This window comes from Protopterus annectens, chromosome 7.part0 (genome assembly GCF_019279795.1).
Source record: "Protopterus annectens isolate FY-2018-M chromosome 7.part0, PAN1.0, whole genome shotgun sequence".
Taxonomy (NCBI): domain Eukaryota; kingdom Metazoa; phylum Chordata; order Ceratodontiformes; family Protopteridae; genus Protopterus; species Protopterus annectens.
The window spans coordinates 1,931,513,179-1,932,089,894 of NC_056739.1; positions in this window are offsets into that span (position 1 = coordinate 1,931,513,179).

Here is a 576,716-nt window from a genome sequence, read left to right on the forward strand (position 1 = left end):
AATAATCATGTCATAGTGGGTCGGATTCTCAAATGCAGGGAGCTAGATTTGTAGTGTTGAGAATCTGTGGTCTCTACCATGAACTGTATTACTGGGGTAAGTAACGAGGTGTCTTCATAGTATTGTGATTTTAGGTTATAGGTAGCATATCTTTTAATTAATGCTATCAAACTATAATGCTATCAAAATATGGAAGGTCTGCAGGATTAAGGTATTATAGGTGAGGAAGGCTAGGAGTAGATGGTACCTTTATTTAATTAGTGGCCATTTTGCCTTTTTATGGACATTGCAACTTTCTTTTGAGGGCCAGGGAGAGAAATCCATAGGCAATATTATCTGTGGTTTGGAGAGAGGTCAGATTTTTCTAGAAGCATTAGCTAATAAATGCTCCTTAGGAGGGAAAACTCTTCTTCAATTTCTGTTTTGATAGCAGAGGTGGAAGGCTTGATTTTGTAGATGACCATGTCATCTGCATATAGAATGATACTGAACTGTGGAAGATCCATGGAAAGCTGAATGAACAAATTGGGAGAAAAGTGGATTCTTTAAGTGCTCATTTGATTTGGTGGGTGGACGTAGAGAAGGAGAGAAGGAAGATAGCTTGAATTTCCATGGTTCTCCAGTTTGGGAAGTTTCTGAACCACATAAGAGATTTATGGCTAGTTCCAGCTAAAATAAGGGAGTTTATTTGAAGTTGATGGTTCATCAAATAAAAGGCTTTTGTCTGGTTGATGAATCTGGCACTTGCTAAAAATCCTCTGTCCAATTTTTCAAGAATATTATCCCAAAATCCTTACTGATGTGGGGGTACAATGCTATATTATTTAGTGTCTTCTGTAAGTTGGGTGAATGCTGAGTTTTCAAAGATTGTGCCTAGGGAGGGTAGGTTTGAAATTTACTTAAAGTCATAGGGGTTGTCAGGTTTGGATCACTTAGGAATCTGTTTTATCCTTGCTTTGTTCCACAGTGTATGCATTTTTCGAAAGAGATACAACGTTTGTATTGGTGTAAATGGTTGAAAGTATATGATCTTTGCATAATACAAAAACCCGAGGCAGAAGTCTGCCTGCACCACTAATGACATTTGCAGGACTTTCATAAATATATTTCCCAGTTTGTTTGGTTGCTATTCTTTTGAAGTAGAATGTGAGATGATTGTGAGGGGATTGGGTTTGAGGACTTGGACATCTAGGTGTTTAAGAGAAAAGAGGGAAAGATATAGGATTAATTAATGAAGATTAATACTGTGAGATCAATGGAGAGAGTGTGAATAGAGTCTTTATGCAGAAAGCATTGCAGGGAGCACATTTGGTGAGGCAATTAATGAGATTGCAAACTTTTGGGGTCTATCTATCAGGAAATCTAGAATGGAGCAAAGGAAATTAACTTTATGACTTCTGTTTTTTTTTGTCAACATTTCTGAATGATATAAATTTGCCCCTGGATTCAGGAGATGAACATTTTTTGCCTCATTTGAGGTAGGCTTCATCTTTCAAGTGTGAATAGGACGTTAATCACTTTTGAACTATTTGTTATGCATGTGTTCATGTAACTGGTTACTCTGGTAAATATTTGTCATGCAGGTTGAGAAACCTGGTTGTTAGAGAGGTTGCAAGGATGGTCAGGTATGTGTTTTGAAGGAAAGGTAATTTAATCTGTGATAATTCCTGTTTTAGGGTGGTAATGCTGTTGGTGGTGTTGAGGTAAACGGGTGCAAGTTTTGGAGAGGGCTTGTTATGTGTAGTTTTAGGTGAAATAAACAGGGACAGTGATCTATAAGGAAGAGGAAGTATTATGGTGTCAATAATATTTTTTTGTAATATTTATTATACAAAGATCCAGAAGGGAGTGATTTCTTGTTCTAAAGCTGGGTCTGGTGGGCTGTTTAATTAGTTGAGTAAGGCCAAGGTCAGTGAAGAAGTCCATTGCGTCAGAGTTTATGTATGATTTGTTGTTATTAGGTGAATGTGCCCTGCTATGTATCTTGACATGATTAATAAAGGGATGGAGAAGGTGGAGGACTGACAATTAACAATACATTGTCAGACATCTAGATAAAGATGTTATAAATTGGAAACAAGATGAAGACATGAGGTGGGTGGTGTGTTAATAACAGATGTAGCACACATTTAGGCTACTGCTATTAATACTGACAAATGATAGATTATTGTAGGTCATATGTCAGGATTCATACTTTATATATATATATATATATATATATATATATATATATATATATATATATATATATATCACAAAAACTTTAAGCTGACCACATAGGAGGACATAATTCTGTAATGTTACATCACATATTGAAAGATAGACTGTCACCATGCTGAATTAAAGCATTAGTTAGGCAGCAGCCTTCAGCACACTGACATCAGTTGTAATCTTAGACATTATTTTATATGCCGCAGCTTAATAGATATGTACGAATAACCATACCACAGTTTCTTACTTTTACTATGTCTTATTGTAGCACAGTGGACATACGTGTATTGGCATGAAGGCAACCATCCCACATCACAAGTTCCTGCCATAACACTTGAACTGCCATTTAGCATCAGGTAGTACTCTTGCTCAGTATTTAGCGTCAGGTAGTACCCTTGCTCGGTATTTAGTGTTAGGTAGTCCTCTTGCTTGGTGCCAGACATTGTGCAAATGCTGAGGAATACAACTGATAAAATAAAAAAGGGTATACACAGGTACAGAGGCAACAACTACACATGACAGTCTCTTATGCAAAAGCTACTAAGAATGTCACTTACTTCTGGATTAGAACATTGGACAACATTCCCAAATAAATGCATGGATCTGATCTTCATCTTAACACATCAGTAAAGAAATCCTACTTCACATCTCTAAAACTCACACAATTGAAGGGAAAGTGATAACCTATTGAAGCAAGCAAACATGTAGGTTTTAACTTTCAGACAAGTAATGCCAATATGAAAATACCATAACCTGAACTTTATATCCATCAGCCTAAGAAATAGTAGTAAAATGACTGAGATAGAAGGGGTGAAGAGAGAGACTGAAAGAGATGGACAGAGACATACCAAGTTATTGGTTTTATGTGCCATTTTTTGACATCTTTGTGGTGGGTCCTCATTCTTAACCTGTCATGCTCCGTATCATGAGAAGATTGCTAAGGGGATAAAAGGATTAGGGGAAGAAGAAAATGCTAAAGATGTAAGCACAATAAGGTTGGATGCCTTTTCAAATGCTTTATTGTCTGAAGAATTTAAATATGTTTATGAGAAGATATAAATTGAGATACAGTTACATGTATATAATTAAGTATTCTAGAAGCATAACATGACAATAAGGGATAACATGATATACATCTGAAATCAAAACCGTGATGCTATGGCAAAACATCAATCTTCAGACAAGTAATTTATGTCAGCACTCCAAACTGGAACTTGTTACATCCAGCAGCCTAAGTGTTGTTAAGAGTTACTGTTTTAAAGTAATGGATGCACCATGCCTTAACTCTGCATTCCTATAGCACAGCATGTTTAAGCACCTTTGCACAAAGATAACCGAAGTAGTGCTTCTGATGGCAAAAAATCACCAATTTTTGCCATAGGACATGAATAGCCATTTACTGCCATTCAGCATAGGTGCATAATGCAAACTCTCCGCAAATGCTAAGGACAAAATGTGAAGGCTTTTTTCTGGGCCATTTCTGACTATGCATTTTCTGTGTGATTCTATTTTTTGACCAGAGTAAACATGCAAAAAATGGACTGTTAGGAAAGTGGTGAAAATAGAGTGCAAGTAGACAAAGAGGCAAGGATGTCAGCAAAAAGCAATGAAGATAGCACAGCAGTGAGTTTTGACATGTGCGATGTTCAACCAAGTGACAATTGGTGATCGACACTGAAAGGCTTAATGGCTTGGCTTGTCAGCCTTGGTCTTTGGAAGGCTAAATAGGACAAGTTAGCACATATTTTGAAGACTTACACCATGTAAAATTTTAGCTTTACCAGCTGGGAATGAAATCTATGGGATAATAACACATACATTTTAACACAGGTAATTTCTCAATACCCAGGAGAAGTTCCTTTCAAGCAAGGTCATTAGAGATAAAGGAGGTAATTCAATAAACCATAAACAGAGTGATTCTCCATGTAGGAATAGTGTAGTGGCCTGAACATGGAATATGGCCACAGAGCTATCCAGGAAACAGGGCTGGAGACATGCATGAGCGTGCAGACACCGTGCAGACACGGAGGTGTCCTCAGCATGCAAATCACCTCACATGCTGGTGAAAACCATGCAAATGATGTGATTTTCTGATTCAGCAAGCAGAAAGGTACCTGTGAAGGTGCCATCTCAGCATAAACAATCTACACGGTTACAAACCATGTACGGAAGTATAAAATTTAAACAGGGGCTGTAACAGCCCAAGTAAAAGGTTGTATATTGCACAGTAGACATGCAAATGGCCATATCTATGGCCATTGTGTTAAAAAAGTAATGCAATATATGAAAAAAATTAAACTTGTTTTTTAATTCATATGCCACATTTAAGCGGTGCACAAACATGCTATTTGGCAAAATAAATAAATAAATAAAAAGTGTAAAATATGAAATTTAAAGCTATGCAAAGATATTGCATTATAGTGGCCAGCATGCAGAGTCATACAATGGCAGGCTATAGTGGTAGCTAAGGAGATAGGCCCTGATTTAGTGCAGTATCCAGGGTATATGCAATTAGGTGTATGTAAATGAGCCAGGGTTATTGAATAGCAAAAAGGCCACCGTGTCCTTAAGTACTAACCATGGTAGGGCTAGAACTGTGTTGGTGTATGAAAAACAGGCAGCTAACATCAAAAGCAGGTGTGTCACACTATATTAAGTGGATTGGAGCTTAACAACACCTGTTTCTGCTCAGCTAAGCGGAGCTAACCAGAGGGGCATGGCTGAGTGTGCTAAGCTATACTTAGCTCTGCGGCATGTGTTTTAGCTGGTTAATGAAAAGCTAAGCATGCCCGTATACAGGGGAGGGTCCAAACTGCTGAGCAATGTTTATACTAGTGCTGCGGGTTTGAGAAGAGCAGCATGGGGCTTAGCAGTGGAAGAAATTGAAAAAAAAAAATAAAAATAAATAGCTTGGGAAAGCCAATCAAGTATAAAAGACTGATAAGCCCTATTCCACTGACACTGGCTGATTCAAAACCCTCAATCATATACCTGGCAGGTAGAATGTATCATAGTCAGCCAATCACACAGGCTGCATCTGCAGCACACCACTATAAAGTATGCATACACCCTTCAATCTGATTTTTCGCACATACTCTGCACTACTGGAGTAAACACTTGGGAATTTTAACTGGCAAAATGATAGGGGCCGCTGCTGCTTTGCTACAGGCTGAGGTCAGTGATGATGATGATGCTGACAATTGGCTCAGAATGATGAGCAGAAGAGTGTTCAGACCCAGGGTAACCTTTAATGGGCTACATGATGTGGAGATAGAGCACTACAGGGTGGACAGGGACATACTACAGGAACTCACCGAGCTCTGCCAGCCTCACCTCAAACCCACAGCCAACAGAGAGGAACCCATCCCAGTGAAAACAAAGGTATCTGTAGCCTTAAGAATAATAGCTACAGGTACTTTCCAAAGACCTACTGGGGACATCATGGGGGTCTAACAGGCATCTGCTTCCAGGGTACTCCAGCAGTTCCTGACTGTCACACTAACACATGCCAGTGAGCACATTTATTTCCCCAGCACCACTGAGGAGAGGACTAGCAATACGTGTCTCTTCCACCATGTAGCACACTACCCAGAGGTACTGGGTGCCATAGACTGCACACATGTGCACATCAAATCACAACCCTGTGATGAGGGTAGAGTGTATGTCAACCACAAGGGGTATCACTCCATCAACTGCCAGGACATGTGCAAAGCCCAAGACATTATCATCAATGTGTGTGCTGGCAGCCCTGGCAGTTATCATGACTCCCACATCTGGCATGCATCACAGCTATACCAGGCATTTGCCAGGGGGGCCATCCCCTATGGCCATCTACTGGGGGATGCTGTCTATGCACTGGGACCATGGATAATGACACCCATCAGAAATGCACACACACCAACTGAAGAACATCATAATGAGGCACACGCTCAAACTAGGAACATCATAGAGTGTGTGTTTGGGCTGCTGAAGTCATGGTTCTGCTGCCTTGACATATCTGGTAGAGGCCTACAGTACTCTCCAGCCACATGTGCATACATGTTCATAGTATGTGCCATGCTACAAAATAAGATCCTGTGCAAACAGCTGTGGCAGGAACATCAGAGGGAAGGTACACACAGCCCCCAACCATTGCCAAGGTCCCCACAGGCACAGGGGGACTCGGAGGAGGAACCCTCTGAGTCTGTCCCTGTAGGTAGATGTAGGATTGCCCAGTATGCCCTGGCCTTGGCAAAGAGGCAATGCATAGCACATGCACTGACAACCTAGTAACCTAGGGACTGACACCTCACTCCGACTCACATACACAGTAAAAAGGATGCCAGCCACATCATGCTACCTGTACCTTACCATGTATAGGCTGTGTACTGCATGCATCTGACAAAGTCACCCCTGAAGCACTGTCCTCTCAACTGCTCCAAGAACAAGGTACATCACTCTTCTTAGCAACAAATGAATGGGGTAGTAGACTGTGGTAGCACATCTATGGTATTGCTGCATGTATGCAAGGGAATGGAGTGGGCTACCAGGATAGCAGCAGACAACTGACAGCTATGTGGGGAAACAGGAACTCTCTGCCAAATACTGGCAGCCCCAGAATATGCAGTAGGTGCCAAGCCAGCAAACCCCACTTTAGTATGTGAGGGACTTACAGACAGCAGAGTCATAGGACAGATGCATGGATGTCATTGTTGGAGTCCCATACATACTCTACTGCTCAACCTCTTAGAGGGAAGAAATCTGTACAAAGCCATAAAGAAATATGGGGCAAAGGCCCCAAAACAGGGACATTTTTTAAATATTGTTTATAAGTTCATAGGTAGGTACTAGGCTACTGGCCCTAGGGCCTATATAAAGCCACCCAAGAAAATTATTTTCCTGTGCTCATGTCGAGCAGAGTCACAGAGGTGATCCCCAGGGTGAATTTCCTATTTCCCATCCAATCATCAAGATTTTTCTTGAAGAGTGCTAATGAGGAGCTTTGTTTGATATAGATAAGTATTTTGTTCCAGAGTATGGGAAGTCTCTGGGACAGGAATCTATCCCTTCAGCATGTTATGTTTATTGTAGTGACAAGGTTTAGGTCCCTAGAGCATGTATCTCGGAGAGATAGGGATTTCTTTAAGTGGAGCATGTCCAACAGCTCTGAGCTTGACATAGCTTTGTATGTTAGGCAGAGATTGCCTCTGAGTAGGCAATATGCAATGGAGTAAAGCTGGAGATTTTTGAGACAGTCTGCATAGGGCATCTGTTTGAGGCTGGTAATCCTCTTTGTGAGGTATTTCTGCAGCCTTTCCAGTTGTTGTAGATGTCTTGTGAGGTACATACCAAAAGGGGCGTTGTACTCTATAATGGGTCTAGTGAGTGATGAGTAGAGGGGAACAATTACCTCTTTTTTTTCTGGATGAGAAACCTTTTGAGATGTTATGTGCCATGTAGAAAGATTTTGTGACTATTGTAGCAATATGATTATCAAAGGAGAGATTACTGTCCACCTGTGTCCCAAGGTCTGTTATCACACTTTTGGTGTTAAGTAGACTACCACCTATGTAGTAGCTCATGGGTACAGAGTTTTTAGCAAAGTGGATGACAATGCACTTTTTGGCATTGAGCTTGAGGCCATGACTTTGACACCAGGCATTTGTCTCCGTGAGGCCCTTTCGTAGGATGTCCACATTGTTAGGAGTTTCAATTATGGCTCCTAGTTTGCAGTCATCTGCGAACTTTGTTAGCCAAAGACCTTCTGTGTTAGCCTGTACTTCAGAATAGTAGATACCAAACAGGATAGGACCCAGGACTGAACCCTGTGGTACTCCACTTGTCACTGGTTTTAATTCAGATTTGGAGTCTACTTCTTTCACAGTGTGGGTTCTGTCAGTGGGCCAGTTGGCAACCCATCTTGTGATATAGGGATTTATACCTAGTTTAGTGAGTTTATCTATAATTTCAGAGTGGGGGATGGTGTCAAAAGTCTTGGCAAGATCTAGATAGGCTGTGTGAACCACCTTACTCTCATCTACAGCTTTGGTGACTGCTTCAAAAAATTCTATCAGGTTTAGAAGACATGATCTGCCTTTTACAAGCCCATACTGAGTGAGGTCTAGAGTTTGGAGATTACCAATGTCTTTGTGTATAAGATCCATGATGATACATTCCATGGCCTTGCAGACCAGGCTCATTAGGCTAATGGGGCAGCAGTTCCCAGGGACCATGTTGGCTCCCCCTTTGTGGAATGGGATAAGCATTGCTGTGCAACATTCAGTGGGCACAAAGCCTGAGGTGAGGCTATGATTGAACATGGTGCTTAGGTGGGGTGCCAGTTCATTCTGCAGTTCATTTAGAACACAGCCTGAGATGTTGTCAGGTCCAATGGATGCTGCGTTCTTGGCTTTGGAGAGTGTGTTTTTTACCTGTGCAGCCATGATTACAGGAACTTTGCATTTGTCCGATATAGAGATGGGTCCTTTAGGGGGTGAGAGGGAGGATAAAGTTAGCACTGAACCTATCTGCCAGGATGTTGGCAATATCAGTTGGTTCTGTATATTTAGTGCCATTGTACTGTAACTTAGAGCAGATCTGAGTGTTGCCATTGAAATTCTTGACATAGCTATAGAATGCTTTGTGGTTGTCTTTAGAATAAGTGGCAATTTTGTTTTCGTAACTAGCTTTAGAGGATTTTATGAGGAATCTCAGCTTCTTACTGAGGCTGACCAGGGAGTTCCTCCAATCATGGGATTTTACTCTTTTTTGCAACAGTTTCTTTCTTCTGTTGTAGAGTTTGTTTTTGGCAGGGGATCACCAGATCGGCTTCCTTTTTTTGGAGGATAGCTTCTTGGTTCTGTTAGGGATAGCATGATCCATGCTCTCGTGTAAGTGCTTATAAAGTGCATTTGTGTAGGATTCAGCAGTCGTACCTCTATTGTCCACCTGCATGGGTGTCGTGAAGTTTGCCACTTCTGTCTTAAGAAGTATGAAGTTGGCTTTGGAGACATTTTTTACAGTAGTTTCCATAATGGTGGGTGGGGGTGGGATGTGGATGTCTAGGGTGATTAGCTTGTGGTCAGATCTGACCAATGAGAAATTGACCTCTGGTGTGGAATACCGGTTGCCCATGTTGGTAATGACCAGGTCTAGGATATTGCTGCCCCTGATGGGGGTGTGGATAAGTTGATTCAAGGGATTGGAATTTATGAATTCCAGAAAACGTTGAGCAAGAGCATTGGTACATGAGTAGTTTTCCCAGTTAATGGTGGGGTAGTTGAAATTGCCCATTATTAGGGTGTTGGGTTATACCCTAATATTTTCTAGTCTGTCAAGAAATGAGGAGTGGGAATCCTGGGGCATGGTGGGGTATCTGTAGCAAGTTACAATTTGGATTGCGGTCTTGCCCAGAGTTAGTTGCACTTGGATAATCTTGGATGCATTATGCTGATCAACTAACCTGGAGATGTGGTTATCCTTAATAAATATGGACACACTTCGGCCTTTAGTGTTTCGGTCCAGGTTAGGTGGCTGAAAGGTGTGGTATGAATTATAGACTGGTAATGCAGGAGTGTTCTCTGGAACCTTGAACCAGGTCTCTGTCACTGCACAGATGTCGATGTTCTCCATTTTAAGGAGTGCTTCAAGTGAATGCATTTTGAGGTTTAGACTTCTAGCACCGAGTACCATTACCATCAGATTTTGCTTGCATGTACCTGTTAAGGTGGTGAATTTGTCATTTGAACCTTGCCTAAAAAGGCATTCTAGGGGTGGCAAGAGCCTTAGCCAGTATCCAGAATCCCAAGGGCGACAGGTGCAGACCATCTCTGGCAAAGCATCGTGGTCTGTCGATCATGTCATTACAGGTAGACAGATACTGGATCCCCTTAGAATGACACCAGAAGCTTAGCCAATTGTTGAAGTCAATCATTTTGTCCTTGTACTGTGGTATCTTTCTGGGTGATGGCAGGATGCTACTCATGGCTAGGGTCATACTTGCCTGGGCTACAAGATCGGAGAGCTCCTCCATGTCTCTTTTCATGCAGTCCAGAGAGGTATGTCTCAGGTCATTCACACCAACATGGACAATGACAGAGTCATATTTGTACTTGTTTTGGAGTGACCTGAGTGTGTGCATTATGTGGCAGATCCTGGCAGCCGACAGGCAGCTGAGAGTAACTTTCTCCTTGTTTAGCCTGGTGAGTGGAACATCAGTGTGCTTGACTATAGAGTCACCTATGACTAGAGTGTTGGGTACGTTATTATGCCTTTTGGGCTGTGGTTGAGTGGCACACTGAGTTTGTGGGCTATGTGTCATTTTGGTTGTGTTGGGGGGTGGAGGTTGCTTGCATTTCTGCTTTGGAGTTCTCTGTTGCTTGAGCAGAATTTTATTGAGAGCCTCTGTGAATTTAGGTGTGTGTTTCATGTTTCTATGTGTGTGTTTTGGTGGCGTAGGTTTTGAGGGACTATGTGATGAGTGTGGTGTGGTGCAAGTGTTTTCTTTCTCCTCTTGACTGTCTAGCCCAGTCTTGGGTGAAGAGAGCTTTGCTTCCAGTTTGGTTATATAAATGCATCTCTCACAGGTTGTAGTGTTGGGTGGTAGGAGGAGAGGGTTGTCTGTGTACATGAGGCAATTGCTGCATTGCCCCAAGATGCCCAGATTAAACAGGTAGACAAGAGAAAACACCGGGAGCTGACCCTTAGACATGGCTGGATAGGTGCTTATTTATTAAGTACTAAAAACTGTTTTCCTCTAGACAAGTGAGAAAAGTTGAGTGCTGTAGTAATTTGTAGCTTATTTAGTGCTTACAACAAGTTCTGAACAAGTGCTGAGCTGAAAGAAACAGATTTTAGTGCTAAAACTAAAAAAAACTGGCTTGTTCTAAGGGAAAATTTGAAGAGCAGACTTTATGGCGCCAGGAATAGTTTAACCCTAGCTAAGCGGCGATGCATAAAGTGTATATATTTTTTTAATATAACAGTAGCAAATGAGCAAACTGATTTAAACAAATTAACCAATTAACCAATAAAAAGATAAAAACCCAGCCCTGTTCCAGCAGTCTTCTATCAGACAAGTTCTAACTGCACACTCCTGCCACTAGGGTGCAGGGGAACCTTCTTCAAAAAAAGATGGTCTGGATTAGTGCTCAAGTTGTACAAACAAAGCTAGATTCAGCAGGTCTGAATTTAGTCTATGCTACAGCAAACAAGGCATACCAGTTTCAGAAAGAAACAGTTCAAATAATCGGGCACAATAAGCCTTTAACCAGAAACTCCCAGGTCAGAAGGGCAGGATCTACCCTCTCCTCCCACAAGAGTGCAGACCACACCTTCTTAATGAAAAATAACTGGCCCAATGCCCAAGTGCTTAAACCAGAACTAATACACTTTTAGAATAGCAGACACTAAGCCTTCAGTCAGCAACTCCCAACTTAGAAGGATGTAAGCTACCTGTCCTGCCACAACAGTGCAGACCACAAACCTTCTTAATGTACAACAACTGGTCTGAAGCCCAAGTGCTTCAACCAAAGGCTTAGAATAACAATTACAATTTAATAAGGCTACTAACAAGCAGTAATAAATGCAGCAGAATAAATGCAACTAAGTACTTTTAAGAACAAGCAGCAAAAGCAAAATAAAGTAATAAAGTAGGAAGAAACACAAATACAATAAAAGCAGATGAATAAAGTGCATTTTTTTTAATATATAACACTAGAAAATGAGCAAACTGATTTAAACAAATCGCTCTTACAAACTTAGAAAGTTGATAGATTAACAGGTTTTGCACTAGCATGAATTATCTGAAGGGTAAAAAGTCTGAAACTCAAAAGTCTTTCATTAGTTTCTAATCTCAGTCTTTAATGATTTGCCAGTAATTTTCCAGACAACCACAATTTTATGAAAAATGGTCCCAAAATATGAGGCAAACATCTAGACATTTTGTGAAAATCTGTACAGTTGAGAGGTACAGTCCCCTACCCCCGACACAGCTGTGTTCCCATAGAACTGCAGTAACATTTAAGTTTGTAAGGTAACAGCAACAGATCAGACATTTCCAGAGCTGTCTCAATCAACTTGCTAACATGTTCCATTTCTACAATATGTAGGGGTCAATGTGCTATGTATGTGTGCAGTTAATAGTTTCAGGAAGGAGACAGCACTGACTGTTGGCTGTTGTGGCTTAGTGGGCTAAGTACACTAGTGTGGTTGACAGGGTCATTGTTTCAACACTGTTCTTGCCTCCTATTTTGCATGTCAGCCTCACCTGTGGTAGAAGTTCTACAGACTGTCCACAAGTCAATATTTGTTCATAGATTCATAGGTAGGTACTAGGCTATCGGCCCTAGGGCCTATACAAGCCCAGCCAAAAAGGTACCCTGGCTTTTGCCAACCAAGAAAATTATTTTCCTGTGCCACTGTTGAACAGAGCCACAGAAGTAATCCCCAGGGTGAATTTCCTATTTCCCATCCAATCATCAAGATTTTTCTTGAAGAGTGCTAATGAGGAGCTTTTTTTGATATAGATAGGTAGTTTATTCCAAAGTATGGGAAATCTCTGGGACAGGAATCTATCCCTCTGACATGTTCTGTTTATTGTGGTGACAAGAATTAGGTCCCTAGAGCGTGTCGCTCTGAGGGATTGGGATTGCTTTAAGTGGATAATGTCCAACAGCTTTGGGTTTGACATAGCTTTGTATGCTAGGCAGAGATCACCTCTGAGTAGGCGATATGCAATGGAGTATAGCTGGAGTTTTTTGAGACGGTCTGCATAGGGCATTTGTTTGAGGCCAGTAATCCTCTTTGTGAGGTATTTCTGCGGCCTTTCCAGTTGTAGATGTCTTGTGAGGTACATACCAAAAGGGGCATTGTACTCTATAATCGGTCTAATGAGTGATGAGCAGAGGGAACAATGACCTCTTTTTTTCTAGATGAGAAACCTTTTGTGATGAGGTGTGCCACACAGAAGGATTTCCTGACTACTGTGGCGATGTGATTATCAAAGGAGAGACTACTGTCCACCTGTGTCCCAAGGTCTCTTATCACACTTTCGGTGTAAGTATACTACTGCCTATGTTGTAGCTCATGGGTACAGTGTTTTTACCAAAGGGGATGACAATGCACTTTTTGGCATTGAGCTTGAGGCCATGGCTTTGACACCAGGCATCTGTTACTGCAGGAATGTTGGACAATGGCGGGACATGGGGCCACAGATATGGACAGCACACAGCTTTGATTAACCTAGACGGTGTCCAGCAGAACAGCAGGTTGTGATGTCAGTCTAGCACCAGGATATAAAGGCTGCCACATAACTTTGTCAGTACTGACAACAAGTCAGTGGGCACCATCCATACCCCATGAATGGCAAGGTTTCTCAGAATGTCTACACATAGGCCTCATATATCTGTTCTGTTTGTCATAACATTGCATGTGTCTGGCAAATTATTGGCAGACCAATAAAGGTTGTTGTGAAAACATCAATGACAGACAGTTGAGATGCAGACTTCATACCCATAAGAATATACAAGCTACTACAAAACCATTCTACCAACTGTCTACATTTGGAAGAGCAATATTAAGATCCTTTCCCCACATGTGTGCCTGTGTCTGACTGTTATATATGGCCCTGTCCAGATGTCTGGCTGTAACAGTTTGAGAGGTATGGCCAACATGTAGCCTTATAATAACAGTGCAACCCAAACCATCTGAGGACCAGAGCAGATGTATGGGGCACAATGCTGGCCAACCTACTAAATAGGTACAGTCAGAGGTGTGCAGTCATTAACCCTGTGTGTGATGTTATGACTTCTACCCCACTCACACAACAACTACAACTACATAACAGCAGCAACAGCGGACAAAGCCAGGAACTGGAGAAGAGCAGGACAAAGGGCCACATATAAATGGAAGGAGGAACCACTGGCCAGACAAACTAGAATGTGCAGACTAGAACAATTTGTACAGTAACATGGGTTCCCTGCAGTGTATGGAGTCAGTAGACAAATGTCTGTCAGTGGTTCTGAGATTAATCTATATTGATCTGCCAGTGACATACCAGGACATCACAGTGCTGTGTAAAATGTACCTCAGATATTATGCTAAACTCTGCTCAGTCCAATACACTCTGTACCCACCCTAGATATGGGTCGGTTAGTAAGGATAGCACACAGCCTGGAGATTTCTCAGTCAGTATATCAGTGAGGTGCTGGACTGTTTACACAGGTTCATCAGTCAATTGGCTGTAGCACACAATATCCTGGACTGGAGTACAGGTAGGTCTGGCCTGGAGTCCCAGTGTTACTATTGATGGTCATACTGGGCATGTTCCTACTACTTTCAACCCATGTCTGAACCCACATCTGACTACAAAACTGGCATTTACATATATCTCTTGTGCATGCAGACAGCTATGTACACATTAACTGTCTATCTCCACCCTCATCAGACATGTTTACCCCCCCCCATCTGTCCATATGTGGTACATATAAGATTTATCTGGATCTGTTGAGTGTGAAATATATACAGATATATAAGTATCATATACAAATATATAATTTATAGAGACAGAGACAGAGAGAGGGATAGAGAGACAGGTAGAGGGAGAGAGAGACAGAGAGAGAGAGAGAGAGAAAGAGAGAGAGAAAGAAAGACACAGAGGGAGACCCTGAAAGGCATAGAGTGACGTACTGCAGTGGCCACACCTACACCAGGTTTAACCAGTGGCCCGTGAAAATACTATGGTGAGCCCCATTGTGTAATAGTAGGTAGGTTTAGGGTGTAATCTCACATCAGTTGCCATGTGTGTGTGTGTGTGTGTGTGTGTGTGTATGTGTGTGTGTGTGTGTGTGTGTGTGTGTGTGTGTGTGTGTGTGTGCATGTGTGTGTGTGTGTTTCTGTATGCATTACACATACAGCAGAATACACATGCCTAACAGGCCTATGTCTATGTAATGGCCACCCATGTTTTGGCCCTGTGACTAACGTCCTCCACAACAGTGGTCTCCCTGTTAGCAGCTACTGATGTCATCCACCACAACAGCAGTGGCAGACACTCTCCACATGTGTAAGTCCCATGGTGCATGCGGTAAGCACATAGTCCTATAGAGTAGAAAGACAGGTAGTGGTTCTAATCCCAACAACAGCAACTCAGTGAGTGTGTGTGTGTGTGTGTGTGTGTGTGTGTGTGTGTGTGTGTGTGTGTGTCTGTGTGTGTGTGTGTGTGTGTGTGTGTGTGTGTGTGTGTGTGTGTGTGTGTGTGTGCGTGTGCGTGTGTGTGTATGTATGTATGTGTGTGTGTGTGTGTGTGTGTGTGTGTGTGTGTGTGTGTGTGTAAGTATATCACTTTGTGGCTGTGTGTATTTCCTGCCTATACATGTGCAATGCCAGTACATTTTAGGGCCTTTTCCACCCTGTTAACCCTACATTGCCCTACTTTACAAGGCCTGCTGATATCATCCACCTTATATGCATGTTTACACACTCCCTAGCCACATAAGTTTATGACACAAGCTACATGTACGTAGCACTATAGTGTAGATAGTTAGATAAGTAGTGGTTCTAATCCCAACAACAGCAACTCAATGTGTGTGTGTGTGTGTGTGAATGCGTGTGTGTGTGTGTGTGTGTGTGTGTGTGTGTGTGTGTGTGTGTGTGTGTGTGTGTGTGTGTGTGTGTGTGTGTGTGTGTGTGTGTGTGTGTGTGTGAGCATTTCCTGCCTATGTATGTGCAATACCAATACATTCTGAGGCCAGTTCCACACTAATCCCCCTTTGCACTACTTTATAGGGCCTGCTGATGTCATCCACCTTAGATGCACCATTGGAAACTCTCCATATAAGTTCCATGGTGCATGTGATAAGTATGTAGCACTGTAATACATATAACTAGATAGGTAGGGTTTCTTCTCTCAATGCTGCCAAATGTGTTTGTGTGAAGCTTGTCCTCTGTGTGTATTGGTTATGCCATTTTGAGGCCTGTTCCACCCTGTTGACTCCCCTCATTGCATTACTTTACAGATCCTGTTGATATCATCCACCTTAGATGCACCATTGGACACTCTCCAGGCATATAAGCTCTGTGGTGCACTTGAGAAGTATGCAGATCTTTAGTACATATAACTATATAGGTAGGGGTTCTAATCTCAATACTGTCAACTGTGTGTGTGTGTGTGTGTGTGTGTGTGTGTGTGTGTGTGTGTGTGTGTGTGTGTGTGTGTGTTGTTTATACCATTTTGAGGCCTATTGACCCCTCCATTAGATTACTTTACAGGGTCTGTTGATGTTGTCCACACCTTAGATGCACTAACACTCTCCAGGCCATACCTCTCAACTATGCAGAGTTTTGCAGAATGTCTTGATGTTTGCCTCATATATTTGGTCCATTTCTTATAAAATTGTGTTTTTTCTGGCAAATCATTGAGAGTTGAAATCATAAAATAATGACAGGCATTTGAATTTCAGTCTTCATACCCTTCACTAAATGCATGCTAATGCATAACCTGTTACTCTATCAGTTCTCTAATTTTGTTAGAGCAATATATAAAAAGTGTCCCTATTTTTGGTCCTTTATTCCTCCATTATTGAAGGCTTTGTCCACATTTATTGTTCTAAGAGGTTGTGAGGTATGTTCAAAGCATTTAACCTCCATGGTGCTTGCGACTGGTACATAGCACTATAGTACCTACAACTAGATAATTATGGGTTCTAATATCAATACTGGCAACTGTGTGAGTGTATGTGTCTATGTATATCCCCTGTAGCAGTGTGGCTGTCTTGCCTGTGTGTGTGAAATGGTTATACCATTTTGTGTGCCTGTACTACCCTGTGAACTCCCCCAACCTATTCAGGGCTTACCGATGTCAACCACATTGGACGCAGAGTTAAACATTTTCAAGCACAATAGCACTGTGGCACATGCAATACATATGGTGGTCTATAGTGTACATAACTAGATAGGTAGGGATTCTAATCTCAAAACTGGCAACTCTGTGTGCATGTGTGTTTGAATGCATATCCTCCTGTAGCTGTTTTGTGTGTGTGTGTGTGTGTGTGTGTGTGTGTGTGTGTGTGTGTGTGTGTGTGTGTGTGAGTGTGTGTGTCTGTATATCCCCTTGCAGCAGTGTGACTGTGTTAGGGCCACCACCATACCTCTCAACCCCTAGAGAAAGACATCCAAATAAAGCCATACAGAAAAGTGGGACAGAGGCCAAATATTAGGCGCAATCTTTAAATATTGCTCTGACAAACATAGAAAATAGATAGCATAACAGGTTGTGCATTCTCATGCATTTTCTGAAGGGTATAAAGTCTGACATGAAAATATCTGTCATTATTATCTAACATTAATCTTTAATGATTTGCCACTATTCTGCCAGAAAATCACACAGTTATGATAAATGGAACAAAAATATGTGGCAAACATCAGGACATTCTTCAGAAATCTGTAGAGGTGAGAGGTATGGCCACCACCTGTCCCACCCTGTAGGTTGAAGTGCATGTTTGGTCAAGTGTGACCTGTGAAAACAACTCAAACAACACAGAGGTCCCCAGAGTGTACCACAATAAACATTTCCTAAAGTTGTATACTAGTTGCATAAAGCAGGTACTTCACATCAAAAGCACATTAATGTTATGAGAAATGGCATAAGCTATGGTAATGTGACATAAAGAAACTGTCATATTGGTAAACCAAGAAAAGTCCTGTCCATTACACTTGCTGTGGGTATGGTTTGTCTTGCCAACTCTCACTATACTATAAGAAGTGTCCCACATTGCACATTTGATAAGGTTTCAACCTTACTCTGTGTTGCCTATGTGTGTGCAATATGTAGACATGTGTAGGCCCTGTGAGTAGCCACTGCCCCCAATGACCTACATATTGAGGCATGAATGCTAAATGCCACCAACCACATATGTAGGCATTGCCTAAGGCTGCGGTGACTGTAAGTAGTGCGCTATCTGTCATTAACCCACAGACTGACGTTAACACACTGCAATGGGGTCATACAGCGGGTGTGGAATGGTGTCAAAGTCCTAGCCTCAAGCTGAATGCAGAAAACAGTACCATCATACCATACAGTGAGGACATGGCACCACTGTTTCCCACATCCATGGTAACCCCATAAAAACACAACCTGCTTTGACAGATCTGGGTACTCAGGTTGATAACACTGTTGCATTCAGCCATCAAGTAGTGGCAGTGGTCAGAAAAACCCTTGGATATGGCTCACCACATAGGTAAAGGGACTACATCCAGATGAAAGGTGGACATTACCTTTGTATAGTCCTCAGTCAATACAACAATAAATTACCATCATGGCTGGTCAGGTATGTACCTATGCAGACATCTGCAGCAACTGGAAAGGCTATGTTAACACCCAGAAAAGTTATCCATGGCCTTCAACACCTATTCCATGCAGACAGCCTCAAATCAGTAGTGCCCCATTTGGTGTTGGACAAGCTGCCCACAGATGGGCTGTGGCATGCCTAGATGGCAATGTTGTGCTCAGCCCTTCAACAGCTGCCCCATATATGTGAGTTTAACTCTTTGCACATTACCAGCACGACTGGCCTGAATCACATATACAGCATCAATAAAACCTGCTGGAGAGACAGGTTTGTCTCTCAGAGAATGCCCTGTCTCAGTTACTCCCTAATCCAATTCAAGTGCAACTTGAACAATTGGATGGGAAACTGGAAATTCATCCCTGGTTTGGCACCTATGTCTCTGATGCAGACATGGTTCATATCCCAGGTCCATGCTTATACTTATCAAAGGTATCAGAACTCGTCAGAGATTTGGGATGCATGGCTAGGCTTAAAAAGGCCCTTGTGGTCGTTAGCCTTGTAAACACCTATGAACCTACGAATGCACTTCCCATATATGTCAGAGTAGCATGCAGACCCACATCATGTGCATCCATGATGAGTGGATGGGAGAACAGAAATATGTCCTAGGGGTCCAACCGGTGTCCATCAATGACAGGGGCAACAGGTGATGATCGATGATTCTGTTTGGGATAAAGTAATGGCTAGGTTTTTAAGGGACCCAGGGCCAGTACTCTAGTAACCTTATATGGACCTATGTACATGTGATCCTACAGAACTCTCAGGTGACATGTTACCAAAAGTAGCATGCTATGTCAAGGGGTATGCTGTCTGTCCGCATTGTCCCTCACACTCTGTTCCATGCATATGCACCTAGGAAAACATGCACATATACAGCCATACCTTAGTGATGAAAACATCTCTGCATTGCCACTACACCATCCTGAGCTTCTGTATTGGCAGCAGTTCCCCATGGCTTAGACACACAAACACCTGGAACAGAAACAGACTAAGGTCTGTGAGACAACAATCAGTCAGCAGTACTAACAGCAATACAGCCTCAGGCACAATGGTACATACACTTTCATGTGCATGCATGAGAATTGCCAGCAGACAGCAGCTCACAGGGCATAACACTACTGCACTACAAACTGCCATTAACAGTGCTATATTCACCCTATGCATCAGACACATATTAGCATGTATCTGCATCGATGGTATGGATGGCAGGGATGTGGCACAGGTATCCTGACATGCACAGGGTGTGGTGTGGAGTTGCCAAAGACCTAGGCTGTGCCACACAGTTCAGATAGTGTGCATGTGTGTGTGTGTGTGTGTGTGTGTGTGTGTGTGTGTGTGTGTGTGTGTGTGTGTGTGTGTGTGTATGTGTATGTCTGGTGGGGTGCTAGTCAACTGGACCATGGAGAGGAGCTGTGTGTGTCTGGTGGTGACCTGCATGTGACAGTGATGTGTGAGTGTGTGCATGTACACAGTCAAGCCATGTGCCAGCCCTACATGAGGGTTTGTTGGACAGCTGTGGACTGCACATGGCAGAATGAACAGTTCACCGTCTCTGATCATGAGAATGAAAACTGGTTCTGCCAGGAGTGGCACTGGCACCAGCATGCCTAGGGCCAGATGTTGTACTACTTACTGATGGTGACCGGTGTCTGCTGGGTCTGTGTCCATCACAGAACTGTCCAGGACCACATGCCGATGGCCTGATATGTTATATTGTGGACAGCACCCCTCGTTTGGTAGTGCTGGTGGTACTGCCACTACGGGAGTGTGACTGTGCATGGCCACGTGAGATCTCAGCTGATGTTGTTGTTGACCTACATCCACGTGTCCAATGCCCTACTCCCACCACATGTTCAAGCACAGACATTGCATGGTTAAGGACTGACAATGTCTCACCCCACCATCTATCCACTACATCAGTGAAATGATGTAAGGCATTGCCAATGCCATGGATGGAGTCATGCATGCCAGGCAGTGAGGCATCCATAACCCTGAGCATTTGTCTGGTGTACCGTTCACAATGTGCCTGTGCCTCCATGATGGACAAAAGCATGTGTTGGGTGACACATGCTGTGACACCTCTGACAGGTTCTATATGGGTAGCAGTCCTCCTCGAGCAACCCTGTCAATCTGCTTGTGTGGGACCTTGCCAGCTCTCTGCCTATGGCTACTATCTACAGTCACAGATGCCATAGTTGCCACACTCTCCTGTTCGATGCTACCACCCTCTGTCCAATATCTGTGGCTGCTGGGGACTGGGTATGTGTGGGCATACTGACTGTGTTTGGAAACATTGGGGGAGGAAGTTGGATGTCAACCAATGTGACAGATTCAGCCCCCAACAACCCCCCATGTGCCTCACTATGGCCACCATCATCATCAGAGTCTAATGAGAAACTGACATCAGGTTGTGAGGGGGACACACTCCAGCCCCAATATTCAGCTGTGAGGGGAAGACAACATGACTGCATTAAGTCCTGCACTATAATGTCTGTTGATCCACATACACACAAACACACACCCACCCACCCACACACACACACACACACACACACACACACACACACACACACACACACACACACACACACACACACACACACACACACACACACAAAATATGCAGGTGAGGTGCCACAACTGCATTATACAGATCACACGTTATGACTGATGCCATGCACAGCACACAAGCAGACCACAACAGAAACACACAAGACAGGCCCATAACAACATGCAGTGCAGCTACATCCAGTTAATGTGGCTACTATACACCTGTGAGATAAGTGACATGCCAGTGAATGTGATGGACCTTCACTAAAACACAGTGCACCCGTTTCCACAATAGTAATGCACGCTTTTGTAGCAAACTGCCTACACCTTCACAAAAATATGTGATAATATGTTACAGCTCCAGCAAATATGCTACTGTGATTACCAATGTAATGCACTGCATTGAACCTCTCCACAAGTGAACATGCAAGTATTGCAATATGGCTAAGCTTAACTGTTGTGTCAATGGAAAATTGGCAGCCCTTAACATGCCTAGGGTATAGATGAGCCATAGCAAAACAGTGCCACAATCACCGGCTACAGCATGATGGACCTCTGCTACACTAGAGGTTCCTATGGATTTGTGTGGGAGAGGTACTGTCAGCAGACACAAATGTGGCATTGGTACAGGATAATATCTGCATATATCAAAATGTACAATACAAACTTTGATACTACCCAAATTGCTGACATTCACGATATGTATGCACATGTGTGCATTACAAAACACCCTGCCACAAATGCAGATTGACCTGACATATGTGTACAGTTATGCAAAGGCTGCCACTATGAATGCTACAGGTATTAATGTGATGACAACTGGATGCTGACTTGTTTGCCCCTCAGCTGTTGAAGCTGTGCAACCCTTCTGCATGACATATGGTGTTATTGACTCTTGTGAGCTGGTGGCTGAACCCAGGTTTTCCAGGAACTCCTCTGTGGCTGAGAGTGGCTGTTGTGAAGCAGGCCCTTAACCAGTGCCAGCACGGTCCATGGCCACAGCTGCGGCCCTTTACTGTGCATGATGTATCAGATCTGTGGCCCGGTGTCAGACCTGCTATTAGCTCCTGTCATGCTGGCCCACATGATTAACCAATGCCATGAAATCTGCCCAGAGTGCAGTGTGTTCTTGCTGGTTACTGCGACTCCTTGACATTAGGACCTGGTGATGGAGTCTCAGGGCATCAATTATGGTGTCTGTCTCGGCTTCTAAGAAAGGTGGAGTCTACTGGTCTTACATCCCACATGAAAGACATGAAGAGGGAAACACATCACAGGGCCACATACATTTCTCACCATTATGTACACACCCTGCACATCCACAATTGCCATCACTATCCACCGCTAACTCCCACATCATATCACACCATCTATCACCACAGTATGTATGTGGCTATCAGCAACATAGTGGCAATACATCACACATTGCCCTCCTGATCTTGATGTTTCCTGCTACTTGCTGCATGTCCCATAAGGTGTTCAAATGCATTATCCTGTTGCACCTATTACTGCTTGTTCATAGCCTATCTACATTGTATACAGTGGTGTCAGCCTCTAACTATTGTATTAGGCACCTGGGCTGTAGGGACACCCCTTAGGTCTCCCTGGCCTTCCTCCCTCAGATTCTGCACTATATGGCTGGACAACATCCTAGAGTTCCCTTGCCATTCCGGTTGATAAGGGCATCCTGGCACAGTGTAGCACCTGCCTCATGTACATGGATCGACAATCATCTACAAACACCAGCAAGAAACACACTGTGTGAGAGATGCAATGACATTAGGAACCAACAGTCCAAATTCTCTCCCTGTCAAGCACACATATCTGTCCGCGAACAGGTTGTGAACACAATCAGTGCACCTCACACACCAGCCACACCTACACAACATGTACACACACATGTAGAGGTCATCATCATTCACATCCACAAACAAAGGGGACCTCTGAGGCAAAGCCACATGTGAATAACACAGCCCGGCACTGCATATACCACACATGGACACACCCCTGTGTCCCACAGCCACCAAGGCAAACATCTTACACATAGGAGACTCCATTGTGAGACACACTGATGTGCCTCTCACCTGGCTGTATATGTGGATGGTTAAAGTTACTTGTGAGTCAGGTGATGGAATCCACCATATCACATTTGCACTGCTGTCTTTCACCAACAGATATTGTTAGGAGTCTGTCACAGTCCATGTTGTCATGCCTGACCTGAGATGTACGTCCCTGGACTATATGCAGTGAGACATGAGTGAGCACACTGATTATGTGCCCCAGGCAGGTATGTCCCTAGCCTTATTTATCATTCCGCTGTCACCCAGACTGATGGCGCAATGCATTCAGGAAATGATTGACCTTAACATTTGGCCTTTTATCCTGTGATATTCCAGGGGTTTCCAGTACCTGTGAGCCTGGAATGATATGGTCAACAGACCACGATGCTTTGCCAGAGATGGCCTTCATCTGTCTTAACTGGCCTTCAGGTGTCTGGCAATGGTTCTCGCCACCCCCATATTGCCTTTAGTAGGACAAGTGGTGAGGTTATCACTACCAACATACAACTGTCAGTGCAGCACACATTGAAGGCCATGCTGCTAAATGCTAGGAATCTACACATGACTCTGCCCTCAGTGCAAGCATTGTCAACCCTGGCAAATGCTGACATCTGTGCAGTCACACACAAATGGTTCAAAGCTGCAGAGAGCATACCAGCCTTACCTGGTCAACCATCCTATCATACAGTTATACCCAAAAGTGTGGGTGGAAATGCCATGGGACATGTGATTTCAGTATATATGACACACACACCTCCATGCTGTACAGGCAGTAAGATGCACAGGGACACTGCAGGGGCAGTTCAGCATTGACAACACATATATGCAAATCATAGCCAGCTACTGGCCACCACATGTGCCAGGAAGCCCATACTGCCTATATGGACCTCATCAACTGTATTATGATTTGGGTCTGTACCCTGATCCTGGGTCACTTGAATGACCAAAACATACATTGGAAGACATACCCATGCGAGTACACAAATGACTGGAGAGCCATCAACATGGTATTACAAACACCTCGGTGCAGCTAGAGGCTACTCCCACATGAGGTGAAGGTGTGTTGGAGTTAATATTACACAACACAGGTTACCACTGCAGCATCCCTACAGTGTCATCCTCCATGGCAAACCAACCCTCATGCAGTCACGTTTGCAGTCACCATCTCCTACAGTACACATCTAGCTATGGTCAGACATACATACACCTTCAATGTGGAATTAAGCCTCATGGGGGTTGGTATACACAGCTTCACAGCCCCCAACCCCTCTGTAGGGACTGACAATAATATCTACACATACACACAAGGGCTATATGTACATTTCTACAGATGCATAGAGTCAGGTATTACATCTGCAATACATATGTGTGTATAATAGTGATGACATACCGCCGTCCGAGACAAAGTAGGAGCAGGTGCCCATTTTGCAGCATTGTCTCCTTAGCAACAACAAGAGAATGGGATCACTCCTGGCAACCTGCACAACAAAATAAGAGCACACATTGTCGACATCCACTACAGACAATCTTCTCCCATTCTGCAGATATGTCTGCAACATCACAGGAAGCACTATCTTCTGCTCACTTGTGGTGGTCAAGGACACTAGCTATACCAGTGCTGTAGGTATAGCATACTTGATGTCTGACAGAGTCAGTTTAGGTTTCACCACCTGTCCCCCATCAGTACATGAAGATGTCCACAGTACCTGCCCCCTTTTACTATATGTAGAGAACAGGTCACCAGTGCAATGTGAAAGATGATATACATCCAGCATGGGAGCCTATCACAGGATACATCTCATGACCATTTGCATAACCTTGAAACACCATAAGGCACTGTATTCAAAGGAGACCTGACTACCGCCTTTGTCCTAGCCATCTGAAGGACAACCACTGTCACCCCTTTGCACTAAGTTTGGACGTCCACCAATCTGTCACATTATACACCCATCAGCCTAAGTAGGCTGTTCTGTAAGGCCATAGCACAGTTTATAGTGTACCTCATTAACAAGGATGTTGGCAACCTCCACTCACTCCATCATGCAGAGTTAAGCTTTGTCAAGGAAAGGATCGGTTGACCTCTTTGACACAGTCACCAAAGCCATGGATGGGGGGTGACAATGCACACTACCTACATTGACCTTGACAAAAGTCTTTGACAGTAAAACACACTTGGCCATAATATACTCCCAAGTATGCATCACACCATATGTTACCATAGGGGTAGCACACTGGCACTCTGACATGACCCAACTAATCCACATTGGGGAATCCACCTTAAGCAGTTGAGCCATAACTAGTGGTATAACCTGTTGTTCTGTGTTTGGGCCTTTGTTATGTGTGATGTACACATCTGAGGTGCAGGCCACAGCCTTTGGCCTATGGCCGACCATGTCTGCAGATGACTGCATGCTATGTGCTGTCTCCAGATTCAAGTGATGTGGACATCTACCTAGGTGGGTGTCATGCAGATACATGACTGGTGCCAGGCACATGGCCTGAGGCTGTGTACAGGAAATGCAGTAACATAACAACATATTATCACAGTACTAACAACATCCTAGGCACGCAATCAGTTGTGAGGGATCTGTGTACACAGGTTGATGGCAACATGACATTTCACCACCATTGTTGCTTCCATTGTATGGTAAACCTTCTACATGGCCCACCTCATACATAACGGTATGTCATCCAGGGACATGGGGTCCTAACATCCCTGCATTCCCCTTAATAAACCCATTATTGTGTAAAACACATCACTCATCATTCATCTCACACAGCACATGTGGCAGCTGGGGACATCACAGAGGTTCCTGACCAGGGAATACCAGGCCTCAAACATCTACCATATACAGATAGGCTATAAGACCAATCCTCTACCCAGTTTCATACATACTTCTCAAAGGTGACCTCTGTCTGGCATGCAAGGCAATCATTGACTCAACGTTGTTGGGACTGCTGTACAAGTGCAACTCAAGCTCCAGTCTATTAATGCGCGCACACACACACACACACACACACACACACACACACACACACACACACACACACACACACACATACACACACACACACACATGTGCGCACCCTCAATCTGGTGTGTGACATCAACTGGCCTTGTTGGAACCTCAGATGTATGTCCCACACACTCACTCTGCTGTTGAATGGTCATGCTCTCCACATCAGGCAGGGTAGCTATTTACACCTTTGCAGGTGGAACCTCAATAACTGGATGGTTAACTGCACATACACCCCTGAGATACCACCTGTGTCCCTGTTGGACTGGGGCATCAGATGCTGCCTTGTATGCACATGGGCTAACATCTGGCCTAGGCATATGAGGGCTCAGGGCCCATAGCATGGTAACCTCATGTGGTACTAGGTATACCAGTTATGGCCTGTGTGCTGTGATAGACTGTGTTGTTATGTGTCCACACCCATCACTGCCATCAACTGTGGTGTGTCCCATATAGGCAACATTACAGTACCATATCATACAGCCAACATCTGACAAATAGATGAGTGGTACTACAAGTGCATGTGGACATTCCAGCTACATCTGTGCTACACAGTAACTGAGAGAAGTGCATATGTAGTGTAGGGTTTCCCCCTCGTATGTATCCGACATCTGCAGTACCCAGATGTTTGCGGAATTTGTACATGTGTCTGATATATGTAGACCCCCTGCCTGACACATGTGAATGTCTGGAAACCAGTTGGACAATATGTAATGGTTATCTCCTGAGTGTGGGGGATGTGTCTGTGATATGTCAGACCCCTCAGAATACATGGTACATTCATATCTGGTACTGTATTAATTTGCTTACATTGTATGCTCAATATGTACACACTGTTGCTGAGGTGGAGCCTCTGTCCCCCCACTACTACTGCCCATAATCTGCTGTCCTGCTGCAGGGGTCACCAGGTAAGCTAGCAATAGCTGTCAGGCAATGACATACAGGTGTGGAGTACACAGTGACCTAGCCATAGTATGTCAGGAACAGTCAAGGACACCTGGACAATGTTTGAACTAGCCCTGTATGACATTCACAGACTGAGAGGGTCTGACTGACAGCACATAATATGATATGCCAGCTGTATCCACTAGTAGTTACTGTCACTATTGTGCAACAGACAATCTAGTAGCATTCATATGTGAGCTTACCATTGCTGGGGGGACTCAGGGGTCAGAGCTGTGATATATGTCATTGCAGACAGAGCCAAAAGGGAAGACAGTAGGTGCTGGACAGCAAAGTAACATCAACATGTTATTCAAAGATATGTTGTTGAGATCTACTGTTGAAAGTCCTGTTTCCCATGACTGCATCCCCCCCATCTGCATTCCATTATATGGTTAATTCTATGACATACCTGGTATGGTGCTGTACTCCTTCGTGAGCAGAAATACAGAGGTAGTTTTCCTTGGAAATCACAGTCTGTCTTCATGAAAAAAGTCACAGACCTGTTTACCATAGGCAGCAACTTGCCTTTTCTAGGTAATACTCATGAACAGGTGATTGCCTTTGCACCAATCTGTGACTCTTACTTGCTAAAACCATCCAGAACAGCTGGGTTTAATTTTCATTAGCCAATGGCATGGCAACACAGTGCTATATTTAAGGCCTTCATGTGGCTTTGGCCCTTTTCTTGGCCTGTGAGGAGGACATTATTGAGGTGTGTGAGCTACAGCATCACACAGGGTAGGTAGAAATACTGTTCAGTGAATTGATGTGGTATGTCCACAGTTTTGCATGCTATGTTTGGCCATTATTAACAAACTTCCTGATTCTGTGACAGGTTGCTGTTTAACAATTTGTATTGGGGTCAGTAAGGAAACAGGCATATGTAAGTGTCATGCATCATTTTTATCTGAATGTGCATGCTGCTGCAGTTGATGTGGGTCTACCAGCTGTATATGTTTGTAGGGGGAGACTGTGACACATGTCCACATCACCTGACCATTTCTCCCCAACCCTTTATGTATGGGTATTGTGTGGATTCCCTGTCCTAGGTGTTTGTGAGGTATGCTAGGTCTGTAGCAGGTAGCTGAACATAGTGCTGCATGTGTAACAGGCTGCAACTGTTGCATTCTGGCCAGGAGTCATACTGGGGAATGTGAAGACATTGGGAGACAGCAAGCTGTATATCTCAGTGAGGGAGCAGTGTCAGCTCTTGTGTCACAGCATGGCCAGGGTGAATGTACTCATAACAGTCCAGGTGAGACATGTGCCTCTGGTACATATGTGAAGTAGTAGTACCATCCACAGAGTGATAGGGGGCATTTAGAACACATATTCTTATTTGTGACATGTGTCCCATCCTCCAGGTCTTTGACATGCTACTGTGGGTGGCAGTGACTGCAGTAGCAGCAACCAGTTCTGCTGGACATTGCAGAGCTCAGTTATTTCTATGTTGTATTGACAAGCATGTAGTTGTGATGCAACAGGCTGGACTGTGGGCCAGAACTGTGGGTGTCCAGATGTTAGAAATGCTAGGAATGTAACAGATAGAGCTTCCGAGTCATTGTCATGGGAGGTGTAGTTGGAAGACATATGTGCATGCGTACAATGTGTTACACAGGATCGTCATGAACATGTGTGTTTGGATGGGTATGACGTGTGACACTGACTTGTCTGTCATGGTTTGTAAACTCAATCTGCACTGACTTTCCAGCACTTCAGTATACCGAATAGGTTTGATGACAACCACACCATAAGTAGGTGCACAACTGTGGACATTCTGTAACAGTCTGTGCAGTTGCCAGCTCTACCTGATATCATAGGCCTCCTGTACATCCATCAACATGTCTATGGCTGTGTACTGGTTTGGTGTCTGCATCACAAGCCCAAGCACACTGTCATTTATCACATTATATGTAGTGTCACTGGTAATCAGGATATCTTTATAAAAACACCAGTAGTTCTTCAGAGATGAGTTCACCTAGTGCTCTAATTCACTATGCTGTAATTTAGAGGGTCCTGGGTTTAATACTTGGCAGGGGTGTGCATTTTTCTTAATGGTACATCACTGTAATGCATGATATATTTACAGTTGGACTTGGGGATCTAATTCACTATGCTGTATTTCAGAGGGTCATTGCTTCAATACTTGGTAGTGGTGTATATTTTCCTAATGTTACATCACTGTACTGCATGATATATTTACAGAAACACCAGTAAGTCTCCTGAGCTGAGTTGGCCTAGTGGTCTAATGCACTGTACTGTAGTTTGGAGGGTCCTGGGTTTGAGACTTGCCAGGGGTGTATATTTTTCCTAATGTCACATCACTGTACTGCATGATATATTTATAGGAACTGCAGTAATGCAGCAGAGCTGAGTTGGCCTAATGGGCATAATGCTGTAGTTCATAGGATCCTGAGTTTGAGACTTGGCAGGGATTGGTATTTTACTGATGTGCAGAACAGTGTCAGAATCAGATAAGGTGATTAAATCAGTTTTAAGCAGGTTTATGTGGATTTGTGCGATTCGCCTAGATGCTAAGGGGCACTTAAACCTGCGCTATTTCCAAAAAAAGAAAAGAAAAAAGCAGTGATAGGAAAGTGGTGAAATGGGTGCAAGAAAAGGGAAAAACAATATGAAAGGCAGGAAGGGATGTGCAGGACAGGTGTAGGAAAGGACCATATGTCTCCATTTCATCTACAGCAACAACTCTGTATGTTGTGGACAATTTGGAATTTGGAGCTTCACATCCCAGAGGGAGGGGTGTGGGCAACATAACTTTGTTGATTCATTGCTGGGATGATTGATTGATGGTGGTATACATGGGGATGAAATGGAGAGCTATGTATGGGATATTATTTTGTGGGACAGATGCCCCCCCCTCTTTTTTTAAGGAGAGAGTGGAATGTTGGGGAAGTGTTGTAGGTATGTTTGGGGAGATAAGGTGAGTAGAAGGGGGTAAACATCTTGGATGCGGAGGGTGTTTGGGAATTGGAGGACCATGTGCCCCCAGATGTAAACAGTGGGATTGAGCTCTCCACCCATGGGCAGTCACAACTGCCCCTTCACAGCCCCAAAGGTGGCTGTGCTGGGGGATGGGTTTCGGGGCCAGCCTGTCCCTCCAGGTGCACCAGTCTGCCCTCAAACTAGCCAGTTGGTTATCCAAATCATGCAGGATAACCCTGCACAACTTGACTGGGAACTGAGTTTGGGTGACAACATCCTTTCTGCGCTTGTGCCCAGGGAGGGGACAGGCCCTGTCCCCTGAGGCGGTTCCACCCAAAGGTGGTGCAGGGCCAGCAGAGGAGGCAGCTCCAGGTTGGGTCCCAGATGTCCTGGGACCCGGTGCCATGGGCAGATGACATGGGATATGCAGAGCCACCGAAACTGGCCTACCCAAGCATGCTATGGTGTTGAGGTTTGTCAAAGGGTATTGGTCAGTCATGAACAGAACATTTCAACGTTAGTTATAACAGCATGCATGAGTGTTCCAATTAAACCAAGACAATAGAATTGCATAGCATACAGAACACGGGCATAAATGGAATAGCAGTCATTATTGTAAAAGCATGCCAGTAACAGTTACGGTAAAAGGCCAACAACATTGGTATTTCAACAAGGTATGTTAGTATACAACCATTATAATATATAACTAATAATCCAACACAAGGCCCAACATTAGGTTTTGAGAACATATGTAAAAATGGAACCATACCCATAGTATAAGAATAATATTTTGTGATGCAGATAAGAAGTGGGAGGAGAGAAAGACATTCTATTACCAACTGTATAGGTTATATTTTTTTACAACAGTACTGCTCAATATTCTACAGGTCTGCCCTTACTTTATGTCCACAAGTGCCCTATAGCTTCTGTAGCATGTACATACCTCTCAAGCTATCCAGATGGGATTGTATTGACCAAACTGTAACACCTACAGGTACATAACTACAGGGGACTATTACTTGTCAGGAGAACATATATGACTACCAAAATGTACTCTGCACTGATGTTGTGAGTGTGCTACTGGCATACTTCAACTGGGTTTGTATCTGTTTCCAAGGTGTTTGGCAGCAGTGATCACAATCTGTGACAGCATGACAATTGAGAGACATGTATCGTGCACAATACCGAGAGTTTACACAGCCTGCCATCATTGGCTGGCATGGGGTTAGACTATCAGCAGATATTTACAGATGCACCAGCCATACAGCCGTACCAACAATAGACCATTCATTTGTCTTATTAGCTTGGAATAGTACTATACTTCACATCATTTTTTTTAATTGAGTGTTATCACCTTGTTGACAAATGCTGTTTACACACTACTACATCTGGACACAGACCTTAGTATACCCTTCATACAGCTACTACAGACATTTATTTACCTGTACGTCCTGTGCAGAGAAAATCTGTTAACAACACATAATTGTTTCTATAAATAGTACTACTTGTCTATTACTATAAATATATCATAGTATCTGTCCCTGGATTCAAACCCCGTTCTGTGTGTGGCAAAATGAATAAAATATGCATTGCTTATCACACTGAGCTACTGTGCCACTGCTGTACGCTGAGTGATATGTACCTAAAACTCACCTGGTGACAAAGTGTGACCTGGTAATATAGGTAGAGTATCACACAAGACTGCAGTGACAGTTGAAAATACACGCATGAGATTCATGCATGACAGAGATAGTAGGTGAACAGTGTATTAATACTAGGAATGCAGGTATGCACAATTAACCCTTCTTGGATGGGAATATGTGTGATCTGTGCAGACCATATTGGGGTGCTGGTTTGCTACCTGACCCATATACATTTGCAGATGGTATATTTGCAGTCTACAGCTATTGCATTTTCTTACTTGTCTGCTTCAGTGTACTTACATTCAGGGATGCATATATCTGAAATGCAAAGGTTAACACAAGACAATCCTAGGAAAAACACACTATAATACCTTAGACAGTACTACTCTAGGTTCGTATTTTATTGCAGAACAAATATCATATTGCATTATATATTGTAGTACAGCTCCACATCTATGCTTTAGCGTGACAGTTATTTATTTACCAAGCTTCATTCACTTCAGGGTGTTATACCCATGTTTACTTCACAAAATCTGTAATATTTGATTTCTTGAACAACAGCACAGGATACACACAACAACTGGCAGAAGACAGCTTTATTCACGGTGAGATGACACAGCAATTGGTATGCAGGTGACAATCTTTATTGTTCTAAACTTTACATAATGCAGGCATTGGAACACATATGTTATCCCACAATCTATGCAGTACTACCTTTATTTCTTCACGATTCTGACTGCAATTGTACTGAATTTCCTGTAGATTAGCGATGTAGTTAATTTATTTTTTCACATTTTCAATGCGGGTGTACTTTATTACCAGAACATGTATTGTTAATACAGCAGACACATGTTATTCCCACACATTATTAATGCTATATTAAGTTTCTGAATGTAACTGTAGCATGTTTCATGATTTCATCTATTCTGAACTGTACCTGGCAATACCACTTATCTCAGTCCAGGTCTATATGCACATTCATTGCAGTACACTCAGAACAGACTATACCTACTGGCAGTTACTACTATAGTCTTTCTTAATTAGATTACTATATATTGAAAGATATATCTGCACTCACCACACTCTCAGTGCATCCTGGCCAGGCGCCCTGCATGAGCTTCCAAGTTGTGAGCCCTTTCCTTTGCAGCTGTGGGGAGAAAACACACCATTATGCATACCAGTCTATCAGATACTCGTACTAGAATTTGGTAAATCAATGGTTCCTATACTTACAAACTTCTGGGGAATTTCTGCCCCAAGCATCTTGGATCCATTGGGCCAAGAGTTCCCCCTTCCTTTACTTCAGGTCATCATAATGATGATGCACCTGCTCACCAGTGCAGGGGATTCCAGTTGCAGTGTTGCAGTGATGAGGTCACATGCCAGATGGTCCCAGGCCTTGGACTTATATTCACAGCCCTGGTACTAGCCCTGCAGTGGTCTGTCATGATGGTCTTTGACAAGGAGCCCAACCATTTCCCCTGGACTTCAAAATACCCCAGTGCTGTGCCCAGAAGCACACTCCCTCTCTGAATCCAGCAATAGCTCCTGCAGTGATTAAACTCCAACAGGTTCTGACTGTATCCCTTCCCACCTGTTCATCTTAAATAAGGTTATTTTCCCACCCTTTACCACCAGTGGACCATTTTAAAAAATGCAAAGCACCTCTTATCACTGCGCAAACCCACTAAGCTTACTTGAGCAGTGCTTAAACTTGGATTGCTTAGCAGTGCCTAAACCAGCTAAGGAGAGTTGCACGTTGCTAAGTACTGCTATAACAGGTCATGTTTGAACATTGCTTGGCTTGGCTTAACAGACCTTAGCTATGGGCAAACTAGAGTTTTTAAAAAATAAAAAAAAAAACAATTATTGAAAGTATGTGTTCAATAATGAAAAATTATTATTATATGTATCTATTTTACTTTATAGCCCCTGAACATATGCATTTCACTATGTTATCTGGTAGTGTAACTTTAATGTATTGGACACTTGTGTGTAAATGGGGCTTTTATCCTCAGGTCTCCACTGAAAATAGGGTTCTGGTCAAGCTGGACTAACCCAGTTAACAAATTTCAATGTATACATAAAAAAAAACATATTTACATTGTTTCCCTGTTGCATGTAAAAAGCTGAATGCCCTGTATTCGAACCATATACCTACTGCACATGAGACCGTCACTCTATTCAGCTACTGAGGACATGGTGATCAGTGCTATACTGTTCTATATAGCTCTCAGTTATGCTTAAGCACTGCTGAGTACCGCGCTGCACCATGCAAGCCTACTCAGCTATGCTTAAACTTGACCTTTTCTATTAAAATTAAAAGCATCCGGTTTCTATTTTTAGAAGTCTGTCACATGTTTCTTGCTAAGCACCACGAAAACACACACACACACACACACACACACACACACACACACACACACACACACACACACACACACACACACACATACACACAAAATAAATAAATAAATAAATAAATAAATAAATAAGGGACAATGACATTATCACATTTAATTTCACTGTCATACATCACTCTGACAGTGCAGGGTGTGTATTTTTACAACTGGCTGAGGACACACAATTAATTTAATATTTTAGTGCCGTCTGGCACTTTGACAGTGCAGGGTGTGTGTTACAGACACTGCAACACACCCACTACATATAAATGTTTAACCTGGCTGAGGACACACATCTAATTTAATATTTTAGTGCCATCCAGCACTTTCAGTGCAGGCGGTGTGTTATAGACACTGTAACAACCCCCCTACATGTAAATTTTACAACTGGCCAAGGACACACATTTAATTTAATATTGTAGTGATATCCGGCACTTTGACAATGCAGGGTGTGTGTTGCACATCTCCGAGCACTGTCACACACCCCCTACACTGATTCAGTAACCGTGCACATAGCTCTCCCTCAGTAGTGTGTCTTCATTAATATGCAAGGTGTGCTGCTGAGGGGGAGCTGCATACATGGCCATGGTACACTCTGTGCAGGGCGTGCACTATTCCTACATGGAGTTTATTAAATCTGGGAAAAACTGATTTCAGTATTAATGGAGATATACTTTAGAGAGACCTGTATGTTTGTGCAATTTTCTGAAGTCCTGGGACTGCATTCCTATATAAAAAGCAATATTTCAGTGTATGCTAAATAAAATAGCCTCACCATCATGTTTAAACAATGTCACACACAATCATCTGGGGTTTGCATGCAAATCATTAATGAAATATACTAAGTGGAAAAGTGTAGGAATGCAAGCATTATTGATAAATTTCTTTCACTAGCTATAGTTATGCTAGTCAATTTTGTTTATTTTAACCTTCATAATCAAAATATTGTCAGAAATGGCATTTTGTCACACTTTGTAAGCTTTCCTGTTAGCTAGACTTCAACCCTGGAGCACCTGTGTTTTGTATCTAAAGTCACTGCACTTATAGACATTTTGGAAGCAGATAGAACTTCTCCACTGTACTGCTCAGAGTGCTGATGGCCAAGCAGCGACACTCAGCCTGTTTGCTCTACTGAAGGCTCCTGAAGTTACATTTTCACTTTTTTCCTTAAGCAGGTAAGCTTGCTTGTGCACCCTCAGCGGTGAGCAAAAAAGGCAAGAAAAAGCATAAAATATCATATGAAGTTGTAAGGTTATTAGAAATTATGGCTAACAGATAGTTTCAGCATTGCCTTGACACTTCATTAATTGTGTTACACCTCAAGACTGATTCCGGTAATTGGAAGCATCTTCTTAAATATCTGCTATCACACTTTATAAAATACTTATGACATCACATATTGCAACAGTTGTCATTGGCAAGAATTACAGATAATTTTTAAACAATGAAACACTAGTAACATCAGGTCACAAGGAGTACAGGTGACATATTAGGCATTTCTCACATACACACACAGTAAGGGCATCTAAGTCATATTGCAAACTGTGTGTCAATGCTTACAGTTGACACCATTAATGAAAATATCTATAGTAGGGATTATAAGGCTTACTACTGGCATGTTGAAACTGCATCAGTCAACTGTTTAAAATATCAACTCCAAATGTGGAATTCAGCATGCTGAAAAGTAAACCATGGTTCGATGTATTCAACATAGCAGGAGGGGACATCATGCACCTCCTGCTATGAGCATTAACATACCGTTAGACATTACTGTCAATGGTACATTAATTCCACTGATTTGCAGGGGGCTTTCCCCCATGTGGGGGGGCTGCACCCTCCCTGCACATTAAATATACCAACTCCGACATCGCACTTCAGTGAGCAAATGAGCTAATTCCTTGTTCCTCACCGAACCGCAATCCCTCTGCACAATGTTGAACCCAAAATACTCAACTAACTCTACCCATTCGATGTAGTGTAGTCGATTGATTTGGGTTCGACATTCTGCCCACTTGGAAACTGCGAGTCACCCATATGATGGTCGACAGATGCAGTTTCCAAGTTTTACTAGTAGACCGATTAGAACCCTAGACCAACAGTGGCAATTCTATGAAGTCACTGCATTTACAGGCTGCGCTACAGCGACAGTTAGATAAGAGGTGCACTTCATTCACTCAATACTATTTGGCATGCTTAAAGCCATGCAATGATGCCAGGACTGTTTATGCTGCTGAAGGCTACAGACATTTAATTTGTCATTTTTTTCCCCTTCAGCAGTGAAGCATTTTGCACCCTGCCAGGCAGAGTGCAATCTGAAAAAGCAAGAGAAAGAAAAAAAACATGGATATATACATCTATTCATTTGAAAACAATTGAAATAAAATGCAAAAGACTGAAAGGTTAAATTTGTAAGTGATCAGAGCAAGTAGGACATGACAATAACACATTCATCCTTTTCACATCGCCTTGCCTCTTCTTAACTCTGATATCTGTCACACATTATCAGGAGTATAGCTAATGTGTGATAATAGCAAAAGGGACAGAATGCAGATAAGATGAAATCATTGTGGCCATAGCAGCGACAATGAATACTGGCATAATTTCCAATAAAATGAGTGTGTGTGTGTGTGTGTGTGTGTGTGTGTGTGTGTGTGTGTGTGTGTGTGTGTGTGTGTGTGTGTGTGTGTGTGTGTGTGTGTGTGTGTGTGCGTGTGTGTGCGTGTGCATGTGTGTGTGTGTGTCAGGATTACCATTCCAGAAATCTTTTGAGTTACTCCATCATATCTGGTACTTTTTCCAGCATGTCATTTTAATGTTTTAATGATGTCACAATTGAAAATGTGTCACAATTCTGCTCATGCATATTACATGCTGTTATTACTACTGGGAATAGTTCATTTTCCAACAACAACACATTCATATAACAAAATGTGTGTCAGTATTCATTCTGACCCACCCTCTGTAACATTTCTCTTTCTGTATTTGAACTCCTTATCACCTGTGTTCTTTCTTTCAGCTCATTGCACTCGCACCTAGTGCCACAGAGATAGTGTAGATCAGGGAGCACATGCTATGTGCTGTATCTTTAAGGAACATGTCAAACACTGAGAGTGCACATATAAATATCAAGCACATGTCATTCCTAGTGCCATTTTGAGAATGCAGCCAAGGAGTAAGAATTCATGAATACTGCAGTTAGTTTGTATATAAGCTACTTGGATCTACATTAGAGCACTGAACTTTCAAAATTTCAAGTGTTCTAATATCGAACCCCATTAATAGAAAATTTAAAACAATGAACATACAGAACAGCAATTTTTTTCCTAGGGAAAAAAATTTGCTGTTCCAAAATGCATACACACAATACAAGCACGCCAAACAAACAGCAATCCACACACATACACCTAATCTCTTACACCTAACCCTACACTAAATTATACATACACCACTAACTATCCACTTACCTTAACCCAAACCCTAACCCTAAGGTCCATCACTATTGCACAGTCACTTCACCCGCGCCCTAATCCTAACTCACCTACCCTGCCCTAACCCTGATGTGCACACAATTGCATACTTACCTGACCCGTGCTCTAACCCTAACTTACCTAACCCACCTGAACCCTCACATCCACACAATTGCACACTTACCTGAGCCCGACCTGTAACTTTCCACTGCAGCGCTGAAAATACCGAAGCAACAGAAATGGAAAACCAAATTCTTTCCCTAGGAAAAAATTTGGTTTTCTGTTTCTTCGATATTTTCAGCATTTTCTGAAAATGGGTCGATATTAGAACACTCAAAATTTTGAAAGTTCGCTGTTCTAATATAGACCCAGTTACTTAAGTTAAATTCAGTAAACTTCTATCGTGATGTGTTTGTATAAAATAAAGCTGCTTAAACAGAACCCACAAAGACTCTTCTATAGTGTCCAAAGTAGGAGAATGACATGGTGTCAGAACCGGGATCGAAGAGAATAAAATTTGGAGCTATGAGGTGCAGAGATGACAGTGAAGGTAAACTAGGAGAAACGAGCACAAAAAAGAGCCAGAAAAGAAGCAAAGGTAATGAGAATACGCACAAACTACTTCCATAAAAAGAACAAAATGGGGCAGTACAAGGGCACAAAATGCATTATTATACAAGCGGGAGGCACAAAAGCCTTATTAACTAAGCAAAATGTTTAAAGTAAAGGTATTTGATGAAACAATTATCAGAAAAGTAAAATGAGTGTGTTTAAAGGCAAAATGGGCATGTTTAGTGTAAAACGAGCACAAGGAAAGTACAATGTGCATGAAAAGAAACTAAGCAAAATAAATATAATAACGGCAAAAAAGGACACGCTAAGCATGAATTAAGCAAGGTGACTGCATGTTTTTTGGCAAAGTGCTGTGTTTTGGTATAACTATGACTTTGTATTAAGGGCACAACTAAAGTTATTCAAAGAATCTCAAAGTGTATAAAAGTTCTTACAGTGTGTGCTTATTACTGGGTATGTATTTCGAATAGTTATTTGTGTGCAATGTGCAACTGTTTTGTGAAAGTGTAGTCAAAGTATAGCCATTTCTAAAAGTTTTTTTGTGCTGGGTGTGTCTATTCACAAAGTGCTATCATTACAGAGTGTTTCTTGCACTGTAGAGAATTGCCTAGAAAGGTACCACCATTTTGGGGAAGTTTCAGTGTGTTATATACTGTTTATTCCAAAGTGCTATTGCTTCAAAATGTTATTGACTCTGAGCTTCTCCTGCCCAATTCATTCACACTGTACAGTTATTTGAAGTCCTTCTTAAAATTATGATAAATTACTTTAGCAATACAATAAGTTCAAAAGTATTATGCTGCCCTAGAAACTTATTTTGCAAAGTCCACTTACACAGAGGCTTGCATCATGCAATTTTTGATGCATTTCTTACACTGATAAGAGGTAATTTTGTGCAATACAGTAATTTCAAGAATATTACAGTGCTCGAGAAATATTTATTTTACAAAGTCCAGTTATCCAGAGGCTTGTTGTGCTATTAAACAAAGTTACAAATACTGGCATAAATTGCTGGCATATGTGTATGTGTATGTGTTCATGCTTATTTGCAAAACCCTTCACTGGTATGTGTTAATATGGCAGACAGCTTTTGAAAACCCTTACCACTTGTATTTGATTGGAATATTGCAGAGAATTGGAGACTATCTGAGCAAGAGTACAATATTTTTGTAGAAGCAGCTTATTCAGATAAAGATCCATGCACCAAAGCATTCATTTTTCTAAACTTAGCTGGGTCAGAGGCCATAGAAAGAGAGCATTCATTTGTGTATGCACCAGCAGTATACGAAGAAGAAGGTGAAGACCGTCATTGTTGTAGAGGCTGAGTCAAGAGAAGACCCTGAGTGTTTGAAGCGCAAGTTCAGAGAAATGTGTAACCCCCAGACAAATCTTACACTAGAGAGGCATTTGTTTTACATGAGAGATCAGAAAGCACGGGAAACTTTTGCAGCTGATATAACTGATCTGAGAAACAAGGCTAATATGTGTCAGTTTGGTGACTTAAAAGATGAGTTGATAAAGGACAGGCTCATGTGTGGTATTAATAGTGCTGCTGTGAGAAAGATCTTGCTTTGTGATAGTGAGTTAACATGGAGTAAAGCCATAGAGATTTACCAAATCCATGAAGTGACAGAAAGACACACAAGTATGCTGGCAAGTGACAAGAGGGTGGTTTCAGCAGGCTCCAGAGCAAATATAGACAGCATGCAACACGTGGCAAACAGAAATATGCCTACTAAGCACATGGCAGCCACAACCCCTGCTGGCTCATCAAGAAAACTATGCAGTTTTCCAGTAAGTTCTAAGACCAGTTCAGTTAAAGGCACATGCTCAGTACAGTACAAGCATGAATCATCAAAACCCAAGTCCAGATATATTGTTAACTGTCACAACTGTGGGGCAAATCATGAGTCTAAAAGAGAAAAATGCTTAGTATTTGGTTAGCAATGTCACAAGTGCAAAAAATTGAACCATTTCATAAAAGTATGCAAATCAGGTAAACCTCATGTAGTAGTAAAAAAAGGTCACACAAAAAAAAAATCAGATTGAGCAAGCAGAGATGCAGCAGTCAGCTTTCTATGTGGATGGTGTGTCAGTAATTGGTGAGAGCTGATGCAGTGAATCTATTGGCAAAAAGTGAAGTGTTATGTACAGTCCAGATCAATGGTAAATCCATAGAGCTCAAAGCAGACACTGGTTCAAAGTGTAATGTTATATCAGTAGACACGTGCTAAAGTGAGAACTAATGAGCAACAAAATGTGGCCAGTAGTGCAAAACGTGTTGCTTATGGAGATGAAGAGATTCAAACCGAAAGCTCAGTGATACTTTCATGTTTTCTGGCCAAGAACTGTTACAACTTGTTATTCTATGTAGTCAGAAGACCAATACAGTCTCTACTGGGTCTCAAAGATAGCTTGAGAATGAATCTTCTTTCTTTTACCAAAGAAGTTCATCACATAAATGCATCTCCTAGCTTTAATTTTTCTGAAGCCATTTTCTCAGAGTATGCTGATGTATTTGATGATAGGTTGGGCAAACTTCCAGTGGTGTATTCCATGAAGTTAGACCCAGAGGTCACTCCAGTAGTCACAACAGCGAGAAGAGTTCCGATAGCTATGCAAGACATAGTTAAGGCTCAGATGGATAAAATGGTGCAGCAAGGTGTAATTTGTCCAGTTACAGAACCAACTGAATGGGTATCGTCTATGGCAGCAGCTCACATAAAAGGCTCAAACAAAATCAGAATATGTATTGAACCAATAGATTTGAACAAAACACGGAAAAGACCATATCATCCAATACGCACAGTCAAAGAGGTCACAGCTCTAATACAAAATGCCACTGTTTTTTGTTTTGGATGCAAATAGTTCATTTTGGCAAGTGATGCTTGATCACATTTTTTCATTTCTGACCACTTTTGGTACTCCATTTGACAGATACAGATTTCTAAGGATACCATTTGGAATACATTCTGCAAGTGAAGTCTTTCAGTGTGCAATGGAGCAAATTGTTTGGGTCATCCTTGTACCATTATAGTCGATGATTTATTGGTTGGAGGCAATGGTGAAGCAGAACATGACAGAAACCTAAATAAAGTCCTAGACAGAGCACGTGAAGTAAACTTGAAGCTCAGTCCTCTGAAGTGAAAATTCAGACTTCCAGAAGTTGCATATGTATGTCATTTGTTTACCAGTACTGGCTTGATACCAGACCTGACCAAACAAGCAACAATTCTAAAATTGTTGTATGGTCATGGTTAGAACAACACCAGAAAGTATTTGATGACCTCAAGCAGAAAATTGCCACGCCATCTACATTAAGATACTATGATGTGAACAAACCGGTTACTCTTTCTTGTGATGCTTCAAAATTTGGCCTTGGAGCAGTTATACTTCAAGAGGGCAAATCAGTAGCCTATGCACTTATCCAAACTGAGATGCAGTATGCTCAAATTGAGAAAGAATTTTTGGCAACAGTATTTGCATGTTCCAGGTTTCATGATTGTATTTATGGTCGAGCTATTCAGATTGAGACTGATCACCAACACCAACCTCTAGTTACTATTCTAAAGAAGCCTATGCATTCAGCTCCAGCAAGGTTACAAACAATGATGCTCAAATTGCAAAAGTACAGCTTCAAAACGGTCTATACAAAAGGTAAACTACTCTGTCTGGCTGATACCTTATCCAGATTGCCCAGGAATACAATGGAACAGCTTGATGGTAAAACATTTAACTTTGAATGTAATGGCAGTGTGTAATTCTTCTAACAATAGGTTTGATGAGTTGAGAGCTCACACTAAGACTGATACGAATTTGCAGAAACTCAATCACTACCTTAATGTTGGATGGCTGTCAAAGCAATCTAGTGTACCAGGAGAAGTGCAAACCTATTTTCCCTACAGAGATGAAATGTTGATGGAAAATGGCATTATTTTCACAGGTCCAAAAATTATTGTTCCTGCTTCCTTACAACATGAGTACATCCAGATTTTGCATCGTGGTCACCCAGGTTCCGCATCTACCAAGAGGCGAGATAATTAGTATTTTGGCCTTCATTACTGAAAGACATTGATAAAATATTATTTTTTTGTTCAGTATGCAATAGTACTAGATCACACTTGCAAAGAGAACCGCTTCAGCTACATCCAGTTCCTGATCTATCTTGATCAACAGCAGCCACTGATATCTTTGAGTGGAACAATCATCACTACTTAGTATTGGTAGACTCTTATTCAAATTGGTTTTAGATTGACCTACTACAAATATAACATCTACTACTGCTATTACTAAGTTGAAATGTCATCTCTCAGTCCATGGTAATTCACACAAAGTTATTTATGACAATGGTACTCAATTTACTAGCCAGTTGTTGCAGAAAATTGCAAGAGAGTGGAACTTTCAATACGTTAACAGCAGTCCTGAGTATCCTCAGTCAAATGGCTTGGCTGAGCAAGCTGCGTGGAGTGTGAAACAGCTACTTGAAAGGTCAAGACATGATAATTCAGACATTTTCTTAAATCTGCTTAACCTTACAAATGTACCACGTGATCTTTCTAGGCAGACAAGAACTATGCCTATTCCTAACAATCTACTAAAGCCTTAAGCCAGGAATAATAAGATCATCAAGGTTCAATTATTTAAGAAGCATTCAATCCAGAAGTCATCGTACAACAAGTTGAGCAAATTCTTTCTTCATTAAAGGAAGGAGAAATGGTCAGACTTCAAACAGAAAATGGTTTTGACCACATAGGGCAAGCTGTTGGCAAATGTCCTGAACTGAGATCCTACATTATAGACTCAGAAGGTGCGCAGTACAGGCAAAACCATAAACATCTGTTACCTCTACCAGAATCATCATCAGAACATTGTTATAGAGAGTTAAACTCTAAATCTCAGAGAGAGCCAACTATTGGCTCTGCTTCTACTCCAGAGGGTGTTCCTACCTCTGATTCAATCCCTGAAGATGTTCCAAGTAAATCACAGACCAAATATTTTTCAGAGACAGCTCCAGAAGTTAAGCCCAACTCTCAATTTTATATCACACATTATGAATGAGTATCTAAGCCCAGTGTGAAATATGTAGCAATATGGACTTAACTGTGTATATATGTATTATATCTTGTATTAAGCCATGGTGGTGCAGCAATAGTGTTGTCGCCTCACAGCAAGAGGTTCTCCTGTTCGATTGCCATCTGGAGCGCCTTCTGTGTGTAGTCTGCATGTCCTCCCCGTGGTCGAGTGGCATTTGAAAGACATGCATAAATGGGCGTGCCTTTGTTGAAGGTTGGGCATCGAGCTGGCACCATAAAAATCTACTGCCAATCATTAGCAGACCGGAGTTCCGCTGTGGCGACCTCTAACCGGGAAAAGTCAAAAGAAGAACAACATTAATGCATGACGGATTATTGTCTGTGATATCTGCATGTCAAAATATCCATAGCATTGCATGTTTTGTTTTTTCAAGAGTGAGGATGGAGATCAGAGAGCACATGCTATGTGCTGTATCTTTAAGGAGCACATCAAAGACTGAGAGTGCACGTATAAATATCAAGCACATGTCATTCCTGGTGCCATTTTGAGAATGCAGCCAAGGAGTAAGCATGCATGGATACAGTAGTTAGTTTGTATATAATTTATTAAGTTAAAGTCAGTAAACTTCTATCCTGATGTGTTTGTATAAAATAAAGCTGCTTAAACAGAACCCATGAAGACTCTTCTATTGTGTCCAAAGTAGGAAAGTGACAGTTAGGAAGGAGGGGAATCTTCTCCCCTCAGTACTGTCCAGAGTGTCTAGATTGATGGCTGTGCATTGCTGTTAAGCCTGTTTGTGCTACAGAAAGCTGCTCAAATTAAATGCTCCACTTTTTTATTTAGGCAAGTAAGCTTTTTCAGATGCCACTCAGCAGCAAGCAAGTGCAACAAGGCAGAAGCAGGAAAGTATATAACATCTGAAGTTGGATTACAAGTAACAGTTAAATCTGACTAATATTGTCAACATTGCCTGAATGTCAATTATTCATAAAGGGGATATACAGACATTCACATCAGGTCATTTCTGACACAACACACACCAGACATAATGACATATTTGAAAATGGGGACTGTCTTACTGCAAAAACTGATAGACTTGGTGTATACATAACATATCACATATTATATATTTGCCCTCATTCAGCCTTCTATTAAATATCTGATATCACACTGTATAAAATACCTGTGATGTCATTCATAGCAAATGCTGTCATTGTCAAGAATTACAATTAATGTTATAAAAGAAGGCACTGATAACAGCTCACATGAAGTATAGCTGACATATTCAACATTTATGGCACACAGTTATGGTATATAATTAACATTGCAAAAAATTTGTTAATGCTTCCAGTTGACACCATAGTAGGGATTAAAACCCTAGAACAGCTCTGTTATTCCTCCAAAGTCAATGCATTTTCAGTCTGTGCGTCAGAGACAGGTAGGTATCAGGAGCACATCATTCAACCAATAAAATGTATCTTTCTTAAAGCTGTACAAAGTTACCTGGACTGTTTGCACGACCGAAGGCTACTGAAATTACATTTTTCACTTTTTTCCTTCAACAGTGATCTGTGTTTGCACTCTGCCAAGCACCGTGCAAAAGGCAGTGGAAAATGCATAAAATAATTAAAAAATATATGCCTTGTAGTTCCATTCATCAACAATTATACCTTTTAGCAGGAAACATGCATCATTTTCACATCTGCTTCACACATTATGAGGAGCATTTAGGCTACACATCATCAGCATGTCATGTAGTATCAATGGCTCAGAAAGAGGCCATACAGTCAATGACAGGAGGATATGCTTGGCACAGTACAGCGAATTAGTCAGTACACAAATTATTCCACTAAGAATTACATCTTACTGTCATGATGAATTACTCTGAGATTATATACAGCATATTTGACACACGTGACCACATTAGTCATGTAAGTCATTTGCTGTTACAATACTTTATAACTTGTCATGTGATAAAACATCCCTGGCTACTCTTATTATTAATAATGACAACAGATGACTATACAACTACAAGATTTTCTCAGCATAAACTGACATGAAATGCAGGTAAGATGGGAAATATTTATTACAGTTTAGCATATACATTTCATATACAATATTGTATTATTCTATAGTTACTCTATATCCAGTTTTTTTAAAAAATATATCTGCAAACTGGATTTAAACGTTGCATCATCTGTCCTGTTTCTTTAAAATCATTGCATTTACACCTTGTGCTACAGAGATACTTAGGTGAGATATAGAATTTCACTTAACAGCTGTTCAGAGTGCTTATCAAAGTGCACTTCTACCACTCTAAAATGCATTAATGATGGCATTCAAAATTACATTTCTCAGTTTGTACCTTGGGCGGTGGACTGTCATCCACACTAGCACATATTGCTGCCAGTCCAAAGTGTGCTTTTCCAAAATGCATGCAGATGATAACCCCAATAAAAATACATAGTAGCAAACTTCATGTAATAATAATGTAAATGCAGGATTGAGAGGTCTCCTTACTTTGTGTGTCTTAACCCCTGATGTTATGTTCAGCAAATATGCATTCTACCCACCCACACAGCACACTATCTGGATCTGAACCCTCAAATTAGTGCATTGACAACACACACACGTGTTTCTTATGGCTCTTTATCACCAACACAGGCTTAGTAGGAATCACAAAATGTACATTCCATAGAGGTCCATCAGAAGAAAGATCAGAACATTTTCCCTTTCTAATTTGCTTGAACATGTCTAATGAATGTGATATTTACAACATTTTTAGGCTAATGACAGCCAACATAATATCAACTTAAGGTTGGCAACACTGCAGCTCTTTCTTCTCTTTATTTTTTGAACATCTTCCCCTTCTGTCAGCTTAACTAATATAAATTGAATCTCATGTGCATTTCTTTGCATCTTTGTTTCAGTATGTAATTTAGCTGATTAGAATTGCAGAACACTTTTAATCAGAGGATGGAGAGTGTGCTATTATTAAAAGAATATCAATGTTACACCTATGAACCTATGTTATTAAGGTTTTCATAGCTCACTGAAGTTGCTTCCATATTTATTCTTAAGTCTAGTCTCCATGATACACCCACTTCAGAGATAAGAGTCTCTGGAGTATTGTTTGCTGCTACAATCAAATTAATAATTTAGACTGGCAAACCATTAGCAGCCAGCAATGGTCAATACTCCTTCTTGTAGTCCTAGGGCATGTGTAGGCAATCATGTAGCTCCTTACATGATGTTTACCTCCCTACACCACGTGGAACTTTTCGTATTCTGGAATGATAATGATCAACACCTCACTTCCATCTTCACAGTATTCAGAGGGCTGAATCTACACTATCTAAAGGTAATTATGTAGCCATGGAACTTGTATTAGGGGAAACTGGATACAGAGAGATCAGGACTGCAATTTGCTTTGAGGACATTTATCTTCTTTCTAAACTGATTTCTTGCAAAGCTATGTAGGTGTTTTATAAACATGTTTTTTGTTTAATGTTAAGGATGGATTGCAATAGCCAGTATAACCATTGGGTTATGTGTTTGCATTCTTTCTCATCTGCTCTTGGTATAGCCCGTGTATTGCAATAATTTCTTAGCGGTATAACTTTTTCAAATGGAAGATACTTAGCATTATGGTGTACAAAATTTGTTTTCTGTGAATTTGACCAGTTAAGGCAAAAGACTGCAATATTAATTCTTAGCAAGGTCAAGGTGTTTACATGTGTAGCCCAAAATTGTGTTAAGCTTGTGATATCTACCTGCCAACACTCCGCAACAGTGGAAATCCCACTGATAACAGTGTTCTTTATTTACACTTGTCCTTTGTGGATTAATCTTGTTAATACTGCAAAGTGTTACAGAATCACAAGCCTGTTTTCCTCCTTGAATAGTTTTACCATTGATTTTCATTTTGCTGGGGGAGGGGAGTATGTCTTAACTTGTGCGTACTCATAGGATATCTTCCTTATCCAATTTTATTGTGTATGATGGATACATACACTCACACACATTTGTGTTGTTACACAAAAATCAGTTGTGACTTCATTATTTTCCTCTTTACTACTTCTTGTTATACTAGTTTAGGGTGCACAAGGCATCTGCACCCCATATGTCAGTAGACAGCGACACAGAGAATGAAGTGCGTTGAGTCAGATGATTTGTTTTATTCTGAGGCATTTTGTATTGTACACCTGCATCTACCAGCAACATCTGCAGCTGGTGATTCTACTTGTGACTCCTCATCTGTATCTGTTGGACCTGCTGGCCACTGCTATGGTTCTTGACACTGTGATTCTGCACCTTGTTGTCTGTGTTGAAGCTGTTTCCTGAATATTATATTGTGCAACATGACAAAGACTGTGTGATTACTTCAGCAGAGGTCATTGGGTTGTACTGCAAATATGTCTCACAAATATCAGCCACAGTGGAAGGTTTAAATATATTTAATAACAAATAATAAAAGAATAAAAAAACTCCAGATTTACTCCATAGCATATTGCCTACTCCGATGTGATCTCTGCCTAACATATAAAGCTATGTCAAACCCAGAGCTGTTGGACATGCTACACCTAACGAAATCCCAATCCCTCTGAGCTACACACTCTAGGGACCTAAACCTTGTCACCACAATAAACAGGACATGCTGGAGGGATAGATTCCTGTCCCAGAGACTTCCTATACTCTCGAACAAGCTACCCATCTATGTCAAGCAAAGTTCTTCATTAGCACTCTTCAATAAAAATCTTGATGAGTGGATGGGAAATAAGAAATACACCACGGGGATCACTTTTGTGTCTCTGCTGGCACAGGAAAATAACTTTCTTGGGTAGCGTAAGCTATGGAACCTTGCTGGCTAGGCTTACGTAGGCCCTTGGGCCGATAGCCTTGTACCAACCTATGAACCTATGAACCTATGAACAAGAAAATATTCAGTAAATAATTACAGTTACATCAGAGTTCAAAATCACAGGAACTATTTATCTCTTGATGAGCCCAAATGACATTCTATGAACATTACATCAAGGCAAAATTACTTTCTATGCTATACTATACCTAGCTTGATCATGGCCATCATTGTATCCTTGCTGAGTGGGATTGTGTGGGTTTTTCATGGGTGCCAAGAACAAAGGTTCCAGAGCATAACCTGCACCCAGCACTAGATGCCCTTATGGATAGTTACCCCTGGCAAAACCGTGTATACAGCTAAACAGTGTGCCATATGTGTGACTTGTGAGAAGTGCCTAGTTTACCTGCACAGACATTATAAATTATCTCTGTGCCATTACAGGCAAACTGACAGTTTAGAGAACATTATTCATTCCTGTTAATATATGTCCTTACCTGATCCCCTGTGAGTCTCTAGAAAGTACCTGTAGCTAGTATACATATAATGATACACGTACATTGGTTTCAACTGGAAGCGTTTCTCCACAATTTCTCCTGGGTTTGTGATGGGAGTGTAAGAGGCTGCATAGTTCATTTAGTGCTTCATGATCCATGCTATATCGCTCTAATACAAAAAACAGAACATGAAAAAAGACTAAAAATGACTGTCCACACCAATGATATTGTTGAGTGCTTTCTTTCATTTTAATGTAAACAAACTTCTTCAAAACTAACAGACAATCCCATGCATCAGTTAAAATGCAAAAATTATCTAATTGGTAGCCCAATCAGCTTCCATTCATCAAATTACTCACTTGTCTTAATGACTTTTTAAAAAAAAAAAAAATATATATATATATATATATATATATATATATATATATATATATATGGATCTAGGACTTTTGAACGAAAGATCAAAAGTCCGAATCGAAATCCACCAAAAACACTTTAAAGAAAGCGCTTTCATCGAAAAAGCACTTTCGTTAAAGTATGTTCAAAAAACCCCAAAAAACATAAAATCTACTTGAATGTTGGGGGGCAAGCCCCCCTGCACCCCCTGATGTGGACCCCCCTACTTTAATATTCTCACTCCGAGGTCACACTACAGTGGGGAAAAGGGAATCTTCCCTTATCGCACCGTAGCATGACTGGAGCAACAAGCATACTTACACGAAAGTGCTGCTTCAGTGAACAGCACATTCATTCAAGTATACTCACCAATTTGGGATTTGGTGAAAGATGCTCGGCATCTGTATGGATCCTATACATATATATATATATATATATATATATATATATATATATATGTACACACACACATATGTATACAACAATTTTGCTTCCATCTTTAAATAACACATATTATAATGATGTTTGTACTAATAAAAAAGGTTGACTTAGTAATATAACTTATCATTTAAGAGACATATAACATTTAAGGTCTCATTTAGACCAGGAGTTTTATCTGCCTTCAAAAATATTTGCCATCTTAATTCTTTATTGTCAAGAGCATTGCTGAACTCATTTAAAAAACGGGGTAAAATCCATTCCATCCAATACAAAAAATATATATTTTTTTAAATTAGAACATTCTAAAGCATATTTGGCTAATGCATTATTAATGTCTTTATTTTTAATAGCCAAGTGATGCTCATAGATTCTTTTGTATAGTGCTCTCGTAGTTTTTCCCACATAAGAATTGTGGCAGGTAGAACACAATGCCAAATACACTATACCACTACTCTTACAGTTAAATCTATCTTTGCTGACCACCATTTTTCGAATGTGAGGAAATAATATATTTTTAGAGGAATCAATAAACCTACATTGTCTACAATTGTGACAGGGATATGTACCTGTGGGTCCTCTGACAGTTTTATATTCTTTTATTTCCAATATAGACTTCAGACTTGCAACTTTTTTGTAAATGAAACATGGATGGTCACCTAACACCCTAGCTAAGTCATGGTTCCCTAAAATAACTTTCCAATTACTAGAAATTGCCTGTTTGATGTTATTACAATCTAAACTAATGGGGATTGGAAAGGCACAGTCCATCTTTTTCTCACTGCTGTTATTATTTTTATTGTTAGCAATAAACCCACTGGTTAAAATTGGTGGGAATTTTTCCATCCTAACCAATAATACCTGTTCTAAAATATCTTTTAACTTGTTATATGGGTAGCCTCTTTGGACAAACATAGTTAAAAGTTTGTTTGCCTCACAAATGAAATTTTCATTTTCTGAAATTAGTCTACTCAGACTTATAATTTGTCCCCTAACTAAGTTCAGCTTCATAAATAACGGATGCCCATTTTCATAGTGGAGAAAGTTGTTAGTATAAGTGTCTTTCCTAAACACTGTGCTGATGAATTTCTTCTCTTCGATATTCATTACTATATCCAAATTCAAGAAGTGCACATTCGTGCCATCTTCACTTAGAATAAACTTAAGTCCCAGCATGTTTGTTCATGTCATCCAAAAATAAGTCCAGTTCATCAGTAGACCCATTCCAGATGAAAACCAAATCATCAATAAACCTCCTATATAAGGAGACATGTTTAAACCTTTCCAATTTGGTTAGAAAAGACAGTTCCCACCAACTTAACACCAAATTGGTGAAAGAAGATGCTACTTTTGCACCCATAGCCACCCCACAAGTCTGATGGTATACCTTCCCGTCAAAAAGAAAACAGTTATTCTTTATTTTTTATTTATTTTATTTTTTTTATTTTACATTTGTTGACCAGGCTAGTCTAGCTGGATATATGTCCATTTTCAGTAGAGGCCCGGGGAGAAAAGCTCCAAGCAATGGCAGAGACAAAATACAATATATAGTAATAGTTCTAAGAAAGACAGTATATAGTTTATAATTGAGGTTCAGTTAGACTTGAACAGAGCAGTATAGTAGGATATGCTAAAAACAAATACATATAGCAAGCATTTGAGAGATAGCAATCAATAGAAATAATTAAAAATTTATTCTTTCATTACCACAGGAACACATAGAGCAGTAAAGTAGAGGAGTATAGAGAGCGCAGGAAGGGGAAAGAGGTGTCAGTCAGGATTAGAGCAGGGGCAAAGCCAGTGAGTTTTAAGGTATTCTTTGAGTAGCTTTTTGAAAAGAAGAGTGGAAGTAAGGGTGGTAAGTTCATTAGGAAGCTGGTTCCAACTTTTTCCTACTGTGTTTGAAAAAAGTGAGTCCCCTGCTTTGTTGTTGGATTTAATAGTGGAAACTAGTAGCTTATTAGCTGAGCGAAGTGTAATAAGATTTTTGTAGGGGGTAATCAGATTAGTGAGGATTGGGGTATTATTAGGGTGATAAAGAATCTTATGGGAGATGACAAGTTGTTGGCAAAGTAGTTGGTTCTGCAGTTCTAACCATCCCAGTTGTTTGATGTTGTGACAGTGGTGAGTTCTAAAGGGGGTGCCAGTGGCAAATCTGGCTATGTTATTGTAACATGTCAAAAGTTTGGAGAGGTTGCTTTTAGAAAGATTGGTATATATTGCAGAAGCATAGAGTAGGGTAGAGATCAGATGGGTCTGGGAAATAGTTATTCTGGCAGAAGGGGTTAGGAAGGGTTTGATTCTGTAAAGGGTGCAAAGTTTTTTGTTAACAGACTTTATTGTAGAGTTAATATGGTGATCATAGCTAAGGTAGTTATCAATTGTTACTCCCAGTAGATGGGTAGTAGTGTCAGGGGTATGTTAGTTCCATTGTTAGAGGTTACAGTGAAGTACAGTTGAGGTGACTTAAGAGTAGGAGCAAAGAGCAATAATTTTGTTTTTTTGGGGTTCAGTAGAAGACCATGCTGCAAGAACCAGTTTTCAGCACAGTTAAATATGGATTGGTGAGTGACTGGAGAGAGGTTATGGACTTGGCTGCATATTGTATGCATGTGGCTTGTGGAATTGTGGTGTGTAGATTATTAATAAACAAAGAAAAGAGAATATGTCCTAAAACAGAGCCTTGAGGTACTCCAATGTTCACAGGGAGGGGTGTGGAAAGATTATTATCCCAAAGTACAGCTTGATGTCTGTTTTCCAGATAGGATTTAAACCATTGTAATGTCTGTGGATCGAGTGATTGGGCTTTTAGTATGTCAATAAGCAAGTTATGATTCACCATATCGAAGGCTTTTGAAAGGTCAATAAAAAGTGTAGATGAAAAAGTGTTATTGTTACGATTTTTGTTTGTGGAGTCAGAAAAGGATAACAGGGCATTTGTTGTGCTATGGAATGGCCTAAAACCATGCTGGCAGTTGGCAAGTAAGTTATTCTGGAGAAGGTGGTCAAGTAGTTGTCTGTGAATGCATTTCCCCATTATTTTAGCTATTGGAGAGAGTAAGGCAATGGGGCGAAAGTTGGAAAGTTCAGTAGATGGGCCACCTTTGTGTAGAGGGATGATGTGGGATACTGTCCATATGGATGGGATTTTGCTTTCTGAGATTGTTCTATTTATAAGTATGGAGATGGGATAGGCAATGGCATTAGCTGCAATTTGCAGGAATTCAGCAGGAAAACAATCAGCAGAAAAGGTGCAAGGTTTAAGTTTTTGAAGGAGGTTGCAGATGAAGGATGTAGGTACTGGTTTTATATGAAAGGTTGGAGATGGAGTATTAGCGATAAAGTATTAGCTAGGGTTAGAATGGCTTTGGTAAAATAGTTATTAAAGGCATCTGGAATCTGGTTTGAGTTATTATGGTCGAAACCTGAGGGGGCAGGAGTTTTAGAGTGGCCTGGCTTAAGAAGTTTGTTTATGCCTGACCAGAATTTTTGTGGTTTTTGTTGGTGGGTTTGTTGGAGGTGAAGGTAATAGTCTCTTTTGTCTTGGAGAATTTCTTTTTTGGTGGCATTTCTTAATTGTTTGAAGTAGAGGTGATCTGATGGATTTTTTGAGGCTCTCCATTTGGCCCAGATTTTATTTCTGAGGAGGATCTTTTGTTTAGTTAGTATTGAGAGCCAGGGGGTGATTTTGGTCCTTATTCGAGAAGAGCGATAGGGGGCATGGAAATCTAGGATTTGAAGGAATCTGGTATTGAAGTAGTTCACTGCCTCATCAAGTTGAAGATGAAGCAATGGTGACCAGTCACATGCTTTTAGTTCATTTTGGAAGCTCTCTGGATTAAAGTGTTTTTTGGAATGGGAGGTTTTAAAAATATTAGTGTTAGGGCTATGAATTTTTTGTTTAATAATATAGGTTAGCATATGGTCGCTGATATCATCGGGAACGATTCTTGGTTTATAAGTATCAAGATGGCTGTTGAGTAGGATCCAGTCGAGGGTGGGTTCCTTACTGCTTGGCTTATGGATTCGAGTAGGAGTGGTTATTATTTGTGAGAAACCGTGAAGATTTATGTGATTGGTAGGATTAGGGGAATTACAGGTTGCCCAGTCTATATTAAAGTCACCTAAGACAATGGTTTCCTGAGGTCGGTGAGTAGAGAGGTGGCTAAGAATATTTTCCAGAGTGCTGATATTATTTCCAGGGGGGAGGTATGTGCAAATTATACAGATGGATTTTGAGTTGTTGATTTGGAGTTTTACAGTAAGGGTTTCAGCATTAGAATCTGAGGGTAGGGGCACATTGAAGGGTGAGACTTGGAGTTCAGATTTATATAATATGGCTACTCCTCCACCCTTTTTATTCTTGCGGTCATATCTCAGGATATTATATCCAGGAGGGATAATCTCCTGGTCCAGAGGTGAGGGCTTCAGCCATGTCTCTGTAATACAGAGAATATCAAATGAGTGTACATCTAAGAGTGCGTGTAGGTGGGAAATTTTATTGTTTATGCTGCGGGTGTTAAGGTGAGCTATCAAAAGGGAGTTAGCTGATCTGTTTGGGAGAATGATAGTGGGAGATGTTGAGTTGTGGTGGTTAGTGGGAATATCGGTATTAGGACCAGGGTTTGGATGAATATCACCATCTAGTAGGGGGTGTTTTTGAGGATGTTGTATGAACTTAAGGAATTTATAGTGATTGTTTAGGGTTTTTTTATAAGGAAGTAAGCAATATGGGTACATCTATGGTACTTTGGAAGTATATAAATAGAGGTGGAGGTTATATTACTGTGGTTGAGTGAGTTTATATGGGAAATGGGCAGGCTTTGCTGGTAGGGGTGGTGTTATTCAGGAAAAGAAACATGTTCAAAGAAGGTTAATGTATATGGTATAGTAAGACAAGCAAGAGTGGTAGTTAGGAGTAGTAGGTTTGTGTATGTAGACTTATGTGATGGGGTCATAGTGATGTGTAGATAAGGAGTTAGGGTATGGTGAGGAAAGGAGTGAGGTAAGTAAAAATAAGGATGGGAGAGGGAGAGGGTGCTGTATGAGGTTGAAGTGTAGATAGAAGTGATGAGAAATCGAATGAAATAAAGGTGAATTGTAAGAGAGGGGCTGTATAAAGGTGAAATGTAGGAGAGAGGCTGTATAATATTAACAAAGCAGGATGTACTGAGGAGTGTGTACCTGATATGGTAATTAAATTACTAAGAACTTGTAGAGGTAGGGGGTGGGGCTGTTAAGTAGAAGAAGTAGAAGAAGTAGGAGGTGGGGTGGGGCTGATAAGTAGAAGAAGTAGGGGTGGGGCTGTTAAGAAGAAGAAGTAGGAGATAGGGTGATATGTAGAGGGGGTGTGGTTACAGAAGTATAAGGCTAGGACCACTGGGGTTGGGTGGGAATTGGGGGTAGGGTAGGGGAGCGGAGCGAGCCCGGAGGGTGAACGGAGCGGGCCAGAGCAGCTAAAAAAGTTTACAGAGACAATCAGAGAGGATGAGATACCTGAGGCAGAGAAAGTGGTCACAGGTTAGTAGAAAGTGGTAAGGCAGTTAATAGTAGCAAAGGATGGTGGAGTGGGAGAGCTAAAAGAGACAGAACAATAGTATGAAGGAGGGAGAAAAGATGAGCAGGGGAGTGAGAAGACCCAGGAAGATTAGCAACTAGGAAAAGGAGTGGAAAAACTGATAGGAATCTAGAAAAAGATAAATTAGAAGGGTTATCAGCCAAGGCTGGATTAGAGTGCTACCTAGTGGGTAGAGAGCAGAATACAAGTGTCTATAATAGTGATAGCTAGAGGTGGCTCAGTAAAAATGGAGCCAGGGGGAAAGCACCATGGTGCCAGGGGAAGACAAAAAGGTGCAGGGACAGAGAGGAGTCTGGCTGCTGGCTTTCTGACTCAGTGGCTGAGGTTCATTCTAAGTTAGGTACAGTGTAAATGGTAAAAATCAGCCTGTGACTAAATACAAAGTTATAGTAGGATTATTATAGATCAACCTAATGTTTAGGACCAGGGTGGAACATACTTCCTTGATTTTTAAACAACAGGGAAATTGACACCGCAACAGCAGAAGTTGGAGACCAGTCTTTAGGATGGTTGAAGGCAATTAGAAGGGGGTCCTTAGTGACTAGGCAGGTCCTTTTGTGCAGGATGGGAGCTAAAGAGCTAGGAAGATTGCAAAGAATAAGGTTTAGATTAGGTGAAAGGGCATTGTAGAATGCTAGTAGTACTGTTAAGACAAGTAGGGTACAGACACAGAAACAGGGAGTATTATACAATGTGAAAGGTTGCAAAGATCAAATTCCTTAAAATTATACTTCCAGATTTCTACTAAGACATAATCTCAGCATTCATATAAAAGAAGGCACAGTAGAGATTGGGAAGAATGCCCTTTAAAATCTCTAGCTAGACAGCAAGCAAAAGTAACATACTATGCCTATCTTTAACAAGTAGTAATATAGTATAACACAATTCAAGGTAAATATCAATAAAATAGCTTGCACATTGAAATTGTGGAAAATGCCCTTTTTAAATATCATTTAAATTTAAAACCAATTCAAGTAATAAACTGATGGACTGAACCATTACATCTTCAAAAGTAGTATGTTCTTTTAAAAATCTTTTTACAGCTTCTATCCCCAAAGTCTGATCAATAGAAATGTACAAAGACACCACATCTACTGTGACTAACATTGTTTCAGTACCTGTAAATGTGTAATTTTTTAATAAGTTCAGAAACTCCCATGAGTCTTTTAAAAAATAAGGAGTCTTAACCACTATAGGATTCAATAAATGGTCCAAGTAATGATAAATAGTGACAGTCTTACTCTTTTTAGCTGAAATAATAGGTCTAAAGGGTGGGTTAGTTACATCTTTATGTATTTTTGGAATTCCGAAAAAATCCCCAATATAGGTTCCTCAACATAAAAAAATTCATAAGTACCTAAGCTGATGTAGCTTTCATTCAATGTTGTTTGTCTTATTGGCTTTACCTGGTTAGGGGTCACCACAGCGGAACTCCGGACCGCTAATGATTGGCAGTCGATTTTTATGGTGCTGAGTTGCCAGCCCGACGCCCAACCTTCAGCGAAGGCACACCCATTCACTCATGTCTTTGGAATGCCACTCCACCGTGGGGAGGACATGCAGACTCCACACAGAAGGCACTCCAGCTGAGAATTGAACAAAATCTCTTGCTGTAATGCAGCAATGCTACCGCTGCACCACCGCAGTTCCATCAAATGTTGATCTATGCTACAAAAAGTCTTTCTAACTATGTCTTTAATAACTAATTGGTAGTTCATTTTGTCATTTAGTATTTTTTTCATATGTGTTTGGTAATCAGATATTTTTATGATAACCAACCCATTCCCTTTGTTCGCTTTCATAAACCTGTACTGCTGACTTCTAAGATCTACAAAAGTTTTCATCTCTCTTTTGTCCCAAAAAGATCTTTTATTTTTACTCCTACTGTTGCCCATGTCACTTTCGTGGTTGTTACAAATACACCTAATGTCATTTTCACATAATTCATTAAAACATTGTGTAGGTGTTAATTTTGGATTAACATTGCTTGTTTTTTTTACATTCAGTGTTGTTCCTAAATTCTATCCCATCAAATGCATATTTGAGATTTAATTTTCTGATATATACCTTTAAATCCAAAATTGTATCAATTAATGGGGCTTTAACCAGAGGGACAAATGAGAAGCCTTTCTCTAATACTTTTTTCTGGACCTCATTAAGAATTAAATCACTCAAATTATAGATTTTACATAAAGGCACTATCTCTTCCGATATTTCCTCTTCCTTTTGTTCCACACATCCCCCTTTCCTTTGGTTTTCATCCCATTGTTGTTTACCTCTGGTGACTTGAGGGGAAAAGGGTTGTTAGGGCCATGTGAAACATCAGTATTAGAACTAGTACCTTCCCCTGCATCGTTTAAAGCATTAGTGTTGTCAGTACCACTATTCTGATTCTTTAGAGCATTATTACCTTTATCTATATTTCTATTACCCTTAAATTCTCTAATATTGCTGTTGTTATCATTTTTAGCCAGCACACCTGATTTTGTGTTCAAAATAAAAGATGTATTATTAGCATAAGCTAAGGAATCTTGTGCTAGTTTGTTTTGTTTTCTATTAGTTAAACTAGCCATATGTCTTTGAAGTTTTGGTTCAATATTGTCATATAAAGACTTAAATAAACCAAAATTACTGTAATTTAAAATGGCTTCATTTAACTCACTGATTTATTGTTTCAGTGCATTTATCTGACCACCATTGTGTTTAATCAACAATTTTAAAGCTTCAATTCCTGCATTATTGCACATGCTTACAAGCTCTTTAAAAATATAGTCAATTTCTTTAATGCTGTTTGGAAACGTGTAATATCTCAACCCAAAAGACACTTGTTTACATTCTACACGTGTGTAAGTAAAAGTTGTTGTATTCAAGTGAATGTAACTTGAACAGTTCATTTTCCAAATTAAAAATACTTGACTTACAGTTCAGTGCCCTGGGTTCTAATCTATTATTGTCCATAGGGCTTACAATGTTGCTAAAAGTACCTCTGAATGTAGCAAATGGGTTAACCATGTCCCTGTTGATGAAAGACCCACTGTAATCCACTATATCCTCTGCAATGATAGTGGAATCGCTACTGGAACTATCAATAGAAGGCTTCCTGTTGCTTCTATTCACATGTAAAGAAGCCGCTACAGAACCAGATGAATGGAAAAAAGTCAAAAGCCTATCCAAAATTGTCTGAGCTTTCTGGATGGCTTCTGTTAAACTATTAGCTATCACACCTACATCTTACAATGTATTATAGGTGCTCAAATCACGTTTTCTTGTCTGTATCTCGAACAGGCAACATTTCCATGTGATAGGGCATCCACCGTTCATTTCAGTAGCAGCCAATAATTAGTCTTAAAGGTGACAAAATATGAATCAAGAACAGTAAAAAACACCCAATTCCATGAATATAAAGCAAACACTAAAAACATAATGTGAAAAAAGACTAAAAAAAAACTGCCCACACCAATGTTATAGTTGAGCGCTTTCTTCTGTTTTAATGTAAACAAACTTCTTCAGAACTAACAGACAATCTCATACATCAGTTAAAATACAAACATTTTCTAATTGATAGCCAATCAGCTTCCATTCATCTAATTACTCACTTATCTTAATGACTTTTCTTAAAAAAAAAAAAAAAAAAAAAAATATATATATATATATATATATATATATATATAGACACACACACACACACACACATACACACACACACACACACACACACATATGTATACAACAATTTTGCTTCCATCTTTAAAATAACACATATTATTATAATGATGTTAGTACTAATAAAAAAGCTTGACTTAATAATATAACATAATTTAAGAGACATTTAACATTTAAGGTTTCATTTAGACCGGGAGTTTGATCTGCCTTCAAAAATATTTGCCATCTTAATTCTTTAATTTCAAGAGCATTGTTGAACTCTGTAACAAAAGAGGTAAAATCCATTCCATCCAATACAACAAATACAAATGTTTTGAAAATAGAACACTCTAAAGCATATTTGGCTAACGCATTATTAATGTCTTTATTTTTAATATCCAATTGATGCTCATTGATTCTTTTGTATAGTGCTCTCGTAGGTTTTCCCACATAAAAATTGTGGCAGGTAGAACATGATGCCAAATACACTATACCACTACTTTCACAGTTAAATCTACCTTTGCTGACCACCATTTTTCGAATGTGAGGAAAAATATATTTTTAGAGGAATCAATAAACCTCCACTCTCACTTTGTCATTAGAACTTCAACTTTCTGTAGATGATGAAGAGATAGAGGAAGATTAGGGAGGAAGAGATAGATGGATAGCTAACTAGATGGACAGATGGATAGACAGAGAGACAGATAGATAGATAGATAGATAGATAGATAGATAGATAGATAGATAGATAGATAGATAGATAGATAGATAGATAGATAGACAAAAAATTATTTTCATATATGTCTGTCAATATACCCATTTTTATTTGAATCTACTTTACATTACCTTGTAAATAGAATATGTTTCCTGAATATAATAACATTTCAAAACTTAAACTGATCCTTCCAGACAGGACACTGGCAAATGAAAAAAAATCTATTTTACTGTTTTTGGAAAAAATGAAAACTATATGTATTCTGTACTTTGTGGTGACACTTTTCTCTTGAATAACTTATTCTGCTTTTCAATGAATACTTAAATTCCAAAAGGAGATAGCATTGAAAAAGTCTTGGTGTGGAAGGTTTATAATCTTTGTGAAAAGTGTGATGTTAATGGTATGGGAGCATAAGCTTGGAATTTTATAATCCATGGTGGAAATTATATCTTGTGTGACATAAATCAGAATGCATTATCATACTTTGTGTAGTAGGAACTTGTTTTATGATAATGCAACCATAAAAATACTGTATCTATTGTAGGTAAACCACTCTTACAAGAACTGCTGGCTTCTTTTGCTGGTAAGAGCTATGTTGTTTTGTTTACCTTCATATTGTTGAAAAGCACATGTGTGAGGCCAGATGTGCAAAAGTACAATTTCAAAAGTTGGGAATGTCGACACTGAATTTCTGAATTCACAACTGAGTGAATGCCAGTGTGCATTCCCTCATGTGAATTCGGCAATTCGGAGTGCAGGTTGCACTACAGTGGGGATCGGGACATGTATCCCTTCCTTCATTGTAGTGCGATCTCGGAGCTAGTATATTAAATTATTAGGGGGGGCAGCCCCCCACATGGGGCGTTGAGGGGGGTTTACCACCCTGCATGACAGTGTTTGCAGACATCCGGAAATGTCTGGTATTTCAAAAATATTCAACACTCCCGGAATATTGAATTTGTTGATCGGCACTTTCGCCGTTTTAAACATTCAAAAGTTCAGCTTCCGACTATATGAGTCGGATATTTGCCTGCTCGCATATTTTGTTTGCGACCTTGTAAAGGAAAAGCATGCTGTTTGATTGTATCACTTCTCCAGACATTTCTTATACTAGAGTAACAAAAACACCAAGCAGGGTTCTGTGATATATCAAATAATGGAAGCATATAATTATCACAAAAGCTTGGGAAATACAGTATTGATTTTTGAGCAAAACCTCTACCTTGCTGCAGAGTCATCAGAATGACAGCTACAGTAGAGTATGATAGACACCTCTGATAAAAATGACAACTAGACAGCTATGGATAATAATTATGACTGCATGATGGCAAAGAAAACACCAAGCCTTTGAATCAGAAACAAGGGGGAATTTTGCAAAGACAAATTGGGTGAAACTAGTGCAGTAAGACAGCGGTGACAAACGGTATCCGTGTCTGGCCACTTCTCTATTGCCCTCCTTCTAATGTTAGATTCAGTATGGCTATGTCTGCTCTACCTTGCCTTCATAACGTACTACTTCTCTCTACCCTTGTCTCTACCATGGATTTCTCCTTATCCTACTTTTTGACATGAAATTTCCTTATTTTCTTTCCATGTTATTAAGTGCCATTCACTTGCCTTGGCTACTTTAAAGATGTCTTTCCATGTTGTCCTGTTCACCAGTCTACTACCATCTGTATTTCCCACATTCTCCACTCAAGCTCCCAGTATTCTTCAGACCTTACATGGTCTGCCATTCCAAAGCTCTCAGAGACAAACAGCTGCCTCACATCTCATACATCTCATAAACCTCCATACCCCACCTTTAGTTTTTGCTGTTATATTCATGTTGTCCAGCCCTCCCCTCATCTTAATTACTGCATTTTATTTATTTATTTATTTATTTATGTATTTAACATTTGTTGACCAGGTTAGTCCAAATGAGCCAAAGCCATTTTTCAGTGGAGGCTAAGGGAGAAAATCTCCACAAAATAAGTACATAAAACATAAACAATAACAAGAAGCTGTGATACATAATAATAAATCAAAATGATTAAAGAGTATAACTAGTACATAAAAGAGTGTAGCTAGTACATGGTAAAATATCTGATAGTAGTTACAGTCAACACCATCAGTCTTTCAGCACAATTGACTTCAGAGGGTGGAACCCACTGTACATTGGTAGGACTCGTGTACAATCTTTAGAAGCCATACAAGTTAAGTAAAAGGTAGACTAGACCAAAATAAGGCTAAGTCAATGTACAGATTGTACTAAAGATGGAAGAAAGAATGGAGGTAAGGTGAATGAGGAGTGAATAGTAGGAGAAGTCAGCCATGAAGGATGGTTACAGTGGCTGAGTCATGTAGTGTTTAGATGGCTTTTAACAGCTATTTTGAACTGATGTTGGTGCTTGATATTACGAATGTTGAGGATTTTTTTTATCTTTCAGCTATATATTCTTTTTCTTCCTTTACCTAGCTAGGCCAGTCTGTCTCAATTTAGCCATGAGCTAATAAGTAAACATCAGAAAAGTGACAAACAGAATGGTAATTAATTCCCTCACACCAAAAGAGATGATCCTACTCTGCTTTGCACTGTAGTAACAGTCTTTCTTGTGCAGGCTGTTATTGCACCAGGTTTCCATCTCTTTAGAGCACATTGAAAGCTGACCGTGATGCCAAGGATATAACGTAACTGAGTTACTGAAGTTTTAGCATTTAGGATCATGATTAAGCAACTTAAATGGCAAAGAAGCTTATTGAAGTGAACAAGTATATCAAATTCTGATTTACTTGATCATTTTATCAAGATGTTTTCACATTTAAGTTTCTTTTTACTACTCACTGTTCCAGTGTTTGTCTTGACTTCTCTGCTAGCAGCATGAAACTACTTCACACATCATTAGCACAAGTGCTGACAGGTATGAATGAGTCAAGAAGTCAGGACAGACAATTATCACCTAATATATTTACATCAAGGATTCTATGCCAAAAAAAATGCCTTAAAATGGGTTTGATTTATGCACTGTTCATACTGTAATTAAAGAAAAAAGCAACATCTCTTCACAACCTAATGTACCAAAACCATTTCTAACCAGTAGGTCATATGCAAATGAAGATACTGAATATCATACTACACATACTGAATATCATACTACACATACTGAATATCATACTACACATACTACACATACTGAATATCAAACTATACATACTGAATATCATACTACACATACTGAATATCATACTACACATAGTACACATACTGAATATCATACTACACATACTGAATATCATACTACACATAGTACACATACTGAATATCATACTACACATACTGAATATAATACTACACATACTGAATATCATACTACACATACTACACAAACTGAATATCATACTACACATACTGAACATCACACTACACATACTACACATACTGAATATCATACTACACATACTGAATATCATACTACACATACTACACATACTGAATATCAAACTATACATACTGAATATCATACTACACATACTGAATATCATACTACACATACTACACATACTGAATATCAAACTATACATACTGAATATCATACTACACATACTGAATATCATACTACACATAGTACACATACTGAATATCATACTACACATACTGAATATCATACTACACATAGTACACATACTGAATATCATACTACACATACTGAATATAATACTACACATACTGAATATCATACTACACATACTACACAAACTGAATATCATACTACACATACTGAACATCACACTACACATACTACACATACTGAATATCATACTACACATACTGAATATCATACTACACATACTACACATACTGAATATCAAACTATACATACTGAATATCATACTACACATACTGAATATCATACTACACATAGTACACATACTGAATATCATACTACACATACTGAATATAATACTACACATACTGAATATCATACTACACATACTACACAAACTGAATATCATACTACACATACTGAACATCACACTACACATACTACACATACTGAATATCATACTACACATACTGAATATCATACTACACATACTGAATATCATACTACACATACTACACATACTGAATATCATACTACACATACTGAATATCATACTACACATACTGAATATCATACTACACATACTACACATACTGAATATCAAACTATACATACTGAATATCATACTACACATACTGAATATCATACTACACATAGTACACATACTGAATATCATACTACACATACTGAATATAATACTACACATACTGAATATCATACTACACATACTACACAAACTGAATACCATACTACACATACTGAACATCACACTACACATACTACACATACTGAATATCATACTACACATACTACACATACTGAATATCATACTACACATACTGAATATCATGCTACACATACTACACATACTGAATATCATACTACACATACTGAATATCATACTAAACATACTACACATACTGAATATCATACTACACATACTGAATATCATACTACACATACTACACATACTGAATATCATACTCCATATACTGAATATCATACTACACATACTACACATACTGAATATCATACTACACATACTGAATATCATACTACACATACTACACATACTACACATACTGAATATCAAACTACACATACTGAATATCATACTACACATACTGAATATCATACTACATATACTGAATATCATACTACACATACTACACATACTGGGTATCATACTACACATACTGAATATCATATTGCACAATTTCCCGCACTTCACTGAATAAAGCCAGCTTTCTGGATTGCATTACTGACAAAGAAATGCTTATTCACTCAGACTGTCCTGAAAGAAGATAGCTGCTTTTGACAGTTACCTCTATGATCACAAAGAAAGTGAAATAAATAATGGCCAGTGAAATGTGTTTTAGTTTGATGCTGTCATTTAAAGCCAAAGACCCCAACAAGACCAGTATAAATATTAAAAAGAAGGAAAATTAATGGATCTCTGTTGTGAGCACTGCCTACTGTCACTACTGCCCAGAAAATATAAAACATGCTTACAAAAGAAAATCTTTCCTTGAAGAAATCAGCATCTCTCCTTGTTGACTGAGACAGAAAACACGGAGATCAGTTCAAAGAAAGAATGTCCACAATATATATATTCAGCTTGTTCTTCTAAGACACCTATGGGCTAAGACACTGGCTATGACAAAAAGTTTGGGGGGTGATGAATGTATAATCATTTATTTCCTTCAGTTGTTTAAGTCACATTTTACATGAATGATGTTAGCTCTTTTCTTCACCATTATGTGACTTTAGCTTTGGATTGTAATTTTCCTAATTTGTGATATTACCATTGCCTATAATATTTTGTTTTTCTCTGTTGTACACTTATGTTTTATAATAAATATGTGGATTACTCCACCCCAATAAACCGGACCAATGACCGTTTCACTTTGATTGTGTAACCTTTTGCTTTTCTACAAAAAACTGCCCACATAAAAGATACTAAATAGCTGCTTTTAAAAATTACATCCATTATCATGAAGAAAGTGAAAAAAATTCAAGCTACAGTAATATAGTACAATTATCTACAGTCATTCACAGACTCACACCTCAACCCTGATTAATTATTAATAAAAACTGACAGGATTACTATTGTTGCCAGTGTGTGCTGTTACTAGCAACAAAGATACCAGTTAATCTGGTCTCCAGACAGTAAAAGAAAAAATACAGATAGAAAACTGTCTCTGAAAAGACAGTATCTGTTATTGTTGATTGTGGCAATAATCACTGAGATTGGTGCATCTTATCTCAAGTACTATACTCAGCAGATGCAGGCGCTTTTATTTTCAAATTCTGTGTTAGGAACCTTAGTAAACTCCATCTCCCAGTTTTTGTTATACAAACTGCAGATCAAAGTAGCAGCACATATTAATGCATCTCAAGCTGATTTCATAGCCAATCTATAAAATTATTTACTGTCTACCTTGTGTTGTTGCTCAATCTATATTTTCACTATCCACAGTTATTAGTATATCCCAAACCAATACCTTAAATATGAGATGAAATGCTTACAAGGTTCAGATTTACGCTAAGATGTTTGTTGCTCTTCATGTGCTGACTGAGGTTGTACTTTCAGACAGATATCACTCCAGTAAGTCAACACCAAACCTCATAAGCCCTATTCCCCCTTTACCCCAATTAGTAGGCATCTAGAACTTATGAATTTACACTTTCCAACAGCCTTTGTAGTCAATTTGGTTGAAATGAACTTCTGAGACAATGTAGCAATTGTCTCATGTTTACTAACAACCACTTACTACTTAAACTGACCCAGTGTGTGAGAAATGTAAGCATATAATGTGAAAGAAGTTAAAATTAACATATTATGTCAGTGAAAATAAGGAGTTGGTCAGTACCTTATTCTTGTATTTTAATTAGCAGTTGTGGGAAGACTGCGTTTCTACATCATTCTGCACTTCTATTCCTATAAGTAGAATTACTTCTAAAAGCAATCTGTTTGTATGTTAAACCCTGTTGGGCCATAGTCTTGTAGTTTAATTCAGAGTTGTGGCAGAACTGTGTACTACTACTGCTACTGACAGGTTTGTGTTTTAGTCATTTATTACTGCATGTTTTCCATAAACAGTGTTACTAGTAAATTTCTGCATAGTCTGGTACCTTAAACTGTAGTACAAGCTCAACAGTGAGAGAATTGTCTCTGCTCCAGTTTGTGTTCAGTGATTTTACATTCTGCTTCTTTTACCTACTTACACTTGCATTCTGTGTCTGACCCATTCGCGAGTAACACATTAAGCTAAAGTTTTTGAAAGAGCTCCAATATTGTCACTTTTTGATTGGATGCATCTCTAGCTAGCCTGCTCTTTCCATCACAGAGCAACCCTCACCCAGTATCTTTTATCCAAGGCTTGGCGAGGTGTGGAACTGTGAGTAATTAGCTTTTCATCAAAAATGAAAGAATTAAATTTGCACTTATAGTGTTAACTTGTGTGATGTTATTACATTGTACTTTTCTACTCTGTTCCATCTGATTGCATTGTTTTAGATTGTTTTGGGACCTTAGTCATGTATTTTAATTAGCAGTTGTGGGAAGATTGAGTTTCTGCATTATTTTGCACTTCTATTTCCACAAGTAGAATTACTTGTAAAGCTATCCATTTGTATTTTAAGCCCTGTTTGGACCATAGTCATGTAGTTTAATTCACCACTGTGATAGAATCGCATATTACTTTTTCACAGATTTATGCCTTAAGTCATCTGTTACTGATTTTTTCCCATAAACAGTGTTACTGGTAAATTTCTGCATAGTCTAGTGCCTTAAACTGTAGTAGAAGGTCAATAGTGAGTAGATCATCTCTGCTCCAGTTTGTGCTTCAGTGCTTTTATATTCTGCTTATCTTTTACCTGCTTAAAGTTGCATTCTATGTCTTCTTGATTGCTCACTAACACATTAAGCTATAGTTTCTGAAAGAGCTCCAGTATTGCCTTTATTTAATTGGATGCCTCGATAGCTAGCCTGCTTGTTCCTTGACATTTTTTGAAAAATTTCCAGACCCTCCCACCCTTTTCCTGTTGTTGTTTTATAAGGCTGTGTCTCTGGTCCCCACCACTTATGACAATCTGATTTCCAAATTCACTCACTCCACTTTCATTGTTATCATTTGTAATATAACCTATTTAAATTTCCCATCCACTACTTTTCCATAGATCCATGATACTGAATACTGAGTGCCCACCCAGCAAACCAGTATTGCTCTTGAGTAAACTTCCGTTACTACATAATGTCTAGTGCTCATTTTCCTGGAGCTCAACAAAATTTGGAGTCCTACCCTGCATTCTAGAAGTGTTTAACTTACATCAAGTTCATCTATACAAAGTTAAGTACCTTAGTTTGCTGAGTCACACAAGTTATTTTGAGTGATCACCACTGTTTCCTGCTTTTATGTCTGCATTTCACTGGATTTTTTGTAAAATATTTCTGTTCTGCTCACTGTTACTGTTGTAAGACTGTTCTGAAATTGCCATCAGAATGGGATTTCCAGATAGTTGTTTAAGTGGTTTGTGGCACCATGTACTTGTGGGTCTGTTCTACTGTGTTTTTACATTAGGAGGACTGGGTTTATTCATCTTGTGGCAGGAGGTGTTTGCCTGGTCTACATGAGTTAGGAAATACACAAAAGGACTTATATTGTAGTCATTTTCTTGGCCATTGGGCTCCGTAGTTAGTTTTCTGTTTTTTTTCTGTGCTGCTATTAATGTTGCACATTTGCATGGGTTAGCAATACCCTGTAAAGTAGCAAACACCTAGAAAGCAACTTTTCTCTGTAAAACAATCCATAAAACTGTACTCTGTAAAGCATCAATATAGCATGAATACCTTTGCACTGATAAACTTAGAGCAGCAAGTTGGGCACTGAGCAGCAATACCTACAGATTTAGTAGAATTTAGTGTTGTGTAAACATATTAAAGTTAGCAGAATTTAGGACTCTTTTGTATAATCTGCCTCAATAAAGCACCCTTAATAGTCTGCACCAACAAAGCACCATTAATAGCCTTCTTCTTCTTCAGTACACCGCCACCTTGCAGCTCCCTAGTCAAAGGACTGGACAGTATGGATTTGCAATTTCCTAACTTCTCTGTAGCCAGCTTGGTGTATAAGGGAATCTTGAGTCAGTGGAACAATTGTCTCATGTTTCCAGAAAACCACTTATTTCTTAAAGAAGCAGAAATAGTACGCAAGAGCTATACTTACACAATTACACTGGAGGTGAAACTCTCACATATAAGAGCACATCATGTTGTTGAAACCACACGCATAACACCAATGTCACATAGCACACAACACACACACACACACACACACACACACACACACACACACACACACACACACACACACACACACACACACACACACACACACACACACACATCATTGACAAACATATATACACCACCCCACCTCACCATTGGTCCATGTAATTATATAATTTCCTCTAAAACAAACATTATACAAATTAGGTAAAAATTGTTAAAACTTAATGTTTTTACAGAAAATAAAACTAAAAATGCAACTAATAAACTCCTGTTACTCAAAGGGGGTGGTGTATGTCACAATGTGTAATCTATGCGACAGTTTCTATACTGGTAAGACCAAAAGAGCACTAAGGCAGAGGGTGCACCAACACCTATATGACATCAGGAATAAAAACATAAATAGTGCTCTGTGCAAGCACATTTGTGCGTGCCCCACACATACTTTTAGATTTGGGGCCATAGACCACATTGACCTTGGAGTAAGAGGGGGACCAACCGGCAAATGGCTAGAATTCAAGTAATTGACATGGCAGATAAAAGCTAATGCCTGCCAAGTTCCAGGTCTTAATGACAGAATCTCATTGAATTCTGTTTTAAAATTAAAATCTGTGTATTTTTATAGGTTTATTAGTTGCATTTTTATTTTTATTTTCTGTAAGAACATTAAGTTTTAACAATTTTTACCTAATTTGTATAATGTCTGTTTAGAGGAAATGATGTAATTACATTGACCAATGGTCAAGTGGGGTGGTATATATATGTTTGTCAATGATCATGTGACTTTATTGTGATGAAGTCTGAAACTTGACGAAAAGCGCTTACAGGAATATTGATATCACCATGTATGAATTACTATTGAATGGCCAGTTAGAACTAAGTGAACATGAGTTTTTAGACACCAAGGAAACAAGGATTCCAACTATTTTTGGGATCCCGAAGATTCATAAGTCAATCAGCAACCCACCCCTGCATCCAATAGTAGATGCCAAGGCTTCCAAGACATTTGCCCTAGCAAAAATTGTTGACTGCAAGGTTAAGGGAGTACTTGATGGAAGAGGCATAGGGACTCCTGGGATTTTCTCACCAAAATAAAACCTGAAATGTAAGATGATGGTCTCATAATAGTGACCATCAACATTAAAGATTTATTCTCAGTCATCCCACACCATGAGGGTTTGGAGTGGTTTTATGAATATCTGTGCTTCAACTCCAGTCTAGAGCACAAGACCATCTTGACCATGCATACATGTATAGACCTTGTGCTTGAAAACAATTTTATTTGTTTTGAGGGCCAACTTTTTAAACAAAAGCAAGGAGTAACAATGGGCACCTGTTGTGCCCCCAGTTTTGCCAACATTTTGCTGGCACACTGAGAGGATTTATTTATTTTAAATTCAACTTACAAAGACTCTTGGGCACTATACGGGCAGTACCTTGATGACCTGGTGATTTTCTGGAAGGGAAGTGAAGAGGAACTTGGCAGGTTCTTCATTTATATTAATCAAACTACCTCCTTCCTTAAATTCACCATGGCCAGGGACAATGACCAACTTAATTTTTTGGATGTAACAGTTAAAAAAGATTATGTGAACAAGACTTTCACTTCTCATTTGTATAGGAAGCCAACATACTCAAACTCATTGTTGCATTTTGACAGCTGGCACCCGGTGCACCAAAAAAGAGCCCTAGTTAAGGGCCAGTATGTTAGGTTAGCTAGAATGGTGACAGAAATGGATGATTTGTTTGAGTGAGTGTGCCAAGTTAGAAAACATGCTGACTGGAAGGGACTACCCTGGCAATTTTGTCCAGGACATTGCAAATGAGGTTATTAGAAAAAGGGAAATCTGGACTTTTTTTGCTTATTGTCTAGTGAGAATGGCTCCACTGGAGTAAATCAAACTGGGAGACAGGAATGTTTCTCAAGATCTTTCATTCTTCATTTAAGTGTTGACTTTTATGACATCATGAACATTATATGTAGATTATGGGATATGTTCACTATCGACAACGAAGTGCATTCAGTAGTGGGAAACAAACCCACTATAGTGTACAAGAGGGAGGTTAGTTTAAAGGGCCTATTACAAAGGGACTCTAGTGCACCCATACTGGGTGGTTGCTACAAATGTGGTAGATGTAATCAGTGTCCAGCCATGTTTCAAGGTGAGGCCATCAAAATCACTGGTTATGGAATGGTAAAACCTAGAAAGAAATACTCCTGTTACTCAAAGGGGGTGGTGTATGTCGCAGTGTGTGATCTATGTGACAGTTTCTATATTGGTAAGACCAAAGGAGCACTAAGGCAGAGAGTGTGCCAACACCTATATGACATCAGGAATAAAAACAGAAATAGTGCTCTGTACAAGCACATTTGTGTGTGCCCCACACATACTTTTAGATTTGGGACCATAGACCACATTGACCTTGGAGTAAGAGGGGGACCAACGGACAAATTGCTAGAATTCAAGTAAATTGACATGGCAAATAAAAACTAATGCCTGCCATTTCCAGGTTTTAATGACAGAATCTCCATGAGTTCTGTTTTAAAATTAAAATCTATGTATTTTTATAGGTTTATTAGTTGCATTTTTATTTTCTGTAAGAACATTAAGTTTTAACAATTTTTACCTAATTTATATGTTTGTTTTAGAGGAAATGATGTAATTACATTGACCAATGGTCAGGTGGGGTGGTGAATATATGTTTGTCATGATCATGCAACTTTATTGTGATAAAGACTGAAACTTGACGAAAAGCACTTAAATAAACTTGGATTTTTGCTGGTGGTCTGTTATGCACACTTTCTTCATCTAGTAAAACCACAAAAAACGTAAAACAGCGACAGAACAAGGTGTGAAAGATAAAATCTTTACTATTTAAAAGAATACTTTAAGCACTTTTCGTCAAGCCAAATGCCTGACTTCTTCAGAAACAATCACATGACAACAATAATTATACACATTTATATAGTCGTCTGGAAAAACAAGCCTGCATCAACTCATTAATCAAACAGTAGTAGTTAAAGGGAAACTACCGTACAAGTCAGTGTGCCAATAATACACATAGTAGTTTTGTCCGTTAAAATTAGTGCAAAAACAAGTATTAGTAAGTCTTGCTGTGATATAACTTACAACTAGTCATCTCTTGAGGCTTTTCAACTTTAAGAGACTAGAAATTGAACAGGCATCATTTATACCAGGGTGGCAGTAAGCATGCAGTCTTACCTGCCATAATAACTCAGCTTCCTCTAGTTGTAAAGGTCTAGGGCCACCCCTCTGGTTTATCCCAATGTGATCTATTGCAACAAATTTGAAGCTGTGATTAGCATTAATAGCAATATGTTTAGCTAAAGCATTTTCCAACTTCAAATTCTTAATGGCATAAATGTGCTCATATATACGGTCTCTTAGCCTTCTTACGGTTTTCCCGATATAGAAGGCCGGACACTGTTTGCACCTAGCTAGATAAATCACAAAGGATGAATTACAGTTAAATTTAAAGCCAATTTTATATGTGTAATTGTTGATACAAAAGTGTGTACCTTCCTCAATGAATTTGCAGTAATTACAATTCTGACATTTGACTAACATATGCTGAGACACAAAAGTAATCTTGCTAAACAACAAAGATCACCTAGACCTCCCTTTAGCAAAGCTATGCCTCAGCAAGCCCAAAGACACTAAGACAAAAACACAATCTAACACCACATATACTGTCAATCTCAGTGGAGCCCCAAACACTAAGTCACTAAGGCAAGCAAACACACTTCCCAGGACTCTTGTCATAGAAGACTCCATTGTAAGATATACTGATGCCCCTCTAACCAGACTGAGCAAGGAAAAGATAACTGCTAGTTGCTCATCTGTAGCCAAAATCTGCCAAATCATGCATGCAGTCAATGCATTATGCCATGGGTACCAGTATGATTCCATCATAGCTCATGTAGATGTAAATGACATGGGATGTACCTACCAGGACCATATGAAGAGAGAGTTTATGGAGCTTTCAGACTATGTGCCTCAGGCTGGTATGAGCCTAGCGCTGAGCAGCATATTAGCACCATCAAGGATGATGCCACAGTATGAGCAACAAATGATTGATTTCAACTATTGACTGTTTTTCTGGTGTCATACTAAGGGGATCCAATATTTGTCAGCTTGGTAGGAGATATTTAACAGACATTTCTTTGCCAAGGTTCGTCTGTACCTCTAGGCTTTTGAACACTGGCTAAAACTTTATTCTCCCATAGTGCCTTTTTTAGACAATGCCAACCTGACAAACCTACTGACATAGAAAAGTCAACTCAACTGAGCCTCATGGTATTATTGCTAAATGCCAGTAAACTAAAGAAAAAAAAACAAAGAAAAAGAAACACTACACTCCCTCCAAGCCCTCCTCATACTCAAGAATATAGACATCTGTGCAGTTGCTGTGACATGGTTTAAGGTAGCAGAGAGTACCCAGGCAGTGCAAGGTTCCACTGCCTTCCTCAGTTTTTAGACCAATAGCTGAAAAGACAAGAGCTAAAGGTGGAGGTGTCTCAGTTTGCATCAGTAGCAAGCATACCTCTTGGGTGGTCAAACAGGATGACATGTTGGAGTTCCTCCATATGCAGATCACCAGAGATAAACTTATGTACTCCTAGTCTACTATAGGTTACTCTCCATGTCCCAAGAAACTCACTATGCATATCTGGACCTACTGAAACAACTTACCATCCAACCTGACACTCTACTCATGGGAGACTTTAATTACCCTTATATAAGCTGGAAATCCTACAAAGCCTCAGATCTATATGAACACAGATTCCCAAACTTTTCTTCAAGTCACTGCCAAGCACAAGGTATTCTTTCAGGCCAAATAACATACCGAGTTGCCTACTGATCAGCCTGAAACAGGACTTGTTGATTCAGGCTTCATGCCAGATGAATGGAGGGCAGCAGCAGTCACCCCCTTACACAAAAATGGGATGTCAATGGACCTAGGTAATTATAGACCCATATATCTGTACAGCCTCATCTGTAAGGCTATTGGAAAGGATCATTATCTTATTAAAAATAAAGACATGAGTGCCTACAAACTCTCAACCCAAGCCAATTCAGATTTATTAAGGGCAGACTTTGCCTGCTTAATTAGGTCAAGTTCTTTGAGAAGATTACAGAAGTAATGGATGAGGACAAATCAGTACACACCAAGTATCTAGGCCTTGCAAAGGAGCTTGATACCATCTCACACTCAAAGATCATAGATAAACTCTCCCAACTAAATATAAATCCCTGTATAACTTGTTAGATAGCAAACTTGTTCACAAAGAGAACCCAGGAAGTTAAGGTGGGCAACACTACCTCCTGAAAATGACCTGTCACTAGTAGTCTACCCCAAGGTTCAGTCCTTGGTCCTCTCCTCTTTGGCATTTACTTATTGGAGGTCAAAACAAATGTTAATGGTTCATGCCATCATAAACTCGCAAAAGGACACCAAAATTCTGCAAGAGGGCCTTTGCCAAACAAAGATCTGGTGTGAAAACTATGGACTAAAACTAAAGTCCAAGAAATGTATAATAGCATTGTTCAGCAGGCCTGACTTATACTGTTGCTATTACATTGACCACACACCCTTGAAAGTTGATCTTGTAGTCAGGGATATCGGAACGTATGTCAGCAACAAGCTGTCCTTTGATCAGCATATATCCACTATTGCAAAGATGCCCCTTTTCACTGCACAGCTTATATTGAAGGGTTAGGCATTCAGATCCAGAAATATAATTGTTCCTCTGTGCTTGGCATTCATTATGCCAATCACAGAATATAATACCACTTTTGGTGTGTGTACCTGTTCAAACACTTGGCACAACTGGAAAACTGGAATGATCACAACAATTTCACAAATAAAAAAATCAAGATCTTAAGCCACAAAAGCTATGCACACTGCCTCAAAGTTTTGGCCTTCTTCTTGGTATAATACAAGCTACTAAGAGGTGACCTCAATCTATCTTATAAAGCCTTAACAAGCCCCATCCTGTAAGACCCATTACACATCTGCAAGTCCAATGGTAGCATAAACACACATTCAAGGGATCTCAGCCTCTTTTGCAACAAAACAAGACATGTTAGGTAGGTATGTTTCACAGAGAATACCCCTTCTATGTATCTATCTATATTCTGCCAAGTTCTAGCTTTATGGTACAGTTTAAGATGTTTTTTTCTCTTATTATAAAGTTTATTCATGTCTGTTGATGAATGGGGACTGCTAGATCAATGAATGCATAATGCTGGCTGCTGTCTCATGGTCAACAGTGGTGATGTCATAGTGCAAATTTGAAGATTTCCTTATAACTGTATAAGGTTCACCATTCTGAAGCCTTTAAATAATGAGACATTGGTTAAAGGGGTATTTTGGTTCTTAGAGCAAATGTCTCTATTTTATGGTCTGACTTAACTGGTGAAGGACATATGACAAGGGTGAAACAGGTAGACGCAATATTTGTGAGGAACAAATCAAGAATGTCCAGACACATGTAACAAATGGAATGCCTACAGAGATTCCTTACTAAAAGGATACAAGGCCTAAGCAACACATCCTACATGGACTGACTAAAAGCCCTGTCACTACACTGCGTATCTTGCAGACTGCTAAGGGGTCAATTGTGTTTGGCATACAAATCATCCTGCAACGCAATACTGATGGATTTACTGCAAATCAGCAAGTCAAATGACATCAGAAATATTCAGTTTCGGGATCTAAACCTCTTCTGCAATATTAACAGATGGTTTGGAGGGCAGGTATACCTGTTAGAGGATACCACGCTCTAGAACAGACTCCTCAGCCACATAAAATAAAGTTCATCCCTGTCCATTTTCAAGCACAACTTAGATCTACAGAAACAGAAAATTTACCCCAGGACTTCCACTTCTGCTACTAATGGATAGACACAGCTCCCAAATGCTTTATGCCATGCATGGGTCCCCTCCAATTTTCTATGGTATGATCCCAGTTATTCTCATTTGGGGTAATATATAATTATCAAACATGTGATTTGTAAGGCCAATCTATAGCCAAATGTGGTAGGTTAATTTGAGCACAAAAAGGGAAAATAACTAGGTTTAAAATGGACAGCTAGCCTAGTACTTACCTACAAACCTATAAGCCTATAAGAATATTTTGGCTCCAGACTAGTTTGCTATTTCATGCAAGGAATTCCTTTTTATAAAACCCAAATAAATATCTTTGCATATCCCATGTTATAGGTATTAGTGCTCTAGTTATGGCTGAATAATTGAAGTCACCTAGAACTATGGAGTTTTTATTTGTAGGAATTTCTTCTAAGACTCCTAGGATTATAACATAATCATTTGGGACCTGGATGGGGTCCTGTAGTATGCTGTACATTGTAATGTTGCCTTTTTCTTGGTAAACAGAAGATCTACGAGCTCAATGTGTGGGACTCTGGGTATCAGTACAGATGAGATTTAGTCCAGACAAATACTGAGACTCAATACTAGTTTCCACCAGGCCTGAGGACATGGTAGGCACAAGTCCAAGGCATAGAGGAAGGGTTTTCTTTATATTTAAACCTAGTCTCTGTAACTATACAACATGGATATGTTCCAGCTGAAGAAGCATCTCAGGATTGGGCAGTTTGTTGCCGAGTCTCCCAGTGCTGAGAAGGTACAGCTTAATATGGTCCAATTTATGGCTAGATGAAGTTAGGATGTCCATTAAATTCACTAGGCATAAAAAGGCAATTTAAGGTAGCAAAGGCATTTGCCAGTATACAGAAACTCTTAAACGAGAGGTACAGTCATCCTTTGCCAAAGAAGTAGTGCAATTAATGATCTCATCACAGGCTGATACAAGCTAGAACCCCATGGAATGACTCCCTCTATTAAGCCAAATGTTAAAGCCAGTTATCATCTGTTTTATGCATAGGTATCTTTCCTGGTGAAGGAAAGATTCCATTCAGGAGAATAATCTTGTTTGCCTGCATGTATCATATGCAAACAGTATAAATAATGCTCCATTTATTCTCTTCTTGCCACCTCTGGGTAAAATATGAAAGCATTTAGCATGAATTTTGGAACACGTAAAATATATTGGCAACAAGGCAATAACTAGCGCTTTTACTGACTAATTTGACAAAGTACATTTCAGTAATGGAAAGAATTTGGAAAATATGTAGTATATAAGGGAAGGACAAATAATCCACAGAAATATATTTCTTATTTATTATGCAAAGTTAAGCTCAATTTGTTTTAGGAATGGCATTCTCCATCCTATGGGGCTTAATGAATTAAGAAGTCATTATTGATTAAAATTTATTTGTGAATGTTGAAGAATTGCTATGTTTTATGTTTATATGGGAACATAAGGAACAGGCTAATTAATTTCTAGATGTTTTTATCTGAAACATATGTATAACTTTCAAGCCCTTATTTCATACAGGGCTGGGAAATTCTGAGTGAACTGTTCCTTTTTTCATACTTTTTTGAGATAGGTCATAATTACTCTGTCATAGTTACAGGTGGTTACTAGGTTTGAGGTAAAGGAGACCATTTAGGGAGCCTAGACCAGTTTTTCACAACAGCACAATGTGGTTAAGTGACTTGCTCAAGGTAAAACAAGAAGAAAATGAATGCTGAGGGCAACCCTGGACCACAATAAGCAGCTTCTCAACAGCTCATAGCCTTAATCATCTGTGCCAGCTACCAGATAGAACCAATTAAGAAAGGAATTAATTTAAGAATTTGTATATCCTATTAATATGTATATATTTATTATTATGTAAGGAGAACTGATATTTTATTTTTTTTTATTTTGAAGGCATTATTTAGCTGTTTAAGAAAATTTTACAAGTTTTAGAATATATTATGGTTTGTTATTATGAACAGAAAATGATGCATTTACACTCCATTTTCCTCAATGCCTGTTAAAATAATATCTAAAATATTTAAGTCACAAATAAGAGATGACACTGTTTGTTTAAATTTATTTTAGTGATAAAATCTGAAAAAAGTATAGCTTTGTATATGCTGGAACCATGGTAAGAAACTCAACTAGTAGATGGACAGGTGAAGTCTTCTAAAGGAGTATGTTTCACCTTTAGTCACTTTACGAAGTTCTACTAAAAATAACTGTATTTTCTGGAGATGTATTAGGGTTTTGGCAGTATTCTGTAAGAAATATTTCAATATTTTCTAATAATTATTTGACAAAGTTCAGAATTTTAAAAGCTGGGACTAACGTATTTAATAGTGTTTTGCTAAAAAATAGATATTGCCATAATGACTTTCATGTCTGCAGTTGTGTCAGACTTATACCCTTCCACAATAAAGGCATCGCCTTTGTTTTAAACTATGCTTTTGCAAGAACCCAGGCATTACTGTTATTTAAATTTAATAATTAATAAACTGCATGGAACCGTTTTAGTTAAACTAGGAAAATTAGGAGGCCTAAATGTGAAAGGCTTTTATACCTCTTGTGATTCTGTAGGAACTAGCTGCAGTATCCGTAACAACATTAAATGAATGTGACTGCCAGAAAGGATAGCTATGAACTGCCATAAGTCAACCATTTGTGATTTCTTCTTACTCATTCCTCTTAGATGGTAAAGATTTCTACGTCTAGCTCAAAATACCCTATATGCAGGTAACTGTACCTGTTGAATACAGTCAGCATTGAACAAAAATCAGCACTGATCAGGCTCCATCTGTTGAGAAGGGAATATTTCACATATTTGATACTGTACCAAGATGTGTATATTCCTATTAAACTCATTTTCAATTCAAAGATTTTCTTTTAAAAAAATAATTCCTAAGTATGAATGATTACCCATCTATTTTGATTATTTTGGCAAAGTCTGTTTACTTTTCTATTGACATCCTAAAAGCCAGCCTCTGACAGAGCTGTAGCAGTAATTAAATCTGGATTTGTGTCAGTTATTTACCTTTGCAAACTACCACAGACTGTCACCATTTAACAGCATTTTGCATCCCTATGTTTGGCTGTACTGTTTAGTGCAAGCTGTGTCAACCCTTCCTCTTCTTCAGATAGGATAAATTGTATCATCCCTTGAAAATTTCTATCTTTCCCTCTTAAACCTTTGGGCTACATCAACATTATTTCTAAAAATTCAAAAATCTTAGCTGCCAGCTGTCTTCTAGTATAAAATTAAAAACTTTACTACCTCCATTACTTTTAGTTATCCCATTACTCCAAAAACTGGTTGTGTGTTAAGACTACATATTTGTAGGGGGCTGTGATTTGTAGTTCACTTCCCAGAACCTCCTGAATAATGTTGCCATGAAATTGATTAATATTCCTATCTTCTATTGTAAATTATAATTGTCTGTAGTGCCATAGCTTGGATTAATTTACTGAATGCTGCTTTTGGTGATATTTCCCTTACAAGTGATATTAAGGTGTATACTTCTTATAGGAGTTTATTAAATCCTTCAATGTTACTAGTAGCTAAAAAAGAAAAAAATCCAGCAATGTCTGTTTTGCAGAGAAACCATTTATGAACCATTCTAGTTTGTGTCTATAAACTCAGTTTACACAGATATTAAGCCTAAAACTCAAAAGTAATATTTTACCTGTTGCTTCCAGGGCACCAGCTGAAGTAGCCTCCTTATGGATTCTAGCCTTGAATTACAGGTCTTTCTTTTCAGTTTATACATTGAAAGATAACAGTATTGCAACAGCTAGTAAACACGTTGAATGGACAACTATTTGTATTATTTTATTAATGTTATTTTAAATGACATGTAATTGTGGCAATTAATAGAAATAAATAGCATTCTACAAATGTACAGTTGTTGACAGGAAACACCAATAGTTTCACTCATTCAACCTAAGAATATAGTTTCAACAATGTTGTTTGGCTTATATACTTCTTTCAGTTCAGGACTGCATCAACCACATTGTTCATTGCACTTTCAGGAATATTAATATCATTATAGTTTATTTTTAAGTCCAAACTTACAGGAGATGTTTAATCCTTATTTGTGTAATATTTTTATCCTTTCTTTATTCATGTATGTCCTTCTGTTACATGCAGTAGGTAAGTGATTTTGCATCATAAATGTCCAGAATGTTACCCGTTCCCTAATCTGCCATATGTAGCAATACCCTATGAGAGAAAGGTTATATTTCTTTAACAATATCCTTACTGGAAGCAGTTGTATAACATGAATGCATATGTGTTTGCATGCATGTGTGTGTGTGTGTGTGTGTGTGTGTGTGTGTGTGTGTGTGTGTGTGTGTGTGTTTGTACAGGTGTGTGTGTTTGATATACTAGTGAGTCTAAGTGGTGTCACATTACTGTAATTGGTAGTAATAAAATATCATTAACTTCTCCTGGAAAATTGTGTGTCTATATGCAAAATATTCCTGTTCAAGATTCATTTACTGTGCATAAGATTGCATTGGAAGGCACTGTGCTTGGTCTGGGGAAGGTAATAACCTGGGCAATCACTGGTTATAATTATAAAACACCAGCTCAGTCTGAGGAAAGTAATAACCTGGGCAATCATTGGTTAAAATTCTAGAACACAAATTCAGCTTTCATAGTTTACAGATAAAATTGTACTTAAAAATAATGCATTGTATGTGGATAGAATGGGGAAGCCTTTATTTCTTGCCACGTAACTAGTACTGCTGCCCTATGATGATTTAGGTGTAATGTGTTAGTTACAGTGTAATAAACAAAAGATTCCTTGTTTAGCCCATGCACACTTTTTTGTGAAACCAGTTATTATAACTCTGATGTGAAAGCTTTTACCTATGCATATGTTTTGTTTAGTCTTAAGACCAGTCACCCCTCATATATTAGTTGGTGCCTGTGATGCTAATTTAAAGCCTGTACAGTCTTATATACATTGTACACAGAGCTGTTGATTGTCAGACCACATCCCTGTGCATCACAATGTCACAATACTGAATAAGGCCGATATGTGACTTTACAAGGGAATGTCAAGTCTGATGTGAAATTCTTCCATTCTTTCTATATAAGCCGTATGGGATGCCATTATTAGTTTGGATTCTTCATTTGTCTCACAGTGATGTATCAAAATTCTATTGCCACTTTTTCTTCTTCTTTGTAGAGAATATGGAGTAAATTCATAAAGGCAATCTTTTGTTATTCAGGAACAACCCATAGGACTGGCTGTCTGGCAGTATTGTATGCTAATGAAGTAGTCCAGGGAGAGGCACATGTTAATTAGCCATGTGCTCTTTCTCTGTCTGTCTCTCATTCTCTCTCTCTCTCTCTTCTGGAATGACCTTTAGGATGTCATCTACATGCAAAGTGATTTAGAATATTTCTCAGACATGATGATCAGCATGGCCAGGCCCAGTACATTGCAGTAGCGAATATATCCAAAAGACCACATTCATCTACTGAATGTGAATACAATGCAAGGAGTGGAGGGGTGGGATGAGCCACTAACTACCAAGGATTACTCAAATCCTGAGTGTGATAAATACACTTACAGCAGTACGGGGATGAGGACTGGGAGTAATCAATAGCCACCAGGCATACTATAGTCATGCTGTAATGACATCAACAGCAGTACAAGGATCAGGGTGGGAAGAAACACTAGCCACCAGGGATAACACATTTGTCAGTATGGGGATCAGTGGGTAGAAGGATGTACTAGCCACCAGCCATACTAAACATGTGTTGTAATGGCACTTCCATTAGTATGTGGATGGGTTTCTATTACCTGACTGAACATTTACGAATACATGAATGTTGATCTGGTAATAGCAAAAGCAAAAAAAAAAAAAAAACAGCTGATTTAATGCAGGGAAAGAATTCCCTTGGCTGTTATGTGGATTTTCCCCTTACCCCAGTGTAGAGTGATCTCAGAGTTGGTATATTTAGTTAGCGAGGTGTGGGGGGCAAAGCCGCCACTTCATTTTGGTTTAAATTTTTTTTTTTTTTGCAGCCAAGGGAATTCATTCCCTACATTAAATCGGCCATTTGCTGTTTTAATTTTTTGATATTACCAGGTTGACATTTAGGTATTAACTAACATAAACTTTCTATCGAGAAATATAGTGTGTGTGTGTGTGTGTGTGTGTGTGTGTGTGTGTGTGTGTGTGTGTGTGTGTGTGTGTGTGTGTGTGTGTGTGTGTGTGTGTGTGTGTGTGTGTGTGTGTGTGTGTGTGTGTGTGTGTGTGTGTGTGTTGTGTTTGTATATGTAAATATGTAGTTATATGTGTGGGACAGTGACTGGTGGGGATTCTTATACCTTACTTGAACGCGGCCATAGCAGTTAATTATTGCTTTATAACTGTGATTTAGATGTATGCAAATTAGATGATAATGAGGTCTTTCCTTATCTAGGCTAACATGTCTCTTAATCACAAAATTCCAATTTTCAGGAGCAATGCCTTTTTAGCAAGAGCTGTACAGCTCATGCTAGGCTCTTGAATGCATCTAAAGCCACATTACTGCCTGCAGTAAAAAATAATTCCTGACTAAAGAGAGACAAGTTGACATAATGGTTAATGTCTTTGCCTCCCATGCACAAGGTACCAGGTTCAATTCTCACTTCTGTTAATGCCTGATTGGAGTTTGCATGTTCTCTTTGTGTCTCTATGGGGTTCCTCCACCTCTGAAACACATGCTGAGTGTTTCTATCTCAAACATACCAAAGGATGGAGCTGTGAACAGCAGCAAAAACTTTAGATGGTGCCCTATAGGGGGAAGTATAGTATCAATCAACAACTTTGGGCATCTACTGTGGTGCACAGTATCCTTAAGATAGGACAACACAGATCTCAGATTGTATTCCGTGGCAGGGCTAGCCACTCGACAATGCAAACTATGGCTATAGGTGACTCAGTCTTGTTGACTAATATTTGCTAAATGGGCATGGATATTTGCCTGTGGTAAATGGGTTGAGGACCCATCCTACTCCGGCCTATTCAAGGGACCCATTCTAACAGTAGGTGGGGTGTATTTGCCCCTATCGGCCAGTGTGTGCCTACCATAAATGCTAGCAGGCTTGGGTTAAAAACTACTGGCTGTCCAGTTACCCAGCTTAAGTTACATGGGAAAGCTCTGTTGATCAAAAACATGAACTAAAAATTGTTACATTCAGTGCAGGTTCACTGACAGGATTGGGCTTGGATGTGGATGACATGATGGTAAGAAGTCTAAACATCCTATGTATCCAAGAGTCAAGATGGAAGGGCAGTGCAGCACATCCATTTGGCTTGGGATCCAGAGTCTACTACTACTCAGGAGGAGGACTGGCTTGAAATGGTGTGGGAATTGTGGTGAGGGAAAGCTTCAGAAAGCAGTGAGTGATGTCATCAGAATTAATGACAGACTCAGGGCAATCAGACTCCAGCCTAATGATAAGACAGTATTCATAATCTCAGCCTATGCACCACATCAGTTGCATGACAAGTTACTTCATAAGGCACGGCAACAAGAATTGGTGGTGATAATGAATACTTTGAATTCACATATCAAGATAAAAAGAACAGGATTTGAGGACTGCCTGAGTCCACAAGGGTGTTGAGCAGGACTAAAGAAAAAGAGGACATTCTGTACTTCTGTTTGGCAAATAGCTTGATAATAGTCAACACATGGTTCAGAGAAACAGTCACAAGATCAGATACAAGGGCAGTAAGCAGTTCCTTTAGACTTTCCCCTAGTAAGGAAATGGCACTGAGGTAGAATCAGTGATTGCGAAGTCCTCCCCAGTGAAATAGTAATCCCAAGCATAAACCACTTGTTACCACACAGCTAGCTGCAAGCAGTGGTCACAGAAGGCTCTAAGGTCAACAAAGACCAGGCCGAAGACCTGGAAGCTGACTGGAGAGAATGAATAGCAGTTCAAAGAATTACTCAGGACTCTAGCACCTCAGGAAGAAGAAGAAGTAGAAGAGGAAATAGGTGGAATTGAAGAAGAATGGCCTAAAAGAGCTCGTATGAGGACTACAAAATAGATACATGGCCAAGCCATGTATGAAAATAAGGCATATAAGGAAAGCTGATGGTGGAATGCAGAAGTCCAGGAAGTCATCAAAAGAAAGAAGGAGTGCAGGAAAAAGTGGAGGATAGAAAAGACAGACCAAGCTAGGAAGGAATAATGGTTGGCAAAGAAAGATGTTAAGAAAGTAGTTGCAATAACAAAGAACAAGGCATCAGAGGTACTCTACAATCTTCTGTAAAGTGTGCAAGTAGATGGCACAAAGAAACAATATCAGGTCGCAAGACAAACACAGAACAATAAAGAAGATAATCATCAGGCATCCTTCATAAGGGATGTCAGCAAAAATCTGCTCTCCAGTACACAGGACATCAAAAGCAGATGGAAGGAATACTTCCAGCAGCTTCTGAATGAATAAAACCCCACCGAAGCTGTACTGCCCAAAACACAGTGAAAGAAGAGGAGGAGCCTGTGATTCCCCACCACTAGCCCTGTAATCAAGGATTGTCAGTCCTCATGACTAGCACCAGTGGGGGACATAAATTGGGAGGATGACTGGTACACACACAGTATTTCCAGATGCAGCTCACTGCATTAAGTGCAATTTCCTTTAAGAAAACAGAGACCACAGTCAGTCCAGGGCTGAATTCTCCCTCTTTCTCCAGATCCCCAATATGATTCTCCACTGGTGCAGATATAGAGTGCTGATCTCAGCTGAGTGGCCAAGCCAAGACCTGCAACACTCTCTCTGTCCAACCAGTGTTTTGTGTCCCTGCCCAAGTAGCTGACACACTCCTGGAGATTTGTTTTATACACACACACACCTGGGAAAGGCTGGCACAGGTTTACTAGCTATTCTACCTACTGCTGAGACTATAAGGTAGTTATTACTGCCACCAGCCACCTATTTATCAGCTACTTTAAGGCCCTTAAGAGAGGGTGTCCAATTTTACTGTGTAATGTTACTATCAATACAAATGTTAATTTGACCAAGAGCAATGCAATTAGAAGTGGCCTACACAGTATCACCAAATAAATATGTAAGTACTCTCCAAACATAAATCTGTCTCTACACAAATCAGCCACAATGAAAGCTTTAAATATATTTTATAATAAATAATAATAATAATAAAAGAAGAAAATAGTATATAGTTACAGTTATATCAGAGTTTAAAATCACAGGAAATATTTGAAACAACATTGCAGTATAGTCTCAAATAAATAAAGAAAAACATCTAAGCTAAGCTTTGCTATATTCCTGACTATAGCTAAGAGAATTATTGTACCCTAATAACTTACTTCAGAGCAAGCAAGCAGATGTGGTGAGTTGTCCTTGATGTTGTCAGGTCAAAGACAAAACACAGAATACTATCTCTCTCTCAGAGAGTTCTTCAATTAATATCTCAAATATTACTGCTGGGATATCTTGCGAAATTACATCATTTCTTGTCATCTGAGTGTATCCCAGGTAAACCCCCCATTGCTGAAAGCTAGCAGTATGTAGCATCCACCTGTGAAGAATACATAGACCTCAGATCTTTTAGCAAATGGTGGAAGTCATAAAATAATTTACATTCCTCCACATTTAAAGCCAAGGCAGAAAACATCTCTAGTACAGACATTATGTCTTCTGCTGCACTGAAACTAAAAGATAACAGCTTTTTTATGGCCCAACCATAAAGTAATTTAATTTCAACTATTTTTTCTGAGGTTTTGCAAGTTAATCTCCTGTGTTCCAGTATTCCTTGTTAAAATATATACATTTAAACAGTTACAATAGTGTATATACATTTATGTTCTTTTCCAGTAGCATACACTGTGGATACATTTCAAATAGCACTTTGTAAAATACCTCTTCAGCATACATGTCTGTAGAAACCATCTTATATGACATACAGCTCTAATAGATCTGCAGGGGAAGCATCAAATATGAATCATGTTGATGTTCACAAATGACATATAATTATTTACAAAATTTCAGATAGCTGAGCTGTCAGTATTTCATTTCATGACACCCCCCCTTGAAGAATCGAGTTAGTTTTTCAAGTGACTCTTGAGAAGCATTGCTTGAGAGGGATGAACCTATCTGGGAATACCTTACCCCATTCCTGGTCTTGAGATTCCAGCTCTCTTGGCATTGCTGAACCTAGTACAGTGCTGCACTGTCCTATCATATGCCTGCAATCCTAGGCTCCACCATATTAATTTGGTATTTTGCTGGCTTGCTCCCTGTAGCCATAGATCCCCTTCAGACTCCTCCTGCCTCTTACTGCAAATACTTAGCAGCAGGGCCTCCCTATCATGGTAAGGTTTCATGGTGTTAACATGGTACAATTTGTGCCCCTGCCTTCTGCTCAGCAGTTCTACCATGTAGTTAACAGCACTGACCTTCCTTACCACTTTAAAGTGTCCCTTCCAGGCTACCTGCAGCTTGTTCTGTCTGACAGGAATGAGAACCATAACCTGCTACCCCACAGCATGCTTTCCAGCTCAACATTCCTGTCATACCAGACCTTTTCCTGTTGTTGGGCTTCTGCCAGGTTATCCTGGAGCAAGCCCATGAGTTCCCTAAACCTTGTCCTTAGGTTTAGGACATATGCCACAACAGACTCCTTGTGGGATTCACACTCACCCTCCCACTCATCACAAATCAAATCTAGAGGTCTCCTCACCCTGTGCCCATACAACAACTCAACGGGTGAAAAACCTGTGGATTCCTAGAGCACCTCCCTGTAAGCAAACAGATGGGACAAATACTTGTCCCACTCTTTCTTAAACTGGTCTGCAAATGGCTGTAGCATTGTCTTTAGTGTAGAGTTTAACCTCTCAACCAGACCATTAGTCTGTGGATGATAGAGGGTGGTCTTTAGGTGCTTCACCTCACAGTGCTTCCACAGACAAGCCAGGAGGTCTGACATGAAATTGGCACATCTGTCAGTCAGTATTTCTTTTGGGAAACTTACCCAGCTGAAAATCTCTAACAAAGCATTTGCCACCTATTCTGCCTCAGTGGACGACAGAACCACCACCTCAGGGTATCTGGTAGCATAATCTACTACCACTAAGATATACTTTATCCCTGTGAAACTTGGGGTACTCAGAGGCCCCACAATATCCATAACTGCCCTCTAAAATGGCTCCTCAATCACAGGCAAAGGCATCAATGGAACCTTGACCTAGTCTCCTGCCTTGTCTTTTTGGCACTGCTCACAGGTCCTGCAGTGCCCTTTACATCTCTGGAAATCCCAGGCCAATAAAAGTTCTGCATAATATGTCTCTTTGTACACTTTATGACCATATGACCTGCAAAGGGAATGTCATGGGCTATGGCTAGAAGTGCCAGATGGTAAGATCTGGGCACTACCAACTACTGTATTTTCTCACCCTCTAGCCCTCCATCAGCAGTCTACTCTCTATACAGTAACCCTTGGTACCAGTATACAGATTCCCCTTTTCCTTGGCAATCAGGTGCCTCACTGGCTAACTCTGTCAGAACTTGTAATATAAAGTCTGAGAGTTGAGCCTGTCTCAGCTCTCTCTTTGTTACCCTTACTAGCTTCACTTCCACATTAAGTTAGGTATTCTCTGACAGTGGTGCCTCACTGTCAACCTGGGTACTACTTCTCACCTCTGACCTTGCAGTCAGTCTGTCCAAGAGAACATCAGAATCCATAAGCAGCTTTGACTCACCTTCAGACTCACTGCTACAGGGTATCTCCCTCACTGAAGTAACCACCACACCAGTCCTGGCTGCAAGTCTGCAGTCTGTCTGGGTCCCCCCAGGCTACCAGACCCACAGGCTTGTCTCCATGCCTGACTGCATGTCACTGCATGCACACAAGGAACTGCATTATCAAAAATCATGCCCTGTCAGAACATCTGCAGGGATATCCTCAAACACACCTACTCACTTACTTTTCCACCCTCCCAGTCAAGGTGAACCCTAGCCAAAGGTATTTGGAATGGAGTCCCTCCTGAAGCTCTGACTGGAGTAGACTGCCCAAGCAAGTAGTGCTCCTCTTTAACTATTGCAGGCTTCAAAATGGTTAGGTCAGAGGCTGCGTCTCTCTTAGCAATGACCTGTTTCTCATCTACTTAGGTAGGATATAACCTCCTGTGGTAATATGGTAGCCTTGTTATTTCCAGACAACTTACTGATGACATTCTGACATTGTCACTTATTGGGTCTCCTAACTTTTGTTACCCACCTTGACTCTGTGGGCATCTATGTGCCAATTGGCCCCAATGGTTGGATTTAAAACATTTAACCCTTGGTCCTGGTCATGTACCTGAACTAGTGGCTTCCCTTGCTACTGGTGGACTTGGTTGGGATTTTTAGGTTGTCGACCTTGGGTTCCCTTAGATCCATGTGCAGCACTGGGTATCCCTTTCCTGTGCAGTGATGCCGTGCTTGCTAGGTATAGATCTCCTTTTTTCCCCCAACTTATCTGTGGTCCTGCATTCTTAGTCTGCCAACCAGATTCTCATGCCCTCAGGCAAAGTGCTAAGGGCTTGTACCCTCACTAAAAAGTCTGCCAGTCCTTCAAAAGTGATGACCTGACACCCACTCACCCACCTATGAAATTAAGTGCTTAACTCACCAATATATTTACACAGGACTTTCATCTTCCTTACATCTATGCTCACAAATCTTTTTCTGTAAGCTTCAGGTGTTAACTTAAATCACTCTAGGAAACAATTTTTAATAGTATTATAATTTAAGCAATCAGTATCAGACAATTTAGAAACAGCAGTTACAACTTTACCATGGAGTAAGGGGTTCAGGAACTGTACCCAGAGCCCTTGGTCAACATTATACTGTTTATAACCCCCTTCAAACATATGAATAAGACTATCAAAATTATCACACTCTGTAAATTGTGGAATAAATTTACTGACCTTTGTTGCTTCTGGGGATTGGTTACTGCCTTCCCCATTACCTCCATGACCCTGGTGAAGAGTCAGCATCTCCTTTTCATGTTGCCTCTTCCTCTCATTTTCTTCATCTTCCAGACATCTCAGTTTATCTGCTGCTTCAAATTGCATTTGTTTCTCCTGCTGCAGTCTCTCTGCTGATTCCAGCTCCAAACATTTGGCCTCCAGTTCAAGTCTCAGTAACTCCCGATGGATTTTTTAAGTCCTCTGTTGAAAGGTTGAGCTGTCCATTTTCTGAGAGTTGTACGTCTCCACGGCCAGTCTGGGTGTCCTCCTAGTTGCTGGTCTGTGAGGCTGCTGTGAGTAAGGCTGCAATCATCTCAGCTTTAGTCAGGTTGGCATGCACCAGTCCTTTGTCTTGTTACATCTCAGTCAACTGGCTCCTTGTCAGCTTGCCATACTCTTCTGCTGACATCCTTGCCTGCTATCCCTGACTAACTAAACTAATAAAAAAATTGATATGAAACTCTGAATGTTCACTATGTGGCTGATTGAAAGTACACACACCTTCTTTAGTGACCACTGTTTACAGGCTACAGGAATTCAATATCCACACCACTGAATCCCAATATGTGTTGTGGTGATCCAACCATTGCCAGTCAGTATATGTGATGCCCCACTACTGGCCAGTAATCAAGGATCCTCAATTCTCACCACTAGCACAAGTGGGGGATGAGCATTGGGAGGATGACAGGTGCACACACAGTATTTCCAGATGCAGCTCACTGCATCAAGTGAAATTTCCCTTAAGAGCACACAGTGGCCACATTCAGTCCGGGGATGTTTTCTTCCTTTTTCTCCAGATCCCCAATAAGACTCCTCACTGGCACATCTATAGAATAGAGATCTCAGCTGAGTGGCCAAGCCAAGACCTCCAGCATTCTCTCTGTCCAAACACTGCATTGTGTCCCTGCCCAAGTAGTTTACACACACTCCTGGAGATTTGTTTTACACACTCTCTTACACACACACACACACACACACACACACACACACACACACACACACACACACACACACACACACACACACACACACACACACACACACACACACACACACACACACACACACACACACACACACACACACACACACACACACACACACACACACCTGGGAAAGGCTGGCACAGGTTTACTAGCTAAGCTGTCTTCTGCCCAGACTATAAAGTAGTTATTGCTGCTACCAGTCACCTCTTTATCAGCTACTTTAAGGCCCTTAAGAAAGGGTGTCCAATCTTACTATGCAATGTTACTATCAATACAAATGGTAGTTTGACCAAGGGCAAGGCTAATAGGATTGGCCTACACAGTGTCACCAAATAAATATGCAAGTACTCTCAGAACATAAATATGTCTCTACACAGAATAGCCACAATGAAAGATTTAAATATATTTAATAATAAATAATAAAAGAACAAGAAAATACTCAGTATATACTTACAGTTACATCAGAGTTTAAAATCACAGGAAATATTTAAAACAACATTGTTGGACAGTCTCAAATAAATAAAGAAAAGGCATCTAAGCTAAGCTTTGCTATATTCCTGACTGTATCTAAGAGAATTGCTGTACCCTAATAACGTACTTCAGAGCAAGCAAGCAGATGTGGTGAGTGGATCTTGATGTTGTCAGGTCAAAGACAAAATACAGAATACTGTCTTTCTCTTAGAGAGTTCTTAAATTAATATCTCAAATAATACTGCTGGGAAAGCTTGCATAATGACATCAGTTCTTGTCATCTGACTGTATCACAGGTAAAACCCCCATTGCTGAAAGCTAGCAATATTTACCATCCACCTGTGAAAATATATAGACCTCAGATCTTTTCACAAATGGCGGAAGTCATAAAATACATTCCTCCACATTTAAAGACAATACAGAAAACTTCTCTAATACAGACATTATGTCTCCCGCCGCACTGAAACGGAAAGATAACATTTATTTTATGGCCCAGCCATAAAGTAATTTAATTTCAACTATTTTTTCTGAAAATATATACATTTAAACAGTTACAATAATGTATATACATTTCTGTTCTTTTCCAGTCGTGTACACTGTGGATACATTTCAGACAGCACTTTGTAAAATACCTCTTCAGCACACTGTACAAACCATCTTGTGTGATATACAGCTCTAATACATCTGTAGTACAAGCATCTTATATGAATCATGTTGATATTCACAAACGACATATAATTATTTACAAAATTCCAGATAGCTGTGCTGGCAGTATCTCATTTCATGACGGACCCCACCATAGAAGAAGTAAGAATACCACATAAGGAAATGAAGTCAGGGCAAACAGCTGGCTAGATGAGATCACAGCAGATATGACAAAAATGTTGGGTGATATAGGGGTGTAATGGCTTCTTAGGGTACTCATAGCAGTGTGGAGAGAAAGTTGTATCCCAAATGACTGGAGAATAAAGATACTAGTGCCACTTTTCATAAACAAAGGGGACATTCACACGTGTTGGCAGAACTGGGGTATCAAACTCCTGTCACATTGCATGAAAGTTTTGGAGAGGGTGACTGATTAACAAATATGCAGAGTAGTAGAAAGTAAAATGGGAGATGAGCAGTTCAGCTTCAAATCTGGATACAGCACAACTGATCAGATATTTGCAGTGAGACAGATAGTAGAGAAGAAGCTAGAGATGAGGAAAGAATCCAACTTGGCATTCCTAGACTTGGTGAAAGCATGTGACAAGGTCCCAAGAAAGCTGATATGGGCATTCCTGCAGTGGTTCAAACACCCAGAAACAATGGTAAAACTAGTGCAAGCTATATATAAAGACTCAATGACTCAGGTATGAACAGTGTTCAGTCTCACAGGGGGTTCTTTTTGGGAGTTGGCATCCAACAGGGTTTAGCTGTTGAGCCCACTGATGTTCATACTGCTGATGGAGTACATTAGCAAACAGGTCAGAGGGGAAAGATCAATAAAGTTGCTGTATGCAGATGATGTGGCATTACAGGCAGAACTTCAGCAAAAGATAGTGGCATGGAATGCAACATTAAAAGCACATGGGATGAAACGGAGTACAGATGAGACAGTTGTAATGGCACCAAATGGGAAAAATAAGAAGAAGCTGAGAAGATAATGGAACAGGTAAACAGCTTCAAGTATCTGGGAAGGGTGGTTGAGAAGAAGAAAGTCTGAATGAAGAGGAAAAAACTAGAATCAGAAGGGCTGCAGCCAACTGTCACAGAGTATAAGGTGGATTGTGTGACATTAGAATGCCAAATAAGCTGAAAAGTAAGGTGTACAAAACAGTGGTGCAACCAGTACTACTTTATGGTACATCAACCTGGACAATAAAAGCAGAGTAGTTGAGGAAGCTGGAGGTGATGAAGATGAAGTACCTGAGAAGTGTGGTAGGATGCATACTGTGAGACAGACAGAGAAATTAGAACATAAGAGCAGAAGCCAAAGTAACTCCAATTGCAGAAAATGTCAAAGAGTACAGATTATGGTGGTTCAGGCACATGTGTGTAAAAGGAGAAGACAATCAGGTAAAGAAGATTTGGGATGGCCGGAAGAAAGCAAGAGAAAATGAGGGCATCCAAGAAAGAGGTGGATTGATTGTGTGAGAGAATATCTATGACAGTCAGGCATGAGGTCAAGGAAGGCAGTAGAGTGGCAATGAATCAAGAGAGATGATGACAGTTGACAAAACACCCCTACTCCATGTAAAAATGAAAAAAGGGGGTTGATGATACCAAAGAGTGAACATAGACTGGCCTAGTATGAACATATACACACACTTTTTTCTAGGGATTGTTGGCTCATTTTAATACATGGATGTATGTTTCTCAATGTATGACTCCTAGAAAAAAAATGATTACTTTATTCAGATGGAGGCAGTTTACCATAGTGGAGGATTTTTTTGCATTGTTCTGTGTCCCCAGTGGTGTTCTGACTACCGGCCCTCCTTCCAGCCCTGAAGAAGTCTCACTTGCCTCCCATATAGAGGCTGCATCAAGTGAGGGGGAGCCTAACATAACAGACTTCACATTCTGTGGCCCACTTAGGAAATTCAGAGTGGTCATTGTTCAGTTACATCCTTGAAGAATGATCAGATTGTGTTGCTATTTTTGTAACGCTCCTAATTTGTCTGCCAATAACGTTGCAGTGTTTGTTCTGCCAAGCACAGGACAGGTATACATTTCTACACATCCACTATACTCAGCTGTGGAGCAAGAGCTACTTGACTGGGTTTGTGTTACTGTAGCCCAGTACATATGTATTGCAATTTCGGTGTTTTTATCTCCAAAAACAGGACTTGGTGAACTCCCACCATCCAAGACAGTTAAGACTTCACTGGCTGTCCATTGGCATCCTTCTTTATGCGACAACTTCTGTAACCAGACTATTACTTATATCCCAGCAACTAATACTGTAGTTAGAGCTTTATCCTTTTTCACCACTGATATGTTTTTCTTATAAGAAAAGTTTAAAGGGAAAACCCCACCTTCTCCTGCCTTTCTCCCTACAATATGGTTTCAGTACTATGTGGGTACCAGAAATCTGTTGTACTTAACTTTCATTTCCTTGCCTTGGAATCAAAGGAAGGGAAAGATCACCCACTTTTTAAGTTTTACTTCTCACATAATTTCCAGAGGAATTTGTCTATTCTTGCATGACGTACCACAACCACAGAGAAAGTTTTAGTCAGGTATTGCTGACAATCTTATATATGTAATTAGTCCTGGTTATATTTTTTATATTATATTTTATATATGTTATATTATCCTGGTTACAGCAGCTGCTGTAAAAAAGACAGAGAGGTTTTAAACTGTTTTCCACAGTTTTTGTTGTAGAAAGGAAGAAAACTTACACTGATTCACTGCTACTTTCAATGCAGCCATGCATTTCATAACAAAATAGACCAATTAGATAATTCAGTGGTTCAAAGGCAGTTGTCACCTCTTTTGACAAATTTACAAAAGCAGCATCACAGTAATAAAATGCTAGGCTTTAAACTTTAAATGTTTATTGTTTATACTACTTTACATTTTAAGATGACTTGAATGTAGTATGAAAGATTTCTGCGACATTTAGAGAAAAGTCAGAAAATATTTTTCTTGTAATTATTGTAAAGTATCAAAGCATTTACTATTTTCATGCCTTCCCACCACAGTATGGCAAAACTGCCCAAATCAGGACTTGTCTACAGGAAGTGAGTCAGGTGCCAACCCTATCAACTAAGTATACTGATACTGTTTATAAGGTTTTTTGTTTTCTTGTGAAATCCTTCCGGTGGAGGAAACATATCCAGTGGGCACATCCTTGGAAAGAGACATCTTGCACTGATTTTGAGTCAGTCCTTGCACAAGTGGAGTGCATGAGCATTTTCGAGTCAATAAAAGAAATGTAACAACAGACGGCAACCATGATGTACAACTGAATTTACTTTAGCTTATTTGTACTATGTGCCCTTTCATTAGAACACTAGGAAAGGGAAATCAAAAGTACTTTAACTAGTGAATGAATGAAAATAAAAATCTTTCCACTGCTGAAACTGGAGAACAGAATTACTTTTGAATCCTTTTGTTTCCAGTGGCATCTGTCATTTATATGTGAAACTGCAAGGATCTCTCGGAACAGTGACACTTTTGACATCTGAAGGAAAAGTGTGTGTGTGTGGGGGGGGGGGGACTTTCAATTTATCTTGGACTATAAAAAGATATTTTGAATGAAGCCTTCAGTTTAGCTACTTTTTTGATTGTGGCTGTATAACTCCTCAGTTTACTGTAATACAAGCCCTGAGACACACAGACAAATGAGGGCCATTCAAACAATAAAAGAAGCAGTCCTGTTATAGAAGGTATATAAAACGACAGTGACTGACATTAATCCCACTATATATCAATGACTTGGGAATACACCACTACTTCCTTATATCTAGCATGACTCATAAATCAGACTTAAAATGGATTATGGGAAAGATAAAGGTTTGAAGAAAAACAAGATCAATTTGTTATGTCAAGCCCTATTGGCAGCCATTTTGCAGAAAACATTACATTTTTTAAGAAGCAGTCAGAGTGATTTTGAGGTGTTAAAATAGCTCATAAAACAGAATGAAAAAAAAAAAAGATTTTTTTTAGCTCTAAGGCTGAGGTTTTCCTTTAAGTACCTCAGGGTCTTGTTTAAGACTGATGATGATAAGGGGAACAAAATCTGACAAACAAATTAGACCAGCATCTTGTGGGCACTGAATGAATTGTGATGATGAAGCAGGAGTGAAGTTCTGTGACAAAACATTTCATTCATTTCCCATCTAGATCGCCTTTGATTTTGTTGGTATGGGGGACTCCTGGACTAGATATACCACTCTTCTAGACTGAGAGGTATGATCTAGAGCAGTATTTAAGAATGGTCTTTTTATAGCTCCTGCTGAAGTTGTTATGGGTAAGGTTTACTGGAAAAAATCCTTGCATCAGTTACAGAACATGTTGCAGTAATTGTATCTCTCTTCTGGACTGGAATGCTACCAGATCTCAGAGAAGAATGTGGAATCTCTTGTTGGGAATAGAAAAGTTTGGTCTGGTCTGATTAGCTTGCTGCTTCCATAACCCTGCCCTGGATACATGTAATGAAAGTAAAGTTAATCAAAGGCAAATGAAGTTCCAGGGCATTTGATTACCAACACACCTTCAATATGAACTTCAATATTAAAGGGCTTGTTAAAGGTCAGATACATCACACAAAGCAAATCCAGGACATGTTGCAGTAATTGTATGTCTCTTCTGGCCTGTAATGTTTGCAGATCTCTCAATAGGAGCTGGAATCTCTTGCTGGTGGTTGAAAGCTTTGGTGTTCTCTGATTAGTCTGCTGCTATCAGGACCTTCTCCTAGATAATAAGGAAAGTGAAGTTAATCCAAGGTAAGTGAAGGTCCAGAGAATTTGTTTACCTGCATCTCTCCAACAGCCTTGTTTAACAATAAATCAATGCACACTACTTTCTCTGAGTAGCAAATACAATTTATATTACAATTTTGTGTATATTATAATATTAAAACATGATAAATAAAATAAAATAAAATAAAATATACATGTGCCAAAAAGTAGCATTTTGAAGTGTTTGACAGAAAACATTACATCTGTACTGCAAAAAAATTGTAATACACTTTTATTGCTTTTGTAACTGGATGTGTAGTCTATCCATTAATCCACACAAATCCAGTGTTACAGTATTTGCTACAACCCAGAAGTTAACCAACCTCTCCCCTCTTGTATTATTCAATAACAATATCAAAACTTTCACTAATGTTACTCAACAAGGTTATCTCAATTTAACCCTTGATCCATCATTAATATTTGCCCACTATGCAAACAGAGTTGTCAGTAAAACAATGGTTCAACTAAACTATAACTTTGCTACAAGATCACCCACCTTTACAAGATCACTCATTTTCTCTCACCCAGTACATGTCAGTCTCTATCACAGAATGTCATCATTCTAAAACTGGAATATAGCTTTCCGTTACTAACATTCCATTCCGGTTCCAGCAGACACATATAATTCAGACTGCAGTAAATAACATATGTAGGTTTGGTTTGCTTGCAGAGTCTCACAACCAACACTGTGACCTACTTAATGATTGGCTGCCTACAAACAGCAGAAGTACATAGCTGTTTTCATTCTGCTGCTTAACATCATCACACAAGATCGTTGTCCACCTTTAAAGTACACACTTCAAATTAGGCAGCAAAGTTACTCCATAAGCATGTCAGGATGACACTGTTTATACACCGTTTATTTAGACCACATTTTAAGACATCTGTAATGAATATATCTTTCTCTAAACTGAGCCCATCCATTGGGAATCACCTTCCACCTAAGACTAGATAACAAAAGGCCTTACAAACTTTTAAAAAAACAAGGCTACCCATACATGTTTTCAGAATAATGGATAGGAAGTTGGACAGAAAGTTGCCAATGCATATTTGCCACTTTCCCAAAAAAGTATTACTGTATTGCTGTATGTCCTAGTGGAACTTAAATATTGTGAAACAACTGCTGTTTTAAAGTTCTAATGTACACAGAAAACACACACATATACACCCCCCCCCACACACACACACACACGCGCACACACCAACACATAGCCAGTTGATTGCAGTGAGAATAGAATCCCTACTCAAGTACACAAGCTACATAACACAGTACTTTACACAAGCTCTACAGCTCAAGTCTGACTTGGAGTGTGTTAGGCAACACTTTACAGTTGATGACATCAGCAGTGTCTGTTAAGGAGAAGATAGCAGTGTCCCACATGCTGGTATAAAATGCTCTCTGTAATGTCAAGCAACAGCTCACAGACACACACACACACACACACACACACACACACACACACACACACACACACACACACACACACACACACACACATTGCAGTGAGAACAGAACCCTTAACTATCTAAATACACGGGCTACAGAACACAGCACAAGTTTAATTTTCACAACAGTGCAGGTGAACTTATAGATGATGACATCAGCAGGCCATGTGGGGGACAACAGGTTGGGAGGCCTGCATAAGCACATTGCTTTATAGGTTCATATGAGGCTACTAGCCTAATAGCATCCAGGTGTTTAGAAGCCTAGCTGTGCAAAAACACAAGCACCCTTATTGAGCATAGTTGGATGGTTGATTTTAGCAGAGCATGTGTGTGAGCAGTACCAACTGGCTCTGTCCACAAGGAACATAGGTGCCAGCTCAGAGATGACTTTGCAATCACAAAACCCATTGTCAAGTTTGCGCTTGAACTGGGTTATTATGGAGCACTGCTTCACATGCAGTGGGAGCCTAATACATAGGTGTGTGAATCATTGTGGGACATGCAGTATATGTCTCCCCAGCATGTTCTGTTTATATCACAGGCTAGCTTTAGAATCCTGGAGCAAATTATTGTTGTCCCATTTGAATTGTGGATGTACTGTACATCATTTCCAGAAGGGCAGGATGTGAGACTGCTTGGCAGAGCACCCATAGGTCATCTCACAGCAGCTTGCATGATGCCAAGTACAGTGACAGGTATGTCAGTCTTTTCATGTATGTCACGTTTGGAGGCCTGGGACTGTCTCAGGTACAATTCTGTATTCTCTCCAATTGCTGCAGATGCCTGGTGAGGTATAAAGTGATGTGAGCATTGTACTCTATTATTGGTGTGATAAGGGTAGAGTACAGCAGAGGTATGACTACCCTGGTCTTAGATGTGATGTCCATCTGTATGATGTGTGCAATGCAGATTATGTGTGTCACCCCTATAGGCACATAGTGATGAAAGTGTAGATTACTATCAACATGTGTTCTCATGTCTCACAACACTGTGTTTAAGCTTAGGGGGGTGCTATGTATATCATAATGAGCAGGGATATTTCATTATTAAAGGTGGCAAAGAGTCATTGTATAATTAAAGTTAAGTCCATGAGTTTGTCACCAATCATCAGTCTATGTCAGCTCCTACTGTAATATGTTACTATCACTGGGGGACTCTGTATGTGTGTGTCCAGTTAACAGCCATCTTGAAAGTGTGGTAAACCACAGGACATCTACTGTTGTCTGTGCTTCAGAAAAGTATTTCCCAAACAGTTGAGGGCCCAGCAAAGATTATTGTGGTATTCCACTGGTGAGTGGGCTAGTAGTGGAGGTGCAGTCCCCAATTTGTGAGTGTGTGTTCTGTTGTTTAGCCAGTTGGCTATCCATCAAGTACTGTATGGCCTAATTCCCAAATGGGTGATCTTCACTATGAGACATGAATGGGGGATAGTGCCAAAGGCCCAGGATAACTCAACATAGACGGTATGTCCTGTTATCCCTCATCCATGTCTTTGGGGTCAGTATTCAAGAAGTCCACAAAGGTGAAAAACAAAGATCTGCCCTTGACAAAACCAAAATGGATAGGGTCAAGAGTGTTGAAGGTCACCTATGTTCCTGTGGATATGGTCCATTCTGATTCCTGCACTAGCCTTATGGATACGGCTTTTCAGGCATAGGGGTCAATAGTTGTAGTTCTGAATGTTACCAGGTTGAAATGCATTGCATAGCACACAACATTTTATATTACATTTTGTAGTGTGGTTGACATATGTGTGGAGAAAGTACTGAGACTTCAGGGTTGTAGTGTTTGCTGCTGACAAATTCACTCTGCTAACAATGATTATCTATATATGCTTAATAAGGGTACTTGTATTTTTACACAGTTAGGCTTCTATTGCCTCATGGATAATGATAACCAGGTACTCCTAAAACTTACAAATACAATATGTGAGAGATGCAAATATATAATGACTGTAGAATAAATGCTCTTTGTCTCAGATAACAACAAACCAAATATCAAACAGGTTGTCATTACACACGCCACCTCCTCAGCAAACCAAGTGCACAACACATAAACTTACATATGTGTAGGTACTCATTAGAAGCTTACCAAAAGAGCATAGACCTCTCAAATGCAAAGCTTCTACACACATTACAGTCCCAACAGACCTAACTACACATAAAGACAAATGCATCAATGTCTCACCCATTAAGGCCTTAAGGCAAAATACCTCAAAACCAATTTCTTGGTCATAGGCAAATACATAGTGAGACACACAGATGTCTCCCTCACCAGGCTGTACAAGGGGAAAGTCACTGTCAGCTGCCTGTCAAGTGCCAAGATCTGCAAAGTCACACACTCACTCAAGTCTCTCAACAACAAGCACAGTTACACCTCTATTGTACTCTGTGTTGGAGTAAATGACTTGAGACATACTTCCCTGGACTATATGAAGAAAGATATGACTGAGCTCTCATATTATGTGTCCCAGACAGGTACGTCAGTAGCCCTAAGCAGCATTCTACCTTCACCCAAGATGATGTCTGAATACAAACAAAATAATTATCAATTTCGTAAATTGGCTTAGCTACTGGTGCTAATTCAGAGGGATCCAGTATCTGTCAGCCAGGGGTGATATGGTCGACAGTCCATGCTGCTTTGCCAGGGATGGTCTTCATCTGCCACCTCTTGCCTTTCGGTTACTGGACAAGGTACTTACCTAACCAATAGTGCCTTTTTAGACAATGTCATAAGAACAAAATTCCTGATGTAAAAATATCCTGAAAAGAAAAACTCATGGTTATGCTGCTTAATGCTAGTAGTCTAAATCAGAAACTACACTCAGTGGAAGCAGTTCTTACTTGGGAAGATGTTGATGTTTATGCAGTCACAAAAACATAGTTTAGGGCCACAGAGAGTACTCCAGCCATGAAAAGCTATAATGCCTTCCACATATTCAGGCCCCAAAATGAACATGAAAGAACTAAAGAGGAGGTGTATCCATCTTCATAAAAGGCAAGTACACCTCATGACGAGTTAAGGAGAATGACTCCCTAGAGTTACTCCAAGTCCAACTAACTGTAGGAAAGACCCCCCCCCAACATCATTGTTAGCTTCAGGTCCACCAACATGAACCATCAAAACTACACAGTGCCTTCCTGAACCTACTTGAGTCACTTATTATACAGCCAAACACCCTAGACATGAGTGACTTTAACTATCCTTCCATCAACTGGGATACGTATATGAGCTCAAACATTCCTGCCCTAAGGTTCCTGCACTTTGTAAACATGAATGCTCTGGAACAGTTAGCCCACCCTCCCACAAGGGGCTCGAATGCCCTTGACCTAGTACTCACCAACATGGGAGATTGCTGCACCATCCCATGTGTGAGACCCTCCCTGGGAAGGTCTGATCATAAACCAGTCACATTCAATGTAACAATAGTACCTGACCCCTCCTCAGGATACAAAAATTTGAAAAATGTCTCCAAAGCAAACTATAGCCTCCTAAGTGATGGCATAAATAGCTTCAAATCTCCTGCCATCATTGACAGTAAAGACTCCTATATGGAGGTGTACACAAATACCCCATATAAACACGTTTACAAGTGTATAAGCCTAACTGTACCAGAACGGATCAAAATTTGCTCATGAAAAAACAAGTCACCCCGGTGGACATCTAGCATAAATAAATTATACAACAAGAGAAAGAAACTGATGTCCAGGAATAAGTGGGAACAGTCTCAGCAGCGGTGGTGCAGCAGTAGCATTGCCACCTCAGAGCAAGAGGTTTTCCCGTTTGATTCTCGGTTGGAGCACCTTCTGTGTGGAGTCTGCATGTCCTCCCTGTGGTCGAGTGGCATTCAAAAGACATGCATGAATGGGCGTGCCTTCATTGAAGCTTGGGTGTTGGGCTGGCACCTTGGCACCATAAAAATCTACTGCCAATCATTAGCAGACCAGAGTCCTGCTGTGGTGACCCCTAACCAGGAAAAGCTGAAAGAAGAAGAAGTTTCAGCAGAAGAACACCTTCCATAGCTTGAACAATCAAATTAGACATCTTATAAAGTCCTTTAAAGCTAATTGCAAAACAAAATTAGCATCCATAGCTAAGGATAATCACAAAACATTCTTTAGGTATATCTGTAATGTAAAATGGAAGGAACAGCTTTACATGAATGCTATGATTAACATGGAACTCCACTTTTCAGATGGACATTACAAACACACAATTCTGCATTTATTTGTACATTGTGTGCCTTTGTTACCATTCACTTGTGTGTGTTAGCTCCTCCTGTAATATGTTATCACTATTACTGGATTCAATGACTGCACACAGTATGCAATAATCAGCAAACTTGGTAAGCCAATGGCCATATACTTTAGCCTGAACTGTCAAGAACTACAGTTCAAACAGTGAAGGACCAAGCACAGATCCCTGACTTTTGCCAGTGCTGACTGCTCTACTGGTAATGGGTGATTCATCAACATTCACATGATGTGTTCTGTCATTGAGCCAATTGTTTACCCAATACTGTACTGGGAAGGTGGCCTAATGGTTAAGGTGTTTGCCTTACAAACACAAGGTGCAGGGTTTGAGTCTCACAAGGGATAATTGGCTAGGCTTACAATGGCTCGCAAGGGCAGTTAGCTTAGTACTAACTTATGAACCTATGAACTAACTGACATAAGGTTTAACCCCTGCTTGGGGCTTTCCTCAATGATACCTGCATGTGTGATTCTGTCAAAGCCCTTGGCCAGATCACAATAGGCAGTAGGCACTGTCTTACCTTCATCGAGGCTTATCACACGGAATCCATGTGCTGTGACAACATCACCGATCACCTATGGCATGACCCAGCACATACACCTTCCTGATATGATTGAATACACAGTTCAACACACCCTCTGCATGGCCTATGTTCCCATACAAGGGTATGCATCAACATGTATCCACCTGAGTTGGGGGGGCAGCACTTTGATGCATGCATGCATAGGGACATCCTGATTCTCCTCGACTGTGAGGTAAACCAACATGTCATCATGAACCTCTTTTACATGCACACTAGTAATATACCAGGTGTGTGCAGCAGACCTATGTGAGTTGTTACATCATGCAGACTCCACACAGAAAGAAGCCCAGCTGAGAATCAGACCTAACGATCTCTTGCTGTGAAGCAATGATGTTTCTTCCTGTGCTGCTGTAGCACCTCAGGTGTTTTATACTCACCTTTGACTATTTTATTGCCCATGGTTTATTAGTAGCAATGTACAGATGGCATACTAGATGGAAAGGTGAGGAGGAGTATATCATGTTGACAGCACACTTTCTGCACAGTAAAATAGAGTATGCCAGATGTGAGATTGTATCATTGATTTGTTCCTCAATAGTTTGAAGTTCACTTGGCTTGGGATCCAGATTGTACTACTCAGGAGGGGGACAGGTTAGAAATGGTGTAGGAATTGTGGTGAGAGAGAGGCTTCAGAAAGTAGTGAGGGATATCATCCGAATTAATGATAGACTCATGGCTATATACAAGGACCCAATGACTCAAGTACGAACAGTGTTTGGCCTTACAGAGAGATTCCTAGTGGGAGGGGGTGTACACCAGGGTTCGGCTTGGAGCCCACTGCTGTTCATACTAGTGATGGACTACATTAACAAACAGATTGAAGGGGCAGATCAACAAAGTTTCTGTCTGCAGATGATGTGGCATTACAGGCAGACTCTGAGCTAGAACTTCAGCAAAGAATAAGAAAAGGAATGCAAAACTGAAGGCACATGGGATGAAAATAAGCACAGATAAGATGGTGGTAATAGCAGCAAATTGGGGAAATCAGAAGAAGATGAGAATAGAGATAGAAGGGAAGATAGTGGAACAGGTAAACAGCTTCAAGTATCTTGGAGGGGTGGTTGAGGAGAAGTGAAGTCTGAATGAAGAGGTCAAAGCTAGAATCAGAGGGGCTGCAGCAAACTGGCATAGAGTGTCGGGTGTAATTTATGGCAGAAGAACGCCAAAGAAGCTGAAATGTAAGGTGTACAAGACAGTGGTTCAACCAGTACTACTGTATGGTACAGAAACCTGGGCAGTAAAGGCAGAACAGTTGAAGAAGCTAGAGGTGATGGAAATGAAGTGCCTGAGAAGGGTGGTGGGATGCACACTGTGGGACAGACAAAGAAATGAAGACATAAGAGCACAAGCCAAAGTATCTGCAATTATAGAAAAGATCAAAGAGAACAGATTATGGTGGTTTGGACATGTGCAGAAAAGCAGAAGATAACTTGGTGAGGAAGATTTGGGACAGACAGGAAGAATGTAAGAGGAAGCGAAGCGATTCAGCAAAGAGGTGGATGGATTGTGTGAAAGAAGTTCTGTGAGAGTCAGACATGAGTGTTGAAGGCAGGAGTGTGGCACTGAATCAAGAGAGTTGGCGACAGTTAACATGATACCCTGATCCCATGTAGAAAAATATGAGAAAAATGGGGCTGATGATGATGATGGTTTGAAGTTCAGTATAACTTGCTGAGTTATAGATGTATGATTTTTTTTGTCCATGGTATCTCAGAGATGAAATACCCCAAAACTGCAAATGTGGTGATAAATATTTCATTTCTCAAGCTCCAATGTTAGTAAGAAAAATGTTTTGTTTTGGTTATATGAGAGAGACAGAGATGTCATAGAGATGTCATAGAGGTCTGCAAGGATGTGAAAACATGCTGAGAATTTCTTGAAATAAATTTGCAAATGGTATTATGTGCTTACCTTAAAATGTTAAAACTTTGAAAGATTCTTTATAGCAATTCCATCTGGCTAAACTCTTTTCCTGTAACAGATATTGTACAAGAGGTTTGATGCACAGTAGAAATAATGAAGAGAATCATTGGCAAGCCTGCCCTATTGCTTTTTGCAATGGGACATGGATGGAAATGTTAACATGCACATGTTTAATTACTTCACTCACTGTGTAGGCTGGGGCAAGTCCTGTCACAGACATTTATAGACAGCTGCTGGTGCCATATGGCAGAGTGGTTCCATGTTCCTTCTCAGCCAGTGATCTGTGTAAGAAGGTAAACTTCCTGACTAATTTAACGATGAAAAAAACCCATTCAGGTGTCATGACAGGGCTTTATGTAATTATGCATGCCAGTTCAAATAATACTAATTATATAAAAGCCGAACAAGTTTAGCTTTAACTACTAAGCTGGTTATTGAGTTTATCGGTTCACCTGTTCACCACCCTGTATTCAAGATATCCATCATTTTCAATACTTCTATGCATATCTGGACATTTACTATGGTTGGAAAAGGGTATTCACTAATGACAATGACAATTATTAACTTATAGATAGTGCTATGTATAGTTAACATGTTGCACACATTTTGGAGACTTATGCTGTTCAACTAACCAACTGCCTGCATTATCTAATGATCTCTTCTCCACAGAGTACAAGCAGGTAAACAATGGAGGTGCTGTGGACCAGATGGGAGGATATTGCAACTCAGGCAAAAGTCCTCTTTGATGAGTTTAGAAATCAGAACCAATGGAACCAACAGTAAAAAGAAAATCGGGTGGTTAGTCAGGGAAAGCATAAAAGGGCAGATGAAATGTAGAGTGAGGCTTTCCACTGCAGTTCCATCGATGAAAAAAATCTAGACATAAAGGTCAGAGAAGCACAACAGAGACAACAGGTAAAGATTCTGCTGCAGCATTTTTCATCATTGAACAACCTACAGTGCAGACAGGTAATGTTGAAAATTCTCCCCCAGTTGATGAGGTCATAGCCTTAGGTCAGCCAGTTCAAAAGTATGTAGGAAAGGTTCTTGGACTCACTTTCAAAAGAGGACAGAGTTAGATTCTTTTATTTGTTTATTGAGAAAGGTTTAAGTTCATCACAGATTTTTTTTGGTTCTAGGGGAGTGTTTGATGTTCAGTTAAGGAGGTACATTCTCCCTTTTTCTCATTTGTCTTTGTTTAATCAGTCTAGCAATACAAGTGTGACAAAGTGTCCAGGTTTGGATGCACCTTTGGTAATGCCGGGTTCAGACATTATCACTCATATACCCTCAACAATTAAGGATAAGGTCATAGCAGCAGAGTATGTCAACATAGTTGAATTTTAACAGTGAAGATGTTCAAAATCTCATAGGCCTGGAAAGGGATAGAGGGAAGAGACTTTGCTGTGACATTGAGAGGTTTAATTTATTTTATGGCTATTATACTAGAAAAGGACCCCATCTGATGTTACCACTGCTTACCTATTTTCTTACCATCAATGAGGCTTTTAGTTTTATTGGAAGGCTCTCTTGTCTCTAGTATGACCAGAAGATGAGGAAACTGAAAGCATTAGACAAGATGTTGAGGTGGGAAGAGAGGCATGGGGACACGTTGTTGAAGATAATGATCAATACACCTAGGGGGTTTAATTCCTTAGGTACTGAGGATGCCAGGGGTAGAATTCAGGATTGTTGAGCTTACAAAAAAGGGTCATGCTTATGTCCAACATGTCAGTGTTTCCACGTATGGTGAAACTGTGTGAGAAGCCACCCAGTCAAGTGCGGGGTCAAGGAAGGCCAGCCTTCAAGAAAAGTACTACCAACAACTGAAGGGTTTTAGCCCAATGTGACCTCTGAAACAGTGCTCATGGAAGGTGTTTCATTTTAGTGTTTGAGGAAGTCATTCCTTTCATGAGTTTTGGCAGAGGTAGCTCTTTGGGCTTCTCTATCAAGTTTGAGCTGTTGCAGGCTGTTAAGAAAATACCAGAATACCCAATCTGAACATGAAATTTTGTCAGGTGTTTCAGTAGGCTTTTCTCTAAAAGCACCAGTCATTCCAAATTTATATTCATGTAGAAAACTTCACTCTGTTCTAGGGAAAGAAGATATCCTTAGAGAGTAGTTTAATAGAGAAGTCAAAGCCAGTAAAAGAGTGGGACCATTTTCTTTCTTCCCATTTTTTGTTTTCAGTTGTCTCCCTTAGGTTTGGTTCCCAAAAAGGCACAGGGGCAGTACACAGTTATTTGTCATCTCTCCATTCCAGTGGGTGCTTCCATAAATGACAACAATAGTCAAGTTGAGGTCCAGATGCAATATTCCTCCATAGAGAATGCCATTAGGATTTTCTGTAGTTTCCACAATCCCTAGCTAGTGAAAATGGATATTGAAACAGCTTTTTGACTGCTGTTAGTTAAACAGACAGTTGTCTCTGCTGGGTTTATGCATGCATTTGTTGTTGTACACTGACATGGCTGTGCATATGGAGTGTTGTGTGGCTCTGTGGCTTGACTGCATTTGAGAAATGTAGCTCAGATCTTCATTTATGCATGAATTTGTTGTTGTACACTGACATGGCCATGCATGTGGGGTGTTGTGTGGCTCTGTGGCTGTACTGCATTTGAGAAATGTAGCTCAGCTCTTCATTTGGCATTGCAGTGCAGGGCACTGTATAAGTCAGCAGTGCATTATTATTGGCAATACGTCCTCTGGTGGGTGAGATGGTAGGGAAATATTCTCTCAGATGTGTCAATAGCTAGGTGTCCCTTTGGTAAAAGACAAAGAAGAGGGCACTGTCAAGCTTTTTTTTTCTGGGTTTAGAGTTGTTAAGTGGCTTCGTCTGCTGCCAAGTCATCAGTGTTGCTGGAAAATATAGCCTGCTTCTTATTGGCCAATAAAGTCAGAACGCAAGAGGGTATGCCTTTGGTGGACCTTTTCAATTTTGCATGTCTGGTCATAGCCGCAAGTAGGGCCTTTACCATTGCCCTGACTAACCTGCTAAAGAGAGAACAACAAAAACAACAGACAGTGTGAGTCATAGGCAGTGTAAAAGAGGATTTGTATATATGGATATTTTTTCCTGTCTGAATATAATAGAATTTCTTACTGGCAAAGCAATTGGGTCTCATCTCACAAATTGGACCTGTTTGCAGATGTAACTGGGAACTCTGGTATGGGTGAGTGCTTCCAGGGCTGATGGTTTTAGCCACCAGGCTGGCCTCATGGTCTCAATAGAAGAGGAATGATATCATTGTTCTCAAACTTATGCTGATTTGTGTGGCCACTGTGGTGTGACAGGACCACTTTTTAATAAAGAGTTGTTTTTCACTCTGACAACAGGCTGTGCTTTTGACTCAGACATTGAAAAAAATATCTAATTTAAAATGGGTCCAGTCTTTACTGAAACAACTAGCGCTTCACAGCTAGCAGACTAAGATGTTATTTTTTTGGCATGTATATTCCAGGTAAACAAAACACAGTTGCTGAAAGCCTTTTTTGATTATAGTTCAACAGGTTTCGATTATTGTCTCTGGGAGGATCAGAAGATTCCTACCATTATCCCACTGCACTTATGGTTGATTGCTGCAGACTAATTTTCAGTTTAGTTTTGCAGTCCTTAAGTATCAAGATGTCTTATGAAGCAGCCCTACATTCCTTCATTGAATTTTGTATCTGCTTGCCTCCATTAGAGAGAAAATTGCCTCCTCACCTTATGTTCCATTATTTTTTGTCAAGATGTTTTCACAGGGAGGCTTTTATGACCCTCAGAATTCATAGGTTCATAGGTGCTTACTAGGCTAATGGCCACAAGGGCCTTCTTAAGCCTAGCCATGCATCCCACATATCTGACAAGTTCTGATACCCTTGATAAGTGAAGCAGGTGCTTGGGAGATGACACATTTACAAGCAGGGGCCTGGGAGATGAACCATTTATGGGTTGCCTGTGTCCATTACAGGCTCAGGTGCCAAATCAGGGATGAATTTCCTGTTTCCCATCCAATTGTCCACATTGCACTTGAATTAAGTTACGGAGGAACTCTGCTTCACATGGATGAAGAGCTTGTTCCAAAGAAGGGGTAATCTCTGGGATACATACCTGTCTCTCCAGCAGGTCCTATTTATATCACAGGCAAGGTTTAAGTCTTTAGAATGGGTAATTCTGGTGCTGTTTGTTTTGTGGATATGCAGGAGGTCCGTCAGAATGGGGTCTGACAATACCCTGTATGTCAGACATAAATGTCTCCTCAAAAGCCCGTAGGAGACAGAATGCAGGGATAGACCCTTGAAGCAGTCTACATAAGACATTTTACTTAAGCCCTGTATTCTTTTTGTGAGGAACCTCACATTTAATTTCCTAACCATTAGCCTTTGTTCTAGGCTTTTAGGTTTACCAGACTTCACTAAGTTATCTGTCATTTCCAAAGTAATTATTTATCGGTGATAGGTTTAAGGGCAAAATACTGACAGCAGATGACCAATACCTGATTTTAGCCTTTTGTAAAATAGTCAAAAAATCCTTCCAGGCTATCAGTCATATGTGGTGTGCCATGCTGATGTGCTGGCTGTAGTAGAGAGATTTTCCCATTGGTGAATTTTATTGTCTTTAACCTGGGGGGATGTTTACTTGTTCAAGCATTATTTGGTCATTTGGTTTCAATGTTCCAAGACAGATTAAATGAGGAAGGACTACCAGGTCAGTTTACTAGAACATCTGTGTCCCCTGCTTTGCTCTGTGCATTGGGCCACCACATTCAGTAGGTTTAGAGCCTCTTCCCACCCCATCTGAATTAGTTTTTAAATTGACCTGTGAGAAGGCCATCATACCCAGAGATTTTGGTGACTTTCTTCATATAGCCATTAACATACAACAACTCCCTTCATTATGGATTATAGCCTACTCATTTTACACTAGGAGGGCATCAGATTTAGCAAAAGAAGGACAATTTACCAAAGTTATTAAAAGAAGAGGTACATGGACTTCCCCTGCCTTTTTAGGACATATTAGGTGGTATTCTTCAGTTATTGGTAATATTTATCATTTTGTTTGCAAAAGATTTTCACATTTTCCGATTATTGGTCATTAGTTTATTACACAAGCTTTAAAGATGGCATCAATGAGACCAAACAGCATCAGTCTGGATTTTTATCCTTCCTCTGTGGAGGTCATCTGAAGAGGCTTCCTGGCTTGCATTGTGCACAGTTTATGCGAACCTTCCACTCATTTATCAAGTGGGGTATGTGCATCTTCTTTTATTTCACTTTGGAGGGAATAAAATAGGACTGGTGTCAAAGCGACAATTGTTGTAAGACATTTGTCAGTGCTTGGGCCCCAGCTTTGCTGTCCAGAGTCATGTGGTTGAGTTGGATAAACATATTAACCTCATCTGTGACAGAGTGCATTTGCAACTTTATTAATCACAGGGTGCACAGGGCAGCTCAGATTTACGATTTCATGTTATTCATTATTAGGAATTCAAGGGTGTGGGCCCATATTTGTTTTGGCCAGATGGCATTCATTTGTCTGGTGTTGATAATGATCTGTTTAATCTTCATCTTTAGTTTTGCGCACAAGACTGCTTGCAAGTGTTGCCTTTCAACAGTTCATGAGTTATCAAGTGTGATTTAATCCACAATTTGGTTTTAGTATCTATGTTCACCTTTCATTATTATTTGTTGCAGGTATTCAAGGAATTGGTAGATAATCATTAATTCTGAGGTGATTCAGAGACATTGTTCTGTTACAGTCAGGAAAGGGTGGGAGGAATCAATCAATTATTCTCAGTTAGAGGCTGCAACGTAGTTCTTTTCCACTTTGTAGTCACCCTGCTTTCTTGGACCACTGGACTGGCTTGATGCTTGCAGAGTGAGCAGTTCAAATGCTGCCCCCTATAATCTATAATTTGCCAAAGGTCACCTTGGTCAGATAAGCCAAAACTTTGGGTACAGTACATGGAATAGGCTGTCTGGCAGTTGATTTCAGTGTAAACACTATGATTGTAATCATTTGTCTTGTTTGGTATTGTTAAACAGTCATTGTGTGTAATAAACAAAAAGCTGCAATGACTATGCTAGTAGAGTGCTTTTAATAGGAAGTGGGTCCAGGACAAAATTACCCTTTACCCATGGAGGAAGTTTCCTCCAGAGCCACAAGGCTCAGAGGTTCTTGTCAGAGACATTCATAGTCAGTCAGCTGCTGGTGCTGTATGTGATTTTCCACAGAGCAGCTCAGTCCCCTCTGTCCCTTCCCTATCCATTTATGTGAATGGTGTTGGATGGCCATACAGTGGTTCTTTCCCCTTTTGCATTCCCCTTGCTTTCCCTGAGCTGTTAGACTGGCTTGGTGGTTGGTAATTGAGTGGTTTTAATACTGCCCCCAGTAGTCTATAATGTACCAAGGAGCACCTTGGTCAGATAAGCTAGATGTGGGGAGAGGATATGCTACTCGGAATAAGGTGTCTATAAGCTGATTTCAGTCTGTAACACTGACATTACAATAACTTTTGTTGTTTGGTAATGTTGAACAGTCATTGGTTGTATTACATAAATGGTCATAATGGCTATGCTGGCTCAGTGTTTTTATTGGGAAGCAAGTCCAGGACAACTGTTTTTTGAACAATGAGGCCATAATTTGATTTTGTCAAAAAGCTAAGGATGTAGTTATTGGAAGTTAGTGTACAAACTTCCAGAGCTCACTTGGAGGTAATGGCACTTATGCTGCATCATTTCCTCCATTACCATGAACTGTTTATCTTTCCACTTAATCAAGCAAGATTTCAGCCTTATTGTCTCAATGTCCATGAATACATTTTCTATCAAAGGAGGAAAAGGTGACCCTTGCCTCACCTAGTTCTTCAAATGCACAACATAACAAATGTTCTGTATAATCATGAGTGTGATATACATATCGCATACAGGTCCAATACAGCTAGCACTAGCCATTTTGCCTTTCTCAAATTCTTGTCTGTAATCTCATATTAACTAAATCCTGACTTTGCAAGCCTTGTTATCCACGAAGAGGACTACTATATGAATAATGCTCATGCATCTCAATGAGCCGTGACAACATTAGATATATTTACAGCCTCATATAATAATTCTTACTCAATGCACTTAACTGGAAAATGATACTGTTAATGGCTATCTCTAGCCATTTTGTATATATCATCTCATATCATGTGTATTTTTTGCAGGTTTAAGCATTTCTATAAATATTAACTTCTTTGTATGTCATTGTGTCTACTTTTTCATAGATTGTCACTGTAAAAGGCGTCTCTTGGCCTAAATGCTACAATGTAGCCAATACATGATTTTGTACAGAACAAACTGAATGAAGCATCTACCAACTGGAGCAAATGGTGTGAAATTTCAATTCAAAGAAATCTATCATTAAAAAAATATATACATATATATATATATATATATATATATATATATATATATATATATATATATATATATATATATATATATATATATATATATATATATATATATATATATATATATATGGATATATATATATATATATATATATATATATATATATATATACAATTCTGCACCCAAGTAGAAAAAAAAACCTGCTGTGATTTCAAGTGAGACAAGCAATCAGGGAGTTAAAAAAAAAAGTACCCCAGGATTTAATAAAATCCATGTAGACACAATGTAGAACCTACACATATTGTATTTGTGTACAGGGCCACCATTCCATCTTGGCAGTATGCCGCGAATATTAATGATGGCACACTGCCGAGGGAGAGCCGAGGAACATGGATATTGAATAAGTGTAGGTAGAGGTGTAGCAGCTAGCAGCTACCTGTGGCTGCAGATGAGTGTGATGCTCCCTGTAATGCTCCCTGCCACTGTTGTAAAGTTGTGAAGTGTGTCAACTGTACAATATGTTATTTTTATGATGTATCTGTTTTTTAATTTTTTTTTTGTATTGCATGTTTGCATGGCATGGAGCGCAGCAATGCCAAGCTGTGCTCACATATAGAAAGCTGACACCTGGCAAACATCTAAAAATAGAAACCAGATGTAATTAGTTATCATAATTCATTTTTTTTTAAATGTTGATTTGCATGGCATGGAGCTCATACATACATGGTCGACACCTGCCAGACATCTAAAAATAAAAAAAAAAAACAGATGTAATTAATTATTTATAGGTGGGTTTAAACATGTTTGCAAGGTGCTGCGTGGTGCTCAGCAATACTAAGATAGCCTAGTAGTATATGTGAAGGTATACTAGTTTTTATAACATCCAACTAGCTACATAGGTAGAATTGGGTTCCTTCAGATGATTGAAGTTTTAAAACATCAAATTTCATATGGCCGAGACCATATGAATGAAGTTTTAAAACTTTGAACGTTCTGAGTGGATATCTCCATACAGCATGGAATGGGAAATGTTCCCTTTTCCTTGCTGTAGTGCGATCTCAAAGTTTGCATATTTAAATAACAGGGGGGTGCGGGGGGGAGCTTGTCCCCCTGCAAAAATTTCCACAAAATTTTTTTTGTTTTTTGTTTTTCTTTCAGGTGTTTAAAGTTTCGAAACTTCGATCATATGGTCTCAGACATATGAAATTCGAAGTTTTAAAACTTTGATCATCTAAAGTAGATGCATAGAATTACAGTCTTATGTGTAGTAGGTCCTGGATTTGAGTCCATAGCAGGCAGAGTATGACTCTAAATGAATGTATTTTTTTTAATTTTATAAAACTATTGTGAATTTTGGTACTGCTGTACACTGCTAAGCATTGCTCATTCATACTAAGCAGTGCATAAACATGCTAATGGCTACCAATGTTTGCGTGGTGCTAAGCCTTGTTAAAACCATGGTTCTGCGAGTTGTCACCCTGCTTGGCTTTGCTTAGCTGATTTCCAAGCTGCTAAGCAATGCAGCACTTTTTTGAATGTTGCTAAATGACAGGTAAGGGTGGGAAACAGCCTACGTTAAGCCCAGTGGCCAGGAATTCTGCAATAGTCATTGGAGTTCAATCAACTGTTGGTATGGCTGGTGGTGTTGGTGAATGTGTGTTCTTTTAGGCACAGAGGTGGGATATTCAGGAGTCCTGGGTCATGGTCAGGCTCCTTGTAAAAAAACATGAGTTCCGCTAATGCAGGGCAGATTCCTGAGCTCAGAGTGTAAGGCGGAGGCCTGGGACCATTTGGCCAGTTACTCACCAGTGTTACTGGCATCCACTGCCCGGGTGAGCAGTGTCATCACCATTATCATGACCTGAAAAGGAGAAAGAAGGGAACTCTGGAAACATGAATCCAGGAAGCTTGAGATGGGAATGCCCCACAAGTATGTAAGTATGCCTTCATCTGTTTTAACCAAAATGCAAGCTGAATGTCTGCAAAACTGGTATGCATAACAGTACGCTTCTCTCTCAGCAGCTGCATCCGAGAGGGCTCACAATGTCAAGTCCCATGCTGGGTGCCTGGCCGGGTAGTACTGTGAGTGTGGTAAGTAAGGATTTAGTATGCCAACTGTATTGCAATAAGCAAGAAAGAGTAAAGCATTTACTGCAATAAAGTATACACAAGAAAAGTGTAGTGCAATAAATGGACAAATTACAGCTGTAGAGCTGTAGTGCAATAAATGAACAGTAAGAACTGTATTTCCATAAAACAATAACAATACCAATAACAGCAAGCAAAATGTTGTTCAGCAGGATTTTGTTGTCAAATCAATTGCAGTAGAGCTGTATGCATTGATTGTCTATGGTAAGGTTGCTGCGGTCAAGTCTAACACTTTAATAGCTGTAGCCAGCAAATCTAATAGCCTGAAACTGTATTGCTTAACTCATGGTACTCTCCAAGGCAGTTTCCAGGCCAATATTGGCCACATAATTCTCTTTCTTCCTCAGACAGCAAGTAATAAAAGTATATGGGTGAGGTAACCCAATCCATGGGCAGATATTGTGTGTGGACTCCACAGGTATTTCAAACCAGTAATAATAAAATGCATTGTGATTCTAAAATACAGTTTTTTTAATATATGCAGTATGGTTGTATTCCATGCATGTGTATTCTACTGTCACTGCAGTCTAGTATAACACTGTAATAGTACTAGAATGCCAGAGGAATGTCCTGTAACTTATATTGCTCAATTCATAGTATCGTTCCTGGTGCTCTCCAAGCAAGTATCAGTCACTCAATAATCAGCAGTGACTCAGTAGCACAGTCTGTTAAATACTTAGTATGCAGTACATTTCACAATATACAGTCCTGGGTTCAAATCCAGTGGTATGCAACACTAAATTGTCAGTATAAGTCACGTAATGCTCACATTTTCTCTCTCACCAGGAACACAACAAATATATGGATGAGGTAGCCAATATTACCAGCAAATATTGTGTTTAGATTTCACAAAATGTTAGCATCAATACCAAGAATGTGTTCATCAGTGTTGCTGAGACATAAATAAAGCTGCATAATCTCAGTATGGCTGTATCCCTTGCATGCCCATACTAAGTTGCTGCAGTCAATTATTGCATTCTCTTCAGATGTCCCCTGCAGACACAGCTATTGGGTTCTACTCCCATGCCTGCTAACTAAGGCATGATGGCTGTCTAGTTTACTTACTGTACACAGACATGCCTCTCAAGTGTCACAATTTCTCGTAATGTAATTAAAACATCGTAATCCATCTGTCACATGATTAGCAGATACATTGCTACCTGGAATTCAATGTATTAAATCCATTTTTAGAACAAATAGGTAGTTACATAAGTCCACATTATGTGAAACTGTTCTGTGTAGTGGTGTACCTGCATTTGCTATTGCTTGACCCATACTGACCCATGCTAACAGATTGAGAGGTATGTACATGCTAGATCAGCTACAGGAGTATTGTAGTCATTATACACAAAACTGACACTACACACCTGTAGAGTATTTATTATCAGTGTTTTCAGGGATATAATCTTCAATGTCAGTAATGGAATGTTTTTTCTCTCTCTCCCCACCCCTTATCTTCATTTATTTATTACTGTTATTTATTATTACGATGTAATATTAACATATTTTGTTAAACTAACTTTTGTTTGTGTCTTTCGGCTTTTCCCGGTTAGGGGTCGCCACAGCGGAACTCCGGTCCGCTAATGATTGGCAGTAGATTTTTACGTGCTGGCTTGCCAGGCCTAACGCACAACCTTCAATGAAGGAACATCCATTCACGCATGTCACCACACAGAAGACGCTCTAACTGAGAATTGAATGGGCAACATCTAATTGTGAGGTGACAACGCTACCGCAGCAACACCACCGCAGCTTTTGGAAAAATGTGGTTGATTATTATTATGTTTTATTATAATGCAATATTAACATATTTGGTAAACTAACTGCTTTGTTGGCCCTATGGTTTATTTCATACTGGCATGCTGTTGCCATACTGACTGTTATGTTACATAATTTTGTGTTGCACATAATATACATTAATATGTATTTGGATGAATACATATGATGTTCAATTCTGTTAATACTAAGAATGGTTTGGTTATTACTAACCATAACTTATTGCTGCACCACATTTACCACAGCACGTCAAGGTAGGCCAGTTCCAGCTGATCCCCCTACCTTGCCTCAACTGGCCATGGCACCGGGTCCTTGTATGTCTGTGATCCAGACCAGTGGTGCCCCCTCTGCTGCCCCTGCACTACCTGTGGCTTTGGGTAGTACTGCCCCAGGGGATGGGAATTAGCCCCCCTCTGGGGAGTGGTGGCAGAGGGAGAGTTGTCACCCAGGTGGAGCTGCTGGTCTTGGTGTGTAGCATAGCCCACCGTGGCTTTGACCATCACCTGCACCAGATTGAGGGCATGCTGGCCAACCTGGTGGGGAAGCCTCACCCTGGTTCCCTCAGGGCAGTGATGGAGCAGTTTCAACAGTCCCAAAGGTGGGGATGTGAGTCATGCTGCTCCTGTCTGGAGGCACATGGGACTTGGATTCCATAAAACCCTTCCTATCCATGCTGTTCACCCCCTTATATGTCACACACCACCCATGCCCACTGTCCTGTCTGTCTTGTCTGCTTGCAAATGCATCCTCACCTACACAACTTACCTCCCCCACATGTACCTATGTCCCTTCCCCAATAGTCCACTCTCACCTTAAAAAATAATGGGCGCCTGTCCCAAAAAACATATATCATCCTGTACATAGCTATCCATTTTGCACATGTCCACTGGACACACATAATTCAGTTCAAATGGCTTGACAATGCAGTTATGTTGTCCTCACCCCTCTCTCAGTGGTTTGAGAATCCAAATTCATCTACAAATTCTGTTAAAGTGCACAGTTGTTGCTGTACAAGAAATGAATAGCTATGGTTCATTCCTAAACCCTTCCTGCACATCCCTCCCTGCCTTTTACTATGTTTTTCCCCCTGATTGCCACCATTTCACCACTTTCCTATCTTCCCTTTTTTCTTTTCTTTATATTTTTTTAGCCTGACGCATCATGCAGCTTCGTTCATCTCAACTAAATAGATCTATAATGACTATATGTGTTTCTAACATTCTAAGACACATGTACAAAATAAACACCTCTGCCATGTTTCGAATCTGAGCCTGTCACACCTGCAGCATACTGCATTAACCCACCACACTACACAACTCTTAAGTAAATCAGACTGTTTAAACATATGAATTACCAATTGCAGTCATTAGGTGTGTTTCAGTGGAGCAGTGCACTGCATTGCACTGTGCAAACTAGAATAAAAATTAATGGAAAAATGGGAATGTACCTTGGACTCTGGTGCAATAGTATATGACTAGACAGCCAAAGACATGATAATGGATGTAGTTGAGGCCTGTGATAGCAGGTAAATGTGCCTTTTTATCAGCAACATGTAGAAAGAGACCTGCTAAGGCATTTATGGCAAAATACATATTCAACTGGGACTCTGGTGCAGAAATGCATCCATATAAAGTCATGCACATACTGATGGATGTAGAAAGTGTGTGTAATAGTCCATATGTGTGCACATATATCTTGAAAATAACCTGCTGTAGCAGTGGCTTAGTCTGTTAAATGCCTTGCATGTAGTACATTTTACCACACACAGTCTTGGGCTCAAATCCCGTGCTGTGTTGCATTTCATTTACATTATTGTGAAGACAGCAATTAATGAATGACTTATGCACTCATTATCCACACAAAGCATTGTAAATTAAATAACTGCTTTTCAGTGCTGGAAGTCACAGGCCTGCAGGTAGGGACAGACATCATATATCTGTATAACATTACTATATGTTGCCTAGTACTCTGTTATTGACACAGTTGCCTAACATATGTACCTTCAACACATGTTGTAATTGGAGTGTAAAGGGTACTGTCACCTTGGCTCTGCCTCTACAACAAGGCTGACACAGCTGACACAGATACACCTACAGCTTGATGTCCTCCAAAGTGTTCACACTCACTGCTTATGTCTATTACCTGCAGCAGCAGCTGTAGCTCATGGTACACACAGTTCTATGTAAAGATTTCTGATACAGACCTACCCTTTGCAACAATGTAGTCTCCTTACCCCAGTAATGTCCATCTCAACAGCTAAGAAAGGGACCCTGTTCTACTTGAAGGCCTTATATATTGTACAATGGTTGCATGTCATTGGCTAATGATAGTAGAATTCAGCTATTTTGGCTCCAATTAGCATAACAGAGTCACAGATTGGTTTAGAGGCAGTTATCTGCTAATGAGAAGCATATTAAAATGCAAGCAGCTGGCTCTGGGGAAACATTTTGCATGAGACTTTCATCAAACAGAGCACATCTTTGCGAAACATTACTAGTAGCACATTTCAACAGAGGAGTAGTGTACTCCATCAGGTATGTAACCTTTTTTTGTGTATGAAAAGATGCAGATGGGAGCATAGAGGTATGGGGAATAGGGATTACAACAGTAAGGCTTGTCTTAGACCTGCGGTAATGAGATTTCATTGATACCCTGCTGTCTTACACATACAGGGGGACATACACTATATCAGGGTTGCATTGCCTTTTGACATTGTTGCAGATTGGTGTTGTTGGAGTGTTCTATATAGTGGTCACAATAGCACACTGCTATTTGCCTGGCAGTGGTCTTATGACATATTATTGGGTGGCTGACCTTAGGGGACACACCACAGTGGACTGGAGTGTTGGGTGCATGATTATACAGCAGAATACCTTATGGCACACAGGGAACTACCTCAGCAATGATACTATCTTGGTTGTATCCACACATGTAGTATGTTGTCACCCTGTGGGGTATGACTTGTATGAGCAAGCAGTGGGTAGTGCCTGCCATTTTGTTCTTGCTGTATCTGTACATAGTGGACATCCACATATTTGATCCTGTAATGTGTATCCCTTGTGGTGTCTTTCAGGACTAATGTATCACAGATGCCATGACCCCTTTTCAGATGTGGACAATGAACTAATATTTAAGGACTATGGCACCATTATCACATCCTCCTATCCAGGGGGAGGCATAACAGGCAACAGCAGGCTGCGTTGTGGGCAGACCTTGTCCAGAATGTGAATTACAGTGGCCACCAGGACAGGACATATGAGCAGGTTCAACACAGCACTACAGACAAGGAGAATGAAGCATGGTGAAAGGCAATACTGTAGCTGTCATTCTGTCAGGCTGTACATACTTTTACATGAATATCAGGTCTTTGTGCTGTGGGGAAGGGGTTTATGCTCAGTTGTACACTCATAGCCAGAATGTCACCAATACAAGTAACACAGTAGCTACTGTACATGTGAGATATATGCAGCCATTACCTTGTTGTGTTGCAACATGCAGTGGTACTGAAATTACCTCACCTCACCTTTTTACAGGTCCATCAGGAGTTGACCAAATGCACTTAATATTGTGTGTAACCAGAGTAGCATGTTGGTATGTTCCAGTCTGGAACAGTTACTTAAGTTTCCTAGAGTGGGACATCACAGGGGTGTAGTTGAATGAGCAGAAACATTTTTGTAGCTACAGTTCAGAGCGAATAAGCCTCCTGGTGTTCCTGAGGCAGTTAATCTGACACGCCTTCTAAAACCGAAAGGTCGATGGTACATACCTTAGGTACTGTAGCTTGTAATTGTATATATTTGTTAAGATAGCTGTACTGGGTTTTATGTGTTGTTTTATCAGATATAGTGTCATATTGCATACCTAAAAGGTACATTGTACTTGTTATGTCACATGATTTACCTGACGTGCTTGTTATAAAGGCCTTGAGTCGAATGTGTATTTTGTTATGAGGAAGTCTGTTGTGCATGAAAGTGGAGATAAGAAGATGTGAGACTGGTAATGCTGTTGTGGATCCTCATTATTATGACTCTTTATGGATTTTCCATACACAAAGGTGCAGGTAGTAATGTATTGCTTTTGTCTTGGTTTCCACAGGTGACTGGTGGCATTGAGGTCTCTCCCAAACACAACCTAATGTCAGTGTCTCTTCAGACTCTGATGATGATGGTGGCCACAGTGAGGCACAGGTGGGGTTGTAGTTGGCTGAAACTGTCCTAGAGGTTGACTTCCCTCTTCTGCCCCCATTGTCATTGCACACAGTCAGTATGCCCAAACATACCCAGTCTTCACAGCCCTCAAATATTGGACAGGCAAAGGGTGGAGACATTGAATAGGCCAGTGTGATGACTATGGCTTCAGTGAGTGTACACACTGGCTATGGCCAGAGAGCTGGTGAGGTCCCACACAGGTGACTTGACAGAGTCGCTCATGGGAGGACTGCTGTCCATCCACCACCTGTTGCAGGTGTCACATTACAGGTCATTTGGCACATACTTCGGGCCCTCATGGAGCCACGGGCATATTCTGAACAGAACACCAGATGTATACTTAGGGTTATGGATACAGCACAGTCTGACATCCGTGACTGCCTCCATTGAAATGGGGACACCCTTGATCAGTCCACTGATGGAGTAGACAGACGGTGGGCTGAGACAGTGCTTGCACTGGGCCACACATTGTCTGTGCTGGAACGTGTGGTTGGGGTTGGGCATTGGACTCATGGACATAGGTCAGCAACACTATCTGCTGAGAGCCCACACGGCCATGCACAGTTACTCTTCCATAGTGGCAGTACATCCAGCACTAGAGAGGGGAGTGTGCTATTCACACCATGGCTTGGCAGGTGGTCCTGTGGTCCCATGGGGGACACGGTTTCAGCAGACAGCAGTCGCCATCAGGTAATAGCACTGTGTCTGATCTTGGGCATAGTGGTCCCACTGAAACTCCTGGCAGAGCCAGTTCCCATGTTCAGGGCTGGAGAAGGTGAACTGCCAACTCTACTATGTACAGTCAAAAACTGTTCAACCTACACATGTGTAGGGCTAGCATTGAGCTTGACTGTGTACATGCACACACTCACACACAACTGTCACATGCAGGCTACCTATCGACACACACAGCACCTTTCCATGGTCCATCTAACCCATTCCCCTTCTGGACTCACACACAAGCTGTCAACCGTTTGGGCCAGCCTAGGCCTCCAGCACCCCCACACATCACCTTGTGCAAGTGATGATACCTGTGCCACATCCCTGTCATCCTTCCCATCAATGCAGGGAATGAAGCTATGTGTCATATGCACAGGGTGACCATATTACTTGACATGTACTTGTGTAATGAAGTATTGTTTTGCCATGCACTTGTAGTGGTCACCAACATACACTGTATGCTGGCATGTATTATGGGTGTGCAATGTGGACCATATGTTGTATGATGTTGTATTGGCAGTATTGTTGCACAATAATAGGTATGTCATGGACATGTGTATGTTTTTCTTCCAGGATTCTGAGGGGATAACCAATGGACACACAGTGGCTGTGAAATGGCACATCATGGCATGGCAGCACAGCAGAAATATGACTTCAGAAAGGTGCAGCAGTACCTGTGAATGGCTGCATAGGTTCACATCTGTATAACAATCTACCACGGACAATGGTGGTGGTCAGCATACTCTTGCATTCATAATTTGTGATAAGGTTTGCTACAGGGCAAGGTGTGACCTTGCTAGAGTACATATGCTGCCTATATGTAGGGAAAATAGTAGATGGATGATTCACTGTAAGGGCATTAAACTATTATGTGATGTTTGTACTACATGCTTGTGGGAGACATTTGTCTAGCAGACATAAACACACCCTTGAAACAGACCCTGCCTAATGGTACACAGAGCACCTTAGCACATGCCATATCTGATTGGCTGGGCAGCCGCCATCTCAACACATGGCGTCTGCCTGAGTCCCTCTTGGACTGGGGCAGTATGTGCTGGTCCTGTAATGAGGGGTATACAGATGTCTGTGATTATGAGGGCTGTATGGCCATTATGCTAGTTAAGTTCACATGGCCTATGGCTCCATTACATTATGTATACTACTGTAACAGCCTCACACACAAACATGGCCACATTGAGGCTAGCACCACTTCCACTCACTGCATATAGGACATGCCAAGGCATACGCATACGGTAAGTTGGCTGTATGTGGATTAGAACACTTACCTATTTACTGTTACACACTACAGATCACAGTACCTGATACATGCAACACAACTCATGTCTGCTAGTAATATCAGTTTAGAACATATAATGCTTGTTGATATCAGCAAGCCTTGTTGTGGTCAATCATTTGTAGAACCACATCATCTGTTACAAATAAAATGATGCAAACCCATAACTCTGTCTAAATTATAAAGGTTATGATGCATATGCCATATGGATGGACGGTTCTACCTGACTTCGTCGACAGCGCAGAAGACCGACATCGGAATCCGGAGCTCCAGAAGATCGAAATCGAAGAAGACCGGCGAGTGGCAGAACATCGACAATGCAGAAGACCGACCAACACCAACGCCGAGGATGCCGACATGGGGAAAGGCTGTGTGAGTATGGACGTTAGGGTGCGAGGCAGGTAAGTGTGGAGATTGTCTGTGGGGATAGGGGTGGGTTAAGTGAGTTAGGATAGGGTGGGTTAAGTGAGTTAGGGTTAGGCGATAGGGGTGGGTTAAGTGAGTTAGGGTTAGGGGCCCGATAGGGGGGTTAAGTGAGTTAGGGTTAGGAGCGGTAGGGTAGTGTGCGATAGTGACGGACCTTAGGGTTAGGGTAAGTTTAGTGTGGGTTTGTAAGGATTTTGGTGTGCTTGTGTTGTGTGTGTGGTTTGTGGAATGGGGATGTTTTGTTTGTAATTGTTATTGTGGTGTGTGCAGTGTATGGGGTCGGTTATGGTTATGTGTGGTTTCGTGTTTATGGACTGTGTTGTGTGGTGTCAGGTAGAACCGGATGGACACATGTGCCATGTTGGGTGGAGTAAAATTAGAACTCCTACCTATCTAGGCTTATACACTATAGATCACCGTACTTATTGCATGCACCATGGCTTATGCCTGATTATATATTGTCAGCTGGTAGTCTTAAAGTCGTTGACATCATCAGGCCTTGTAGAGGAGGGCAGTTTAAAAGCTAGCAGCAAGTTATGGGCCCAAAAAGTACATAACTACTACTGATGGATACCCCTTGTCCATTGTTTTGCAGGGGTATATACACACACGCACACACACACACACACACACACACACACACACACACACACACACACACACACACACACACACACACACACACACACACACACACATACACACATTCACCAAGTAGGCTGAAGTGAAATTAGAACCCTACCTATCTAGGCTTATACACTATAGATCACTGTACTTATCGCATGCACTGTGGCCTATGCCTGATTATATATTGTCAGCTAGAAGTCTTAAGGTGACTGACATCATCAGGCCTTGTATGAGAGGGCAGTTTGGAAGCCAACATCAAGTTACAGACCCAATAATTGCATAACCATTGCTGTTGGGTAGCCCATGAAAACATGTATGTTGTTTTATAGGGGTATATAGACACACAGACACACACAAAGTCAGCTGCAGTGAGATTAGAACCCCTACCTACCTAGGCTTACCCACTATAGATCACAGTACTTATTGCATGCACAACAGGTTAGGTCTGGTGTATAGGTTATTGCAATCACAGTACTTGTGCATTATACAAACTAGGCTTGTGTTAAACAGCACCTGAGGCCTGCAGAGTGATATTGGTTCATACTGTTATCTACATCTAGTATCCTAGCAGTGAGATAACTGTTGTTATCCTAGCTATGTGTGTATGGCTACCAGTATGGCCATATGTCACTGCTTACAGTTATATAGATGACACTGAGGGCAGGGACAATGTGCCCTGTCCATATGTGTGTTGACACCATTATAGATTATACCACCTGCTCACCTGTGTCTGTCTATGTGGTGACATCCAGCAGGCATAGGGGTCTGTAGGTTAGTGGATTATGTACTGTTGCTCCCTTAGTTTGGATCCTTTGAACAACACTATGGCAGTGTGATAGTGCAGTTTACTCATCATTATTAGGGTATGTCGGACAATGCAGACATGAACACACATATTTATGTATATAACAGGGATGTATATATAAATGTAGGTGTGTATGTGCATGATATGCATATGTGTTATGTAGATATATGGGGGAGTATATGTAACATTTTAATAGAAATAATTATATATATATATATATATAAAATCATTATATATCTATGTGACACGATAGATATACTATGCATATGAGAAAGAGATACTGACATATACATATACATATCCATCTGTCAGTATCTCTCTCTCATATGCATAGTATATCTATCGATACATAGCGAAAGATATACTGTGCACATGAGAGAGAGATACTGACAGATGGATATGTATATGTATATGTCTGTATATATAGACATTTATACATAACAGGTTATTTCAATGAAGGACCAACAGAATTGTGCTCATTTTTACTAAGTGTACGGGCATGGCTAGTGCGACTGTCAGTATTTATAATGTGACTCCAGACCACACCTACCTGTATTATAGTCTGGGATTTTGTATGTCACAGACATTAACATCTGTCATTTCTACAGTACTGCACTTCACTCAAAATGTACATAGCATTCTCCAGGTGTCTGCTGTACTTAATATGTGACTGATGTTGGTAATGTAACACCACTAACAGACTATCAAACTGCATACCTCTCAACTGTCCTGATTTTCACAGAATGTCCAGAGTTGTGCCTTATATGCTTGGTCTGTTCCTCACACATTTGTGTCATCTGGTGCTTTATTCAATGTTGAAATCAATACCTTCTTCTGACTACAGACAAACAATTGTGTGTCAGACTTTATATCCATTAGAAAATATGTTCCACTGGAACACCTTTAATTCCACCAAATGCCTAGATTTATGTGACCAATATTTAACCTCTGTCCCTATGTTTGGGCCTTTGTCCCCCCCAAACTTTCTGGGTTTGTCCAGATGTCTTGCACTAAGAGGTTGAGAGGTATGACATTCTGTGAAAACACCAACATACTACTACCTCACATGCACAAAAGATGTGAGTAATTCCAGATTAGAACCATCAACACCATCACCCATACTAGCTTCACTATTGCACTGAGCCACACAGGTCACTAGACAGAGAAGGGTCATTCATCACACAATCAACAGTATACATATGTACATTGTCATCCTGCATGAAGAGAGACATATGATGTGTTTGTGCTATCTGTGTTACAGCCCTGAGATTGTCTGGTCCACTGATATACCATAGCTTATTTTCTGTTAAAGCAGTTATATGGGTACACTGCTGTGTTGGGGGTGGGGGAACAACAGCACATGATCAGCTTGGGTAGACAGTAGTCCAAATATCATGTGTGCCCACTCTTTAACATCTCCCTTGTCTGATGTCATAAATATTCCAACCATGAGGCCAAGTGAATATTAAGGAATACATACTGTTGGACTCGGTATCAGTTGCCCCTTGTGAATATAAAATCTGACAAAAAGCCCACTATATTTCCTTGCATAACAGCAGCAGATCCATACATATAATACCTTATTATAGTAATCCTTACAATTAGTGTGTAGGTTGGAGACTTACCTTAATAATGCAACAGTTGACAGAACTGTAGTTCAGGGCAGACTCTGTGTGATGCAAGCGGTACCCAGCTAACACATGGATAGGTACAGGTTGTGTGGGCTGCCTGGCATCAGCTATTTTAATATATGAATGTGAATAGGAGTACGGTGTCAGTCCCTAGGGCCCTAGGTTGTCAGTGAATGTGCTATGTGTTGTCTCTTAGCCAATACCAGGGTGTACTGGGTATGCCTATGTCTGCCTACAGGGACATCATCAGGGGCTCTTCCTCTGAGTCCTCTTGTGAGTGCAGCTGTGGTGACCTAGGCACTGGTGAGGGTCTGTGTATCCCTTCCCTGTGCTGATTCTGCTGCAGCTGCTTCCACAGGATCATATTGTGCAGCATGGCCCATATTGTGAACATATGTGCACATCTAGCTGGAGAGTACTGCAGTCGTCCACCAGATATATTGAGGCACCAGAACTATGATTTCTGCATTCCAAACACATGCTCTATAATATTCCTAGTTTGTGCGTCTGCTTCATTATGGCATTCTTTCGTGGGTGTGTGTGCATTTCTGATGGGTGTCATCATCCATGGTTCCAGTACATAGCCAGCATCCCTCACTAAATGGACATGTGGGATGTCCCCCCTAGCAAATATCTGGTACAGCTGTAATGCATGCCAGATAGTGATAGCTGCCAGGGCTGCCTGTGCACACATTCATGATAATGCCCCTGGCATTGCACACAACCTGGCAGTTGATGTTGTGGTATCCCCTGACATGGATTCTACCCTCCTCATTGGGTGGTTCCTTGATGTGTACATAAGTGCAGTTTGTGGAACCCAGTACCTCAGGGTAGTATGTTACATGGTAGAAATGTTGCATATTGCTGGCCTTCATCTCAGGGGGGAGGGGAAAATATATGTGCTCACTGGCATGTGATAGCATGGCATCCAGGAACTGGTGGAGTACCCTGGATGCTGATGCATCTGAGACCTCAATCATGTCCCCAGTTGGTCTTTGGAAGGTACCTGTGACTATTATCCTAAGGGCTACACATACCTCTGTTTCCACTTGTATGGGTTCCCCTCTGTTGGCTGTGGGCTTGAGTTGAGGGTGGCAGAGCTCACTGAGTTCTTGCAATATGTCCCTGTCCACCCTGCAGTTCTCTACAATCCACAGCTCATGTAGCTCCTGGAAGGTTGCCCTGGCCCTGAGCACTCTTCCCCTTCTCTGCCTAGGCCTATTGTCAGCAGCAGCAGCACCAGCATTGACTTCAGCATCTAGCACATACAGATGTAGCAGACCTGCAGCAGCCGCTAGCATTCTTTCAGTTTAAATTCCAAAGTCTGTACTCCAATGGTGCAGAGTATGGGGGGAAATCAGATTGTTGGGTGTATGCATAACTTATAGTACTCTACAGTAGATGCTGCCTGCATAATTGGCTACCTGTGATGCATTGCACCTGCCTGGTATATCACTTGACATCATTTAATGGCCCTAGTTTAAATTAAACAAGGATCAACACTAATTAATACATCACTAGCCTATTAGATACTCTGAGAATTGCGGCGCACCATGCAAACAATGCTTAGCAGTTAGTGCACCCCTCCCCCCAAACCTGCACGCTCAGCATGATGGTGCGCAGCTCAAACAGGAGCAGCTACCCAATCAGCTTAGAAGTTAGTGGACACACCCTCATCTGATGTCAGCTACCTCTTCTGTGGACACCAATACGGTTCTGTGCCTACACGGAGGGAATCTGCAGACATGATTACCCGATTATGCTATTCAGTAACTACACCTCATTTGCACAGGGATCTGTACTCACAACCTGGATAGTACACGCTTCCAAGTCCTACCACATTAGCAACAGCACCAATGCACCCTTGTAGATACTGCATGCAGGGTCCTGTAATACTTTTCTGTCTCATGATTTTAATATTTGATTTTTCCACTTTTTTTTTAATAAGGCATGTTTGTACACAGTGCTAACATGCCAAGATTATTAAAAAATAAACATTTTATTTTAACATATTTACTGTAACTTTTGGAAAACACAGAGGATAGTTTTGCTCATATCTATGTGTGCTATGCCATTTCTGTCTATCTACCTGCATTTTTACAGCCCCTTTTGTCTGTCTGCATTCCTGTACACGGAATTCTTCCATGTACACTACAGACATTGACACAGGGTCTGCAGAGCTGCCTATCTGCTTGCTGGATCACTCTACCTGCTTCAATTGCATGAGATTCACTTACCTATGAGGTGATTTGTATGCCACAGAAGTTTACGTGTTGGGGTGCTGGTGCACGCCTCTGAGCAGCACTTACGGACTCTAAAAATGTTTGTGGCCATGTTAGCAATGTGGCCTGATGCCTACCAGGAAAAAAAAAACATGTAGGCTTCATTAAAATCCCCCCATAGCCACTCAGATTCCAGTTTTACATTACAGTGAATGAATAATGTAATAATGGCATGTCAGGAATTCAGTCTGGTACTACTACTGAATAATCTGATCAGTGATTTTTTTTTTCTGTTCCAAAAGTCTTTGCTTTGCAGATTTCACAATATATAATCTGATGGTTTAAAAATATTAACACACTTGTGGTTATATTCAAAAAATGTGTATCTTAGTTTTAAAGATGTGGTACTTTTACAGTATGAAACTACTGACATTTCTTCTTATAATATCCATAGTTCACCATAATTTAGAATTTTCTCCATCTGTGAAAATGAGGGAGTGCCTGCACAATTTGTGATATGTTGCCCTGGAATGAGATAGTATGTTCATCCCCTCCATCTTTCTCCATCATCTAGTGGTTTGCTGTTTCTCATAAGTTTGAGCCTCATTCTACAGTTCATAAATTGTTTAGTGACAATTGTTTGTTGCTTGCCTGCTACTCAAAGAGTTTGAATCTCATTCTTTAATTCTTAAATACATCAGTGACAGTAACTTAACAGTTAACAGATTCAAATCCAATGCTATGAATATCAGAAGGCTGTAGTTTCTAATTCTATACCGGATGCTTTGATTTGTTTGCAGTACTGGCACTACAGTGTAACATAATAGGGTGCTTGTACTCATGAGGTGCCATACTTCTAATGATAGATTAAAATGAGGCCGCATCTTCCCAAGTTTATGGTAGGTCATATACATATAAAAGATTCTGTGACACTTGTTGAAAGGACTAGGTGGGATTTGTCCAGTGTCCTGGCCAAATGTCTGTTAACAGGTATTAATATCATCTTGTGATTCCCTGAAAATAGACCATGGGATGTGAGACTATCAAAAGTAGGAGAAGGGAGGTTGGTTAGGAAATCTTCTGCATTGCATTTCCTTTTTCTTCTCCATTCCCTAATCTGCAAGAGTTGTAATGTAGCTTCCCCATCTGCTCATTTATTCATCCTATGGACAAACCCTGGACATGAAACAGACATCTTCCCCATCTGCTCATTTATTCATCCTATGGACAAACCCTGGACATGAAAGAGACATCCGTAAATGGGTTGAGAGTCCACTGTTAGATTTGTTTCCATTTCACAGTATCCAGTCATCTGATTTGCTTCCAAGGAGATGAAAGTTGAACAGTAGGGAGAGTCAGTCTACCGGTGCCACAACAACCCTAATTCCCACTTCTGTTTGCAACTTGCAGGCTCCACAATTCCTGCTAATCAGAGAGCAGCAAGCTGTGCTGCCACAGATGCCTCTCTAGTGAAGTGACCCAGTGCTGATATAGCATGGACCTACTAGGATCCTTCTGAGGGCAGTCACTCACCTGTTGCTTGGTGTCTCTTGTGCAGTGCCATGCCCTGAACAGCCTTTCAGGGCTGGCATTGGCTTCTCAGACCCAGCCTCTCCTGCCAGCTGCTCCAGCATTCATCCAATTAGTTGGACATGGGTCAAACAATACTAGTCAGGCCTTCATTCTTCTACACCTTTGGGCCAAGTCCCCTTGTGCATTACATTTTGCCTCCTTAATACCTTATATTGTGGTTCATCTGTAGGAAGGATATCCTGAATATGGTTTATTTTCTAAAAAAAAAATGCTGGTTTACTGCTCGAGTGCAATAACAAAATACTTCCAAGTTCACATCAGTTTTGATAAAACTATAAAACAGATGCATATTTCTTCCAATTTCAAAGTGAATGCTTGCATCTGTGTCAACCAGCTAATTCCTGCTTTCTGTAACTGATCATACACAGTTGGAAACTGCCTGTTTATTTATTCAGCTAGAGCCGAGGCAAGCTAAGCAAACCAATTAAGCTCACTTTACAGTTACTTTCATTCTATTGTTGTCCCAAAGGATGCCTATCAGCGGAGACCACAAATCAAAAAAAAAAAAAAAAAAAAAAAAAAAACATCCTTGGGCAGAAACAACAGATTTTTGGCTCAATTAAAAATTCATTAAAATGTAAATGAGTTTTTAATTTTTTTCTGGCTGAATACTTGATGGTTTTTCATCATAAACAGCATTAAGGAGAAGTGCCTGCACCATTAAGTCGATGGATTTGTTGAAGCCCCTCTAGACTTTACGTGCCTACCCACTTATAGAGTTGATCTTTTTTGAGTCTTTACTAAATATCTATAATATCTTCAGGGTTGACTGCACATTCTGTGCATCTTTTTTGCAGTTAAATTCTAATTCCAGAATCTGAATTCTTATTAGAGTTAAAAGAACAACAAAGATGCTATTGTTGCTAAACAACACTCAAATTTCTGTACGAAGGTATAGGCTGAAAATATTTTTTCAGACTGCATTCTCCCTGTATGAAATATTTACCAAATTAGTCATAACGAATGCATATGATTATGTTTGTATAATCGTTTAAATGATTATACAGGCTACAGGTAGTGAGACCCCACTGTTAAATAGTTAATGGTTAATTATATGTTTGTCAAGGTGATAGCTAGGATGCATATTTTAATTCTTAGTTTCTGTTACAAAAAAAGCAGAAAAATTAGTTAGCATCACTACATATGTTTTCCATTCAACTTATCCTTAAAGAAGTCAGGGAACTGTGGGATTCTGGGACCAACAGAAAGTACAATGAATGTCTATGGTCTTAACTACTGTCTGTGACTAGCTAAAGACAGAGATCCTGGATCAAATTGCAGAAGCCCGGAGGTATTTATGAAAAAGGTAGTAACAATCTCCTGGTCATTGCTCTGTATTCTTCTGGAATTCCATTTAAGCAGCTTAAATCTTCAAGAAAATAACAATACTGTTATACACTGTGGACTATCTATTTCTTCTCAGATTAATTCATGTGACTTGTTATCTTTAGACCTTTATATTGCCAAGTCACATTGTAGCCATCTTGATGCTTCTGATATATATTTTTTTCTTTTGTTGTACAATGTGCTATGATTTTGAGACTGCTGGTATGGTTACCATTAAGTTATATAATTACATTACTAAGGGCAAACTAAAACAATTCAGCATTTTCTTGAAAAAGGTTACTCAAATAACCTCTGCTCTATAACAAATGTATGTGTGGGGAAAGCAGATTTCTTTGAAAGACCTCAAAATGACCACTAAACAACAGGCCTGTTAACTACCTATGAATCTATGACAACATCATAGTAAAGGTCAGGGAGCACTCTTTCTGTCTAGTAGCCTCAGGTAAAACATATTTCTGTAGTTCATTGTAGAATTCTGAGTGTGCTTCTTGGTTCATTGATGGAGAGCAGACACAAACTAGATCAATTCAATAACGTTATAATGTTGTCCTCAGCCTCTCCAAATGCTCCCAAAACTGCCAGGAGTAACTTTTATCTGTTCATTTCAGACATGGATTAATCCAGCTGAAAATAAATATAGCAGTGTTTTGGTCCTTATATATGACAGACTTGACTTCATGAAGTCTCTGCAGGCCCACTTAACTGAAAAGTTTAATGGTGTAATGCTAATGCCATCAATCTGAGACTGATGTCCCTCACTCAATGCACCAGAATCCTACAGTAGTGCATGGAGTACTGTGTTTGTTCTCCAAAAATGGGGAAAAGGCAAGCTTGTTAAGCACCTCCAAGGACTATTATGATCAGGTCTTAAACTGGGATTGGCAGTAGACAGAATTAGCTTCAAGGAACAGCAGCAATAGGTAAAATAGCTTTAAAAGCTGTTAGATACTTCGCTGTGGCAGTTATAAAAACATTTTGTGTGGCAGAATGAATTGTCTAACAGTATTTAAAGCCATTTGTTCTTCAGAGTGACACTGTTTCTGCCTGCTGTCTGTTTGATAATACTAAAAGTGTTTTACCAGCTTTTAAATGCTTTGAAAGCTGGCAAAATATTTCACACTCCTGCATGTTTCTTTTTATTTCTGTAACTGGTAGCACATAGGACAGATAAAGCTCCATGCACTACAAAAAATTATGATCAGATCTCATAGATCATAGCCCTCATTATATGCTCTCAAGGTGGATACCAAGATTCATTTCTTGAGCACTGCTCTTGAAGCGAAATTGGTATCCATGACTCAAACACATATGTTGATTAAAATCAGATAACAGGTAATAATCTTCAGATTCCTTTCACCTGCCTAATTATAACACCTGCTTGCCATCTGAAGGTTAGATTTAGGAGCTTTTACTCTGTTATAGTCATCCAGAATAACCTATTTAGTTAGTATACAGTCTATGGTTTTCTGTGTCCCGGTTACTTGACCTACTACGGACGACTGCCATCTACATTACTGTTATTTCAAATTATACTTTGCACTGAGTCAAACAGACAATCAGGTACTGCTTTGTGATAAAATTCAAACAGACCTTCTAGAAAAAGAACCAGTTGCTCAAGAGAAGAAAAATAGAAAGTTCAAATCAATTCTGATGTTCAATACATTAATCACCATTGCAGTAGCCTAAGCTATTTGATTCATACCCCCTTTACCAGTCAGCTTTCCAGATCATTGGGCATGCTCTAGGCATTCCACCTTCTATGAGTGCATGGGACACTCCATATAAAACACTTCAGAGCTTTTTTTCTTTTTTTTTTTCGGCAGGTCCTGTGATTCTGTCAGTCAGCTAGCGACCCTTCAAGAACAAGCCAGATACATCTCTACTGATGAAAACCTTCCTATTTTAATTGCATTTTATGAGGAAAACTTATGTTTTTTCTGTCAGAAATTGTTACTTGGGCTAAAAATTAAAGATATTGGAACGGTCAGTTTAATTTGAAGGGAATTGACTCATCAGTGGTTGTGTCAACTTTTTGTAAATAAAACTCTATATTTTAACTAAAAACATTCTTCTGTTGAATCTTTGTGTATTTGGGACAGGATATTGTGCCTGTGGGGCACTTTCAGAGGTTTGCTTACCTCAGAACTACTTGTTCTCTGCCATTCACCTTACTGACTCATCAGTGCTCCTCTACCCACATTCCAGACCTCCTTCCTGGCTTATTGATGGAGCAGCAGTTTGTCTTCATGGTTGTACCTTCCCCAGTGGTCAAAAAGACTCTTCTGTGGCAACTTGTTCCTCAGACCACCCATCTTGTTCTCTCAGTCATCTTGGTGTAGCCTTCCAACACACTAAGTACCAGGGGATAGTCACATCCTCTGTGACTATAGAGATGCCCTTAGTGGGCAAGGGAGTGCCACTATTTTTATCATCTTTAGAAGGGGCAGATAAAGCGTCTTTACTTGGTCAGAATGGGATTGTAGAATAGGGGTGCCCAGTGTGTGTAAGAGTCAGGCTTGTGCAGGGAGAATGTATTTAGTGAGACAAGCTTTATATCTCCTGTTTTTATTTAAATGGGCAGGGTATATCTACTGGGGTGTGCTTTGTCCTTGCCTTCACAATCTTCTGATAAGAAGGAAAATAGTCTCTTGTCATTTTGACATGATTAATTTAAGTCAGAGGAGAAGTCTTTGCAGGGGGAGCATTGTACCTCAGGAGTTTCTTCTCAGTCTGAGCGAGCCGATTTTGAAGACTCTATAGCTTTAGGATTCCATGTTGAAGAAATTTCTTTCACTGACATTTTATCTAACATGAAAGAGATGCCTCACTATCCCTCCTGTATTGCCTGATTTAGAGAATGTATTTCTCACTGCATCAAACCTTCATTACTGTCAATCTTCTGTCCCTAAGAGGTCTGACAGGTTATACAATGTGCCCCAGACACACAGGTACATGCTTTCTAATCCTAAAGCAGACCTAGATGTCATTCCCTTTCTAAATCTGCTGCTCCTAAACAGGTTACTGTGACTAATTCCATTCCTTCTGACAAATATGGAAAAGGAATGGATAAGTTGGGGAAGAAAACATATTCCTCTAAGTACTTTAACTTGCAGGATTTCAAACTGCCAAACTCATATGTTAAAATGTTTGCCCATGTCTAATGGTTAACCTTCTTGCTTTTGAGGTAAAGAATTCATGAAATGCTTCTTTGATAGCTGTTTCACTGGTGACTAAGCATATTTTAAAATGTGAATCAAGTAAGCAGAAACAGACCGTAAAACCAAACCAATAAACTAAAAAGAAACGGTTGTGTCAGCAAACAGAAGTGGATGTCCAAGAACAGTTTATTCACCAAAATTCACAAGCGCTTTCACCCTAACTCAATTGTAGGGCTTTATCAAGTGTGTAAACAGTAAAACTACTAGTTGGCCACTTTTAAATATCTCCATTCAAAAAAGGCGCCAAAAAGGAACCATTTTCACTTAAATTTAAAGTGAAAGCATACACATTAAAATTCTTCATTTTGTTAAAATTAATACAATCCCATCACAGTGCTACCAATAATAAACATAATAAATAGGTTCTGCAACTAAATATTTCACAGTCTTTAAAAAACAACAAATTCATGTTAAAAACACAGCCTATGAGTCTCATACCTAAAATGTACATTTGAATTGTTCAGAACCCAAAGTGGTAAATGTATAATACAGTCTACATATAACATTGTTAAATGAATCTCTCAATTTTATTGTAAATTCTCAGCCTTTTTTATTAAATACGGCTTAATAGAAATATAATTATTTAGTCCTGGAGGGTGGGTGGCATTCAACCTTAGTTGCCAGTAGGTCTCTCTACAACATAGCCAGTTCTCCCAATCTCCCCCTTTGGGATCTATTAACACCTGTTCCAGAATTCCAAAATGGAAACCTGCATGTTTAGGCTCTGTTAATAAGTGCTTACTTAACACATTATTTGCATTTCCTTTTCTAATATTGTATAAATGCTCGTATATATGTTTGTTTAATGCCCTCTCTGATTTCCCTACGTAAAAACTTGGACAATCTCTACATAGAGCCAAATACACAATACCTTTAGCATAACAGTTACACTTCCTGAAATAAATCTTACTGTTACCATAGTTTTCTAGTGTAATGGGTACTTCATCTAAAATATATTTACAGTACCCACACCTGCCACACCTACTTGTTCCTCTTGTTTGGGGGAATTGAGTCCCTATAATTATTTCTTTCAAAAACTTTCTTCAAATTTGTTCCTGTTTTAAAAACAAAATCTGGTTCAGTACCCACTTTGTGTACTATGTCCCTGTTGTATTTTAACATCTTCCAATTCCTCTGAACTAAAACCTTAACTTCCCTGGTTATATTACTATGTTGTAAAACAAAAGCCCTTTTAAAGGCTTGTTCACCAACTACTGTATCACCTGTAGTAATTTCCAAAGTTTTTCCCAAAATAGGGGTTTATTTTGTAGCGCGTCCATTTACAAATTCTTCCGACACTTCCTGTACTAACCAATCTGGGTAGCCTCTTGACCTAAATAAATCTGAAATAAATTCTATTTTTTCCAAAAAATCACCCCACTCTGAGGTCATTCTGGCCGCTCTGACCATTTGTCCCTTTACAATACTCCTTTTTTGTTTCCAAGGGTGGTCACTTGTGTAAGGAAGATAGGAATTGCTGAAAGTATTCTTTCTATGAATTCTAGACTTTAATCCCCCATTAACTTTATCTAATCTAACATCCAGGTAATCTATCCCATTCTGAACAAATTCAAATGTGAATTTTAAAAAAATCTGTAGTGGAGTTCAAAAATTCAAGAAAGTCTAAAATAGTGTATTTTAAAATGTGCTTATGATAATAATGGTGCTGATTCTGCCTTCACAGCTGCTGCATCTGGATCAGTTTTGAGATTTGCTTGGCATCGTTCTCAAAATCTTCCTGATGATGTTAAATTTGAGATTTTACATTCTTCCTTAGATAAAAAAAATTCCTGCCCTTCTGCAGCTAAGGTGCTTAATAACTGTGATGAAAGGAGAAAACTGATTCAAGGAGTAACATGGATTTTTCAAACCTCCTTTTCAGACCATATAATAACTTTCCCATCCACTCAACTTACATTTCCAGTAGACTGTTTTAAACGGCAATGAGCCCATAATCAAAGTTTTAAAAAGTAATGGAAAGGAAGTTTGAAATCGAAAGAAACTCATATAGCTAAGGCTACAGTAACAGCGATCATTTGAACATCTGCGGTTGTGGTACATTTACTTATTCAGCTGTACTTTCTCACTGTTCATCGTGTTGATAATTAATTAGTGAATGACTAAGTGGTAAACAATAAGAACAGAAATGTCAGCAAACTCACAGCAGTTATAAAACTTAACCATATGACATCTGTTTTCCACAGAAAACATTTTATTTAATGCTTTATATTTTAAAAAAACTACCTATTATGGTGTTACAGTGTAAACCTGCTGTTTTTAACACTGTTTTAGTAAAGTACTGTTGTGTAAGTAAACTTATAACAGTAGCTGCTCTTGGATCACTGTTACAGTAGCCTAAACTATTTGGATCTTACACCCTGCACTGGCCAGCTTCCCGCAGATTTGACCACCCTCCAGGCCCTCCAACTGCAGGAGCGCACAAAGCATTCCATATAAAAGACAGCTGGAGCACTAAAAAGCTTGACAGTATTTTTTGCCTAGGAAGCAGGCAAGAACTCTGAATATTTGTGCTATGGAACAAAGTGAACTATAACTGTATACAAAAGGGTGAAAAGTACTGCATACTGATAATTATGAAGGAAAACTAGCAGAAAAGGGATCTGTAGGGAGGGATGGTTACTGTAATGGTGATCCATTAGAACATCTACTGATATGGCAAGTTTACTTACACACACAAGGCAAGGTTGGAGCTGTAGGTCACCAACAGTTTATTGCACCACAAAATAAAAGAAACATAAGCGCTTTCGTTATATAAAATACATAACTTCATCAGATAAAAGCCAACATTAAAATGGGCACATATATATGACTTGCATTATCACATGGCAAAGCCAATTAATGAATTAAAGCAATAATGTATAAAAACAGTTAAAAACACATATATCCATTAGTAAATTCCACCCAAAAAAAGATATATATATTTATTTACAAAAATAAGAAAATAAATGCATATATATGAAAAAAGGGGTCTATATTAGATCAGCGAATGCTTAAACAAGTGAACGCTGATTGATCGACCTTATTTAAGCGAATGGTCAAAATATCGAGACAACAGAAACCCCAATTTTTTCCTAGAGAAAGAATTTGGTTGTCCATTTCTGTTGCTTCGGTATTTTCAGTGCTGTGGTGGAAAGTTACGGGTCGGATTCAGGTAAGTGTGCGATTGTGTGGATGTGAATGTTAGGGTGGGTTAGATGAGTTAGGGGTATGGCGCGGGTTAGGTATGTGTGCGATTGTGTGGATGTGAGGGTTAGGGCGGGTTTAGTGAGTTAGGGTTAGGGAGCGGGTGAGGTGAGTGTGCGATAGTGACGGACCTTAGGGTTAGGGTTTGGGTTAAGGTAAGTGGATAGTTAGTGGTGCGTGCATAGTTTACTGTTGGGTTAGGTGTCAGATTTTAGGTGTATGTGTGTGGATTTCTGTTTGTTTGGTGTGCTTGTGTTGTGTGTATGTGTTTTGGACCAGTGATTTTTTTCCCTAGGAAAAAAATCACTGATCTGACAGTCGATCAATCAGCATTCGCTGATCTAATATAGACCCTGAATAAAGCACATATTTTAAAACCAACTAAAAATGTAAATGTGTGTGCATGAGTCCATTAACACGTTTGTGTGTATAAATCTATACTATTTCAGTTCTGCCTTCATTTTAAACATACATCCTTTAGGCGCAAAATCAAATACAGCTCACGGTTCTCCAAGAACAATTGTCAGAGACCACATCTTGTATTCTTTTGCACTTGTATAAAACAATGAACTTAAAGTGGTGTTCAGGGAATTCCAGAATATGTCTATATAGGGCATTGGTAGTTTTTTCTCCCCATATATCATAATTGTGCTTGTAAATACGTTGCTTCAACATCCGCTCCGTCTTGCCAATATAAAAAGCAGGAGAGGCCTGACACAATGCCCCATAGACAACTCCAGAACTATTACAATTATAGTGCTCCTTTGCCCTAAAACTGAACCCATTGATAGCTAAAAGCTCACTCACATTGATGTATTTACAGTGATAGCATCTCCCACATGGATAAATGTACCTGTGTTTTGAATCATCATGTTGTCTACCAACTTTTTCTACCAAGTTTTTGATGTTCAAATCTCTTTTCCATACTATAACTGGTTTATTACTAATTCTAGATCTAATCTCCCCATCTCCTAACAAAACCTTCCAGTTTTTTACTAGAATCTCCTGGATCGATTTAAAGTCCACAGAGAATTTGGTTGTAAAGGACAATTTGAAATTGGTATCAGTAGTAGTAACTATACTCCCCTTATTTACTAAAATAGTTGAATTACATATACTCGGGGTCTGAAGAAGGTGGAATATTTTTACCACTGAAAGCGCTTACCATATTAAAGTTTTTAGTTGCTTTAGCATTACGTTATTCGTATTTGCTTATTTCAGCTTTCTCCTGCCATTCAACTCGTTTTTCTTTTGATCTTTAGTAGTTTTTCGGTTTTCTTGGTTTTTTGTTGGATTGTAGTCATGACAATTTTCATCAAGAATGGGGGAATAGAACCCAGATCTTCTCTTGTCCATTACTTCTCTTTAAATGTCTTGCACAAAGCCGATGGGATAATCCCTCTTAATAAACATACTCTCTAAAAGGGCACACTCAGATGAAAATAAATCAAAATCAGACATCATCCTTGCAGCCCTAACAAATTGTCCCTTAACAACCACTTTCTTTTGGGACAATGGGTGACTACTATCAAAATGAAGGAAGGCATTAGAATAGGTAGGCTTCCTATATATGGTAGAAACAAATATCCATTTTATCACATTCTTTTCAAGCTTGACATCAAGATAACTAATACTCTCCTCACCAATGTTATGAGAAAAATGCAGAAAGTCAGTTGTATTATTAATATAATCTAAGAAAATGCCAATACTTTCTCTGTTCCCATTCCAAATAAAAAACAAGTCATCCAGGTATCTGAAGTATAGAATACAATTTTGAAATCCTGAGTGTTCAAAAAGAAATCTCCGCTCCCACTCACACATAACCATGTTTGCATAAAGAAGTCCACAAGCTGCTCCCATTGCAACCCCGGTCTGCTGATAAAAAAACTGTTCATCAAAATAAATATAATTATTTCTCATGACCATTTCCATCATTTCAACATATCTGTTAATGGAATTTTGGTCAATCTCTTTCCTAAATAAAAATTCACCAAACCAGTCTAGGCTGACATCACGGGGTATTACAGCAAATAAATCTTTTACATCCACAGTAAAAAAGAGAAACTGTTATTAAACTGTACCCCATTATATTTATCAAGAAAGTCCCAAGAGTCGACACAGAGTTGTTTCTCAGTTCTGAAAGTCCCAAGAGTCGACACATAGATGTTTCTCAGTTCTTAATAGCAATTTAAGTTTGGTATCTAAGAATTTAGCAATGGGGGAGGAAATAGAATTACGGGCGTCTACAATGGGGCGGAAAGGTGGATCTATAATTTGTTTGTGCAGTTTAGGGAGCCCATATATAGTTGGAATAACTGGGGCATTCATTTTTAAATATTTAAATTCAAAAAGTGAAATGCGACCTTCCATAGCCATGTCACTTAGTTGTGTGTTAATTCTATCAGTTCCACTGTTGATTCCGATTCCAACCTCTCCGTTGGTTCGATGAGTTCCTTTGCTGGAATCCATGCTGTTTGAGAAAATATTGGGGTTTCCGGTCATTCTGTTGATTCTGGTTGTCGTATTCCCTCTCCCTGATCCACTCCAAGCGTCTCAGGCCTCCTTGGTCTAAAGGGACGTCACTTCTGGTATTAGCATCCTCATGAATATTTGAGGATTCACCATCCTCATTGGTTGTATGGGCTCTCTGATGTTGACCCCATTCTTGTGAGTCTGGTGGCTGAGGGTACACCCTCCTATTTGCATAGTCATCAGCATCTCATTGTAGCTTATTAATGTTATGCAATTTAATGTTCTGAATGATATTATCAATGTTGTTAAACATATGTTGGTATTCAAATTGGTTTTGTACAAACAACAAATCATGAGTAATAGCTATATCAAGATCTTTAGTTTTTTTGGTTAATTCATCAATAGTACGGGCATTGAATTTAACCAAGACTTCCAAATACTCACATCCGTGCCAGTCAAAAAGTGACAACAGTTCTTGATGCAGCGGAGAGTTTTTAACAAGTCCAGTTGGAAATTTCCACTGCCTAAGCCCTTTAGGCACTTGTTTGCATTAAAGCACTCCCAAAGATATGCATTATTACTCTGTAACTTTCGAATTTTAAGAATCTGATAATGAAATAAGTCCAGACTATCTTTACATGTTCTGTTATTATCACTGGTTGTATTTTGAGAAAACATAATGCCACGTTGCAGCCAATTGCTCAAATCCATGCTCTTCAATGGTTCTAACAACCCACTATGTGGAGTTTAGTTTGCATGTTCTTGTCCTTGCTCTACAATAATACCACTGTTGTTTTGTACACCAATGCTGCCAGCCAAAACATGAGAATCCAAGGAAGACAGAGGATTATTAGGAAGGTTATTCCTAAAACTCTGCACCTCCAAAGCCAAAGAATCCACTTTCTGGGAGAGTTGTTGAATAAGGGCTGTAAGAGCTCCATCATTCCCATTGGTTTCATCATTCGAAAACAATATTTGCGAGGCAAGCCTTCAACCAAAAGCCATCCTTGCCAAAAAAACCAGACCAGATTCCACAGAAAAGCACAAATGTTTTAACCACACACAGACAAGGTTGGAGCTGTAGGTCACCAACAGTTTATTGCACCACAAAATAAAAGAAACATAAGCACTTTCGTTATATAAAATACATAACTTCATCAGATAAAAGCCAACATTCAAATGGGCACATATATATGACTTGCATTATCACGACAAACATCAATTAATGAATTAAAGCAACAATGTATAAAAACAGTTAAAAACACATATATCCATTAGTAAATCCCCCCAATATATATATATATATATATATATATATATATATATTTACAAAAATAAGAAAAATAAATGCATATATATGAAAATAGCACATATTTTAAAACCAACTAAAAATGAAAATGTGTGTGTATGAGTCCATTAACACATGTTTGTGTATATAAATCTATACTAGCTCAGTTCTGCCTTCATTTTTTACACACATGCCATAGATGCAATTTCATTTAAACCTGGGAACCCCACTGCATCCAGGCACAAAATCCAGTACAGCTCACAGTTCTCCAAGAACAATTGCCAGGGACCACCACTTGGAAGTGACATCCCTTTAGACCAAGGAGGCCTGAGATGCTCGGAGTGGATCAGGGAGAGAGAATACAACAACCAGAATCAACAGAATGGCCAGGAACCCCAGTCATTTTGGAACCAGCGTGGATTCCAGCAGAGGAACCTGTCGAACCAACGGAGGGGTTGGAACCGGAACCAACAGCGAAACTGATGAACTTGAGAGCAACAGTGGGTGATGATGGAGGACCTCGTATACTTATTAACAATACAGGTGACTTTAGGGTCTTTAATTATAGCTCTCTGGACTATTCTGTCAAGATTGCCAATTTATTTGCAAGAGGACTAACTTTTGTTCCTGCTGTTCATTCTAATCTTCCACAACTTATTTTAGATCTCAAGTTGTTCACCAGGAAAATTAACCTTCACATTGTATTTAATAACTGTAATAGGGCTATTCAAAATGAATTAAGACCTTCCAACGTGTGTAACCCACCTATGCATTCTACCCTCCACTCCTTTGAGCAAATGTGTGAACTGGATTTCAGGAATTTATTTAAATCTCGAGTTGTATACCATAAGAATTTAAAACCAGCTGAACTTGACATTTTGACTATGGTGCGACAACAAAAGGTTAGAATTGTTCAACATGACAAAGACGGGGGGGTGTAATAATGGACATGGAGGATTATATCCAATGTATGCATAACATTAGTTTTAGTACTACTTACTGTCAAGTGTCCAGGAATGAGGTTAATATTGCCTATCATAGGATTAACATACAACTAAGTGACATTGTTATGGAAGGTCACATTTCACTTTTTGAATTTAAATATTTAAAAATGAATGCTCCAGTTATTCCAGCTATATTTGGGCTCCGTAAACTGCACAAACAAATTATAGATCCACCATTCTGCCCCATTGTAGATGCCTGTAATTCTATTACCTCCCCCATTGCTAAATTCCTAGATACCAAACTTAAATTGCTATTAAGAACTGAGAAACATCTTTGTGTCGAATCTTGGGACTTTCTTGCTAAATATGAAGTACAGTTTAATAACCAATTTCTCTTTTTTACTGTGGATGAAAAATATTTATTTACTGTAATACCCCATGAGGTCAGCTTAGACTGGTTTGGTGAATTTTTATTTAGGAAAGGGTTTGACCACAATCCCATTAACACCATATGTTGAAATGATGGAAATGGTCTTGAGAAATAATTATATTTATTTTGATGAACAGCTTTTTTGTCAGCAGACAGGGGTAGCAATGGGAGCAGCTTGTGGACTTCTTTATGCGAACATGGTTATGTGTGAGTGGGAGCGGAGATTTCTTTTTGAACACTCAGGATTTCAAAATTGTATTCTATACTTGAAATACCTGGACGACTTGTTTTTTATTTGGAACGGGAATAGAGAAAGTATTGGCATTTTTGTAGGTTATATTAATAATACAACCGACTTTCACATTGGTGAGGAGAGTATTAGCTATCTTGATGTCAAATTTAAAAAGGATGTGATAAAAGGGAGATTTATTTCTACCATAAATAGGAAGCCTACCAATTTCAAATTGTCCTTTGCAAACAGATTCTCTGTTGACTTAAAATTGATCCAGGATATTCTAGTAAAAAAATTAGAAGGTTTTGTTAGGAGATGGGGAGATTAGATCTAGAGTTAGTAATAAACCAGTTATAGTATGGAAAAGAGGTTTGAACCTCAAAAACTTGGTAGAAAAAGTTGGTAGACAACATGATGATTCAAAACACAGGTACATTTATCCATGTGAGAGATGCTATCACTGTAAATACATCAATGTGAGTGAGCTTTTAGCTATCAATGGGTTCAGTTTTAGGGCAAAGGAGCACTATAATTGTAATAGTTCTGGAGTTTTCTATAGGGCATTGTGTCAGGCCTGTCCTGCTTTTTATATTGGCAAGACAGAGCGGATGTTGAAGCAATGTATTTACGAGCACAATTATGATATATGGGGGAAAAAACACCAATGCCCTATATAGACATATTCTGGAATTCTCTGAACACCACTTTAAGTTCATTGTAATTGAAAAAGTGCAAAAGAATACAAGAGGTGGTCCCTGGTAATTGTTCTTGGAGAACCATGAGCTGTATTGGATTTTGCGCCTGGATGCTGTGGGGTTCCCAGGCTTAAATGAAATTGTATCTATAGGATGCGTGTTAAAAATGAAGGCAGAACTGAGATAGTATAGATTTATACACACAAACGTGTTAATGGACCTATATATACACATTTACATTTTTAGTTGGTTTTAAAATATGTGCTTTTTTCATATATATGCATTTATTTTCTTATTTTTGTAAAAATATATATATATATATATCTTTTGGGGGGAAATTTACTAATGGATATATGTGTTTTTAACTGTTTTTATACATTGTTGCTTTAATTCATTAATCGTTGTTTGTCATGTGATAATGCAAGTCATAAATATGTGCCCATTTGAATGTTGGCTTTTATCTGATGAAGTTATGTATTTTCTATAATGGAAACGTTTATATTTCTTTTATTTTGTGGTGCAATAAACTGTTGGCAACCTGCAGCTCCAACCTTGCCTTGTGTGTGGTTAAAACATTTGTGCTTTTCTGTGGAATCAAGTTTACTTACACAACTGTACTATGTTTAATACATGGATCACCAATGCAGTAACCTAAGTTATTTGGGTAGGGTACCACAGCTTAGTCAGGAGTAGAGAAAAATATAGGAGACCAATAGTTAAGTACTGCTTTCATTTACTTGAGCTGGGCTATGTTAGTTATCACAGTTCTTTACTGACTAAGGGTCTAAGTGGTCAGTGTAAGTTTTTATGAATGGAGTGTCTTGCAATGGCCTTCTACTGCAATTTCTTAGGCATAGGATCATAGGATCATAGGAGGTTACTAGGTTAATGGTCCTAGGGCCCTTACAAGCTTAGCCAAGTGCAACGTCTGTTTCCAAGAATGTCAAGGTATTAAGTAGAACTAAGTCAACAACTGCCCCTATCCAAGGGGGAAACAGGTGAAACTCCTGGGGTGAATCTGCAGTTTCCCATCCAATCATCCAAATTATGCTTAAATAGGTTCAGTGAGGGGCTCTGCTTTATGTAAATTGGAAGTTTGTTCCAGAGGAGAGATAACCTCTGTGAGACATATCTGTCTCTCCAGCAAGTCCTGTTGATGTCACATACTAGGTTGAGTTCTCTAGAGCAAGTGCATCTTATACTATTTGATTTATGAATGTGCAGTATTTCCATTAGAGCAGGATCTGAGATTGCTTATATGCAAGGTAGATGTCACCACTGAGTAGTCTTTAAGACACAGTGTATACTGACAGTGATTTCAGTCTGTCAACGTATGACATATGATGAAGATCCTGAATTTTCTTTGTAAGAAACTTTTGAGGTCTTTCCAGTTGCTACAGGTGCCTGGTAAGGTACATAACAAAGGTAGCATTGTACTCTGTTATTGTTTTTTTTTGAGTGAGGAGTACAGGGGGATTATGACCTCTTTTGTTCTGGTTGCAATGCCCTTACTTATGAAGTGGGTGATGTAGAAAGCCTTTGTTACCACTGTGGAGACATGGTGGTCAAAAGAAAGGCTGTTGTTAACCTGTGTACCCAAATCTCTCACCACTGATTGTGTGCTTAGGCTGTTGTTATTAATGTGGTAATCTGCATGGACATTGCCCTGGCTGAAGGGGATGATAATGCATTTTTTTGCACTGAGTTTTAACCCATGATTTTAGCACCGGTTATTTGTCTGTGTAAGCCCCTCTTGTAGGATGTTGATATCTTTGGAGAGTTGATGACTGCACCCAGTTTGCAATCATCAGCAAACTTTGTCATCCATAGGCCTTTTGTTTTAGCCTGTAAATCCAAGAATTAGATTCCAAACAAAAGAGACCCCAGCACAAATCCCTGTGTAACACCACTAGTTATGGGTCTGCTGGTGGAGGGAATGTCATCTATTTTGACTATGTGCATTCTATCGGTGAGCCAGTTTGCAACCCACCTGACAATATATGGGTTGCTCTCCAGCTGGGTGAGCTTATCAATGAAGCCTGAGTGGGGAATAGTGTCAAAGGCATTGGCCAGGTCCAGGTAGGCAACAGTGTTGCATTCATGCAACACTGTTATTTTGATTGGATAATTGGGCTGGTTTCTGTTTCTCTGCCTTTAATAGGCAGTTTTTTAAATCAGTTGTACTTGTTTGCTCAAGCTGGTCAAAGCTGCAGTGATAGGCCTTCTACCATTTGCTCTGCTGTGATATTGGAAAAAGATAAGTGCTTATTTTCAACTGTTTTCTGCACTTCTGTTTTACTATATATCTGTCTAAGCTGTGCAACTTTTTTTGTAATCTGTGCAACTGTTTTTCAGTCTCCTTTTTGTTGTCTGTTAGAGCTGAATATCTGTTACTGTTTGTGACCTTTTGAACTTGTAGTGAAATCTTTTGTCCAGAGAGGCCTATCTGTTTTCTTTGTGGCAGAAATAATTAATCTGGTTTGATCTAGCTAGAAGAATTCCTGCAACACTGTTATTTTGATTGGATAATAGGGCTGGTTTCTGTTTCTCTGCCTTTAATAGTAAGTGTTTTAAACCAGTTGTACTTGTTTGCGCAAGCTGTTCAAAGCTGCAGTGAGAGGCCTTCTGCCATTTTCTCTGCTGTGATATCGGAAAAAGATAAATGCTTCTTTTCAACTGTTTTTCTGCACTTCGATTTTGCTGTATATCTGTGTAATCTGTGCAAATGTTTTTTTGTCCCACCCGTGCAGCTGCTACAGTGGTCTTAAATCTTGGCGGCTTTATGTTGCCCACCTCTCGTATAACGTTGATACTGGGCACTTCCCCCAGTCACATTACATCAGCTCATTCTACTGTTTATATTGAGAACTTATTAAAGGCCCACCCCTTTAGCTTTTGAACCTTGAATAATCTCATTATCTTATATCTCTTCACTTTCTACTACAAAAAAAAAAAACTGTGCCTCTTTCTACTTCATTTTGCTGCTTGTGCCTAGGAGTTCAACTGCATTTAGTTTGCCGTATTTATTACTGCTTGTTGGTAGCCTCACTAAATTGATGACTGTATTCTTCTGAATCACTGCTTTATTTGTGCTGTCTATTACTGTTGTGATTGTAAGCTACTGTGATCCTATGAAGTCCTCCAAGTTCAAGAGGCATGATCTCCCTTTAACAAAGCCAAATTGGGTTGGATCAAGTGTTTGAAGGTCTCCTATGTCTTGGTGATACGGTCTATGATTATGCATTCCATAGCCTTGCTGATTAGGCTGTTCAGGCTTATGGGTCTATAGTTCCCAGGGTCTGGGAGGTACCTCTTTTATGTATTGGGATGACAGTTGTTTTCCTTTCAGCAGGTGCAAAACCAGTGCTTAGACAGTGGTTAAAAAGAGTATCCAGTGGTGCAGCTAGTTAGTGTTTTAATCCATTTAGAATGCAGCCTGGGATATTATCAGGTCCCATAGAAAGTGTGTTTTTGGCTTTGCAGAGAGCATTTAGGACCTCTTCTTTGGAGATACTAGGTGGAGAGCAGGTGATAAGGATGCTTTGGGGGATATGTGGTGGGGACAGAGGGAGAAGTTTTCATTGAACCTGTCAGCTAGTAGGTTGGCTATTTATGTGGGTTCAGTGTATGTAGTGCCATTAACAACCAGTTCTGTGCAGATCTGGGTTTTTCCTTTAAGGTTTCCAATATAGATAAAGAAGGCCTTATGTTTATCCTTAGTGAAGGTGTTTAATTTGGATTCATAGCTGGCTTTAGAATGCCTTACAAAGTGTCTTATTTGCTTGTTTAAGTAGAGTGGGGAATGCGTCCAATTCAGAGACTGTTCCTTCCTGCTCTTGGACAGCAATTTTTTTCTCTTATTGTATAACCTGCTAATGGCGGATGTCCACCAGGCAGGCTTGTTCTTTCTTGAGGATCTTGTGTTGATCCTATCAGGTATGGCTGAATCAATACATTTGTATAGATGCTTATACAATGCATTGCTGTAAATCCCAGCATAGGTCTCCATGCTGTCAGTGAGGGCAGGGGCTATGAATTTATTAATACTATCTCGTATTGGTGTAATTGACTTTGGAGACGTTTTATAGTCTAATTGCTACTAATGTGGGGTGAGATGTTATTGTTACTTCTAATGAGAATGATTTATGATCATACCCAGATGACATGGTAAATAGACCATGCTGCTTTGCCAGAGATGGTCTTCATCTGTCATCTGGGTATGATCATAAATCATTCTCATTAGAAGTACCAATCCCAAAAACATGCAGTAGGTGGATTGGACACTCTAAATTGGCCCTAGGTGTGAGTGTGTGTGTGTATGTGGCTTCTGTGGAAGGTTGGGCGCCAGGCTGGCAACTCAACACCGTAAAACTCCACTGCCAATCATGAGCGGACAGATGATCCACTGTGGTGACCCCTAACCGGGAAAAGCCGAAAGAAGAAGAAGATTAGAAGTACCAATAACATCTGACAGATGAAGACCATCTCTGGCAAAGCAGCGTGGTCTATCTACCATGTCATCCCAGGCTGACAGGTACTGGATCCCCTTAGAATGAAACCAGAAACTAACCCAATTGTTGAAGTCAATCATTTGTTGTTTATATTGTGGTATCATCTTAGGTGAGGGTAGTATGCTGCTCAAGACTATGGACATACCTGCCTGAGACACATATTCAGAGAGCTCAGTCATGTTTCTCTTCATATATTCCAGTGAGGTATATCTCATGTCATTCACACCAACATGAACTATGACTGAGTCATAATGGTACTTATAGCAAAACAAAGTCGCACACCAGCTAGATTTAAAACAGAAATCCGTATCCAGGAAGTCAATCACACAATAAATCCAAGTTAACTATTCCACTTAAAAAATAAAAAACTTTATTCTAAAATAATTAAAAGGTATTCAAAGACTTTTTCAAAGTGGCATGAAAGCAAGGAAGTACCAAATAAATAATCTAATTAAACCCACCCAATCATATCTTATACACACTTAAGCTAATCAAAAAAATAATTGCACATATCACAAGGCATAAAACAGCAGTATACATAATCATTCACTTTCATAAAACATTCAAACCTAAAAACATTGCAACAGTGAAACACTAAAAATCTCAAAACTCAAAAATCACTCTTTCAGCAAAAATCCTAACTCTCTAATGCTTTAAGTTTCAAAAAGCATGCAATAGAAAAGTGATCATTAATACCCGGCCGTTGCAGTGCATTTGTTCTCAAATGCCATAAGGCTTCCAATTTCTCTAATTGCAAAGGCCATGGTCCACCCCTAGGGTCCAAATATATAAAAATCAATAATTATAAATATAAAAACATATAAATATAAAAACATGCCCAGGAAAGTCTTTACAATGTTTGGCCAATGCATTATTGTCATTTTTATTTGTAATGTCTCTCAGATGTTCATAAATAATTTTTGCAGTCTCCTCTCCTTCTTTCCAATATAAAAACAAGGGCATGTCATACATAAAGCTCCATACACTACCTTAGTTGTCTGGCATGAACCCTTCTTCGTCAACCGCACTGTTACTCCATTTATACAACAAGATAACCCCTCCAAAATATGGTGATTGCAGGCCCCACATTTACTCATAGCCCCCACCTGATTGTGGCCTATGGGCTGCTTGCAACATATTCTTTAGGCAGACACCCTTCCTGTATACAATCACTGGTCTCTCAGTTATACATTGCCTTAAATCAATGCAAGAGGATAAATTTACTCAATTTTTATATAGAATGTCTGCAATTTGTTTAATGTCCACATTATATGCAGTAATGAAAGCCAATTGATAATTATTTCTTACATCACACTGTGCTACATTAATGACATTCAAGGCTTTATCACCATAAACCAGTTGGGAGTCAGCACCACTCACCAAATTATGCATCTCATTGCCATCTTATTGCCAGCCCTCTGTGGCAAAATAGCCTTAAAATGGCCATTTTCCCTCTTATTTATTACCTCTAACATGACCTCATTCACTAATTCAAAAGGGAACCTCATCTTCAGGAACATACCCTTCAAAAGGTCACATTCATCTAGAAATACATCAAAGAGGGTTACCATCTGGGAAGCCGTCACAAACTGCCCCTTTACTACAGCCTTTTTCTGTTTAAAGGGATGAGAGCTGGAATAATGCAAGAAACTGTTCGAATAAGTTTCCTTATTAAAACTTTGTTCTGTAAATGTACATGAAACCACATCCTTCATCAATTTCACATATAAATAAGCAATCTCCTTTGTATTAACATTATGTGTGAACTTCAAAAAGGGGGTTGACTCATTAATATAGGCCAAAAACTCACATACCATTTCATGGGGTCCATCCCAAAAAATAAAAATGTTATCCAAAAAACGGATGTACATTCTACAATGGGCATAGTAAGACGAAACACATAAAAACTTCCTCTCCAAATGTAACATAACAATGTTTGCAAGCAGATCCCCACAAGGTGAGCCCATGATCTCCCCTTCAACCTGAAGATAGAGTTCCCCATTAAAATAAATACAATTATTTTTCAAAACTAATTCAAACAACTGTTTATACACATTCACCATTGATTGGGGAATACCTCTGTCCATCAAAAACTCACACATCCATTCAAGTCCAATATCATGAGGAATCACGGTGTATAAATCTTTAACATCAATTGTAATGAACAATTCTGAATCAAAAAAATCCAAATTATTCACCCTACTCAAAAAGTCCCACAAATCCCTGCACAAGTTTCTCTCTTTCAGGACTAATGGTTTCAATTTAAAATTTGGCCAAAGGATAAGTGATCGATCCCTGGCCATCCATAATAGGCCGGATAGGTGGATTTACCAAACTTTTAAGCATTTTTGGTAGCCCAAACATGGTCGGAACCTTCGGGTGGGGTACAGTTAAATAATTCAGTTCATCAATGGAAATAGACCCCTCAATAAATAAATAAATCATTCAATGCATTCCTGATCTTTCTGTAAGCTGAATTCAATTCATTCAAGAATATTTTCTTATATGACTTACTACACAGCAAATCACACATCCTCCTATTAAAATCCTCAGTATTCATCACTGCCATACCACCACCCTTATCAGGTTTGACCATCTGTTAGATTTTATTAATATTAGTCTGAAATTAATTATGTTGTAAATATGCTGAAAGAAAAGGCTTGCTTAAATGCAGAAACAGAGTTTAGTAATATGTGATCAGCAGTCATACTAAATGACAATGGCTTAAAAAAGGAATCTGCTGGAAGGACATTTTTCCCTTACAGACTTAAAAACAGGATGTATGCAAGAGCAAAAATGTAAAATCTGCTTTTAAAGAATGGACAATAACACTGTGACAATGTGTTTCCTCAAAAATATGTTTTTCTGCATGAAAAACAGGATATGGCACAAGAACAGATGTTTTTATACAAAGATCCAAATAAAATACAGGATGTTCGCACTGTCAGAAAAGCTGATCTCTGACAATGTGTTTTCTCAAAAATATGTTTTTCTGCATAAAAAACAGGATATGCTTATCAGCATTGGCACAAGTACAGATGTTCTTAAACACAGATCTAAATAGAATACAGAACAATGTGTTTACATGGACATCAGGACACTGTTACAGGGTATTCACACTGTCAGAAAAGCTGGTCTCTTACAAGACATTGTTAAACAAGGAAGCTTAGTATTGTTTCTACAGGATAAGCAATTCTCCAAAATAGAGGACTAAAACTGTATATAAAGAGCTGTATAAATCCAGTTATGTTAGAGGTATGGTAGGGACTCATTTGTCCTAAGGTAAATGTTATATCTCTCACATCATCTGTACTATATGAGAAGTAAAGTTGGAACAGTATTTTAAGCTGCAAAGTTTGTCCAGTTTGATTTATTATAAAAGTTATTTGTTACTGCTCTCTAAAGACAAGTGCTGCAAAGTATATTCTCTCATCAGTGTATATTCTGCAAGTTTCTGTATGCAACAGACTGTGAATGCAAATATAACCAGACTTTGAATTTTAGCAGAATCCAGCCAGCAAGACTGAGTGTCTTAAGAAGATTTCAGATCCATCCCACAGCAAGCAGCAAGCAAGTAAGAGACATATAATTTTTTCAATGGCAAGCTAGCCTGCATTTGAACCTACAATCTGCAATTCAAACACAGGAGGAGTGATGGTAAGCCCTGCAGAGGGTCACTTCAGTCAAATTGCAGTAACTAACATTAGTACGTATGTGTAAATCCTAAACAGAAGTATTCCAGTTTATGCAGCTTGCAGTAGTAAAGTTTTTTAGACGTCTACAATCCAGAGTGAGACTAGTTCAAGAAATTCGCAGTTCCATAAATTCTTCAAGAAAAGGTGAATGTCCACTAGCACAGTAGTCTGCTGCCTGTTGTGCTTCACCAGCTTCTCAAGTGACTCTGAAAAATTTCTAGCCATCAGCAACAGCAGCCTGATCACCTGTTTTCTTGCTAACTGGTAAGACTTTTTTGTGTCACATATTTAGGGTGGATGATGTTAAACAGAGTTTGTATATTCTTAAGAGAGTTTGTATATTCTTAAGATAGTTTATTCATAGACAGTTTGTATATTAGACAGTATGGATATTATTTATAATTCATGCAGGAGTAAACCAAACTTTAGTAAATTGCTATGTTGGTATACACAGCACATTAGTAAATGTAAAACCTTATTAGGGCAGGTTGATAGTAAGGCATTATGCAAATGTATTACAATATCTGACTGGTATCTCAAAGAAAACCATGTGAAAAATGACAAATGTTTAGTGTGCTTCAACAAAAACTGCATTTTGTGTATTATGCCATAAAATAATATTGCATCATATTGCTAAAAAAATAGACTGTAAAGACAGATCTGAAGAATTAACTAAGGGTAAAGTGTTTCCATTACATTCTGATGTTGAACAGTTATGTCCTGTCACCACATGTGAGTCAAATCAGTTACTGATAGAACCCCTAGTACATTTTGTTACAAAGGAATGTAGTAAACTTCTAAAAGACAGACACAATGAGTTCAATGAGTTCAGGCAGACTATAAGGAAATTCTTCAACAGCAGTTGCAGGATAAAGGAAATAAATTAGCTGAACTGACAAAGACTGGGAACTTCCTGCATACACAGTTAATCTGTGCAAAAGAAATATATTTTATAATATGTTTATGTTTTGAAAATGGTTAAACATACATGGTAGGATGGTAGGATCTGATGTCTGGACAAATCATTCTTAAATGTTTTACTTTCATTCAGTTAAAGCAAGACATCTATCAGTACTACAGTAAAGTAAAGCATATGAATGCCATTCATTAGCATAGTCAAAAGGTAAACAAAACTGTTCTAGTATATAAAATTAAATAAAAATAGATGAGTAAAAATTTAAAGTCACAAGACATGACATGCTTGTATAAAGATATACATATACAAGACAGACATGCATGTGTGTTCTTTTCATCTAGAGTACATTTGTTTACAATGCACAAAAGCAAAAGGTAGACAACAGCAAATATAAATAAACATATGTTATAATTGTATAGTAACACCAAACAGTTAAAGTTCTGAATTTTAAAAATAAATAAAATCACAGATGGTATTATTCAAACAGTTTTTGTAAAATTAATGGCAGGACAGTTAAATAGTTAAATAGATAAATAAATAAAAAATACTGAAATCCATGTAAGGTAATTGTAAAATAATGTCTATTTATGTTGTATAAATGCATAGTTATGCAAATCACAATCACATTAAAGGAAAAATGCTAAAATAATTAATTATAGTTTACAGAGTATGAAATGTGAGCTCAGACCTTCCTAGACTGAATGAATAGTTACAGGAAATGCTGGAAAGATAAGATAAACAACAAGACTGATTGCCAGATAAGTAGCTTGAGTTTTTCTAAAGCATCATTGTTATTAAAACATAATTGTTAAAATGTTTACAGGCAACACTATTAGGCAATTGTAATAAAATGCCACAATTGTGCATAGATGTAACTTATAATCTGTTTGCAAGTAAATGTTAAAAGAAAAAAACTCAGTTGCATCAAGTACAGCCAGCAAATGGGCTATAGTATATATACAGTTCAAATCAATTGTGCAGGAGGGTGTAAATACCTACTAGAGGTAATATACAGTGAAAGCTTTATTTAGTAACCTAATAAAATAAATGTATAACCAAAGTGTTGGGCTGACATACATTCTATTCTCACAGCATAGGGCAAGTAAATAGTGCTGAAGTACTACAGAGGGAGGGGCACTTTTTCAGTTTTACTCTGACTGTATAAGCAGTACTGCACAAGGGTCTGAAATAAAGCTACAGAAAAAATAAACAACAAGGGTCTGAAATAAAGCTACAGAAAAAATAAACAACAAGGGTCTGAAATAAAGCTATAGAAAAAATAAACAACAAGGGTCTGAAATAAAGCTACAGAAAAAATAAACAACAAGGGTCTAAAATAAAGCTAGAGGAAAAAATATCTCATTCCTTCCTGACAATACTCTTTTATGGGGGGAAAACAGGTATTAGTGTATTAGAAATACTGGTAAACTGGATTAAACCTGACAGGATAAGATATTTTACAAGTTGTTAATAGCTATCATAATGGTTATTATTGTATTGTTTAGTATTAAATTGTATTTACAACCTGTTAAACTGTAAAGCTATACAAGAGATGGTTTAAAAAACAAGAGATGGCTTAAAATTGATTACAACTATACAAAATAGAGTAAAGATATGTAAAAAAATTGAACAAGATTGGTCACTCATTGCCATCTTATTGCCAGCCCTCTGTGGCAAAATAGCCTTAAAATGGCCATTTTCCCTCTTATTTATGACCTCTAACATGACCTCATTCACTAATTCAAAAGGGAACCTCATCTTCAGGAACATACCCTTCAAAAGGTCACATTCATCTAGAAATACATCAAAGAGGGTTACCATCTGGGAAGCCCTCACAAACTGCCCCTTTACTACAGCTTTTTTCTGTTTAAAGGGATGAGAGCTGGAATAATACAAGAAACTGTTTGAATAAGTTTCCTTACTAAAACTTTGATCTGTAAAGGTACGTGAAACCACATCCTTCATCAATTTCACATATAAATAAGCAATCTCCTTTGCATTAACATTATGTGTGAACTTCAAAAAGGGGGTTGACTCATTAATATAGGCCAAAAACTCATATACCATTTCATGGGGTCCATCCCAAAAAATAAAAATGTTATCCAAAAAACGGATGTACATTCTACAATGGGCATAGTAAGATGAAACACATAAAAACTTCCTCTCCAATTGTAACATAACAATGTTTGCAAGCAGATCCCCACAAGGTGAGCCCATGATCTCCCCTTCAACCTGAAGATAGAGTTCCCCATTAAAATAAATAAAATTATTTTTCAAAACTAATTCAAACAACTGTTTACACACATTCACCATTGATTGGGGAATACCTCTGTCCATCAAAAACTCACATATCCATTCAAGTCCAATATCATGAGGAATCACGGTGTACAAATCTTTAACATCAATTGTAATGAACAATTCTGAATCAAAAAAATCCAAATTATTCACCCTACTCAAAAAGTCCCACAAATCCCTGCACAAGTTTATCTCTTTCAGGACTAATGGTTTCAATTTAAAATTTGGCCAAAGGATAAGTGATCGATCCCCGGCCATCCACAATAGGCTGGATAGGTGGATTTACCAAACTTTTAAGCATTTTTGGTAGCCCAAACATGGTCGGAACCTTCGGGTGGGGTACAGTTAAATAATTCAGTTCATCAATAGAAATAGACCCCTCAATAAATAAATCATTCAATGCATTCCTGATCTTTCTGTAAGCTGAATTCAATTCATTCAAGAATATTTTCTTATATTACTTACTACACAGCAAATCACACATCCTCCTATTAAAATCCTCAGTATTCATCACTGCCATACCACCACCCTTATCAGGTTTGACCATCCTTACATGAACATTGGTCCTGAGCTTATTCAACCATTCTAACTCATTAGTATTCAGATTTAACATCGGTTTCTTTCTACTTAGATTCCTAATATCAATCTCACATAATTTTTCAGAAATTTGCAACAACGGATGTAAAGGGGGATTATACATACTTGAAACATACAATGGGTTACTTACACTTTCAACAGACTTAAATAATACTTTTAAATTCAGCTTTCTTACATAATGCTTCAAATCAGCCAGTACATTTACCACATTACAGTTCCTCGTTGGTACAAATGTTACGCCCTTCGATAATAAATCACAATCAATGGTGTCACTTTGCACGGCCAAAAAGTTAAAAACATTAAAACCCCCAGCAGCATTTCTAATGATCTTGCATGCTACATCCAAGACATCACCATCACTCAGATCTGACCCCGATGGGCCCCTCTCTGCCCTCCCCTCTGATAGGGTGCATAGTCACCCCGACCCCTGTTCGGGGGATGTGTCCCTTGTGATGGAGTCTCTCTGTTGTACCTCTCCCTCAGTCTTTCAGATGTCTTTAGGAGTGGAAAGTTCTCCTCACCTAAAAAAGATTCTTCATTCATATTGTCAGTTATATCTCTAAATGCATAAGTCTTACCCCAAACCTGAGATTTAGGTGGTTCAGGATAGGCAGTTTTATCGTTATACTGTTGCTTATCCCTCGATTTTTTTAAGCTTCCTAATCCTAATCATATTTATTTGATGTTCAATAGTCTTAAGAATCCTATTATATTTAAACACATTATTTTCATGTACCACATCCTCAGTCACTAGTCTATCCAATTCTGTGGCTTCCCTCATTAAGTTGATCTACAAAGCTTCATTATGCTTCATAACCAACTCCATATATTCAGCGCCATGTCTATCAAACATAGACAACAAGTCCATATGAAGTGCTGAATTGGCCACAAGGCCAGTAGAGAATCGTCACATGCACAAGCCTTTTGGAATAAGTCTTTATGTATGTGCCCTTGTTTTTATATTGGAAAGACACAGAGGAGACTGAAAAACCGAATTTATGAACATCTGAGAGACATTAAAAATGAAAATGACAATAATGCATTGGTCAAACATTTATAAAGACTTTCCTGGGCATGTTTTTAAATTTATAATTATTGATTTTTTTTATATTTGGACCCTAGGGGTGGACCATGGCCTTTGCAATTAGAAAAATTGGAAACCTTATGGCAGTTGAGATCAAATGCATTGCAATGGCCGGGTCTTAATGATCACTTTTCTATTGCATGCTTTTTGAAACTTAAAGTATTAGAGAGGTAGGATTTTTGCTGAAGGGTGATTTTTGAGTTTTGAGATTTTTGGTGTTTCATTGTTGCAATGCTTTTAGGTTTGAATGTTTTATGAAAATGAATGATTATGTATACTGTTGTTTTATGCCTTGTGATATGTGCAATTTTTTTTGATTAGCTTAATTGTGTATAAGATCTGATTGGGTGGGTTTAATTAGTGGTGATTATTTATTTGGTACTTCCTTGTTTTCATGCCACTTTGAAAAAGTCTCTGAATTGTTGGAGACGAAAGCGCTTGGTTTACAGTGGATGTAAATCTTTTTCAATTATTTTAGAATAATGTTTTTTATTTAACTTGGATTTATTGCGCAACTGACTGTTTCTAGATACGGATTTCTATTTTAAATCATAATGGTACTTGCTGTGGAGAGACTTGAGTGTGTGTGTGAACTGGTAGATTCTGCACCCAACAGACAGCTGACTGTAACCTTTTCTTTGTCCAGCCTGGTGACTGGGACATCTGTGTGTCTCACTATAGAGTTGCCTATGATCAAAAAAATTGGTTTAGATGTGGTTTTCCTTAGCGGCTTATTTGATGAGACACTTGGGCTTGTGGTTTTATGTGTATTGAGTGCTGTAGGTACTGTATTAGGTGCAGCATGTTTGTGTTTCAGAAGTTTCTGGTGTTTAGGTAAATTTCTAGTGTGTACCTCCATGTATGATGGTTTATGTGTTGAAAGCGTAGTTTGTGCAGGAGGTGTAGTATGGGGGCTGACAACACAACAGTGTCAATGTTCGGTGAATGGGAGAACAAGGATTCCAAATGTTTAGTGTATATGCATCTTTCATGAATTGAGCTTGAGTAGTTTAGGAGTAGTGGGTTGTCAGTGTACATGAAGCAATTGCTGCATTGCCTCAAGATACCCATGTCAATCAGGCTGGCAGGAGAAATGGAGAAGAAATTACCTTCCATAATACTAGGTGTAATTTTGCTTACTTTAATGATGAGGGATGCAGTTTAATTGGGGGCTTAATGCTGGGTCTATACTATTGGGGGTCTCAAGGGGTACAATGCTGTTAGAGATTAGGAGACTTCAGTTAAAGTGGCAAATGCTGTAGAAAGTGCAGTTGAGGTGGTCTTCAGGCAGCTAAGCAAAATTTAAGGGACTCCTCAGTTGGAGCATGGGCAGCTTCTAAGGAAAAATAAATCTATTTTAGCCTTTGCGTCTATAACTGCTAGTGGTTACCTCCACTGTGTAATGCTGTTCGAAGGTGTGCTATGTGCAAACAGATGCCTCGGATTGCTCAGATGAAGATAGTAGAGCAATAACTGGTCGCCAAACTCTGTGGAGATGTGTTAAAACAGACACAGACCTGTGCAAAAGTGGGGCTTATGTAGCAAATGTGAGAACCCTTTTTTAAAACAAGTTAAGCAATTTTCAAACAAACTGGCCAGTGGAAATGCTGGATACTGAGCCTTATTCCAACAATCTCCAACTCAGATGGGTTCTTTGCTACATTCTTCTGCCACAAGGATGCAGGGAGCCTTCTTAATGTAAGATGGCTAGTTTTAGTGCTCAGATAATGCCAAACAGTCTAGATTCAGCAAATCTGAATCTAGCCTATGCTATAAAATACACAAGTACTGGAAAATACAAAGTGCAGAAAAAACAATTACAAAAAGCAAACAGTTAAAAGAGTGAAACAACAGAAGAGTTAAAATGGCTAAAAACAGTTAAAAGTAGGTGGCAATTCAGTAATACACAGTTTAAAAGTACAGTACAGTGAATAAAGATACTTATTTTTCTGTAGATTTTAAAGGATGTCTTGGATTTTGTTTGGATTTTTAAGTGTCATTTCATTTTTCTCCATGGATTATTTCTGGGTTGAATTTTTTGTGGGTTCTCTTTCCTGCTGCAGTACAGCCTCTCAGAAGTCTTCCTCTTCTCAGTGCCACTGGGATTTATTGTTGTTCATCCAGGCATTAAACATCATTCAGCCCAGAGTTGCTGACTTCATGACAATGACATCTCTCCAGGGGGAGGAAAGTGAGCCTGAGTTCCATCAGTGATGTTCACAGTGGTAAACATTTTTTTTTAGGTATGGCCCAAACTCCTAGCATGCCAACATAATGATGTAGGCAGAGTGGATAATGAGGTGTGGCCATAGAAGGGTCGCCACCGTAGATCCTGTACAACAATGCTCTGTTCACACCCATCCACTTCCCTAGAATAACAGCCTTTCAAGTCCTGGTTTCCACAAAAGGCCTACAGTGAAAAGTTCATCTCCACTGACACATAATCCCACCCCATGAGAGAAGAATGGGAGCAGGTTAAGCCTAGTCATTTCCTCCCTCATGCCCGACTCTAATAGGAACCCGAGCAGATAATCGAACTCAGGTTAAATAGTCAAGGCTTTATCTGCTGGCAGAGTCCACTCATTTGTTTAGGTGAATATAGTAAAGATTTTAGTAGGATTTGTTAATGTTATAGCTTAATTATGCATTTTTGATTAGTTTATCTTTGGCTGCTTTAGATAAAAGTATGTCTATTTTGCTGGTAATGGTAGTTTGTGATGCATTAGTTGAGATCAATGCTTCTTTTATGTTTTACTTTTTTTATTTGCACGCTCACGCGCGTGTGTGTGTGTGTGTGTGTGTGTGTGTGTGTGTGTGTGTGTGTGTGTGTGTGTGTGTGTGTGTGTGTGTGTGTGTGTGTGTGTATGTGTCTGCCAGTAAAAATTGAGTTTCTTTGAAGTTTATTTTGGTGGGCAGTGCTTATTTTCTGAGGGTGTTGTGTGAATGGATTTTGGATCTCCAGTGTGTGAAGTTGCATGTTTGGTTAGTGTTTCACTTTAATTTTTATTTCATTTTAGTCTTTGTATCAATTGTAGGGTTACATTTTGATCAGTAGAAATGTTAGGTCTGCTGTGTTGTTTTGGGGTGTATGTGGGCTTTGCGTCTTGGAATATGCTAGTTTTTAGTGAGTAGCATAAATATGTCTGGCTTACTGGAAATGTATTAGCGTAGCATAAATATGTCTGGCTTTCTGGAAATGTATTAGCTTTGATGACACATCAGAGTTTTAGACAGATTGTTGATTATTTGCCAAAAGTGTAGGAAACTGTCTAATGATGCATCAGGAATGAAGACAAGCAAAAAAAATATCCACATAGTGAAGAGATGCATATTTTATCATACTGTTTTACTGGGGGTTCTGTCTGGGTATTTTATCTCCACTTTACCCCTCCATCAAGCATTTATCAATACTCTACCACCATGATCTGTAATTCAGGCCAATTTATGGATCCATATGATGCAGAAAGTACATTAAACAAAAATGCGCACTATATTTAATTTAACACTGTATTACACCTGACTGAACAACTATCTACATCCCTCATTGCACAGTCTGCCCATTATAATTTATTTCTCTTCCTATTGTAACATTGTAATTCCATAAGACGTTATTTTCCTTTGTTTTATGCTTAAGTAGTATACAAGCCTGTATTTCCTAATACAGTGTCATGTAATTAACTAAATATATTGCACACATAATTTTTGTGCCAAGTATTCAGTTTCTGTCTTCCTCATTATTTACTTAATATCCCTCTTACACTAAGGATTTTCATCGGGCCTATATTATATTATTGAAAAACCAAGTGACCAATAAAGAGCGAACTGTCATTTCTGCAAACGGCCACTTCAGCGAATTTTTTTCTAGGGGTAAAAATCACTTGGCCAACCAAAAATGAGACATTATTACAAACTCTTCAAAGTGGGGAGCTTCACCTCCCACAGTCCCTAATGCGGAGGGCTGTGCCCCCACCTCCCCCTAAATAAATATACCAACTCCAAGATCATACTATAGTGGGGAAAAGGGCAAATTCCCAATGATGGCCAAGCGATTTTTTCCCCTAGGAAAATATTCGCTGAAGTGGCTGTTCACTGAAATGGCAGTTCGTTGATTATTGGTTGGTGAACAGGCGTTTGTTGACTAGGTTTTTCGATAACAAAATAGACCCTTTTCATCCACAGCTATCATGCTTCACTTAATGTAGCTACTGTAAAATGTTTTATAAATTTCTTTATTAAATATCTTGTCACATCAACCTATGGCTTCAACACCCATTAGTCGATTGTCTCTTCAAAGTTTTAAGAAGTTCCTTAAATGATTTCCTATTTCCCAACATTTACTTGATAACTACCCTACTCTCCCCTGTTGTAGTACTATTTTTCCAACCTTTCACATTTATGTTCATACTGAATAATAACTCATAAAAAAATCACTTCCACTGCCTCACAATTACTGCTCTCTAACTATTAACCTTGGCCTAAAGAATCTATGCCTGATGCACTTGCTAGGGTCTTACTTCATCAAATCAAACCTTTGCAAAGTTCCATTCTCTAACGTGTGTAAAAAAACTGTTTTATGCTTTTTCTCCACATCCTATTAAGAAATTAATATGGCAGTCTCCCATACCAAAGCAAGGAAGATAAATTCTATTCTTTGTTCTATCAATTTTTTAGGATTTGTGGAAAATTAGAGGTAAATGCAGTGGATGCTTTGTTATTACAATGCATTATGTAACACAATTCACATTTATAACCATAAACCTCACTATTATTTTAACAGTTTTTCCTCTTCTTAGCAGTATTGTTATGTTTTTCAAAGTCATCATGCCCACCATTTCTTCTCCACTTGATATATCTTAATCAAAGACATCATTCCTCTTGTATTTAGATAGTATCTGCTTTCTTTTCATCTTCTAAATCCTTGGTAATCTCCTGTGTGTAACAAAACCATAATCATCCTCCTCTCTTCTCATCTAACATTCAGCATGGTTTGCTAATTGTGTAGAAGGCTGCTTCAATACATCACTATTGACCTTGTAGCAGACAGACATCTGCTATCAACCCTACTTCCAAATCAGTTGCCAGTACAGTACATTTGCTGCTTCCCCATTTTCTCTACATTCAGAATTTAGGCCACTGGCCCCCATTTGGGGAGTCAGTCACCTGGGTCAATGCATATGGGATACAGAAAGGGTAATGGGGCTGCAGCCTTATCAGTGCTTCCTCCAGGGAAGGAAGGGTATATGGAATGCTCAGGGGATGGAGCTCTAACTCTCCTTCAGCAAGCTAGGAATAGCATCTCTTGGGGGTGAGGAGCAAGTGTTCTCAGAAAGGATTTGCTCTACCTCCCAAATGACAAGCCATCCTCGTTGGTGAGCTACAGTCATCACTATGAGTCACAGTGTACTTCTTATACCACAGCATAATTGCACACTCTTCTAAGAGAAGCAAGCAGGCATATGGTTCATGATTCCTCTCATGCTATAGTGTTGGCTGCTCCTACTCTAGTTACTAACTGAAGTTGGGTGATCTGGGTCATAGTTGGGGCTTTTTTTCCATAAAGCACAAATGAAACCTTCTGCAGTACTTTGGCACTTCCCTCTCAGTCTTTTTGTATCACATTCACCAAGCTCTCTCTACTCTTCCCTTCACTTTCTGTACTTCATGTTATTTTCCTTTTCTGTGACTCTTGCACAGTTTCTCACACAGACACACACACACACACACACACACACACACACACACACACACACACACACACACACACACACACACACACACACACACACACACACACACACATCTAGTGCATGGAGTGTTGTCATTACGGTCAGATATTTGAAAAAAGAAACCAGCTAAACTCCAGAATGATGTGTGACCCATCCTTAGCAAATGTTAAGTACCTATCCCCCTGCTAAAGTTCTTAAGGTCAGGTCTCTCCATAGGCAGTAAAATCTACCTGTGCTAATCAGCAAATGACAGCATCAGAACAAAATATTTGTTTCTGCCTGCTGTCCGTATCAGTAATCAGTCTCTAACTTTCTATAAAATGTAGTTAATAGAATAACTGGATGTGTTAGCATCCATTTTCTGAAGGATATAAACTTTGAAACTGAAATGTATGCCATTTTTAGTTACTTCACTCTTCAGTGGTTTGTCTGAAAGCCACATATTTTATGAAAAAGAGACTAAAAATATGAAGCAATAATCTGGATGTCCTGTGAAAATCTGGACAGTTGAGAGGGATGGAGGTAAGTATAAATGTGATGGAAGGAGTTACACCACCTCTCTGACAGAATTCACTAAGTGTTTTATGGCTCTGAAAACCAGGAAAACACAGCTATTTTTTCCCTGTAACCAGGAGTACATGGAGGAGAAAAAACGACATGCACTACAAAGAATTATTATCAAGAGACTGGTCATAACCTTAAAATATGTGGTTCTCAACATGGATGCCAAGATTTACCTCTAGAGCTTCAATCAGAATGAGGAATATATTATCTTAGTATACATTGTTTTTTATATATCATTAGATAAGCATAAAGCATTTTTCTTGTTTTCCTGCCCAACTGATCCAATATTTTTGGGGGTAAGTCAGTCACCCCAAAACTGTAAATTAGAACAAGAAGTGCAAATTGGTTACAGCTTGGACTTTATTCCTAGATGTCGAGGCAGGTTTCAGTATCAGTTTAGTCTTCTGAAGTATTCTTTACTGAGTTTTTATTCACTGATTTTTTTAAGTTTATCGTTTACAGCAGTGTATGATAGATTCTGGTCTGTTTTGATACAGTCCACTGCTTTTAACTCTTCTGTCTTTCTAAGTAGTTTTGATAATCTGTTCCTTCTTCTGTATCCTTCTAATAGTGATGCTTCATGTCTTAATTGCTTTATATTTTTTTCTATTTGATGCTTCCATGGTGGCATTTTATTTCATCCCTTCCTTTCCCTTATTGTTCTGTGCTTTTGTGGTAAGACTTTATCTCTTAATAATTTAGCTGTACCTTAATATATCCTATTTATTTATGTTATATCACAAGAATTTTTCTTAATAATCCTGATTACTACATTAATCTGTTGTACCAAACTTCTAACATTTTGGGTCTTATTTACTTCCTGTAATCTATTTCATTCATTGATCTTATTACTGCTATCAATTTCTGTTAAACCAACCAACTCATCCCTTAGATCATGTCCTTCTAGACTGAGAGCACCTTCTTTGTTCTCCCTTTTCCGTGGGTGTTCTACAGAAAGTTCCAGAACATCTTCTTGTGACATATCCTCTTCAGATGCACCCTGCTTCATCTGCTGCTCCTTCATATGTGAGCTCATTGGCCTATCATCCTGCAACATTGTCTACAACAAAGTTAACACTGTTTCCAGCTCTTTCCCTTGCTGTGTGACTTCAACTGAACTTTTGTAATGGTATCCTGAAGAAGCCTCCAGAGCATCACCATCTGGCAAGTCTTCAGATACTTCCTGCTCCATCTGTTTCTCTTTAATCTTTGAACTCTTACTGTGCCATTTTCTGTATTGGATTTTCTATACTAAATCCTTCACTTCGCAGATGATCCATAAGTTCAGTTTATGTTTGTTTAACTATTTGCTTACTAATCCTCTTTTCTTATTTCCCCTTCATTTTCTTATTTTTTTTGTATTGTGAAATAATCCATGTCCAGTTACCTTTGCCTTTGTTTTTCTTCAAATATCTTTGGTGGTCCATTTTTATATTGATTAGTTTTGTATTCTCCTTTGCATAAATATTGCACCATACCAGATCTCTTTTTCTACCCCTTGTCCATACTTCCTCAGATACCTCCCACTCCACTTACTGATCCGGGGACTCATTATTCCATCATGTTGCAACATTACCTGTGTTAGATCTTCAACACTAAATCCTTTACTTCGCAGATAATCCATGACTTCACTTTGTATTTGTTTAACTTCTACCTTACTAATCCTTTTTATTACATTCCTATTTTTTCTTTTTCTTTTTTTTTGTACTATGACATTTTTCATATCCAGGTGACTTTGCCTGTACTTCTCTTCAAATATCTTTGAAGCTGCCTTTTTTGTACTATTAATCTGTATTTCACCTTTGCATAAATATTTCTCCGTACAAGATCTCTTTGTCTTCCCCATGCTCATGTTTCTTTTTATAAAAATCTTTGGGTTTTGTTCTTTATATTTTCATACTACCTCTGTTGCTTTTCTTTCCAGACAACCCAAAGCTTCTTTATCTATATAATGCTTTTCATGACTCTGTTGTATTAATTATCCTACCAGGGGTACAAACATCCTTGACTGTATACTCACGAACATCATGGGGGGGGGGGCAAAGTTCCTCACCCAATGTAATATCTTTGCTCATCAGATCTGACCATAATGCAGTATTGCTTGAAATAAAAATTAAATCTGGGGATCCAGCAAAACCAAAAACCTTTAGGAACTATTCCAGGACTAACCTGTCTCTACTTGGCTAAATTCCAAGCACCCCCAAACTCAGTAAATACCATACAATGTGCTGAGCTATTTACAAAATCTCTGTTCAGCCATATTGATAGGTGTATAGAGTGAGTTGTACCTACAGGTATTAAGAATAAGACAAGCTCAAAAGACAAGCCACCCTGTTGGAATCATAATATCAATTGGTTATACAACAAAAGAAAAAAAAAATCTTGGCCAAGCATAGCATGAACAAACCCATGCATACTAAAATCCCCTTGTCCAATCTAAAGAGACAGCTAACAGGGTTAATTAATACGTCAAAGGCTACATTTGAAGAAAAAATAACTTCTTAGGTAAAGAACAGCCACAAAGCATTCTACAGCTATGTCCATACCCTCAGAGGAAATACACAACAATGTGCAGAACTTATTGTAAATGGCATCACCCACACTGATACAGATCTTCCAGGGTGACTCTCTGTCACCACTGCTCTTTTGTCTTTCCTTTAACCCATTAAGCTGTCTACTTAATGGATGAGGTCATTGATACAATTTCGCTCCCAGAAAACAACAAAGTGAAAAGACTTTTCATCTTCTTTTTGTAGATGATTTAAAACTGTATAGTTCATCAGATGAGGAACTGAAGGCATAACTCCAAGTGGTCAAAACTTTTTCAGATGATAAGAGAATGTCATTTGGTCTTGATAAATGTGCAAATGCAACCTTCAAAACAGGAAAGCTGCAGCACCAAGAAAACATCCATTTGGAACAGAAATGTGATACAAAATAATTTGGGCAAGAGGGAGTGTATCATTATTTGGGAATTGATGAATGATCAGCAATAAAACATGAAGAAATGGGAATAAAACTTAACAAGAAATATTTTAGAAGACTAAAATTACTACTGAAAACAGCATTGACATCTAGGAATAAAGTGCAAGCTATAAACCAGTTTGTTTTTCCTGTTCTAACTTATAATTTTGGATTGAGTGACTGGCCCCAAAAGGTGTTGCATGGGTTGGACAGGAAAACAAGAAGGATGCTTCATGCTCATCAAATAATTTACTATATAAAAATCAATGTATACCAAGACTATATAGTCCCTGCTCTGAAAGAGGTATAGGCTCCCTCAAAATTGATTAAATATATAGATCTGCAATCGTGGGACTGAATACATATCTGTTGACCTCACAAGGCCCAAATGTAGTGATAGTTTTGAAACATGAGGACAATAAGTCTAAGATGACTTCCCTGCTTAGTTTAGCAGAAGCATATTGACGTTGAGCAGGAATGGAAATCAAACCAGAAGTAGATACAAATCAGGCAGCAACTGAATGTGCCAAAAAATAAAAGAAACAATATAAGGTGAAGGATCAGAAGAGAAGGCAAGAAATGTGGAAAATTCATAAATACAGTTGCAAGTATAGAAAACTCTTGGAACAACCTCATGTTGATCAGGATCAAACTCAGGAATGGTTAATGAGAGGTGAATTTAAACCAAAAGACAACATGTTAATATTTGTGGCCCAAGATCATAGACTACGTACACTTTGGTTTACAAAGTCCATTGAATATGTGGGAAAAACAGACAAATGTAGATTTTGTAAAACAGAATTGGAAACAGTCATGCATCTTGTTGCTGGTTGTAATATACTAATGTAAGAAGGACTGTATACTGAAAGGCATAACAATGTTGCAAGACTGATGCACTGGGGATTGTGCAAACATTATAATATTCAAGCAGCTGAAAAATACTAGAAACATGAGCCATAAATGATTATAGAAAATGATGAAGTTTACATCATGTGGGATCACCCATTACCAACAGTTCAAAAAAATAGATCTGAGAAAAACAGATACAGTAGTCCAGGAAAAGAAGACAAAAGTAACATTGATCATTGAAATTGCTGCACCTAGTGACTATACCGTCATATGTACAGAGACACACAGTCATAAAATACCAGGTTTTGCAGGCAGAAATGAGGGCACCAAGGAAGAAGAATTCACAGAGAGTTCCAACAGTAGTAGGAACAACAGGTCTTAGAAAACAGAATGTACAATCAGACTTAGATATGTTACCAATGCATGTAACTCCAAACAAATCACAGAAGAAGTCATTACTGAGTAAACTGCAGCTGCTGCAAAAAAAACACTTCTGGTTAACATCAAAAATTGAAACAATACTAATTTCATGAACTTTAATAATACTTTGACTTATGAATGGGGTCCATTCCCATCATGCTATTAGTAATGCAAAAGACTTTAAAAAAATTAATAAAATGAGAAACCGGAGGCCATTACCAATCTTCTCGCTGACAGGTTCAGCTCAAAATCCCCCCGTTGCCCCTGGTAGTGCAAAGGAAACACCACATAGCACAATCTCTTGAACCATTACTAGAGACCAGGTCATTAATGCACTTTCCAAGGCCAAAAACACTGCATCAATGGGCCCACATAACCTCCTGGGATGTTTAATAAATAGCACAAAACATGACCTCTCTGGTCCACTTGAATCACTTTTTAACTGAAGTCTTCAATCAGGTTTTGTGCCCAAGGAATGGAAGATGGCTACAGTCATTGCCCTGCACAAAGGAGGTCCGACCACTGATCCGGGTAACTACAGGCCCATAAGTCTTACCAACCTCATGTGTAAGGCCATAGAAAGAATTATCATGGACATGATAAATGAGGACATAGGTAACCTGCAAATGCTGGACCCATCACAGTTTGGCTTTGATAAAGGAAGATCATGCCTATTAAATCTGGTGGACTTTTTTGAGATGGTCACCAAAGCACTCGATGAAGGTAAGACTGTGCACACAGCTTATGTCGACCTGGCCAAGGCTTTTGATACAATACCTCACTCAGGCATTATAGACAAGTTCACTAATTCAGGTATAAACCCTTTTATCACCCACTGGATAGCCAACTGGCTTACTGATAGGACCAAGGAAGTCAAATAGGTGAGTCAACCTCACCAAGAGGCCAGTCATTAGTGGAGTCCTCCAGGGCTCATTTCTGGGCCTTCTCCTTTTTGACATCTATTTCTCTGAAATGGAAGCAAATGCTGAAAGTTTATGGCTGACTAAGTTTACAGATGATTGCAAGCTGGGGGTTATCATCAACTCTCCTGCAGACACTAGAATTCTTCAAGAAGGTCTATTCCTGACTAACAAATAGTGTGAATGCCATGATCTTAAACTAAATGCTAAGAAATGCATAATTGTACCCTTTGGAAAATCAACTATCCCAGCTAATTACCATGTTTGTAGTACACCTCTAAGAGCTGACCAGTGATTAGGGATCTGGGTACACATGTAGACAGCAGCCTTACCTTTGACCACCATGTGGCCACAGTGGTGAGGAAGTCCTTTTATGTTGTGCAACTTATAAGAAAGGGCATGGCACAAGGTCCAAAGAGGTCATTATCTCACTGTACTCTGCCCTTATCAGACCAATCATAGAGAACAGTGCTCTGTTTGGTATGCACCTGACCAGTCATATGCAGCAACTAGAGAAACCTCAAAGGTTCCTTATAAAAAGAATACAAGGCATAACAGAACTGCTTTATGAGGAGCACCTTAAAGCCCATTCCCTCTACTCAGCCTTCTATAGGTTGCTGAGGGGTGATCTATGACTGATTTACAAGGCATTCGTAAACCTCACACTTATGAGTCTCCTACATACATGTAAGTCAAACAGTACCAGCAATACAAGCTCTAGGGACCTGAAGTTTGTCTGTGACTTAAACAGAACATGCTGGAGAGACAGAGATGTGTCCCAGAGACTGCCGCTCTGAGTTTGTCTATTACTCAATTTAAGCACAACCTCGACAAGTGGATAGGGGATGTGAAATTTACATCAGGACAGGCACCAATGTCCCTTATGGACAGAGGTAGCTTATAAATACTTGGCCTTCAGTGTCCTATTTGGATGCAGGACCCCATTATTCTTTCAGGAAAACTTGGCTAGGCTTAGAAAGGCTCCCCTCCGGATGTTAACCTAGTAACAGTCTATGAGTCTTTGACTCTATGAACAAATTTTTATTTGAAGCTTTTGACAGTTTTTCTTGTGCAAGTATTTTTCTTTCCTCTAATTATTCATTTAATCTTTCTGAATATTTTTTATCTGGAAATTCTGGACTTCTTGCATTATAGTAACATGATACAATTTCTTCCTTATCTTCAATAGTACACTCTGTCATCTTTATGGCTCTTTTTTGGCCTGTCAGTTTTTGTGTTTTTGTGGACTACTAGTTCTTTGTACAACATGGGGATCATCCCCTGAGCCAGGCCTAATGCCATTGTCAGAATGTCTCCATGTCTTCGGGATTCTACCCTGCCATTTTTTTCCATTTCTAACACCAGTGCATACACCACAATTGGGCACTTTTTTACCTTGGGACTTGTGTACCTAGCAGTCTTTTTTATTTTTTAACCTATGCTATTCTAGCATGTCCAAAGGTCAGTTGTCAATCTTCTCTCCAGTCCAGCTGGTGAATCTGGGAATCTTAAGGCAATGTTACAACTGCTGTAAGTACACAGACAACCCTCTCCTCCTCCCAACAAATTCCAACACATGTGAGAGATGCAACCATATAGCCAAACTGGAGGCTAAGCTCTCTCAACTCAGTACTGGCGTAACCAGTCAGGAGGAGAAGGAAACCACACTCACTACAATTCCAGTCTCACATAGACCTACCACGACAGCAAACCAAACACATAAACACAAAAAACATACTCAGAGGCTCTAAATAAAAATCTGCCTAAGCAGCAGAGACCTCCAAAGCAGACACCCAAGCAACCGCTACCCCAAAACAGAACATGTGCAACACATAGCTCACAAAGCCAGTGTGCCAAACAGTCACAGCCCTTAAGGCTAAACAACACACCTGATACACTTGTAATAGGTGACTATCGTCAGGCACACTGACGTCCCGCTCACCAGGCTGAACAAGGAGAAGGCCACGGTGAGCTGCCTGTCGGGCGCTAGGATCCGCCACATAACACAAGCACTCTGGTCACTCCAAGGCAAGTACAAATATGACTCAGTCATTGTCCATGCTGGTGTGAATGACCTGAGATGTACCTCCCTGGACTACATGAAAAGAGACATAGAGGAGCTCTCTGAGCATGTAGCCCAGGCCGGTATGACCCTGACCTTTAGTAGCATCTTACCCTCACCAAGAATGATGCCACAATATGAAGACAAGATGATCAATTTCAACAATTGGCTTAAGTATTGGTGTCATTCAAAGGGGATCCAATGCCTGTCAGCCTGGGATGACATGCTCGACAAGCCACGATGCTTCGCTAGGGACAGCTTGCACCTGTCACCCCTGGGCTTTCGGATATTGGCAAAGGCTCTTGCTACCCCCATAGTGCCTTTTTAGGCAAGGCTCAAAAGACAAACCCACCTCCATAGGTATCACAAGGGATAAGACACTAAGAGTAATGCTACTCAACGACAGAAGTCTAAACCTCAAGATGCATGCACTCAAAACTCTTATTAGCATGGAGAACATTGATATTTATGCAGTAACAGAAACCTGGTTCAAGGTTCCCGAGAGCACCCCAGCACTACCAGATTATACCTCATACCATGCTTTTCGGCCCCAGAACTTGGACCGAACCACAAAAGGAAGAGGAGTATCAATATTCGTCAAAGATACCCACACCTCCAGGTTGGTGGCACAGCACGGAGCATCAGAGACTATCCATGTGCAACTAACAGTGGGTAAAACTGCCTTCCAGTTTATAGCCTGCTACAGACCACCCTTCCAAACCCAGGAACCCCACTTGGCCTTCCTGAGAACACTGGAAAATATGAAGGTCTCTCCAAACACCATTATATTGGGCGACTTCAACTACCCAAACATAGACTGGGAGCATTACTCTAGCTCCAACACACTAGCCCAAAGGTTCCTAGAATTTATAAACTCAAATGCTATGGAACAACTTGTTACCACTCCCACAAGAGGGGAAAACATACTGGACCTGATTATCACCAACATGGGGACTCTATGCTCCAGACCAGAAGTGTATCCCTCACTGGTAAGATCAGACCATAAACTAATCTCATTGGATATTCACATCCCGACCCCACCCCCTGCCCAGAAAACCACAGTGAAAAACTTCTCTAAAGCAAATTTCACACTCCTCAAAACCGAGGTGGAATCCTTCAAAGCCCCCGGGCCTGTGGAAAATACGGCCCAGACCGCAAAATCCTTTATAGACGCATTCTATGAACACCTTCAGGAATGCATGGATCATGCAATCCCAAATAAAACCAAGACCCAATCCTCCAAAGGCAAACGTCCTGTCTGGTGGACCCCAGCCATAAACAAACTATACAATAGAAGGAGGAAGCTACTACATGATAAAGCAAAATCCCAAAAAGGGAAGGCATCTCTGATCAGTATTAGCAAAAAACTATGGGCACTCATAAAATCATCTAAGGCCAGCTTCGAGAGAAAAATTGCACAGGACACTAAGGATAATCACAAGGCTTTCTTTAGTTATGTTAGGAACCTGGGTGGGAATTCCCAGATATGCTCAGAATTAGTCCAAAATGACAAAAAATACACAGAACCCACAGATATTGCCAACATCCTAGCTGACAGGTTCAGCGCAAACTCCCCCCCCTCCCCACCAAAAGAGCAAATATCTATCCCAGCAGAGTGCTGCCCCCCTGACATCTCAGATGCTCAGGTAAGAGCCGCACTCTCCAAAGCAAAAACACAGCATCAATGGGACCAGACGGTGTCCCAGGCTGCATCCTACATGAACTCCAAGAAGAGCTAAACCCAAACATAAAACTACTGTTCAATCTCAGCCTTACTACAGGATATCTACCCAAAGAGTGGCGTACAGCAACAGTGGTCCCTCTCCACAAAGGTGGTGCCTCAACGGATCCTGGAAACTATCGCCCATAAGCCTGACTAGCTTGGTCTGCAAAGCTATGGAAAGGATCATCATGAACCTCATAAATAAAGATATTGGGGACCTACAGACACTGGATCCTACCCAGTTCGGCTTTGTTAAGGGCAGATCCTGCCTCTTAAACCTGGTTGATTTCTTTGAAACAGTCACCAAGGCCATTGACGAGGGGAAGGTGGTCCACACAGCCTACCTGGACCTCACAAAAGCCTTTGATACAATACCCCACTAGGGCATTATAGATAAGCTCACCAGCTTAAATATAAACCCCTATGTCACTAGATGGGTTGCAAACTGGTTCAAGGACAGAACCCACATGGTTAGAATTGCTGGAGCCATGTCAGACTCCAAACCAGTTACAAGTGGCGTCCCACAAGGCTCAGTCCTGGGACCTCTCTTGTTCTGTATATATTTCTCGGAGATACAGGCCAACACGGAAGGACTGTGGCTGACCAAGTTTGCAGATGACTGCAAACTGGGTGCCATAATCGACTCTCCAGCCGACACAAGCATCCTCCAAAAGGGCCTCAGGCCTCAAGCTAAATGCCAAAAAGTGTATAGTCATCCCTTTGGCAAAAACAAAGTGCCCACAAATTACCACATAGGTGGTAATCCATTAAGTACAGAAGAAGTAATTAGGGACCTGGGGACCCAAGTTGATAGCAATCTCTCATTTGACAACCACGTGGCCAAAGTGGTTAGAAAAACATTTTATATAGCCCACCTAATCATGAAGGGATTCACATCTAGATCAGGGGAGGTCATTGTGCCTCTTTAGTCATCCCTCATCAGGCCCATAATTGAGTACAATGCCCCCATTGGGATGTACCTTACCAGACACCTACAGCAACTGGAAAGACCCCAAAAGTACCTCACCAAGAGGATCAAAGGGCTCAAACAGATGCCATATGCTGCCCGGTTAAAGAAACTCCAGCTCTACTCAGTGGCATACCACCTGCTCAGAGGCGATCTGTGCCTGACATATAAAGCCATGTCCAACCCAGAATTAATGGACATGCTGCACCTCAGAAAATCCAAATCCCATCGAGCCACGTGCTCGAGAGACTTGAACCTCAGCACTGAAATAAATAGGACATGCTGGAGGGACAGATTCATAACCCAGAGGCTCCCTTCACTCTGGAATAAAATCCCAGTTCAGGTTAGGCAGAGTCCCTCATTGACTCTCTTCAAGAGGAATCTTGATGAGTGGATGGGAGATCGTAGGTTTACCCCGGGTATCACTTCTGTGTCACTGTTAGACAGAGGCACAGTATACTAACCTCGAAAAAGGGCATAGCAAAATTAATTTAAAATGGGTGGTGAAAGCCAAACACACTCTGGCTAGGCTTATAAATGCCCTAGGGCAGATAGCCTAGTATGAACCTGTGAACCTATGAACCTAGTTCTCTCATTGATAATATGCTATATAAGGTACAGTCTATATGTAAGTGTTGTCTTGGTGAGATTTGTGAAAACAGGGTCCACAACTGGAAGGTACTCACCAAGATTTGAAGATGAATTCCTTTCAGGAATATTACCCTCCTTTTCTTGCTGATTTAATCATCTCTCCACTTGGAACTCCTCTCCTGTGTAACTTCCACTGTCCTAACAAGCTGATGATTTCACAAATTCTGCATGTAAGAAAAGCTACCCATTTAAAAAAATGCCAGCTGGAACTCACAAACATTTAGTGCAGTGCATCATGCAAATTAGCACAAGTGGTGGCAATGTGCAAGATGTGAGTTACTCAGAGAGAAAACAATTTGTGGCTATGCAATGATAAACATGGAACTGTATGCAGTAAATGCAAATGGCTGCATAATGATATGGAAATAACGAACTCGACACAAATAAGGCACATATAATATGCAAATGATGATGTCAAATATGGAAAACTCATTCAGAAACATGTAAAACAGGAACATTGTGCTGCAGAGCACATGTATTCTAACACTGGGGATTATTGGTGTATAGACAAATTATCAAAACAACATGCATTAATGGCCAATATTGGAACCATTGCTCATGACATATCATGCCCGGGCATCTATGCCACAAAAGAAGGTACAGTCGGAACCTTACGTTTTACCAAGTCACATGTCAGCATATAGTGTACCACTACTATATGAACAGAAAACTATATGTGACATAGTCTGCATAGATAATGTAGGTCAGCCCTGCCACAGTAGTGTTAGAAACAGTGTTACGATGACTTCTGACATTAGGCATGTGCTGTCTCATTGTGCTGGTATCTCCTCCAGCAGAACCTGTGAAAATATAAACATTGATACCTTTGGCAACACGTATACATATCCCTATATCTTCCCTATGGCATGCCTTCTGGTAGGCAGTGAGATATGTATGTAGCATACCTTGATATATGGGGTGTTGTACTTGCAACCCAGAGGTACATAAAAGGACAGATATGAAGAAGGTCCTCAGGGAATCAGTACTGTCACATATGTGGTATACTGTGCCATATTGATGGGAGAGGGACATCAGGAATGTCGCTGCTTCTTTGTGCTGTTTCTTTGTTGGTGGTCTACTCCTGTGGTGCACATATCCTTGGCTCTGTCACGTGCTTTGTTCTTTCACATGGTATCATATGAGGTCTTCTTTGCTGTGCCTATTGCAGAATACTATTATGGCTGCCCACATCATTCATGTCCTTCATTGTTTTTTGCCGCATATGGTCCTAATACAGCTTGTATGTAGAACCATTGCCCAGGAGACACATGGTGTGTGTGTGTGTGTGTGTGTGTGTGTGTGTGTGTGTGTGTGTGTGTGTGTGTGTGTGTGTGTGTGTGTGTGTGCGTGTGTGCGTGTGTGCGTGTGTGTGTGTGTGTGTGTGTGTGTGTGTGTGTCTTTGTTGACAGTTTTCAGTTTTCATTAACACTTCTTCATCCTGCATGGTGATATTTACCATCTATTGTCACTCTCAGGGGCTCATGCCAACCCCTGTATACCTATGGGTTACATATCAGTCAGTGATAGTGTATGGTATGCTATGGTCACTGCCTCTTCTTCCTTTATATAGCCAGTTAATAGACCCCATGAACCTTTGTACATCCTCCTATATACATGCTGCAACAAAGGGGTATTCCCCTAGAACAATCTGCCTATTGACCCCATGTAACGTTGTGCTTACCCTGTTACATATCCTTACAAAGGACTGCCATACTTCACCCTCTTTTAATTTCTCCAAATGTTTTGTGCTTCTAATACCATGACAGAAATGAACTCCATTCCTGAGTCATGGTACAATTTAAGTTCATGAAATTAGCATTGTTTCAATCTTTGATGTTTTACAACAGTGCTCCCCTCAGCTCTCATAATGTGCCCAGTAGTACCTCTTGTTATAGTTCATATGGAGTGAAATATGTAGGGAACATATTTAAGTATGCCTGAAAATTCCTTTTTTCTTAGTTCTGATATTCCTTCTACTGCTTTTGGAACAATTTGGGTGCCTTTATTACATATTGCTGTAGTTTCTGGTTACATATTCTGATAAATGATGCATATTTATGCCTCTCAGTACACAAGACACTGTAATTGTCAGGTATAGCTATTTCTATAATTAATGATACTTTTGCCCTTTTATCTTTGGCTATCGGTCTAGTTTTCTTGCCTCTATTTTTCTAACTGTTGGTACTGGACGATCCTATATAATCAATCATAACTTTTCATTTTCAGCAATTCTTTGTGTTTTACATTTCCAGTGCTTTCAGCTACTTCTATGCTATACATTGTAGTACATTTCAATACACAAACCCTCAACATGTGTATATCACAACCAACAACATAATATACAACTGTTTCTAGTTTTAAAATATAGAATCGACACTTGTCCGCAGCTCCCAATTTCTTTTACAGACTTTGTAAATCAACATGTATGTTGTTGCACACTTGAGCTGCCATTGTTATCCTTTCATCTTTTTGTTAAATTCACTTCTCCTTAGCTATTCATGCATCAAAACTTAATGAACACATAGTTGTTTGACACTTCTTTATACTTTTCATTATGGTTGTGGGCTTTACAGTTTCCTTTCTTTTTCTTCTCTTCATGTTCTTTGTATTCTTCATTTTTTGGAAGGAGGTGGTCATTTCCTGTCAAGGCTTAATTTTTTTACTTCTGGTTTGATTTCTGTTTCAACTCCTTTGTGAAATGCTTCTGCTAATTTGAACAAATATGTCAGCTTATGTTATTTGTGGTTTAAAACTTTCACTATGTTTCTTTCTGATGATGTCAACAAATATCCATGGAACCTCATGATTGCAGACCTATAGATATAGTCGATTTCCAGGAGGCTCATACCTCCTTCAGATCACAGGCTAAACATTCTTGACATGCACTGTTTTTATGTATGATTTGATAGGCATGAAGCAGTTTTCTTGTTTTCTTGTCCAGCTGATCCAATGCTTTTTTGAAGCCAGTCAATCACACCAAAGCTGTAAGTCAGAACAGGAAGAACAAGGCGATTAATAGCTTGAACATTATTCCTAGATGTAAAAAAACAGTTTTCTGTATTAACTTTAGCCTTCTAAAATATGCCTTGATAAGCTTTGTTTTCAGTTTTCATGCTTTATTGTTGATTCCTCATCTATTTCCAGGTATTTATACACTCGCTCTTGTTCAAGTCCTTTGAAATCACATTTCTGTCCCAATTTGATTTTTTTTCTTGGTCCTTAAATTTTCACGCTGTCAGTGTTGCTTTCGCATATTAATCAAGGCCAAATGTCATTCTTATATCATGTGACAAAGTTTTAACCATTTGTAGTTTGCTTTCAGGTACTTGTCTGATGAGCTATTCAATTTTAAGTCTTCGACAAAAAGTAGGTGAGATGTCACTGGCTAAGCTCAGTTTCGGGAAGCCAGGTTGTAACCATAGTCTAGTTTGTTGACTAAGCAGTTTAATGGGTTAATGGCAAGGCAAAACAGCAGTGGTCACAAAGAATCACCCTGGAATATTTTCCTTTGTATTCTTTTCTCTGGAATAATCATTTGCCCTATATCATAACTCTTTTGCCAGGTGGTTTGGACTGTTTCATAGTGACTGGCATGTCATTTATTATAGAGTGTATTTTATATATCTGTAAGCATTCCATAATCCATGAATGTGGAATGCTGTCAAATGCGTTTTTGTAATCCATCAGTGCAATATTTAGGTTCCACTCTTTTTAGGGTAGTCTGTTATGGCTTTCTTTAGTAATAGGAGATCCTTTGTTCCACATCTCTTTTTTTTTTATGTCCTATTGTCATGCTTAAGTTTTTTTCTGGATAACTATAATCTCGGTCTGCTTCTGTTCTTGTATATGGTTTATATATTGTCAAAAGGCAATTTATTGGCCAATAGTTCGTAGGATAGTTTGTAGGTCCACTATTAAGAAGGAGCCTGTTGTTATCCAAGTTGGTGTCCATTCTGGATATGCATGTAAATAAATGTTAATACAAGGCTAATTCACTGTGCAATCACATTAACATGTTTAGCTAGAATGTAGGTATTGCCTCTAGACCTGGAATTTAACATCTAGAAGACTTTCTTAAAATTGCCTCATTTTCTTTAAGTGCTACTTCATTCTATCACATATCGTCTTCTACTCTTCTTTTAACGCTTCTCAACATTAGATATCTTTATTATATTCACCAGGATCTCTGTAGATACTTCTCAAAATGCATTGATTTCTTCTATTTTATTAGGTCATAAATTAATTACTTATTCTGCATTTTGTCTTTCTTTATTTTTCTATACCTTATAAGTTTTCTTGCTTTTGCTTATATTTCTAGCTTCTTATTGGAAATCGTTTAACATGGGTGGCCATGGTGGTGCAGCAGTTAGTGTTGCCACCTCACCGCAAGAGGTTCTCTGGTTCGATCCTTGGCTGGGGTGCCTTACATGCTGTAGGTTGATTGGACATTCTAAATTGGCCCTAGGTTTGTGTGTGTGTGTGTGTGTGTGTGTGTGTGTGTGTGTGTGTGCCTTCTCTCTGGGTTGGGGGGTTGGGCTGGCACCTTCTCTGGGTCAACACTGTAAAACTCTACTGCCAATCATGGGCAGACAAGGTGATCCATAGAAGAAGATTGGAAATCATTTAACATAAATCCCAGTCTGTTTTGATATTGTGTGCTGCTTTTATCACCTCTACCTTTCTTAGAATTGTTGAGAATCTATTCCTTTTTCAATATTATTCTAGTAATGCCACTTCCTGCCTTAGATGCTTTACACTTATTTATTTATGTAACATTTATTGATTGGGAAAGTCTGACTTGGAACAAAGCCAATTTTCAGGGGAAGCCCAGGGAGGAAAGCTCCAGATGCATGTCTTTGTGACATGGGAAGAAACTGGAGCACCCAGAAGAAACCCACACGAATGCAGGAAGGACATGCAGACTCCACATAGAAGGCACTCCAGCGATGCAGACTCCACATAGAAGGCACTCCAGCCGAGAATTGAACTAGAGGACCTCTTGCTGTGAGGGGAAAATGCTAACCAGTGCGCCATTTTTTTTTCTATTCAGTGCTTCCATGGTGACGTTCTACTTGTTCCCTTCCTTTCCTTTGTTATGATATGCTTTTGTGCTAGTACTTTTATCTGATATAAATTTAGCTGTACAAAAGCATATTCTGTGTATTTCAGTTACATAAGATGAATCTTTTCATTTTCTGTAATCGTTGTGTTCATCTGTTTTATCACTCTTCTAACATTTTCTTATTCACTTTCTGTAGTATCTTTCTCTCATCTCTCTTAATTTGCATGACGGTTTCTATTAAATCAGACAGGTCTTCACTTAGATCATTATCTTCTCTTCTTGGTTGAGACTCTTCTCTTTGCTTTCCTGCTCTCCTGCTTGATGTGCAGGCCTAACTGAAATTTCAACCAAGTCTCCTGTAAAGGTTTCATCCTATTCTGTTTGTTACACCATTCCATGCAGATTCATTGACTCATTGTGTTGTGATATTACCTGTATTGGAGTCTCTACAATAAACCCTTCACTTCTCAGTTAGTCTATCACTTCAATTTCTATTTGTTGCTTTTTTGTTTCACTAAATGTTTTGCTTCTCAATACATTCCATTTTAGTTTTCTTATCCTTTTTTCTGTAAAATGTATCATGTCTGGATGTCTTTATCTGTATATAGCTTCAAATACGTTTGCAACTGAAGTGGTTGTCTTGGTTAATAAAGCTTTCTTTTCTGCATAAATATTACATGCTGTTTGATCCTGTTCATCTTTCCCAACTCCACAATTCTTTTTCATGTATTTCAATAACCTCTTGTTTTATTCCTTTATTCCCCGTTCCTGTAACACTTCCTCAATATTGCCTTTTTTCCAGATAACATGTTTCTTTATCTAAATATTGTTTTATTCTGTTTTATTATATATATATGTATATATATATATATATATATATATATATATATATATATATATATATATATATATATGTATATATTAAAGACCATGCATTTTTTTATCTGTACCTCTTAATGTTTTTTAAAGCAATTATTTATTCTTTCCCCTAACTTCTTTCTTGCTGTTGTCACATATGGTTGTCATCATATTCCATGTGGCTTGTCATTCCCTAGGTGTCTAACATCCACATTATCTTCCCATCCACGCCACTGCACCATGTATCCATTCATGCATAACACATGAATATTAATGCGATCTACCGCAGGTCTTAATGGTAGTGCTAAGGTGCATTCACGGGCAGGTCTTCTTCACTATTTGTATTTCCAAGTTTACCTAGTTCCTATGAAAAGACATGCAGTCCATCATTTTTCATCTTTTTAGCCTGCTAGTATCAGTGTCTTAGTGTGGCGTTTAGGCTAATGAGGCCATTTCAAACCACTGTCTCAGAATCACTGCCAATACAGAATATGCAGCCTTGCAGCAAGGAGGTGCTGTGCTGTGGATGTTTGGCATGCACTCCACTGCAGCAATGCATATAATTCAATGTCCAACAGTGCATCTGTGAACACAGGGCCACCATTTTGTTGTTTGAGTGAATGAATATGAGTGAATGTGGTTTTCTCAGGTGCTGTGCACCACAGGGACCAGTGTGGTGTGCCAGGGAGAGGAAGATATATTTGTTCTTCTTGCATAGGGACTTTTCTGAACACCCTCTTGAGCAGTATGATGGTGCATTATGTAAGGTAGGTGTTCTGGCATAACCATGCTAAATTTATCAGTGACACCACTGGCATACATCATTCTGGTAAATAGTGCTGGCAATGGTTGAGCAACCAGCAATAGTGCCGCATTCACCCAGTTAAGCAGCGGGAGGCAGATGTTAAGGATTAAAAAGAGACACAGAGAGAAAAAGAGAGATGGACGTGTATTCTAAGCATTTTTTCTCTTCCCGTTGTGGTACTTGTTCATAGCTGAACACTGTAGGATATTACAGAAGATGATAGTGACTTTCCTGGCAGCAGGTGGACTGGCTAAGTATGTCAGTCCAATGGAAATCTCTTCTTCTATGTACACCTTATGTACATACTTTTTGTGTGGATTGGTGTGATGAATCATATGATTGGTGGATCATGTAATTTCGTAACTAAGTATTTAAATGAACTATGTTTGCAGGAGATGTATATGATAAAGTCTATTTCATGCAGACAAAAGTGTTAATAAATGCTTCAAAATAGTCTAACAGTTAATCCAGTTAACAGTAAGGAAAGCATGGTAGAAGCTCACTATTTTAGTTATGTAATGGGCTAAGGGATAGTGACACCACAAGCTGAGAAAGGTGAAGTTGTACAAACAGGTTCACCAACTATAAGAAACAGGTTAAGGCTTTCTTTTGGCTGGCTATTTATTACTGTACATTTATTCTGATTTTGTTACGCTTGTTTAGGCACTTGAATGATCTGAGTAAGGACAAGGTTCCCTTGACAGTTATGTGGCTACTAAAGCAGAGAAAGTCTTTAGTCAATCAAAATATATACTGTGTTAAAACTAGTATAAGTAGTTCCAGACTTTTCCAAACAATTTTTAGTTCATGCAGATGATTCCAAGGTAGGCGTAGGCTCAGCATTGTCTAAGGCTTCAGATGGGGATTTCATTTCATTTGCTCTACTGATATAACAAATATGCATTCATCTGTTTTATTAGTGGAAAACTTGTGATTACTCAGTTATTTGAAAGGCAATGCTTTGAATAAAATGGGCCCTTACCACTCTAAAATATTATTTCTTAAATAGAAAATTTGTATTAATAACCAGCCACACACCTTCATAATGGATCTTCAGAAAAAAAAAATGCAACCGGAGACTGCCTTCGTGGACTTTGATCCTCTAACCCTTTAACTTCAAGATCCAACACCAGCCTGGCTACAGTCTCTTAAATGCATATGGGCTGTTTCAGCCTTACAGTGCATTGGGTGAGGTTGGAAGTCATGTTTCTTTGCTAGGGTGGAGATCATCTACCATAATGACTACTGAACCAGGGGCTGGACCAGTGAAGATCACTGATGTTGCAAAGGAAACACACTGCTGTATCAGTGATGTTGAAGCATGTAGGCAAACTATCCAAACAGCAATTAATAAGCTATAGATACCTATTGAGTTTGACAGGACTACAGACTTTTAAGGAAGTAGATTTTCCATCCCCTAGAATTAGAAAAGATTATGTGGAGTCTCCATGGGGTTTTGCATAAACAAAGAAGGAAGAACTGAGAAAAGACAGAAAACACAAAAAAGTGTCTAACATAGGGAGTTATGAAGAGGAACTGAAGTCATTAATACATGTGAGAATCTCAACTGAAAGTCTGACTCCCACTGTGAGTGAGGACTGTAGACACACTGAAAAGCTACCCATATTTGTTATACTTCGTGGGCACGAGGGTATCAGTTTAAATATCCTAGTGGACTAACTGCTGAATGAGGTACTGTTTGATTTAACAAATTGGTTTATCTTCAGGCTAAAGACTGAAACCAAGCTTTTGTTTAATTTCTTTGTCAGTGCTTTTTTCTAAGCAGATTTTATGTTGGCTAAGTTAAGGCTTTTTTATTTAATTATGTTAGGCAAAAAAGGAAAATATCTTGCTAAAAGAGTGCATTGTTGAGAATTCTACCTAAAATGCTAGCATATACACAAACATGATGTATATATCTGTATATATATATATATATTTATGTGTGTGTGTGTGTGTGTGTGTGTGTGTGTGTGTGTGTATGTACATATATAAATATGGGCCTACTTCACAATGTTGAAGACCCATATACTCGAATTGCAAAACATCAAGATGATAACAGTGAAAACCTGTTTACTCAAAATCATAAAATAATGAAATCTGGAACATTGAACTTTTCAAGCTACCACAAGTCTGGTCTTCACTTAACGCAACATTGCTCTGTTTAAATGCAGCCTACAATAAATAACTATCAGCGGTTTGAAATTGAGATGACGGTACAGTGAGGATTGGGAAATTTACCCTTTTCTCACTGTAGTGCGATCTCGGAGTTGGTATATATAAGTTAGAGAGGGTGTGGAGGGGTGCAGCCCCCCCATGTGGAGGGTGCAGGGGGGCTTGCCCCCCTGCAAAACTGCTGATACTTATTTAGCGTAGGCTGTATTTAAATGAAGCAATGTTTCTTTAAGTAAAGACTGGACTTGTGGTAACTTGAAAAGTTTGATGTTCTGTGTTTCGTTATTTTAAGATTTCGAGTAAACGGGCTTTTGCTATTATTGCCTCTATGTTCAGTAATTCGAGTATATGGGTCTGCAACATTATGAAGTAGACCCATATATATATATATATATATATATATATATATATAAATAAAATATATATATGTACACACACACACACACACACACACACACACACACACACACACACACACACACACACACACACACACACACACAACATTCATACACAGAGTTTTTAAGAGCAAAATCACTGAAATTGTATTTAAGGTCTTTTAAAAGAAGCCTACTAAACAATGGGCTAGTCGGAAGACATTTACTGGCTGGAGAGATGTGCATTAGGAAGGTGTGCTATGCTTTGGAAGGTTACTTTTGGGTGGCATTTAACAAAAACAACTATTTCAAATTTTTGATAAATGTTTGCTGTGTTTACCAAGCACTGTACTGATTTGTACTGCATCCTAGAACCATGATTTATCATTGTAGATAATGTCATTGACCTTTACCACATGGATTTAAATATGCCTCTTAGACAGCTGACCCAGCCCACACCTTTTTAATTCAGGCACACCATTCTTTGGGCCCACATATATGCTTTCTTCTGGCATTTAAGTGCAGTAATCTGTTTTTTTTTTTCTTTGTTCAGTAACAGACCTGAAATTCAGAGTTCAATGCACATTGAAACACAGAAGAGGAGGAGTGAGTAATTTAAGCATATTAGCAAGACAGAACACAGCCGATCATTCTCCTAGAGCACTCAGCTTAATGCCTCATTCTGGCTTCTAAATGACAAATATACTAGAATATCTTACTTATTGTCATTTATTGCAAATCAGCTAATACAATATAACAGTCAGACTAGTGTTTCTGTTCCTTTGTTTCCTTTTTATAGAATTTGCCTTCAAAAAGTACTGCAGACCAGTGCCTGGATGTAGGGCTTATTTTAATTGTTTTTTTAGGTCATTATTTGCTTTAATCTTACTTAGTGAGTTCACTTATAAAACCTTTGAATTCATTGCCAGTTTCTCTGAAGTTATGAAGTCTTAACACAAGACAATTAATGTAATCATTTGCTAACGAGCTTCTTTCTGTACACCTGAGTTTGATTCTGCCTGTCTCCTTTTGCCTACTACGTGACTCAGACAGTGCTTCCAGATTATTGTTGAATAATATCACTTATGCCTTCTAGCTTTACCTAATTAACAAATACATTTTAAAAGTATCCTGTTGTATCATATGCTTATTCCAAAATAAGTAACACACACACACACACACACACACACACACACACATATATATATATATATATATATATATATATATATATATATATATTTATACATACACACACGTGTTTCAGAATTTTATTAATTTCACCACCTTTCAAATGAGAGCAAAATTGCTGCAATGTTGCAGAACTGTATGACCCCTCCAACTCCATGATCCATGATGAGCGCACACACTCAAGTAATGCGAAACAAAGAGGAGAGAATCAGCATTCCATTCCCAATACTAGTATAATTTGGATGCTGTCTCTTTTCTCTTGTCTTTTAAACTCATAAAATGAGAGGCATAAAACCTTGCAGCAGCTGTGGTGATGGAGTATGAACTGCAAGCACTTATAACATGAAGACTGAACATCCTTTGATCTTTAAAATAATTCTCTTTCTTAAACAACTTCAGCTACTAGGGAGAAAGTAGAAAATGCCCACTGGTATGAAAACATCAAGTGCACTGATTTATAAAGCTAAAGAAACATTAAGCTCTGACAAAGCAAATTAAATTGTGAACACACACATACACACATGCACACACACACACACACACACACACACACACACACACACACACACACACACGCATGCACGCATGCACACACACACACACACACACACACACACACACACACACACACACACACACGCACACACAAAACCAAACAACCTCACATATACATGTATACACTAATCTTGGTGTGCAAGGTCCCTATATTAGCTGTTTGTTCCATAAAAGGTAGATGCTTGTTTTAATTTTGGCAGGTTGCAACATCTGCATACAGCCTTTGTCCCTTTAATATGTACCTGCTGAATCAGAGTGCAGTCAGGAAAGAAGCAACTGAGCAAGCATATTATTGAGATTATGAAGATGTCAGTTATATAACTTCCTGATTGTTTCTTCATTGTAGGTTTCTGCCATGTAGAGTTTATGGCGTAAGAATCATTACAAGGGTCTAATAGGCCAAAGGCACATCTGCTGCTGTGAATTATAATATATGGCTGAGGGTATACTAACATGAAACAGGACATATTACAACTCTTTTTCAGAAAAGGAGCTATAAACTGGGCAAGTGATAGAGACTCTGGAGTAAAATTCTGGAAGAAAGGAAAAGTGGATTGGTGGGTCCATTGCAATATGTGTAGTATGCAGGTGTGTCTGCGGGGCTTTGAGATGGAGACCAGAACATGGGCTGTGTTGGAGGATGAGAGCTAGGATGGGGGGGGGGTTCCAGTGGGAGGTTTGTGATCTCAGGAGGCTGAGGCAGCCAAAGGGAGAAGAATGGAGGAATAAACAGTGTGAGCAGGGAACTCAAACAAGGAACAAGTAGAGCAGGATGAGTAAGAACCATGGTAAGGAGAAGCAGACACAGGATATTAGAAAAGGGCAGTCAGGAACCAGGACAATAAGAGCCAGGTATAGAGGAAATGTATACCATAACAAGAGAAGGCTGTGAAAAAAGAACAGGAATGTGATGCCCACTATGTGAAGAGAACAGGGGTTTCCACAGAGCAAGACTGAGAGGGTAGACACATGGGAGAGTAGCAAGAGCTGAATGTAACTGAAGGGAATAAGAGGAGAGAGAGCATGGAGAGAAAAAAGAGAGAGTTTGTAAGAAGATATGATGGACAAGGAAGAAATCTATCACAGCACAGAAAAGAGGCAGCTGGCAGGAAAAGTAGAAAAGAAGGCTAGGATGGTGAAGCTACCATAAAAAGGCTGTGTGTAGAATATGTGGTTGAGATGGAGTGAAACGGAAGAAGACGTTTATATATATATATATATATATATATATATATATATATATATATATATATATATATATTTTTTTTTTTATTAGAAGCTCAGTCATCAAGATGTTTAAGAGTCTTTATAAAGGAAAGAGGTGAGACTAAACTGCAGCAAAGTGGGTCTCAGGGGTTAGATTTTGTAAGATAGGAGAAAGTGACCAAAGTGTCCAGCATGGGTGAAGGTAGATGCTGTTTTTATGCATATAGACACCAATAACATGCCAGACAAGACTTTAAAATGACCGATATAATACCAAGGATATGGCAGAAAGATGCCAGGGCAGGGTTTAGAGGTAGAAATTTCAGAATTATTACCACTGCCTGCAGTCAGCAAATTCATGAAAGGAAGGATTAGGGATTATGCTGATTCACTGCAATATTGGACAAAGGAAGAGATGCTTATGGTTGGTCACTGGATTGGGACAGTCTAGCAGAAAGACCAGCTCTGAAAAGATTGGGTTCCATTTCAGTCCAACAAAGGCAAGGCAACAGTGCTCACATCTTGTTGAAAAGGTTTAATGTCAACAACTGAGTCTTTAAGATGGAAGGGAGGAAAGGGTATGATGGAGGAGTAGGTACTGATGCAGAAAGTAACCAAACAAAATAAACTGACAAAACTGACACATATTATTACAGAAGAACAAATGAGAGTGAATCAGATATTGGCTTGATTGTATTATTAGACAATGCAAGATATTCTTGACGAAATATGTGGAATTACTAGCCATAATGGAGAAAAGAAGGATGAGTCATGGAAGTGCTAGGCCTGAAGTTGTTTAGGAATGTAACAGGATGAGATGGGGAAGGTCTATCAATCTGCATAATGATGGTATTAAATGCAATACTAGACAGGAGGAAGAATGCTACGCAGTGAAATGGAATAGGAAGCAGCTTGGGCATGCTTGTGGTTAAAGCAGAGTAAGGTATGGTATGGTACTTGTAGACTGATGTAGTTATTGGTCCTGGGAGATATAAAGGGAGGAGGATGAGACACAGAGGAATGGGATAAGGACAGTAGAGGGGTTATACTAATCAAAGCCCTGAATCTGATGGGAGCAGACTGGGAGATCCCAAGTGGCAAAGAAGGAGAATTCTCTTACTATTAGGAGTTAAGTTAGCCACTGTATAACTGCTTCAGAACAGAATGAATTTAGACATGGGCATGTATATCAGGTGAAGCTGCTGTCAACTGTGATCATGCTGTCTGGGAAGGAAGGAAAGAGAAGGAAGATTAAAAAAAACATGGGCAATGTCAGTAGGCTGAGGTTACACTGGGTTTAATTTCTCCAAGTCTTTTGGGTTTGTAATACTATGATGGGAATGAATCCCATTCCTAAATCAAAGTACAACTAAACTTTGTGAAATTAGTAATGTTTCAGTCTTTGACATTAGCTAAAAGTGCTCTTCAAAACACCTGTAGTTTGCCCAGAATTAACTTCTTCTGCAATTCATATGGAGTTACATGTATCGGTATCATACCTAAATATGACTGTAAATTCTTTTTTGTAAGATCCATTGCTCCTAATACTATTGGAAGTGTGTAGGGATCCTTCTTCCATATTGCCCTCATTTCTTCCTGTAAATCTTGATATTTTATAAAGACGTTGTGTCTCTCTGTATTTAAGTCATTGTAATCACTGGGTGTAGCAATTTCAATGATCAGTATTACTTTTGTGTTCTTTTCATGGACTGCTATATATGGTTTTCTTACACCTATTTTTTGAACTCTTTGTAAAAGGTGATCCCATGTGATATATAAACTTCATCATGCTTTGTGGCTCATGTTTCCAGTGCTTTTCAGCTACTTGAATATTGTAATGTTTGCACAATCCACAATGCAACAGTCTTGCCAGACTATTATGCCTTTCAGTGTACAGTCCTTCTGCCATTAGTGTATCACACTCAGCAACAAGATGTGCAACTGTTTCCAGTTCTGTTTCACAGAACTGTCCTGGGCCACCAATATTCCATTTTTATCTTTTTGTTTAAAATCATCTCTCCTTAACAATTCCTTCATCAGATCCTGATCTAAGTGAGGTTGCTCCAGGTGTTTTCTGTACTTGTAACTATTTTTATACATTTTACACATTTCTTGCTTTCTCATCTGATCCTTTTACTAATACTCTTTCTTTTGTATGTTTGGTGCATTCATTTGCTGCCTTCCTTTTGTCTACTTCTGGTTTGATTTCCATTCCCACTTGACACTGATATGCTTCTGCTAATTTTGCTAAACTAAGCAGAGAACTCAACTTAGAATTGTTCTCCTCATGTTTTAAAACTTTCACTATGTTTGGATCTGGTGAAGTCAGCAGATATGTATGCAGTCCTGAGACTGCAAATCTATGTATGCAATCATTTTCAAGGAGGCCTATACCTCTTTCAGAATGAGGAATATATAATCTTGGTATTCATTGATTTTTTATACATAGTTTGGTAAGCGTGAAGCATTTTTCTTATTTTTCCAGTGCAACTGCTCCAATACCTTTTGGAGTCAGTCTATCACTCCAAAACTGTAACTTACAACAGGAAGAGCAAATTGGTTTATAGCTTGGGCTTTGTTCCTAGATCTCAGAGTTCTTTATAGTATTAGTTTTAGTTTTCTAAAATATTCCTCAGTTTTGCTTGCATTTGTATATTTTTATTGTCAAGTCATCATCAGTTCACAAATATTTATACACTCCCTCCTGCTCAAGTTCCTTTATATCACTTTCCTGTTTCAGATTTATATTTTCTTGGTGCTGCAGATTTCCTGCTTTAAATGTTGCTTTTGTACATTTATAAAGACTAAATGACATTCTAATATAATCTGAGAAAGTTTTGACCGTTGCAGTTGTGCTTTCAGCTCCTCATCCAGTGAACTATACAGTTTTAAATCATCCACAAAAAGAGGATGAAAAGCCCACTGTTGTTTTCTAGGAGCCAAACTGTAACCATGAGCTAATCTGTTAAGTAGACAGCTTAATGGGTTAAGAGCAAAACCAAAGAGCAACAGTGACAAAGATTCACCCTGGAATATCTCCCCTTGAATCTTTATTCCTGTGATAATAAATTTGTCCTTTATCTTGGCTTAGATGCAAAGCAGTTTACATCTGTTTCATGGTCGGTGTAATATAATTATCAGTCTGTAAGCACTCCTTTATCCATGAATGTGGGATGCTGTCAAATGTTTTTGTAATGTATCCATGTCATACTTAGAGTCTTCCACTTGTTGCAATTCTCCATTAGGACTTTAACAACAAATGATTATTTGCTCCATATGACTTTTTTGTTATCCTTATGTTCTATTGCCATGACTGAGTTTTCTTCTAAATGACTATAAACTCTGTCAGCATCAGTTCCAGTATATAGTTTATACATAGCTGGAAGGCAAGCTATTGGCTTCACATGATTATTTTATGCTGATAGAAATTAAAAAAAGCAAAAACTTTTTTTTTTGCAATGCAATGAGATTGTGTCAGAGAAGGGGTACTTAGCACTATTGATAAAGTCTTTACATGTTGTGTTTTCTGGGAGCAAAAAGTGGGGAGGGCTTGAGGAGGAGCAGTAAAATAAGGTGCTAAGAGGTAAAAGAGATGAAGCAACAAATGCACAAGTATAAAGGAAACTGGTAGAAGTGGTGAAGAAGGGAAACAATTCTATTGTTTGGTATGTTGTAGAAATGATGAAAGAAGGGACAGACTTGTCAATGCTGACTAAAGCTAAGGGATATATCACATAAGACAGAGACCGAGCAGAGGTATGTGATATATTCTTCATCTTGCACTTCAAAAGTAAAGCAAAGGCATAGCACCATGGTAGGAGGACAAACAGACAGAGTTAAATATCACAGAATAGATGTCAGAGAGGACTCGGTGGAGGGAAACTGCTGCTATAAGGGAACGGAAAGCGAAAGAGCCAAAAATGCTAGAAATTACTTTTCTCAGAACTCTGGTCAGTGTGCTTGCTAATTCCCTGATGGAGGTCTTTAACAAATCTGTGGAGAACATAGACCTGCCTTGACTAGAAGATGGTAAGAGTGACACCATTGTAAAAGGGGGGAGAATGATAATATGGGGAAATAGAGGATGGTTAGCACTTGAAAGCTGATTGTGAAAGCCATTCAGAAAATATACAGGGAAGTGATGCTTTCAAGAGAAAGCAGTCTCAACTTTCATTTGAACCCTGATCCAGTTTTAGAATTGGATTATTGATCTCAGATTTCATTTGAACCCTAATCTAGTTTTAGAATTGAATTACATAATCTGACAATGGAGTATCAATAAATGTGGCCTCCCAGGACTACAGCAAGGACTTTCACTTGGTTGTATAGAAGCAGCTTCTAGGAAAACTGTATTGTTGGGATAGCACTAAAACTGAGGAATGAGACTTCAGCATGGTTGAAGGCTTGGACACAGATGTGGTAAGTGGTCATTGTCAGAAACAAAAGAAGTAATTAGTGGTGTACAGCTATAGTCACACTTGCATTCAGTATTCTTCAGTAGGTATGTTTCAGACATATCTGAGGGAATAGTGTCAACCACTTTGCAGATGATAGGTGGCAGGTATAGCAGCTGAGAATGGAAAGCAAGAGTCCAAGGAAGGACATGGAAAAGCTGATCTTGTTTGTGGAAAGATGGCTGTGGAGATTAATTGCAGATAAATGCAAAATGCAGCACTGGCGTACAAGCCTGTTGTGATGTATCAGATAAAGGAAGTTTAATTAGTGACAGTAGAACAGGAAATAACTCTGAGACTATTTGTAACACCTGGTCTGGACCATGAGGAGCATGTTGTATAAGTTCCATACAGGGTATCTGTGAAGAGGAGACTATAGCAAGTAAGCCTTCAACACCTGGGTTAACACTACTTCTTAGGAAACAGCTTGGGATCAGTGTGACTATTTGTGTCTGTTAAGAGAAGAAGCAACGAATCATTGAGACCAGTACTATCTCCTCTACCAGAGAGACAGTGCCCCAGTTTCCCAGCACAGTTTCTGCTGCCAGACAGAAAGCACTTCCAGTTATCAAGTCTAAACCTTATAGACAGTACCTCCCCATTCATCTCACATCAGTAAGCACCTGAAACCATGGACATGCACTTTTCAGCTTTCTCTGTAGCCAGCTTAGTTGAAATGGCATCCTGGTAAATGTAGTAATTGTATCATGCTACTGTCAAACACCTACTACTTAAACAAACAGACCCAGTGTATGAGAGATGCAGTTATATAATGCTATTTGAGACAAAGCTGTTACATAAAGCAACTGCAAATGGTAAACAGACTGTGAGTAACACACACTACTACACTATGCCTACAACACAATGATGCCAAGCAGACAGGCCTACATATGCTGAAATTTAACCTCAGAAACAAGGACCCTAAGAAACCTCACAAACACTCAGGCAGTGCACAGCTCTGAGTGTCACAGATCAAAATCGCATAAGGCAAAACTCCACACAATGTAACAACCTAGTCATTAGCGACTCCATAATGAGACACACTGATGCACCCCTTACCAGAATGAGCAAGGAGAGTCATGATTCATTGTCTGTCGAGTGGCAGGCATCACCACATCACACATGCTCCCAAGTTCTTGCATCACAATTGCACATATGGCACAGTCATACTATACATGATTGTAAATTACTTCAAACATACCTCCTTGGACTATATGAAGAGAGACCTGATGGCACTCTTGGAATAAGTGACCAAGGCAGGTATGAACCTAGCCTTGAGCAACATTTTACCATCAACAAGAATGATGCTGTTGTCAAACAAAAGTTTAGTGACTTCAACAATTGGCTCAGCTTCTACTGTCATTCAAGGGTGGACCAATATATATATATATATATATATATATATATATATATATATATATATATATATATATATATATATATATATATATATGTATATAAAATTCTGGGTGGAGATGGTAGATAGTTCTAACTGCTTTATCAGGGATGGCCTGCACCTATCTCCTCAATGTTTTAATGTCTTTTTTTAGACAATTTCAGTCTTCAAAAACTTCCAATTTAATAAAAATACAAATATGAATATCATAAAGGTAAGAGCTTAGACAAAACAAAAATCACTCTCTACAGGCACTGCTTACCTAGGGATGCAGTGATATATGCACCATCACGCAGACCTGGCTGAAGATCGTGGACAGCACCCCATGTGTTTAGGGCTTTAACACTTACCATGCATTCAGGCCAACTACACTGATGAAGGCACTACAAGTGTCAGTGTCTTTATAGTCATAAGACTTTTCAGGCTTGTTAGACAGGATAACAACCTGCAGCTTTTCCTCATCCAGGTTATCATTAACAAAGCCCATTATCATTATAGGTAGCTATGTGACTCCATCTATGTTCCCCTTTGTCCAAACCTCCTACATGCCTAGTATGGGGTCCCTATGCATTAGGCAAAACACAATTTTCCTAGGTGACTTCAACCACCCCTGTATCAATTGGGAAGATTGATACAGTGCCTAACATGTATGTCCAGAGATTTATGGACTTCATAAATACAAATTCTCTGCACAAAGTCTGCACCCTGTCTAGGTGAGACAAAATCCTGGACATGGTCCTCAGTAATATGGGGCAGCTCTGTACCCCATCAGTTGCATCTTCCTCCATCAAATTAGACAATAAGTCAGTCAGAGTCACCATAAAGTCTGAAGGCAGAAGCATCTTCAACTACCTTGGTATTCAGAAATTATGTGAAAGCTAATCCATGAAAACTGAGTGATGACTTGGCTAAATTCAACTTTACCCTTCAACCTGATGACTTTTCTGCATATGTGGAATCCTTTACTGCCATATTCTATGTATATGGGAATAGCTGCACAGAAGTATCTGTCCCTGTTTGAAGCAAATACAATGCCAAGTTTAAAAATAAACCCCAATGGTGAAATCAAAATATAAACAGATCTAACAATAAAAGAAAGAAAAAAGAACATAATGCATGCAATAATAAATGTAGCTACAAAAATGTCAAAAATGTCCTTGTCAAATTTAACAAGGAACATTAGTCCCTGATCAAGTCAACTAAAGCTAGACATGAGGTAAAAATAGCCAGCCAGGTAAAAGAAAACCATAATACCTTTTTTAACAACATTAGAAACTTCAAAAACAATGCCTAACAATGTACAGAGCAATAGAAAATGATATCATATTTTCAAACACTGAGTACATAGCCAGTGTACCAGGGGAGAAATTTAGCTCTATCCTCACTCCCTCTCTCCCCCTACATTCCCAGATAACATACCCACATCTACATCCCCCCTCAAATATCCAAAGAACAAATGCTCAAAGCACTTTCCAATGTCAAGAACAGTGCTTCTATGTGGCCAGAAAATATAGCAGGTTGCCCTATTGACCATCCTGAAACAGGTCCTGCCAAACCCTCCACAGAGGCTATTCACTGTCAAATAGGCTTTGGGCTGGGTGAATGTAGGACAGCAACAGTCACCCCCCTGCACAAAGGTAGGGCATTGATGGATCAGGGTTATTCACCCATCTGTCTGTCTGCAATCACTTTCCCCAATTTTGCACATGGAGTCTTGGTGTCACAGATAAGTGATAATCATCTAGATCCAGTGTTTGCACTTTTGGGTGGCTAATCCTGCCACTTCCACACACACACACACACACACACACACACACACACACACACACACACACACACACACACACACACACACACACACACACACACACACACACACACACACACACACACACACACACACACACACACACACACACACACACTCACACCAAAGGTCAGTTTAGAGTGTCCAGTCCACCTACTGCATGTCTTTGGAATATGAGTAGTAAACTGGAGCACCTGGAGAAAACCCATGGCAACACATAGAGAACTTGCAGCCTTCATATAGAAGCAATCCATCTAAGAATCAAACCAGAGAACCTCTTACTGTTGTGCCACTGTGGGTAATTATAGACCTATAAATCTGACCATCCTCATCTATAAGGCTGGGTAGGATCATTATGGAATTAATAAATAAAGACATAGGTAACCTACACATTCTTGACCCAAAACAGTTTGTTTTGTCAGTTGTAGATCCTGCATCTTTAACCTAGCTGACTTCATTCAGAAGTTTACTGAAGAAATTGATGTGGAAAAATCAGTATATACCACAAATATAGAACTCACAAAGACATTCAACACCATCTCACACTCAGGTATTGTTGATAAATTGTCCCAGCTAATTGTTAATCCCTATGTAACTCATTGGATAGCAAACTGGATCACAAATAGAGCCTAGAAAATTAGGATAGGTGTCTCTACCTCCATCAAAATACCTGTCACTAGTGGTGTACCCCAGGGTTCAGTCCTAGGCTAATCCTTTTTGCTATTTAGTTCTCGGAGGTCAAAGCTAATGTAAAGAATTTTTGGTTGACTAAGTTTGCAGATGACTGTAAACTTGTTGCTATCAGAATTTCCACAGGACACCAAAATCCTCCAAGAGGACCTTTCCCAAATAAATATCTGATGAAATAACCATGGCCTGAAATTAAATGCCAAAAATGTGTAATAGTCTTCTTTGGCAAGCATAAAATCTCCTGTAACTATCACATCAACAGCGCACACCTAAAAATTGGCTTGGTAGTTAAGGACCTAGGAACCTGCAGTATTTGTACCTGTCCTCTGATTACTGTGTATTCACCATTGCATGAAAGTCCTTTTTCACTACATATATTATTATAAGGGTAAGGTGTCTAGGTATAGGGATATGATGTATTCGGCACTTATTCTGCTGAACGTTGAGTATAATGCCCACAGCATGTCCTCACTAGGAAAATCAAGGGGCTAAATCATAAAAGCTACACTGAGTGTCTCAAAGCCTTGTCTCTCGGAGTGATCTCTACCTTGCATACAGAGCCTCAACAGACCTTATCCTCTCTGATCTACTGCAAAGCCTAAGTCCAGTGGTAGACTAAACACCAGTTCAAGATATCTCCATCTCTTCTGTAATACATATGGATCATGATAGAGGAATAGATATGTATCACAGAGAATGCTACTTCTTTGGAGTCATCTTCCGCTCTGCATAAAGCCAAGTACTTCCCTTACTTCGCACTTGCAAAGAGTACTTTCCTTACTCTCTCAAGTGTAATCTGAATGAACAGGTGGGAAACTGCAAATTCACAGCTGGTTTATCACCCTTGTTCTGTATGGATAAGAGTAGCATATAAATGTTTTACCCATCTCTGGGTTATTCATACTTAAATTATGAGGGCTAAAATACTTTATGGCAATGTATGGCTAGGCTTCTAAAGATCTTCAAGGATCAATAGCCTATTAAGTACCTATGAATCCCTAAAGTGCTAACTTCAGAATCCAGAATACACTGAGGAAAAAGAAAATCATTCAGCTTGTAATAAAATGCATCATTTTAGAGACATCAGCTGTGTCTTTCTACTTTAAAAATGGCTCAGAACACTGAAAACTCTGCTGTCCAGCTTGTATCTTATTTCGTTTTTACGTTAGGTTTCAGTGGAGACAGTTTAACAATCAAACTCAGTAATACACTAGTTCTATGTTATTCTTAGATTTATCACTGTGTCAAGAAGAGTGGTTGTTGACATGACTCAGTAATGCCACATTACATGGAATTTGCAACAACAGTGAAACAGCACTTTCCTCTATTGTGTGGCAGCCTGAGAGTTGAGTGTATCAGAGATAATGGTACATTAAATATTGAATTCAGTATTCTTCATTGAATGTACTGATTGTCTGAAGAAGTCGAGAATCTGACCTAAAAACGATCTGTGTCTGTTAGGAGGAGGACATGCGTTTACATTTTTTCGTGGCTGGTGACAGCCTTGTCTGCTGGTGGTGATTGTTTTACATTAAATATTTCCCTGAAGATGTTTTTATACAAAATATCTCTTGGCATAAAGTAAAGTTATTTGGGCATTTGACTTGCTTAGTGATGAGTTATTTTATTTAGTTGCATATGTTAAAATGGTATCTGCACACGTGAGGTTTAATCAGTGGTTCAAAGATGAGACAGTCCAAACAATCTGTGAAATGTGATAAACTTTTGTTAATGCCATTTAAATGATCTCATGTCAGTTTTTAAAGGAGTTAAAATTGTCAAGTATTTCAATAAAGGAACACAATGTTTGTGATGACAGAATAACATTTCACATTTTTTAATTTCCTTATTTCAGCTTTTTAAAAAGCACAAACCAAAAGTAAATATTCTGTCTGTCCTTCCATCCACCCATCAATCCTTCCATCCATCCATCCTGCCATTTCTTAAATGCTTGTCCTAATGATGGCTTCAGTGGTATGAAGATAAAGCACCATTCCCTGTCCCCAGCAATATTCTTCAGCCCGTTTTGAAGATCATCAGGCTTTGTCAGGGAAACTAAAAGCTGTAAACTTTCCAAAGATATTCTGAGCCTCTTCTGTCCTTCCTCCTGGTATGCCATGTCTGGTACAGCTCCCCTGAGAGATAGCCAGGCGGCATTCATACAAGCTACCCAAACCGACTAAACAAGCTCCTCTCAACCTGATGGAACAATGACTGCACTATGATATCCTCCCAGACAGAGAAGCCTCTCATCCTATGATGGGGAGTAAACTCAGTGACCCTACAAATAAACCTTATTTCTGTTTTGTGTATCTAGGATCTCATCCTTTTGGTTACTTCTCAAATCTTATGATAATAGGGGGAGATGAGGCCAGTAGAATGACTGAGAAAGTGATTGTTTCATTCAAAAATTCAGTTCTTGATTCAGTACCTGCATTTAGTGCAATATTTGTAGTTCTTTTGCCAACCATTTGATGTGCTCTAAATCTACTAGTGTATAAGTCCTGAAGGTATGCAGACTCCTATACTTTATCTCATTCCCTCCAATGGAGATCTGGAAGCTTGCACTGTAACGTGTAATGGACAGAGCATAAGCATTTTGATAAAATCAAATTATGTCCTCACATTTCAAACAAATGTTCATATCTCTGGAACTATAGAGGTTACTAAAGAAGAATAAATGGAAAACTCTTCAGCAGAGAGTATTTTTACTGTGGTAGTATTACTTAGGTTGTAGGTATTAAACTGGATTTTTTAAGTCACAGTAACGATTCAGTTTATAATATTTTGTGAATAGCTTACTATATCTCAGCAACTACTCAAGATACACACACACTGTCAGTACCATTTTGTTCATCCAGTTGAGCTCTTTCATATGAGGGAACGCAGTTTTGTCTGTGACACTTGTTTTTTGAGATATTTGGAGAAATATGAACTTTATGACAATATAAATATTATCTAATTAATGATCAATATAATTTTCCTGCACTACACAGAGGGAAATGTTAGTATAGTTGTACTGTCAAATGTAACCTTTAAGATGAAATCCTTCTATAAGCTGTAATCATATGCTTGTATGGATTTGGTATTATTATAAACGGCAATATTAAATGCAAAGAGACAGCAGTAGGATGTAATTAAAGAAACACTTGGAGGTGTCACTAGGATTATAGACACACTCACACACATGTGTACACACAAACACACACACACACACACACACACACACACACACACACACACACACACACACACACACACACACACACACACACACACACTGAAATTATTTTGACGTAATAATCCCTAGTAGCTTTAAGTTTAACAGTGTTGATATTCACATCAGTGAAAACCTGGAAGAAATAGTGTCATATTTAGGTAAGTTAGGCTTACAATGTCACATGATTAACAATGACATTAGTTAAATAGCCTGTAGTAGGGAGCACTGTTCAAATGGTACAGTGGAGAAGGCCCAGTCTGCAGTGCTGACAGTCAGATGTTTAGTCTTTAGTTTGGGTACTGGAAGTCTAGCTGTGTGTTTGTGTGTTTTGGGGTGGGGACTGAGATGTTTATGGTTGGCTAGGCATTCACAGGGAACAGTACAAGGGACTCTTCTTTGCCATAGTATTGTCATGCTGTAATTTGTGTGTGCATGTGTGTGTGTCTTTGTGTGTCTGTGTCTGTATGTGTGGGCATGAGAGTATAAGTGTGAGTGTATGTTTGTGTGTGTATGCAGTAGGGGAATCATGAAACATGACAATTAGTGTAATGTGCATGTACTGCAATTATATAAAAAGACTTATGACATAGGAAAAAGTAATTAGACATACTGATGTTGTTTTACCAGAAAAAATAAGGCATTAAAGAATGTGAATGCACCTGCTATAGAGAATGCAATCAGATATCCTGTAAAGCCCATTTTTGTGTTATTCATATATGCATATTAGCTCTTTATTAATCCCAAATGATATTCTAATCTGTGTTGCATATTCCTTTCTAAGATTTGGATTCACATGGATAAAAGTGAAAAAAATGACAGACCTGCTTCTTCTTGCCAAGTAATTTTTGTATGATGCTTTCTAGCTAAAGGAAATAACCCGAATAATGTCAATCACTGCGCAAGCCTGTGTTCTCAAACAAAATACGACATTGATTACCCACCACTGAGCTAGTGGCATTTTCTATGCATTCTTTGCTTCAGTCCCTCTGCTATTTGAGACATAATCACTTTTCCTGACACATGCAAGCCTGATGAAGTATGCATTTAAATGTGTGCCAAAGCACTTTCAGATCTTTGTAATAAAGGATTGTTTTAGGGATTTTGCTTTTTTTAGAAATGCAGCTGCTATATATTAAATTAACTCTGCCTCTAGATATGCTAATTGATTTATAGTGCTTTCATTGTAAGGCATATAAATCAAGTGGAGTTGAAGAGGCAAAAAATATATCCCTCCTTTCGGCCTTGAAACTCTACTGTAGATCAGTTATCACTGTCAGCTATAGCCCTATTTGTTGCAAAGACAGTACCATGATGGTCTGGTGAGGTATAGCACCTACAACTACAATGGATGTTAAACCATAGAAAAATGGAAGGAAATGTAGTTAATCCTACAAACAGAGAGATAATTAGTTAACCCCATTAATCTTTTACCCACTGAACTCATATCTCTGTCTTCATTAACTCTATTTAAACAGAAGCTAAAACTATTCCTCCATACCCACTGGCTATGCCCCTGTACTAACCCTGACTAACTTTCCTCCCTTACACTAATGAATACTCCTCACCTTTATAGACTTATCCTTAAGATACCAAAGACTATGACATGACAATTCATATATATGTATATAGTAACAGCTCTTGTATAATTACCTATTATTATTTGAGTTATGCTTATGATGAGTACTGTACTTTATATTACCAACAGCTGTTTAACTTTGGACTGTTGCAACTTTTTATATTGTATATTGTGTCTGTCTTGGAGCTTATGTCCCCATATTTTTTGTATATGTCTTGGAGCTTTTCTCCCCGGGCCTCTACTGAAAATGGACATGTATCCAGTTAGACTAGCCCAGTTAACAAATGTAAAATAAAAATAAAATAAAATAAAATATTTTGACAATACATGCAAATTATATTTTCACACACACACACACACACACACACACACACACACACACACGCACACACGCACACACGCACACACACACACACACACACACACACACACACACACACACACACACACACACACACACACACACACATATATATATGCAGGCACTCATGCTTGGATTCATGTACACATACCCAAACTCTCATATGCAGACATGCATGTACACACACACACGCACTTGCACAACACTGTCACTATGATACCATTTAGCTATTTTTGAATCATTTTACAATATTCTCTTTTTATTTGTTTTTCCTGATTAATTTGCTTGCTTAAACTGTTGACATTAATCAGTTCAAGCCATGGTGTAAGATATACTAATCAATTAAATTAAGTAATGAAAAAACATTCAAGAAGAGGAACAGATTGTTTCTTTCCTGTTTGCAAGATGTTGGGTAACAGAGTGTATTTACTTTATTAAACTTGACATTTCAGATTATCCATTTGGGCATGTAAATGTATAATCAATAATGCATCAACTTTCCTATGGACATCTTATTGCAAATGATCAGTTAAATTTAAAGGCAACAATGTTTCATTATTATTATCATTATCATTATCAATATTATTATTATTATTTTGCTTTTCCACTGAGCACATTTGCAGTGGAATACCCTTGCGTGCCAGAGCTGAAGTTGTAACAATTTTAAAAGTTTTTATTTTTGGTTTTGAAAATATTTCTCTCCCACTTTTTTCAGGATGGTGGGAGGACATTTTAGAATGTAGGGAGTTGTGGTGGCAAGTGCTTTTTGTGGCTTACAATTTGCCGGGGCTTAATGAAGCAGCTAACATTATGTGTCTTTTAAGAAAAAGAGTAAATATGGTTTAAGCAATGCTTTGTTTTGAATAATTACAATGGTTAACTGTGGCTAATTAGTATATAGCTATATTTGTAACTGGTAAGTAGCATTTAACAGTATTTTTAACCTTTGTGTTTATATGATAGCTTTTAGTGTACTGCTTGTTTTGACTCAGCAAGTCACATGATATGAACTGGCCATAAAATGGCTGATGCTGATGTAAGTAATGTATTCTGATATAGTCTGTGCTTTCAGATCAAAGTGCTCATTACAAAAATTAAAATCTTTTGGACATTTTATCCTACGTTACCAGTCATCCTTTCTACACATTTGGTTTGCTGTTGATGTTGGTTTTCTCGACTGAGTGGCATTCCTTGATTTGGATGATTTTGTGTGGAAGTAAATGGTGAACAGCAGTGGTTCCAGCACAGGTCTCTGTGAAACTTCACTTGTCATCTTTGCACTCTCAGAGGTGTCTATATTACATAATCAAACTTTTAAAAGTTCGAACATCATACGGTTGACACCATATGATCGAACTTTTAAAAGTACGAAAATGTAATAAAAAAAAAAAAATAAACCAAAGAAAACAACCTACCTGAACGGTTTAGGTGGGGGGGGGGGGTCAAGTCCCCCTGCACCCCCCCCCACATGGGGGGATGCATCCCCCACACCCCTGCTCTTTAAATATACCAACTCCGAGATCACACTACAGTGCAGAAAAGGGAAATCTTCCCATTCCGCACTGTACGGAGATCTCCATTGAAACATTCGAACTTTCAAATGTTCAACCATATGATGTTCGAACCTATAAAAGTTCAACAACATGATATAGACCCCTAAATTTTACTGTGTGAGTCCTGACTCTACGCCATCTGGCTACCACCAAACTGTATATAGGTCAGTTTAGTGCTCCTTCAATTTGCTTATTACATGTGCATATGGAATGGCATGAAATACCTTGTCAAGGTCAAAGTATGCTGCGTGTCAGCTTGTCTGCAATTTACAGCCTGAGTAACCCTCTTAAGGAATTCTTAAGACTCATTAGATGGCTCTTCCCTTGACAAAACCAAACTTCTAGAGGTCAAGTCTGGTAAGAGTTTTGAAATTAAGGTTAATTAAATCAGTTATGATAGATCTGCATATAATTGTCTTTAGGCTTAGGAGTCTGTAATTCCCAGGGTCTGTGGTAGACCACCCTTGAGCAGTAGCATCATAACAGCTGTGTGCCACTCCCATTGAACAAAGCCAGTTACTAGACTGAGGAGTGGCTCCATCAATGCTTGGTTAGTGTTACTGATTAGGCATCTTGGTACAATGTCAGGTCCCATGTACAAGATATTTTTTTGTTTTGGAGAGTACCTTCAGTACTTGCTCTTTTAGGATGGCTGGTGGATTGATTCCTTTATGGATAAGTGGATTTGGAACAGATGTCTCTGGGGTGAAGTTGGAGCTAAATTTATTCGTCAGTATATTGGCAATATCCAATGGTTCAGATTAATTACTACTGATGTGAATATTGGAGCAATGTTGGGTGCTATTTTGTATTTTTCTGCCATAACTAAAGAAGGGCATCTGTCTTTGGCTTCTGTAGCTTGTCTGAGATCAAAGGATACATTCTTCTTATCTTATTTGTTAGTTTTTTATCTGTTTGATATTCTCCTTAATTTGAGGGTCACTTGTTCTTTTATATTCGTTTAGGGGTTTGTTCCTTTTATTACATAATTTATTAATGCCTGAGGACCACCATGCTAGTTTGCTTTTATACCTTCCCATTTGCTTGGATCTAGTTGAGGCTTAGAATTTAATACATTCGAGCAAATGTGAGTAGAATGTTTATGCATAGTACTTTGCAATATCAACATTATGGGCAACACCTTTATACTCAGATTTAGAGACCTCGTCTTAGGAATATAAACAGATTTAATATTTAAAGTCCTTGAATTCTGTGATATTTTTTCCTGACAGTTTGGAAATTTGATGGAGAAGGTTACTAGTTTGTGGTCTGACTTGTCCAGGGAGTGGGATATCATACCTGATAACTTAGGGGTGATGGTACATATACATGTTAAGTTTATTAAGACCAAGTCAAGTGTATTATTTTCTTTAACAGGTTCTTTAGCAAGCTGGCCCAGATAGTTTTTGTTTATAAAATCTAAGACTTTTTGTCCATATCCTACATTAATCATATAGTTCCCTAGCTAATCTTTGGGAAGTTAAAATCAGCTATGATGATAATGTTCCTATGTACAGAGAGTTCCATCAAAATATTTAGGAATGTTATATTTTTTTTGGAGACATGGAAAGGGATCTGTTACATGCTATGCACTAACTTCATTTAACATAGTTTGAATGTCTATAATCTCTGTTTGGGGGTCTCTAGGTATCTGTTTCCATTGGATCTAAATGAGGAGTAAGCTCAAAAACTAAGTATTGAGGGAATGTTCCACAGGCACTTAAACCAGATTTCTGTAACAACATGTTCATAGATGTCTTCCAAATGCAAGAGGGCTTCGAGGCCTGGCAGTTTTTTGTACAGACGTAGCATTAAGCAGATCCATCTTGAGATGGTCCAATGGTTGATTTGCTTTGGAAATTAAGTTGGGAATCAACTTGACTTTTCCTAAAAATGGTACAACAGGAGCTGCAAAGCTTTGGCAATTATGTGGAAGCCCTGGAATGAAGGCTACAGACCATTCTTGGTGAAACAAGTGCGACTGTCAAGCATCTCATACAATGTTGACACATAATGAAACTCCCTAGAATGACACTAAGTGTCTGACAAATTGTTAAAAACAATCATCTTTTCTTTATGTCTCGGTGCCATTTTTGGTGATGGAAGGATTTCACTCAATACTTGTTTTTTTCTTGCATTTGTAACATGTATGTAGAGCTCTGTCATGTTCCTTTCCATATCCCTCAGGTGTTTGTATGCAGGCTCCTTAACTCCAACATGGGCCACCAACATGACATACACATATTTGTCTGGATTAAGAGTCCTAAGAGCCTTTGTAGCATTGGCAATTTCTGCACATGACAGATGGCTCAATGTTACCCTAGTTTTGTCTGTCTTCATAACTGCAAAATCCTTGTGCCTAGCTATGTAGTTGCCAATCACTAGTACATTTCTATTTGTGTTTAGAGATTGCTTTGGTGTAATTGGTCTAGGATATTTTGTTTCTTGGAGATTCCCAGCTGTAATGTCATCATTTGGGGTTGCAGGGATCAATATTAAATCATCAAATGCTTAGAAAAGCAAACGATGATTTATCGACCCCAAGTAAGTGAAAGCTTACAAACTCAAATGCTTAGAACAGCGATTTTTTTTCAAAGGGAAAAAAAAAACACTTAAAACATAACATAAAGTGGGGGTCTTCACCCCCACACTCCCTCTACTTAAATATACCAACTCCAAGATCGCACTACATTGACAAAAATGACAAAGTAATGGACGCGGCCAAGTGATTTCTTTCCCAGGGAAAGAATTCACTTATATGCCACTTCGTCATTTTGCCTTTTTGTCTTTTCAAGTTCGACCAAGACGCATTCGAAAGAATGCGTCTTCAGTCATCTAATAGGAACCCGGGTTGCAGTACTAATGTTATGTGGAGCCTTGCACCTGTTTGTTAGTTGTGGCTTGGACATGGATTTTTTAGACCCTCTGGTTATGTTAATCTCATGTGTTTATATGCAGATTGTGGTGCAGGTGACTGATGCTCATGGACTATATTTAATTGAGAGAGTTTCAGTTCGAAGTTGGTTAGGTACTTGCATCTCTCACAAATAGACAGTGGCAAGTTAAGTAAAAACATTTATTGTCTGTGAGCTTCAGGCATTTCTTATATCACCTGAGTGCTATGAGGCTGGTGACAGAGCTTAAAATTGTTTGCAAATTTTCCATTCTGACCAAGAGAGCAAGATGTGAAAAGAAAAATCAAGAGAATATAATAGTGTTTTGGGACCATCCTACAGAACTAACTGCAGAAGGATGTTTCCTTCGGCAGTTGATTCTGCAAGAATATATGAACTGCACAGAATCTACCCATATCTCTTTTATTTGCTTCCCCCATTACAGTCTTAAATGATCTTAATTTATCTGAGAATCAGGTTAGAAGTACTTTTGAAACAACAGCTAGAATTGTTTTCTCTCCAAGGTAAGACTGTCATAGCTTTGCAGGGTGTAGTGGGGAAATTAAATTGAAATATGGGTTTTCATCTTGAATGTTAGTGTTGCTGTGCTGGGCAGAATGTAAGACTGGATAGCAGCAGTTTGCTAGATTGTTGGAATGATGTTCACATTTCCTAATGGCCTTTATGAATGAAGTGTGGCCATCCAGCCCAAAATCCAGACATCTAATTAGCATAAAATATGAATACCAAATAGCACATAACTCTTCTGTTGTTTGGTAGGAATGTGGGATACTACTCAGAAACATGTTTGAAAACAGAGAGACAGAGAAAAATTACGGAAAAATATAAGCACATTATCAAAGAGGCAGTGTTAATGGTGTACATTTTAATGAAGTCTATTGAAAATATTCTACTCCAGAAAAGTAATTTATTTTTGCTTCTGAAAAACAGAGATGTAAGACATGTCTACTTTCTTTAAATTATCAGTGCCACTAGTATGTTGGTCATGTAATTGGTTGTCTGTGTACTAGACTGCTTCAAAAATCAAATGTGATAAAGGGTGACTCATAAAATTGTGTGAAGGGGTACATCAAGACTGAAAATAAGTACATTCCTCCAAAATAGGTGCATCAAGTGCAGGGGAAAATAAGCATAAACATAGGCACATTCCTCCAAATATGGACAGCTGAGAGGTATTCTTCAGAGCTTCTTATTCACTGAAGGTCCAACCTCAAATGCTGACTATGCTAATGAATGCACATTTCTTGAGGGGGTTTTAGAAATTCACTGGTGCATGAGTCTTTAAATATCTTGATATTGATAAACAGTGAAGAGGCAGCTGGTAGTGTGCACATGAGAATTCTGATTTAGTGGTTAGAATGATTATGATTGGGATTAGCCTTTTGGTTTAGTGGTATGCCAGCACTTCTGATATCAGCTTTGAGGTGGGGATCTTTGGTTGGCAAGCTTGCAGGTGTCATGCACCTGCTGTAGGGGACTATTCAGTGGCTAAGTGTCACCAGTCATCATTCCATCTTCTGAGGGAGCTCATTGCAGTGCTGCTTGTTGACATTTTCAAGTATGCAATCCAATGAAATGAGGTATGATGGGGTAATATTAACTTCCTGGTCCTCTCTTAGTCGGATGCTCCTGGATCTTTTATATAGTTTGTGCGGACGAAGGTACTGGGAGAGATTTCCTTTATGTGCCAATGTCACTGTGCTCAGTTAATAATTCATGATAATGTTTCAAAAGGCAACTGTGCTAAGGTTTTGTCTACATAGCTTATTGGATTTTAGGGTAATATAAAGAGGGCAAGTGACAAAGCCTTGTTGTGGAATATAGTTATACATATTAGGATGATGCCCCACGATATAGAATGCAGGCCCACCAGAGAGATTACCCCCTTTAGCAACATTTCAGTCATAATAAACACCATTTTGCAGGGTAGCTTTGTAGATTTCTAGCCAGTGTTGCAGGATGGCAGACAGTATATTTAAGAATGAGGAAGAAAGAATTTTATTGGGCAAGGGCACCATATAGAGGGTAGATGTTTTGCTGTTCTTATAGTGTGGTCTGAACAAAACATATCTAGAGTTGTAATGCTCTTTATGTGGATATTAGGTGAGTGAAGGTTACTCTATCAAGCATATGAATGAGTGGAACAACCATGCTAGATCAGCAGGAGGGTGGAAAGCCTGTCATAATATAGGGAAGAGGTGGAACCTTGACTGACCTCTGCAAGGGTTACAGTTTAAATGGGTGGTGGTGATTGCACATTGGAGACAGGGTAATTTATGCATAAAACAACTCAAAGGAATATGTATCACATAAACACATTAAAGGTTCTGGTGACATACAGAAATGTGTATACAGTTAAAAGCTTCAAGATAAATTAGTAAGTAGATATTGAAGGAACACAACTCATTAATAGTTGCTTCTACAGAGGATGACACATAAAAAGTTTTTAATAGGATCAGAAGTAAGAAAGAACTGACATATTCAAGCTGAATGAAGGTATTCGTACTGACTTCCTGAAGGATATAATGTTAGCATCTGCAGTGTTAATTATATAGAGTTCAAAGCTTTTGTAGTAACTGGGTATATATGTGTAACTCCATTGCAATTAAAGGCCACCACTGGTTTGGTTTTGAACTACTTAGAGGAACAAAGTATACAACTGATGGAATGCTGGGAGATTATGGGAATTAGTGACTGTTATTCTTCAGGTTGGTATATAATTCTGTGAGCAATGCACTGGTTAAAAGTGGCAAGCTTGTCATCTGTCTTGAGCCAGCTATGGGCTGTGAGTGAAAGACAGTGATATGCTTTAGCAGGACAACAAGCGACAGATTTTGAGGCTCTATGATATGGTTGAGAGAGCAAGATTTGAGACAAGAGTAATAGTTTGTGAAAATACAGGGGCAGTACAACAGTGTAGGTAGGAGAAATGTGGATACTGAGCTTAAATGAGCATGTGGAATCCTAAATAGGAGAGCATGATGCAGCATATCTAGCTGGTGATGAACTGCTGTAAAGTATTGTTAAGATGTTGCTTGAACTATAGTAGAAAATTAATGGCAACACCACCTAGTAATCTGAGAAAGGGGCACACTCTGGAGCTACATTGCTTGTATCATAAAATCTTTGAGATTCTAGGGATAACAGATATAGTAGAATGCAACAAGATTCAGCCACTGACCCTAATATTGTCTGTCACTGTAGTTCTCATGTGTAGAATCAGTGATATCCATATTGGTGTAATTTTTTGCACATCTCTAACACTGTTGACTCCTAGCCCCCATTGTGGTGATAAAGCCCCCTGGTGGTGTCTAAAAATTGTAGACCAGTTTAGTTAAGGTGTGATGACCCACCACTGGACCAGTAATCAAGGTGCTTCAACCATCACCACTGGCACCAGTGGGGGACGTACACTGAGAGGATGACAAGGTACAAACACAGTATTACCAGATGTAGCTCTCTGCATCAAGTGCAATTTCCCTTAAGAACACACAGAGACCAAAGTCAGTCCAGGGCTGGTTTTTCCCTGTTTCTCCAGATCCCCAATAAGACTCCCCGCTGGCACAGCTACAATGTTGAGATCTCAGCTGAGTGGCCAAACCAAGACCTCCAGCACCCTCTCTGTCCAACCAGTGCTCTGTGTCCCTGCCCAAATAGCTGACACACACACTCCTTGAGGTTTGATTTATACACACACACCTGGGAAAGGCTGGCACAAATTTACTAGCTCTGCCCCCTTTTGCCGAGACTATAAGATAGTTATCACTTCCACCAGCCAGTTCCTTATCAGCTACTTTAAAGCCCTTAACAAAAGGTGCCCAATCTTACCATATACTGTCATTATTAGTACAAATGGTAGTTTCAGCAAGAGCAAGGCTATTAGGAGTGTCCCACGCAGTGTCACCAAATATATATGCAAGTACTCTCAGAACTTAAATACCTCTAGACAGATCAGTCACAATGAAAGATTTAAATATATTTAATAATAAATATTAAAAGAACAAGAAAATACTCAATATATATTTACAGTTACATCAGAGTTCAAAAATCACAGGAAATATTTAAAACAACATTGCAGGACAGTCTCAAATAAATAAAGTAAAATATTTAAACTAAGTGTTGCTATATTCCTGACTATATCTAAGAGAATTATACTGTTCCCTAGACTTGCTTACTGTAGAGCAAGGCAGATGTGGTGAATGGATCTTCTCTAGTTGTTCTTGTCAGGTGAAAGACAGAATACAGAATGCTGTGTCTCTCTAAGCGACCTCTCAAATATTACTGCTGGCTAGCTTGCAGAATGACATCATTTCTTGTCATCTGACTTCTAGTCCCTAGGGCCAAAACAACCATTGATGGCAGCTGGTAGCATTTAGTATCTACCTGTGACAATACATAGACAAGGGTTTTCCTTATATCTTTGGCAAATGCTGGAAGTCATAAAACAATAAAACACTTCCAAGACATTACAGAAAGTTCCCTAGTACAGACATTGTGTCTCCTTGCTGCATTGAAATTGAAAGATATCATCTCTTAATGCATAGCCATAAAGTAATTTCAGCTATTTTACTAAAATTTACTATCCCACTTACCATTGTTAAAATACATACATTTAATGAGTGACAATAGTGCATGTACATTTCTGTTCTTTTCCAGCAGGGTACACTGTGATTACATTTCAAATAGCACTTTGCAAATGCTTTCAAGCAGTTTTATATACACATGACATACAGTTCTAATACATTAGTAACACAAACATCTTATACAGGTCATGTTGGTATTCACAAATCACATATAATTATTTACAAAATTCCAGATAGCTGTGCTGGCAGTATCCCTCTTTGTCACATAGGGTACAATTGGCAATGGAGGGGATCTTTGAATTATTTTAAGTTCTGAAACAAGCTTCCCACTCAGACTGCATATATTGTATTGTAACCATTTTTTTCTTTGATTTTGCACTCAACTTGCTCTGGAGGTTCTAATTCCCCATTGTACAGCATTTTAAGTGCCTCCCTAGCAAGTGGTCCCAACATCATCATCTGTGTGGCTGATTCTGTGATTTCTCTTAAGTATTGCCTTAAAGCTTCCCTTGGCTGCAAATATTGCCAAGACCTTATCTCAGTGCCTTGAGACTTGTTTTTGAGATCTGTAAAGGGCATAAAGTGTTGCCTATTATCATCCATAACCGGCCATATAAAGTAGATTTCAGCCCTTATCCAGATCAGCCAGTAAACTGAGTAGTTGCTGACCTTGATCAATTTATTGGCCCATATACACAAATTATGAGAGATGACCTGTTTCCTGATTCCCTTGGCACTCTTCCATGCCCCCTGCATCCTAGAAACTATGACTTGGGCAATGTCCTAGAAAGTACTATAGGCATAACATTAGTCCTGAGTTATTTTCCCATAGAACATAGTCATCTGCATACCACGAGAAGAGAAGGCACTCCCTTCCTGTTTATTTAATATGTCTATCCTTATGTGTTTAAAGCATAATCTAATCAATTGTGAAGGTCACAAGAATAAATAAATGAAGGGAGAGGGGGCATCCCTTCCTCATCCCACACTTCAGTTCTAATGCTTATAATGACACCTGATTAGTAACAATTTGATCAGGGGGTTTACATATAACAGCCTACAGTACTGTACAAATTCCACAGGAAAACCCAAAACCTCCAGTCAATCCCAGGAAAAAAAACATTGAAAGGAGTCAAAGGCTTTATGAAAATCTAGCAGGATTGTGCTCCAGGCAATCTTGAATCAATATGCAACCTTTGAGCATTCAACCATAATCTGACCAGGTTTCTTCAATCCTTTCTGCCTTTTACAAAACCCAAATGATTACAGCCCACTAGTTTAGAAATGCATGGCTCTTGAGATCTTGTAAGAGGGAGATTAGTCTGTAATTATTATGATCTAATGGGTTCTTGATAGGTTTTTGGAGCATGATGACTTTCAGTTTCAATATCTCCTGTGGGAATGCACCCCGTGTCAGGCATTCCCTATAAAAATCTTACAAGGGTCTGGTTAGTTGATGTTTGAAGGTTTTGTAAAAATCTCCCATGCATACCTCTCTGCCTCTTAGAGTAAGAAATCTGGACAAAGTCATAAATAATGGGAGGACAAATGCCCAAAATAGGAACAATTTTAAATATAGTTCTTATAAACTTAGAAAGTTGATAGAGTAACAGTTTTTACATTAGCATGAATTTTCTGAAGGGTATGAAGTTTGAAACTCAAGTGTCTTTCATTATTTTCTGACTTCATTCCTAAATGATTTGCCAGAGAAACGCATTTGTATGAGAAAAAGATCAAAACTATGAGGCAAAAATCTGGACATTCTGTGAAAATCTGGACAATTATGAGGTATGCACTCATGTACCCATCCAGCCCTAGGCCTTTAATTGATGACAATGCCCTGAGGGACATTTCCACTTTCTAAAGGGTAAGGGAACTGTGAAGAGTGCCCCCATCTTATTGAAAAACAGATGGAAAGTCAAGCTGAGTAAGGAATTGTCTGGCCTTCTTTACATTCAATTAGATCTACCCAGCACTGCCCACCTATAATAATCATTATGCAAAGAGTTACTCTTCTCTGGGTCTATAGTCATCTCCCCCTTCTTCACTGTATAATGCATGGATAAGAAGCCCACTGCATATTTCCTCACAGATCTGAGCCAGCAGCTTTGGTGAGGAACATCTTCCAGCCCAGAAAAAAAAAGTAACCCTTTCCCACCTGTCCTCCATATCCTTATGGAGTAGTCAGGTGTATTATTTTGTCAAGCCTCTAATATCAAGGTGGAGTTTGAGTCTGTCCATGTCTGGATCCTGCAAAGCCTTTCTTTTTCCTGAGTAGTGGTGTGTATTTCCCTCAGCTTACTGTAGACTCTTGTCTGTTTCATAGCTTTCCAAACCTACATCTGCCTCTTGCATGTCTCTTTAAATAAGACTCATCCATATCCTTTATATTTATCAACCAGCTGTTCTGCAATCAATAAGTTGCATCCAGCCCTGTAACATTATGATAAAGCCTCATCATGTACTGCTAAAGAGTCCAGCCTCCATTACAAAATCCCCTTAGTCTCCTAGTTCATGACCATTTTTAGTAATACCAAAATGTGGTCGAAAAGTGGGCCTGGTTTAATGTTCATCTGCTTAGCCTGATGAATCAAGGAAGCATATAGGAACCACATATCTAGTCTGCTGGTTGTCTTTTCTAGAGGACCATGGAATGTAATTTTTTTTTTTTTGGTGGGTACACTAGATATCTGGAATAAGACTCAAAAACATGCTATGTAATTCTGCTAAACATTGAGGTAACAGATTATTCCCTGCTCAGCTCTGTCAATGTCCAAAATCATGACAGTATTAAAGTCTCCTCCTATGAGAATCATGTAGGCAGTGGATGAGAGAGATGAGATAATATTGACAAAGTTTTTAATGTGTATTACTTCACCTATATTGGGGCCATAGAAATTCCCAAGAATTAGCCTGACAAAATTCGAGCTCATCACTAAAACTGTCAGCCTCCCATATGAATCTTTAACCTCCCATTGAATAGCCCACCCTATAGACTCGTGCAGTAAAATTGCCACTCTCCTCTTGGATGTTTGGGTAAAACTCAAGTGATTATACTCTTTCTACTTCTTCATGAAAAAAGATTGTTTGTCTTTCCATATTTTGACTTCTGGCAACATAGTAATTTTCTGAGAATAAATCTCTAAATGCCTTAATATAGCAGTGGTCTTAGTGGCCAATATAGCCCCTTTAACATTCCAGCTGATATATATATATATATATATATATATATATATATATATATATATATATATAGTTGTGATAGGTCCATACTAACCCCTAAACAGTTGATCCCTAGCCTTGGCGCGACTGATAGTCCCAGCTAGCACCAGACAGATAATATACCTATCCCGCAATACCCATTTGGTGCACTACTGATAGACAAAACAAAACACAGAAAGCAGAGCAAACCAAAGATTAATTTTAAATAATATCTCTTTTGCCTGAGCAAAGTACACTAAGAGAGTTGTAACTATGGCAGCTCAAGCCCCACCCCCTGGGGAATTAGGCAGAGAGTAACCCTCCATGATGGCTGCATGACAGAACATTATTAAAATGCATGCAAAAAGAGAACAAAGGATTCATAACAGCCAAACAACTTGAAATAGTAAATAAAAGTCAAAAATCTTGCAGAGTTCCCTCTGTCAGTATGAATACTGAGGTTTCATGAGCCGGGTTAAGCAGAATCATGTCACCCTTCTCTGGCATAAGTACAATATTTAAATTACTTCATGTGATTCTCGGGGAGACACAACTAACTCCATCATTGCTGGGGGGGGGGGGGGTGATTCAACTCATCACTTATGCCTGCCAATGATTGCTCCATTTCTGTGATTTCCTCCATTGAAAAGTCTAAATATGTGAAAGGGCTCCCTTCCAAAGTATCCTCCCTCAGCATCATGGAATGAGTTTGAACAAGTGTAAATTTGTTGGAAATTGTGACCTGTAGTGGAAATAGCTGTGTGGGACCCTTCCCACCTCCACCAGTTATAGTTATTGAGGCAGCACCCTATTGGAATCCTTGCCATTTTTCAAAGCCAGAGCATTGTTAGGCAATGTGGTGGGTGTTAGAATCATCTTCTTTTGAGTTGATGAGTTTAGGAGGACCTGAGAGCAAATGTCTGCAAATGATCTTCCAGCCAACTGAGACTTTCTTCTCAAAAAAGTCAGCCTCCTCAGGAGAATTAATAGCCACTTGCACATTATTTTCAGTAAGTCAGATCAGAGCAGGAAACATTAGTTGCACTTAGTACCCCCAGCTCCTGACATTTCCTCAGAAATGGGGCCATCACTTCTCTTCTGTTATACAGAACCACACAAGTCAGGAGGTAATGTGAACTTGATGACCCATTATCTGGAGATTGTTATTAACAAACGTTCTCTGTCCAGATAATTAAGGCATTTGATTAGCAAGTATATAAGTAACCCTGGTGGGTGATTGCACATGTTAATTCTGTGGTTATTTTCTATAACTGGTGCAGTCATGAAGCCCAGCAATGTCTCAAGTTCTTTCTTAATAAATTGGAGGGTCTATATTATATGTTTGAAGTCTGCAAACTTCAAATTGCATATGATCCACTCCATATGAGTGATGTTTTCAAACATCGAACATAAATATAAACAAACTAAAAATAAAATAAAAAATACCTGAACGCTCCATGCAGGAGGCAAGCTCCCCCTGCACCCCCCACTACTTAAATATACCAACTCCGAGATCACACTACATTGAAGTGAAGGGAAATATTCCCTACGGTGATCTCCATAGAAATGTTTGATGTTTGAAAAACTTCGCTCATATGATGTCGATCATATGAGACTCGAAGTTTTCAAACTTCAAACTTATAATATAGACCCAAATTGGACAGTATTCACCCTTACAAGTATTCTGGTAGCCTGCTAATCCTCAGGTAAATCATACAAGCTCTGTTCTTCAAGTTTTCCACCATTTGTTGCAATCTTATCAAGTGTATCTGACATTCCTGCATCTCTGAAGAGGGCCTGCTATTGTCCTTTGCTCCATCACGTCATTGTGCTGCTGAGCTAAAGCTGAGTGGATAGCTGCAAGATGGGCATTATGTTTAGCAGTCACTACTTTGATGTCTATCAGATCATTTGCAGCAGTTTTCATTTGGTTTGAGAGAGCCTTGATGGATTCTCTTATAGCTTTTATCTCTCCAGCCATCTCCATGCTCTCAGTCTCCATTTTGCCTAATATCTTGGTCTGGCATGGCTTCTCATCATGGCAATCTAATGCTCTGGCTACTTAAGGAAGCTCAAAATTACTGCCCTGGTACTGCCATGAGGTGCCAGTGCTTAAAGATCCTCCATTTATTCTGCAAAGTGTAGATTAACCATTGTGACTGGAATATTTAAATAGCACAGCTTTGCCATGTGGAGCAGTTGTCATTAGAGCTGCATCCCCTAGCACATACCTGTGTGCACTCCCCAAATTGTGACTGTTTTAGAGGGTTTGGCATTACTCATGTTAGTAGTTACCTATATCACTCATGAAAGGACAGTTCATTAGACTTGGTTATGCAATGAAGTGGAGCAAACACAGGCTTGGTGCTGCATCTTGTTTCCTAACAACTTGGTCACACAATAATTAACTGGTCTGAGATAGGAATTTTAATAAAACCCTATTGGACATGTTAGGAGATCAGTGCCAATGCTCCCGACATTTTGTTTTCTGCTAAAAAAATAGTTATTGATGCTTTAGAATATGTGATCACAATGCATGCATACCCAAGACTGATGTTGTCTAATGAACAATAGTTTGATTCTGAGTGTTGTGAGATTCACCAGCTGAAGTGGTTGTTAGAGTTCAGCTTGAGGAGAGTGTCTATGCTTAGGGATAGAGTTTGGATATCCACTATGTAGCATATGGTATGAACATCTCTCATAAGAAGGTAAAGTTCTCATACAAAGATATCTCTGTCCTATCTGACTGTCCAGTGATATTCTTCCCAGTAGTCCACAGGCTGTGTCACCCACCCTTGCTTACAACCAGTAAGGAGTTTCCTTCTCCACATATATTATGCATTTTTTTTGTAGCTGAGGTTGCCAAGATTATGTTTACCTTCTCCTGGATTACACTTATGGTATGCAGAAGTGGTCTTTGTGTTGAAATTCTGAGTTTTCCACAGCTGAGATTTCTAATGTTGGCTACAAGCAGGTTGTGGAATTTCATTTGTGTGAGCAATGCATTACAATCATGATACTGTGCCATTCTAACTGCAAAAGTTTGAATTTAATTCTCTAGGTCAAGTTATCTGTCTATTAATTTAGTCCTCTCTAAGACACACTTGTTTCTTCCCTCTTTCATAATAAATGCTTTGAATACAATCCTCTTCAAGAAAACATCTGTAGATATGGCTTGTTTGGAAAGCTATTAACCATTCTCTATCTTACTCTGTTTGGTAATGCTATTGAGAAATTGCTTTATGAACAGCTGTATTCATATTTAACATCCAATGACCTACTTGATCTTTGCCAGTTTGGTTTTAGATCTAAAACAATATTGAAGTTGCTCTCAAGTGTTCCTAAAACTCCATACAGGAAGAGATAAATGTTTATAATTCATCATGGTTATCCTTATCCCCTCTGTAGCATTTAATACATTGGACTATTGTACCTTGATGAAACATCTTTGAATTGACTGCAGTTTATCTTCCAGAGTATTCATGCAGTTTGCTTCTTACCTTTTAGGCTGAACTCAGCGTGTAGCTTCTGGAGTCAATTCCTCCTTAAGCCGCTCACCGGCTTGTGAAGTGCCTCAGCATTCCATCTTGGCACTTCTTTTGTTCACCTTATAGATGTTTGCATTGCAAGCAGTCATGGATTCCTAAGAATTATATATCAGGTTATGCTGACGATTTGTGCATTTTCTTTCCCCAGCCTACTGTGCAAGAGTTTACTAGTTTAGAAGAATTTTGGATGATATCCCATGATGACTTTGAGAAAAGTTAAGTTCAGCCCTGCAAAGACAGAAGAAACCACCATTAAATATCCTCAGGTTCTGTACAATGCAGGATTATTTATAATGTGCTTCTTTGATGTCAGATCTGTTGTGAGTCAGTGGGCATCATGTCATGTTATTTTCATCCGAAAATATCACCTAGTTTGAGCATCTTCTTCCTTCTCCAAGCTTTGTAACTGCGATATATATATATATATATATATATATATATATATATATATATATATATATATATATATATATATATATACTGTTGTGTCCTTTCTCTTCACTTACTGCAATGACCTTTAACACAGGCTTGAAAATAATGGCCTGACTTAGCTGCAGTGTGTGCAGGTATCTGTAGCCAGGAGTTTCCTGTCATTTGTTCAAGTACAATGGGAACTGCATTGTTTGACATTTACTGGTAATTAAAATGCTGCTTTTGATATTCAGTGAACTGTACAATCTGGTGATGCCTATTTTCAAAAGCTCCCACTTCCATAATCCCTAGCATACCCTATACAATTAGGTAGTGAGGCTGTGCTGGTTATTCTTAAGACCTACCTTGAGACTTTGAGTAGGCCATCTTTTGCCTGTCTAGATTTATCCTCTGATGTCAACTATTTTCCTTGATGTGGGCAGGAGTTTCCAAAGCCTGATTTCAAAATTGGTATTAATTGCTTATCTTTAGGAGACAATGTATAACCCAGAGATACCGTTTTTAGTTTCCATAATCTATTTTTTTCTTGTTGCATTTGTTATGCAGAAATATTTGTAATATTTGCTACTGTAGCACTTTATGCCCAAAGTAAAAACATACATGAATAAATGAATATTCAGCACCATAGGCACAATAAGTACTTTAGTTAAAATCAAAGAACTATGGGTGAACACACTATGTGGTCAATGAGAAGATAGCTCCTACGGAAAGCAGTGATAGCAAAACCTCAATAGGGATTGTAGCGCAAAAGAAAATAAAATGTAATGAGCCTACTCAAACAATTCCCTATCAACCAGCTTGCAATTTTGTATTAATACCTAGCGTTTAGAATACTAAATGGGGTGCATTGCACATTCTGAAAATTGATATGTTCAAACTATTGAATTGCAGAATATGCGCTGCTGTTATCTGAAAAAGTGCTTTTGTAATTTTCTTATAACAAGCTAGATGAACACGTAGGTTCCTAGGTTCAAAGGTTCAAAGGTGTGTACTAGGCCAATGGCCCTGGGGTCTTTACAACCCTAAATAACAATCAAAAGTAAGTTCCACAATGCTATACCACAAAACTTTTATTAAAACAAAGCTTTCAGACAAAAAGTCCTTCTTCAGTGTTAGATAAAATTCTAGTCAAGACATCACATCCTTTGTACTTAGAATACAATAAAAGTCACATGACACAGCCTACCTATCATGAATCAAACTTAATAAAATAATTAAGAAAACAATAATTGCATGTATTTCTCATCGAAAGGTCTTAAAGAAATATGTCACTTTTCAATAAATCAAGAACTTTCAAGTTGCCAGCTGCTAAAAAACTTAGTGGAATGCATATTACACTTACAAGTGCCACAATATAAACACATATGAATAGAGCTATATGTTTCTTCTCTATTTTGTAAAAATCTGCACAACATATTCGAACAACAATTTTTCAAAATTACTGATAGACCTAACATGTTCATATACTAACTATGATTATATTATAACATCTATATGCATATTGACCTAACCGTTTATTACAATATATATTATCAATGTTCAAAAGTAACAAGTCTTTTATTTTACTTGTTGTTGTTTTTTCTTCAAAATAGGTTTAATTCTAACTTGTTTATTCAAACCAGGATTTGTGTCAGCATTTAAATGAATAATCCACTCATATTCTCTTGTGTCCAATCTGTTAACCATATCTCCACTTCTAATATTGGTGGTAAGGGTATCTATTACACAAAAAGAGAAAAAAACGTGTCATATATTGTAATAAACGTTTAGGTCAATATGCATATAAATGTTATAGTGTAATCATAGTTAGTATATGAACATGTTAGGTCTATCAATAATTTTGAAAATTTTTAAAAATTGTTGTTTGAATATGTTGTGCAGTTTTTTACAAAGTAGAGAATAAACATATAGCTCTATTCATATGTGTTTATATAGTGGCACTTGTAAGTTCAATATGCATTCCACTAAGTTATTTAACAGCTGGCAACTTAAAAGTTCTTGATTTATTGAAAAGTGAAATATTTCTTTAAGACCTTTCGATGAGAAATACGTGCAATTATTGTTTTCTTAATTATTTTATTAAGTTTGATTCATGATAGGTAGGCTGTGTCATGTGTTTTACTGTATTCTAAGTATAAAGGATGTGATGTCCTGACTAGAATTTTATCTAACACTGAAGAAAGACCTTTTGTCTGAAAGCTTTGTTTTAATAAAAGTTTTGTGGTATAGAGTTGTGGAATTTGCTTTTGATTGTTATTTTGGATTCTTTTGTTGTTGGTTCCACTTTATCTCTGGTTCACTATATGCTTTTCTATTTGTTCAGCCTTTACAACCATAGCCATAGGATTACCCTGGCATCATTCTACCTGACTTTAGTTCCCAGTGCCTCTGTCGAGTAGAGCCACTGGAGTTATTCCCAGGGTGAATTTTCTATTTCCCATCCACTCATCAAGATTTCTCTTGAAGAGGGTCAGCAAGGTGCTCTGCCTGACATGTATGGAAAGTCTATTGCATAGCATGGGCAGTCTCTGAGTTATGAACTTGTCCCTCCAGTACGTTCTGTTGATTGTGGTAATGAGGTTGACGTCTCTGGAGTGTGTAATGTGGAGGGATTGAGATTTCTTTAGATGTAGCATTTCTAACAGAGCTGAGTCAGACATGGCTTTGTAAGTCAGGCAGAGATCGCCTCTAAGTAGGCGATATGAGACAGAGAATAGTTGGAGTTTTTTGAGTCTGCCCATATAGGACAAGTGTTTAAGGCCCGGGATCCTCTTTGTGAGGTACTTTTGTGGCCTCTCCAGTTGTTGCAGGTGTCTAGTGAGGTACATGCCAAATGGGCATTGTACTCGATGATTGGCCTAATGAGGGAAGAGTAGAGGGAGACAGTGACCTCTTTCTTCCCGGATTCAAAACCCTGAGTAATGAGATGTGCCACATAGAAGGACTTTCTGACCACAGAGGCAATGTGGTGATCAAAAGAGAAGTTGCTGTCAACCTGTGTCCCTGATCTCTTATAACGCCGTCTGTGTTCAGTGGACTACCATTGATGTGGTAATTCATGGGAACTGGGTTTTTCCCAAAGGGGATGATGATACATTTTTTTGCATTGAGCTTAAGGCCATGGTTCTGACAACAGTCGTTGGTCTCAGTGAGGCCATTCTGTAGGATGCCAACATCACTTGGGGGGTTAATAATAGCTCCCAACTTGCAATCATCTGTGAACTTTGTCAGCCACAGTCCCTTCGTGTTGGCCTGGACTTCAGAGAAGTAGATACCAAACAGGAGAACACCCAGGACTGAACCCTTTGGGACTCCACTCATGACTAGTCGGCAGTTTGACTTGGAGTCAGCTGATTTCACACTGTAGGTTCTATCTGTGAGCCAGTTTGCAACCCACCTAGTGATATAGGAGTTGATGCCAACCTTAGTGAGTTTTTCTATGATTCCTGAGTGGGGAATGGTATCAAAGGCCTTGGCCAGATCAAGGTAGGCTGTATGAACCACCTTGCCTTCAACCACAGCTCTAGTGACTGACTCAAAGAAGTCGACCAAGTTGAACAGGCATGATCTACCCTTCACAAAACCAAACTGTGTGGGATCCAGAGTTTGGAGATTCCCTATATCCTTGTTTATTAGGTCCATGATGATGTGTTCCATGGCTTTGCATGTCAGACTCATCAGGCTAATGGGGCGATAGTTCTCAGGGTCTGTAGTCCCTCCTTCTTTGTGGAGAGGGATGACTGTATCAGTACGCCATTTGGTAGGGACAAAGCCTGAGGTGAGGCTGTGATTGAACAGGGCACAGAGGTGAGGTGCCAGTTCACTCTGTAGTTCATGTAGAACACAGACAGGGATATTGTCAGGTCCCATAGAAGCTGTATTCTTGACCTTGAACAGTGCTGCTTTATCCTGTGCAGCAGCAATACTGGATACCTGGCAAATTACTTGTATTGTGATTGGTCCTTTGGGGGGGAGAGAGGGGTAAAGTTGGCACTGAATCTGTCAGCCAGTATATTGGCAATATCTGTTGGCTCAGTATAGGAGATACCATCGTGCTGTAGCTCAGAGCAAATCTGGGTATTGCCATGGACATTCTTTACATAACTATAGAAGGCCTTGTGGTTGTCTTTACTATCTGCTGCAATTCTGTTTTCATAGCTAGCTTTAGAGGATTTGATGAAGGATCTCAACTTTTTGATGAGGCTGATAAGGGAGTTTTTCCAGTCTACGGACTTCACCCTATTCCACATCAGTTTCCTCCTTCTGTTGTAGAGTTTGTTTATGGCAGGGGACCACCAGATTGTCTTCCTTTTTTTGGAGCAGAACATCTTGGTTCTGTTAGGTATGGCGAGATCCATACATTTGTGTACCTCTTAGTGCAGTGCATTGGTGTATGATTTTGTGGTCATGCAACTATTCTCCATTTGCATGGGTGCTGTGAAGTTAGCCACCTCTGTTTTTAGGAGCCCAAAGATAGCTTTGGAGAAGTTTTTCATGGTGGATATCTTTGCGGGGGGGGGGGGGGGTTGTGGATTTCCAAGGTGATTAGTTTGTGGTCGGATCTAACCAGGGAGGAGATGACTATTGGTTTAGAGCAGCAGCCACCCATGTTAGTAATGACCAGGTCAAGGATGTTGCTACCTCTAGTGGGGGTAAAATAGAGCTGGTCCAGGTCATTGGAATTAATGAATTCCAGGAAACGTCGGGCAAGTGTATTGGTACATGAGTAGTTTTCCCAGTTAATGGAATGGTAGTTGAAGTTGCTCAGTATGAGAGTGTTAGGTTGGACCCTAACATTCTCCAGGGTGCTTAGGAACAAAGAGTGTGAGTCTTAGGACATGACTGGGGACCTATAGCAGGCTACGACATGAATCACTGTCTTACCCAATGTTAGCTGCAAGTGAAGTATCTCTGATGTGTTATGTTGGGCTACCAGTCTGGAGGTGTGCGCATCCTTTATGAATATGGAAACACCACCACATTTGGAGCTTCAGTCCAAGTTCTGGGGGCCGAAAGGTGTGGAATGAGTTATAGCTTGGTAGTTCAGGGGTGCTTTCTGCTGCCTTGAACCAGGTCTCTGTTACAGCACAAATGTCGATGTTCTCCATTTTAAGGAGTGCTTCGAGTGAGTGCATTTTGAGATTTAGACTTCTAGCATTGAACAGCATGACCCTCAGATTGCATTTGTTTGTAGCAGTTACAGTGGTAATTTGTTCTTTGGAACACCACCTAAAAAAGGCACTATGGGGTGGTAAGAGCCTTGGCCATTTTCTGGAAGCCCAGGGTGTGGCAGATGCAGGCCATCTCTGGAAAAGCATGGAAGTCTGTCAATCATGTCACCAGAAACTTAGCCAGTTGTTGAAATCAGTCATTCTCTGCTTGTACTGTGGTATCATTTTGGGTGATGGCAGGATGGTACTCAGGGCTAGGGTCATGTCCACCTGGGCTACATAATCTGAGAGCTCCTTCATGTGTCTTTTCATGTAGTCCAGGGAGGTATGTGTCAGGTCATTCACACCCACATGTTCAATGACAAAGTCATATTTACACCTGTTGTTGAGGGACCTGAGTACGTGCATTATGTGGTGGATCCTGGCACCTGACAGGCAGCTGACTGTTACTTTCTCCTTATTCAACCTAGTGAGTGGAACATCAATATGCCTCACAATCGAGTCACCTATGACTAGTGTGTTGAGCATGCTGTTTTGCCTTAGGAGCTTTGGTTGAGTGGCACACTGTTTAGGAGAGTTATGTGCCCCATGATTAGTGTTGTGTTGTGGTGATCGAGTGCATTTCTGCCTTGGAGGTCTCTGCTGTTTGGGTAGATTTTTATTGAGAGCCTCCGCAAAGGTGGGTGTTTGGTTTGTGTTTTTATATGAAGGCAGTGCTGGTGTGTGTTCTTGAGGGCAACATGTTCCATGTGATGTGATGTGGTGCAAGTGTTGACCTTCTCCTCTTGACCAGCTGCTGCAGTCTTGGCTGGAGAGTGTGTGGCTTTCAATTTGGATATATAAGTGCATCTCTCACAAGTCTGAGAGTTGGGAGGTAAAAGGATATGGTTGTTGGTGTACATGAGGTAGTTGCTACATTGCCTCAGGATGCCCAACTTCACCAGATTAATAGGAGAAAGCACAGGGGACTGACCTTTAGACATGCCTCGAGGGCTGGGCATTAATAATAAGTACTGGAGCTGTTTCCTTGTAGAATGTTTAGTGCTGGTAGCACTTTTGTATGCTACAATAATTGCTACAAGAAGTCTGGTAAAGTGCTAGACTAATAAGCTAGTAAAAGTGCAGGAGGGGAGAGAACTAGCAGATCTAAGGGAAAAATTGAAGAGCAGACTTTGGCACCACTCAGAAGCTTACAAACAGTCCTGGATACAGCAAATCTGCATCTGCAGTAAAAATTATTATTATTTGTTTAAGTCTGTATATGGACTATACTAGTTACAGGAAAGGCAAGAAACAAGCGCAAATGTGGGCTTTTAAACCATTAAGTTGAAAGAGATAGAAAAACTGTCCAAACGGCCAATAGACTACAATTTCTGGGCCAGGAACCACTCCTCTTGTGGTAGATAGGCTACCTAGTGCTTACCACTCCCACTGATAAGCTAGAAGGCTTCCCTCCAATACAGAAAGGCTTGGGAGGCTCAGAAGCTTACATACAGTCCTGGATACAACAAATCTGTATGTGGATTAGACAAGTTGCAGGAAAGGCGGGAAAAGCGCAAACATGGGCTTTTAAACCAGAAAGTTGAAAGATATGGAAAAACTGCCCAAATGGCCAATAAACTACAATTCCTGCTCCAGAAACCACTCCTCTTGAGGTATATAGGCTACCTAGTTCTCACCACTCCCACTAACAAGCTAGAAGGCTTCCCTCCAACACAGAAAGGCTTGGAGGGCTCAGAATCTTACAAACTGTCTTGGATACAGTAAATCTGTAGTTGGACTTGTTACAGGAGAAGTGGGAAACAAGCTCAAACATGGGCTTTTAAACCAGAAAAGTTGAAAGAGATGGAAAAACTGCTCAAACAGCCAATAACTGTAATTTCTGGGCCAGAAACTACTCCTCTTGTGGTAGATAGGCTACCTAGTGCTTACCACTCCCATTGATAAGCTAAAAGGTTTCCCTCCAACACAGACAGGCTTGGGGTCTTTTGCAGCAAGCACTTGTGTTTACCAGTACCTAACTTTTAACAAAAATGGTAGAAGCATTTGCCAAAGCTGAGTGCTGATTTGCAGAAGATCTGATAATAGAGAGTGATATGAAGGGTATATTAGGTGTCATTTAAATGGAGGTTCATTGACACTGGACTAAAAAGGTTATAAAGGAAAAAATAAATAAGAAATAGTTAAATTATAATGTGCGCATTGATAATAGTTAAGCAGCATTCTGAATATCCAATGGAGGGGTTGTGTAAAAGTATATACAGAGGGTGTATTAAAAATGATATGGAAATGGAATGATGTGCTCTAATGTTTATTACCCTCCTTCTCTTTTTGCAGTAGACAGTAGTTGTGACACTGATTTGTACAATACATGCTACTGCGCATAGGGAATGTAAAACATTTTATCAACTGGAGCTGTGACATTTTGCCTTGCACTTTATGGTAATGGGGAAGCAATATACAGTATTTTGAAGTGTATAGTATTTTAAAATGTTTACAGAAAACAATAGCAGCACCATAATAGTTTCTAGGGTGGAGGCATGGCCTTTTGCTTTGCATTCTACCATGAGAGAGAAGCAAGATGGATCATTTTAAATTACAGTGGAAAGATGTAGTGTTCAGTTATCAAAAGTATGGGATGCATACTGTTGGCTGTGCAGTACTGAATTAAGAAAGACAAGACACAGATAGTGAACAATGTATGGTTATTCTGTGAGATGCATTTACCCAATAGACAGTAAAGTAGATTGCTTTGTGCAGTAGATAGTAATGTACAATGGATAGGGAAACAGAGTTTCCCAAGCAGAGCTGAAACATTTTGCTGTACATTATCATAACGGAAAAGCATGATACAGGATTTTAATACAGGATAACAAATTATTGTTTTACATAATACTGCTGCATAAGAAAAAAAGGACACACATTGTTAGCAACACAGCTATATTCTGTAGTAACACGCAATTGAGCAATGTAGAAAGTACAGTTGTGTAAAATCTTACTATAACAGTAGATGTAATTGCTTTCACTGCTGCAGTATTCTTAACTATATGGGATTCCCTGCTGCAGAAGCTCAACATCTGGCCAGTCTTCCAAAGACTTCTGAATTTAAAAGGCTTGCTGATCATCATCATATGCTCTCTGCATAACATAGGGCATAAAGGTGACATTCAGGATTACCAAAAACAGAAATGATTGCCCCAGGAGTAACATCATTCCAAGGAACCCAAGAGGTAACATGTACATCCAGGAAGGTAAAGAACTAGGGCTATGGAGGTAGGGAGAGAATTTGCAGCAGTGAAGGCATGGATATCTACTGTTATGGTAAGATTTTACACAACTGTACTATGTTATTACATTCACTGCTTCAGTACTCTTAACTCTATGGGAGAGTGCTAAAGCTCAAGAGGAAACTAGGGAGGAGGAAATGGGCAGAAGAATGCCCTAAAAACATGAAGAACTGTACTAGCAAAACCAGCCCTAGCTCTAGAGATATCACCCAACTTGTAGTGCTTGGTAAAGATATGCACAGAAGTCCAGGTAGCTGCTTCAAGAATAGAATTAGTATATAAGCCTTTGAGAAAAGCACAAGAAGAAGCCTCAGCTCTAGTATAATGAGCCTTAATTAAAAAAGGAAAGTTCTTGCCATGAAAAGTGTAACAAAAGTAAATAGTCTTATAAATACAAAAATAAATAGTCTGCTTGGATACAGCAAGCCCCAAAGGTCTAAGATGAAAAGAAACAAATAACTGACCAGATTTTTCTAATAGCCTTGGTCATATCCAAATAAACTTTGAGTTGCTTATACATGTCCAAAGTATGTAGCACCCTCTCACTGTCAATTTGTGGAGAGGGAGAAAAAAGTATGCAGATTAATAGACTGATTACGAGAAAGCTCATTAAGCACCTTCGGTATAAAAGAAGGGTTAGTGCACAAGGACACTCTGTCCTCATGAAGAATCCAAAAAAGAGGACAAGCCATAAGGGCCTGCAACTTAGACACCCATCTGGCAGAAGTAAGCTTTAACAAAAGAACAGTTTTCCAGGAACAATGTTGTAAGGAAGCTAAAGCAGCAGGCTTAAATGGAACCTGAGTCAACTTCTCCAAAACAAAATTAAGATCCCAGCGAGGAGGAACAGGCTTCCTGGGAGGGCTATTATTAAGGATGCCTTTAAGAAATTGTTTCACCACAAATCTAGCAACTAAAGGAGGAGAAAAAGCAGAAAAGCAGAGATAGCTGATAGGTGGGCCTTAATAGATGAATAGGCCAAATCAGCATCGAGCTAGTCATGCAAATAAGAGAGAACCAAAGGAGCATCCACAGTAAGTAGATCTAGGTTATGAGAGAGACACCAAATACAAATCCTCTTCTATTTGGATTAGTAGGATTTCCTAGATATAGGTTTCCTATCATCTTGCAGGAATTGTAGCACGTTCTCAGAAAAAAAGGTGTCTATGATGAATCAAAATCCTATCACCCACAGTGTCAGTTGAAGCATGGACAGCTGGGGATGGATAAGAGATCCCTTGTCTTTTGTGATTAGAACCACCCTGTGAGGTAACTTGTGATGATTGCCCCTGGCTAGATGCAGAAGAAGATGGAACCAGTGCTGTCACTGCTAAAAAGGAGTCATCAGCAAGATTTTGGGAGCATTCTGTTGAATTTTGACAGGTCTTTTAGAATGAGAGGAAGAGGAGGGAATGCATAAAGGAAAATCCACTTCCAAAAGAAAGAGATGGCATCCACCTTCCATACCAAAGGGGAGACAAAAAGATCCACTTGAGAAGTACCCCACTGGTGGATAATGTCCAGAAACACATCCCTGTGAAACATCCATTCATGGGACTGAGTTAACGACCTACTCAGAGTGTCTGCCACAGTGTTCTGAATGGAAGGGATATAAACTGCCTGCAGGATCACTTGACACTTGATAACAAGATCCCATACCAGAAGTGCAACTGGCAAGGAAGATAAGATCTTCATCCTCCCTGTTTGTTGATATACCACATCACTATGGTATTGCCTGTGAATACCTTGAGAGGCCCTGGAGAAAAGAGAGACTGAAAGACCTGAAGAGCCAACAGAAGAGCTCTCATCTCTTTGACATTGATGTGCTCCTTATGCTGAAAAGGTGACCACACACCCCTTTACCTTTAGAGAGCTAAAAGTCCCACCCCATCCCATGTCTGAGGGAGTTCCTATTACATTATTGAAATATAAGGTAATCGAACCATCAAAACTTCGAAATGGCTGTATTTTGAAGATCGCATTATGGGATCACAGTACAGTGAGGACTGGAATATTTGCCCTTTCCTCACTGTAGTGCGATCTCGAAGTTGGAATATATATTTAACGGGGGTGTGGGGGGGTGCAGCCGCCCACAATACAAGCTTTAAAATGCCGCCATTTTGAAGTTTTGATGGTTTGATTATGTTATTTTTCGATAACGTAATATGAACCCATCTGAGGCATCTGTGAACAATTCTTAAGAGGGAAAAGGGGATGAAAAGTGATCCCTGGATTCAGAGACAATTGCTGAATCCATCAGAGAAGTTCCTGTCCGAGGAAAGGAAGAAGAGGAACTACAAATTCTAGAGGATGAGCATGTGGAAGCCACACTGACTTTAGAAACCACTGAAACTTTCTCATATGAAATTTGGCCAGAGGAAGCATCAGAATGGTGGATGCCATGAAACCCAGAACTTTCAGAAACTCCCTGGCAGTAATGGAAACCAGAAGGAGATGACTGTGAAGGAAAGAAAGGAAAGTTAAGGCCTTTGGAGGGGGCGGAGATGCAACCATTGGCACTGTCTGAATCCTGCAACCCAGAAAAACATGATCCTGAGAAGGAGTCAGAGAAGACATTTTGAAATTTATAGTGAAGCCCAGGCTTTAAAGAAGGGATATGGCAAAATGAAGATTTTGTAAAAGTCTCTGGAGAGGATGCCTGAATCAACAGGCCATCCAAGTAAGGAAATATTTGGATTCCTAGAAGTCTACAAAGGCAATCACAAGGAGCAAGGCATTTGGTGAACACCCTTGGGTCAGTAGAAAGACCAAAGGTTAAAGCAGAGAACTGAAAATGCCAGGAGGCAACAGAGAAATGCAAAAGCTTCCTGAAAAGAAGACAGATTGTAATATGGAGATAAGTATCCTTGATATCCAGAGACACCATATAGGCCTGAAGGAGCAAAAGAGGAAACAGAATCTGAAGGGACAACATCTGAAATAAGGTACCTTTAGAAAAGTGTCTAGATGAAACAGGTCAAGAATAGGTCTCCAAGTGCCCTCTTTTCTGGGCATTATAAACAGTCAGGAGTAGAACCCATTCCCCCTTTTTGACACAAGCACCTCCTGAATAGTACCCCGATACAAGAGATCTTCAAGAACCTCTGATGAAAAGGGAAGATGCTGTTGAGAAGGCTGAGGAATGCCCATAAACGGAGGATGAGATTTCCACACCATGAATTACACTTGATGAATGATTGACAGAACCCAAGAATCTTTAGTGATCTGAAGTCAAACAGGAAGAGAAATGGAAAGGCAAAGAGAAAGAGGAATGTGGCTGGGAAGGGACGGGTAGTCACACAGTGCCTGGTTTGTCCAGTAAGGAAGGCTTTGGAGTCCCTGTAAATTGAGTAGCCTTAGCAGGAGTACATTGCCACTCTTCTAACCTTTAGTAGAAGGAAGGGATTGCCTATGAACAAAGGCGGACTCAGCAGGGTAGTTTCTCTGAAATTTAGGCACAGGGGAAACAGACACATGTTTACGTTCCCATAAGGCCTTACTCTTATCCTGAAGGGACTTAAACAAACCAGCAGCAGCTCCATCAAACAAAAATTTAGAATCTAGTGGAGCACTCATCAACTTAGCTTTAATATCATCCTGCAGAAGTTGAAGTCTAAGCCATGAATACCTCCTCATTACTGAATCAAAAGCAACAGTCCTACTAGAGGCATCCACTGCATCATAACTACATTTAATAGAATAATGAATGACTTGAGAGGAAATCCCTAGCAAAGAAAGAACAGAAGTTTACCCTCAGAGTCTGGAAAATCAAAAATAAGTTGACAGGCCTAAGAAAAAAGAGCCAAAACATACCTAGACATATGTGTCTTATAATTAATAGCTCTAAAAGCTAGGGTAGCAGAAGTGTATACCGTTTTACCCAGCTTTTCCATAGTTCTGCTGTCCTTGTCATAAGGCAATAACTTGGTCGAAGGAAGCAATTGAGATGGCTTATCACAGGCTATGGACATACCGAAGGGTCAGCAGCAGGACATTTATATAAAAAAAACAATCCTCATGAACCCTATAAAACCTATCAGGCTTCTTGGGAGCAGAGGGAGAGAATCAGGTTCCTAATAGACATTAGAGAAAGCATCCAGTAAAGCATTCAAGACAGAGGGAATAACCACAAGTTTAGGAGAGTCCCAACTGCAACACATTATAGTACCTCTTATGAATATCAGAGACCTGAGTACAATCCCACTTAAAAAATCCATCATCCACAAAGGAAATTTCCTCCAAAGGAACCTTAGGACTAATACAGTCCTCCTCCTCTGACCCATAGTCCAAAGGAGAAGGAATTTGAGTAGAATAAGTTAGGGATTCATCAGCAGGATCCAACTTATCTTCAGAAGAATCCTGGTCTCTATGTCTTTTATGAGGAGTAGAGGACCAAGGAGGAGCAGGAACTGAAACCCCATGAGGAGGTTTTTAAGGACATTAAGGTGGAAAATAACCCCCAAGTAAAAACCTGCCACTCACTTTGTGCATCCCTAGAAGCAGAAGAAACATGTTTATTTTTTTGTTTCTTTTTTAATGGAACATCCTGAGAAGGCTCAGATCCAACATTTGAGAACCATATCAGGAACTTCTTCACAACTAGAAACTGAGGAGCTCCCTAGGCCCCTCAGAAAAAAATCAACCGTGGTTTCCTCTGAATGTCTGAGACAGATGCCTGCAAAGCCTCTTTGGACATGCTGCCAGCTGGATCCTCACTGGCCTCCAACACTATCGTAGCAGAGAAATCTGACAGCACAGCTGGGTGAGCCTCTGAGTTTGCAATTACCTCAAGAGAAACACCTGGCAGAATCTGGAAAGAGGAAGATTCTGGCAGCACCTTTTTCACCTTCTTCTTCCCTAACAGGTGACCCTCAGGGTAGGAGATTCCTTTCATACTATCTTTAGTGAGTCGCCTAAGATGCTGTTTCTCTACGTACAAGCAAAGGGAAGAAAGTCTACTGCAAATGGGGTTTTGGAACAAATGCCTGATAAATAGAACAAGATATATTGTCATGAGAAGCACCTAAGCAAAAAAGACACTTATTGTGGTGGTCTCTATGGGGAATCTGTCTCCCCCACTGGCATTTACCTTCTACTTTGGCTATGGTGTGCATGGTCCTGGTTTCAAGCCTAGCAGAGGTTATTTATTTATGGGTTGGGAGGGTGGCTTAATGGCTAAGGTGTTTGCCTTACAAACACAAAGTGCAGGGTATGAGTCTCACAAGGGATAATTGGCTAGGCTTAAAATGGCTTGCAAGGGCAGTTATCTTAGTACTAAACTATGGGTTGGGAGGTTGGTACAAATGTTAAGATATTTACCTCACAAACAGGAGGTACAGGGTTTGATTCTCACCAATGGAAAGAAGATTGGCTAGGCTTAAAATGGCCCACAAGGGAAGCTAGCCTAGTACTTGCTATGAACCTATGAACCTATGGATGACAATAACTTCAAGGAACACAAAAAACAAGAAAAAAACAAAATCCCCAATGGGCACTTATCTTGCAAAAACAGCAAATAGACATAGAAAGTCCCTGTAGAACAAAAATGCATTTAACGGGTAGAAAATGGATGCTGGTAAACAGACTGATGGTATAAAAGATACGGTCAGACTGGTGGCAAAGAAATTCTGTTTTTGGTAAGCCTGAACATCACCTTTATGCCCTATGTTATGCAGGGAGGATATGGTGACATTCAGCATACCTTTTAAATTCAGAAGTCTTTGTAAAACTGTGCCAGACACTGGGCTTCAGCAGCCATATAGTTAAGAATACGGTGGCAGTGAATATAAGGACATCTATTGTATGATAACCTTCAGTGCAACAAACAAAGTGACATTGTTTTGCATAATCAATATTAATGCACAACTGACATCTTTCTGAGTGTATCTGTGTCACTTTGCTTTTTTTTTGCTTTTTTTTCTTTTTATCAAGATCAGAAAGCAAGATATAGCATTTTAAAATGAGTGTGAAATCCTACATTCCACATTATGCTCCTGAATAAAATTTGAGGCACATGTTACTGGGAACAGAACACTGTATGGTTAGAAGTATTTAATAAATTGCAAGCAATGTAGCGTTACTCATTTTTATCACTGTGTGCAATAGAAAGTGAAACTAACATTGCTTCATGCAATTCATATTAATGTACAATCAATAAAAACATTGCTTTCTGAGTGGATCTGTGGCATTTTAATTTGTATGTTATCACGCTCAAAAAACAAGATACAGCATGTTAAAGTGAGTATGGAAACCACCATTTTATATTATACTGTTGAATAAATAGGAATAAATAGGATGGGACACATTGTTAACAATGTAGCTCTGTTGTGTAACAGCAAGTACTGTACTACAGAGATTGTGAGCAATGTAATGCTGATGTTCTTCGTGTTTCACTGTTGCAGTCATCACATTTGGGTTATCCCTGCCAGGGTAGCCCTCAACCAGCCCGAATAACAGAGACTTAATATTTTTGTGTCGGTTGCTGTCACTTGAGGACTGACATCGGGTCGTCCATAGTATAAAGTAAGGCAACCAACGCCATTACATCAGTCTTTCTTGCCGTGAAGCCCAAAGCAGAAGCAGTTTGCATGAGTGCCGGTTGGCCGCTACCTGAGTTTTTGTCTACTGAATTGAAACTGAAGTCTTCTAAAGCTAAGTACCCCATTGGGGACCCTTTTCTCTTGCACTAACCGAGGTCATAAAAAGTTAATAATTGTCTCGCCTGTGGAAAACAAATACCACACCGAGACTTCCACTCTTACTGCATCACTTGTTTAAGCCCAGACCACAGTCCCTCGTTGTTCCATCTGTGCTTTGTTCAACGTCAGAACTATCCATCATCGGGCCCTTATTGTAGCCAGATATTTTTGCTTACAGTCCTCGAATTCTGATTTGGCTTCAGTAAGCCATCTGACAACAGATCTTCCGAAAAAACGTAAAGATAAAGAAAGAGACAGACTGCACAGGTCCAAGCTTACCGACAATGCTTCTGTTAAGCTAGTCATCAGTTCTCTGGTCCTCAGTGAGGCGCTTTCACAGCCCCTGATGCCTGCTTCTGTTGATTCGCAGGTTGCAACTGAAACCCTGTCGGAGTCTGGTATGCCCTAAAACTCTTCTTCGCCTAAGGATGCTGCAGTCGTCTCAACCTTGGGTGGGTCTGGAGCCACTGAGCAGGCACCAACTTTTGAGAATGTCTGTTGTGCTACAGAATCTTGACACAAACCAATGTCTTCTTTCATGACTACTATTCTTTATAAAACTACCAAGTTTCTTAGGCCCCGGGTACGAACCACACCCAAGAAACCAACGTCCTACTCTCAGGCACCTGCTACCTTGCCTCATTCTCAAATGCTTAAAATGTCAGAAGACCTTATCATGCTGATCAGGGGAAGCCAAGCTACCCCCTCCAAAAGGGAAAGAGATCTATTCCCTGTAGTTTAGTCTGAATAAAAGTCAGATGAATCTGATGTATCTGAATATGAAGATATGCAACCCCTCTCCACTTATGAGGATTCTGTTGCAGAGGATTCTATTCCTTCAGCCTCTCCCCCAGAGGATTTTTCCTTTGGGGAAACCCTGCATACCTTAAGGGAACATTTCCAATGGGAGACTCAGGACTACCCTCAGTCTAAAAACAGACTCAGAGAATTCCTAGATCTTCCGCAACACAGACCTTTGGCCATCTCTCCAGTCCTGGATGTTGTGGAGGATGTTTTCCTTGAATCCAGCTTGACTCCTGATGCCCTTCCTCCTGCTCCTAGAAAACCAGACAGGTACTATAGAGTCACTGACTCACACAAATATCTTTTTTAAAAATCCTACAGTTGATCCTGAGGTCATTTCTCAAGGGCCAAAAGGAATTAAAGCAACCTCTACTAAGAATCCCACCCCCTCAGACAGGGATTCCTGAGCATTAGACAGATAGGGTAAGGAAGTATACACCTCAGCTACTCTTGCTATCAGGGCACTAAATTGTCAGTTCCATATGCTGAAATTTCAGCAACATACCTTGGAACTCCTTAAACAAAAAATGTCTTCCTTTCCTGCTTGGGAAGCTCCTTGCAGGGCAGCAGTCAATGGATCTGTCATTAGAAGGCATGCATGGTTTAAGGAACAGCCCCTGCCAGATCATGTCATAACTAAATTGTTGGATGCCCCCTTGCACAAAGATAACTTATTTGGCACTAAGGCAGAAGAGGTCATAAAAAAGATGGAAGAAAGAGCAAAATCTATACAAACAGTTAAGGATTTCTTGCAGGTCCAGAACCCTAGGTTCAGAAGGCATTGTCCCTCCAAACACTGGTCCTCTCCTGCTCCCAGTAAACTGGCCCAGCCTAGGCCCCATGGAAGCAGCCCCCTCCCCTGCCCAGGGAATGCAGAGATCTAAAAAGGGGACCACCTCCACTTCAAAACCAGGGAGTTCTAAGCCACCACCTTACGGTAAAAACTCACAATGACTTATCTCCTCCACCCCCTCCCTCTGCCCACCTTCACTTACCCCTAGGAGGAAAACCCTCCTTTCACTCAAGCATCTGGGCCACCATTACCAAGAATCACTGGGTTCTGAACATTGTGTCTCAGGGATACAAATTTTCTTTCTACACACTTTCAACACCAAAAGGGTTCCCAGATCTACAACTAAATCAGTGGGCAGAGGCTCAAAAGCAGTCCTTTCCCTGTTCTTTATGAGGGCAGAAGAGCACATTCCTGCAGAACAGATAGGCCAATGTTTCTACTCCAGAGTTTTTCTGGTGCTCAGAAAAGAGGGCACTAGGTGCCCCATCCTCGATCTATCTATTCTAAACATCTTCCTGGTGATCCCAAAATTCAAAATGATCCCCCTCCAGCAGCTGCTACCCATAATCTCCAAGGACGCTTGGCTAGCCACCCTAGATCTAAAAGAGGCCTACCTCCACATTCATATCAGGGAATCATGCAAGAAATATCTCCGCTTCTAGGCAGGATCTCAACACTTTCAGTTCTCTGCACTTCCCTTTGGCTTATCTACTGCTCCCAGAGTTTTCACAAAATGTCTGGCTCCAGCCATTGCCTTTTGCAGACAAAGAAATATTCAGATTTACCCATACTTAGACAACTGACTTATTCAGGCAGAAAGCCAGGAGAAGCTGCTCAAGCACCTGGCCTTTGTAAAGACCCTATTAACCTCCCTAGGGTACACAAACAACAAAAACAAATCCAAACAGGTGCCCACCCAAAGGATAATCTTCCTGTGAGCAAGGCTGGACACAGCTTCCCAGATGGCATACCTTACTTCAGAGAAACAAAAATTCCTGACAGCCTACTTCTCTCAATTAGCCACCAGGCCCTAGCTAATTTCAAGGAAGATCCCCCAAGCTTTGGGGTTCATGTCATCTGGCATACTACTCATTCCATATGCCAAACTGCATATGAGGAAACTTCAATGGTACCTAAAGAGCCTTTGGTGCCAACACTCTCAAGACCTGGAAACTCTTCTACCTATAATTCCTTGCCTCAGAAAAGATTTTCTTTAGTGGGCAGCAGCATGCTCCCACAACAAGGGAATGCCTTTCTCCCCACCCTTGCTACCCAGACCCTCACCACAGATGCATCAGACTATGCTTGCGGTGCACACCTGGATGGCAAGTGCATTTAGTGCCAATGGAGCCCACAGCAAATCCCTCTGCACATCAGTCAAAAAGAGATGATGGCTGTGCAGCAAGCCTTGATAGCTTTCAGGCCTCTTCTCTCTCTCCAGGGGCTCTCCTGATCAAAACAGACAACACCACTGTGATGTGGTACATCAACAAGCAGGGAAGGACTCACTCCTACCCTCTATGCAGGCTGGCTATTACCCTTTGGCACACAGCCTCTGCCATGCAACTACACCTGTTAGCACAATTCCTACCAGGCTCTCTCAACTCTCTGGCAGACCATTTAAGCAGAAATCTTCTGGACCCACAAGTGGCAACTCAACAGAAGTACCTTCATCCTAATAACTCAGAAATGGGGGACCCTGAAGGTCAACCTCTTTGCCTCCCACACCAACCATCAGCTCATCAAATTCTGCACCAGAGAGCATTACTGCATGGCTTGGAAAGTGGATGACCTGTCCTTCCCCTGGGTCAATCTATCAGTCTATGCCTTTCCTACCCTACCACTCATCCCCAGGGTACTGCTCAAAATAAGTGAGGAAAAACCAAGGACCATTCTCATAGCTCTAGACTGGCCCAAGCAGCACTGGTACCCCTTGCTGCACAGCCTGTCCTCGTTACACCCATGGTATTTTCCTCAGATTCCAAACCTCCTGACCTAGGGAGAAGAGGAGTTCTTGCATCCCCAGTTACAGACACTCAATTTGTCAACTTGGCTTATTCCCTAACCCCGAATCAATCTGCCAACCTCAGTAAACAGGTACTGGATGTTATTCATGAGGCCAGACATCCTAGCACCAGAAAGTCTTATGCTGATAAATGGAAAAGGTTCTGCATCTGGATCCAGGCTAAGGGAGCCAATATGGCACAGCTTTCCATCCCTCTCATCCTGGATTACTTAGCTGACCTACTACATAGTGGCCTCTCTTTCTCCTTTATAAAAATTCTGTGCTATTTATGCTCATTTTCCCACTGAGCAGCCCCTTTTCTCACACCCTTTGATCAAACAGTTCCTAAGAGGGGCTAGCAACTTGAGGCAACCCAGAAGGGCACCAACACCAGCTTGGGATCTTAACTATGTATTGGAAAAGCTCACCCTTCCCCCTTTCAAACCAGCTTCTTCTGCAGAGCTAAAATTTCTCTCCTGGAAGACAGCAATTCTTCTGGCCATCACTTCAGCCTGAAGAGTTTCTGAGGTGCAAGGTCTCATGGCTGTGGAACCCTTCATCATCTTTCATGCAGGCAGGGTATCCCTCAGAACTAACCCATCTTTCATTCCCAAGATGGTGTCCAGTGTGGCTCTCAACCAATCCATTCATTTGCCCACCATTTTTCCTAACCCCCAGAACAAGGGGAAAGGATTATTCACTCTCTAGATGTGCACAGACAGCTCAGAGTCTATTTAGACAACACCAAATCCTTCAGAAAGTCTGATCAATTGATGGTTATCTTTGCTACAGGTGCAGAAGGCAAAGCCATCTCCAAACAAGCCATTCCAAATGGATAACACGCTGCATCCATTTCTGCTACAAACAGCATGGAAAGCTTCCCCTCAAGGGGGTCAGGACACACTCCACCAGAGCAGCATCCACTTCTGTGGCTTTCCTCAGAGGAGTTCACACTTTTACCAAGCATTACCACCTGCCTGTCTTCTCCAAATCCAGGGCAAGATTTGCCTCTGCAGTCTTGCAGGGCATCCTAGCCAGCCCCTAGTTTCATTGACTGCCTCCTCTTTTCCTCAGATTTGGGAATCAACCCAAATGTGATGACTGCAACAGTGAAACCCGATGAACATAGTAGAGTTGTGTACCTACCATAAATGTAGATGTTCGAGTGCATTCACTGTTGCAGTCCTGGTTCCCCTCCCTCCATCTCCCTTTCTTCTCTTTCTCCTTTTATTACCTTTCTAACGTGTTGTTCTCCTTTCCTTTCAAGGGACTTATTGCTATTTCTTTTCCACTGGTGGGGTTTCTTCCACCAGACCCTGGCCTCCTACTTGGGGGCTCCTGACAGGATACGGCAAGAAAAACTGATGTAATGGCATCGGCTGCCTTACTTTATACTACTGATGACCTGACATCAGTCCTAAAGTGATAGCAACCAATGCAGAAATACTAAGTCTCTGGTATTCGGGCTGGCCGAGGGCTACCCTGGCAGGGATAACCCAAACCCAAATGTGATGACTGCAACAGTGAATACACTTGCGCATCTACATTTATGGTAAGTGTACACAACTCTACTTTCTCTGGTGCCATGTTATGCAATGGCCAGTGAAAGCAGAACTGCTGTTTACAATATATAGTCATCCACAACAAACAAGGAAACAGCTTTCTAACTGAAGCTATAAGATTTTGCATTGCACTGCATTGTGTTGGCAAACTAAAATGCAGTACTCTAAAGTGGCTGTGGAAAGTAGAATTTGACAAGGTACTTTTATATAAAAGGAACAGCCATTGTTCACAACATAACACTTTAGGAGGAGCTAGTCAATCCACTAAATACATTTCGCGAGAATGTCATTTGCATGAATACAAATTGTTGAAATCCATATTTTAGAGATCATTTAGGTTGCCTCTGCATATAAAATCTTATTTCCACTTATACATTCATGGGAATAGCATTCACTTTAACTGGGTTCAGAAGCTTGACAAAGTCATTACTTTTCTGTTGTAATGTCTAGTGCAGAAATTGTAGGCAACATAGCACTATTTTTGTCCTAATTTTGTGCAATAAACACTGTTTTGTGCAGTGAATATTGATGCTCAATGGATGGGTAGAAGTGCTTTAGAGGCATCTGTGAAATTTTGTTTTGCTTTATATTGTGATGGAACAGAATTTGGATAATATTGCAGAATTAAAAAAGACAGCATAGATTGTTAGAAATATAATGCTATTGTATGTCAACCATCTGTTGATGCTGTACTGTAGACTGAAAAAAAAAATGAATGCTAGCAATATGACATTATTCTATTATAACAAGCAATATTCTGAGATGCCCAAAGGGACATCATGACTTAAGCTGTGACACATTCTACTGAACTTATGGTGACAAAATGTGACATTTACTACTTTAAAATGATTCTAGAAAGCAGTTTTGACCATTCTGTCCTTAAATATTACTACTGTAGTTATGCTCCTAATCATTCATTTTGTTGTACTAACTCATTAAAGTCCAGCTCCACATTTAGTTTTATGAAGATCAATAAAACAAACTTCATCAGTAACTATACAGTAAGACAAGATCAGCAACATCCTTCAAAGTGCCTTGTCTACCAGAGCTGAGTGAAATCATATTCAACCCCCTCCCCAAGCTGGCAGCCAGTCACATTGTCTGATGGCCTCTGGGTATGTGGTATAGAAATGGGACTGTTGATAGGAACTTGCAGGATATAGTTGATATTGTATCAAGGAGAGAACTACAAGTCCTTTGAAAGAAGATGGTACAAGAAGAAAATAAGCATCTGACAACTGAAGAAATAGAGTACCTTTTTGACACTGAGGTGCGGGAACTTGTTTTAATGCAATAAACAAAGAAAGTTACACAGTTACACACATTAGTGTGATTAAATAATCCAATACTACTAGTAGGATAAGTTTATTTCACATCATTAACAACATACAAGACATTAAATTATAAGATCATGTCACTGCACAAAGGTTTTATTTTTAGCACTCTATCACTGCTGCACAGACAGGAGAAACTAGATACTTAAGTACTGCACTGTATAACAGGAAAATGGTATACAACTATTTTGTGATAACGAGAACAAATGTTTAAATTGTGAAACAGAGTTCGTCAATGAAGGAATATTTTCTGTACAGTGCAGAAATAAATACCTGAGATGTCTAAAATGTGAGATAACATTAGAGAACTATTTGGCTTTATCCATATAAAATACTACTAAGTTCAATATATCACAAGTGCCCTTGTTTTTTATCTCCAATTCTGAATTCTTTGGTGACCCTTTTGTAAGTAGTGATTTTTGGGAAAAGGTAACAGATTTCCTTTAACAAACAATGTTATTTATTAGAGTTACATATTTCATTTAATTCAGACAATGAATAATAATCTCTTCTTAGTCTCTTAACTTTGTAAGTTAATACTAGCATTTTAAAACTATCTTTGTTCATGATATTTTTAGTATGATTCCTAATTCTGAGGGTAAAATGGTGAGAGATGTGTTGAGTCGTGACATTGATGACAATGAACTACAGGAGCTCTCTGCTTTGTATGAAATGATTTTTTCCTTCTAGCTGTATTTCTCAGCACACTGCTTCGCTGGTACATATAGATGATATCATCAATAAAAAAGTTAAATGAGCCAACTGTCCTTATTCCATCAGTTAATAAAATAGTTCTAAATAGTTTGGTTCCAGAAGAGTTTAATGAACCCAACTAAAATAAAAGTTATCAGTTACTAAAATAGTTGAAAGCATTTCAGCTAGTCTGATGAAAACAGCTAAAACAAAAGTTCTCACTAACCGTAAACTGAGGAAAGATGAGCAACTCCCTTCAGAGTGATCCCCTCCAGAGCTGTATATAACCATGTATGCAGTCAGCCATATCGCATGTTGAGCATTGAATACATATCTCAGAAATAGGATACCAGGAGATCTAGGCTTATTTTTGTGACACTATCAATCATAACTCATTTGTCCAATCAGTAGTGTGCAGTTATCCAGCTTTTTACAGAAGGATGTCTTGACTGACTAATGGGGATTTTCACTTTTCCTGTGATGGTGTAACAGTGTAGTTCTTATATATAAATACATAGCAGAGATAGAAGGGTGCAGAGATGCTTGTCTTCCTGCTTAAATGCTTTTCTTTTCAATGATTTTTTACTAGTAACCACAAGAAAATCAGCTCCAGAACAAAACAAAACCAATCCAATAAAGCATATTGGAACAGGATACTGGATGGAAATAATTTTAATAAAACACACACAAGTATTAAGTGTTTTCATCCCCACAAAAGCGAGACTTCATCAGAATACATAGTTACACTGAATGACCTTGTTTAAATATCTTGCCAAGCAATATAATTGGTTAACAATGCAAATCTCCTGCCCACGTTTTACTTGCTATTAATAACATAAAAAATTCCTTAAAGGAAATAGACATAAAATAAAATATGTTATTTCGTGCACACATTAAAATTTACAAAATAAGCTGTATGTATGGAATATGCTTACAAAACATTTTTTAAAAAAGTTTTTTTTTTAAAGTTTGGTCTCTAACATTTCTCAGCTTTCTCCTGCAATACAGGAGTTATAGAAATACCTTCATTCAGACCTGGGGAAAGTTAGCAGCCAGTCTCAATTGCTATCGCATCTCTTTCTTCAGCAAAGCATTCTTACAATTGCCCCCTTTCTGGTCAAAAGCAACAGAATCCAAAATGCTAAAAGCAAATTTATCAAACCCCTCACACACCAAGGAGTGTTTATACAGATCTTTGCTCTCCTTTTTGTTGTTCATATCATATACATGTTCGTAAATATATGTACTGTATAACCTGCTGCATCTCCTAAATATATTTCACTCTTATTAACTTCTGCTTAAACTATCCTCATAAATGCTCAGCTCTACTAATATAGCCCTCTCCTTTCTCTCCCCCTCCCTTTCTCCACACTATTTATCTCCCCCACTTCCTATCAATGTCTATACATTGTCCTTCTTTTGAACAACAGTTATCTTTTTGTTTTTACTCTCGTATCTAGTAAATTTTAGACCACTGCTGTCAGTGCAGCCATTATTGTTCATAATTTTTTTCTCTTGTTTTTCTCTTTATAATTAATTTCATACTTGCACTGTTATTTTTAATCGTTTTTGTCTGGTATGTTGGGTCTCCACTGAAAATGGGTTTGTTTGCAAACTCAGTTGGACTAACCCAGTTAACGAATGTGAAATAAATAAATAAATTCTACTCCTCATTGCCATCTTGTCCACATAGTAACTTGCACATTTAACACATATAGCAAAGTATATCACCTGTTTAGTGCCACAATTCCCAGATTTAAGCCTAATATTGGTTTTCATAACATTCCCTAACATCAAATGTGCCACCTTATTGATGTATGTGACCTTTCTGCAGTGCCCACAGTGGTTAGTCCCCTTAACATCTTCGTCTTTGGTCCTAGTTTTATATTCTAACAACTGTTTAAAATTGGTACACATTTTATGAGTAAATACCAGCTTGTTGCCCAGTACACCAAGAATTTGTGGGTTTATCTTGAATATATTCCAGTTCCTTCTGATAATGTTTTTAATATCACCAGACAAGTGATTGTACTGTAGTATACAGGCTTTCTCAAATTTCTGACCATGACCATTCATTTCAGATTTGTCAGTGTTCAACCCCACACCTAGCAGTGGTTTATATTTATGGCCCCAGTTGTTATAAATTTCCTGAAGAATTTCTTCAACTAGTCCCTAAGATAACCTCTCTGCTTAAACTTTTTCCCCACTTTATCCAGTTCTCCCTTCAGATCTTGGAAATAGGAGGTCATCCTCGCTACCTGAATGGCCTGACTTTTAACCAGGCTCTTCTTCTGCTTTAAAGGGTGGTTGCTTAATAAATGTAAATAAGAGTTGCAGATGGTCTCTTTACGGTACACATTAGACCTGAATCCATTCTTATCATGTGAAATGGTAATGTCCAGGTAGTTAATCCATTGGGTATTGTGTGTATGTGTAAACTCCAAATAATGTGTGGTATTATTTAAATAATCCAAAAATAATGGGATGTAATCACTGGGGCAATTCCACAAGGAAAATAAGTCATCCAGGAATCTAGTGTATAACACAACATTCTTCCAGTAGGGGGAGATAAACAAGAATTTATTTTCCCATCCCAACAGAACCATATTCGCATATATGGGGGAACACGCTGCCCCCATAGTTACCCCTTTAATCTGTTGGAAGTATTCCCCTTCAAACTGCACAAAATTATTTTCCAAAATTAAGGCCATAATCTCACATAAAAGCATAATCCTATTGTGCGAAAATGAGGAGGTCCAAAACAAGGTATCTTTGAATAACTCTAACCCCTTCTCCTTAGGTATCACTGAAAAAAGGTCCTTGAAATCCACAGTCAGGAAAGATAAACCTTGTTTCCATAATTCCTTCTTTAACTTACCAAGGAAGTCCCAAGAGTCTTTGACAACATGTGGAACATTTTCCAATAAAGGCTTAATCCATCCATCCACTAAAACAGCAAGTGGGTACATTTTGGACCCACTTGCAGCTACGATGGGTCTAAAAGGGGGTTCCTGAATGCTCTTATGAATTTTAGGTATCCCAAGGAAAGTGGGAATAATTGGAAATGTATTGCTTAAAAATTCATACAGTTCCACATTAGGTAGAAGGAGGTTTTCTGATGGCCCTGGGTTTCAAGGTGCTGACAACAACTTTATTCCTTGTGCACAACGTTCTGTTTTATCTGACCAGGATGTCACTGGCATTGGACTTTCAGGTACTGTTTTTCTATGCGGCTGAATACTAGGCCTAAAACAAACAGCTTTTAAGTTCATAGCACCCCTGGTTGCATTACTGATACAGCCAAAATGGCAAATAATGGGTTTATGGACAACAGGGGAAAATATAAGGGATTGTTACAGAACAAATTTTCCTTTTCCACTACTTTGTAAAACAGTCAGTGAGAAGGTCACTGAAAAACAATCAGTAAAAACAAAATGAAAACTCCAGCAAAGCTAGAACTTCCACTGAGTGACCTCCTAAACCCCTTGTGTTAGAGGCACATGGGATATATGCAAATGACCCTTATGAACATAAGGTGTTTCAGCTAATTGACTTGTTTTGTCATTTTAATGGACTATTTCAGGCCAATAAAGCCAAACCCCACTAGCTGTGGATATGCATATTTTGGCCTTGTTATGACCTCGTCAGCACAGCACAAAGAGAGTGTTTGACTAAGCATAAGAAACACAGGGCTGTTATACCCAGCTGATGTCCATTATCATTAGGGTCACTGCAAAAATATCCCAAACAACAAACTAAAACAATAAGTGAGAAGGTCACTGAAAAACCAATTAAGGTGTTTCACCTAAATGGCTATTCTGCATTCTGTCGGAAACACAGCTTGAACCTGGGTGGCTCCTTTGTACATTGGATGTCAAGGCCCTGTATACCAACATCCCCCATTGGGCTGGTCTTCAAGTCTTACAATTTTGGTTGGAGCGTGCCAAGTTATATCCTGCTGGATTTAACACCTTGCTCCTGTGTATGGTGGAGCATGTGCTGAATAAAAATGATTTTTATTTTCAGGGGGAATGTTATTGGCAGATTCAGGGTACCACGATGGGTGCCTCATTTGCACTGATCTATGCAGATTTGTTCATGGCCTTTTTGGAAGGGCAACTAATATATAATTCCTCTCATAACTTATATATTGATGAAACTGACATCTGGCGGAGATATCTGGATGATTGCTGGATGGTATGGTTAGCAGATATGGGTTTTCCTCTCGAGTTTCTCCAATACCTTAATGATAATAAGTAGGTATCAAGTTCACTTAGAGCTCGGACATTAACAAAATCAATTTTTTGGATGTCACCATTCGGAAAAACCTGGACAATACTCTGAGTACCAAAGTTTTTCGTAAATACCCTCAATATAATAACCTGTTTCATGCTACCAGTTTACATCTGAGCCATGCCATCTGCAACATCCCAAAATCCCAGTTTCTTCGTATGAAGAGAATTAGTTCCACTCAAGAGGATTATGACTCTTCTTGGCAGGACCTCTGTGATAGGTTTAGGAATAGGGGATACAGGGACTTTGACATCATTTATGCCAGTAATTGGGCCAGTAACCAAGACAGGATGCCCCTACTGGATTATAAGGCTAAAACTAGGGTGGATACCAGTGATACCATCAGGTTCATTACCACATATGGGCAAAGCACTAATATTATCAAATATACTATTCACAAACATTGGAATATTCTTTTGGCAAATGACAACTTATGACCAATCTTAGGGACAAGATGTCAATTTTCATTTAGGAAAGACAAAATGCTGGGTTCCCATTTTTTCCCACTTCAAACATACTGGTAGTGGGGGTGCTAGATACTAACAACTCACCCTGTCTGGGGATACTCTTTCTGGCACCTTCCCTTGTGGACATTGTTCTTCATGCCGTTATGTTAGCAAATTGAAACAATTTACCAGTAAAAATACCAGTAAAGTGTATGACATCAAATTCTTTGGGAATTGTGGAACTGACTGGATTATTTATTTGGCTACCTGCAAATGTTCAGCCTTTTATGTTGGTCAGACTTCTCGTCCACTAAGAATACATATGTCTGAACATCGTAGTGACATACGTAATAAACAGGAAACTAATGCCTTATACAGGCACTGCCTGATACATATGAATGCACAATTTCATTTTATGATCATTGACAGAGTTGCTGGTAACAGGAATAACATGCAGGGATGGCACAGTATCCTGAATAGAAAAGAAAAATTCTGGATTATAAAGCTGGGGGCCTTTTCCAACCTCGATTAAGTGACCATTTATAGTGCTGTATCATGTATTTTCACATATAATATTTTTTCTGCATATTTATCTTTTCTGCATGTATTTTTTCTATATGTATTTTTTGTAATGATTTGTATTTCTACTTTTTGCATTTAATTACAGTCATTATTGGTGTTTAACTGAAGGAGGTGTTGCTATTAAATTGTGTTGTGGGGAGGGCTGTACCTCCCATTGGTGGATGGGTCTATTTATGTGAGAATGAGTGTTCACTGTTCAAAGGTATTCCACTGATGAAGGCTATTTTGCTGAAACCGGTTTGGACAATAAAATGATTCTAGCCATTTTTATGGCTTGATTTGACTTTATTTGCTGTGTTTTATGCCTTTTTGGTTTCACCCACATGCTGGCCATTAGTTACTGTTTTTGCAGTGACCCTAATGATAATGGACATCAGCTGGGAATAACAGCCCTGTGTTTCTTATGCTTAGTCAAACACTCTCTTTGTGCTGTGCTGACGATGTCATAACAAGGCCAAAATATGCATATCCACAGCTAGTGGGGTTTGGCTTTATTGGCCTGAAATAGTCCATTAAAATGACAAAACAAGTCAATTAGCTGAAACACCTTATGTTCATACGGGTCATTTGCATATATCCCATGTGCCTCTAACACAAGAGGTTTAGGAGGTCACTTTTCTAGCTTTGCTGGAGTTTTCATTTTGTTTTTACTGATTGTTTTTTTTCAGTGACCTTCTCAATTATTGTTTTAGTTTGTTGTTTGGGATATTTTTGCAGTGACCCTAATGATAATGGACATCAGCTGGGTATAACAGCCCTGTGTTTCTTATGCTTAGTCAAACACTCTGCTTATGCTGCCTGAAATTCTCCATTAAAACAACAAAACTAGTCATGGGCATGCAGAATCGCCAATTAGCTGAAAAACCTTATGTTCATAAGAGTCATTTCCGTATATGCCATGTGCCTCTGATACAAGAGGTTTGGGAGGTCGCTCAGTGGAAGTTCTAGCTTTGCTGGAGTTTTCATTTTCTACTACTTTGTGAGAAGGTGGGCAAGAATGTCATGAACTTTTGGAATCTGTGACTCACCCAGGTTTTTGCTCACTTAAAGACATGATTTATGGTTTTGAAAAGAACATTTTTAAATATCAAGCTTTACAAATGGATATCATGTATTTAAAAAAAATTGTACCTCAGGGCTTAAGGATGTAAAAATTTCCCTTTGGTGTAATTTATGATGAAAATGTTGTACAAGATTTTGTTAGCTTTTTGATGCATATGGCTTGGATTTTGTTTAAAAAAATCTTGTATTATTGTGAGAAACAAGTTACTGCTCTAGGTAAAGAGGTTGAAGGAATGGGACATTTAATTTGTGATAATTTATTGTTTTCACAATACTGTGAATTTTACTGCAGGATTTTAGATAAGGTAGAAAAAAGAAGTTACTCTTTGTTTCTCACAAAGAAACGGAAACTGGAAAATGATGCTAAGCAATATAAAAATAGGGAAGTATACCCATTGCCACGTTCAGTAGACATTCACCCTGTAGAAAATGGAAGATTTGAAATGAGACATAATGATTCTATGAGGGAAGCACAGGCTGGGGTGGAAGAGGAATGTGATAGATATGATAACCAAGAGACTATCAGTTATGCTGTACCTTGTGAAAATCCTCAACAGGATTTTGAGGCACTAAGATGCTCAGAGAGACTGGCAAGCAGATATTTGGAGAAGGGACAATACCAAATGAACTATACATTTCAACCATAGACAGGAATCATTACAGGGGCATGGGCAACTTCAGAAGGAGATAATTAACACATATAGTGGGTACAATATTTATAATTACACAGAGAGGGTTGTTACTGAGGAATATTTTAGACTATTTCCCAAAGGTTTTAAATTTATCCCCAAGAGGAAAGTGGATATAGTGGACAGCTTGGTAGAATTTAAAATGTATTTAAGGAAGCTTAATTTCAGCATCATGTTTTCTGAACAAGATGGGAAGGGATGGCAAGGTCCTGAAAATAGGCATTCCATACTTAAGAGAAAGAGTACATTTAATCCACCACTACACCCCCTATTGAATGTGTATGAAAAAATAGTTACAGAAGACATTTACAATCTTCACTGTAGGAACAGGAAGAAGGACTACAACCTTTCCAGGGATGAAATGTTGTTGGAAGATTTGAGACAGGATAGTAGTACCCATATTATGACAGCTGATAATGATGGTGGACTGGGGATTTTCAACTCTGTGGATTATTCCAATAGTATGCAGGCTATTCTTTTTGATGAAAGAGTTTATAAACCTGTATCTAAGAATGAAATTAACATAGCCTATTCTAGGATAGATTCATATCTTGAGGAATATGTACTAACACCAATAATTCATGTGGAACTGTATGAATTTTTAATCCATACATTTCCTATTATTTCCACTTTCTTTGGGATACCCAAAATTCATAAGAGCATTCAGGAACCCCCTTTTAGACCCATTGTAAAATGCACACGTTTGCTGTTTTAGTGGATGGATGAATTAAGCCTTAACTGGAAAATGTTCCCCATATTGTCAAAGACTCTTGGGACTTACTTGGTAAGTTAAAGATGGAATTTTGGAAGCAATGTTTATCTTTCCTGACTGTGGAACCTTTTTCAGTGATACTTATGGCGGAGGGGTTAGAGTTATTTGAAGAAACCTTGTTTTTGACCTCCTCATTTTCGCACAATAGGATTATGCTTTTATGTGAGATTATGTCCTTAATTTTGGAAAATAATTTTGTGCAGTTTGAAGGAGACTACTTCCAACAGATTGTGTAACTCCAATTATTATTGATACATTGGTTAATAAGGCTCTATCTAAAGCTAAAAACACTGCCTCCATGGAACTGGATGGTGTCCCGGGCTGTGTCATACGCGAGCTCCAAAATGAATTAACCCCGCATCCGAATACCCTGTTCAGTCTCAGCCTCTCGACAGGATATGTGCCCATAGAATGGCGCACAGCAACGGTGGTTCTGCTGCACAAGGGTGGGCCCATAACTGACCCTGGGAACTACCGACCAATAAGCCTGACCAGTCTGATCTGTAAGACTATGGAGCGAATCATTATGGAACGCATAAATGGAGAAATTGGGAACCTCCAAACACTTTACCCCGCACAGTTTGGCTTCGTCAAGGGCAGATCATGCCTCCTGAACCTGGTGGACTTCTTTGAGACAGTTACTCAGGCTATAGATAAGGGAAAGGAGGTACACACGTCTTACCTTGACCTTGCTAAAGCATTTGACACCATTCCCCATTCGGGTATTATTGATAAACTCACCAACCTGGGCATAAACCCTTATGTCACAAGATGGATCGCAAACTGGCTCTCAGACAGATCCCACAAAGTAAGAGTAGCAGAATCTATGTCCGAATCCAGATCAGTAATGAGCAGTGTGCCTCAGGGCTCTGTCCTGGGGCCCCTCCTGTTTGGCACATACTTCTCAGAAGTACAGGCAAGCACTGAAGGGCTGTGGCTGTCCAAGTTTACGGACGACTGCAAACTGGGTGCTATAACAGTGTCTCCGGCTGACATAGATATCCTCCAGAAGGGCCTTAATGAGACTGATGCATGGTGTCAAAGCCATGGTCTCAAGCTAAATGCTAAAAAATGCATAGTAATCCCCTTTGGAAAAAACAGAGTACCTGCAAACTACCACATAGGAGGTAACCCCCTGAAATCTGAAGAAGTAATAAGGGATCTAGGGACCCAAGTAGATAGTCAGCTTTCCTTTGATAACCATGTTGCCAAGGTGATTAGAAAATCCTTCTATGTGACCCATCTGATCACGAAAAGGTTCGCATCAAGATCTAAGGATGTAGTGGTACCCCTCTACTCTTCCCTCATCAGACCCATTATTGAGTACAATGCACCAATTGTAATGTACCTGGCCAGGCATCTCCAGCAGCTGAAGAGACCACAGAGGTACCTCACTAAGAGGATTACTGGCCTCAAACAGTAGCCCTATGCAGCACGATTGAAAAAAACTAAGGCTTTTCTCTGTTGCATACCACCTTCTCAGAGGCGATCTCTGTCTAACATATAGAGCCATGTCCAACCCAGAACTGTTGAACATGCTCCATCTTAGCAAAACCAAATCTACTCGAGCTACATGCTCTAGGGATATAAACCTCAGCACAACAATGAATAGAACATGCTGGAGGGATAGATTCCCTTCGCAAAGACTTCCCTTGCTATGGAACAAGGTCCCGATCTACATAAGACAGAGCCCCTCATTATCACTCTTCAAGAGGAACCTTGACGAGTGGATGGGTAACAGAAAGTTCACACCAGGGATCATACCAACAGCTCTAATAGATAGGGGCCAAAGGTACTAGCTGCTAGATCAAGGGCCTAGGGAACTAACCAAAGGGGCGGTGAATACCGCACAACATGGCTGGGCTAATATATGTCTTCGGGCAGATAGCCCAGTACAAACCTATGAACCTATGAACCTATTAAGGGGGTAGCCAGTTGTTAGAATATAAAACTAGGACCAAAGAGGAAGATGTTAAGGGCTATGTGTGTCCCCATATATGCGAATATGGTTCTGTTGGGAAGGCAAAATAAATTCTTGTTTAGCTGCCTCCACTGGAAGAATGTTGTGTTATACACTAGATTCCTGGATGACTTGTTTTTCTTGTGGAATGGCCCCTGTGATGACAACCCATTATTTTTGGATTATTTAAATAATACCACACATTATTTGGAATTTACACATACACACAATACACAATACCTTAATTACCTGGACATTACCATTTCACATGATGAGAATGGATTCAGGTCTAATGTGTACAGTAAAGAGACTTTCTGCAACTCTTATTAACATTTTTTAAGCAACCACCCTTTAATGCAGAAGAAGAGCCTGGTTAAAGATCAGGCCATTCGGGTGGCAAGGATGACCTCCTATTTCCAGGATGTGAAGGGAGAACTGCATAAGGTGGGGGAAATGTTTAAGCAGAGAGGCTACCCTAGGGACTAGTTGTAGAAATTCTTCAGGAAGTTTATAACAACTGGAACCATAAATATAAACCCCTGCTAGGTGTGGGGTTGAACACCAACAGATCTAAAATGAATGGTCATGGTCAGAAATTTAAGAAAGCCTGTATACTACAGTACAATCACTTGTCTGGTGATATTAAAAACATTATCAGAAGGAAATGGAATATATTCAAGGTAAACCCACAATTTCTTGGTGTATTGGGCAACGAGCCAGTATTTATTCATAAAACAGGTGCCAGTTGTTAGAATATAAAACTAGGACCAAAGAGGAAGATGTTAAGGGGACTAACCGCTGTGGGCACTGCAGAAAGGTCACATGCATCAATAAGGTGACACATTTGACATTAGGGAACTTTATGAAAACCAATATTAGGCTTAAATCTGGGAATTGTGGCACATAACGGGTGATATACCTTGCTATATGTGTTAAATGTGCAAGTTACTATGTGGGCAAGATGGAACGAGCAATGAGGAGTAGAATTTAAGAACATGTATATGATATAAACAGCAAAAAGGAGAGCAATGCCCTGTATAAACACTCCTTGGTGTGTGAGGGGTTTGATAAATTTGCTTTTAGCATTTTGGATTCTGTTGCTTTTAACCAGAAAGGGGCCAATTGTAAGAATGCTTTGCTGAAGAAAGAGATGCAGTGGAAATTGAGACTGGCTGCTAACTTTCCCTAGGTCTGAATGAAGGTATTTCTATATCTCCTGTATTGCAGGAAAAAGCTGAGAAATGTTAGAGACCAAAATTTTTAAAACAAACTTTTTTAAAAAATGTTTTGTAAACATATACCATACATATGAATTTTAATGTGTGCACGAAATAACATGTTTTATTTTATGTCTATTTCCTTTAAGGAATTTTTTATGTCATTAATAGTAAGTGAAAAGTGGGCAGGTGATCTGCATTGTTAACCAATTGTATTGCTTGGCAAGATATTTAAACAAGGTCATTCAGTGTAACTATGTATTCTGATGACGTCTCTCTTTTGTGGAGACAAAAGCCCTTAATACTTGTGTGCATTTTTTATTAAAATTACTTCCATCCAGTATTCTGTCCCAGTACGTTTTATTGGATTTCAATGATTTTTTATTCCAAATGCCATCTGTATTCTGGAATTTTTGCTCATTTGTGAAGACATTTGTGTGAGGTAATCACATATAAATTGAAGACTTGTTAGGGAGAAGGGGTGCCAATGATGGGAACTTGAGGTTACTTTTGATGCTATACTCAGGAGGAAATAATGATAGAACCACTCAAAGAAGATAACACAAGTATAAAAAAAAACAGCCAACAGCTCATGCAGTAGTAAAACATATTACACATTTATCTTAAAGGAGTGAACAAAGTTATGTTGTTACACACATTACACTATATTATATAGTTTGGGTCTATATTACTAGAATTAATGCTTAAATGTTCAAATCTGTAAACGACCTTTACAGATTGAACACTTATGCGTTCAAAAATGTTAAAAAGTAAATTAAAAAAAAGTATGAAGGAATTAAAGGGTTTAAGCAGGGGGGCAAGTCCCCCTGCACCGCCACACCCCCTGCTACTTAAATATACCAACTCCGAGATCGTACTTCAGTGAACTATAGTACGGAAATGGAAAATTTCCCATTCCCTACACTGTAGCGTGATTTTGGAGTTGGTATATTAAAGTAAGGGTGGTGTGGGGGGCGTAGCTGCTTAAACCCTTTAGTTTTTTTTTTTTGACTTGTGAATTTTTTTTTTTTTTAATTTTTATAAAAAGTCGACCACTTAACTGTTCGATCTCTAAAGGTCGACCTTTAGAGATTCGAACATTTAAGCGGTCGTGCTTGTAATACAGACCCTATAATTCAGTTGCACTTTTGCAAGTTTAATTTCTCTAAGTCATTTAGGTTTCTAATACCATGATGGGGAATGGATCCCATTCCTAAGTCAAAGTATGATTAAAATTCATGAAATTAGTATTGTTTCCATCTTTGATGTTAACCAAACGTGTTCTTCAGAGCACTATAAGATTTCAGCGATAATGCCGAATACTTTTGCCTTCTAAGAGATTATTCTCTTATGGCTTTATCAACATAGAAAGCATTACTGCCATTGGATTACAGAGTTGTTCCAATGTGTTATGTCCTTAGGCTAATAGACCACTGCACTGTTACACAGACAGAAGACAAGGAAACTTATTCACTCCCCATGTGTATGGGAAAACAATATGGTAGTTTTCTGTGATTATAAAAACTGACTTTCCAAAGCTGTCTGACGGTGAATTTATGTAATACTTCTGTCTTAAACTATCAAAAGATGCTCAGAATGATAGTGTTTGCTACAGCATTTAAAACTTTTTTGAAAATCACATGATACATATTAGCAATTACAAATGAGCCATGATGAAAGATGTAGTTAATCACAACTCTCTAAAAGATCTTAGTTTTAAAACAACTTTTATACCACTGGTTTAATTTAATCCAAGACAGTTACAGGCTTTTAAGCATATTTGCCATTCCATTTCCCTTTTGCAGTCATCATTGGGTTGTAATTGCATTGTAGTAAATGAGGCTAGCTTAATGAAACTTTCAGCCTCAGTAGAATTTAACTATACGTTTTGGCTGATCTTTTTCAGGTTTTATTCATCTGCAGAATGTCCACTAGAGTAAAAACAGTTCCTGCCTTCTGGTTCTTAGTTTTTATTTTCAGTGGTCCTGAGTACATGACTGTAAAATTCACCAAATGGAATGCAAAAAGAACTTTTACTTTGCTGTTTGTAAGTGCGGTATGCATGGTTTCATGGTATATTTTTTTATTTTTAAAAAGCATCATCAGCATTATGACTGGATTTCTGCTGATGATACTCATGTTCTTATTGAGGAAGTTTTCATCATGCTAATTTAACTCTCCATCTTTAGTTTTTAAGGTGAATCCGTTAAAGCATCTGTCACCCAATGTTAATGGGTTATGTTCAGTAACCAAGTTATAATATTACATTTATGGCAATGAAGGAGTAGTCATTTTATCTATAGTCATACCCATGCAATGCTTACTTTATAGCTACTCCATGGCATGTTATCACTTTCTATATGGTGGTCTCTTGTAAAAAGCAAAACATGTCATCATGTGGTATAGAAATGGAAAGGTATTAGAATTATGGACATATAGGTATATTTTTCTTAAAATTATATAAGCAGTTTGATTACAAACTCCATGGAATCAGTAATGGCAATGTATGCACTATTCTGCAATAACAACATAACATCGCAGATTGCAGTTAAGTTATACAGCTTCCCCCAAAAGGGATGTTAGTATGCAATAACATGGAGTCGAAGCGCCATATTGTTGTTATGAAATAGCTAAGTATTGTTAAAAATAATCATGCTTCTTCTGTATCTTAAGTAGACACAATGATGTTAAGCCATATTTTCATTTCCTTTTGTACTTAGCAGCCAGATGGATTATGAGGACATTTGCTGCCATTGTATAATTAAATATAGTATACAGTGAGCATACTTCATCTAGCTGTGATGGATAAATGAAACAGCAGCTGGAATCTAGGAAAGGAAATGCATAAACAAGACTATTTTTCTGCATAATAAATAATCAGTGTATTGCGACATAACTGTGAATACTCCAAAGAAGAGATTACTGTTGTTCATATAGCGCTTTTAAGAAAAACATGAAAAGGAGAAGAAAGGAGTTGCCTCATGAGCTTCATTAGCTTTTGTAAGACATTCATTCAAGCGAGGGAGCCCAATTAAATACATTTTTTTTCTTGTACATGATCAAACGTCAAGTATCAGGAATATAGAGGAATTATGTTTCCTGAGTGCATAAAATTGCTTTGAATGAAGAGACACAGCATAGTGGGAAGCTTTTGAATGAGTTATATACCCGAAATTTAATAAAATCTTAATCACCATGCAGAGACAAAAGACCCCTGAAGCAATTGCCTTAAGGGTAGGTACAAGTTAAAAAAAAACTTGGCTGAAGATTTTTCAAAGAAAACATGTCTACCTTCATGCAATGAAGTGCTTTCAGTCTCCATATTAAAGAAACTGTGATGAGCTGGGCGTACTGAGAGTGAGCTGTTATTGAGTACATCGTGTGTGCCATTAATTGTGCAGAAGCACTGCCATACGTAAAGCTCTCATAATTCTACACTGAATAAAATTAGCTGTTATCAGGACTCATCAAACCAATTCTCAAAGCTTGTGTCCAGTTGTTAAATACCTGCAAAGTTGTCTACATACTTCTAGAAAATCTTGAACAAAATAGGTGTCTAAGTAGTTTTATATTATATTTTTATTTGTAACATTTTCTTGCAGCTGGGCTGTGGTTTCAATAAGGATAAGCTTTGATATTTGCCATCTTTCTATTCTCATCCTCAAAGGTCCACTGACTTTGTTCCTGCTAGTGTAGTACTTTGCCAGGACTTATCAGATCAAGTCCATCAACTGCTCAGCATATAATGGACAAATAAGATAATATAATCATATGCTGGCTGGAACTATCTGAATTTGGAATATCAAGTTTTCCCACTTGTTGCAACTAACTATAAAATATGGTGCAGAAGTAATGGCAAAATACATGTTTCACATCATACGCTGTCTGGCAGCACCATGTGCGATTGCCTACATACACTTACACACACACACACACACACACACACACACACACACACACACACACACACACACACACACACACACACACACACACACACACACACACACACAAAAACCTTCCAGAACAATTATTAACATCTTGCTGATGCTGGCTCATTTCCAACCAGCCCTTGCAATTCACACGTCTATTCAGGAACCTAGCACTTCTATGATAAGATTTGCATCATGTTTCTAGGGCTGTAGCTAGTTTTGTGAGCTGTACCTATTAATTATGAGAAGTCAACACATGTAAGTTAAATAGTCATATCTATTACTGACAGTATGGGATCATTCTCCTTACTTATTGTATTCAAATACTTGTAAGCTAAGTATTTTGAATAAAAGAGAAAGGAAGAAAAATAAAAATAAACAAATAGAAACACAAAAGCTAAACCTAAGCATGAAGGTCAAAATTAAGACAAGTAGCACAATTGCTAGGATTTAAATGCATTTATTTTGAAAAATATTTTATTTTAAGGACCTTCTAAAGGAGTCATCTATGTCAAAAGTTCTTCTCAGAAAAGATAGATGATTCCAAAAGTCTACCATGAAATAAACCATAGGATGAACATTTGTAACGTTTGAACATGGTCCTTAGCAAAAAAAAAAAAAAAAAAAACTACCAGCCATTGTCTTGGGAATCTCAAAAGGCATAGGAGAACATAGAGCACCAGCCTATAGTTTAGTAAGCAGGATCCAGAGATGTAAAATCAGTAATTATTTTTATTAACCTTAGAATTATACAGGGCTGCTTAAAACGTTTGTTTCAAAGGTTTTGAAGTGAGATTTTATAGCAGATGTCAGTAATGCAACATTACACTGCAAAAGTCAAAGGAGGCTAAGAATGTTAAAAGTGCTGTATAGGTTTGAATAGCTAAACGGAGGTGCATGTTGAAGCATCAGTGCAAAGTGGTGTTTATACTAAAAATAAAGTAGAGTCCTAAAAGTTTGCATTTTATATGCGTGCATATTATCTGAAGGTAAAATGTGCATATTTATATATGAATAATCTTTTTAAGGCATTTCTGAAGAAACATTTGGAATAAACCATTTTTGTGGGTTATAGGAAGTAATAGAATAAAGTCTTAAGTAACATGCAGAAAAAAAATGTGATCAGTGGGGCTTATCTGTTGCGGCATTATGCATTTCATTGTCACACTCTACCACCTGGTGTAATTAAAGGGCATTAAAAGTCGACACAATAAGGGCCACAATTCCCTGTGTGAAATCTAAATGTCAGCTATGCTTCAGTGTGTATCTTAGACACTTTCCAAAACTGCTGTCATGCTATGATTAAAAAAAAAAATTATACTTCAGAGCCACATTACATAACTACAGTGCCACAATAAAAAATTGTACTGCAGATGCACATTCTGTGACCGCAGCTATTCAAAAACATACAATTGTTACATCCTATACTGAATTAAAACAGTATTCTATAGCAATACGTAAATATAAAACAGTGCTGTCATATTATGAAGCAGTAACTAACTGTCTTTTTCTAAGATAGTGAGTGACCACCACTCGGAAGAGTCAACAATCTTTGTCACTTTCTAGAACTGTATAATGATTGACCATCAGATGCTAAGCATCTTAGGAAATCCAAAATCTGCACGCTACAAACATGTTCTAAAATTGTGTTCCATATATCATTACAAAATCATGTGTCTACTTCATTTTATAAAGAAGGGCACATTTCTCATTGTAAAACTATCATTAACACAGTCTTAAAGCGAATCACTTCAAAGTTCTGCAGCTATGCAACTGTTGTAGTTGCATTCTGTGAAAAATTGTGTCACATTTTTATGTGTAATTGCAATGTTATTAACTTGGAAATAACCAAAAATCAGTAAAATAGTGCTTCACTGTCACAGTTCAAATTATTTTGAATATTGCTGTGATCTGAAGTTCAAAATCATAATAATATTCCAAATTACAAACACCACCAAGTAAGAAATAACTCAAAGGCCATATTTTGGAGAATAGAATACTATCATATCTGAAATGTATAGATCATGCCTACTTTTTGATTTGTGTGACTGACAAACTTTGAAATCACATTTCAGAAATCAATTTTCAAAAATATAATTTGTCACTGTAGTTTGAAATCTGATCTCTAAATTCATACAGTGGAGCTTTATACCAAATTAGATGTTATTATCATGTTATAATTTCAATATCCATAGAAGCTTCACTAGACTGGATTCAAAATATATTCCATCATCATGTTAAGTGAATTTGTGAGATTGGTGACTACAAGCAGAGTAAGTGCAATTGAAAAACACATGCTCCACAGGCTTTGTAGCCCAAGTAACAATCTCAAACATAGTACATGCTAATGACCATATAATGAAATGGTAACAAGCAACTTTATTATAGTGAGCATCTTGGGATATGCTAAAGAGGTAAACCTAGATGACAGAGCAATTCGTAAATGTATAAATGCGGCACAACAGGACTGCAAATGTAGTACATTTGAAATCAGATAAATGATCATGTTCAGACTAGAGGGAATCACTAACTAATGTTAAGGGTTGCTGCTGCTGCATTATTAAATGTGTATCTGTAAGATGCTGTGATTGCCAATTCTGTGCCTGAGGTGCTGGGTTATCTGACTGCCCTTAATATTTCATGGACTCCATGATGCCAACATTGCGCACAGCTACTATGTAGAAAGGGACACCATCCAAAAATTCATGGACGTATATCAACCTCGTCTGCCACCTTGTGGATGGAATAACTATACCAGTGGATACCATATTTCTCAACCTCTTAAAGCAAGAAATCTGGGCAAAGCCTAAATTAATGGGGGGGGGGGACAAAGGCTCAAAAATGGGGACAGATTTTAAATATTGCTCTCAAAAACATAGAAAGCTGCTAGAATAACAGATTACTTCTTAGCATCCATTTACTGGAGGTCATGGACCTTTAAACTCAAATATATATCATTAGTTGGTCATTATTTAGTGACTTCAATCCTCAGTAATTTGCCAGAAAACTACAGATTTTATGAGGAACAGAACAAATATTTGAGGAAAAAATCTGGACACAATGTGAAAATCTGTAAAGTTGAGAGGTATGGTGGATACTGAGGTGTGTGTAGTTTTACATATGTTAGTAACAGGGTCTTTTCAGTGACCTACTGGAAACACAGTGGGGGGTATCTCAGGCATCTGAGGGGTAAGCATTTGTGGTTCCCATATACCACAGTGGACAGAGCCAACACCAAACAGGATTTTTGTGATATAGCCCACTTCCCTGAGGTACTGGATGCAATAGGCTGTATCAATACTAAAATAAAGGCCCCACCTGGTCAACTGGGAAGGAGGTATGAGACCCGCATAGGATATTCCTCCATTACCTGCCAGGTGGTCTGTGATATACAGGGTATCATCAACAATGTGTGTGTGCAGCTACCCAAACAGTTATTATGACTTCCACATATGCTGCAACTGTGACCTGTATCAAGGGTTTGTAAGAAGTGAATTCCATTAGAAGCATCATTCGGGTGATATCAGATATGCCCTAGAACCATGGCTCAAGCAACCTATAAGAAATTCAAAAAAGCAAACAGACCACAGAGAAAATAATCATCATCATTATTATGATCATTAACCCACTTTTTCCCATGTTCTACATGGGGTTCAGGTGTTGAGTCAACTGTCACCATCTCTCTTTGTATTCAATGCAACACTTCTGCATTCTTTGACACTCATGCCTGACTGTCAGTGATCTTCACTCACACAATCCATCCACCTCTTTCCTGGATGCCCTTATTTCCTCTTACCTTTTTCCTGTCTTTCCCAAATCTTCTTCACCAGATTGTCTTCTGCTTTTCTGTGCATGTGTCTGAGCCACCACAATCTGTTCTCTTTGATCTTTTCTGCAATTGGAGCTACTTTGGCTTCTGCTCTGACATCCTCATTTCTTTGTCTGTCCCACAGTGTGTACCCTACCACCAGTCACAGGCACTTCATCTCCATCACCTCTACCTTCCTCAGCTGCTCTGTCTTTACTGCCCAGGTTTCTATACCATACAGTAGTACTGGTCACACAACTGTTTTGTACACCTTACTTTTCAGCTCCTTTGACCTTTTTCTGTCATATACTACAGCTCCCTGATTCTAACTTTGACCTCCTAATTCAGACTCCCCTTCTCCTCAACTTCCCCTCCCAGATACTTGGAGCTGTTAACTTGTTGCATTAATTTTCCTTCAACCTCAATTATCAGCTTCTTCTGAACTCTACCATTTGTTCTCGTTACAATTATCTTACCTGTGCTCAATTTCATTCCTTCAGTTTTCCATTACTTTCCCATATCCTTTGCTGAAGATTTTGCTCAGAGTCTGCCTGTAATACTACATTGTCTGCATATGACAACTTTGTGGATCTGTCCTCTCTGACCTGTTTGCTAACATAGTCCATCATGAATATGAACAGCAGTGGGTTCAAACCTGAACATTGGTACACACCCACTCCCACTGCAAACCCCTCTGTGACACTAAATACTGTTCATACTTGAGTCATTGGGTCTTTGTACATGGGTAGCACTAATTCTACCAATGTTTCTGGGAGTTCGAACCACCAGAGGACTGGCTAAACCAGCTTTTTCTGGACCTTGGTAATACTTTCTTGAAGAATAGGAATGGCCACTTGGACTCTTTTCTCATCTGTAGCGTCTTCTCAGCTGTCTGTCTCACTTCCAGACCACAAGAATGACTATGCAAGATACATTTGTGAGCATGGGATCGGGTTACTGAAGGCATGCTTTTGCTGTTTGGATTCATCCAGTGATGCCCTGCAGGATAACCCTAGCCCAAGTGCAAAAATAGTGTCTGTGTGTACAGTGTTAAACAATATTATATTTAGGAAGCAGTTACACCTAGGTGAGCACTTGCAAGGACAGCAGTTCCCACCACAACATGCAGTAGAAGCTGAATCAGATGAGTAGTCAGAAGAGCAGCCAGTAGCAGGAGGTGGTCATGCCATGCCAGATGGAGATGGGCACAGTATTTTGTGGCACTAGCAAACAGCGTCTTACACATAGCATCAGAGCATAACAGACAAGAGTAAAGGATCAAACACAGGCAACTCAAGTAACAGTGCTTATAGGGCAGGGTACTGTTATAATCATTTGTATAGGTGGAGATGGTGGCATAGGAGTACATGTCTTTCACAGGGAAGTGTGTGAGTATGAGTGTTAATGAGCATAAAAGTAAAAGTTTTTTTTCTGTGAAATGTGAGTACCGGGGGAAGGGGGCTTTTAATGTTGAGAAGGTCAGTGCCATTGGACATTATACATGTCAATGTACATTTCCTGTACTACTAATGGACAGATGCAGCTCCTAAATGCTTTATCCCATCCATGGGTCCTCTCAAATTATCTATGGTATGATCCCATTTATTCTCATTAGGGGTAATGTATAACTATCGAGCATGGGAAGGGTATGGTCAATCTATGACCAAATGGGATTGGTTATTTTGAGCACAAAAAGGGAAATTGGCTTGGCTTAAAACAGTCCACAAGGGCAGCTAGACTAATACGTACCTGTGAACCTATGAAGGTTGGAGTTGTGTGAAGCTTTTGGAGCTGTGTTGGTGTGATTGTAGGTCTGCTGGAAGACAACCTCTGCAGGAGTAGCAGCAGCAGCACTGCAGCTTGGTCTACTCAAGATGTCAAGGGCATGTATGGCAGAGTTCAGCATCCTGTGCACCCACCTGCCCAAAGGAGCTGGCTCTACCCGGAATTGCACTGGATGTACCTGGATAGATGTTAGTGTGTAAAATCACATTGAGTGATGTCTGTTATGAGATATGCCACCATTAGGATGGCCATGACCATGGGGATGACCTCTTCTGGGAGATTTACACTTCTCCAACAGATATAGCTGTAGAAATGTTAGCACCATGATTACTTGGCTTATGAAAGTTACCAGCCAAAGAGATTAAAGCAAAATATATATAAGGGCCAATGGATTAGGGCCCTTAGGATGACATTGAAGTATGATACATGGTAGAAGAGATAGGAAACATACATTCTATGTTTTCAGAAAGAGGTTACCCCCAAAACATGTTAGACAATGTGGACAAATATGTAATAGGGTTATGGGGAACAACTTACAAACCTTTATTAGGTTTAGGTAATGAAGTAAATTCAGTACAAAGTATTGTGGGTAGGCCCCAGGCAATAAAGAAGGCAAATGAACAACATCAGAGATCATTCATATTGTTGTATAGTCCAATGTTAGATGGGGTGTCACAAATTTTAAAGAATTTCTGGTATTTAATTAGTAGTGATGGAATTCTTAGGGATTTAGTAGGAGTTAAGCCAGGAATAGTGTATAAGATGGGAGTCAACATTAAGAAACATCTAGAAATAAGAAGCAAGTCAAAAAATATTTATAGGACGGATAGTATGAAACATACCACTAAATGTGGGTCATGTAAACAATGTTGCTATATTCTTGATAGAAATGAGATAGTGTTAAACAACATATTTAGATCAAGACTAAGGTTAGTAAAGGGGAATTGCAACTCTGAGATGGTTGTGTATATTGCCATATGTCAGGAATGTCCAAGCTATTATGTGGGGAAAACGGAGAGAAGCTTCAAAAAACGCATTTATGAGCATATCTATAATATTAAGAAAAGGGATTCAAAAAGTGCGATTTACAGACATATTGAACATTGTGGTCAAAATCATCATTTTAAATTTGCCTTGTTGGACACTATTATAAATGATCCTAGAGGTATGGATCATAAAAAATTATTGAATTATTGTGAGGCATGGTGGCAGTTGTATACAGATGCCACAACATACCCGGGACTTAATGACAGTATATCCCTGAAGGCTATTCTTGAAGCAAAATTATGATGTAGCATACATTTGGTTGATACCTTATACATGATATTTAAAAGTAGTCTACACAATAGGGTAAACAATTTTATTGAGTAGGGTTAGATATCATTTAGGTAAGGTACACCCATTTTATATTATTTTATTTTATTTTATTTCATTATATCTTATTTTATTACATATTCATTTATTTTATATGGAAAGAGTGGGATGGTTAGCACTAAGCGGACGGGTTGTTTAATCGGAAAATGCATATAATGTATATACACTTATTTTATTCATATTATATTGTATATTGTATACATTTTTATTTTCATTTTTAAATAATATTATATGTTATTCATGAGGGGTGCATTTACATGATTGTGAGACTGTATTGTTATTGAACAGCAGGAGCAATAGATATGAGATATTGGGATTGTTGCTTTAAGCTGCGGTCTCTGTGAATTTTTTGAATTTGCAAATTTGGCACCTAAAAGGTTATAAAAAGGGGAAGTTTTAACTGAATGGTGTTCTGAAGAAGCCCGTAGGATACAGGTGAAAGCGCTTAACCATTATTTACGATTCAGTCCGCAGTTGTGTTTGTGATTTTAAACTATTTATTTGTTAGTTTGTTGTTAGTTTTTATGGATGCTGAAGTGGGTTTTTTGCCTCCAGCAGCATTTCAGTTAATAAACAACCTAGTTTTACAACTCTCTTGTGGCAAAATCCTTTGAGCATCCCTGTGCGGATTTACCTTCATTCTGTCAATTATATTTTGGAATTGGACGTGTGTCTGCTAGAAGGAGAGGTGTGAGTGTACTAATTGGTACTCCTTGGTAACTTTCTGCAGCTAGATGTTTAATCCCTGAAATACCTGTATACCATAAGTCAAACAGCTTTAATTGAAGTTTTATACCGACTAAAGAGTACTAAGTACTTGCAGGTACTGAAACACAGAAATAGGCCTACATGCCTGCCCAGCTCTGCCTCAACATCAGGCATCATACTGTGCATCATACTGTGGGATTCTGTAGAGGCATAACTCTCTTGGACAGATGCTATGAATTCCTCTGTTTCTGTGAGAGGTGGTATGCGTAATGGCCCTCCCGACCTGTTATGCTATGTTCTTGTATACCCTTTTTGTGGCACCCCATATCATATCAGTTATTCTGCAGTACAACGTTTCATAACTGTCATTCTGCCCACTAATCACATTAGTGATTACAACATCATTCCAGGCATGGTCACAGTAGGGTTGGTCCATTGCATGCAGGTCAAGGAGCCATCATCCATGGAGATGCAGGGCCTGCAGTAGAACTTCATTCTCTGCATCTGAGAACTTGGGCCTTACCTGTTGATTATGTCCCAGCAGATGCATTATCTGCATGGCCTGTTTGCAGGCATTGTTCTATTGGTGTGGAAAACAGTGGAATTAACAGCCTTGTTCCTAGATGGCACTTAGAAATTATAACACCACTAGTATCCTCCCTGACCATGCAGCATGCTTTTTGTGCCTGACAGTTATATATCTGGAATCTCACTCTTTAAATAACATCAGGCAATTAGCTTTACTGAGTACATCCCCACAAAACAATGGCAACATTTTAACTGACCAAAAAGACATAACTGTTACTTGTTACTGTTACAGAAAGTTTGGCTACTGAGAATACTGCAAGTCTGCAATGAATACAACGGTAAACTGTATTAAATAGTGCACTGAGTATGTGCCTTCCATCAAGTTTAACAATCCTGCAGCCCAGTAATTGTTGTAACCTTGCAATTCCCCACTCAGTACACCTTGCCCAACACTATTAAAAGTAATTAACATGTCAAATATTAGTTAAAATCAGCTGCACTACAAAGGACTAGAATCGTACAAAGTAGTACTGACCTTACACAAGCAGAAACATATTTGCTGAAGCAGTGCATTTTTGTTTTGAAATTCCCCTTTTGTGGATTTCAGACTATGAGCTCTAGAAGTTTAATCCATAGTGCAATAGGAATCTATGCCTCTCATTGTGCTTATGTCATGCAAATTCACCTCCCTGGGCATGATGATTATGATAATTAGGACTCACCTTGTTATTTTTCTGATTTGCACAGTTTTCACAAGAGCAGCCCTTCTAATGCAGAAGCATACTCAATGTCATGCACACACCTGGGTCCCTGTGGGAAGCACTGCGCTTAGGTAGTGCAGGCCATGCTTTGGTGGAAACTGTAAATACGTTTTTAACAGTCTGTAGATGTGAACACTGCCATGCCTGATTTCATAGCAGCATACTCAAGAATTGAGGACTTCCATGTATCATACCTTAAAATGCCATTGTCAACCATAATAATACAATAGCTATATTTTCTGAGATTGCCATTTGTCACACAAATGATCTGCCTGTCGATGCTCATTATTATGCTGTAGGCAGGACATGTAAGACTAGAATTGGTACCAGTTCTCTGCTATTTTTTACTGATAGTCTTCAAAGTGAGGCATCATGGCTGGAGAAGTAGAGGGTACTATACCTTTTAGAGCACAGAGGTGGTAAGGGGAGGAGAAAAAACATTTTTCATCTCCTCCATAAATATTACAGCTGGAAACTCCTGCAAGAGGGCTAAAATGGACCGAAGTATAAGACTGAAAGCTGGAATAATTTAGCCCAGGCAGTCACCTGTGCAACTGTTATCCTATGCACTGAGAAGAGTGCTATCACCATTACAGTGATGTGAGGTGCCACAGTCCTGACCTCTTTTTAATTTCTCTATCTCTTTTGTGTTTCTAATGTCATGAAGGGAATGGATCCCATTCCTAAGTCAAAGTATGATTAAAGTTCATGAAATTACTATTGTTTCAATCTTTGATATTAGCCAAAAGTGCTCTTCACATCACCCGTAACGTGCCCAGAACTGACTCCTTCTCCAATTCTTATGAAGTTACATGTATCAGTAATATCTCTAAATACAACTGTAAATTCTTTTTTATAAGATGCATTACTCCTACTACTATTGAAATGTTCTCAGTATCCTTCTTCCACATTGTCCTCATTTCTGCCTGCAAGTCCTGATATTTTATAACTTTATGTATCTCTGTATGTAAGACTGCAATCACTGGGTGTAGCACTTTCAATGAACAATACTACTTTTGTCTTTTTTCATAGACTACTATATTTAGTTTTCTCACATCTATTTTTTCAACTGTTCGTAATGGATGATCCTATGTGATATTTATTTATTTATTTATTTTACATTTGTTGACTGGGCTAGTCTAGCTGGATACATGTCCATTTTTAGTAGAGGCCCAGGGAGATAAGCTCCAATCATAAAAACATTACAAAAATAGAAATTACGAAATAAAATTACAAAATAGAAATTACAAAATAAAAATTCACTACTTACACGGAATAGCTTTCATGTGGAGATATGCTCCAAACAAGCAAAATTACTATATATGATACTTAAAGTTACTAAGGTTCTACTATATATATATAAGATAATTTAAAAGTATATGGGTTATAATTAAATAAAAAGTTTATCTAAGAAGAGGAAAAGTAGTTTAGAGTTTTTGCATGGGTGTTAGATATAAGGAGATACAGGTACACTTGTGGTACTAATGTTGTCATTTGTAAGTCAAAGTAGGGGAACTGGAGATGTAGGTAGAGAAAAAAAGATACATATGAGGGCTGAATAAAGTTAGCTTCTAGGATTAAATGTTGAGAGGGGACAAAGCCCAGAAGGAGGGCATATAGCAAGAAGAGATAGTAATAGGAAAAGTAAGGTTTAGTCGGGTTTAGTGCAGGGACAGAGCCAATGATTTTTCATGTGTTCTTTGAGGTGTTTTTTGTAGAGAGATGTAGATGAGAGAGATGTGAGTGACATAGGAAGCTTGTTCCATATTTTTCCCACAACATTGGTAAAAACGGAGTCTCCAGCTTTGTTATTAGATTTGATATGGGCGATTAGTAGCTTATTAGATGAACGGAGTGCCGCTAGATTTTTATATGGGGAGATTAAGTTAGAGAGAATTGGAGTATTATTTGAGTGATGAAGTATGATCACTAGTTGATTACACACCAGCTGGTTTTGTAGTTCAGACCACCCGAGTTGTTGAAGGTTGTGACAGTGGTGGGTTCTAAAAGGGGTGCCAGTGGCAAATCTTGCTATATTGTTATAGCTAGTTTTGAGTTTATTTAGATTAGATTTTGATAGATTTGTATATATAGGAGAGGCATAGAATAGGGTAGAAGTGAGATGGGTTTGGGCAATGGTGGTTCTAGCCAGAGGTGTGAGGTAAGGTTTAATTCTATACAAGGAGCCAAGTTTTTTATTGACCATCAGTATAGTATTGTTGATATGATCGTCATAGCTGAGGTTATTATCTATAGTAATGCCCAGGAGACGTGTAGTAGTATCAGGGGTAATAGTGGTACCGTTGTTAGAGGTAATTGTGAAGTGGATGGTTGGGGACTTTTGGGTGGGAGCAAAGAGTAACAATTTTGTTTTTTTAGGGTTAAGGAGGAGGCAATGGTCAGTAAACCAATTTTCAACAGTGTTAAATACTGTTTGGGTAAGGGTTTGAAGAGAGATAGATGAATTAGAAGAACATATTAGAGTGAAGTCATCAGCATATTGAATACAGGTGGCTTGAGGAAAAACAGTATTGAGGTCATTAATAAAAATTGAAAATAAAAGAGGGCCTAATATAGAGCCTTGAGGGACTCCCATGTTTACGGGGAGGGGTGTGGATAGGTTATTATCCCAAAGCACTGCTTGATGTCTGTTTTTTAGATAGGATGTAAACCAAAGTATTGCTTGAGGGTCAAGAGATTGTGCTTTTAGCACACTGATTAGTAAGTCGTGGTTAACCATATCAAAGGCTTTTGATAGGTCAATAAATAATGCAGAGGACAGAGAATTATTATTTCGATTTCTGTTTATACAGTCAGTAAAAGTTAGCAGGGCAGTGGTTGTACTATGAAAGGGCCTAAAGCCGTGCTGATAATTGGCAAGTAAATTGTTGTTGAGCAGGTGTTGAAGTAGTTGATGGTGAATACATTTTTCCATTATTTTGGCAAGTGGGGAGAGTAATGAAATTGGATGGAAAGTGGAGATATCAGTGGATTTGCCTCCTTTATGTAAAGGGATAATGTGGGAGACTTTCCATATCGATGGGATGCTACTTTCTGTGATGGTATGGTTTATAAGGATGGATATGGGATAAGCTATGACTTTGGAAGCTATTTGAAGATATTCAGCTGGTAGGCGGTCAGCAGATGGGGTACAAGGCTTAAGTTTTTGAAGGAGTTTGCAGATAAAGGATGTTGATACAGGTTGTATGTGGAAGGAGGGCACTGAATTGTTTATGTTTTGTAAAGGGTTGGGAGGACTGGGAGGAAGTGTCTTTGCAAGATTCTGAATAATTTCAGTGAAGTAATTATTGAAGGCATCAGCTATTTGCAAAGGATTATCATGAGGAATTGAAGTTGGGGCTGGAGTTTTGGAATGTCCTGGTTGGAGAAGTTTATTGATGCCTGACCAGAACTTTTGTGGATTTTTTGAATGAGATTGTTGAAGGTGGAGATAATAATTTTTTTTGTCTAAGATAATGTCCTTTTTGGTTGCATTTCTTAGCTGTTTAAAGAGTAGATGGTCTGCAGAGCTCTTAGTGGCTCTCCATTTGGCCCATATTTTGTTTTGTAGGAACATTTTTTCCTTGGTTTGTTGTGTGAGCCATGGAGCTGCTTTGGTCCTGATTCGGGAGGATTGAAGGGGGGCATGGAGATCCAGGATTTGTAGGAATTTAGTATTAAAATAAGAAACAGCTTCATCTAGTTTGAGGTGCTTCAGAGGTGACCAGTTACAGGCTTTTAGTTCATTTTGAAAGTTAACTTCTTGGAAGTGTTTTTTTGTACGAAAGGTTATAAAGGTGTTATTGGTAGGATTATGAGCCTTTTGCCTTATTATATAGGTTAAAACATGGTCGCTGATGTCATCAGGTAGTGTTCCTGGTATATAGGTTTCAGGATGACTATTTACAAGGATCCAGTCAAGAGTGGTTTCTTTATTACTAGGTTTGGGAATTCTTGTGGGGGTGTTTATTATTTGGGTGAAACCATGAAGATTAATATGGGTACTAGGATTAGGGGAGCTACAGGTAATCCAGTCAATATTAAAGTCACCTAGTATTATTGTTTCTTGAGGAAGTAGGGTGGAGAGGTTACTAAGAATATTTTCAAGAGTTTTAGTATTATTACATGGTGGGATGTAGGTACAGATTATGAAAATAGATTTAGATTTATTAAGTTGTAGTTTAATAGTAAGGGATATAAACGTCATAATTTTGTATAATGCTTTGTGGATCGTGTTTCCAATGCTTCTCAGCTAATTCAAAATTGGAATGTTTGCATAATCTCCAGTGCAACAGTCTTGCCACATTATTATGCCTTTCATTTTACAGGACTTTTGCCATTAGTGTACTACACCCAGCAACAAGATTTGCAACTGTTTCCAATTCTGTTTTACAAAACCTGCATTTGTCTGTTTCTTTAACATGTTCAATTGACTTTGTAAACCAACGTGTATTTATTTTATTTATTTATTTATTTTATTTTACATTTGTTGACCGGGCTAGTCTAGCTGGATATATGTCCATTTTCAGTAGAGGCCCGGGGAGAAAAGCTCCCTGCTATCCAGGGTCTCCGATATTAACCTTTCATCTTTTAGTTTAAATTCACCTCCCTTTAACCATTCCTACATGAGATCCTGATCAACATAAGGTTTTACCAGGAGGTTTTTGAACTTTACACTAGATTTATGCCTTTTCCACATTTCTTGCCTTCTTATCTGATCCTTTATCTTATATTCTTTCTTTTGCTTTTTGGAACATTTAGTTGTTGCCTGATTTTTGTCTACTGCTTAGATTTCCATTACCTCTTGACACCGATGTGTTTCTGCTAAACTAAGTAGAGAAGCCAATTTAGACTTGTTCTCTTCATGTTTTACAACCTCCACTATGTTTGGATCTGGTGAAGTCAGCAGATATGTATGACTGCAGATCTATATATATAATCAATTTTGAGGAGGTCTAATCTTTCTTCAGAATGGGTAATATATAATCTTGGTATACATTGATTTTTATAAATTATTTGAAAAGCATGAAGTATTTTTCCTGCTTTGCTGTTCAAGTGATCCAATACCTTTTGGGGCCAGTCAGTCACTCCAAAACTGTAAATTAGAACAGGAAGAGTAAATTTGTTTATAGCTTGGACTTTGTTCCTAGATGTCAGGGCTGTATTCAGTATTAATTTTAGTCCTCTAAAATATTCTTTACTAAGTTTTGTTTGCATTTCTTTATGTTTTTTGTTGACCCATCATCAATTCTCAAATATTTATGCACTCCCTCCTGTTCAAGTTCTTTTATACCACATTTCTGTCCCAGACTGATATTTTCTTGGTGCTGCAACTTTCCTGCTTTAAAGGTTGCTTTTGCACATTTATCAAGAGCAAATGGCATTTTTATACCATTTGAGAAAGTTTGACCACTTGCAGTTGTGCTTTCAGTTCCTCATCTGATGAACTATATAGTTTTAAATCATCCACAAAAATATATGAAGTCTTTAGACATTATTGTTTTCTGAAAGCCAAAATGTAACCATGAATTAATCTGTTAAGTTCACTGCTAAATGGGTTAAGGGCAGGATAAAAGAGTAATGGTGACAAAAAGTCACACAGGAATAGCCCCCTTTGAATTTTTATCCCTGTGATAATAATTTGCTCTTTATCATGGCTTAGCTGCAGAGTGGTTTGACAATGTTTCATGGTCATTGTAATGTGATTGATCAATGTAGGGAGTAGCTTTTACATCTGTAAGAACTCCTTTACCCATGAATATGAGGAATATGAGATGCCTTCAAATGCTCTTTTGTAGTATATCCATGCCATACTTAGATTCTTCCTCTTACAATTCTTCATTATGAACTTATTTAACAACAAATGATCTTTTGTTCAATATGACTTTCTTTTATTTTGTTCTATTGCCATGATTGAGTTTTCCTTTAAATGTCTATAAACTGTATTGGAATCAATTCCAGTATATAGTTTATACAGTCAGAAGGCAAGTTATTGGTCTATAGTTTTTAGGATAGCTTGTAGGTTCACTCTTAAAGAGGAGTATCATGTTTGATGTTGTTAACCATGTTGGTATCTGTTCAGGATGAGCATATAAATAGTTCTTACTCAGGGCTAAATCTTTGTGTAAAGATGTTAATACTTTTAAATAGAAGTTAGGTACTGCATCTGGGCCTGAGGGTTTCTATTTAGAAGCTTTTCGTTAAATTTGTTTCAATTTCTTTGGTCGTTACTTCATCCCATTTCATATCCTGTACAGCTGAACTTCTTACTGTTTCTTTTACTTCTTCTATCCATTTAGCATCTTTGTTATGTTCAATCGGGTCTTCATAGATATGTTTTCCAAAATGTGTCTATTTCTTTCTTTTTTTTTTGGTGGTGTTTCTATTCCTTTGCCTTGTTTCCCAATTCTCTGTAAATGAACAGATGGAAATGCCTCGCCAAACGCTATACGGTCATGAGACACCAGACAAAAAATCTTCAAAGCTTGTCAGAAATACCATAAGCTGTGAGCCAGAAATAAAAATAATCCAATATTTAATGAAAATCGAATCGTTACAAGTTAAGTGCTTTCACCCATTCAAAACATGGGCTTCATCAGAACAAAAATTTTAAAATAGCAGTTACCATTTAAATAACCTTTTTGGCGCCAAAACATTGGCTCCATTTAAAGACACAGAACAACCACAAAAGTTAAACAATTCTCTGTAAAACTTTTTGGGTCATAGATGAATTGCTTACTTTGTACTTTTCCTTTATATTTATCTGCATTTCTTCTAAGTTTTTCTGCCTGAGCTGATATCTTTAGTTTATTATTTCTAATAGTGTATATTAGATCCTGGTCTGTTCAGATACTACACATTGCTTTTATCACATCTATCTAAGTATTTTTGTTGATCTGTTCCCTCTTCTGTACTTTTCTGTCAACACTTCTTGTCTTAATTGCTTGATAGTTTTCTCTGTTCAGTACTTCCATGATGACATTTGATTTTAACTTCCCTCTTTGTTTTATTATTTTTTTTTGTATTGTAAAACTTTCCATATCTGGATGCTATTGAATATATTTCTCTTCAAATGTCTTTGGTGTTGATTTTTGTATTGATTAGCTTTGCTTTCTCCTTTGCATAAATATTGTACCATATTAAATCTGGTTTTCTTTCCCATGTCCATATTTCTTCAGATCTCTCCCACTCATCCTATTTCTCCTTACATTGATGACTCATTGTTCCATCATGCTGTGACATAACCTGTGTTAGATGTTTTACACTAAATCATTCACTTCACAGGTATTTCTCTTCAAATATCTGTGGATCTGCTTTTTTGTTTTGATTAGTTTTGTTTTCTCCTTTGCATAAATATTGCATTATATTAAATCTCTTTTTCCCGTGTCCATGTTTCTTTTTAATACCTTTCAAAAATCTCTAGATTTTGTTCTTTGTATGTTCACACTTCCTCAGTGGTTTCTTTTTCCAAATGACCTCCTATGCTGATGGAAGGATGAAATTAAGGAGCAGAGACCACCTGCATACTGCTGGTTTCACATTTAATCTGGCACTGCATGCCACCCACAAATATTACATGGAACTCGTTTTTATGTCTATAGCCACTGAAGATGTTGAAATGAGTGGATTGCCACACAGCAGAAAACTTGACTGCCTAAGAGAGTGCCAGGGTGAGTATACATGCATCTGGCTGCCTCACTTTTAATAATAAAAATAGTAGCGATTAACTCCCAAACTATATAGTGTTCATTCACTAGTGCCATTTCAACCATGTCTGCCATTGCTCAAAGTTAGCGGTATGACTGTAGAATACTGTTGGTGTGTAGGTGCATGCATCCTTTCATAGGTTCATAGGTGCTAGGCTATTGGCCCTAGGGCCTATATAAGCCTAGCCAAGGGTACCCTGGCTTTTGCCACCCAAGAAAATTATTTTCCTGGGCCACTGTCGAGCAGAGCCACAGAAGTGATCCCTGGTGTGAATTTCCTATCTCCCATCCAATCATTAAGATTTTTCTTGAACAGTGCTAATGAGGAGCTTTGTTTGATATAGATAGGTAGTTTGTTCCAGAGTATGGGAAGTCTCTGGGACAGGAATCTATCCCTCCAGCATGTTCTGCTTATTGTGGTGACGAGGTTTAGGTCCCTCGAGCGTGTAGCTCATAGGGATTGGGATTTCTTTAAGTGGAGCATGTCTTAAAGCTCTGGGTTTGACATAACTTTGTGTGTTAGGCAGAGATCTCCTCTGAGTAGGCGATAAGCAACGGAGTAAAGCTGCAGTTTTTTGAGATGGTCTGCATAGGGCATCTCTTTGAGGCCAGTAATCCTCTTTGTGAGGTATTTCTGTGGCCTTTCCAGTTGTTGTAGATGTCTTGTGAGGTACATACCAAAAGGGGCATTGTACTCTATAATGGGTCTAATGAGTGACGAGTAGAGGGGAACAATGACCTCTTTTTTCCTGGATGAGAAACCTTTTGTGATGAGGTGTGCCACATAGAAGGATTTCCTGACTACTGTGGCGATGTGATTATCAAAGGAGAGACTACTGTCCACCTGTGTCCCAAGGTCTCTTATCACACTTTCAGTGTTAAGTAGACTGCCACCTATGTGGTAGTTCATGGGTACTGAGTTTTTACCAAAAGGAATGACAATGCACTTTTTGGCATTGAGCTTGAGGCCATAGCTTTGACACCAGGCATCTGTCTCAGCAAGGCCCTTTTGTAGGATGTCCACATCTTTTGGAGTTTTGATTATGGCTCCTAGTTTGCAGTCATCTGTGAACTTTGTTAGCCAAAGACCTTCTGTGTTGGCCTGTACATCAGAGAAGTAGATATCAAACAGGAGAGGACCCAGGACTGAACCATGTGGTACTCCACTTGTCACTGGTCTGAAGCTGGATTTGGAGTCTGCTACTTTCACAGTGTGGGTTCTGTCAGTGAGCCAGTTGGCAACCCATCTTGTGACATAGGGATTTATACCTAGTTTAGTGAGTTTATCTATAATTCCAGAGTGGGGGATGGTGTCAAAAGCCTTGGTGAGATCTAGACAGGCTGTGTGAACCACCTTACCCTCATCTATGGCTTTGGTGACTGCTTCAAAGAAGTCTATCAGGTTTAGGAGACATGATCTGCCTTTTACAAACCTGAACTGGGTGGGGTCCTGAGTTTGGAGATTACCAATGTCATTGTTTATAAGTTCCATGATGATACGCTCCATAGCCTTGCAGACCAGGCTCGTTAGGCTAATGGGGTGGTAGTTTCTGGGGTCTGTGGTGGCTCCTCCTTTGTGGAGTGGGATAACTGTTGCTGTGCGCCATTGAGTGGGCACATAGCCTGAGGTGAGGCTATGATTGAACATGGTACTTAGGTGGGGTGCCAGTTCATTCTGTAGTTCATGTAGAACACAGCTTGGGATGTCGTCAGGTCCAAGTTTCATATATGTGGACAAGTGAGTCAAGATGTGAAGGCTGTGCTCCCACATTTTGGAGATGTCTGTGGGTTCAATCCCACCCTAGCTGTGTCATCAAGAAATATTTAAAGTTTATTTTTCTGTCTTATTATAATAACTGCAGCATAAGATGGATATGATCATGAGTACTGGTTAAGTGAGCATGTTTGTCAATGCAGTTTCCTTTCCCAATAACCTTTGCATAAAATGAGCAATATGTTTTGTTTGTATATGTACATTTGTTTCAGACATCATTACTGCATCATGGATTTGAGACACCTGTTGGTTTGTCTAAGTAACACATCTCATTTATTCTGTTATCTGTCAGAATGCAGGTGATGATTGCTGCTGGTTTTGTTTAAAGTACCCTCTCAGTTGTGCATACTAACAGCCTTGTTAAACTGAGAAGTGTTTTTTGGTCCGCCAAGTATGTTCTGTTTGACTGTATTATACTTAACTTGTATGAGCTTCAGTTTTTCATTGTATTTTTACTTCAATCTCCATTGCTATTCTTACTCTTATATAGATTTATTTTACTGATATATGCAGCAACACAATCACCTGCATCCATCCCATGGCAAGCCCTGTCAGCCTTGAACAGGTGGCAGCAGCAACAGCAGTGTTACCACTACTTCCACCACCACCATCCAATGCATCCAGCACATCTTGGATCCCAGCCTGCCACAGTTGCTTCCACTCCTCCTGCCCTACCTGTCCTGCAGTGGATGCTTGTACAGTTGTACCTGCTAGTAACAGTGCCAGTGGAGGTGACATGACACCTTTGTCACCTGTTGGCAACTGGCAAACATTGTGGGGGAGATTATTGACAAGAAGTTGCATACCCAAATTGGTCAAATGAAGAACCTCCTCTGGCAACTTGTTGAGTTGCATCCCTGTCTAGCACTGCCACAACCATCTAAGATAGGGCCCAGTGGTGATGGTACCCAGGGTGGTGAGTAATCACCTACTGGATCTCAGCTGGCAGAGACTGCTACCATCCCACTGTATCACCTCCCTTTTTAGTCCATGCCCATGCCTCTTGGTTGTTTACTTCTCTCCTCACCATTTTCTTCTGTCTGATGTCGCCTTCTCCATCCCTCCCACATTATGTTACCACATATCCTATCAGTCATGTCTGTCTTCCCCTGCTACCAAACCTAACCTAACCTTCTTACCATCATCTTATGTCCCTTGCTTCCTTCCCCAACATTCCTTCTCTTTATGCATGAAAACGAGCACTCATCCCACAAAGAAAAACCTACACCATCCCTACATCCATCGTGGTCATTCCTTCGTTGCTCATCTCCTTTTGTACTCTCTTCTTCCTTCACTCCTCATTCCTTTCCTATACTCCATTTCAAGTCATTAATATGGTCAAAAAATAGATGGCACACTTCAAATGCTCACACAGAGCTTCCAAATCCCTTATCCTTTGTGACTATACTGTGCCTGGTGACTCACAAAGAACACTGCTGATGCCCATGTACAACCAAAAAGGACTAGTGCTGGTCATTGTATGGCAACAATTCAATGCAATAACTTCTTGGGAGTATGGCTATCTCAGAGTTGGTATACATACATTTGGGGAGTGTGGAAGTCTTGCCCCCACATGAGGGTAGTGCAGGTGGAGTTTGCCCCCCCAAAAAAAGAAGTTTTAAGGAGAAGCGTAGAAGAGTGCTCTTCTAGATTCCCTCTTCCCCTGTGTTTTTGGTCTTTTGTTTTTTGTAATGTCAGCACTCGGTGTTTTGACTGCTGATATTTCAGTAGGAAGCCATAGTAAACAGCATTGTTGGCCATGATTGTGTTCATGATGCATCTACATCCCTGGGGAAATCTGGGAATTACATGGATTTATTTATAACCTCTGGAGTGCAAAAAAGTATTTTAAGATCTTTGAGAGTCAAAAACAGAGCCTATGAGCAGCCTGTTATCAGTTGTTCTCTCAAGATACAAAAAAGATAGCAGTGCCTTTACTTTTAGATTTCCATTACTATTTCCTTTTATTTTATTGGCCTGACAGTTTTAACAAAAAAAACAGCAAATACTTCTGGTGATAAATACTTATGTAATGTTATCATAACCATTGCTGCATTTTGAAAAGAAAGATAAATGTCTCACCAGCATTTCTACAAAAAAAAAAATTCTTATCATGGTAATTCGGGTAGGAGCTCACCTAATTTCTCCCCTGTGTTAGTAGTAATACTTGAAAATGTGATTGCAAAATCATTTTTTTTCTCAGTAAATTCATGCATGGTTTTCAGATCATGAAACTTATTACATATAATATAGACTTAATAGTTTATGTGCAGAGTATAGTTACAAGGTGTTTGATGTTGGTAAGACCTCTACAACATTACCAAATATCTGTCTAAAATTAAATTTAAAAAGAATGTAATCTCTGCAGAGACATACTGTTGTGCACCCTACAGTTTTGTCCACTTTCTTTGATTGGACTGTCTGAACAAACATGTCTGGAAATCATTCACATGGTCTTTTGGACAAGAAAAAAAAAATGTGGAAGTTTTTTTCTGAGGCAAAGTATCTAGTGGGTTAGAATCATCTTTTTAATATGTCAAGATTTTCTTTTGTGGATCACTGGTTTGAATTTTTAAATGAAACAAGAAATTTAATGTGCAGCTATATCAATTTATAGCTGGATCCCTACATATATGTTTTGTTTTACTAATGGCCATGTATATCTCTGCTGGTTTACTAAAATCATCTTTTTTAAAGCAGGTCTTCTTAATTATTTCCATGACATGATTTCATATGTCTATTTATGTGTTCTACACAATTTAACACTGATAAAGCCTTTATAACTCTACTATTTTATACTATTTTGTATGACTGTTTAGTTTATATTGGACTATGCCATATAGATTCCCTGTTTATGGAGTTATTGGGTTATAAGTACGTTTTTAAAAAGAATGGCCCTTGTCAGGAGCTACAGTTTTCTCTAAAAACACTGCCAGAATGAGAAGTTAACTACAGGTTCACTTTCTTTCACAGCTGAGGAAAAATTCTGAAGAAGTCTGTGTGAATGGATTGAGATGAAAGCACTAAATCTTTTAATAAATATTTGAATGTTATGCTTCGGATCAACATGTGTTTGCTTTATTACAATTTGACTTGGTTTCATTGGAAGTGCTGAACATGTTTAGGTTATTTTCTAACAATTGACACATATGTAAGAGTCTAGTCCTCTGTAAATGCAAAGGAGTTGTATATAGCCTTGACAAATTGGTCCACAGTGTACAAAGCCATGGTTACCTGGATTTCCATTGATTCTTTGCCTAATGTTGTTGCTACAAAAATTTGTGAGAATCTCTGTCCAGGCAGACCTGGGTTTGAGAAGTCAAATGACTATGGGGAATTATATTTCATCACAGAAGAAAAAAATCTGTATTTTTAATAACAACCAATTTATATTTGGTAAAACAAGGACTTTGTGAGGTAAAACAACATTTTTCATTAAATGTGTATAACTCTGAGGTTTATTTAAAAAAAGAATTAGGGACTAATTGGCTAATTAAGTCATGTGACTGTGAGTTGTATTAATGTTTGCCCTGTTTTATGCATTCAGTCTGAGGAAGTCTTGTTTTAAGATGAAAGCACTTACTGGATGTGTTTTTCTGATAATTTTTTTATTGCTCATTATTCTTTGTATAGTTTCTTCTCTTATGGCCTTATTATTCTGCTTTTGTTTATATTTGTGTATCACTCTGAGAGTCTTGGATCATTGGGTGTGGCGTGGTCACAGCTTGTGAACGTGTTTTTCAGTTTCTTTTTATTATGAAAATCTCAGTTCTGACACTAACTGAGGTAGTACTATAAAATATAAACTGCTACTAAGGAAGATAATCTCAGAAATGGAAATATTCAACACAAGTTTTGGTAAATAGATATCATTATTACAGACACCATGCCAGCACATCATAAATGTTGTCAACACATCAACATATCACACCCAACTGCCTACAACTCAAGATTTGCAATGGATTATTTTTCAGACATTTTTAAGAGGGGAGCACCACCCATTTGTATTAAAAAGGGCAATGACATTATGTACATGCAACATATACACACATTTTAGAAACTTCAACTTACTTTTCACCTTCAGTATCTTCTCTAATATAAAGCTGCAAACAAGTTTAATGTTTGAAAACTTGACTGTTATGGTACAACTTATGATTTAATTTTTTTGTCTGTTTCTCACTTGTTTGTCAGTTTTTGCAGCTGCTTATTTGTGTATTGCTTTATTATTAATTTCGGTGTATAATACTGAGTAGGTCTGAAAATGGTCTACTAGGGCCAATGTACTACCCTGGTAAACAAAGTTAAATAAATGAATAAATAAAACCATGGAATGCATGAAGAAGAAGGAACCTATTGGGCTGTTGAACTGTTTAACTGCTGGCCCTTCTTTCTGAAGGTATTATATATTTTATCATGACAAAAAAGCATGTTTGCCAAGCAGAGTTCTGTATTCATTGACAATTGTCATGGTTGTCGTATAATTGCTCTTAATTCCCACAGCAAAAACTGCATCTTACATTTGAAAATTAGGAGTTAGTACTACCTTATAAATTTCTACATCATCATCACATTCTAAAATGGTATGACAAGATAGTCATCTAAGGCTGTATATATCTAGCATTTCAAAAGTGCATGCTCATCACATTCTCCATTTATGTCTGCAATGCATCCCATATTTGTTAAATAATTACACATTGAAAACTTTATTTTTTTTGCCAGATTCCAAAACTGTATGTGTCCTTTGTATTCAAAAATGTACTGGTTTCTTTCTTCCAATATTTGCTACCATTACTTCATTATATTAAAATGCATCTTGTTAAAATCTAAACCTGCAGTTGGTATGTATCCTGATAACCAAAGATGATAACTGCAAGTTATTACATTATTTGTTAGTAAAGTTATGCAGTCCTGCTTTATTCAGAAGTTGTAACTAACCATACTGCCTTAGCATAGGTAGATCATAATGATCTCTTTCCTGCAATATAAGGATATCACTATTGCTTTGAACTGACCAGCCATGCACTTTAGTATTGTTGACAGGCTGAGTAATTAGGCTTGTCTTTCTTCTTCTTTTGTGATAAGCTTTGACAGACCAGCATCTCTGTAGATTGACCATGCCTTGGTATTGATTTGACAGCATTTGGATTATCTTGAGCTTGTCTGTCAGATTTCAAGTATGCATCTTGCTATTTACATCTTGGGTTCATGCCTGACATGGATGACTTTTGCTTCTTTGATGTGTTGGGCCGTACGATTTATTGAGCATATGCCTTCTTTGAGAAATGGGGTCCTTACATTTTTTTGAAGGACACCTTGGTGAACAAGTCTCCTGTTGACTGAGATAATCTTGCTAATATGCCCATCTTTAACCTTTGATTTACTGGAAAGACTATTGAGAATTCTGTCTGTTTGGAGACTGATTTTGTTCTACCAGAGCATCAAGTTCTCAATTTATTCCACTCTGGATTCTCCACAAGACATAGTACTGAGATGGGCTGTCACTCAGATGAGGAATGACTCACTAATGGTGAAAGACTGACATTACTATTTGATTTTTGTTCTTCTAGATCTGTCCATAGCATGTGAGATAATGGATGGGGAATTTTCTCAGGCCATTTGCAGACTTATTATAAGGCTTCAGGTACTGTTCTAGACTGGATTTCTTCCTACCTTTTGAACAATCCTAAAAGATAAAGGCGGACCATAACAACTTCACTTATGCTGTCTTATCTGTTGCCTCACAGGGTTACACTCTCTGTCCTGTTTTTTTTCTTCTATACCTGTCTCCAATAAAATAACTAATTAGGGAAAGAGACCTTTGCTATCATTGTTATGCAGATTGTATGGAACTTTACCTCTCCTACGAGTGAAAACTTGGAAAATATATATATATATATATATATATATATATATATATATAGAGAGAGAGAGAGAGAAAGAGAAGTATTTGTAAATCATCCAAGACTTAACACCTCCAAGACAGTATTTATGGTTAGTCATACCTTTTTAAGGAATTCCAACAATAAAAGTTTCAATCATTTATTGTGGTGACAAGATGGAATTTCTGAACAAAATCCTAGTATGGTCTTTGGTTCACAGGTTCATAGGTGTTTACTAGGCTAATGACCACAAAGGCCTTTTTAAGCCTAGCCATGCATTCCAAATCTCTGACATATTTTGATACCCTTGATAAGTGTAAGCAGGGGTTTTTCAGATGAAACATTTACAAGCAGGGACCTGGCAGAGGAACCATTTACATGTTGAATGTGTCCATTAGAGACATAGTTGCCAAACCAGGGATGAATTCCCTGTTTCCCATCCAATTGTCCAAGTTGCATTTGAATTGGGTTAGTGAGGAACTCTGCTTCACATGGATAGGGAGCCTGTTCCAGAGACATGGTAGTCACTAGGATACATACCTGTCTCTCCAACAGGTCCTATTTATATCACAGTCAAAGTTTACATCTTTAGAATGGGTAACTCTGGTGCTGTTTATTTTCTGGATATGTAGGAGGTCCATCAAAGTGGGGTCTGACAATGCCCTGTATGCCAGGCAAAGATCTCCCCTAAAAAACTTGTAGGAGACAGAATACAGGAATAGGGCCTTGAGGCGGTCTGCACAGGACATTGTATTTATGCTCAGTATTCTTTTAGTGAGGAACCTCTGTGGACATTCCAATTGCTGGATATGCCTGTTTAGGTACTTACCAAAAGGGGCATTGTACTCAATGATAGGTCTGATGAATGCTGAATACAGTGGAACAATGACTTCCATGAACGTAGATGCCATACCTTTATTTATAATATGAGCAACATAGAATGATTTCCTCACTGCTGGCCAAAGGCTAGATTAATCTCTATGTATGTACCTAAGTCCCTGACTACTGGGTCAATTCTAAGGGGTGTGTTGTCAATATTATAGTTACCAGGGGTGGATGACTTCCCAAAGGATACTATTATGCATTTCTTGGAATTAATTTTTAATCCATGGCTCTGACACCAGTTCTTTGTCTGTGTCAGCCCCTCCTGGATAACATTTGTGTCAGCCTGGGATTCAATGACAGCTCCTAATTTACAATCATCTGCAAATTTGGCCAGCTAGAGACCACTGACACTGGCCTTGACTTCAGAGAAGTAAATGCCAAAAAGGAGCAGTTCAAGGACTGATCCATGAGGGACTCCACTTGTGACTGGCCTCTTTGCAGAAATGGACTCCCCAGTTCTAACCTCCTAGGTCTTGTCTGCGAGTCAGTTGACTATCCACCAAGTGACATACGAGTTTGTACTTAACCTCTTGAGTTTGTCAACAATGCCCAAGTTCGGTATTGTGTCAAATGCCTTGGCCAGGTCAAGGTAGGCAGTGTGAACCATTTTTCCCTCATCTATTGCTTTGGTTACCTTCTCAAAGAAGTCCATGAGGTTGCGTAGACATGATCTTCCCTTGACAAAACCAAACTGGGTTAGGTCCAGTGCCTGGAGATTTACTATATGTCTATTGATCATTTCTATGATTTATTTTTCATGGCTTTACATATAAGGCTAGTGAGACTTATGGGTGTGTAGTTTCCTGGGTCTGTAGATGACCCACTTTTGTGCAGAGGCATGACTGTTGCTGTTCTCTATTCATGAGGCATGAAGCCTGTTTGGAGTCTACAGTTAAATAGTAATTCCAGAGGCCATGATAGGTCATGTTTCATGCTATTTAGAAGGCATCCTGAGATATTGTCTGGGCCCATTGATGCAGTGTTCTTGGTCTTAGACAGAGCATTAAGGACCTGTTCCCTAGTGTTAGCAGAGGGAGTTATATTTGATGGTATTTCCAGAGAGAAGGCTGAGGAGGAGAGAGGAGTAAAGTTGGAAGTGGTGACAGATAGGCAGTTTTGGACCAGATGTGATCTGTTGTCAAGTCCTCATGTTGCAGTTAAAATATCAAACACCTTCTCCCACCTAAGGAACATTTTGTAGTTGTTCATACCATGATCTTTCCTGGTCTTAGCCATTGTAATTCCCTTTACATAGACATTTATTACACTGAACATGACTAACATCAGATTGTGCAGTTTTCCTCAGTCTGGTTGCTTATAGCTCATATATTTTGCATTATTACTTTATAAATCTGTGTTCTGTGAAGCTTACACTGGCCTCCAATTTGGTCATTTATCACTGTTAGATTTTTAATTCTAGTGTATTTACCCTATTTGATTTTGGTGCTATTATCCAAAAGAACTCTGATCCACTACATTTGTATTAGGCCTTTGTATTTTAACATACAAGTAAGCATTGATGTGCAATTACAGGGAAATATGAATCAACGCCAAAATTACTGTACCTTGAAATATTCCATCTTCTGCAAGGCATGGGGACTTTGGAGATAGTATATCTAAGTCATGAGAGGGTGGGGCTAGACACTCCATGTAGGCAGTAGAGGAAGTTTGCCCCCTACTACAAAAATGCATCTTAGTTACAAGACAAAGTTTTGCATTTTGCTGCTATCTTCCTTGGTTTACACTTTTTATTTCAGAGTTTTTGGAGACTCACTGAAGTATAGAAATTCCAGTAAGGCACTATGTGTTTGTAGACATACAGTGCTTTATCAGTCATCAAGTGCCACACCCTTGAGCCTTGTTCCCTGGTGGGTGACATAGTCCTTCACCCTCGTCTGTCTGAAGAGACCCCTAAAAATCATCCTTTAACATTCACTTAAAGCTTTTAATCTCATTCTCTTTTAAACTTTTTTTTTTTTTGCATAGAGGCAAACTCCCCTAAATCCTCTGATGTGTTGGGGTCAAGCCCCCCTCATACCTTGGAACTGATATATACCAACTCCAAGATCACCACACCTCAGAGTAAAGGGAATATCTAAATAAATGGCCATCTCAGACTTAGTATATGTAAGTCATTATGTTGTCCATTCAGTCTCTGTGTTTTGGGACTCACTGTAGTGGGTCCAGACATTTCAAATGGTTACTGCGCTGCTTACATGAACAATTTTCAACAACTCTTTGCATGCTGAACAGTGTTATTAATATAGCTATGTATTTTATTTTTATTTTACTGTAATGGTATTCGGGCTCAAGTTTCTATTGCTAGAAAGTATTTTGTTGTGACATGCAAAGAATAGCTGGGTCTAGTTTTCAAAGTAAGCCATACAAAAGTAACATGATGCACATTATCTTAAGGGCTGCGCCAGATTCCAGAAGCATCTATAATTCTATACCTTATATGCCTTATATGCCAAAAATCTTAATGTTTTCATTAAGTCCAGCATTATTCTCCCATAAAAGTACTGGTACCAAAGCTGAAGTACATTGATTCACAAAAACACAATCAGCTGATGACCATACATGGCAACTAGCAGACTAAAATGGCTTACTTAGACATAGCATGTTTGTTCAAGGTTCATAGGTGGTTACTGGGCTATTGACTCAAAGGTCTTTATAAGCCTAGCTGACTGTACCCAATATAATACTAGAGAAACCCAATATAAAGGATCTTGCCTAAACTCAAGATCTAAGTTAGCAAAGACTGCCTATATCTAAGAAAGTAAAAGGTGAAATCCCTGGTAAGAATTTATGGTTTCCCATCCAGTCATCCAGACTACACTTAAACACAGTCATAGAGGGGCTCTGTCATTCACTAATATTGTTTACCTGAAAATTCATCTGTTTTGCATGGACAAAATGATGCTATTCTTATTCAGAGACTGCGATGACTGTAGAACAACTTGCTGTCATTCATGTCCTGGAAGTGAAATTGCCTAATTCAAACTTCAACACACTGAGATGCAGTCTGTTTATAATTTTTATTTTTATGGAGCTTTCCTCAAGTAAAGTTTAACAAACCATGAACACATTATTATGCTAACTCTAGCTTATGTTTTAATGGCAGCTGTGAATTGTTGCCTCATTTTTATAAAATATAAAATTATTCAAAGGGTAGATTTGACCTTACATTTCTCTTCTAGGTTACTGTTCAGCTGTCTATTGAGACTAATATGATTTACTTTCCTTATGCATGCAGATAACCCGAAAAAAATATGTTGCTTTCAGTCATAACTTCTACTCTGGTTGAGAGAAAAATCATAAAATGACTTTCATCTGAGTCTTTTATCACAAGGAGACATTTGCTAGCAGAACCAATCTAAAGTACCTTTATATATACAGAAATAATTTCAGTCTGTTTTCAGTTCATAGTGTTGTGAGGTTCAAACGCTTGCAGTTTCTGTTCTTGTGACATTTAAGTTCACTTTTAATTCTGTGAAGACAAACTGTTATTATTATAATTACAATAACAATTGCATAAAATGTTTCTGGCTTATTTTAGCCTCCAGTTGCATTTTCTTCAGAGATTAATTTACGGTGGCTATGTAGCATGAAAAAATATGAAAGTATTATACAAAGTGAAGCAAAATATAATAGGATAAAGAGATAAAAATGAAAACATCAAAATATTAACATGAATGAATAAAAGATACTAAGGAATGTATCTTTTCACCATTGCGAAAAGAGAAATCCATGATATCTCTTGAAGTCTCAGAAAAACCCAGTATGCAACCTATACTGGGTCCAAAATAAACAAGAAGAAACTTTGCAGTGTGGAGGATGTGATGCTCACTTCCTAAATCATGTTATGTACTTAGTTCACCTAATAAAAATTGAACTGTAAAATATACCTATAAAATACGTGCTACAAAATAATATAAAAGAAAATATTAGGTAGCCCACAGTTGAGCTAAACATGGAATATCCTTTATTGAAACACACAAACAAGTGATCCTAAGTGAGTATGATGAAAAGCATCAGAAACATTCCTTATATATATAATTAGGTTGTTTGGAGCAAGGGAAAAGTTACAAAGGGTGGCTCTGACAAGAGCAATAAAAGCATTAAAATCATTCCTTTAGCCAAGTCCCTCTTTCCCCTTAACACTATAGTGTAATCAGAGACTGTGCTAACTAAAACTGAATCTAGAAATGTAGAGACAAATTACAATCTAAGATCAGTTTATTAACACTTTGTATAGGCTTACCAACTAATCAAAATGTTTTTAATTAAGAAACTAACTAAAAAAATGACAAACAAAAAGATCTATCAACAGACATCCACCAGAATAAATATTAATAAATATACAACTTTTAACAAAGATCACTTTCATATCAAATAAATACTGCATCAGATTTGTGTGTCAAAATCAAATCATAATATGAATGAACATGTGTATAGATATACAACTGAAAACCTAAGTAGGATGAAAAAATATAAAAATAAATGCTAACGATAAAGCACTAAGGCCACAGGGATCTGTTAAAGTGTGGCATCTAACTAAGGAAACAGTTTTGAGAGTGTAAGACTGCACTGAAGAGTAATTGCAATCTTTGAAACAGAAAAAGAAAAAGACTAGGCCCATGCACATTGTGTGCACTATCAGACTTTCACTGTCTAAAAGGAAAAAAAGAGACAAAAGTGTTTAGTTTAAAATCTAAAGTAGCATTTAATGTGGAGCTATCAAAATGATTAATGTATACATGAAATACCTAAAGTATGTCCTTTATAACACTGTAAGTTAGTGGTAAAAGAAGTAAACAGTGTTTGATAATTGCTTTTAAACACAATATAAGCAAGCAACGTTAGCATTAATCAGTTCCATATCAGTCTTTTAAACAGTGGGGCAGTTTTAGGTTCATAGGTTCATAGGTTCATAGGTTAATAGGTTGGTACTAGGCTATCAGCCCTAGGGCCTATACAAGTCTAGCCATAACAATTCCCTGGCTATTTCTTCCCACACTATTTACTTCCCTGGACCCGTCTAGCAGGGCGACTGACGTGATCCCCGGGGTGAATTTCCTTTCTCCCATCCAATCGTCAAGGTTCTTTTTGAAGAGGGCCAAAGAGGCACTCTGCTTGACATGTATGGGCAATCTATTCCAGAGTCTGGGGAATCTCTGGGTCAGGAACCTATCCCTTCAGCATGTTTTGTTTATTGTGATGACAAGGTTTAGATCCCTGGAGCGTGTGGCTCTGAGGGATTGGGATTTCTTTAAGTGTAGCATGTCCAACAGCTCTGGGTTTGACATGGCCTTGTATGTTAAGCAGAGATCGCCTCTGATTAGATGATATGCGACAGAGTATAGCTGGAGGTTTTTAAGGTGGTCAGCGTAGGGCATCTGCTTTAGGCCTGTGATTCTTTTAGTGAGGTATTTCTGCGGCCTTTCCAGTTGTTGCAGATGTCTTCAGAGGCACATACCAAATGGGCTGTTGTATTCTATAATGGGTCTAATGAGGGATGAGTACAGTGGGACAATGACCTCCTTTTTTCTGGATGAAAAGCCCTTAGTGATGAGGTGTGCCACATAGAAGGATTTCCTGACTGTTGTGACGATGTAGTTATCGAATGTGAGACCACTGTCCACCTGTGTCTCTAAGTCTCTTATCACACTTTTGGTGTTTAGTGTACTACCACCTATATGGTAATTCACGGGTACATGTTTTTTCCCAAAGGGGATAACTATACATTTCTTGGCATTGAGCTTGAACCCATGGCTCTGGCACCAAGCATCTGTTTCTGTAAGGCCCTTTTGTAGAGCATCCACATAATTCAGGGATTCAATAATGGCTCCCAGTTTGCAGTCATCTGCGAACTTTGTTAGCCAGAGTCCCTTAGTGTTGGCCTGTACTTCAGAGAAGTAGATGCCAAACAAGAGCGGTCCCAGGACTGAATCCTGAGGTACTCCACTTGTCACTTTTCTGGAGCTGGATTTGGATTCGGCTCCTTTTACAGTGCGGGTTCTATCAGTAAGCCAGTTAGCAACCCATTGGGTGACATAGGGATTAATGCCCAGCTTAGTAAGTTTATCTATAGTTCCAGAGTGGGGGATGGTGTCAAAAGCCTTGGCAAGGTCTAGATAGGCTGTGTGAACCACCTTACCCTTGTCCATGGCTCTGAAGACTGATTTGAATAAGTCAATCAGGTTCAGGAGACAAGATCGGCCCTTGATGAACCCAAACTGGGTGGGGTCCAGTGTTTGAAGGTTGCCAATGTCTTTGTTTGTAAGTTCCATGATAATACACTCCATGACCTTGCAGATAAGGCTCATCAGACTGATGGGACGGTAGTTTCTGGGATCCAAGGTGGATCCCCCCTTGTGGAGTGGTCACTCAGTAGGCACAAAACCTGAGGTGAGGCTATGATTAAACATGACACTTAGGTGAGGTGCCAGTTCATATTGTAGTTCATGTAGTACACAGCCTGGGATGTCATCTGGTCCCATGGATGCTGTATTCTTAGCTTTGGAGAGTGCGTTTTTTACCTGTCTGGCCGTTATTACCAGAATCTGGCAATCTTCCGGTATTGAGATGGGCCATTTAGGGGGTGAGAGAGGGGTGAAGTTGGCACTGAATCGATCTGCCAGAATATTGGCAATATCCTAGGATCAGTATATTTAATGCCATTCTGTTTTAGCTCAGAGCAGATCTGAGCATTGACATTTAGATTCTTGACATAGTTATAGAATGCCTTTTGGTTGTCTTTGGAATCTTTGGCAATTTTATTTCGTAACTAGCTTTGGAGGATTTTATGAGGGATCTCAGTTTCTTACTGAGGCTGGTAAGGGAGTTTTTTGCATCCTGTGACTTTCTTCTTTTCTGCAACAGTTTCTTCCTTTTGTTGTAAAGTTTGTTTATGGCAGGGGACCACCAGATTAACTTCCTTTTTTTGGATGAGAGCATCTTGGTTCTATTTGGGATGGCATGATTCATGCATGAGTGGATGTGCTCATACAGTGCCTTAGTGTAGGATTCAGCAGTTGAACTTTCGGTTCCCGTCTGCATGGGTGTCATGAAGTTTGTCACTTCTAACTTGAGTAGCATGAAGTTGGCTTTGTAGAAGTTTTTTATGGAGGTTTCCTTATTGGGGGGTGGGGTTGGGATGTGGATGTTAAGGGTGATTAGCTTATGGTCAGACCTAACTAAAGAGGGGGTGACCATAGGTGTGGAGCATCGATTTCCCATGTCGGTAATGACCAGGTCTAGGATATCGGAGCCCCTGGTGGGACTATGGATTAGTTGATCCAGGGCGTTGGAATTTATGAATTCCAAGAACCGTTGGGCAAAGGTGTTGGTACAAGAGTAGTTTTCCCAGTTAATGATAGAGTAGTTAAAACCACCCAGTATTAGGGTGTTTGGTTCTATCTTAATATTTTCCAGTATGTTTAGAAAGGTGTATTGAGAATCTTGGGGCATGGTGGGGGATCTGTAGCAAGCTACAATTTGGATTGCAGTTTTACCTAGTGTTAGTTGCACCTGGAGAATTTCAGTCACATTGTGTTGGGCAACTAGTTTGGTGGTGTGAATATCCTTGGTGAATATTGACACTCCTCCACCTTTAGTGTTTTGGTCCTGGTTTGGTGGCCGAAAAGTATGGTAAGAGTTGTAACCTGGTATTGCAGGGGTGCTCTCTGGAGCCTTGAATAAGGTCTCAGTTACTGCACAGATATCAATGTTCTCCATTTTAGGAGTGCCTCGAGAGAGTGCATTTTGAGGTTTAGACTTCTAGCATTGAGTAGCATTACCTTCAGATTTTGCATGCTTGTACCTGTTATGGTGGTGGTTTTGTCCTTTGAACTTTGCCTAAAAAAGGCACTATAGGGGTGGCAAGAGCCTTAGCCCATAAACTGAATCCCAGGGGTGACAGGCGCAGACCATCTCAGGCAAAGCATCTTGGTCTGTCGATCATGTCATCCCAGGCAGACAGATACTGGATCCCCTTTGAATGGCACCAGAAGCTTAGCCAATTGTTGAAGTCAATCATTTTCTGAGAACTAGTATGCTTTTTATGGAGCAATAATAATTAAGCTCCAGTTTTATAAAAGAGTTCAGTTTCAGCTGCCACAGCAGTTCAATTTTTTTTCTAAAATATTAGGGATGTTTCCTTCCAGTTCTAAAAGATCCACATGGTCAATAATTTGAAATTTAAAGCCAGTGTGTCTTTTGGGTAGCTGCAGGTGCTGAGCCAATCAATTCTTCTTTCGCTTAGCTCTAGTTTCAGAAACATAGCTAGAAATCCTTCTTTTAAGTCTGTTGAGCATGTTCCCTACATAAAATGCTTCACAGTCATTGCAGTTAGCCCTGTAAACCACCTATATTGAGTTACAGTCACCTCTTGCATTGGTTTTAATCATTTTCTTTAAATACAGGCAGAAAAACATGCCTCTCTCTTTTATGTGTTGTCAAAAGACACATTTGACTCCACACATATTGGTGCATGGATCCTGTGTTCTGGACCTACCTTCAACCCAACTCCTGATGTTCATGGCTTTCCTGTTCACAAAGGAAGGAGCTCCTCCAAGGATGTCCATTAAACATGATCTTTCAGTACTTATGGCCCAATTCTGTCTAATACCAATAATGATGCTGCAATAGTCAACAGTAAAAGTCAAGATACAACTGTCTTTAGATTTGTTAGATTGTTAAATTTGTTTGGTAGATGTCTTGTCAGACTGCCAGCCCAGCTGTCTGGAATTTTGTAAATAATTCTATGTCATTTTTGAATGTTGATATGATTTGTACAGAAATGTGTGCTATGTACTGAGCTTCAAGAATGTAACCACAGCATACCCTGCTGGAACATAGAATATTAACTTGCAGAACTTAAGAATAGTTGAGGTTAAGTTACTTTATAGCTGGGCCATAAACAAAAGATGTTATCTCTCAGTTTCAGTTCAGTAGCAGACACAATGTCTAGAGCTAGAAGTTTGTATATTGTCTTGAAAGAAAAGTAATTACTAGGTTTAAAATGTAAAATGTTTTATTGTTTTATGACTTCCAAGATCTTACAAACATCTGACAGGTATGTATTTTTAACACAAAAATGTTAAATCCTATTAATTTCTAGTTTAGCCTGGAAACTGAAAGCAGGTGACAAAAAGTGGTGTCATCCAGGCTAACCCTGTAGTAAAATGTGATATTGATTTTAAGAACTCTCTCAGAGAGAGACTAGGTAGTTTGTATTTTGTCATGCACCTAGCAAGGACATCCACTCATCATCATCATCTACACCTGCCTGGCTCTGTAATTAAGATTTATGACATAGCATCTCTTTAGATATAGACAGGAATATAGTAAAGATTTGTTTAGATGTTTTCTGTATTTATTTGAAACTTTCCTGCAATGTTGTTTTAAAATATTTCCTGTGTTTTTGAACTCTGAAGTTACTGTGTTTGTGTAATGAGTACATATATTTAAATCTGTCTTTGTGGCTGATATTTGGGAGACATATTTAAGCTCTGAGAACACTTGCATATGGATTTGATGACACTGTACAGGCCACTCCTAATAGCCTGGTGCTTGGTCAAAACTACCATTTGGATAATAGTAACATTACATAGAAGGATTGGACACCTTTTATATGGACCTTATAGTAGCTGATAAAGAGTTGGCTGGTTGCAGCTGGAACTATCTTTTAGTCTGGATAGAAGGGAGCATAGCTAGCAAACCTGTTCCAGCCTTTCCAAGGTGTGTGTGTGTGTGTGTGTGTGTGTGTGTGTGTGTGTGTGTGTGTGTGTGTGTGTGTCAGCTACTTGGGCAGGGACACAAAGCACTGGTATGTTACAGAGGATGCTGGCGGTCTTAGCTTGGCCACTCAGCTGAGATCTCAACCCTATATCTGTGCCAGTGGGGAGTCTTATTGCAGATCTGGACAGAGAAGCAGAAACCAGTCCCAGACTGACTGTGATCTCCATGTGCTGTTCAGGGGAAATTGCACTTTACTGTGTGTATATTCATCATCCTCCCAATGTGCATGTCCCGAACTGTTGCAAGTGGTGAGGATTGAGGCCCCTTGACTACTGGGCCAGTGCAGGAGTGTAACATGTCTATTGGGAGATCTTTTTGTTAGTCAGTCAGTCATTTTTTAGTTAGCTTGTTTCTTAATTAATAAAGTTTTGATTAGTCAGTTAGCCTATACAAAGTGTTAATAAACTGGTCTTAGATAGTCATTTGTCTGTAGCTTTCTAGATTTAGTTTTAGTTAGCACAGTCTCTGATTACACTCTGGTGTTAAGGGTGAAGGGGGACTTGAATAAGAAATTATTTTAATGCTTTTAATACTCTTACGAGAACCACCCCCTTGCTTCAAACAATTTGATTATATATATATATATATAAGGAATGTTTTTGATGCTTTTCATTATTCCCAACTAGGATCGCTTGTTTGTGTGTTTCAATAAAGGATATTCCATTTTAACTCAACTGTGGGCTACCTACTATTTTCTATTGGATTATTTTGTAGCACATATTTTATAGTTATATTTTACAGTTTGATTTTTATTAAGTGAATTTAGTGCAATATATAATAATTTAGGAAGTGAACACTGTGAAGTTTCTTCTTGGTTTATCTTTTCACCATTGGTGTTTTAATCATTTTAGGATTGAATGAATTGAGCTACACAAGCCTATAACTTCAGAAAAGTGTTCTGCATTCCTTGCATGTTGTTCCCTGAGGAACATTTTGAATATTGTACATTGCATTTATCTCAGGCACATACATTTCAGCTGTTGTTGATTTTTACACCAGCTAGAAATCCTCAAAATATGGCCTTCATCCCACCAAGCCTGTGATTTGTCGTTAAAACATTAGGGCTTAAAAGCAATAAACCATTTCAAATACTGAAGTTGCAACCTTTTACATTTTCAAAGAATACATCTGAAAAATCCAATTTATGTCACTGGCTTGGAAACCAGAGTAATTGATGAGGAGAGGGTCATTAAAGATAGCACTTAAAATGTTAATGAAAAATCTAAGTACTTAAAATGGGACTTAAGCAGCTAGCTTGAGTGAAAAATCTAGATATTGGATTAGGACTCAGCGTACTAGCATGAGTAAATGATTCCCTAAACAATATAGCAGACAGGATAGTAGGAAATGATGCTGATTGAGATGTTAGCACGCGTATCATTTAGGTAGCTCAGGACTGAGTATCAGCCCCTTGCAATGTCTGTATAAATGTTTATAGTAAAAGCATGGAAAGAAAAGTAAACCTTTTATGGCATAAACATTGTACAACAGTATATGCAAGAAAATGTAGTAAGGATGGGAAGTACTTTGCAAAATTTCAAGAAAGGGGCAAAACATGTTAAGTAATTTTCACTACAAAAATGCACAAAATGATTATTCTGGAAAACAAATAGCTAGTGGATTGAGTATATATTTAGATTGAAAGCAGTATCAAAAATGAAAGTAGAAAAGGGACTGGGTGACAGGCAAATCAGTGTAACAAAATGTAAATAAGTAATGTGAGGAGTTGCCTGGAATACTGTTATGATGTCAGGATATACATGGAAGGTATTACAAAAAGGAATAAAAAGGCATTTTTCCTTTGTATAGGCGGTTAATAAAAACACATCTTGATCATTGTGTGCAGTGCTGAAAAGTCCATCTTCATAATTTCATAGGCAAGATACAGGCAGTTTTGGGTAGGACAACAAAAGGTGGAATGTGGAAAGTAGTTAATTATTATACCTAAAATGTATTAGATGGGAGATATCATAGAAACTGTTATGTACATGGGGAAAGCTATGGTATCTAAACAGATAACATATTGATAAAAGAAAATTATAAGAAAAAATGCTTTGGTATGAAGATATGGCATGGATGGGTTAAGGGAGGCATCATAATGACTGTCTTTGTAGGTCTGAATGTAAGTGAATGGAATTGACCATCACCCTTCTAGCAGATGTTGCTGGATCAAATACAACAGTAGGATGTTGTAGAGTAAAAATTCCTACCTGATTCTCAGACACCTTGGGATCAAAACGTGCCCACCATGCTAGACCACTCCTTGCTAGGAGTGTGTGTGTGTGTGTGTGTGTGTGTGTGTGTGTGTGTGTGTGTGTGTGTGTGTGTGTGTGTGTGTGTGTGTGTGTGTGTGTGTGTGTGTGTGTGTGTGTGTGTGTGTGTGTGTGTGTGTGTGTGCATGTGTGTGTGTGTGTGTGTGTGTGTGTGTGTGTGTGTGTGTGTGTGTGTGTGTGTGTGCACTCATTTCTATGATTGACTTGCAACCCTCATGCATATATATACTTAATCCTCACCTGATGCATATATTAAAGTCCTGCTGAAACCCTGACATTGATATATCACGTTCTACACAACTGCATAGTATCTTCCCCATTCTGTGATCTGTGCTACTTGAAGGCAGGCAGTCTGTGTATAAGGAAATGCTTGCTGCATTGATAGACAACATAGCAGAGCCAAGAATACTCAATATACTGTATATTTCTTTGAGTTAACCAGAGGCCATGCACTGTCACAAGCACAAGTCAGTTTATGAATTGAACTCACAATGGTACTGCATAACATACAAGATCCACCAGTGTATTTCACATGCATAGTCAACCATGTCTATGAATCCCTGTCAAAGTTTTATTATTATTATTATTATTATTATTATAATTTTATTATTATTGTGAGATGAATACATTTAGACTTCAAGTTAATTTTTCTGTGGCAAAATACAACAGTCTACCATACTTGAAAGATGTTCTGCAACAGATGAACAACTATAGGCATTTATAAATGAAGGTCTGTTTGTAGCTCTCTGGAATATTCTGGGCACAAAAAATATTATTCTTAAATAAATTTTCAGTGGAGCCATTGCTAGCTGTCTAACCATCAAGACTAGAGTCAAAGCCATAATATTGCTTGATGACTGTGCATTTCCCATTATCACAGTAATAAATAACCATTGCATCTCATTTAGATGGTCAGGCTCTGAGTAAAATAATGAATCATGGTTGTGTTGTTTCTCATTTTCATCATTACAATTTGTCCTCTGAAAATAGCATTCCCCTGTCCTTCTTTATGTGTCAACTTAATGTCTCATGCTGTACTCCTCGGTCTGTTATCATTGCCTCATGATCACTTTTTCTTTTTAGGTTTGCTTATGTCAAAGAATCTTGTTTCATACACTGTATTTAAAATGTCAAGTGGCAGGCATAGCTCAAACAAAAGGAAAAATGGATGTTAAGTGGATGCCCTGTAAGCTATCAACATTTAATTGGTGTTTCTAGTAAAACCTTCTGGATCTGGTGAAACTGTAACTTTGCTTACACTTTGCATGAAGTCCTCTGGAGACCCATTGGATTGTGGTCAACATACTGTCAACTTCCTGCATATTATTCTTTTGCACTCATACATGTATTGTATTCAGGGAATATTGTAAGTCTTCATATTTTCTGCTATTCCAAAATTAGAAAATGTTTTGTCGAACAGTGGGACTACAACAGGTGAAGACATGGAAAGAAATGGTTCTATTATTGGAATCTTGATTACCCAACAATAACAGATCATTTGATAGCAAAGCACAAGCAGCTATACATCTGCACTGTATCATACAATTTACTAATTAATTAATCAATCAACTATTTATTTATTTTATTTTATATTTGTTTACCGGGAAAGTTCAGCTGGACATATGTCCTTTTTCAGTGGAGGCCCAGGGTGAAAAGCTCTAAGTCAATTAAGTATGGGAAGAAATAGCCAGGGAATTGTTATGGCTAGGCTTGTATAGGCCCTAGGGTCAATAGCCTAGTACCAACCTATGAACCTACGAACCTATGAACCTATGAAGTCGCATAATAACAACAAGGTAATGATAATGTACAACATAACAATAAAACAGTAGGTAAGATAACATACAAATATAAAATATAAGATATGCAGGGCATTTGTAGTAACATCAAAATTCACAGATATAAAACAATGACTACATCAAATAAGCAGAGACATTTGGTTAGACAGTTATAGTGGTCATCAGAACTATTTACAAGAGGTAGTGTACAGTCATACATGCTTTACAAAATGATCCTATACAGTTAAGGAAAGTGGATAGAAATGGGTTAATGAGGCAGGGTGGGGTAGAAAAGTAGCTTATCCTGGGGAGCTGCAGGAAACTATTTAATTAATTAATTTTATATTTGTTAACTGGGTAGGTGGGCTGGTACAAATACTCTTTTTGTTCATGACCTAGCCAATAATGCAATAACAATAGTCATAAAGTGAGAATATACACTTAAAAGAAATACGCATTTAAAAGCAAATCAAAAATAATTATAACAATATTTATATACAAAACAAAGTGGCAACACAGAGTAAATGCAAATCAGGAAACATTATGACATAAGTAAAAAATCATAGAATAATGTCAATTGTGGTGGAATAATTTTAATTAACTTGTATCTCTGAAACAATTACATTTGTTTCCCTCAAGTATGAGCAAATAAAGAGACTTCTTGAAAAAAGCAAACTCGTCTATTTGCTCGATGGTTTCAGGAAGAGATTTACCACAGGCAGTAGCTAGTTTGGAGGAGGATCTGTCAAAAACAGAAAGAGTAAAGGGCAACCTACAGACCTGATGCAAGTTAGAATATGAAAGGCGTATATGGGGTTCTTGAGTCACAATTTATTCAGCAGGGCAAGGCAGTATATTTGGTTTAGGTGTTCAAAGGTAAAGTAACCCTGCCCCATCCTGGTAGTGATTTACCTTTGCTGAAAGTAAGGCAGTGGTATTCAAATTTACTGGAAGAGATAAATTAATCTGAGTATTTGATTTTCAGTATAATGGAGCGCAGTGGTATTGTGTGGTATTGTGTGCTGAGCCCAGGGCTATGGTTGGCGTCCATATTCAAGCTGGAGAAGAAGAGCATTAATGGCTACAGCTTGATGGGCCTTGACAGTAAGAATGTGAAAGCACTAGTAGCACAGTCTAAACTGAGCTAAAACCTTCAGTCATTGATCAAGTGGGAGGCCTAGATATTTTTGTTTACTGACATAAATCGCAGGTTACAAAAATCACACAACCACATTTAAAGAACTCCTTAAATCACACCTGTATGCTAGCCCTCTTTGCAACTGCAAAACCCCCCCTGAATCCTCACAGCACTGTAGGCAGGTTACCCACTGAAGTTTCCGATGCTTACATTATACTGCCACCTATGTGCATTGTATATTTTGTAAATATTGTAAACATGTACCTACTTCTGGGTACCTTATGTACTCATATTGTGCTACTATTGTAAGACATGTGATCTCCTGACTGCACTATGAGTTTGTTTTGCATTTAACTGTTTTTGCCTTGTATGTTAGCATTCTACCAATTGTTATCCAACTACTATTATTGTGTTCAACTGTCACTCTTTAATATCCTATGTATTCACATTGTAACTTCTTGGAGCTTTTCTTCCAAGGACGCCAGGGAAAATGGACGCCTGTTGTCCAGTCAAATTTATCCTGGTAAAACAAATGTTAAACAAACAAATAAATAAATAAATAAATAAAGGAGAGTGATTTTGAAGGATCACAAATGGTAAGATTTGGAAACTGCTTTAACTTTTGGTGTATGGAAAAAAAGTATTAATTAACTTTTTTTAGCATTGACTATTAGACTATTTTATGAAGCTAGCTCATGATAGAGATAAAGTCAGTCTGATGTTCATTTGGTAGGCTGGGAAAAGTTTTAATCCCTATAAGGAGAACAATATCATCATCATAGAGGAAAAAGTGTGGGGGAGATCTTGAGGAAGATTATTAAGGAAAAGTGAATAGTTGTAGAAGAATGACATAGCTTTGTGGGCAACCTTGTGAGAAGAACCTGAGCTATGCATATTATTAGGTTTGATGAAAGAGATGGTGTGATTGAGGTGATAATTTGTGAACCATGGTAGGACATCACTGGAGAAAAATGTCTTTCTCAATTTGTGAAGCGGGAGGAATGATCATGTCAAAGGCTTTTCTAAAATTTAGAAAGAGTGCTCTGATAATTTTAACCTGCTCCATATTGGAATAGATGTGATCAGTAATAGAGAAAATGGCTGTAGGAATATTGTGCATCCACATGGTGCAGCACCAGGTGGGTGCACCCTGGTTTCCCAGTGAACATGCAAAACTCTTTGCTTTTCTTGAAGATTTGCAAGTTAACTCTGTATGTTCCACCTTCTACCATTAAAACTTACGTTTGCATAGGCATATAGTTTATATACATTTTTGCTCTTTTCCAGCAGGGTACACTGTGGTTACATTCTTGAAGCTCAGTACATAACATGCAGTCCAGCACACACTTCTGCACTAGTAGTTTAATATATACATAACATTTAGTTCTCTTACATTTGTAAGACAAGCAAATGAATCATATTAATATTCACAAATGACATAGAATTATTTACAAAATTCCAGCTATCTGGGCTGGCTGGCTCACAAGCTGATAGAGAATGAAAGACACATTTTCGGGTCTCACTACTACTTTCAGATAGACTGCACAGTGGTGCACAGTTGCGCTGTTGCCTCACAGCAAGAGGTTCTTTGGTTCAATTCTTGGCTGGGGTGCCTTCTGTGTGGAGTCTGCATGTCCTCCCTGCATTCATGTGGGTTTCCTCTGGGTTCCTCCCACATTACAATGGCATATATCTGGAGTGTTCTTTCCTGGGCCTCAGCTGAAAATTGGCTTTGTTCCAAGTTGGACTTTCCTGGTAAACAAATGTTAAACAAATAAATAAATATTAAATAAATATATTTATTTCACCCCTATTTTGCCTTTTCCCCCATAGCCAAGATAATAATGGAGATGTATATTCAAAAACAATGCTTAGCTACTCTACAAAAAAACAAACTTCTAGCTAACTGTCAACATGGATTTAGGTCCTCAGTACTACAACTGCCTGCTCTCCTTTCCTTCGCTGACTCTAAAAAAAAAATAGGAAATTTATTCTCCTCTCCTTTTTTTCAGATCTTTTCTAAGCCTTTTTATATGGTTAACACACCATACTTTTTTTTTGGAAAAACTTTTTTTTTTTCTCAGCCACACACTCTTTACAGTGGTTTAGCTATCTCACAAGGCACAAACAACAAGCAGTCCTTTGGGAGGACTACAACCTACTCCTCTACTCTCAGTAAAATCCTCAGGTGTTCTCTATCCTCCCCTCCCTCTTTCTTTCTTTTTTATCATTTATCAGCTGAATATATCTGACCACACCACAACACACATATTTCATTCATCCAACTGACTAACGCTAATCTGTGAAAAAAAATTTCCTCCCCTCCCCCTGACCCAAACAGTCTTCCAAAAAAAAAAATGTGGAAAATTGGTTTTTCTACACTGCCCTCCCAAAAAAAACCCCAAACTTTACTTACTACCCAAAAACTCCACCCATTCTCTTCCTCACTCTCTACAAATAAAACCTAACCCTGACAAGACTACTGAACCGACTGACCCTGCTTAAAGGTGTAACTAAATAACCATCTCTAATTATGACACACACACACACACCCTAAAAAAAAATGTCAACAAAAAATTAAAAAAAAATACAGAATTAAACCCTTTTCTTACCTAAGACCATAGCACAGACACAACTGATCTCACCCCCACACACTCCCTCACTCATCCTCCCCTCACAATACCAACTACACCCTAAATCATGCCCAATAGTAACTCTCCATTCATTACTGCTACTCCCCAGATTCCCTAAACTAGATTGGTTAGAGCTAAATAACCAGTTATTCTATCAACAACTACCTATCATTCATAAAGACCTTTCACTACCTGACCCTGAGCCCAGCCTTTCAAAAAATGATTATACCATATAGAAACCTAGCCACACTCCTCTCTAATCGCTCTGCACTAGTATCACTAATAAAAAAATAATATATAAAGTGGTTCATTATTACTTGCAAAAAAATAAAAAAAAAAGAAATCTCTTCCTCAACTCCTCATATAAAATCTAACCTCTCCTCTCTCTCTCAAAAACAAATCACAAAACAAAACAAAAAAATGGATATGTGGATGTGTCCATCCTGACTAATAATAAAAAACTCCTCCCCAGCTCTTCCCTACCTTCCCTGACTTTAACTCCTCTATTAACTTTTCTTTAAGTTTTGAGAGTTATTTTTGAGAATTCTTTTTTTTACTTTGTTTTTTTCTGTGTCCTGTGTGTGTGTTACTGTACTGTTACGTCTTTTATAGTTGTATATAGTATATATATATATAGTTTATTTCCTTCTATTTATAGTATCTTTTTTGTATTTTTGAATTTTTTTTTTTTCTTTTTTATATTTTGACTAATATTATGCCTTACGTTTATAATGTAATGTGTTGTTGTAATGGGTCTTTCTCTGCCTCTACTGAAAACGGATATTGTGTCCAGTTGGACTAGCCCGGTCAACAAATGTAAAATAAAATAAATAAATAAATAAATATATATATATATATATATATATATATATATATATATATATATATATATATATACATACACATAACACAGATCCCAAATGCTAAGAAGTTACCACTTGACAAACTACTATGATGTGCCAGTCTGAATTTTGGCATGTTTACTTTCATTCCTGTATATGAAATTTATTCAATGACAGTCTTTTAAATTTTCAATCAGAACCGGACAATTTTAGCTTGATGAATTTATTAATATAAAGGCTGATCCACACTGTGACCCTACCTTTAGTCTTGCCTAGTAATGCACACACCAGAATGTCCATAGCTCCGTGATCACTGAAGTGTTAAATTTTACTGATAACTAAGTCTTTAAATGTATTAGCAACTATTTCCTCATTATCTATTTGCTGTACCCCTAAAATTAATCTGCCAAATGTCTTGGTGATATTTGGCATTAATCCGCCAAATATCATGTAAATAATGTCCTGTAATCTTATTATAATCATGCAGTCATGCGTAATATTCCTTCATTTTTGACTCCTTCTTCTAATTTTAAATATTTAGCATACTTTGCATAAAGTATGGTCTTTTTGATTATGCCAATTGTGAAACCATTTTTCTTTTTAGTATGAGAATACTAAAAACATATCCCTGTCTTGCCAAATTCTTTGACTGTATCACAAGGCAGATGATACATTTGAATTATGGTAGTAAAGTGTTGCAATGCATAAATAATATCTTGATACAGACAAAGACATATGTTTGCTAGTTTGCAGAATGTAAAATTTAAAGTCAATGTTACATTTTAAAAGTAACAGTACAGTCAAAAGTTTAGATCCCATGCAAAAAAAAAGAGTGCAACATAAATATTATGTGTGATTAAAGCCACAGATTTAATGTAATTTTACTATATGAAGAAACTTCACATACTTGTATAAAGGACAGTAAAGTAAAGTTCCAGAATTAGATCATTTCAACTCTAGAAATAAATGTGTATATGTAAACAGTTCAAGACTGTATACATTTCATCTGGAAATTGCAGTTTACCAAGCATACCAGAGGCACAGACTTATATAACCGAGTTATCAGATTACAGCCCAGCTCAGTGAGCTGAATTAAAGACAGTACTGTATGCCATAAAACAGTATGGTAAAAATCAGTTTGATATTATTAGTGACAGATTTATGTAGTGACAATTCTTACTATTTATTCAAGAAAATTGTAGACAGTAATGGTAAATCCTTGCAGAATTCAGTAGTACTAAAATAATTAAATTACGTCAGCTAAAGTAATAGCTATGTTAAGACAGTGAGTGGTGACTTGCACGCTGAAGAGTAAATTATGACCTGGGGGTCACAAATTTAATGTAGAAAATTCAACAGTTAAGATTAATTTTATAAAGATGCAGAAATGAAAAAAAAAAATTAAAATATTAATATAGTATCAGATGCTACTTTATTTTCATTTGAAGTTATGACAGGGAAAAACAATGCCACTGAGGTTTCCATTTGATTTAATAATGAAGTTACAGCCTTTCCATTTCATTGTAGTACATTATCAGTTAAGTTACAGACTTGCAAGAATGTATTTATTAGTAATGTCAGTCTAGTTCATTATGATACATTATCAATTTGCTTACGACCTTAGAAGAGCTTATTAGCAGCATATGTTTATTTCATGCAGAAAAGTATAAATAAAGTTAGAGCAACAAGCAATGCTATCAGTCTATAATTGTTAAAGCTGCAAATATTATTTTAAGGACCTGATACTGCTTTTTGTCCTTTGCAGATATTGCTATAAAAAGACTTGTTGTCAGTTTTGGATATTTAAATAATTTCCTGGTTGATTTTCCAGAATGCAGAGTAAATACAGTCAATATTGCATCAGCCACGCAGCCTTGCACAGAAGATGGGAAAGGGGAGATTTGGAAACCCTAAGTTTAAATGGACAAAGAAGCAGCCCTTCCAATAACTCACCAGTGAGTGGGACAATGCAGAGTAAGGCCTAAACTTGTCAAGAGCTTTGGTGCGCAGAAAGACAAGACCATTGAAGCGCTTACCTTACTGGAATAAAGTATTTACTGTTTGGATTATCCAGCTGTGTGGAACCATTTTGCCTTTTACTTTGCATTCCAGTTTCAATGCTTGTTTAAATGTGTTTCAGTTATCTAAATTCTTTAAAGTTAAAATGTGTATACCACTGATGTGTATTAATGCAGATTAGAGTTAAAGCAAGTATGCAAATGGTTTCAAACAATTGCATAACTGTACTAGTTTTCAGTTTAAATGTTCTTCAGTTATCTAAAATCTTTAGTGTTAAAATATATATACAACATATATGAATTTATGCAGATTAGAGTTAAAGCAAGCATGCTAATGCTTTAATATTCTCAGACAGTTGTATAATAGTAATATATTTCAGTTTATGCTTTCGTCTGTGTTCAGATAATACTGACAGAAAAAGGTATTCCTTTACTAAATGTCTAGTCTCCAGAATATAACATTACCAGATTATAGTTTATGCTTTTTTCTGTGTTCTGGTAACACTGGCAGAAAAAGTATTTATTTACTACTAGTTTAGTTAGTTTCAAGAATATAAACTTTATATGCAGCTATTCTAGATGCTCAGTATAAATACGTATCACTTTAATGTAAATTTCAGTCAAATTTCAGATCATATTCAGTTTTACATTTCTAACAGCATTACTAGTCAGTTTACAACATGCAATTACAATACACTTCACATTATTCAGTCATTAGTTTTAAAGGTAAAGTTACATAGTTATTTGTAACAAGCGTATTAATATAAGTTATCTAAATAAGAAGTTGTAATAGTTATTTAATATAGTCAAGGCATAACAGGTTAGGCTTAATTTGTTAATTAATTTACAGACTACAATACACCTTACATAATAATTATTCAACATTAAATGGAAAGTTACAAAATACTGACAGGGTATGTAAAGCTGCAGATCTGAAATACAGAAAGCATAGGTTTCAGTAAAATACTTCTACCATTACAACACATAGATAATTACATATATTACAGCACATAGAAATTAAAAAGGTAAATAAACAGGATTATTAGTAACAAATCTAGCTGAAACTTTAGAGACACAAGTTAATACAGTATATGGTAATTATGCTTCATAATATGTATATTATAGATGTAAAAAGAAAGTTTATCAGTTATAACATATTAAACAATTGTCCAGTTATAATTAAGTCATAAAGTTAAGAGACTTCAATCCAAACAGACAAAAAAATCTCAAGTGACCTACTGGTCAAAATTAAAATTGCAAGTTTATTTACCAGATAAAGGAAACATATTTTATATTAGTTGTAGTAATCATTATAAAGTAATTGCAGACATAAATCCCATTTTAGTAATTTCAGAGACAACTATTTCATATTTTAAAGTACTTACAGAAAAAAAAGATATCTGTGCATCTGTGTGTGTATGTGTGTGCGTGTGTGTGTGTGTGTGCGTGTGTGTGTGTGTGTGTGTGTGTGTGTGTGTGTGTGTGTGTGTGTGTGTGTGTGTGTGTGTGTGTGTGTGTGTGTGTGTGTGTGTGTGTGTGTGTGTGTGTGTGTGTGTATTCAGGTATCTTCAGGAGGAGTTGTTGGATCAGGTATCATTTAAATGTACAAAAACAGTATTCTCTTTGTATAAGTCTAGAAATGCAACCATATTAAAGCAGGATTCACAGTCTGTATACAGTTTTAGTGAATGCACTTTCAATCAGTGAAAATAACCTTCTGTAAAGAATACTGATAGGAACAGAATGTGCTGTACATTTGAGTACAAACACATTTTGTTTGTATTATACAGGGCTTGGGAACCAAGGCTAAAGAGGCATGTAGAAACTTACAGGGTTTCGGTATTATTAGGAAATACTTCAGACAGTTAAGTTAGTTTGTTTGGACTGCTATGCAGGAAGTCATGGCATTGCAGTCCTCAGATGGCAGTACAGACACTCAGGTATGACTGCAGAAGTTAGGTGAAATATCCAACATTCCAGAATATTAATTATACTATTCAGGAGGCAAGGAATATGAAGAATATGAATGCAGATGACTATTTCAGTTTATCAGTACTATTACTGGAGACAGTATTCAGATATTGTTGGCATCTACCTCTGCTGTGCCTAATAAATCATTGTTAATTGAACTACAGTGTTTGCAGACTTTATTCTGAAATGTACAAAAAGAATTGGCACATAAAGAAGACACTGGCACCTGTTCAGCACCTGGGTAATTAATAGATAAAGACATTCATTCCAGTCTCATTCCAGTTAAATCCAGCTCATACCAGTATCATAAAGTCATATAAATTCTTGCAAATTAAATAAGATGCATTACAAATCCCAGCATCATGATAATTTGCATCTTGCCTAGTTTGCCGAATGGGTAGATATCCTGGACTAAACAGTAATGGTAACATCAAAGGGAACTGATGTTGTTGTGTCTTTCGGCTTTTCCCGGTTAGGGGTTGCCACAGCGGAACTCCGGTCCACTAATGATTGGTAGTTGATTTTTACGTGCCGAGTTACCAGCCCTGATGCACAACCTTCAATGAAGTTATGCCCATTCATGCATGTCTCCACGCAGAAGACGCTCTAGCTGAGAATTGAACCGGACAGCATCTTACTGTGAGGTGACAATGCTACCGCAGCACCACCACCACAGGTCAAAGGGAACTGATAAGGCAAGGAATATAGCTACAACCTGAACCTCTCATCCTCATTATCCAGTATTGCAAACAGTGCCTGGTCTGTCTATTTGCATGATGACATGCTTCAAAAACTGAACCAATCAAATTATAAAAAGTAGAGTGGTCATCCCTGGAAGTGGAGTACCAGAGCAAGAGGTTTCATTTATACTTTAAATCGGTGCAGTCTATGAAAAGTAGAGGCGTTAAGATGTATGAAGCAGTCAGAAACTAATGCATTCTGTCTTCTGGTTTAGCTGCCAAAAGGGATATGACACACTTCTCTATGTGTTCCAGATCTATCCCTGTGATCAGCTTAATGCATAATTATAACTGTGGCGGGGAAAAGGGGGGTGCAGCTGTTACTGGCACAAAGTGTTAGGATGAGCGATCAACAGATGCCATTTAGTCAATTGTACAGTACTGTCATTTGTTCCATGCTGGCATTTATGAATGCCATTACAGAAATGAATTCTGATGTTTCTAGACTGCTTTTGTGGACAGGACTAAAGCAGTTATTTCAGATCTTCATGTGTGGTATATATCGTAGCAAGCAGTTTGCTACAGTGTTTTAATATTTGGACATGTTTTCTTTTCTCTTCAACTTAGAGTTTAGAAGCACCAGCCAAAGTAGTGGCACTGGAATTTGGATCCACCAATAATGACAGCTAGAAGTTATTTATTTGACTGTATTTATTTTGGGGGACTTTCCCAAAAACATTAATTTCTTGTAACAAGGTATCATGTGGTGCAAACATTAGTTTTTCAGGATAGGAAATTGGACATGGTTATGAATATATAATCTGATTTGAGTAGAACTGGATCAAAGCCCAAGGTGGAGAGCAATTTACCAGTGCTCACCTTTTTCAGGAGCAGTATATCTTTCCCAACCAATGCCAAACTATCATCTAAACAATTTCTGTGGAGTTAGAGTTCATGACACATTTAGATTTTGGACACATGTGACTGTAAAGGTTGAATAGTTCCCATCTAGTTGCATTTCAGTACTGTATAGATGGTGTATACTAATAGTATTTTACCCATTCCCTGATATCCTTATTCATGCGGATGAATATCGCTTGCCCTTTCTTTCAGAGAAACAAGACAGATCTATGGATCTTTGAAGGCTGAAAAAAATCACTTTGTCTATGATACCAAGCACATTTTTTTTCTCTTTTTGGTCTAACCACCACTGGCCTTAGGGTCTTTTTCACCATATAGCTCTCAACTCTTCTGAATGCCATCATAGTTAGGCTGTATCCAAAATATGACCATTCTTCATGTTGGACTTCTCTCTAGTAAGAAAGGTCTCAGAGCTATGCAACTATATTGTGGTCAGTTTTTAAAGTGAGTGTGCAGGGCTATTATACTACAGATGGCTGTTTTTTTTTTTTTTTTGTTTTTTTTTTGCGTATACCCTATCTTCCCTCACATGATGGGAAATAAAGTGAGAGTAGGCATGCAACAGCACTGCAAAGGAGAAAACACCTCCGATGCAGAGACACATCTCTTTCAACACCTTACAATGCCTTCTAGCTGCTAGCACTGTCAGAATCTGATCTCACTAGGGTTTGTGATCTAGTCATGCCCCACCACATCCCCCCACCCCAAGAAAGATGAACAGCCATAGTCATGTCATTCATGTTTTACATTGTCATTTCCTACAGCCATACCTCCCAGCATCTAAGCACAAGAAATCTGGACAAAGTCAAAGATATCGGGGAGACAAAGGCCAAAAATCAGGAATATATTTTAAATATTGCTCTTATAAACTTAGAAAGTTGCTAGCATAACAGGTTTGGCATTAACATGCAATTTATGAAGAGTGTGAAGTCAGAAACTCAAATGTATGCTCTTATTCATTGACTTTAATCCTCAATGATTTCCAGAAAACCATAAATGTTATAAGAAACAGAACACAAATGTGAAACAAAAAAGTGAACATTCTGTGAAAATCTGGACAGTTGATTGGTATGACTACATCACCTGGACTGCAAACTGAATCTGGGTCATCTGGCACTTAGTTGGGTTTTTTTATGTATGCATCACAGAGATTATTACTTCATCAAGGAAGCAACTTTTTCATTGAGGAAGAACCCTTCATTGTGATCAATTTAGGGGGAAAAGTCTGATAAGTACCATATGTCTCAGTGCAGAAAAACCTGCACTGTAAGAAATAGTATAAAAAGGAAAAAAAGCACATTTAGGGAGTGACAACAGATGGTTGCAGTTCTACCATGATATGGAGGAGTTAGAGAGTCTATGTCAAATATTTGAACTTCCACAATGTCGAATACCATATGTTCGAGACCATATGGTCAATATTTGGAAGTTCAAATATCTAATAAATAAAATAAAAAAAAAAAAGAAAAGAAAGAAAAACATACACTAAGTGCGAGCAGTGGGCAAGCCCCCCAGCACCCCCCACACCCCTACTTAAATATACCAACTCCAAGACCACACTTCAGTGCAGAAAAGGGAAATTCTCCCATTCTGCACTGTATGGCACCATTAAAAGTCAACCTTCGAACACTTGAAATGTGGAACATATGGTCTCGACCATATAACGGTCGACATTTTAAGCATTCGAATAATTGACATAGATCCGAGTGAGACAAGTCAAATAAAAGGGGCAATGGCAAAGAAGGGAAGAAAAGCAGTGGGATGACAGAGAAGAGGGAGGAGGCACACAAGGAAATATATACAACAGAATGATAACATATATTAAATTCCATGCCAGAGTCAGGTTTCCTAGAAATCTCATAGATGATTTATTGTATACATAATGTGTGTGATACACATTTGCATATTTTTGCCTTTCTGTATGCCATATGATTTCTAATCACTACATGGAATGCCACAATTACCCTTAGAATTTAAGAAAAAAATAACTCTGTTAGGTAATTTTTCATGCAAGAGATATGTTTAACAAAGTTTTGTTAAACACCTTTTGTTTATAGCCTTTCAACACTGTTTCTTTAACCACCTTTATTAAAGTATTAGTTATGACATAGGCAAATGTATATTAACAGAAAAGAAAACAAAGCATTTAACATTTTCCATTTAGATACAACATGCATCAGTTATATTTTCTTTGCTACCACCATCAGCCCAACATTACAAAAACATTTTCTGAATTCCTGCATTCCCTTAAACCTTAATCCTCCTCCTGAACATTGTTATGCATGTATTTTTGATACAATTTCCATTTACGTCTATATAATTTGCTCTTTCCCTTGCTAAAGATCAATTTTCCTGTTCTTTTATCTCTTTTATAATATTCAATATCTGAAATACAGTTGGTGTATACTTTTATTTCCATTTTCTACTTATTGCTTTTTTGGCAACCAACAGAATTAAACTGAATAAGTCTTTTTTTTACTCCAAGTGTTTTTTATTAATCTTTCAAATAATTCCATTGTATAATAATCTTATTACATTTTCTGATGAGTAAAACAGTATGATTAACTATATACAATATTTACAGTTGGCCTGAAATTAAATTATTATATTGATCAGTCTAGTCAGATTAGCATCATATTAATGTGAGATCATTTGTTCCTTTTTCTTTTACTCTCTTTAAGAGTTTGAATTCAAGTTTAGTGTCTCAATAAGTGATAGTATTTTTTCCCATGGATTCTTGTTCCATCGTCTTGGTGCTAATCTTAGTTCTTTTACTCTGGTTTCCAGTAATGCCGTTTCCATCAATATTAGCAGAATTTTTTTAAATGATGGTTCCAGATTTGATTTCCATTTTCTGGTAATACATTTTCTAGCATTTGCTAGAATGTTCCATATTAGGTAGAGATTGCTATTATTTAAATCTTAATTCTCATTAACATTCAACAAAATTAGAGATTTACTTACTACAAATGTATCTGAGAATATGGCTTGTATGAAATTGCTGACATCTTCCCAAATTTTTTAACTTTAGTACAGTCATGAAATACATGTATCCAATCTGCTTTACAACTCTGCAAGCATCTCCAACATGTAACATTATTAGAGGTATTACATTTTTTAAATATATTTGGCGTAAAAAAAATCTGCGCAAAAAATTCCATGTATAATTTCTCCAAAATTGTATGTTGGATGTCAATTTAACAGAATTTAGCATTTTGGTTTTGTTTTCCAGGGATAAATTTATTGAATGACCTTTTCTTATATGATTCCAAAATTTTTGATTGATTTTAACTTTATAATTTATTAAAATTTTATATAATTTTGATGTCAAATTTTCCCAATTTTGATTATTGTATAATATTTCATATAAATCAGTTATAAGTGTAGGTTTATCTCTAAAATAAGAATTGTTAATTATTCTGCATAGATCTTGTGAGTATTGTAATATGCTTTGCAATAATACCCAGTCTGATGTAGAGAGATTATAAGTTTTTATTATAAGTTGACTATCCAAAACCTTATGTTCATTTATGCATTGCCAGCAAATTAATTCTTTCTTTTCCCAAGTAATGAAAACCGTCCTATGCATTTTGTTTGGAAAATTTCTTGTTACATTGAAAGGATATATAAGTTTTAGCCATAACTTTATATCTATTAGAAGTTACAAATCTTCTAAATGAATTATACATATCATTTAAGTTTTTTAGATTAGTAGGTTTTGTTAGATTATATTGAAGGCTAGTGCATAAGATATGCCATGGTTTATTAATATGATTGTCTATCATTAAATTCTTTAAAATGGTATTTTCATTTGAATAAATAACAGTGTGGAGAGATTTCCAGTTAGAAGAATAGCATGTATCTATCCAATTTATAATTATTTTAAAAATGGAGGCTCTAATATATTTCAATATCCGGGAAATTGATTCCACCTAGATTCCATGGTCTAATGTGGTGTGTATAAGCTATTCTGTTTTTGTTAGGATGCCAAAGAAATCTTAATAATAATGCATTTATTTATTTTAAAAAATATTTGTCTGGTATTACTGGACTAGCTTGTCCTATATATAGGATTTTTGGAAGTGATTACTTGCAATCATTCTTATTATATATATATATATATATATATATATATATATATATATATATTTATATATATATAGTTCCATTTTATTATATTTGACTTTATTGTGTCTATGATTTCCCTGTAATTTATATTTATAATTTTTTCTAATGTTGTACTTAATGTTGTACCTAGATAGTTTAAAGTGAGAGATTGTTTAGCAATTGTATGTTTATCATTTATTTGAAAATCATTTTTTATTCAATATCATAAAATTTGATTTCATTTTGTTAAAATGTAATCCTGAAATTGAATAAAATTTATCAACTTGTATATCTAATTCTTTTAATGAATTTTTAGAAGTAGATGTGGTAAGAAGTATATCATCTGCAAATAACATTATTTTTGAATTATATTGATTATATAAATTTATACTGTCTATTTTGGGATTGTTTCGTATTGAGGTGGCAAATATTTCAATGGCTAATGCAAATAATATGGGGGACATGGGGCAACCTTGTTTTGTGCCTTTTGTCAATATTATTGATTCAGAGGTGAAAGGTCCTAATTTTACATATGCTAAATTGTTTTTGTATATGTTCTTTGTTAATGAAATAAAGTAGCTAGGAAACTCATATATTTTGAACAAGAAATCCCAATTTAAGGAGTCAAAAGCTTTATCTATATCCAATGCAACTATTAAGGCCTCTTGTTTTTCTCTATTTAAATAGTCAATAATAGTTATTATTCTTTGTATATTATCATAGTGCACCTATTATGTATAAATCCTGTTTGATCTTCATTTATAATTTTTATCATAGAGTTTTTGATTCTATTGACTAGAATAGCCATAAAGATTTTATAATCATTGTTTACTAATGAAATTGGCTATAGGAACTGCATTTTGATGCATCTTTATTTTATTTTATTATAGGAGTAATTAATGAGTATCTCCAAGATGGTGGAATGGTGTTGTGTGTTTGTATTTCTATTAAGGTTTTTTTGGAAGACTGAGATTATAGATGATGGAAAGATTTTGTATATTTCAGCTGTAATACAATCCATTCCTGGAGTTTTATTACTTTTGCTTTCTTTGATTTTCTCTGAAATTTCTTTAAGAGTAATTTGCTTTTGAAGTTCTAATTTTAAATTTTCTGGGATTGTTTTAATCAATTCGGGTTTCAAATCTAAATTAAAGTTTTTTTGTTTGAGTTCCTTCCATCTTATAATGTTCTGTAAAATGGTATTTAAAAGCATCTAATATATCACTTATATCTGAAACTTTCTTGTTCTTCCTTCCTTCATGTATAATAGTAGTAATGTTATTTCTTTTAGATTGTACTTTAAGTCTTATTGCCAAGTTATGCATATGTTTAGGGGAAACAGCATATGAGTTTAATTTTAATCTTTCTAGTGCTAGATTAGTTCTATGTGTTAGAATTTCATTAAACTTTTCATGCAGATCATTCATTTTCTTCTTATTAGTCAGTGCATTTGTTAAATTATTATTTATTTTTATGATTTGATTTTGTATGTTGAGTAATTCTGATTCCCATTCTTTTAGTTTATTTTTGTATCGTGTGATAATTTTACCATAAATATAGGCTTTTACAGTGTCCCATACCATGACTATGCTGACTTCATTAGTGAGATTAGTGTCTAGAAAGAATTTTAACTCTGTGAGTATGCAAGGTTTAAATTCTTTTAGTTTCGTAATATATGCTAGAATTCTTGTCATTTGTATTAATTTTTTAAAATTTGTTTGAATATTAATAAGGATTGCTCTATGATCTGATAATGAACATGGTATGATTGTAAAAGTATTTATCTTCACTCAAGGTCTTGTGCAACAAAAATTTTATCTATTCTTGTTTGGGTTGTAAATCTGTGATCTTGGTGCAAAAATAACAGCGAGTTACTTTCTCTAAATTTGAATGTGTCTATTAAATTGTGATTTTCAACCCATTTTTTTGAGTAGCTTTGCTATAGGAGTTATACGTACATTTTTTTTTGGTGGTCTCTGAATTATCAAGAATGCAGTTAAAGTCACCACCTAATATCAAGCTACCTTTATATGTTTTACTAATAAAGTGTAGATGTTTCTTTGTCGTACTTTTTCCTATTCCTGGGAACCAATAAAGATTTACTAATGTCCAGATTCTATTATTGGATTTTATTATAACAAGTGTTATAAGCCCCTCTTTATCTTCATAGCTATAAAGAATATGGGGATTAATGATGTTTTTTCTCCATAGTATCCTAACTCCTCTAGTTTTGGTTTTATAGGATGATTGCGCTATTGTTGTATACTCATTTGGATTCCATAATTGCTTTTCATCATCTTTAAAGTGAGTCTCTTGAAGAAATATTACTTGTGCTTTGTTTAATTTTAAATATTTTAATAGGTTTGATCTTTTCTTTGGATTATTTAAACCATTTATGTTCAGTGAAAGTAATGTTAAGTCCATGTTTGTTGTTGAGTTTCATGCTTGCTAATATTTATATTAATATTCAAGTACATTTTATAGAATAATATTTAGAACAAAATTCTCCTTATTTCATGTATCATAAATAGACTGAATCTCTTTTGTAGTACTTTTATACTGATGTTCATTTCAGGCCATAATAAAAAAGTATAAAATGATTTAAGTAAAATTATTTTGATTAATATAATCTTTTCTTTCAACCTTCCCCCTATCACACATGGAATAATATACATTCCTAATCTGATAGACATAAACAAAATATCTACCAGATTAACCCTCATGTTTGGTAGACAGATTTCCTCATGTTCCATTCTTGTATTCTTAGAGACCTTTGAAATTATAAACTAGTATATGTTGAATGATATTTATGGTTCTACATACTATATACATAGTGAAACACATAAGTAATTGTAGGCTATATACATATATATTAATACATTCCTTATTATGAACATTTAATAACATATCAATCATATGGCTGAGTATATTCATCTCAAATAAGTTAAACCTGACATCCAATTGCTCTAATGTCATCTTCTTTTCCCCTTCTCTGTCTCCTTTATGTATATGAACAATTTGCAAAGACACAAACATGTATTTTATATACTATTTTCATTGAACCATTCATAGTGACTGACTGATATCAACTATTGAATCATTTCTGAATCTGATGTGATTATAGATTTTCTATATGTCTACATGACAGAACTATTAACATAGTAATGTATGCATCAAATGTTCAAGTTAATCATCTAATAGTAGATGATAGATAAAATTCTTTCCAAATACATATTGATTGTAATGAACTCTATTTTACATAAATACATTAAGATTTAAAAAAAAATTATTGAATGGTATATGCTTGTAAATTTCTCATGAATCAAGAAATTGTATTACATACACAGTTGTGATATTGTTTTTTACTAAAAAAAACCCAAAAACAACCATATAAGTTTTGTTAGTGCAAACATATGGTAAGCTCTGCAAACTAGTTATTGTTCAAGATAATACTCATAGATTACTTATTATATCCAATGTTTCTTTGACTATTTGGTTATATACTTCAAACCCTAGTTTATAATGCATATTAGAGTCTTATAATTTTTAGTATTCTTTTGTCTTTTCATATAATCCATAAGTTTAATACGTAGATTTTACTATAGGTTAAAGAAATATTTTGTAAACTTTTTATATAAGACCCATCTCGTTTATTCATTCAAATATAACAGTTTTAACTTTCTGTCAACAATAACTATTAAACCAACTATATTTTTATTTAGGATAAGCTTACTGATTAAAAAATATCAGACTGAGAATTCCCACTGAAGCACATTGTAGTATTTCCTTTGTTGTGCAGCTTAGCTATGGTGCAGTAAATGAGTTTCTATGCATGACAAAAAGTAAATTAAGTTTCTAAATAAAAGATATAATCATAACTAGAATCAATCAGTTAAAAATGATATGTCTGTATTTGAACATTTGCACATTGTCAAATCTAGCCATGTACATGATAAAGATATTTGTGTATTGTCACTATTTTGTGCTCATTTATGTGCTTATATACATATTTGTAGATTGACACATACAGACTCATATTTCCATGTTTGAGATTTGTAGAATAAATCACTTGACTATGTTTCTCTAATTCTTACAGAGTTATTATACACTGTTTTCCTGAACTGAGTAGACTTATTTCTTCCTATTGTTTAGCCTTGTCTTATCATTACTTTTATTAAAAAGTACTTCATATTTATTCCAACTAAATATTCTGAGTCTATCCAAGAGCTTTACAATATACAAGTCAATTCTCCTTTTGAAATACAATCTATTAAAAAGTTAAACATCAATCTAAGAGAGATTTTCAGCATGTTTATGATTGGCAGCAGACTGCTGTTATACCTGTCACTAACTGTACATAAGGTAGTCTACTTTTCTATGTCAGTGCTGTGGACAATTAAAATCGTATCTGTTGTCAGTTGTAAAATATCATGCCACTGCATTTTACAGATTAACTGTCCATCAGTATTTTAAAATTGCTGGAATGTGACTTTTAAATCCACTCAACTGATTAACCATATATCATTTGAACGTGCTATACTAGGTGTACTGAAAGTCATAATGAGTCAATAAAGTGGTATAACAGCCCAGTACACACTATAGAACTTTCATTTATATATTTTAAATACTTGTGCCAAAAAATGAATATGCATTACAGGAACAAATTGGCTAGCAGGCATTAAATGGTATGTATGACACACTGCTGCCTATTACATTACAGGATATCCCTGTCCAGTAAACAACAGTTAGAACTGGATTGCGTTTGGTCTTTAACATCTAATTATACATTACATTGTGCTAGTCAACCAACTATTTCATGTAAGCACATGCTAGAAGGGTGACATCATACAGAATTATCATTTATTTTGGAATTAGCAAATACCTCATACACTAAAAAAAAAAAAATCTGTTAATGGTCAGTCATCTGTCCTGCACTAATTTTTTTAACAAAGACACACATGTACCCACAACCACCCCCACACACAGGCATGTAAATATTTTTAATTAAAACAATGTTAAACTCTGTCACAGGGTTTTTTATAAGCAGTACAACAGCTACAGTCAAGCAGGTGCAAATATAGCTTTGAAATCAGAAGCTTTTGGAAGATAAAATAAATTCTGTACATAAAATATGAAACATTTTCCTGACCATTTCCTTGAATGTTTTGAACATTAATAATCAGTGTGTTATCAGGACTATATCACTTTAAGACTAACAGGAAGTGTACAGCTGTATTGACGTGAAAACTCTTGGTATCTTGACTAACAGTTTATACACTGAATCCCTGCCACTCACCACTCTGTAAAAGTAACTGTTCTTATTTATATTTTTAATTTAGTGATTTAGTTTGTGTACTAGTATAGTGGTCTTTTTTCACATTGAATTTTATAATTGTTGTAGTCCGATAAAGCTGAATGTGTTCATACTACTTTTTTCCTTTTTCTTATTCTCTCCCTAGTAAGACTATACTGTATTCTGTCCTCTTTCTGTCTCTTTTACATCACCGTACCCTTGTAGAGCATGAGTGTAAGCTATTAGTGTTACTGTAGTGTTGAATGATTACAAGGACGCTATTCATGTGTTTGCAAGTGTGTTTGACTCTGAAATGAGCTTGCGGCTTCTTGTAAACAGCCGTTATTTATTCTTATCCTCGTCAGACAGTTTGTGTGAAGAAAAAAAAAAGAGAGATGATGCTTTTAAACTGTAACAATGAAGTGTTCAACACTGATCAGTTATATAACTACTATATTTATATTTTTTAACGATACCTACTGCTTATTGCTTGATATCTTGTAGCCACATGAAACCCGATGGTTGCAAACCATCTATATGAGCTGCATGTCAGTATTTCTTAACGGAGACACCCAGATCATTCACTGCTCTTCTCCTTCCTCTTCCCACCTCTCATTCTCAATTCTATCCCATCAAGACAATCTATTAAGTAACTAAAATGAGCTTTTTGAAAGAAACAATCCCTACAATACGACACATTTAAATTTGATATGAGTGTCGTTGTGCTAACCACTTGACACAAGCAGCCTCATCCTGTATTAAGTAGAGTTGAAGCATCACTGTATTAAAAAAGAAAAACAGAAGGCTTCTAAACAATATTATGCATATTGAGACAACAAAAAAAAAGTAAATTTACATACGTTTTGGTTTCAGTTTCCTTTAGTATATATTTCACTTTTTAGTAGAATCTTTGAGAGTATTTAAACTTGTTACATTTTTTATTTCAGTTCTTTGTTTCTTCTTCTTTACATCAGTCCAGGAATTTTTTTCTTGGGATCTTTTCATTGAGTTAAATGTTGACCAGTCCATTTTTTCTAGAATTGTAATTATATTATTGTTCTTGATAAAAGAAGCTGCCTCATCTATGTTGTCGAAGATTCTCATTTCATTTGAGTGAAGAATCTTGATTTTTGCAGGGTATGCAAGCTGAGCTTTAATTTTGTTTTAATTCAGGAATTTTACAAATGGCCATGCTTTCTTCCTTAAACCTAGAACTCTAGTTGAATAGTCATTACTGAATCTTATTTGGTGTTGTTTATACTTTAAAGGACTTTTCCTCCATGCTGACTTTAGTATAAGTTCTTTATCATGGTATGATAAAAACTTTATTACAGTGGATCTAGGATAAGTATTAGGGGGTGATGATACAGGTTTTCCTATGGCTCGTTGAGCTCTTTCTATGCCATTTGACAGTCCTTCTTTTAGGTCTAAGAATTCCGGCAACCAGGAATTTAAAAAGAAAATAATGTCCTCACCCTAAGCTTTCTCCGGAAGACCAAATATTCTAATATTTGTGTGCCCTTCTCTGTTTTCTAAATCATGTATCTTGTTGATTAACCAGCTATTTTGTTGTAAGAGAAATTCACTTTGGTTCTCTTCTTCCTTCAACCTTCCATCTATATCAGAGAGAGACGTTTCAATGTCCATTATTTTTGTTTGTTGCTGCTGTAATAATTCTTTAAAGACATCTGTTTGTTTTTGACAGTTCTCTTTTAGATTTTCAAGATTGTCCTTAAAATGATCCATTTTCAATGACAGCTCCTGCAGTACAGAGGACATCAATTGGATTTCCTTCTTCAAGGCTGTTTCAGAGTGTGAGTTCTTTGAGTTACTCATTTCCAAGTGGCTATAGTAGTCTCCAGATTAATTTGACAGGAAAATATTGACAAAAAGCCTTCAAAGTTAGTAAACTATTAGTTCATAAGTTTATCAATAATAGCTAGATATTTTTGTTCGATGAAATTAATTATTTCCCTGTTATTTGAACTAGTTTTGTGGAGCTCTAAAAAAATGCTGCTACCAGTTAGCTATTCAGGCTCCGCCCTGAATAAGTCTTTACTGTGTATTGACAATTCAGATCATGTATCCCAGCTGAGAATCATTTCCTTACTTATAGCCATTTGTTCACCCAGTATTTCTTGTAGAGTACCCTGCAGGATATTTTTAAAATATGCCAGCTCATTATACACCCAAAACATATGTTCCCATTTGCCACTTTCTTCTCCATCACACCTTCAACATTTGCTATCTACCTGAGGAAAAATTCTTTGAAGTTTGGTCAGAGTATAAAAATACCTATGTAAACACTTCCAAGCCAAAGATCTTAAACCTTCTGGATTTGGTTGCATACTTATATAGAAATAGATATATTATTATATATTATATTATATAGATATCATTATTATAGAGATAGAGATTATATAGAAATAGAGAACTGGCTTAACAATTCACAACTCATACTAAATCCCAAGAAAACACAACTAATGCTATTCCACTTTACTAAAACAAGCAACCTTACCTTGTCTATACTCTTCACCACCAAAACCCAAATCACCCCTGTCGCTGAGGCTAAACTCCTAGGAGTTACCATTGACCAGCAACTCAAATTCACAAAGCACAAATCAACAACCATCACTAAAGTCCACAAAAAGCTAGGTTCCCTCTATCACTGTAAAAGTTATCTAACCACTGAATCTCGAATTGCAATACCCAGGACCCACCTCCTATCTACTCTAATTTATGCATCCTCAATTCTAACTAATCTTTACAAAACTGACCTTAATAAACTTTCCATCTGTTACAACAAAATTGCTAGATTCGTTACCAATGCCAAATCATGATCCCACCACTGCCTTTCCTTAAAAGCCTTGCACTGGCTTGAATTTCCAAACCTATTAAGGTACCATCAACTCAGCCTAGCTCATCTAATTCTGTACTGTCCTGTCCTGAGAAAACCCCCAACCTGACTGGCATGCTGAACTTCTACAATTCAAACTGACAACTTTGGTCCTCCAACAAAGCCTTAATCGAAACCACTGCATGCAAAAACAACTCCAGGGAATCACTATTTGCCCATGAAATAGCAAAAATATGGAACAACCTTCCACTGACCTCAGACTACAAAACTCCACACCCTCCTTTAAAAGCCTACTTAAAACATACCTCTTCACCAACCATCTATGCAACTGTAATTGACCCCCTGAAGCCTCATCCACTTACTATTTCTACTCCCCATCTGTTCTGGACAACACACACCATCTAACTATACTTATTTCATGTCTGAGCAATAAATTATATATGAGTGTATGTACAGTGTGTGTGTGCGTGTGTGTGTGTGTGCGCGCGTGTGTGTGTGTGTGTGTGTGTGTGTGTGTGTGTGTGTGTGTGTGTGTGTGTGTGTATATATATATATATATATATATATATATATATATATATATATATAGATCTAGTCGAAAACACTGACATGCCAAAACACCAACGACGAGAACACCAAGACCAGAAGATCGACAACTGAGATGACCAACAGTTTAAAAGCACAACGCTGAGAACACCGACATGTTAAGGTAAGTGTGCGATAGTGACAGACTTTAGGGTTGGGGCGGGTTAAGTGAGTTAGGGATAGGGTGCGTTAGGTGAGTGTGCGATAGTGATGGACCTTAGGGTTAGGGTTAGGGTTAAGGTTAGTGCATAGATAGTTGTGTATGTAAGGTTAGGGTAGGTTTGTAAGGTTTTTGGTGTGCTTGTGTTGTGTGTGTGTTTTTCAGAAAAGGTATTTGTTTTGTTGATTGTGGGGATTGTGGTTTGTCGGGCATGTGACGTTTCGTGCTTTTAAACTGTCGGTCATCTCAGTTGTCGATCTTCCAGTCTTGGTGTTCTCATCGTCTGTGCTTTGGTGTGTCGGTGTTTTCAAGTAGACCCATATATATGTGTGTGTGTGTGTGTGTGTGTGTGTGTGTGTGTGTGTGTGTGTGTGTGTGTGTGTGTATATGTATATTCATATATATGTATGTTTACTCTTACATGTATATTTGCTTGAATGTATATATGGAAAACTTAATATATATATATATATATATATATATATATATATATATATATATATATATATATATATACTCTTATTCAGTTGTAAATTATTTTGAAATGCTCTACCAGGTTCTTATCTACTCTCATTGTATATTCTGTACACTTGTATTTTCAACCAAAAGAGGGAATATCCTCTTATTGTATACTAATGGCTGTAAAGTCTACAATCTGTATGCTACTACTCTGTAATGTCGCTTTTGAAAAATGTTCTTCTCTCTGTAAACTTATGGAGATTTTCTCCCCAGGGCTCTGTTGAAAATGGACACTTGTTGTCCATTCGGACTATCCTGACCAACAAATGTTAAATAAATAAATAAAAATAATAATACTTGGGAGCCATACATATGTCTTCCCATTTTTTCCTTATTAATTGCTTTTTCTGTCTCTCTTCCCAATCTTTTCTAATCTCCCACTGATTAATTCTTAGGATTGTCATGTAATAATTTATAAGTTCTACTAATTACCCCTTTTTTAACAGCTGCTTCTTTTCTAGATTCAGCTAAAAACTCTACCAGAGCAGGTCTTTCACTTAAAATTCCCAGATCCCTTTTTATACTCTGGTATCAAGCCCAGGTAGGGAAGAAAATCTCTAGCCTGCAATCCAAATGTCTTTTGCCTCATCCCACTCTATTATCTTTCCTACTTCAGTTTTGCTCCAAGTATCTTTGTTCCTTTGCCAGGATTCTCAAGTAAATTCCAGCCCCTCTTACCTATTTTCGGCACTCCTACTTGCCATCATCCGTATTGGCAAAATCTACATTCTACATTTTTATTTTATCTTAGTTCTTAGATTACATTCTGCTACTTCATGAATTTAATATTCTGTATGGTTGTTATCAGTCTCCTTAAGGACTGGCACCCAAAATCCCACTCTCTCTCTATTTTTGAACTTCCCCATTGCTTTATCAGCTTCCCTTTCCATTTTGAATAATAACCTTCTGTTTGTGTTATATTTATGAGCCTTAACAGTGTAGCTGTAAAATATCCCTTCAAATCAGGTAAACCTAAACTACGCTGTTCTATTGGAAAGATCAGTTTATCCCACTTAACTTTTGCCTTCTTTCCATCCCAGATAAATTTCTTCAATTCTTTATTAATTATTGTCCACACTTCGCCTTGGGTTAATAAAAGTATGCCTGACTAAAAACATTTTAACTGCTTGCATCTTACTATCCATATCCATAAATAAAAATTGCAGATTCTCAGCTTTTGTTATTATCTTTTGTTTAGTCTCTTCCCTCATATCCTTAGCTGCCATAACAGAAGCATTGTTAACCCATACTCCTAAATGGTTCATCTTATTATGTCCTCATTATTGCTGAACCAGTTCATGTGTGGGTATAAAATTTACAGCTATAGTCCTTGTTTTATATTCATTCATTTTATATCCCCAAAAGATTTGAAACTGTCTCAATATTTTCCACAACACTGAGATATCCTTTTCTAGATTTATCAAATATAAAATAACATAATCTGCAAATAAAGCCAAGTTTTCTTGATTACACTGCCAATCATATCCTTGTATTTCTGAGTCCATTATTTTCTTTACCAATGGCTCTAAATATAAAGCAAATAACAAAGGGGAAAAAGGACACCCTTGTCTGGCTCCTCTCTTCAAACACAGCTTATCTGAAAGGTACTCTCCCACTTTAATACTTGCCTCCAATCCTTAATATATCCTTTAAAGGAACCTTATTATTGTATCAGGGAATGCAAATGCTTCCAATACCCTAATCATAAAATCCCATTTTACTCTATCAAATACTTTCTGTGCATTAAGACTCACCAACAACAGATGTATTTCTTGCATACTGCTTCCTTTTGGATCATCATTGTTTTATTAATGTTGCCAGATGCTTGCCTCCCCTCCACAAAACCACACTGAGCCATATCTATCAAATTTGGCAACAGTTGTGTCATTTATTTAGTTAGTATAGACATATACACTTTAGAATTAAGGTTTAAAATTGAAATTGGTCTATATGAAGCTGGGTCTGATGGGTCTTTGCCATCTTTAAATAAAACAGCCACAACAGCTTTCTTCCAAGATGTTGTTGCTTCCCTTCCTTTTAAAATACTATTAAATAAAATCTTCCAGATCTTTATCAATTTCTTCCCTCCTAATTTCCAAACTTCCACAGGAATACCATCTCTTCCCGAAAACTTTCCTGAAAAATTGATTATACATCACCATTTTTGTCTTATCATTTCCTATCTTAACTGTTAGTTGCTGAGCCTCGTCTACCTCTAGTCTTGACATAATTAAGTCTTCCAGACATATTTCCATTTGTACTCTTTCTTGATTTCTACATTTCTCTGCTTTATACAAATTTTCATTAAATTTCTAGAATACTTCTAAAACCTCTACAGGATCCTTGGTTATTATTCTTGTTATAGGTTTCCTAAGTTTAATGACAACCATTTTAGCATTCTATTGTCTAGTTCATGCTAATAGTGTTTGTGCCCTGGATTTGTTACCAAAAATAGTTGTGTAACTGCAAACATTCTAAACGTATGCATATTATCCAAATACTCCCTTATTTTCTCTTCCCACTCTAGTGTTCATTCTACCTAGTATAGAGAGAACATTTGAGAAGGCCGACCCACTTAGGTTCTTAACCTTGAATTATCTTTTGCTCCTCCTTCCTCCCCTTGCACTTTACTAACAAAAACAAAAACAAAACATCTCCTTGTGTTCTGACTGAGTTTGCCTCTCAGCTGATAAGTATATTTTTGGCACTTATTAACTGTTCAGAGTTGAATAAAACAACAATTGAATTTAGTTCAGAATACATTTCGAATAAATTACATTTATGTAAACTGTATGTGCTTTAATATGGCTACACACTCTATGCTAGCTTGCACTGCACTTGAATTGTTTTTAGTGCTGTTTTAGCTGCTTTCTGAAAAAAAAATAAGCTTGTCTCCTGCCTTTTCTGTAACTAGAAAAATAGATAAATACCAGAACAGTCAACTATAAAGTCAAATGAAAGCAATCAAACTGTACTTGGTAGTAGCACGTAAAAGCACAGGCACTCAAAGGTAAATAAAATCTACTTTATTCGATAAAACCACAGTAGTTGAGCGCTTTCATCTACACACAGGTAGACTTCCTCAGAACAACTTCACAATTAATTTCTTGAGTTAATATAGACCCAAGCTACCATTCCATTTACCTTGTTAGGGTAACAAGCAATTAAAAAATGCAATTAGAAAATTTGTAGTCATTAAAAATACTTTAAAGTGCCCTGTGCTTTAAACTGACGAATAAATACACTACTAACCTTACTAGGTATAACACTAAAAAACAATGTGTAATATTTATATTGCCTAAGTATAATATATATATTGCCTAAGTATAATCAATACCTTATAAATCAGATTTTTAGTAATAGACATGAACATATCATAATATCATTGAGACTTTCTTTCTATAAAGTAGAATATAGGAATTTTATCATACAAAGATGACAGTAATGCCTTGTAGTCATATATTAATGTATATTGTGATCCAAAATAGGTTTAATAGAAATATTTTCATTTAAACCAGGATACATAGAGGCATTCGATTTTATCTGCCACCTTACTTCTCTTTCACCTAATTTTTTCTTGATGCAACCCCCCCCTAGGGTTTGGATGTACAATCTCCAAAATGCCAAAAAGAAACTTATCACAACTTTCGTTTCCCTTTAAATGTTTCCATAAAGCATTCTTTTCATCTCTCCTTTTAATACAATAATAGTGGTCGTATATCCTGTTTCGAAGGCATCTGTCAGTTTTGCCTACGTAGAAACAGGCACATTTCGTGCATTTAGCTAGGTACACTATGTGGGATGTTCTACAATTACCTCTTTGGAACATAACTTCAGTAGAATTAATGTCCTCTAACATCAACTTCTTAATATTTATAATAAAGTTGCACTGGTTACATGTCCCACATTTATGTGTGCCCATCCGCATCTCCTTCCTGTTAACATCCTTAATCTTGTGCTCAAACTCATTTTTCAAATTGAATCCATTTCTATATACAAATGAAGGCCTTGTTCCAATAATATTGTATATACTGTTGTCTATTCTCAACACATTCCAGTTCCTTTCCACTATTTCCTTTATATCCTGTATATGAGGTGCAAACTGTAGGATACATGCCCCAGAATAATTATTGATATTAGTCTTACTATTATTCTCTGCCACCTTTACTTTATCTTGCATAACTGACCCCAAAATGGGTTTGTACCGGGTGTCCCTATTGCTGACCACATATTCTTTTAGTTCAGTAATCATGTTGCCTGCATATCCCCTTGTTCTAAACATCTCTCCTATAAAATCCAATTCAACTAACAAATCAGCAAAATCAGATGTCATCCTAGCTGCTCTAATAAATTGTCCTTTTATTATACTTCATTTTTGTGAATAGGGATGGCAGCTGGTATATTGCAGATATGAGTTACTGAAGGTGTTCTTTCTAAAAATTTTAGATTTAAACGCTTCATACCCAATACTTATACAAGTGTCAAGATATGGTATAGAATTAGAATCCATATTAAACGTGAATTTCAAGAAGTCACTTCTAGTGTTTAAATATTTCATAAACTCGTTAAGTTTAATGTCTCCCCCATTCCAAATCATAAATACATCATCCAAAAATCTCATGTATAGGTTGATATAACCTTTCCATTCAGCTTGCAAAATGTGTTCATTCTCCCAATCCAATAGAAACAAATTAGCAAATATGGGAGCGCAAGCCGCTCCCATAGCTACCCCTTTGCACTGTCCGTAATATTCACCTTTAAAATACACATAATTGTGTGTTAACACAATATCAATGAATTCCATCACTAGTAACTTCTTGTCCCAATCTAAGGTACTATACTTGTCAATGCTGTTGCTAAATCTCCTCATCCCTTCATCCAAAGGGATGCTAGAAAAAAGGTCTACTACATCAATGGTGACCAGATGTATGCTTGTGGTGTACAAGTCCGGTGTTAGTCTCCCTAAGAAGTCCCATGAATCTTCCAATAGATGTCTTGTGTTCTTATAGGAAGGTTTTAACCATTTGTCTATTACAGATCCAAAGAGGAAAGTTTTAGATCTGTTACCAGATATGATAGGACGAAAGGGGGGATCATTCACATTTTTGTGTACTTTAGGTATCCCTAGTATAGTACTAATAACAGGAAACTCAACTTTTAAATAATTATACATGTCAGCATCAATTCTTTCGTCTAACAACAATTCTTCCAAAAACAAATCAATTTTACGATAACCTATATTTACTTCATTGATGGATGAAATTTCATAATTTCCAGAATTTAATAATATACAATTAATTTTATTAATGTATTCCGTCCCATCATACAGCACTACACCCCCTCCCTTGTCAGGTTTCATAATACGCACATTGCAATTCATTTTTAAATCATTAATTAAATTGTGTTCAGTGTAACTTAAATTGTATTTGTATGGATACATCCAAACCCTAGGGGGGGTTGCATCAAGAAAAAATTAGGTGAAAGAGAAGTAAGGTGGCAGATAAAATTGAATGCCTCTATGTATCCTGGTTTAAACGAAAATATTTCTATTAAACCTATTTTGGATCACAATATACATTAATATATGACTACAAGGCATTACTGTCAACTTTGTATGATAAAATTCCTATATTGTACTTTATAGAAAGAAAGTCTCATTGATATTATGATATGTTCATTTTTATTACTAAAAGTCTGATTTATAAGGTATTGATTATACTTAGGCAATATATATATTATACTTAGGCAATATATATATATCACACATTGTTTTTTAATGTTATACCTAGTAAGGTTAGTAGTGTATTTATTCGTCAGTTTAAAGCACAGGGCACTTTAAAGTATTTTTAATGACTACAAATTTTCTAATTGCATTTTTTAATTGCTTGTTAACCTAACAAGGTAAATGGAATGGTAGCTTGGGTCTGTATTAACTCAAGAAATTAATTGTGAAGTTGTTCTGAGGAAGTCTACCTGTGTGTAGATGAAAGCGCTCAACTACTATGGTTTTATCGAATAAAGTGGATTTTATTTACCTTCGAGTGCCTGTGCTTTTACGTGCTACTACCAAGTACAGTTTGTTTGCTTTCATTTGACTTTTCTGTAACTAGTCTAGTCCAGATACAGATTTGCTGTATCCAGGATTGTTGGTAAGCTTCTGAGCCCGCCAAGCCTTTCTGTGTTGGAGGGAAGCCTTACAGCTTATCAATGGGAGTGGTAAGCACTAGGTAGCCTGTCTACCACAGGAAGAGTGGTTTCTGGCCCATAATTTGTAGTTTGTTGGCCGTTTAGGCAGTTTTTCCATATCTTTCAACTTCCTGTTTTAAAAGACCATATTTGCTCTTGTTTCCCACCTTTCCTGTAACTAGTCTAGTCCAGGTACAGATTTGCTGCATCCAGGACTGTTTATAAGCTTCTGAGCCCCCCAATACTTTCTGTGTTGGAGGGAAGCCTTCTAGCTTGTCAGTGGGAGTGGTAAGTACTAGGTGGCCTATCTAACACAAGAGGAGTGGTTTCTGTCCCATAAATTGTAGTTTATTGACCATTTGGGCAGTTTTTCCATCTTTTTCAACTTTCTGGTTTAAAAGCCTACAATAGCACTTGTTTCCCACCTTTCCTGTAACTAGTCTAGTCCAGGTACAGAATTGCTGTATCCAGGACTGTTTATAAGCTTCTGACGCCCCCAAGCCTTTCTGTATTGGAGGGAAGCATTCTAGTTTATCAGTGGGAGTGGTAAGCACTAGGTAGCCTATCTACCACAAGAGGAGTGGTTTCTGGCCTAGAAATTGTAGCTTATTGGCAGTTTGGGCAGTGTTTTCCATCTCTTTCAACTTTCTAGTTTAAAAGTCCACATTTGCGCTTGTTTCCCAACTTTCCTGTAACTAATCTAGTCCAGATACCGATTTGCTGTATCTAGGACTTTTTGTAAGCTTTTGAGTGGTGCCAAAATCTGTTCTTCAAATTTTCCCTTAGATCTGCAAGTTCCCTCCTCTCCTGCACTTTTACTAGCTTATTAGTTTAGCACTTTATGAAACACAAAGATCGCCAAGTACAAAAATACACAAAAGAATACAGAGGGGTAAAATATAACTTTTACTGGTGCATCCAGTACCTCGGGTTACGCCTTCAAGGAATAATTCATACACCACATGGCTCTTATTTACACCAAACTTAATTAAATATAATTGAATGCAATTAACAAATTCTCAAAGTGCAAGTGCAATAATTTAAAGTGACAATGCATCCCAACTGTAACCCCAATACACATACTGCCATCTTAAAAATGTTAATGTTTTAAAAATTGAGATGCATTTACCATTCAATATATTATTACCTATACCTCACCTCACATTCATTTTAATATCCAAATTTAATCCTATAGGATATAAAGTACCAAAATTAATAATAAATATTGTTTCCAGCAACAGCAACCTGCTCAAAAATTCTTCCCCCTGACAAGCCAGGGGTTTAGCCAACACAATAAAAAAGAAACTGGAATCTCAATTGTCATGAAATTTTCTAAAGTGATCTGCTACCGGGCTCTCCAATCAACCCCTTCTGATATCCACTAAATGTTCCATAATGTGTCTTTTCACTGCTCTTTTAGTGTGTCCTATATACCATCTTATAGGTGAACAATCACAATCAATGATGTAAACCACCCCCAAGAGTTCCAGTTAAATTGGTCCAGATCCTTATATCTCCTTCCATTAATGTTAACCCCATTTAGATTGTCAGTATGTGTATTGGTGTTATGGTTGGGATACATTGTCACTTTAAATTCTTGCACCTGTTGCACTTTGAGAATTTGTTAATTGCTTTCAATTATATTTAATTAAGTTTGGTATAAATAAGGGCCATGTGGTGTATGAATTATTCCTTGAAGGCATAAGCCGAGGTACTGGATGCACCGGTAAATGTTATATTTTACTCCTCTGTGTTCTTTTGTGTTTTTTTAGTTTAACACTTTACCAGACTTCTTGTAGCAATTATTGTAGCACACAAAAGTGAACCAGCACTAAACATTCTACAAGGAAACAGCTCCAGTATTCATTAATGCCCACTCCTCCAGGCATGTCTAAATATCAGTTCCCTGTGCTTTCTCCTATTAACCTGGTGAACTTGGGCATCCTGAGGTAATGTAGCAACTGCCTCATGTATACTGACAACCCTCTCATCTTACCACCCAACACTCAGACTTGTGACAGATGCACTTATATATCCAAATTGGAAGCCACACACTCTCCAGCCAAGACCGGAATAGCTAGTCAAGAGGAGAAGGTCAACACTTGTACCACACCACATGGAACACATAGCCCTCCAGAACATACATGCACACTGCCTTCACATAAAAACATAAATCACACACCCACCTTCATGGAGGCTCTCAATAAAAATCTACCCAAACAGCAGAGACCTCCAAGGCAGAAACACATCAGACCACCACAACACAACACTAATCACGAGACACATAACACTCCTAAACAGTGTGCCACTCAACCAAGGCCCCTAAGGCAAAACAGCATGCCCAGCACACTAGTCATAGGTGACCTGATAGTGAGACACACTGCTGTCCCACTCACTAGGTTGAATAAGGAGAAAGTAACAGTCATCTACCTGTCAGGTGCCAGGATCCCCCACATAACGCACGCACTCAGGTCCCTCAACAACAGGTACAAATATGACTCTGTCATTGTACATGTGGGTGTGAATGACCTGAGACGTACCTCCATGGACTACATGAAAAGAGACATGGAGGAGCTCTTGGATTATGTAGCCCAGGTGGGTATGACCCTAGCCCTGAGCAGCATCCTACCATCACCCATAATGATACCACAGTACAAGCAGAAAATTATTGATTTGAACAATTGGCTAAGTTTCTGGTGTCATTCTAAGGGTAGTGTCTGTCTGCCTGGGATGACATGATTGACAGACCTCGATGCTTTGCCAGAGATGGCTTGCATCTGTCACGCCTGGACTTCTGGATACTGGCCAAGGCTCTTGCCACCCCTATAGTGCCATTTTTAGGCGGTGTTCCAAAGACCAAATTGCCACTGTAACAGCTACAAACAAATGCAATCTGAGAGTCATGATGCTCAATGCTAGAAGGTTAAATCTCAAAATGCACTCGCTCGAAGCACTCCTTAAAATGGAGAACATCGACATTTGTGCTGTAACAGAAACCTGGTTCAAGGCAGCAGAAAGCACCCCTGCACTACCAGGCTATAACGCATTCCACACCTTTCAGCCCCAGAACTTGGACCGAAGCTCCAAAGGCAGTGGTGTTTCCATATTCATAAAGGATGAGCAAACCTCCAGACTGGTAGCCCAACATAATGCATCTGAGATACTTCAAGTGCAGCTAACATTGGGTAAGACAGCAATTCAGGTTGTAGCCTGCTCTAGGTCCTCAACCATGTCCCAAGACTCACACTCCATGTTCTTAAGCACCCTGGAGAAGATTAGGCTCCAACCTAACACTCTCATACTCGGCGACTTCAACTACCCCTCCATTAACTGGGAAAACTACTCATGAATCAATACACTTGACCAATGTTTTCTGTGATTCATTAATTCAAGTGATCTGGACCAACTCATTCTTACCCCTAGTTTAGGTAGCAATATCCTTGACCTGGTCATTACTAACATGGGCTACCATTACTCTACACCAATAGTCAACTCCTCCCTGGTTAGGTCCGACCATAAACTAATCATCTTAGAAATCCACATCCCCCACCTCACAAAGGTAACCAATATGAAAAACGTCTCCAAAGCTAACTTTGGGCTCTTAAAAACAGAGGTGACTAGCTTCACAGCACCCATGCAACTGGAGAATAGTTGCATGACTGCTGAATCATACACCAATGCACTGTACGAACAGGTACACAAATGCATGGATCTTGCCATATCCAATAGAACCAAGACACTCTCCTCAAAACAAAGGAAGTCAATCTGGTGGTCCCCTGCCACAAAGAAAGTCTACAACAGAAGGAGGAAATTAAATTGAAGCGGATTAAGGCAAAATCCCAAGACTGGAAAAACTCCCTTATCAGCCTCAACAAAACGTTGAGATCCCTCATCAAATCCTCTAAAGCTAGCTATGAAAACAGAATTGCAGCAGATAGTAAAGACAACCACAAGGCCTTCTATAGTTCTATAAAGAATCTCTACGGCAATACACAGATTTGCACTGAGCTATGGCACAATGATACCTCCTATTCCGAGCCAGCAGATATTGCCAATATACTGATTGACAGATTCAGTGCTAACTTTATCCCTCTCCCCACCAAAGGACCAATGACAATACCAGTAGATTGCCAGGCACCCAGTATTACTGCTGCACAGGTTAAAACAGCACTGTCCAAGGCCAAGAATATAGCTTCTATATGACCTGACAATATCCCTTGTTGTGTTCTACATGAGAGCAGAGAACTACCTTGCAAAGTGAAACAATAAAGCCTCGGAGGGAATTAATGCAGCAAAACACTTTTATTGAAGTATAAAAAACACCATTAATGTAGTTAAAAATCCATTTTCGTTTCTGAGAAAGCTCTACTATAAAGCCTTCTACTAAGTTTGCTTCAAGGGTTGTGTCAGGTTTTGATTCTGTGTTACAAAAGGACTGATGGAAAACATTTGACTGAATTTTAATGGATCTTCATTGGATAATTAATTTATGATGTCATTTATTTTTGCGTATTTAACATGATGAGTTATGCTTCAGCCCACATCTGATGAAGTTGTTGAAACGAAAACGGATTTTTAACTACGTTAATGGTGTTTTTTATACTTCAATAAAAGTGTTTTGCTGCATTAATTCCCTCTGAGGCTTTATTGTTTCACTTTGCGAGGTAGTTCTCTGCTTCCTTGTTTGGTTTTAATCACCTAATTTTTGCCTTACTTTGGTTTACTGGTGTGTTCTACATGAACTACAGAGTGAACTGGCACCTCACCTGTGTGCCCTGTACAATCACAGCCTCAACTCAGGCTTTGTCCCTACTGAAAGGTGCACTGCTACAGCCATCTCTCTCCACAAAGGTTGAGCAACTACAGCCATAGGAATTATCACCCAATTAGCATGATGAGTCTGATTTGCAAAGCTATGGAACACATTATCATGGACCTAATAAACAAGGATATAGGGAATCTCCAAACTCTGGATCCTACACAGTTTGGTTTTGTGAAGGGGAGATAATGCCTGCTCAACTTGGTCAATTTCTTTGAGTAAGTCACCAGAGCTGTGGATGAAGACAAGGTGGTTCATACAGCCTGCCTTGATCTGGCCAGGGTCTTTGATACCATTCCTCACTCAGGAATCATATAAAAACTCACTAAACTAGGCATCAACCTCTATATCAGTAGGTGGGTTGCAAATTGGCTCACAGATAGGACCCACAGTGTGAAAGTAGCTGACTCCAAGTCAGGCTGCTGACCAGTCATGAGTGGAGATGAACAGGGTTCGGTCCTGGGTCCTCTCCTGTTTGGTATCTACTTCTTTGAAGTCCAGGCCAACATGAAGGGACTCTGGCTGACAAATTTCACAGACACTTGTAAGTGAAGAGCTGTTATTAACTCCCCAAGTGATGTTGACATCCTACAGAAAGGCCTTAATGACACCAACGACTGGTGTCAGAACCATGGCCTTAAGCTCAATGCCAAAATATGTGTCGTCATCCCCCTTGGGAAAAACCCAGTTCCCTTGAATTACTACATTGATGGTAGTCCACTGAACACAGAAGGCATTATAAGAGATCAGGGAACACAGGTTGACAGCAACCTCTCTTTTGACCACCACATTGCCACTGTGGACAGAAAGTCCTTCTATGTGGCACATCACATTACTAAGGGTTTTGCATCCAGGAAGAAAGAGGTCATTGTCTCCCTGTACTTTTCCCTCATTAGGCCAGTCATCGAGTACAATGACCCATTTGGCATGTACCTCACTAAACACCTGCAACAATTGAAGAGGCCACAAAAGTACCTCACAAAGAGGATCCTAGGCCTTAAACACTTGTCCTATATGGACAGACTCAAAAAACTCCACCTATTCTCTGTCTCATATCGCCTACTTAGAGGCGATCTTTGCTTGACTTACAAAGCCATGTCTGACCCAGCTCTGTTAGAAATGCTACATCTAAAGAAATCCCAATCCCTCTGCCCCACATGCTCCAGAGACCTCAACCTCATTACCACAATCAACAGAACATGCTTGAGGGACAGGTTCATAACCCAGAGATTGCCCATGCTATGGAATAGACTTCCCATACATGTTAAGTAGAACACCTCACTGGCCCTTTTCAATAGAAATCTTGATGAGTGGATGGGAAATAGAAAACTCACCCCAGGGATCACTCCAGTGGCTCTAGTCAACAGAGGCACTAGGAACTAAGGTCAGGTGGCACAATGCCAGGGTAATCCTATGGGCTAGGCTTGTAAAGGCTTCAGGTTCATTAGCCTAGTACACACCTATGAAACTATGAACCTTTAGCACTCTGCATTTGCTCTTGTTCTTGTTCTATGAGATTATCCTTATTCTGCAATACTTTTAATTTTTGCCAACTCATTTAAGTAATTTCTATTACTTCTTAACCATATCTCTTTCTCTTTTATATCAACCATACTTTTGAACTCTATTTTCATTTTATCTTAGTCACTAGCCATAACTTCTGAAGATATTACTGTCTTCCCTAATAACTCTTAAATAATTTCCACTATCCATTCCTTAAATTCTTCTCTATTTAACAGGTAGGTGGAAGGTGCCAATGTCTTATTTTTACTTTACTACCATCCATTTTTATCTTAGTTTATATTAGTGCATGATCAGAAATAGTTATTGGATGTATGTGAAAGCTTTCAATTAAATGCACATGTCCATGTGAAATATAATTACTATTTAGTCTTGCCCAGTTATTGTACTTTAGGGAATAATATTTAAATTTTGTCCAAGTTTCTACTTCCGAATTCACATCTATCATGCCAAATATTTACCTTTCAAGCACTAAGTTGCATAACCAGAGTTACTCTTATATCTATCAGGGTTTGCCACTTTACTTATGGTGCAAAAAAGGGTTTGGGGTAAGAACATACTACATGACCTTTGGCAAAGAAATACAGCTATAACTGTCAACTACTTGAAAAAGAAATATATGAGTACGTCATTTATTTATAATGCATGGTGATGCTTCAAACCTACTCATATAAATTAGTAGCTTACTTTGAGAAACAAAACTGAAATGGTTATTAGAGTGTAAATACTTTTTATGTCTTACTACATGAACCTGAAACAAATTATGCTTTAGTTAGCTAGGGACCATCACTGGAACTAATATAATGCTTATTTTCTTGTATTATTACTCTATTGTATTGAGTTACTGAGTGTCATATACATGACAAGTGAGAGGGCAAAATAAATTTTCATTTTAAGCAAAGTGACCTCAACCCAAATTTGGTTTTGGGATAGGAAGCTGGAATTACTTTATTTGTAAATAGTGGTGGTGGTCTTATAGTTGCATCCTTCCATGAGCACTCCTACAAAAGCAGATAGCTACCTCAACATTGTAGTATGTATGACATCTACCATTATTCTCAACATATTGTAAAATAAGAGATTATAAGCCAATGTAAGTGACCAAATGAATATATCATATTTAAACAATTCTAGTCAATGAATGTGCAGAATTCTTATTTCAGCTAAAATGGTCAAAACAAATGAATTGCATGAAGGTGGCGATATCTATGCATAAAGCATTTGGAAGAATGCCAGACTGGCTACTTGGGAGGAAATGAGGGCACCTAGCAAAAAGTCACTCAGACCAAGAGAGTGAGATGAAAAATTCATACAAATGACAAGAAGAAGCACCCTAGCTGAAAACGGAATTGAAAAAGCAACCACATTGGGTCAGCAATGCTAACTGCTGCCTCCACTACTGCAGCTTTGCACTAGTCTGTTTTTCTCCCATCACACTGCTATCAATAGCAATCACCACAATATAATATTTCCTGCAGCATTAGGACACTTAGACATATAGCAAACAATCTGCTAAATAACTAAACAAACATACATATAAATAAATACTGATACTGTCAATGTTGTGATTCTTTTTGAGATGATCTGCAACAGCCCCCTATACATGATTGTACACACACACACACACACATGTGAGTGAGTGAGTGAGTGAGTGAGTGAGTGAGTGAGTGAGTGAGTGAGTGAGTGAGTGAGTGAGTGAGTCAGTCAGTGAGTCAGTGAGTCAGTGAGTGAGTCAGTGAGGGAATGAATGAATGTGTATGTGTATGTGCATGTATATGCCCTGTGATGGATTATTGCCCTATTCAGGATTCTTCACAGCCTTGCAGTCACTGAGTGCCAGAATAGGATATATTTTCCCAGCAATTCTGCACTGGAGTAGATGGGTTATCTGAGAATGCATGTATTCATGAATGCACAAATTAATCTAAATATGACATTTACCATGTCATAAGAGGACTATTATCAAACATAACTAAATCTGTTGTCCATGAACTGGTATTGTTAAAATGTATTGCTAAGTAATTATAAACCAGAGACAATAGTGCATTAAAATTACTTCTGCAGGTGAACTTGTGAGGAGTACTTGGTCTTCATGCAAAGATCCTGGTTCATAGAAAAAAAAGTTACCACTGCAAACTATAAAACATAGCAGGACTGATGGCATAATTATTCTTGGATTTTGATTTGCTTTGTACACTTTGAAGTATTGCACAGTTCGTAAACAGCTTGAAAATGGCTTTGTATCATAAGTTATCTCTAGAATATCATAAGGAGGATGGCTACATGAAAGAAATAATAGCAGGAATCAGTCATGTTGCAGTAAAACTTAATCTGAACATTTATTCGGAGCATTAAAAATGTTGGCTTGGGGACACATTAAGACAGGCAACTGTTGACTGACAGATAAGGCTGAGTCGAAGCCAAATATTCCTAAAATAAAGCATCAAAAATTCTTCAGGATTTGATTACTGGTTTCGTATGACTTCATATACATTAGTAGTTAGACTCCCCCATCTGTGGAATACACTCCATTCATTTTCACTTCTATAAATATGCCCCCATAACCACTGTTTATATACTGAAGTTCACAAAGTTTTTTGTTTTTTTATTGCTTTTATTGGTATAAAATGTGTGTGCTTAACAATTTAATATTTTGTCAACAGAAATGTATTTCTTATTGAACATTCATATGGAATAAAAAAGAAGTTAAAAGGCTGACCGTAATACCATAACAAACAAACAAATGGAGACACATGTGGACAATGCACCTCAGAATCTTGCATTCATTTTGCTTGTTTAAAAAGTAGTATACTAATTAATTCATATAGGCTCCTTTGACAAAGGTCCATGACTAGAAGTACGCATTTATCTAACTTATATTTTTACTTATGAGGGATTGCATGTTAGATTAAGTATGGAAGTACTTTCTAGCTAACTTTCAAAAACATGATAGGTAACTCTTTCATTGGAAGTATACGAATTGCTTAATGCTCACAGAAATTTGAATTCCTTTTTGACATGATCTTAAATATTTATTACATTTTAACATACACCTCTGAATTGGCCATGCTTTTACAATATGCCCTCAATTTTGTCTCATATTTTTGCCTTGTCCCTTATGATTATTTTTTATTTTCTGGTAAATTGTTGAAGACTGCAGTCAGTTAATAATGCCAGCTTTTAGAGTTTCATACTTCTTATTGGTCATAAAATGCATTGCTAATGCAAAATATGTTGTTTGATTAACTTTTAGGTGAATGTCAGTGTGATTTTAAAAATGTCCTTGATGTCCCCATTATTTTTTTTACTTTGTCCACAATTCTTGAGAGTTCTGTGATCTTTGTTCTCATGTTTTCAGATTTCTTACAACTCTCAACCTTCTGTCCCTAAAATGAGGAACACTAACTCTCATAATATGGAACAAATGGGAAAATGTGGAACACGTACTAATGGCTTACTAACAACTTTAACTATGAAGGTCATATGATGGCTAAAATATGATGGCTTTAGTTATAAAAAAATATCTTTTAATGAACTAATATAATTTATTTCTATTCATCATGGATATCAGTTAAAAATGTCCTAACATTGAATGTGTGACAGACCCTTTCAATGTGGAACTCGGCCCACCTCACAAGTAAGGGTAGTTCATCCAGGAACAAGGCGGTCATAGCATCCCTGTACTCCTCCCTTATCAGACCCATTATCGAGTGCAATGCCCCCTTCGGCATGTACCTTGCCAAGCACATGTAGCAGTTGGAGAGACCACAGAGGTTTCTGACCAGGAAAATCCAGGGTCTCAAACACCTATCCTATACAGACAGGCTAAAAGCCCTGTCCCTCTACTCAGTCTCGTACAGACTCCTCAGAGGTGACCTGTGTCTGGCATACAAGGCTGTCTCAGACTCAGCTTTGATGGAGTTGCTGCATATCCGTAAGTCAAACTCCACTCACACAACCAGCAAGCAAGGCCTTTGCTTGGTCTGTGACATTAATAGCACTTATTGGCAGGATAGATTTGTGTCCCAGTGACTCCCCCATCTGTGGAATAGACTCCCTCTCCATGTCAAGCAGAGTACCTCACTAGCCCTCTTTAAGAGGAACCTGGATGGGAAACAGAAAATATACCCCTGGGATCCCACCTGTGTCCCTGCAGGACAGGGAAAGCAGGTGCTAACTTTGTGGGAATATGGGTGAAATTCTTGGCTAGGCTTATAAGGGCTTCAGGGCCAATAGCCTAGTATCATCCTATGAACCTATGAAAGGAAGCCTGGTAGTTGAAAATATATCAGTATTACTGAGGGTAAACTCTCAGCAGCAGCCCCACAGATGTGATTACATACATATGTACAACTTCATTTGCAGGAATTCTGTAGACTACACCTACAAAAGTGACTGCTGTATCTGAAGAGGCCTTAAGCTTAATAACACCAGAACCTCATGCATATAACACATTACACAGACATCCTACTAACTAGAGAAAAAAGTAAATCTGTGGAGTCATCACTCACTGACAAAAGAGGTACACCATCCTAATGAAATACCTAGGCTGACAAACTGAAACAAGCCACATTCAAAACAACGTAAAGCAAACATTGTGATTTGGCAATCCTAAAATCATCATGTAATTTATGACATTATTATGCATAAAGCAAATGCATATCTCACTGGACTCTGTAAGCAGCTAGTTAGAGTATCAACCATGCCTGCAGACAAAACTAGCGGCATCTTAACTAGGTTAGAAATGATTAACACTAAATTATGACCTAGTCACTGTTTACACTACAAACAAGGTAAGAAAGACCTGATGTGAAGGAATAATGGAATATCCCAACAAGCAGGAAAAACTGGCTCACAGATGCAGGAGATCAAAATATTGCAAGCTAAATCCAGAAAAAGACTAGTCACTAATGGAGTCTCCAGGGTTCGATGCTAAGACCTCTTCAGTTTGGTGTTTACTTCTCTGAATTAAAAGCCAATATCAAAGGTTTCTGGCTAACTAAGTTTGCAAATGACCACAAGCTAGGAGTAGTAGTTGAATCCCCAAATCTATAGGAAGGATTGTTTTAAACTAGTAACGAACAACAGCAAGATAGGAAACCAGGTTGCTACACCACAAATAGAAACAACAAGGCCAGTGTAAAATAAGGTTCTGTATTTATTCTCTCTCTAGCGCCTCAGCCACAGTAAGCCTTCAAGGAGTAACACATAACACAGACAAAAGCATTTATATAGCATCAGCTATTAACAGCAATTAAACAATTAAATCATTCAAGTTAATTAAAATACAATTCAAACAAATTTAAAGTGCTTTTGGACAAATCAAATAACACTTCTCCAGTAACAATCTGTATTCAAGCCCCTAGGAATTAGAGTTTCATATTATTACTGTTATTACTAGCATACATAGAAAATTTGATTTACCAAATGAATTTTTGATGGGCACCAGTTGTCACCCTAAACACACTCTTGAAGCCTTACCATATGGAGAATTTTTAAGAATTTCTCGGTTATGTAATGATGATAATACATTTATGAATGAAATATTATGTACTAGGAATATGTTTGAAAAAAGACAATATGATAGAAAGTTGATTGATTTGGATATCAATAAGATTTTTAATAATAGGTTTAATAAGGGGCTATTGTGTATAAATAACTGTAGGAATGATATTAAGAATCATAAAGAAGTAGATAAGATATTTAAGGTTTCTACATATAATATTTGTAGTGAGAATATTAAAAAATGTATCTTATATTTTTGGAACTTTTTAAAAAATTATCTTGAATTAAAGAGTTTAGTTGAAAAAAAAGTTAATGTTCTCTTATAAGAGGGGTAGAAATGTAAAGGATATGATAGTGCATACCAGATTTCATAAACCTGATGAAAAATTGCACTATCAAATTAAGAGTAGAGGGATAAAACAAACAAACTGGGTAAAACAAACTGAGCAGAATAAAAGAAGGCACACACATTGATACTATATTGTAAAGCACTTTTCGTTTATGACAAAACACAAACTTCATCATTCATTCTGCTCAGTTTGTTTTACTAAGAGTAGAGGGATGTTATCATGTGGGAAATGTAGTGTTTTCCCTTATATAATTATTTTTTTCCCTTACATAAATAATATTGAGTATAGATCTAATGGCCAGTATAGTTGTAGAACTGAGAGAGTGATATATGCTATTAGATGTGGCTGTAATAAGTTTTATATTGGTCAAACGAAAAGAATGTTTAAGGTGAGACTATTAGAACATCTGAGGGATATTAGGGTAAAAAAATTAGAGAGTCCCTTAGCTCAGCATTTTTATGAATGTCATGATGGTAAATGTGATAGTTTAACAGCAACTATTTTAGAACAGGTTTTTATAGGTGAACTAAATGAGAATTTGATTAAGAATGCACTGTTAAAAAAAGAAACTATTTTTATTTTGAAGTATGAAACTCTAATTCCTAGGGGCTCGAATGCAGATTGTTGCTGGAGAAGTGTTATTTGATTTGTCGAAAAGCACTTTAAATTTGTTTGAATTGTATTTTAATTAACTTGAATGATTTAATTGTTTAATTGCTGTTAATAGCTGATGCTATATAAATGCTTTTGTCTGTGTTATGTGTTACTGTGGCCGAGGCGCTAGAGAGAGAATAAATACAGAACCTTATTTTACACTGGCCTTGTTGTTTCTAATTGTTTTAAACTAGTACCAGACCCATGGACTAAAGCTAAATTCCAGAAAATGCCCTATCATCTCCTTTGAAAAGTCAACTCTCCCTGGGGAACTACCGCATTGATAACACACTTCTAAGATTTAACCCAGTAATTTGGGATTTGTGATCTTATGTAGACAGTGACCTAGCATTTGACCAGCATTTGTCCATTGTACTATGGAAGTCCTTCCATATTGCAGAGCTCATAAACAAGGGAATTGCTTCTAGATTCAGGGATGTAATTGCCCTACTTTCCTCAGCCCTTATTAAACTAGTCATTGAGTATAATGCCCCTTTTTGCCTGATCTGTCCAGGCGTATGCAAGAACTGGAATGCCCACAGAGGTACCTTACAAAAAGGATACAAGGCCTAAACAATATGTCGTACATGGGGAGCCTCAAAGCCCTATTAATAATAGGTGACCTGTGTCCAACATACAAGGCATCCTCTGGCCCATTACTGTTGGACATACTTCACATCCACAAGTCAAACTGTGCCAGAAATACACAATCCAGGGACCTAAACATTTTCTACAACATTAACAGAATGTTTTGGAAGGATGGGTATATCTCGGCTATTCTGTGAATCTGACACTATCAAATGTCCCTGTATTTTCTGATAGGTTTGACTCTTTTCTTCATGTCATTGCACTTTCATTATCTTATCTCTTGTCAACCTTTAATTTGTATTTTCATTTAAGCCATTTTGATTGTTTTACCATTTTGTTTCTTGTATATATACATTATGTCAACTTAGCAAAGGCAAATAATAGGGCAAGCATTATCTTTTCACTTATAGGATTTATTTGATGGATTCAATGTAGCAGGGCTTTGTTTTCTCTCTCTGTTGGGCAATATTCATCATCATCAGCATCATCATCATCATCATCACCACCTGTCAATTCTTGTGAGGAAAAAGTTGCCTCCTTTGAGAACTAAACCACCATTGCTCATGCTGCTTTAGTCTAAGGTTTTATTATCTTTATCCCTTCTAAATTGTTACGAGATCAAGTGCTCCAGAAACTGAACTTGATTCAGGAAATAAAACTAAGAAATTAAACATCATGCTGCAAAATACACATAGCATTTGGTTTCTTCAGGCTGTAAAAGTTTTATACGTAAAAATACAGTTCAACTATAATTTAAACATTTTTTTTTTTATTTAACATTTGCTGTCCGGGAAAGTCCGACTAGGTTCCACAGGTCCTGTTTTCAGTGGAGGCCCGGGGAGAAATGCTCTTATATACAAAAGTAGAAGATCATCCCCTACCTCACACTGCTGGCTAAGTGACCATCAGTCCACTATTCAGGTGTTATGAGTTTCGGTGATGAATAATACAACACAGTGAAATTGGGGAACTGCATTTCACACAGAAAAAAATATACTATTAATAATCAAATCTAATGACATAACAGTGGACTGTGGACATGTTAACGCTGTACATATTGCATAGCACCATTTGTTGACTGTAGAAGATCAAATAAGAAAGGCAGGGGTTCATATGGTACAATAATTATGGATTATCATTGACCGTAGCTAATGCAATAACATAATAGCTGGAACCTGCACAGGAACATCAGGTAGGTAATGTAACTGATTTGATATAATAGTGGAGCTCAGAAGAATGAAGGGGAATGTTCACAAAGAACTGATCAAGTAATGTTATTTACATTTCCTTATAATGCAAAACCAAGGATAAAGACTGTCTATCATATCCCAGTAATATATCACTGCATTTGGGGAAACCATGTCTCCTCTATATTGGTTTCTATAAGGATTTAAATCTTTTTTCTTCTGCATGCTCTTTGCTTCTAACCTTCTGCTTTCTGTTAGCCTATGTTCTATACTATGTAGATAAACATACATTTTAATTCAGTCTCTTCAGAGATAACTTTGCTTCCAGCAGTTGTCTAATGTTATCTTTCTCCTGTAGTTACCATCCTGACAATAAAGGAATGATTGCAAGAAAAAAATCTATGGTGTCCAAATACAACATCTAGGATGTCAAATTGTAGAAGGCCTATTAGAGAATGTACACAGTAAAAGGAACTTCATAGTTAAATGCTTAAAATAATTAATTGTCCAGACATATCCGTTAATATTGCAAATTCAAGAGACACATCAAATGAAAATTACAAATGTGCATCGCCTGAAACATTTTAACAGGGAATACCCATGATTCACAATGTAATAGATGCCAAAGAATGGACAATATCCATGTATCCGACACTAAAGTACTTACTTCCCTCTTGAAGATGTTTCACTTGCTGTTTATTTTAGGAGAAATAGCAAAGCCATTTTTCAGTCCCATTCTCCTTCCTCTGTGAACCATGCATTTTTTGAAGATGTTTGGAAACCATCTTAGTGCCTTTAGGTCCATTTGATAATGGTGATCTCTAACTTAATTCATTAATCAACCATTTTTCTGAACATGTTTGCCAAAGATAGAGCAGTCACTACAGCCATGCGAGCACAGTTTGTGGAACAGCATTCTGGAATGGAATATTAAAACATGGATGACTTGGGTTATATTCCTGCTTTTAAAGAAAAAGCTGTTTATAGAGATTTTTTTCACTGAGGAGTCCAGAATTCTGCTCAAGCACAGACCTAACAGGTTAAGTTCTGCACAGACAAAACCATACATACGCCATTAACTATAAAGAATGCAGAAGAAACGTTGCATTCTTCCACTGAAGAGTGTGAGTTCTGTGTCTTAAAAGATCCTTTGAGTGGGTTGTATATATGGTGAATGTACATTTTTTATAAAGTTACAGAGCTTCATCGCCTCATTATAGTCATAAATAATGGCTATGTTTAGTAATAATAATATCGGAATGACAAAATTAAAATGATAATACTCTGACATATGAAGTGAAAAAAAGTATTGGAAATATAGAGTTCAGTCTACCAATAACACTAAAAAGTTATAAAAAGCAGCTATGTTGTACAGGAAGAGAAGAAAATGTAAATAATAAATGAGGAGTTTTGAAATGAAAAATGCAGTAACCTTTTCCTGTGCCCTTCCGTTATTTTGAGAAATAACAAAAAACAGAGAGAGAGAGAGACAGACAGACAAACATAGAGAGAGTAGGCAGAATTATATCCCTTTCACTGTGTAGCGACTATGTAAAATGAATGGACTTTAGAGCAGTTGAGTTCAGTACTACATGAGCAAAATAGTTTGATTTCTATGTTTAGTCATTTTTTGCTGATTCAAAGCAAACAAGTCTAGGCAGTACATTACATCTAACAGCATGATGCTGCTTGAAACAGTCACAGAGAGATGGGCAATTGTTAGATGTGGATGTAAGCACCAAATGCTTCCTGATATCATTCTATCCGTGATCAACTTTATATGCATGCATTTTCCTCAGTATTATTCCTAAAGGGGGCTAGTAGTCCCTTGTTCACCATTTAATTCAAAAGTTGGGATAAAGAGGGTGCCAGCCCTTATGAATGGTACTACAGCAAGTACCTTTTACAGAAAGTATGAATTAGTATTACTAAATTATAACTCAATAGATAGCAGATTCTATTAGTATTAAATTAAATTATGTCTGCTATTAAATAATTTTAAACAAGGCAGTGAACTACGTGTCCAACGTCAGACTGCAGCTCCTTAACAGGCCACAAACCAAAGAGCATTACTTATGCTGCCAGTGGAAAGTTTCATATTTATAATCTTCTTCTTCTTCTAAAGTTTCATATTTATAATAAGCTCATAGAATGTTACATCATTCCTAGAAATTGCCAAGAATTGGACCTGAACATATAGTGAAAATACAATCTGTGATTAGCCATCCTGATAGAAAGGTGACCTAGTGAGCTGTGTTAAACATTTCTTCAGAATAACGCTTAGCAATGGTACAGATGAAATGAAGATACCCACAACATGTCCTAAAATTCTCTTAACTATGACATTAAAAGAAACAAAGGGATTTTTTTTGGATGACTGAGATTGTGCAAATGGCTAGAGCTTAATACATGCACAAATACATGCACTGGGTTCGTTGGTTCATAGGAGATTGCTACACTAACGAATCAGAAGTCCTAATAAGCTTAGCCAGTTTTACCCAGATTTTATCCAATTTTCTATCCCTAGGGGAAAGATAACAAGTGCCAGTGAGTGGGGTTTTGACTATCTTTATGGGCTGCCTCTGTCCATAATGGACATGTGTGCCACCCCAGGAGTGAATTTGTAAGTTCCCATCCATTGGTCCAGATTGCACTTGAAGATGGTCAGGGAAGAGCTCTGCTTCATGTCAATAGGAAGTATATTCCAGAAGAGGGTCAATCTCTGGAATACATATCTGTTACTCCAGTGTGATCTATTCATGTCAGAGATCAGGTTTAGATCTTTGGAATGGGTAACCCTTGTGCAGTTAGTTTTGCGAATATGCAACATTTGCATCAGGGCTGGGACAGACACTGCCTTGTAAGTCAGGAACAGATCACCCCTCAGTAATCAGTAGGAAACTGAATATGGTGACAGGACTTTTAATAAGTCCAAATATGACATGGTTGTTATACCCTCTATTTTTTGGTGAGAAACCTCAGGATGCTCAAGTTGTTGCAGCTGCCTGGTGAGTTACATGCCAAAGGGTACATTGTACTCAATTATTAGTCTGATGAGGGCCAAGTATAGTGGCACTATGATATCCTTAGATCTGGATGCCATGCTCTTATAAGCTGAGCCACATAGAAGGATTTCCTCACCACTCTGGACACATGGGGGTCAAAGTTCAGATTACTAACCATCCAAGTACCCAGAATTCCCACCACTGGGTCCATTTATAGGGGGGTGCTATCAATGTTGTAATTTGAAGCGCTATTTGATTTCCCAAAGAGTATTATTATGTGATTCTTCACATTTAGTTTGAGTCTGTGTCAGACCTTTTCTGTAGGATATCAACTACTACCTCTCTTCCCTCTCTCCTTCCCACTTACTATAACATCTCAATAGAACACTTCTCCTCTTTCTCTACTTACTATCAGTCCTACCCTCCAGCCAGTTCTCGATACTTGTCTTCTCCCTTACACTTACACCTAATATCACTTTAACCTTCCTACCTAGCTCCCTCTGTACTTACCTTTCTCCTGACTGATTGTTTCCTCTCACTGTCCTGCTGCCATCTTCCTTGTGTCTACCCGCTCTGTTCACCCTACGGGCTCACTCCACTCCCCTACCCTACCCCCAATTCCCACCCAGCCCCAGTGGTCCTAAACTTATACTTCTTCAGCCACTCCCTCTTCCACTTCCATCCAATCACACTTACCTTCCATTTAAACCAATTAGACACACACTTACTCATTCACCAATTACAATACACCACTCATTTGACTACTTTACCATATCCCTCTTCTACTGCCTAACAGGAACTAATTCCCTCCTTTCTACACCCTCCTTATCTACTTTCACCTCTTACAAATCTTAACCCAACCCATTAACACTTCTTATAATCAACCTCAGTGAAGATGACTTCAGCTACCCCAACCAAACTAATATTCCTAGCTATAATTTCTACTATACTTACCTCTACCTACCTCCTACCTTCCTTTGAAAAACTGCACTATTACCATTTCAACCACTCTCTAAAACAAACAGCAATACACACTTCTATACTCACTTGCAGTCAGACTAATATCACTTCCATTCCCAGCTATCTACTACCCAAATGCCACAGACTCTCCCACTTTAAATATAATAATCATACTGTAAAAAGAGAGAAATATCTACTTAACCTAAAATGCAATTCAGCAACAAAACCTCTCAATCTCTCCTTACTAGATGGTGACATCCACCCTAACCCTGGCCCTGCCAGTCCTGCTACCCTAACTACCCAGCCTAAACTCCACAACTCACTCCTAATAGGACATCTGAATATCCGCAGTCTTAACAATAAAGTAGCCCATCTCCATGCCTTTTTAGATATTCACTCCTTTGATACCCTTTGCCTGACAGAAACTTGGTTGAAACCAGGGACCAAAGACAACAAAATTATCCCCCAAGGATATAATATAGTTAGACAAGACCAGATAAAACATAAGGGAGGTGGTGTAGCAGTTCTATTCAAAGATGGATTTCACATCTCCACACTACCATGTAACCCTCCTCAGGATAGTAATGCAGAAGTCCTGGTCACCAAACTCCAATTCAACTCAAACAAAGCTTTATACATCATCTGTATCTACCTACCACCTGGTAATAACATCAGCACAATCAAAGCTATATTACACTGGGTATCCTCAACTTACCACCATGAAACAGTAATACTTGGTGATTTTAATACTGACTGGAAAAGTGCCAATGCAGATAACCCCACCTCTCACATTAACCTCCATGGCTTTAGTCAAACTATCACCTCCACAACCAGAATTAACAAACCAAACAAAAAAGAGAGTACCTTAGACTGAATACTTATAAATAGACATGAGCAACCTTATAAGGTAGGCACTCTCCCAGATGATTTAAGTGATCATACTTTGACCTACATCATAAGACAAAAACATGATCTGCCTAAACCCTCCACTTTTAGGATTGCATGGTCCAATAAACACTTTAGCCCAGAATCATTCCAAAATGAACTTAGTTCCTGTAACTGGAACCCTTTAAAAACTCTACCACTTAAAGAGGCTTTAAATATCTAAACTACTTTTTTATCCATCCTTGATAAACATGCACCTAAACGGTCTATCCAAATGAAATGCAAACCAGCCCCCTGGCTTTCTATAGAAACCAGACAGAAAATTTTACTGAGGAACAAATCTTGGGCTAAGTGGAGGGCTAACAAAAATATCTCTGATCAACAAAACTTTAGGCAACCGAGAAATAGTACAAAAAAGGCAATACTTATGGATAAAAAGAACTATTACTGTAAACTACAGCAAACTCATCAGAACAATCCCCCAAAATTTTGGTCCAGTATAAACAAACTCCTTTCCCCAGGACACTCTCATACACCTACCCCTCTTGAGGCTGATCCTAATACCCCCCTGCAAACTGCCAATATCTTTAATGCTTTCTTTCAATCACTAGCCAGTCAACTAATCCCAGACAACTCAAGCCTTCTCACCACCGTATCAGCTTCTCTACCAACATTTAAACTGCAACCCATCTCTACTACTCTCATCTGTAAACTCATCCAAAAACTTAAGCCTTGTACTCCTTCTGCTGACCAAATACCATCAGAATACTTGCAAAAAGCAGCTAAGGTAATTGCATACCCTGTATCCATCCTCATTAACAGAACCATTAAGGAAGGAACCATTCCAGATATTTGGAAAATCTCCAATATTATTCCCCTTCATAAAGGTGGCAATTCAAATGATTACTTTAACTACAGGCCAATAGCTCTATTATCTCCTTTAGCTAAAATAATGGAAAAATGCATTCACCAAAACTACTACATCATTTATCTCAACATAACATTATAGCAAATTGCCAACATGGCTTTAGGCCATCACACAGTACCACAACTGCCCTACTATATTTTATAGCTACCATCAATAGAAACCGCAATAACAATAACCTCTCATTTGCTCTCTTTATTGACCTCTCAAAAGCTTTTGACATGGTCAACCATGCCCTTCTCATCAACATTCTAGAATCCCTTTCCTTTGACTGTCAGACTATTAAATGGTTCGGGTCCTGCCTTAGCAATAGGCAACAAGCAGTTCTCTGGCAAAATAATATATCATCCCTTCAGCCAGTTACCCTCTGAGTCCCTCAAGGCTCTATTCTAGGACCACTGCTCTTTTCATTATTTATCAATGATGTCCACATAGCAATCCTTCAAGCCACCTGCATACAATACGCAGATGATTCTACGCTAGTATGCGCAGCAAACTCCCCTTCAGAACTACATTCTCTAACCCAGAATGTATTTAACATAGTAGAAACATGGTTTACAAATAGATGCCTCCTTCTCAATGCTAAAAAAACTAAGCTCCTTCTCTTTACACCCACCAATAAATCCTTGCCCATAGATTTCTCAGTTTTTTCCAATAATGGCACTATTATACTTCCTGACACAACCACTAAACTGTTAGGAATAACTATTGACAATAACCTTACTTTTGACAGCCATATAAATAACACTATCAAAACTGTCAACAGAAAAATAGGCTCCTTAGATAGGATCAAACCTTTCCTAACTCCTATAGCTAGAACCACAATTGCTCACTCCCACTTAATCTCAACGCTTCTGTACGCCTCACCCATATATACTAACCTAAAGAAAAATAATCTTACCAAACTAACAAATTCCTATAATAACATTGCCAGATTTGCCACTGGCAATCCCTTTAGAACCCACCACTGTCTGAATCTAAGGCAACTAGGCTGGCTTGAACTTCAAAACCAACTGATAGTATCCCAACTCGCCATTACCCACAAGATCATCTACCAACCCAACAGCACTCCTATACTTTCCAATCTCATCCTCCCTTACAAAAATCTGAATTCCCTGCGCTCCTCTAAGAAACTGCTTGCTTGCATATGCAAGTCTAATAACCTGGCTGGAGACTCTCTTTTTTCTAACACAGTGGGAAAAAACTGGAACCTAATGCCCGATGAACTAACATTACTTTCTTCCTTGCCTCTCTTTAAACATAACCTCAAAAAACACCTCCAAACACACTGGTTATGCCCCTGCAGCAACCTTGACTAATCATTTGCTTTTTACTAATTATAGCTCCTTTTACTTCTTATTCCTCCTATTCTTACTTAAATTACTAACACTCGTAATGGATTGTTACATGCTAATTACTTAAATTACTAACACTCGTAATGGATTGTTACATGCTAATTACTTAAATTACTAACACTCATCATGGATTGTTAAATGCTAATTACTTAAATTACTAACACTCGTAATGGATTGTTACATGCTAATTCCTTGTAAGATAGACTAACTGATACTACTAAATTAATGTGCTGATAAACCCTCTCTAGTATAAGTATTAAACTTATTAGAGTAATTTCCTACTCTATATTATTATTACTTGTTGTACAGCATACTTTTTATTTCTTGGTAGTATTTCTTGTTGTACTTTTATTATAATCCTTTCTGTTAATTTTTAATTTTTAAGTTCTATAATTGCCGAAGCTTTTCTCCTCGGGCCTCTACTGTAAATGGAAATATATCCAGTTAGACTAGCCCATTTAACAAATGTAAAATAAAATAAAATAAAAAATAAATCTTTCGCAGAGTTACCAATTGCCCCCAACTTGCCGTCATTAGCAAACGTGGTCAGCCAAAGACCATCTACATTTGCCTTGACATCTGAGATGTATATCTCAAAGAGGATGAGGCCTAGCTCTGAGCCCAGTGGCACTGCACTGGTGACTGGCCTCTTACTAGATGTGGATTTCCTCAGTCTAACAACATCCTATCCATGAACTATCTGGCTATCCATCTGGTACATAGAAGTTTATTCCCAATTTTGTGAGTATATATACAGTACCTGAGTGGGTCATTGGGTCAAATGCTTTGGCAAGGTCAAGGTAAGTGGTATTCATCAATTTACCCTCATCCATGGCCCGGGTGACCTCCTCAACAATTTCCACCAGATTCTTGAGAAAACCAAACTGGGTTTGGTCTAGTGTCTGGAGATTTCCTATATCATTCTTTATCAGGTCCATTGTTATCCTTTCCATAGCCTTGCATACAAGGCGAGTCAGACTTCTGGGTTGGTAGTTTTCTAGGTCAGTTGCTGGTTCTCCCTTGTGCAGAGGGATGACTGTTGCTGTCCTCCACTCTATATGTCTGGAGATTGTGGCTAAATAGTGATCAGACAGGTCCATATTTCAAGCTATTTAATAAGCATCAGGGATTCCAACAGGGCCCACTGATGCCGTGTTTCTAGCTTTAGAGAGTCCAGTGATAACTTTTGTGATAACAGGCAAAGGAATTGTAGGGGATATTTCATGGAGTGTGACTGGAGGTGATGAGGGGTAAAATTTGAGCTGAATTTATCAGAAAGCAGGTTTGCTATTTTTTCAGCCTGAGTATATGTAGTACCATCTACATCCAATTCAGCACATTTTTGAGTGTTTGCCTTATGATTTTGGACATAAATAAAATGTTTTGTGGTTATCCTTTGATTGGAAGACTATTTTTGTCTTATATTTAGCTTTTGAATATCTGACTAGTTCCTAATTTGTTTCTTGAAACCGCTAAGGGATATTTTTTATCTGTTATGCATTCTACCACTTACATCTTGACAGAAGTTTCTTCCTTCTGTTGTATAGTCTATCTATGACAGGGATCCACCAGGGTAGCTTGTTTTTCCAGCTAGACCTGGGTTTAGTTCAGTTAGGTACTGCAGTTTTATGCAGTTGTTTAAGTGGTTGTACAGGGCATTCATGTATACTTCTGTATAGGCCTCTGTGTTTTCGGGGTTGAGGAACTTTAAAAACTTTCCATTCTATCACTTAATATATGGTGATTTGCCTTTAGGGTTTTGGCATTTACCATTACATTTATTTCAAAGGAGACCAATTTATGATCCTATCTAATCAATCAGGACATAACACTGGGGGGTGCAATGCTCCCCCATGTTTGTAAATAATATGTCAAGGAAATTTGAGCCCCTAGTGGGAGTGCAGATCCAGCTGTTCCAGGCATTTTTCACTGACAAAGTCCAGGAATCTCTGAGCCTGCATGTTAGTGGTTGTATATGTTTCCCAGTTTATAGAAGGATAGTTTAAATCACCTATGAGCAGTCTGTTGTGCTGAATGGTAAGTGATTCTAGTAACTTCAGGTATGTGGAGTGGTTTTCATGGTTCATAATTGGGGACCTCTACCTAGTAATGATATGGTAGGAGATATTGTTTATGGTCAGTTGGACGTGGAGTAGCTCAAGACAGTCATCCTGCTTGACTAATCAAGAAGTGTGACTATTTAATACATACATGGAAACACCTCCTCCATTCATTTTTGTCTTTTCATAGGGTGGTCTGAATTTGTGATAGGCATTGTAGTCTTGTACTGCTGGGGTGCCATCCACAGCCTTAAATCATGTCACTGTACCTTCACAGAAATCTACATTTTCCATAGTGAGGAGAGCTTCCAGGGAATGTAGTTTCTTGTTAATACACCTAGCATTGAGCAGTAGTACCTTCAGCTTGGCATTAAAATCATTTGTTACATTAGTAGGTCTGTTGATTTGGTGTGGTCTGTTGATCATGTCACCTCAGGCTGACCAATACTGGATCCCCTTAGAATGACACCAGTAGCTAATCCAATTATTGAAGTCAATTATTTTCTGTTTGTATTGTGGTATAATTTTTGGTGAGGGTAGGATGCTGTTCAATGCAAGGTTCATACCAGCCTGCAACACATATTCAGAGAGATCCATCAATTCTCTCTTCATATAGTCCTCGGATGTATGTCGCAGGTCATTCACACCCACAGGGACTATGATTGAGTCATACGGGTACTAATGGTTGAGTGACCCGATCGCCTTCATGATCTAGTGAATCCTGACCCCTGACAGGCAGCTGACTACAACCCTCTCTTTATCCAACCTGGTGAGCCATGGCATCTGTGTGTCTCACAATGGAGTGTCCTATGACCAAGATGTCTGAATGCGTAGTGTTTCACCTTAGGGGCTTGCTTATGGAGACACTGTGATGTGTACTTTTATGTTTACTGGTAGGTATTGACTTGATTTTGTTTGCATGTGGTTTCTGATGGCAGCATAAAGGAGGCCTCTAAGTTTTTAGCAAGTTACTTGAGTAGCTCTGCATATTGCATATATGGATTTATGTGTCAAGACCTTATTTAGTGAGGAAAATGATGTAGGTGTTCTGATAGCCTGTTTGCCATTTGATTTGTCAGTATGTGAGAGTCATGTCTTAATTTTCATAGTGTAATTACATCTCTCACATACTGTGTTTATTTGTTTCAGGATTAAGTGGTTGTCTGTATAAAAGAGACAACTGGTACATTGCCTCAGGATGCCCATGTCCATCAGGCTGGCTACAGAGATAGCAGGGAAGTGCCTATCCATGGTATTGTTTTTTTTTTTATTATGTGTTTAACAAGGAGTGAAAAAAGGGAGATTTAACTGGAATAAGATGATAGCACACTGATGAAGAATATGTGCTGTACCCAGTGTGAACTTCAGCTATTGAACAAGTCATTGCTGCTCTGTGTGCAATTCAGATACTCCTAGAGCAGCAGAGGGACTGGAGAAGGTTGCAGCGAGAGTTATTCCAAGGGAAATTTTATCTTGATAGTGTTTGCATCTATACAGGGCACTGCTAACTGTTGCTGTGCAGAAAGCAACCTATTGCCAGCATTGGATTTATATATAATCAGAATAGCATTACAACACATGATCATCAAGAAAACACACAGTAAGCTTTCAGCCAGCAGCCCCCAACTCATATAGGTTTGCTACAGCGCACGTCTGCTGCAAGAGTGCAGTCAGAAAAGTTTGCATTGTTAACAGATTTTGCAACAATTGACAAGAAGAAGTAGGCAGCATGCTTTAAATCAAGAACTTAATAAGTTTACATTGCGTTAATTACCACTAGGTTAGATTGAACTGTTTACGCCACTAGGGTTGTCTGCTCTCAGGGGCATTGCTTGTTGAGTGGTTTAGTTGTTTCCATTTGCTTATAGTGCATGGATCGCCAAGATTACACTCCAGTAACTGTAACATCATCATTCAGTGTTACTGTAGCATGTGACCAAATCTTAACAATCCTTAGAAGGGTAGTTAAGAGCTCTTAAGACCAAACATGCTGTTCATCTCGTGTAAGGGACTAAAAATGTATGGTGCCTGCTAGCAAACATCATCAGCAGAACATGAAATAGCTTTATTTCAACTTTGTTTCTGCCTGCTGTCTACTACATTGCATCCTCTATTTTAAAACAAACTGCCTCCCTTAGACAGGAGAATATGTAAGAACATAAACTACTTTCCCAGTACTGCTTTGTACCTTTTAGATCCAGTACAAAACATATTTTTTTTAAACATTTCTGTAACTAGTACTACATAGAGGAGATAAATCTCCATGCACTACAAAGAATTATCATATGATATTTGATGGCAGCATATGTGTTCTCAACATGAGTGCCTAGTTTCACTTCTCAAGCTTTGCTCTCAAGGTGAATTTCTTGTGATGCATGTTTCAAACACATAATATACGTATTACAATTGGAGACCTGATCATAATCCTTTATATAACATTTAGAAGGAAGCAACTACTACTACCACCATCTACTACCATATCCTGTCATTAAACTTGATAGCGACATTAAGTGAAGATTTTGTTGAGCTTTCCTAAACTTGAGGGCCAAGGCTGAAAATACTGTGAACCCAATAATGTTTGTTTTCCTCATAGGAGATGTGCTAGAATTATTATTATTATATAAACAATTAAGCAATCATTAAGCAGAGAATGAGGTCATAGAAAACATTCTGTCTATATACAGAAATGGTTTTCAGCACTTCTAGTATAGTTGTGGGGATGGTTAATGATGCGTTTGTCTAATCAAGTGAGGAGAAAATTACTATACACAAACATCGAGATTTATTCAAGTCACTTGTCTACACTTTGTAATTATTTTAAAGGGACAAATGGGAATTAAAATAGGTCTGAGGCCATTAGTAAAACTTCAGTATCTTTCTGCAGAACAGCTCAATATTTATTCTTGTTATAATAGGATTAGCAAAAGAACTACTGCACTGATGCAGTCTGTGAGAACCTACTGCTTCCAGTCTATATAATTATCGTGTCTGAAGATAGACCAGTCTGTCAGGCATATAAGAATATGAAAAAGGGGTGTGCATGGTTCAGTGAAATTACTGTAATTACCAATCACATTTTAATTTAATTTATAACAGTGGTAATAGTCTAGATGATCTGAGACTATTGCTTACAGCAAGCTAAATGTAACACATATTTTTTTTTCTAAAATTCAAAAGGATTATTATTACTAAATCAGATTGATAGTAGTGAAATCAAACTAAACACAGTAAACAACTGCAAAAATGATAAAACAGTAATAGATTACAAACTAAATTCAGTGTGTATGATACCCGATACTTTGTTTTAATCTTTGTGAAGTCAGCAAAATAGAAATGCAAACTGGCTTGTTTTCATTGGATACAAAGATCATTTAATATCATTAAGGGACTTCATAGAGCCAAACATGAGGCAGGTGGAGGGTACAGAAATCAAACTCAGTTCAATAGGATACAGCTTGGATGCAGCTCATTAGATTAACTTGCTTAGCTAAGCTGTAAGTTCAGACTATGACACATTTTAAGTGGTGTTCTTAGATTTTTGTTTAAAAACTGAAGCATGTTCAATGCGTCACATAAAATTTTGATTAATAATTCATGTAATTAACAAATTACAGAGCATGCTCGTGGTTGTACACTATATATTCTGTTTATAAACACTTTGTATAATCCTATCTGTCTATTAAAGATACATAGTTAGATGGCCATTAAAACATATAATTGGCGATTATATAAATAATGCAGCAGATAATTTTGAATTTCGGTTTAGAAACAGGACTATCTTTATGTGTAGCATACATAATACTTTTTGATTAATTATTTATCAAAATACCCTGTTACAGGGATTGAATTTGCAAGCATACAAGATATCTTTTAAATAGTTTGCAAAACGTTATCACTCTGTTATGAGACATCTGATTAGAAGGTTTTGAAAACATGTAAATGGGTATTATTTAATGCAGCAGATGATTTTTCATTAAAAATAAGATGTTGCAATCAAATTATTTAAGGCATAGACAGTAATACAAAAATGACCTTGTATTCAAATTAGATTTCAGTAGCAGATGTTCAAGAATAATTTGCAATCAAGCGTTTTGTTAATAATGCATATATCATTAATATTGTGAGCTGCAGTACTAAAGTATTAAGCGTAACTGCATTTTAGACTAATAGAATAAAACAGTTTAGTGACGTCATTAGCTCTGACTAATGCTGTGCATAAACTGAAGCAAAGACAGTAAAGAAACAAATAAACAAAGCAGCATGGAGAATGGAAAGTAAAACTTTAATGTCAGTTGACAACTACAAAAACAGACTTGGCTCTTTTGCCCCATAGCATTTCAAGGTTTCATCAGAGACAAACCAAATCAACTCTCAATATTCATTAAATAGAAAAAAATAATTAAACAACAGCCATACAGAATTCAAACTTGTTTAGATAAAATTAGTTAATCACTGTGGTTCAAAGACAGTAATGCCATATTTTTGTACTTTTTATTCATGCATTTTTTCTTTACTTTGCTAAAACAATTGAGATATTAATAATATTTGCATAGTTTAATATAGCTGTATCACAGTACACTGGAAACATGAAACTAAGGATGGTAGTCATAGTCTGGGACTTCACAGCTACATAGTTGTTATCCACGAAGAGCATACACATATATGCAAATAATTTAAGTGCATGTTATTTGCACTGACTAAGGAAAAGCAAAGATGATTTGAAAAACACCCCCAGTTACAGCAAAATGGTAAACTACCTAAAAATAAGCATTAAGTATATACAAAGTAGTACATGAAAGCCATAGGCTTCATATGATTTCATATATAATCAGATATTGCAGAAGGATGCATTTATATACAGATACGCTTGCAAGACTTAAGGCAAATAGTGGACTGAGCAGCTTTTTTATTAATATTTCAAAACATAAAGGAGTTTATTATGTTTTATATAGAGGTATCCTTGTGTGGACACCTTGCTGATTGCTTTAAATAATGGAACGGGAGATACGAAAAAATGAAAAGTGGGAGACAAAAAAGGAAGGAGACAGCATTAATAAATCAAGAGGGTTGTGTTGGATTAGGTTGAAGAGGAGAGGTACTATGTTTTTGGTGATGGATAATCCTCCCTATTTTTTCAATTTTTTTTTTTATAAGAGGGTATTGTGTATGGGAAGTAGGTAAGAGTTATTAGGAGTGAGGATAAGGGAAGAAGAAGTGACAATGAGTGGTGCCCAGCAAGAGTCTCCAGTCCACAATGCCTCATATGTTTCCACTGCTAGATAGTGTCCCAGTGTAAGACCCTGATATTGAGGGGGTAGGGGCATGTGGTGGCTCAGTGGCTGGCACCAACTAGAACAATGAGTTTTCAACCTACTGAACAGATGCCTCAGTTGGTTCAAGCCATCTGTCCATAACCTGCACCAGCATGTCCTCAATCAAGTCCCAAAGCCATCATTCAGTAAGACTTGCCAGGCTATGTAATGCCAGGGTGTCTGGAGGACCAGTGCCACCTCCCTGACCCTGTGAGGATATCCCTAGTTGAGCAGAGAGTGAGCAACCCCTAAAATAGGAGGTAAATGGCCAGGCTGTTCCTGAGGAATTTGAATCTGTAAAAAATGAACAGACATAGGGAGCAATATAATAAAAAAATGACAAAGTAATGCATAATTAAAATAAGAAAAAAATAGGAGAGAGATAAAAGACAACATACACAAAATAAATGCACACATAATGTTACACAGCATTCAATCACTTACTTTAAAACAATTTTCTTTTTTATAAATCTTTATTGAAATAAGACAGAATATACAGAAAGTCTTATGCATACATAAGAATACTGATATGAAAGTGCTTATGCATACTTTGGGATCAATGATATGGGAAGTGCTTTGTATACTTGTAAAGAACGTGTGTACTGATACCATGTTTTGGTGAGGTTTACAGTATATTTTGCAGTTTATTATACTAACATTGAAACCACCCTTTAAAATATGTACATGTTATAAAATCAATTTAAGAAAGCATACTGCATTTAGATATTGACATATCTTTTTTTTTAAAGCTATTGACATATCTTATACATCTGGTTGCAGTAGCATTCTGAAAGTACTGCCGGCCTTCAGTTACCTTTCTTTATAAATACTTGCTTATATCCATTAATGAAATCAGTTAAAAACAGAATACTGCATTTATATATTGACATATCCTTTACATATGGCTACAGTAATGTACTGAAACACTATAAGCCTTCAGTTATCATCCTTAAAATACTTGTTTATATCCATTAATGAAATACGTTAAAGACAGAATACTGTATTTACTAATTTATTTATGCTTATCAGCAGCTTTGACCAGTCTCTTAGTTCTCCTACTTTGCTGGCTCCTGTTGTACACTATCTCGTTGTTGGCTGGACAGAATGGACATAAGATAATTGTTGTTTACATGTATCTGACCTTTTTTTCCTTAACATTACTGATATAACTACTACTACTTTGTAAGGCAATTAATTCCCTGCTGTATTTGCTTAGTATGTAGTTGTTTAAATATTTATTAATATCTAAATTGTCATACTCTGCCAGTCTTCCCATTAATGCCAGTTATAAATAACTTATTACACTTCTGTATGTGTGCACAGCTTGTCTGTTTGGGGAAAAGATATCACATGGAATTTTTCTATTCCTTTTTAGTCTAGGTTCTATTTTAAAATGTTATGGTTTGCATGTAACAGTGAAGTGTGTGCACACAGAACCTGTACACACAAAGAAAAAATGTAGCAATTCAAAGAAGTTTTCTATTTCTTTCAAAGCAACCTTAAAAATGCGTTACAGTGGATGATGTAGATATGCTTCAGTACAACAATGTGTGTTTTGATAGTTTTCAGTTAAGTGTTGCCTGTCTTTTTCCTCTGTCCTTTGATTTACAATATTTTCTGGTGTTGTTTTCTGGATTATTCTGGAGATGACAATGGGGAAGATTGTCTACTTTTACTGAAAGTATTTTGGGTTATTATAAGCAACCTAATAACTGTCAGCATATAGGGGATAATTTAAAATATATATAGAAGCAATACTTGTGGATATTTCTCACTATGTGCTGTTTATTCACTTGATACTGCAACCCCTCCCCTGTACCTCAGCCGCCACTCTGAGTAGGGTGTAGTACCTGACTAAGAGTTTAGCCATCTTGTACATACTGTTAGTATTGTAGAAGAAATGACTGTCTTATACAATTATTATACTAATAAATACTTTCTGGTCTACAAAAGCAATCCTTTTCTACAAAAATGGTCCGAACGTATTTTAACTACCAACTAAGGTAATGCAATGCTGTTAATGAAATTATGTGGTAGTGCAATTTTTTTTGTTTGTTCCTGTATAAATACATGTTATCCAGGTATGACTCACTAAGAGAGTAGGCTACAATTTTGATCTCCTTATCTGATCAGATTAGCGTGGGGTCTCATGCCTTTACAGGTACTGCTGCAATCTGAAATTGTAGAATGAGAATGAAGACAGTATGAGCAGGATTGTGTTTCACTTATTAGAACCACTCTCTCTGGGTGAAACATCACCTTAACCAAACCCAGTTAACCAGCAGAAGCATTAGACCAGGTACTGCCATTATTGCAGAGTTTGATTTTCCAAAAATTATTTGTTACCTGTATTTTTTAAAGGGATACATTCACATTTCATTTATAAGGTGGATAGAAGTTAGTATGCAGTCATCATTTTTATATTATGTAAATTGCTACTGCTCTTATGCATTGCATTAGCTACCTTTTTTGAGTATTTTTCCGTAATGTTATTTGTCCCGGTCCCCTTCAATAACACACATCACACCAAATGACATTTGACAACCTTTATTAGATTTCCATAACATAGCTTTGATCACCAACTTTATTAATTACAACTATTAATGATATAATTGATACTAGAATACAGCATAACATCCTTGTAATGTTAATCAGGGCAGCGTACCTACTCGCCCTACCCCAGTAAGCAGCGTCCATACCTCTACTCACTTTACTTATGAAGCAGTGTCCCATCTCACTTCATACACCATTCATTGTAATGTTAATCAGGGCAGCATACCTACTCACCCTGCCCAACAAGCAGGGTCCATACCTCTGCTCCCTTACTTTACCTATGAAGCAGCGTCCCAACTCACATCATACACCATCCATTGAATTACCATCCACCAAATAAACACCATCCTTACCTCAGCTTGCTTATCTAGTCAGCAAGCTTCCTCCAACTACTCATTTTCTTTCCCCAGATCCTTGAAATGAACATCCAGACATCAGAGGTGGAACAGAAGAGGGCAAGCCTATCCCTCTTCTCCGCCAACCAGCCTGACCAGGCTGTTCCCCCTCTCTTCTACCCAGAATTGTTCAATCCACTTCCCACAAAGGGAAGGGTCAAGCCAAACATTATTTGGTATACCCATCATCTGTAAAGCACCTTAGAATCCCGTCATAACCCCTTTGCCATACCATCACTGAAACACACCCTAATGAAACCAAATAAAGTAGGATTACCATGACCCCTGTTGTAACACCAAAACATCCACACCAAGAGAATACATACCCTTTTAGCCCACTGCCTTCAAAGCCAAAATCATGGCTCAACCTGAATGTATTGACAGCCTATAGCCACAACAAAACCGCAAACTATAACCTCGTGAACTCAAGACGGCACCCAGTCAAACTAGTAGCAGGACTCATACCTAAGACCCTGTTAACTGTAGCATTATCACCTTAGCCCACCCACTACTCAGCTCTATATGTGCAACAACTCCATTACCATAGGGAACAGTCTAACTCCAACTTTAATGTCCTACCTTAGCTGACCGAAAACCAGCACCCCTTGACTTAGTTCCCGAAAACCCACCTATGCTCAGCAACTAAATACTCTACATACCCAGCCATAAACACCCACAATTTACTCATTACCTAACCATTCTTAACCCCTGTTTGGCCCTGGCCTTTCCCCTGGAGAGCTTTTTCATTATATTACCTATGCCACTAGTATGCAATTAAGACCTGTCCTACCGCAGCCTTATCCTGCAACCAAGCTTCCTTTAAACCTCCTAACTCCCCTGTAACAATGCACCCAGTTTTAAAACTACCCCACCAACCACCTACCAACCATGCTTCTTAAAACTCTACTCACAAAATTGACCCAAATGCCAAGTGAAATGATCCTTGTGGTATTCTGTAAAATCTTAACCTGTTATGTAACATTAACACCTACTCAAGGGACAAATTTGTCACCCCAAAGACACCATCTGTTAGAAACAAACTCCAGCATCCTATCAATCACCTCATTGGTCCTCCCCTAAATACAGTTCAACCATTGAATGAGTAAATACAACCACCCCAAGGTTCTTAAGAAAGCAAGGTTTGAACTTCACTGGCTTGCAAGAGCCACAGAGGTTTAGCCTAATAAGCCCTGCGTTCCTATGAATGTCATGACTACTTATCCTGTGGGATTCCCAACTCCCCATAACCATCCCCACCCATTACCCCCTTGGACCCCCTACCTACTTCTTCCTTATTTGCTCGATCCCCCCTGCGCACAAGGAAATAAGTTTATATGTAGCCCTCCCTATCCCCTTTAGCAACTGAGAGAGTTAACCAATAACATATCAATAGTGTCATCACCCTAAAATATTTAGTAATTGAAGTAAGTACTGTCCTGCTTCCCCTCCCGAGCTACTCCCCCAGCCATGGTCCCCCCACTGACATCACCATGCCTGTCTTATAACCCACCCGTGCCATGCTGCCCTGGCTCACTGATCAATCCTCTCCACCTACCACAGTAAGGTTTGAACAAGGAAACAGCCCATGAGTCGTCTCCTGCTATGAGCTGTCCATCACGGCTGGCAACCTCTCCATACATGTAACCAATGCGGTGAGATGAACTTTATGAAAAAAGAAAAAACTGCATGATGTAGCTTCTACTGCCTAGCACGGCATGATGTAGATACCTAGGGCCAGACTAAACCTCTAGAATCACCCCCTGTGGTCAGCTTCTGCAAGAGAAACAAAATTAAATTGAATAATCTAACCTACAATAGACTGTATATATAGCACTTTGCCTGGTTTTGACAATCTTACACAATACATTTGTTACAATGCAAGCACACGACAATAAAATTACAGTGATGTGATAACTCAATGAAACAACATATTAGACACCTTTATTAAATACTTGTATTTAATACATTGATATATACAATATCCAACAGATATATCACAGCTCCTACCCAAACCAAATCACAATACTGTCAGAACAAGGGAAATTCCTTGCATTACCAGATGGGGCCCACCTTCCAACTGCTGGCTCCATGCATATCCGCATCACTCAGTCTCACCGTCACAGCAGTCTTCATGCCGTCATTGAGATGCAATGCAATGGTGTTTTCAAATCCATTCCCTGCCGTATGAAGTCATATCACCACACCAGTCCGACATCACCTCTCAGAACTCATGGCATTGCTCCACACCATCTGACCCAGGAAACACTGCCATATGTTGCACAGCTATACCATGCATCACTTATGCATGACCAAAGCAAAGATCCTTTGTCAAAACCCTTGCATTACACATTCCCAAAGCCAGCACGAAAAGATACTAAAACATTTCAATGCACCTTCCATCAAGAGCCACTTCCAATATTCAAGGCCAGAAAATTCCCGCTCCGATCGATCCGCTAGAACAAACCAATCAACATAGCAAATCTGATGCCAGGCAATGTCCAACATGACACCGGGCCTGCAGAAAAGTGAATGACACCCTACAGTGCCCCACAGCCTGTGAAAAACACCCTGCAGCTGCAAGTACAAGCTTGCTCAAATAATCAACCATGCCTGCCCTCCCAAACTTCCCGAGGCCAAAATCGGACATCCAAGCACATTGACAACACACACCCATTCAAGATCTGTCCCCTCACCACAGATATCCATTTTCTCCCTTCCTTTAAATAAATAAATAAATAATTTACTATTAAAGCTCACGGTAAATTGCTTTTATATCTGATTCTTTTAATAATATACATGGTCATTTTACTTTTTTTTTGAATACCACAAGAGTTATATATCATTGTAGTGGGATATTAAATGCTTTTACTTTGTCAAGGATATAGCCTGTGAACTCCAACTTTTAATCCAAAGAAGAAGGAACTTATTAAAAAGGTGAATTACCTTTGCAAAACAGGACCTCACAATGACAACTGTAATCCCGGTTTGATTGAATCAGCTCATGTTATAGATTTATTATAAAATAAATTATCTCTCTTACATTATAAAGATACAAGACAAAATTATTTGCATGCAACATATTTTGTTTTACTGCAGTCCTTGCTGAAGACTTTGGACTGCTAAAGTGTTCCCACAAACTGTCTAGGATGTTGCTATTTCTGGATTATTTTCTAAATGGTAATCAGATAGACGAGCATGGAACACTCTGCGTGTCATTCTGATAACATGAATAGTCCCATTTACCGTGTTTGCTGTTAAAATACTGAGCATTTAATGGCTAACTTTCCTTAGTCCGTGATTGTAAACTCACAATGTAGTTTATTGCAGTGATTGCTCCAACCTGAAAAGGGGTGTTCACTATACAAACCTCAGGAATTAGATTTTACAGTTCACCAAGGGAAAGTGACAACCTATTTAGAACGTTTCATCCTCGGCTTTCTTCCTTGATCCAAACAGCTGCAGCAGATAGAGAGCACAGATGGAATATGAGATAGATATGAGGGGTTATTAAATTCCTGCTACCGACAAGAGTAAGGATAAGATTGTTGAACTGATGTTTTATGTGGCTTGCTCTCAAAATGGTAAATGGTAAAACATAATAGCAGACGACAGCTGCAATACTGAATATAATGTTCATTTTCTGTTTACCGAAACCACATTCCGCAAATGTAAAGCCACTTTCTTGCAATGCGCATGCACAGTCAGCAACAACCTCAGGAAGCCCGCCAAACACCACCAATTGTCACCTGCGAATGAGAATTCTTATAACAGTGTTCACATTCTGTGGAGAATAACTGCCATGTGAAAGGTATTTGAAAATGATTTTGAGTCATTTCTTCATTATTACACACAGGATATAACCGTATACTTGGAAGTGATTGGAATATGAGGTACTGAATTTTCTCCAATGTATTTTTCTGACATGATACAGGCTGCTTTATTGAGTGATTTATGTTAATCATAAATGAAAAAAATGGCAGGATAAATCCAGGAAAATGGGTTCTATTGCACCTGCATGGCACCGATTGGTTGCACAATCTCACAGCACGTGAAATAGACTTCTGCCGTTTGCATGTTGTCAGGGTGGACATCATTGCTCCGCTACCACCACACATACCACAGAATGATTTACAAATCGTAACCCTGCTAAAGAAGACCCCATGTAGCCAACTCACTCTAAAGGGGGGTATCAACAAATGCCAATGAGTGAATGCCCTGAAACCACTCAATTCAGCATCCCCTTAAAGTAACTAGTAAAAAGTTGCACCAAGAACATAAAAGCCACAGCCATCATGCTGACACCATCTTCAACCACCCTTATCTGCCCACAATCCAACTTATTGAAATGACTTGAAATGCCAAATTACCAACCAAAATTATCGCCTTACCACCAGAACACACAGGTAACTGAAATCTCCCCAGTTTAAGCACTACCATAACAGAACCACAGACTCAACATCTCAAGTAACAGCAAAAAAAATGATATTTTCTATACAAACCACCTGTCTCCTACAACCAAAACCCACCAGTAACCCAAGGCCTACCTGTTCCACCGGAATACCTACAGGTCTTCTCGGATGTACACTTGCCTTAGCAAGTTCACGCCAAAATGTGACTGCTTAACCCAACTACACTAGACTAAACCTCTTAAACCCCTCCCTGTCATTATCTTACTTCCTTCCAACCATTCCTGCCTCCACTTAACCCTTTCACTCCCCCAACCCACTTAATTCCCCTTAATATTAACCTAAACCCCCCATGAAGATGTCTCGGGACAACTTAGTTTGTGCCAAACTTCATTTATATGTTCCTCATGCAGTATATGAGCATTATTATTGGGGGTTAATGGTTTTTGCAGAAATCAATATTCCTGTGTGTCTAAGTTTGTTTGTGTCTTTCGGCTTTTCCCGGTTCGGGGTCACCACAGCGGAACTCCGGTCCGCTAATGATTGTCAGTTGATTTTTACGTACCGGCTTGCCAGGCCTGATGCACAACCTTCAACGAAGGTACGGCCATTCACGCATGTCTCCACACAGAAAACACTCTAGCTGAGAATCGAACCAGACAGCATCTTACTGTGAGGCGACAATGCTATCGCAGCACCAGTGTGCCTAAGTACCAACTCTTAATAAATTATGAGTGCTTTAAGGGTACCAGATTATGTAAAATATAATGGGATTATGCTTCATGATAGTGCTCACTGTCATGCATATGACTTTATTTTGCCTCTTGCAAACATAGGTTTGAGCATAACTACGGCTGTCCCTGCATTCCTACCACATGCTGGGGACTACTGAGGACTGCTGTGGACTCTGCTGCTTTCCACAGCACATTCACATGAACCTGTGGCCACATTCATTAGTAGCTGAGACCTAATTATGTGTGTAAGAGGCTGTACACAATTGCATATTACTGCAGTCCATACAAATAAATGTAAAAGAGCCTAATTTGCATATAAATATGTAAACAAGCCTGAGTGCATGTGAAAAACTTTAGCACTTCCATATTAACTTGCGATTACTTGTGACAGATGACAAATGACTTTGGAAACAGCTGACATTTTAAAGTAAGAAAAAATAATGGAAATATTGCAAAAATTAATATGAAACTTCAAAATGATGCAAAATTAATTAGTTCACTGCAAAAAATGTTTGTTTTTACTGAAGACTTTAGTGAATACTGTAAAGCTGTCATTTGTAAATGGAAAATTATTACAGCAGCAGTGAAAATGATTGGTGATCACTGAGAAAATAATTTGCTTTGGTGTTATTTAATGATTATGTATACTTGGTAGAAATGCAGAAATTTAATTGGGAAGCACTGGAGTTTTAAGGATGTTTTGTTGGGTCAACATACATGTGTCTTTACTAGGAGATTTCTGAGTGTCGCTGATGAATGCAAAATGAGAGTATTATGAATAAAATACAATGGTAGAGTCTAGGGGAAGGATGGATCTGTTAAACTAATTGCTTTACTGTTGTTAATGTATTTTTTATATCAGTGCAGATATTACTATCGTACAGGTTTACTTGGCTGGACTGAGATTTTGTGTGTATATAATTATGGAGTTTGTGTGATCTGCCTTTTTTATGAGGATGGCAGTCATGCTTTCATTGTTGTGTTTTTTCAATAATGATTCATCATTTTTTTTGTGTGTGTATGACTGTGGTTAGTGTGGTGTTCTCCATGGGTTTCTGTAGAGTTCCTCCCACCTCCCAAAAGTATCTTGAGTGTTTCCACCTCAAACTCACTCAAGAATGGAGCTGTGGACAACAGCACAGACTCTAGATGGTGCCTGTAGGCTGAAAATTTGTATAGACCATCCTCTTCAGGTATCAACTATGGTGCCCAATATTCTCACGCTAGAAGAACATGCATCACAGACTGCATGCCATGGCAGATCTAGCTACCTGATAGTGTAAAACTGTCTCTAGGTGATTTGGTCATGTTGATTAATTTTGCCAAATGGTCCAGTTTTTTGCCGGTGATGAGTGGGTTGAAAATCCGGCCTACTACAATATACATCAGGGATCCATGCTAACTGTGGGAGGGGTGTTTGTGCCTCTTATGACTAGTGTGTGTGCCAACCATTAAGTTCAGCAGCCCTGGGTCAATAAGCTACTGGCTGGCTGGTGTCCTGTTGCTCAGCTTGGATTACCTGGGATAGCTCTTTTGAGCAAAAGATGGATTTAAAACCAATAAACCTGCCAAACATGAACTACAAATTGCTACACTCAGTGTAGAGTCCCTGACAGGATGCAACTTGGAAGTGGATGACATGATGATACAGAGTAGGCTGAACTCTGTGTATCCATGAGACAAGATGGAAGGCCAGTACAACAAAGTCACTTGGCTTGGGGTCTAGAGTCTACTACACAGGAAGAGGACAAACTAGAAAAGGTGTGGGAATTATGGTGAAATAGAAAAAGACAGTGAGAGATGTCATCAGATGTAGTGATAGGCTCATGACAATCTGACTCCATTGTAAGGATAAGGCACAATTCATACTATCAGCCTATGCCCAACAGCAGGGTTGTGATAGTGAGGAAAAGAGTGCATTCAGACATTTTTGCAGGACCTTCTATATCAAGAAGGATAGCATGAATTGTTGATAATTGGTGACTTAAATGCACGTACCAGGACAGAGAGAACAGGATATGAGGATTTCCTTGGACCACATCGGTGGGAAAACCAAAATAAAGAAGGAGAATCCATTCTAGATGTCTGGCTGTAAAATGACTTGATGGTGGCCAACACGTAGCTCAGTGACAGAGAGAGTCATGCAACTTAGGTAGACTTCCTCCTAGTAAGGAAAGGGTACTGGGGCAGAATTTGTGATTGCAACACCTTCTTCAGTGAAACAGACAGCCCACAGCATAAACAACTAGTTGCCGCAATTAGCTGACAGCAGTGATCAGAGAAAACCATAAGGATAAGAGACTAGGCTGAAGACCTGGAATCTGACTGGAGAGAAAGCACAACAGTTCATGTTATTACTCAGGGCTCTAGTACCTCAAGAAGAAGATGAAATAGGTGGAGCTGAAGAAGAATGGCAATATATCAAAACAGCACATGTGAGGATTGCAGAACAGCTATGTGGTTGAGCCAGGTATGGAAATAAGGTGCATAAAGAAAGATGGTGGTGGAATGCAGAACTCCAGGAAGTCATCAAAAGAAAGAGGAAGTGCAGAGGGAAAAGTGTGAGATAGAAAAGTCAGGCCAGGCTAAAAGGAATAGTGGTTGGTTAACAAAGCGGCTAAGAAAGGAGTTGCAATAGCAAAGAACAGGGCATCAGAGGTACCCTTCCAGCATCTGGAAAGTGACTCAATAGATGGAGCAAAGAAGCTCTATCAGCTTGCAAGGTAAAGACAGAAAGATAAAGAAAATTGTCGGACACTCTTTGTAAGGGACGCTATTAACAACCAGCTCACCAGCCCACACCACCGGAAATCAAAAGCAGATGGAAGGAGTACCTTTAGCATCTTCTGAATGAAGAAAACCTCTCAGAAGCTGTATTGCCTAAGACACAGTCTACAATGAAAGAAGAGAAGGAGCCCACCATAGAAAAAGTAAGAATAGCACTAAGGGAAATGAGGGCAGGGAAGGCAGCAGGCTCAGATGAGGTCACAGCAGATATGATCACAATGTTGGGTAAAGTAGGGGAAAAATTGCAACTGATGGTACACATAGCAGCATGGAGACAAAGGCATATGTCAGATTAATGGAGAATAAGCATACTAGTCCCAGTGTTCAAAAACAAAGGGGGCATCCACAACTGTGGGCAGTACCAGAGGGATCAATCTCCTGTCACACTGCCTGAAAATTCTTGAGAGGATGATTGATAAATGAACATGCAGAGTAGCAGGAATTAAGATGGGAGATGAACAGTTCCGCTTCAGATCAGGGTGCACCACCACTGACCTGATGTATGCAGTGAGACAGATAGTTGAGAAGAAGCTAGAGATGAAGAAAAAGTCTGACTGAGAATTCCTAGACTCAGGGAAGGCATACGATAAGGTCCTAAGCAAGCTTATCTGGGCAGTTCTTCCATGGTTCGAAGTTCCATAAACATTAGTAGAATTAATGTAGGCTATGTACAAGGACCCAATGACTCAAGTTCAAACAGTGTTTGGTCTCATAGAGGGGTTACCAGTGGGAGTGGGTGTGCATCAGGGTTCATCTCTGAGTCCACTGCTATTCATACTGGTGATGGAGTACATCAACAAGCAGACTGGAGGGGACAGATCAATAAAGTTGCTATATACAGATGATGTGGTATTACTGGCAGTCTTTGAGCAAGAACTTCTGCAAAGGATAGGGGAATGGAATGAAAAAAGAGGATAGATGGATGAATCTGAGTACATATAGGACAGTTGTAATAACAGCAAATGGGGAAATCAGAAGAAGCTAAAAATTGAAGTTAGAAGGGTAAATAGTGGAACAGGTCAAAAGCTTTAAATATCTGGGAGGGATGATGAAGGAGAAGTGAAATTTGACTGAGGAGGTCAAAGCTAGAATATGAGTGGCTACAGCCAACTGGCACAGATTGGTAGGGGTAGTGTATGACAGAAGAATGCCAAAGAAGCTGAAAAGGAAGGTGAACAAAATGGTGGTGTGACTAGCACTACTATATGGTACAGAAACCTGGACAGTAAACACAGTTGAGGAAGCTAAATGTGATGCAAATAAAGAGCCTGAGAAGTGTGGTAGGATGCACACTGTGGGATAGATGAAGAAATGAGGACATCAGAGCAGAAGCCAAAGTATCTCCAATTGCAGAAAAGGTAAAAGAGAACAGATTACGGTGGTTTGGGCACATGTATAGAAAAGCAGAAGACAATCTGGTGAAGAAGATGTGGGACAGACAGGATGAAGGTAAGAGGAGATAAGGGCAACCAGGAAAGAGATGGCTAGATTGTGTGAGAGAAGACCTGTCACAGTCAGGCATGATTGCCAAAGAAGGTAGAAGAGTGGCATTGAATAGAGGGAGATGGTGACAGTTGACATGACAGCCTGACCCCATATAGAAAATGGCAAAAAGGGGACTGATGATGATGATGAGGTTTATTTTTTAAGTATGGTAATAATGCAGAACAAGGGATCAATGCAGAGGAAGATAACCTCAGCCATGAGGGAAACTGCATCCTCATGGTGGCCCTTAGGACATATGTCAAATGTCTGTTTAGTAAAGGGGGGCCAAAAAAGCTGAGAAAGCAAAAGCCTGAAATCAAGTTGCAACTCGACATTAACTCAGTACAGGAAGATGGCAAATGATATGGTCAGATGTGCTTGAAGCAGCAGAATGCAGTTGTCCATATTAGTACTGGGGGGTCTCCAACAATTATCCGTTTAATACCAGATGAGGAATATCGCTTATACATTCATGGGGATAACTATGACACTGAAGATGATGGCACTTGAATAATCAGAGGTGGCGTGGACACTGCTGGTATTGCCAACGTCTGCAGCAGCAACACTTGTCAGCTCCAGAAGGTCAGATTAAGAACAGTAACAGATCTTTACATAGAGAATTGAATTACTGACATGGAATGATGACATTAAGCATGATAATTATTATTAATAGGTGAACCTTCCACATCTACACAGAATGACAATGAATGTAGTATGTATGGAAAGTGTCTCCCACTCCTTAATATGCACAGAACAGTGTGTATGCTTTTTCTTTATTAGTACTGTTTTCAAATACTTTTTTACAGAGTCAGCAGAAGAAACAAAGTATAGTGGAAGTATACCAATAATTTTAGAAGATATCAGCAGCAGAATGGCTGGTTTCGATGATGAATAACACAGTTATATTTAAGAGACAGCCTGATGAACATGGCACACAATCCTCAAATGTAAAGGATCTCATATCTGACAACATGTTAGTACCTCTGCAGAAAGTGACAGTGCATCATAAAGTCAAGCACATACTAACATTAGACCCATGCTTGTACAGGGAGGAAACCCATGCACATTAACACCAGCATCTGCAAACAAAGACAGCACTTTCATGATGATGGCAGACATTAAGGGGTAACAGAGTCCATGGTGATACTTTTACAAAGGGGAGCCAGGCACATAAATTTGTCACTGCTACCCCAGGAAGCACATAATGCATCAGCTTCCCAGCAGCAAATGTGCCATGAAATTGTTAGGGTTCACAGTACTGCTACAGAGACCAGCTGGAAATGGTCAGAGTCCTCCAGGGCATATATGAGGATGGATGTCAAGTACTGCATGGAAATTGCAGAGAGATGGTTAATGCCATGATCATACTAAAGTATGGTATGGTGGCACACCCCAAGCATCTGTGGCCACCTAAATGTTTATACTAATTAGGACTTACTAGACTCAAGCAGGATCCAGTCTTGGAAGGGGAAGAGGATGGGGTACTGTCCAGACATGTGGGGGACAGATTATATCAGGCTTCAAGTACTTTTCAAAAACATATTGTAATTATGGGGAACAAGCACAGCAGATTTCATGCAGGCCACATTAGTGTACTTCTACACCTAGGAGAACCTCTCATTTGAAGTCACAGTCCCAGTCCCGCAGCACTATCAGATCAGTGTCATCAGAATCACCTTTGCCAAGTAAATCACATCAGACTTGCTCACCATCCGGTCATCATGACAGCTCCTCTTCAAAATATCACCTAGCCTATCTTTAGGAGATATGTATGACACATTTGTCCTTGACCTACTGGGATTGAAGTGTTACTTTTCTGTTACTTACAATATGACCTTCACAAACACAGGTCAGTGTTTAACTTGAAGGGGAATAAGTTATTAAAAGGGGGACCTTAGGACACTTAGTAACAATATGCATTTCATTCCTCTAATGGTTCTGCTTAAAATGTCATAGCTGCTTAAAATGTCATAGAACTGTGGAAAGAAAGCTGTATGTTATAACATAAGACTGCAGTCACTAACACCATGAATGCTGTATGCATTCACATTGATACATCTTGCAGTTACCTGTGATTTAAAAGTAGTAATACATACACAAGTTTTTAGAAACCCCCTAAGAAGAAAATTACAGACTAAAATGAGTATCCTGCCATGTAAACAAACACTGCTGCCATTTCAGTCTCACCACTATAAAATAGGACGATATTTCTTGTTTCTGAGACCACAAATTATTGTGTATGACAAAATAAAACAAAATAATATGATGAGCAATACCTCACCAGGCAACAGAGGTCAAACTGAGAAAACACTGCACAATGAATAAAACAAACAAAAAAAAAAACAAAGAAAGAAAAAAAAATTGATAAGTTTTCAATTAGTTGCAAGATGTGAACTTATGTTAAATATGGAATTAACGCTTTTACTAATTATAGCTCTTCAGGACATTCTGAATGTGCATAGTTAGGTACACCACCTGACTACAATTTATTGTGCAGAACAATTAAAAATGTGATAATAGTTATATGATGCCTAAAATCATCATTGGACAGGAGTCTGTGAGTACTCAGGAATTACATTTACAGACAATAATAAAATGACCATGTAGTCAGCTTGTTTTTTTTTAAGTCTGATTTTTTTGTTGCTGTCTTACGCATGGCATGGAGCAACCAAATCCTTTTCATATCAGTTCATCATTGCAATTTAGTCTACACTCAGTTCCTAATGAGATCTGCCATATTTTTATGAAATTTTAATGCAGCGATTGATGTTTAATGGACTTCACAATGGTCAGAGAAATCAGAATTCCAGAAAGAACATAGCTACAGTTTCTCTCAAGCCTGTTAATCCTTTTGCTCTTCATAATTTTAGCTCAGATGATGTGTGTCCATCCGGCTTGTCCAGTCCATCAGACAATCTGCCTGGGATTTAGAAACAAATAAAGCAATGCATTAGGGAAAACTGCATGAAAAGTAGTGGTGCACCGGGCCATTTCAGAGACACAGTTAACACTGTCTGACAAGCAGGTGAAACTGCACTGTTGGCATTATGTGCCAATGACAAAGTAATGATATGGAATTTAGAAACATTATTCTAATGAGCTCCAATAGGGCAACCATGGTGGTGCAGCAGATAGTGTTGCCACCTCACAGCAAGAGGTTCTCTGGTTCGATCCTCGGCTGGGGTGCCTTCTGTGTGGAGTCTGCATGTCCTCCCTGTGTTCATGTGGGTTTCCTCTGGATGCTCCGGTTTCCTCCCACATCCCAAAGACATGCAGTAGGTGGATTGGACACTCTAAATTGGCCCTAGGTGTGTGTGTGTGTGTGTGTGTGTGTGTGTGTGTGTGTGTGTGTGTGTGTGTGTGTGTGTGTGTGTGTGTGCCTTCTGTAGAAGGTTGGGCTGGCAACTCGACACCATAAAACTCCACTGCCAATCATGAGCGGACAGATGATCCGCTGTGGTGACCCCTAACTGGGAAAAGCCGAAAGAAGAAGAAGATTCTAATGAGCTCCAATGTAAATACAAATGAGGGTAAACAATACTATGGGGTGATTCAGAAATGTATAAACATTCTGCAACCATTAGAGTCCACCAGAGAGTTTGTACACATTCATGTCTCTATGAAAAATAAACAAGATTCATGACTTCAAGAAAGCTCTAAAAGATTACCTAAATACTACCTGGACATGTCATTGTAAATATTCTACCTGAACTCTCAACCCTCTCCTGCAATCCAACTCTCACTCTCCTCTTATTATGTTATTATATATTCTCTTACGTATCATCTTATCTGCTTCCTCTTAGACCAGCTCATCGCTTATTCTTCTCCACTATACTCCTCACCTAACCTGCTCATTGACTTTACCTTCTCTTCCACTTATTATTTACCTACCTCTCCTCTATTCCTATTCCCCCACCTTACCTCCCATCATAACTTATCATATCTTGTCAACCACGACCTTTCTTTCCACTCCACTAACTACCTTGATTATAGCAAGCTGAGATGCTCATAAGCCTAGTACTTATTATACAGCAGGAACTTCTTAGTGTAACATTTGTTAATGTCTGTTATGTACTTCACAGATAAAGATTCTAGTTGTCTACTGATGTACTATGTTCTTCATCTGTAAATATGTTGTCAGTAATTGCTATGTAAATTGTTAATCGCTATGTAATCCAATGTAACTACTGTCTGTTTATTTTAACTGTGGAGCTTTTCTCCCCGGGCCTCCACTGAAAATGGACCTACGTCCAGTTGGACACTCCCGGTCAACAAATATAAATAAATAAATAAATAACTAAATAAATAAATAAATAAATACATAACTTATATACACGTTCAATCTCAATTCTATAAGCTGTTTCCTTTCCTAATTAACTTTTTACTAACGGCCTATCTTCCCTGCACATTATTTAACCATGCTGCTTTATACTACTCCTTGAACCTCTGGTTATACCAGAAAATCACTGTAAAATAGATGTGTGTAATAATGTGTTTTAGGTTCATAGGTTCATAGGTTCATACTAGGCTATCTGCCCTAGGGCATTTATAAGCCTAGCCAGAATGTGTTTGGCTTTCGCCACCCATTTTAAATTTATTTTGCTATGCCCTTTTCGAGGGTTAGTATACTGCCTCTGTCTAACAGTGACACAGAAGTGATACCCGGGGTAAAACCTCATCTCCCATCCACTCATCAAGATTCCTCTTGAAGAGAGTCAATGAGGACTCTGCCTAACCTAGACTGGGATTTTATTCCAGAGTGAAGGGAGCCTCTGGGTTATGAATCTGTCCCTCCAGCATGTCCTATTTATTTCAGTGCTGAGGATCAAGTCTCGAGCGCGTCGCGGCGTAGCTTGATGGGATTTGGATTTTTGAGGTGCAGCATGTCCATTAATTCTGGGTTGGACATGGCTTTATATATGAGGCACAGATCGCCTCTGAACAGGCGGTATGCCACTGAGTAGAGCTGGAGTTTCTTTAACCGGGCAGCATATGGCATCTGTTTGAGCCCTGTGATCCTCTTGGTGAGGTACTTTTGGGGTCTTTCCAGTTGCTGCAGGTGTCTGGTAAGGTACATCCCAAAGGGGCATTGTACTCAATTATGGGCCTGATGAGGGATGAGTAAAGAGGCATGATGACCTCCCCTGATCTAGATGTGAATCCCTTCATGATTAGGTGGGCTATATAAAATGTTTTTCTAACCACTTTGGCTACGTGGTTGTCAAATGAGAGATTGCTATCAACTTGGGTCCCCAGGTCCCTAATTACTTCTTCTGTACTTAATGGATTACCACCTATGTGGTAATTTGTGGGCACTTTGTTTTTGCCAAAGGGAATGACTATACACTTTTTGGCATTTAGCTTGAGGCCATGGCTCTGGCACCGGTTGTCTGTTTCTATGAGGCCCTTTTGGAGGATGCTTGTGTTGGCTGGAGACTTGATTATGGTGCCCAGTTTGCAATCATCTGCGAACTTGGTCAGCCACAGTCCTTCCGTATTGGCCTGTACCTCCGAGAAATATATACCGAACAAGAGAGGTCCCAGGACTGAGCCTTGTGGGACACCACTTGTAACTGGTTTGGAGTCTGACATGGCTCCAGCAATTCTAACCATATGGGTTCTGTCCTTGAGCCAGTTTTCAATCCATCTAGTGACATAGGGGTTTATATTTAAGCTGGTGAGCTTATCTATAATGTTATTTCTATAATGTCTGCATATAGTATTAATGTATTCTGCTAATGTATCTTACTAGCTACTGTGATGTGTGTAATAATGTGTTATGTCTGTAATGTCTGCTTACAGTATTAATGTATTTTACTATTGTATCTAACTAGATATTGTGACGTAATAACTTGTTTTACTGTGGACCTTTTCTCCCAGGACTTCTGCTGAAAAAGGGCTTTTGCTCAGTCGGACTATCCCAGTTAACATAGCCAAGTAGTATGTATTAGAGGCAGCACTTATAGTTAGTATTCCCAGTGCGGTTATGCATCCCCCTCTGCATAGCTGAAGGATACAGCTACACCTAACATGCCACTAACTCCATGACAGGGACATAGTTGACTGCTATTGTGTGGAAAGAAAGAGAGAGAATTACCATATGACAACTGGTAGGCATGAGTTGTTCTCACATGGAATCTAATGTGATACGTGTACTATTGCTGATCCCTGTGAACACTTATGTATATGTAGCCTTTACTATTGTTGCCAAAGGGACCTTCAAGCAACCATCGGGGGACACAGACGGTGTGTCATAGGCATCTGCTTCAATTATAATTCACAAGTTCTTGGATGTGATACTGCCACATATAGAGGAGTATATGTAGTTTCCAAGAAGCACAGAAGAGTGAAACAACACTATACAGTGTTCTATAAAATAACCCATTTCAATCGAGGCTCTAGGCATCACTGATGCCACCCACATCACTGTCAGTACCCCACCACATGGACAGCAATGCATCAACCATAAGGATTTCAACTCCATCAAACCCAGTTGGTGTGTGCCTCACAGGCTGTCATATATAATCTGTCTGTGTGTCATCCAGGCAGTTCCCATTTTTCTCACATCTAGCATATGTCCAGCCTATACTATAAATTCATGTTGGTTGATTTCCCACACGGATATCTAATTGTTGCTGCTGGATAATCTCTGGAACCATGGGTCATGACACTGAAACATAGCTTAGAGATCATGACTGATATGCAATAGAACACCACACCATTGCAGACCTGAAACATTATCAGACATGTGTTTGTAATGATGAAGGCCCATTTCCATTGCCAAGATTGATCCACAGGAGCACTGCAGTATGGACTGAACCCCCACAGTTATATAGAAGCTGTCTGTGCAGTCCTGAACAATGTGAATGCACAGAACCAGCTAGAGCAGGGGATTGTTATTGGAAGAAATGACAGACTTAGGTCAGAGGAGGAGGTGGTGCCAGGTAAGGAGCTGTTAGAGGAACAAGCTGGCTAAGACCTCATGAGGCACAGGTGGTAAAATACTCCACAGCACTGGCAGAAATGTGACATCTGGTCCACAACTATGAGCTAGATAAAACACAACAAAGATTAAATCTGATGCATGCAATACAACACCCAGGTTTAAGCTCTAAAGGTCATTTACATGTCATGCTGTTTATACTACATCACCTATCCAAAAAATACAGCTGTGAGAGCAGGGCACAGAAGTCAACATTTGCACAGATGAAGAGAGTGCAGTGAAGAATCAACAAAGTTAACAGTGTTGGGGCAGGGGTACTACAGATGTAGAAATGAGTGTGTGATAATGTCAGTGGACTGTGGAAGCTGGGTAAACTGTTTTGGGATTGGGTGGTGTTTTCTGTGACTGATAGTTTTCCACTTGGATGTCCACAGCCAAGGGTGCATGCATCCCCTCTGAGAATGCCGCAAACACACCACCCACTGATAAAGTAGACGTAAAATCCCAAGAATGTGGCCATCAGGCCATGACATGTGATTGACTGCCACATATTCCACATCTTTGCAGTAAGCCATGCTATACTTCAGCAAGTATGCCACGGTTGGGTGGTGTGGAAGCAGTAACAGTACATGAATATAACATGCCCCTCCCTGTATGGTTTAAATACAGTGAGGGTAGATGAGCTGCAGCAGTGGGACCATATTGGCCCTAGTGTGTAGTGGCAGTTGCAGTGCCCGGACGTCTGTCTAACATAACAGTGAGATGGGCCATATATTGAAAGCCCTCATATATCTCATCACACAAGCAGCCCAATACAGATACCATCTCTGGCATGGTAGTGGTACCATCTACATGTGCCGTGATAACTGTCAGGGACATCCATTGTGTAATGCCACTGTGGTTCCCATCTTAAATAGTTATTGGAAGGCATGCAGTGATGGCTACTAGCCCATCTCTCATGACCCTTGTCAACATGTTCTGTAAATGTGCCATTGCCCACTGCAGATGTGTGGGCAGGGGATGAAGGAACCCCATTAGTAGGTGTTCCAAGCATGACCTCTCCTTCCATGACTCTGGACAGGTAGGAATGGGTTCGATAATTAACAGTGCTATGTCACTGTATGTGTGTGGTAGTGTGCTGTTCTCAGTTATCATGTGCCCTCTGACTGTGTTACCATAAGATCACCATCACTGTCAGTGTCTGATGCAGCAGCAAAATCAGGCCTGCCCTGTTCCATGGCAAAGGGCCCCAAAACCATAGTACCTGTGAAAAGAGTCAGAATAACATTCATGTGTAATAGTTCTAATATGTGACAATCCCACCACCCTATAATGCACCAAGGATACTGATTAATTATGCAAAGAATGCAAATACACATACGTTGTGTATTATGTGGTCACATTGGCATTTCAGATGAACACATAGAGGTGAGACAATGGTGTTGTACATTCCTGACCTTATGGCATGTTTCCCCATAAAATGTGTTACTGATATGAAGTAATACTAACCTGATGCATCCCCAGCAGAGACAGGATAAAGCATGGGCCTTCCGGTGTGTATGCAAGATCATGTTAGTGACACTGTAGTTGATCTGATGGATTGCACTTTTGTAGCCACCAACAATAATCATGTCAATCATTAGCTCATGCCAAATTTGGTCACAGAAGGCCTGGATAACATTGATTTCCAGGATCTATAGTCTGTTATCACAGAGGTTCTGCAATAGTAGTATCTTAGTCAGGAAGAATGTCTCTAGATATTTTTTTCCTTAGGTGCCATGTCACAACCTGTAAATGAAGACATACAACTATGGTTAAAAAGTGGATGTATCATGTATGCAGCAACTGTTGTGACATGCACACACCCATATGTAACTGTGCCACCATTAGGTGTAATTTCTGCTTTACACCACTATGACAGGACAGGTCCCCATAGCATTCCAGTGGAGCAGAACGGGGATAGATCACTTTGTAGCATGCACCCAATCAGCAGCCTATTTATACCTGAGCCCAATAATGCCTCACATATTTACACCAGTGCTGAGTCATCCTGTGTTCCATTCCCACTGCTTGTTGTCCAGCATGTTCCATATGTGATGTACATATACAGAAAGTTTGCAATGCAACACAGCCCTTTCAGTCAATGCAGTACACCATGGTCATTCTACATCTCACACCATCCCAGAGGTACTACCTAAGAGATTCACTGCTGTCTGAATCTCAGCCTAGTTCCCAGCCATCTATCACTGCAAACTTCCCAGTGCACCAAACACAACTGCCTGCAGGTAACTATGGAACCCACCCCCCAAAAAAAAATGCTCACATTTATTCAGTTAATCCCATGCACATGGGCTATGTATCCTTACCCCATTACATGTTATACCCTCCCGTACACTGTAGAACACTGTAAAAATGTAATGTAGAACTCTAACACACACCTCCCTGTATCCTCTATTATCTGTTAACAAGTTGATGTGGAGCAAACTTCCTCCAACAACAACAAAAAAGTACTGCTGTTAGAACACATTCCTCTCACATCACTGTTTCATGTGCCTTTATCAAATTTGCTGAGACTGGATGGGGGATTTTGGTAACTGCTTCAACGGGTATGAATGGACTAAATGGATGTGGGGTAACTGATCATTGATAGGCATCAGGGGTATAAATGAAAATAAAAATCAAAGTAAAGAGATTTTAGGCATATATTTCAGCCTTCTTTATAGGTTCATTTACCAGCAGTACACTAAGGTTATACAGCCCCACTACACCTGCACTGGCTAGCTAGGAGATGGAACTGTGTGGAGGCCTATTCTTCCACACTTACCTGTAAACTGCATGGGTGTTTTCAGCATTTTACCATCCCTATATTTTTTTTTTACGGTTTGCTCACAATGTGGCATTTCTGCTTTTGCTACATAAGCAGCAGTGTAGAAAAAATGTCCATGTAAACAGATACAACAATTTTAGCAAATAATTCGCAAACCTGTTAACAGAAACCTCTTTGGCATACGAATGAGTTAGCTTCACTAATACCTGCAAATAGCATGAGTCATGGCATTCAGAAATGCATGCCTTTTTTGTAATAACAATATGTGAAATGATCTGCAGAGCACCTACATTCACATTTAACAAATCCTTCATGTTTTATTTCTGTAACACATATTAGGATGCTCACCTACAGTGAATGTGATGTGCCCATCTATTCCTGGCAAATCAGTCTTTTTAAAAGTTTGTAGTAACTGTGTTGTCAGTGTTATATCGACAGATAAGGGAGCATGCTTCTTTTTTGCCTAAATTATGCCCATCTTGCTCAGGCACAGGCCTAGTGCTCTATACCTTTGTGCTATAGAAGCAATCACCCTTATGTCATCTCACATTGTCTACTCTTCTGTCATCAAAAGCATATTTCCATGTCCCCACTGATTACATCTGTCAATTAAAATGCTGAGCTGTACAAACTCATTGTGTGGGATGTTTTTCTGGAAAAAATCCTGCATATTTTATTAGCAACCAGTCTAAAGTGACAGATTGAAACACTGAACAAACTGCTGAACTAGTGATTATTAAAAGGTTAATACAGCTCTGCCTGCCAGCATTTATGATGCACACATCAAGATAAGAAATAGCCATCTATTCTGCTTCAGTACTGGAGGGCAAAAAAGTACTGGGATTTTTAATTTGCTGAACAATGACATACACTTTAACTAGTGTGTTCTGCTAGATCAAAAATAAATCAAGGATATGACAGAAAAAAGTCAAATACTGGTGAGATTGTGTCTGATCAATAAGCTAACACTACCTTGCCAACATACAGAGCAGATTTCACATTTTTTAATTGTATTACTTCACTGGTCTATAATGCACTTATTTATCGAATTAACTGTAATATTTGTATAATTGTATTTTCACTGAATATTGCTACATCACACTTACAGGTCTTCTTTTTGTCAGCTTCTTTATTAAAGATCATGTGCAAAGACTCTACCATTTTTTGCTGCATTTATAACCTCATCCTGTAAAGCAGACTTCTTGATTGTAAAATATGTATGGGGGCATTCATAATCATTGCACTGATGCATTAAGGCTATCCCCACTGTCCAAGAATGAACACTTCTATGCTGCGATTCAGAAGGCATTTACGGTAATGCCCAATTACATTGATTGATCATAAGCAAATGAAATCATAATGGAATGTGAATAAGGAATGATGCAACCCAGTGTATGCTAATGAAGCGTTCTCATCGCTGTTTGCAATTCACAGCTCACTTTCCACAGATGGACCCCTATCAGAAACTTGGGTTTTCAGAAACTCAAAATTCATATGCATGAGACCATATGAATGATTTTCTGAAAACTCGAACTTCAGAAAACAACAGAAATCTACCATTTTTCTATGTTTTTGCAGGGGGTAAAGCCCCCCCCCCCTCCTCACATCCACCCATGTGGAGGCCCTGCACACTTCCTGCACATTATATATACCAACTCCTAGATTGCACTACACTGGGCAAAAGTGTAAATTCCTCAATACTCCATTCAAAAGCTTCACATTTTTGGGAAATCATTCATATGGTCTCATGCATATGAATTTTGAGTTTCTGAAAACTCAAGCTTCTGATAGGGACCCCCTCAGATACATTATATAAAGAGGAGTTTTGTCAATCTTATCTACTTTGCAATCCAAGAAAATGTGAATTTTTCTGCTTGCTTTGCTATTTCTTGGTGTGAGTTGCTTGTCTTCGCTGGCCCCAAATCACTTGTGATCAGTGATGCTTGCTGACCAAGAAGGTGCTTATATAGACAGAGCATAACTCATTATAACTTTAATAATCAGGAAATCTTTGATAGGTTTGTAGTGGACAGGAACATTATAAAGGACTTAGAACATATGTATGACCCCAATAGGGGTACTGGAGTACTCCATGGACTTTTTATCCCTATAGACACTAAGATATGTGTAGCCCTCACTCTACTTGTCACCAGACCCTTTCAGAGACAGACTGGGGACACACTGGGATCTTACATATTTCTACTTTGAGAATACAGCACAGTTTATCGGTGTAGTCTTGGCATGTGTGGATCAATACATCTATTTCCCGGTGGCACCTCAGGACCAAGACAGGACTATGTGTGCCTTTTACGAGGTTGCATTTTTCCCTGAGGTACTTGGTGCAATAAGTCACATCCATGTTGCAATTAGAGCCTCTTCTGGTCTACAGGGTGAGCGGTACCGCAATAGGAAGAGCTACCATTGCATCATTTGTCAGGCAGTGCATGATACATGAGGGTGCATCATCAATGTCTCTGCCCAGTGTCTTGGCAGTACATACAGTTCCTATAACTGACACATTAGCTCACTCTACCACATCTTCCTGCATGGTAGGATGCCCAGTAGTCATCTTGTTTGTAAGAGGAAAAATATATATATTTTTTATTTTTTCATATTCTATGTAATTAACTATTCGCAGTAAAATGCATTACTGCATAATAAATCACTTTTCTGTTTTTTCCCTTCCTCCTTTTTCTCTCTTTCCCTCTTTTTTTGTCTTTCAAATAATGCTACATATCCACTAAAGCCATGGCTCAAGTCACCAGTGAGAAATCCAAGTGGAGCTGCAGAAGAGACTTGTAACACATCCATGTCCCAGACCTGCATTGTCATTGACAGGGTCTTTGGCCTCCTAAAAGGCTGTTGCAGGTGCCTGGATGTGGCTGGAGGTGTGCTTCAGTATTACCCAGCTACTGCATGCAGGATTTTTATTTCATGTTGCATTCTGCACAACATTATCATGCACTGGTCTGGTGGTGAAGTGACCCATGCTGTCACTTTAGCTCCCAGTTCGTCTCCCACTATGACTAATGATGACCAGCTGTTAGCAGTAGTGAGGGATTTTATGCAGCAGGAGAGTGCATGCCATACAGCTGCACAGTTAAAGAGACAGCGTCTTGTCAAGAAATATGGACCCTGACGTTAAGTTTAGTGTTTCTGTTATAACACATAGAGAATAATTAATGCATGCTATGATATCTGTGATCTATGCTGTGTGGTTCATAGTCTGCTTTCACTGTTCATCTGGCATTCTTTCTTATCTTAAAGCACTCTTTTGTCTATAACAATTATTTCATATTGTTTGTAGATGTCATGTCTGAGTGCTCACTAGCTCATGTTCAGTGATGTCGTAAGGCATCATAAAAGTAATAATCACCCTTTAAATGTTTTGGAAAATAAATTCTGCTGGAGTGGTGTACATAAGTATGCATGTACTGAATGCCCACATTTGATATAATTAGCAAAAACTGTTATTGCAGTATTTCATGACTTCATGCATTACATAACAATAAAAATGTACTGCATTATTTTTCATATTTTGTATTATCATATTAAAGTATGTTGCTTCTAAAGCACTGCACATCGGATTATTTTTATACATAATAATCTGTGACTTCAGAGACAAAAAATATAATTTGTACAGTGGTGAGGTAAAGTGGCAGTAGTGTTTGTTTAAATGGCAGGATACCCATTTTAGTCTTTAATTTTTTCATCACTGTGTTTCAATGAAAAGTTGAGTACAATACTTTCAAGTTGTAGGTAACTACCAGGTATTGGAATGTTAATTCATACAGTATTGGCATCAATAACTTCAATCTCATGTTATGTCATACAAATTTCTTTCCACAGTTACCTTAGGTTATAAAGAGTACCATTACAGGATTGTAATTCATATATTTGTAAAGTGTACCTAACCAGCCTCTCATTTTTTCCACATCTTAATGCCTTTCAAGCTAAACATTTGGCCATGTTTATGAAGGCAAAATTGCAACAGAATTGTCAGAGTTGAGTCACAGAAGTTCAAGATCAAGGGAATCATACACTTCTGTTAAGGACAGACTAGGAGATAGTGGAAGTGATATTGAAGGGGAAATGCCCTGAGAGCTGTATGGTGAGTAGGTGCGATGTTGTAACCTATTTGATTTAGGTGAACCTGCAGACACTGATCTGACAGTATTTCATGAATGTGATCTGGACCTTGAATAAGAGGTTCTGGTAAGTGAAGATGAACACTCATGTGGCCCGCATTACATCTGTTGTGCTTCTTCCTCCCAACAATAACATTGCTTTCCTGAGAAGCATTTGTAGTCTCATGTGATCTGTCCCCACATGTCTGGACAGTACCCTGTCCTCTTCCCCTTAAGAGTGCCTTCTACTTGAGTCTTGTGAGTCTTAACTAATGCATGAATGGAGGTGACCATTGATACTTGGTGTGCCACCATACTACGCATTGGATGTAACTTCCTTTTTGTTGTCTGCTGCATCAATACATGGTGGCTCATTGTAAAGTTGGAGATTTTCTATTAAATATATACAGAAAGCCAACCTTTTTCATTTCATACCTCCATTATAGCAGTTGTCATCCAGTTAAACAGAAGAACAATGTTGTCAAGGGTCATCTAATCTGCCAGTCCAATATAATTTTGAAAGGTGAAACTTTCAGAGTTGAGACAGATATTTTGTGTGCCATGCTTGAGCAAAGGGGATGTCCAGAAATAGGTTCATAGGTTCATAGGTTCATACTAGGCTATCTGCCCTAGGGCATTTATAAGCCTAGCCAGAGTGTGTGTGGCTTTTACCACCCCTTAGGATGAGAATACTATACCCATTAGTTTGCTGTGCCTCTGTCCAGCAGTGACACAGAGATGATTCCCGGGTAAACCCACGATCTCCCATCCACTAAGATTTCTCTTGAACAGAGTCAGTGAGGGGCTCTGCCTTACATGGACTGGGATTCTGTTCCATAGTGTAGGGAGTCTCTGGGTGATGAATCTGTCCCTCCAGCACGCCCTATTTATATCCGTGTTGAGGTTTAAGTCTCTTGCTCTCGTGGCTCTGGTGGATTTGGATTTTTTGAGGTGGAGCATGTCCATTAATTCCGGGTTGGACATGGCCTTGTATGTCAGGCACAGATCACCTCTGAGCAGACGGTATGTGACTGAATAGAGCTGGAGTTTCTTCAGTCGGGCAGCGTATGACATATGTTTGAGCCCCTTTATCCTTTTGGTGAGGAACTTTTGGGGTCTTTCCAACTGCTACAGGTGTCGGGTAAGGTACATTCCGAATGGGCGTTGTACTCAATCATTGGTCTGATAAGTGAAGAGTACAGGGTACAATGACCTCTCCTGATCTGGATGTGAATCCCTTCATGATCAGGTGGGCAATGTAGAAGGTCGTCCTAACCACTTTGGCAATGTGAGTGTCAAAGAGAGGTTACTGTCAACTTGGGTCCCCAGGTCCCTGATAACTTCCGAATGGATTACCACCTATGTGGTAATTAGGGGTTACCTTGTTTTTCCCAAAGGGTATGACTATACATTTTTTGGCATTTAGCTTAAGGCCATGACTCTGGCACCAATTATCCATTTCTATGAGACCTCTCTGGAGGATGTCTGTGTCTGATGGAGTGTCAATTATGGTGCCCAGTTTGCAGTCATCTGCAAATTTTGTCAGACACAATCCCCCTATGTTTGCCTGCACTTCAGAAAAATAAATGCCGAACAAGAGGGGGCCCAGGACTGAGCCCTGTGGGACACCGCTTAGAGTCTGACATGGCACCAGCAACTCTAACCCTGTGGGTTTTGTCCTTGAGCCAGTTTGCAACCCATCTTGTGACATATGGGTTTACATCTAAGCTGGTGAGCTTTTCTATGATGCCCGAGTGGGGTATTGTGTCGCTTTTGCTAGGTCAAGGTAGGCTGTGTGAACTGCCTTACCCTCATCAATTGCCTTAGTGACTGTTTCAAAAAGCTCAAGTTCAAGAGGCAGGATCTGCCCTTGACAAAGCCAAATTGGGTAAGATCCAGTGTCTGTAGGTCCCCAATGTCTTTATTTATGAGTTCCATTATGATCCTCTCCATAGCTTTGCAGACAAGGCTCGTCAAGCTTATGGGGCAGTAATTTGGTCCGTAGAAGCACCGCCTTTGTGGAGTGGGACCACAGTTGCCGTGACGCCATTCTCCTGTAAGGCTAAGATTAAACAGCAGCCTTATGTGTGGGTTTAGTTCCTCATTGAGTTCATGGGGACACCGTCCGTCCCATTGATGCTGTTTTTTGCTTTAGAGAGAGCAGCTCTCACCTCGGCATCTGAGATGTTTGGGAGGCTAGACTCTGGTGGGATAGATATTTCTCCTTTTGGGGGGGAGGAGAAATTTGCACTGAACCTGTCTGCCAGTATGTTGGCAATGTCTGTGGGTTCAGTGATTTTTGTATCATTTTGGACTAATTCTGAGCATATCTGGGAGTTTCCACCCAGGTTTCTAACATAGCTAAAGAAGGCCTTATGATTGTCTTTTGTGTCATTAGCGATTTTTCTCTCAAAGTTGGCCTTGGATGATTTTATGAGTGATCGTAGTTTTTTGCTAGTAGTGATCAGAGATGCCTTCCCTTTTAGGGATTTTGCTCTGTCATTTAGTAGCTTTCTCCTCTTGATGTTCAAATCTGTTGAATAAACTATTGGTAGAGATGTAAACCGAAAGAAAGGATGAGTATTTGGAAAACAGAATGACCATTAAAAAATGAGGGTTTATAAACAGATGATATCTTTAAAGCAAATGTTAACAATGCCCTTAACAAACATATTTTAATATCCAAGGGGATTCAGAATACAAAAAGGAATTTAAATTTGTGGTGCTCGAAAAAATTACAAAGGATTTAACAGGGGTGCTTGGGGAAGAAGAATTACATTTAAAGAGTTACTGTGGCAGTTAACATTGAATTCCACTAAATGGCAGGCTTAAATGACAATATTTCTAGTCAGAGCATTATGAGGCTATGGTCTGCAAAATTGTAATTTCATTTAAAAAAAAAAGATACCACGAATAACAACCTAGCCAATATACAGAAAATGCCTCAGCTATTCAGCCTTCAAAGAGTCAAATTTCATTTAACCTGCACTTTTGTGGTTTTGGTGAATACTTTCAGAGTGGAACCTTTAAAAAATAACATTCAAAAACAATATTTAAAAATAATTTAAAAATAACTTAAAAAGAGTTATTAGACTTGTGCTTTGAGGTACATTGGACAACACAATTAAATGACTGAATTCACACTTTATACATATACATATACACATATATATTATTTGAGTTTTTTCACTTTCATTTTTAAACAAATATTTACTGTTAATACTAATGATGTCTTGTTTGTTTTGAATGTTAAATTGATGTTAGCAAGTGATGTTTTTAAGCTTTATGACTAGCTGATTGTTTAGTGGTTGTGGTTTTTTAAATGAAACTGAGTGTGTCTGCTTTAGGTCTAATGAAGTCTATATGAAAGTGCTCAATTAAAGTATAAAACTAAAGAATACCAAGCAATGTATCTATTAGTTTTATTCTTTGGTATGTTCATCTTGAACTTATTCCACCCTTTGAAGTGTCTGGCATTTATTTATTTTTTTTGGGGGGGAGGTTTGAGTTACTTGTTTTCAGTGCTTAGTTTTTCCTGCCAAATTGTTTTTTTGTTATTAGTTTTTAATTTTCACCTGTGTCTCCATTGCAGTGCTCTGAGCAGTAACAATGACATGGCATATTTGTTGCTGGGCAGTCAATGTATTTTGTGTTTCCTGGGATAGCTATAACAAATGTCTGTGCCTGACTCCCCCTTGTAAAAGTGTCATTGTGAACACCATAACCTCTTTATATCTGCTATCATCCTCAAAGTGTTCATCTAGGTTTGGATGGTCTCCAGTACAAGTGTGAGTACAATGTCAGTATGTGCTTGAGTTTGTGATGCACTGTCCCTTCCAGCAGAGGTAATACCATGTTGTGGGGTGTGAGATCCTTTAAATTTGGGCATTATGTGCCATATTCATTTTGCTGTCTCATAAATATAATTACCATCATCATCATCATCATTTTCAATGGCCATTCTGCTAAAGATATTCTCCAAATGTACTGGTGCAGTGAAACTGTGAGTTCCTGATGCTGACCTTGTAAAAAATGATTTGAAAACATTATCAATAAAGAAACAGTATACATTATTATTTGGTTATTAAGGATATGTGAGAAGACACTTATTATCCACACTGCCTTCACTGCCATTCTGTGCAAGTGTAGAAGGTTTACCTATTAATAGTAATTGTTATGTGTTTAATGTAATCATTCCTAGTCAGCATTCCTTTCTATATAAATATATGTTACTGTTTATAAACCAACCTTCCTGAGTAGACGTGTGTTGCTGGCTTGCTGTCGCATATGTTGGTAACAGCCAGTGTCTCCACCACCTCTGATTATTCCAGTACCATCATTGTCTGTGTCATAGTCATCCCCATGGATAGAAAAGAGGTATTTCTCATTTGGTGTTAATTTGGTAATAGTTGGACACCCCCCCATACTGGTACAGGTAATTGCACTCTGCCTCATCTTGCTCCTACCATATCCTATCATATCACTTGCCCTCTTCTTGCACTATTTTAATGTGTGGTTTCTGTCACTGACTGCATTAATGTGTAGCACAACTTGATTCCATGCTTTTGTTCTCTCAGCTTGTTTAGGCCCCCCCTTACCAAACAGACAATTCCCATATATAGTAAGGATTGACATAAACAGGCAATTTTCCTCATGGCTGAAGTTACCCTTTCTCTCCCTCAATACCTTGTTTTGCATTACTACTGCATTAAAAAGGCCACAGTCATACACACACACAGAAAAAAAAAATGAATGGAGCTTTTCTCCCCGGGCCTCCACTGAAAATAGGGTCTGCTGGCCCAGTGGACTTTCCCAGTAAACAAAAGGCAAATAAAATAAATACATAAAATAAATAAATGTTATCATCAGTTAAATTGCACAACACTGATCACATTTGCCTGCCACCCTCCTAAAAATGTTAGCTAACACAAAGTCCATAAAAAGATATACAGACAGTCCAGTCAGGTAAGGTTGTGCTATAACATTAGTTGCAGTGCATTCTCATCATTAAAGCAATCACTTTTTTAACACATTCTTACTTACCCTGGCCATACCATAGCCATGTATTAATATAATTTTTCATTTGTCAGTGACAGTCAGAAATCCCCTAGTATAGATGCATGCATGTTGAGCCAGGAAAATACTCTTACCACTGCAGTACTTCACAACTTAATGACTGAATTTCTAACATGTATGCACAATCCCTAAATGAAAACAAAGTAATAATTCTCCTGAGTAATCAATAATTTCCACTACTGCTGCACTGAATTTCCACATACAAATAACAGCTTTTTGCTATTCATTAATAACCATCACAACATGCACACGATATCAGTAAAAGCAACATTTCTTAATTGTTTCTTATTAATTTATAATATTATGGTTATTCTCTTACTTTTAGAAAGTCTTTTAATTCATTAGATATTTGTTGCCAACTCAAATAAAAGCAAGTTAATATGGCAGTATTCAACTTTTCCTGATAAATTAAGATCAGTTTACATGTTTTGTATGCAAATTAGGCTCTTTTGTTTTATTTTCTATAAATTGCAGTAATACACAAAGGTGTATGGCTACTTATGGACATAAATTACTGCTGGATGCACATATATGTTTTAGTTAGCACAACCATATAGTGTAATCTCTGCCCATCTACCCTCATCTGGCACACCTTGTCACTTCTACCCACTGAAAGATTTATAAAATTATTTATCACACAAATAGGTACTCTATATGTATTTAACCCTAACCCAGCCACTCCCCGATATGTATGTATGTATGTATGTATCTATATATAGCTATAGAAGTATATATTGCATACTACAGTGAAGGAATTAATAACATTCATATGTTAAACTTCAAAAAAGATAGCTAAGGCAAGGTACACATGCACAGGGACTTGTAAATATTACAAAATGTAAATGGTTACTGCATACTGCTTTATATGAACCATATAAGTGACATTAAAATGTATTCCTTAAACCATGGATGTGACAAATCAGTTTTGGTTAAACCAAACTTGCCAGTAATAACAGCGTCTGATCTAATGACCATGTCGGTTAAGTGGGTTTGGTTACGGCACTGTCATAATCCAGGTATAGTTCAAAACTTATAAAACCCAGCTTTGCTCATACTTTCTTCATTCTGGCACTGGCACGTACAGTCATGGTAACACCTGTTACAGCATGGGGCCGTGCTTCAAACTGGTCCAACAACGAGACCAAAATAATGGTCTACCTTCTGGAGTCATATCTGGATAAGATTGAGACATACAATAAAGGTAGTGATTAGAAAAAGATTGACATCTGACAGGATTTAGGGGAACACCATGAAACCCTGACAGTGATCACCTGCTGCAGCCAACAGTACCATCACAGATACAATGACATGAATAAGCATAAGGCCATACCAGCTGGCTGAGTGGGAAGACCAGGTAGAGGCAACAAGGCCAGAGTTCAATAGTAACTATAAAATAGTTTTTTGAGGGGGAAATTAACATAGGCAAAACATAGACAAGTGTTGCATAATTGAAGGTGTTTCCTGAAAAATATATATATATATACCTAAAGAATTGTATCTGTAAATTTATTAAAAGAATGCAAAATAAAGTTGACAAAGATCTGTACACAGATGTTTATCTGCATAGCAATATATATAATATTTCTGTGATAACCATAATTGCATAAGTAGAAATGTTAAGTCATAAATGAGAAATATAATGATCTGTATATATATATATATATATATATATATATATATATATATATACATATGAAAAACAAAAGTATTCACCTGCATGAATAGTCTTACAAATACTTGTTCATGTTTTTAGACAGAAAAAAATGTTTGTATTTCCATATATTCATGTGATGTTGCATTACCTTAGATAACAGTTACTTTAGATGTATATATGTGTAGGTTATTAAATATTTCCTACTGGAGTAGATATATAAAAAAGTTATTTCTTTTCAGAATTGTGCACGTAAAATATGGCTGAAGTCAGTCAGGCACCACACCCTAGTCAGACTGTAGGTTGGGAGACGGGTAGGGGGTGTTGCGGCATTGGGAAGTGAATGTCCAGCACATACTTTAGTGAGAACTAACCTCCTATTACTTCTGCATGCATTTTTAAATCATCACCTTACCAGCTTGCAATTCTTAGGGAAGAAAACTATCAAGCACATGCCTTTTTTAGGAAATGAAAACTTCCATAACTTGCTACATTGTTCTATGTGCCTGCACATTCTGGATGAACCACATTTCTAGAGTGTTACATTCAAAACATAAATATTTTTTTTTAATATTCCACTAAAAGTACACCTTTTGATAATAAGTAACAGGGTAAAATGATCAAAGTAAGAGAATTTCATAATTGTATATTTATATGTAAATGGCAAAAATGTGAAATACAGGTAAACAAAAATGTCTTTATTTCTTCTCTTTACAGTTGAGAAAGGGTTCTCTTATAACAGGAGACAGCAGAAGCAGTTAGCTCATTGAAAAGTGTTCAGTAACTGAGATCTTGATATCAGGTTAGTGATCTGATGCATGTCAGCATTTACTGTGAACAGTAAAAGAAATACTTTCTCTGGGAAAGTTTCAGTAGCCCTCGAAGAAACAGTGTGAGAGTATGTATATGAAAATCTAGTTTGGATAAGTCTCTGCAGTAAAAGTCATCAGGTTCAGAATGATGTGGGTAACTAAAGCTCTGTTCTATAACCAGCTGTTTTAAGCTTATTTGTGTTAGAAAGATGTCAGTCATAAGTCAAGGTAGTAGTGCACACTTACCATAAGCTGTTAAAGCTAATCACACTCACCATAAGCGGTTAAAGCTAATTACCCCTTACATACAAAATAGTTTTCAGTGGTGCATATTTATGCTGTGCAACCCCTGTGTTTTTCACATTATTAGGTAAAAGCACTGTGGAATTTAACACATGTAAATCTGTTCTTAACAGTCACCACAATAAGTAATAAAACAGAACTAACTCTCATGTATTTAGAATTCTAAGTTGAAACTTGTATTAAACAATTTAACACTTTTATCAAATGTTCATTGCATTTTTAGATAGGCTAAGGCTGTTATGCTAGAAACAGTTTCATTCTTTTGCAACTACAGATATTTTATTCTTCTATACCAAAAATGGAAGGGATTCAATTTCTTAGACATTATTTAGTTAGAATGAATTCCTGATCATCTGAGGGCATTGAACTACTTTGCATTTTAATGGACATTAGTTCACCACATTTTTTCACTTTTCAGTGCTAAATACTGCCAGCAATTTCAGATAGCAGCAGTGATGGCCATTATGGTCTCCACATTTGGTAATTTGGTTGTGGCTGAAGAGGAATGCACATTTATGCAAAAGAGCATGTGCATATTGTTAATATAAATGCTTCTATTATTTTTAATGTCAAGTTATTTATTGTATGGGCAAGTATGAGAAATGAATTTGAACACATATTCACTTGTCTGAAATCCATCAAACCCATTCCTTATTTTTACTAGTTGTTAGTTAAGAGGATAGGATTATATATAAAAAGAAAATATTCAGATTGTGGCTCAGAGAAATTAGTTTCTACAGAAGTCTTATTTGCCCCACTGTTTATTTACATTTCACAAGCTGATGGCTACTCCAGATGAAAGGAAATGTTTCTAGGGGGTGAGCAATTCGATTACATAAATTGATTCTTTCACTTGGTTAGTTTCTGCGAGAAGCAACCATGTTGAAGAAATGTTTTTTTCCCAACTGTATATGTTTTTTTGTGTTCATTCACATACTTAGTATCATTTATAACTGTAGTTCCATTTTGCAATAAGAACACTAAAAAAAATAAAAAAAAAAAATACCAGTTAAACAAACAACTCTGAAATGAACCACAACAATAGTCCTCCATGACCCTTACTTATCTGATCCTTTTCCAGCAAAACTATATGCAAAGCTGAGCATTATATTCATTACTGATAATAACTACTGGATTCATCTAAAATCTTTCTCTTGATTTCATTCCATACAAATAAAATTACCCACAAACAATTCTTCCTTCAGTAATTCCCTCTTTAACCTATACCCAACACTAAACCAATTTTCTCCCACTCTGTTGACAGTATATGCACTGGGCCATTTCCTTTAAAACCTCATAGCATTCTTCCCACATGTCTACATAGCTATGTAAACAAATTTATCTTCCAATGATCTTGCTAGGGTTTTCATTCCCTGGCCAGCAATAATTTTATTCATTTGGTCTTCACTCAATTAACTACCACTGTGTTATTATATTATTATCATTTATACTACATATATCAAATATCCAATATGGCCAATCAATGGTAAGCTTACAACTGTAGATCCTTTCCATTAAGGTCACCAACTGCTGCCAACACTGCTGTGCAAAACTAAAGCATATATAAAATCTCTGCTGCAGCAACTCCACATCTCCAGAAATCCTTTCCTACCGTTCTATTTTCATTAATAATCATTGAGGTGTGAGATACCAGTTATATATTTATCTCGTCTGTTGAGCATAATAACGACAACATCTAATTAAATATCCCACAGTACACCATATCTCATTCCACTCCTTCACTGATAATACTGCATTCTCTTTCTATACCCATAGCATATGATTGCTTAATTGTACTCTTTTTGATCTGCCTGCCTTTATTCCTGTCCATTTGTTCCATGGTATGACTTTTAACTCTTTTTGCATTTCCTCTTCTACTAACTTTCCTGGTTGTTTTATTCTTTCATAAATCAGTCACTCTTTTTTCTTTACTGCATACTTCTTTTCCATTACTGCACACATTTGTCACTTCCTGCTACACAATTTATCTTGATATGATCCCATTCAGGTGTTTCACCCTTTTGCCACTTACCCCTCACTATCCTTGACAAAACATTTCAAATTTTCAGATGATGCTATATAACAGCTGTTGGGCCTTGGGTCTACTTCAAAACATCTAAAACCCATAACATCTAATTTCATAACATCGAGACCAGAACATCTAAAACCCAAAACATCTAAAACGCATAGCATCGAATTTCATAACATCGAAAATGTGCATCAGAACATCAAACACTACAAAGTACATGAAAATAACATCCCCTCCACATATAACGACACCAAACTACCAAACACACTTTTTAGTATGTTTCTGCAAGGGGCAAGCCCCCCTTGCACCCCCCCGTAAATTAAATATACCAACTCAAAGATCGCACTACAGTTGGAAAAAGTTGACTTCCTAACTCCACTGTATCAAGGGGTCTATATTAAAAGACCGAAGATGCATTCTTTCAAATGCATCTTGGTTGAACTTAAAAGGCAGAAAATGGAAAATATCGAAGCGGCTGTTAAGTGAATTCTTTCCATGGGAAAGAATTTGCTTGGCTGCTTTGGTACTTTGCATTTTTGGCATTGTAGTGCAGTCTCAGAGTTGGTATAATTAAGTAGGGGGGTGTGGGGGTGCAGCCCCCCAGATCAGGGGGTCTGGGGGCGAAGCCCCCCACTTAATGTAATGCTTAAATTCATTTTTAGGTTTTTTTTTTGTTGTTGGAACAGGAAAAATATCGCTGTTCTGACACTTCGACATTGTAAGCTTTTGCTTAAATAGGGTCGATCAATCACCGTTCACTTTTTTAAACATTCAGTGATTTAATATAGACCCTGTATCAAGACTCCTTGCAGAAACATAGTAAAAAGTGTGTTTGGTAGTTTGATGTTATATGTGGAGGGGATAATATTTTCATGTGATTTGTGCTGTTCGATGTTATAATGCACATTTTCGATGTTATGAAATTTGATGTCATAAGTTTTATATGTTTTGGGTTTTAGATGTTCTGATCTCGATGTTAGGAAATTAGATGTTATGGGTTTTAGATGTTTTGAAGGGGACCCAGACAAATAAGTAAAAACAGTATAGCAAAGCTGACTCAAAATGAGTAGATGCTTATTGAATAAAGAATATAATGTATAATTACTTGGAGTTATTAAATGTGTTCCTGAACTAAATAAAGTTTGTTCACAAAAGAAGTGGACACATTAAAATTTTGTTTCAAATAAGTGTATGGAATGATAGCAACAGATATGGGAAAGAAAAAAAATAACAGCCCTTGTAGTTTTTGTAAAACATGTCAGTTCATTAATAAAAGACTGATGATTATGATGTAACATCTAAGGAGAAACTATAGTCCTAAACAATGTCGTGATTATAATTCTGAGAAAGCTACACACATTGCTGTTTGCACAATGTGTGGTATTTTTGTATTGGGGATGTTTTACCAATTAATTTATTTTCTCTAATTCCTTACTGTTATTCTAGTGTATCTGAGTGCACCACATACTACAGTATGTAAACACACTCCAGTTCACCCCCGGTCCATTATCTGAATTTAAGCCAGGGCCAGTGAGGAAACTAAGGGCATTCTGACAGATCAGCTGTCCATCTTTTAGCTTAGTTTTTTTATGTATGAATTACCCACTTTCCCCAACCCCTCCCCTGTGCTCATCAACACATGACCAAGGGCAACTTCCTTCTTTGGACCACACCTCCTCTTGGGTAGCATCACTGACAAATGCCCACCCCCACCCCCAGATGGGCATGCTCATCACTCCCTAACACAGTGCCAAGTTGCCTGAGACACTAACTGAATATCTGTAGAGTGGCTACCAATGCATTTATGAAAATCTTCATGGTCCTAATATCCATCCAATATAAATGCACTTTATAGACCCTCCTGGCATTTTTTTTTACTTATTATTGATTTGTGTTTATTAACTGGATGCAACACTGGTCCACATAATACCTTTTCAGATTCAGCCTAGGAGCACTACCTTGCTCAGAACTATGCATCAGGAAAATAAGAAAATAAGAGGTAACTAGTTTAAAGCCAGAGTTACAGGAAGCTGATCATTAACACATCATAGCTTTAGTCTTCTGGTCTAACTATCAGATGTGTTTAAATTTGCTTTTAGAACCAATATTTTGGCAGATCAGGTTGAAATCCTGCCAGTCTCTGTGAGTATTATAATTTATTTAGTTTACTTTGAAATTCATGCTAGGAGATGCTTTGAATTTATGGCTAGAAAATGTAGTATTGTTTGCTACAGCCATTACCTACATCTTGAGCAATATACCAAGTTAGACTGATGCTGTATACATTAATGTTCATATACCATATATATATATTTATTTTACTGACTTCATCTCATTTGGATACCTTATTATTGTCAATCTTGTATTTACTTGTTTGTGTGCATACTGCTTTACTTCTCAATGATTATTTGGATTTTATTTGCAGCACAGTTTAACATACTATATAAATCAGCAGGATTAAACAACAAACTTAATGGCTATCATTTAGTGAATTCAGTTCTTATTTCAACAGTGTCAGCCTCTTAGCACAAAAAAAAACCTGGACACAAAAAGCAATAATAAGGAATAAGGAATATAAATGTTGTTGTCACTCTAGCTCCTCCAAGCAAAAAAAAAAAAAAAAAAAGCTGAAAATGGGTGGAAAGGGACTTTGGACTTCTTTTTTATATTTTTACCCTGAGCCAAGGTGTAGTAGCCTCTAAATACCTCTAGCCATAAGTTTATTTGACTTTCAAGTTTAAGACAGATTTATTGACTATCTATACCTCAGATTTCAGCTGTAATAAAATAAAACTACTAAGAACTGACTTTATTTTAAGCACTTGAATAACTTTGAAACATCTCAGACATTTGATTGCAATCAAATGTTAAGTACTATACAACTGTGACTGTACATCTCTGATATTTGACTGCAATTAAATAAGTGCCACTGTGTCAGAATACAGTATGTAGTCCCACTGCAACTTTCCCCACTGCACATACTTACTCACCTCAACCTTCAAAACCAAGATCAAAAAGAAAATTAAAATGGTGGATAGAGCTATTGTCTTTATATAATTAGAAACTTGCTAAAATAACAGATTTGCATTACTGTGTCTTTTTCCTAAAGGCTGCTACATCTGAACCTCAAGTGTCCATTACTTAGTAACTGCGATTCTCACTCACTTCACACACACAGGCATTAAGTCTAAAACTCAAATGTCTGTCATTATTATACAGCAATTGAAATCCTCACTGATTTGTCAGAAACATCACAAGCTTTCTGAGAAACCGATCAAAGTACGTGAAAAAAATAACCTGCAAAATAAGGGACAGGTAAAAGCATCAAAAGTCCCTCACACACACACACACACACACACACACACACACACACACACACACACACACACACACACACATACACCCTTACCGGCAGCATAAGTAGCAACAACGTCCCTCACTCGGCAAAGTCAGCACGGCAGCAACAAAGTCTCCCTCTCAGCAAAGCCAGCATTCATTGCACGGCAGCAACAAAGTCCCTCTCTCAGCAAAGCCAGAATTCGTCTCACAGCAACAAAGTCCCTCTCGAGCCTTGGAAAAGTCAGCATGGCAGTGCAACAAGTCCCTAAAGCAATAAAACGAAAGTCAGCATATAAGCAGAAGCAAAGCCCCTTGCTCATTTCTGTCCAAAACGGCAGCAAAGCCAGCACTCTCGGCAGCAAGTTCAGTTCTTTTCAAATAGCAAAGCACTTCCCGCCTACTCGCAGCCAGCCAGAAATGATGACGTGAGCTCCTTGAGCTCAATTCCGACTGGCTGGTAGTGCTGATGGAGCTGACGTCATCGTGCACGTGATGATGTCAGCTCCGACAGTGCGAAAATTAAAAAAAATAGAAAAACAAAAGCAAAGAAATCGGAAATGAAGGGGTGCCACTCGGGAATCGTGGCAGCCCTTCATTTGGACCCCAAAACTTGGTAAAAACCAAGTAATTCGGGACAGTTGGGAGGTCTGGAGGGGGGTTTATAAAGATCTTTGTGTATCTTTGGAAGACAGCTAAATGTCAGGATATAAGATAGCTCAACCAAGAAATACTTTTACAGATCACTATCTATCATATTGCTCATGAGAAAATCATATAAATCACTGTGCATGCTTCTAATAATCTTGTTCAACTGTTCATTATTGAGTGGACTGTAAGTTTCAGTTTCCCCTAACACATTTTCCATTCTATTATTATAAAAATCCCTATCTAAAATCACCTCAGTACCTCCTTTACCTGCTGATCTTATTATAATTTCTACATTATCATGTAGTCTTACAAGTGCTTCGTATTAATTTCTATCTAAATTATAGCAACCATTTCTATTATTCTTACCCTTAAGTTCCAAAAAAATCTCTTTCATGTGTCCTCTCAAAAGCTTCCAAGATGGGAAGGAGGTATAGAAGCCGTGGGTTTCTTACAAACATTTAATATGTTCATATTACTATTACGATGCATGAGTTTCAATGCAACGTTTCTTGTGAACATTTTAATGTCAATAATAAAATCAGTAATATCAACGTTCATTGATAGTATAAACAATAAGCCTTTATGAAGTAAGGACTTCTCAGTTTCTGTAAGAGAATAACGTGAAATGTTAAGAATAACGTTTTCACAGTTTGAAAGCCCAACATTTCTCCTCGATTCGGTTTCTGGTATTGTCTCTGCGGTTCCCATATCAGTAAAGGGAAAGAACAAAAAGCCGAAGCTTCGCTAGAAATTAACATAGTGGATTCCTTATCCTTTCTCCCAATGTTGAAATTTTCACTTGGTAATGACCCTTTATCAGTAACACTCACAGACACTCTCTATTTGGATATTCACCTCCTGCACTGTTTCCTTTTCAATGGCTGGAATGGTTACACATAAATTTGTCTCTGGTTGGACAGTCACAGAAGGTTGGTCATGTTTCCTCGACTGGATTGGTTATCTGGGCCAAGTGAAAATGTGGCCTTTATGAAAATCCTGGCAATCTCGTTTTAATTTCTTGTTCTTATTTTGTAACAGTCTACATTCAAGTAATGACAAATTAACATCAAGTTGTCTTAGAAAGTCATTATGTTCATCAGTGGACAAAAAGGAATGCAATCTCTGTTGTATATTAACTGATTCAGCACTTATATCGTTCTCAATATACATATACTGTTCAATAAGTAAAGGCATATAGCCAAAACTTGTTTCTAAGTTCAGCCTCTGCCATTTAACAAGCAAATCAGAATAAGTAGTTCTGTATGTAGGCATTTTTTAGGATACAGAGCTCCCGCAGTACTACTTTAAAGCAGAGGCAGGCTTCCATGTGTTTACGCTGACACTGTACAATCTTTAACTTAGTCAGCTTACTTTCAAGTTCTCTAGTTAACTGAAGGACATTAGTCAATCTTTCACTTTCTGCTTTATCACCATTACTATTCACAAGTTCACTTTTGTTCAGTGCCAGAAGGGGGTTATTCTCGGCCTTGAGTAAACACTTGAAGAGAACATTCTCATTTTCATTTCCATTGCCCAAACAATTAGGATTGTAAGCAGGTTTGATTCCTGCTCCTTCTGCCATGTTCCTTAATCAACACAAATAAAATCCAACATTCCAGAGAACTGCCAAAGGATAAAGTGCCTCAATGAAGAAATAAAATCCAGAGGAAAAAACTCTCAAGGCAACACCAAAATGCAGAAGAAAACTTTAATCAAAGAAGTCACTTAAAAATAGTATAACTTGTAAGCGCTTTCACGTTTCACAATGAACGCTTCATCAGACATAATGAAGGTGACTGTGGTCATCATTTAAATATGGAGCTAACTTAATCAATTTCTGAACATCTGTCTAACTGCACCTCCTTCTCTTTATATATTTATATTTTTCCATCAGGTATAAAGTATAAGCAAAATAGAGAATCTTGTTCAAGTGCACTGGAAATACTGCAGAGATAATGATTTAATGATTTGTTGATTAGTGTGTAGGACAATATCCTATAATTATAGTTTTTCTAAAGCATTTTCAGTTTTTCTGCAGTTTGAATAGTAAATTATCACTTAATAGATTAATACCAAATAAAAAAGAAAACAGCTGTCTGTCTGTGCATGTGTTTAAGGGTTACAAGAGGTGCATAAATCACAATAGTTTTATATGTACAGTAAATGAAAATAATTTTGCATATCCTATTTGCACTATTTCGATTACTGGGCTCATTACTTATAGTATGATTAATTCATGAAGCTCTGTGCTCGGAAACCTATGTAACACCATTTATCAAAAATCAGGTTTGCTATCAGTGAGCATTTTGATTTTTATAATCAGCATGATTATGAAGTGTGTGGCTTACTGTGAGGTCATTCAACAATTTAAATGTTTGATTTTTGGCTGTCAGATTAAGTATTAGAGATTTTATCATTTTAAAGGCCCATGACCCACAGACTCAAATGATGTATTCAAGTTTTTCTTCATTTGCTTTATAAAAGTATATTTCATTATGTATTTTTACATGTTGCCTTTAAGATTCGTTTGGGCAATGCTCTTTGACAGTTTTTATAATGAAAGAAGTTTGGGATTTGAAAAACTATAGAGCAAATATTACAGAGTGACCATCATGACTAGTCTCAGCTGTGACTCTGAGTAACAATTGTCATTATTTACATGTTGCTCTGCGTTGAAGGGCAATGTCCTTCATAAAGGTCTTAACCCGAAGCACAGAGTTGTGGGTTCTTTTTAAATAAAGAATCTGACTACTAATGATCTGTTTGTATATTTGCATGAGATTTGAACAGTCTGTTCTGAGAAATACTGCATTATTTACTTTTGGTTTCCGTATGAAGCTTTATTGTTTTCCTAGCCTTTTGTATTAGTCGCCTTTGCTTCAAATGACAATAATGAATCCTCATCAACTAGTCCCTGCCCCCCCCTCCCGTGCTGTATTCTTTCCCTCTGAACAAGCCTGCATGAGGTCAGGTAGGCATTAAATCCCAATCAGAGGATCCTTTGACTGACAGCACCCTTCCACTTCATACCTCATGCGCTGACAGAAGAGGCAAACAGCTGTTGTAATTCTGCTTGGCATTTTGATGACAACAATAACACTTGAAGCATTTATGCTTTTTAGGCATAAAATGCAGAAACTTTCCCACAAACTAGATATGGGTCATATAGTGTAGGCTAAGGGAAGGGTGTTGTTTTTAATCTGATGAAGCGGATGATATCTGTGAAAGCGCTTATTTGTTTTCCTTGGAATAAATTACGTTATGACATTTATTCAGCCTTGTGGAACCAGTGTGTTTTTATCCAGTTAAGGGTAGGGTGTTGTTTGCAGATCACACAAGTACAAATTGAATGAACCATTGAGAGGGTTCTTTAAAGATTACGCTGATGTCTTCTTATTGCTCTTGTAGTAAGATGGAATAATCCTTTAACTTGCCAGTAAATAACATATAAACAGTGGCTAATGCAAGATTTTGGATGCTGCAGTTGATCAGAATGGAAACAATAAAATATCAAGCAAGAAACATAAGAGTCACTCTCTTTATGTACTTCAAAAAGCTAGACTATCCCAGTGATCTTGCTTTAATTAAGGGATAAAGACTGGTTACTATGGTACTTTCCTCTATTATTTAACCTATAAACTACTCTCCAGCATATACAACAATTAGTTATAATTTATGTTTGTTTTTATTACAGAGATAGGCAGAATAATCTGGCTACTAGGTTTACATCTTTTCTTAGGTCAGGGAAGAGCTCCCTAAAATAAAGAGTTAGTGAATTTCATTAATCTTCAAGCTCTATCACAACACATTTGGAGATGTTTTAGAGGTTAACCCTGTCATTTATTATTACTTTTAGCTTCTCTTGGTGGTAAGCAGAATATAGGGGTCTATATCATGTGGTCAAAAGTTAATTAAAGCTAATGACCACAACTTCGAAAACACTGGAACTCGAATTTGCAATTGTGGGGAGCTGCACCCCCCGCTACATATATATATATACCAACTCCGAGATCACACTACAGTGAGGAAAGGGCAAATACCCCTATCTACACTGTAGTGCAACTCCACAATAACAAATTTGAGTTCCGTTGTTTTCGAAGTTATGGTCGTTCACTGTTATTAGCTTTCGACCAAGTGATATAGACCCGAATATAGTTATCATATAGAAATGGAAATCTGTTAAACAGTGCTGAATGGAGAGAGGGAACATTTTTGTCAGCTTTCAGAGCACTCAAATCACAAAGTAGAAATACCTCAATGGATATCTGTGTGTATACCAATGATATTCTTGCATAAGGTGTCAACATACTGCAGTTTTCTCCTTTTCCCCAAGCAGGCTAACATGACAGGTGACTGATCATTGAAGCATGGAGGAAGCACCTGCTTCTTGCAGGTCCATTCAGTAAAATGGTGGTAATTAAATTTGAAAGAACATTGTCACAAAAGGGTTATGGTAAATGGAGTTAATAAAAGATGCATTGCATTTAAATCACTGAAGATGTGGTTAGTCTTCGGGTAATGTTTCCAGAACATACTGATGAAAAAAGTTGCATAAAACACCAGATTTATCTTGTAAGAAGAACCCCAAAATACAGCTGTTAACAACTTTACCTTTTTACTGCAAATAATTATTTTAGCATGACTCACATTTTTAAAACTCCGTTTTTTTTCCTGAACCAGCACAGTCTATTGTCTGTTGGCAAAAGTAGGGGCCAGAACTCATCTGTGCATAAAGCTGAGAGTCATGTATTCTACATTTATGGCTTTTCTCTCACTTTTTCTCTAAAGCATTGACATTTTGTCATTCCCAATCACTAGAAATGCCATTTAAGCCATTGCATTACATGTGTTTGCTAGTTTTGAATCATAGTAGTTCTTTGTGTTAAAACCTCTATTTTCTCTATTGCTCTGGACTGTGCTTCATATTATCTGCAAAAGATTCAAATCATATTGCTATTTAAGTGCTGGAGTCAGTACCAAAACATATTAACTTGACTGCTGTGAGACCATGATCAACATTACCTGATTTTAATCTTTCATCTATCTGTATGTGCATCTGTCTATCTATCTACATGTGTGTGTGTATGTGAGACAGAGAGGGTATGGGTGTGTAAAATGTGAGTAAACATCAGCAATAACACAAGCATACGACTGGGTGGTTAAATCTTGCCAAACATTAGCAATTTTACTAATGCTGGCAACAAAATACATGCTAAGGTAGTGTCAGGATTAAATATATAAGTCTTACTTGATGAATATTATGGTTGTGATATAATGGCGTTTAGTTCAAAATAAACAAGTTTTATAAAATACAGAAATGTGTTTCTGAGCAATTATGCCATAGGAAATAATTAAACTGTATGACATAATTAAGACAATTTTATTTGCAGCAAAAAAAATACGGCTATTTTTAAAATGCTATTGCTATTTAGATGAACCATGAATTTATTAGCCTAAACATAGCTTTGTGAATGCAAAGTAGGTGCTGAATTACTGTTGATAATTATTGATGCCTGATCCACAAAACTCATTGATAAATTTGTGTTGTAAGGTTATGATAATGATAGTATACCACAGATACCTACTGCTGTTTAACAGTCCCTGACTTATATGTGCTATATATCTGTGCACCTTTTTTGACAGCTCATGTGCTTAACTTAACAAGGTGGATAGCAATGCAGCACAATCTCATATATCAGCTATAAGGCAGAACTTTCCTCACATCTCTGAAACAAATTTCACTTTGAGGAATGTAACTAGAAGAGCTTGAAAATAAAAGAGAGAAGGGTGAAAATGTGTGGGTATCGAGTTCTGCATTCCTAACAAATCCTAAATATTGGTTTTGTAGACCTCAGGCTTGCACAAGCCTCTTGAGAAAATGATGTTATGATATTTGTGCGACAGGAAGTTTTGCATCTTGGAAGGAGATATTGCAAATGCAGGAAGGGGTATGATGCCCAAGTCTGTCTGAATGCTGTTGGAATGCATTCAGTTATATGCAGGACTGAAGCAGTTACTTCCTGTCAAGCTCTGTGCTATATTTCAGAACACTAGACACTTGGAAGATCAAGATGGGTGTTTATTTATTTATTTATTACTTTGCTTTGTTTACCATAAAAGTCTGGCTGGGAGCGAAGCCCCTTTCCAATGGAGGCCCATTGAAAAAACTCCATAAAAAGAAAATAAGCAATAATGCATTCTCATATCACATGTAGGTAGTTTATACATTGTACATTAATACATAATAGTAAGACGTGACACTTCATACTTGGTAGCACTTCATACTTATTTAATAACAGTACATGCAAGGAGTGTTTAAACTATACAGTAGTTTTTTGGGGGGAAATAACAGAATTTTAGGAAACAGCACTTACAACTCCATATGCATAAAAGCTCATTGTTTGCAGTTTGAGGAAAAGATAGTCAGACCTGAAATGCTGTAGTACTTTATGAATATGGAGTTTAAGGAGTGTACAACAGTAGAGTAGTTTGGATGGAGTATGTGAGAGTAATAGTATGCTGAGTAGTGTGGGGTGTGTTACACACTCCATCTACACCATGCTGAATAGTATGATGAGGAAGGAGTGTATGACAGGGGCCGTATTCTGAACAGTATGATGAGGAAGGAGTGTATGACAGGGTCAGTATTCTGAATAATATGATGAGGAAGGAGTGTAAGACAGTGGCAGTATTCCGAATAGTATGATGAGGAAGGAGTGTATGACAGGGGGAGTATTCTGAATAGTATGACGAGGAAGTAGTGTATGACAGTGGCAGTATTCTGAATAGTATGATGAGGAAGGAGTGTATGACAGGGGCAATATTCTGAATAATATGATGAGGAAGGAGTGTATGACAGTGGCAGTATTCTGAATAGTATGATGAGGAAGGAGTGTATGACAGGGGCAGTATTCTAAATAGTATGATTAGGAAGGAGTGTATGACAGTGGCAGTATTCTGAATAGTATGATGAGGAAGGAGTGTATGACAGGGGCAGTATTCTGAATAGTATGATGAGGAAGGAGTGTATGACAGGGGCAGTATTCTGAATAGTATGATGAGGAAGGAGTGTATGACAGGGGCAGTATTCTGAATAGTATGATGAAGAAGGAGTGTATGACAGAGGTAGTATTCTGAATAGTATGATGAGGAAGGAGTGTATGACAGTGGCAGTATTTTGAATAGTATGATGAGGAAGGAGTGTATGACAGGGGCAGTATTCTGAATAGTATGATGAAGAAGGAGTGTATGACAGGGGTAGTATTCTGAATAGTATGATGAGGAAGCAGTGTATGACAGGGGCAGTATTCTGAATGGTATGATGAGGAAGCAGTGTATGACAGGGGCAGTATTCTGAATAGTATGATGAGGAAGCAGTGTATGACAGGGGCAGTATTCTGAATAGTATGATGAGGAAGGAGTGTATAACAGTGGCAGTATTCTGAATAGTATGATGAGGAAGGAGTGTATAACAGTGGCAGTATTCTGAATAGTATGATGAGGAAGCAGTGTATGACAGGGGCAGTATTCTGAATAGTATGATGAGGAAGGAGTGTATGACAGTGGCAGTATTCTGAATAGTATGATGAGGAAGGAGTGTATGACAGGGGTAGTATTCTGAATAGTATGATGAGGAAGGAGTGTATGACAGTGGCAGTATTCTGAATAGTATGATGAGGAAGGAGTGTATGACAGGGGCAGTATTCTGAATAGTATGATGAGGAAGGAGTGTATGACAGTGGCAGTATTCTGAATAGTATGATGAGGAAGGAGTGTATGACAGTGGTAGTATTCTGAATAGTATGATGAGGAAGGAGTGTATGACAGTGGCAGTATTCTGAATAGTATGATGAGGAAGGAGTGTATGACAGTGGCAGTATTCTGAATAGTATGATGAGGAAGGAGTGTATGACAGGGGCAGTATTCTGAATGGTATGATGAGGAAGGAGTGTATGACAGTGGCAGTATTCTGAATAGTATGATGAGGAAGGAGTGTATGACAGTGGCAGTATTCTGAATAGTATGATGAGTAAGGAGTGTATGACAGTGGCAGTATTCTGAATAGTATGATGAGGAAGGAGTGTATGACAGGGGCAGTATTCTGAATAGTATGATGAGGAAGGAGTGTATGACAGTGGCAGTATTCTGAATAGTATGATGAGGAAGGAGTGTATGACAGTGGCAGTATTCTGAATAGTATGATGAGGAAGGAGTGTATGACAGGGGCAGTATTCTGAATAGTATGATGAGGAAGGAGTGTATGACAGGGGCAGTATTCTGAATAGTATGATGAGGAAGGAGTGTATGACAGTGGCAGTATTCTGAATAGTATGATGAGGAAGGAGTGTATGACAGTGGCAGTATTCTGAATAGTATGATGAGGAAGGAGTGTATGACAGTGGCAGTATTCTGAATAGTATGATGAGGAAGGAGTGTATGACAGTGGCAGTATTCTGAATAGTATGATGAGGAAGGAGTGTATGACAGTGGCAGTATTCTGAATAGTATGATGAAGAAGGAGTGTATGACAGTGGCAGTATTCTGAATAGTATGATGAGGAAGGAGTGTATGACAGGGGCAGTATTCTGAATATTATGATGAGGAAGGAGTGTATGACAGGGGCAGTATTCTGAATAGTATGATGAGGAAGGAGTGTATGACAGGGGCAGTATTCTGAATAGTATGATGAGGAAGGAGTGTGTAATAATGATAGTATTCTGAATAGTATGATGAAGAAGGAGTGTATGACAGGAGTAGTATTCTGAATAGTATGATGAGTAAGGAGTGTATGACAGTGGCAGTATCCTGAATAGTATGAAGAGGAAGGAGTGTATGACAGGGGCAGTATTCTGAATAGTATGACGAGGAAGGAGTGTATGACAATGGCAGTATTCTGAATAGTATGATGAAGAAGGAGTGTATGACAGTGGCAGTATTCTGAATAGTATGATGAGGAAGGAGTGTATGACAGGGGCAATATTCTGAATAGTATGATGAGGAAGGAGTGTATGACAAGGGCAGTATTCTGAATAGTATGATGAAGAAGGAGTGTATGACAGGGGCAGTATTCTAAATAGTATGATTAGGAAGGAGTGTATGACAGTGGCAGTATTCTGAATAGTATGACAGGAGTAGTATTCTGAATAGTTTGATGAGGAAGTAGTGTATGACAGGGGCAGTATTCTGAATAGTATGAAGAGGAAGGAGTGTATGACAGGGGCAGTATTCTGAATAGTATGACGAGGAAGGAGTGTATGACAATGGCAGTATTCTGAATAGTATGATGAAGAAGGAGTGTATGACAGTGGCAGTATTCTGAATAGTATGATGAGGAAGGAGTGTATGACAGGGGCAGTATTCTGAATATTATGATGAGGAAGGAGTGTATGACAGGGGCAGTATTCTGAATAGTTTGATGAGGAAGTAGTGTATGACAGGGGCAGTATTCTGAACAGTATGATGAGGAAGGAGTGTGTAATAATGATAGTATTCTGAATAGTATGATGAAGAAGGAGTGTATGACAGGGGTAGTATTCTGAATAGTATGATGAGGAAGGAGTGTATAACACTGGCAGTATTCTGAATAGTATGATGAGGAAGGAGTGTATGACAGGGGCAGTATTCTGAATAGTATGATGAGGAAGCAGTGTATGACAGGGGCAGTATTCTGAATAGTATGATGAGGAAGGAGTGTATGACAGTGGCAGTATTCTGAATAGTATGATGAGTAAGGAGTGTATGACAGGGGCAGTACTCTGAATAGTATGATGAGGAAGGAGTGTATGACAGTGGCAGTATTCTGAATAGTATGATGAGGAAGGAGTGTATGACAGGGGCAGTATTCTGAATAGTATGATGAGGAAGGAGTGTATGACAGTGGCAGTATTCTGAATAGTATGATGAGGAAGGAGTGTATGACAGGGGCAATATTCTGAATAGTATGATGAGGAAGGAGTGTATGACAGTGGCAGTATTCTGAATAGTATGATGAAGAAGGAGTATATGACAGGGGCAGTATTCTGAGTAATATTATTTGGATGGAGTACTTAACAATGTCTCTATTCATGAGTTTTAAGGAAATATGCACTCCTGCTATGAAGCTGAATATTATTTTGGTCTGATGAATCTGTGACAGTATTGTCTTTAGGTCCAGTACTCATGATAAGTAATTGAGTTATAGTATCATGTCTGAACATTATTTTGGTATCTCTGTCTTTTAGCACACCCCATGCCTTCATAGTAATTCTATTGTGTCATGTTTCAAACCTAACATATTTTTTTCTTACTGGAGTAGTTTGCATTTTCGGGTATCCTATTTCCTATTATTACGAATGTTTTCTTTCTGCTAAAAAGTCTTCTTTCTCAGTTATAAACCTGATTTCCATTTCCGGAAAAAAATGCTGCTTGTTGACTTGCCTTATTTAAAGCTCCAGCATATATTAAGGCTGGTTTTATTTATTTTCCTTGTTTATTTTTATAGTTAGATTGCTTCAGTGAAGTTATCATTCACAGTACCTGGTAATGACAGTTTATCCATCATACCTTGTATTTATTCTAGCAAAACATCTGATATGTAATTTGTACCAGGAAGCTACCTTTTCGGTCACTATACTCCTGTCTGGGATTCAGAAAAATGCTACCAACAGAGGTAAACCCTTACATGGATGGAAAAGCACTAGCGGTAAACATTTCCAATTCATAGACAGGCTCACTGCAGTGAATCTATATTGTCAGCAGAATCACTGTAGTGGACAGTCTTCTTGGCCATCCAAAATGCTAATGAAGCATTCTGGGAGAGTGGCCTATGTTAAGCAGCCACGTCCTCTACCCTGGACATATCTATGGTTAGAGATTTATGCAGCCAAGCATTTCAGAGAATTGCATAAGTGTGTAAACAAGCACAGACAGCTCTGTTAATTAACATGGGCAAAATACCACATTCATCCATTACTTTTGGTGGGACAGACCATGTTACAGGCACGTGTCAAGTAGTTTAACTGTTGTAATAGTTTAAATGTATGTGTGTATCTGGCAGCATATTTATGTATCTGTTTAGATATCAGTGGCTTGGGTAAGTGTGTTTGTGTGTGTGTGTGTGTGTGTGTGTGTGTGTGTGTGTGTGTGTTTTTGTGTGTGGGTTATTAGGTGAGTATGTGCATGAGTGCATGTCTCATGTATGTGTGTATGAATGACTCTGTGAGTATGTGTAGGTGCATCCATAAATGTCTGAATGTGTGTGTGTGTGTGTGCGTGTGTGTGTGTGTGTGTGTGTGTGTGTGTGTGTGTGTGTGTGTGTGTGTGTGTGTGTGTGTGTGTGTGTGTGTGTGTGTAGGTGTTTGTCATACCTTTCAAATCCTTCTAGGCTAACAAGCAAAACTTGTAATACAGGGTGGGGGGCACTAGACACCAGTGACACCAGTGGCACTTTTAAATATTACTTTAAGTCACTTAAAAGGTTAATAGAACTTAACAGAATTAACTAATCCAGTAGCAGCTTTATAATATCAAGTTAGTTATTTATAAATATTCTTTGCCACTCCACATACTTTGCATTACAAAGAATTTTCTGAACAATAAGTATGAAGCAGTTCTGTCTGCCATTAATGACTGACTTGTTTGAATTACAAGGAAGAGGCAATTATAAGAGGCAAATTCAGGGGTATTGTGTAAAATTAGGGATAGTTGAGAGATATGGGGGTGAGTCCATGTATGTGTGTGTGTGTGTGTGTGTGTGTGTGTGTGTGTGTGTGTGTGGGTGTGTGCAGGTGCACACACTTTTGTGTGTGTGTAAGTATGTATGTATGTATGTATGTATGTGTTTGAATGTGTGCATGTGTGTTTGGGCAAATGAATGAGGGAAGTGACTATGTCAATGCAATGCATGGGCTATTACTGCAGGTAAGTCCTGATAAGCACTAGCAATAGCACCACATAATACAGAGTCATGCAAATTAGCGAATGATGTTCTTTCCTCATTGCAGCTAACCATGACTCTGGGCTGAATTTCCTGCATTCATGTAAACTGCCCCATTTGGCTGCAGCAGTTTATGCAAGCACAGGAAAAGATTAATGAATTACAGCCCCTGTCTTTGACTTACAAGTTATTTAAACAATTATGTCAAATGATCCTTTATTTTGACAATTATAAGAAAGAATTAGTATACCCCTTTGTGAATTAGCTTTCTGTTGTTTTTTCATTTACTACTTTCTGTTCCCAGCACAGTCCATTGCTTAGGAAATCACTATGCTGGACCCGATGTTAAACTATGTCTGAAGAATTTGTATTATTAAAAATTAGCAGTAGTTGGTGTCATTTTTAAAGCTGTTCTTTTCTCATGCTTTTTATACTTGTATACTATGCAATTCTTTATCCAAAACCATGAGTTTTACTTAAAACGTGAAATAAATTTAAAAAATATCTGTCTGTAAAGAAATCTTATAAAACTATTTTAATGCTTTGCCAGTGCATTTAGGAAATCATATGAAAAAATATCAACAATATTTCATAGCTATAAATTCCAGACTCTTTTGACTTTCTAAGTCTGGGAGGTCACTCAATATGACATATTACATTGTCCACTTATATGGCAGAGTTTCAGTAAGATCATGATACTCACATCTTCAAGGAACTGTCCAGGATGAAGAATGAGCGCTACTATGGTAAAGGTGTTACTATAGATACCTCACATGATGAGTGCTAGTTAGCCCATTTAGGCTTCAAAGGATAGAGAATATGTCTTGCATGAGTGATTGAAATTAGAATTAAGAGCACATAAGGAGCAACTGCATAACATTCAGTTATTTCAGTTTTGATTAAGTGGTTATTTCTGAACTGTGCCGATAACTTTCGCGGGCAGATAATGGTAAGAGCCACAAGTCATGAATCATGTACTAAATCAGGCTGTAAAAATCAGCAGTACATTAAACATGAATGAGCAGTGGTGAGGCTTTAAACGACAGCTTTTAATTTAGATGTGACAATGTTAGTGCTTGGATTTGCAATGTACTGTCATCCTTATCCATCATGTTCAACACTGCCAGTGTAAAAGCTTCCAAAATAATTTACAATTTTAATATATTTAAAGCAGCGTTAAAGTGCAATGCGATGTGCACAGAGTAGGATACAGAGACAAAACTGATTGACTCTAGCACCAATAGCTTATAAATTCTAAATGCTCACATTTTAAGCCCTCCTGCACAAAAAAGTATAGAACTGATGAATCCATGGCAACTTTATAATATAAATGAGTTACTTATCAAGTCTTTGTCAATCTCCATGCTTTCTATAAGGCATAGATAATTCACTGCTAGTCATATTATGTCTGATTACATAAGTATTCATTTACCTACTTATTTATTTGTTGACTTCTGCTTGCTGACTGGGAGGTACAGCTAGATGATCTTTAATTATGGGGGATGTCTGTGCAGAAAAGCTCTTGGCATACAGGCTTTACTAGCAGCATGTCCACAGTTGAAATAATTTCTGAATTTTCAAATGGAAATACTCACTAGAGTATAGAGAGAATAGTATGACAATAAAGTGAAGAGAAATGTGTCATCACTAAAAATATAACAGTTGAAGAAATTCATGTACACAATATTTTACAACAACTGTACTTTTATGTTTTTTATATATCATTAATGATATTTGTCCAGGTCCAATTCAATAAACACATCACACTGAATGACATTTGACAACCTTTATTTAACTTCCATAACATGATTCTTACCAATATTTATTAATTTCCACCAAACATGACATACATGAAGATTTCATCCATGTAAGATAAACTAAAGGACAGCGTAACCGATCCCGCTCATCCTGATCTGTAAGCAGCGTCCGTACCTCTATTCACTTACTAAGAAGCAGCGTACCACCGCTCACTTCAGTTACCATTTACTGAATTACCAGCAGCCAAATAAACAGCTCAGCTTGCTTAACTCTTACTTATGAAGCAGCGTACCACCGCTCACTTCAGTTACCGTTTACTGAATTACCAGCAACCAAATAAACAGCTCAGCTTGCTTAACACTTACTTATGAAGCAGCGTACCACCGCTCACTTCAATTACCATTTACTGAATTGCCACCAACCAAATAAGCAGCTCAGCTTGCTTAACACTTACTTATGAAGCAGCTTACCACCACTCACTTCAGTTACCATTTATTGAATTACCACCAACCAAATAAGCAGCTCAGCTTTCTTATTTACTTATTAAGCAGCGCAACCACTCACTTGAACATCCAACACCAGTGGGGGAACAGAAGATGGCAAGCCTGCCCCTCTTCTCTGCCCTGTCCAAATAAAATAACCCCAAAACCCACTAATAAAAAGGGAGGAAGGGTGGGTAGCAAGTTCATGGCAAAAATGTGACTCCTACTCCAGACACACTTGTCTAAAACCCTTTAACTCCCTCCCTTACCCTACCTCATTTCCTCCAAAAACTTCCCTCCTACCTATTTAACCCTATCCTCCCCTTGTCCTTCTACTTCCACTACTCTAACCCCACCTGAAGATGTCCCTGGACAAAATAGTCAGTTCCAAACTACATTTTTCCTAATCAAATTCGACAGCCATTGTACACATTGCATATTCTATGCTGAATACTTGTGCAACTTCAAGGCATTGATACACACAAAGCATAAATCTAGACCAGAAAACAAATGCAAATAAAATAAATAAATAACTTCAGCAGCATTCAACTGTTCAAATTGGCAAATACAATCAAAAATGCATCTACAAAAGAGAAAAAAATAAGACGGAAGTGTAAGTGCAGGAAACATATTAGCATATTCATATTAACATATTAATATTAAGATAACAGTTAAAATGGTATAACTGGTGCTAAAGAATGTTTTATGGACCAAAAATAAGGACAGAAACTCAAGCTAACATAATTTGCACAAGGGTTATGGAAAGAACAAGTCAATTAGAGAGAGAGAAAAAAGAGAGAGACAGAGAGATAGATGGAATGAAAGTGAAAGAAGAAAATATGGAGTATGCCAAAAAAACAGGTGAGAAAGATGAGGGTGGTGAGGAGAGTAGGACATAGGAATTTACAAGGCATTTGATAATGGTAATAACAGCAAAGGGAGAGCAGGAAAATGGGAAGATCTGATAGAGATGAAGAGGAAAAAAAAACTGAGAAGAAAGACAGATAGGTATGTACATTTATTTGTTTAAGTGATGAGGTAGTAGTTTTGCTTTTTCAATATGGATGCCAAAATTTGTCTCAGTGGAACTTGATGATAAAGACCTGAATTTGACTTGATGTTTTCTTTCATGAGTTTTGCTGCTGATAATTGCAGTAAGGGTCACACTGAGATATTCATTGCAGAGTGTAGAGCAAGGATAAGCATAGGTGTCCACTGTGATGTGATTCCTAAAATACTGAATGTGCTGACACTGAATCTGCTACAGTTTCCAGAGAAAGGCTATCAATGTGCTTTGTTGATTCTTTCTCAGAACCTAGACAACATATATAGGTGGGTGGTCACTGGTAATAATCAATATAATGGCACCTACTGTAATATGTTTTTCTAACTTGTATCTTCCTTAATTTTCAAGTTCTCATAAACATCTACCTCACCCTAAATCTAAAGACCTCTTATACATCTGCCTCGCTCTAACTCAAATATTTTTTCTACCTTAGGCATTTCTAACTTAAATGTATATAATGTAAATTCTGTACATAGTCCTTAACCTCATCCTCTCTTACTGAGAACAATTAATCTTTACTACCTACACTAGCTGATGCTGTTTAACTATGGCATTCACACCTTCCATGTGTGAACTCCACTTTTACTATCACTCTACCCCCTCTCTTTGAATACTCCAGAAACTATAATCCATGCTCTGCTAACAGTGTACTTTCCACCCTTATCTCTTCCATTTCTGCTGAAACTTAAATATACTACAACCTTCAAATTTCTATCCTTCATCTAATAACGGTCTTCACTATAATTGTGAATTCTTATTATCTGAGTAAACGCTATTCTCTTGCCTCTACCAACTTAATTATTGTATAAATAGTTCTCTAAACAACTTTATAAATATGTTTAAGAATTGTCTTGCCATTATGCATTTGTACTTTTTCACATTACTTTGTATAATTTCATTTTTGTTTACTTGTATGTAATATGGATTGTATAATTTCAATTTGTTTACTTGTATGTAATTTGGAGCTTTTCTCCCCGGGCCTCCACTGAAAATGAGCTCTTTCAGCCCAGTGGACCTCCCCGGTAATCAAACTGGAAATAAATAAATACATAAAAGTATTTGTACTGTACTACATTACATTCATTGAAAAGAAATAGGAATATAGCAGTTCCTATATTTAACCTAATTAACATATCTGATGCTGGCATACTGTTTACTACCTCATCAAGCCACGTAGTAAGAAACACAGTTCCTTTTATTATATAATTTGTAATTTAAGCTTATAATGTAATTCAACATAGATAGCTTCTTCTTTTACTACAGAGTTGCATTTCATTAGCTTGAATCAATAATACCGTGTTCAGTTCTTCCACATTGCCTTCCATAATTCTGCTGTATTCTCCCCTACTTTGATCATGTCCAGACAGACCACATCTACTTTATGATCCCACATCACACATCTACTCATCAAATCTTCCTCCAATCCTTATTACCTGCTTTAACAATTATCTTCCTCATCCATCTCTTTACTTCTTTCTGGGCTAGTCTTAAATGTTCAGGCCTTTTCCAATTCTGTGCTATCTTCCTGTTGACCACCTATTGCCAATTTAATTTCTGTTCTTGTGTTCTTCTCCTACTCTGCCATTCCCATCTCCACACCAAACAGGCATAGAAAAGAAAAATTGTCTGTATGCTTAAAATATCATCTGCATGCTTTTTATATATATATCCGTAATGTTTATGTGCACAGATCGTCTATGTACACTCATTACCATTATGTGTGCCATTAATCTGTCTCTAATTAAATACTTTCTACCCAAATCACTGAGTATTTGAGCCAGTCACCACCCTCTAGTTCAATCTTCTTTTCTTGACTTACCAAACAACAAAAATTATGTTCATACCTTTATTTTAGGTCATCTATAAAATACAAAAAGAAAAATTTAGCAAAGCTAGACTTTCCACTGTGTGATACCTTAAACCTCTTGTATCAGAGGCAATATGGGATATATGCAAATTACCCTTTAAGGATATCATGTGTTTCACCTAAAAGCAATTCTGAATGTCCATGACTTTTTCTTTTACTTTTAAATCTATTTATGGACAATTTCAGGCCAATAAAGCCAAATCCACTAGCGGTGGACATGCATGTTTCTGCCTTCTCATAGCATCATAAGCACAGCATAAGACAAATGTTTGATATTTGGAAATATATGGATGTCATACCCAACTGATAGCCATAAACATTAGGCTTTCTACAAAATATCCAACTAATAAAATAAAATAATGTGTAAAAAGGTCACACAGTAAAACCAATTGGCTGAAAAACACAAAAAGAAAATTCCAGCAAAGTTAGACTTTCCACTGTGTGACACCTTAAACCTCTTGTATCAGAGGCAATATGGGATATATGCAAATTACCCTTTAAGGATACCATGTCTTTCAGCTAAATGGCAATTCTGAATTTAAATGTCTTTTTCTTTTACTTTTACATCTGTTTATGGACAATTTCAGTTCAATAAAGCCATACCTTCTAGCTGTGGACACAAATGCTTCTGCTTTCTTATGGCATCATCAACACAGCATAAAAGGACTGTTTGACTTTTGGAAACACATGGTTGTCATACCCAACTTCTTCTTCTTTTGGCTTTTCCGGTTAGAGGTCACCACAGCAGATCACCTCTCCGCTCATGATTGGCAGTGGAGTTTTACAGTGTCGAGTTGCCAGCCCGGCTCTCAACCTTCCACAGAAGGCACACACATGCACACACTCACACCTAGGGCCAATTTAGAGTGTCCAATCCACCTACAGCATGTCTTTGGGATGTGGGAGGAAACCGGAGCACCCGGAGGAAACTCACGCAACCACAGGGAGGACATGCAGACTCTGCACAGAAGGCACCCCAGCCGAGGATCAAACCAGAGAACCTCTTGCTGTGAGGCAGCAACGCTAACCGCTGCACCATCATGGCTGCCCTTGGTTGTCATACCCAACTGTTATCCATAAACATTAGGGTCTCTACAAAATATCCCAACTAACAAACTCAGACAATGAGTAAAAAGATCACACAGGAAAACCAATTGGTTAAAAAATACAAAAAGAAAAATCTAGCAAAGCTAGACTTTCCACTGTGTGATACCTTAAACCTCCTGTATCAGAGGCAATATGGGATATATGCAAATTACCCTTTACAGATATCAGCTGTTTCAGCAATTGGTTTTCCTGTGTGACCTTTTTACTCTTTGTTTTAATTTGTTAGTTGGGATATTTTGTAGACACCCTAATGTTTATGGATATCAGTTGGGTATGACAACCCTGTGTTTCCAAAAGTCAAACATTCCTCTTATGCTGTGCTAATGATGCCATAAAAAGGCAGAAACATGCATGTCCACAGCTAGAGGGTTTAGCTTTATTGGCCTGAAATTGTCCATAAATAGATTTAAAAGTAAAAGAAAGTCATGGACATTCAGAATTGCCATTTAGCTGAAACACCTGATATCCGTAAAGGGTAATTTGCATATATCCCATATTGCCTCTGATACAAGAGGTTCAAGGTATAACACACTGGAAAGTCTAGCTTTGCTAGATTTTGCTTTCTGTGTTTTTTAACCAGTTGGTTTTCCTGTGTGACCTTTTTACTCATTGTTTAGGTCATCTATAAAACAAAGACCTTTCATTTTATAACATTTAACTCTAACTCTGGAATCAATATATACTGATTCCATAATCATATCCCTATTTTTATTTATTCCATACTCCTAAATTTAACCTTTCCTAATAACATTTTGAAAACTTACTCATAAATGGAGGCCTGTAATTTTCACACTCAGCACACACTGCAAGCTTCATAACAAATATCTCAGCAAATTATCAATTTTTCAACCTTGTTATTATTTGCTTCATGTTTACTGCAGCTGTCTATCGTCTAAAGTCTGGTATGCATGCACTCCTCATGATGTTTGGTGCCCCAAATATTCATTTTTATTATCCTGATACCATTACCTTCTCAAACATTTTTTTCACATATTACTTGTGCCTTATAATACATTTCTTCTGGGGTGGCTCATTTATAGGTTCATAGGTGATTACTAGGCTAGTAACACAAGAGCCTTTATAAGGCTAGCCAATAATACCCAGGATGCGAAAATATTATATCTTAGTTCCCCAGATATATCATAATAAGGTTCCCATTCAGAAGCCTGAAACATCATAAGCCTGAAAATCAAAATCCTGAAACCAAAAGCCTGAAAATTCAGAATCCTGAAAACTCAAAATCCTGAAAGCCCAAAATCCTGAAAGCCCAAAATCCTGAAACTCAAAATCCTGAAAACACAAATAATGCTAATATGTCACTATAAAGACACTAATATCTACCAACTGACCCTGACCCTAACCCTAACCCTAAGGTCCGTCACTATCGCACACTCACCTGACCCTAACCCTAACTCACTTAAACCGCCCCAACCCCAATATTTGTCACTATTGCATACATGCCTAACCCTAACTCACTTAAACTGCCCCTAACCCTAACATAAAACCAACCGCACACTTACCTGACCGCAACGCATGACCTAACACCACAGGGCTATCAATAGCAAAGCCACAATGACATCAGTATGTCTATTTTGTGTTTTCAGGATTTTGAGTTTCAGGATTTTGGGCTTTCAGGATTTTGGGCTTTCAGGATTTTGAGTTTTCAGGATTCTGAATTTTCAGGCTTTTGGTTTCAGGATTTTGATTTTCAGGCTTATGATGTTTCAGGCTTCTGAATGGGAACCCATAATAAATAACATACCAGCTGGGATGTTAGAATCCATTCTCACTATACTGCACCCTGTCAATGTTTTGATTTTTGAAGATAATTTACCTGACATTAAGCCTATATTTTCCTTTTATTTCACCAAATTCCTGTTCTTTACCTCTTGCATCATATAATACACTCTAATTCCCAGGCATTTTCTCACCCAGTTCATCAGGTTAAAACTAAATCCACATTATCCCATCACAATGATGACATGCCTGGATGAAAGCATGGCCTCAACTCCTATCCAAATTGCTTACACAACTTCAATGTGATTGATAGCATCAATTGACAATCCTGAATGAGCATCATACAGTCATCTAGAGATTTATACTGCTTCTCCTCCATTTTCTACCCCACCACCACTGTTAAGGTTCTCACTCTTTGTGCTAACTTCATTCACCTGTTAAAATAGTATAGGGTATAGTGTGCATCTCTGTCTTGATCCTGTATGCAGTTTGAAAGGTTGTATGATGCCTCTGTTTACAATTATCCTAACATTTGGTTAAACATTTATTGCTGTTATTGATGGTAATAATTTCTCCTTTCCAACTACTTGTTTCACTGTTGGTAAAATAAAGTTCCTGCTGAATGCATTAAATGCTTTCAAATATCCATCAATACAGCCCCCACTTTCCTTTCCATTGACCCTCTTTTTATTCACAAATAACAAACTTTGCCAATAGCATTCAGTGATCAACAAAGTGGCTTCCTTTTATAACATCTGCCTATAATGACTGAAATATTTTCAGAGCCACTTTCTCCAGCTAGGATGTTATAATTTTGGCAAATAGCTTTGTATTAACATATAGCACAGCTAGATTGACCTAAAGTTTGGTCAGAATATCATAGTAGCTCCCCTTTAATGTCACAAATAAACCCAATCAATAGATCCCCAATTTCTAATCCTTATATATTACAATACTGTATGGGAAAGCAATCCAATCCTCTTGCTTTATCATTTTTCATATGAAACATTTCTCCTATCACTATCCTCAATCATATTATTTTATTCAATAATTCATTATCTTGTTTGGTGATATTTACTCGTCTTCACAATTCTGTAAAGTCACTTCCTGTTCTACATTCATATCAATACAGATTCTTATAAATGTCCATAAATGCAGCTCTTATCACTTTATTAGTAGTAAACATCCCCCTTTTTTTGATGCTCTTACTAAATATATTTGGTCTTTAATCTGTTGGCTTACACATTAGGAGATTAACTTCTATTCTCCCCTTTGCACACCATTTTTCTACTTTCTTCTTAGTTTTGCTTTTGCCTGAAAATTTTCTTATTTGTTGAGTATTATTTGCAATTGTTTTACATAGACTCGTCTATCTTCTTCCTTGCTTCTATCTTTTTGCTATTCCTCTGTTAATCTATTTTACTCATTAATCCTAACATTCCTTTCTCTTTTCCTTCTGCTATCATCTACATTACCGTAGCAGTTTATCTCACTTTTATCTTACCCCAGTCCTTTTTTGCTACCCTTTTGTCCTGTTCTTTATTTTCCATTATCACTTGGCTTAGCATCTTCCTTAACCAACTTGCTTTCTTTATATTCATTTATGTTTTGGAGTTCCTCCTCCACTTACTTTATTTCAACTTTCCACACTGTCTTAGTATTACCATCATGTGATTAGAAAGATTTATTTCTCATATGTCTATTCCTACCACTTTTACTTCCATTACCCCAATGGTTAAAACTTACAGAATCTGCTTGCCTATTTACATGCATTTCGGGAAATGGGAACTATTGTGTATTTTAACACTTCTCTTTCTATATGTTGATTAATCTAAATAGTTTGAAGGATGTTTTATTGAGGTATTTGGTGATGTTAAAGCTGAATTACTTAAAAAGTATAGACCTATCTGTTTTAAGATACACAAACCATAACAACATTAATTAAGAGGTCATTATCCTACTGTACTCTGCCCTTATCAGACCAATCATAGAGTACAATGATCCCTTCAGCATGTACCTGATCAAGCATATGCAGCAATCAGAGTGACCTCAAAGGTTCCTTACAAAAAGCATACAAGGTGTAACAAACCTGTTTATGCAGAGGGTATTAAAGCCCTTTTCATCTACTCACTCTCCTATAGATTGCTGAAGGGTGATCTATGCTTGGTTTACAAGGGTATCCACAAATCCCACAGTTATGAATCTTATACATATTTGTAAGTCAAACTGTTTCAGAAATACAAGGTCTAAGAAATTGCATTTTGTCTGTGACTTAAACAGAACATGCCGGAGAGACAGCTACGTGTCCTAGAAACTGCCCCTCCATTGGAGCACACTTCTAATCCATGTGAAGATAAGTTTGCCTATTACCATTTTAAGTGCAATCTAGACCAGTGGATGGGGAAAAGGAAATTTACACCAGGCCTGGCACCCATGTCCCTTATAGAAAGCAGTAGCTTAGAAATGCCTGGCCCTCAATGACATGTCTGGATACAGGACATCATTATTCTTTCAGCAAAACTTGCCTTAGCTTAGAAAGACAACCCCCCCCCCCCAGGCCTAGCCTAGTAACAATCTATGACTCTATGAATAATGTCAGTTTATTGCTATTCATATCCACCAACAGGACCTCTGGAAATGCCATCCTAATTACATCCAATTGTAGAGTGATACTAATGCGAAGGTTCCAAATGTGAAAACCAAAAGGAGAGAAGATGAGGCCAAACTTTTGTTAATTAGTAATTTAACAGAATCTTATCTTAAGCTGTGATGTTGGAGAGGTATATATTTATTGTAATATTGTAATTACCTTATTGAAGTTTAACAACATCATAAATTCTATGAAAAGTCCAGTTTTGGAGAAGAATTGACTGTTTGACTAAAGAAGGATGTTTTGGAAACACACCTGAAGTTCTGTCAATAATGCATAAAGCTGTAGTTTTAATACTTAGATGTAAATATGGTAATCAAATGGGGAGTATTATCAGGATGAATGATTAAATGCCCGGAAAGAGTAAGACATTTCCCACTCCTGAACTCTTGGAGATGACAGAAAATAATGAATCTTCATATCTCTTTTCCCATTTGGAGCAAATGATTTGATTATATTTTTGGATTAGCTGTGCCCAAATGAAAGAAGGGAGTAGTTTAATAATGGATAAGAAGTGTTTATTTGGAATATGGGAAACTGGAGTACTGCATAAATTAAAGCATTCAAGGGGGAAACGTTCAACTTTATTATAAGTAATCTTACTTGAGAATTAAATTTAAACTTATTCTGGTGCTCCATATATTTCCTAAGTCCAAGCTGATATTTACCCTGTAAGTGAGTATATGATGGCTTTATGTATGATCCAGCTGCATTGACCTAGTAATTCAGTGAGGTATTAATGCAATTAGTGAATAAGGGGTTCAAAATACTGTTCTGAACACTTAATACAAATAGACTCGATTTATCAAGATTGGATTTTTAGTTTGAAAGTTTGACATAATCATCAATAACTTTTTAAAGATGTGGAACTTTTAAATATGACAAAATATTGTCTGCAAATGAAGTGATACTGATGCAGGTGTTAGAGAATTTAATTCCTGTTATGAAACCGTTACAAAGCGTATTAAAAAAAGGATCAAGCAATAAAATGAACAAGTAGAATGGGAATGAGCATTCATGTAATGAACCCATGGCACCATTTATAGATAGCAAGGTTTTATAATTGATTGCAATACAGGTGTAGACTGGATCATACAGGACTATGATGGTCGCAGCAAACTATTTGGACCTGAGTACATGTTTAATACTTTCAGTAGGAAAAGTATATAAACACAACAAAATACCTCACTCAGCTCTACTGTAAAAATATCCTGTTTCCCAAATCTTTGTGAGGTATAATATATGACTAGTTCCAGATTAATATTATTATTCTGGGTCTGTTCTGACTTCATTAAATCAGACTAAAAATTAGATATGATGTAATTAGCAATTACATTAAGTATTTTGGCTTACCCCATTGAGCAGGTGTTTATGTCAAGGCTGTTTAAGGGAATGAGAAATATGCTGATTTCATAAAGGTACCATGAGGTGTACAAAGCCATGTACACATCACAGTAACTTGTTCCTATTCAGCAAACAACTTTATACGGTGATGCATGGCCCTCCAACATAAAGACATACAGCATTGTTAAGTGCTGGCCCCATGGCCATAATGTATGTTATTAAGGCATTCCAGGGGGGTCTATGTTAAATGTTCGAACATCCAAAATGTTGAACATTACATGGTTGAGACCAAATGTTCGACATATGGATGTTCGAACATAAAAAAAAAAAAAAAAAGAAAACACAGAAAAAAACACTTTAACAGTATAGGCAGGGGGCAAGCACCCCTGCAACCACCACACACCCCCTACTTAAATATACCAACTCAGAGACCACACTTCAGTGCAGAAAAGGAAAATTCTTCCTATCTGCACAGTACGGTACCGTTGAAAGTCTATCTTTGAGCACTCAAAATTTTGAACGTTTAGTGTCGACCATGTAACGTTCAAAATTTTGAGTGTTCAAAGATTTGACAGGTACCCATTCCAGGGATAGGGATGCTTATGCAAATTAGCCAAGTAGTCTCTCCTAGGAACTCACCACCAGAAGCCATCTACACAGTCGAGCAGTACAAGAAAGCGCTTAGCTGTGTAGATCAGCCATCCCAAACAAGTCACAGTAGAGAATACCGATGAAAGGCCACATTTAACTGCTGAACACAAATGTGGTAGGGGGAGCCAGTAGGCACCAGAGCTTACTTTAAAATTGACTTGACAGCACCAGCATCAACATGGTGATTGGGTTAAAAGGGAACCAATGGACACCTGGGATTAATGTTCCAAGTGCCATACAGCACTAAAATTACTACAGGGACTGGGGGTGGGGGGATACATACTTTTACATCTGTAAAGTATCATACCAACAACAATGTTACTATGGAGATTAGATGAAGGGGTGAATACAGTAGACACCTGGGAATGCATTAAATGCTGTGATGACACAAACATTACAATAGGGATGAGGAGTGCTTTATATGACATAATGGCATCAGTGTTACTACAGTAGCCAGGGATAGCGGATACACTAGACATCATACATTACTCCATAATGTGCTATAAGACACATGCCAACAAAATGGGGATGTGGGGTGCTACCAGACACACCCTAAAGTACCATAAAGGCACAAGCTGTAGCATGAGGATTGTGGATGTGGGGGGGGGGTGGCACTGCACACCAGGGAGAGCTGTCGTAATGGCATGCTCTTCATAAGGATGATGAAGGTGGTGGGAACCACTAGACGCCAGGAATAAGTGTTGCATGGTCTTCATGAATATGATGGGGGTGGGGGGACCACTAAAACATCATGGATGAGAAAGTGTCATATGGCACGGGCATTGTATCAGGGATTGGGATGGGGGCTACACAGGGCCTAATGCATACATGCTGTAAGGCATTAGAGTATTACAGGAAGGTGGGATAAACCACATGATGGTAGGGACATGTACAGAGACTGTGGTGTGTGTGAGTGTGTCTGTTTGTGTGCATGTGTCTGTGTGTGTTTGTATGTGTGTTCGTATTTGTGTAAATGTGTGTGTGAGAGTGATTGGGTGGGGGATTCCACTGTGTACATGTGCAGCAGGTTATTGCATATTGCAGTAATAACTATTTTTCAGGAAATATGCAGATTAACCTCATTGTGGCTAACATGTACCTGAACTGCAAATGAGAATGTCAATCTGGAAAGCCATTCTAGCATGAGCCATACAGCTAACGCTACAAACTTTATTGAATTCCCAGGAATATTTTTTTTTTTTTATTACAAAGGAGTTGTGTTAGGTTTGATAATAAAAGAATTAAAATAATTTGCTGTTTGCCAAAGTATTTAGAAAATCCTTCTATGTCACCCATCTAATTACTAAAGGGTTCACATCTAGAAATAAAGAGGTTATAGTGCCCCCTCTATTCGTCACTCATCAGACCCATCATAGAGTACAATGCCCCATTTGGGATGTACCTCACAAGACACTTCCAACAGCTGGAAAGACCACAAAAGTACCTCACCAAGAGGATTACTGGCCTCAAACATATGTCCTATGTAGCCTGACTGAAAAATCTCTGGCTGTACTCAGTGGCATATCACTTACTCATAGGTGACCTCTGCCTGACTTACAAAGCCATGTCCAACTCAGAATTGATGGACATGCTCCACCTAAAGAAATCCAAGTCACTGCGAGCCACTCGCTCTAGTGAGCTAAACCTCGCCAGAACAATAACTAGAACATGCTGGAGGGATAGATTCCTGTCACAGAGACTCCCCATGCTTTGGAACAAAATTCCAAACTACATTTGGCAGAGCCCCTCCCTAACACTCTTCAAGAGAAACCTTGACGAGTGGATGGGTAACAGAAAATACACCGCTGGGATCACTTTTGATAAAGTGATCAGGAATGTTGAAATGTTTGTGACAAAAAGTAGGGCTACGAAACAAAAGAAATTAATTAGAGATACCAATGAATATAAAAAGAGGCTGGCATATCCACCGGGTAGAAAAGACTCAAAAATGCGAACTGGTAGTTTATCTATGGTAGCCTCGGAGGGCGCTCAAACTTTTATGGTAGCATCCATACCTGAGGAAGAGGATGCTGTTTTTTTAGAGGCCGAGGGTTACCCACGCAGGTCCAAGAGGCTTCTCAGCAGGAGGCCTCAATCGAGGGTTGCTCCGGACAATTATTCACCGAGGAGAGGGAATCGACGATATTAATGGACAAATTTTGTAAACATGAAGTGTATGCTGATTTCAAAGTTTGTTTTGACTTAGGTTTTATTTTATCTCATGTTTGTAATAAGAGTGTGGTTGAAAGTTGTGTGAATGAGGAACTTATGGTATGTGACCAATGTAGTGAAGGAAACCTTGGTTTCCTAGATAGGGACAGATATGAACAATGGTCTGAAGGTATTCTAAGCTCATTTGGGTCAAACAATGACGAGCATTATAGGTGTGACCCGTTTACTTTTCCTGAAGAGAATGTATTGTGCAACAACAATGAACTAGGAAATGTTACTGTAGTTAGTGAAGGGGAACGGTCCAACAAGTCACATTCCACCATAGGGGAAGAGGAGCCTGTAATGAAACATGAGGTGCTAAAGAGTGGGGGTTTCATGATATATAACTATACTGACATGGCCATCAGTGAAGCTCATTTTGAACTATTTAGTAAGGGCATTAGTTTTGTTCCGAGTCACAGATTGGATATAACACAGGTATTAGTCAATTTAAAGTTATATACGAGGAAGTTAAACCTCCACTTGTATTTTTCAAACCTAGGTGTGGGGACAGGAATTTTTGACTCCAAAACTGACACAATAGTTATGAAAAGGAAAAGTATCTTTATGCCTCCCACAAATATTGACATCAATGTATTTGAACAAATGGTTGAACGTGATTTCAGGAGAATATGTGCACAACAAAAGCAGATACAGGATAATTTAACTGTTAATGAGAGAAAGGTTATTTATGAATTAACGGTGACTAATGATTACAGATGTATGCGCCCCGACAAAGGAGGTGGGATGGTCATCATGAGTAAAATGGACTACAATGGGATTATGATGAAAATGTTAGGTGATGAAGACACTTTTAGTAGGGTGTAAAGACATGAAATAAACAGGGCATATAGTAAAATTGACTTATACCTATTGGATGCAATCTATCAAGGGGCTATTAATGAGGATGAGTTTGATTATCTTAGTGTTAAGTTTCCAAAACTACCAAAACTATTTGGAATTCCCAAGGTCCACAAAGGCATTGACCATTTACTTTTTAGACCCATTGTTTCAGCAAGGGGGTCTAAGACAGAACCTATGGCAGCCTTTGTGGACCAATTTTGTAAGAAGGCACTTTTGGACACACCACACATTATAAAGGATTCCTGGCATTGCTTGGAGAGGCTTAGAGCAATAAGTGAAGTGGATGTTGAGTCCTATGGTTTTTTAACCATTGATGTGGTGAATCTTTTTTCAACTATTCCTCATATCGAGGGGTTGGAATTATTCCATGACAGTTTATTGAGTAGTGCAAGTTTTGATTTGGAAAGACTTAACATATGTCTTGAGTTCATGAGATTTATTTTGACCAGTAACTATCTGACATTTGAAGGAGAAACTTACCAACAGATTAAAGGGGTGGCGATGGGGGCCTGTTGTGCCCCGGTCTATGCCAACCTAGTCCTATTGTCATGGGAAAAATGTCATATTCTATCATCAGTTTTTAGGGAGCATATCTTGATGTATAACAGGTTCCTAGATGACATTTTAATCCTTTGGAGGGGTAGTGAAAGTGAAGTCATTGATTTCATGGCTTACATCAATCAAACTACGGAATTTTTTAGATTTACATATACGTGGAACAAGATGTCAACCAATTATTTGGATATTTCCATTTTTAAACAAGAAGGGAAGCTTGTGAGTAACATTTTTAGGAAACCCAGTTTTTCCAACTCCATGTTACATTTTAAAAGTTGTCACCCCTTCCATCAGAGGAAAGGGGTGATTAAAGGACAAATGGTCCGACTATCAAGGTTGGTCAGCAATGATGAATTGTTTAAGAAAGAGATGTATACCTTGATAGGTTTATTTATGGAGAGAGGATATCCATTGAATTTACTATTGAAAACTAAAAAAGAGATATATAGGAAAATAAAGACCTTGTATATTCCCATACTTAAGGGTATGGATAATATGACATTAGCACAAGGAAAAAACAATGAAGAGATAGATTTAAAGAAAGACAGTCTTACCTTTGTTTTGAAGTTTAATGATATGGCCAATGAGTTTTGCAATAGTATAAGGACTAACTGGGATCATTGTATCAATGAACAAACGAGAAAATTGTTGGGAGGAAGCCCAAAAATTGTTTTAGTCGGGGAAACAATATTAAAAATATTTTGGAAAGGGAGAGTAAAAGGTATATTAGATCTCGGATGAGTAAATGTGGCAATTGTAGTGGTTGTAGATTCATTGCTGAAGGGAGTTACATGTGCGTAGTGAGCTATGGACGTACATTGGCATGCCCTGGTCTATGCAACTGCAATACAAAAAACTGTGTTTATATAGCATCATGTGCCTCCTGTGATGCTTATTACATTGGCATGACTACTCGTAAGTTACGAGAAAGAATTTGTGAGCACACCAGATGTATAAGAAATAGGGATGTGCACAATGCCTTGTATTTGCACAGTAGGGTGTGTGGCAACTTTACTAAATTTTTGTTTTTTATTATAGATAGGGTGATGCCTTTTACTCCTGGTGATATCAATAATAGGGTGGCAGTTTTGGAATCTGAGTGGCAGATGAGACTGAATGCCACCAGATTTCCAGGTTTAAATGACCACATTTCTTTAAAACCACATTTAAAGTTAAGAGCTAGTGTAATATGAAACGCTTAAAGTGTGCATTATGTATCAAATATCAAACCTTATTGATTATATATCATGCACATAGTCAATGCACTTCAACTATTTAATGAATTTAATTAATTTAATTAATTCATTAATTTATTTATTTATTTAAATAGTGTAAATAATTTAAGTAAGTTCTGACTTTTAAGTTTGTATTTTTAAACAATTTGTGGGTGGGCATCATGGATATGGGTTTACATACATTACATACTTAGATTGATAAATGAAAACAACAATATGTACCTTCAGACTGATATATGAAGTTGAATATTTTGTATTTTGTATTTTTTTTTTTATTTTTCATTTATTTGGTTTTCATCATTGTGAGGGATATTCCTTTAAGGAATTAATGGAACAGTTAATTAATTGTGTGAGTCATGGTGTATGGTTCTGTATTTAAGTATGAATGAACTAGTGTTTAACAGACTCTGATGATACCAGTTTGACTGGTGAAAGCGCTTAGTCTGTGTGTTCATCGTTGGAATAAAAGAATTTAAATCTTCGTGTTTTGGTGTTCCTGCATCCTTGAATTTGCTGTGGTGGATAACTGTCACGACTTACTTTAAAATTGACTTGACAGCACCAGCATCAACATGGTGATTGGGTTAAAAGGGAACCAATGGACACCTGGGATTAATGTTCCAAGTGCCATACAGCACTAACATTACTACAGGGACTGGGGGTGGGGGGATACATACTTTTACATCTGTAAAGTATCATACCAACAACAATGTTACTATGGAGATTAGATGAAGGGGTGAATACAGTAGACACCTGGGAATGCATTAAATGCTGTGATGACACAAACATTACAATAGGAATGAGGAGTGCTTTATATGACATAATGGCATCAGTGTTACTACAGTGGCCAGGGATAGCGGATACACTAGACATCATACATTACTCCATAATGTGCTATAAGACACATGCCAACAAAATGGGGATGTGGGGTGCTACCAGACACACCCTAAAGTACCATAAAGGCACAAGCTGTAGCATGAGGATTGTGGATGTGGGGGGGGGGTGGCACTGCACACCAGGGAGAGCTGTCGTAATGGCATGCTCTTCATAAGGATAATGAAGGTGGTGGGAACCACTAGACACCAGGAATAAGTGTTGCATGGTCTTCATGAATATGATGGGGGTGGGGGGACCACTAAAACATCATGGATGAGAAAGTGTCATATGGCACGGGCATTGTATCAGGGATTGGGATGGGGGCTACACAGGGCCTAATGCATACATGCTGTAAGGCATTAGAGTATTACAGGAAGGTGGGATAAACCACATGATGGTAGGGACATGTACAGAGACTGTGGTGTGTGTGAGTGTGTCTGTTTGTGTGCATGTGTCTGTGTGTGTTTGTATGTGTGTTCGTATTTGTGTAAATGTGTGTGTGAGAGTGATTGGGTGGGGGATTCCACTGTGTACATGTGCAGCAGGTTACTGCATATTGCAGTAATAACTATTTTTCAGGAAATATGCAGATTAGCCTCATTGTGGCTAACATGTACCTGAACTGCAAATGAGAATGTCAATCTGGAAAGCCATTCTAGCATGAGCCATACAGCTAACACTACAAACTTTATTGAATTCCCGGGAATATTTTTTTTTTTTTATTACAAAGGAGTTGTGTTAGGTTTGATAATAAAAGAATTAAAATAATTTGCTGTTTGCCAAAGTATTTAGGAAATCCTTCTATGTCATCCATCTAATTACTAAAGGGTTCACATCTAGAAATAAAGAGGTTATAGTGCCCCTCTACTCATCACTCATCAGACCCATCATAGAGTACAATGCCCCATTTGGGATGTACCTCACAAGACACTTCCAACAGCTGGAAAGACCACAAAAGTACCTCACCAAGAGGATTACTGGCCTCAAACATATGTCCTATGTAGCCTGACAGAAAAATCTCTGGCTGTACTCAGTGGCATATCACTTACTCAGAGGTGACCTCTGCCTGACTTACAAAGCCATGTCCAACTCAGAATTGATGGACATGCTCCACCTAAAGAAATCCAAGTCACTGCGAGCCACTCGCTCTAGTGAGCTAAACCTCGCCAGAACAATAAATAGAACATGCTGGAGGGATCGATTCCTGTCACAGAGACTCCCCATGCTTTGGAACAAAATTCCAAACTACATTTGGCAGAGCCTCTCTCTAACACTCTTCAAGAGAAACCTTGACGAGTGGATGGGTAACAGAAAATACACCACTGGGATCACTTCATTGGCTCTGCTTGACAGAGGATCAGTTAATTAATCGATGGGGTGGTGAAAGCCGACACACTGCGGCTAGGCTTATAAATGCCCTTGGGCAGATAGCCTAGTACCTACCTATGAACCTATGTTTGAATCTTTTATGGAAAGCTGCATCAAACACAACTGAGACAAGAGCCTTACCCACTTTAAAATGCAATGATGTAACTCAATTTCTGCCAAAGAAAAATCAGAATCTAGCTTTTAGGTAAATTGCTCACAGATTATATCTGGTTAGAAATCAGAACAATACTGCTCAATATCTGCAGACCTTCTTGTTAGTGGATGCACATATTTCTTTGTAGGTACATGGAAAAAGCGTCTTCTGCTTGTCTATAATGAATATATCCTAAGCTGACAACATACTATTAGATCTGTAATTTAATATCAGTAACTATCTAGAAGTTTAGATAGAATGCTGTCCTTAAGGGTATCTTGCTTGATTTTTATTCAAATGATATATTTGAAGTTTGAAGATATTTCAGTTTATACTTCTCATCAAATAACATATACTGCATTTCCAAATTGTAGTTGTGCTGTAGTTCCTTATCCAGATTAAAAACTTGACTTTTAAAGATGCTTATTTATTTAATTCAATTATGTTTAATATATGAGGTTTAGTAATTATAATTCCCTTGGAGTGAATTTGAACTGTAACCTCTTTCTTCTGAAATAAATTTGGATTTAGTCTCCAATTTGATTACACCTGCAGGCTGTTCTGAAAATGGATATTTGAGCACACTAGCAAGTGTTCTGAGAAGAAACCTGAATTAGTGTCACAGAAAGCAAAATATGTCTTGATATAAAAAAGTTTATTCCTTATTATATATATGTGGAACTATGAAAAGAAACTAAAAGCTTTAACTTCTGGATGGAGACCATGATAATGGTGAAACAGACAATACAGCTGAATTATGTCATTTAATAAATGCACATATCAGTTCTGCTTTAATGCTATAGTTCATTGTTTGGCTAACACAGAGTGAAATAGTAATCATCAAATATGACTTGATTGTTAAATCCTGTTACAGTTTGTGAAGGCTGAACAAAAAAAATCCTAATTTATCCATGGCAGGGAGTATATACTAAGACTAGTAGTAGAATATATGATATAAACAATCAAATATATTCCACAAGTATTGACGACCTACATTGAGGATCATTTTGTACTTGGTTACTTTGTATAATGACACCTATCTTCACCAATATTGCCATACCATAATTGGCAGCTGAGTTTTCTGAGCCAAAATAAGGAGATCAAATTATTTTAATGCATCAGTCTGGGTGACAAACATATAGGTATTTTGAATAAAACAGATATTTTTTCCATATTTTGCAGCAGGTGCAAAAATGTTTACCTTTTGAAGGTAACCTGGATGCCATGTATGTTCCATAAGAAGATTCTAAATTTCACTGTGACCTCTTGCATTTACTTACTTTAATATATATTATGCCTTCCCACCCCCCCACCCCATTTTGTAGCTCCCTTTAGACACTGATAAAGAAATAAAGCAGAGTTATCCATGTATGAAAGATACAATACATTTCTTGGAGTACTGTCATGACAGACATGTATATCCCTGATAGCACGGCTAACTTTAGATTTACAACAGTGAACTCACCTCCAGGTTTAACCCTGTACCTTTCTAAACTGATAAGGTGATTAAGGAAGAAGAAATAGGTAACCCCCTAACCTAGCATACGACCCTAATGAAAGTATTTGCAGCATGAAACTCGAGGCCTGCAACAAAAATAAACAGAATCCACAAATTACAGGCTGCTCCACCCCACACAGAGTTATCAGAAAGATTGCATTTTAATGACTGAAAATCAGACACTATGGAACATTATACTAATATTCCTGTACAAGAACATGTTATTAATAAAGGACTGGTAATGCAAGCAATGATTAAATCAGATCCCATTCCTTATGGGCGCACGTCTTGTTTGCGTATTGGAGTACTAGTTCATAGGTACTTTTACACAGCGCTTACTGCACTGCATCATCACACACATGAAGAACTTATTTGATTCAGATTAATTTGGCATCAAAACAGTTTAATCATCATGCAGCATCAAATGATATCAATAAACTCAAGCAGTATAGTTTTAGGCATTATTGAAACACATTATTTATGAACACGTTTATATTGTAGCTTATCATCAAAATAAAGTGATGGACTGGTCAGGATCAGACATGGTATTAAGAACTATTATAGTCTGCTCTTAAAGCAAACAACTCATTATATCAGATAACTCTGATAAATGAGACTATTGCCTTTTTAACACATAATGTTCTGTAAAATAATTTAAGTTCTATTTCTAATACAACAGGCTTTCAACTAGCACCTGGAAAGTGGAAAAGAAGGTGAATTTTATCAGATGGATATATGTGTCTAACAGCACCAACAATTATTAAAACAGTTATCAAATCATAGAAGTACAAAATAAATGATGTGTTTTATTTTATGCATATGCCCATTGCACCTTCAGCCCATTGTCAAATCATTCAATCTCGTACATCAGGAAATGTCAAGAGAAGAAAGCTCAGTCCATGTGACAAAAGACAGTTTTAATTATTAAATCCCTTAGATTTGTTAGAATTGCTATGTTCTTCATGCATACCTCTCAAGCTCTTAGAGCAAGAAATCTGGACAAAGCCACAAAGAATGGTGGGACAATACACCAAACAACCACAACTCCCAAACCAGGGTAAAGAACAAGAAATAGTGAAACCACGACAACTGCTTTGAGAAACCAGCAACCACACCAAGCCTTGGAAGTATATCTTTTAATATACACCGACTAAGCGCTTTCACCAAATGATTGGCTTCTTCATTACTGGTGGGACAATAGCCTCAGAATAGGGACAATTTTTAAATATTGCTCTTACAAACTTAAAAAGTTGTTAGAATAACAGGTTTGGTAGTAGCATGAATTTTTTTGAAGGGTATGAAGTCTGAAACTCAAATGGCTGTCATTATTTTCTGACTGCAATCCTCAATGATTTGCCAATAATTTATCAGAAAACCAAAATTTTATGAGAAACAGACAAAATATCAGGCAAAAATTGACAAAAAAGGCAGCTGAGAGGTATGTCTTCATGTCTCATTACTGCACACAGACCAAATATTTCATGTACATATTTTGCCAAAAATAAATATTTCAAGGGTATCAGGTAAATGCATTCATATCTGGCATATAAACTCTAGCAGAAAACCTCTGAAAACATTAGCATGTGTTAAAAACAGTATATTTGCCATCAGCTACTAAAAGAGTGATTGCCGAGTAGGAACATTGAAACATAAGGTAGACCTGTGATTTATTTAGCAAAGCAATAATCACTAGAGTCATCCTTCACCAAGTCAGGAAATATTGTAATGTGTAAGCCCCAGGATTATTAGGCTGTGAAAGTATTCTTTCTTTTAAACCTACCATGCTACTGCTGAACACACTGAGGAGTCACAAATATAAACTACAGCAAACCCACGAGTTTGTATTAGTACTATACCTAGCCTGAATACTACCATGATGCCAATATTCGCTAGGTTAAAAAAGACTGGAAAACCTTCAGAGTTATCACACTTTACCTATAGGGAAAGCTTCAATTATATATTATGGGATGTGAGCTGAAGAGTGTGCTTCCTCATTACTTAATTAATTCAAGTGCATTTGTTCAAAGACCCTAACCCTGTCACCATTTAAACTTTTAGTTAAAGTTGTATAACAAAGTGATGTACATATAAGGAATTTTGAATTAATTGTAATCTGAACAGAGAGATTTATAGTTCTGCAATATAAAATGTTCAGCCATGACTAAATAATTCCCTGCATATTTGTGAAAAATGAAATGTATCAATTACTTTGTAATTATACACAAATTATACTCTTTCTACATAAAGATGAAAACTAAAGGGAATGCCATCATAAAATAAAGTATTCATTGCATCAGCATCTAAATATTTTGTGCCATTTTGACTCTCATTCCAGTATAATTTATTTGGATAAATCCAAGACTCTTTTAAGGTCATACCCTTGCCAACAGAAATATTTATTTATATTTGCTGCTACCAACACCTGAAAGGTGTCAGCTGTGCATAAGAGTTTAACATACAATAGCTTTGGGGATGACCTCTGGGGGGAGCAAAGCCAAATGAACTCTATCTGGGAGCATGTCACTTCACTGAAGGGAGCTTCAGTGAACATAAAATGAATTTGTTACATATTGTTAAATATTGTTTTAGGTTGTGGTGTAACATAGGTAGGGCAAAGTCTGATTTACAGGAATGAAAGGGACCTAGGTTCTATAGTTTTGTAGTGTGATATATTTATCATTAAATAGTAATTGATGTATTTAAATGACTTTTATAGAATATGTCAGGTGGTTTTGGTAATAGTATTTAAATAACGTGACTTGACTGATATTTATTTGTGCTGAAGAGGTCAAGGTGGACTCTATTTGTGGTCTTTCAGTCCTTCGTTTCTTTGTTTTTATAAAATGAAGTAAGTTTGCAGAAACTATGTTTAACAACAGTGGAGTTTGCCTTTTTTCCTCTGTTGTGTAACCATGGAGATGGTATATATAAGTTTGGGGATGTGGGGGTGAACCCCACATGCCCACTACAAAAAGGGTCTATATCACTTAATCTGTCATTTAAGCAAATACTTTTTCATCCTACCCTTTTAATCAAATGTCCAGTTTTTGAAAACTTTAATTATAAAGTCATGGCCTTAAGTTAAATGAAAAAAAAATGTATTATACCATTCGGCAAAAACACAGCCCCCACTGCTTACCACATTACTGGCAACCCCCTAAGGACACAACCTGTGGTGAGAGACCTGGGTACACAAGATGACAACAATCTCACATTTGACCATCATATAGTGGCAGTGGTCAGAAAAGCCTTTAATTGGTTCATCTGTTAAGTAAAGGGATTGCATCCATAAAAAAGGAGGTTATTACCTCTCTGTACTCCTCCCTCATTTCGGCAATAATTGAGGACAATGCCACATTTGGTATGTACCTCTCCAAACACCTGCACCAACTGGAAAGGCCATATAAATACCTCACAAAGAGCATCCATGGCCTCCAACGCCTGTCCTATGTGGACAGGCTCAAATCACTATCACTCTACTCTGTATCATACAGATTAGTCAGTGGTGATCTGTGTCTAGACTACAAGGCAGTCTCAGACCCTGCTCTACTAGAGATGCTCCATATCCGTAAATATAACTCCTTGCGAAGTGCCAGATCAAAAGTGTTAAATCTAATATGTGACATTAACAAAAATTGCTGGAGAGACAGGTTTGTCTCCCAGAAGCTGCCCTATCTCTGGAACAGACTCCCCATACATGTCAAACAAAGTACGTCACTGACCCTCTACAAGCACAACCTTGATGAGTGGATGGGCAACCACAAATTTGTCCCAGGGGTTCCACCTGTGTCCCTTATTGACAGAGGCAACATGTACTGATTGAAGTTTCTTTTTTGGGGATAAACTTTTGGCTAGGCTTATAAGGGCCCCAGAGCCATTAGCCAAGTAATCTCTTATGATCCTATGATCAAACAAAACTAGATCAAACTATTTTAGCAGGCCACCTAACGAAGTTCAAATGTGTTGTCACTGAACAACTCAAGAAAATGGGAATACTTACAAACTTTTACCATTATTTTAATATTTAAAATTTTATATTTTTTTAAACAAATTAATTAAAAATAAAAATAAAAGCTACTACTACTTTTAATTATAATATTTTCTATAGATTGTATTACTATACAACCCAGTAGACCGGACTGCTGAGAAGTGGGTGTTGCCTCAGTAATTAACTTAAAAATGTTTCTCCTTCACTTTTGCACACCCCCCAAGTGGGGGGGGGGGTTCCCACACCCCTGTAAATTAAATATACCAACTCTGTGATCACACTACGTTGATGAAAGGGTAAACTAGGAATAGACCATGAATATTCATGTTGCCATCAGTATAAATATTAATTAACTACCACCAATTGTTGGATGGGGACAGGTTTAGGTGGAACTTATTACTGCAGATGTTGTTGGGCAACAAAAATAATTTGATAAAAACATCTTTGATGATTACAGTCTTCAACAAATAAGATGTTTGATTTAAAGGGTTCAATGAAAAGGTATTCGCTTAAATGATAGTTCGATTAAATGATATAGACCCCACCAAAAAAAGTTCTTCCAGATTTTCCTGAAGTCAGTTTCACTTAACATTTTTTTCAGGGTTTTTCAATGACAATGCCTTTGGTGAATAGACATGAATCCTATCTACAATGTATAAGATGAAATCCTTAAGGGGACCTGCTACCTTTTTCAATATTTCCTGTACAGCCACCATGAATGTCTCCTTTGGGAGGCCCTCTCCCAAGCCTCTGTTGTGAGCACATTTACAAAACGATGAAGATTTCTCAAGCTGATGTAGATTAGGAAGCATTTAAATAAGGCAACACTGTAAATTAAAGACGTTTTTCAAATGCAGTTGCTCTTTCTAAATTCTGCAAAGAATGTTTAATATCTGCTATGTCAGTCTAGACCTTACAAAGAAAAACACAGAGAGGTATTCATTATTTTAATGGCCTACAATTAATGGAGTTAATGCCTGTGAGGTGAGAGAGCATCCCCATAGCTGACAATATTAGCCTGAAGCATGGCAGAGGTCTACAAAACTCATGCAATATTCATGTAAACAATCTACAGAAATCCTATTTTTGCTGCTACTGTTGCTTTTTTATCTGGCAAGTAGAAGGGAGAGAAAAATGAATCATGTAGTTTGTTCTTCAGCACCTCCAGGACCCTGAAACATAGATTTACTCCTGAAATTTGTAAACACCTACACAGAATTTCATGAAGCAAGGAGTTATGCTTTTACATAAATGCTGAGTGAAGCAGAGCAACAGCAAACATGGCTGCTTACTCTGAAGGCAGCTTGCTGATTCCCTTGAGTACTACATTTTGTTAACATTTTAAATTAAGAAGTACTCAGTCTAATGTGTCAACATACAATCAGCAGGGAGAAGGTGGGGCATTACAGTGAATTAAAATCATCGACGAGGACATACTGCTGCAGCATGAAGGCAAGTTTGATGACGCAATGGCAGTAAGAATAAAATCTTGTACTTATGGGTAAATGCATGTCCAAGAAAAGATGAGCTAATACAATGGGGGGGGGGGGGAGCTAATAAGCCCTTTTGCAATGCTATGAAAAATAGCAAGACTAAAAGAAGAATTTTCTAGAGGCTGTGGGTTGGGCCGAGAAGAAATGGCTGCTTAGTTCATTCTCTCCCCCCAACAGTACAGCAAAACAGCAAAATAAACCCAGTTACAGCAGAGCTGGACAACAGACATTAAGAACAAAATGGCAGGAGCATTACTGCAAATGTAAACTGATTTAACTAATTGGTTTAAGGAGGCTAATTCTTAATCAAATATAATATTGCTGTTTGAATGCCTTTCAGTGATTGTGTAGGACATGAAATCCTACCACTTAGCTGCACTGCATACTGGCTTCACTATTTAAAGTGTGCATAGCTAGATTATTACTGCTGTAGACAAGAGCAAGCAGAGAAAATGGAAATAAAAAATCAGATAGATAACAGGAGTCAGAGAGGAAAGTGCACATGCTTCTAATGGATGTTAAGGATTTGGAAAACAAAACAGTTTAATTCTAGGAGTGGTTTACAGTGATGTGTGTGTGATATTTAGAGTTTGTGGCAAACTTTGCAACTTTGTTGTAGCACTGTTCCAACTTGCATAGGGTAGAATTTTATAAGTTAGTCAAGATAGGGGCTCCATACAGAAGAGAGGGAAGTAAAGATGTTTTTGCAAGGGTAGTCTTGGTTGCTGCAGTAAAAAAAATAAATGTTTGTTTCTATATAATAATCCCAGTTTTTGATGAGTTTTCTTTATATTTTGCTGTATATGGGGTCAAATGAAAGTTTATTGTCAATGATAACACCTGGAAGTTTGGTTTCCTGCACTATTTCTATGGCAGTATTGTCAGATGCAAGGATGTTGAAATGATCAGTGACAAGGGAGGTGTTTTTGGGATGAAAGAGTACTAGTTTTGTCTTCTTTGGATTAAGAAAGAGTTGGGCATTTCTTAGCCAGGTTTCAACTTCTATAAAAGACTTTTGAGTTTCTGAAAGTAGTTCTGGTAGTGATTGAGCAGTGCAGATTATGGTGGAATCATCAGCATATTGAATCAGGGTCCCAGGGTGAGAGGCATTGTGAAGGTTGTTTGTGAAAATGTTGAAGAGTAGGGGTCCTAGGATTGAGCTTTGGGGGACTCCAGTAGGGTTGTGGAGAAAGGGTGAGAGTTTGTTGGACCATTTCACTGCTTGTTTATGATCCTTGAGGTAGCTCTGAAACCATTTTACTGTGTTATGTGAGACGCCTAAGTTAGACAGTGTGTTCAAAAGTAATGGGTGAGCCACTGTGTCAAAGGCCTTAGATAGATCAAGGAATACTGAGGCTGTATAGCATCCTGCATCTCTGGCCTTGTTCCTGGTGTCTGTAAAAGATAGTAGGGCTGTAGCTGTGCTGTGGCTAGGTTGGAAGCCATGTTGGGTTTTGGATAAAAGATTGTTTTGCAATAGATATTGCATTACCTGCTGATGGATACCTCTCTCGAGAATTTTGGATATGGGTGATAAGATGGATATAGGATGGGAATTGGATGGATCAAAAGAGTTGCCTCCTTTGTGGATGGGGGTGATGTGAGATTGTTTCCATAGTGTAGGTACTTCTGATTCAGATAAAGACCTATTTATAAGGATAATAATTGGGTAGGCAACTGAGATAGCAGCCAGTTTGAGGTAGTATGGGGTGAGATTGTCAGCTGAAGTAGAGCAGGGTTTTAGTTTTTGTAGCAATTCCTTAATGGTGTCAGTGGGTATGGGCTGAAATGAGAATGGAGTTTGTATGACATTTTGTTGAATATGGGGGTTAGTAATGACAGGGTTAGAAGTAGTTGATGTCCTGGGGTCGGTGTCTGAATAGATTGAATGGTGGGGGGTTCCAGCATTAGGGGTGTTAGTAGGTGTGAAATTGATTTTATGAAGCGCTTGTTAAAATTTTTGGCTATTTGTGATGGAGAGGTATCAGGTGAAGGGTGTGCTCTCCATTTCATTCAGGGTTAAGTAGAGAAGATATGGAGTGCCAAAATTGACTGGGGTTGCTTTTATGCTGGAGTTAAAGCTGGGAATAATATGACTTCTTATTTCTGTTGATTAGTTTTGTCACTTTGTTACGTAGTGTTTTGAAATTAACATGATTTTGTTCATTTTTGTTTTGCTTCCAGGTTGACCAGGCTAGGCTCCTTTGCTTCATCGGGTGTTTACATTCCTTAGAGAGCCATGGTGCTGAGTTATTTTTGATTCTTTTCATATGAATGGGAGCTGGTGTATTAAGTATGTGAAGGAAGGTGTTATTAAAGTATAGTACAGCATCATTAAGGGGTAGTTGTTTAAGGAGTGTCCAGTCTATTTCCTGTAGGAGATTGTTGAATTTATGCTGACAAAAATTAGTTGATTTCCTAACTGATTTTATAGTGTGTACTCTTAGTTGTTGGGAGTTTGTTCTAAGGGAGTAAGCTGGTAGATGATCACTCAGGGAGCTAGGCAGTGTACCAGAAGAGGGGTAATTGGCAGGGTGGGATACTAGGATCCAGTCTAGGGTGGACTGGCAGGCAAGATGTTTGCTGTATCTTGTTGGAGCATTCATAAGTTGAGAAGAAGCATACAGATTTATACTATTTGTGGGAGAGTTGGAAGCTATGGTTTGCCAATATATATTCACATCTCCTAAGATTATTGTTTCAAGGTTTATTGTTTGGGATGTCCAGGATAAAATATTTTCCAACCCTGGTATATTGTTACCTGGTGGGATATATATTGCTATTATGCAAATTATTTTTGATATATTAAGGTTCAAAAAGGAGATTAGTACCTCAGCACTGGAAAATATGGGTATATTACTGGTATAGGGTGTGATGTTGAGTGTAGAGGGATATAGAAGTGCTATCCCTCCCCCATTTATTTTTAGATCTATCTCTTCTGTTTGTTGCAAAGTTTGGCTGTATTATTTGTGAGTCTTTCACATTGGGATGTAGCCATGTTTCAGTAACGGCTAGTATGTCAGGTTTATTTTGATCAATCTAAGCATGCAGTGGGGCTATTTTATTACATATACTTCTAAGGTTAAGTATAAGTATGTTTAAGTCTTTGGGGTTACTCTTGTGGTTAGGATTAGAGGTTGGGCCAGGGTTAGGATGTATGTCTCCACATTTGAGTAGATAGATAATGAGGAATGCGTACCATGGGAAATGTTTTTTATTCCTAGGTGAGAGTACTGGTGTCAAATGTGGTTTCATAGGAGATGAGGAGGCCAGTTTGTGGCTTGAATAGAATGGAAGGGTATAGGAGAAAAGCTGGGAGGAGATATGTGAGAAGCTGAGTTGTTTATTGGGGAGAGGGTTAAAGGAGGTTGTTGATGTTTATTGGTGTGTGGGGGAATGCAAAGATATAGCTGTAGAGAGGTTGAGAATTAAGAGTAAAGAGGCTAGTTAAGTTAGGAGGAGCATGTCAACTGTGATAGTGGGTTTAAAAATAGTAAAAGTGGAATTTGTGTGCTTGAATGTAGTACAGGTGTAAATAAAGGTTGTTATCATGTGATATGTGTGCAGCTGAAGGTAAGGTTGGAATGTTTTGACTTCAGAGTGGGCTTTGATAATATGGTTAGGTGTTTTACCTTGCAGTTTGTAATAAGGATGGGTGGGGTTGATGTGATTGGTCAGTGGTAAAAGTATGGTGCAATGCTAGTTTGTGTGTATAGTAGAAGAGAAGGTGGTAAGCCTGGAGTTAATTTAAAATAGTTTGAGGTGGTGATTGTATTGTGATGGTAGAGTAGAGTAAGATGCAAAAATGTATAGTAGTGGGCATGTGAGTTCAAGGGGGTGGATGTAAGGGAGAGCAGATAAGTTTGGCTAAATAAAAGAAAGTAAGTTGTGCTTGAAATGTGGGTGTGGATAAGGTTGGGTTGTATGTAATTGGATCATGGGAATGAGGGGGAGTGGTTTGCTTTGGGTAAGAGTAGAGGTGCTGGGGAGGGTGGGATATGGGGGAAGGGCAGGGGAGCGGGAAGTACCCCCCAGATGCTTTACCACCATAAACAAACAATCAGTGAGGTAGGATGTTCATGGATACTAAAGACAAGTTGAGTGAACTCTAAATACTTGTCTTGAGTCACTGCATCTAATTTTATGTTTATAGGCTTTTCAATGCCTTTCCAGGGATATGTTACAGTGATAACAGTGAAATATGCTGAAGTGTTAATGTAGCTTCACCTTCAGTAGTAAAAAGGCCTATGAGTGTGGGTGAATGAGAGGGGGGTGGGGTATCCTTCCAGCAGATTCAACACTACAAAACAATGCAAACTAGACTTAACAAATTAAGTTATTTGCATATTGCCTTACATAGATTTAACTTTATTTGTTGCTTGTGTATTCTTGCTAACTGCAGGTGAAATTCAGCTGTGCTAGTTCTTTAGGTAGTGCAATACGATAAGTCTGACTACTGCTGCTATCGCTGCAGAAGGAATATGTGCTTGTTTTACTGGGAGGGAGAAAGAGAGAGAGAAAAAGTTAAGGAATTATTGTTGGTTGAACTAGTTAGGTACAGTACTATTTGTCTATACTCATCCACCTTAGGTAATGTTTGGCAAACAAGAGTAGTGCACTATATTTCACAGTTTTGCATTTCAGCTTTCTAACCTTTAAACAGGACAGTAAACATACAGGAGATATTTGTAGGTATGCAAGTTTGGGATTACAAAAAACAAAAATGGTGGCTTCCACAGTATAGAAGGACAGAAAGAAAAATGCACTAAACCTGCAAGAGATACGTGCATGCATACAAGTGTGGGGTTACTGAGATGTAGGTTTACAGATATTAGAGGGACAGGAGGCAAGCCTATCCATTAATTCCCACACTTTGCTACACAACATACAATCAGTAAATCTGATATTTAAGCACTTAAAAAAGGCAGCCAGCTAAAGAGTGTAACATATATAAAAATAAGAAAGGAAGCAACTCTAGAGAATGACAAAACTCTTCACAAACAGAAACTCTCATATACTAACAATCACCTACATTATCTAGTGACTGCGCTGTTAATGCAAACATAAAATCAGGTATTACAATAGAAGGCTTCAGTAGAAGTGAGTGGAAACATATATACATAACATAAAGATATGTACTGCAGATTAGCAGGGAGAAAGAAAAAAAAAAAACAAAGAGCACTTAGCCAGATGGCAACAGACTAGACTTACCTGATGTAACTGCAGTACAAACAACAAGACAAATTTTGATGGTTTTGTGGATTGTGGAAAAAAATTCTAGAGAAGAGGCTAGATGAAGTTCTGCCCAAATTAATGAGACCACAACAAAATGGATTTAATACAATATATCCAAAACTAGTTGATATTTCCCATTAAAAATACTATTGCTGGTTTTATGTTATAACAACACACAATATTTAAGATTTTGATAGGGCTTGTAAGTGTCATTCTGAATAAATGTGATATTATAAAGCAAACATTTCAGAACTTTGCCATTTTTTTAAACTTCTAATAGCCTGTGGACCTGGTTTTAGTTTGTAACCATGCATGTCTATATCTCTGAAAACATATTACATCTTTTAGGGCAATGTTCAGGGAAAACTAATGACATATTGCATATATTATGCTTATAGGATACAGGTTTATATTAGTACATCGAAGTATTACTACTTAGAATGTACTAATATTGAACCCTTTGCATTGAACGCTGAATATAGCGAAGCTGCAGAATATCGAATGCTTTCCTAGGGAAAGTATTCGGTGGGCCGTTTCTGCAGCTTTATTATTTCTTCGACTGTGGGGCGAAGGTTATGGACCGGGTTAAGGTAAGTGTGCGAATGAAGGTGAGTGTGCGATAGGGACCTTAGGGTTAGGGAGCAGGTAAGGTGAGTGCCTGATAGGGACTTTAGGGTTAGGGAATGGGTAAGGTGAGTGTGCGATAGGGACGTTAGGGTTAGGGAGCGGATAAGGTGAGTGTGCGATAGGGATTTTAGGGTTAAGGAGTGGGTAAGGTGAGTGTGCAGTAGTTACAGACCTTAGGGTTAGGGTTGGGTTAAAGTAAGTGGATAGCTAGTAGTGTATGTATGGTTTAGTGCAGGGTTTTGTGAAGTGTATTTGTGTGGATTATGTATTTTGGTGTGCTTGTGTTGTGTGTATGTTTGTTCTGAGTGTTCAGCGTTGTGGTGTTTCGAGTGAAATGGTTTGATATTAGAACATTCGATGTAGTAATACTTCGATGTTGTAATATAGACCCATAGGATACTTGTAAGCATGCAGATGAAAAATGTGAAGCTGATGTCTGCAAAGCATGAATAAGATTGACATTGTTTAAGCAGATAAGCAAATACGAGTTTTCTGAATGAATTGTAAACTGTAATACCATTTGTGCAAATCTAGACATGCAAAAAAGTTAAAAACGTAAGAGATGGGTGGAGACTGATGGTATCTAGATGTGGGTGGACTTGAACAAAGAGTGCATTGAAGAATACAGAAATTGAAAAAAAAATGAAAAGTGATTTCATTATTCATAGACTGGCATTTCCTTTATTACCAGAATAAACACAAAGAAGTGGAACTAGAAGACGGATTCCTGCAATGTACGCATGTGGAAGATTAGTGACAGTCACTTATGTATGCTTTCATCTTTTTTTCTTTTAAGAAGAGGAGCTTGTTGTATGAGAAAATCAAAGGGTATGCTTCACTATCATGTTCTACATATGTTCTCTTAAACATGACATGTTAAGATTTGTACTGGGAAAAGAGTTTAGAATAGGCAAAAATAGAAGAATATGTTGTAAAAACAAGGAGTGTAACTTGTATTTGGAATACCAAAGAAGGTGTTAGTTATCCCTTTATTTTAGAATATAATCTTTAGGAGTATTAATGCAAAATTTCTTAGTATATTTTAAAAAAATGCCCTTCTTTGTGAAAAATTAAAAGAAAGAATGGATTGTGCATTTGCACAGAAGAATTGAGAAGTAAAAAAGCTGATTATTTATTTGCTTTGATGTGTATTTTGATGGTTCTAGATGAAATGCTAAAATAAGTGTTAGCAGATCATTTCTAATAATTAAAGATAAAGTAATAAATGCAAAATATAAGAAAATGCATTGCGTTTTAAGTCTGGCTTCAGTGGATTTAGCATACATGAGTTTCTGGAGAACTGGAGAGATATCTAAGGATTTATTATAAGCATTATATGAGGAATAAGAACTGGAATGTTGGCCAGCATATCAGGCTTGTTTCTGTAGTCATCATGCATAAGGCTTCAGTATTCCTTTTACAGAATAATAATGAGTTTAAATGCAATGATTTAAAATACAGGTATGAGCATTTTATGTCACATGCAAAATACAAAATGATTTGCTTTGTATTTTCTAATTCATCTAAATGGTGCGTATAAGAACCTCCACGATGGTTCACAATAAAGAAGAATCAGTCACAACTGAGAGCGCTGTGGAATTAACCAAACTGCGTTTTATTCATGGGATGCATCACAAAGCAGAAGAATGTTTTTATCACCCAAGATGACAAAAGCAGTCTTTTGCCTTGAGTCACATTCTTTGAATAAAATATATTTGATTCATTCTGTGGTAGTAGCAGTTTTGTTTGATCACTGTTGTTTGCATTCCACAATACAGCAATGTAAATTAATACAACGCATGAATCAAAAAGCCAATATGCTTTTTTATAATTGAAGGAATATTACTAATAAATGATATGTTTATCTTCCTGTAAATATTGTGTCATTGCACTATGCTTGATTTAATTAATATAATTATATATATAAATATATGTATATATATATATATATATATATATATACACACACACACACACACACACACACACATATATATACACATATATATATATATATATATATATATATATATATATATATATATATTTGTTATGACATGAACCTTTGTGAGCCATGGTACTTGTTTTCTACATTTTTATATATGACTAGTGACGATTAATGCTTAGTTATCAAGAAAAAGGATACGTACAAGATGCTGGTCAGACAGTATGATGCAACCCCTACCCACAGCATTCATTTTTATATCTTTATAAAGAAAGGGATATAGATTCATAAAAAGCAGATGGATTAAAGTTCAAAAGCAATTCATTTACTTCTGACATGAAAAGTGCAGAAAAGGATGATCATTTTTCTACTTACAGATTATTGACATCAGCACTGATGAAAAGACCTAAATGGATGAATCAAGGACAATGCATTTATTATTCCTGCATGAGGGAAGGTGGGGTTAATAGTTCATAAAACATTTTTTAATTAAATTGTCAACTGCTGTGTGTTTTACTTTAGTTTATTGATTTAAATTCCTTTAAATTTCTCTATGCAGCTGCAGTCCCCGGTGTTGTGAGCTCCCATTGTCTGTACATCATGACAACATAGTGGGTCTGTTTTTTTCCCCTCCCCATGCTTGAGAGCAGATCCTGTTTGGGCATCCTGCAGACTACTTCAGCACCAGAAACACGAAAGAGAGACTTTTTGTGCTAACTGCAAGTACTTTTCACTGAATTTTCTAATTTTTAATGATTTTGGTCGTTTTTATTACCTGCACTTCTCAAAAAGTTTAACAAGTAGACTAGCTACTTATTTCATTGTATTTCTGCCTATAAATCATTTTCCAGTTGTGCACTTGCCTTGCTTTATTTAAAAAGTTTAAATTTTCTAATTTCTAATTTTGCAAAGTTGTAATTGAGTTTATTGTTCTGGGATATGTACTCAAGTGCATTAGCCTTTCTGTGCTTATTTACTGTATAGCTGCATTGTTTAGCCTGATTTAACCAAAAAAAAATTCTATCTTGTTTGCTAATTTCCCCCCTTTTCTAACTAGACTACTCCAGTTTCCAGGCTTTGTTGGTTTCAGGACTTTAGTTTCAGTGTTCCGAGCTACCCAGACCTTGCTGTGGTAGAAGGAGGTCCTACTGCTTACAAGTGAGAGTGGGAGCATTGTACTGCCTATCTAAAACTAGAGGAGTGGTTTCCAGCTCTGAAATTGCAATTTTATTGGCCATTTCGGGCTGATTTCTATCCCTTTCAACTTTCTGGTGAAAATACGCGTGTTTGCACATGTTTTTGCTTGTTTTAGATCAACAGATCCTGCTTGGGCATCCTGCAGACTACTACAGCACCAGAAACAAGAAAAAGAGACTTTTTGTGCTAACTGCAAGTACTTTATACTGAATTTTCAAATTTTTGCTGATTTTAATCATTTTTATTACCTGCACTTCTCATAAAGCTTAAAAGGTAGACTAGCTACTTATTTCACTGCATTTCTGCCTGTAAATCATTTTCCAATTGTGCAATTGCCTTGCTTTATTTAAAAAGTTTAAATTTTCAAATTTCTAATTTTGCAAAGTTTTAATTGAGTTTACTGTTCTGGGCTAAACAGTCAAGTGCATTAGCCTTTCTTTGCTTATTTACTGTATATCTGCATTGTTTAGCCTGATTAAACCCCCCCCAAAAAATTCTCTCTTCTTTGCTAATTTCCCACTTTTTTTCTAACTAGAGTAGTCCAGTTTCCAGGCTTTGCTGGTTTCAGGACTTTAGTTTCAGTGTTCAGAGCTATCCAGACCTTGCTGTGGTAGAGGGAGGTCCTACTGCTTACCAGTGAGACTAGGAGCATTGCACTGCCTATCTATCACTAGAGGGGTGGTTTCCAGCCCTGAAATTGCAATTTTATTTGCCATTTTGGTCTGATTTGTATCCCATTCAGCTTTCTGACATAAATATGTGTGTTTGTATGCATTTGCACACCACACAACACTGCGGGGCTAAGGTTAAACTATTCCTGATGCCAGAAAGTCTGCTCTTCAAATTTTCCCTTAGAACTAGGTAGTTTGTCAGCAGTAGCACTAAAATCTGTATACCTGTGACTAGCACTTGCTCTATTACTTGCTAAAAAGCGCTAGGAAGCCTTAATTTGCTACAAACACTCATCTCTCTTTGGTAATAAGGAGAAAATAGTCATAGGCACTAAACAGCCTACAATTGCAAGTACCTTGCCAAAAAGTAAGGGAAAACAGCTCTTGTACTACACAAAGAATGCACCTAACAGGCATGTCCAAGGGTCAGCTTCCATGATTTCTCCTGTCCACCTGGTGAATCTGGGCATACTGAGGCAATGCAGAAATTGCCTCATGTACACAGACAACCCTCTCCTCCTACCACCAAACACTACAACCTGTGAGAGATGTACTTACATAGCCAAACTGGAAGCAAAGCTCTCTCCAGCCAAGATTGTGCTAGACAGTTAAGAGGAGAAGGTTAACACCCACACAACACCTAAAACAACACAGTCCTTCAAAACCCACACCACCAAAATCCACAGATAGCAACACAAAATCCACATATGCAGAGGCTCTTAACATTAACCTGCCCAAGCAACAAGGACCTCTGAAGCTGAAACACAAACACCACCCCCAAACACAACTAAGGCATCACATAGCTCACAGCACCAGTGTGACACCCAACAGCAGCTCCTAAGATAAGACAATGTACCCAACACTTTAGTCATAGGTGACTCTATATTCAGGAACACTGATGTCCCACTCACCAGGCTAAACAAGATGAAAATTACAGTTAGTTGCCTCTTGGGTGCCAGGATCCACCACATAACACATGCACTCACGTCACTCCACAGCAGGTACAAATATGACACTGTCATTGTCCATGTTGGAGTGAATGACTTGAGATGTACCTCCCTGTACTACATGAAAAGAGACATGGAAGAGCTCTCTGATAATGTAGACCAGGCAGGTATGACCCTAGCCCTGAGTAGCATCCTGTCATCGCCCAGAATTATACCACAGTATAAGGACAAAATGATTGATTTCAATAATTGACTAAGTTTATGGTGTCATTCTAAGGGGATCCAGTATCTGAATGCCTGGGATCACATGATTGACAAACCACGATACTTTGCAAGAGATAGCTTGCACCTGTCATCCCTGGGATTTAGGTTACTGGCTAAGGTTCTTGCCACCCCTATAGTGCTTTTTTTAGGTAAGGTTCAAAGGACAAAACTACCACCATAACGGGTATAAGCAAGTAAGATCTGAAGGTAATGCTACTCAATGCTAGAAGTCTAAACCTCAAGATGCACTCTTTCGAGGCACTCCTAAAAATAGAAAACATCGATATCTGTGCAGTAACTGAGACCTGGTTCAAGGCTCCAGAGAGCACCCCTGCAATACCAGGCTACAATTTTTACCACACTTTTTGGCAACCAAACCAGGACCAAAACACTAAAGGTGGAGGAGTGTCCATATTCATCAAGGATATTCACACCTCCAGGCTGGTTGCCCAACACAATGCATCTGAAATTCTCCAGGTGCAACTAACACTACTAGGTAAGACTGCAATACAAATTGTAACTTGCTACAGATCCCCCACCATGCCCCAAGATTCTCACTGCACCTTTCTAAACATACTGGAAAATATTAAGATACAACCAAACACCCTAATACTGTGTGATTTCAACTACCCTGCCATTAACTGGGAAAACTACTCCTGTACCAACACCTTTGCTCAATGGTTCTTGGAATTCATAAATTCCAATGCCCTAGAGCAACTAATTCATAGTCCCAGCAGGAGTACCAATATTCTAGACCTGGTCATTACCAACATTGGAGATCGATGCTCTACACCAGTGGTCACCCCCTCGTTGATCAGATCATACCATAAGTTAATCACCCTTGACATCCACATCCCCCCCACCCTCCTTTAAGGAAACCTCCGTAAAAAACTTCTCCAAAGCCAACTTCATGCTTCTCAAGTCAGAAGTAACGAACTTCATGACACCCATGCAGATGGGAACAGTTCAACTGCTGAATCCTACACTAATGTGCTATACAAGCACATTCACTCGTGCATGGACCGAGCCATCCCAAATAGAACCAAGACGCTCTCCTCTAAAAAAAGGAAGCCAATCTGGCGGTCCTCTGCCATAAACAAGCTGTACAACAGAAGGAAAAAACTGTTGCAGAAAAGAAGAACCCAGGATTCAAAAAACTCCCTCACCAGTGATTCAAAAAATACTCCCTCACCAGCCTCAGTAAAAAGCTGAGATCCCTCATAAAATCTTCCAAAGCTAGTTACGAAAACAAAATTGCCAAAAATTCCAAAGACAACCACAAGACATTCTATAGCTATGTCAAGAATCTAAATGGCAATACTCAGATCTGCTCTGAGGTACAGCAGAATGGCACTAGATATACTGGTCCCAAAGATATTGCCAATATCCTGGCAGATAGATTCAATGCCAAATTCACCCCCTCTCACCCCCTAAAGGGCCCATCTCAATACCGAAAGAATGCCAAATTCCAGTAATCATGGCCATTCAGGTAAAAACCACACTCTCCAAATCCAAGAATACAGCATCCATGGGACCAGATGACATCCCAGGCTGTGTACTGCATAAACAACAAAATGCACTGGCACCTCACCTATGTGTCATATTTAATCATAGCCTCACCTCACAGCACAGCTACAGTCATCCCACTCCACAAGGGGGGGATCCACTTTGGATCCCGAGAACTACCATCCCATCAGTCTGATGAGCTTGATCTGCAAGGCCATGGAATGTATTATCATGGAACTTATAAGCAAAAACATTGGCAACCTTTAAACACTGGACCCCACCCAGTTTGTGTTCATGAAAGGCCTTGTGTTCTGAACCTGATCCACTTCTTTGAATCAGTCTCCAGATCCGTGGACGAGGGTAAGGTGGTTCACACAACCTACTTGGACTGCGCCATGGCTTTCAACACTATCCCCCACTCTGGAATCATAGATAAATGTACTAGGCTGGCATTAATCCCTATGTCACTTGATGGGTTGCAAACTGGCTTACTGACAGAACACACACTGTAAAAGTAGCTGACTCCAAATCCAGCTCCAGACAAGTGACAAGTGGTGTACTGCAGGGTTCTGTCCTGGGACCACTTTCATTTGGCATCTACTTCTCTGAAGTACAGGCCAACTCTAAGGGACTCTGGCTTACAAAGTTCGCAAATGACTGCAACCTGGGAGCCATTATTGAATCCCCAAATGATGTGGCTATACTACAAAAGGGCCTTACCAAAACATATGCCTGGTGCCAGAGCCATGGGCTCAAGCTAAATGCTAGAAAATGTATAGTTGTCCCCTTTGGGAAAAAACAAATACCTGTGAGCTACCACATAGGTGGAATTACACTAAACACCGAAAGTGTGATGAGACCTAGGGACACAGGTGGACAGTGGTCTCACTTGTGATAACCACTTAGCCACAACAGTTAGAAAATCCTTCTACATGGCACACCTCATCACTAAGGGCTTTTCATCCAGAAAAAAGGAGGTCATTGTCCGTCTGTATTCATCCCTCATTAGATCCATTATAAAATACAATGCCCAATTTGGTATGTACGTCACAAGATATCTGCAACAACTAGAAAGCCTGCAGAAATACCTCACAAAAAGAATCACAGGCCTAAAGCAGATGCCTTATGCTGACCGTATAAAGAAACTCCAGCTATCGTCTGTCACATATCACCTACTCAGAGGCGATTTCTGCCTAATATACAAGGCCATGTCAAACCCAGAGTTGTTAGACATGCTACACTTACAGAAATCCAAATCCCTCTGAGCCACATGCTCCAGGGATCTTAACCTTGTCATTGCGATGAATAGAGCATGTTGGAGGGATAGGTTCCTGACCCAGAGACTCCCCATACTCTGAAATAGGCTGCCCATACATGTCAGGCAGAGTGCCTCAATGGCCTTCTTCAAGAGGAACCTTGACGATTGGATGGGAGATAGGAAATTCATCCCAGGGATCACATCAGTAGCCCTGCTAGACAGGGGTCCAGGAAAGCAAATAATTTTGGGAAGCAATAGCCAGGGAATTGTTATGGCTAGGCTTGTATAGGCCCTTGGGCTGATAGCCTAGTACCTACCTATGAATCTATTAAGAAAAGTTTTGGACTACTAGTCAATCACCTCCACAGCCTCTCTAGTTCTATCCATTGCCTGTACATTGTGACTACATGGTGCGTATAGTTTGTCCCCCTACCCATGCTTGAGAGCACAGACATTCCAAAAATATAAACGTAAGAAAACTTTTGGGCTACTAGTTGATCACCTCCACAGCCTCTCTACTTCTATCCAGTGCCTGTACATCATGACTACATAGAGGGTCTGGTTTGTTCCTCTCCCCATGCTTGAGAGCATGACACTCCAAAAATATAAACTTAACAAAACTTTTGGACTACTAGTTGATCACCTCCACAGCCTCTCTGCTTCTATCCAGGTGCTTACAATGGTTATTGTCAACTAATGTCCACTGAATTGTGTCTTTTAATCCTTTCAGTAGCACTAGCTACTACTTTGTTAAATGAACGGGTACTTGTAGTGCTTTTTGGTTGAGTTCTGCATCGGTACTGACAGCTGCACTGTATTCCCCCAATGACTTCCGAGTTATTCTTACCTTTTTTCTCTCTTCCCCTACCATAGTGTTTAAACTAGGCTGCATATAAGCTTATTTTAACTCCCCCCTCCCCATATTGTTAGTTACACTCCTTCTTCCTTGTTAAAAGTCTATCTGGTAGAGTATCTCCCTAGTTTAAATTCTCCTTCTTTCTACCTGCTTCTTTTGACTTTTGTATTTCTCCTAATTTCTGCCTGTTCCATTTGACTATAGGATAAAATCATACTTTACTTACCTATGCTCCTATTCCCACTCAGCCACTACATCTCATCTGAAATCCCTCTAATTATAACTTCTGTTAAGCTCTTAGAAATATTCTATTAGTTACTTACCCCATAAGGCTCCTCTCATTGGTTTTGCAGCAGTTCAGCATATATTGGCCCTGCCCACTCTTTTTGCTCTTCAGACTCACTCTGCTCCCCTACTCTGCCCCCAATTCTCACCCTCCCCCACTACTTCCACATTTATTTATCACTAACTCTTCAAACTCCATCTTTCATCCAATCACGCACCACCTCTCCCACATACTCGCAAATCTAACTTAAAGTGATTAACTCCATCAATACAATGTCTATTACCAACACATTTCTTCAGCTTAATGCTGCCCATTGCACTCCTTAGCACCCTCACTTACCTTACACAACTCCCTTATGCCTCTTACACCATATCACTACACTATACCTCTAACAAACATACTACATCATCCTCCTTCTCCTCTTTATTCCTGCATTGACACTAGTAGTTTGGTTATGTTGTAACTGATGCCAAGGGCTTTAGTAATTTTATTAAAAACACAGAAATATGAACAAAAATACAGATGTATATATTTACTGGAGCCACAGACTATTTATCTTCTTACAAATACATTTATCCTTAATGATACCAGATATCTTGAGAACTGATTGGAAAAAGAAACAAAATACATTTTGGATTATTAATTTAATAAACATATGCCTGCCCTTATTTCATAGTTAAAATTCTAACAATATGATAGTCATAATACACTATTAGGGAGAAAAGTGATTAAAGTGCAACTTCTCATGCATACAGTTATCTGTTTCAACTATTGTCAAATATATGTTACAAAAAGAGATAAATTACAAACTAAAAAAATAAATAAATAAAAATAAATAAAGCCACAGGAAGAAATGAAACAATTGTTAATATTTACATAGTATATCAATGGAACTCATGTATAAACACATATACTAGTCTAGATTTTTTTTAGACCAGTTCCTGCCTCCTGAACTTACGAAAAACTCCTGAACTTGAAACTGTCTCCTGCACATACTTAAATGGATACAGAGGCTGTGGACAGTGGTCATTCAATGTGCACTGTTAGGTTGACCTGTCTGAGACTTTAGACACTATCCATTAATGAAAAATTAGTCAAACTTATTGTAAATGCGTGTGTTGTCACAGATTGCAATGTGACTATCCAACAGATCCACAGTTGAAAAAGTTGCTGGTTCCCTCTCTGAATGTAAAAATGTAACTAGTGGGGTACCACAAGGATCAGTACTGAGCCCTCACCTGCTAGGCATTTATTTTGCAGACATCCAATCAAATATCACAGAAATATGGTTGACCAAGAATGCCGATGACTGCAAGCTAGACACTTTTATCCACTCATCCAATGAACATGTGCTGGAATATAGCTATAGCTGGTGTACCGTAGGCAATCTCAAGCTAGATGTAAAAGAGTGTACCGTCATAACATTCAGCAAAAATGTTTCTCCCACCTCATATGTTATAAATGTTACTCCTTTTCAGACAGATATGATTTAAAGAGACCTAGGTACTTAAGTGGACTATCATTCAATCATCATGTTTCCAACAGTCAGAAAATCCTTTTATATGGCCCAATTAATTTGCATAATTTCCAAGGAAATATCTTCAAGATCCAAAGAAGTAATCATCTTAGCATTGTACTCTTCCCTTGCCAGACTCATCATTGGATACAGTGCCCTTTTTGTATATACAGATTCAAGCCCCGGTACTTTTTAGCCTAAAGATTAAAGGCCTGAAACCCCTCAACTATTCCAATAGTTTAGCACAACCCAGCACAACTCTCAGAAGCTTACCAGCTGCTCCAAGTTAGCCTGTTTCTTACTTTTTGAACCATGAAAGACCCAATCGTATTTGTCCTCCTATTTCTTTACAAAAGCACTGGCTTTACAAACACACAATACTAGATACCCAAATTTACACCAAAAGATAAACAAGGCTTAGTGGAGGGATGGATTCCTCACTTTACATATTCCCAGCCTGTGAAATATGCTATTTTATGTCAAACAAAGTACTAATTTGTCTACTTTTAATCAGAATCAGAATCAAAATCATTAATACTTTATTGATCCTGCAGGAAATTGCTTATGTTACGACTGCTCAGATAAACATAGACACAACATAGACCAGATGCGTATGTTACATAATTAGATATGACAGATACTATACTCATTTATGTTACCCCACATATATAACAGCAATGCCTGACATAGGTACTCTGTTGACCATAGTCAAAGTATTAGATGACTTTGATGCTACATATAGTACTGATATCAAAGGTGAGCCTTTTGTGTTAATTACCACTCATAGTAGGATATGGAGTATTGCACGTTATGATACCTTAACTAAGGTATAGCATATTGCACAAAGGATAATTGCACTGATGATTAATAGGACCCTCCCTTTAGACCTGTAGTAGGAGCAAGGGGGTCCATTACTAACCATTGGCTATCTAGCTCTATAGAAAATTAAAGATGCTTTGGACATCTTTGCAGATTTATTGAAAGACTTCTGCATTTTTTGCACAAAATCACTGCATTTGTGGATATGGAAGAAATTTATTTGGTTACAGCCGATTTTAGGAGTCTGTATACAGTTATTCCCCATGCAGAAGGAATGAAATGGTTTATGGAAGCAGCTACAAAATGTCCATGTTTAGACAGCAATGATTTAAACACTATAAAAATGCTTATGGACATTGTTCACAAAAATAATTTTATGTTCTTTGAAGGGGACACTATAGGCAGAAATCAGGTATAGCTCTGGGGGCTGCAGTAGTGCCACTGTATACCAATTTACTACTAATGGAGTCGGATAATTTGTTTGTGTTCAGTAGTGAATTTTGTCCATACATTAAATTGTATTTAAGATATCAGGACAGCATTTTTATGCTATGTGCAAGGGATCAGTTAATGTCAGATGAATTTTTCTAATTTAAATCAGTCTACCTTTTCTAATCTTCATATGAGCATTTTAAAGAAAGCATTTATTTTTTGGATGTAACACTTTATAAAGACAATGTTTTTAAGACATTTCAGTCTATCGTTTATAGAAAACTGATGTTTTCTAACAGTTATTTATACTGGTCTAGCTGTCACCCCACTTTCCAGAAAAAAGGCATTTGTTAGAGGACAAATGATCAGGTTGTTGAGAATTATTTCAGATAACTCTTTGTTTGAAAATGAAATCCCAAAATTTGAACATATGTTTTTGGCAAAGGGTTAGCCAAACAAGATTATACATGATTGTAAAGAATTAGTCTGTACTAATAGGAATACTGATTACCAGCCCATTCTTTTAGACAAGTCATTATCATGGATGAAAAAGACTGCTGCTGGCAACAATTTGACTAGAGCGTTTATTTGTACATTTACCAATGAAGCTAGCCACATTAGAAGCAATTAATTAAAAATCTGGAAGAAGAGTTTTTCTGAAGAACTTTTGGTTAAGTTGGGTTTTGAGCCTACAGTTATTTTTAAAAGAGGAGCTAAAATTAAACAGTGGTTAGAAACATTACCTAGATTGGTTGATATCAACAAATCCAAAATGAATAAATGTAGCAGATGTAGATAATGCCATTACATATTGGATAGTAAGAGTACATTTTTAAAGAATTACCAGTTTAGTATACCCTGGTAAATTCAACTGCAATGCAAAAACAGTCATCTATCTGAGTCAGTGTGTCTCTTGTGATGCATTATACATAGACAATACAGAACGTCAACTTAAAAACATATTTAGGAACACTGTCTAGATATTAAGAAAGGCAATCTTAAGAATGATTTGTGTAACTCTCCACAGTATGTAAGAATTTCAAGAAGTTTTTTTTTTTTCATTCTGGAAAAAGTTAAACGTCTCTGAACAAGCTAGACCCTGGAAAGAATACTTAAGTAAACAGGAGGTCATTTGGTAGCTTCATTTGGATGCTTATACTTTCCCTGGTACTAATGATTATTGTTCAGTTGTACCTATTTTAAAATATAAACAGAACTTTATTTCTTAAATTTTATTCTGTCACATTTCAACAATTGTTTTATTTATATTTAGATAAGTAACAGTTTTACTTTTCAACAAGGTAATTTGTATTAAGTTGTTACTAGAATAATTTTTATTGAATTGGTTTCTAATTATGTGTTTGACTAGAATATGATACTTAACTGTGTCAGTGGATTCAGCAGTTTTGAAAAGTCCTGTTGAGGACAAAAGCGCTTAACTGCTACATTGTGTTTTTGCGGTGAATAAACACTTTTTTAAACTTTTGAAGAGTTTCTGTATACCTTCATCGAACTCAGAGGTGGTTCATTTAGATTTTCATTCAGCTTGGACCTCTTTGTTTTTCCTTGGTGTTTTTGATTACTAATGGTTGTTGACATATTAATTCTGTGGAAGAGTAACTTAGAAGGTCTGTTACAATTTATTGATTAGTAGGGTAATACCACTTTATTTTTGAAGTTTACTTTCAGATATGACACTGAAAGGACTGAATGCATGGATATAATGCTTTTTAAGAACAATATGGATAGGTAGCTTGTCTAGTATGTGTCCTAGAAAACTTATTACAACTCTGTTTTGCAGGGTGATACCCTATTTTCAGAAAGGAGTATTGTGAAAGGGCAGGTGGTCCAACTATCAAGGTTAATAAACAATCAACAGTTATTTGACAAAATGAATAAATTGATTGGCATGTTTCTTGAAAGGAGTTACCCACTGAAGATGTTGAGTAAAATAAAAAAATGAAATATTTATAGGTAGACATTTTATATTTACCCCAGTTTTGAAGGTCGGAAATATACTACACTGGAGGAAGAAGAAGCAACTCAAGGAAATGATAGGAGTGAGTTAAAAAACGGGCCATGGTTATTGCCTTGAATAGAGATGCCCCGTACTTAGTTAGGCAAATGGTCCATGGTTATTGCCTTGAATAGAGATGCCCTGTACTTAGTTAGGCAAATGGGCCATGGTTATTGCCTTGAATAGAGATGCCCTGTACTTAGTTAGGCAAACGGGCCATGGTTATTCCCTTGAATAGAAATGCCCTGCACTTAGTTAGGCAAACGGGCCATGGTTATTCCCTTGAATAGAGATGACCTGTGCTTAGTTAGGCTTTTAAGGAAAACATGCAGTTTGATTTTTACTTTGGAAATGAAGGGTAAATTAGGTAACTCTCCACAAGTTACTTACAGTCGAGGTAAGAATATAAAAGATTGGCTGGAGAGTGTGAAGGTCTCTCACAATGGCACCTTTAAGCCAAAAATACTTAATTGTATTATGTACATGTTTTTTAAATACATTAGTGATAAACAATATGTTTCTGTGGGGGGATATGACAGGTCCATATATTGTCTTGGTTGTTGTAATTGCAACAAAAAATGTGGTATATTTGGCCACAAACATGTCACGTTTGGCATTTTATGTAGGAAAGACAATAAGAAAGTTGAAGGACCAGATTTATGAAAGTAGTGAGAAATGAGAAGCACGATGACTGTGACAGCCTTTAAGAGTATAAACAAATGGTATGGCAATTTAGGCTGAATGCCACCAAAAGACCTGGTATTAATAGTTGTCTTTCAATTAGCATTGTTTCAAAACTTAGAGCAACAATTATTTGAAAAATGATAGTCATTTTGCTAACAATTAATTATATATATATATATATATATATATATATATATATATATATATATATATATATCTAAAATGTTAAGCCCAGCATCATATAACAACTCAGTAAGTCATCACCAAGCTCAGCCGTGTGCTTGGTGTAATGTTTATCCATCCATATTAACTGAAGTACCCATATTGTTCATGTTGCTAAATACTTTGCCTGGATTGTCAGCTTATTTTCCCCGAGTCAGTTTGTAAGGTGAGGTCAATTTCTAGCATATCTTACCACTATTAAGGCCTTTGGTTGCATGTTATTAGTTATTGCACTCACTATAGATTATATTGAGAATTAGTCATACCTAGTAGCAGCTGCATTCCAGTGTGATGCCTTGCTTTGTGCATGCTTCCTCCACTGTCTTTTTGTATTTCTATGGGACTATGGTGTATATTTGTTATTCAATTTGATTATACCTTTATCATTATTCTTGTGGTTAATGTTTTAACAAGATGCAGAAGGATAGTGAGGGTGTTGTATAGGGCCTTTGTTACCCTGCATTCCACAAAGGATGGTGCTTTAGAGGTGATCCACCATTGATAGTCTGCATATGTTTCAGACATCAAAGAATGTAAGATTTTACATATCGTTAAGAAGTGCCATTTGGTATGTTTTTTAGTTCTCTGTTGGGTCGATTTGCCAATCGATTATGTTTATGTGGAAGTACGTACCTAGCATATTATCACTCTGATGATTGCACTACACTGTGATTTGTAAGTACTCACATAGTGTCAGTCATGGGTCCTTCAAACTATTTCACTATATTGAGCAGCTTCTGCTTACAGTTTTAAGGATGCCAGCAAGACAGTTTTGCAAACAGGGCGAAAGACATCCCAATGATTACTCTGATGATCACTGAGCAAATGTTCCTGGGATGGGCTGCGCCAAAGGTGACCATTTCCAGAAAAATAGGGTGGGTCATAGTATGGTATGTCATCAGAATTAGTGACAGACTATGCATAAGTGCCTGTGAGATTTGTCTAGATATACCACACACACTGCTCTGTGAAGTGGTCCACTATCCTACAGGATGAGATTCAAACCTCTTCTGGTTTGGTTATAAATTACATCATCTGTCTTGGGACCATGGTGTTTTGTGTCCCACTTAGTTCTCCTACATGTTGCATGTGAAATAAAACTATTGTCACAGAACCTGACCCTTTTACCTGCATGTGCACACCCTGACATGTAACAATCATGATATTAGGGAGGGCCATCAGCTTCAGGGTCCTAACAGCCAGCAAGTCATTTATGACAGATAGAGCTGTCACATCTCTAGTCAAATGACTACTGCCATTTAAGGTAAAGAGTTTATCATTTATGGGATTCTAACCACTGTAGGCAGAGTGACAGACCCATGCCTGAAATGCAACAATAACAAATGTTATCATCTGTGCATCATCAGGTCTTGGAAATGTTATTTTCCCTCATTTGGCATCCTAATGTCCTGGATGACTTTGATGTTCTGCATTTTGATATTTTGATCACTCTGTTTTTGAAGGTGTACCAAACACACAGTACCATACAGACCTGTCCTAAGTGAATGTTATTCCTCATCATTCAGAATCCTACTTGTGGATTATGTGGCCACTATAACATTAATGCTATGTATGGCTTCCAGTGTATCTGACTTGTGTCTGTAACTGTATATGTGTATGTTTCTGATTGCAGTGTCTGTTTCTGTCATGTTGCTATTATGATCAAAGTTATGTACCTATGATTTACTCCACCATAGTGTCCCTGTTTGCTGGTGAGGGAATGGAGCTTCCTGGTGTGGGTTATGGAATTGAATCTGGTGATCTCATACATATTACAGACATAGAATTTCAGCTAGATGTTGATGAGTTGGAATCTGAATGTGTCCCTAGCTGTGTGTGTGTGTGTGTGTGTGTGGGGGGGGGCATAATTCAATTGTTAGACATCTGTGACAGTCACAATAAATCTGGGCAATTTCCTTACATATAGCCAAGCAACTCAGTTACAGGACTTTACTGTTGGTGAAACAAACAGTGGGCATGATGATGTAGACTCTGATGGTCAGAACTGTTACAGGGCTGGAACACAACATCATCTACTCCATAAGATGACTCTTTTAAAGTCATCAAATAGACAATGTGATGGTCAGCCTGTTCTAGCTTACATACATACATGCATGTGGTGAACTGTCAAGTGGGCCAGCTGACTGTATTTTGGGGGTAGATGCCAGGAAGCAGTTTGGCATTGTGGCCCAGTTTACATGAAGAGCAGTGGTGCATGTTGAGATCATTATGCATGCCCTGCTTGTCTTTGAGCTGGGCCTTGTTATGATGCATACACCTTAGCAGCATTAGGACATGGTTTGCTGACTATTATAGTACATGTGAAAAACAGTATCAGGAAGTCAAAACCCTCCAGTGCTGGTCCATACCATGGACTGGTGCTGTAATGTGTTTTAGAATTTGTCAGGACATGCTGTCCCTACAGGATATTAACTGGCAGGTCATCATAGAACCGATGAGGGTGTCATACATCATTACACAAATCACATCAGAGACTGCCAGTCTTACATACCACACAACCGAGGTAGTGCATGACAGTATCGGTCTTGCTGATAGTATAGATGAAATGGCAAGAACTTTTCTGCAATGCACTCAGACCATGGCACTTACAGAAATGTGTGGCATTTTTCCACACTCTGAGACCAAGCATGGCTTTACTGTTTCAGGTCTGGAGTTGTCAGTTCTTTTGCAGAACATATAAAAAATACTACCTAGGGCAGTCAGCAACATCTAGCAATGGACTTCTACTACTTCTGGTTGACCCTCTGTTCATATCTGTGCTTACCTCTAGCTCGCTACAAGGTGTTTTGAATGTAGCTTTGCTTGTTAGTGTCAGGTTTATTTATTTTATTTTATTTAGTTAGTTAGTTAGATAGTTATTTATATATATTTTGGTGATCAGGTTACTACCACCAGGCCAGTGGCCCAAGGTGATATTTATACTGAAAATGAGAAATCTGGCCAGGACATTGGTGAAAATTCCATTATTTCATCTTGCTGTTTCAAATCACATACACTAGGTGGCAATAGAGGGTTGGTGACTTAGTTGTCAGAAATCCATCATGGAGGATGCCATGAGAGCTGGATGAGTGCGGATTAAGAGGTTTCTGAAACTATTGGAATTTAGGAAATTATTATAATAGCATTAGAAGAAGGTGGATTATCAACATAGGAGTTGCTCAATTTGATGGAGCACATGGAACCAGAAAATGGAGCAGAAGCAAGGTGGAGTGAATTAGCTGATTGCTTTATGGAAGCAAAATAAATGACAGTTTCAACAAGAAAAGCAGTTGATTTTGCAGATAAAGGAGCAGAAAACAATGGTGTATATTTAGCTAGTGGGTTACCTAGTTTTTAAGGCACACATCAGCAACAAGGTATGAAAAAATTTTATATTGACACTGCAAAAATGGGAAGACAAGCTGCTGATGCAACAGAAAGTAGTATGCAGCAACAGACTACATGTTTACCACTCAGAACTAAGCAGTCTATAGAAAGAATTAAAACAAAGACTAACTTTTGCTTAAATAGATATGATATTTTGGATAATATAATTTTGACTTTAGGATTTAGTATAAAAGACATAAGAGTATTAATACATTCTGGCACTGAGGACTTCTATAAAGTGACTTTTGAAATACTTGGTTTATTAGAAAAATTCACGTTTGTGGTAGGATGAAAATAAGAGACTGCACCACCGAAGAATTATATTTTTTTTAATTTTGGACTGCAACCTAAATATGCAGTTCAGAACTGCTGAGGCTGAGATTGTTCAAATTATGCTTTTTTGTTATATCTTTATAAAGAAGAGTATGAGATAAAAAAGTGGTATTTGATTAAAGAAATGTGTGGACTGGTGGGTGGGAAGCGTCAGCAACATTAATGTGACAGTAGGAATGGCGCAGCATGTTCAAAGTGAAACACATGTTAATGGAAAGAGAGAGAGAGAGAGACCATGAGATACTAAGGCTAGCCAAACTCCTGGTTTTTTTTTTGTTTTTTTGTTTGTTATTTTTTTTTTTTTTTTTTTTTTTTGGAGATGAAAGGCTTTTAATACAAGACAGTAAATAAAAAAGATGCAGGCAATGCAGAGAGAGGCAACATACAGCTAAACATTGTGTAAAGATGTATAGTAAACTTGACGTCCAAGGGCATTTTTTTTGGTTTGATTGTTCTGTGTTATAGGCCAGAGGAATAACAGAAGGAATTAAAGAAAATAATAGCAAAGAAGATGAGATAAATAATTTTGTGTAAGAAAATACAGAAGAAGAAGGGCATATTATACATTTTGAAGAAATTGACTTAAATATTAGGCAAACGGATGTTATTCATGAAGAGAATATGTGTGTGAATTACTTGAAAATGAGAAAAGAGAGGAGGGAGATTTTGATGCTTGAGAAGAGCAAGAACAAAATAAAGGAAACAATAGGAAGTAAGATACATCAAAAGAAAAAGAAAAAAATATATAGGTTTGGGAAAAAGGGAATGTGATAATGTATAAATACTAAGCATTAATGTGAAGAGTCTTACAAAGGAAACCTGATAATGTAAAAATACTAAGCATTAATGTGAAGAGTCTTACAAAGGGAACGTGATAATGTAAAATACTAAGTATTAATGTGACGAGTCTTACAAAGGGAATATGATAATGTAAAAATACTAAGTATTAATGTGATGAGTCTTACAAAGGGAATGTGATAATGTAAAAATATTAAGTATTAATGTGAAGAGTCTTACAAAGGGAATGTGATAATGTAAAAATACTAAGTATTAATGTGAAGAGTCTTACAAAGGGAACGTGATAATGTAAAAATATTAAGTATTAATGTGAAGAGTCTTACAAAGGGAACGTGAAAATGTAAAAATACTAAGTGTTAATGTGACGAGTCTTACAAAGGGAACGTAATAATGTAAAAATACTAAGTATTAATGTGATGAGTCTTACAAAGGGAACGTGATAATGTAAAAATACTAAGTATTAATGTGAAGAGTCTTACAAAGGGAACGTGATAATGTAAAAATACTAAGTATTAATGTGAAGAGTCTTACAAAGGGAACGTGATAATATAAAAATACTAAGCATTAATGTGAAGAGTCTTACAAAGGGAACGTGATAATGTAAAAATACTATTAATGTGAAGAGTCTTACAAATGGAACATGATAATGTAAAAATACTAAGCATTAATGTGAAGAGTCTTACAAAGGGAACGTGATAATGTAAAAATACTAAGTATTAATTTGACAAGTCTTACAAAATGATATTGGGTTTAATGGTAATTGAATGGTGTAAGAACATGAAAGCAAAAAGATGTTTTAAAAAAGAGAAAAGGGATAGAGTCGAAATCTTGTGGGGAAACAAGATTATATGGCCTGCAGAAAATGAAGAATGTTCAGATATTGGGATATTCATAATAAAATGATAAAATTAAAATATTAAAGTTTACAGTACTAATACTATGTAGGATGATGATGTGTGATATAATAACAAAATGAAAATAATCCGTGGGATTCAAAAAACTCCATATAGGCTTCACGCAGAACCTACATAGAGTTTACTTACTAGTGCGACAATGTGCAGCACACAGTAGTGTGCAATGCATATTAATCAGGTGCAGTTTGCCTAAACTAGGTTTTGTCACTCACAACAGTGTTGCTGGCTGCGAAACCTTGTTAAGTGAACATGGATAGCAATTCTGTGTAAAGCACAGCACCTACAGTCCAAGGATTTGAGAGGAATGCCACAATGATCACCAGGGTTTCGCAAATAGCTGTCATTCTGTAAGTGCAACAAATCTGCACAAAGGCCAATGTAATGAGGGGATAAATAACCAGTAATTGGGACATATTTCACATAGATGTCACATAGGAATGCATTAAAATGGAACACTCAAAACCTCTTAGAGCAAGCAATCTGGACAAAGCCATAAATAATGAGGGACAAAGGCCCAGCAATAGGCACAGATCTTTAATATTGCACTTCCAAACATAGGAGATTTATAGAATAAATAGGTTGTACATTAGCAAAAACCTTCTGAAGAGCAGGAAGATTGAAACTCAAATGTCACTCATCATTTTCTGACTTTACTGTGCAATGACATGCCAGTGATAAGCCAGGAAAAATCTTATGAGGAAACAATTACAAATATGATACTTACACTGGACATTTGGCACAGATCAGGATACTTGAGAGGAATGCACTTTGATTCATGTAATATTGAGTCATATTGGTTCAGAGATCATCCCAGTGATATGGCAGAAAGCCACAATATTTGGTAGGGAAAATATCTGTACATCCTGGGAATATCTGGAAAGTTGAGAAATATGAATGTGAAGTATATGGTCCAAACACAATACAGGGCAGTGTATTAACAGTGCAGAGTATTGTGATATTCCATCCTTAGCATTCAGTACTGAAGCTATGTTAATGATCGGTAACAGGACATGGACTGTAAAATGATCTCTCAGGGGAAGTGTGTGTATTGAATAGGGACATACAGATGATTTGCAGAACTGAACACAGGGAAAAAGGACAGGTGAAACTCCATCATGTACAGCAGAGGAGGCATGTCAATGGAAGATGGTTGTAGCAGCAACACTAAACAAATATCTCTATGGTACAGTACAGAGTGTATAGTGCAAATGTGTTGTCTGTGACTGTCACACAAGGTGACATAACAATGGGGATGGTGTCTGTGTGAGATAAGCATCCTAACATAAATAATGCAGGGGACACTTATCAGGGACCTGACATACAAATGGGGTAGGGTGCATATTGTGAAACTTTGCAAACTGAAATGCCTGAATATGAGCGTACAGTCACCAGAAGTCTCCAACAAGGTGACCACAGGAAAAGGATCATGGAAAACATTACAAGAACCAAACACAATCATGGAGAATATCAGACTGATGCCATCACTAATCTCATGCCTCCGACATAACATATGTGATGTAGAGTGATGCCAGATGAGCCTGCACACGCACACACACACACACACACACACACACACACACACACACACACACACACACACACACACACACACACACACACACACACACGCACACACACACACACACACTTACTTGAATAACTATTATGATACAATCACACTCTATGAGGGTAGCACATTGTCCTGGCACTGTAATATCTGCAGGAGATGTTAGGAAGGACACTGCTATACCTGTATGTGAAAGTACGGGCAATACAGGCTAGTTCCCTATATATATATATATATATATATATATATATATATATATATATATATATATATTCGCTTTATAATCTTGAAATACTGAAAGGTCGAATTTCAGTATCTTGGGACCATAAAGTTGAATCTTCAAAATAGTGAAAATGCATGATTGCGAATCTGCCTAAGTCAAATTCGCAGTTATGGCTTTACGTTATGTGACGTGTAGTGTATTGTGTGGATGGTGTCTGGTGTAGTGTGTGAATTTAGATGGAATTTAAGGTAAGTGAGTATTTTGTAAAGGTTTTGGGTAGGTGTTTATGTGTCTGTGAGTGTGTTTGTAAGTTATACATGTGGGTTAGGGTAGACAGGTAAAAGTATGAGTGTTTGAGTGTTGGATGTGGTGGTGTTTGTATATGTGTAATGTGTGTGGCTGTGTGTGTGTGTGTGTGTGTGTGTGTGTGTGTGTGTGTGTGTGTGCGTGTGTGTGCGTGTGTGTGTGTGTGTGTGTGTGCGCGTGCGTGTGTGCAAGGGACTGTAGAAAGTCTGGGTGTGAGTTTACTGTCTTTTTCTGTTTGTGCGATCTCGAAGTTTGTATATATAAGTAGGGGTGTGTGGGGGACACAGCCCTCCAAATATGGGGGGGTGCAGGGGGCTTGCCCCCCTGCTTATATGTAGTGTAGGTTTGTTGATTTGTGTCTATATGTTTGTGTGTGTTTTGTTTGTTTATTTGTTGTGGTGTGTGTATGATGGTGTATGTGTTGTGTTCGTGATTTTGTGTTTTGCGGTTTTGGGATTTCAAGCATTCGACTTTATGGTCTCGAAATACTGAAATTCGAGATTTCAGCATTTCTAGATTATAAAGTGGAACTATATATATATATATATATATATATATATATATATATATATATATATATATATATACATATATATATATATATATATATATATCTATATATATATATATATATATATATATATATATATATATATATATATATATATATATATATAGATATATGTATACGGCACAATCCACACTGTCACGGAAGAGATAAATGCAGTTAATGTTGTCAAACACCTATGTATGTAATGCATGCATAAGCAGAATGGGTAGTGCACATCTAGAGTAACAACTTGATTGGTGTTCTGCACCATCAGACAGTCATGTATATTCCACAGAAAGAATACCTAGGTATGGACAATAAGCTGTGTGACAGTGCACTGTGACAGAGGTGGACGTACCATTTACCCTCTACCCCAGGACACAGGTCACATACCTATTGGTCTGATTATAGGGTTTGATGTCCACATTATACTTGGGTGGTGTGTCTATTGCCTGATTCAACAAATCTGTCCTTGTGTCTTGTCAATGCAGGTGTTGTCATGGGTGTGGCACCAGTTTTTGGTCTATGTTGATACTGTCCATATTATACTAAAATCACAGTTGGAGTCAATGATTGCCCACAAGCTGTAGTCCTTCAGACAGCTGTTTCGACACAGCATGTCTATGTCATCTGTGATGTACGTCACTTAATTAATGAGCAGTAATGGGCCTAGCAGATACTCCTGATGTACGAGTCTGATCACTGGACCTGAGATATATGTCATGTCACACATTTTAACATAGTGAGATGCTGCATATGTTATACACTGGTCTACCCATTTGGTGATATAGCTGTTCATGGCCACATATGACAGTGTCGATTGAATACCTCAGTTTGGATTTGTGTCAAATGCCTTGACCTGTTCAAGTTCCACAAGGTGATACGGTTGTCATCATCCATGCCTTTGATTGCCTCTTCGAGGATATCTAGCAGATGTAATGGACCTGTTGTAGCATTAGTAACTCACATAGGTCTGTTGTACACACTTAGAATATTACTAGTGTACATGTAGAAGACATCCATGATGATATGTTAGTGTACCTCATTGACAAGGAGAGTCAGGATTTCTCTGTACATGCATGCAGCAGGTGCTGTCCCCCAACTCAGGTGGATGCATGTTGAGGTACACCCTTATATGGGAACATAGGATGTGTGGAGGGTGTGTTGAACTGTGTATTTAACCATATCAGGAAGGTGTATATGCTGAGGCACGCCATAGAGGATCTGTGATGTTGTCACAGCCCATCAATTCCTTGTGGTAGACTTTCGACACAATCACACATGTAGGTATCATTGAGAAAACCCTCAAGTTGGGGATTAAACCTTACAGCATTTGATGGGTAACCAACTGTCTCACTAGCAGAACACATCATGTGAAAGTTGGTGAATCAACCTGCACCAGTAGAGCTTTCACCACTGGCAAACCCCAGGGATCTGTGTTGCTCTTCACTATTTGAACTATATTTCTTGACAGTTCTGGCTAAAGTATATTGTCTTTGGCCTACTAAGTTTGATGAGTCTTGCATATTGTGTGCAATCACTGAGTCCATCAATGGTGTTAACCTAGGACATGAGGAGCTAACACACAATAGAATGGTGACAAAGACGCAAGATGTACAAATAAATGTAGAAATGTAGAAATGTGTGTTTGTAATGTTGTCCTTCTGAATAGTGGAGTTCCATGTTAATCACAGCATTGACAACAGTCCTGCTATGTAGAAACCCAGTGATACATGCACTGGGAACACATGTACGTAGCAATCTGAACTTTGACCACCAAGTGTCCATACTGCTATTGAAATCCTATGTTGTGCGCATCATAAGTCATGCCATCATACTGAGATCTTACGATTGTATGACAACACTGTAGTCAAACCTCATTACAATACAAATACAGTATAATGCTCATTTTTACATGTATCTCACCAGACAAATGTAACAGCTGAAGAGGCCACAGGACTTCTCAGAAAAATAACACAGGGGCTACAAACCATTAAAGCCATGTCACGGTAATCATTATGGTATGACCTGGGTTAACTTCTGCCTGGAATTCAATCCAGTCTGTGACCCTGCCCTGGTAGGAGTACTGCATATCCAAGCATGTGATATAGCTGATGACATTGCCAGTGTCTGCTGAGGAGAATATACAAATGCTCCACATGCTGGTGTAAAATGTTCTCTGTATTTTCAAGCAATGGTTCACAGACATAGTTGACTGCAATGAGACTAGAACCCTTACCTATCTAATTATACAGGCTAAAGAATACAATACTCTATGCAAGGACCCCAGCTCAAGTCCAACTTCGAGTGTTTCAGACAACACTTTATAGTTGATGACATCAGCAGAGTCTGTTGAGGAAAAGATAAAAGTGCCCCACATATTTGTATAAAATGCTCTCTGTAATGTCAAGCAACAGCTCACACACACCCAGTTGACTGCAGTGAGAATAGAACCCAAGTACACAGAATACAGAAGTTAACACAAGTCGTATTTATAGTGGAGTTCAGGTGAACTTATAGTAGATTACATCAGCAGGCCATGTATGAGTGAAGAGGTTTAGAGGCCTGTAAGAAATGGATGTGTAAGCATTTGCAAGTTTCAAAATACTGTCATTGCATGGCATTGGATCAGTAACTATGGGATACACACTTCTGCTCTGCTGTCTAGACACACACACACACACACACACACACACACACACACACACACACACACACACACACACACACACACACACACACACACACACACACACCAAGCTAATTGCAGTGAGGACTGAACTCCTACCTATCTATGTACACTACAGAACACAGTACTTAATGCAAGCATCATGACACAATTCTGACTTATGCAGGAGTGCAGGTGAACTTATAGTAGATGACATCAGCAGGCCATGTGAGAGACAAAAGGTTGAGAGTCCTGTATGACATGGATGTATAGGCATTTGCAAGTATAAAAATATTGTTATTGCATGGCATTGGAGAATTAACTATGGGATACACACTTCTGCTCTGCTGCCTAGACATAAACACACACACCAAGTCAACTGCAGTGAGAACAGAACCCCCACATATCTAACTACAGAACGCAGTGCATTACGCAAGCACCATGACACAAGTCTGACTCATACAGGAGTGCAGGTGAACTTATAGTAGATTACTTAAGCAGGCCATGTGGGAGACAAGAGGTTGGGAGGCCTGTATGAAATGGATGTGTAGACATGCAAAAGTATCAAAATACTGTCATTGCATGGTATTGGAGCAGTAAGAGTGGGATACACACTTCTGCTCTGCTGTCTAGACACACACACACATGCACGCGCATGCACACGCATGCACACACACACACACACACACACACACACACACACACACACACACACACACACACACACACACACACACAGTCATCTGCAGTGAGAACAGAACGACTAGCTGTCTAACTACAGAATGCAGTACATTATGCAAGTGCCATGGCACAAGTCTGATTTATACAAGAGTGCATGTGAACTTATAGTAGATGACATCAACATGCCATATGGGGTACAGCAGGTTGGGAGGTCTGCATAGGCACATAGCTTCATAGGTTCATATGAGGCTACAAGCCTAATAGCAATATGGTGTTTAGAAGCCTACCTGTGTAACAACACAAGTACCCTTACTGAGCAAAGTTGGATGGATGTTTTAGCAGAGTGAGTTTGTGAGCTGCACCAACTGGCCCTGTCCATGAGGGACACAGCTGCCAGGCTTGGTTGCACTTGGACAGGGTCATTGATGAGCAGTGCTTCAAATGGAGTGGGAGCTTACTACAAAGGAGTGTCAATTATTGTGGGATGTATCTGTCACCCCAGCATGTTCTGTTTATGTCACAGGTTAGGTTGAGAACTCTGGGCCAAATTATTCTTGCCCAATTTGAATTTCAAATGTTCACCATTCCCAGAAGGGCAGGGTCTGAGGCTACTCTGCAGAGAAGTCATAGGTCACCTCTCAGCAACCTGCATGATACCAAGTACAATAACAGGCATGTCAGTCTTTCCATGTATGTCATGTTTCAAGGTCTGAGCATCTCCTAGGCACAACCCTGTGTTTTCTCCATTTGCTGCATGTGACTGGTGAGATACACACAGATGTGAGCATTGTACTCCATTATTGGTGTGATAACGGTAGAGTACAGCAAAGGTATGACTACCCTGGTCTTGGATGTGATGTCCATCAGTATGATGTGCACAATGCAGATTGTGTGGGTTACCACTATGGGCAAATAGTGATGAAAGTGTAGACTGCTATCACCATGTGTAACCAAGTCTTACAACCCTGTGTTTGAGCTTAGGGGGTGCTATGTATATTATAATTAGCAGAGGTACTTTATTGATAAAGGTGATAAACAGTCATTCTATGCTTTAAAGTTCCATCAGTCAGTTTGGCACTGACCATCACTCTGTGTCAGCGCCTATTGTAATAGGTTACCATCACTGGGTGAGTGCATCCAATTAACAGTCATCTGCAACCTTGGTAAACCACAGGCCAGCTACTGTTGCCTGTGCTTCATGGAAGTATGTTCCAAACAGTTAAGGGCTCAGCACAGATCCTTAAGATATTCTACTGGTATGTGGGCTACTGGTAGAGGTGCAACCCCCAACTTTGAGAGAGTGTGTTCTGTCACTAAGCCAGTTGAATATCCATCCAGTATTGTATGGTGTAATTCTCACATGGGATATCTTCACTGTGAGTCATGAATGGGGGATAGTGTCAAAGGCCTTGGATAACCCAACATAGGTGGTATGTCCTGTTATCCCTCATCCAGGTCTTTTGGGTCAGTATCTAAGAAGTCCAAAAGAGTCAGTAAGCAAGATCTACCCTTGTCATAACCCAAATGGATAGGGTCAAGTGTGTTGGTCAACTATGTCCCTGTGGCTATGATCCATGTGCTGATGCCTGCACATAAGGCTTTTTAGATGTATTGATCAATATTTGTAATTCTGCATATTAACAGATTGATATTGACATGCTGTAGTGTGGTTGATATATGTGTGGAAAAAGTACTGAGACCCCAGGGATGTACTGCTTGGGGGGGGGGTGCCAACACATAGATATATTTTAAATATATGACATATAGTAAGATGGGGCCCTCAGTTTGTAGAGTTTCTACAAGTAATATCATGTCATGCAAAGGAAATGGACAGCAAACAGCTGTAATACACCATAATATATACATTTCCATAATGTAGCGAGCAGTGGATTTGCACAACAGTTAGCAAAGTGCATATGCATGTGAGATATACATGTTTGCACATGGCTAAACAGTGCACAAATAAAAGCAGCATTCCTAAAGTCTAACAGTTAGTATTGAGTATATGAAATACACCTGCTGCTTAACTGGCTCTGTGGCAGCATGTGTTAATGCACTGATGCATTCCTTTTGTTTTTGGACCAGATGGTACTGGGTTTGAATACAGGTGTATCTTGTACTTTAAAATACTTTTCATTATACAGTGATAATGCAATGACATGAATTACTTGTACGAGATGTGTTGCTGTGTGTTGGTATAACAGAGTGATGTTAAGCTTCCTTGCACAGAAGTAATGGCAACTGTTTAACACTGTTCACTCTTGGTGCGTGATGTGCACCTCTGTGCAAACATGGAGCCCAAAAAGTAAAGGGATCCATTGCTTCTCCAGCATTGCTACAGTCTTATAATTAGTATTGGTTCTCTGGAATATACCTGATACTTAAGTGGCAGCACACATTAATGCAGTTAATGCAGAGATACATTCCTTTTTGAGGCCATATGATACTGGGTGCTAATACAACCATATATATCATTTTTAACTACTTTTTCATTACCTTTTCTGTGTGATGGTGCATGATGCACACTTTCTCACAATAATGCATTAAAGAAAATAAATAAGGAAGCTAGGACAGTGGTAAAATAGGGAGGAAGCATGGAGAAGAACAAATGGAAAGCAATACAAGAATGTGCAGGAGGGAGTTAGAAAAGAACTATAGCTATCCATTTCTTCAACAGTAAAAACTGATAATATATATAGAATATTAGTTGAAATTGGACTCCCACATCCAGAAAGAGGGGTGGCTATAACACAATCATGTTGCATAGCCAACTGGACTGAATTCAGTGTGTCAAGAAGACAAGTGTACAAAATGGAGAGCTATGTATGGGTGGATATCTTTTTTTTTTTTTTTTTTTTTTGTGGGACAGGTGCCCATTTTTTTTTTTTTTTAAGAGAGAGAGAGAGAGGAATGTTGGGGAAGGGACATAGGTATGTCTGGGTCTAGTAGGCCGGGTAGGTAAGGAAGCAATTACAAACAGACAAGACAAACAAGACAAGAAACAGGGACAGTGATGGTCAAGAAAAGTTGGTGGACACCATGGTTGGAGTGACGGTGGGGACATCCATAAACCATGGTCATCAAGCTGGGTGACAGTGAGAATTGAGTCTTCACCTACAGGACGTTAATCACTCACTGTCATGTCACTCCATCACCGGCTGGAGCACTTGATGTCTCCTTCTCTTTCTCCTGGTACTATGTATATGGAGGGAGGGAAGCCTCTCCAGCTAGCATAGCCATGCACCAACAGTGTGGCGCACAACCCTACACACCATCCCTAGCAACTCAGTGTGGGTGATAAACTCATCACCTCTGCCACTCCTCCTGAAGAAACCACTGGTCTAACCTCCAGGGCATGTAGTGCAGGAGCAGCAGAGGTGTTGTTGCTAGCTTGGCTCCCAGACATGCTGGGCAATGGTGCCAGGGCTGGTGGAGTGAGGCCAGGCAGATCCTGTACGGTAGGCCTACCTTGTTGTGCTGTGGAGCATTTCCTGATGTGGTACACATGGATGACATTGACAGATATTGATGGCACATAATACAATAAAACAAAACAAATTAAAAATAAAATAAAAATGAGAGATATGGGTTGGAGTGAGAGAAAAAAAAGAGATAAGATTAGTACCTTAATATGTAACATACAATGCATTAATACAATTATTTGACTCTATTATCTTAACCTTTATTCTTAAGACTACCACTGCCTAACAGATAACTTTTACTTCTATGACTACCAGCTCCTAACAGATGCACACTATGCATGTGCATATATTGCACATATGCATGTTCCAGTTATGCAGAATACAGTTTACAGCAGGGCATGTCTGCCACTGGTATAGCGCTTTTACTTTAAACATTTAAGTTACACATAATTGAATAATTAATAGTATTGTATATTTGGGAAGTGTGCTATTTGAACCCATAAGCTCTGACTAAAGTCTAATATTGTTCTCTTGGTTTGTGCTACATATTCATGTATGCATACTTGCTTTTACAGTTGAGATATGCATGCTCAATTGAATACAACACTATAAAATGCCAAAAAAGCTATCTTTAAGTTTTAAAACTCCAATAACACTACTCTTCTTCTGCATAAATACTACATGCTTCTCTCATCCTTGCCAATCTAGACCATTGGGCTCTTACATTAAAATCTCTTTCTATGATAGCTGTGGAAAAAACAGAACAGAACAGAGTACCATTAAGAATGCCAGTCGTGCCTATATTCAGCTTTTAAAAGTCTTACAAGTACTCTCTGTTGTTGGTATTAAACATCTGGGGGATGTCTGCAGTCCTAAATTCCTCAATCCAAGCATTACAGGTATCCCGTTTCCTCTGACAGAGGTCATTAAAGTGATGCCTACATTGGTCACCATTGCATGGGATACTGGTGGCACTGGGATACAGCCCAGAGCAAACTATTCTAAGCTTCAGATTTATACTGGGAGCCAGAATAGTCCCCCTGCAACAGCCTGGCATTGTGGTGTTTGACTAGGAGTCCAATAAAAAACTTGGACTCCTGGACATCCCATATCTGTGCCCTAAATGTTATACCCTCTCCACGAACACTTGCCATGTCTACCATGGATCAAAAGCAATGGAGACTGATGGTTTCCCACCATTTCCAATTATTGCATTTACTGGAAGTGCACACACTGTTTTAAAATGTTGAGTACCACTTACCATCGCCCAAACACGGTGCTCAGCAGTGCACACCTCCAGGCAAAGTATTTGTGAGAAGGGAAGCGGTGCACACCACTGGCAAGCAGTGAGAATTTACATAATTCTAGGTACAATATGGGTTACTGGATGCACAGACAGTTATGTAAGTGTGTTAGGCAATGTGAAGGCCATGCCAGTCCAGATAGCAGAAATATACTTACAGGAATACAGTACATAGTAAACCCACAGTCATATATTTCATAATAATGTGATAATACATAATGGGAAGTGAAACAAAAGTAAAATGTATGGAACATGCTGTGTTTCAAACCAGGACCATGTCTATGGCAGTCCTGTACACAATAATTTTTAATGTGTGCGCATCGTGGCACAATGTGTACATGGGCAAGACACGTTTTAGATTCAGTAAACTCCACATAGAGATGTGCAGAAGCGTGCACTTGCGCAAATATGGAAACTTTCGTGGCATGCAAATTAAAACATAAGTAGCTGACTTTTATGCTAATGAAGCAAATCAACACTGTGGAGTGATTCAACAACCTCTAAAGCAACTGTGTCGACTCTGTGTCTGTGTTGGCTGTGCATTCAGAAAATTTGCAAATACAGCCAATGAAAGGGAGTCTACATAGAAGCAAGTGCAAGTAAAAGCTCTTAAATTTTGTACAGAACTGACCTCAACATGTAACCCCACACATATTATGACCTAAATGCTAGAATATCAGTTACAAAATAAAAAATACATTTGTAAGGGCCATGACATTAATGCACCTTTGCTCCCCTACCCACAAAAGAAAATGTAATTGTACATAATGCAGGCCACTACAATGTTTGACCAACCTGAAACAGACTATTATATTATACTGTACGCATATGTAGTATGTAGCAGATATATGGGCAAAGGAATAGCTTCCCTTGTGTTTACAACATTTTGCTGCTGTGCAGTTTCGCTGCTGACACAGCTATTAACCATGTAGATTCCAGGCTGTCAGTATGGGAAAGTTGCAAATTAGATAAAAACTCATTGGTATTGTTGAATCCCAAAAAACAGTAACCCTGTAGGGATGTTTACTCAGTGTAGGCACTTCCACCGTGTTTATGTTTTCAATGGATGTCAACAGTGAGTGATGAGATCAAGGGTTGTGTCAGGTTACACTTTCAAAGTTGTACAGGTCGGTCTGTGGAGGGTGAAGGTGCATGTAAGCTATGCACAAATCACAGGTTGTACGCCATCCTCAGAATTTTGTTGTAAACTGTGTCTTATCTGTCCATTACAAAAAAATGTTCGTACATTTTTTAATTGCCCAGTTTGGGTGATGGTTTGCATTTGTTGTGCTTGTTATGTACATAGTCCTGTGGCACCACATGTATGTGTAGGGCTAGAGATTCAAGTACATGGCGGGCAAAGGTTTCTTTTTATACTGAATGTTTGTGTGATATCACTGGAATGGAGGAAAGTAATTACAATTTTGCCATGCTTACTTTATGTGTAGCTGTGTGGGGGTGCTTGGGTGTACACAGAGGTGGATCTAGCACAATGATTAGCAAGCAACAAGAGTGTGTAATAGAGGCTAATTGCAATATAAGCAGGGGAATTCCATTTTCATGAACCAATCCAATATGGTGCAGCTATTCAGTATGCTATAAAGCATCCATGTAGCCTCCATTCTTGTTTTTCTAAATACTTCAATGCCATTGGAGTAGAGACAAGGTAATTTTAACTGACACAATGCTAGGGGCTGCTGCAATCATTCTGCATCTGCATATGCTAGAGAATGAAGTCAATGCCTCTGGTGCTGATGATGATAGGCTTAAGCCAAGAAGGAGAAGAGTATACAGCCCCAGGGTAACTTATCAGATGCTACATAACCAGGGGATTATACTGAGCAACAGACTGGACAGGAGCACCGTACAAGAACTCTGTGATCTCTGCCATCCCCAAATTAGAGCCAGAACCAATCGAAGAGAACCCATCCCAGTGAAAACTAAGGTATGTGTAGCCCTTAGAATATTAGCTAGAGGTACTTTTCAAAGACCAACTGGGGACATAATGGGTGTGTCCCAGGCACCAGCATCCAGGATCTTCCACCAATTCCTGGATGCTATGTTCATACATGTCAGTGAGCACATATGTTTTCCATATAGTTCTGAGGAGAGACCTAACAATATGCAACAGTTCTACCCTGTAGTGCACTATCCTGAAGTACTGGGTGCCACAGATTGCACTCACGTATGCATCTAGGCACCAGCTTATGAGCAGGGTAGAAACTACATTAACCACAAAGGATACCAATCCATCAACTGGCAAGTTGTGTGCTATGCCCAGGGAATAATCTTGAATGTGTGTGCTGTCAACCCTGACAGTTATCATGACTCCCATATTTGGCACACAACACAGCTATATCAGATGTTTGCTGGGGGGGACATTCCACATGGCCATTTACTAGGGGATGCTGGCTATGCACTAGAACCATGGATGATGACACCCATCAGAAGTGTACACACACCCACAAATTAATGCCATAATGAAGCACATGCCCAAACCAAAAGCATCATAGCACTTATGTTTGGGCTGTCAAAGTCATGGTTCTGGTGCTTAGATACATCTGGTGGAGCCCTGCATATAATGTATAATCCAGAGACATGTGCATAAGTCTTCAAATTATTGGCTATACTGCACAATCTGATCTTGCAGAATCAGTTGCAGCAGGATCAGCTAGGGGAAGGGACACGCATCCCCCAACAAATATTTAGGTCACCACAGCCACAGTCAGAGGAAGGCTCAGAGGAGGAACTACCAGCTGCTGTGCCTGCAGACAGACATAGGTGTGTTCAGTATGCCCTTGCTTTGACTAAAAGACAATGCATAGCACATTCATTGACCACCTATGTGCCTAATACCCTTCTCCTACTTGCACACATAGTAAAATTGATGCCAGGCAAATCACACAACATGTACCTCCTCATGTACTGACTGTGTACTGCTTGCATCAGACAGAATCAGCCCTGAACTCAAAATGTGTCCACTGCTGCATTTGCAAGGTAAGCCCTGAATCTAGAGTGTAGTTTTTGAATGATATTATGGCATATCCCTGTATTTAGTAGGTTGGGACAGTAATTAAGTAAATAGCACTGTGGATTTGTGCAAAAAGTACTTTAATATGTGACAGCAGAGAGACCTTTACTTTACTCATATGTGTCTATTAGTAAGTACTAGGTCTCAGGGGTCAAAGATTCAGAGTCCTACTGCTGAAGTATAATGACGCTCACTAAATGGCCTTATTTTTGTGCCATACTGTTCTAATGAAAAATCTGTAAAGAGAGGTTAGACAGTACTGATACACATTGAAGTTTCTGACTTCACAACCTTTCCCAAGATCAAACAACAGGCAGAAAACAGAGCAAGGAGAGTAACAGGAGTACCATATCCTTATTTGTGCCATAGCAGTATCAGCTTTGCTTACCCACAAAAGTACAGGCTATGCTTGTTTGTGACATGAGCTCCCTGCAAGAGCAATGTAGCCTTGCTTGTGCCTTAACAGTAACTCATCAATGGTCCCCCCAAAAGAGCAGTATATGGCTGGTTGTGCCATCCAATCTGGCCTTCACTTTTTGACAAATGCATATCATATAACTCCCAGTTAATTTCTGCACACATTTTAAGGTTAAGGATATTGAGTGCCTTACACATTTCAATGTCTCACAGTACTGCTCAAATAACTGAAGTTTCAAGAAACACAGACAAGTAAGACAAAGCTATACATTTGAAAACAGATTCCTAACAGGTTGTGTGATGAGTAAGTGCACTACGCCCAAATATAATAAAAAAGATTAACAGTACAAGTCACACCTGAAGATCTCATAGCAGTGTACATTCTGATGCATTTGTTTGTCTGAACAATGACTTCAGTCCTTTCCTGTAAGGCTGTTTGTGTGGCAAAGCGGTCTAAGGCATCCATCCTGTTTTATAAATCTGCAGTGGTGTGAGAGTTCAAATCCTGAGCTATGTAGAAATATCTGATGTGTAGTATAATTTTGTAGTGTGTATGTCATACCTTGTTTTTGCTCAGTTCATGTATGTCTCTCTTTCCACTTTCATGATGCGCAGCATAGTGCAAACAAATTACTGCAAATTTGTCTGTGCTTATGTGTCTTGCATAAAGTGAGGCATTGCTGAAACTGGAAGAAGCAGACAGGCAGACACAGAAACTGGATACATTCAATAAATGCTTCTGGCCATCATGAAAACCAGACCTGGAGTAACTGTCACATATTAGCAATGCAGCTCGTGTTTACACACTGCTTGCCTGCACACAAACAGCTGTATCTCACATGCACGTACACTTAACCATAATGTAAATCTGCTGCAAAATGCACAACTTTCAGCTGTTTAGATATTTGTAGAATGTCCTGATTTTTGCATTACATTTTTGCCCTTCTCCTTATAAAAAGCTGGTATTCTGGCAAATAATTTGAAAATACTTGACTACTGAAGTCAGAAAACAATCACAGACATTTGAATTTCAAAACTCCTACCCTTCAGACAATTCACAATTATGTAAAACACATTATTCTATCAACTATATGTTTGTAAGAGCCGTATGTAAAATGTTTCCCTATTTTTGTTCCCTTTTTAACCCAATATGTATGTATGGCTTTGTCCAGATTCCTTGCTATAAAAGATTGAAAGGTATGGCCTAATGTGCTATGGAAATATATATATGATGCTGTCTAATGTCAGTCCATGTCTTGGCCACACACCCACAAGCATTACAACCCTGAGGGTGCAGTTTATTTTTTCCCCACATATATCAACCATACGACAAAGTGTAATTTATAATGCTGTGTGTTCCCTCATGGACAGTGCCAGTTGATGGTGCTCACAACCTTCTTCTGCTAAACTCAAACATCCAAATATCCTCAATAAGGGTACTTGTGATGTTATACAGATAGACGTCTAAGCAGTCTAGTGCTTTTAGGCTATTAGCCTCATATGACACTATGACCCTAAGTGCCTATGCAGGCCTCCCAAGCTGTTGCTCCTCACATGGCCTGCTGATGTCATCTACTATAAGTACATATGCACTCATGTATCAATCAGACTTGTTCCATAATGCATGAGTTAAGTACTGTTTTCTGTAGTCTGTGCACTTAGATAGGTAGGGGGTTCTAATCTCACTGCAGTCAACTTGGTGTGTGTGACTTTAGGCAGAAGAGTATAAGTGATATCCCACAGTTACTTCTCCAGTGACATGGCTGGACATTTTTTGATAGGTGCTCATCCCTAAACATTCATTCAATTCTGGCCTCCCAAGCTGTTGTCTCCCACAGGGCCTGCTGATGTCTTCTACTTATAAGTCGACCTACACTCCTGTGTAAGTCAGACTTGTTCTGTGACACATGCGTTAAGTACTATGTTCCATAGTCCATGCACTTAAATAGGTAGAGGTTCTTTTCTCACTGTGGTCAACTGGGTGTGTGTGACTCCACGCAGCAGAGTATAAGTGGTATCCCACAGTTACCTCTCCAATGGCATGGCTGACCTTTTTTTAATAGTTGCTCATCCCTACACAGACATTCCATACTGGCCTCCCAGCTTTTGTCCCCCACAGGGCCTACTGATGTCATCTCCTATAAGTTAACCTGCACTCTTGTATAAGTCAGACATGTTCCATGGTGTATGAATTAAGTACTGTGTTCTGTAGTCTGTGCACTTAGATAGGTGAGGTTCTATTCTCACTGCAGTCAACTGTGTGTGTGTCTTTCTTTGTGTGAGTAAGCTGTAACTTGAAATTGGACAGACCATTTTACACCAGCAGGTGGGACACTGTTATATTCTCCTCAATGGACACTGCTGATGTCATCAGATATAAAGTGTTGTCTGACACACTCTGAGTCAGCCTTGTGCTGTGGTGCTTGCATAAAGTATGCAGTTTTGCAGTCTGTGTACATAGATGGGTAGGGGTTCTAGTCTCACTGCAGTCTACTCTGTGTGTGTGAGTGAACTATATGTTGATATTACAAATGGCATTTTACACTAGCAGGTGTGACACATATCTTGTCCTTAATAGACACTGCTGATGTTATCACACAAATACATGTGAGAGATGCAACTATACGGCCAAACTGGAGGCTGAGCTCTCTCAACATAGGACTGGCAAGACCAGACATGAGGAGAAGGAAACCACACACAATACATACCCAGTCACACATAGTACCATCACAACTTCAAATCATACACATAATCGCACAAAGACATACTCGGAGGCTCTGATCAAAAATCTACCAAAACAGCAGAGGCCACCAAAGCAGACACCCAAACAACTACCACCTCAGGACCCAACACATGCAACACATAGACCACACAGTCAGAGTGTCAAACAGTCACAGCCCTTAAGACCAAACACAATGGCAGACACACTTGTCATTGGTGACTCCATAGTCAGACACACTGACGTCCCGCTCACCAGACTGAGTAAGGAGAAGGTCACAGTAAGCTGCCTGTTGGGCGCTAGAATCTGCCACATAATGCAAGCACTCAGGTCTCTCAACAGCAGGTACAAGTATGACTCAGTCATTGTCCATGCTGGTGTCAACGACCTGAGACGTACCTCCTTGGACTACATGAAAAGGGACATCGAGGAGCTCTCTGATTATGTAGCCCAGGCAGGTATGACCCTGACCTTGAGCAGTATCCTACCTTCACCTAGAATGATGCCACAATACAGTGATAAGATGATCAGCTTTAATAATTGGCTTAAATTCTGGTGTCATTCAAAGGGGATCCAATGTCTGTCTGCCTGGGATGACATGCTGGACAAGCCACGCTGCTTCGCAAGGGACGGCTTGCACCTGTCACCCCTGGGCTTCCGGATATTGGCAAAGGCTCTTGCCACCCCCATAGTACCTTTTTTAGGCAAGGCTCAAATTCTAAACCTACCACCCTAGAACACCAAAAAGAAAAAAACTAAGGGTAATGCTGCTCAACGCCAGAAGTCTCAATCTCAAGATGCACGCACTCGAGGCCCTTCTCAATATGGAGAACATCGATGTCTGTGCTGTGACAGAAACCTGGTTCAAGGCTCCTGAGAACACCCCAGCACTAACAGGTTTCACCTCATATCATGCGTTCCGGCCCCAAAATCTGGACAACACCAAGAAAGGAGGGGGGGTGTCCATATTCATAAAGGACACCCACACCTCAAGGTTGGTGGCAACGCACAATGCATCGGAGACCATCCAGGTGCAATTAATCATAGGCAAGACTGCTCTGCAATTTGTAGCATGTTACAGGCCACCCTCTCAAACTCAGGAACCTCATATGGCCTTCCTGAAAACATTGGAGGAAATAAATGTATCTCCAAACACCATCATACTAGGTGACTTCAACTACCCTAATATAGACTGGGAACACTACTCAAGCCCAAACACTCTAACCCAAAGATTCCTGGAGTTCATAAACTCAAATGCCATGGAACAACTAGTCACCATCCCCACAAGAGGAGAAAACATACTTGATCTCATCATCACGAACATGGGATCAAAATGTTCAACACCGGAAGTATACCCCTCACTGGTGAGATCAGATCATAAACTAATCTCACTGGAGGTCCTCATCCCGCCCCCACCTGAAACAAAAAAGACCACAGTGAAAAACTTCTCAAAAGCCGACTTCACACTTCTAAAAACTAGTGTGGTCTCCTTTAAGGCCCCTGAACCAGTGGTAAACATTACTCAAACCGCTGAATCACTTACAAATGCCTTCTACCAGCACTTACAGGACTGCATGGATCAGGCTATCCCAAACAAAACTAAGACTCTCTGTACCAAAGGCAAGCGTCCAGTCTGGTGGACCCCAGCCATAAACAAGCTCTACAACAAAAGGAGGAAGCTACTACAAGATAGAGCAAAATCCTTGAAAGGTAAGACACCTTTGATCATCATAAGTAAAAAACTAAGAGCTCTCATAAAATCATCCAAGGCAAATTTTGAGAGACAATTCGCCAAGGACTCAAAAGACAATCATAAGGCCTTCTTTAGCTATGTTAGAAACTTAGGAGGAAACTCCCAGATATGCTCAGAATTAGTTCAAAATGATGTGAACATTACTGAACCTTTACACATTGCCAACATACTGGCTGACAGGTTCAGTGCAAACTTCTCCCCCTCCCCTCCAAAAGGAGAGATATCTATACCAGAGGATTGCAGCCCCCCAAACATCTCCAACGCCCAGGTGAGAACTGCTCTCACTAAGGCAAAAAACACAGCATCCATGGGACCGGATAGTGTCCCCGGCTGTGTGCTTCACAAAGTCAACGAGGAATTAAACCCACAATTAGGACAGCTGTTTAATCTTAGCCTCACCTCAGGATACGTACCCAAGAAGTGGCGCACGGCGACTGTGGTCCCACTTCATAAGGGCGGTGCCTCCACCGACCGTGGAAATTACCGCCCCATTAGCTTGACAAGCCTTATCTGCAAAGTCATGGAGAGGATCATAATGGAACTCATAAATAAAGACATAGGGAACTTGCAGACTTTGGATCCAACCCAGTTTGGCTTTGTCAAAGGCAGATCCTGCCTCTTAAAATTGGTTGACTTTTTCGAGACAGTCACCAAGGCCATTGATGAGGGAAAGGCAGTCCATACAGCCTACCTCGACCTGGCAAAGGCCTTCGACACAATACCCCACTCAGGTATCATCGAAAAACTCATCAGCTTGAATGTAAACCCATACATCACAAGATGGGTTGCAAACTGGCTAAGTGACAGAACCCACAGGGTCAGAGTTGCTGGAGCCATGTCAGACTCAAAGCCTGTCACTAGTGGTGTCCCACAGGGCTCAGTCCTGGGTCCACTCTTGTTCGGCATCTACTTTTCTGAAGTACAAGCAAACACAGGAGGGTTATGGCTGACAAAGTTTGCAGATGACTGCAAACTGGGCGCCATAGTCGAAAACACATCTGACACAGATATCCTTCAGAAGGGCCTCACAGAAATGGATAACTGGTGCCAGAGCCATGGCCTAAAGTTAAACGCCAAGAAATGCATAGTCATACCTTTCGGGAAAAACAAGGTTACCCCTAGCTACCATATAGGTGGCAATCCACTGAGCACAGAAGAAGTCATCAGGGATCTGGGGACCCAGGTTGACAGTAGCCTTTTGTTTGACACTCATGTTGCTAAAGTAGTCAGGAAAACCTTCTATATTGCCCACCTGATCATGAAGGGATTCACATCTAGATCAAGGGAGGTCATCGTCCCCTTGTACGCATCACTCATTAGACCTATGATTGAGTACAATGCCCTGTTCGGAATGTATCTGACCCGACACCTGCTGCAGCTTGAAAGGCCCCAAAAGTTCCTCAGCAAAAGGATAAAGGGTCTCAAAAATATGTCTTATGCTGCCCAACTGAAAGAACTCCAGCTCTATTCAGTCTCATACCGCTTGCTCAGAGGTGACCTGTGCCTGACATATAAGGCCATGTCAAACCCAGATTTGATGAATATGCTTCACCTCAAAAAATCTAGATCCCTCAGAACCACAAGGGCGGGAGACTTAAACCTCGACACAGTTATAAATAGAACGTGCTGGAGGGACAGATTCATCACCCAGAGACTCCCTATGCTGTGGAACAAAATCCCGGTACATGTGAGGCAGAGCACCTCGATGGCCTTGTTCAAGAGGAATCTTGACCAATGGATGGGAGATCGCAGATATACCCCAGGGATTACTTCAGTGTCACTGCTTGACAGAGGCACAGCAAAATAATAGGCATAGTTTTTATTCAAACTAAAGGGGTGGCGAAAGCCACATAATTATGGGCTAGGCTTATAAATGCCCTTGGGCAGATAGCCTAGTATGAACCTATGAACCTATGAACCTATGAGCTATAAAGGGTTGTAAGACACCATGGCAAATCAAATTTGTGCTGTGGCGTGTGTATTACTTTCAGTAGTCAATGTACCTTAAATAGGTAGGTCTTTATTCTCACTGCAGTTAAGTGTGTGTGTGTGTGTGTGTGTGTGTGTGTGTGTGTGTGTGTGTGTGTGTGTGTGTGTGTGTATTACAGCCTGCATTTTATACCACCAGTAGGTAGGACACTGCTATTCCCATGTGCTCAGCAGACAATGCTGATGTCATCAGCTATACCAGCTTATTGTAAATCCATATATCTCACCAGGGTATAATCAGACAGTGGCCTAGATGTCAGGCAGACTTCACATCATGTGATGCAAGAAAGATTAAAGTGACACGTGTTTTAATCTCTGCACATACATCATGACATGGTATGTAGGCTCTGTGTTAGCTTGATGAGAATGCCCTGTGGGGTTTCCTGCAGATGCATGTTTCTGGTGAGCTAAATGCAACAGAGAGCATGATACTTCTGTTCTGATGAGATTATACTATAGTACTGTCATGCAATCTAGAGATCTGAATTTGATAGGCTGACTTATGATGCGCACCATATGTTTGTACTGGATAATCATTAAAGAGAACAGTTAGAAAATAATGTGACACATTGCAATTGTTGACTTCACAACCCTTACAAGAGAATGCACTATAAAGTAGTTAAATAATGATGCTATCCACTTTACAACTTGGCAAGGCAAATATAATTCACAGGTGCAATTAACATTTCAACAACACAAATGTTTAATGTAGATATACTAATCAATAATGTAGCTAAACAGGCTGTGCATCAGACACAAAGCTTTAGTTTCTCTGAATTCAAAAGAGAAATCAGGGATACGGTACATTTCTCATCAGTTGAACAGGGTGTTGTGGGGGGGGGCAAGAACCCTAGGCTGACAAAAAAGGTTGTTGAGTGTGTGTGTGTGTGTGTGTGTGTGTGTGTGTGTGTGTGTGTGTGTGTGTGTGTGTGTGTGCGTGTGTGTGTGTAAGAACTGGGAAGCAGGCAGGATGAACCATATAACTGTTGTGTGTGTGTCTGTAGGGTCCTCCTTGTGAAAGTGATGTGTGACAGTGTGCATGAACTCAGCCAATCTCAGTGCTAGCTCTATGTCTTGGTATGTTGGACAGGTGTGAGCTTTGCATGGTAGAGTTGTCAATTCATCGTTCTCACCCATAAACATGAGACCTGCTTCTGCCAGGAGATGCACTGGCACCTCCACATCCAAGGTCAGATACAGTGCTGCTACCTGACTGCAATTGTCTACTGGACATGCTCCCTTCACAGGAATGCCCAGGATTACTACCCCTTGGCCTACCATTTCTAGGTGTGGACAGCAGACTCCTTGATGGTGGAGGGGAAGTACTACCACTATGGGAGCATGATCGGGCACAGCCACATTGGCTGGCAGCAATTGGTGTGGTTGACTTATACCCACATGGACGACGTCCCCCTCCCAGCAGACATGTCATCACAGACACTGCACAATCCATGATATAAACCCCTCGTTCCATAACACACACCATTTTCAAACATGTCATTCAACCGATCTACTGAATTGGCTACACTGTGGATGCAGTCACTGTTGTCAGACTGTGCCACATCTAGAACCCTGAGCATTTGTCTGGAATGCCTTTCAGAACATGCCTGTGTCTTCATGATAGCCCTAAACATCTGTTGAGTGACATGGGAAGAGGCACCTTACTCTTGTGGAAGAGAGACAGCAGGCCTCCTCCGAGCACCCCATCAACCCTCCTACATGATACTTTGCCAACAATTTGGCTACAGACAGATTCAACAGGCACTGAAGCCACAGTAGTCACACTCTCCTGATCAATGTTCTTGTCCTCAACCTGCTCAATATCTCTGGCCTCAGTGGACTTGGTAGGTGTAGGCCTACTGGCTGTGTACAGGGAAAATGAAGTGGGTTGCTGGATGTCAACCTCTGTGCCAGATTCAATCTTTGCACCTCCCAACATTGCCTCAGTTTGGCCACCATCATTATCAGTGTCTGTGGAGACACTGACATCAGGTGTCAGAGTGCCCTCATTACCACTGTCATGCTCACCTGTGTAAAAAGAGAGAAACATAGGAATGCATCAATACCTGCACTACTATGCTGCAACATATGGTTAAAAAAGTACACTGCTGTCACTAATACAGACAGTACAGCAATACATACAACAGGCCTCAAAGGACACATTATGAGATATCTTGAAATTTATCTACAGTACTGTCATAAATGTATTAGGCATACCATCTGCAGGAGACCTGTATCTCTGTAATCCTGATGGTCCTGAAATAAGTAAAGCAAGAGGTAATGGCAACAGCATCACATTTAACAGTAAAACTGGTAGTAATACAATTACAAATCTATATTTGCAGTACCTAAAATGCCAACAAGAATGTGTCTGACAATGTCCAATTAAGCTTATAACTGTAACAATCCTAAATCCCCACAACCAACAAGCAATTGATTTAGACATATATATTATTGAAGTTAGTACACTATGCCACAATACTCTATCATCTAACGAAATATAGCTGGAACTCCTCTTGGGATGCAGGAGTTGTGCCCATATCCAGAACATAATGTGCTGTGGATTGCTGGGAGCTGTCCTGGGTGACAACATTAACTAGGAAATCCTCAGTTGCAGTGAGAGAGGGTTCTGCAGCAGGGCCTACACCTGTGACTTGACAGTTGCATGTCAGTTACCATGTCTGTTCCTCTGTGACACACCTACTCATATGTGCAATTGTGTGGCCTAAAGGGTTTAATGTTGGCTACTAATTCATCCCAGATGGCTGTACGGTCAGCCATATTGGTCCACCCCATGGACAGTAGCACAGCAGCAGGTTGCATTAAGGCATTAATCATCAGATTATTCTCAGCAGCTGTAAATGGGGGCCTATGATGAGCAGACATATTGAGTCCTACAAGACAAAAGAATGATAATACATATGAGTATCACATAACTACACATTAACTTTTACAGATAAAGCAGTAAAGGAAGGCTGTCAGTATTCCCCCCTGGATAAACATGAAAGAGTCTGCACATTTCTAAAAATAACAAGATGGAGGATAAAAAACAGGGAGACTAACAAGAGAAACATATCCTTGTTTGTGCCATAGGAGAAAGTACACATCAAAAATAACAGTGCAGTCCAGGGAGTGCCCTAGCTCTAATTCATGTTTGCTCCCTCCAAACAAAAATGACAGGTTAAGGACCCATTGTGCTAACAATACATCTTTGAAATGCCAGAAGTGCTATCAAAGCACCCTTCCATGTAACGTGAACATATCTATAACACAGCATTCCCTTTTCAGGTATTCTTACTGCTGTGTACCTGTGAAATGACTTGACAACCAATGCCATGCCATTGTTAGACTTCTACGTAATGCACACAGATTAAAGTGTGAAAGCCATTACTTCACATTTATTCTTTACATTCCAGCATATGCATTATGTAGGTAACAAAATGAGAACATGCCTGCTGGAGTGCAATACTCCTCTGTAGAGAAACAATGTGAAGAAATACAGTTGTCTTAGTGAGCTGAACAATGGACTATCTCTCCTCAACATCAGTTTAGCTAACTATACAGTTGCCTTTTTAAAATGGATTGTATCTGTCTTAGTCTGTGCTCCAGTGATGCTAATTACTGAATAAGCAGATGAAGTGCATGCTAATCAGCCAATCGTGTGAGGCTGTTCAACAAGATATAAAGCATCCATACAGACTCCATGCTGTTTTTTCTTAGGTATTCACAAAGAGTGGAGTACAGACACAGCATTTACAAGGTAAGTCCTGAACATATATTGCAATACATTATATACTTATATTTCACCATGTGGTACCGTAAACAGGTAAAATGTGGGAGATATGTACAGAAAGTCAAGTATCATGTGACAGCAGAGTTATTTCACTTGTATGTGTTCTTTGGAAAGTAGTAGTCTTCAGCAATGTAAGATTCACACATTCATAACTTTTCAAAGTATTGGTGATCAATGCATGACCTCACTTTGGCATCATATGTTTGTAATGGAGTATCTTTACATAGAGAAGTTGTGCCATGATGTGATCTCAGCTTGACCCATCCCCTTATAAGAACAGTGTACACTTGCATGTGGCATAACAGGCATGGCATAACATAACCTTTGTTCCCACCTCCAAAAGAGCAGTGTATGGTTGTTTATGCCATCCAGTCTGGCTTTCATTTGCTGATAACTGCATATCATACTATTCCCGGTAAATATACACACACAATGTAAGGTAAATGAGGTAGACTGGCTTTCACACTGCATATCTCTGAATACTGGTCACATAACTGCTGAATGGCCAAGTAACACAGATTGGTATAATTTCAAGTAATAGTCCTAAGACCAGTACATCCCAATTTATTTCATATAATGCATGTATAAATAACAGCTGGTGGCATGATATCAGTTAAAATACATTGTGGAAGACTGTTGTGTGATGGATAACTTAAAGTTGTTTGCTGCTAAGCTGTTTGCGTGGCCAACAGGAATAAGGCACCCATCCTGTTTTCTGAAGGTGCATTGGTGTGATATTGGAAATCCAGACCTCTGCAGACATACCTCCTGTGTAGTAACAAAATGTATTTCCCCCTTTTTTTCTTTCTCCTTCTGTCTTACTTTAATGGGTGATGGGGGGGTCATTGTTTGTGCGATGCACCACTTTGCACAAACAGGTTTGGCTATGCTAATCAGTTTTGCATGTAGAGCAGCATTGTCCAAAATGGATGGCTAGACCACCTAGGTAGCAGATGGGACCAAGAAGCCAAAAATAGAAACCAAATGTTTTCTAGTAATGTAATTGTGCACAGCGCAAACTAGCTAAGTGCTGTTGCCCTGCAGTTAACAGCGAGAACTTAGCAAAAAATACTAGCCTAGGGGATTTTATGCAACTTACTCTGTGACAACAGGTGTTAAGTTCAAGGAATCTAGATGGTCCTGGATTTGAGTACAAGTTGTGCAGTCTTTGTTTTGCTGTTGTGACATTGCTGTACTTAGCAATAAAGTGACATAGAGAGAAAGGATTTCCCAACTTTCCTGTGGCAATAGCTGTCAGTGCAGGACTAACATCTATATGGTCCATGGTTCAAATGCAGTGTATGTCATTCAATTTTAATGTTGTACCAATTAACATTATAGTCACTTTAACTTATAACAGGTAACCTAGTATAGCTTATATAATGTTTATATGATTAGGACTGACACAGTAATATTGTGTCAGTTATGTAATTCTTTATTAATATATGGATTGTCTAGTTAATAGCAAGAGTATGTAGAGACTGTGTAACTAGTACAACTCATAGCCAACATTAGGCATAGGCCAACTAGTCAGTCTCCTAGGGCTCCACTGTAGTAGGGGCACTTTTCCAGTATTTATTTGGTGTAGGTAGATCAGAATGGGAGCAATGGGTGGTCTGGTGGGAGGATGCAGTGGAACCCTTTTATCTAGGGCACCAGTTGACCTAAGGCCCCTCCTGGTGCAACTACCTAGAACTACGTAGTATGAGTGTGGATATAATGTGTACTATGTTCAGGCAAGTGTATTCCTGCTATGTGGCTTGGCATGCCCTTATCATTGGACTAACACAGTTCAGAATTGCCTGTACCTCAAATAATGCATCTTAAATAGCATAGAAATTGCATTAGTTACCAAACTTCTGCATCTCTTACCATTGCGCAAGCACAGTGCACACTTTGCACCCTGTTTGTGCAATGGTAAGCAATGCACAGCTTTTTCAAATGTTGCCAATTCAGAAATTGCACCCTGTGAGTAAATGAGTTACATACAATTGGCAGGAAAATATCATTCTACTTTGGACTTGCTTTGTGACAGACATGGAAGGTGTTTCTGGAGAGGGTTTGAGATTTAAGGTTCAAAGGTGGGGTGCCCAGGAGTACAAAGTGTTTGTTGGACTCCTGGTGAATGACCATGTACTCCAGCTCTTGCAGAGGCACTATTATGGCTCACAATTAAGGATAGAGGCATGGAATAGTCTGGCCCACGCTCTGACCAGTGCTACTGGTATCCCCACGCACTGGTGAACAGTGTAGAAACCACTACAGAGACCTCAGAATGAGGAGGAGGGATACCCTCGACCATTCAATCAAGGAATGTTGGACTGGTGGCACCCCACAGATGTGTAAGTATGATTTTCAGTCAATACTTGTAATAGTTTAAAGCTGCATGTAGTCAGGCTTTGTATTCATAATGGTATTCTGTTCTGTTTTCTTCCACAGCGGAGGCAAATCATGATCTGAATGTTAGAGCCTATGAACATTGATTGGCACAGATGTGAGCAGCATGTGGTATGTATGCATCACAACTATACTGTTTTGGTATATTGGCAAACTAGAAGGGCATTAATGCCCATGCTTGAAATATTTGTATGTATGTATATATGTATGTACTGTTATTGTAGCATTAAAAGTTAAACACTGCTCTGTAATACCCCCAACTGTATGGGTTTTGCAGAATGTTCAGATTATTGCCTCATAATTTTGGTTTGCTTCTCATAAATTGTGTCTGTCTGGCAAATTTTAGCCAAAGTATTGAGGACTGCAGTCAGAAAAATACATTTGTGACTCATATTTCATACCTTTCAGAACATCTCTGCTACAGAAAGCATGTTATTCTATCACTTTTCTAGGCTTGTAGAAGAATATGTAAAATGTGTTGCTATTTTTATAGCTTTGTACCCCCAGTAATTATTGCTTGGTCCACATTTATGGCTGTAAGAGGTTGTGAGGTATGGGCTTAGTTGGTATGTAATACAGTAATACCTGTCAACTGTACTTTCCACAGATTGTCCAGTCTTTGTATAGTTACAGATACAATTGTGGTTTTCAGTCACATAATTGCATAAGGGCTGAGGACTGACTTCACTAAATAATGACAGACATGTGTGATTCAGACACCAGACCCTTCAGAAAAGTCATGCAAGTGCAAAACCTGTTACAGTATCACCTTAATAAGTTTGTAAGAACAAGCATTTAGAGTCATCCTTATTTTTTGGACTTTGGCCCCCTATTCATATGACTCTGTCCACATTTATTGCTGTAAGAGTTTGAAGCCTATGAATACAGTACTATAAAATAGAGCATACAACTTGTGACTGTAAAAGGAAAGAATCCATGCAGTACTCTGTGGGAACACAGGACACTATGGTTGGACAGAGTAGTCAGCACTTGTGGGTTCACACACCACAATTACCAAATGAGCAAGTACTTTTAAGTTTTCATCATTATTGCACTGTAGTGGCAGACCTCTCTAGCAGTGGCAGAAATGGCCTGTTGGAAAATGCAATTAGTAGAATAGGAGTCTGCATATGGGAAATATATGCACACATCAAGGATTGCTGGCTGAAATGTACTATAGTGGGCATCTGTTATCAACTGGGTATTCAGACATGTTATAAGAAAGTTTGTTTGCAGTTTGTACTGTTTATAGCAAACGTAGTATAATAGAGTGAAATAATTGTATCACTACTTTGTATGTCACTTATGATGTTGCTAATGTTCTCCTTCTCCCCCCCCCCTGCCCCTTATATTCTTTTTTTCCACAGTACAGTGAGGTAAACTTGTCCCACAGGAGCCACTTGCCCCCACTCCACCAGCTATGGCACCACATCCCGGCACTTCAGAGACACACTCTGGGCCCTCAGGCAGTTCTGCCCTGCAGGATAGGCCAGTGGTTCCCTTGATGAACTGCCAGGGTTGGTGCATAGGATTGTGCACCACACAGCTGTTGCAAACCTACACTGGGTGGAGACACTGCTCTCTATCATTGTTCTGAGTAAAACAAGGAGATGCAGATGTCAGACATTGCAGCCAAAGGTGCAGTGAGGTAACAGTGATGACAGTCAACTGGGTGAAGACTCGATTCTCACTGTCTCCAAACTTGAATGTCCATGGGCTGTTGATGTAGTCCCTCCTCTCCCTATGGTGTTCACCCCTCCTTGTGTCCTTCACCATCCCTGTGTCTCATCTTGTATGTCCTGTTGTATGAAATACACCTGCTAAAGAAGTCACTCTGTGTCTGGGTGGGTTACTGCATTGTTGTTGGAGGCATATTGTTCTGGCTTTGAAATGGGGTGTAGGCATGAATGTTACAAGTGTGTATTCTAATTTTGCATACATTTACTGATACTACTGTCTTTTACTGTTGCTTAATGATGGTGCATCACACAATGATTCTTTAAAGAAAAGAAATGAAGAAGATAGGAAAGTGGTGAAATAGGGAGCAAGCAGGGGGGAAAACAACATGAAAGGAGGGCAGGAATGTGCAAAAAGGGTATAGGAAAGAACCATAGCTATCCCTTTCTTCAGCAGTAAAAATATTCAGATGTATACAATATTAGCTGAATTTGGACTGTCAACTCCAGAGACTGAGGTGACAACAACATAAGTGTCAAGTAGACATATGTGGGAAATGAAGAGCTATGTATGGGATGAATTTTTTTTTTTTGGTGAGAGAGGAGTGTTGGGGAAGGGACATAGGTATGCTTGGGGCAGGCAAATTGTCAAGGTGAGGAAGCAATTGCTGACAGACAGGACATACAAGACAAGATACAGGGATGGTGAAGGACACAAGGGGGTGAACACCATGGTTTGGGTGAGGTTAGAGAAATCATGGTCTCATGGAAGTCATGATTTGTGACAGTGGGAGTTAAGTCCTTATCCAGTGGATTGTCACCATTGTCCCCTCACTGCACCGGTGGCTGCAATGCCTGATGTGTATTTCTGATGGGTACTTTGTACCAGGATCGACAGCAAGTGCTCCAGCCAGCATAGGCATTTGTCTACTGTGTGGTGCACAATCCTACGCACCATACCTGGCAACTCATTCTGGGATACGCAGGCCTATCCACTGGGGCAAAACTATCTGAGTGCCCAGGTAATGCAAAGGGAGCAGAGTGGGTGCTGCCAGGCTGCAGCCCAGATGTACTGGGCCTTGGTGATGTAACTGGTGGAGTGAGAGTAGGAGGATCATGGGGGACCTGCCTACCTTGCTGTGCTATTGTAATAAAAAAAAAAACATGAACATACACTTCTAAAATAAAACAACAAATACTAACAAAACAATAAATTAAAACAAAGAAATACAAAATTTTACATAATAAAATGTAAAAAACTAAACAATAAAAAAGAAGAAAAAGGGGTGGGGTTAGAGAAAAAAACAGGAAAGCATTACTAACTTCATAGTTAATATACAAAATCTTTCTACAGTGATTTCACTCTATTCTGTTAAGCTTTAATTTTAACATTAAAAACTCCCAATAAATGTCTTTATTAATTTGAAGACAACTCAGTTATTAACACATCGACACTGTAGTATTGATCAGATTGCAACCAGCAATCATTCATGTGTGCATATATTGCACATATGCATGCATACACTTGACAGGAGGCCAGTCATGGCAGTGGTATTGAGGCCTTAATGTAACTTGTTATAATGGTGATTAGCTAACAGTATTGTGTATATAACACTGAATACATAACACTATTGTACATACTATTGTATATTTAGTAAGTGTGGTCTTTGAACCCAGAACCACTGACTACTGTAATACTGTACTTTTCTTTTGGATTACAGACTAATGCATGTATACTGCCCTTTTACACTTTAAACATGCCTGTTCACTGTTATTTGAGAATGTGAAATTGTTGCTTTGTGCTACAGAGTAAGCCATGCATACTTTCTTTTATAGTTCAGATATGCATGCTCAATTATATACAACTGTCTGAAATAACAAGTAATCCATCTTTAACAGTTAAAGCTACAATAACAGCACATTTTATATGCTTACACACCACATGGTTCCCTCATCCTTGCCAGGTGCATTCCATGAGACCTCCTATTTGAGGCCCTTTCTTCAGCAGATGTGGAAAAGAAAAATAAAACAAAATGCCATTATGAATAACAGTCTTGACTATTTTCAGTTATAACTTTTGCAATTGATCAATGCATTTTATACTTACACATCTGTGGAGTGTTCTCTGCTCTACATTCCCTAATCCACTCATCAAGGGTATCCTTCTTCCTCCTATGGAGGTTGTCATAATGATGATGACACTGCTCACCACTGTGTAGGATACATGTCACACTGGTCAGAGATCTAAGCAAAGTACTCCAGACCTCAGACCTTTACCTCCCTGGACTACATGAACAGAGACATAGAGGAGCTCTCTGAGCATGTAGCCCAGGCCGGTATGACCCTGACCTTGAGTAGCATCTTACCCTCACCAAGAATGATGCCACAATATGAAGACAAGATGATCAATTTCAACAATTGGCTTAAGTATTGGTGTCATTCAAAGGGGATCCAATGCCTGTCAGCCTGGGATGACATGCTCGACAAGCCACGATGCTTCGCTAGGGATGGCTTGCACCTGTCACCGCTGGGCTTTCGGATATTGGCAAAGGCACTTGCTACCCCCATAGTGCCTTTTTTAGGCAAGGGTCAAAAGACAAATCCACCTCCATAGGTATCACAAGGGATAAGAAACTAAGAGTAATACTACTCAACGCCAGAAGTCTAAACCTCAAGATGCACGCACTCAAAACTCTCCTTAGCATGGAGAACATCGATATCTGTGCAGTAACAGAAACCTGGTTCAAGGATCCCGAGAGCACCCCAGCACTATTAGGTTATACCTCATACCATGCTTTTTGGCTGCAAAACTTGGACCGAACCACAAAAGGAGGAGGAGTATCAATATTCGTCAAAGATACCCACACCTCCAGGTTGCTGGCACAGCACGAAGCATTAGAGACTATCCATGTGCAACTAACAGTGGGTAAAACTGCCTTCCAGTTTATAGCCTGCTACAGACCACCCTCCCAAACCCAGGAACCCCATTCGGCCTTCCAGAGAACACTGGAAATTATGAAGGTCTCTCCAAACACCATTATATTGGGTGACTTCAACTACCCAAACATAGACTGGGAGCATTACTTTAGCTCCAACACCCTAGCCCAAAGGTTCCTAGAATTTATAAACTCAAATGCTATGGAACAACTTGTTACCACTTCCACAAGAAGGGAAAACATACTGGACCTGATCATCACAAACATGGGGACTCTATGCTCCAGACCAGAAGTGTATCCCTCACTGGTAAGATCAGACCATAAACTAATCTCACTGGATACTCAAATCCCGACCCCACCCCCTGCCCAGAAAACCACAGTGAAAAACTTCTCTAAAGCAAATTTCACACTCCTCAAAACCGAGGTGGAATCCTTCAAAGCCCCCGGGCCTGTGGAAAATATGGCCCAGACTGCAGAATCCTTTATAAACACTTTCTATGAACACCTTCAGGAATGTATGGATCATGCAATCCCAAATAAAACCAAGACCCAATCCTCCAAAGGCAGACGTCCTGTCTGGTGGACCCCAGCCATAAACAAACTATACAATAGAAGGAGGAAGCTACTACATGATAGAGCAAAATCCCAAAAAGGGAAGGCATCTCTGATCAGTATTAGCAAAAAACTACGGGCACTCATAAAATCATCTAAGGCCAGCTTAGAGAGAAAAATTGCACAGGACACTAAGGATAATCACAAGGCTTTCTTTAGTTATGTTAGGAACCTGAGTGGGAATTCCCAGATATGCTCAGAATTAGTCCAAAATGACAAAAAAATACACCGAACCCACAGACATTGCCAACATCCTAGCTGACAGGTTCAGCGCAAACCCCCACCAAAGGGCAAATATCTATCCCAGCAGAGTGCTGCCCCCCCTGACATCTCAGATGCTCAGGTAAGAGCCGCCCTCTCCAAAGCAAAAAACACAGCATCAATGGGACCAGACGGTGTCCTGGCCTGTGTCCTACATGAACTCCAAGAAGAGCTAAACCCAAACATAAAACTACTGTTCAGTCTCAGCCTTACTACAGGATATGTACCCAAAGAGTGGCGTACAGCAACAGTGGTCCCTCTCCACAAAGGTGGTGCCTCAACGGATCCTGGAAACTATCGCCCCATAAGCCTGACTAGCTTGGTCTGCAAAGCTATGGAAAGGATCATCATGGACCTCATAAATAAAGATATTGGGGACCTACAGACACTGGATCCTACCCAGTTCGGCTTTGTTAAGGGCAGATCCTGCCTCTTAAACCTGGTCGATTTCTTTGAAACAGTCACCAAGGCCATTGACGAAGGGAAGGTGGTCCACACAGCCTACCTGGACTTCGCAAAAGCCTTCGATACAATACCCTACTCGGGCATTATAGATAAGCTCACCAGCTTAAATACAAACCCCTATGTCACTAGATGGGTTGCAAACTGGCTCAAGGACAGAACCCACATGGTTAGAATTGCTGGAGCCATGTCAGACTCCAAACCAGTTACAAGTGGCATCCCACAAGGGTCAGTCCTGGGACCTCTCTTGCTCGGTATATATTTCTCAGAGGTACAGGCCAACACGGAAGGACTGTGGCTGACCAAGTTCGCAGATGACTGCAAACTGGGCACCATAATTGACTCTCCAGCCAACACAAGCATCCTCCAAAAGGGCCTCATAGAAACAGACAACTGGTGCCAGAGCCATGGCCTCAAGCTAAATGCCAAAAAGTGTATAGTCATCCCCTTTGGCAAAAACAAAGTGCCCACAAATTACCACATAGGTGGTAATCCATTAAGTATGGAAGAAGTAATTAGGGACCTGGGGACCCAAGTTGACAGCAATCTCTCATTTGACAACCACGTGGCCAAAGTGGTTAGAAAAACATTTTATATAGCCCGCCTAATCATGAAGGGATTCACATCTAGATCAGGGGAGGTCATCATGCCTCTCTACTCATCCCTCATCAGGCCCATAATTGAGTACAATGCCCCTTTTGGGATGTACCTTACCAGACACCTGCAGCAACTGGAAAAACCCCAAAAGTACCTCACAAAGAGGATCAAAGGGCTCAAACAGATGCCATATGCTGCCCGGATAAAGAAACTCCAGCTCTACTCAGTGGCATACCGCCTGCTCAGAGGTGATCTGTGCCTGACATATAAAGCCATGTCCAACCCGGAATTAATGGACATGCTGCACCTCAGAAAATCCATATCCCATCGAGCTACGCGCTCGAGAGTCTTGAACCTCAGCACTGAAATAAATAGGACATGCTGGAGGGACAGATTCATAACCTAGAGGCTCCCTTCACTCTGGAATAAAATCCCAGTCCAGGCTAGGCAGAGTCCCTCATTGACTCTCTTTAAGAGGAGTCTTGATGAGTGGATGGGAGATCGTAGGTTTACCCCGGGTATCACTTCTGTGTCACTGTTAGACAGAGACACAGTATACTAACCTCAAAAAAGAGCATAGCAAAATTAATTTAAAATGGGTGGTGAAAGCCAAACACACTCTGGCTAGGCTTATAAATGCCCTAGGGCAGATAGCCTAGTATGAACCTATGCACCTATGAACCTATGCAATAGGCATGAGCCATACTCCTTAACTAGGAGCCCGACAAAGACTTTGGACTCCTGAACACCTCAACCTTGTGCTTGAACGCACACACCCTCTTCAACACCAACCATGTCTCCTAAAGATCAAGCTCAATGCCTACTGAGTGTTTTTCACCAATTCCACTTTAAATATATGTTGTTTTCCAGCCAACTACCCTTATTTTTCTTAATGAGAGTGTGGACTGTCTGTTTTTTTTTCTACATTTGAAAATGCTGTGTCCTGCTTGCCATCACGCAAATGCTGTAAGCCAGGGTGCACAGTGTTAAGTGATGTGCAACAGTGGGCAATAAAAATGTAACTCCAAGAATACTTGATATACAGCAGCTTATGTAACTCTCTTATTGAAACGGGATGGCAGAAATATACTTGCATGAACATAGTACACATACCCAGTCATACTTTTCATAATATCTGCACAATACCCATATAAATCAATAAGTAAAAATAACTGACACAATATTAGTGTCTCAGCCCACATACATGTAAATATTAACATCAGCTATGCTATGTCAGGTGTTAAGAGTGAGAGTAAATATGATGTGACATGAGACAACATTAAAAATGTATGACATATGAGGTTTTTGAACCAAGGACCATGCGTATAGTAATGTTAAACCTATAGCTCTTGCCCCAAGAATGTTGAGAAATAATTTCTCTGTGCTGCAGTTCATTTTTATACAATCTGCAGTGTCAACTCAGTAAAAGAAAAGTTTGAACCCAGGACCATTTGCAATCAGGACCTAGACTTACCACTTATTACCACAGGATTAGTTACATGCCATCCCCTATATTAGTATTCATGGTTAACTTGATGGTGTTAACACAGTGCAGCCTCACTTACTGGGTTTGTGCAATACCTAGTGCTATTAATTGAATGCATCCGGTTCCTATTTTTGGCTGTCTGGGTCATGTCTGATACATGGGTGGTGCAGTCGCACAAACAAGCTAAGCATCATGCAAACATGTGAAAAACAGAAAAAATAAAATGCAAAGTGCACAAATGAGCTAAGCATCAACAAATGTGCAAAGAAAAAAAAGAGAGAGAAATGAAAAACAATAAAATAAATTAAATTAAAAAAATGCAGAATTACATATCAATAAGGAAAATATCAATTGCTGTCATATCTCTCAACTGTACAGATTTTCACAGAATGTCCAGATTTGTGCTTCATATTTTTCATTTGTTTCTCATAAAATTTGTGGGGTTTTGGCAAATTACTGGAAAATCATTGGGCATTGAATTCAGAAAATAATGACAGACATTTGAAATTCAGATTTCATACCTTTTGGAACATTCATGCTACTGCAAAACCTATTTTTCTATCAATGTTTTAAATTTGGAAGAGCAGTATTGAAACATTGCTCCTATTTTTGGGCCTTTATCGTCCCATTATTTATAGCTGTGTTCAGATTTATTGCTGTAAGAGGTTGAGAAGCATGATTGCCATGCTGCAGACAGCAACCTTGCATGGAAATGCTATCCACATTCTTGAAAAAGTTTTGCAGCCATAATAACACTGTTGCTCACAAAGCCTTGTTTAAGCATGCCCCGCTTCATTAATATGCATTGCATGCACCACCACAGGCATAACTTCAAGTACACGGAAACACTCCATGTAGACTCTACGCAAATCCTACATGGAATCTCTTGAATCCTGTCCAGGTTTTTTATGAAGATTTATTCTGAAGAAGTTATTCTGACAAAGGCAGTAAATAAAAGAGTGTTATGCTAATTCTGGACTCATCTCTACAGTGCTTATTTTTGGATATTTAGTTGATTATTTTTCATTTTACTACAGTCGGTTTGGGTTATTTGTTGTCACTGTTAATTGTGATGATGTTGCCCTTGTGTCTTGTTTAACTTCCTCCAGGACTGTCTGGACTACAGGGAGTATCTCATCTGCAGATGGTTAGGCAAACATTTTTATGTCAGCACTGCTGAGCTATTTAAAGAAATAATGCAGTGTGTGATGTTCATCTCAGGCCTGTTGTGTCTATTGCTGTACTGTCTGTAATAGTGGCAGCACTGTTAGTTTGTTAGCATATATTGCATTATAGTAGTGCAGGTATTTATTTATTCCTGTGTTTCTTGCTTTTTATAGCAGGTGATCACAATAGTGGGGGTGTGGACCCTGTGCTGCCTTACGTCAGTGTATCAGCAGACTCTGATGGTGATGGTGGCCAAAGTGAGGCAGAGTTGGGAGGGGTGCAGAAGTTGAATATGACACTAAAGTTAACATGCAGCCATCCCCTGCATTTCCATCTTACACAGTCAGTAGGCCTATGCCTAACCAGTCCAGTGATCTCAAAGATAATGGACAAGTGGAGGGCATGGACATTGATCTGGAAAGTGTAGTTACTGTGGCTTTAGCGCATGTTGCATCTGGCCATCGCCAAAGTGTGGGTGAGTTGTCATGCAGGAGGATTGATAGGGGTGCAAAGAGGGTGCCTGCTGTCCCTTCTCCACCTGTTGCAAGTGTCTGTTCCTGTGCCACTCAACATATATTTAGGGCCATCATGGAGGCATAGGCATGTTCTCATAGGTACTCCAAACAAATGCTCGTGGTTGCAGATGTGGCACAGTCTGACATGCATGACTGCTTCCACCGTGTTGCCGATTCACTGGATTGGATGAATAACACATTGGAATAAGGGGTGTCTGTGATGGACCAAGGGGTGTCTGTCATGGAATGAGCAGTGTCTGTGATGGAATGCCTGCTTGGAGGGGAATGCCATCCTCGTGGGTGTAGGTCAGCCATGTCATCTGCTGTCAGTTAACGTGACCATGCCAGATCCTGCTCCATTAGTGGCAGTACTTCCACTTCTCCATCAGTGAGTGTTCTGTCCACACCCAGACATGGCAGGCCATGGTTTCATGGTCTTGGGTGTCCCCATGAAGGCAGCTTGTCCAGCAGACATCAGTCATGTTCAAGTAGCAGCACTGCATCTGATCTTGGGTGTGGAGGTGCCAGTGCAATGTCTGGCAGAGCCAGTTCTCATGGTCACAGATGATAACAATGGACTGCCACCTCTACCATACATGACTCACACTTGTCCAACATACTAAGATGTAGAGCCAGTGCAGTGCTTGGCTGTGTTCATGCAGACACTCACACAGCAATTTCACCTATAGGACCCTTACAGATGCACACAACAGTTACTTATTTTCTCTAACTGACTATTTGGGGTCTATATTATATTAGCGAAAATCCTGTTAAGCGAATACGAAAACACCAAGACGTATTGCACGAACCATGAATATGCCGAATGCACTAAACCACAAAATTCAAAAAGTCGAATCCCCATAGTCAGCCAGCTCCACCTCCCACTACATACTGCCTACCCAAACAAAATAAATAAACCACATACATACACTAAACAGAACCCTACTTCTAATCCTAAAGTAAAGCACCAATACCCTAATTCTAACCCTACATTAAACCTTACATACATTACTATCTATGCGCTTACCTTAACCTGCATCCTAACCCTAAGGTCCGTAACTATCGCACATTTACCCTACAGAGATATACAAAAACAAAATAAATAATCCACACACATACATTTAACAAAACCCTAATTCTAACCCTACACTAAACCTTACATACATTACCTATCTATGCACTTACCTTAACCTGCGCCCTAACCCTAAGGTCCGTAACTATCGCACATGTACCTTACGGAGCTATACCACAGACGGGCCATCCATGACACTTCGACATTTCGAATTTCATGGTTTTGAACATTCGTCGTTTCCGTGGTTCGCGCAATACGTGTCGCTCTTTTCATATTCGTGTAAAAGGACTTTTGAGCATCTAAATGGAATCCGACTATTTGTTAGTTTATCCACATATCTGCCTTCTCTTTCTTACTCACACACACTCGCTGACCTTTTGTGTCAACCTAGGCTGCCCCCCACAACACCATGTGCAAGTGAAGATAACTGTCATATCCCTGTTTTATATATTTGTATTGGGGTGCATAGCTAATTTAGTGCTTAGTATATCTGCATTTGTGATGTTGAACTGGTAAGTGTACCTTTGTGACTTATACTGGCCTTGGAAAGTTAGATAGTTGATAGCATCAAAATTTCCCAGGTTTATTGTGAGGGTTATGAAGTCAGAAACTGCAATATGTATCATTCCTTTCTAAATTCTCTCTTTAATCATTTTCCAGTACAAATGTATGGTGCAAATTGAGGGCATGCATTGATCATCAGTACTTTTGAGAGGCATGACTATGTGAATCTTTGATACCTGATGCCTACTACTTAGTAATGGACACATAATTCAAATAAGTCACTGCTGTCACATGTTAAGGTAAGTTCTGTACAGATCATCCACCTTTTACTAGCTTACTAGATCAAGAAATAAAATACAAGGATATGCTGAACAGTCATATTAATAAACAATACACTCCAGGTTCAGGGCTTACCTTGTAAATGCAGCAGTTGCCACAATTTTAATTCAGGGCCAATTCTGTCTGATTCAAGCAGTACACATCCAATACATGGGGAAATAAAGGTTGTGAGAACTGCCTGGCATCAATGTTACTATATGTATGTGAGTAGGAGGAAGGTTTTAGGCTCCTAGGTGGTGAGTGAGTGTGCTATGCATTGTCTCTAGTCAATTCAAGGACATATTGAGCATGCCTACATCTCCTTACACCCACAACAGCTGGTAGTTCCACCTGTGACTCCTCAACTGCCTGTGGCTGCGGTGACCTTGGCATTGGTAATGGGATGTGTTCCCCTTCACCTTGATGATCCTGTTGAAGCTGTTTTCTCAGGGTTGTGTTGTGTAGCATGTCACATACCATGACTATTTCTGTACATGTCTGTGGATTGTACTGCAGGGCTACGCCAGATGTATCAAGGCACCAGAACCATGACTTGAGCAGTCCAAACACATTCTCTATGATATTTCTGGTTTGAATGTGTGCCTCATTATGGCGTTCTTCCATGTGTGTGTGTGTGTGTGTGTGTGTGTGTGTGTGTGTGTGTGTGTGTGTGTGTGTTTGTGTGTGCATTTCTGATGGGTGGCATTAGCCATGCTTCCAGTGCATAGTCTGCATCTCCCAGTAAATATCCCTGTAGGATATTCCCTGTTGCAAACATCTGGTACAGTTGGGAGGTGTACCAGATATGTGAGTCGTGGTAACTGTCAGAGTTGCCAGCACACACATTCAGGATCATTCCCTTGGCATTACACATGACTTGGCAGTTGATAGAGCGGTAGCCCTTTCTGTTAATGCACAGCCTACTGTGTTCTTCGAGTGGTGCCTTAATTTCTATATGTGTGCAATCTATGGCACCCAGGATTTCAGGGTAGTGTGCTAAATGGTAGAACTCCTTCATATTTCTGATCCTCTCCTCAGAACTACAGGGAAAATATATGTGGTCACTAACATGTTGGAGCATAGCATTTAGGAATTGGTGGAGGTTCCTTGATGCTGATGCATGTGACACCCCCAGCATGTCTCCTGTTGGTCTGTGAAAGGTACCTGTACCTAAGATTATAAAGGTTACACATACCTTTGTCTCCACTGGGATGGGCTCCCCTTGGTTGGCTCTGGCTCTGAGCTGAGGACAGCACAGGTCGCAGAGTTCCTGTAGTATGTCCCTGTCCACCCTGTAGAGCTCCACACTTTCCACATGATGTAGGTTGCTGAAAGTTAAATGGGACCTGAAAACTCTTTTCCTTGTCAGTCTAGGCCTATTAGTAGCAGCAGCAGCAGGAGCAATGTCTTCAGCCTATAGCACATACAAATGAATTACAGCAGGAGCAGCCCCTAATATTCTGTCCATGTAGACTCCTTTCTGTTTCTGTTTTCCAAAAGTTTTGGAATCCACAGGAAAAACCAACAGAGTCTACAAAGATGCTTTATAGCTTGTTGAATTGCTAAACTATGTTAGTTTGGTTAATTAGCATGCAATTCAGCTGCTTATGCAGTAATTAGTATGTCATGGTGTTTACATTGTGTATGTGGTGGTGTGCACCACTACATGGAGGTTACTGAATCTAAAACTTTCTGTGGCCATATGTGCATTGTGCTGTGATGCTCACATGGTGAAAAATAACTGTGTAGGCTTTATTGAATAGCCCTGAATGTTGAAGATTAGTTTCAAATTATGCATAAACAAATATGACACAGGGCAATATATGTCTGAGGTCTTAAAGTGTGTTTTTGTTAATATGTTTATTATTATGATAGGAGACTGTAATTGTAATTTAAAGAATGAGAAGTGGAACTTAACACAAGATGTGTAAGTACTGAAAGAAGTTATAAGTTTTGGAAGACTACAGGTAGGTAAAAAGAGAATGGATATATCAAAGAAGGATATTTAAAACAGAGATAGAAGTTGAAATCTGTTATTTAGGGAAATGTTTATCTTAAAAGGTAATAAAAGATGTATCACTTTATTTAGGAAAACAAGTGAGCATAAAAGAAGGAAGAAAGGATGAATTATTTACTGAAGAGGGTGCTGTAAGACATAAAAAAAAAAGAAATAATATACACAGAGGAAAGATTTTTATAAATTGTATGAAAAGGAAAAAGCTGAGAAACAGGAATGGTGTGTTAAAAAATATCTGATGATAATAAGGCAGAATTGGAAAAGGAGATTCCTATGTAAGAAATGCATGAAGTAAGAAAATAGAGAAAAGAGTCAGAGCCAAGATTAGACAAAGTTATGAGTGTTATAAGCAAATGGAGATGGAGAAACATGGTTTTCTTTAAAGTATTAAATAAATGGTTAGCTAAAGGCATGGTGCATGAAGAAAAATGTAGCTGAGTGATAATATCTAAATAAAAAAATGAAAGGAAAGATTTAAGAAACTGGAGACCTATAACTTTAGGGAATATGGATTATAACATACTTATGAGCATAATACAAAAAGGATGCAGTTTTGACCTAAGTGATAAGAAATTGTGTGTTCGGTATAAAAGTGAGAGAAGTAAAGGAGATATTAATAACAGTAAAATAAATAATAAATATGATCTTGATAGAAAAAATGATGTATGATTGGTTACGATGATATGGGAAATTTTGAAGCACATGGAATACTTAAAAAAGTGGAAGTTAGAAAAAACTTGTTATAAAAATTCATTGGTTTAAAGTTATTGTAAAGGGATATATGGGAAAAGAGATCAGGGTAATAAGTGAAGTTGAGCAGGGCTGTCCCTGAAGTATGTGTATTTTCTACTGGTAATGAATGAAATTATTCAAACTTCTATATCAAAAATGGATGAAGCATGTTGGAAGATTAGGAAGAAAACTGAGATGAAAGTATCCAAAAGAAAATCCAACACCAGCCAGAGAGTCCCCAGTAAATATAAAATGATAAATAGTAACAGAAAACTTCGGACTCACCACGAAATAAATATTTTATAAGACAAACGGTAAGCGCTTTCGCGTATTCAGAGATACGCTTCCTCAGACCATAGCATCAAGTCAAATACTGCAAGCTTATATAGTTGAGTAACCACTTAATTAAACCCAATCAAATGATTAATTAATTAAATAATTAGGCAATCAAGAAACAGATTTTTTAAAGAAACAGCTTATAAAATACATGATTCCTAATATAAAATGCAGTATCATGCTATATGGAATAAATACGATCTTGTTAACTGTTTACAAACCTAAAAATACATTTATATATAGTTTAAAACTATCTAACATATAGGCAACTATGTGTACAGCCTATATATAAATTTATATACAGATAAAAACTATTAATATAAAAATATGATGTAGAGTTTAGTACCTATCTACTGCTATAAATGTAGGAAAATATATGCTCATTCAAATAAACTAATAAAATCAATAAATAGATAAATACATATCTATTAGGCAAAATGATACTAAATCAATTCTATTAAATAATAAAAAATAAAAACAAATGCAATATCAAATAAACTCAATGATTATATAATTTCATGAAAAAATAGTAATAATAAAAACTCCTCTTTAAACAATTCCTACACTCATACAATATGCAGAAATATATATACTCTGCTATCTAATTTAATATATTAAACACACTTAAATAATTAATGCATATGAATAACTTTATTAAAATCAGTATGAACTTTGCTTATCAAGAATATATGAAACTATGATAAATATGTATGTGTATGTATTAAAATGTATACATATGTACAAAATATATAAATGTGCATAAATAGTTATGTACGCTAAATAACTATGCATGAACACAAATATATATATATGTATCTACATGAAACTGTACAGTCAGTAAAAATCTAAATTCAACCTAAAACTTGATCTTGGGCTATAACAAATATTATCTACGTGAAGCAAGATGTGACCTCAGGGAGACATATGTATTTAGACCTGGGGATGATGCCCCCTCAGCTTAAAAATCCAATACAATTCTTTTGTTTCTAAGAGGCTCATATAATGAGATGAAAGTATGTCTGCCTTATACAAATGATTTAGTTATTGTAGGAAAAAATAGAGGATGAATTAATGAAGTGTTATCGCACTTGAAAAGAAGGCAGGATTTGAATGAGCTATGTAATGGTTGACTAACAATGACTGAGTATGTTAAAAGTGATATCTAATTGGCTTGGAAGGGTGGCCTAATGGTTAAGGTGTTTGCCTTACAGACCCAAGGTGCAGGGTTTGAGTCTCCCAAGGAATAATTGGCTAGACTTATAATGACTTCCAAGAGCAACTAGCCTAGTACTAATCAATGAACCTATAATGTTTGCAGCTGCAGTTGTGTCGGCACAGTTTGGAATGTATAATGTTTGCAACTGAGATTGTGTTGCTATGGTTTATTGCCTTTTATATAACTGTAACATGGCCTATGCCATACATAATAATTTAATAAAGATGTTTCTTGTTTAAAAAAAAAAAGTAGGTTTAAGATTGAATAAAGGAAAACAGTAGGGTGTTTGGTGAAATAAAGAAGATGAATAGAATTTATTAAAATAAGAAGGAGATCAATATATTATGGGTTACATTTGGGGAAAAATAGTGAATCTGTAGAAAGTAAAACTGGATGAATTAAAAAAATACTTGGGTGGTAGAAAACATTTAATTTATAATATAATAAAAATCTGTATATGTTAAATATACATATTGGGGGAACTGTCTTATGTTGGGAGAGTTTGTATCTTGTCTGGAAAAATGGAAAATTAATTGCTAGAAATATTTTTCAGTTTTATATTATATTTGAGAATGAATCTTATAAAAAGAGGAATAATATACATTAAAAAGAAGGGAGTTAGGGCTGACAGAAAAATCCTATATTTTTTAGCAACGATATACCCGTTCTTGGGATTTAAAAGTCTGAAAAACAAAAAACAAGGAGAATAAAATGGTGGGAAAATTGTTATATAAGTGGTACAGTGAGACACGGAAACAAGTTAAAGGGTAAAGATGGCATGAAATAGAAATTATGCAAATAAATGAATATGTAAATAAGGTAAGGTTATGGGAATTCAAAAAAATTATGAATTTTATTTATTATTTATTTATTTATTTGCAGTTTGTTTACCAGGATAGTCCACTGGGCACAAGGAGCCAGTTTTTGATGGAGTCCTGGGGAGAAAAGCTCCAGAAAAATTACAGAATACAAAAACATATGAGTTACAAAACATGTGAGATAATTAAAAGAAAAAAAAGAAAATACAGAGTTACAAAGTTGAAAGAGTTAGCATTTGGAGAAAGTAAATTAATACAAATCTTATTAAAAGCTATTTACATCAGCAATTCAGCAGATTGTACAGTATTCAGTTTTTGCAAGGTTTTTACTATGAGTTATGTCAAGTGCATAAGATAAAAACATGGACTGAGAGTAGTTGAGGAGGCTATGTGGGGTGGGAACAGGAGCATTCCCATTGAGAAGTTAGGTGTGTATGAAGGAGTATTTTAAAGACAGAGAGACTTTTGGTTGTATGGAGGAGGGGTGGGAGAGAGTTCCAGTGGCGAGCAAGGGAGAAGGATAGAAGATATTTGCCTGAAAACCAGGTGGGTTTGTGCAGTTTAATTAGATTTTGGAAGTTAGATCTTAGCTCTCTGTTAGGAAGATGCATTTGGAAGGTAGAGGCAAGGGAGGGACAGAGAGAGGTGGTGAAGATGAGTTTGTGTGCCTGGATGAGTTGGAGATAGGTAAGAAAGTTAGGTAGCTCAAGCCAACTGAGTTGATGTAGTGATAAGCAATGATGGGTAGTGGATCTGTGGCCTGTGACAAATTTTGAGATTTTGTAGTAGCAGGAGGATAGTTTTGACTTGAGGCAGGATTGCAGGTTAGTAAAGATAGAGGCACCATATAAGAGGGAAGGGATAAGATACGTGGTAGCAAGAACAAGCCTAGTTGAGGAAGAGATGAACAGGTTGTGACGGTAGAGCATACCGAGTTTTGTGTGGGTTTTTTTATATTTGCTTGTATGTGGCTATTGAACTTTAACTGGTCATCAAGGATAACTCCTAATAGCTTGGCAGTGGAGATGATTTCAAGGGGAGTATTGTTTTGGTTGGTGATTAGGAATAAATCTTTATCTGGGGTAATGGTTTTACTAGGGGAAAATATCATAAGCTTAGTCTTGGTTTCATTCAGTGCAAGATGGTTATGTCACATCCATTATTCAGTTGAGGAGAAGGCATCCTGGGTTAGTTTTATTAATAAGGAAGTAGATGTGGCAGAGCAGATTATGGTAGAATCGTCTGCATATTGGATAAGACTGGCATTAGGGATGGCTTGATGGAAATTCATTGATGAAAATACTAAATAGTAGGGGACCTAGAACTGAGCCTTGGGGTACACCAACAGGAGTATGTAGGAAAGGTGAAGTTGCTTTTTTCCATTTGACTGCCTGTTGTCTATTCTCCAGGTAACTGGTGAACCATTTGATGGAGGAGTGGGATAGATTTATTTTGGAGAGTTTATTGAGGAGAAGATTGTGAGAAATGGTGCCAAATGCTTTAGAGAGGTCTAAGAGGAGGGTGGATACAAGGTGGCCAGAGTCCCGGGACTTGTTAACCGTTTCTAAGAAGGAAAGGAGAGCAGTAGTGGTGCTATGGCTGGGCCGGAATCCATGTGGAGTGGGAGAGAGAAGGTGTTTTTTTTAAGAGATAGGGTAGCAGTTGTTGGTGAATACATTTTTCAAGGAGTTTTGATATTGGGGATAGAATAGCGATTGGCCTAAAATTTGTGATTTTATTGTTGTTGCCTCCTTTATGGAGTGGAGTGATGAAGGCTTTTTTCCAGAGCTGGGGAACATAACATTCAAAGACTAATCAATTGTTTAAGATACAAATATGGAAGGCAACAGCTTCGGCAGCTATTTTTAGGAAGTAGGAGGGTATCTCATCGGGGGCATTGGAGCATGGCTTTAATTTTTTAATAAGTTTTTTTATGGTAGAGATGAGAATGGAGTTCATAGAGAAGGGAGGGGGTTGGGTGCTAGACTCGTTAGAGGTGGAGATGGGAATATGATTCATGGAAATGGGGGTTTGTGAGGAAAGGAATGAATGGTATGAAAAAAGTTATGCAAAAATTTCTTCTTGTCTATCCATGAAGTGATTTATCAGATGATATTTGAAATGCAATAAATCAAAGAGGAAAAAAGGTTGAGGATTTATATGAAGTTGGGGACTTCTTGTGGAGAATTTTGCTAAACAAGTTACCTGTTAAGGGAAATATGAAATCTAAAGCAATAGAAGAAAGCATGTACTATGACTGCAATGCAGGGGAAGCTGGACAACATTGTTTTTAGAAGGTAAAATGAATAAGTATTTTTGTGAAAAGTTTAAAAATGTATATAGTTGGGAAGGTGTGAAATAAATGAACACAGAAATTATATTGCATGGTAAATATGAAAAAGAAAGGATTGAGGAAATTGATAAATGAGATAAAATATTATTTGTTACAGCTAGATACAGTAAAAAAAGGTATGAAAGACTATTGCATAACAAAAACAGAAGGGACGAAGATGTATTTGCAGAAATAAGAAAATGACTGTGGAAAAAACATTAGAGAGGATAGATGAACATTAAGGAAATGGGAATGGAAAAAGTATACAAAATCTGTTGCATTACCGATGAAAATGATGTGAATATGATGTGTGAGTAAATGTAATATAAATATAAATAAAGCAACCCTTAGTATTTTTGTTAAGCCTGGCCTACCTCCAACTAAGGCAGATGGAATGGATGGCACACTAAGGAATGTAGCACCACTGATGCTGCAATACAGTTTCACTAATGAAAAATGAATTCAATTACCTGGGGAGAGACTAGACTCCACAAACATCTCATCTTCCAGCACCAAAGAATGCTATATTTTGACCCCCGTGACACTGTGCCTTGCCGGCTGTGGCACTCATAAGCAGCCAGGGCATGTGCATGAAAACTTTAGCATGTTTTCTTTTTTTCAGTCATCTCAGGGCCATGCAGACTAAGTTAGGATCCCTGGACCATGACTGCTCTACAGGTTATTGTCACCTGAGATTGTTATCATGGCCATGTGCAATGTGAGAGAAAACACAGCCTTAAAGGACATGAGCAAGTAGAGACACACTAATGGGAAAGTGTTGCATATACTTCCTCCATTTTGACAACCTAAGTAACAATGGCCCATTGGGCTAAATATATGATGGCATGGCTGATGAAAGCAGTCATCACTTACTGTTCTGTGGTGTGCAGCTCTTATCTACATGTATACAAGCATTATTTTGCTCTATGTATCCGTTACTATGGTCTCACTTTTTTTTTAATTTCTACAAGTCTATTGGGTTTCTAATACCATGATGGGAATGGACCCCATTCCTAAGTCAAAGTACAATTAAAGTTCATGAAATTAGTATTGTTTCAATCTTTGATGCCAGCCAAAAGTGTTCTTTGCAGCACCTGCAATGTGCCCAGTAATAACTCCTTTTGTGATTCATACATGGTTACACGGATTAGTAACATATATAAATACAACTGTAGATTATTTTTTATAAGACCCATTGCTCCTGCTACTATTGGAACTGTCTGGGTATCTTTCTTCCCCATTGCTCTAACTTCTGACTGCAGATCCTGATATTTTATGACTGTGTCTCTTTGTATGCAAGTAACTGTAGTCACTAGGTGCAGCAATTTTAATGATCAATGCTACTTTTATTTTATTTTCTTGGACCACAATATCTGGTTTTCTAGCATCTAGCTTTTGAACTGGTGGTAATGGGTGATTCAATGTGAAATAAACTTCATCATTTTCCATGATGCTTTGTGGTTCATGTTTTCAGTGTTTTTCAGCCACTTCAATACCATAATGTTTGCACAATCCGCAGTGCAACAGTCTTGCCACATTATTATGACTTTCAGTATACAGTCCTTCTGCTATTAGTATGCCACAACCAGCAGCAAGGTGTGCAACTGTTTCCAATTTGGCTTTACAAAACCTACATTTGCCTGTTTCTCCCACATATTCAATGGACTTTGTAAACCATCATGTACATAGCCCACTATCATGGGGTGCCAATATTAACCTTTCATCTCTTGGTTTAAATCTGCCTCTTCTTAACCATTCCTGCATTCGTTCATGATCAACACGAGGTTCTTCCAGAAGTTTTCTATACTTGCAACTATATTTATACTTTTTCCACATTTCTTGCCTTCTCATCTGATCCTTCAACTTATATACTTTCTTTAGTTTTTTGGCACATTCACTTGCTACCAGATTTTTATCTACTTCTGGTTTGATTTCCATTCCTGCTTGACGCTGATATGCCTCTACTAAATTAAGCCGAGAAGTCATCTTAGATTTATTCTCCTCATGTTTCAAAACTTTCACTACATTTGGGTCTTGTGAGGTCAGCACAATTGCAGATGTATACATGTAATCAGTTTCAAGGAGGCCCATCCCTCCTTCAGAATGGAGAAAATATAATTTTGATATACACTGATTTATATAAATTATTTGGTGAGCATGAAGCATCTTATTTGTTTTCCTACCTAATCTATCCAACACATTTTGGGGACAGTCAATCACTCCAAAACTATAACTTAGGACAGGAAGATCAAATTGGTTTATAGCATGGATTTTGTTCCTAGATGTCAATGCTGTTTTCAGAATTAATTTAAGTCTTTTAAAGTATTCCTTACTAAGTCTTATTCTCATTTGTTCATGTTTTATTATTGATCTTTCATCAATTCCCAAATATTTATACACTCCCTCTTGCTCAAGTTCTTTTATATCACATTCTTGTCCCAAACTGATGTTTTCCTGGTGCTGCAGTTTTTCTGCTTTAAAGGTCACTTTTGCACACTTATCAAGCCCTAATGACATTCTTATATCATCTGAAAAAGTTTTGATAACTTGCATCTGTACTTTCATTTCCTCATCTGATGAGCTATACAGCTTTAAATCATTGACAAAGAGAAGATGATAAGTCTTTACACTTTGTTGTTTTCTAGGGCCCAAATTGTAGCCATGGCCTAAGCTGTTAAATAAATAGAGTTTCATGGTCACTGTAACATAGTTGATCAGTGAAGGGTGTATCTTACACATTTTTAAGCACTCTTCTATCCATGAATGTGGGATACTATCAAATACTTTTTTGTAGTCAATCCATGCTATATTTAAATTATTCCCCTTTTTACAGTTCTCCAGTATGCCTTTATTTAACAACAGATGATCCTTTGTTCCATATGAATTTCTTTTATTGTCCTTTTGTTCTACTGCCATAATTGAGTTTTCTTCTAAATAACTATAAGCTCTGTCAACATCACTTCCCATGTATAGTTTATACGTTGTTGAAGGCAAGTTATTGGTCTATAATTTTTAGAGTAGCGTGCAGGTTCACTCTTAAGTAGGAGCATTGTTTTGCCTGTTGTTAGCCAGGCTGGTGCCTGTTTGGGGGTGTGCAAATAAATAGTTCTTACTCATGGCTATGTTAATACTTTTAAAGAAAATTTAGGTACTGCATCTGGGCCTGGAGTTTTCCAATTAGAGGGTTTTCTTAACTTTGTTTCAATCTCTCTGGCTGTTACTTCATCCCATTTCATATCCTGCACCTTTAAACCTCTTATTCTATCCATTTAACATATTTGTCATGTTCCACAGGGTCTTCATAAATACTTCTCCAAAATGTATTTATTTCCTCTTTTTTTGGCTGTCTTTCATTTCTTTTACCTTATTTCCTAATTCTCTATAAATCTTTTTTGTGTCATCAATAAATTGCTTATTTTGTACTTTTCCTTTATATCTATCTGTGTATCTACTAAATTTTTCCACTTGTACTGAAATTTTTAGTTTATTATTTGCGATAGTGCATGATAGATCCTGGTCTGTTCCAATACTGTGCATTGCTTTTATCACATCTATGTTTCTTAGCATTTTTGTTGATCTATTCCCTCTTCTATAGTCTTTTAACAGTGATGCTTCTTGTGTTAATTGCTTTATATTTTTTCTCTATTCGATACTTCCATGATGGCATTCGATTTCTCCCCTTCCTTTCCCTCGCTACCCTGTGTTATTGTGGTAGAACTTTATCGGTTATTAATTTAACAGCACAATAATATATCCTGTTTACTTCTGTTATACTGCATGGATCTCTATGGACAGTCCTAATTACTGCATTCATTTTTTTTATCAGACTTCAGACTTTTTGGGTTTTATTGACCATCTGCAGTCTATTTCTCTCATTGATCTTAATATATCTATCCATGTCTATTAAATCAAGCAGCTATTCTCTTAGCTCATTTTCTTCCAAACTGAGGGCACATCCCTTGTTTTCCATTTCCTGCAGACATTCTATAGAAAGTTCTATAGCATCTTCCTGTGGCACCTTCTCTTCACTTTCATCCTGTGCCATCTGTTGCTCTGTCATCTGGGAACTCATTGGCCTATCACTCCTCAACATTGACTGCATCAGAGTTTCCACAGTTTCGTATTCCTTTCCTTGCTGTTTAGCTTTGCATGAATGTTTATACTGGTTTTCTGTGGAAGGCTTCAAAATATCTTGATGTGGTACCTGACCAATTGCTTCCTGTTCCACTAGTTTCCCTTTAAATTGGGTATCCATTGCTCTGTCTTGTTGTGGTGCTTTTTGCATTCGCTATTCTGCACTGAATCCTTCACTTTGCAGGTACTCCATAACCAACCTCAGTTTCTACTTCTTTAACTTCTCCATTACTGATTTCCTTTTCTACTTTTCCTCTTTATCTTCTTATTTTTTGCATTGTAAAGTTTTCCATGCCCAGATTCCTTTGCCTGTATTGCTCTTCAAATATTGTTGGTGCTGCTCTTTTTGTATTGGTTAGTTTTGCTTTCTCCTTTACATAAATATTACACCATATTAAATCTCTTTTTCTTTCCCATGTCCATATTTCTTCTTCAGATGTCTCCTGATATTCCTGTTTCTCCTTACTTTGGGGACTCACTCCATCATGCTGTGATGTAACCTGTGTTAGACCTTCTACACCAAATCCTTCCCTTCGTGGGCACTCCATTACTTCAACTTCTATTTTTTTAACTTCTACTTTACTAATCTTCTTTTTTACGTTCCATCTTTGTGATATTATTTTTTTTTGTTGTGAAATTTTCCAGTGTAAGTAGGGGCTTAGGAAAAGGAACATTTGGTAGCAAGGGCCTGCATGTTTCCACTATAATTTTGATGAATTAGCAGTGTTTAATGTGTTTTGTTAAACTAAGCCATTCACAGTTCAGTGTGGAATTGCTGCCATTTACTTTCCTCTGCACCTGGAATCAGCACATTATTTTACTCCTGGCAGGTTATTGTGATGGGACAGTCATCACTGGTGTATGATGACTATTTTAGCAGAGAGAGCTATGCTTTGTGGTGAAGGGCATGCTGGGTAATATGTGGTCTGTGGGGTGTTTCTTGGGTTTTGTTTTCCTCCATTCTATTTATGTATGGGTCCTGATGTTGCCAGGGCAGGTTGTGCATTTGGTTGTAGTTTCTTTCTGCAATCCATTGTGCTGAAGGGTATTGTGCAGTGCATTACACAAACAGTAAAGCCCAACAGGGTGCAGTTTATCAGGGAATTGACACATGCACAGGGGTGGCCTTACCACCCTTGGAAGGGTATTAATTCCCTTATAGTCCCCACACCTGGAAGGCATAATTGTGCTTAGAGAACAGATTATCTATTAAATTGATTTGCATTTTTTATTACTATATACTTTTTTTACAAACTGATATAAAAAATTCTTCCACCTAATGTTTCAAATTTGCTGCAAAATAAGTAAGTGTTGTTGGAGGAAATAGATTGCATGCCAATTTAAGTACTGAATGTGCACACACACACACACACACACACACACACACACACACACACACACACACACACACACACACACACACACACACACACACACAAGCACAAACACACACGTGTGCCCGGCAATAACAACCACTTTGTTGTGTGACTACATCTCAGATGTCTCATTGTGATCAAATGAATGAAACAATTAATCATAGAATGCAAGGCATTACAACTCTCCTCTCCGTTCTTCTACTTAAGCATTTCTGATTTTTCCTCTCCACTTTTTGCATTCTGTCAACTGTCCCAGTGCCCCACATTCTTACTGGGTCTACTAGTACTAATATTAACCCCCCTGGCCCAAAACCCCAATTTTAGCAGGTGACAGCAAGGATCTTAAGGGCTTCTAGGGAGGTCATACTGTGTTGCATCCATCCATTGTTTTACCTACCTTGTTTCTTCTCTTACACCCTTTCCTTCCTTTGGAGACCTCATGTTTATGTCTGAGGGGCAGGTGTGCAAGGGATATATGCCAGAGCTACATGGTAGCATAGCCTTGTCTCCAACATTTCCCTTCATTGGACCACACCTCTCAGCAGTGACATCCTGGACCTCCACCAGGGTTTATCGCAGGAGACACCTACAAGGCTGCCTGCCCTCTCAGAGGTGGTAACACCCATCACTCCCTGCCACTCCATCAGTCACCTTACACACTAATGAAACCCTGGCTGGCGGGGCTATAGTTATGGGCTTTATCCCTGTGTACCATCAAAGCAGCATTACATAGCCTTCCCTGATTTTGCCACATAGTTCATCTCTATCCCTCATATTATGTTAGATGTACTGATAAACTATTTAGGATTAAAGTCAGTCAATAATACCAGACATTAGAGTTGTATACTTTTTTATTTATTTTATTTATTTTACATTTGTTGACCAGGCTGGTCTAACTGGATATATGTCCATTTTCAGTAGAGGCCCGGGGAGAAAAGCTCCACATAAGCAAGATTTTTAGTAACTTCAGGTACAGATAAGTAAAATTTTAACAAATTAGGTACAGTACTATTTTGAGGTGAAGAATACAAATGTTACATAGCAATATAGCAATGTAAAGTAGCAGATATAAGAAAGAGATTAAACAAAAAAAAAACAATTATAAAGTAGGCCACAATAAGAAAAGAAAAAAATTAAAACACACTAACAAAAATAGAGAAGCTCCAGGTACAGTATTTAACAGTGAGTCATCCAATTTATCCTATAATAGCATAGCAACTGTAAGGTAGCCTGTAATAGGAGAGATAAAGAATATCTTTATAGATATTTATATGTGAAAACAAGTTAATACTGCAAGCTGTAAAACTTTACCAGTACATAATTAGAAGTGGATCTTAAGTAAGAGAAACGTTGTAAAGACTAAATTCGTTTAGGTGGGTCTACCGTAAGAGGTAAAGAGTGAGTTGGAATTAAATACAAATAGATGTTTAGGTAAAGTTCAGAGAAAGTGGTGGTAAGATTAGTCTGGGTTACTACATGGACATAACCAGTGGTTATTAAGGTATTCTCTGAGTTGTTTTTTGAAAAGATTCACTGAGGAGAGAGATGAGAGTTCCTTGGGAAGCAGGTTCCAGGATTTGCCAACAGTGTTGTCGAACAGAGAATCACCGGACTTATTTTTGGATTTGACTGTAGATACTAGTACTTTATTGGCTGAGTGAAGGGTTGTCAAATTACTGTAGGGGGTTAGAAGGTGAGTAAGTATTGGAGTATGTTTAGGAAGATAGAGGATCTTGTGGGCAATAATAAGTTGTTGAATCTGCAGTTGATTTTGTAGTTCCAGCCAACCTAGTTGCTTTAGCTTTTGAGAGCGGTGAGTCCTAAAAGAGGAAGCAGTAGCAAATCTGGCAATATTGTTGTAGGAGGTGGCTAGTTTAAGGTTGTTTTTGGATAGGTTGGTATAGATGGGTGAGGTGTAGAGCAGGGTGGAAATTAGATGGGTATGGGCAATAGTTGTTCTAGCTGTTGGAGTAAGGAAGGGTCTTATCCTATAGAGGGAGCCTAATTTTCTGTTTACTGTTTTTATAGTTGTGTTAATATGTGTGCCAAAGCTAAGATTATGGTCTATAGTTACCCCTAAGAGCTTGGTAGTAGGGTCAGAAGATATGATGATGCCATCATTGGCATTACTTCATATTTCATTGGCATATACTTCATATTTTTATCCAATACATGGTGATGGATTGCCTGTTGCAGTCAAAAGAATTTGGTATTTGCTGTCTCTGTCTCCTTCTCTTACACTCATGCTCTCTGTCTTTCTCTCTCTCTCTCTCTCTCTCTTTCGTTGACATGCATAGTGACAGGTACCTGGATGTAGATGCTGCGCTGCTAGTACAACATATTGCTTTTCTGATAAAGTATACTCATACTTGGTTCTCTCCCCATTGTTTAGGCTTTGGATGGGGTAGCTTTAATTTTTTAGTATGAATTCAGGAGATGGTGAAAGCCTGTGGGAATCCAGTGAAGGTTAAACACTTAGATTGTCTATTATATAACAAATAATGTCCTGCTTAGACATCATTATAATTTTCAGACACACACACACACACACACACACACACACACACACACACACACACACACACACACACACACACACACATGCACACACAGTTCTTTATTTGCTTTTTTAAAAATTTTAAGCTCGCTCAACAGTGAAGCCATGTTTAGCAAGCAGAAAAAATGTCAATTGTTTGCTTTTTTTCTGAGTTTTACAGCATCTTTCTATGGTGCTGTGAAGTAGCAGACTGCTTTTTACCAAGAAATACCTGTGCATTAACATCCTGCTGGAGAAATGTTTGTTCTTCAATCAGGGTGAAGATGTACAGTGTTTCCATTCTCTAAACCTTAAGAGAGCATCAGTACTTTTGTTAGAAGTGCACAACAAGGACACAAACACCAAATATTTTGCTTTGGCTGCCTGTATTGCCACTTGTGAATGTTTTGCATTTGGGCAATGTAGTATGTTTCTTCATTTGCTATTTTGAGATCTCTCTGACTAACAAAAGTCATTTTTCCATCAAGCATCTCCAGAGAAACAATGAATGAATTCTCATCATTTATTAATTATTGAATATTGCCCTTGTCTATTATTACTGCTGTTTCTCATGTTGTTATTATTATGATATGATACTACCATGTTTTTACATTGTAAGCAGTAAATGGTGAGTACATAGCATGGATCAATGAGCTGTCAGATATATATATATATATATATATATATATATATATATATATATATATATATATATATATATATATATGATATAGATATACACACGCAATTATACTTTACTTACTTTGTGTGATGTTAGGATGACAGGCACAGGTAACTACAATGAAGCTATCAAGACTGACAGCACAGTGTCAAGTGATAATGTACTGCCCCCTGTAGATGTATTGACATTATCAAAAAGGTTTCTGAATGGAAGAGGATTTATAGACCAGGTTAGTGTAGTTTTGCCTTTGCTTGTTAGTCATTCTGATTCAGAAGATAGGCAACTCTGGATGTGAAGGATCATTATATACTACCCCTTTCTTCAAGGTGGTGTGTCCTTAAAGGTGGGATAAATAAGTAGGGGAGTATAGGGGTACTGCTCCCTACACCATATTGTATGGTGCAGGGAGGATACTTTCCACTGTAAAAATGTTTATTTATTTATGTATTCATTTATTTTGGTGAATTCTATTTTAGAGCTGCACATTTGCTTATTTTGATAACAAAAAACTACTTTTCTGTAAGTATATGTGCACTTGTGCATTTTATAGCCCCAAGCACTGAAGGTGCATCTGTGACTCTGTGAAAGACATCCACGCAGGTGTACAGATACTGACTTACTTTGGGGAATCTTATGTTTTCAGAGACCTGTTCCAACTTAATATCTAGAAAGGTATGGATCATCCCAGATGCTGATGTCTGAGATATTCCTACTGTGTTGTTATATGGTCTTAGGAATGTGTCTGTAGTCAAAATGCCAATAACCTGTGATGGGTTTGTCCATTTATGGCCATCCTATGGTGCCATGCAACATCTGCATATGTATAAACTGTTATATGACATCTCCTTGTTTACCCTGCTCCTGTCCTGGTTTGTAACATTCAGAAGCATAGCTCTTTTTTTAGTCATCCTCCTATGCACCTTTGCTGTCTATCACCATAGTGAGTGGAATTTTTCTTTGCTCATTTTTGAGCTATATCATGCAGCATTAATGTTATGAATTCATCAGACAAGGTTTATACATTACAGTTCAAAGTCACCTAGCTCTCATACAGTCTATTCATTTATTGACTAACTACATAATATCGTGCAGTGAGCTAATAATTCTTATTAGTCGCTTTGTGAATCATGCAGTGCCTCCACTCAGCTACATAAGTAATTTTATACTTTGCAATTTTGTGTAAATAGCACTTTTTTTGAGCTCTTCAATCTCAAATTCTTTCCTATGCCTGATGGAGTTAAATCAACAAGTACCGGAAATTAAAATAATGTGTCTCTTATGAAGACATGCAAAAAGAACTTCAGCATTAAGTGTGCCTTGTTGGTCAAGTCAGAAAGCTTTATTGCCCTGCTGTCACTTCATGGTTGCAGAATGCTTATAGCTACTTTGTTTTTACTTCCTTGCAGATTAGATGAAGATAAATGAAACTGGTAGGAATGGGTAATATACAATATGGAAGGCAAATGAACATATTCCATCTATTTGTTTTTCAGTTTTGCCTTTAAATTAGCAATATTTCTCACTAATTCAGAAATTATATTTATTATTCTTAAAGACTATATCAGTGTAGCTTGGTTGTCAAAAGCTTATAGGTTTAATGCTCAGTTTTTATAACCAATGACTGTGCATTTTAGTGCAACCAGCACTGGTATTATTTCTTGCGGGTCTATATTATAACATCGAAATCTACAAAGAAAGAATGTTATAATATCGAACCCTAAACACCAAAATTTGCAAACATCGAACAGTCAGAATAGCGATTTTTTTCCCAGGGAAAAAAATCGCTATTCCGAGAAACATACACACATTACAGTGTTGTGGAACATTTTGAGACAGATTCATATCTTTTCAGGATACAAAATCAATGAAGCTGAAACAAAGGCAATAGTGGTAAATTATGTAGCCACACACAAATTGATTCAGCAAGATCCTTATTCATGGGGACATGATAAAATGTAGTATTTAGGAGTATGGATTAAAATGATTCTGGTGTGGCAGCTAAGGATATGTGAGAAAAACTAAACAAAAGATAATACAAAAACTGAGAAAATGGAAGCTTTGTTATATTGATATAGATAGTAAGATATAAGCAGTCAAAATGTTTTTAGTCCCTTCAGTCTTATGCACAGGTCAGGCATATTTTAATCAACCAGAGGAGAAGTTGTGGATAGCAATAAATAAAGATCTGAAAGATTTATCTGAGAAGGGAAAACGGCAAGAGTCAAGTGGGAATAAGCTAATTCTTGTAGTAGAACAGGGCAGATTGGGATTACCCAATTTGAAGGGCTATTTTAGAGCTACATAGTTAAGGCTTCTATACATAGCACAAGCAGAAAATTATAATTCAAAGTGGAAAGAGATGATGTTTAAACAGGGCAGAAGCTCAAGAAAAAAGGAGAGACTGGAATTTTGGATGCAGGCCTTTAAGGCGAATAACAATAATCATGCAGAATATTATATCCATAAAGTAGCAGCAAGTATTCTAAGAACCAAACCACCACAGGAATGGAGAAAGGAGATTCTGCTGATAGGGTTGACTGCAATTAGGGATACAGACAATAGGCAGGAGGGGGCTGGAATTTATTGGAGGAAACTGGCAAAGGAACCAAGGTATTGGGAGCAAATAACTAGAGAGGGAAAGATGATAGAATGGGAAGATGTCAAGACTTTATTTGGACTGCAGGTTAGAGATTGCCTTATCTATCAAGGATTGATATCAGAGTATAGGCAAAGAGAAAGAAATGGGGGGGGGGTACTAAATGAAAGATCAGCACTGATAGAGTTTTAAGTAGAATCTAGAACAGAAGTTGCCATTAAAAAGGGAACAATTAGTACAGCATATACCATATTGCATGATAACTATAAGAATCAATTAGAGGAGGTTGGAAAGGATTGAGAAGAGAGACTGGATAAACAATTCACAAAGAAACAATGAGAAGATATAAGCATGTCTCCCAAATATGCAACAAAATATAGAAGGTTTAGGATTTTTGCTTGGAAATGCTTACATAGATAGTTTTATATCCCAAGTAGACTCCATTTAATTTTTCCTCAGGTAGATAGCAATCTTGGAGGTGGGATGGGGAAGAAAGAGGTAATTGGGAACATATGTTCTGGGACTGCAGTGAGTTGGTGGACCTTAAGGATTATCTGTGGGATACACAGTAAGAGATGCTGGGTGGGCAGATTGGTGTGATGAGGGAGATGATTTTTCTGAGCTATGATACAGACTTGGAACTTCCTAGACATGGTAAGGCCTTGCTGTCTCTAATTATGGTGATGGCCAAAAAAGCTATTACTAGACAATGGAAATCAAAATGTAAACAGTCTAAGCACTGGCTTTGTCCTGGCTGACTGGAAAACAGCCACAGTTATCCCCTTACACAAAGGTGGTATTTCTACTGATCCCAGAAACTACAGACCTATTACCCTAACTAGCCTTATCTGCAAGGCCATGGGGAGAATAATCATAGACCTTATCAACAAAGGTATAGGTAATCTCCAAACACTAGATCCTACCCAGTTTGGATTTCTCAAGAGGAGATCATGCCTGTTAAACCTGGTGGACTTCTTCGAGATAGTCACCAGGGCTCTGGATAAGGGAAAATCTGTGCATACAGCCTACCTGGACTTAGCCAAGGCATTTGAGACTATCCCTCACTCAGACATCATTGACAAACTGTCCCAGCTATATATCAACCCTTATATTATAAGGTGGCTTGTGAACTAGCTCACTGATAGAACCCATACAGTCAAAATAGGGCAATCCACCTCCAACAACAGACCCATAACCAGTGGTGTTCCACAGGAACTGGTCCTGAGACCTCTACTGTTTGGAATGTATTTCTCTGAACTACCAGCTAAAACCAAGGAACTGTGACTGACAAAGTTTGCTGATGGCTGCAAACTGGGTGCGGTCATAGAATCTCCAAATGATGTCAACATCCTTCAAGAAGGTCTTACGGAAACAAATGATTGTTGCTAAAGTCATGGCCTCAAACTCAATGCAAAAATGTATTATCATCCCTTTCGATAAGAGCAATATTCCAGCAAATTACCACATCAATGCCAATATCCTATGTACACACTCACTGGTGAGAGATCTGGGCACTGAGGTTGACAGCAACCTTGCCTTGGATCACCATGTTTCCACAGTGATAAGAAGGGCATTTTATATGGCTCATCTCATAAGTAAGGGCATTGCCTTGAGAAAAGGAGAAGTTATCACCTCCCTCTATACACTTCACTCATTAGGCCAATAACTGAGTACAACACCCCTTTTGGTATAGCAACTTCAGCAACTTCAGCAACTGGAGAGACCACAAAGGTTCCCCAAAAGAAAAATTCAAGGTCTTCAGCATTTGGGGATTAGCTGAAATCACTGTCACTTTATTCTGTTTCATACAGACTACTCAGAGGCAATCTCTGTCTTGCATACAAAGCAATCTCTGACCCTACTTTGTTGGAAATGCTGCACAACCGGAAGTCAAATGGCACATGGGTTACTGGCTCTAAGGACCTAAATCTGATATGTGATATTAACAGAACCTGCTAGAGGGATGGAATTGTCTCACAGAGGTTACCACAGTTTTGGAATAGACTCCCACTTCTCGTCAAACAAAGCACCTCATTGGCCCTCTTCAAATGCAGTCTGGATGATTGGATGGGTAACAGTAAATTCACCCTGGGGTTCTACCTGTGCTCTTGTTGGACAGGGGCAATAGCTGCTGATTGCGGTAACAAGGGTAAATTTGGCTAGGCTTGTAAGGGCCCTTGGGCCATTAGTCTATTAACTTGCTATGATCCTATGATCCTATAAACCAACTGTATTAGAAGTAGTGAATATAGTGACAGAGATAAAACAATTGGGATTGAGATCTTTAGAAAAGGTTAGGAGCAAACTACATAGGAAAACATGGGAATTGTAGGAACAATACGAACAGGGGAGAATGAGGTTTGAAAGAAGGCAGGACTTAAATTAGCTATGTAATGTTTGACTGAAACAATTAGATAGATTATAAGTGATATATAATGTTTGCAACTGGGAGTGTGTCAGTATCGTTTGTGATGTACAATGCTTGCAACTAGGATTGAGTCAGTGTGGTTTGTTTTCATTTATATAAATGTATGATTGCTTATGTCATAAGTGATGGTTTAATAAAGATGTTTCTAGTTAAAAAAAAAAAGAAAGTTTAATGCATAAAAGACAAAAGACCAAATGAACATGATACCTTTAAAACTGTAGAAAGTGTTTAACTAAAAGATCAAAAGTAAGTCTATGGTGCTGTATCATCTGTTGTTCATGAGACTGTGATCAGCTCAAAAAAGAAAATGGCATGTCTTAAACAAATAACATTGCTCAAGTTCTTATTTGTGTGTAGCATTTGTTAACCAGTTTAACTGACTTTACAAATGACCACTTTAGTTTCATTTGACAAGATTAATCTTGATGCATTGTCGTTGAAGGAATAACGCTTATGTGGTAGTTTGTAGCTAGTCTTGAAAGAGAAATATTATAATAATTAGGAAAGGAAAGTGCTGCAATAATTTCCATTTTACAACTGCTGAGTTTCAGACTTTTCCCTTTGCTCATTACTATGAAAAGCATCCAGTACACTTCCTTGCATTCTAGATTATTAATGCAGAAAGTAAAAGAAGGAATTTAGTGACATAAGCTTCTAAATATTTAATAAACCACTTCATAATTCCCTTGAAAAGCTGCAGCAGCAGCATACCTACAATTCTGGTGCTATTTCTTCCAGCTTATTATGCAGCCTCAGTGAAACCAGAGGCTGATTCATACTGCTGCTGGGTAATGGCTGCCTGCGGGTACTGAACCTTCACTGAACTTCACACTTCCAGTCATGGTACTTTCTTGTCAGGTCTTTTTTCCCTCTTTCTGGACACAAAGCAACATGTAATGTTGACTCCTTGTTGCTGGATAGCTAGACTACTTAAAACACTTGCTGCAAGTACAGTTTTTGGCTGTACTTGTTATCATCTGAAATGGAAGTAGTATTGTTTCTTATTATAAGTTACCACTTACAATATAAAGAAACATTTCCTGCTTTCAGTAGTAAGTTGCCTTAAAGGTGAACGCACAGACACACACACACACACACACACACACACACACACACACGCACACACGCACACACACACACACACATACAGACACATACACACAAAAAAATCTCTACATTGCATAAAGTTATTATTCAAGTTCAAAAATCTACTGTTGTTCATTTTTAATTCCAATATATCTAAGAGAAATGTCATGTATACATACAACAAGAAAGGTAACATGCTCATGACATCTGAATAAATTAATATGATGATGGTTGATAATATAAAGCAAAATACTGCTCACAGTCAACTCCCAGTAACACAAGTTTTTTGACATATGATGTAACTGTTGCATTCACACATGACTTCTGACATACAAGTGTTCATAAGAGTACTGCTGTAATTTTAATATGATCTAAGGCATAAGAAGATAAAGTCTGAATTCTAACAACAGCTTGTTTACGAATCTGTCAAGAACCATCCAATAAATTGATTAAAGAAACATTAATGGTGGGCTATATTTTTTTTACTAGAAGTAGCAGTGTATAATTCAGGTGGTGATGTGGAACAGTAAATGGGAGACCAGAGAAATCTTATGAAAGGGACAAATAGTCATCAGTGGAAATCAATCAAAAGTAGTGCTGAATCAAGCAGTAATGAATAAGAAATATAGCCAAGAAAAGCCTCAAGAGTAGATTTGGAGATTTTATGGAAGCAGTTCTGAACAGCAGAGCACATAATCAAATGCTTGCTAATTTATAGTTGCATTTAGAATGTTGAAACAGTATTTCTGTCATAATTGCTGCATTGCCACTTTATCAGCAAAAAGTGTGATAATAGGCTATCCCCGGGATTCATGAAGCTTGTGCCAGGCGCAGGCATAGCGTAGGCGGTATAACGCCAAATATGGCCGTCGAGTGATTCAGGTACGATCCAATTCCGCGTGCACTACCGGCGTATGCCAGAACTGCGCAGCCCCTGGTGTAGGTATGCTAATCACCCCATGTGCAGTGCCGCACCATGCAAATGAAGGCATATAGCGATTCATGAAGTGGTGCAGGTGTAGCGTAAGCCCACGGAAATGTAAACCAAAAAACACAGTTTACATTTTCCCAAACAGAACATCGGAGCTATGGAAGAGGGCCAGAGCCAGGTATCACAACGTTAACATATGTCAATGGCGAAATACATAGCCAATGGCATAAGAAAAGATGCACAACACGTAAATAACAACATTTAATGTCATGTCCACAGTAATGCACAGCACAACTGCAGGGCATGTGTGTGGAAGCTGTAACATAAAGAAATAATATAAAAATGTCATAAAATCGCAACGTAATAGAAATCAGGTTTACAGCATAATACACAATGGTAGGCATGGAACACCACAACCAAGGTGCAAGGGTTGCTAAGGGCCTGCGATAGTGTTCGGCGCGGTAACTATGAATTAGTAGTCAATGCCATGCAAATGAGGCAGATAATACTGAATCGCAAATGTCCTGCCAGATGAAGGTTGTACCATACGGCGCAGCGGTATAACACCGAGGAGTGGCTCAGAGGAGATACATGACATCAGCAGAGGGGTGTGCCACCGTAGCAGTAAGCACATTGGAGCATTGCAAATCTGGCCTGTCCATTGCTAAGCAAAGCTGCAGGACAGGGGTGGGGAGGAATCATTTAGCTGAGAACACACATGGTGCCCAAAAGCGCATGTGTATGAGGATGAAAACGTGCCTGAAACCCAGTAATCGGACGCACATGCTGCTAACAATAGCAGAAACAGGAAGGTCAGGGGAAGAAAAGAAGGAAATGCGGAAGTAGGATAATTGGAGTACTAATGAGCAATCAACACCAATCAACCCACAAAGGCCAATCGATGGCAGCTGACAAGTCTGCTTGCAGAAACCTGCAAAACAGGATAGGGGAGGCATTGGAATGCAAAGAAAGGAGGGGAGGTATTGGATTGCAAAGATAGGAGACCTGACACAGCAGAGCAAAGCAAACCAACAGCAGACCGGCAGTAGCACACATAACGCAAGATACGCCAGGTCCAGGAAAGTACAAATGAAAGTAGGCTGCACGATGCACGCCAGAAAATGGTAGGTGCAACATGCAGAAATGTAAAGGGAAGGTCAAGAGGTAATCCACGGCAGGTAAATGTAATTCAACACCAAAGGCACCACAATAGTAGTTCCGGCAGTAAAACACATAAGATAACCTGTAGCTATGATCGTACATACACACCCTATGACATCATCGGTGTTCACAGCACAATAGTATAAAGTGTGAAAGCACCCAACACACACCTGTGTATTCCCAAACACCGCACCATAGGTGTAAACACACGGGGAACTTTTAAAATGTACATGTTGGGAGCTGCCATAGCTGTGATTCATCAGCATGTGTTAGAGACTGATGGTGTTGTGGGGGATGATGCCGACAATCACTGCAGGCCTCGGAGGAGAAGGAGAGTGTTCAGACCAAGGGTAACCTACCAGGAGCTACATGACCTGGAGATAGTAGAGCATTACAGGGTGAACAGGGACATCTTACAGCAAATAGTGGAGCTGTGCCGGCCACGCCTGAGAACCAGAAACAACAGAGGGGAACCCATCCCAGTGAACATGAAGGTATGTGTAAGCCTGCGAATACTGGCCACAGGTACCTTTCAAAGGCCAACTGGAGATATAATGGGTATCTCACAGGCATCAGCATCCAGGGTACTACACCAGTTCCTGGATGCCATGTTATCACATGCCAATGAGCAGATATACTTCCCCAGAACTCAGGAGGAGTTGGCCAGCAATATGCGCCACTTCCACCATGTGGCACAATACCTGGAGGTACTGGGTGTGTGATAGACTGCACGCACATACAAATCAAGTCACCACCCAGTGAGCAGGGTAGGCGCTACATAAACCACAAGGATTTCCACTCCATCAACTGCCAGGTCATGTGCAATGCCCAGGACGTTATCATGGATGTGTGTGCTGGCAGCCCTAGAAGCTACCATGACTCCCATATCTGGCATGCCTCACAGCTGTATCAGGTATTTGTCAGGGGGAACATCCCACATGGCCATATCGTGGGGGATGCTGGCTATGCACTGGAGCCGTGGATGATGACTCCCATCAGAAATGCACACACACCCATGCAAGAATGCCATAATGAGGCAAACGCACAAACCAGAATCATCATAGAGTGTGTGTTCGGGATGCTGAAATCACGGTTCCGGTGCTTGGATACATCTGGTGGAGCCTTGCAGTACTCTCCAGGCACGTGTGCCCACATCGTCATAGTATGTGCCATGCTACATAATGTGATCCTGCGGAAGCAGCTGCAGCAGGGACAAAATGGTGAAGGCCCTCATAGCCCACCGCAATTGCCAAGGCCATTACAGGCACAGAGGGATTCAGACCATGAACACACTGTGCCAGCCCCAGTAGGCAGACGGAGGCATGCCCAATATGCCTACGCCTTGGCAAAGAGGGAACGTATAGCACATACTCTGACAGTGTAGGCCTCTATGGACTGACACCTCTCCACCTGCACACACAGTAAAATGGATGGCACACAAACATGACCACCTGTAAATTATAATGTATAGGTGGCCCAATGTGTGACTCCTACATAGGCAGCCCTCAAACATTGTAAACACAACAGCCAGTGGAACACGGAATGCCAACACCTGAAAAGTACATGAGCCTTACAGCATATGGTGGTGCTGTGTGCCTGTCACATTCCCCGCTATATAGATATATATATCTATATATATATATATATATATATATATATATATACACATATGCATATATATAATACAGATAGAAAGGGCAATAGAGGAATATATGGTGATATAGATGGATTCAGCGATATCTGCAAATATATTAGATAGTTCAACGACATTCACAACACCTTGGAGGTACAAATAAATAGGATACCGCCAACCATGGAATGTGTAACATACGCGTAACCACAAGGCTGAAAGACCGATAGAACACAGTACCGGAACAGTACATCCACGAGTAATAGTATGATGATATGAAGGGACAGTTAGTCACCGCTGCCGGTGTCGCGGTCCACGTAGGTACTGTGTTCAACTGTGTCTGTGAGTGCCGTAGTCTGTGTAAGTGTGCGTTGAGGGTGCCGTGTGTCTCTCTGTGTGACTGTAATGTGTGTGTGTGTCTGCAACATGTGTTTGCTAGTGCCAAGTCAGAGGCAGATCAGTACGGTAGGTGTGGGTATAGCTAGCCGTAGGCATACGGCTACTACCTTTCCCACAGTAGGAGGGACAGCCCCACCCTGGGCAGGTGCGTCCTGACATAAAACAGTACAAAGGGCAAATATCCGAGATGGTAGGACATAAATATGTCCCTTATATAATGTAACAGTCGTATGTAATAGTTATGCCTGTATGTAAGAAACGTAAATGTTATATGCAATATGATAAGTAGCCAAAGTCACACAACAATAGGTATGTAGTGAGGATAAAAGTATGTGCTAATCTGTGTACTGACCGTGGCTACGTGTTGGCCTGTAAACACCGCTGTGTGTCCCACAAGTGTCCAACAATGACCATATGAAAATGTGGCAACCCATGGCAAACAGGCTCTTTTAACAACACAACCACAATGACTGCAAATATCTGGGACAGAAATACAAGGGATAGCTGTCACTTACACATATCCCTTGATATATCGCCGCAATTACGGAGGTATACAAGTAGCAAGCTCACCTGCAGATGATATAGAAACCAATTAACAACGGCCCAACGTACAATCCCGTAGCATGTCTACTAACTGTTAGCTCTCTAATTAGGGATGGAGCCCACACACATATATACAGATTATGTAGAAATGCAAGGCCCACAAACCTGTATATGCTACGTACACCCACCGACATCCCCCACACTAGAAACTAAAGCAATACAGACTGTAATAGCAGCACAAACATCCAGTCAGTCAATTACATCTGCAGAACCCTCAACATACCGTGTGAGAGACACAATTAAAGCGTCATGCAAAATTGCAGGCATTGTATAATGGAACAAACAGCCATGTTACAGGTTTTGTTTGCAATACTCCGTTATCACACGTTGGGATGACAGGTACACCCACATGTTGAACCAAATACTCTACCTGTCACACACAATCCACGGGGGACATGAATCCAAACTATACTTGTCTCCATGCATAGCAGTTGCAGTTACACATAACAAAACACAATACAGACCGTCTCCCCGAAGGTAGGGCAAATAGGCAACGCCCAAGTGGAGAATCCAATTATACCCCACGGTTGCAGCATAATTGGCGAATGGAGTAGCTGCACAGCTGATATGCAAGTAATTAGTCACTCAGGAACACCAATTGGCGGGATGAATCCACATGTTACAGGTATCGACGTATATAAGGATGACTTGCCAGACATTCAAACCGTATGCTCATACCGAATGCCAGTTGAAACACTGTGAGAGAGATAGAAACAAAACGCCGTAAGGATAGCAAGGTATGTAGAACGCCTGATATGTAAGGTTATGTATAGCATGATCTGTATTAATTAGTTTTACTGTATGTATAGCCTGGTTTGCATTAATTAAACGTGTCCGCAATGCATAAAGTGGGGAAAGGTATTTATGTACTGATGTCTTGCTGAGCATACTAACGCTTGTAGAAACTGTGTGTCCAGCAGTGGGACACAAGGTACACAGCACAGACACCACAAGGGATGCTACATGAGGGCGTTAAACAGAACAATTCCATACAACCCGCCATCAGTGGTAGGGTATGTCCAACAAGGACGTGCCATAGCAGGGGATAGTATATGTTGATATACTGTCACAGCACGCATGTGTATGGGCATATAACGTTAATGACATATGTAAGGTGGCCCCGCTGTGCAACTATGCTTTGCATTATGGGATACTATGTGAAATATGTGTAATGTATAGTATTATAGGTAGACATGACAGATATTCTACACAACATAACAGGCATATCATGCATACCACAGGTATCGTCTATTGGTATGTACAATAACAGGATACATATGGCCTGTAGGTATGGGGCATAGTAATAGCATGATAGCTAATCTAAATGGAAGGGCTACCAAGTAACCATGCACAAAGGATATGTAATAGCTTCACAGGTGCATAGTGGGGTACTATGCAGTCTGGCAAGTCCATGTGTAAGCACAACTACAGTGTTCACACTAGTGGCACCTCTCTAGGGTAGTGTCCTGTGAACAGCAGAGCCAGGTGTCACCTGCACCTCTGCACAGTACAGCCACTGCAGTGATCCCAGGCCTACATGTGTCTCCCAACCACCAAGGGAGGTATCACATGAACAGTGCTACTGAGTGTCCCTGCGTGATGTACATAGGACTTATGTTCCAAAGCATGGTGAGTGTCCAGTTTGGGAATGTAACCCACAAGCTCATCCCACTCATTGTGGCGTGTGTGCACATATCCATGAGCATGTTGCTCACAGTGGCCTCTGCTTATGTTGTGTGTGAGGAGTATATCCATTAATAATGTTGTGGACATGGGCCCTCTTTGATTAGCAGAGGTCACCCCTGAGTATGTAGTATGCAAATGTGTACACATGTGGTGTCCGTAGTGCAGCCGCATATTTAAACTGTCGTAGCTCAGTAAACTTCATGGCGTGTTAATGTTGTTGTTGTGTAAGGTACACCCTAAATGGGGTGGTGTACCCTTGAATGTGTGTTAATGTCTTGAGTTTAGAGGTACAATGGGTGCCTATGTACCAGCTACACACCCAGTATAGATAGGTGTGTCCACATAGAAGGATATCCATGCCACAGTGGCAATACAGTAATCACAGGAGTGGGTGCGACATATGTGTGTACTGCAAACATGTACAATGTGATATGTATGTAGGGGACTACCATCCATGTGATAGTCAGTGGGTGAATGGTGTAATGCAAAGGTGATGTGCATGCACCTTGTGTCATGCAGCTTGATGCCATGATAGTCATATTATGTATCTGTCACAGCGACACCCATATGGTTGGAGTCAGTATCAGCTGGTGGAGCAATCATGGTGCTTGGTATGCAGGGGTTTGAAAGCTAGGTAGGGAAAGTCCCATGTGCTAGCCTGTTCTGCAGGGAAGCATATACTGAACATGAGGGGCCCTATGACTGAGGACCGTGGTATGCCAAATGTACCTGACATGTAGTAGGTACTATGGTACGCTGGCCTCAATGTGTGTCATGTCCATGAGCCACATAGCATAACATCCTGAGAAACAGGGTACGATGTGCAGGTGGATGTGCATGTTGTCAATACCAGAATGGGGAATGGTGCTGAAAGGCAATGAGAGGACAATGTAGGATGTGTGGACTCCCGTACCATCAGTAACTGCCCTGGTAACTGTATGAAAGGAGTCCACCATGTGTAGGGGCCATGCTCTGGCCCTAACAAGCCCAACCCAGGTGGCAGCAAAGGACGAGAGCCCAACAATGTCTCTGTGAATGACGTCCTTGATGATGTGCCCCATAGCCATGCAGAACAGTTCAGTCAGGTGTGTAGGACTATAGTCCCACTCGTGCAATGTGGTGCCACCCTGTGTGTAGTGTGATAAATGCTGCTGTGTGCCATTCAGGGGCTACAATGTCTGAAACAAGGCTATTACTGAATATGGTGGCCTAGTGGGGAGACATGTAATTCAGAGGTTGGTGGCTATCACAGCCTGGGACGTTGGAAGGTGACATGGGGCCAGTGTCCCAGGACATATAGAGTGTAGGTCAGTACTGCGTAGGTGTGACTACAGGGACACTACAATGTTCATGTATGGATTGCGGCCCTGTAGTGAGTGAGACGGTGTAATGTCAGCATTGAATCCATCCTCCAGCATGTTGGCAACAACACCTGGGTCTGCAATGTTCCTGAGTGACTGTTGTATGTGACAGCAGATGTGGGTGTTGCCATCGACTACTGATATACCACCATAATGCCTGGTGGTACACCCCGGAATGTGTGGCAGTCATGTTTACATAGCTAGTCTTGGAGTATGTGATGAGGGACCCTGTGGCCCCACCACGACTGACCAGTGAGCCACCCCACACATGGGAATGTACACCACTGTGCAACAGCCTACACCTGTTGTTGTACATCATATGTCCATGGAACATAACGACCAGAGTGGCATCTGTTATCTGGTGTGTACCATCATGGCTCTGTGTGGAATAGCATGATCCATGCAGTTGTGTACATGTTAATGAAGTGCACTGGGGTATGTGCCAGCATTTGTATGTGCATTGTCCATCTGCACGGGTGTCATGATGTTAACAACCGCTGTCAGCAGACGTCTGTACTAGGTACTGTAGTATTCATGTACTGTGTATGCTGTGATGGGTGTGTTGCTGGGATGTGGCTAACAAGGTCGATTAGCATATGGTCGGAATGCACCAATGAGGGATAACCCCAGGTGTGTAACACCAGTCACATGGTGGTAGTGTTCATGCCAAGGGTAATGTAGGTCTTGGAGGTGGTGTGTATGGCTTGACCCAGCAGAGCAGAGGGTATGACTCATGGATGTGTTGGTACATGAGTGGCTATCCCAGTGAAGTGTGGGGTAGTGTCAGTCACACATCAGTAGTAGCTGTCTGAGGCCCACTGTCCACTATACCAACATAGAAGGTATGTTACCCGTGGGGTATGATGTTGACTCTGTCGCTTGTTACAATGTGTATAGCGGTCCTGGACACAGTTAGTTGCACATGGAGCACCTCTGATGCATTGTGCTAAGTAACTTGCCAGGATGTGTGCAAAACATAGTGGGATATGGGAACCCCTCAGCTGTGGGTGTGCCAGTCCAGGTATGTGCCTGAAAGGTATGGTCTGTCTATAACCTGTCATTGCAGGTGTGCTCTGCAGAGCCTAGAGGCAGGTCCCAGTCACTGCAGAGATGTTTGAGTGGTGCATTATAAGGTGTGCCTTGCCTGCGTGCGTCACAGAGGAAGATGCAAGCATTGTGTCACATGACTCCATGTCGTGCCTGCCAGTTACCGCCCTGCTGGTGACAGTTATTGGAAACTGTGCAAGACAGGCAGTATAGAAGCAGCAAGTGCCTTACATGTGAGCTGTACTCCCAGGGCTGACAGGTGCAAGTCATCTGTGCCACAGCATTGTGTTTGACCAGGTCAGTCATAGCGGACAGATACCAGATGCCTGTGGAATGACAATAGGAGCATAGGCAACTGTTGAAGTGACACAGTCAGTCATTGTACAGTGGTATCGTGTCCGGACGAATGCAAAATGCTCCCCAGGGCTTGGCCCACACCCTCAGGGCTATAAGACTGGTGAGCTATTGCATGTCCCTGCACACGTAGTCTGTGAAGTGGCATCACAGGGCAGTCACACTAACATGGAGAATGACAGTCATATCGTACCTGGTGAGGTGTGGCATGGGTGCATAGGTTATGTTGCAGAAGCAGTTACCCGACAGAAAGATTTAAGTGACTAACGCCTTGTGTAGCCTGCTGTGTGGAACTGCAGTGTGACTCCCTACAGAGTCATCTATGACTGGTGTGTTGTGAATGTTATAACTCACTATTGGCTGTATGTGATGGGCACACATGAGTCTGTGGGCTATAAGCTGGTGATGTTGTCTTCCATGATGGGGGCTACCTCTGGTGCCTACAGTGAGTATGGAGACGTACTGCACAAGTTGTCCTCGTAGGTGTGGCCAGTGGTGTAGATCATGTGAGACTATGTGATGGGTGGGGTGTGTTGCGAATGTTACACATCCCCAAATGACTGTCAGGTGCAGTCAGGGTTGGTGACAGCATTACCCCAGCCATAGCTGTCAACCTCCTGTCCCCAAACTGAGGAACATTAGCCCTCATACTGTGTGACAAATGGGCAAAATGTGGAACACTTACAACTGGCTTACTAACAGCTTCAACTAGGAGGGCATATGATGGCTAAAATAGGCTGGTTTTACGTATAAAAAAAGATATTCTAATGAATTAATATGATTCCCATCTATTTAGCCATGGCTAGCAGGTAAACAATTTACAACAATGAATGTGTGACAGACCCTTCCAATGTGGAAACTTGAGGAACATGCACCTTTTAGAACCCCATATGAGGCATGTTCCTCGTAATGAGGTACACCTGCGAGCTATGCCCCCAGCACGGCTGCAGAAGTGCATCCCCCACAGGCTGTAGTGCCATATGTTGGGAGGTGAGCATTGAATGTGTACATGAGACAATTGCTCTATTGCCACATGTACGACATATCCCTCATATAGACAGGCAGTAGCACTGGTATGTGACAGTTGGACATGCCTGTATATACAATCATGTCCCACAGGATATGTGCGTTACATGTGTACAACAGCTGTTGTACCATAAGCAAGCTGGGAAGTGTAGGACAGCCAGTGTACCTGTGGGGAATGGTGTGGAATGGGTGCTAAAGTAATCAGTAGCTCATGACATGCTTACAAGTTCTGAACAAGTGCCTAGCATGACCATACAATACAGATAGGGTGTTGGATAATATCAACCCGTAAGTGGTGATGACAGTCAATTAGGGTGGCACTGCACTATATCCCTGATGAGTATGGTGTGCATGTCCATGAACCATTAGCATGTAGATGTTAGCAGTACAGATGTACAAGACAGCACGGATATTTGATTACAAATACCTTTGCATGTCACAGGAGTGTTCCACCAGTGGCCTGTTGACAGACTCACAACTACAAAAGGTGCAAGAGTGACATGTGCACAGCACACCAGTGCCAGCTACAGTAGAACAGGGTTAATGTGTTGTAACCCACCCTCATTGTAGACCATACCACACAGACAAATGTTAGGCATCTGTGTATGTAAGGCTGTGAATGGCCATGACCTATCAGTATAGCTGTGTCAGTGTTGTGAACAACATACAGAATGGGCTGTGTGGGTGAGGTGTGTGACATATGTGCACAGTCTGATGGATGATACCAGCAGTGTCACCGCTAGGTGAACATCCCTGTACCGATAAACTACTACCTAGGCTGTGGTCAACATTATGGACACTGTGTAAGGGATGGTGCTGTGCAGTGCACCCCCCGACATGGTGACGTCTCCAGGCCCCTTAGGTAGTCATATGAGGTACCCATTTCATGTCAGGGTGCCATCCATGAGCATGGAGATCACTGGACAGGCATATACAGCACTGTGGTGACCAATATTGGATCACATACCACCTGTAAGGGATAATGGCTATGCATGGATGTGTGATACCAGCCTTCACAATCCTCACCTCCACTATGCAGCATGCTGTCTACCTTGCAGAAGGACATTTGCTACACCATGATGATGGACATGCTACATGTCCATAACTTGATCTATAAGACATATGTCATGGACAGCCACCGTCCCTAATACTAGGATCGCCACAGGCTGGACAGATCCCTGTGCCATATATGTGACATACTCCCGCCATACCATGCAACCCTGTCCATTAAAGCTGCACATGTCATCCCAGTCATACATGGTGAGATGGCCGCATGGTAGATGTACTATCAACTGACTGGATCAGTAATGTGGCACTGATGCACCTTGCGGTGGCACAATGGCTGTCTTGTACAGTTTGGAAACCGTGCCCGCACATGCTATGGTTGATAACCATCCCTGCGAATGTTGTCTGACTAGCCATTGTCCCATGTCTATCACATGTGCAATACAGGCGATCCGTGGCAGGATGGTGAACAGTTGTACAGTACTGTGAAGATGTATATGGCAAAACACATGCATGTACAGGTGTCCATGCGTATGTGTGCATTGTCACTGCTCACGTCCATTACGGCTGTGTCTGTGTTGATATGTGACATATACACAGCATCCAGGTCAACAGCAGTACCGTGGACACATCCAGGCATGTGCAGATAGGTAAGAACACAAGTGCAGGCAAATAGACATACCCACAGCAAGACAGCATTTACATGGAGTATGAACACTGTAATGAGGTGACACACATATACGGTGATGATATCCAATGCATAATGGGTGTGACATGTGTGACACAAACACGTTAGTCGTGTCAGTGTCATGATGCTTTGCAGAGATAACTGTGCAGATGTAGTAGATGTCATAGAAATGTATGTGCAGCAGTATCTCTGTACATCTCTGAAACTGTGAGCTGTCACCATCATTATGTCTTACAGATAATGCCCCGTACACACCTCCCAGCATACACCTGCCAGGAGGATGATGTCCTCATCCCACAGCTCCATGACAACTATGACTTGTTGTTCAGCCATGTGCCACAGCATGCCCAGCAGCGGGATGACCTGTGGCAGGATCTACGCAGGAGGGTGAATGATGTGGGTGGCCATAACTGCACCTACCAGCAGGTGCGCAGACACTGCATGGACTTGATACGACATGCAAAACAGTGTGCCACTGCAATCACCAGGGAACAAGGTGGAACAGGTGGTGGGCCACCAACCCAGCCCCCACTCACACACACCGAGGAGCTACTGGCCAGTCTGGGGTAATAACATATAGTATGCACATGCGTGCATACATAACATAGCATACTGTAGTATGCAGCATGTGTGTCCACATACCTTGCATATGTTGTTACTTCACATAATGTACAGTGACACATGCAACTACATGGGATATAATAGCCATATGTGCAGTACAGCGGTGGCGCAGTGGTGCAGCGGTTAACGTTGTCGCCTCACAGCAAGAGGTTCACCGGTTCGATTCTCGGCTGGGGTGCCTTCTGTGTGGAGTTTGCATGTTCTCCCTGTGTTCGCGTGGGTTTCCTCCGGGTACTCCGGTTTCCTCCCACATTCCAAAGACATGCATCTGGAGCATTTCTCCCCGGGCCTCCGCTGAAAACAGGCCCTGTGGAACCTAGTCGGACTTTCTCGATCAACAAATGATAAATAAATAAATAAATAAATAAAATAAAATTACACAGGTGAATGTGTTCACATGCACAGTGCAACCTGTGGCTGTCATACAGTCATGGATAATGTTCATACTGGTGTGTCACCCCTATACAGGTACCTCTGGCATGCCTCACACACATGAGTCTGTTGCAGGTGAGACTGTCATCAGTATCAGGCATGTTACAGTATAGATCTATTTGCCATGTGGCCAGTTAACACTTGCACACCTGATGTTTGTTCCAGTCATGATATGCAGGTCGCACCACCCGTCATTCACACAGGCCACCCATGTGCAATATATACAAACGTAATGATACACCGACTTGAAACCACAGTACTTGTCATTGCAACATGTGTGGTCAGCTGTGCATACAACGGTGAAGGTGTTCTAACTGTATGTGGTATGCATTGGAACAACACGTGTGGTATGCACACAGTACCACACAGTGAGTTGTGTAATGGGCAGCTCACAGGTGTCACCATTGCGTCATATACCCCTGCATTGGGTGCACACATTGTGATGTGCCATCTAACATGTCCCATACATGTAGTGTTCTGTCTGCAATATTGTCACACTATCGCATGACCTATACCCCACATACCAAACATACAACCCGTTGTCTGCATAACCCTGTGGATTGTGACATATCTGACATCTATGGGTGTATGTCATATGGGACAACACAGACATGTGAGATAGATGCCCATCACACACAATTGGCTAACACATGTGCACACATGGCCATGGGGATGGCCAGAGACATGTAGCCACACAGTACTTGGGATGTGTATACACCCTGTTGCACATTGTCCACACATGGTCCAATTATAGCCTTAGTTGACTGATTATACAGTTGATGTGGTACACTGGACAACCTAAAAGCCTGTGCACAGCTACTGGAGGTGTCACTGAAGTCTACCATATACGATCTGTTGAACATCACAACTGTGTTGCAGTTAAGGCTATGCAATGTGTACATATTATGCATTCTGCAGCAGCATAGATGCCTCATGATGCCATGCAATGGCACAGTGTCTGTACTTCACACTGTATAGCAATGTAGACGGCTCACACTACCCTCCCATGCTCATGCACATTTGCTATACATGCATTCTATCTGTAGGGCATACACACAACACTGCAATGTGACGCCCATTATGATGCTGTACATGTGTCAGGACACCATTGTGTCAGACATGTATGCATGTTAATGCACATGTCAGCAGATTACATGTCAAGGTCACATCAGCCATGTGTACTGTTATCCTTGTCTGGGCCACATGGTGTATCACAGGGATGCATGCATACTACCATGACTGTGTGAACTGCATGGCTACTGATATGACACCTGCTTGCTGTAGTGTGCACCCCAGGGAGGTATGCTTACTAACACTATTAATGTCTGAGCTGCATGCCCTCTGCTGTATCGTAGGCATGCTGCATGCCATCTGACAAATCACATGCATGGTGTGTGTGTGTGTGTGTGTGTGTGTGTGTGTGTGTGTCTGTGTGTGTGTGTGTCTGTGTGTGTGTGTGTGTGTGTGTCTGTGTGTGTGTGTGTCTGTGTTTGTGTGTGTGTGTGTGTGTGTGTGTGTGTGTGTGTCTGTGTCTGTGTGTGTGTGTGTGTGTCTGTGTGTGTGTGTGTGTGTGTGTCTGTGTGTGTGTGTGTGTGTGTGTGTGTGTGTGTGTGTGTGTGTGTGTGTGTGTGTGTGTGTGTGTGTGTGTGTGTGTGTGTGTGTGTGTGTCTCTGTGTTTGTGTGTGTCTGTGTGTCTGTGTGTTTGTGTGTGTCTGTGTTTGTGTGTGTCTGTGTGTGTGTGTGTGTGTGTGTCTGTGTGTGTGTGTGTGTGTGTGTCTGTGTGTGTGTGTGTGTGTGTGTGTGTGTGTGTGTGTGTGTGTGTGTGTCTATTGTACTTTACAGTATTTCTTTGCATTCACAGGTGATGTAGGTGCGTTACCCTCCTGCGGTCCATCTGATGTTAGTGTCCACACAGATACTAGCGGTGATGAACATATGCATGAGGTACAGGCAGGGTTGTCAGGGGCTGAATCTGTGCCAGTGGTTACCATCCCAGCTATGTCCCCCTCTTCCCCGCACACAGTTCTGCTGCCAACACATACCGCATCACCAGTGGCCATAGAGGAAGGACAGTCAGCGTCTGTTTGAATGGAACAGGAACGTGTGGTGGCTACAGAAGGTGTGTCTACACACCATGGTGTCAGTGTAATAACTGCAGATGTGGCGCACAGGCATGTGGCTGGTGCTGCTCGTAGGAGGACCTCTGGTAGACATGCACCTGCAGGACAGAGCGCAACAGCTGGTATCACCAGACGCATGTTCCAGACTGTAATGGCGGCACAGGCACGTGCTGAATGGCAGAACAGAGAAGGGCAGAGGCTGCAGAGGGCTGCTATCCATACCCTAAATGACAACATCCAGGCATTGGCAAATGCTCAACAGTAGATTGTTAATGTTCTGGATAGGCGATTAGGTGAAATGGTCGGAATCCTTGACCGAGGCATGGCAATCCACGAGCGGTAGCTGTCTGTGCTGGAACATCTGGTAGGAGTGAGGCGTAGGCCATGTGGACGTAGGCCGGCAACACCACCTAGTGTAGGTCGACATGAGCGTGCCACCTCACATGCCCGCTCCCATAGTGCCGGTAGAAGTAGCAGTGCAGCTGGTGCTGTGCTGTCAACACCAGGACACAGCAGGCCACGTGGACGTGGCCCTGGACATTCTCAGCGGGGACACGGTTCCAGCGGACATGTGTCATTGGACAGTAGCCACTCTCTACCTCCACCTGGTAGAGCCCGTGCAACCCCAGGCAGGCACAGGTCACGTGGCCGTGGACAGACACAGTGAGCTGTACAACCTGCTCTGTACAATCTGGGGCTGTCAATTATACCCCGTGTAGGCCTCACAGATGGCAGAACTGTGTACACACACACGCACACAGCAAACACAACTATAGGGCTCCACAACATCCACATGCATTCTGCACAGACATGTCCAGTCAACTCACCGGCCCTTACACACACACATGATGTTATCCATTGGTGCAGCCTATGCCCCTGGCAAATATATCACCCTGTGCATATGATGAAGCCTGTGCCGCATCCCTGTCATCCACACCATTGTTGCAGGGTTATGCACAAATATTCTGATGCACAGGGTGAACAGCATAGTGAGAGGTGTATGTAATATTACCTGTGTATGCATAGTGAGGGATGTGTATGTTGCAGTGGTTGTGTGTGAATACTGAGAGATGTGTATGTGATATTACCTGTGTATGCATAGTGAGGGATGTGTATGTTGCAGTGGTTGTGTGTGAATACTGAGAGATGTGTATGTGACATAGGTTGTGTACTGTCGGCATGCACCGGTCATACCATGTAGTGCAGGTGCAGCATGCATTGTGATGTGTTCACGGTATGTGTCTTGGTTACATCTGTAGCACCATGTTGGTTGTGATACCCGGGTTCCCTCCTATGGTGTACTTGCATGTGCCTACAGGTAGCAGTGTTTGCAGTCCCCCACATGTAACTGTGGATTGCTCACAGGCACATCTGGCAATATCAGCATGCTACATGTACCCTCAACCTGACTGTTGGAAACACCAACATGACACAGATGTCCGCACATATACTGCACCTGACGCATGTGGTCAGTGCCACAGGCTACACTGGACAGAGACGTGAAATACATAGCAGGACACATTACAGGTATGGTGACATGGTGCAGGGGTTGTACACAGCGGTCTGGCCAATGATGTTGTGAGGTGACACTTGGTAGCTGGAGGCCACACTGTGCAGTAGTAGGACCCTGTAACAGCACGGGAACATGGCCACATTCATGGGGTGTACACCACTATAACGCACGCTCCATAGTGTGCAGGTGAGGACCCTTGCCTATGTGGTCATCACCCTCACAGTACTATGCACCCACACGACGTGTCACAGAGAAGGAACATGCACAGGTAGCCAGTATGGCTGGGACCTATGGCATCAACAGGGTAGTGCAATGCATCACCATTATGGGTTAGTCACCACGAGGGGTTAGTGATCATTTCTCACCGTATATTAGCATACACCCTCACACCAAGCACCACACATACATACAGACACACACACACTGTGGTGACCACACATGTGTATACGGACAGCCGACGTGTGTGATGCACCACACCGGCCGACGTCATGCTTCCCACACTGATGTATGTACAGATCTCTACAACGATGTACAAGGATGTGTAACAACTGGGACATATTCCCTGCGATATGTGGCATCTCTGGTCACACATTCAGACACACATGGCAGTACTGGGAATTATACACTTGCCATATGATGACACATTTGATAGACATACATCGGTATTGATTGCATTATGTGTACCAATGCTATATCTGGCAAATGTGCTGCTATACGCACACGGGAGGTTGTAGGTGTTACAGGTGCCATGTAGTTGGTAACACCTGACCACTGTGTATACATTATGTCAGCACCGTCACGTAACAGCAACATAGCGTACTGTTTGCACATGGCATGATAGGATGGTGTGTGACACAACTGTGAGCCACCCCCTACACACATACATCTACACAGGTGGTACACCACGTTATGTACACACATCCCTCCATATGTGCTGTTTGTATGTCACCGTATACAGGTGTCAATGATGGGTCTGCATTGCAACTGCATGTCATAGGTTGGTGCAACTATGGTACGGACATCGGCCACTGCACATGCATGGTTGCTGCATGCACAGTACAGATGTCACATGTGTCTCCTGTTGCCATGTTTGTATGCATTGCTATTGTTGGACATGTGTATTGACATACATAACACATGGACTGTGGTATGATATCACGGGTGTCACAGGCGAGCAGTATAAGGGTATGTGTCCCGGTCAACATTGCTACCCCCTGTAGTGTGGGCATTCAACAGACATGGGCCCACCTTCCATTCGCGTGTGTAGCATTGATTAGGCCACTGTTATGCACGAGGTACATCACAGGCTATGTATGTATGTGTTGTGTGTGCAGTCCATGCACACATCCACACAATCACATGTATGACATATCCAGATGTGTGTTCATTGGTGTACAGCAACAGTCAGGTGTCACAGCTGTGTAAGTGCCGTGGTATGTCTTGAGCTGACCTGTGCATGTATACTGGTATCATTGCAATGCATAACACCTGTTGGATCCCTGTTGGTACATGTGTACTCTGCACAGCTGGTGTACACCTCTGTACAGCCCAGTGGTCATGTGTCACATGGTGTTGTGGTACTGTAAGGCTGTGTAGTGCTGCACTGATGACATGGTGCTGACTTGACAGCTACAGTGTACACTGCAGTGTGTACGCATGTGACCTGCACCTGTGACAGCTGTGATGGCAGCTGTGTCTGTACAGGTCACTGCATGTGTGACCGCCCTGTGTGTGAGGACAGTTACACCTTCCTGTGCCCTTCTGTACTGTGCCCTTCTGTGTATACACTCCATCTGCATGCACGACAGGCCTTTGCATCAGCTAAGTGTGTGAGCATGCCCAGTATGCTGTTGTGTAGATGGACACACAGTACAGTCCATGTACACAGTTGTGTAGATGGACACATGGTACAGTCCAATCTGAGACCTTCCGTGTTTACACTCTATCTGCATGCATGACGGCCCTTTGCAACAGCTAAGTGTGTGAGCATGCCCAGTATGCTGTTGTGTGGATGGACACACAGTGCAGTCCATGTACACTGTTGTATAGATGGACACATGGTACAGTCCAATCTGGGACCTTCCGTGTTTACAATCCATCTGCATGCAAGACGGCCCTTTGCAACAGCTAAGTGTGTGAGCATGCCCAGTATGCCGTTGTGTAGATGGATACACAGTAAATTCCACACTGCACCCTTCCATGATTAGACTCCATGTGCATGCAGGATGGCCCTTTGCAACTGCTAAATGTGTGAGCATGCCCAGTACACCATTGTGTAGATGGACACACAGTACATTCCATACTGCGCCCTTCCGTGATTAGACTCCGTGTGCATGCTAGATGGCCCTTTGCAGCTGCTAAGTATGTGAGCATGCCCAGTACTCCGTTGTGTAGATGGACACACAGTACATTCCAAACTGACATGTGATACTAAGCGTGTGGGCATGGCCATTGGCATCCTGTATAGCCATGGTGGTCATCCAGGCAACAGATGTCCATTTTCAATGTCACGATGGATGCCTACATTGAACACACTGGTTGCTGTCTAGAAGGGTGTACTGTCTGTGGCGCATCCCATATCTATTTAGTGTTGTAGTGCTCCATAGATATTTAGTTGGCCCGATGACAGCACTGCCGTGTTTGTCTACGTCTACCTTGGGACACTAATATGCTTTCAGACTGCTCACTCTCTAAACATTCCCTATCGGCATCTTTGCCTTTGCGGATGATGTCACCCACCTAGAAGTATGCCTCTGGGAGTGCTGTGTTCAGTAATCTCGGTAGTGCGTTCTGTAAATGCGTAATGCTGTAGTGTGATAAGGTAGTTAGGTGTATGTTCAACTCCCGGCCCTGCCAAGTGTGTGTGTGTGTGTGTGTGTGTGTGTGTTTCCAGCTGCCTGGGGACACAGTAATGCTTTTACATGCCTCACAACACATACATTCCCTATCAGCATCTTTGCCTTTGCGGATGATGTCACCCACCTAGAAGTATGCCTCTGGGAGTGCTGTGTTCAGTAATCTCGGTAGCGCATTCTGTAAATGCGTAATGCTGTAGTGTGATAAGGTAGTTAGGTGTATGTTCAACTCCCGGCCCTGCCAAGTGTGTGTGTGTATGCGTGTGTTTCCAGCTGTCTGGGGACACAGTAGTGCTTTTACATGCCTCACAACACATACATTCCCTATCGGTGTCTTTGTCTTTGTGGATGATGTCACCCACCTAGAAGTATGCCTCTGGGAGTGCTGTGTTCAGTAATCTCGGTAGCGCGTTCTGTAAATGCGTAATGCTGTAGTGTGATAAGGTAGTTAGGTGTATGTTCAACTCCCAGCCCTGCCAAGTGTGTGTGTCTGTTTCCAGCTGCCTGGGGACACAGTAATGCTTTTACATGCCTCAAAACACATACATTCCCTATCAGCATCTTTGCCTTTGCGGATGTCACCCACCTAGAAGTATGCCTCTGGGAGTGCTGTGTTTAGTAATCTCAGTAGCGCGTCCTGTAAATGTGTAATGCTGTAGTGTGATAAGGTAGTTAGGTGTATGTTCAACTCCCGGCCCTGCCAAGTGTGTGTGTGTGTGTGTGTGTGTGTGTGTGTGTGTGTGTGCAGCTGCCTGCAGACACAGTAATGCTTTTACATGCCTCACAACACATACATTCCCTATCAGCGTCTTTGCCTTTGTGGATGATGTCATCCACCTAGAAGTATGCCTCTGGGAGTGCTGTGTTCAGTAATCTCGGTAGCACATTCTGTAAATGTGTAATGCTGTAGTGTGATAGGGTAGTTAGGTGTAAGTTTGATTCCCAGGCCTGCCAAGTATGTGTGTGTGTGTGTGTGTGCATGCTCCCGCCCGCCTGGGGACTCAGGTTATGCTTTTAGATGCTTTGCATCACGGATATATCCTGCTGATGTCTTTGTCTTTACGGATGTTGACACGCACCTAGTAGAATGCCTGTGGGTCTGCTGTGTTTAGTAATCTCGGTAGCACGTTCTGTAAATGCATCATGCTGTAGTGTGATAGGGTAGTAATGTGTAAGTTCGATTACCAGCCCTGCCACGTGTGTGTGTATGTCTGTATCTCTCTCTCTCTCTCTCTATATATATATATATATATATATATATATAATATCTATTTTCTGCCCATAACTTTGCTCTTGCATGGACAGCTGACTGTTTCATGTATCGCATATTTGCATAGCTTTCACATACCAATGGGGTATGTTGCAAATCCCAACATTGTCCATGCAACATCCGTGTTACGGGCGGTGTTACACGCCCTTACAGGCGTTTGCTGTATATCTTGGCAGACATCTATCCTTACTGTACTTTACCGCGGAGACTTCATGTATCATGGCCTAGTTTTGCTGTGTGTATGTCTATTTGTGCTGTGTGCATGGCTGTGGGTATGTCCCACTATCATCATTTGTAAAGGTGACAGCCCTATAGGTACTTCATGTAGATTGCTGTGTCATTTGACATGTCAGCACATACCTACGGACAGTACTGAACGTCCTACTGCAGCGCATTTCATACCTTCTGCGTTATCTTGCAGTCGATAATGCTGTTTCCTCACACATGTATCTGTTTCTGATCATACCACTCCACCTCCTAGAGCAAACTTCTGGACAAGGCCTTATCTGATAGTGGGACACATAGGGGCAGTATTGACATGTTGCTCTTACAAACGTAGATAGTTGACACAATAATAGGTTTTGCATTAGTATGGCTTTTCTGACGGATTTGGTGTCTTAATCACATGTTTGTCATTATTTCATGACTTCAGTTATCAGGAATGTGCCAGAATGGTACTGATGTTACGTGGAACACACCAAACATATGAGGCAGAACTCTGCACATTCTGCGTAAATCTGTACAGTTGGAGTATGTGTCTGATACAAGATATCAACTTTCTGACACCAATACACACACTGTATGGCGGCATCACAGGCCACATGCCATTACATTTATATTGCAGGACACACCCACCCAGAGAGTTGTATTCCTCACACAGGCCAACAGCTGCTTATCCACACTAATTAGTCTATCATGTACCGTATGTGTGCGCCGGTATTTGCGCTTTCCGTCAGGGGTAGAGCTCACGTGCAGTATGGGGACTGGACATTGTTACGGTGACACTGCATGACACCCTGAGGGACACATTACTTTTGTGTCTATTAACCTTCCTCATTGACATTCACAGGGCATACGTTGTCATTCACATTTGTTGGAGTACATGCGTATGACTTGTACATGTTTTCTCATTTGTCCTGATGTCTTTCTTCTCACCTGTCCACCTAGTATCACTAGTTCTGTACATGTATTTTGGACAGGTTACCTTCATACCCCTAACCTGTACACATTATGGGTAAACGCCCTGACGTTTGACCTTTGCCCTTGTTACATTTGTCATAGTAATGTGCCTTTCTGGTAAATTGCTGGCAAGGCATTTCGAACTGTCCGGTTAGATAATAGTGACTGACATTTCCATTACATGATTAGTAACACTCATAACATTCGTATTCCTGGCTACGCCAGTATTCTCACAACATTCTGACTTTGTCTGGGGTATATCTAATATAGTCCCTATTTGTATTTCATGTACAATGCCTTAGTGCAGCTGTCTTATTCTGACAGTTTGCCAGTTATGGTTACCATCTTGGTCGTACGCATGTCCATCCATGATAATCGCCTACATGACACTGATATAGGGCCCTACATATTCCCAAAATGGTTTACGCAATATCCAGTGGATGGTTTGCCCCATTATTGAGAATATAGGCGTGTGCTATACCCACATCACTCCCACGGGGCGGGCCTACGAAATCTCTGCCAAACAACACCTAGGCCCATTTCTGCATACCCATGTTTCCCATACCTGACAACCCTCTACAGTACCCATTACACATGTTTAATGTGAGCGATACTGAAGTGTGGAGACACTTATATGCACTCCCCACTCTCTGGATATCAGTTCGTACGTCATACATTCTATCGACACGTGTCATCACCCTTGCACCTGCTACTGTTGCATGTACAGCTATATCGTATTTCCTGAGGTCACTTATTTTGCATCAATGTCGGTTCACACTACGTATGGATTAATTTTTGGGGTCCTGCAATGGACACCTATATGCATGTTTAAAGTGTAGAACTTGCTGGACTGTCACTTTCTGGCCAATGGTTTGGAACGCAGCGGTTTATTCACCTTTCGTGCATGTCTGTTTGTCTACCCATATTAGCTATAACGTGGCCTATTTATGTACATATGTCATATCTACGGGACATATGTCTGTTGTGTATACATATATACATGTACAATCCTCATTTCATAACTTGCTTTGGTTTACGTCTGTGGATTATGTGTATACACATATATCTATATCCATACCATACCTTTCCACTGTACAGATTGTTGCAGAGTGTACAGCTGGTTGCCTCTTTATCTTCGGTGTGTTTTTCATAAACCTGTGTCTCTCTGGCAATGTAGTGGCATTTTATTTGAGACTTATGGTGGGAAATACTGGCAAGCAGTTCAGGTTACGACTGCATACCCTTCAGAGAATCCATGCTACTGACACACCCGTTATTCTATCCACTTTCTATGTTTGTTCTGGCACATATCTGGGGTTTGTCCCTATTTGTACCGGTAGTTTGCATGCCTTTGTCCAGTTTCATACTTTATGGGGTTAACAGGTTTGAGCCATTTATATCTAACGTGGGGGAAACAGCATTCATTTACTATGCTGTGAGCGGATCACACACGCACAGGTGCACTTGCATTTCCTTATTATGGGTTACGCGCAGGCGCACATGCTTATCCTTATTGTGGGTTACATATGTTTACTAAGTCTTTGTGCTTACGTGGGCTTTATTACTTGTGACAGTACCAGTAAATTATCTGTAATCCGGTTAACGGACGTATGCGAAACACACATTCACCTTTACATATTTAACTGTCTGTACAGCACAGACGCATTCATTACACTTTCACATTATATGTGCTGTAGTCGTAGTTGAACCGGGACTGCATTCACGTTGGCCGGATGCTGTAACCACTATACTTTTGGTGTTCTGACTCATTTATATGCATACCCATAGTACATAGCTACATTAACATATGCCTCACCGCTTCACTTACGACACAGGCATCCATTCTCCTGCTGGGAAAAATGCGGTACTACATGTTACACATTCCCTATTCCCTACTGCTCTGGACCCAAGCTGCATATTTAATCACTGCAGTGATATTCAGAACCCCAAGGCTTATAGTCCTGACACATACAGGTCTTTAATCGTCAGGGTGTTCATGTGGTGATCTGGGTTTAGGCTTGTCCGCCTGGTGAACGGAACTGCTCTGACCGTGTTCAAATGTCAGACAAAGCACATGGACAGGGTTTGTCCATTTTAAACATTTTATCTGTGCAGACACAGGTGTTTGGGCACCTGTCAGCAGCTTTTAATGTTGGCAATACATAATATGGGTGGGGGTGGTTACAATACATAATCCACGGTGAGTGGTGCTCCCATTCACATTTGACTATTTCCTGTATTCATTCATACGAGGATTATTATTTTGCACATGACTTAACTGCGAATTAACTACAGGTATGCAGTAGTACAGTCAACATATGTGACGGTTTGTTACAGTATAAATGTACGGACCTCTGTAATACTGGGGACTACCCCACATCCTTCACAACATTTCATGCTTATGTACATACTATTATTCTGTGAACTTTCGAAGTTTGTGAGAGCAGTAATTACATCTGTCCCTCTTTGTCCACCCATCCTTTTAGGCTTTGTCCAGATTTTGTTGCTGTAATAGGTTGAGAGGTGGTGTCGGTATGTGATTCATTTTATTTATTTATTTATTTTATTTGCAGTTGGTTTACCAGGATAGTCCATTGGGCCAAAATGAACCCGTTTTCAATGGAGTCCTGGGGAGAAAAGCTCCAAAAACAAACAAACTAGGTACATACAATAGATTACTAATGATAATTATACAAATGTAAAAGATACAAGCATTTAATTTCAAAAGTTTAGGAAACATTTAAAACAATACAGTCTACTGATGAAACTTGGAGGTGTTATAGGCTGTGAAAAGTAATATTGCATAGTGATACAGAGTAGTTATTATGTAAGAAGCATAAGCTTTAAAAGGTGCAGTCAAATACATTCTTTGCAGATACCATGGGAAAAATAATGTGAGTTATGGGAATTAATAAGGAAAAATTGCTGGAGTAACATGAGAGCGAAAGGAAGATGAAAATTTCCATTATTAGTTATGAAGGGTGGGAGCAAGTGATTGAGTTGAATATATACTGTCAATAATTCAGTGGGGGGTAGGGTTACCATCTGTTCCTCTTTGCGAGGGGAAGTCCCACTTTGGACAGTTGTGTCCTGCGACGAAACCTAAGACATGGCAAATGTCCTGTGATTTTAAGACAACAGTATATTTCTTATTTTCTTTACTAGTTGCATGATACAGGTATTTTGTATCTGGAACACATAACTATTATTTGGGATAGCACAAGCTATTCAAATGCTATGAAATAAGCGTTTATCTTGGCATACAAGTGTAATTTTGTCATTTGCACTGGCCGGGGGTATGTTTTATCCTGCAAATTCTCACATTTCTACAACGGATGTCCCACCTTGGGCATCTGAACAGGTGGCAACCCTAGTGGAGAGACCTGCATGGTGGACAGCTGTTCCATCCTGCGTAGTATGTTTTGCATGTCTGTCTAGAAACTGAACAGTACTGTGACTACACATACATGTTTTGTCCAGATGTCTACAGTACTAGACACCGTGGCATGTAAACAACTCTGAGGTTTCAACAGGTTACTTATCCCACGCGGGATGTACACACATTTGGCCGAAACATGAACACGTGGGCATTTGGATTTACGTAACTGTGATGGGATGTTTACAAACGTGGGATACATATTTGCAATCCTGACACTGCCTAGGACGATACTTCTTACTACATATGGGGAATACTTGCTATGTGTAGGTGTACGGATGCGCAAGGCTGGTAGCTGGATTTGGTGGACATTCGGACATGGGTGAGGGTTATGTGCTATACAGGGGTTGTTGCGTATTGCATTTGCATGCATGGATTCTGCTTTTGGATATCCCAGTTCCGCATATAGCATCCTGTGTGTATGTGCCGGTTACGTTCCTGTCCATGTGTATAGCACATTTTAATATACATATGTTTGTGTGTGTTTGGTATACAATTTGGACTGTCAGGTTTCTTTATGGTTGTTTTATAGCCACAACTGCCCAGCTGTGTACTATCACTACCACTGTGGGACTGCTGGTGACCCTGCCCATGGGGCTAGATGTGTGTATTGGCAGTGCGATGACATGATGCGCTTCACTTCCACTGGGTATACCTACTTACAGTACAGTACATTACGGACACACGATTTTAAATATAATTTGTTCCATGGACGGAAACTCATATTGTGTTGCGTGCATTTCTGTTTGGTTCACCATTTTGTCTGGCCCGGAACTGTCTTGCATGCTTTGCATATGTTTCATTATCCACGGACATTGATGGGTGTGATTACTATTGCAGGCGGACTATAATATTCAGCAGTTTAGGTTGCTCATCGACAGCCGACATTGACATGCCTCCGGGCGCAGCTTAGTAATGCCCCATGCACTCGCGCACGTGTCCTATGCACGTGGATGTGGTGGCAGCGCACCTTCATTAATATGCATATGGCACTACTACACCATATATACACCACACGGCTGGTGCAGGCCTTACACCGGCCTTGCGCCGAGCTTCATGAATCCGGGGGTATGGCATGAGAGAAATGCTAGCCAATTCTAGTGCAAAGTATGCAGAGTTACTGTGCATTCTTAAAGATGCATCTAGGGTAGAATACCTATTCATTTCACAATACTTTTCTATAACATTTGCAGGTTTTGCAAATCCTTAAGGTACGTATATAAAACTCATGAAACAATCATTAAAGCACTATTTCGTTTTATGCACCATGTAGCTAAAACAGTAAAAATACAGGGCTAGGAATTCAGCAAAAGCATCTGTTCTTGTCATGTAGGACATAAGGTAAGGAGCAAGCAAAGTATTAATTCAAAATTTGAATAAAAATGAATGAAAAGAATAAACCCCAGGGTCTTAACTAATTAAAGTTAAATCATTATTATTCCTGATGTCTTATAATGTTTTAAAGAATTTTTAATATCTGCTGGTTTGTTGTTATACAAATATACAAAAATGACAAAAATGTTAAAAAGTATTTAAGGTACTCGGTATTTATGGACATATGTTTGTAACACTTTTGTATTTACAGTTAGCGAAATATGGTTAGATGGCATTCAAACTGTTTTGCTTTTTCTTCTTTTTTATAAAATTACGTGGTATTTATTATAAGAAAAATTTGTAAGCAAACAGTGAAGCACACTTTTAAATTGAATAATTGAAAGATTAATTAATAGTGGAATTGGCAAGGTTCAGTATAAATGGTTCCACTAAAATGTGTATTACTTGTCTTGAAAAAGCCTGGGAGTGCCCGGGTGAAAGCGCTTGACGCATTGGATGTACTACACGTTTGTTTTTATTATTACCAGTGGTGTTCTTAAAATAAAATATTTTCAGCACTTGGTTCTCAGTTTTGTGGACCGGACTTTTGTTTACCAGGGTGGTATTTTGTGAAGCTTATTTTATTTGAGTTTATTATTCCTGATGTCTTGCAATGAAATAAGTGTTTTATCTGTGTAAAATCCGTAAGTTTTTTTATTTTTTCTGATAAATAAAAATAAATTCAAATAAAAAAATAAGTTAATTAACAATTTATGTTGCAGACATTTAAAACAGAGAAACTAGAATTCCATAATAAAAATTGAAAGATATTTATATGGAGAAATGCAGAGTTACGGCTTGAAGGGAACTGCAACATAAAATATGACTCTAAATAAAGTTAGATTAAATATGACTATTCAAAGGTAATAAACATATAAACAGTTTTATAAGTTTGTGTAATAGATTCATTTAAGGCTACCCCAAATATAATGATACAATTAACACAGAAACGTAGAGTAAAATTAGTGAGGTAATAATATGGAAGATAAAAAGGATGAGATAAAGTTGGAGAAGTTAAGGACAAGGACCTGATAAGAAAGTGATGCCAGTGTTCATGATATTTCCTAGAATATTCTCTTTTCTCTAAGATATGGTGATATATATGTTGAAGGGTATGTGGGCTTGTCCCCCACATTGGGAAGGGGTGCAGGGGTTACCTCCTTGCAAAAAAAAAAAAAAAAAAAGTTAACAGGAGAAGAGTGATGTTCGACATGCATTCTTCTCCTGTGTTTTCAGTCTCTCTTTTTTTTTTTGGCTTGTCAATGCTCTGCATTTCAAGCTCCAACATTTCAATAGGGAGCTGCATTCTACTCACAACTTTATTTATTTGAATTTGTTAACTAAAATGCACAAATCAGCCAGGTAGCAAAACTAAATGAGATAAATGATGACAGAGAGGGCACTGCAGTAGACTCAATCGAAGCGGAGAAAGAACTTTACAGTATAAATAGCATATACATCTAATCAGAACTGTATTTATTCATTTATTTACTGACCATTTGATTACCAGAGAGTCCAGCTGGGTAGGGGTCCATTTTTCAGCTTAGACTTGGGAGAAAAGCTCAAGTATTACAAAACATATTAAGAACAACAAGTTCACAGTTTTTAAAAATAATACAAAAAACCCCCAAAAAAACCAAAAACAGTTTAAATAATTATACCAAATTAGACATAATATGAAAACATGGGTTAAGAGTAGATACAAGTTATATGACAATGATTTAGCAGTTAGAGAAATTAAAGGTAAGCTTAATGTCAAACAGAAATTGCAATACGAAGTGAGACAAAAGCAGGCTTATGGAATATTTAGAGAGAAAGCCAGGGGAGAGAATTTGATCAAAGTAAGGAAGTGAGTGAAGAAGGGCGTCCACGGTGGTGCAGTGGTTAGCGTTGTCACCTCACAGCAAGAGGTTCTCTTGTTCAATCCTCAGCTGGGGTTCCTCCTGTACACAGTCTGCATGTCCTCCCTGTGGTCATGTGGGTTTCCTCTTGGTGCTCCAGTTTCCTCCCACATCCCAAAGACCCGTAGATGGATTGTACACTCTAAATTGGCCCTAGGCATGAGTGCGTGCATGTGTGTGCCTTCTGTGGAAGGTTGGGTGCCAGGCTGGCAACTTGACACCATAAAACTCCACTGCCAATCATGAGCAGACAAATGATCTGCTGTGGTGACCCCTAACCGGGAAAAGCCAGAAGAAGGAAGTGAGTGAAGAAGGGAGAGTAAGGAGATGCAAGGTGTGAATGGGTACTTTTTTACATTTAGGAATATAGTTTATCCTGGTGTTGAGCAAGAACAGAACCATCTTTTGGGTAGGAAGTATTGCAGAATAGTTTTGAAGGATGGGTAGGAGGCTATTGACTTGACAAAAAGAGATAAGGCCTTAGCAACATGGTATGAATACAGACAATGCCCTGCAGATTTGATAGGTTTGTTGACATGGACGAGTTTTTGGTCATTGGATCATAATGAACTACTACGAACATAGTTCTATACAATGTTATTTAGTGCTGGACAAGCAAATGTTTTCCAAATAATTTTATAGTTGGTAAGAAGCTGTGTATATGTTAGTTGATGGAGTAGTTCTAATCAATTTAAGCCTTTTATTGATATACCGTGGTGGGTTCTGAAAGGAGTAGTTGCTGCAAATTTAGCAACTTTGTTATAGCATTGTTCAAGTTTTGTTTTTTTGTGACACCTATAGGTTAGTAAAGATGGGAGCACCATAAAGAAGTGTGGGGAAGTGATAAGTAGTAGCAAGTATAGCTTTAGTTGTGTTGGTGAGAAAGTTTTTGGCTGTATAAAGTATCCCTAGTTTTTGACAAGTTTTCTTATGCAGTTTTGTACATGCAGGTCAAATGTAAGATTATCATCCACTATGGGAAGTGACTTCTATGGTTGTATTATCAGGAGAGAGAGGATTTTAATTTCTTTTCATGGGAGAGGGATTTGGGAAAAAAATTGCATTTTTTGTAGGGTTGAGCATGAGTTACAAGTTACAAATCTATCATAGCATGTGGTTCCCCTTCCACTGTATGTTAACCCAACAAAAATTCCTTCTGTGTACCCCTTCTGCCTTTTTTCTTGTACTGCTTCTCATAAGTTTACTCTTATGTTTTCCCTGAACCTGAGGGAATTATCTAATAATTTGGTGCAGTATCTGTTTTTTTTTTTCTAGTAAGAATGTACCTGTATCTGTATGGATATTTATAATCATTATCCTGCATGACCCTTAAACAAGATTGATAATTAGGGTTCTTCTCTCACTGACAAGTTGAAGGCCATTCCTTTTTCTTGTTAGAGTCAGCCACCTTGAAAATGAATCGGCGGCTAATAACCACATGCATTGCCAACCCCCACATAATTCTAGGAGTGTACTGTCCTTCTTCTTTATCATTTGGCTATCTTATAGAAACAGTGTATCCCTGTCTGCTTTCTTAAATCATTGTTTTCTATATAGCCTCCGCTCTATATATTTTTGAGAATTTTCATTTATGAACTTGAAAATGTTACGTTAAAAGATAATATCAAACAGTTCACATAATAGAATCCATATTTGTTATATTTTGAAACTTATCTCTTCATTCTTTCCTTATCACTTTGCTTCAGTAATTGTCACACTCCGTGATTCCACATTCCTCATACTTTGGTTCTATTAAAATAGACAGCATTGCATCTTGTAGGGCTCTCTTCAGTTGGGCATCTTTTTGCATTTGGTAAACTGTAGTCTGTTAAATTCATATCCAAAATGATATATTAAAAATTTCTTATTACTTTTATAACTGGATAACTTTTTAAAAATAAGATAGAAACATTCTTTTCACCTTCCTGTATTCTTTTCCTATTTATTTTATCAAGTGTACTATCAAAACAATTATTTTTCCATATCTCTCTTGACTATTTTACTTCTTGTATTCCATTACTAAAACAGCATAGGCTATTGTGATGTCTTTATATAACTTTTTATGTAACAGAAGAATACAACATCCTTGTGACCCCTAGCATTGTACAAGTAAATATATCTAGCTATTGCCCTTCAAGAATATAATACTGGAGGTACATTCCTGTTCTCCAGAGCTCCTCTCTCTCATTAATATAACTTTCTCATCTAATATATTTTATGCTGTCCTACTTTAAAATATGTGCAGTCTAACTCTGGGCTGACTAATTGCTGCAGATGACACTCGTCATGCAAACATTCTAAGTGAACATTGGCATATTGCCAATTATCTAATTTCACACATTCGGTCATCCCAAAATGCTTGCATTGCATCCATAATGCTTTTTGTTAATGTTCACATATCTCCTGGACTACACATAAGAAAATCAACAGGAGAACCATTGAACTTTATTTTATAGTTTGCATCAGTAGAAGACCATTAACATCAAAATATATTTACAATGTGTCATTGTCTTTCTTCTAATCTTGACAATTACTGTGAACTTATCACAACTAGCATAAATCATTGTCCATTCACTGCTCCCCTGACAGGACTTCTTTCTCTGTCCATCAAACATACACACATTACCCTCAGCATCTCCTTCCATCACCAGAGACACCAAAATTCCTGTTTTATATTTTAGCAGAACCTCCCTTAGTGATTGCATTACTCACCACTAACTGATTTCTTGCATCTTCACAACACATTTAAACTTGCTCACTCTCATTTTAATACTCATAATTACATAAAATTCATCTACTTTCTTGTCATAACCACCTTCTATATTTTCAATAGAGGGCATAAAGGGACCAAAATTTGCTCTTACTAATATTTGCACAGTTGTATAATTATTTTAAATGGTTATCTATGATTCAGGAAATGAATATCCTAATATCAACTGTGATTCAGAAAACGTTGTTGCATCATGGCAGCTAGTTCTGTGTGAAATTATGTGATCAGATAGTCATATAATCTGTACACCAAAACGTAATATTTCCATAAATGGGAGATTCAGAGACATACTGAGCATGATGCTGCAGAGCCAAGAAATACCACAGCCTACATAGTATGGACATGATGGTATGATGAAATGGAAATGAGCTACATTATTAAACTGAGGGCAATGTTGAATGGAAATGATGGTAAACTATATGGTGGAGTGATTCAGAAATGGATATAGTTTATGTGGAGAGACACTGCCACCAGAGTTCTTGACTACAGTAAAATCTTGGAGTTATGACAGACAGACTACAAAACATTTGCTGGGAAGCCAAGTCATGTGTCTGTACCTAACATACCATACCTCACTACAAAGAAACAGTTAATTGCTACCATGTAGCTAGACACACCATGCAGGAGCTGGACAACTAGCTGCAAGACCTTTAAATGACTACCTGTGGACATTGTAGGAATATCCCAGGCATCTGCCTCAAGGATAGTTCACCATTTCCTTGATGCCATGCTACATCATGTAATGGAGCATGACTGGTATCTATTCACCACAGAAGACTGATGTAACACCATGCAGACATTTTATGTCATAGCATAGTTTTCTGAGGTGCAAAGAGCCATTAGTTGCATCCACATTGCCTGGGGAGTATCAACAGTGGTTCCACTCCAATTACCATGGGGTTTGCAATAGATAGGGTATAATATACAATGTGTCATAAGACTACAGAGGCAGTGCCAATGACTCCCACATCTGGCACATGCCTGATTTGCACAAGTGTTTTTTGCAGAGTAATTTTTGCACAACACCATTTTACTGATGATTCCAGATATGCCCTTGAGGTATGGGTTTTTGTTGTTGTTCTTCTTTCGGCTTTTCCTGATTAGGGGTCACCACAATGGAACTCTGGTCCACTAATGATTGGCAGTAGATTTTTACGGTGCCGAGGTACCAGCCCGATGCCCAACCTTCAATGAAGGCATTCCTTGAGGTATGGGTAATGACACGAATTAGAAACTTGCAAAACATGGTAGAGAATACATATAATAATGCCATTTCACAGACCAGAGTTATTGTTGAGCATGTGTTTAGCTTGCTAAAGGCCTGCTTCCACTGTTTGGAAGTGTCTGGTGGTGTACCACAATGTGATCCTGGAACATACAGTAAAATGTTTACAGTGTGTACAATGTTACATGTCATGTTGATATGCAAACAATTGCAGCAGGTCAGAGACATTCAGGAAGAATACGTCCTGGAGTCAGCAGTGGAAGAAGTGTCCAACCAAGTGCCATTGGAGGAGCTACAGGGCATGATTATGCCAAACAGAGATGAGCACAGAGTGCCATGGCACTGGCTAAGAGGCATTATCTCATTCATAACTATGGGCCAGATTAAGCAGTACACAGAACAGAAAAAAATATGAATGCAGTAAACCCAAACTTGCTATATCATGTGCAGCCTGGCCACACTGTGCATCAAACTCATGCTACACAGGTAACAGAGTATTGATGGCAGGATCAAATTGTCATCATAGGCAGATGATGAGGACCACAGAGCCAAGTGTCAACAACAGTGAGTGGGCATGTGGGTGTGGATGAGGGTTAATACTGTGTGTGTGTGTGTGTGTGTGTGTGTGTGTGTGTGTGTGTGTGTGTGTGTGTGTGTGTGTGTGTGTGTGTGTGTGTGATGGATGGGTGATTGCAGGGAGCTGAGGAAATGTCAGCAGAGAGGGGGTTGTGTCTCATTTTTCTTATGACTGGGCTGTGGTTAGTATTGATGTGTGTGTGTGAGTGTGCAGGAAAATAGCTCAAGTAAATGATGCAACACTGTGCACAGGAATGATGGGCAAGTCCAAGGTATCCTCAGGAGATGTATTCACAGACAGATCACATTCCTGTCCATTAGGGTAACCTCTCTAGGGAAGATCACAAGCACTATGCACAGAATACAGATTACTTCATGAGCATGAATGGTGGGGCTGTGCTATAGGTGGCCTCTGCATGAACTCCCAGTTGTCATGTACATTCCCATCACTCTGGGGTGCCCTCAATAATGGGTGGTGGTGTGGTGTTGGTGGTGGTGCTATTGGTCCTAGACCCTGCTCACACCTTTCCATGGTCAGAGGTTGAGATAGACCAGCTGCAGGTAATGCAATGGTTGCAGTGTATGACTACAAAGGGATACCTGCTCTATACAGATAATAATGTTGCACATCTAGCTCATATACTCCTGCAGGTCTTCACACAGATCATGTACTACCACTACCAGCTCAGCTATGGCTGTGTTGCTCCCTGCTGGAACTGTATTATGAGCATGCACAAATGCTGACTAGCTGTTATTGAGAAACTAAGCTCAGAAGGGAGGATGCAGTTTCCAATCCATTTTCCACCACTGGCAATTAAAGGGGACTATGTTATAGGAGATGAGACCACTATCTGGATGGACATTTCCATCTGTTTCTGTCCCTGGATGGTATCCTAAACCCTGTGGATAGGTTCTTCAGGCACAAGAGCCAAATCTAGAGAAAAAGGTGGGGATGTAGATATCACATTGTCTAAGTCTATCACTGACACTGTGATCTCTAACTGTGACACAATTCAACTGCCATCATCATTAGAGTCAGATGGCAGGCCTATGTCTGCAATATCCATGGTGACGTGCAAATCAGTACTAATGTCTAGTACTCCAAATGTTTGGATCCCCAAACAGAGATGCCAGGAACTCTTCCATGTCTGCCATTGGTGATTCTGTCAGTAGATACCCAGCCACTGCCCTCCACTGCTGTGCCAGGTGGTCTGCCTTATTATGTGCTTCAACAGTCATGTTAATTACCTTTGTTTGAAGTTGCTCCAAGTTTCAATTTTGGTCAACAACAGTGCTGATGCTCTGTATAACATCCCATTAGACATATGTCACATCATGTGTGTACAGCAGCAAGATGTGTGACCTCAGTATGTCTGTCATATTTCTCTGGTTTGTGACCTGATAAATGTTCATGGCTTCCAAGGGCACTGATGTTGGCAGTGCTCTCATGTGGTGCTGTAAAAAAGTAACATCTTTCTGCATTAGCTATACAGGGACCACTGGGAGCTGGAACTCTCATGCAGGTCTGCAGAGTAAAGTAGATGCCTGGCTATTGTTACCAGGCAGTGACTGCTGCTACTGGGATAAGCCAACTTCATGCCAGTGTCATGCAGAGGTGCCATCCTGACCTTCTGAAACAGTGAGAAAAAAAGGTCAGAGAGAGGGCTCAAGAGATGTATTTTAAGTCTGCAAGGCTGATCCCTGTCCTTTTATATCCCTTATAGCTAAACAAGCATTACTAGACATTTTGTTGATGTGTGATGTATTTGTTGTTATTCTCTTTCAGCTGAAATAGAAATAGTGGAGAATGCATTCAGAGTGCATCTCTCCAGGCACAGGGGTGAGTATAGTTTGCTGTCATTTTATTGATTATTTAGCTATATTAGAGAAGCATTAAAAATCCTAGTGGTATAGTCTGTATAGTTACTAATGACACAGCTCTGTTTCTGTCACAGTCTTTTCTGGACAGGACAAACCCTGTAGCTATATGAATGCTTTGCACACTCCAGACAAAGTATGCATGTTTTTGGTGTACCCACATTACTTATTTTCAAGGAGATGGCTGTCTCTGTTGGCTTGGGCAGCATGCACACTGCCCCATGGTGCCTGACATGCATGCCGTTTGTATAGAATTGCACTGTGGACACTGCCCATTGATGAGTGGATATGGGCTGAGGATGGGAGAGGGGGTGGATGGAACTGCGTAGCAGCACCTTGGCCATAAATCACCTCATCATATGCACATGCTACTGCCACCTTTACTTGAAATTCAAGTGACATTTCTGCTATACTTGTGAGAACCATGATACATAGCAAAGTGGATTACAGTGTTTGACAACCACCTGCTGATAGGGATCTGTTTTGGTGGGCATTACTTCTATGCCAGTGGAAAGAATGGCATCAACACTGCCATATTGGGTTGCATAAATGGTATCAAGGTCTAGGTCAACATCCTGTTCTTTACAGCATGTACACAGGGATACAATCATATACCCCTTTGTGACCTATTATATCCAACATACCCATCCTTCCACTGAAGCATCCTCCTTCTCCAGTCATTGCAGTGGGTGCAGTGACAGTGCACACTGGCATGTACATCATACAATATAAACATTTGAGATTATGTACTTAGGTGGAACTACTGATCCTTGAGCCTGACATTATAGCACATCTAGCAGCTGTGCCATACATCAGTAGGTGGTAGACTAAGTGAGCATTAGAAACATTCATAGTATTAATATCTTTTATGGGCCTCTCCTTCTTCCTCTCTTTGTCACTATCTTGTAATTTCATATTTTATTTGATGTTTGTTATTTTATTTCTATCCATTTATTTTATTGTTTCCTGCAGTATCTGTCATGACAATGTAAGTCATGCAAAACAAGTCCACACCCTGCCATTGGCCACAGCTTTCTTTTCCAGCATGCCTTCATCCTCCAGTATTGCTTCCCTCTTGGATGATAGATGTTATGTTGTGTAGGTGAACCAGAAGGGACAAGACATTCCCAGTGGCTCTGGCATCCACTCGCTGTAGGGGAGGGTTGCTGTCCTCTCCATTGATGCTGCCAGGGAGTCACCATTTGTCAAATGCTGAGAATTGGCAGAGGTGGTCAGAGATTTGGTGGACTGGTGATTTGAAGACTGCATCTTTCAGAGTCACACCACTGCCTGACACTGTCATCACCACCACTTTAGGCAGGGCCCAGTGGGGAGGACAGTCACAGTAGTGAATGACCTCTTCCTGGGTCTAGCCAAGGCATCATAGTGTAAGGAGTGGGATACCTACCCTATTCCTCATCTCAGGTTACCCTTCATTTTATATCACTTCTGCCCACTGTTTGTTGCCCAATTCTCCCCATCGCCAGTCACCTGTATGTCAGGATACCCATTGTCAACCCCTCCTTTTTTCACAATTTTTCCAGTTTTTTTTTGGTCTGTATTTTACATTTAGTCATTTGTCTGCCTCTATTTTTATAACACTCTGCTTCTATCCCCTTCTTTCCCCTTCTGTCTTATTAAAAAGAAAATAAAGTGGATGCCTGTCCCACATAAAAAGCAGACCCTTCCTCTTTCTCCCTATTCCTGTTTTCACATTCCCTGTGTCCTTGCTTATGTTTCCCTGTTTTCTTCACCACATTTTCTGACTTTCAGATACACTCATTTCCTCTTCATTTCAACCCAAAGAACTATATAGACACATTGCTGGGAGCCACTAATTGTGGCTTTTAACCTTCTTGCTGTAATGCAATGAAATGCATGTGTATGTGCATAGTTGCACTGCTTACATGCACCAGTCACCATGCACAATATCTCCCACTGCAATTGCAGAAAACATGTTTTTGTCACTGATGTTGTTCTTTCCTTGTGAGCATGTTTCTTAATTAGTTACTGCTTGGATTGTGAAATATTGATAATAACCTTCATGCTGCAGCACACAACTCAGCATCTCCATAGTAGCCTTTGTGTAATTGCGAAAGGTCTGTTCCTAAATCTCAAGGAGTTAGTGCTCAACTGGCATTTTAACATTAATAATTGCTAGCTCATCATTTAATGCTCTGATATCATCCTCAGTAAAATAATCATGTCATACTTGCAAAAAAATGAATACGATTATTCTTACATTGTCCCAATACTAGATTGCTGTTTTGCATTTAGATAATTTGTTAGTAATACAAGAATCAGTTTAAAACACACTTTATATCAGCTGTATCATATTAGAAGTATACTGTGAGGCAAATTCTTTAATGAGGACTGCATTTACTGCAGAAAAATTAAACTTCATGACACACAAGGCTATGCATTTCTCCATCAAATGCATTTTTCATGGATATCTTAATGGTATCCTATACAACAGATAAAAATAAACTGATAAAAACAGAAATGCTCTGAGCTGCAATCCTATTTTATATATCAAATAGAAGTTAAACTATCTGTTTCATTGATATTGTTGATATTTATATTATAACGTTTCAGCTCTACATTATGGTAGTTTGCCTTCCTTTGTTTAGAACCCATTTCTTACATTTGTCCTATGTTGCCTTCAGCTGTGATAATACCATGAAACCTATGCTGAGCTAAAAACAAAGCAGGTTCACTACTTTTATATGAGATTTTAGTACCCTTTTTACTTCCATAATTTCTTTAGTTTTATCTGGTTCATTTTTCTCAGTCACATTCTTTATAATGGCCACTATATATTCTTTTATGTCCAGTTCAGATATTTCAATAGGTCCTACAAGAACAGACTGAGAGCCAGACAGATTATTTAGATGGCACTTGAGCCACAATATTAATGCAATATGTAAAAAACATCCTGGTATTCAAAACAAATGTCAAAGGGATGTTCTCCTGCTATATAAATCAAAGTCTCATCTGTGCAGGCAGAAATCCCATCAGCTTCAAGATGAAGTTCCAGAATGTGCACCTTACTGGGACTAAACATCATTTGGCAGATATAGGAAAGCAGAGACTTCCTCTTAAAAAGTTGAGGATGTCCATCGACTGGATAATTGGTGTCATCTTCTGTGTTTTCCATGCATGCATCAGGAGCCATAACCACAAAGTGCACACTAGTCTTCATCATCCTTCTCCTTGAAATCATCTCAGTAGGCAAAGCCATATCCTTAACATCAGACCATAGACTGACAAAAACTGTTTTTCCTAACCATAATACCAATGCTTGCAAGTCTGTTACTACTTCAAGCTGTAACATTGCCAAAATTAAGAAATGTGATTCTATACTCACTTCCATTGTCTCTATCTGTGTGCACATGCCATAGTCTCTCCCTCCATTTTCATGATGCCAAGAGAACAGAATTATCTCTAGTGATCAAGTAGGGAAATTTCTTCCATATCCTGGCCAATTTTTCAAAAGCTATATAAATGTGGTCTCATGCCTTACTGAAGATAGGCCACAGCCATATTGGGACAAGCCTGGTCAGCAAAACATAAATACATTATTTGGGTAGGTATCTGACTGCATCCAGGTCCGAAATTTCTGCTAGGTCTGAAAAAGTATTCAATAACATATTTTGTGATTAAGCCAAAACATGTCATAGACATTTTAAATTATGCAGTGCAATAGAACAGAACTAGTAGAAAACTAAATGTGAAAGTCTTCAACACCTAACAAATCCAACTACCTATAAGCTAATTACTCTTTTCAATAAGAAATGTTACAGTAGTAAGTTGGTAGAAGCAGAACACTTATCGAGGAAACAGTTTATCAACAGCAGTGGTGCTGTGCAGCCAAGCCCATTCTTAGTATATATGACTCATGAATCCTTAACTTTGTGTCAACAGTATTATGGAACAATCTTCTCTAGCAGCATGCACCAGCTGCAGATACTGTCCTGTGACCAGCTCCATTACTTCTCTGGTTTATAGCTTATGGTTTACTCGGGAAATTAGAACCCATTTAGCATTTTAGAAGAGAGTCTTCGCCAGGAATTATTATCCTGATTCTGTTCATACTGTTCCTATGGTATGCTCAAAAGACCAGTGTTTAATTCTTGGAGAACCAGTAACCTTATAAAATCTATCCAGTCCATTCCTAATAATGTCATAGTTCAAGAACTCAACCTCCATGTGAGCAGGTTTACAGCTTAATCTGTACCAAAAATATAGGATGCTCACTGATTGTCACTATAATGAGATGATATTTTGATTAAAAATGTTGAAATGAAATACAAAATAATAGTTTGCTTAACTTCTCTCTGCCTCCCACTTGCCTGGCATTGCATATACAATAGCTTCGACTGTGCAGCTTGTGATGGGAGGCACTATGACAAGTGAGAAGTTTATGTATCTTAGCATCTTGTTCATGAGCAAAGTTAGAGGAGATCGGGTGACTGACCAGAAGATGTGTGTAGCTGCAACAGTACTTTAGCCATTATACTGGGCTGTGGTGATAAAATGGGAGCTGAGTCTTAGTTCAAAGCTCTCAATTTATTAGTCTGTGTCCCTGTCCTCACCTATGATCATGAAACCTCAGCAGTGAGCAAATGAATGAGGTCACATACACAAGCTGTAGAAAAGAAGTTCCTTTCTAAAATTGGGCTCAGTCTGGAGCTTGGCATTCTGGGAGGTTCTTAGAGTAGAGTCACTGCTTCTCAGGATGGAGAGGAGCCATATTGAGATGATATGGGCATCTAGTAAGAATGTTACTTGGGCATCTCTCATGAGAACTGTATGAAGCACATCTGCCAAAAAGAAGCTTCAGAGCAGATCCTAGGCACTATGGAGGATTATATCATTCAGCTGGCCAAAGAATTTCAAGGCTTCCTCCATGAAGAACCGGAAACTGTTGTTGGTCATATAGAAGTCTGGTCTGCACTGATCAGCTTGCCACCATTAAAATTTTCACCAGGTAAGTTGTTTACACAGATGGATTGATGTTGAATTACCTACATTAAATACAACTGACAGTGCACAAACTTAAATTTATTGTATTGATTTCTGCTGGAATAATGAGTTTTAAATACTTCAGCTGAACCACTAAAAAATTAAAATGTATGTTTTATTTATTTATTTATTTATTTTGTCATTAAGTTTTTAGTAAGACAAGAATTGTAAAAAATGACTTCCCAGGAATAAAGCATTTTATGCAACCATATATTTAGAGTTTCAGAATTACATTTTGTTTACAGAGGTTACAAAATAGTGTAAAGAAATGTACAGCAAAATGAAACAGAATTGATAAATGAAAAATAACACAAGCTAATTTTAGCTGCTATAGCTTTAAGGAGGGAAGTATTCTAAAGAGGTCAAGACCTAGATCTTGATCTAAAAATACACGCAGAAGCAGAAATAAAAGTAGTTCATTTTTCTACATCACATTCACCTTGCAGAAAAGTCTACATTTTTGAGGTTAATGATAGCTTTTTTTTAGACATGAGCAAAGTGAAAATGAAGGTGCTTCAGGGAAGGAGGTGGTTTAGAAAAGCACAAGAACCAGTCAGTTAAGATCAGTCATCAAAGTCAATAACCAGAATTTGATTTACTGTCTTATAATTTAAAAGTGAGACTTTTTCGTCAAATTCACACTTTTTCATATGCATTCAATGAACAGTCTGTTTATTCATTTATTGATGCCCATTAGTTAAAAAATCAAATGTTTTTCTTTAAAACTCAGAGTAGAGATGCAATTGAGAGCGATAACAAGGATGCACCCTCTAAATGATGACTTCAGACAATATGCAAAAATATATTTTGTACAGTGTTTTGGAATCTTTTCTCTTGCATCAACTCTGAGTGCAACTGAAAGAACAAGGTTAGTTTTACTTTAGCATTCTTAGTCTGTCCAGTACTTCTGCAGTGTTTTTGCAAGACAGGCAGACAGACATATATATTAACAGACAAATCCACATTTACTAGATATAGTTAGATAATGCACTGAGCAATAACGTTATACCATGTAACAGTAACACAACAGCAGTAGCAGCTTTATTATGAAATCATACTGCTGAATATAGACTAATTTTGAACAAATGCATATTATCAAATACTGAATTGTATTTTTTATTTTCTTCCTTAATTGCAAATATTAGCAAAATGCTAAGAAGACCCAGAACACAAATTTTATATACAAATCTGTGCTTGGCATATTGGGAGGAATTATTGTGTTATCAGTGGCTGTTGTACCCAATAAAGGTCTCATTGTGAAATTTGAGAAGGAATAGCTTCCTCCAGCTTGCATCCTTCACCTATCCTTAGTAAAGGGACTGCACACTGATTCTCAAAATGGGCACGGGTTGGATATAATGCAATTTCAGCAATATATAGATGCAGAAGCAGATAAACTATATCAGGCTATGGAGAACAGCTGGGTGGCTAGTGACACATTAAATGACTTGAAAAGAATATTTAAAGTGTAAATCATATAAACTGCTCCTCTACTGCAAACGCTTATGGACACTGGATTTGACCTAAGTCCACCATGGATTCCATATTGCTTCAGCACTACCTCCATCACAAGACATGTAATGTTTTTGAAGCTTATCAGCAATCTAGTTTTGGCACATCCTCTGTAGGCATTCTTCACGGTGCTTTGCAAGGGCCTATCTATTTCTCACTTTATATACTAACATAACTAACTGCATATCATGTCAAGGATAACCCTGTATGTAGATGAAATAACTTTTCACTGTACAGGCCATTTCTGTACCAGACAGTGTACAAGAAGAACATCAAACATATTTTAATCAACTATGCCAACATATTTTAAGTAATAAAATAAAATCAAACATAACCCAAATGGCAGATATGATATTAGGAAATCCAGAAAAACATAGTCAAAACAATCCACTTTTTTTTCTTACAGTGAGACAATAATAAGGCTCAACTGGTACAACAATACAAAAACTGTTGACCATTTAATGCATGCCTGCCTCACATTTAAAGAAAACCCCAAAAATATTATGGACAATATCAGTAGACAGATTAAAGCCTGCCATGCTGTTTCATATCCTCTTACCCCTGTAGAAAACAGATCAATGGCAATAAATGTTCTTATGCCCAGGCTAAAATATGCCCATGCCAGTCATCATCATCATCATCATCATCATCATCATAACCTCCTTTTTCCCATTTTTAAATAGGTCTGGTGTATTGCAGCAACTGTCAATACACATGCCAAACCCCCAAAGGTCTTCTGTCATGCAACCCATAATTCTTTTGGCTGAATGTCCTCATCACCTCTTTCATTCTTCCTATCTGTATCAAATCTGATTTAGCAAATCATCTTCTGCTTTCCTGCACATGTGAGAAAAAACACTATAAGCTGTACTCATTGACCTTCTCTGCAGATGAGACAACTATGGCTTCTGCTCTGATGTCCTTGTTTCATCACATGGCTGACAATGCGCAGCCTACTACCCACCTCAGGTACTTCATCTCCATCACTTCAAGTTTGTGCAGCTGCTCTGCCATCACTGTCCATGTTTCTATGCCATACAGAAGCACTGATCACATTACTGTTTTGTATATCTTACATTTTCAACTTCATTTGAATTCCTCTGTCAGTTACTACTCCTGACAACCTGTACTACTTGGCTGCAATACCACTGATTCTAATTTTCACCTTTTTTCCAGGCTTACCTTCTCCTCAACCACACCTTCCAGATACTTGAAACTGTTAACTTGTTCACTAGTATCCCTTCTATCTCAATTTCACCTTCTTCTGACTTCCTCCATTTGCTATGACCATTGTCTTGCTCTTTATTCAGTTTCATTTCATGTGTCTTCATATTTGCATTCAAGTTGCCTCTCATTTGCTGAAGTTCCTATTCAGAGTCTGTTTGTAATGCTACATCATCTGCACACAGTAGCTTTTGTTGCTCTTCCCCCTCCTACCTGTTTAATGAATTAAATCTTCAACAGTATGAACAGCAATGGGCTCAAAGCTGAACCTAGGTGCGCAACCACTCCCACTGGAAACCACTTTGAGAGACCAAACACTGCTCATACTCGTGTCAATGAACTCTTGTACATAGCCTACAATGATTATATCAATGTTTCTGAGACTTCAGATTATTGCAGGACTTCCCAAACCAGTTTTCTTCGGACCTTGTCATATCCTTTTTCCAAGTCTAGGAATGGCCACTTGGACTCATTCCTCATCTCCTGCTTATTCTTTTCAGGTGCATTGCTTCTTGATCTCTAAACTGCTAACTTCCCCTCATGATTTCTACTACTCTTTGCATTCATTTATAAGTCAACCTTTTCAGCACTTCCTTATGCTTGACATGAGTTTGATAACCATGTACTGCCCACAGTTGTGAAAGTCACATTTGTCTTTGTATACTGGCACTAGAATGCCTACTCTGAGATTATGTAGGATATGCCTCTCTCTCTGTCTTTCTCTTTTTCTTTCCATAATGCAATGAATACTTTCAGGGGCAATTTCTTTCCTTACACACCCAACATCATGAACATATCTGATGGAACTTCACCTCAGCATGCTGCTTTTCCAGACTTCATTTTCCCTACTGAATTTCTTACTACTTATAGCGAGGATTCTCCTTCCTCTTTCATTGTATACTGTGCATATTGCAATATAGCTTCTGTAGTATTTTCTTCATTAAAATACTTCTTGAAGTACCCCTGCATTCTGCCCTTGATCTCGTCTGGACTGGTGAGCAATAAAATAAAAAACTGCTGCAGGAAGCCAATTGGTTGGACAGTATCCAACCCCCCCCCAGCTCTTCAAATAAATAACAAAATAAAAAAAGTCTGCTCCTTCTACATGACACGGCCCCTCCCTCTGACTCCAGCCAATCAGGTCCCAATTTTTGCTTCCTGCCACAAACTCATCCTTTCATTTCAGTAAAAAAAACTATAGCAAACTGCTTACTACAAATATAGCATGCAATTGCTACACTTTATCCCCTGCACAGAGCACTGCAATGCTCAGGTTTTAGTTAAACGAAAATAAACATTTTTTTTCTTTTAAACTGTAGTCAACTGCTTGTTTCAATGTAGCAAACAGTTGCTATAGTTAACATTCTGCACTGAATGTTACAGCACTCAGATTTAGGTTTAAAAAAGAACCATTTGTTTTGTCTTTTAAGCTGTAGCAAACTGTTTCCTACAATGCTGCAAGCAGTTGCTATAGTTTATATTTTGCATGGAGTGCTAAAGCTCTAAGGTTTTAATAAAAAAAGAAAAATATATATAGCAAACTGCTTGCTACAATGTAGCTTTTAAGATCTAGTATACATTAAAGAGTGATTAGGATCTGCCAAATGTGCCACTGGACATTTTACATCTGGGGCATTTGTCCTGTCACACCATCATAGCTATGCTGCTGGTATCTGCCAATTATCTTCCTTATCTTTTAGTCATTGCCATCCAACCTGAAAAAAAAAAAAAAAAAAAAAAAAACTTCTTTGCGCCATCTGCTGAGATGTGCTCCAGAGGCTGATAAGGCTTCTTTGACACCTTCCTCTTTTTATGTAGTTTGTTTATCAGAGTAGTGCACTGATCACAAGAGATCATTTGCAGAAACAGCCCAGTTGAATAAATTCACAAAAATAAAATTAGACCAAATTCACAGACTAATCACAGAAGGTAGATAATACCAAATACAATTACTACACTATGTAAATATTATTAACAGAGTAGGGACATAAATGTGAATTAATTTTAGTAATAAATATGAGAGGGAAGCAGCAGGTGAGAACAGATGGCCAAAGTAAAAGTGATGTAGGTGAGAAGTGAGTTAGTTTATGTATCCAGTGGAAAAGCACTTGCAGCCAGATTTTTGATGGGGATGTCTTTTGAATTGAGCTCTTACCAATGGAAAAGAGGAGATTTCTTTTAGGTGAGTGAGAGGGATTGCCAGAGTTTTGGTGTAAGAAGGGAGAAGTAATGTTCAATACTGTGTAGTTTGGTTTGGGGTGCTGGAGTGAGGAAGTTGATTGGTAGAGGTTATGGAGGTTGTAGGGGTGGTTTTGTTAAAGAATTTGGCTGCAGGAGGTGGGAAGGGACCTAGCTGAAGTAGTTTGAAAATGGAGCCCTAGGAGTAACTCACCTCTGTAGGAGACTGGTAGCCATTTGGCTTTGGAAGGTTGATGCATTGGTGTTCCTTGGGGTGGGGGAAGTTGAAATGAATTGGAAGATTTTATTTTCAATCTAGTATAGAGTGGTTTAGTTTATTTTTAGAAGCTGTGAGTTTTTTTACAGGCTGTTGCACTTGCCATTGTGACTTCTTTCTTAGGCTCTTTATTAGCTAACTGACATTCCTTCTTTGCTTAGTCCATTTATTATGTCTCCCACTTCTTCCTGCACTCCTCCTTTCTTTTGATAATTCGTTGGACTTCCACATTTCACAGCAGATTTCTTTATATACTTTATTTTTGTACCTGTCTTGACTGCATATCTGCTTTATCATCTTCACACATGTTGCTCAGAGACATTGCAAGTCTTCTTTGACTCCACCTATTTCTTCCTCTTCTTCTTCCTGAAATGCTACAGCCAGGAATCTTTTCTTGAACTCCTGTTTTTTCAACTGTAGTCAACTTCTATGTGATCCTGTAAATGTATGTGTTGGTGAACCATGTGTTGACCAACATTAAGCAGTTTTTATAGACAGAGTCAGGCTTTATTGATTATTCTCATACCTGCTACCCCTCACTGTGGATGTGACTTCCACAGCCTGTGCCAAAGGGTTTATTTATTTATTTGACATTTGTTTACCATGATGGTCCGAATGGGTCAGAAAGGTCTGGAGATAAACATAGTTAATATCGGTTGTGGCAGGTATCATGGCTTCGAGTGCTGTTTAATCAATCCTGATATGGTGTGCATGGATGCAGCCATGTCTGGCAGCTAGTGCAGGTGTCATTGCTATTCTGTCTAAACATAATTAATATCAATTGTGGTGGGTATTGTGGCTTTGAGTGCTGTTTGATTGAGCCTGGTGTGGTGTGTGTGGATGCGGCTGTGTCTGGCAGCTGTTGTATGCAGCCATTTTCAACTTTGAGCGGCTGTGGGTTGTGGCTTGTGGTCAAGGTTTGCTTGTGCTTGTGAGTTGGGGGAGTCTTTTGGTGTTTTGGCCTGGGTCAGGGGGAGAGGGGTGAATGGGGCTGTCGTTTGGAATGTTTTGGTGGAGGGTGGTTTGTTTGTGGGTCTGCTGGGTGGGGGTGGGGGGCTGGGGGAGTGTGTTGTCTTTTGTTTTGGTGGCTTGTTGCGAGTTTTTTTTTTTTTTTTTTATCTGTTTGCTCTCTGTTCTTTTCCTGGCTGCTGCCTTGCTGGGGGGTAGGGGGTTTGGGCTTGGGTTTGCTGTGGGGTGGGGCTTTGCTTTGGGTGCATCATGGGCCTCTGGTGTATGGTGCATGGGCACATTGGTGTGGGCAGACACTCCCAGATTGCTGTGGTGGTGAGGATGGAGTGGCGGTGGTGCTTGATGTCTCTGGGGGGCCTCAGAGATGATTCTTGGTGGTGAAGTTTTTGGTTTTAAAAATGAGATATATGGTGAAGGGGCTATTTTGGACCACATGTGCACATGCTGATGGTCTCCCAACACTTTTTTTGGTTCATTGGGTGGATTCTTGATAAAGGAAGAAAAAAGCATGCACAGTAGTTGTGTGGTGTGTGATTTTTGTGAATCTAGACAGAGTATATGGTCATCGTGTGAGATGGAGCAGTCTGCTGAGTTTGGGTATTGGGGACGGGATTTGATGGCACAGGCTTGTGTGTAGTGACATTGCTGTCTTGGCTTGTCGTGGGTCACTTGCACTGCGTTGGACATCAGGGGGAAGCATGATGATTTTCTTATATAAGTAGATATGCATAACATGTCATGTAATTGCTTTAACTTGAATTGTAGGTTTTGTAACCCATCTTGACCATATATAATACTTAAGTGGTTACCAAGTAACTAATGTTTTATACATGACATCAAACTGACAAAGTTGACAGGAAAAACAAGAGAAGCCTGAACTTGAAATGTAACAGAATGTAGCAATCATATTCTGAACAAATAGTCATAAATTGACAATAGACAGTTTAATAACATGGGCTTGAGTATAATAACACTACTGTTTTAACTTGTCATAAATGACATACACCATATTGAACATCAAGGGGAAGCATGATGATTTTCTCATATAGGTAAGTGTGCATAACAAGTCATATAATTGCATTAACTTGAATTGTGGTTTTGTAACACATCTTGACCATACATAATGCTTAAGCGGTTACCAATGCAACTAATGTTTTATACATGACATTTAACTGACAAAGTTGTTCAAGGGAAACTATAGAAGCCTGAACTAGGAATGTCACAGAATATAACAATCACATTCTGAACAAATAGTATTAAATTGACAATAATCACTAATTTTAACCTTTGCTGATTATACAAAATAGAATGTTGACATTTAAATCTAAAAACTTTCAGAATATGCCAAAAAATGGGAATTTATGAATATAGAAAGTGAACCTGTAATCATTAATCACAATAAGTGAATTTGTTGTTTTTAACCTATAATTTCACTCATTTTATAATAAGAAATGAAAGATATGAAAATCTTTATGCGTAGGAAATGTGGGAAGAGGGATGCATTGATAATTAAAATGCACTAACTTTCATCGCTGTTTACATAAAACAAACTTGATGCTTTAAGTAAGTTAGCAACAAACAAAGTGATTACTTAAATGCTGGTAAACAATGAAATTTAATTTCTTATATATTCAGTAAAATACATTGTACTAAAACATTAGGTATAAATATTATTACCATCTATTTATATTAAGTAATACGTTTTGAAAGACTTCATCAATAAGGGTGAATATGTTGAATAACTTTGTGCTATAATCTTTTACTGAGGTTGTATTTATGATACATCCTACTTTACTATGATTGAATTGCTTGTCATCTATCTTTCATGTAAATATTAATTGCTTATACAATAAGTAGACATTTATATTGTATTAAAATTCTGTCTAATCTACAAAAGTACTATATCTGTTCAAAATAATACAAATATTGCTTATTCCTATTACAAATATTCTCCATATGATAATTCAATTTATGGCACTCAGATGTTTTGAATTGTCAAGGTATGAGTAATAATCTGATGGACTTAGGTTTATCCATCAGATTAGGAATGATTTTCATTCCATGGCTAGTGCGGATCTTTGTTAACATTTATTAATTTAAATTTGTTATTTCACAAACACATTTTTAGTATGCCTGACCAAAGCATTACTTTATTGGTAAACACTCAAAATATAAAACTGATAATTTCCTTTAAAAGCTCAAACATATACTTTATAGTTATCTAAGGAAAATGTTTAATAGTACAATAAAACAAAAAATACATAGTCTAAATAACCTAAGATGGATTTCACTTTATTATCTTTAAATACCAGTGGCTTAAACAATCTTAGCAAGAGATCAAATCTACTGAAATATTTAAAACTGAGCAAAGCACAAAGTGTCTTCCTTCAACACACTCATTTCAAAACAAATGACAGTTACAAATGGAGTCCTAAGGAATATATGATATTGGCGCAATCCACTTATAAGACAAAGACAAAAGGGGTAACAATTTTATGGAAAACAAATGTGATTAACCCAGAAATAATTTGTAAGTATGAAGATAAAGAAGGCATTATGGCATTAGTAATAGTTAAATATAATAACAGAATATGGACCCTAGCCAATCTTTACTGGTTCCCAGGCATTGGATCAGGAACTGTTAAGAAACACTGGGATTTCATTTCCAATAATTATAAAGGCAACTTTTTATTAGGAGGAGATTTTAACTGTATATTTGATATTTCTGAAACTACAAATTAAAGACCACTGTGTACATCTGTTGTATCAAAAGCTTTAAATAAGTGGGTAGAATCATTCCATCTTGTAGATACTTTCAAATTTAAAGTAGATAAATGTTGGTTGTTTTCCCATCAAGATCACAGATTTGGTACCCAAACTAGAATAGATAAAATATTTTCTGCCTATGACTTACACTCTAAAATCATTAATTTCTCAATCACTTCCTGCTCCTTTTCAGACCACAATTCATTGATACTAAAACTTCAAAATGGGTGAAAACCATTAATCTTTAACAACAGAATTCCAGCATATATAACTAAAATTATAGAGTTCAAACCCTGGTTATTATCTGAATTATAGTTCTTCTTAGATATTAATCACAATACAGAGATAAATAAAATAATGATATGGGACTCATTAAAAGCTTACATATATGGTAAAACCCTAACTTGTATAAAAATCAGAGAATGGGATTCTGAATTATTAGATCTACAATCCAAACTTTTGTCAGTAAAAGCTGAAAAAAATCAAAATCATTTAGAGATGAAAAAGAAAGTAGAAGTATTAAACAATAAATACAACAAAATTCTAACACATAAAACTAGTTTAGCTTTAGAAAAAAACTAAAAATTAATACCTTGGCCACTTCTCCCAAATATCTACATAATTTATCCACAAGAAACAAAATACAATCAAAAGCTAATAACATTAAAAGTATCTTCCATGAAAAGAAAGGGAAAATGTCTAAGATATAGGTGACATTTTTGATGTCTATAGAAATCACTATACATATTGAGCAATTAAATCTAGATGGAAAATGTTCTAATATAAAACAATACCAGAAAAATTAAAACTAGATCTGCAAGCACCCATATCCTACAAAGAAATTACATACAATAAAAGAGGGTAAAAATAATAAAGCTCCAGGTATAGATGGCATAATTATGGAAATATATAAACATTTTCCTTCAAAGATACTATCCCTCTTCCATAAAACTCTATTAGAAATTCAGTCAAAAACTTGAATACCACCCTCTTGAAGATATTCCTTAATCACACCAATCCCAAAGGAAAACAAATCCCCAAACCTCTGTACCTCATATAGTCCTATATCATTATTAAATAATGGCTATAAGATATTTATGACAATATTAACTAAGAGAATGAAAATACCACTATCCAAAACAATAAATAATGATCAAACTGGATTTATATATCATAGACACACACACACACACACACACACACACACACACACACACACACACACACACACATGACAATATTAAAAGGATAATTTCTCTTATAGATTATATTAATAAAGAAAATAAGGAAGCACTCATAATTGGCTTAGATATAGAGAAAGCCTCTGATTCCCTAAAGTGGGACCATTTATTCAAAATTCTGGTGTTATTTGAATTTCCTCCTTCCTTTGTTCATCTACTAAAGAATATATATATATATATATATATATATATATATATATATATATATATATATATATATATATATACACAAATTATTTAGTGTATGTTAAGCTAGGTCCTTCCACCTCTGGATATATATATATATATATATATAAAACATAGGGTACTAAACAAGGATGTCCCATGTCACCGACTCTATTTGCTTTGGCTATTGTAATATTGGCAGATTCAATATGTAACAATACAAAAATCAAAGGAGTAGATGTTTATAAACAAAACAATTCTAAAGTAATGCTCTTTGCTGATGACATATTATTAACATTATCCAATGCAAACGGGACATTGGAATAATTAGATATTTTAATTGGCATATTTTACAGGACTTCAGGACTTCATTTCAATAAATCAAAATCAAAATTTGTATTTTTAAATAAAAAAAGATTTGCAGACAAAGGGGAATCACATTATATGGAAACAATAATCTACCTTAAAATATCTAGGAATTGAGTTATGCAAGGATAATGAATTAGTCTCAAAAAACTATAATAATATCATCAGTACAATTGAAACCTCTGTAGAAAAGTGGAACCAAATAATATTAACATTTGAAGACAAACTACAGTTAATAAAAATAGTTTTACTACCCAAGATTCTATATATAGCTTTGGCAATACAACTGTTGCCAGAAAGGAATATGCTCAAAGAAATAAACTCATGCCTAATAAAATTTTTATGGTTTCCCAAAAGAAATAGAATAGCTTTAATACATCATATCAGACCATGGAAAAAGGGAGGATTAAACTTTACTGATGTGGAAACATATATAAAAGCATCAATATCTAAAACAATCTCAGACTGTATAAGTTTAAATTATTCTGCAAACTGGAAAGAATTACTAACTGTAATATCAATAAATTAATTTGATTTACAAAAATATTTCAAATAGCAGATGAAAACAATTTGCCATGTCACATATTATGTATTAGTATGCAATATAATAGAACTAAGCCCACTAAAACCCATATGATTAATTATTACATTGACTCATTTAGGAAAATTATTAATGCAAATATAGATTTTAAATATCTTGTTTGATCTCTTAACACCATTCATAGTTACGAAGAGCTATCCACATAAATTATACAGAGAAATAATTCTTGGGAATAGAAAGGATTTGTTTGTTGGTTTCAATGTATCAAAGAACTAAAAGTTCTGGATATGCAAAGAATAGAAACAACATACTAAATTCCACAACAAGACTGACTAACTATGCAAAGCATTCTGACGTATTCGCAAGATTTATGCAGAATAATTAGTAATCTTTATTTAAAGAAATACCTAAACTTATGAAATACCTATATGAAATCATATTTAATGATTATGACATGGTAAATAGTATTTCAAAATTTTACAAGATATTGATAAATTATAAAACAACATCCAAATCCTCATATTGGAATTATATAACAAAAGGATACTCATTACAGCTAACTGAAGACATTAAATCAAATATTTTATTATCAATAAAACATACATCCTTTACACAATACTGGAAAGTTTTTAATTGGAAATGCTTGCACAGAGCATTCTTAACTCCAGATAGAATTACTAAAATTAATTCTTCCACAAAGGGAATATGTTGGAGGTGTGAGCAAATACACAATGCAGATTGGAATCACATTTTTTCGACTGTGTTAAAATTAGGCCATTTTGGAATGGTATGGTATTAAAAACATTTTACAAGCTTTATTTAATGAATCTAAAGCTCTAGTATTATTAAATGTGTATGAAGGTCCTCATTTGAGTGAGACAAACATGTATTTAGTTTGGATAATATTTGCAATCTCAAGGAAGTGTATAACAAGAAGATGGAATACAAATACAATACCAACTTTGGAAGACTTCAACAGCCTACTGAAGACCACAACATTGTTGGAAATTAAAATTAATGAACTGAGGATTCATCCTAAGGCATTTATTAACAATCCATGGAAAAAAAGTCTTATCATTGATTGACACCTTACAATAACTGAACAGATACAATCTGATAACTAGATTATTATACCTGTAAAGTAACTACGTATTGAGCTGTGTTATAGTGTCAGGCTGATGTAAATAGTGTACATAGTTATTTAAGATATTATATACAAATACTATGGAATTTATTCAACTGTATTTGAAAAATGAAACGTTTTTGAGAAAAAAAAAGAAAGTCCTGGAGAGAAAAGCTCCAGTTACAGACTCTACTGTACAAACATTATTAGCAGTGATAGGCAGTAGGTACAATTTTAAAAGTACAATAATAGTGAAATAGAAATACAAATAGTAGATTCATTGTGATGATGTAGATGAGTAAGCATTTTTGCATAATATAATGTAAACATTGACTATTTTTCAAGTTAGATTGCATGCATACATAGTATTGGGATATCAGCTAATTACATTTGTTATGTGGGGAGAGGTGAGATGGTGAGTTAGGTGGAATGCAGATAGTAAGCAGTAGTTAGGGAGACTAGCAGAAGTGAGGGGATGGTATGAGGGAGGTAAGGTAGTAGCAGAGTGGAGGAGAGATTAGACTGATCCAGGGATAGTATGAAAGAGGGATGGAAAGAGAGTGCGTGAGTGAGTGAAATAGTCAAAACTGGAGAGGGAGATTAACCTGGGTCAGTGCATGGGCACTGCAAAGAGTTGTTCATGTGTTGTCTAAGGGATGTTTTGAATGCTACTAGATAAGAAGCACTTCATATTAGTAGTGGGAGTGAGTTCCAATCTTTGGCTACATAGTGTGAGTACAGGCTTTGTCCAGTTGTTTTGGAGGGTTTGGAGATAGTGAGAAGTTTCTTATCTTTTGATCTCAGGTTTCTGTTTGGTAGTACAGTTTGATGATGTTGTTCTGAACTGGACAAGCCAGGGGTATGTAGACCATGTTGTGGAGTGTTATCATTTGGACAAATAACAGGTGACTGGGGAATTTTAGCCAGTTTAGTTTTTGTAGGGACAGGCAGTGGTGTGATCTGGCTTTAGAGCTGGTGGCAAAAATTGTCCACATTATTGTAGCACTGTTCCATTTTGGACCTAGTGGAGTGATGTAGGTTGATAAGTATATGTGCTCCGAAAAGCAGGGAGGGTAGAAGGAAAGTTATTCCGTGGGTTGTTTGGGGCAATGAATTTAGAGATTGTCTGTTTCTGTGCAGTGTTCCAAGTTTCTGGTGTTTTTTTATATTTTGTTGAACATGGAGAGCAAATTTTAAGTGATCATCTATGACACAACATTTAAACAATCAATATCTAAAACATTTAAACAAAAAATATCCATAAAATATGACAGGTTCCATACAGTCTATGCTAAATTAATATTTGCTTCTCTCTCTCTCTCTCTCTAAAATAACCCTCAGTGGAGACATCCACCCAAAGCCTGGTCCCACAACCTTAAACCCCACCTCCTATTCCTCTCAAAATACCTCACCCCACTCCCTAACCACTGCCAGCAAAAAACATCTGACCTCCTCATCTTATGTCTAAACATTAGAAGCATATGCAACAAAATCCAAGACCTACATGCCACCATAAAACTATACTCCCCTGATATTCTCATCCTAACAGAAACCTCATTGAAGCCTCACATCAAAAGTGGGGAAATACCCCCCCCCCGGCTACAGCATCTTCCATGCAGACAGACTATCCAAGAAAGGGGGCAATATAGCAATTATGTTTAAATGCCACCTCAACATCCAAACTCTCAATAAATCAGCTCTCCTGATAGGAAATGAAGAAATCTTATATGCCAATCTCAGACTAAACCCAAATAAAACTATCAACATCATTGGCTGCTACTTCTCCAGGCCAAAATATACCACCTCCAGAAAACCTCCTGAACTGGGCCAATCTTTCTCTACCCCACAAAACCATCATCCTCAGTAACTTCAATATCTACTGGCTATCTTGTACTAAAGACCACCCAATCATATACCTAAACCTACATGGTTTCTCACAACTAATACAGTCAGCCACACATATTAATATAAACCCAAACAAACATACCATCCTTGATTGGATACTAGTTAACAAAGATCCTCATTCCTACATAACTGGCTGTCTACCTGACAGCCTCAATGACCACTCCCCCACATTCCTTCTAAAACATCAAGTTAACAGTGCAAATCAAATAATCTATAGACAGATCCATAACAAAGCAAAATTCAACCCCTACTCCTTCAACTTCTCTCTCCAAAATGGTAACTGGACAGCACTAAAATACTTCAATCTAGATGAAGCCGTCTTCTTCAATAGCACCTTCCTCAACATCTTAAACACCCACGCTCCCCTAAGATATGCCAGAGTCAAACCTAAAAACTCCCCCTGGCTCCAAAAAACTACCCGGGGACTAATGAAAATCAGAGATAAAGCCTGGGATCACTGGCACCAAACAAAACCCTCCTCCACTAGGCAATAATTCCTTGTATTGCACAATAAGGTCAAGCAACAAATAAAAACAGATAAAGCCCTTTACTATCAGACCACCCTAAACTCCTCCCACCACAACCCCAAGCAATTTTTATCCACAAGAAACTCTATACTCCACCTAGTTAAAGCGGACACCCCCCACCTGCCATCTCCTTCTCCTCCACTAGTACTGCTGGCTCCTTCAATAAACATTTCACTAAAACCATTCTATCCCTAGCCAAACAACAATAACCTTCATCCACTCCTCCGACCCCAATCCTAATTCTCTACTGCCCTCTTTTGCATTTTCCTCTGTACCCACCTCTTATATAAAAAAACTCCTAACAAAACTTAAGCCAACAAAACTCGCAGCTGACAACCTTCCCTCAGAATACCTAAAAATTGCAGCCAAGGGGGCAGAGCCTAGATGGCCTACTGAGAGCAGTGAATTTTGAGAGCTCCATAAACTAGTATAATAATATAGGAAAATGTTATTCTTTCCAAGTTTAAAACATCAGAAATCTATAGTTAAACTACAAAACTACATAAATATCAATTTGGTGGAGATATGCAAAAATTTTTCTGTCAAGTAACTTGGAGATATATTGAGTCAATGAATATGAACAACTAAAGGAATTCTCGTCCAGATGCTGCTTTGAAAAAAGAACTGCAATTGATGACATCTACCTTACAGGAACTATCTTTGAAGATGGATGGTTTTAAAAATGACTTAGAAAACCTCAAATTAAATTCTCAAAAACAGACTGATACTCTTAAGGAACTATTACAGCAACACCATGCAAAAATAACAAATACAGAGACTTCTCTAAATGACATTGAAGGGAGACTCAAAGAGGAAGAATTCCAAAAAAGAATTTCTGCTTAAACAGAATACATGGCTGCTTAACAAAATAGATGACTTAGAAAACAAGGAAAGGAGAAACAACATAAGGATCTTTGGTCTGCCTGAAAACACTGAAGGAGAAGACATTATTTCATTCTTAACAACCTGGATTCCTGAATTTTTAGACTTGATAGAAGGATGTTCATTTGGAATTGAACGTGTGCATTGAGCACTGAGGAAACCTGCTTCTAACTCAACAAATACCCCACCTAGATCCATAGTTATAAAATTTCTTGCATTTCTGGACAAGGCACTAATATTAAAATCTGCTTGGAGAAAATCACCCTTAAAATGCAATCAAAGCATGGCAAGGTTTGACAATGATTATTCTTCCAGAATACTAGAACAAAGGAAAAAAAAGTATGTCCAATAATAAATTGTTGAAACAAAACAACATTAAAGCACAGCTGGCCTTTCCAGCCAAGATAAAAATACTTTTTGCCAATAAGATGAGAACCTTTAATGACTTAGACTAAGCTACTATATTCATCAAAAACAACAACATAGTGCCTATCTCAGAAGAAATGGAATGGATGGCCCCTACTTTTAAAAGAATAAAAGAAACAAATCATTGGATTAATGCTAGAAAGAATAAACAAAAACCTGATTCCAAGATAGCTGTCCCAAAAAAATAACTCTTACAAATACATCTCTCAAAGTATCAACTGATATGGTACATCATTTGTCATCTTTTTTATTTTTAAAAAAGGGAGGGTTTCTTAAACAACTGGGAAACAGTAATGATGTATTCAGAATGTTCAAAGAGTCTAATAATTCTTCACAAACAAAGGTAGGTCAAGATAGGCTGCTATTTACATTATATATAAGCCAAACAAAGCAACATATAATACAAACATAGAAGTTTCTATTTCCCTACTTGAACTCAATGAATACATATCTTGCTCATTTTTCATTGATTTTATTTATAATAATTTAAATAATTAATTAACTAATTCAACAAGGTACCATTCATTAGAGTTCAGACTCAAATGTAACAAATTAACATCATATATGATAGCAGTAACAGTAAAGTGTTTTGAAAAAAATGCTGTCATGGAGACTAATGCCTTCTTCAGTTAAAGTATGATTTAAAAATGTCATGTATATCCTGATTAATTAATAGTAGCAAGCTCTTAGTACAAATGTCATCATTATAATGTCTAAATATAGTTAATATCAATTATGGCAGGTATATCAGCTTCGAGTACTGTTTGATCAAGCCTGATATGGTGTGCGTGGATGTAGCCATGTCTGGCAGCTAGCACAAATGTCATTATTATTCTGTCTAAACATAGTTAATATCAATTATGGCAGGTATCATAGATTCGAGAGTTGTTTGATTAAGCATGACATGGTGTGTGTAGATGCAGCTGTGTCTGGCAGCTGTTGTATGTGGCTGCTTTCGTCTCTTGGAAAGTTGTGGGTTGTGGCTTGTAATCAAGGTTTACTGATGCATGTGTATTAGGAAGAGACATTTGGTATTTTAGCCTGGATCCAGGGGAAGGGGGTGGATAAAACTGTGAAATGGGATATTTTGGCAGAGAATAGTTTTTTTATACATCTGCTGAGTGGGAGGTGGGAAGGCTGGAAGAATGTGTTATCGCTTGTTGTGTCAGCTTGTTGGGAGTTTTTTTTTCTGTTTGCTCTCCTTTCTTTTCTTGGCTGCTGCCTCACTGAAAGGGAAGACATTTAGGCTTGAAGTTGCATTGAAGAGAAGCCTTGCTTCAGGTGCATCACAAGCCTCTGATATGCAGTACACAGACACAGTAACAGAAACAGATGCTCCCAGGTTGCTATGGTAATGGAGACAGAGTGCAGATAATGCTTAATGGCTAGGAGGAGCCTCTGAGATGACTCTCGGCAATTAAGTTTTTGGTTTAAAAAAATATATAATAAAGGGGCTGTTTTAAACCACATGTACACATATTGATGGTCTCCCAACACTTTGTTTAGCTCATTACACTGATTCTTGATAAAAAATAAATAAATAAATAAAAATATAAGTGCAATTTTATATTTTAAATGTATTTTAGTCCAAACACATTAAGGACTTACATAACAGTGGAATTCTGAGTTATTGTGAAAGACTAAGAGCACTTGGCCTTGTACAGTACCATTTGCAGTGGTCTGGGAGGTGAGCTTGCTCAGACCTGTTGGGCATGCATATGGGGGTAGTTGATTCTAGGGGTGTTTGGGGTTGCCAGGAAGTGCTAGGGAGTCATCAGATTTTCTTCATGGAAATATCTGTGGGAATGGAAGGTGTGTTGAGTGGTTCATTGGCAGAGTGGCCACTGCATGGAACAGGTTGGTAAAATGCAACAGGACAAATATTGGTTTGGATATTTTAAGAACTGCCTGGAAACACACCACATGAACTAATGAATGGTATTCTGGCAAAACTGGATACACATTGTTTCCCATGCTTGAAGTACTGATATGTGTGTATGTAAGAATGGAAATATACATATAACAAATAAGAAACTAGAAGAGTCTCATAATTTAAAGTCTAAGGACTATATAAACATGCTTGGAATGAGCTAATAATAAGAATAAGCATTACAGCTTGTGGTCTCTTAAATAACTAAGCAACAGCCAAAAAAAAAAAAAAACACAATAATTATGTAATGTATGATTTTAGTGAATCTAGAAAAAATATAATCATCATATAAGGTGAAGCAGTCTATCAAATTTAGGTATTAAAGATAAGATTTAATAACATGAGCTTGTGTATGATAACACTACTTGTCTTAACTTGTCATAAATTACATACACTACATTGAACATCAAGGGGACACCTGATGATTTTCTTATATAAGTAAATATGCATAACAAGTCATGTAATTGCTTTAACTTGAATTGTAGTTTTTGTAACTCATCTTGACCATGTATAATACTTAAGTGATTACCAAGGTAACTAATGTTTTATACATGACATCAAACTGACAAAGTTGTTTAAGAGTAACAATAGAAGCCTGAACTTGAAATGTCACAGATTGTAACAATCATATTCTGAACAAATAGTATTAAATTGACAATAGACACTCAGTTTAATAACATGGACTTGTGTATAATAACACTACTGTTTTAACTTGTTGTTAATGACACACTATATTGAACATCAAGGGGAAGCATGATGATTTTCTGATATAAGTAAATGTGCATAACATGTCATATATAATTGCTTTAACTTGAATTGTGGTTTTGTAACCCATCTTGACCATACATAATACTTTAGTTGTTACCAAGGTAACTAATGTTTTATACATGACATCAAATTGAGAAAGTTGTTCAAGGGAAACAATAGAAGCCTGAACTAGGAATATCACAAAATGTAACAATCACATTCTGAACAAATAGTATTACATTGACAATAATCACTCAGTTTAACCTTTGCTGATTATACAAAATAGAATGCTGCCATTTAAATCTAAAAACTTTTAGTATACACCATAAAATAGCAATTTATGAATATAGAAAGGGAAATTGTAAGCATTAATCACAATAAGTGAATTTGTTGCTTTTAACCTATGATTTCACTCATTGCATAATAAGAAATGACCGATATGAAAATCCTTATGTGTAGGAAATGGGGGGAAGAGGGATGCACTGATAATTAAAATGCACTAACTTTCATCAATGTTCACATAAAACAAACTTGATGCTTTAAGTAAGTTAGCAAAAACAAAGTGATTACTTAAATGCTGGCAAACAATGAAATATAACTTCTGTTATATCCAGTAAAATACATTGTATTATAAGCATTAGGTATAAATATTATTACTATCTATTTATATTAAGTAATAAGTTTTGAAAGACTTCATCAATATGGGTGAATATGTTAAATAACTATGTGCTATAATCTTTTACTGAGGTTTTATATATGATACATCCTACTTTACTATGATTGAATTGCTTGTCATCTATCTTTCATGTAAATATTAATTCCTTATATAATAAGACATTTATATTGTATTAGAATTCTGTCTAATCTATAATAATACTATATCTGTTCAAAATAATATAAATATTGCTTATTCCTATTACAAGTTTTCTCCATATGATAATTCAATTTATGGAGCTCAGATGTTCTGGATTGTCAAGGTATGAGTGATAATCTGATGGACTTAGGTTTATCCATCAGATTAGGAATGATTTTCATTCCATCGCTAGTGCAGATCTTAGTTTTGTTAACATTTATTAATTTAAATTTGTTATTTCACAAAAACATTTTTAGTATGCCTGACAAAAACATACTTTATTGGCAAACACTCAAAGTATAAAACTGATAATTTCCTTTAAAAGCTCAAACATATACTTTATAGTTATCAGAGAAAAATGTTTAATAGTCACAATAAGAAAAAAATACATTGTCTAAATAACCTAAGATGGATTTAACTTTATTATCTTTAAATACCAATGGCTTAAACAATCCTAGCAAAAGAAAAATACTACTGAAATATTTAAAAGTGAACAAAGCACAAATTGTCTTCCTTCAAGAAATTCATTTAAAAACAAGTGAATGACAATAAGGAGGCAAGTACCTACCAGTACCAAAAACCAGAACAAAAAAACAGGGGACAAAAGGCAGAGGTCCAAATAATCGAGACTGTGGATCAGGCAGACAGTTTTTTATTAACCAAAAATGTAAATGCACTCCAAAAGTTAAGCATTTTCATCACAAAGACTTCATCAGATGATATGTTTTTCACTGTCAAGCCCTCCTTTTAAATATACCAACCCCTCCCTAAGTAGTCTTTATTAACCAATTGAGTATTAAAGAAACAAAATAAAATAAAATAAGAAAATGTGTTTAAAACCTTCAAACAAATGTAAATAACAATAATCATGTGCAAGGTTTTTTATAAAAACATAAGTAGAACATTTATAAAAACACGTATAAAAAACAAATATGTTAAAAAACAGATATATTAAAAAAGAGATATATTAAAAAACACTAGGCAGCTGAAAAATACTGGGTAGCTGAGAAAATGACAAGACAAGCTAGTGTGACTAAAATTGCCATCTACCAAAAAAAATATATATATAAATGCTTAAAAGTTTTTTACAACTTAGCAGCTCTCATCCTGAGAACTTGTACAATGGAAATATGTTCATTCAACCCAGGGGTTCTATTAGCCTCCAAAACCAACTGCCAGTAAAGTTCCCTAACCTCAATCTAGTTTTCCCATGCTCCCCCCTAGGGTCCTGGTCTACTTTCTCCAGGACAAAAAAACTCCAACTAGCATTCTGACAAATAAGAGAATGTTTGTAAAGGGCATTCTTAATGTCCTGCTTCCGAATTTCATTGAGGTGCTCGTATATTCTCCTTTTGAGCTTGTGAATGGTTTTACCTACGTAAAAGGCCCCGCAAACTTTGCAGGTAGCGAGGTAAATTACTCCCACAGTGTCACAGTTAGAGAATGTGGTAGCTTCAATAGTTCTGTTTCTACTTAAAATGTTAACAGAAACCTGGTTAGTAATATAGGGGCACTAGGAACAAGTCCCACATTTGAATGTACCAATTCTTTTCATACTGACCTGAACTTGCTTGTTCTCCAGTATGTCTTTTAAATTCCTACCTTTCCTGTAGGTGAACTGAAGTGGTGTTTTGAAAATAACTTCTAAATCAGAATACACTCAAATTTCTGCTAGTTTCTAAAAATTATGTCCTTAATGCTACTTGCATCAGAGCTATAATTCATAACAAAATTCCCCCTTTGACCCATAAGGTCTTTTGTAATGGCCTGTGTGTGGTTAGTATTTAAGATGTCCTCACTAGCCTTCCCTGAAATTGGTCCGAATTTGTTGGACCTACCATGTTGTACTTCTTTCATCACATCATCTATTAAATCAGGTGGGTATTTTCTTGCTAAGAACATTTCTCTTAGTTTGTAACATTCTAACTCAAAATCCAAATTGTCAGAGGTCATCCTGGAACAATGTATAAACTGGCCCTTCTCGATACTCCTTTTTTTCTATAAGGGTGTGAATTAGAGAAGTAAAGGTAGGAGTTAGAGAAAGTGTCTTTACCGTGTATAGTGGATTTAAATTTCCTCCCCCCTTCAACCTTTTGTATGGTCACATCCAAATAATGCATTTCCTTGTAGGAAATGCAATGAGTAAATTTCAAAAATTCTGTGGTCTGATTGAGATAAGAAATAAATTAATTCAATTTACCCTCTGTTCCCATCTCGAAAATACAAATGTCATCCAGGTAGTGCCTGTAATATTTCCAAAGTCTGGCATACTCTGAGGAAAATACAATTTTTTCCTCCCACACTTACAAAACAATGTTGGCATAG